At 40.6% G+C, this 527,201-nt stretch overlaps 7 protein-coding genes and 1 long non-coding RNA gene across 27 annotated transcripts in view; 5 read left to right on the top strand and 3 right to left on the bottom strand.

Annotated features, from left to right (window-relative positions):
* Positions 1–8,470, top strand: part of jdp2 (Jun dimerization protein 2) — a 20,491-nt gene extending 12,021 nt beyond the window's left edge. The window contains exons 2-4 of the mRNA XM_062968321.1: positions 4,244–4,467; positions 6,664–6,768; positions 7,329–8,470. Coding sequence (XP_062824391.1) covers positions 4,267–4,467; positions 6,664–6,768; positions 7,329–7,514 — 492 coding nt within the window. The 5' untranslated portion in view covers positions 4,244–4,266 and the 3' untranslated portion in view covers positions 7,515–8,470. The remainder of the gene's footprint in view (positions 1–4,243; positions 4,468–6,663; positions 6,769–7,328) is intronic.
* Positions 8,471–38,160: 29,690 nt separating this feature from the next.
* On the top strand, positions 38,161–55,030 carry batf (basic leucine zipper ATF-like transcription factor). Its single transcript, XM_003214375.4, has 3 exons — positions 38,161–38,677; positions 44,659–44,763; positions 54,398–55,030. The coding sequence occupies exons 1-3, from the start codon at positions 38,609–38,611 to the stop codon at positions 54,605–54,607; spliced, it is 384 nt and encodes a 127-aa protein (XP_003214423.1). The 5' UTR covers positions 38,161–38,608; the 3' UTR covers positions 54,608–55,030.
* Positions 55,031–75,446: 20,416 nt separating this feature from the next.
* Positions 75,447–152,446, top strand: flvcr2 (FLVCR choline and putative heme transporter 2). 8 transcript variants are annotated; one of them, XR_010002125.1, is made up of 13 exons: positions 75,447–76,207; positions 103,676–103,817; positions 104,966–105,106; positions 122,294–122,361; positions 125,213–125,316; positions 134,393–134,503; positions 135,243–135,348; positions 137,076–137,187; positions 138,295–138,350; positions 140,198–140,288; positions 144,767–144,859; positions 147,555–147,592; positions 151,655–152,446. XR_010002125.1 is itself a non-coding variant. In XM_062968323.1 (11 exons), exons 1-10 carry the CDS (start codon positions 75,641–75,643, stop codon positions 144,815–144,817), a joined length of 1,458 nt encoding a protein of 485 aa, XP_062824393.1. In that variant the 5' UTR covers positions 75,447–75,640; the 3' UTR covers positions 144,818–144,859; positions 151,655–152,446. The 8 variants fall into 8 exon arrangements, 4 of the variants coding, with proteins under 4 accessions (XP_062824393.1, XP_062824394.1, XP_062824396.1 ...); XR_010002122.1 differs by lacking the exon at positions 140,198–140,288; XR_010002123.1 differs by lacking the exon at positions 140,198–140,288 and having other exon boundaries at positions 151,658–152,446.
* Positions 143,569–169,025, bottom strand: erg28 (ergosterol biosynthesis 28 homolog). 4 transcript variants are annotated; one of them, XM_062968327.1, is made up of 5 exons: positions 168,911–169,025; positions 167,520–167,667; positions 162,691–162,781; positions 161,059–161,177; positions 143,569–143,674 (listed from the first exon to the last, which is right to left on the bottom strand). In XM_062968327.1, exons 2-5 carry the CDS (start codon positions 167,650–167,652, stop codon positions 143,664–143,666), a joined length of 354 nt encoding a protein of 117 aa, XP_062824397.1. In that variant the 5' UTR covers positions 167,653–167,667; positions 168,911–169,025; the 3' UTR covers positions 143,569–143,663. The 4 variants fall into 4 exon arrangements, with proteins under 4 accessions (XP_062824397.1, XP_003214422.1, XP_008120238.1 ...); XM_003214374.4 differs by lacking the exon at positions 143,569–143,674 and adding an exon at positions 158,386–160,703; XM_008122031.3 differs by lacking the exon at positions 143,569–143,674 and adding an exon at positions 158,386–160,703 and having other exon boundaries at positions 168,887–168,978.
* Positions 169,026–169,304: 279 nt separating this feature from the next.
* On the top strand, positions 169,305–346,428 carry ttll5 (tubulin tyrosine ligase like 5). 7 transcript variants are annotated; one of them, XM_062968328.1, is made up of 35 exons: positions 169,305–169,445; positions 177,116–177,279; positions 180,999–181,105; positions 182,234–182,316; positions 184,181–184,287; positions 186,814–186,944; positions 188,080–188,162; positions 191,774–191,843; positions 192,092–192,176; positions 203,294–203,395; positions 203,672–203,763; positions 205,858–205,965; positions 216,122–216,203; positions 217,005–217,066; positions 217,851–217,939; positions 222,049–222,090; positions 225,802–225,915; positions 227,245–227,336; positions 227,701–227,763; positions 233,063–233,101; positions 241,837–241,988; positions 246,140–246,458; positions 261,600–261,720; positions 262,954–263,100; positions 265,080–265,183; positions 270,826–270,953; positions 271,232–271,345; positions 272,660–273,049; positions 275,459–275,640; positions 285,945–286,093; positions 315,532–315,730; positions 332,232–332,452; positions 337,743–337,843; positions 338,976–339,111; positions 345,855–346,428. In XM_062968328.1, exons 2-34 carry the CDS (start codon positions 177,203–177,205, stop codon positions 339,098–339,100), a joined length of 4,080 nt encoding a protein of 1,359 aa, XP_062824398.1. In that variant the 5' UTR covers positions 169,305–169,445; positions 177,116–177,202; the 3' UTR covers positions 339,101–339,111; positions 345,855–346,428. The 7 variants fall into 7 exon arrangements, 6 of the variants coding, with proteins under 6 accessions (XP_062824398.1, XP_062824399.1, XP_008120108.2 ...); XM_062968329.1 differs by having other exon boundaries at positions 338,976–339,101; XM_008121901.3 differs by having other exon boundaries at positions 275,462–275,640.
* Positions 346,429–355,811: 9,383 nt separating this feature from the next.
* Positions 355,812–386,641, bottom strand: tgfb3 (transforming growth factor beta 3). The gene is made up of 7 exons (XM_003214437.4): positions 385,788–386,641; positions 373,711–373,874; positions 369,209–369,338; positions 364,681–364,788; positions 363,160–363,331; positions 360,641–360,794; positions 355,812–356,719 (listed from the first exon to the last, which is right to left on the bottom strand). Exons 1-7 carry the CDS (start codon positions 386,206–386,208, stop codon positions 356,561–356,563), a joined length of 1,308 nt encoding a protein of 435 aa, XP_003214485.1. The 5' UTR covers positions 386,209–386,641; the 3' UTR covers positions 355,812–356,560.
* Positions 386,642–394,489: 7,848 nt separating this feature from the next.
* Positions 394,490–460,184, top strand: ift43 (intraflagellar transport 43). Of its 2 annotated transcripts, none has more exons than XM_003214373.4 (9): positions 394,490–394,643; positions 396,980–397,063; positions 405,505–405,572; positions 436,501–436,536; positions 437,216–437,262; positions 456,133–456,205; positions 456,454–456,529; positions 457,896–457,958; positions 459,287–460,184. In XM_003214373.4, the coding sequence occupies exons 1-9, from the start codon at positions 394,602–394,604 to the stop codon at positions 459,404–459,406; spliced, it is 609 nt and encodes a 202-aa protein (XP_003214421.1). In that variant the 5' UTR covers positions 394,490–394,601; the 3' UTR covers positions 459,407–460,184. The 2 variants fall into 2 exon arrangements, with proteins under 2 accessions (XP_003214421.1, XP_008119799.1); XM_008121592.3 differs by lacking the exon at positions 394,490–394,643 and adding an exon at positions 394,695–394,846.
* LOC103281049 (uncharacterized) lies at positions 421,528–523,629 on the bottom strand. 3 transcript variants are annotated; one of them, XR_010002129.1, is made up of 4 exons: positions 523,154–523,629; positions 519,265–519,395; positions 429,822–429,968; positions 421,528–423,137 (listed from the first exon to the last, which is right to left on the bottom strand). It is a non-coding gene; the product is annotated as an uncharacterized LOC103281049 (long non-coding RNA). The 3 variants fall into 3 exon arrangements; XR_507562.3 differs by lacking the exons at positions 421,528–423,137; positions 429,822–429,968 and adding an exon at positions 450,831–453,430 and having other exon boundaries at positions 523,154–523,616; XR_507567.3 differs by lacking the exons at positions 421,528–423,137; positions 429,822–429,968 and adding an exon at positions 514,945–516,310 and having other exon boundaries at positions 523,154–523,612.
* Positions 523,630–527,201: the final 3,572 nt, after the last annotated feature.

A 527,201-nucleotide genomic window follows, 5' to 3' on the forward strand; every position in this document is an offset into this window, starting at 1 on the left:
GAAGTTGAAAAAGAAAGCCCTTTTGAATTGACAAATTTTGTCCAGGAAAGTAAGGGAGAGATCTCTCTCTCATGAATCCAATCAACTTCACCGTTAAAATCCCATATTTTCTGTTCACATTTCCTTTACACAATTTATTGATCAGAATTCACTAAGGCAGTGATGAATGTGTAACTTGGAGGTATGTGTTCGTGACTAGTTTGTATTTGTGAATCCTATGTATTGCCTAGTTCAGGGGACATGTTGGGACCATGGCTGTCCCCCATTTCCCACTTGCCAAGTAGCAGCCACTGCATGTGGCAGGAATCTGTTCTTCTATTGATCAGGAAATATTCATACAAACTGATGTAAGGAGGAATTGCAACACTAAGTGCGGATGGAGAGGGATCGGGAGGGTAAATCTAACAGTGAATTCTGGGGATATTTCTTTCTTGTTCTCATTTGGGAAAGACCTTCATTTTCTAAAGGAAACCTTCTCTTCTTCAATAGCTTCCTTGTCTGTTCCCATTACCGTGCTAGTAGTTTTTATGACTTTTTAAAATTATAGTATACTTCATTGTTGTGGGGTAGGCAATTAAGCAATGGGTTGGGATTAGTTTTCACTCCTGGAGGTTGCAATACTATGTTGTTTTTCATCAGAAATGACTTCACGGTCAAACTGTTCTCTCTGCATGGTTTGGTGTGTTTGGGGTAGTTCTAACTTTAATATTAAAATTGGAGTGTGACTTTGGGGCCACAGAGATAAGGTCAGGGGCGGAGTTTGTTCCCCCCCCTCTCTCTTTCACACACACACACATACACATACTCACATTCATTGTTTTAGCTGGTTTCATAGTAGTTTGGGGTGGGGTCACTCCTTGGAAATATGCTAGATGTATTTTAGAGATGCTGTTTTCTTGATGTTCCTTTTCCTTTTTGTCAGTGTTTATGGGAACTTTGAAGTCAAATATAATTATGTTAATTTCCTTGGAAATGTTCCCCTTTCTTGTAAATTAAATTTGATATCACTAGGGTCACTGTTTCCGATTAGTTTAATAAGACTGACATCTTGTACTACATCCTGAATACTGTCTAGGATGAAGTCCAAGGACTCCTCCCCTCAAGTTGGTTCCAGGATCAACTGTAATAGGCTGCAGTTGTTTAGGGTATCCAGAGGTTTGTTGTGATGGAAGGGTGCATTTTATCCAGTATTGAGCCAGGGCAATTTAATTCATCATTATTACAACTTTTTCTCCTTTAAATAGGTTCCTTTAGATAAGTTCTGTGGCCACTAGGGAACTATGGCGTGGGCTGGTCCATGAGGTCATGAAGAGTCGGAAGCGACTGAACAAATAAACCACAACATGATAGGTTCCTGGACATTATCCATCATCATAGAATTGCCCAGAGTGATTTGGTCATCATGCCTTCCATATAAAATCACTGTATTTCACTGGATAATCATTGCACATACCCCCTTTAGGTTTCAAAATTATTTTTTCTTTCCTCGCGTAATTGTCTCAGGTAATTTTAAACCAAACTAAACCTCTCCTCAAAGTTTGAACAAACACCCAGCTCTCTGTGCTTCTCCATCCAAAGAAAGTTTAAACACACAGAGTTCCCCCTCCTTCCTCCTCTTCGCTTTGGAGGTAAAACAATAAAAAAAAAAACAGGCGAACACAAGATACCATTTTCATTGCATAATAGTCGCATCCCCTTTTTCCAACAAAAAGGGATAAAAATATGACTATTATGTGATGAAATACAGTAGAGTCTCACTAATCCAAGCCTCGCTTGTCCAAGCCTCTGGATAATCCAATCCAGCGATACCCCAAAGTCCTCTCCACTGTTCCAGGATAATTTGTTGTCACCTTTCACATTATGGGTGATATCTTTGAGTTAGAAACTATTTCCTAGAGAATAGAGTGCTTTCAGTATGAATCCAGTTACAATAGGATTTTAAAAATGTGAAAATTCAGTAGCCTTAAGCCCAGAAATACAAGGTCCAGAGACCATTTCACCATATTGGGCCACTCTTCTGTCCAAACTGAAATTACCTGGAAGACTTCTTCCAGTTTCCTAAGCTCCCTTGGGGCAAAGGGATTTGATTTGTTGTGGCTTCCAGAAACCTAATCCTTCCTTTTCTAATGAAGAAAAAAAATGGCCAAGAGAGATTCAAAGCATAGCAAAGTTTGGGTTAGGGCCACATATCGCCTCGCCCTGTGTTTAGAGGCATGGCTAATGGAAGGGCCAGGGCATCAGTTCCTTTAAGTTGAAGGGCACATGGCAGTAAAGCCAAGTGTTTATTCTGGCAAGGTAGGGAGGAAACCAACTTCCTGCAGCTGCTCCTTCTCTGCTTGAGGATGGGGTGAAGTTGGTCCCCACCTCCGGGCCAGGATGTTTTTCCTGGGAGGCGAGGAGGCCCAATGGCAGAGCCTAGAGCCTATGCCTCATTTCTGCTTTCCAGTACTGAAACAGCTGGCAATGGGAGCCAAGGATACCTTCTGGCAGGCAGCTGGAAAGAACATTAACCATTATAACCTGTGCCTCTTTTCTCTCATATTATTTCCTAGCTTTTCGTTTTCTCTTGTTGAGCTGGCAGTAACAAGTAAGCTTCTGGCTTTGGATTCAGAGCTCTCTTTCCTTTCACAATAGTGGCATTATTAGTCTCCATGTAGTTCCGCAGAAGATGAAGCAAAACCTTTATTACTTCCTCTTCCTCCTTCCATTGCATTCAGCCCTGTGGATTCTTAACGTAAAACCTCATTTATCCTTGGTGGTATTTTGTGAATCTGTCTTCATTTACCGTGGCAAGCTGCAGCCAGCCCTTGTCCAAATAGGATGTGGGAAACATTTTCAACCGTTCCTTCCAGAGTAGAACCCCTTATATTAGTTGTTTGCATTCAGGTTGAGCATTTGGCTTAAAGGTTTCATCTGGAGAAAGACTATGCTTCCTAGCTGTAAATAATGTGTGCAGGGAGCCAACTTCCTCCTTGCTGTTCTGCCTTCCTCTTTGAATTCATAAATATGCTGAACATGCTGGCTTTTGTATTAGGTAATCTTTGCTTCTTATAGTTAATAAATATTAACTTCATGATGCTGATGTAAAAATTAATAATTACTTCTCTTTTTCTTGCTGAGTCTACTAACATTCTTCATTAGTAGATTGGACAGTTGTACTTGTAAGAGTTCCAGAGTAGTGCAGTGGATTGAATGTTGGTTTAGGATTCTGAGACCAGAGTTTGAATCTCTTCCCCACACCCATGGAACTCCACAGGGGGACATTGTGCAAGTCACACTGTCAGCCCAACAGAAATGCAATGGCAGTCTTCTTCTAAGGACATGAGTGCAATTACAGCAGGATAGAAACACTTTTGGAATAGACTTTTCACGCAGTTATGTGACTCTCCCATAGTCACATTGTGCTTGAATCGTGATTGGATCATCTCTTCAATTAAACCAATATCACTATTTTCCACCACTTTTCCTTATATGATAATGTAATTCCACTGCAGTCCCAATATTGTGGAGGAAGATCTTGCTAGAATTCTGCAATTGCACAGTTGCACAGCTGTGGCAAAATAGAGTATGTAAAAGGAAAAGGGGGGGGGGGAGACACAAAGCACATGGGCTGGACAAGGCAAACATGGGTAAGAAGCGAGGCTGTACTAATATTGTGCATTTGTAGCAAGGCATGAAAGTGGTTGTTCCAACAATGTTATGTTTCCATTTGCTTAAACAACGCCATTGTAATGAGAACATGCATGATAGGGTCACTATATTATGATGGGGTCATCATAGCTTGCAGTCTGCTTGAAGGCATGTAACAACAATAACATGCCTGTGATGATATACAAAAATGCCAATGTTCAGTTGCTTGTGTGACTTTTTCACTTTATAGTGCAGGAAGAAGACTTCTTAATGATGGCTCATAGACCTCTGGATGACTTCATTCAGGATAATGTCCTAGTAAGCTGCCTCAAGACAGCATTGGGGGCATGGCATCCAATATGGAATGAATTGCCTTTTCCATAATGGATCAAAACTTGGAGACTAAACTTGGAGATTACAAGATTGCTTAGCGGATTACGGGAGTTAGAGTTTTAAAAGAATGTTTCCAAGCTTTGGGAGAGAGTTTCAGCAAAAACATGCCAGTCTTCCCAAACATGTTGTCTCATGGAGGTTTCAAAATGCTTTGGTTTTGAGATAGTCATTGCTCAGCTTCCTGTAGTAACTGATGGTTTCTGTTTCTCTTTTTTTGCAGATTGTGGGGTTATCTGCTGTGCTATGATGCCAGGGCAGATTCCGGACCCCTCTTTGACAGCTGGCGCCTTGCCTGGCCTTGGCCCCTTAACAGGATTGCCTGGTGCCACCTTGACAGCAGAAGAGCTGAAGTATGCTGACATTCGCAGCATTGGGGCCATGATCTCCCCACTGCATTTCTTGGAGGTAAAACTGGGCAAGAGGCCTCAGCCAGTGAAGAGTGAGGTGAGTTCCAGTCCAATTCTGTGTTTTTTGAGCCTGGGAAAGTTACTTTCTTGAACAAGCAGGGGACAATCATAGGTCACCAAAACTAACCTCCGTGTTCATTCTTAGTGTCTATGAAAAACTGTAGGGAAAGAATTCCCAAATGTACTTTGAAATTTGGGGGGGGGGTGGCATTTAAAGATGAAATTGCACACTGTCTCTGATGCTAATGTTGAAGGAAGTATATAGCCATTGCCATTAATGATTTCTTTTCACCTTGACACTATTTGTTAGTATTATTATGTGCCCTTGTAAGGTAACAGACTGCTGGAAAAGTCTCTGAAATCAGACTTTTGCTGACTAGATACTCCAAACAGTTACCAGGCAACAGCAATAGTGTGTGCTTGTGTTTATGGAGTGTGTGTGTGTGTAAAGATTTCTCAGAGAAAACATTAGTGGCACTCTGCACAGAATAAATCAGTAAACTACTACTGAATGCCATTTGTCTTGAAAAATCTATGATGTGCCAATCCAAAACAAAATAAGAGATAGTGCCAACACATGAGGCCATCAGGTTGAAAGGCATTCAATGAGAACAGAAGACAAGTATTAATCACTCTGTGGTTAAAGATGCAGCTGGACTCAGTCTGAAAGGGAATTTCATTGTTGACATATGCAAAGGTGAAAGAAAAGTCCAGAGTTGTTCAATGTATGTAGTAGGAACATGGAATGTAAGACATATGAATTGGATAAATCTTAAAATGGTAAAAGAGGAAGAATAGAGAAAGCTGTGCTTTGTATGAGTGAGCTAAAATGAACAGCAATGATGCATTTTCAATCAGGTAATTACACTGCTTTGAAAGAAATGAGCTAGCATTAATAGTGGGGCAAGATGTAACAAAAGCAGTAAGGGGAAACAATGTGAAATCTGAGTGAATGCTTTCACGAAGACTCTAGGAAAAATCAACTTTAAACTAGGTTTATGATCCCACCATAGAAGCAGAAAAGGAAGAAATCACAAGATTCAACATGGGCATCCAGGAAAATATTGATCACACAGTGAAACAAAACACGTTGATAATAGGAGAGTGGAGTAGGAAACAGATCAGAACTAAACATTGTAGGAGAATTCAGCCTAGGACAACAAATGCAGCAGAACTACTTACTGAATTTTGTAAAGTCAACAATTTGTTCATTGCAAATTTGGTGCTTCTACATTCTCTTTCTGAAGGAATGGCAAAAACGTTTTTATGAAGAGCTCATTTCCTTTTCTAACCTTTTAAGTCCTCTTTCTATGTTTGTCATTAATTGTTAGATTCATCAATTTAAGATTTAATTGTCAAGAACAACTACAGTTGTCCAGATTATTAGAAGTTGGCCTGGAGATTCCTAGCTCAAATCTCATCTCTCCTCCACTAGAAACAATATTTGAATATTGTCAAGAAGGCAAAGTTATCTGGAAAGTTTCCAGGTTTGAAGAAGTAGTGGCAAACTAGCCCTGAAGGAAACTAGTGAATTGGTTGGAGAGATGGATTTCAGTTGAGGAGATCCAAATACCAAATTTTATTCAGTTGTAGCTCTGGTTGATTTTCAGGGATATAATATTTCTTCCACTACAGAAATTTTCTGTGGGGATAACACGAGGAAAGGGAGAACAACATATGTTGCTCTGAGTTTCTTGGAAGGAGGTCAGGGAATTGCAGTAGTAAGATGGCATTCGAGCAGCTCTGGCTTGGCAGAATTATTCTTTTTTACTTGGACTGCAAATCTGGGAGTTTGTAGTCCAAAAGAGTAATTTTTCAACACATTTTCTGTGAATATACACTCAATAGGAAATCCAGTAGCTGATGAAAAAAGCAGTAAGCAATATTGACGATGCTTCTGAGAAGAATTCATAAAGATCTCTACTTTATAATGTGAATAATAAGCACTGGCGTATTTGTAAAGGGAAAGGAAAGAGCCTGGGCAAAACAGCCATGGCAATGTTGCAAAGAAGGAGACATGAGAGGACATTTCTGCAGTGTGATAGCCAGGGTTTTGTGGTTAAAGACTGAACCTTGCTCAAAGATCTTTGTGCAATAGTTATTTGGAAGTTTGTTTTGGGGTTGGATCTGTTGTTTATTTTGCCATGAGCTTCCCACAAGGAGACTTATTATATTGGCTGCTGCTTCTTCTTTTTCTTCAGTTGTAATGGTGTACTTGGTTCTTTTTCTTTAGCTAGATGAAGAAGAGGAGAGGAGGAAAAGGCGGCGAGAGAAAAACAAAGTTGCAGCTGCGCGATGTCGGAACAAGAAAAAGGAGAGAACAGAATTCCTGCAGAGGGTGAGTTGATGCCAGCACAGGATTTGCTATTTCTCAGTGTCTTCTTCAACTCTTTGGAGGAGTTTGGGAAAGTTATGGATTACACCCACAGTTCAGAAATTCTGGGAGGTATAATACAAAGAGAGAGAGAGAGAGAGCTTTACCATGCTCGAGTCCAGTGCATCCATTTAAGATAGATGAAAATATCTGCACAAATCTTATTTTGGTAGAAAGTCCTTCATTAGTTTCCCTCTGTTTGAATGTTGAACACTTTATGCTCAATAGTACAATGAAGGATCTTTTGACAAGTAAATGTCAGACACAGTGCTTTCCTTAATATTTGTGCAATGTAAGTTATAGTGTGATTTAACTGTTTTAATTAATTATGTTTAATATTTGGTTTTAATTGAAATTGTTATTTTTGGAATTGTATGTTGGGCATTGAATTGTTGCTGATTGTGAGTCCCCTTCGGGGTGAGAAGGGCAGGATACAAGTATGGGAAATAAATAAATAAAAGTTCTTATATTGAAGGCTAACAAGCTGAAGCTTTTGTCTGCTTTTTTCTTTGGCTCTGTCTTAGGAATCTGAGCGCCTGGAGCTCATGAATGCTGAACTCAAGGCCCAGATAGAGGAGTTGAAGCAGGAGAGGCAACAGCTGATTTTGATGCTCAACCGTCACCGCCCCACGTGCATTGTGCGGACAGATAGCGTCAAAACCCCGGAGAATGAAGCCAACCCACTGCTCGAACAGTTGGAGAAAAAGTGAAAGGAGAATGGTGGGCGAAGAGAGAAGTAGATTGGTGAAAGCCAAAAAAACTCCAGGGTCTCTGAGCATCTCTCATCTATGTACTGTACGAAGAACTCAGCACTAGAAATGAGTGCAAACAGAACACAGTGAGCTTCCTTGGAGACTGTACATTCCAAGGGAGTGAAGGAGATGATTTTGGAAATATCACAGCCAATGGGGAAAGGCCTTTCTGGTGCTTCATCATGGCACTCTTAGAAAGCCTTTTGTGCATCCCACGGCAGTGCATTCCAAGTCTGGAACATGTTGGGACACTAAGTGGTAGTGTTGCGGCTCCCACTCCCCCGACGCTTTTTCCTGCAGCTAATGGCTGGCAGTCAGCAGAAATGGAAAAGTTTGGACACCAGAGAAATTGGGGTAGGAGGAAGTTGAGGGCAGGCAAAGCTGCAAATGAGTGTTTGGTTCTGTATCCTTCCTGTTTTTGGGGGTCCCTGCCTCTGCAGTCTCCCTCTGTCCAGAACTAAACCAGAAACCAAGAATGGCAAACACTTGACACAAGTCCTGCCTCATTGCTGGGCCTGTCTGTGGCATTGTGGCGCAGGCGCCCCCCCACAAGCACACCCTCTGTATAATGTTTACAGCCCAGCTGTCCAGGCCATGCTTTTGAGAAAAAATGCACATTTTTACACTTTTTATATTTTTATAAAGTTTTTTATACAACAGTCTCTATATGGATTTATATAATCACTAGATGTGATCCCATAGAAATGTATGTTATTATGGTCTTTTTGTTACAAAAGCATATGCCACAGTTATCTCCATTGTGTTACTTGTTTTGGCAGTGGCTGGCTCCTTTCCCTCGGCATGTTGGGAGAAGGGCCTGTGCCTGTTACATCGGCTCCACTGCCACGTCCATCCATGTATGTCCTTCATAATACTCAGTCCTGTATCTCTCAGTAAATGTTAACTTTTACTTATCCTCCTATGTTCTGTATTTTTATTTTAACATATTACCTCTATGGGTTTTAACATGCTTTGGACAATTGGTGGTGATTGCTTGTAGAGCAGACCATGTTCTGAACTAATCAGAGCTGTGACAGTGCTAAAGACTGAAAGCCAAGGCTGAGTCATTCACTTGTGGGATAAAGAATGTCGAGGCTGGAAGTTGACACTTGCAAGAATTGTTGTGCCAGATTTCTCATCTGTGAACGAGATAACAGCCTTCCCAATCTCAGAGCTCTCCAGATATCTCTAGCTCCAATGCCAGTCCTGCCCACTCATGGGCTGAGGATGGTGAGTATTTGGGAATTGGAAAGTTGAAACAGATAACATTTAAGTTACATCTGGAGAAAGGTATACCAGTTTTCCTTGCTGTAACTGTGTCCTCTTCCCCTTAGTTATCTCTATGTCGGCCTCAGATCACATGACTGTAGGTTACCTTCCATAGTTACAGCTATTTGAGAACAAAAATTGCAACCTGAGACGTTAACTTGGCTTGGTACTTCTGTCATGTCCTCAAGTAACTATGAGAAAGGCGTCAGAAGGGGGCAGATATCTGTAAAATCTAGGAAAAGCTCTGTTGTTTTTCAATGATAAATAATGAAGAGTGAAACTGAACAAAAATGGTGTGTGGAAGTGGAAGATAGTACTAATTGATCCATATTAAAATGGGGGTTACTGTTCCTTGGGAAAGCAGTTAACATGTAATACTATCTTGCTGATTGTGTAATCGTTACCTTATGCGAATAAGAGCTTTGGAATAAGTTTCTTTTCTGGGTTACAACTTCCAGCATTCCTTAATCGACTTGGCCAATGGTCATATTGGCTGAGGGGTTTGGGGAGTTTGGGTCCAGAAATGTAATTCTTCCAAGATCTGATATCATAGCAGGATATAAAATATCATAGTTTAGAAAAACAGGAACAAAAATAACAGTCCAGAAGGCAAAGCAATCAAGATTCATTCTGAACTATAAAGAGATTAGGGACTGGAATACTTATTTTCTTGGACTATACAAACCAAATCCCGCCTGCCAAAATGGTCCAAAATGTATTTTTTTCTATTTTCTGATTAAGGGATCATTGCAACAGTTCATGTCTGTGAAGAACTTGAAAAGTTTGTTCAGAACAGCCTTTTTCTGGTCTGCTGAAACATATTTCCAGGAAAATGCATATAGAATACAGTACAAGCTTCTTTACAACTACTAAAGCCTATGGGTTCATGCTATCGTATTGCGTTTCAGATTATTCATTGCACTCCACCCCATCCTTTGTCATCTGCTTGGACTGTTCACTTTCCCCCTTCCTCCCGGCATCCCATGTGTGCTCCACAGAGGGTCCCAAGATATGGCCAAAGTGAGCCACTGACAAAGGGCATTTGGGGGCGAGGAACATCATGACCCTGGATGAACCCAGACCTCAGAGGTTCCCCCTTTTCTCATAAATATTGTTGGGTTCCCCCCAGCTTTTGTGGATTATTTATTTCCCCTTCTTAAATGGTGGAATGCCTTTCTTAAAGCTTAGCTACTGGCAGTAAAAACTTTAGCTTAAAATATGATGGTATTTTTTTATCACTCCCATCACTGGAATGCAACCCCTGAGAACATCTCTTTAAATTGAATTCAGCTCTCAGACTAGAAGAGGCTTCTCCACAGTTGAGGCGTATTAGCACTTATGTCTAATATCCCTACTCCATGCAGATTTATGTCTGTCAGCTCAAGAATGCATCCAGGTAAACAGCTCCAGTCCCCGTGAGCTAATCACCCATTTGCCTGTTTCTAAGGTCCTACAAAGCTATTATTCTGGAAAGCATTACCCAGGAACTTTGTTGTCTGACTAACCCATTCTTCCCTGGCCTTGAACTGCTACTCTCATCAGACTTAGTTAGCATGACTGTTGGTGAGGTATTATGGGAGGTGTAGTTCAACACCAGTTGGTGGGCATCAGGCTCCCCTCTTCCAGCATCAAGTTGGAGGCTTGTCATCAATAGCAATTGCAGAGCCATCCAAGCTATGTGCAGCAGCCACTTCAACTTCCTGACTGAGGGCGCATCCACACAGCACCTAAAACAGGTGAGCGCCCACACTTTTACCTGAGGCATCCAAACGAATTAATCAGGAAAATCCTGCTTTCTCTCAAAGTAATTTGACACCTGGAAAGGCCCGGGTCTTTCAGAAGACCCATGTCTTTTGAGGTGTGGGCGCTGTATGGATTGGGCCTGGGGATCGCATTGCATGACTTCCGGTCCCAATCCATACAGCTGTCTCAGGACTTTTTGGCTCCTGGAGCCTGAAAAACCCAAAACAGCACCCACTTCTCCCAAACCCCTTTAAAAAGCCTTAAAAAGAGAAAATAACTTACCTGTCCAGCATTTCCCTGCTGACGCGCCAGGAGAAGAGGGGGGGGGAGGAAAATCCCTCCTGCCCCCCATTCTCCTGGTGTGTCATTTCTATGTGCCAAGAGAGGGCTGGCACCAGGTAAATGACAGCCGGGTAAGTTATTTTCTCTTTTTAAAAGCTTTTCTGGGTTTTTTTCTTTGTGTCTGGTTGCCCTGCCGGAAGGTCTAGCAGGGCATCTGGACACCCCCTCCAGGAAAGTGCAGGTTTGTTTTACCACTGTGGGGTTGTTTAAACCCAGGTTGGACCGGACATTTCCCCTATCTGGAACTGCCCTGAGAAAACACAAGAGAACACCGCAAAATGGTGGCCTAAGGGCCAGTGGCAATCCACAAACCACTAGCTGCTGGTCTTCAGTGTGTTTTCAGGGCAGGGGATAAAACCAATTGTGGTCAATGAGCACAAATGTAAAACCAGTCCCAGGAACAAAATAGACAACTTGTGAAGAAGAGTTCTGTGGCGTCTCTTTTGCCAGTGGTTGTAAGTACTTATTTGCCAGCCCTCCATTTTTGCAGGGAGAAAACATGTTACACAAGAGGTGCCACTGCACTGCGAAATGCCTCTCAATTCCAGCTAAAGCACAATGTGGGTGGGTCAGGCATGTGTCCCTCCCAATTAGCTGTGAGGGCACTGCCTGGCATGTTCCTGGAGAAAGTCAGGCATCACCGGGCTAGGAGCAGCTGTGCTGGGCTTCTGCCAGAGTTCCCACTGCTGCTCTCCTCCTACCTGAACCAGCTGCTCCGGCGCCAGAGATTATTAGTTGGGGAGCCGCTAAGAGGAGCATTGCGTGCTGCCGGCCCTTGGCATCAACTTTGCCCTAGGATTCCTTTGGCAGGTATGGAGTACAGGAAAGAAGGATGTGTTCTTGGGAACACTTTTTGAAAGTGGAGTTCATCACAAACAAATATAATGGCACCTGTGGATTGGGTTGTTTTTATGACTGGCATAGACTCAAACCAAGCTGGTTGCACAGGACAGACCAGGGAAACTTGTGGCACTGAGAAACTATACCTCTCATCAAACATTTCTCTGGCCAGATTGCCAGGACCAATGGGATTTGGAGTTCAACAACAGCTGCAAGCTTGCACATTTTCAGATCCCTAAGTGGCATGTTGGTTCAAATTTATACATTTTTCCCCCTAATTTCAGAACCTATAGCTTTATAGATCCTGAATTAGTATGCTTTCATATAAGTGAGAAAAGTTGCAAGTCACAGTGCAAGGACATCTATGGGGCCTTCTAATTGCTACTCCTTGTGTAATGGTTAGAAAGTTGGACTGCAACATAAGAGACAGAAGTGAGAGCATCATGATATAGGAAGGAAAGAAGGTCAACTCACTCCTGTCCTATGGGCTTGTAAACAGATGTACATCTTGTCATTTGAGGAAGATGACTTCCAGGTGACGAAAAGCAGTTAGGATAATAATGTTTAGTTATTGTGCCCTTTCCATCAAGGTGCAGAACATCAAGCATATATCAAAGACAAAGGCAATAAAACAATAAGAATACGGGGTTGTTGTATGCCTCACAGCCTCTGAGGATGCCTGCCATAGATGTGGGCGAAACGTCAGGAGATAATACTTCTGGAACATGGCCACACAGCTCGAAAGACATACAACAACCCTGTGATCCCAGCCATGAAAGCCTTTGACAACACAATAAGAATACGGTATAAAATCACCAATAATGTTGTGGGAAATTCATTTGTATTTTGTTATTGACACTATTTTTCTTCAGGAGCCTAGGTATCCATGATTTACCTCCCTCCCTGATGTTCCCATCAATTTGATTCTCATAAGTAGCAGCCTGTAAAGTGTAGTTTAGGCTCATGATCACCACATCCGCTTTTTGGCTCAGGGTTGTTTTGAGCCAGTCTTCCTGCTGCAATGGTCTATCTATAACATCACATTGTCTTCCTCTGTCATTCCAGGTCAGCAGGCCAACCAGCTATACAGAGCTAAAGCCAAATTAGTTACAAATGCAAAAATCTGCAGGTGCGCCATAACTTAGAATGATCTAATTTCAGAGCCCACAGTTTTATAGACATAGTGAACACAGTGTTCAGCAAGCGCCATCCTATCCCCCACAGAGTATAAGTATAGATTTTTCTGCTTTGCAGATCACATCAGCCTTAGTCAAGATAGCCAAAAGTGCAGAATGTTAGGAGTTGTACTGAAACAATACTTAGAGGGCTGCACTTTGTTCACCCCTGGTTTACAGGATTGCAGATTGTTTTAGCTGCATATAGCTGAGAATAAACTATTCTGCATGATATAGAACTCTGTGTGATATAAAAGCGTGCAACTCAAAAGACCACTTCTGGTTTTTGCCCCTCACAAAAGGAAATTATGCAGTTAGAAGAGTCACAGGAAATTATATTCCCATTTATCTCAATGGATTTGCTCTAAGATTATGTCAGGATCCAGCCCACAGATAAGATATATACAATGAGGTACAATGTCTCTTAGGCACAATATTTGGCTTTAGGGAGCGCAGTATCCAACATGAGCTATGCCAGGGTGGGCAAAATATGACCTCCATTGAAATGTGCACTCCCAAACACTCAAATGAGGGATGGAGACCAAAACTGTACGTGCCTTTTTCTGATTTACAAAAAAAAAAAAAAAAAGGTTTCGTGGAACTAGAATGTTTGCAATCCATTAAGTTTCCAGTCATTTGTGGCATCAGTTTTGGAGTTTTCCTGTGTGCAAGACATAGCAGATTGGGGGGCAAGATTGACCCCTAGAGCTTGTTTTCTGGCATATCAACACAATTTGCACTACTGTAGGAAAACATGCTTTATAGCCACAGTACTTGGGTTCTGTCTGTGGCATTTCAATATCAAGTTTTTTGTTTCAGCAAAGACCTTTGCTTGAGACAGTCACTGAGATCCTGAAAAATATTGGGTTAAAAACATCAATAGCATGGTGTGACATATATTTGCTCCATATATTTAATGGCTATCAAGTTCATGTATCCTTCCAAACTGTCATCCCCTGACATATCATTAGGGCATTAGCAGAAGATTCTGAATGTCAAAAAAGAGCAGCAAATCATTAGTTTTAAATTTATTTTGATTGTATTTTTTACTGGCAAGAAGAAAATCACATATGCGACTTTTTGCTTCAAGTGCAGAATGACTTCAAATATCCACTAACCATCCATTTGGGGAAAGGTTGAGTCTCCTGCCCAGCTTCAGGCAGCAAAGTACTTTTGGTTGTTGTTAAGAATTGCCACTGAGAGTAGCAATGATGTGTTATAAACCAAACATTGGTGAGGGAGATAAACTTATCTCTGCTGTGAAAAGTTTCACCTGCTGATTTTGGCAGATCAAATTAAAGCTGATCAATTGATAAGAATATAAGCAAAATTTGTCCAGCTAAGTTGGCAAGCTGAACCCTTAGCTATTAGAGATTCCCCTCTGTCCACGACTCACCTGTGTACTGGGACTGATAGGAATCTCTCCTGTAAAAAAGAAGCACATGTTTCTGATTGAGACAGAGCAAGAAATCGAAACGTACTCCATCAAGGTAGGTATAATATGCGAAATCAGCCAAGTTATTTTGGCACACATGGCAGAAAATTCCATCAGCACTTCCACCTCTGGCAGTAAAAATATAATAACAAAATAAGTAATGATTTCCTGTTCTTCATAATGGCTCATATCTGTTGCCTAAGGCAGTCTGTCCCCTGTGCCTCATAGATGGGCTTGCCCTGGAGAGTTGATACCTTCCCCGCCACACAGGGTTCTGGGGTCCTTGATATTTGGTTTTGTTTACAGCTGCCTGACTGGCACCATTCACTTCCTGGACCTCTTCCAGTCTCTCCATCCCTGGGCCAAGATAAATAAAGAGCCTGCTGCATTCCTGTGTGCCATAAAAACCTCTGGAGACAAACTAAAAAAGTTGACAACTCTACTTTTAGTAGCTAGTGCAAGTGAAAATCACAGTGTTTCTAAATATTAGAAATGAACAACACTGTTCAACCAACAGTGGATGCCAGTCACACTTTGTCCTGACTATGCTCAGTCAAGAGAGACTCTGACCAAAGTTGAGTAAAGTTCAAAATTGTACTCTCAACCTGAAAGCCTCCAGTAAGTACCAGTTTGGGAGAAAGGTGGGATAGAAATAAAAAGATAAAAATGTTGATCTTAGATTACTACAAGGCGCTTTTGTTCTGGTAGCAGTGACGCTACTACCTCTTCAATCCAACAATGGCTTCATAGTAGAGATTCTGCATCATTGCAACAGAGTGTAAATAACCGCTAGTGGAGTTTTGTTCCACCTGCACTATACATACCTTTATTCTAATCTAGATACAAAGGTGTGAAACTGTGCTAAATGCTCATGGCTGACAATCTTTTGCATAATTACAATGTAATACCCATTGTCAGTGTTCTGCATTGGGCTTCTGTGCATTCCTCATGGGAGCTTTAGGCCCCATTGTAGAAAAAGGAACTGTACACCGGGTGCACATTTCACATACAAGCCTCTGCTTCTGTCCTTGTAAGATGAGTACATCGATTGTGCATTGTTCCATTTTTTTAAAAAAAATCCTCTATATGTGCAACATACACCACTAACAGGATGCTGGCCATGACACTAACAGGTATAGTAGTTAGAAACTGAACAGGAATAGTGGTCTCTATTATTGTTCTCCATCCAGAAAGGGGATGAATTTCTGGCATTTTTCACCTGCTACACAAAAAGCACTAGAGGCAAGATATTAACCATCATGACTAGTAGCCATTGACACTGGCTTGAATCCTAGTTAGTCTTAGCTAGAGTAAACCCAGCAAATCAATACACTCAACATGTAGGTAAAGTAAACTGATTTAATTGGTTCATTCTTGCCAAGACTCAGTGATAGGATTTAGAATGATCTTTACCCTCATTACTGTGTCTTGGCCTTGGTCCCTGTTAAAGCTTACCAAGTTAATGGTTACATATTATGGTAGCAAAACTTAACTACGTGCTCCTTAGGGTTGCCAGTTCAGAATTGTTCAAGACCCTGAGGCTTCCTGGCAAAAACATGACACTTAGGGATAGTTCTTGGAGATGTCATTAAATACTGGGCATTGAGAACTAGCCACAGTTGCTTTCAAACTATCATTCAAACACGTGCACACACAATGTATGCTTCTGTTTGAAATGAAGACAGAAATATTAATTAAAAGGTGCTGTTCCCATATAAAGTAAAACTCACTTGGGTAGAGAGGAAAAATTACATTTTACTTAACTTGCTTGCTTCTACCCCAAAGATAGATACCGAACAGAACCAAGGATGAGCCCTACACACACTGGGAGGTAAGGAAGAAGGTAACTAGTAAAACATAGACCCCAGTTAGAGTCTTTGTAAAATGAAAACATGCCAATGTGAGTAGATCAATAGGTACCGCTCCGGCGGGAAGGTAACGGCGCTCCATGCAGCTATTCCAGCCACATGACCTTGGAGGTGTCTATGGACAACGCCAGCTCTTCGGCTTAGAAATTGAGATGAGCACCAACCCCCAGAGTCAGACATGACTGGACTTAACGTCAGGGGAAACCTTTACCTTTTAAAATGTAGTAACAAATCAATCAGTCCTTGGAAATCGTAGCAAACTGTTGCTTTATCAGCTGAAGATTTTGCAAACCATCTTCTTGTTGGGACCCAAAAACCCCAGAGCTGGAAAATTTGCTCCCTTATCTCAAGTCTGGAGATTACCCATGAAAACCAGAGATGTAGGCCCCATCAACACTGTCATATAAACAGTGTAGTACTTGCATTAGCTTGGGGTGTCCAAACAGCACATCCAGGCCAATGTGTGTTAATCCGGGGTAAGCCTTTTACTCTGGCTTACCCCCATGTTAAAAAAAAAAACCAACAAAAATCTGGGCCTTTGTTCGAACTCTTGCAGTGGATACTGCTATCTGGGATCGCCACATGCGGCCAGCTGGCATTCCTACAGCCACCATGCAGCCCAGGGAGGTGAGATGGCCTCCCGAAAGTCCCTGCACCTTGTTTCCCCACAAAAACAACAGAGAATCACCCTTTCCATCACTGGAGGCTGTCCTCTTCCTGGTTCTGCATCATTCGGGATCCAATGGAGCTTTGGAGAGGAAATGGTCTCCAGGGCTCCATCACATCCTCAATGACACAGGTGATGAATTACTAGCACACTGACCACCATGACGAGAACAGTAGAGCTGAATTTGTTGCCACTGGACAGAACTCCCTCCTGCCTCCACAGTTCCTTGGCAGGGGTCTATACCATCACAGGGTCAATCCAGTGTTTGGCATGCTGTATGGGTTCTCAGACAAGTGGGTCGGTGTAGAACTGCCCCCAGTTAAGTTAGCATACTTAACTGTTTAGTTAGCATACTTAACTACGTCAAGTTAACATACTTAACTAAGTAGCAGATACAGGATTCCAAACATGGACTTTACTCAAGTTCTACATATGCTTAACTGTGTTGTTTTTTTTGATGAAGCTCTATATTTCTGCGTTCCTGTTTTCTAAGATGAAGATATTGCTACTAAACATACCAGCTTCCAGTATTGGAACTCTGAGGTTCCTGTCTTGGGCTCTTTGTGGTTCTGACCCTTCCAATCTTGGTCTGCGACTCAAGGAATTGTGGGTTCTATGAATCTGCCCTTCAAATTATGGTTTGTTGACTCATTTCAGTCAATACCCAGTTGGCTTCCACATCGTTTAGGTCATTTTTTTTTCCAGTCATACTTGGCACATTGCAAATGCTGAGAAAATTAGTCTAATTAATAGCATTTAGGCTGAATGGGGGTGTTGTGGGAGGTGTGGTGTGGGAGGATTTAATGCTCACTTGGAGGAAAACATAAAGTGAACAGCAACAGAGAACCTCGTAAGAGGACTGAAGCAATTTGGTTTAGGTGATTGTCAAACAATGTATGCAATGATTTGTTTAAGACTACAATTAGAGTCAGAAATTCTCCATGTTCAGTTTTGCTCTTGGTGAATCTCCAACTCCATCTACAGGGGGTGAGACAGAAAAATCTGTTTGGGACCCATTCCAAATGTAGCATAAAGCTTTCTCCCAAAATGAGTGGTCCCCCAGATGTTGCTGAATTATACACAGAGTTTGGATAATTTACCTTTTCTGCACTATGGGTGTTTTGGACTTCAACTCCCACAATTCCTAACAGCTGGTAGGCTGTTAGGAATTGTGGGAGTTAAAGTCCAAAACACCTGGAGGACTCAAGTTTGCCCATGCCTGATCTACACTGTAGAATTAATGAGATGTAACAGTATTTAACTGCCATGGCTCAATGCTGTGGAAGCCTGGGATTTGTAATTTGGTGAAGTACCAGCACTCTTTGGCAGAGAAAGTGAAAAACCTTGTAAAACTACAACTCCCATAATTCCATGGCAGTTAAAATGGTATCAAACTGCATTAATTTAACAGCATAGATACATCCCTAAAGTCCCCCAGCCATCATTGCCATTGAAAGCTGTCCCAGTCTCAAAAAAAATCAAATTTGTCAATATGACTACAAATCCCATATTTTGTCAATTTCTGTGCTGGTTAGGGAGTGATGGCAGTTGCAGGCATTGTTATCTGGAGGGGCCACAAATTCCACATTAGGGCTTTCTCTTGCCAGAAAGATAAGGAAATTATCAATAATAAATTCCCTATCATTTCCATGCTGGAAGAATCTCTTTAGCATATCTTAGTGAGTAATACTGCTTCCAGAAAAGACGTCATCTCATCTGTTTTGCTTCTAAACCCCAGTATTTATGTACACGATTCTCAGCATCATCACAATACTGTCTGGAATGTCATTGTCGGATTGTATCTCCCACAATGGAGAATTTAGCAAATGAATACTTAAGAGATGTCGGAAGGACCAACCTGCCTGGAAGACAAATGATTCCAGGAAATCTGTGTCGCCTTTCTTTATTGTGAATAGATTCATTGCCAGTCTTTCCAGAAAGCTAGGCTTTTAGGGGGAGTGAAGATTTAAATCTCTAGTCTGCAATGTATAGATGTAGAGATTCCTTTTCAAATGTTTCTACTGCCCTCTAACGGTACAGGGTCTGACTCAATGATTGACACATGTATATTAGTCATTCATCTAGTTCAGTGTCCCAATGGATGTAAACAAGGAGAGGAGATGCTCTGTTCTTCAACCATTATGTAAAAAAAAAGGGAATTTTGTGAGTTCCTTGAGAAAAATTCCAGAAATCCTTTGCCACATACTTTATTGCTGTTTGTTTTTTTACTTACCTTATAGTAGCCATGGGCAAACTTGGGCCCTCTGGGTGTTTTGGACTTCAACTCCCACAATTCCTGGCCTCAGACCCTTTCCTTTTCCCCCTCAGCCGCTTAAGCTTAAGCGGCTGAGGGGGAAAAGGAAAGGGCCTGAGGCCAGGAATTGTGGGAGTTGAAGTCCAAAACACCCAGAGGGCCCAAGTTTGCCCATCCCTGCCTTATAGGGACTGTTGACTTTCCAAATGTTTTGGACTTTATCTCCCAGAAGCCCCAGCCAACATGTTTTGGGCTTCAGCTCCCAAAATCCACTCACCTATATGGACCTTCACGCACCCAACTGCCTGTGGATTCTAAGACGTGTTCTTCAAACTTTTTACTCTTATTTTAAGATATATCACTTGTCTTTTTCAGCCAGGATGGTGCAGTGTTGCACTAGGACTCCAAGGATTTAAATCCTTGCTCAGGAAACCCACTGGGTAGCAACTTGCAAATAGGTTTATATTTAAATATTTATTCTCCTATTATTGAAATTTAAGAATAATGGACACACTGGCATATTTTGGGAAGGGAAAATTATTCCAGCATCTGCATCTACAAGTTTACAGGCAAGGAAGATTTGCTCAGGCAGTATCAGACCTGGCTGAGTTCTTTCTGGAAAAATACATTCTCTGGAAAGGATGGATCGCTGTCCAGGCTTGAACTCCTTGAACAATGCAATGCATTCTGGCTACAGGAATATTTAAAATCGAAACATTTTGTCCTCTAGCACCATCTGCTGCCCACTGTAACATACAATGCCAAATTCCTGGAATTTTTAGGCTTATCTGGGTTGTTGTGCATTTTCCGGACTGTATGGCCATGTTTCAGAAGCATTCTCTCCTAATGTTTTGCTGACGTCAGATGTGGGCAAAACATCAGAAGAGAATGCTTCTGGAACATGGCCATACAGCCTGGAAAATGCACAATAACCCAGTGATTCCGACCATGAAAGCCTTCGACAACCTATTTAGGCGTATTGTTTTCTGACTTCATAATTTGCTTTGAATGGATGCTGGTGATAGGAGTATGAAGGACCCAAGAACGGGCAGAATTAATTAGAGACTATTTTGGTCCAAATATGACATAATATTTTTTTTAGATAGCAACTCTCCAAATGCCCCAGCCCCAGTCTATGCCTAAGCTGGGGCATTTGGAGAGTTGCCATCTAAAAAAGTAATTATCTCATCTGTGGGTTTACTGGCTAGGGGAGCTGTAGTTCAAAAAGTTGCTTCCCAATTCTTTTTTTGCTATTCTGAGTATAATTGGCCTTCTGTATCCAAAGATTCTGTATCACCCATGGCTTGAAAATATTTTTTTTAATTCAGAAATCAAACTTTGGTTTTGTCATTTTATATAAGGGACACCTTTTTTTTAAACTATGCCACTGTGTATAATAGAAACTGAGTATCCCATTGTGTATAGTGGAAATTGGTGTCCATGCTATCCCCTAGAACAGTGGTTCTCAACCTGTGGGTCCCCAGATGTTTTGGCCTTCAACTCTCAGAAATACTAACAGCTGGTAAACTGGCTGGGATTTTTGGGAGTTGTAGGCCAAAACACCTGGGGACCCACAGGTTGAGAACCACTGCCCTAGAACCAAACCTCAGTGGGTAGAGAGGGCCCACTATACATATTTTGTTAGTCTGTGCTGTACTGTAAAGAAATGTGCTGTCTCAGGGACAAAGGACATATTTTGTCCATGTGAAGTCTGAGGTTCAGTCCCTAATGACTCCAGTCAACAAACTTAGCCCTGCTGCCTTTGCAGGTGGGAATGGTGGGGATGAGAGACAGGGCCTTCTCTGTGGTGGCCCCTTGGCTGTGGAGCTCCCTCTCTGGCGATATTAGATTGCACCCCTTCCCTCCTGGTGTTCAGAAAACAACTCAAAACCTGGCTATGCAAGCAGGCATAGAGTGATAGTACTACTGAAGCAGCTAAGTGACAACCACAGGACTAGTGCAATGGTTAAAATGTCTAATATGGCTTATGACCACCTCTGCATGACATCCAATACATTTCTCTCCTTCCCACCTGCATAGATTAGGTCCACATATTATGCAAAATATTCATAGCAGACCCTTTACATAATATGATTTTAGTATAACCTGAAATCCTATTTTTCTTACCTGAAATCAACATTGTATTGAACTTCCAGCCGAAGTACACCACAGAATCACTTTGGAGGACCTAGAAAATCCATGGAGAAATATTTATTTAGCTCTCCAATACAATTCTATAGTCAACCTCTACTGTAATAGGGACTTCTGGCAGAAGTTGACCAAAGATTTATGCTGGAGGCATCGAGAAAATACTTCTCTAGGCATTTTCTAGGCTCTCCAGGGTTATTATTTGAGTGCCTTTAAAACGGTATGTTCAACTATTCTATTTTTACAATTATGCTGCAATCATAAACATGAATCTCAAACAATTATAAGGTCATAAGGCCTAACAAGATGCCACACATGGTTTCAAATCGTTATAGGGCTGGATAGAAGAGAGGATGTTGGAAAAGATGGTTTTATTATAATAATTTGCGCAACAAATTTAGCCCAGATAAAAGAAAGACTAGGGATAATTCATACACAACAAAAAGTATAACAGGAGATAAGTTAAAATTTACAGTATCATTATACAGGTCAAATGTCTCAATTTTTTAAATGCCTATTAACCAAAATAAACTTCTACAAGTACAGAACATTACTTACAATGCAACTTTAAAACCACCTGCAGGGATTCCAAGAAGACTTATCTTTCTCTATCTCATCACTTTCATACCTAAATTTTTCTCACCTTCTCCTCTCTCTTCTCTCTGATCTTTATCTCCTTTTCTATCTAATTACCACTTTCCTCTTGCTGGTTTCCACAACATTTTAGGCAATAGCCTCAGGGGAGTAAAATCTAATACAGTGTTCCCTCACTTATCGCTGAGGTTACGTTCTAGGACCACCCGCAATAAGTGAAAATCCTCTAAGTAGGGACACTATATTTATTTTAATATTTATACATTATTTTAGTAGTTATACACTATTTTAAGTCTTTATCAACCAATCGTGTGCTGCTAAATCGCCTCCTTCTCCTCCCGTTGCCGCTTGGGCTCCTTTTCTCTCCCTTTGGCTTCTCCTTCCTCCCTTCCTTAGGGTGTAAATTGTAATTTTTATGATTTATAATAGTCTTTTAGAGTTTATTGAAAACCCGCAAAACAGCGAATTTGCAAATAGCAAACCGCGAAGTAGTGAGGGAACACTGTACTAGGAAACTCTGGAATTCCTTGGAAACTACACAAGTTCATCAGTAAGTAATGAAAGACAGGTTTCCCTGGAAGGAACCTTGATCACTGTCATAGGTTAGGGTTGCCAGGTTAGGACTATGCTAGGACATGAGAATTGAAGGCCAAAAATTGATACCTAGAGAACAATTCCTCATGATGTCCAGTAAATATGCCCTGGAGATGCTATTCTTCATACATTAAACATCAACCACAGTTGACTGAAATATGCCATTCAAGTCGAAACAACAAAATTAACAAGTGAGAGGCTGGGGTGCAAACACACATTTAAAATCTCTCATACTGAGATTCCTCCCCTTTCCCTGAGGACTAGAGAAGATAGGCCAGGCCCTCAGATCAGAGAACTCAATCACTGAACTCCTGCAATGTGTCAAACCTTAAGAGCCTTACAGACCCACTAAGAAAATCCAACAAATGCTACATTCAGCAAAGGACAAGAGGGATCCTCTCACCTCTGCACGAGTCTACCGTATACCATGCAGTTGTGGACAAGTCTACCTAGGGACCACCAAATGCAACATTGCCCAGACATGAATCAAGGAACATGAAAGGCACTGCAAACTAACTCAACCAGAGAAGCCAGCTATAGCAGAGCACCTGATGAACCAACCTGGATACAATATATTAGCTGAGAACACAGAAATGATGGACCACTCTAACATGTCAGACTACACAGAGAAGCCATTGAAATCCACAAGTATGTGGACAATTTCAACAAAAAGGAGGAAACCGTGAAAATGAACATAATCTGGCTACCAGTATTAAAACTCTAAAATTAGAACAGTAAATAAGGAACAACACTCTAAAAACAGAGGAATTCTAGACATGAATCAATCAGGGGCAGCTAACACCTCCAAACAAAGGATTCCCCCAGGCAGGAATCAGCCAGGCTTTGAAGCTGGCAAGGCCATTAATGCTAATCAAAGTGATTAATTACAACATTCACACTGACCTCAAACAGACAAGAGTTCTTTCTCCCTCCCTGGATTTTCCACAGATATATAAACCTCCCTTGTTTAGTTTCCAATATACCTCACAACCTCTGAGGATGCTTGCTATAGATGTGGGCAAAATGTCAGGAGAGAATGCTTCTGGAACATGCTCATACAGTCCAGAAAATTCACAACAACCCAGTGATTCCGGCCATGAAAGCCTTCAACAACACCTTAAGAGAGAATTAGGCCTTTTCTGATGTGTGACTTGTTCACTCAGTTCATAGCAGGCAACTGACTTGGCCCGTGACCTGAATAAATCCTCTTTGCTAATACATGCCCTAGAATTACCTGCTGTGTGTTGGAGGAATTTTGTGCCAGATGAGTCAACATATGTGACAGATCCCTCAAAGCAGAATGCCTGAAAAACACCGAGGTAAGGACCAACCATAGCCTCATGAGAAACCGTCTTCCGTAACATGGTTTTTCCAGACAACACTGGCCAAATGAGATTGTGTCTTGGACAAAAGATGACAGAGATCCATAATTAGGAGTTGGTGGCTGGTACAGTAGATGTGAATTGGTTACTCTTGAATACCTAGGTTACCTTGCTGTATGCATGAAGAAATCATAGAAAACTGTCCTGCTGGTTGAAGATTCTAGGAGTTATAGTCCAAAAGGGTTACTTTTATTATTTTTGGAGACTTGCAGTCCAGAAATAAACTTTTCAAAGGATTCCCGTCGACACCAACTGCAACTTTCTTTCTACAATTGATAGAATATTTTGAGAATGAAGGCTTCTCTCAAGGTTTTTCAAACTGTGTGATATGAATGCAGATTTACCTCGAAATTCTCCTGAACAGTTTCAGATTGTCCTGTGGATTCTCTGAAGCTGGTTTTAGCATTAGTTGACCTAATGGTGACAAACTTCATCTCCTTGCTTGTTCTTCTTCCCACATGGTGGGAGTTTTAAACTGACTGGCTAGGAAGATTTCTTTTTCAAGTGAGAAAGTGGTATTCTTCCAGCCAACTGACTTTGTTTATTCCCAAACCTCTCTATGATTTGAGATCTACTGGGGAGGGCTCTTTGCCTACTCCACTACCCTCACAGATACATCTGGGGCAGATCAACACAGAACAATACTGATCCATTGTGTTGTACATGGATTGCTTCTGAGTATGGGCCACATAGGGCTTCCCCCTTGCTGCTGCAGAGGTAGGAGCAAATTCCCAGTCAGAATTCAAACTGTCTGCTGACTACTATGGCCAATGTGTGGCAATACTGTGTTAAGGTGACCTTGTCCCACATTATCCCGGATCAACTCCATGTGATGTTTGACTGTCATGGAGCAGATCCAGCCCTACATCAACCAGATAATCAGTGAAGCTGTGTTTAAAGCCCCTTAGAGTTAGAAACATATGGTCACTCCCAGGACCCTATTATTAGTGAGATGGGAAAATAATAATAATAATAATAATAATAATAATAATAATAATAATAATAATAATAATAATAGGGTGCCATACCAAAAGATCTCAGCCGGCATTTGGAAACAATAGACATTGACAAAATTACGATCTGCCAACTGCAAAAGGCCACCCTACTGGGATCTGAGCGCATCATCCGAAAATACATCACACCGTCCTAGACACTTGGGAAGTGTTCGACTTGTGATTTTGTGATACAAAATTCAGCATATCTATCTTGTTTGCTGTGTCATACAATATAATAATAATAATAATAATAATAATAATAATAATAATAATAATAATAATACCAACAACAACAACAACAACAACTTTATTTATATATTGTTCCATCTCCTCGAGAGGATTCAGGGCGATTTCCAACATGAACATAAAAAACATTCAATTGTCAAAAAATACCATACAACCAAGTTAAACATAGTAAATATAATAAATAACATCATAAGACAGAACCAAAACATTCTATTAAAATCAGACACAAAATTACAAATTCAAACCAATATATTCCATCAAGGATTTAAATACCAGTAAACAAGACTTCAAAGTAGACATGGTCAATTGTAACAGCCACTACAGGCATGTAGTGGCAGAAGATAATCAATCATTTACTGGTAACATTTATAGCATATTTACTACCAGGGATGAGGAGAGGTCATTGTGATATTTTGTGCCTTGTGCAAAGATAAACTGGCCAGTACAATGGACTCTGACTTGAAAGTGTGTGTGTGGGTGCCATTTACCGTTGTGCCTGGGTTGATAAAACGTCTTCAGGCAAACCCCAGTTAGCTGCTTGAACCCACACATTTCCTGTAACCAAGCATTGTTCAGTGATTCTGATGGAGGATTTTGGTTTAGACCTTGCCTTTGGATGACGTGTCTCATATTGGAATGTATTTTAATTATGTTTCATGTCTGTTTTGATTTTTATAATTCTATTTCATGTCTGTGTTTTATGCCCAAGGCACTGTATAAGTGCCATTTGTAAGCCGCTTTGAGTCCCCCTTGAGGTAGAGAAAGGCAGGATAAAAATATGGTAAATAAATAATAAATCAATAAATCATAGATTAATCTGTTTCCCCCCTCAATTATGTGGCAAGGAAATGTCTGGCAAGTACAGCTTGTTTGCTACAATATCCCACTTAAACCTTCAGTTTCTTTGCCATATGGAGTTGGGGACATTCATGCCCTGGGTACTCTGGGAATAGATCCCACCAAGCTTTCATGGAAATGGTTTGTGGGTTCCTTCAAGTTCCTTGCCAACTTATGGTGACCCTGTGACTTTCATGGCATTAGGCAAAGAATACTCAGAGGTGGTTTTTCCAGTTCTGAAATATAGCCTAATAGCACCTGGTATTCACTGGTATTCACCCTTAATTTCCAAGATCATACAGGATCTGGTGCCTTTAGGGTATTTAGGCTAACTGCATGGGAATGATAGGACAATAGACTACATATTTGAGCATGTCTTGGAAACAGTAAGAGCTGTGGCAATTTTGTAGAGAAGTCACTGGGTGCAAATGAGGGAAGGAGCTGGTTTGGGCTCTAAAAGGTTTCATTGTATGATATGCTGTCCCTGAAGCAGCTTCGGGAAGGGACTCTACTCTTATGCCAGTAAGATCTACCTTCCTGATGTTTATCAGCATTTTTCAGAATGTAACATGCTGAGTTGTTACTTGTGGTACCTCTGGGGAAACCCTAGACCTTCTTGACAGTTCAGCCTTCTTTGCATGTATTGTACTATAGACGCAATTCCAGCAGCGAGAGGAAGAGAGAGTGGGTGGCTGTGCATTTACTGAAAATCAGTTAAGTTGGAAATAAGCTGCTAAATCTAGTGACATCCTTTGCATTAAACACAAATTTAGTCTTAACTCCATCGAGAGAGATGTCAAAGAAACTGGAAGGCAATTCTGTATATTCAAAGCGACCACAACTATTAGAATCTTCCAACCAGCAGGTAGACAATAAAAATATATAAAGCACCAGGAAAGTGTCAAGGTGAATATGTGGGCAAACAAATGAAATTTCAGCTGATGACAGAAACACCCTTTCTTCAATAATCCATGTGATCTTCCATATGGAGGATGCCACAACAAAGAATCCAACAACCCCCATCACAACCAAATGGATCTTATTAGGCTGGTGTTTCCAAGGTAAACAAGTTCTCCATTCTCCCGAGCTGTCCCAATGTGGCAGGCCCAATGAATCCTTTGTCATTCCACTTTTCAGCCGCTTTTAAAATTTCCAGTTTCTCTGTCTTCCTTTTATTTTCCCCCTTTACCTTCAGCATACTTCAATTGTTACAAACCAATTTCAAAGTGCAAATGTAGTTTGAACTCAATTAACTCAGCAGAAAGTAGGAGGATAGTCTTGCCCTTTCCAGAAGACTTGGGCAAAAGGAAACTGCTAGAGTCTGTTCTTGCTTCTTCATTATTGTAACTTCTGCCATCTGGACCATGCCCTAATTTTGCATGGTCTGATATCACCTAGTTTTCATCTTTGAAATGTGGAGGGGATGGGCCTCTTCTGAAAGTCTAAAAATGTGTGGTAGATCAGCAAGGTTTTTTGGTTCTCCACTATTAGAAAATGATATAAACAAAATTACCCCACTTTTGCCACATACCATACTGCTGCTGAGGCTAAGAAATCCTGGGCTGATCACAGACTTGAATCATTTTGCCATATGATGCCACCATAAGTGGCAGAAGGAGAGGGATGAGCAAAGTACAGCCCTTAAGACAGTGGTTCTCAACTTGGGGTCTTCAGATGTTTTTGGCCTTCAATTCCCAGAAATCCTAACAGCTGGTAAACTGAGCTGGGGACCCACAGATTGAGAACCTCTGCCTTAAGATGATGTCAAGCTGCAACTCCTGGCCACCATAACCAATAGTGAGGAGTGACAGAAGTTGTAGTCCTACAGCATCTGGACAGATACACTGCACTCATCCTTTCTGCAACAGGTGAATTGTATGACAATGATGTTTTCTAATTTTACTATAATTTGTGATTTTAGCATAGAACCAGGGAAGGGTAGGAAGAGTTATAGGATTCTCCAGATCTTGCACTATATTGTCCAGCTATTATTGGATCACTTCATTGCTTCACACTCTTTCTGATGTCAGCAGGTACTCCCATGATGGACAGGAACTTGCATGGAGATCCATGCTGGCTAGGAGCAATGGTGGTGGAGACACAACCATAATCCATCCCTTTCCCTGTCTAGATCAGGTCAAATTGGACCTGAACTAGCTCTCCAGTCTGCCCTGAAGCTACGGGATTCTCTGGAGTTTCCAGTTGAAGCCAAAACAAGACTCCAACAACCCCCAAACCCAAATGGGATGCTCACTGAAACTGTGCATCATGGAGACAACATACCCTCCATTTGAGGTCAATCTGGGGTTTTGACTAGGGCATCAGATATATATTTGGAGCGCTTGGGTATTAACAAACTGGAATATGTCTAAAAAGAGCAACCAAAATAATCACAAGTCTTGAAACCAAGCTCTATGAGGAGTGGCTTAGGCAGTTAGGCATGTTTAGCTTGGAGAAAAGAAGGGTCAGGGCTGCATGATAGCCATGTTTAAATATCTGAAAAGATGTCACATTAAGGAAGGGGCAAGCATGCTATCAACTTCTCTAGAGGTTAGGACATGGAGCAATGGATTAAAATCTTAAAAATAGATCTCACCTAAACATTGGGAAGAGTTTTCAAATGATAAGAGCTGTTTGGCAGTAGAATATATTGCCTTGGTGAGTGGTGAAGTCTCCTTCCCTTAAAGATTTTAAACAGAGGCTAGATGGCCATCTGATTTGATTGTGTGCTCTTGCATAGCAGGGGTTTGGACTGGATGGCCCCTGTAGTCTACTCTATACTTCTATAATTCTATGATTTTATGATCTCCCCATCCTGAGACTGTTGTTACATACTTTCAAGTAGAATACTTATTGCAATTAACAAAGTTGGAAGAGACCACAAGGGCCACCCAGTTCAATCCCCTGCCATGCAGGAACACACTACCTCTGCTTAAAAACCTCCAGAGAAGGAGACTCCACTACATTCCGAGGCAACATACTCCACATATTCCAACTTTTACAGCCAGGAAGCACTTCCTAATGTTTAGGTGGATTCTTCTTTCCTGCAACTTTGAATCCAATTTGAATTAATTCCAATATTTATTCAGAGAAGATTTGCTATGACCCTCCCTAAGGGTGAGAGTATAACTTCCCCAAGGGTATCCAGTGGTATTTCATGCTATAGCAGGTATGTGAATCCTTGTTTCACAGACAGCTCTAGTCAAACACTCAAACCATCACACCACACTGGCTGTCTCCATTGAGCTACTGTGAAGAATTTAGCTAAATTCAGAGGGAACAGCAGAGAAGTTTGAGGAGGTGGCAGATAACCTCATCCTCCTGCGAATCATCATGTCCCAGTGCTTTGATCCTGAAAACCTCTGCCGTGCTGACTACTGAAGAAACAGCCTAAGGGCTCAGTGTCCTAAGAGACAGAAGTTTCTTTCTACTCTTATTAAGATTGACATTGATAGAATGACATCTCGTGACATTGTGGGAAGATAACCTTTCAATACACAAAATGATTCACGCTAGGCTTGTTAATTTGTCACTTGTCATGGAAGATTCAGCCCACACACAATTTTGATAAACTGTTGTTTATGCTTCTATGCAAATTGCTTGCCGTCATGCAGGCTAGTGCATGGGCTAAGTTTGCGTAAGACGTCATGCATTAAGAAGGACAAGCACAAAACTCTGCACGCTATGGAAGGACAAGCCTGTAAATTACTCTGGGTTTGTAATACATCATTAAAAATCATGATGTTGTAAAAAGCTGCTGATTGTGGGTAGAGATGCTAAGTGGGAAGCTGGAGTTAGGGATGGGAATGTAAGATTGCACCTATCCTTTCTGCAACCTTTGAAGTGGGAAAGTTCTGGGTACAACCCAAGGATTCCTTGCTTTACAAAACATGTAGGAGGCCCATGGCTAACTATTTAAGCCTTACTGGTTATGTTCTAATTAGTTGCCCCCCATATCCAACAAGAGTTGCAAGTTGATTTGGCAGGTAAAAAGCACCCACCATAAGATCTGGAAACAACTTGTTATATGTAACTATTTGCCAACCATTTGGCAATCAATTTTCTCCTTTCCAAAACAGGATTTCACAGGTCAGTTTGCAAGTCTATAGCACTTGTTTGTCCTGTGGTGTAATTGAGATGAAACTCTGTCTTGTTGTTCATTGCTAGGGTAGTTTAAGATGGAATCAGGTGACAAACAGGGATATGTTATTGCCCCAACCTTATTTTCCATCTTCATTGCTATGATATTTCATCTTGTTCATGGGAAGCTTACCACCAGAGTGGAAATTATCTATTGGCCAGGTGGCAAGCTATTTAACCTCAGCAGACTGAAAGCCAAAACCAAGGTCACAACAACATCTGTTATATATAGAACTCCAATATGCCAATATGCGCATTCAGAAGAAGACCTACAAGCCACTCTAAACACCTTTGTAGAAGCACAGAAGAAGCTCAGCCTCTCATTGAACAACAAGAAAACCAAAGTGCTCTTCCAGCAGTCACCAGACAACCCCTCTGCACTGCCAGAAGTACAGCTTAATGGTGTAACATTAGAAAATGTTGACCATTTCCACTACTTTGGCAGCCACCTCTCCACAAAAGTCAATATCGACACTGAAATACAACACCATCTGAGCTCTGCGAGTGCAGCATTTTTCTGAATGAAGCAGAGAGTGTTTGAGGATCAGGACATCGGTAGGGATACCAAGGGCTTGTTTATAAAGCTATTGTCCTCCCAACCCTGTTATATGCCAGTGAAACATGGACTGTCTACAGACATCACACTCAACTCCTGGAATGATTCCATCCGCGTTGCCTCTGGAAAATCCTGCAAATCTCTTGGGAAGACAGCTGGACAAATGTCAGCATGCTAGAAAAAGCAAAGACCACTAACATTCAAGCAATGCTGCTATGCCATCAACTCAGCTGGACTGGCTACATTGTCTGAATGCCCGACCACCGTCTCCCAAAGCAGTTACTATGCTCCTAAATCAAGAATGGAAAATGGAATGTTGGTGGACAAGAAAAGAGATTTAAAGATGGGCTTAAAGCCAACCTTAAAACTGTGGCATAGGCACCAAGAACTGGAAAGCCCTGGTCCTTGAGCACTCTCGCTGGAGGTCAGCTATGACTAGTAGTGCTGCGAAATTTGAAGAGGCACAAATGGAGGGTGAAAGGGAGAAATGTGCCAAGAGGAAGGAGCATCAAGCCAACCCTGATCAGGACCGCTTTCCACCTGGAAACTGATGTCCTCAATGTGGAAGAACATGTGTGTCAAGAATAGGGCCCAACAGTCACCTATGTATCCACCGCCAGGACACTACACCTGGAAGAAAATCTTACTCAGACAATGAGGGATTGCCTAAGTAAGTAAGTTTCTAGAGGAGTAGATGCAGAACACAGAGCCTGTTAGAAAGTGGAGGTGGCAGGGACTGAATTTAAGAGCCGAGGCACTTATAGGCAAAATTTGTATTATAGCACAACACTTCCAATATTATTCACAGGCTATGTAGCTATCAACACATAACTAGATAACATCTCCTAGCCACCCCATCCCTCCCCCTCCCCTTAACAGCCAGTATCTGCATTGGCGTACAATAAGAAGATTTCCACCCTCTCCTGCCAGCAAATGAGATCGCAACAAGAAACAATGCCAGGTGTCCTGCATCAAATTGTCACTGTCCATCTTATTGGGAGGAGAGGGTTGGAAACATCCTCCTCCTTCTTGTGCCCAGATCAGCAGCTGAACAGACCTTCTTTGCTTGATGCAGCTGCTGGATATCAAGGTGGCTTTGGGGAGCATTTATGATCCTGCCAACCATGTCTTAAGTATTTCTACATAGTGTTATTGAATGTGGAGCAATTACAGATCAACAACTCTAAGTTATGAATCCATAACTGAAATGCGCAATGGCAGCAAATTTAAAAATTCTAAGTGAGCAGGGAAGTTGAGAATACACCTGTTTAATTCTGCAGAACAATATTTGGTGTATGTTCATAAGCACCCATAATATTTTTGAGATTAAAAATTCTCTACTCTGAATTCAACAACAAATATATGTAGCCATTTATTGCTACACTTTCAAATTGGAATAGATCAATGTGATCTGCCTGGCATGAACAAAATGTTCCTTATTCATCTTTTCTAGTACTGTCTGAAAAGTGAGTGTACGAAACTTACATAGTTGGAGTTAGAAAGAAAAGAAGCAAAGTGATTTGATCAGATGTAATTTAACTAAGATTGCTAAATCCCACTATTTAGCAAAGCCTGCCCCAACCTAGGAGGTATTGGACGCATTGCAGTAAAACTTCCACCATCCCTGGGCATTTGTAATCCAGCACATCTGGAAAGTATGGGGAACACAAATTATAGAAAATATTTTTAAAGGAGTCAATAAGAAAATGTGCCACAAGGGGTCATCATTCAGAATCCTAGTGCAATTATCTGTCTGTAGATGCCATAGGTAGATAGGTAGATAGATAGTTTTTTAGGATAGCTTTGATGACCATGCAGCAAGGATACCTTTACTGGGCCAAGCTGAAAGCATAAAATATACCATGCAAGCTTTCAAAGCTTCACTGGCCTTTCATCAAGAAAAGATAGTCAAAATCATGATGGTGATGGTGTCATTTTAAAATTGTGATGCCATTTTAAAAGTTCCAGTTTTGAATTAACCTGTGGAAGACCTTTTGTACCTTTAATGTTTGCATTAAAGGTATTGTTTGCATAGAAGAAGAAAGTTCACGAGGGATTGCTTAAAACCTGGTTATGTGAAAAGCAACACCTGTTAACACAAGAATTAAAAGTACAAGAGATCGCTCTGGTTTTCATTTTGCAAACCCTAGGGCTCATGTTTCTATCACTAAACTATAGTTACTGACATTAGAAATTGCAGAGCCTTGCAATCTTGGATTTTCCTGTGAAGTCTCTTAGATCTGTTAAGGGCATCGTTCAGTATTTGCACTAGATATCTCCCTTTCATATCTTTTTTATCTAGCCATGGACTGAGTGCAGAAGAAAGAATTTGAACAATTATACACAATGACAGAAAGTACTGCATCTCTGAGATAACCTTTGCTTCTTATGGTTTGCGCAGAGAGGCTGAAACTTAGGTGGTAGGTTTAGTCTCCGTCAGCAGCACAGATAAGAGCTTCCTGGATAAAGTGATTAAGATCATGAAACCCAGAAAGCCCCATGAGGGGGATTCTGAATCCCACACCTGGGTCCTTATGACCGCCTTGGGACCAAATGCAGGCAAGTTCCATATCTAATCACAGAATAATAGAGTTGGAAGAGAACACATGGACCATCTAGTCATGTGTAAGTTGACCGTATATGTAAGTCAAGGGCAGGTTTTGGAGCCAAAATTATGGATTTTCATATGATCTGTGGATATGTTGAGGGTCATTCTGCAGAGAAGGGAAAGCATCATTGCCGCCACAGGTGGCTGGCTGCCCCAAGCCATCATCTCCATTTTACCATCCAGGCATTTAAAGAGGCTTGGAAACTCTCCCCACGCATCATGTGTACTGTAGAAAACCTATAAGGATACTGTGATTTGGAATTTAGGGTGGAAAATTTAGAATTTGCAGCATAGAGTTCTAATGCCTCACAAAACTACATATCCGAGGATTCCATATGAGGCATCCAAGCCAGTTAATATAGAATCATAGAACTATAATTGTGTAACATGAAATGGCTCTCTGGCTGCGTGAAATGCATGCCTTAGCAGGAATGGTGCCAAACATTCCTTTTCCTAAGTTGAATTTGCATTTCCCTTGGTTCTGGATCACCATGACACTTGTCTATGTCCCATCACATCCAGAGACCTTTACTCAGAGTCCTTTCATGTTTGTTTCTAGAATGAACTGATGGAGAAACAGTTCTATCCCATCTGTCAACGCCTTCCCTGCAACATCCCTGTGACATCAAAAGGGACCATCTATGCAACATTATAAAGGTGGCATCCCACCCATTTAGGGTTTTGGCTCGAAATTTCAGAGAATGGAATACTGCTAATTTGGCAGACCTCGTCCACAATGAGGGATGGCAATGAACACAAGAAGATATCTGTCATCCTTTAATATATTGTATTAGAATTATTATTTTGAAAGCTATTCTACTTTTCTTTAATCTTGTTGGGAGTTTTCAGGCAGCACCCTTTCAAGTACATGCCGAGTCAGTGGGATTTCTCTCTCTTTTGGCTGATGGAAATATGAGCTGTACCACATAATAGAGATGCAAATAAGAAAAACTTTAGATTTAAAATTAATTCATGCTATTTAAAATATACCACATGTGTGAAATTTTTGAAATGGGTAGCTTTAACAGGTTGCTTATTTGTTGCTTTTCAGAATATGATTTCAATCATGTTATCCATGGGAGCCTTTAGTATCAGGATACATTGTCAAAGCTTCATCTTAAATGTCACTTACATTTGTAGACCATCTTTCTTTCAGGGTGTTCAAGGTACTTTACATGGTTCTCCCCCCCCCCCCCCCCCCATCATATTTTCGCAACAGCTCTTTGAAACAGTTCAGGTGGAAACAGAATACTGGTCAAAGATTATCCAGTGAGTACGATGGCTTTGTGGGGTTTAGTTGCAGCTCAACACTCTAACTACTACATAACATTATAATACAGTTGGAAGAGACAACATGGGCCATCTAGTCCAACCCCTGCCATGCAAGAAAAGCACAGTCAAAGCAACCCTGAGAGATGACAATTGGCCTCTGTTCAAAGGCCTCAAAAAAAGAAGCTTCCATTGCACACCAAGGTAGAGAGTTCCACTGTTGAACAGCTCTCATGGTCAGCAAGTTCTTCCTAATATTCAGGTGGAATTTCATTTCTTGTATTTTGAACCCATTGTTCCGGGTCCCAGTTTCCAGGGCAGCAGAAAACAAGTCTGCTCCCTTTTCCTTATAACATACTTTCAAATATTTAAACATGGTGATCATGGACCTCATCACTTTGAGGTCCAAAAAGCAGGCAATAGTGGGAGCAGCATGGCGAATTCACCAAGCAGAGGAGGAAACTGTTGCCCAACCCCCCACATTGCCTGCATTGCCACTTTCCCATGGAGAAAAGCATCCCCACTCCGCTTACCTCCGCACTGGCCCTGTTCTTCTCAATGAGAACACAGGAAGGCTTCTGTATTCTCTGGGCAGTGTCCTAGGACATTTGGAAGACGCTGGGAAGATGGAGCCCCACTGGAAGTAGCTGTGTGTAGTCTGATGGGATCCGGCATGCTCTGTTCTTCCAGTGTCCTGGAAGCATCCTAGGATGCTGCAATTGTCAAATGTGATGAGGTCCAATGTCTCTACTTTCTCTTCTGCAAGCTAAACATTCCCAGCTCTTTAAGCTGCTCCTCGTACAGCATCAGTCTGGTGTCATGATTAGAAGAATTGTGACTAATGACCTTATCACAAAGGCCAGACGAAGCATCCCAGGGTGCTTCACCTGTTTTCATGGAAGAAAGAGAGGGGAAGCAGGGCGAATCGGTCACCCTGCATGCAGCTCTTCCTCGGCAGCGCTTTACCTGTTACACATGGGAAGTGTTGCCCTTCCAGTTGGGGTGGAGCCTTTGCTGGAAGTTACATGACGTTGTGTGATGGCCAGCATTTGGTTCCATCCCCAAGGTAGGCTAGAAGCATCCTAGGACGCTGAATTTGATGGGTATGATAAGGCCGTAAGACAGGTTGAGTATCTCTTCTCCAAAATGCTTGGAAGCATGAGTGGGGTTTCAGATTTTTCTTTGGATTTGTGTAATGGGTTATCTTGTAGAGGAGACTTGTGTTTAAATATGAAATTAATTTATGCTTCATATAAAGGGATCTAGGAGTCACCAGTTAGCAGTAAGATGCAGCAGCTAAAAAAGTCAATGCGATAGGCTGCATCAGTAGTGTCAAGACTGAGGGAAGTAATAGTGCCACTCTATTCTGCTTTCATCAGAAGGAATATCTCCAGAGAAAGGCAACCTAAATGGCCAAAGGTCTGGAGACTAAGTCCTATGGGGAGTGGTTTAAAGAGCTGGGTATGTTTAACTTGGAGAACAGAAAGTTGAGAGTGGGTATGATTGTCAGTCATGTTTAAATATTTGAAATGATGTCATATTAAGGGAGAGGGGACAGCTTATTTTGCTGCTGCTCTAGAAATTAGGACACATAGCAGAGGATTCAAACTGCAGGAAAGGAGATCCCACCTAGACATTTAAGAACTTCCTGAGGGTGAGAGCTGTTCAACCGATAATGCCTTGAAATGTGGTGGTGGAGTCTCCTTCTCTGGGGGTTTTTCAACAGAAGCTGGATGGCCATCTCTCGGGGGTGCTTTGATTGTGTATTCCTGCATGGCAAGCAGTTGGACCCATTGAGCCTTAGAGTCTCTTTCAACTTGATGATTTTATGATTCTACACCCAGCCTGAAGATCATCTTATACCTAATATGTTTATAATGTTATGCCTGAAGCAATGTTTGCATATATTGATCTATCCGAAAGCAAAATCAACACTATGTTAACATAGGGACAATTTTGGATTTAGGAGTATATTTGATTTCGGAATTCTAGACAAGTGAAGCTCAGCTTGTAGTAGGAGAAGCCTATTGGTTTGGAACTGCCCTTCAGCATCAAATCAGCTTTCTTCCCAATAAATCTGATGTGTTCAAAAGCTTGCTTGCCGTTTGCCCCCCAAAATATGCTTTTTATCAGTCCTAATAACATTATGTAACAAAATTTGAAATTGTTTCTGTTCCTGGTTTGAAAGTGTTATTTCCTGTTTAAATGTGTGGTTCTTACTTTGAAAGTAGTTGTTACACTCCAGAAACTTGATTTTTGTGGCTGCCATGAACTATGTTGAATTGCTGTGTGTTTTCTGGGCTATATGGCCATGTTCCAGAAGTATTTTCTCCTGACATTTGCCCACATCTATGGCAGGCATCCTCAGAGGTTGTGAGGTCTGTTGGAAACTAGGCAAGTGGGGTTGATATATCTGTGGAAAGTCCAAGGTAGGAGAAAGAACTCTTGTCTGTTTGAGTCAAGTGTGAATGTTGCAGTTAATCATCTTGCTTAGTACTGAAAAACCTTGCAGCATCAAAGCCTGGCTGATTCCTGCCTGGGAGAATCTTTTGTTGGGAGGTGTTCGCTGGCCCTGATTGTTTCCTGCCTGGAATTCCCCTGTTTTCTAAATGTTGTTTTTTATTTACTGTCATGATTTTAGAGTTTCTTTAATACTGGTAGCCAGATTTTGTTCATTTTCATGGTTTCCTCCTCTCTGTGGAAATTGTCCACATACTTGTGGATTTCAATGGCTTTTCTGTGTAGTATGACATGGTGGTGGTTAGCGTGGGCCAGCATTTCTGTGTACTCAAATAATATGCTATATCCAGGTTGGTTCATCAGGTGCTCTGCTATGGCTGACTTTGCTGGTTGAGTTAGTCTGCAGGGCCTTTCATGTTCCTTGATTCGTGTTTGGGCAATGCTGCATTTGGTGGTCCTTATGTAGACTTGTCCACAGCTGCATGGTATATGGTAGACTCCTGCAGAGGTGAGAGGATCCCTCTTGTCCTTTGCTGAATTTGTTGGATTTCCTTAGTGGGTCTGTAGATAGTTTGTAGGTTGTGTTTCTTCATCAGCTTCCCTATGTGGTCAGTGGTTCCCTTGATGTCTGGTAAGAACACTTTTCCTCTTTTCCTGAGCATGTTTTTGCAATTTAATAAACTTTTTAATGATGGATCCAATTCAGGAATTACATGTACAGTAGAGTCTCACTTATCCAACGTTCTGGATTATCCAACACATTTTTTTAGTCAATGTTTTCAATGCATTGTGGTATTTTGGTGCTAAATTTGTAAATACAGTAATTATTACATAGCATTAATGTGTAATGAACTACTTTTTCTGTCAAATTTGTTGTATAACATGATGTTTTGGTGCCTAATTTGTAAAATCATAACCTATTTTGATGTTTAATAGGCTTGTTCTTAATCTCTCCTTATTATCCAACATATTCGCTTATCCAACGTTCTGCTGGCCCGTTTATGTTGGATAAGTGAGACTCTACTGTATAACCTAGGAACATAATCGTGTTACATAGTGCAATGTATAATGAGGCTTAGCCTGGCGAACAGGTCCCAGATTCCAGTGTTCCTGCCGGCAAGGGGATGCTGGGAGTTAGTTGGAGTTGAAAAAGCAGTCCACCTGAGACGTAGTTCCAGACTGTGCCTTTGCGTTTCACGAGCCGCTTGTGATGCTTCTGGTTTGTTTTGTCTTCTCCCTGAGCGTGTAATTTCCCTGCCTTTATCTCGAGGTTATTTTTTTTCTGAGGGTTGTCACGCACCCGAAACCCACTTCTTTCTCTCTGAAGTTTTTTTTTTAAATTTCTTCGGACTGTTTGGTTTTTCTTCTTCTTGTCACTTACTTTTTTGAATTTCCGCGCACGTGACTTTCAGTCGAGCCTTTTTGCGGCTTCCGAGAAACTGCTCAAAAGGGAGGCGCAAAGGGACAAAGAGAGAGAGAAAGACTGAGAGAGAGAGAGAGAGAGAGAAAGAGAGAGGAGGCAGGCTGTGTGGGGCAGCCCTGTGGCAGGAGGGAAAGTGACCCCAGGGCAGGACAAGGAAGGAAGGAAGGAAGGAAGGAAGGGGCCCGGTCTCGGAGGCAGAGGGGAGCCATGCCCCATAGCTCTGACAGCAGCGACTCCAGCAGCTTCAGCCAGGCATCTTCCTCCTCCAGCAAACAGGTACCGTCTGCTCAGCTCTCCTGCCCTGCCTCAGCCTGCTTTTCCACCAGGCACCACAGAAATTGTGGGTGTTGAAGCCCAAAACACCTGGAGGGAGGGCCCAAGTTTGCCCATGCCTGCTGTTGAAGGTTTGATTGACACCTTCTTAATTGCCATGGCTCAATACTATCTAACCCAGGGATTTCTAGTTTAATGAGGCATCCATACTATTTGGGAGAGAAGGCTAAATTCCTTGCAAAACTACAGCTCCCGTGATTTTATTGCATTGAGACAGGGCAGCTAGAGGAGTGTCAACCTGCATTGGCCCTGCAGGGGTTTCTTGACAAGACTGGGGGTTGTTTTTGCCTCTTTGAGAGAGTGACTTTCCTAAGGTGGGTTCCCAGGACAGAGAGAGAGTTCAAACCTTAAAATATATCTATGCCAGGCATGGGCAGACTTCAGCCCTCCAGATGTTTTGGACTTCAACACCACAATACCTAACAGCCGTTAAGCTGTTGGGTATTGTGGGAGTTGAAGTCCAAAACACCTGGAAGGCCAAAGTTTGCCCATGCCTGATCTATGCTGTAAAATTAAATTAAAGGCCTTGTAAAACTAGGTGCAACAGGAGCCCCGGTGGCAAAGTGTGTTAAAGCACTGAGCTGCTGAACTTGCAGACTGAAAGGTCCCAGGTTCAAACCCCGGGAGCAGCGTGAGCGGCCGCTGTTAGCTCCAGCTTCTGCCAACCTAGCAATTCGAAAACATGCCAATGTGAGTAGATCAATAGGTACCGCTCCGACTGGAAGGTAACGGCGCTCCATGCAGTCATGCCGGCCACATGACCTTGGAGGTGTCTACTGACAACGCCAGCTCTTCGGCTTAGAAATTGAGATGAGCACCAACCCCCAGAGTCAGAGATGACTGGACTTAACGTCAGGGGAAACCTTTACCTTTTTAAAACTACAACTCCCATGATTGCATGGCATTGAGCCATGGCAGTTAAAATGATATCAAACTGCATTAGTTCTACAGCGTAGATGCACCCTTGTTCTCCAAAACCACAGTCCAGAGCTTAAACCAGTATACCATGGTGGCTCTCAACTTGGGCAGTTTCTTCTAAGTTAATCTTTTAGAGTTTGCCATCCCCTCCCCACCCCTGTTTATAATCCTGAGTTACAGCATCAGATACGGAAATTTGATCAGTGAAGTTTGCTGCTGCATCAGGTCTGGCCCAAGTTCTTTTGCTGCCTGTGGTGAAGCGTGAATAAACCCATTTCCACAAAGAATTATTATAGATAGTAGCCAAGAATCAGCCAAATGTGTTATCAAAGGCTTTCATGGCTGTAATCATTGAGTTGCTGTGAATGTTCCAGGCTGTATTGCCATGTTCCAGAAGCATTCTCTCCTGACGTTTTGCCTGCATCTATGGCAGGCATCCTCAGAGGTTGTGAGGTTTGTTGGAAACCAAGTAAACGGGGTTTATTTATCTGTGGAAGAAGGAACTCTTGCCTGTATGAGATAGGTGTGAATGTTTCAATTGGCCACCTTGGTTAACATTTCAGTTTAAAGGTCTGGCTGTTTACTGCCTGGGAGAATCCTTTGTTGGGAGGTGTTCTTACCATACATCAAAAGTGGAAGAATGTTCTTACCATACATCAAAGGAACAATGGACTGCATAGGGAAGCTGATGAAGAAACACAACTACAAACTATGTACAGACCCACTAAGAAAATCCAACAAATGCTGCATTCAGCAAAGGACAAGAGGGATCCTCTCACCTCTGCAGTACTCTACCATATACCATGCAGCTGTGACCAAGTCTACATAAGGACCACCAAATGCAGCATTGCCCAAACACGAATCAAAGAACATGAAAGGCGCTGCAGACTAACTCAACCAGAGAAGTCAGCCATAGCAGATCACCTGATGAACCAACCTGGATACAGCATATTATTTGAGTACACAGAAATGCTGGACTACTCTAACAACCACCATGTCATACTACACAGAAAAGCCATTGAAATCCACAAGTATGTGGACAATTTCAACAGAAACTCTAAAATCAGGACAGTAAATAAATAAAGAACATGACTCAGAAAGCAATCAGGGCCAGTGAACATCTCCCAACAGAGGATTCCTCCAGGCAGTAAACAGCTAGACCTTGAAACTGAAAGGCTATTCAGTGCTAATCAAGGTGGCCAATTGAAACCTGCCTCAAACAAACAAGAGTTCTTTCTCCCACCCTGAACATCCCACAGGTAAATAATTCTCATTTGACTAATTTCCAGCAGACCTCACAACCTCTGAGGATGCCTGCTATAGATGCAGGTGAAATGTCAGGAGAAAATGCTTCTGGAACATTGCCATACTGCTCGGAAAACTCACAGCAACCCAACCAGTCAAATGATTTTGGCACTTGAAGTAGAAAATCTCACAGACATCTGTCCCAGCTACTTGGCAAAAATGACGAATGGTCATTGTTTCTGAGGTGGCTGCCTCACTTTGGCTCATGTTAGAGCCGATCTTGCACAGCACAAAGGCAGAGTGATAAGGAAGCCTTCTTCACCTATTGAATTCCTGCCCTGTGTGTGCTAAAGCCACAGGAGCCATGCTGGAAACAGAAGATGACAACTCAAATCCACACTTTCTTCTTATCTTGTCAGACACTTCAGTTTGTCTTATGGGTTAATGGAGATACTTAAATGTCTTGAAGGCATCAGATCCTGTCTGATCTTGGAAACTTAGCAGGGTCAGGCCTGGTTAGTATTTGGAAGGGGAACTACCAAGGAACACCAGATGCTGCCAGCTGTACTACCTTTGAGTGTTCCTTGCATAAGAAATCCCTACGAAATTCATGGGGTCACCATAAATTGATAAGTGATTTGAAGGAGGTACAGGCATGTATTTTCAGAAAGAGATAGTGAGAACGTCAAGAGCTGAAGAGAAACATCCTTAGGGAAATTTCATGGGTTTTCTAGGAAGTGGTTTGGGTTCGTTGCATTCAGTGAAATCTGGTTTAACACATATGAAAACCAAAGAGAAGCAGTGTGGTAGCACAGAACCGAATGTGACAGCAGAACAGGAGTTGAACAAGACAGCATGATAATAGCATTCCAGAAAATTGTAGCAAATGTCCTCCCTTGAAGCAGTAGTATAATATTGAGATGTGGCAAAAAATGGGCCAATGTGACACTTGCCAAGCCTAGTTTCTCGAGTGAAGGGTGCCATATTCATGAGAAGTTCTAACATGCATTACCTCCTTGCCCAAGAAGTCCTGGATGAGACCAAGGGACCAGTGACCTGAGGATATTTCCTACATCTCCAAGACGTTCAATATATATTTAAATACATGCTTACCTTGAACAAAGCCTTTGACAAAGAACCTCCTTTTTTACAAAAAAAATATGCCCACCCAATCCCCTTTCCTCCTCCTTTTCTCCAGCTGGAATTTTTTTAGCATCATTGGCACAGGGAGTGTGCCAATGAAGGAGTGCTAGAGAAACACAGATGTTTGGAAAAGTACTTGGAAAGTATGATATTTAGCGGATCATGCAATACTTGTATGTATATGTCTGCAACAGGAAAGGTAATCAACAGCTTTCCCAGATCAGAATCTCTTAGTGAGTATGTGGAAGCAGCAAAACAGAAAGGAGGGGGAAAACATATAAGCCTGAATCATTAGCTACTGCCAGCATGCTAAAACACAATCTATATATATAAAAGAGTGATGGCATCAGGGCAGCGGACAAAACAACAAAACTACAGGCCCCCCAACCTCGAAATTTGACAACACAACCCATCATCCACGACTCTAGGTTGATACAACAAAAAGAAAAGAAAAATAAAGTCCTAATTACAGGGAGAGGAATAATAGTTTTTATCCAATTGCTGCCAGTTAGAAGGCTAAGCTCCACCCACTTGGTCTCCTAGCAACCTACTCAGCCCAGGGGACAGGCACAGTTAGGCCTCACTTAGGCTTCTTCCACAGATTATCAGATTTTAACTGGATTAGATGGCAGTGTAGACTCAAGGCCCTTCCACACAGCTATATAACCCATTTAGAATCTTATATTATCTGCTTTGAACTGGATTATCTTGACTCCACGCTGCCATATAATCCACTTCAGTGTGCATACTAAACATAAAGACTACCATACAACAGACATTCAATACCACCACTACCTCAACAATTTCTCACCAACACCACCAGACAATGCCACAGCAACGCGTGGCTGGGCACAGCTAGTTGATCTATATATTTGATCACCAAAATGAAAACCATTTGAAAGGTGAACTGGATCCTTTTTTGAAGTTTCAAGTGTTGTCTGGAACATTCAGCTTGTTTCCATCTACTTTTGCAAAAATTACTATCCTGCTGGCAATTTTGCATGTGCATAAATGGATCAAAATTCACAGAAATCTATCAAACCTATCTCTGTTCTTTCTGCATTATTTCTGCTCCAAATTTTCTCAACTAGGTGTACCTGCATTAAGATGGAAACAAATTTATTTATTTATTTATTTTGGCCATTTATATCCCGTCCTTCTCACCCCAAGGGGGGACTCAGGGCGGCCTTACAATCAGCAATAATTAAAAGCTACAAAACATAATATTTAAAACAATTACAATTAAAACAATTAAATATTAATTAAAATATCCATATTAAACAAATGGTTCACCTTATTAGTAATTGGGTCTTAAATGTTTATGATATAATTCAACCCATAAGTAAAGTTTTAATACACTTATATATTATGTGCAACTGAAGGTTAGTAGTATCTTAAAGTGTTGATTATGTATTATACAAGAAAAGTGGATTTCTATTAATTTATATATAAAACCAGTAAAGACAGACAGTCATGATCAATGATGAATTTTGTGGCTACTCTGGGACGGATATTTGATATTATTACATAAAATTCAATACTCTAGTAGAGTACCCTGGGTTTTTGGGATTACCAGGGCCATAGCCATATAACCCAGAATATTAAATCAGAAAATCTCACAATATCTGCTGTGAACTGGGTTATCTGAGTCCACACTGCCATATATTCCAATTCAAAGCAGATAATGTGGGATTTTATTCAGCTGTGTGGAAGGGGCCCCAGAAGCCTTTGCCAGTTTGGCAAATAGTGAAAAACTCTGGAAGTAGAAGTCCAAAAATCCACTTTGGAACCATTGCTTTAGTCAACTGACTGCAACTCTGAGCATTCCTTACTAATAGGGCCTGGGCTGTGGCGCAGGAGGGAGAGCAAGCCAGCTGCAATTAACTGCAATGAATCACTCTGACCAGGAGGTCATGAGTTCGAGGCCGCTCGGAGCCTATGTTTGTTTGTCTTTGTTCTATGTTAAAAGGCATTGAATGTTTGCCTATATGTGTAATGTGATCCGCCCTGAGTCCCCTTCGGGGTGAGAAGGGCGGAATATAAATGCTGCAAATAAATAAATAAATAATAATAGTTATGCTGCTCTGGGTTGCTAGGCCGTGCAGTCCAACAGCATCTGGAGGGCCACATGAGTCCAATTTCTATATATATTTGACTACAAAAAGTTAGTTCCACTGGTCCGGAGTCAAGCGGTTATAAGGATTGAAGCTGAATGCAAGACTAGTCCTCTTATTGTTAACAATATATTAGGCTCTTCCAAAGTTTGGAAGAACTCAGTGTCTGAAGGTGATAGTTTCCCCTCTGTCTTCTTTAATCCTGCATCTTCCATCTTCCCAGCAAGTATGGCCACTAGATATTCTGTCTAGATATAATGGGAGATGTAGTCGAGTATAGAAGGAAGGCAGTACATATGGGATGTGTGTTTGGGGTATAGGCAAGCTTAAAGAAGGAGATTCATTCATTTGAAACTGATTCTGCAGTGAGTTGGGAGATTATTACAGAAATGAGTGTTTAGTTCTGTCTATTTTGTATCATAATATTTTGGTCACTTTGTGCAGTATCCTTGGGATGTCATCGTACCTACAGTCATATTCTTCTCTGTGGGGTTTTTCCTCCAGGATTCCTCTGATGACATGAGGAAAGTACAAAGAAGAGAAAAGAATCGCATTGCAGCTCAGAAGAGCCGGCAAAGACAGACACAAAAAGCAGATACCTTGCACTTGGTGAGTGATTCAGTAATCTAGTCAGTTATGTGTCTTCAAGATGATTCTGACTTATGGCAATAGTACTATAGGGTTTTTTTCTGCAAGATTGAAACAATAAAAATTAATTGGTACTGTTCCAGAAGATTGGGAGAATTGGAGAAGATTATTTCCTTACGCTTCGTCCATTCTGGATTTAAACTCTTATGAACTTATTTCCAGGGGAGCTATCTGTGCTCATAGTTAGGGGAGTCCGTTAGGCAAATCACTAGATTCTATCTAATGTAAATGTCTTATTTCTGCTATATTTGTAGTGATACCAACTCTCTTTCAGAAAATTTGAGAAATTCCGTAATACTACAACTTCTAATCCAGAGCATATACTTTGCATACCCGCCCACAGTACATGTCTGTCATATAAATAGTAATGCTAGTCCTGTCTAATAGTAAGCGGCAATCCACTCATACAGAATCCAAGAACATAATCCTATTCTGTCCTGGAGGAATTCTGGTTATGATAGTGAAAAAGATTAGATGATATGATAATCTTCAAATGCTGTTGGACTATAGTCCTCATCATCCTTCTCCAGTGATCATGCTGGCTTGACCTGATGGAAGTTGCAGTCCAACTACATGTGAAGGGCACATATTCCCAGCCCTGAAGGGAAAATGAGTGCTGAAGCCTAGTTCACACAAACACCAAGTGAGCGGCACCATGTTTCTGGACTGCATCGCTGTTGGTGGGGGATTATATGTCTCCTTTTATTTCCATAGAAAAATTCCCCACCTATAGCAAATAAGAACACCCATACCCTAATCTTGTTCATCATGTTACTTTCATGTATGCTGGGATATTCCCCTCCTCTTTGGGAGAAGTGTTCAGCTATATGAATCTCCACCAACATTTTGGAAAGACAATCCAGGACCAGTTTTAGTTCCTTGTTTGTTGTTTGAACTAAGCTTAAAGCCTGGGCCTATACTAGGTCATCCACATTCATAGAATCATAGAATCATAGAATAGTAGAGTTGGAAGAGACCTCATGGGCCATCCAGTCCAACCCCCTGCCAAGAAGCAGGAAATTGCATTCAAAGCACCCCCGACAGATGGCCATCCAGCCTCTGCTTAAAAGCCTCCAAAGAAGGATAGAAATCTTCTTTATCTTTGACTTCTAGTTGGAACCAATAGCCATTAATGAAAGTGGCCAGATCAACAGACTACTCATCTGGAGGGTCCCAAGTATACTTGCAAAATGCAGCATTTTCACAAAAGAGCACAGGCTACAGAATCTGAGTTTCAAATATTACTTTCATTTTACCACTGCTTTTGGAAATTGAACCAAAAAGTAACTTTTCCAAAACTCTGGTTTTGAAGTCAGTACCACTTCTGTGGCGAGTCATTTGTCAGCTCATCTCAGGATAGCAAATCTCTCTGTCTCTCTGTCACAGACACACAGGCAAACATGACGCAAAGTTGCAGTGAAAGCTTTAGTGGTGATGGAGTTGGCAAAGTGAAAACATGAGAAGGATCCTATACCTTTAATACTTGTGTAAAACAGATCTTTTTTTTTTTTTTTTGCTTTTTTAACCTGGTTTCATGATAAGTAACACCTTCTACACAACCATTAAAGATACAAGAGCCATTTCTAGTTTTTACTGTGACAATCCCAAATAATGGAGCCTGGCAGCAATGAGCTTTGGGTGCCTTTGGAAAGACATGTCACCAGTGTACCATATGAGGCTACTCTTACCCTGTTTTCTAGAGTTAAGAGTAATGCCTTGTAGCATTGTCAACTTTTTTCAATAAATGGTTTCTGGTAGTTTCTGGTTTCCCCATTGTGATGCTGCTTTCCCCCAGCTGCTGAAAGAAAAGAGTGAGACTTTCCTTCTAATGCAGTTAACAAGTTTCCTGTGGCAGGTGGTTTTTCTCATTGTAGATGACAGTTACTGACACACACACCCCTCCATACATACACACACACACTCTTCCCGTCTCCCCAAGGCGTGTCTTTCTCTCTCTCTTGTCTCAGGATGTATGTGGCCTGGCTCAAAAAATATGAGCGCACACCAAGGGTTTGGTGGGAACCTCCGGCGGAGGATATTCTGCTGCTGTCATTTCTCATAAGTTGCTGGCTGGGGAGAGAACGCGGGCCGAGGGCTGCAAATGTCATCCGCTATCTGCAGGCGGCCAGCTTCCCTCCTTGGGTTTGCCCAGAACATGAGCTGACAGGAAGAAACGTCAGTCAAGTTGGAAACTCTTCAAAGCTGTTGGGCAAAAGGCTGTGAACCTCACCTTTGCAGGCTCTTTCCCACTTCATATTTTTCAGTATCACTCTCTCAACATAGCAATCACAAGTGATTTTAAAAAACACAGGGGGAAAATAAAATGTGTGTATCTTTGCGCAGTGGCAAGAGGTAGCAGAGGTGGAAAAGTCTGGACTAGAACCTCCAGAATGCTCCAGGCACCATAGACAATGGTCATACTGCCTGGGAAATTTAGGGAGTTGTAACCACTCCATGCTTTAAGCATGCTTAGATCACAATGGGGGAAATAGTACTGTCTATACTCATGTAGAAGTCCAGAAATGTTAGTCCAAACATCAACCCCAAAAACCTGAAACCTGAGTCAACTTATCCATGCATCATTGTAAGTACTATACCTTAACTCTTACAATAAAAAAGAACAATCTTTTTCTCTGAGTAGAGTGGCAAAAGGTGAGAGTTTACTCTATCCCAGGAGAACTGAAAAGAAGGATCAACTGGCAATCTCTCTGCTGTGGTGCCACTTTTGGCTCATCTGAATGCCTGAGTGGGCAAATAGTGGTGGTGCCCAGGAGTCTGGCCTCCTGAGGTGACATTGGTGCTTTCCTCTCTCCTTGGACCGACCCTCGACTTATTCACAGACCATATCAAAATCAAATAATTTTAGCTCAAAAATCTGCCCTTAACTTACACAAGATCAACTTAACAGTATAGGTAAAGCTTTCCCCTGATGTTAAGTCCAGTCATGTCTGACTCTGGGGGTTGGTGCTCATCTACATTTCTAAGCCGAAGAGCCGGCGTTGTCCATAGACACCTCCAAGGTCATGTGGCCAGCATGACTGCATGGAGCTCCGTTACCTTCCCGCCGGAGCAGTACCTATTTGCATGTTTTCAAACTGCTAGGTTGGCAGGAGCTGGAGCTAACAGCGGGCGCTCAAGCTGCTCCCGGGATTTGAACCTGGGACCTTTCGGTCTGCAAGTTCAGCAGCTCAGTGCTTTAATGCACTTCGCCACCGGGGCTCCAACTTACAGTATACATGAGTATATATAGGAATAATCATTGGAATAATCTCATTGGAATAATCTTCCTGTTAGGCTTTCTGTCTCTGTAAATGGACTTAAACCTTCAGGAATTAGCACAGTAGAGGGCTGCCATGATGTGATGTGGCAGAGCCAGCAAAGTGTGCCGTGTGCATTGGTGCACATTGCATACTAGCATGAGATGTCCATTAGTCCCAATACACATCAGGTACTCCTGCTAGTGTCCCATTATACCAACCCACCCATTTCAATACAGCAGTTTCATAGTACCACTGCCACATAGCTAAATATACATAAAGTTACATAATGTACTAGGTCATATACAATCCCTGTACCTTTTTTCTGTCATATTTGAAACAAGGTAAAGGAAAGAGCCTTCTAATTGAAAAGTTATATATTTTCGCTAAGAAATTATTACATCTTTTTACTCCCCATTTCATTTTTTGGTGTGGGATGGGATACACGTAAGATTTACCACATAACTTTGTGCTTTTCCTGCATAGCAGGGGGTTGGATTAGATTGCCCATGTGGTCTCTTCCAACTCTATTATTCTATGATTACAAAAGGGTTCCATGTAATGTAGCCTAATTTATCCTGCCATTATTAACAGATGCATATAACAGACAAAGTGCATCTTTGAAAGCATTAATCGTATTCTCAGAAAAACTTGAAACAAAGATAGTGTATAAACAATTGTTGGAAAATATTGCATTTGATGATGTTAATAAAGTTAGAGTTGAGTGGGACAAGAGTAAGGTTGTTCTGTGTAAATTAATCAATGGAATACTATCCTAGTTTTTTAAAAAAACTCAGAGCTAAAATGATATTTATTCCAGCAAAAGCATGTTTCATGTATAAGGAGCCGTGGTGGCGCAATGGGTTAAACCCTTATGTTGGCTGGACTGCTGATCTGAAGGTTGAGTTGCTGACCTGAAGGTTGTCAGTTCGAATTTGCGAGACGGGGTGAGCTCCTGTCTGTCAGCTCTAGCTTGTGGGGACATGAGAGAAGCCTCCCGGCAGGATGGTAACACATCTGGGCATTACCTGGGCAATGTCTCTGTAGATGGCCAATTCTCTCACACCAGAAGCAACTCGTGGTATGCTCTCAATTCACTTTTGACACAATAAAAATGTGTATTGAAAGCCATTGTGCATTTTAGACAGAAACTTTTTGGTTCAACAAAATATTGGTAATGTAATGCAGATAATGCTTCCTAGTGGCATGTCACATAGACGTGTTCAGTGGTTACTCCTGTTTGGATGTACTATTGGCTGTATCCACATATTCTGCATTCATGGATTCAATCACCCTTGGTTTGAAAATATTCAAAAATAATTCCACAAATGCTTGATTTTGCCATTTCATATAAGGGACTTCAATTTATTGCACCATTGTATATCATGATACATGGTAATCATGAGGTGGGGAGGGCTTCTGGAACCAAAACCCCAGTAGATTTTCCCACTGTAGTTAATACGAAGGATTTTGTATTTAAAGAATCTTTGGTATAAGTAGACAAACATGCTCTTTTAAATTATATATCTGTGATGTTAAATTTACCTGAGGATCAACATAGTTGGATTCATGATTTTGTTGTTGCTAAAGGACTTATATCCCAAGACCTGGGTATAGTCACCAGCTATCGTTCGGTGGTCATAAGATCTTACTGCTGTGGCTTCTCATAAATATGTATTTTGTACATATTTTCTCACAAATATGTATTCTCAGCTTAAAGAGAATTTTTTTTAGAAATATGCTTAGCCTTTATCAGTGTGTATTCCTAACCCTTGTTCATTTCCTGTGTACTTCCCCGCTCTTTCTATCTCTCTCTTTCATTTTTTTCTGTTTCTATTCTTTGCAATCATACTCTGAAAATCCAATTCTATATTAAAAAACACACACACACACATCCTTCGATGTGTTGTACTATGACTCCAGTCATTTCTGAGCATAATCAATAGCAATACTGACTGGAGAGAGTGGAATTGTAGTCCCACACCTAAAGCATGACAAGATGATAAAGATTGAACTATCCAAACTTCATTCAAAATAGCAATTCTTGTGAATCTGGCAAAAGAAAATGGCTTTAGGCATTATCCCTTCACCTCAAAAAGATTTTTTTTTCATGGATTCACTCTTCTCTCCCTCCTCTTAATTTCAGGCTCTTGGGAACAGAAGCTAATTGAGTTACTTTAGGTACTACCTCTCTTCTCTTCTGTAGAGAAGGATGAAATGGAATAATTTCACTCATCTAGACAAAGTTAGAAGGGAGTTAAATTGCTTTGATCTTTACCACTTATGTATTGTCAAAAGCAAGAAAATGTGTCACCTAAAAGGAAGACAAATTAGGGCATGGATTTGCATAACATTCACATATGTCAGTCTTACCTTAATATTCATATTTAGAAATCACAACAAAGAATCTTAGGGCAACTAAGCATTAGCTTTCTGATGAATTTGGTATGCACTGTTGTCCGAGAAAACAAATGCCACAAAAACCTTGTTAATCTTTTTAAAAAGAATTTTTATTACTAACACACAGATATTTTATACAATGCATTAAAAGGGATATAAAGGGAAGAAAGAGAAGGGGAAAAAGAGAAAACACACAAAACAAAACAAAAGAACTATAATTAGGGGTATATTGACTTCCATCAACTTTATGGTGATCCTTTCTAAAATTCATACACAAAAAGTATCATTTATGTCTTTTTTCTTCATTTCTTCCCCTTTCTTTCCGACTCTCTTTGTGAACAACTATTTTCTTATAATTTCTTTCTAATCTATTTTATTAATTTCATCTTCGTTCGTTTCAAATAGTCCTTGACTAGTTACCAGTCTGTTTTTTTTTTGTTTTTTGTTTTTTTTGGTATTCCTTAATGTGTTGACATCAGGTATATGAGTCTATCCATATTCATAATTTCTGTTATTTTAATTTGCCAGTCTTCGATCGAGGATATTTCTTTGAGTCTCCTATTTCTGCCATATATTATCCTTGCCTTCATGACTAGGTAGTTAAATAAAATGTCTTTATTTCTTTCCTTTTCTAAATACAGCATTCCCAAGAGGAAATACTTTCTGATTTTAATTTCTATTTTTTTTTGTATTTTTTCATGAATTTCTCTCCAGTATTTTTTAAAAATTAAATTAATGTCAATGGAAAAAAGTGATCACCAAAATATGTAAGAAACTATTAGAATTGGCCAGAGAAACAGAACAAATCTGGGTGGCAAATTTGGGTCGCAAATCTAGGCCACCCAATAAAGCTGGACGAGTGGGACAGAATTAAATATACTTATGCATCTGACCTAAAAGAAAATTGGTTTAAGATGATGTACCAATGGTACATCACTCCACAAAAACTTTCTAAATGTTACAAGAATGCATCAAATAAATGAGGATATGTGGAAGTCAGATGGGCACGTTTTTCCATGTGTGGTGGACGTGCAAAATTGCCAAAAAAAATCTTGTTAATCTTTAAGGTGTCTCAAGGCTGTTGTTTTGTTATAGGCTTGCACAACCTTCCTCTTGAAAGTTGCTGCATCTAGAAATGCCTACTGCAGCCTAAAGAGAAATGCAATATATCCTATCCTAACTGACAAGACTGAGACAAGATAACTTTGCACTGTTAGTCTGACTACTAACTGTGGATAGATCATCTTAAAAGCCTTACCTGCTCTTACTTCTTATTGCTCATTACCTTTCAATTAGGCTTGAATTGGATATCCTCCAAATAGAGGATGCTTTCTAACAGAGAACTCTTCTCTGATATGTGGCCATTCTATTTAATTTCTACACTTCCCATTCCATTGCAGGAAAAAAATAGATTTGGTGTGAAATGTCCCTGTGCATTTAACTTATATGTGGCGGATAGGCTAGCAATGCAAATAGTATCAGTTATGGGGTAAATGATAAATTATCTGGATCAATAGACATGAGGGTGCTTAATCCTTTGCTGTGCTGCTGCAGTCCTGAGGAAAATCCCTCTTCTGAAGGCGTTGGCATTGCAATGTAACCTCCCCCACCCTTGATGTCTCAGAGTATTAGAAAGAATGCTTAGCTGTTACCTTATTCTCAGGACATACGTAGCAGATGCAAGTTAAGCACTTGTCTCCTCCTTTGCTGCACGTATCAACCTGTTTTTCGTAATTCCTTCTGTCAGAGATATCATTAGTTTCCCTAACTGTCTTGAACTCAGAATTAACCCAGTGCTCTGCATCTCGCAGTGAGATTCTGATTGCTTTTTGCCACCTTCCAATGTGCTCACTTTATGGAGTTATACATGTGTTGTCTGTTGAGAATGGATAACTAATTCAAGTCACACATAAATTATATTACTAAAAGCATTACAGATAGTCTTTCATGTTCTCTGAGTTTAGATGCACAAGACTCCTTTAAAAGTAGAAAACCTATGAATTAAAAATCCTATTTTTGTATCTGAGAGAACATCTCTTTAGGAATTTCTAGGTCCTCTAACACAACTCTTTGGTCAACATCTGTTGAAAGCTGGCCGTAGTATCCCACTGGAAGACCTAGAAATTTTAAATAAAATTTTACTAAAATGCGTGAATAATTGAAGCTGCAAACGTGGAGGGATGACTACTATTATTAAAGAATGCTAATATCACAGGTGTATGCCAGACCTTCAGAACAGAAGACTATAACAAAGGATTTCATCTCTTGGTAGAGAGAAGAAGGAGAGAACCTGGAGGCTGGCCTATATTTAAGGCTTTCAGTGAACAGCTATTTCACTGCTATAAAGTAACCTATCTAGCAAGTTGGGACTTTGTTTCATGCACCCATCAACATATTGCTCATTTTGGAGAGGGTTCACATGACATCTTTTTATATGAAGAACACATGCATGGAGGAAATGAAGACATATGGGCTAGTTGAGATAGATCTGCCATGTGCCACGACTATAACCTTCCAAACATTTCTTGCAGTATACATATTCAGATGTGTGCATCTACATATGGGGTGGCCTTCTTTGCCTAACGTCTTGCTGAAGAAGGCCACCCCACATGTAGATGTACATATGAAGAGCGACTCTGAAGGGTCTTCTCTCACAGGAGTGTGTTAGCGTCCATGGGAGGCTCTTTCTTTCCCTGTTCAAATGCAGAGATAGCAGTTTGTCATTTATGCCATGGGACATGATATTGGCACAAGTACAAACAAAGCAATCATCAGTGAGGAGGTAATCTCTACAGTCTTCAGTCCCATGTTAGTTTGGTGTGTGGGGAGTGGGTTGCATGAAATTTCCTATTCTTTTGGATGCATTCTTTGTTTGTTGTTTTATATTTAATAACTATCATAACTATGTATACTGCAAAACTCTCATTGCCCAGATTTTTGCAACACAAGGAATCTGACAGAGAAACCCTAATCCAGGAGAGGCTACATTGCGCCCAAGTCACATTTTTCATCTTTCCATTCTCCAAATTACTTTCCCATAAAAGTTCTACAAAAGGGGTGAACAAAGTGTGATCCATGGTCCACATGCAGCCCCAGCGTCTTTTTTTGCCAAAGAGACCCTCTCCAAACACAGGCCCCATCTACATCACCATATAATGCAGTTACTGTACTGAATTGCATTATATGGCAGTGTAGACTCATATGATGTTGTTCAATGCATTATACACCAGTATAGTGTGATTCTATATATTTTTGAGTAGTATGATACCCTGTTTCCCCTAAAATAAGACATCCCCAGAAAATAAGACCTAGTAGAGGTTTTGCTGAATTGCTAAATATAAGTCCTCCCCTGAAAGTAAGACCTAGCAAAGTTTTTGTTTGGAAGCATGCCCAACAAACAGAACACCAGAGCATCGGTAAATGTACCTACCATAGAGTATTGTACATGGAAATAATGGTAGTAACAAGAAATGTCTTGTTTGTCTGGTTATGCTGATTTGTGATGACAACTACTGTACAGTATATAATAAATGTTCATTTTTTTGTTCAACAATACATGTGAATTCTTCTTCATGGAAAAATAAGACATCCCCTGAAAATAAGACCTAGAGCATCTTTGGGAGCAAAAATTAATATAAGACACTGTCATATTTTCGGGGAAACACGGTACTTAAAATTGCCCCCAAAGCTCCCAATTTCTACAAAAGTGCACAGAAATGTGGTGGTTTGCCTTCATTTCAACCTCCCAAGGTGGTGGAAATAGGTAAATGAAAATCAGATGGAAATAAATCTAAATCGAATTCAGAAGAGGAAGCAAAATCAATATTGTGGTATCTTTGCAGTGGAGGAAGGAGCTAAATGTAGCCCTTATGGCCAGTGTAGGTTCCCAGCCCCGATCTTGAACTGCCTGTTGATTCTAATTTCTTTTTCTTTGAAAGGAGAGTGAAGACTTGGAGAGGCAGAATGCTGCTCTGCGCCGAGAAATCAAACAGCTGAGAGAGGAACTGACACATTTTACCACGGTGCTGAGTTTGCATGAGACACGCTGCTCCGTCCTCCACGTGCAGCCACCAGCACCTTCCGAAGTGCTTTATACCCCACTTTCATTCCCCCAGACCCACATCAGCTCTCCATGTTTCCAACCCTGAGACCAACATTTGGGACTGCAAAAAAGTTTCCCAGCTTCGTTGTGCTTAGAGAATATGTGTGAGCTCTCACATGCCTCATCACTCTGGACAAATTGGGGCATTACCATGTCTCTGTTGACTGAAACAAGCCTGAATACAGCACGGAAAATGCCTAAGAATTGCTCCCTGTGCAAAAACAGGGAATGTTTCTGTACAGTGCCTGCATCTTTGGATCAGGAGGTATCCATGCAGCTATTACTTGCGCTTAAAGCCTTACCAAAGAGCCTTGATAAGACATGTATTCTAAAGGTGATATTACAATGTCTTTCTCTGTGAGATGTATGCTTGTGATGCTACAAATAATGAGCATGAGTAGAGGAGGGACAGAATCAAATGCACTGTTTTTTTTTATTTTAATAAAGAGTTTATATTTTTAATATTTTACATGTTAGCTTTAAAATCTGACCTGGCCTGCATTTGTTTATGATATACTGAGCACAAAGCAATAAGGCAGTGAAACACAGCAAGAAAAACACAAGGAAAACTGTGGGCCACATTTATGAAATCTTAACCTAGGGGAGGGCATGCACCAGAGGTGACATCAACTGATTGTTTTGGCTCCACTGGAGCTCAGGTGAACCACAGAGTGCTATTGCAGTTGCCATTTTGGGTGACATTAAGTGACATCATATCATTCTTGTTTGCCTTTTGGGATCATTTTGAGGTGTTTTTTTGTTTTGTTTTGTTTTGATATTTGTTATTTTGCTAAATGTCAAGAATTGACTGGGGTTTTGGGAGGGGTTTAGATATTAGGGTGGCTCAACAGGGGTTCCAACATCCACAAGGCCACAATATTTCTTTCTTTGCTTTGTGTCCTCATTAGTGGTGCGTTTCTTATTCTTTCCTAGTACAGAAGGTAGGATATTGCATTCCCAATACTGTAGAAATCAGGCTTCATGAAATCAGGATCAGGTCTGTGGAGTGGGGATGGTGATGATGAGAATAGAATGTAATTCTTTGTACCAATGCAATTTTAGGCTGCATAAATAAGAATATGGTCTCTGGATTGACGGGATGTCCTAGTTCCACTCTATTCTGCTTAGGTCAGACCTCACCTGGAATGCTGTGTCCAGTTCTGGCACCACAATTCAGAAGGATATTGAATTGACAAGCTGGAACATGTCTAGAAAAGGTGATCCAAATAGCAAGAGGTGTTGAAACCATGTCCTATAAGGAGGGAGTTAGGGAGCTGGGTTTGTTCAGTTTCAGAGATGACATGATAGCCATGTTTAAACATTTGAAAGGATGTCATATTGAAGATGGAGCTGTGTTGTTTTCGATTGCTTCAGGAACTAAAATACAGAGCAATGCTTTGAAATTACAGGAAAATTATATTCTACCTGAACATTAGGAAGACCTTCCTGATGGTAAGAGCTTGTCAACAGTGGAATATGCTTCCTTGGAGAGACTGGATGTGTTCTGCATGGCACGAGGTTGGACTGGATGGCCCTTGTGATTTCTTGCTGTTCTATGGTTCTGTTCTTTGGTGGTGGGCCTTAGAGTCACTACAAAAAACAAAAGCACACTACAATCTCTAGTGGTTCAGATTCGGAGCCCTGTCTTCACCATGCATTACTGTTGTTTGCTCTGCTGCATCTGGACAGAAAAGCTGAGTACAAAGACAGTATGTTCACACAGCACACAGAAATGGTACAGCATATGGCCTACTGTAATTAATTAATCAATATCTTTTTCTACTAACAAAATGTCAACATCTTACAAGAAAGGTAACGCAAGAAAGTGCTGGAAATCCAGTGATTAAAAAAACTTAGAACTTAAGCTGTCATATTAAAACACCTTTAAGTTAAATATTACAATTCATTTGAAAATATTGCAATAAAGATAGAAATACACCTTACCATTAGGAGCCCCTGTGGCAAAGTGTGTTAAAGCACTGAGCTGCTGAACTTACAGACTGAAAGGTCCCAGGTTCATATCCCAGGAGCGGAATGAGCGCCCGCTGTTAACTCCAGCTTCTGCCAACCTAGCAGTTCGAAAACATGCAAATGTGAGTAGATCAATAGGTGGGAAGGTAACAGCGCTCCATGCAGTCATGCCAGCCACATGACCTTGGAGGTGTCTATGGACAACGCCAGCTCTTCGGCTTAGAAATGGAGATGAGCACCAACCCCCAGAGCCAGACATGACTGGAAATGTCAGGAGAAACCTTTACCTTTACCTACACCTTACCATACATAAAGGAGATGATGTGATAGGTTTCTTTGATCATGTATATATTCCAGAAGTTGGGCAGTGTATAAATTCAATCAAACAGATGGTAATACTATTATACAAATTATATTAACTAATAGTATTCTTGTGAGCCAGCATGGCATAGTAGTTTTAGTGCTGAACTACGGGTTTGGAGATCAGAGTTTGTTTGGGTGCTGACTTGGTCATGAAAACCTAAGACCCTTCCAGACAGGCCCTATATCCCAGGTTTTCTGTTTATCCCAGATTATCTGGCAGTGCTGACTCATATAATCCAGATTACAGCAGAAAACCTGGGATCAGATCCTGTGATATAGTGCCTGTCGGGAAGGGCCCTTAGTGGGTGCCCAGAATGTCCTGTGATAAGGTCCCCTCAGAGTTGCCATAAATCGACATGACACGAAGGCACACCAACAACAACAACAACAACAACAACAGAAATCCTGACATACTTTGAAAGAATGATAACATCTCCAAAATGGGAATATGCATATACAGTACACATTTTCTATTACCTTTATGATTATAACCTTTCCTCTTCAACTAAAACTTCCGCACTTTGAATTCTGGTGTGGATTTTTTGCTCCCTCACTTACAGAATTTCCTCTACACATACATCTGTGTTGCCCAGTCTGTCCTTGTTTAGCTGTGAAACAGATGGCTGGTGCCTGCCTGCAGGCCTCTTGAAGAGGATTGTGAGTTCAAATCACTTGAGACACTCTGAAAGAGAAGAAAAATGTGGCAAGCTAGTTAAACCCTCAATGATCCTTTTCTATTTTAAGTACAACTTGAATAATTTACTCTCTTTTTTTGGATGACAGTTCTCAAAATTGCCCAGGGGTGCTGTTGGCTGGGTTGCCGTCCCAAATAATACCTTTTGCAAGCTTTGATTTTAAGTAGCTGCTTCCATCTCATGCTCTGCCATTTATTCTTGCAGCTTTCAGCGTGGGCTTAGACTGTGATAAATTTGAAGCAGCAACAATTTTTGAAATGGAATTATATCACTTTTTTCCCAAATGAGATATTGTGAGAAACTCTGTTAAATAGGAAAATAATGTTCTTGAGCTAGGGAAAAAATACCACTGTTGCACAAACATCCAAGGTTTCTTTCCAGAGATCAGATGCCTATATTTAACACAGTAGATACCCAAAAGCAAGGGATAAAATATCACTCAGCCTCTTTGTCAAGCCTCTCTATAGTAAATGGGAAATAATAAGGTACTGAATGTAAGTTTACTAGTAAACACACACACACACACACACACACACACACACATATAAGGGGGCTGCGGTGGCACAGCAGTTGAACCACTAAGCTATAGAACTTGCTGACCAGAAGTTTGGGGGTTCAAATCTGTGGGACAGAGTGAGCTCCTGTTATTAGCCCCAGTTTCTGCCAACCTAGCAATTCAAAAACATGCAATTATGAGTAGATCAATAGGTACCCCTTTGGCAGGAAGGTAATAGCACTCCATGCAGTTATGCTACCACATGACCTTGGAGGTGTCTACGGACAACACTGGCTCTTTAGCTCAGAAATGGAGATGAGCACCAACCCCCCAGAGTCGGACACAATTAGACTTAAAGTCAGGGGAAACTTTTACCTTCATATATATACCTTTATATATATATATAACACACACACACACACACACACACACACACACATATACACATATATCTTGCAGGGGGGGGGTACATAACATGGACATCCAAATACTAGCATATTATAAGAATTCGAAGACAAGAGATGAGAACTGACAGAACCCAAATCTGACATGGTCAAGAATGAATTGGCAGAGGGGTTTTTGAAAAAAGTAACCATTAAAATCAGGGAATTTTCATGCTAAAGAAAAAAGTTGATATATTGTGTTTCTATTCTGTGGTGAAAAACTTGTTATAAGTTTACCTTAAGTCCAGCTTAAGTCAGAAATGACTTGAAGGCACACAGCAACAACAAAATCCTGAAACTTGGACAGCTCCTTAAATGTTGAAGCTGAAACCCAGAATGGGTTCACTGCACACTGACATCAGAGCCCCCAGCTGCCATTATGACCGATAGATATAACACCAGAAATAGCCAATATACTTATGTAAGTGCCTGTTTTGTAAAGTTATGCTCTTAGTCTAACTTACTGATTCCAAAAGAACTTATTTCCCTGGATGTTTCCATTTGAGATCTTTATTGGACAACTGCTCTGCTGAATTTCCATAATTTTATCAAGGGTTCAGATAACCTTATCTTCATTCTGTAAGATTCCTTTGTTTTTCCACTGCTCCCTCTAGAAAAATCTGCTTAAAAAAGGATATAATAGCTATGAGTGCATGCTAAGAGCTCTCTGTCTGGCAGGACCCCAAGTTAGCATGTCTGAAATGCAGGCTTATTGTACATGCTGACATCTATTGGAACCAAAAGGAACTGCAGTTAATTAAAATGCATTGGAAATTGCGTACTTCCATATCTTTAAGGCATGCAATACTGCTTGCTTTTGGCTGATGAGATAGTCAAGTTAATTAGGATTGTTGTTGTATGCCTTCAAGTAATTTCAAACTTAGGGCGGCCCTGAGTCTAAAGTTTATGGTGGAGGCTGGATGAATAGCCTTGGAGGGCTGCATCTGGCCTGCGGGCCGAGTTTTGGGACCCTTGCTCTATCAGTGGTTCCCAAACTATGGTCTGTGGAGCACATCAGCTCTAGATTATTAAATATGGTTTTCTGTGGGCAAGCAGATGGCAACTACTGGGTGGCATATGTTCTATATCAAAAACTAGGGCTGATGTGGTCTATCCAAAGCAGTTTTTTGAATCAGCACCCCAAATAACCAAACCGAATCTAAAGTTGACCAAAAAGTGATCCATAATCCTTTTGGTATTAATGTTGGAGAGTGGTCCCTGGCCAAGTGGTCCACTGCTCTAACTGAAAGATTCAATTCTGCAAACAGCAGAAGATACTGCAAAATTTCAAAATTTATTATATTATCAGATTTTGCACAAGAAAGGAACTTTAGTGGAGAAATAGATGTTGAAGACTGCAGAAAATTCATGCATCTAGTCCTCATTTATTTATTTATTTATTTTACTTTTATTCCACCTTTCTTCCGATATAGGGATTCCGCTTGAGGAACTCAGAAAAGTTAGTAACAAATGCCAGAATCCCTGAGCCAGGATGGTCAATGACAATGCGAGTTGGGATGTTCTGGAAGCTATAGTTTAAAAAACATCCTTTTCCAAATTCTGATACCAATTCCCACTTTACCCATGTGTATGGCATGGGAATTCTTCTCTCTCTTTAATCATGTGCATTGGAGTGAAAACAACAGGAGAACTGGAATGTAGGAGTTGGTAGTTGATATACACTTTAAAAGGTGAGTAAATATTCAAAGCACTTTGATTGTTATCTGCCTTTGCAACATTTGGGTCATTTGAACAATTGAATGAATAGGACACATTTGTTCTGTTTTTTACTTCTGGGTTCAGGTTTCAGGGAAAGTTTCTCCATTCTGGAAGCTGTCACAGAAAAGTCTCTGCTGATCTGCCACTAGTTGACTCTGAAGACCAGAGTTTGATCAGCCATGGAAACCCACGCTCTGAACTTGGGCAAATCACATTCCTTCAGACTCGGAGGAAGGCAAAGGCAACCACCATCTGAATATATCTTGCCAAGAATTCCTTAGGGCAGGCATGAGCAAATTCCAGGTGTGATGGACTTCAACTTCCATAATTGTGGGGCTTGAAGTCCAAAACACCTGGATGGCCCAAGTTTGCCCACGCCTGCCTTAGGGTCACCATAAGTCGGAAATGGCTTGAACACACATAACAACAGTCATAATCTTGCCTTCTTTGCCTCTTCTTTTACATTAAACAACCCACACATTTGTAATCTTTTTTTTAAATAAGAGATTTGCTCCAATCCCTATATTCAGTTTTTATTGCCCTAAATAATTTAGTGCCATCTGCTTCTTGACTACCTCACTATTCACTCCTCACTCCAAATTGCTTATGAACAAGTTAAAAAGCTCTGGCCCAAATACAAACCCCAGAGGAACCCTGTTACTCACATCACTTCACTGTAAGAATGAACTACTATCTGTTTCCTCTAACCAGATTTTGATTCATTATAGGGCTTTATAAAGTCTCTTGAAAAAAGAATTTCAGTATTTAAATAAAAAAAATATTTAAACTAGGAATCTGCAAAAGTTGGTGGGGTCATGTGTTGTCTATCTCAGAATGGTCCATGGGGCAATAGATACTGGAAAGTGGCAGCAAGGTGTTTGAAGAGACAACTTTGTGCACATAGTTTAGTGCTGCATAATCTCAGGGTATCTCTAGTTTATCTCCAGGTGAGAGACAAGCATTCAACTTCTCCAGTTTTTGTGGGAAAGAAGAAGTTGCTCTGCGCAAATCTCAGGTTCAGCTAGTTCAGCAGCTTGCTTTAATTTGCAAGGCTTCATTGATTTGTTGCACTCATATGCAAAGACTCTCCAGCAAGTCTAGTTAGTTAACTTTCCTCTTCCACATCTTTGTGGCATGAGGGTTCACCCTTCACTCTGCTTTATGTCCCCGTTCTGGCTAGAAGCAAGTAGGCTTAAATAGATGTTCCTTATACCATTGTTCCAAATGTGAATAAATTATATATTCATTCATTTTGCTTTGGTTTGGGAATAGCTTCTTTACTTAAAATTTTTATGTTAATAATCTGCTAATGGCTCCCTTTTCTTTCCACAAATATGTAACAATTTTGCATGCATTTTTCTCATCACACTTTATTCTGTCAACAATTCATTAGAGGACATAGCATCGGTGTAGTCAGGTTAATCCCTCCATCAAGGATTCCCAAGGAAATCTCTGGCAGAGAAGCCTCAGAGCACTTCTGTGCTCACACAGGGAAGATGTTTAACCCCATCTTAACCCCGTCTTCTCATTTATACAGAAATATAATTTGATACATTTACTAAAGGGATTAATTTTAATATAGATTGAGGTACTGTTGCTGCTGGGTCCTCCCAGAGCCTCCAGCTGCTTCAATATTGAAGAACTTTGTAAGATAAAAAAGGTTTAAAAAATAAAGGAGAAATCACATACCTTGCTTGAAGTCGCATTGATGTATATAAATAATTAGGGAGGGGGATGCCATGGCTCGACAACATCATCATCATCATCATCATCATCATCATCATCATTATTATTATTATTATTATTATTATTATTATTATTATTTTAGAGGTGTGGTGTGATAAGGCCCTCAATCTCAGATTTTGGTCCAGAAACTTCAGGGCCAGGAATGATTCCAAACTGGCCATCCTAGCATAGCTCGCTTTATGTCCTGAAGCTGTTCTCTTGATGTGCTAGCTCATCATCATCAGTGAAAAAAGAGTAGACTGCTTAGTCTGTGAAAAGGGAGCGGGTGCATAATTTTATTCTTTGCCTCAGGCTGCAAAATCTCCTGGCTCAACACTGCTGTCAGCTTTGCTCCTTTTGTCTTGCCAACGAATATTGTATTTGAGGAAATGCTTGGATAGATAGAGCCCTTAGGGGTTACTGACCGAGAGAGTTGTTCAGAGTCCATAACTGGAAGCAGCCTTGTGTACTCGGGCGCACACAGATCTCTGGAAGGAAGATTTGAAGAGAAGATAAAGACTCACACAGACCCATATACACTTCCTCTTACTCCAAACTTTATCACACAATTGTGCTAATGAAGAGGTGTGATAACAAGGGTGCTCAACATGGTGTGCATCCACTATAAAGAATAACACAACTATAGTAGAATAGTGAGTTTGTGCAATAAAGTCTTCAGTCTCCAGTATGTTGTTGAAGGCTTTCATGGCCTATAAAATCAGGACTGTAAATAAAGAACAACACTAAAAAAATAAAACCAGGGGAATTCCAGATGGGAAACCATCAGGGCCAGCTAACACCTCCCAAGAAAGAATTCCCCCAGGTAGTAAGCAGACAGACCTTGAAGCTGAAAGGCTATTCAGTGCTAATAGGTGGCCAATTGCAACATTCACATCTGTCTCAAATAGATAAGAGTTATTTCTCCCACCCTGAACATTCCACATATATATAAGCCTCAATTGCCTAGTTTCCAACAGACCTCACAACCTCTGAGGATGCCTGCCATAGAAGCAGGCGAAACGTCAGGAAAGAATGCTTCTGGAACATGACCATGCAGCCTGGAAAACTCACAGCAACCCATTTTCAGTCTCCTTTTATTTTCCCCCCCTCCTGGTTCCATTCCAGAGGTGAGGATGCCTTTCAGTCTCCAAACAACAGTCTTATCTCTTTATGCTGAGTAACAAGAATTGTGTGTGACTTGGCTTCTGTCTCTTTTGACTGAAAACAAAACACAGTGGCCTTGCTGTGTCAATGTGTCATGGAAACAGAAAGTAAATATGGCCCATTGGCCCATCATGGTCTCTACAAAGGCTAATTTTTATTTGTATGAAGATTTATATTCTGTATCACACTTTAATTGGCATTGATGTGGTGTGAATGAGTACTTCTGGGGTATCTGCTTAAGAAGGCCAGTATAGAAATGTTCTTTATTATTAGAAATGGATTTGTAAGAATATTTGAAGATAAAGTTCTGAAACAGAAAAGCAGAGTTTGAGAAAGTTACTTTTGGACTATAAACCCAGGCAGCATGGGACCTTTAGTCCAATAAATATTTTTTCTGGGCTCTGTAGAGAAGAGCAGTCATAATACACATACATACGGTAGAAAGGCAATAAATCAAGATATGTGTTTGTTTGATTGTTTTTTTTAAGTGAGAGTTACATTGTGAGTCTTTTATAGCATTTATTTTCCATGATTGCACTTCCTTGACCTCCTCAGCTGCAAAGAATTCGTGCCTATACAAAACATTGCACGTTCAAGTTTTAACTCTCAAATGTGCTGTCTTCTGGCCTCTCCATGCTTGCCTCTTCTCCTATTCAGTTCCTTTGCCACCACTAGGCATTTAAGCAAATAGGATGTATTATATGCTCAGCTTTTGTTTGTTATAGAACTAGAATCATCCCTTTATTCTCAGTTTCACATCACTGTCTCCGAATGTTTTTAGACTCCAAAAGCACTCTACAATTTAAAGTCTTCATTTAATTCTGTCCAGTAGAGAAAACTGGCGCATTTCCTTGGCTAAGTACCTAAACTTTAAATAGGAGTCTGTGGCTTTCTGTTAATGTGTCTTCAAGCATGCCAGGCAGAGGTATAGCCTTTGAATTTCATTCTGTCACATCAGTTATGGCAGCCAGGAAAACTGGTCAAATCCATTTGAAATTCCAGGTTGTATTGAGGGTGTGTGTGGGCAAAATGAGGAAATGCTCCTTCAAACCAAAATTTAAAATTTTAGTTGGATATTTAGAAATAATGTTCAGGCTTACAAAAATGGGGGACAAAGTTGCCAAAGGAATGTGAACGCAGCAAATGCAACATTTCTATATGTGAATGATTTTAAATGTCATTCTCTATAATGCTTGAAAATTGAGGACCAAAGGAATTTTAATGGAGGGGGCAAAATTCTTAATGGGGAGTAATGTCCCCATTCCCCTGCTTTAGCTGCACCAGCATGGACTGCCTCAGTAAAAATGGATTCAAAGGAACAATGAGGAGAATGCACAATGCTCTGTTCAATAACATCTGTCTGTCTGCTTCCTAAGATCAGGTGATAAATAGTTCAGTTGTCGCAATTTATTTATTTATTATTTACTTACTTTATTTCTACCCGGCTCTTCTCACCCGGCAGGGGACTCAGAGCAAAAATTCAAGCAATAACACGTAGCAATAATGCACCAGGAGAGCAGGGAGGGGGGGGGAAAGGAGGAAAATCACTTCTGTCCCCACCCCCACTCTCCAGTCAGACCACTCTAATGGAGGCCCAGTAAGTGAATTAATTTTTCAAAGTGGTTTGGGGGCTTTTGGGGAGGGGGTAGGTTTCCTCGCAGTTTTCCAGGCTAATTTAGTCCGGAAAACCGTGGGACTGCTGTCTGGAGTGCTGTCCAGACAGCAGAAGAAGTGGGTTTATCCCGCGCCTTCCAGGAATAAACCCACTATAAATTAATTCAACACAAACCAAGGTTTTCTTGGTTTGTGGAGAATTAATTCATGGTGTCCAGGAACATCGTCCAGACAGCCCCCTTTTTGTATCTGGAAGCCCTGCATTAAAGGGGCTGTCTGGATGAGCTCTGAGCCAGAAGGCCAAGATATTTTGCTTCCTGAGGAAAGATCAGAAGCAAACCTGATCTCACTGCTGATCAAGACTCACATAATGAAGGGCAACCTATTTTGAGCCACAAAACCTAGAAAGTCCCTTTCCATCTCCCTGGCATGAAAAAATAATCAATCCAATCACATCCAGCTGTCTGGCTATTGGCAATATCACGAATCAGCTGCCCGCTGGTGATATCCTAAGCTCAGAAAAGGGGTTTTTTTTGGGACTAGAACTAGAATCTCCTAGTCAACATACTGGCTGAGAGATTCTGAGAACTGTAGTCCTTATGGCAGTTTCAATACCAAACCTTTTCCAAGTTCTGCTTTGAGGCAGATGCTTCCTGAGTTTTCCTAAAGTGTCTTTTGGGAGACAGAATTCTAAAGCAGATGGACCTTGATCTGATCCAACAAGGCAATGTTTATGCTCTTATCAGTGAATATGCACTCGTAATTACTGTGCAGATGTTTCAGAGCCAGTAATAGACTGACCAGTTTGTGACTGTTTCACAACCTTTACCCTTGCTCTGTCATATGCCTCCACATGGCTTGGAGTTTGTAAGTCTTACGTATGAGCCTGTGCTTCCAAACAAACCCTTTTACAAGAACAGTTGGTTGAGAAGATAGAATCATCCTGGTATAAGGCTTGTGGATTTTTACATTTGATTCAATGTGTCTGATTGGTGGCATAAAGTCTGACTGATATTCTCTAATGTAAAAATTTGAATTGGCACATGAGAGATGCTGGCTGCATCATTGATTGCTAATATTACAAGTTGTCCCAATATATCGAGTGTTTTTTTCCAGGCAAAACTCAGTGCTCTGTGGTTTGTATCATCACCATTCAGGCCTCACACTGGATCCAGGATTTCCGGTATAATCATCTGCACAGCAAAAAGTCTTTCTTCAATACTGGTTTGAAACTGCATTAAATTGTCAGTGTATTTGGGACCTATGTAGTTTTGCTGACACCAATTTGCAGCTGCAAAAAGGGCCTATTGATCTATGACAATATTTTGTTAAGCCCACCCATCATTTCATATTTGTCTAGATGCAGGGTGTCCTGGACTCTGGGGACAGAAAATACTGGGTACGTGACAGTATATTCTGGATGTACTCAAGTTAGAAGCCTTAGGGCAAGAACCTTTCCTGTGTTCAGTGCACAGAGAAAATAGGGCATGAAAATAGTAACAAATGCCTTTCTCCTCTGGCTGAAAACATCAATGGCAGCATGAGTGACAGGAGATCAGCTGTGAAGGGCTCATCTGGTTTAGCGGCAGGTCAAGAGTGAGGAACATTGGCACCGTGAGGGCTAATACTTTGTTTACTTGGTTCTTGACAGTGTTGTTTGTTCTTAACTTCATAAGAAGTGAACTTAAGTCCAAAGATCTGAAGTGAAAACTAAATAGTAACTGGTGTAAAACAAAGATTACACGAAATGACATTTGTAGCCAGGTTGAATTATTACATTCTCATAACTGGAGGTCATAATCTTTGATGGGCATTTGTCTTCCATACATTTTGGTAAATCATGGAAAATCCTCTTTCAGATAGTTGATATTGGCCAGGAAACAAGAATACAAAATCTACCTTTATTTATTACTTGTTGCGTTGGAAAAATTAGTCAGTAGTACAAAACTCTTTATTTGCTTCTCTTTACTTGATTACATTGATTATTTTTACAACTATTTTGAATTGTTTTCCTATTCCCCAAGGCGCCTAAAACATCCTTTTAAAAAAGGTTGAAAACAATTAAAAAACATGTTATTGAAGACTTTCATGGCCAGAATCACAGGGTTGCTGTGAGTTTTCTGGACTGTATGGCCATATTCCAGAAGCATTCTCTCCTGACATTTCACCCACATCTATGGCAGGCATCCTCAGAGGTTATGAGGTAAAAAATAAATAAATGCCAGAGATACATATGGAATAACATTATTTTTGATTTTGAAAACTCAGCAAGCACAGAGTCGATCTCATTTCCCTTGAAAGGGAGTTTTACAGCTGAAGAGCTGCTGCTGAGAAAATCTTTTGTTTTCCTTTTTTTCCTGTTCTGTTCTGTTCTTTCTTGTATTGATCCTCCACCTTTCTCCCAGACTGGGCTTCAAGATATATTACAATAATTTTAAAAGGTACCATTAAAACAATACATTTTACAAAAGCCCTTTCACACTTAAGACCTCATCACATGAGGTACTTTTCAGCAGCATATTCACCAGTTTGTCAATACTTTTGCGACTGAGCCCGTCAGCTCCCATCCCATGATGTAGAGAAACTTCCAGCAGAGAAGTGGATGACACTCCCTCCCATAAGATAGGGTGACGGGTGAGTCGAGTGATGTGGGGCGTGGGCGACAGGTTCCCCACAACCTCCCCCCCCACACACACACACACAGGCACTTCCAGATTCCGGTGGCAGGTCTGATGAGGTCGTCCGACAGTTAGCATTCTATGATTCCACTGTAATTGTCTGGATGACATCCTATGATATTCTGCGATTTGTAGTTTACCCAGTTTGCCTCTCCAATCTAGAAATCATGAGATTTCCTGGATGCTATTGTAGTAATTGAAGGCTAATCATAGTACTGTAATTATGGGTTGTGAAAAGGCCCCTAGCCTTTCAGGGCTGAAGGAATCAATGGGAGATACAAGGTTCCATGGAACAAGAATAAATAATTATACCAAGCCTTGCAGACAGGAAACTACAGTAGAGTCCCACTTATACAACACTCGCGTATCCAATGTTCTGGATTATCCAACGCATTTTTGTAGTCAATGTTTTCAATATATCATGATATTTTGGTGCTAAATTTGTAAATACAGTAATTACTACATAGCATTACTGTGTATTGAACTACTTTTTCTGTCAAATTTTTTGTATAACATGATGTTTTGGTGCTTAATTTGTAAAATCATAACCTAATTTGATGTTTAATAGGCTTTTCCTTAATCTCTCCTTATTATCCAACATATTCGCTTATCCAACGTTCTGCCGGCCCGTTTATGTTGGATAAGCGAGACTCTACTGTATAGTCAAAAACAAAAGTAGGTATTGATTATTTTCACCTGAATATTTGAAAGAAAGAAACAGGCCAGGGCTGGATTATGCTTTTGAAAAAGGCAGTGGTTGGCTTCAGTTCTAGGATGACACTTCACATCTTAGAATCTAAACAAACAGCTCACATAGAAATTATCATAAAACACTTTACATTTGCTTACAATGTAAATGTGTTACATTTTATTACTTCTAAGTGTACATGCCAGCTGAAGTTTGAACTGCTTGTTTCATCCCATCAAGATTATTGACCTTGCTTATCAGTTATTCTGCCTCATTTTTCTACAATATACCTAGTAAAACATTTTTTTAATTACCTGTAGTCTATAAATGGACTATAAATCGAGAATACATAAAAAGTAATGCCAATGACCCCTCATATAGAGCCATCGAGGTCTATGATTAACATGGCAGCTTTGAATAACTGCCACCAGGCCACAAAAGTCTCAACACTTTGCAGGTTTGGTTGCCTACAAATCAGAAATGCTTCCCTAGTTTTCTTTTCTTTTCTTTTCTTCATGGTGCTAAATCTTCACTAGTTCATTCATTCTTGTGTCAAGGATTAGAAGAGCCAGCATTAAAAGCTTGCACTACATGAGGTCTCTAAATACTTAAGCATGGGCAATAATCGCAGAAAGAATGTCAAAAGCATCTGTTGCTCCTACTTTACTGAGACTGCCGCCCTATCCATAGCTTACTCGGAAGTATGCTTCCTTGCACAAAGTGGTATTTCTGATTAAGATGCTTAAATCAGACAATAGTTCACTATCGAATACAATGAAGAGTAGCATTTCTATGGTTCTCCAAAAGGGTAAATTGATACACAGAAGTATATAAGCTTTGAGTAGTGATAAGGGGAAGAATGATAGTGGTAATGATACATACATAGCAAATGTTTGTCCGTATACTGTGATATTAAGTTACTAATCTGTTAAAAGATTAAATTAAATGTTTAGATTTCTTGAGTAATAATTAAAATTAGATAAAAACTTAAAGGAAATAATCTGACAAGAATAATTGAAGAAATTACAGTGATGAAGAGCCGGAAAAGAAGAAATAGGAGATAATATAAGAAGATAAAGAAAGCATGATTACTAGGTTAAAAATTAGTGGACAATAACATTTCTCTCTTTGTTATAGAGGATATGTGGTACTCTATCTGCTGTCTGTCCTGTCACTGTTATAATCAGCATTGAATGTTTGCTGTATATGTGTTCTGTGATCCGCACTGAGTCCCTTTCGGGGTGAGAAGGGTGGAATATACATGCTGTAAATAAATACAATAAATACTTTAAATACTTTAAGTCATGTCTGTAATTTAAATCTTTATAGAAATCTAATATATCATACAGGAGGAGGGAGGAGTTGAGGAAAATAGGCATTGTACAGAGATGAAAAATGGATGTAATAATTATATCTCTGTACAATGCCTATTTTCCTCAATTCCTTCCTCCTCCTCTACGATATATTAGATATTGATAAAGATTTAAATTACTAACACTAACTCCATTATTCCCACCTCCATATATATATACACACACATACACCTTTTCTTTTACAGCCGACATTTCCATTTTCCTTGTGTGTGTGTGTGTGTGTGTGTGTGTGAAAGAAATTGCAAATGTTTAACAAAACAATAAATTGATTCAACTAGAAGTCTCCAGAAATGGAAATCTGAGCTGACAGATGGGAGCTCACCCTGCTCCCTGGATTCGAACCATCGACTTTTCAGTCAGCGATCCTGCTGGCACAAAGGTTTAACCCATTGCACCACCAGAGGCTCCTGTCTCAAGAATTAATGTTATCTAATACCTCAGGCATAAAGTTGAAATCTAATTTGAAAAAGCAAGTAGTAGAACACAAGCCTGTCTGAAACAGACCTTGACACAGAGGCCTGACATACAGAACAGGCTCTAGTTCTTCTTACCAAAAGAAAGCCCCTCTTTCTGGACACTCCAAACTTGCCTATGCCGGTTTATATAGCAGTCAGTCCTATTGTTTTCAAGTAATTTTTCTCCCTAATAAGTTGTAGCCCATAAACTGAGTAGCCTTGGAAGAAAACTAAGCCATGAATAATTGGAATTCTTCCTCTACCATTATTTATTTGAGCTGGTAGGTTTTTATAATTCACACTAATTAGCAGGAGCAATTGCAAACTTTTTTCTATATCCAAAGCTATAAGAAAAAGAGCTGCTCTTAGAATTGATCCTCCTGTCACTGACTTAATAGATCGTAAAGCGGATTAACAGAAAAGGGGGTTTATGGATGCCTACATAATCACTCTTTAGTTCTTTAAGTACTTGACTTATTTAAGGCATGACTTTGTTTTATGGAGACCTCATGAATTAAAGACCTCCAAGACATCCTATTCATCCATATTCCTGTTTAGGATTTGGAGGCCAAGGGTGCATCTAGAATGAATACAGACTGAGAACACTTTACTGCCATGACTCAATGCTATGGAATCACAGGAGCTGTAGTTTTACAAGCTCGTTACCAAATATCTTTACTTCTCTACCAAAGAGTGTTGGTGTCTCACCAAACCATGACTCTCACGATTTCATAGCTTTAAATCATGAAAATGAATGGTGTCATACTGAAATTGAGCAATTTAGAGAAATTCATGGATAGTGAGATCTGGACTGAGGATAGCAAGACCCAGCACGCAGATACCGAAACCCAACAAATGGATAGTGAGATCCGGTGCTATGCTGTTGAGTCTGTGCCTGGCAAGACTTAAAGCTAAAACCCAATGATCCCCAATCAAAGAAATCTCACCAGTTGAAGCAGAAGCCACCGAGCCAGAATCAATCCAGCCAGAAGGATGCCAGCCAGTGGTACACCGATAAAAGGATCTGACATGTTTTTACAAGAATAAAACATGCATTTTAATATAGTATGGTATTTTGTTTTTCCCGCTCATGCCCAGCTGAGGCTGGCTTCACACTGATTGGAGGAGCTGGTTTCTGACATCACACCAGCTGGAAGGATTCCCTCTGCGAGGTGGGTCTTTGGCACCCACCAGCCAATCAAATTCCATTTCCTGCTTCTAATGCAGAATTCTGTTCTCCAATGGCTGACGGGGGCAAGATGACCAGCTGGACAAAAGAGTACATAGTTTCATGAATGAATCAGGATCATATTGTTTCTTTTTTGAGACAAACAAAGCAGGGCCATCAGGTCCCTGATTATTATGGGTTTGTCCTTTGTATTGTGAGTGACTCATCAGGGTGGGTCGGGCACCCACAGTGCCCATGTCCATTGTTGTCAGAGCCAGAGTATTGTCCAAAGCGATGGTGTTCAAGGAATCTATTCCTGGGAAAAGGGAAAATGGCATCTTGGATAAGTGGGGCAGAACCTTCTGGTATCAGGGAAGAGTGTCAGGTGTTTGATGTTCCTTTTGTGTCTATGTGGCTGCACAAAGAACAGGTGGCCTGGTATCAAGCCCTATGAGGAGTGTCTTAAAGAGCTGGGCATGTTTAGCCTGCAGAAGAGAAGGCTGAGAGGAGACATGATGGCTATGTATGCGAGGAGAAGTCATGGGGGGGGGAGCAAGCTTGTTTTCTGCTGCACTGGAGACTAGGACGTGGAATAACTACAGGAAAAGAGATTCCACCAGAACATTAGGAAGAACTTCCCAACTGTGAGAGCTGTTAAGCAATGGAACTCTCTGCCCCAGGGTGTGGTGAAGATTCCTTCTTTGGAGGCTTTAAGCAGAGGCTGGATGACCATCTGTTGGGGTTCTTTGAATGAGATTTTCCTGCTTCTTGGCAGGGGGTTGGACTGGATGGTCCACGAGGTCTCTTCCAACTCTATGATTATATCAGGGTCCTGTTGTCTCTTGTACAGCCGGCTTTATGGGAATCAATAGAGATGGATTAATTCCAGAGGTGATGGATGTTTGGGTCCATTGTCAAGGCAATGACCAGGAAAAATGCTGGAGGAAATTCCAGGGTCAAGGGGTGCTGGTGAAAGGTTACCACCAGAATCTTGATTCAGTGGCTTCAGAACTCCAAAAGTTTACAAGACATAAAATATTACATTAACCACACACAAAGAGGCCTGTGGATACTGGGGGTTCCCAATTGTGGGATCCAGGGTACCCACAGGGGTGAGGGTGACTCAGGGTAAAGAGAGGTTATATTCTGGGGAAAGGAAGGAAAGGAGCCCTGTCCCGAGGAAGCTATGGGGCCAAACGGTTACCAGGACCAGTTGCAAAAGGCGAAAAGGAGAGAGAAAGACACAGGAAGCAAAGAGGACACAAAGAATCAAGTATAAGGATAACACACCCAAGTGTATATTTATGAAAGGAGATAGTTTGTAATAAAGGGGGAAAGAGTTTTTGATAAAAAGTATCCAAGGCACTAGTATCTGCTGCTGGGCCCCTCCGCTCCTTCAAATAGCCGATCATTTGGGCTTTGGGCTCCCGCTCTCCACAGGTTTCTCTTGCCATTGTTCCAATTATGTATTTTTATTAATTTGACCTGGGGGGAGGTGTTGATGCTCAACATCAATACTGCATTAGTTCTACTCCTGGAACGATTCCATCAGCGTTGCCTTCCTGCAAATCTCTTAGGTAGACAAGTGGACAAATGTCAGCGTGCTGGAAGAAGCAAAGACCACCAGCATTGAAGTGATGCTCCCACGCCATCAACTCTGCCGGACTGGCCACGTTGTCTGAATGCCCAGTCACTGTCTCCCAAAGCAGTTACTGTACTCTCAATGCAAGAACGGAAATGGAATGTTGGTGGGCAGGAAAAGAGATCTAAAGATGGGCTTAAAGCTAACCTCAATAACTGTGGCATAGACACTGAGAACTGGGAAGGCCTGGCCCTTGAGCACTCTCACTGGAGGTCAGCTGTGACCAGCAGTGCTGCGGAGTTAGAAGAGGGATGAATGGAGGGCTAAAGGGAGAACATGCCGAAAGGAAGGCGCATCAAGTCAACTTTGACCAGGACTGCCTTCCACCTGGAAAGAGACGTCCTCACTGTGGAAGAACATGCGGGTCAAGAAAAGAACTCCACAGTCACTTATGTAACCACCGCCAAGACACTACACTTGGAGGGCCATCATACTTGGATAAGGAGGGATTGCCTAACAAGAAGATTAGTTCTACAGCGTAGACGCACCCTTAGGGTCCTTGGTTTTCTTGACTGAATCTATTAATCTGTAATGCAGTCTTTCTCTGTTCCTATCTTATCAAGCATTATTGTCTTTTCTAATGAAAAGTGTATTTTGTCTTCTTAGCCATCTTGACTTCTGGGGAAGATTTGGGCTTGTTTACTCCAGGGCCCACTTATTTGTCTTTGTAGCAGTCCACAGTGTGGAGTCCCTGGTGGTGCAGCAGATTAAACTGCTGATTTGCTGAACTTGCTGACCGAAAGGTCAGTGGTTTGAATCCAGGGAGCGGGGTGAGCTTCCGCTGTTAGCCCCAGCTTCTGCCAACCTAGCAGTTCAAAATCATGCAAATATGAGTAGATCAATAGGTACCGCTTTGGCACTCCATGCAGTCATGCCGGCCACATGACCTTGGAGGTTATATGGACAATGCCAGCTCTTTGACTTAGAAATGGAGATGAGCAGCAAACCCCAGAGTCGGACACGACTAGACTTAAAGTCAGGGGGAAACCATTACCTTTTACCCTAGCAGTCCACAGTATCAGTAGATTTATTTTCTAACATTATTTTCTTTTTTTGATGTTTGACTCATTCTTCTTTCAGTTCCTAAAAACATATCTCCTCCTGCTTCCTCCTCTTCCTCTTTTGAAGTTGCCTAACACATGTGGAAGAGTGCTTCTCCCCACTCCAACGTCTTTTGAGTATTATACTTCTCCTTCCCTTGATGGGTGAGAGATGCTTTCCGGTCCTTAACCTTACAGCAACCCTGCATTCTCCTATATCATGGAGATCAGGTTCCAGGGCATGAAACAAGGGATGCATCTACACAGTAGAATCAATGTAGTTTGGATCCACTTTACCTGCCGTAGCTCAATGCTATGGGATTGTGACAGTTGCATTTTGGTGAAGCACCAGCACTGTTTGTCAGAAAAGGTGAAAGATCTTATAAAACTGCAACTCCCATGATTCCATAATGTTGAGGCAATGACTGTTAAAGTAGTTGTCAAACAGGATTATTCCAACAGTGTAGATGTACCCAGGGACAGAAAAATCTGAGATTGACATCCCTGGCAGACTGGGGGTGTTGGAGTCCCAGAACCAAAAGTACGTTTAGACTGTGGAATGAATGCGTTTTGACACCACTTAATCATGATGGATCATTGATATGGAATTCTGAGAATTGTAATTGTACAACATTTTTATCCTTCTCTGCCAAATGCTGGTGCCTCACCAAATGACAAAACCCAGGATTCCATAGCATTGAGCCATGGGAGTTAAAGAGGCATTAATGTTTACAGTGTAGATGCACCCGTCTCCAGGCCTTCTGTGGGATCTGGGGTACCAAACCTGTACCACATTCATTATTGGCTGCATCTACACTGTAGAATTAATGTTGATTGACACTTGAACTGCCATGGTTTAATTCTGTGAAATCCTGGGAATTGTAGTTTGCAGAGGCACCAGCACTCTGGCAGAGAAGGCTAAAGGCGTTGTAAAACTCCAGTTCTACCTTCAGGTCAGCAATCCAACCTTCCAGTCATCAGTGGGTTTAACATACTGCGCCACCAGGGACTCCTGGTTAAAGGACGTTTAGTATAATCCCAAGTTGTTAACTTTGTGTTTTTTTAAATACATTCTAGGAACCCTGGTGGCGAAGTGCGTTAAAGCACTGAGCTGGAGACCGAAACATGCCGGGTTCAAACCCCGGGAGCGGCCGCTGTTAGCTTCAGCTCCTGCCAACCTAGCAGTTCGAAAACATGCCAATGTGAGTAGATCAATAGGTACAGCTCTGGCGGGAAGGTAACGGTGCTCCATGCAGTCATACCGACTACATGACCTTGGAGGTGTCTACGGACAACGCCGGCTCTTCGGCTTAGAAATGGAGATGAGCACCAACCCCCAGAGTCAGACATGACTGGACTTAACGTCAGGGGAAATCTTTACCTTTACCTAAATACATTCCAACTGTACCCTAGGTACGCTTCTGATAACGATAAATAAAACTTTCCCGCAGGTCAAGCGGGAGGAAAACAAATTTCCATATTAATGAAGGGGCGGGGCCTGGCTTTTCCGTTTGGCGAGGCCACTGAATTTTCCATATTAATGAGGGGCGGGGCCTAAGCCAACCAATCCCTGACCGGTGGGGCGGGGCAGAGCGGCGGGGGGCGGATTCCAGGTAGCAAACCCGAAAGCGAGAGGGTGGGCGACGTGTCTCCCCCGGGAGGGCGGGGCTTGACGTCACGTGCCGGGGAGGAACAAACACCCACGCGCGTAGACAGGGCAAGGCGAGAGAGGAGAAAAAAAAGCGCGGAAGGCAGAGTCAGTGAGTGGACTTAAAAGCGGGGAGGAATGCGGCGCGGGAGAGGACTTCGCCGTCGAGGGCGGCGGCGATCGGAGCTGGGGCTGCCATGGCGAAGGAGGAGATGACGGGCGGCCACGAGGACCCCGAGCTCCTCCCGGGCGCCAAGCAGGAGCCGGGGCCGGAGGGCAGGGCCGGGACGCCCAACGGGGCTCTGCCGGGCTCTGCTCCGGCGGAGGTGCGTCTGTGCCGGCGGCGCTGGCTGATCGTCCTGCTCTTCAGCTCCTACTCCTTCTGCAACGCCTTCCAGTGGATCCAGTACGGGAGCATCAACTCCATCGTGAGCAAGTTCTACGGCGTGAGCGCCTTCGCCATCGACTGGCTCTCCATGTGCTACATGGTGGTCTACATCCCGCTGCTCTTCCCCGTGGCCTGGCTGCTGGACAAGAAGGGGCTGCGCCTCATCGCCCTCGCCGGCGCCGCCCTCAACTGCCTGGGCGCCTGGGTCAAGACCGGCAGCGCCCAGCCCGGCCTCTTCCCCGTCACCGTCCTCGGCCAGGTGGTCTGCTCCCTCGCCCAGGTCTTCATCCTCGGCATGCCCTCCCGCCTCGCCTCCGTCTGGTTCGGGCCCCGGGAGGTCTCCAGCGCATGCGCCCTCGCCGTCTTCGGCAACCAGGTGCTCACCCAGAGTCAATACTATTAAACAGATACATTACTTTGCTGTCCAAGGCTTTCGTGACCGGAACCACTGGGTTGCTGTGAGTTTTCTGGGCTGTATGGCCATGTTCCAGAAGCATTCTTTCCTGACGTTTCGCCCACATCTATTCTAGGCATCCTCAGAGGTTGTGAGGTATACTGGAAACTAGGCAAGTGGGGTTTATATATCTGTGGAATGACCAGGGTGGGAGAAAGAACTCTTGTCTGTTTGAAGCAGATGTGCATGTTTACTTGGCCACTTTGTTTAGCATTGAATAGCCTTTCAGTTTCAAGGCCTGCCTGCTCATAAATCAATCAGGGCCAGCGAAGACCTCCCAAAAAAGGATTATCCCAGGTAGGATGCAGCCAGACCTTGAAGCTGCAAGGCTATTCAGTGCTAATAAAGGTGCCCAATTTCAACATTCACACTTGCCCCAGACAAGAGTTCTTCCTCCCACCCTGAACCTCCCACAGATATATAAACTCCACTTCATAGTTTTCCAACAGACCTCTGAGGATTGCTGCCATAGATGCGGGCGAAATGTCAGGAAAGAATGCCATACAGCCTGGAAAACTCACAACTCAAATACATTAATCCATATACAGGCAGTCCACCGTGTTACAAACACCTAGCTTACAAACAACTCATAGTTGAGGATGGGGGTGAGACAACAGGAAGGGGTAGAAATCAATCTTTGTGAAGGGAAATTCACTCTTGTAAGAGTTCTCATGGGGAAAAGGTGTCTCCAGTGAAGCTTTCTCACCAGTCCTTGTTTCCACAGCAAGCCAAATGTTTCGAAATCCAATTCTCACAAGGACAGAAAGTGAGATGAAATTCTCCAAACAGGGGTACAGGCAGCAAAATAAACTCCACAGGGGTGTTCACCTTACCCGTTGCTATCCAAAGCTTATGGTTGGAGTTTTACTTTAAAAAATGTACCTATTCCAATTTACAAACAGTTCCAACTCAAGAACAAACCTACAGAACCTATCTTGTGCATAACTTAGGGACTGCCGGAACATAAGTATGACAGCAACAATATTTATTTTCATTTAGTAGTAGCAATAATTGTACAAGTAGTATAAATAGTAATAGTCACTACTCAGTTTTGTTTGTCATCTGTCTCTCCCCCACGGTCAGAGGTGGAAAACAACCTGTACACTGTAGAATGAATGCAGTTTGACATGACTTTATCTGCCTTGTTCCAATGCTATGGAGTTCTAGTATAATGAGGTGCCAGCCCTCTTTCGCAGAGAAGCGTCGAGTTTTACAAGGTTTTTGCCTTCTCTGCCAAAAAGCGCTGGTGTGAAAGAGTGCGCACTCCAGGAATGTCTATAACACCTGGTAACTTAAGGTACGAAACAAAGATTGTGTCTACACAGTAGAGTTAATTCAGTTTGCCAATGTAGAATTAATACAGTTTGATACACACGTCCCTTTACCTGGTATGGAATTGTTGGAGTTTGGTGAGGCACCAGTACTCTTTGGAAGAGTTTATATAAGGAAAAAGTTCTACGGAAGTCTCCGTATTCCATCTCTGATTATATTCATGATGCCAGATGAAGGCTTAACATTTTGAGATCAAAATCCGAAGCTTGGGTGCATTTACATTGTAGAACGAATGCAGTCTGACACCACTTTTAACTGCTATGGCTCAGTGCTATGGAATCATGCGTTTTACAAGGCCTTCTCTGCCAAAGATTGCTGGTGCCTCAAAAAACCACAAGCTGAATTATGGGACATTTTGGGTCCCAAGCCTTTTGGATAAGGGAAACTCAAGCTGTGTCTCTGAAGCCTATATATCAGCGGGAAGAAAGCCAAGAAAATATTGGCACTGGCATGGTAAAAAGACTTGGGAGCCCATGTTGGTCCTACCTATTTTGCACTATATTTCTCATTTCCCCAGTGAATGGGTTGTTAACTGGGGATGATGGGTACTGTATTTTGGGAACCTGGATGGCATTTGGTTCCTGATTCATATATTACAGGGACATGCACCTTTCTTTAGAGATAAATGTTTTTCACACATATGTGATTGACATATGTGATTGACAAGAACTTCACTGTTCTGTAGTATTTCGTGTATATGGGGGGCATACAAATGATTGGAGGTATGGGTTAAGCATCAGGTACAAATGTATGTGTGTATGGAAGAAAATAAATTATTGGAGAAAGATGTGTAGATTGAGAAATATCCAATATTATCCTGGATTAATCTTAAGGTAACTGGTGGAGAGGGATTGTATTTCATGTGTATTGAAATTTGTATATTCCTATATCTAGTAAGATTTGTATGTTCCTTACATCTAGCAAGATGATATTTTTCTGATTGGAGTTTGAGCTAGGTAAAACAAAAGTTGCAAACTGCATGACTTTTGCCGATTTCTTCAAAATGAACCAGGGATGGTAGTTGCAGGCTATTTCACGTGTTAGGTTCTCATGTTTGCAGATGTTTCTTGCTTTGTTCTTGCTGCACTTTGGGAAATGTAAGGATCAACTGGATTGTAGTTGAGATGTATGGGGAAGAATTGGTGCCGTTAGACTCAAGGCAGGGAAGTACTACCGTAGTTATGGGCTCTGCTTCACTTTCTGACTTACCTACTTGTGAATTGTATGAGCCCAAAATGGCATCATGTTCCCACTGTATATCTTAAAGCAATTTCCCAAATGGACCTGTCATCATACCAGCAGGGAATCTAAATCAAAGAAGCTCATTGTAAAGGTAGACCCCAGAGAAGGACTGTAGCAACTGCGGTTGCTGAGCCAGGGCTATTCATGGAAAGGTGGTTATACATAAAAGCACTGTCCAACCGTCTCTGGTCAATGTTTGTATATGTAGTGTAAATGTTTAATTTTATCTGTACTCCCTTTAGAACTGTACCTTCAGACTCTGTGTTACATCAAAGTCAATTTCCCTACTCAGTTATATTTTTTAGTATGCTTAAGTGATCTAGTAGAATTGTTTTCCATCATTATCATCAGCATTCCACCTTTTGCAATGGCTTACAACAGATAAAAAAGCCCACACACTTAAACATTCACCAAATGCTAAAGTTAAAAATGATTAAATGATAAAAAATTAAACATAAACCATTTTTTAAAAGGCCAGTATAACAGAGTAACAAATAGAAAACCCAGCACATTGTTTAGACAGGATGAAACTTATAAAGCCTGTTGAAACTCAAAAGGTCTTTTGAAGTTGTCATACAGAAGTGAAAGTATGTTTCTCCCCAGTCTGTCTTTTGAATCTTAATAATACTTCTCCCTCCTTTGATGGGGAGAAGAGCGGTATATAAATAAATAAATTAAATAAATAAATTGATGGGTGAGACATGCTTTCCTGTCCTTGACCCTGCAACCCTGCATTCCCCTATATCATGTAGATCGGGTTCAGAGGCACAAAATCAGGGATGTGTCTACACCGCAAACTTGATGCAGTTTGGCTCCACTTTACCTGTCATGGCTCAATGCTATGGGATTGTGGGAGTTGCATTTTGTTGAGACACCAGCACTGCCTGGCAGAAAAGGCTAAAGACCATGTAAAACTCTTAATTACATCAAAGTCAAATCTCCATAACGAGTTACAATTCTTAGCATGATTGTGGCCCCATCTATATGGCCATATAATGCAGTTTGAAACTGCAGTGCAGATGGAGTCTAAGTTCTCTAATCGAATTATTTTGCATTATTATTATTATCATCATCATCCCACCTTTTGCCCTTTTCAAGATGACTGACAACAGATTAAAAAACCCACATGGTGAAACATTTACAAAATACAAAAGTAAAAACGTGATTCAATGATAAGCATAAGCTATTTTTAAAAGGCCAGTCCAACAGAAGTAACAAATAGAAAATCCAGAACGTTGTGTCAGGATGAGAACGGTCGTCACTTGTATACAGAAAAATGGAGGGTACTAGTCTGAACTTCTCTGAGGGTGCATCTGCACTTTAGAATTAATTTAGGATTAATTAATTTAACTTTAAGTGCCATGGCTCAATGATGTGGAACTAAGGGAGCTGAAGTTTCGTGAGGCACCAGCACTCTTTGGCAGAGAAGGCTAAAGATCTTGTAAGACTATAGGTACCACGAATCCATTGTATTGAGCCATGACAGTTAAAGTGGGATCAAACTTCCTTGATTCTATAGTGTAGAAGCATCTGGATCAGGGGTCCCCAAACTAAGGCCCGGGGGCCGGATGCGGCCCTCCAAGGCCATTTACCTGGCCCCCGTCCTCAGTTTTAGACTTAGGCTCACCCAAAGTCTGAAATGACTTGAAGGCACAAAAACAACAATCCTACTTGATTATCTCATTTGCCAGAAGCAGGCCCACACTTCCCACTGAAATCCTGATAAGTTTACAGTATGTTGGTTAAAATTATTTTTTATTTTTAAATATTGTATTGTTCTTTTATTTACCAATATTGTAAAGGAAATATTGTAAATGAATGATATGTAATAATATAATGTATTGTGTATACATATAATATTGATAATAATATTATAATGTAATACAATATAATATTTATTTCAGTATTTCTACCCCGCCCTTCTCACCCAATAGGGGACTCAGGGCGGCTAATAATAATAATACAATATAATAATATTGTATAATATAATAATATTAATTATATATTATATATTAAATGTAATATTTCTAATAATATTACGGTATAATGGTATAGTACAATATAGTATTATATAATGCTAATATTGTGCTATGCTAATAATATAATATATTGTATGTACATACAACTTGTAAGCCGCTCTGAGTCCCCTTCGGGGTGGGAGACGGTGGGGTATAAATGTAGTAAATAAATAAATAAGTAATTGTTGCTAGGTTTGTTTTTTTTTTCCACTACAAATAAGACATGTGCAGTGAGCATAGGAATTTGTTCGTTTTTTTTTTCAAATGATAATTTGGCCCCTCAACAATCTGACGGACCATGAATCGGCCCTCCACTTAAAAAGTTTGAGGACCCCTGATCTGGATAAATGAGATACAGAGCCTGGGGGCAACCACTGAGAAGTTCCTGTCCCATGTTTCAAGGATGTTGTGACTGAGAGAAGGGCCTCCCCAGAAGATAGCAAAACACGGGCAGGTTCATAAAGAAGAATAAAGTCCTTCAAATATTTGTGATTCACTCCATTGCAAAATTAAGCTGTTAATTTTAAATATGATGCCATGCATCTACTTCTGCGCCTTCAAAGGACTACCAATTTGTTTGCTTTTAAGGTGCCCAAAGGCGGTTCTTTGTTTGGACATGTGTGTTTTGCTGCAACAGATTGAGACAGCTCCTTCTTTGGAAAGCTTCAAATGTTTGTTATAGTCTACACTGGTGTAATTGAGAATTGCTTTCCAGTTTTATTTATTTATTTATTTATTTACAATATTTATATTTTACCCTTCTCACCCCGAAGGGGACTCAGGGCGGATTACAATGAACACATATATGGCAAACATTCAATGCCAACAGACAAACAACATACAGTATAGACAAACACAGAGGCATTTAACATTTTTTTTTCCAGCTTGATGATTCCGGCCACAGGGGGAGCTGTTGCTTCACCGTCCACTAGTGGCTGTACTTCCTCATTCCTTTCCTCGTGTTTTGCTGGCAGTTTTATGATGTTGTAAATTAGTTAAATTAGCCTCCCGCATAAAGCGTACCTAAATTTTCCTACTTGACAGATGCAACTGTCTTTCGGGGCTGCATAGGTCAACAGCAAGCCGGGCTATTTAATGGTCGGGGGCTTAACCCGACCCGGGCTTTGAACTCATGACCTCTCGGTCAGTAGTGATTTATTGCAGCTGGTTACTAGGTCCCTCTAGTTTAAATGCTAGTGTTTCTCAAAAGAAAACTCAAAAGTTGCTACTTTGTAAAAATTTTATGTTTGGTGTTTCTTTGCCAGCATAGGAATTTTTCAGGGTGTCTGAAAATTATCTGTACAAAATACAAAAAGCATTGCAGGAAATTTTCACATCAAAGATACAGTTACAGCAGGCATGGGCAAACTGCGGCCCTCAGATACTTTGGACTTCAACTCCCACAATTTCTAACAGCCTAATCACACAACACCCCACTTCTGATACAAGTCAACTCCAACATAGTCAATAGTGAGGAATTATAAGAGTAGCATCTCAAAAACACCAGGTGAGCCACAGTTGGCCACTGCTGCTGTCTTACAAAACTGAACAGAGGACAGTGCAAATACTCATACATTGCTATTACCTAAAAGGAACGTGTAGCACTTTTGAGGCATAGGGATGGAAGTTGGTAGCATAAATTATCATAGACTTAAGTCTATTTCATCAGGTGCATGGAGATCCATCAGGTACATTCTGTGCGTATCTACAAAAAGCTTATGCTACCAATTTATTTCATTTAATTTCACAGGTACTACAAGATCCCACTGTTTATTAATCCACACCAACTTGCTATGTCTTTGAATGCTTCTACCTAATGAAGAACCCTTCCAAGCACTACTGATGCCTTTTCAAATGCCTCTTCATATCAAAAGCATTGAAATTTCCATCGAAGCTAATTTCAGAGCTAAACAAGCAGTTGGACAATTCCCCTGCTAGATTTCTGTCTAGACAAGAGCAATCACAGTAGTAGGTCAAATGTGGGAAGTGAACCACAGAGTTTTTAATCTATTGAGTTTGAATATGGGATCCCTACTTCACCAGAAGAGGATGTAAATTCCTGTAACTATTGTTCTAAGTGAAGCTTTGACCAGTTTATTGAAGCTGTGTCCTGGAGCATTGTAAATTGTATTATGCATTAGGAAAATGCTGGAACAGTTATCCATAGATGTGGGTTCTGTCTTGCCTGCTAGCTATGAGGACTAATAACCATATCCACAGTTTCATTTGACAAGATCTTGTTTTCTTGGTTCCATTGAAAGTATTTTTTCTAGCTCTTCATTTAAGATAGTCAAACTAAATACGCTTACGGTACTTTAAAAACTTTTCAAATAGCATATTTGCCCTGTGTTGGGTCAATCCCACTTCAGTGTTTTGGCTGTTTTACTGGAATGCACATTTCTTTTTGTAAAAAACCACATACAATGTTGCAAGAATAATGTGCAAGATTCATTTTACTGTTCTGCTTTTACAGTTATATTATCTTGGCTTTAAACTCAGAGGGCTGTTCTTAGGGACTGTAGATATTACAGAAGACTTGTGCACTTTGCTTCTAGTTCAGTGTGTCTGCCTGGTGAAATAAATTTTGGCTTATGTCCTTTAATAATGTTTATGTGTGTAATTGAAATGCCATGCTGGGCAATATCTTCTGAAGCCCTAGCAACATCACAGTATCAGTCTTACAGCTAACCATAGGTTGGAGGTTTGCAGTAGCTCTCTTCTTTTCAACCATGCAGCGTATAATTGTGCTATTGTAAGCAATTTTGACCTTTTGATGTTGACCTATCATCCAGTTTGTTTTGATTGATTTTGTGACCCAGCATGTTTGACTTGGCTAAGATGATTGTCAGAGTGGGCATTTGTGTCACTTTAACCATGTTTAAAATACCTTAAAGCAACCCAATCCGGTCTAGTCATGGAAGTTAAGCAAAGCTAGTCATAGTTAATACTTAAATGGGAGACCATCAACTAATACTAGGTGCTGCAGTATGTATTTCAGAGGAAAGAATTGGTAAACTGCCTTTGAGTGTTCCTTTCCTTAAATAATTCAAGGAAATTCGTGGATCACCATACGTCGACAGGCAACACACAAAATATGGAAATAAAATCAGAAACAGAAGGAAAGGCATTCAAGAAAGACTGCTGTCAGGTTCTTGTATTTTGAAACTCTGCCTCCTCCCTGATAATGTATGTTTTGATTTGGGAGTCTATAATGACAATGTACATAGGATGTTATTATTATTAACAATATTAATATTTTATTTGTACCCTGTCCTCCCTTCCCAAGGGCGGTTTCCAACAAAAATAACAAAATGGCAAACATTCAATGGCAAAAACAGATAATGATAAATCAAATCAAAACAGTGGATAAAACAATCTCAAAAGAAATTTATTAAACCAAATAAAAAATAATACATAATTGAAGTTAAATAAACATAATATAACCCATCACACACAATTTTCACAGGCAGAAGTAGGTGTCCAATATCTAGATGAGGATTTATATATAAAGGTGTAGTAGTCTTCCTCTCCATATGCTAAGGCGCAAAAAAGGACAACACAATATAGATTTCAAAACATACACATTTATTTGGGATTGATGCCAGATTAAATTAAATTTCATCTCCAGACTATGTCAAATTTAAGATTTGCCATATAATTACCTAAAATATATACCATACATTAATTTGTGTGTGTGTGTGTGTGTTTAATGTAAAGATCCTTAATAGTTTCTGGAATGTGTTTTATTATGTTTATTTGTAAATCCAGCATTGTTATCATACTTCATGCTATCTTCCGTTATCTGCATCCTTGATGATAATGGGTGTGCGTTTCCCTATGCTGGTTGATTTAATCCCATTTTCCTTTTTTAAGTGATTAGTTTTTCTGATAGTCCTGAGTTTCCGAAGCTTGCACTGATTTGGTCTATGATGTGTATTTGTCAATGACAAGGGACAGGGATGGCTCCACTAAACTGAGCTGACTCACTTTACATAAGCCTTCAACAATACATTGAGCTGACTCACTATACATTTTAATATAAGTAAATAAAGGTGACCAAAGGACAGTAATGTTTAATCTCCTATGGTCCCTTCAGATGTTCATTGTGATTTACATGAATTATCTAGCTATAAAAAAATTAGTAAACCAATATTATGCCCATATGGCAGAATTGGGGCAGAGAGAAAGAACCAAGGCTGACAGAGTAGGTTGGGTGTGTGCTTCCTCTGTCAAAGAGCCTCTGCTACTCACCATCCACAGGAAGCATGTACAGTAGAGTCTCACTTATCCAACACTCACTTATCCAATGTTCTGGATTATCCAACACATTTTTGTAGTCAGTGTTTTCAATGCATTGTGATATTTTGGTGCTAAATTCGTAAATACAGTAATTACTACATAGCGTTAATGTGTAATGAACTTTTTTTTCTGTCAAATTTGTTTTATAGCATGTTTTGGTGCTTAATTTGTAAAATCATAACCTATTTTGATGTTTAATAGGCTTTTTCTTAATCTCTCCTTATTATCCAACATATTCGCTTATCCAGCGTTCTGCCGGGGTGTTTATGTTGGATAAGTGAGACTCTACTGTAGCTGTTTAGCCTTCCCCTGTAATTTATTTTATTTGGTAAGAAAATAAAGCCAGAGGAAATAGCGGGAAACATAGGAGTGCTGGGTTGGAAGAGACTCCAAAGGCTATCCAGTGAAAACCTCTGACTTGCAGGAACACACAATCAAAGCATCCCTGACAGATGGCCATCAACCTCTTTTAAAAACTTCTAGAGAAGTTCCACCATGCCCAGAGATAGCATATTCCACTGCCAAACAACTTTTGCCATCAGAAAGTTATTCCTAATGTTTAGGCATAAAAATCTCTCTTTTTTCTGTAACTTGAATCAAAGTGAAGACTACATCAATTGGACCATGAATGAAGCAGATTAATTTCACAACAAAAGGTTAATATGGAAATACAGAAGCATATTTTGCGAGGTCACAGCACAGGCAAAAATCAAGCAGGTAATGTCTATCTGCACTACCTTTTTTTATATAAGTGGTTAGCTTTGGGTGGTAGGATGGAGTAACCGAGAGAGTCAGAATACTTTGATTATTTCAAAGAGTGTACCACAATTAAAAAAGGAGATGTCTTCCTGGGCATTACTCCTTTAATAGAAAACTTGGTGCCTTAGGCAGAAATAAGATAGAAAGAATGGAGTACAATTCTAGGGATATTTTCTTTCACCAGGCTCAACTTTATTTTACAATTTCCATTTTGGTGGCTCAACTTAAGATTTCTTTTTCAGCATGCTGAATAGCTGTTGCGATGGCTTATCTGCTTTCCCATTTTCTCTCAGTTTTACTGTTCACACATGTTGATTAAATTATTTTGAAGGCAGCTGCTGTTTACTTTGTCTACTACAGACAAAGCTACTGTAGGTGTGACTGGAGCAGAATCCTGCTCTTTCCCGTCGTCGTCATCATCTCCATCATCATCTCCTGCTTCTTCTGTCCAAGGTTTATTGCATTTTTATTGCAAACATGATGTTCCAGTCCATTACCAAATGTCTGTGGTTTTCCAATCCCCTTTCACAACCCCCAAAATGGCTAAAAAAATCTTAGAAGAAAGAAAGAGTGAAGTTGGGATTGCATTAAAAAGATTTTGCAAAAAGAAGTACTGTACAGGCAGTCCTTGCGTTACAAACAACTGACTTACAAAAAACTCAGTTACAAATGGGAGTGAGACAACAGGAAATGAGAGAAATCTCCTCAGAAGGGAAATTAACTCCTGAAAGAGTTATCATGGGGAAAAAGTGTCTCCACTGAAGCTTTCTCATCAATCTTTGTTTCTACAACAAACCATTTTTTTTCAAAATCCAGTTATCACAGGGACAGAAAGTAAGGTGAAATCGGAACAGGGGCACAGACCGCAAAACAAACACCACAGAACTTGTGTGTGTGTGTGTGTGTGTATGGTTGGAGTTATATTTTAAAATGTACCTGTTCTGACTTATATACAAATTCAACTTAAGAACAAACCAACAAAAATGATATTGTTCGTACCTTGGGGACTGCCTGTACTTTTAAGTCAACTGTGTTATTAGCTGAAAGTAGTCTGTACTTAGTTTTCAAGAAAGCAATGGTGAGTCTCCGTTAATGCAAGAGTTTTTAATGAGCATCCCTGCAGTTTTTAAAATGAACTGCATGGAAACCTGTGGTCTCTTATCCATAACAAAATTGTGTTTGTGTGCCACAGTGAAGAATGTCCTTGACTGAGTCCACAAGTGGAACCAACAATCAAGATTTTTGGGCAGGCAACTTTGTATAATATTCTGCTTCTTTAACCCAAGGACTCGTCCTCCATATCTGAACATTCATTTCTGCTTTACTGTTATTGTTCGTGTAGCTATTGGATAGCAACTCAAGGCATGTGAGCTATATTAGCTCTATGTAATCTGCAAAGTGTTTTTTTTTTTAAAAAAAAAATCTTATTTGATTCTTCTTATAGTAACTTCGGAAGGGCTCTGTGACACCTGGTACTTCAGCATCACTAGGGAGAAAAACTGCATTCCTAGGTAGATCTTGCTTGCAATGATGCAGATTAGAATCTTGTCAGCTGGTTGCAACAAAAAAGAATGTGATCTTACACTGTTCTTCAGAGGTAGCAAGAACAGTACAGCCCCCGGGAACATTGTGGAAAAACTGTTAGTCTTTAATGTTGTTAGATTAAAAACTGGAGAAGGCACCAGCACTTTAATATTGTGTGGAAGAAAGTGTATTAGTAGGTGTGTCCTACCATGCGACCAGATAATAAGCAACATCTCAAATTTCCTCTTCTACACAGACCGTTTTCACTCCAGCAACCTTGTCTGCTACATCAGATAGCTTGAAATAAATTACATACAGTTCATAATATTTATGTATGAGTTGCAAATTGTGATTTGGACATAGAGGAAAACTTGTAAGCGTTACTTTTTTTGATGACCATGGATGTGCAGATAGTAGGATTTGGGGAGTTGTTGCCCTCAAAAAGCAATTCTTCCAAATTCTAAAACTGAGTTTCTGTAAGACGTGGATGTTACATTTTCTTTGGATGAGAGGCTGGATGGGAAAGTGGGGGTGTAGGGACAGTGAGTTGGAGTTGAAGGTGTCCCTGAAATGAGAAGCTGTGTTGATTTTAAACCAATTTGGGAATTGCTGATAATGCTTCGTTTGAAATGACAGGGAGGCTATCATTGCCGATGTCTAAATCTTCTTGCTGTGCTTCTATTCTCATTCTGCATGTGAATATTCAGACTATAGGAGACATACCAAGTGTGGCTGCTAATTATGTCTTGAAGCCAAACTAGAGGGTGTGTCATGTCCAGGCGAAGATGTGCCTTTTGGAGAAATGAGTAGCTTTACAAAACTAGATGTGTGCAAGGCAAAGAGGGAAGAATTAAGCCACAGCAAGATACAAATAACATCTGCCAACATACCAACTTCTGAATAGTCACTGTTTGATCTTAACTTGGAGCTATCTGTGCTATGCTTATTTTGGGGGTTGGCTGCAATTATAACCAGCAGCACATCCAATCCTCACAGCTTACACGTACCAGAGGCTCATATCGAATCTAGCCTCCTGAACATAAAAATAGCTGATAGGAACCACTGAAGAAAAATCACGGGTTCTCCAGCATTTTGCAGTCTGTGAAACTTTATACCAGTGACTCGCTTTTTGAACTGCTGTCCCCACTGTGAGTTTTCCAAAGGTTTTGTTCTTTGAGCCTTGTAACCAATGATTCATGTGCAGTGATCACAAGGCAATGTTATTTTTTCACTTCTAGGGTAGCAGTGTCCCTTGTTCTATCAGCAGTATTTCATTTGAAAGGCTGTCAAAATGCAGTCCTAGAATCATAGAATCATAGAATAGTAGAGTTGGAAGAGACCTCATGGGCCATCCAGTCCAACTCCCTGCCAAGAAGCAGGAAATTGCATTCAAAGCACACCCGACAGATGGCCATCCAGCCTCTGTTTAAAAGCTTCCAAAGAAGGAGCCTCCACCACAGTCTGGGGGAGAGAGTTCCACTGCCGAACAGCTCTCACAGTGACGAAGTTCTTCCTGATGTTCAGGTGGTATCTCCTTTCCTGTAGTTTGAAGTACTTAAACTGAAAGTATCCTCCTTTGAAGGGACGTCCAGTCCACTCCAGTTAAAGAATATAGGGAAAAGCCCTGAAGTTGACCAACAAGAATTGACACTTGTATAATAGACTTTCTAAGCATAGAGATCAGCTGGTTACATCTTCTCTATTATGATGACATGTATTCTTTCCCTATTTAAATTTGCATCTGTATAAAAATAACCACAATGTATAAAAAAAAACACTAGCCCCTTTTTTGGTGTTGTATAAATGGACATTTTATTATCTGCAGTAAAGAGCTGAATTGATTCTAATTTATCTTAACTATTGCATGACCTTTGTTTTAATTTTGCAAAATTTTGAGATGTAGACAAACTGTAAGAAAGAAACACATTAATTAAATTTAGCATAATTAAATATTGTTCCCTCCTTAAAATGCTTTGTTTCTACCTTTCCCTCCTAGAATGTTCTTTTCAAAATGAGTGTTTCTTCATGTACCATTTTTGCTTTGTTCTTCTGGACATTCAGTTCTTGAGTATTTTCGTACTTAATGTCTATTAGAATGTAAGCTCCTATCAGACAGTACATGCTTGGTAGTTCATCCTAGTGAACACAGTAGGCTATTTCCAATACAGTCATAGCCCTCCATATCTGTGAGCACCCCGTTTCCCACCCTGCTGGACACAGATGGCCTTGATAAGATGGAGGCTTTCCGGACCCTCCCCTGCCTATTTGCGTCATCACTCACCTTGCATGTGGTGGGTTGGGACGAAGGGTTCCTACTGATAAGAACTTGACAGAGTGAGTCTACAGAATGGGGACATGGACCTTGATGTGAAAGTGCCTGATTGAGTGGCACCCCAAAAGGGGATACAACTGTGAAACTATAAAAGCTAATGTACTGTCACTGCTTGGGGTTCCTCCATTTTGGTGGCACCTCTGGACCTCCAGTCCTATGTATTTTTTTCTACATCTTCTGAGTTTTTCAGAATAAAACTTTTTTTCTGAGAGCAAAAAATGGCTGGTTACTTTACTGGCCATGTCTCTAAAGCTGCACCTTTTAAGAAATTGGGGTGACATATCGATGGGTTCTTCATCTATAGGATACAACCAACCATGTCTTGGAAATATTTTTTAAAAAATTCCAAAATGCAAACTTTTAATTTTGTTAAAGTGTAGGCATATTCTGCTATAGCCTGCTGCTATTTCATATCTTCTCAGGCTCCCTGGGTTCCCCATCTATAGTGACCATTTAATGCAGTTTGAGGCTAACTTCAAATAGGTGATGCATGTCATGAAAATGCACTGGAAGATGCTTTAAACGAACACAAGCAAAGCCAGGGGGAAGTCTGAAAGAAGGCCTTTAATACACATTAGTGAACTCCAATGTAAACCACACTACAGAGCAAAACCAGCTTGGCAAAATATGAATTGCTTTGCAGACACCCAGAGCACTCATGCTTAAAGATGCATTCCTGCAGGGAAAATGTTTTAAACAAATATTCTCCATGACTGTTAAGCTGCAAATATTGCAGTTCCTGGAACCGGTTTGAGGGCAGTTTCTGAGTTTGTGTAATCACCATCCATCCCTCAAACTGGTTCCAGGATTTCCTATGTAATCATCCACATTGCAAAACAGAATTCTTCAATGGCCAGTTTGAAACTGACCTAAGTGGTCATTGTAGAAGCTCCCTGGCACTCATTTGAATTCTTTCTCTTTTTCCCATTGTATATAATGGGCCTTGAGCACTCATGGATTTTGGTCTCCATAGGGAGTTTTGGACACAGACCCCAGTAGATAGCAATGGCCCATTCTAAACATGGACTGAAGTTTTAAAACAGTAGTCAGGCATTGCAATTGTCTGTTTCCTGAGAAATCTGTATAAAGACCAAATAGCCACAGTAAGAACAGATCACGGAACAACAGACTGGTTCAAGATTGGGAAAGGAGTGAGGCAGGGCTGCATACTTTTACCCTCCCTATTCAACTTGTACACAGAACACATCATGCAACATGCGGGGCTTGAGGAATCCAAGGCTGGAGTTAAAATTGCTGGAAGAAGCATTAAAAACCTTAGGTATGCAGATGATACCACTCTGATGGCCGAAAGTGAGGAGGAGCTGAGGAGCCTTATCACCAAGGTGAAAGAAGAAAGAGCAAAAGCCGGGTTGCAGTTAAACATCAAGAAAACCAAGATCATGGCAACTACACCTATTGATAACTGGCAAATAGAGGGAGAAAACGTGGAGGCAGTGACAGTCTTTATATTTCTAGGTGCGAAGATCACTGCAGATGCAGACTGCAGCCAGGAAATCAGAAGACATTTACTTCTTGGGAGGAGAGCAATGCCCAACCTTGACAAAATAGTGAAGAGCAGAGACATCACACTGGCAACGAAGGTCCGCATAGTCAAAGCAATGGTATTCCCCATAGTAACCTATGGATGCGAGAGCTGGACCATAAGGAAGGCTGAGCGAAGGAAGATAGATGCTTTTGAACTCTGGTGCTGGAGAGTTCCTGAGAGTGCCTTGGATTGCAAGAAGATCCAACCAGTCCATCCTCCAGGAAATAATGCCCGGCTGCTCACTAGAGGGAAGGATACTAGAGGCAAAGCTGAAGTATTCTGGCCACATCATGAGGAGACAGGAAAGCTTGGAAAAGATCACGATGCTGGGGAAAATGGAAGGAAAAAGGAAGAGAGGCCGACCAAGGACAAGATGGATGGACAGTATCCTTGAAGTGACTGAGTTGACCTTGAAGGAACTGGGGGCAGTGACGGCTGACAGGGAACTCTGGCATGGACTGGTCCATGAGGTCACGAAGAGTCGAAAATGACTAAACGACTGAGCAGCAGCAGCAGCTTTAAAATTAATAGATTCATTATAGGACAAGCTTTCCTAATAAAGCAACACACTTCATTTAGTATTTGGAATGTAATTTTAGAGATTTTAGAGTAATTTTAGAGATTCAGATGTGTATGCATTTGATTGCATACACATCTGATGGAATGTGGACCATCAAGGGTGCATATGAACAGGATTTTTCCCTAAAGTTTTTTTTAAATTTTACTTGTTTTTTCTTGTTATCGGCATCTGCTGCTATCCTTCTTTGTTTGCATATGCTGTCGTTTGGGTATATGAGTAGCAGCACTTTCGCCTTAGCATGAGAAATATAGCAGATGGTGTAGATGACAATTTTTTCTCAGCAATTTGAGTTGTGATTTGGCATTAGGCCAGGTGCTGGTTTTGATAGCTCCTTTCTCGCAGTTGCTTGGCCCTGGAAATGTTCACATTCACAGAATAAATGTGTTTTCTTCTGTGTTGGTACAACACTGTTATGTCTGTATTTTTCATTGACTCCCACAACTCATTGCTGTGCTTTTTATGAAATATTACTTGCCTATGAATAGTTCATTGTTGGACCATTTCTGTGGAAGGCTATTTTAGATGCTCAAACCATAAAGGCTAAATACAGACTTTGTTTAAGCTGGCTATTTAGAACTGTTTAACCTACATTTCCAAATAAAGTGAGTCTCTTGTGCTGATTATGTCTGTGTGCGATGGGGTCATAAACCAATTTGTGTACCTTGGGAGGTCTTCCTGGAAAGCTAAGTGTGACGGAGGACTCGATTGATGGCTGCACACATATTTCATTACAGAAAATCATGTAAATATTAGTCAATACAGAGGAAGTTATCTGCCTGTTGTAAAACAATTTATGATGCCTGCATATGACCTTCAATGTAATAGGCATGATGCAAAGCAACTGGTAAGGACAGATTCAGCCAAGCCATTTCAGGTGTGTGATTTAACTTCCATTCTAGAATGACTGCCGAGGCAATTGCTCTGTGAGGAGATGAGGCAATTTTACAGTTGATCCCCACCAGCCATATAAAGTGGCCCTGGTGTTGGCTGTCCTTTAGACACACACAGGTAAAAATGCCGGTCTGACAACTATAAGGATAAGGATGTAGCAAATATGATTGTTATCAGAAGAGAGTATACATGGTGGTGAAAATAAAACAATGGAAGGTATGCATTCATTCATTTTACAGAGTGGAAACATTTTTGAAACAAATATTGCAAAGCGTGGGAAGAATTCAGGATATGTTCCTAGATGCTCTTATCATAGAATATCAGTACAGTAGAGTCTCACTTATCCAACATAAACGGGCCGGCAGAACGTTGGATAAGCGAATATGTTGGATAATAAGGAGAGATTAAGGAAAGGCCTATTAAACATCAAATTACATTATGATTTTACAAATTAAGTGCCAAAACATCATGCTATACAACAAATTTGACAAAAAAAGTAGTTCAATACCCAGTAATGCTATGTAACAATTACTGTATTTACAAATTTAGCACCAAAATATCATGAAGTATTGAAAACTTTGACTACAAAAATGCGTTGGATAATCCAGAACGTTGGATAAGTGAGTGTTGGATAAGTGAGACTCTACTGTAGTTATTTTTAATTTGTGTTAGGTCACATGTGTCAAAAACAAGGCTTGCGGGCCAAGTCTGGTTTGCCATGTAACTTATGTGGCCCTCGAGATGCTGTAAACAACTCCTGTATTCCTCATCATTACACATCATGACTAGAGCTGATGAGAGTTGTGATACAGCAACATCTGGAAGATTCCAGTTTTTTCTGTTCAGTCAGCAGAGTGGAGATTTAGATACAAGGCTTGTTGATATGATGTCTGACTTTAAAATGACCTTTAACTTTTCCCCAACATCAGAGCCACAAGTATTGTTGGGTTTCAGTTCCCATTATCCCCAGTCTGCATGATATATAACCAGAAGATATTGGAGTTGTCATTCAGTAACATCTGGGGACCTAAACTGGGTAAATACTAAAGAACACCAACCATTATCTAAAAATATTATAGTTGGCCTCCTGTATCCATGTATTTTCCATTCATGGCCCTTTGAAAGCAACCATACGGTTGATATGGCCCTTGATGAAAATGAGATTTATACCCTGTGTTAGATTAACATACACACAAAAATTAGAAAATGAATTCTTCCCACATCAGAAGACAGAAAACATAGACTCTCACAATGTTCTCCATGTGAAATAGTCTCATATAGTCTTTGTGATGTCTGTGTGTTTCCTTGACTGTTTGACTTGCTTGGGTGTGATGGATTGAATGACAAGCTCTAGGCAGACAAGATTTGACAACATCTTTTGGACTAAATGCCTGAATTGGCAGTCCATTCTCTTTGATGAAGATGAGACAAGAATAGCAAGGGAAGAATTTAGATAATATAGTCTCTAGGAACTTTCCTGCAGAATTCTGTCAATATAAGGCAATATTCTATAGATGTCAAATAAATCTTCTTTAATGGTCTCTTCTATCTGTATTTATTTCCTTCCCAAATTCCAAAGGGCAAATCTCATTAAGGCCTTTTCCTTTCATAGACATGTAATATTCATTTTACTTATGGGCAAAATGTTTCCAGGAAAAACGACATAGCCGTTTTTCTAGGAAGCCCAACTGAAAAGAACAGAACCTGCTGGATTTTAAATCAAAGCTTACCATGCCCTGAAGTTTGGAAGGCCATATTCTGCCCTTTTGGCCTTTGATGGAGTTTGGAAGGCTGCCTCATCCTGCTGAAACGGTTTTGAGTGCTCAGAAGTGACGTTACATCACACCTCGTTGTATATTGGGGAATAGACTTCAGGTTGAGATCTCCTGAAACAATTTTAGTAACAGTGCCATTATATCAGCTTTTTTGGCTATTGGGGATGCTGGGGGATTTGGGGAGTTGGTGGGGGTCCCACCAAGGGCCACGTGTAGTTGATAAGCTTAGCCTTGTTTTGAAGTCTTGGGTGATGTTTAAAATTTAAGCTAAAACTTTAGGATGCCCTCTGCTTTTTAGCATTCTTCATTTTATGGAACACAAAGAACTTATTATAAAGTAAACGCTGCTCTTTGAGCCACTTGTGAAAAGGCCCTTTGTCTTGAAGCATGAAGTGGTTTGCTCTTCTGCCAACAGAAGGAACCAAATGTGAGTTTGTCTTTGAATTAGGTACAAGTTCAGGATTGCTCATCATGATAGTGACGAATTTTGACTGAATTCTCAACAATGTCTGCACCAACTGAATGCTAATGCCTAGAGGTCAAGAGCTTGTAAACAGAAGAGATAGCAATGGGGAAGTTTAAACTTCAGATTTCCACTGACCTACTGCTACTGTTATGCAGAAGCAAGGGAACTGGCAGGCATTTGGTTTAGGATTTGTTGTAGAAGATCATTAGCTATATGACCTAAATTGCAGTCTGAATTCTCAAGTTTTTCCTCCAGCATCTATTGGAGTAGAGACCATAGATTGCCATTTGTGTTGCAAAAAGCAAAAATGATTGAAGCATACTGCAACGGTAATGTGCACCTTTTTGGGGGGCAAAGTACAAAGAGTGAACTTTTTGCTGTACATTAAATTTGCCAGCAAATCTTTTTTGGATTCAAGGTTTTGAAACTTGAGATGTGCATTAGATTTGAGTAAACATTGTAATAAGTAGTTTGTCATGCTTTCCACACTGGAAACAATGTTAGCAAATTCTTGGAAGCTTCCCTTAATTACTCTGTGTACCGAAATGGGATATGTGCTTTAATGGATTATGCTTTGTAATTGTGAGTTTTCTATCTATATATACAAATCAAATGGAATGTATTCTTTTCAGATACCATAACATTTGTACCACTGTGATAATAGGGAACACCCAGGAACACAAGGTGTGAATTACAAATGAAGGAAGATCTCTAGTAAACATTATATGAGTTAATGATTTGTAGCTGGATATATTTTGCATCCTAAAATTTGAATGTTTCTACCAAAGTCCAAGAGAGAGAACTAGCCATTACTGACAAATTCTTTTATTACGTTTTAATGGCTACTCTGTATTGTGTATGTGTGTGTTTGTAGTGGTTAACTGGGACTGCAGATAAGAGGATCCATGCCTGGCAAGCATATGTTAAACCAGATAGGCCAGGACAGAGAAACCAACTCACCAGGTTGAAGACAACCACAGACGTTTATTAATGATTTGGCCAAAAAGGATGCAAGTACAGCAATTTGCTTCAAAATGTACAAGCATAAACATACAGATAAATACAAAACACCTTATACAGTTCTGACAGCTATTCAGACTTCTCATTCCCTCCCCTAATTGGCCAGAAAATAGGCTGGCTAGAATCTGTGCTGGGATTGACTGGGAGGGAGAATGGCAGCTAGGGATTGGACAGAGTGGTCCAATCAGCTGTAGAAATGTCCCCAGGAGGACACAGTCCAGGGAAATCAAATTGTAAAGGCATGTTGATACTTCTGATGAGCCCAAATGTTCAGTTGCATGCCAAACAACAGCAATCTCTCAGCCTCTAGTGAACAATATAACAGTTTGGGGTTTATTTGGGCTGACATGAGAAGTCACCTAACCAGATAATTCCCAGACCCATTGTTTATGTGTATAAACAATGGGTCTGGGGATTATCTGATTTGAGAAACAGCCAAAGGGGTTTGCCCAGCCTTCCTGTTCTTGGGATTATCTTCAACAGGTCATGGAGAGTTTATTGTCTCTGGGCTATGTCTTGATACCTTTTATAAAGCATTTTATACATTTTATATACAGTATACAGAAAGATACAAATTACCCAGAAAGTCAAGAAAAATAGATACAATTTTTAAAGGGTTAGAAACATGGAGTTTAGGAGTCGACAGCTGCTACTTTTTGGTCACGATCTTCTAATGGTTTGAATTTGCACAAGTCCAGAAAGTGTATTTTTTTAAGGAAAAATCATATATTTATTTCTGAGCCTTTCCCGGGGAGGGGCGGGGAATTATAGTGGCTCGACAACATTATCTTATAGGAATACTTTGAATTACATAGGGTTTTGTTAGTCATGTAATAGTCAGAAGTGGTTTTGCCAATTCCTTTCTTTGAAATGTAGCTGACAGTACCTGGCTTTTGTTGGCAGTCAATGATCAGGTTTGTTGAAGTTGTGTGCTCTGATATAATTTCTGATTTAAAGTGACCCTACAATACCCTATCACAGGTTTTTGTGGGCTGAGAATCTGTGGCTCACCTAAGATTCCCAACTGGGCTTCATGGCCAAAGGGAGAATTGAACCCTGCTCTTCAGAGTAATAGTCCAATGCAGAAATCATTACACCATGTGAGTTCTCCCTATTAGAGTAGCAGTGTCTTAATTCTTTGCTGTGCTTCTGATCAGTATGGTGAAGTGATTTTTAATAATAACTAAAAGCAGTGTTGTCGTAGCACAGAACCATAGCAACAACATGAAATCACAAAAAAATTCAGTTCCATATTGACAATATAATCTATTGAACTCATATGGTGAGAGAATTACAGAATCACATAGTTAAGAAGGGACTGCATGAACCATTTAATTTTACCCCCTTCCCCTCATCACATGCATGAACACACACATAATTAAAGCCGTCCAGTGAGATGACCAAGGAGATGACCTCAGTTTAACGATTCCCTTAGAGACCAAAACACATTTACCTGAATGTAAATAATACTATGTAACAACATTCGAAAAATATTATATTCCTGGGTTGAAAGCATTATTTCCTGTTTAATTGTGTGCTGCAGGATGTCTCACAAAACAAAGTTTTTGGAGTATAATCAACTTTTTCCATGTTTTTATGATAGAACCAATTAGGAAATGACATTTATAACCCAGGAACAAAAATCGTGTTGCATAGTGTAATAGGAATATGTCTAATATAGAGAGACGCCAAATTTTGGTTCTCAGTTGCAAAGTGAGCAATAATGCCAACCATCCTCCATAAATAGCAGGATGTCCTGGGAACCCATATACTAAAAAAATCCATTTTACTGTACTTTCTTTCATAAGTCGAGTCAGACAAAGCATTTTGACCTTTTAGTCGGGAGTGTCCTTGATAATATATCCCCCAACAGACCATTGTTCTCCTCATGACATGTTATGTTCTCAGTTTTCACTTTTTCTTTTAAAACTGATAATCTGCATTCTGTGCTACTGAACATAATCAGTCATTGTAAGAGAACTGCAGTCTTTGTTTTTAAAAAACATCTTAAATGACTGTTTCCTCCATATTGCTTTACTATGTTTCAGTTCATTTCTGTTATTCCTCTTCACTTAAATATGCTGTTACCAGGAGTGATGTGTTAACAAAAGTCATTCTTTCTGTTTCCTGGCCAGGAAAGTTTCAATTCTGAGATGCTGGGTTTGCTGGTCTACAATTACATTGATTAATATAAATTAACTTGATAATATTGACAAGAAGTATTCATGCAAATTGCATGAAATATCTGAAAAACATAATATCTAGTCTTTTTTTCTTTTTCTTTTTTAACTTCTTGGAATCGAAGAAAACATGGTTCTGAGAAAATCCACTAGGATCTTAGGGTAAACAGGATGCTGAATTTAAAATCAAGATACAATCTACAGTAGAGTCTCACTTATCCAACATTCGCTTAGCCAACATTCAGGATTATCCAACACAGTCTTCTTCCTGCTCAGATCCACAGCTATTTCTCTAGGCAGCAAAGACTAAACTTTTAATGGATTTAATGTCTGACAGTGTTGTTACTGCAAGTTCATTTTATGCAATTCTATCATTATTTGTAGTCAATTTGTTAGTAGTCAATGTTTTTGTAGTCAATGTTTTCAATACATTGCGATGTTTTGGTGCTAAATTCGTAAATACAGTAAATTACTACATAACATTACCGTATATTGAACTGCTTTTTCTGTCAATTTGTTCTAAACATGATAACGTGATTTGACGTTTAATAAGCTTTTTCTTAATCCCTCCTGATTACCCAACATTTTCACTTATCCAATGTTTTGCCGGCCCGTTTACGTTGGATAAGTGAGACTCTACTGTATTTCTAAATGAACACATGGGTCCAAGATCATAAGATTCAACATATGAATGTTGGCATCAGAATGTTTATTTTGGAAAAGCATTTGAGCCTAGGTTCCATGCCTTGCTGTTTCTTCTCTAGATTTTTCATGAATATGGATTAGCCCAAGCATGGGAAAAGTTTGACTTTCCAGGTGTTTTGGACTTCACCTCCCACAATTCCTAACAGCCGATAGGCTGTTAGGAATTGTGGGAATTGAAGTCCAAAACACTTGGAAAGCCAAACTTCGCCCATGCCTAGATTAGCCTCTTCACAATGAAAGGTATTCACCATAATAGCATATGTCTTTTCCCAGTTTCATATAAAGTAAGTGTGGTACTGTAAATGTGGGCACTGTAATTTTATCTTGTTTATTTGAAATTGTTCAGATGAGAAAACCAAGTTACAGTATAAAGTTAGTAGAAAAGTATAAGAGATGTTGTGCATCCTTTTTATACTGCTTTCTCCAAGTTGTGTGTTAGAAATCAAGTGTTCACTGGGAGTATATACAGCATACCTTTGGTGTTTAGTTGAATACAGGTACAGCACATACAGGCACACACCCTGGTGGACACCAAAAATCTGTGGATGCTCATCCCATTATATACAATGGCGAACATTTAAACCAAGGGCTGGAGAGAGCCTAGGGATCTGTGAAATGGCAGGAGGTCACAGCAGAATATGCTTACACATCAATGCAGTGCTTGGTATGTGGCAAAATCAAGTGTGGCCTTTCCACTTGCAACATTTTTCTTTAAAAAAGTAATAAAAATGTAATATTTCAGAAAGATATGCAGAAGTTTATATGGAGGGTAGAGGGATTCACCTCACCTTCCCCCTTCTTAACTTTTGGAAGGCATTTCAGGTGGGTATGTGCAAAGGCCACGGCATTAGGATGCTTGAAAACCAGTTTAAGACTTAAGGTAATGAAGGCTTGTGACACTGAGATAAATGGTCACCTGATGTTCCTATCTTTCCTATATCCCATTTTATCCGTATTCACCATCTTGTCCAATTGCCATGTTTAAAACTACAAGTTCCAGAGATCTAATCCAATTGCTGATCCTAATTTAATAATTAGTTAAATGGGTTTACTCGAGCTCAATGTATCAATTGGGTATAGAGCAAATTCCCTTGTGCAGAAGAGCAAAACATGGTGTATCAGATAGTGCAAGCATGTGCTGCACTGTTTCTGGTAAGATTTGTGGTTCTACCAATCACTGTGAAATTCACTCACAGTCACTGTTTTGATAGAGTTTTAAACCGTGTTGTCTTCTGTGCATTCAGTAAGAATAATAACAACAAAAAACCTTCAAGTTTACTTTTGGGAAGGAATATTAACTGCCCTTGCTTACATTACTAAATGAAAGTTACCTAACATAACTGCAGTAACTAATTTTCAGTGGAGTGTGCATAAACATATGGATTTTTTCCATGCTGTCAGTGTCTGTGACAGAAGCTAAAATCAATGATAAATTACAGCCAGGGAGTGAAAAATCATCTTGTGATGATAACTAGCCCTGTGTCAAATTCTAGTACAGTGGGCCTGATGTATCCATAGGGGTTCGGTTCTGGGACCTGCCACAGATATGAAAACATGTGGGTAATCACACTCCATATTATTAAATGGCAGCAATGTAAACATGCATGTTTCAGTATGTCAGTGTTCTCATTGCCACCATTTACTAATCCAAGATGTGATGATCCACAGACTCTGAAAATCTGTCGTCTAGGTCTTGAAGCTCCAAAGGTCTCACTGTGTTAACAGTAAGTATGAGAGCAAAACTTTAAGCAGAACTTCACAAACTGTGTTACGACATGTTGCGTAAATGTAATGAGAAATTCAAAAATCTCAGAAATGTATGTTATCATTTCACAAATCATATATTTTAAAAAATATAAATGACTTCCAATGGGCAGTCAATGGCGACGACATGGTTTGCCAAGGCTCTTGGTAAGCCACCCGATGCCTTGCCTGGTTGAGCATAGGCTGGGGACATGAGAGAAGCCTCCCACAAGAATGGTAAAAACATTTAAAAAAAACATTTGGGCATCCCCTGGGCAACGTCCTTGCAGACGGCCAGTTCTCTCACTCCAGAAGCGACTCAAGTTGCTCCTGACACGAAAAAAAAAGCATAGGCTCCCCTTCTCACTGCAGATTGAAGCAGGAGGAGCGGCAGAGTCAGTTGAGGACCCCCGATGACCCCAGTAGTCACGCACTCCTCAAGGGTGGATGACTGAGAGGGCCCGGGGAGACCTGGACAGGCAAGGCGCAGCGCGGGAAGTGGGGGGAAACCCCTGCACAAGCTGTTCATTCCACTCATCAAAAAACAAAGAAGGAAAGACCAAGAAGAAAGCAGAATAAGAAAGAAGACACCCAGCGGGGAAACGTACGTTTCTAAGAGATGTTCTTAATCTTCCAGAGAAGGGATGATGAGAAAGGAATAATGAGAGCCTGAAACCAGGAACTATCAAAGGAAAGAAGTGCCGGGACTTATGAATCAATGATCTAAGATTTGATCCAAAACTACAATAAAACCATAATAATTTGATTTCAAACTATACAAATTTGTTTGGTCTGAGACTGGGGGTTGGATTGAAGTGTACTCTCCCTCGCCCACCCTTCGAGGAAAATTCTATGGACTTTGTGCTTTCTAACCGGGCACCAAGGGCCTGTGAGAGCAGGGAGAGCTCGTTGAGGAACCCCCAAAACTCTTTGGAAAATAGGAAAAAATAGAATTGAATAAGGGTGCCACAAAGGGAAGGAGACAACCGTCCCCTGAAATTAAATAAAGAAGATGCTGACCTTGAAGCCACTGGCATTTTGTCTACGCCACTGCCTTGGAGGCTGGGAAAGCAGGACGAGACCGGTAGATCTGGAGGAATGGGAACTAATTTGGACAAAGAAAATCAAATATACATATGCTTCGGACTGCAAAGAAAATTGTCTAAAATTAATACATAGATGGTATTTAACCCCCCAAAACCTAGATTTGATAGTAGTGTATTAGAAAAGCATTAATAAAAATTATTTGAAAAAATATATATAAATGAAAAGTTTTCATAAGATATGTTGTGTTCTCATACTTTTTATTACAAGGTATGTCAAAGGTGTAACTGGTTGGTTTAACCTCAGGTTCAGTAGTAAAAAGTGTGTCACCAACATGAAATGTTTGGAAAGCTATACTTCAAGCAAACAGTCAAGACAGTCAAGGTATTTGAGAAATAGATAATAGTGGGTAAATATATGTGTTTGTAAAATAAAAGCTGGAAATGGAAAAGGAAGAGTTCTAAAGTGTAGTATCATACAGGCAACTCACAATTTGCAAACATCTGACTTACATACAGCTCATAGTTAAGAGCGGGGGGTGAGACAACAGGCAGTGAAAGAAATCTACTCCTTGGAAGGGAAATTTACTCCTGGAGGAGTTATCATGCAGAAAAGGGGTCTTCACTGAAGCTTTATCTCCAATCCTTGTTTCCACAACAAGCCAGATTTTTCAAAATCCCATTATCACAGGGACAGAAAGTGAGGTGAAATCTTCTGAACAGGGGCACAGACAGCAAAACAAACACCACAGATTAACCCTTCCGTATGCTATCAAAAGATAGATTTGAATTAAAAATGTACCTCTTCTGACTTGCAAACAAATTGAATTTATGGACAAACCTACAAAACCTATCTTCGTAACTTGAAGATTGTCTTTATATACTCATAAAGATCTTGATGGCTCTTTCAATTTAGTAAAAAAAAGGGCTACAGCTTGCAGTCAAAGATTCCTTTGTCCTTTTTTGTCTTTTGAAGAAATTCCCTAAGAAAATGGATTTTTTAAAATGGTCTCTTAGTTTTGTGTATTGAGGAGTTCATAGTACTGTATTTTTAATCTTTATTATCAGAAAGATTAAAGAAAACAGTAATTTCTGCTGCTTTTTTCCATCAATTCATTGATGTCTGTCCTGATGACTGATGCAGTGAACAGTCCCTGAAGACATATTGCTACCTAGGCTGGGTGATATTCACAGACAGAATACTTTCATTTATACAGTTGTGTTTCCAAGTGATCCTATTTCACATCAGACCAGTGGAAGTTCCACCACCTTTGTGTTCTCTAACTCTTTGAGCTCTCCCGAATAAGTTCTCTTTGAAGTTCTTTCTCTATGCAGAATTTGAGACCTTACCCTGGAAGGGAGGGCCATTGCCAACCTAATACACTTCAAACAAAACTCAACAAGGTCTAATTCCCACAACATTCAGAAAATGTTACAAAAGATTTTATTTATTCAGACCATCATTACATATATGTAGATTTTGTTTCAGTTGTTGAAAGGATTTTGCACCCGAATCATTATTGTTGCTGATGGCTTATAATTTTGTCATTTCATTTTCTTGCTGAATTGAGCATTCATTTCAATTGAGCATTCTTCATTCATTTCAAGCAATAATGTGTAGATACTGTACTGAGTATTGTGAACTTGAAGTACAGTCTGGGTTCTGATGGTTCAAGACTGTGCATAGCTTTCTCCAGCTTAAACCATGGATCATGGCTTCAGCTAGAAAAACATTGAATGAATGTGATGATTAGTTTAAAGTACAAAGATCCTATACAATTGATTAATTCTGATACGATGAGAAGAGGCCGTCATAATGTCTTACAGAAAAAATATGAAATGTAATTTAAAAAATCTTCATAAAAACAAGTTTGCATGTTTTGGAAGTGATGAACTACTTCTGATGTAGTATTTTCTCTCACTTTTTCAATTCAGCTTGGTATTGCAGTGGGTTTCCTTCTCCCTCCAGTTCTGGTTCCCAATTCGGACGAGAGGGAAGAGCTGGGCTATCACATTCGCATCATGTTTTTTATGACTGCAGGTGTAGCAACGTTACTCTTCATCTTGGTTGTCTTTGGTAAGTTGAAAAATCCAAAATAAATGGGATGGTATTGAATGCTGAGCACACAAATCTAATCAGGTTGTTGTTTGAGTATGCATTTTTTCCTTTGGCTTTTATTTCCTATAAACCTGTAGTGTCTGGAATTAGTGCTCAGGGATTCAAATCCAGGCTTTAAAGAGTTAATCTTTCCAAACCCTGAGCCTGGATGCATGGATGAATCTGTCAGTTTTGGCTACTCCTACATTCAAATTTTTTAATCTCAAATTCTTTTTACCCTGAAGGTATATTCTTATTAAAATGAATTTAAACAAAATCCCTGATTGCATCATCAGTTGAGTTTTTCTGTGAGCCTAAAAAAAAAAGTTCCCTTCCTAAATGTAGTCCTTTTAAGTATCTAAATCCCTTCAAATATATTATCTAGTTATAATTTTTAGAACAATCCTGACATTGAATTCAACTCTCTGCCTTCTTGTAATGCTATCAGAGCTACCTCCCAAACAGAATTTTCTGTTGGGAGGTAATTTCGCCATGTAGGCGAGCCTAGTGGCTGTGCCCTCCCCGAAGGCTCCCATCGGCTCCCGCCCTGCCGAACACAGGCCTCAACTGAGGCAAGCAAAGCTCTGCGCATGCACACGAGTCCCATCGGCAGCGTGCATTATGTCACTGCGCGAGCGAACTGCTGCACATGCGCAGAAGAGTCCCATTGGCCATTTTGGCTGATGGGACTTGTGCCCTTTCTAAATGGTCTTGCTCTTTAATATTCACCTTTTGCAAAACCCATGAAAAAGTAAGTATTTTATCTTTTTTAAATGTCAAGAGTTAGTGAATCAATGCACTTTTATTTCACCAGCTTCTCTTAGTGATAGAACTAATAGAACTGAAAGATGGAGACATGTTAGTCTGCAAAGAGATCTTGTTAGTCTTGAGACTAACTGAAAGAAATTTGATAACATAACTTTGTGAAGAATTCTTTGAATGTTTATGCTATCTACTTCTTTCTCTATATCTCAGGATTCTTGTATACCTGCCTTAATTTTAATTAATTAATTAATTAATTTTAATTACCTTCCCCAAGAGTCATATAGAGCATCCATTCCCAGTTGCTGATTTCTAGTTTTGTGCTTCTTTCCCATCTCCCCTCCCCTTTGTCTCTCCCGCCCCAGTATTCCAGGAAAAACCTCCATATCCTCCAAGCCGGGCCCAGGCCATGATCCACTTGGCAGCACCTGAGGAGTATTCCTACCTGCAATCTATTGTGCGGCTGTTTCGCAATGTCAACTTTGTGCTGCTGATAGTCAGCTATGGTAAGGTGCTCTGCCCTACTTGGGAGGGGTTTCCGGTATTTTGCTTTCATTAGTTTTATTTTACAAAATTCCTGTGCCCTCTTTCTGCCATATACAACATTCATGGCATCTGGGTTAAATATAAAACAGTAATGTCTGTCATAATAAGACATTCCTTGTTTGTACGAGATGGTTAAACTGTCCTTTGTCTGTTAATAAATCCCTTCTGGTACATGCCTTGTCACTTTTTACCCCCTTTTCTCATTCTCGTTATATCCTTTTTACTCATGTCTCCCTTTCACTGAAAAAAAATTAGTTAACTGATTTTTCACTCTAATTGTTCTCCATTTCCATATCTTTTAAATATTTTCTCCAGGGATAAAAGAAAGGGTTTGGGGTGGGAATGGAGTCTCTCCCTACCTCTAGTCCTGGCTGGCATTAACTTTTTCTGGGTATATGAAATTTCACTCCCTCACAGCCCCCAACTACAACTCCTCTGTAAATTTGGTCACTTGAACCTTTACTTTACTATAATTCCCTCTGTCCTGTTATGTTGATGCGTTGATTTTTATTCCTTTAAACATGTTAAGCCTTGTATTCACCCATCATGTTATTCCATTCTTGTGTTTAATGTTTATATGGCAAATGAGATTTTCCAGACACTTTAGTTCTTATTGTAGGATTAGCTGTCTGCGCCAAAATGACTCCAGATTTTATTGCTGCTCCTCCCATTTTTGCTCTGAGCTGAATGGAAGCCCGGTCATGTCAACATCACTAGCAGGAATTACTCCTTCTTAATTGGCAGATAAACCAACGTCCCATTACTGATTTTAAAAGATTTTTTTTAGTATTGGCCCTTTGTATCCATGGGTTCTGCATCCATTTCAACTGACCATGGATCAAAAATATTAAGAGTAAACATCTAAAAAAATCCTTGATTAATGACTTGTTGAGCATACTCTACTGTAGTCTCCTGTATTTCATAGAGCTTTAGAGTCTTTCTGGCATTCGTTTGAGTTAGTTGCCATTTTATAAAGGGATGCTACTTTACTATGCCATTGTCTATAATGAGACAAACATCCATCGATTTTGGTCTCCAAAGTGAGTCCTGGAACCAAACTCCAGCTGACACCAAGAATTCGCTGTATAAATGCAAAAAATGAAAGAAAAGTAGAAAGACTAGGGATATAGCTAGATGACTAGATAGATAGATAGATAGATAGATAGATAGATAGATAGATAGATAGATAAGTTGATCATATTTTCAGGAACATACACTGGTATCCTGGCATTAAATATATGTTTTGATATTGGGCAACGGTCCTGTATTTGGTGGGAAGCAGAAATATAGTCACATTTCTGGAACCATCACATAAATATCAACAGCAAGGTGGCTGTTGCGTAAGAGTCCCAATGCAGGGCACATCCTGATACACATCCTGTTGTGCAACAGGACATACTATGCACTGCTGCCCCATTGTGCACTGTCACAATTCATTGGCATAGTTGTATATCATGTCAGCAAAGTAGCGCCGTCATGATAAAATCACACATTTTAGTCTCTTATGCAGAACCTCAGCCATATTTTCTTGAAGCTGGTGATTATAAAATGCATGTTCATGAGCACCTAAAGCAGTGAGATCTTCTGATGATTGAACAATAGATGGAGAATGTCGATTATCCCAGCCTTGGAGTATTCGTCTTTGACAATAGTGAGAAGATGCAGTATCCAATCACATTAATTCCATGTCTAAGGAATATGTTTCAAAAGAAAACACGTGTCTTCAGATATATAACATACTAACAGCAAATCTCGCCAAAGATGCAGGCAGAGAAAGGCCTCCTAGCTGATTTGCTTTTAGGTGGATATGCCAAATTTTAAGCCTATAGTTTCCAGCAAACAACACCTGTGCTTTGATACCAACTTTCTGCTCTTGATTGTTGACTCACTTAAACTAGTCTCAGAACAGCTGAGAAAGTGAGTCTCCTGGTTAATGCCTATGAAACTTATGTTTTAGGGCATCCAATTAACTTAAGTGAGTGTCGTTGCAGAGTTCTGTACACTCATACCGTATGAGGAGAAAAAAGATGTGGGTACAAAAACCTGTTTGTTTTTTCGGATGCCTTGGAGACCACAATGGGAGTTTGGTGCTTTTTACAACTCTTTATAAATTCTTTATTCCTGTTGTTACTATGAAAACAGAACTACAATGATTTTTTTTGTTTTTGTTTTTAAGTAGAGATGTGGAACATAAACCTCAATTCACTCTTGCAGTGTTGGGACCCATAGTGGAGAAAATGAGAGTTCTGCTTAGTAGAAGTGCTATGGTTCTCTGATGCAAAAGTAGGTAGGAAGAGAGAAGTCCTGGATGGAGGGAATTGGAGAGCAAATATATTGTACTGTGTGCTTTTTCTTTGCTGTGACCTGTGGAACAGCAACAAGAATGAAAGAATGCAGTGAACCTGCCCATTGGCAAAGATGGCTGTAGTCCACAAAAGGTCATCCTGAATACAACCTGTCATTCTTCAAGATGCTTGGAAGAAAGGGCAGCATGGCAACAATCTGCTGTGATCTGTGACTTGTTAGCAGATTATTCCAAAAATATAACACTAAAGGTTGCCACATTTGCAATTGCAGCCCAAAAGATCAGAGCTAAAGTAGCAAAATCCATACTTGAGGTCAGAAATGGAAATGGCGATGGTTTGGGATGATACAGATCAGACACTGGCATTGTTATGTTGCTGCTATCATAATTTTAAGGAGCTAGTTTTAATTTTTGAATAAGTTTTAATGTTTATATTGGAAAGTGTTTATAAAGGTTGTATATTACTGATGTCATGGCCTATGGCTAGTACAATAAACAATTCAATTCAATTCAAGATGCTAAAGGATGCTTGCTTTCCTTATTTTTGTGTGGATCAGAGGCACTGAATTAGCATATCTGAATGCCAAAGAAATCTTGAGGATGCACTTTTACAAGGAAGGAATTTATAAAATTATGTGAAAATGAATCCCCCTCAACTATGGCTCTTAGCATAGCAGGAGTGAATTTGAGGTTGTGTTCCATGTCTCTGTTTGAAACAACAGGCCCACTGTAGTTCTGTCTTCATAGTAACAGCAGGAGTAAAGAGTGATATGTCTCTTGTTACTTGTGGCTTCTGTCCAGTCAGCTATGGCAACCACCCTTTCTGAAGGATAAGGACATGCAGTTTATTAAGATGCTAAAGGCAGACCCTTCATTGCTTTGAGACATCTGGCCCTTGTTCTTCAATGTAGCCAAATGAGTGACTGGATGGTAGAGCTTGGTTTTTGTATTACATTTCCCAGAATCCAAACAAATTCATGGTCAGTGGCTGTGTGTCAGAACTGGCATTTATATCTCCACAGCCCACTGTGCCTCAAATAAACACTTGGAGAGTAGCAAGTATTGAGGAGAGGAGTGCATAGCCTAGAATCAGCACCTGGGCTGACATGATCGCATTATCATCTACTGCACATGTGTAAAATATTCCTCCCCATCAGACATAGGAGCCCCCAGTGCGCAATGGGTTAAACCCTTGTGTCGGCAGGACTGCTGACCAAGAGGTCGGCGGTTCAAATCTGGGGAACGGGGTGAGCTCCCGTCTGTCAGCTCCAGCTTTCCATTTAGGGACATGAGAGAAGTCTCCCATAGGATAGTAAAACATCAAACATCTGGGTGTCCCCTGGGCAACGTCCTTGCAGACGGCCAATTCTCTCACACCAGAAGTGATTTGCAGTTTCTCAAGTTGGTCTTGATACAAAAAAAACCCCAGACATCATGACTAAAGTTGATGGAAGTTGTGATACAGGAACAGTTAGAAGGCTGCAGTTTGTTCTGTTTAGTCTGGATAGTAGGGTTTGAATTTAGATGCAAGATTTGTGGATATGAAATCTGATGTTAAAATGTCCTTTAACCTTTCTTCAACCTCAGAGCCACAAGTATTGTTGGGTTGCAAATTCCATTATCCCCAGTCTGCATAGTGGATCATCAAAAGTGATAGGAGTTGTTGTACAATAACATCTGGGGACCCAAACAGGGGAAAATTAAAGAACACCGACCACTGTGTAAAAAGATTATAGTTGGCCCTCTGTATCCATAGATTTTCTGTCTGTGGATTCAGTGGCTTTTTGAAGGCAGCTATAAGGCTGATGTGGCCTTCGATGAAAAGGAGCTTGACATTCCTGATCTATTATGTCTGATGCTGGTTCTTTCTGGATCTTGTTATTTCACTTTTAAAAATACTTTGTAACTAGAGAAGCAATCAGTCAAGGTTGCACGTTGTTGTTGTTGTTGTTGTTGTTGTTGTTGTTGTTAGGCTTATGTTTATTTTCTCTCCATATGGAGACTCAAAGCAGCTCACAATTAAAAGCATTGCAATGCAACTTAAAATATATAAATACATGAGTATTAAAGCAGTTTTAAAAATCATTAAATCATATAAAATCACAGCAGCCCCTGGCAATCTTAAAAACCTTTTCCTTTAAAAGCCTGCCTGAATAAAAAGGTTTTAACCTGTCGTCCGAAGGACAGCAGGGAGGAGAGCATTGATGCAGATGCCTGTTTTATTATTTTTACCATTTCTTTCAAAATTTCTATCACTTCAGCAAAACTGTACTGCCTTTTTAAAGTGTGTGGGATTTTCTGTAAAAATGCAAAACTACACTTGCTTAGAGTATTTCTTTTAAAAATATTTCAATTCAGAATGTGAAGACAGATTAATTTTGCTGTGACACAGGTGGACTGTAGAAGTGATTACCGTTTACTGGGGGAATCTGCATCCCTAACCTCAATGAACATGGAAGGCTGACTATAATACACATGACCGTATAGAGAAGACCGTGATATAAGACCATTAGGCCTTGGATCTGAATTAAGCTAGTTATGGAAAGATTCATTTAAGTTCATTTCCGTGTATAATGCAATGGTTGTTTTGAGCCAGGAGTGTTTTTGTAGGATTTTCCTGTCCAGGACAGAAAAGTGGAGCCCTTTTCCCTTCTCTGAACAGCTATCTCTGCTGCTCTGAGCATCACAATTAGTTGCTAGAGACAGTCCTAGTATTGTTCCAGTTCTGAAGCTTTTGGAGGAAATGGAGAAGTACAATTTTGAGACAGGAAAATTGTGTGTGCCTATCCCTGTACAGTTCGGTGAAGTGAAATTTGGAAGAAAGGAAGAGGAATAAGATACTGACTGAAGAGATTCTAAATGGACGAAAATGGATCTTCCTGAGAGAATTTCTTGCATGTAGCATTTAATTACTATGACACAGCCAGCTAGTGGGGACATTTATTCTTTTCCAACCTGCAATTTTTTGAAAAGACTCCCTTCTCATCCTTTTATCCCGTCATCCTTGACTTCTAGCCTGCCTTTGTAGATAAAAGGTTGAAGCCCTCAAAGAAAGATCCAAAAAACCAAAGATTTCATATGTATGGTCTGGAAACCACACAACACACCAGTGCAACATTTTGTTTGTTATTGTGTCACTTTTCAAGAAGCAGACAATATGTTGTTGCTTTACAGTTCTGCAGCCACACACAACAGTTTTTGGCATTAAACATTAATATTGCTAAATGGATTTCAGGGAAATTTTTGTTTTGACTAAAATTGTCACGGGACTGTATAAGTATAAATATGTTTTTTGGACATATCTACTTATTATGTCTATGAGCTGTTATGGTAATGATGGTGGAGAATAGGGAAGACATCTGAGTATTCCTTGCTAAGAAAACAACAGAGGTTGGCATCACTTCTAAAATTAACAGGTTTATTCTAGCATATGGTTTCCATTCCATAGATGCATTAAATATCAATGCAGAAAAGGAGTGGAAAGCACAAGACTGTTGAACTACAACTCCCAGCAATCCTATCCAGTACATCCAGTAGTGAGACATGTTGAAAGTTACAGTTAGCAACATCTAGAGGGTCTCACAATTCCCATCTATCTTAGAGTTGTATGTGTACATATGCATGCATAAACACATACCCACATAATTTCCTTGCTATATACTGTATTTTTGGAGTTCCTAATTGCTGGCATACAACTCTCCTGGTTACTCCATGAATTTCATTGGGTTTTATGTCCAGTTCACATTTTCCTTTAAACAAATCCCCAACTTTATTTATAACAGAATTTGAACAGAATTGAATAAGCTCAGGAGATTAAACCTGTCTGTGAACGATGAACAGAAGGCTGAAGTAAATCCTGTTGGTGACATAAACTGGCACAAATCCAATTTATGTCTGGGCTGGAGGAAAGCTGTACTCCTGGAGGAAACCAGTATACAGACAGTCCCCAAGTTACAAACATCCGACTTACAAATGACTCATAGTTAAGAACAGGGGTGAAACGACAGGACATGAGAGAAATCTACCCCTCAAAAGGGAAATTCACTCCTGTAAGAGTTATCATGGGGAAAAATGTCTCCACCTAAGCTTTCTCACCAATCTATTGCACTCCAGGCCTGGAAACACCTTTACCCACCACACCACACAGAATGTAAGCAAACAGTTTATTCTAAAAACATATAAAAAGCATATAAAAATCAAGAATAAGAAAGGAAGATATATAATCCAGAAAGGTTTAGCAACAGGTGACATCCAAACAATAATTCAGATGTCTCATAAAGTTCCAGAGCTGGCAAAGTCCAGGAACAGCCAGGAATCATAGATGCAGCATAAATCCACAATCATGAAGGTATAACTAGTAACACTTGAACAAGAGTACATGAACAGGAACACATAAAACTTCCAGGATATATTAAATCCAAAATCAGAGCTTGACTTGAACCAGGAACAAGAGAAGTCAGGCTTAGCTTCTCACTCTTATGCAGCGTTGCCTGAACTGACCTTAAGGTAGCCAACTTGTTGTTTAATAGACATCCATGAAATCATTCTGTTTCTTGTGAATTTCTTTCCCAACTTTCCCACGTAATCTCTCCGAATGACACAATCTATTTTCGGCTCTGATTTGTAAATGAAGACCTTTGCTGATCTCTGTAGCTGCAGGTGACTTCCCATGGGACTCCTCCTTATCACTCAGTTCTTCACTCGATTCCTTATCTGCTGTATTTATTATTTCAATTATTTATACCCCGCCCTTCTCACCCGAGGGGACTCAGGGCGGCTTACAAGTGGCAATTGATGCCGTTACACTGATATAAAATAAACTAAAATGATTAAAACAGTTAAAACAATCATAAAATAGTCATAAAATAGTTATAAAATACAATATACAAAGTTTAAAATAATGCAAAGTGCTTATGCCATTCATCCACCAGACGTTATACAAGAGCCGTAATTCAGACCGAGTCGAAGCCAACACATGCTTATTCTTCAAATGCCTGCATACATAGCCAGGTCTTCAGTTTTTTTCTGAACCCCAAAAGGGATGGGGCCTGCCGAATGTCACTGGGGAGGGAGTTCCACAGCCGGGGAGCCACCACCGAGAAGGCCCTGTCTCTCGTCCCCACCCGCCGTGCCTGTGAGGCGGGTGGGACCGAGAGCAGGGCCTCTCCAGAAGATCTTAAGGTTCTTGTGGGCTCATAGGGGAAGATACGTTCGGACAGGTAAATTGGACCAGAACCGTTTAGGGCTTTGTAGGCCAAGACCAGCACTTTGAATTGGGCTCAGTAGCATATCGGCAACCAGTGGAGCTGGCTTAACAAGGGAGTCGTATGCTCCCTGTAAGCCGCCCTAGTTAACAATCTGACTGCCGCCCGTTGTACTAATTGGAGCTTCCGGGCCGTCTTCAAAGGCAGCCCCACGTAGAGCGCGTTGCAGTAATCCAGCCGGGATGTGACCAGAGCGTGGACCACCGTGGCCAAGTCAGACTTCCCAAGGTACTGTAGCTACTTCTGGCTCTCCTGAATGCTCTTGAGGCTCTGCACCTTCCGAGCCTGTTTTCTCACAGAGAGAATAATCATTTTCCAGACTTGAGGGGCCATCATTTTGTGCCACAGGAAAGGTCACAAGCCTCTCTAAAATATCAGTAAAACAATCATCCTCTGGTGACTGATCTACAACACAATCCTTCTTTCCACAACAAACCATTTTTTTTTCAAAATCCAATTCTCACAGGGACAGAAAGTGAGGTGAAATCTTCTGAACAGAGACACAAACAGCACCCCTCCCCCCCAAAAAACCCCCCAGGGGTGTTAACCATTTCCTGTGCTATCCAAAGCTAAATATATGTATATATTTGGCTGGAGTTACACTTAAAAATGTATCTGTTCTGACTTACATAAAAATTCAAGTTAAGAACAAACCTACAGAACCTTTTTTGTAACTTGGAGACTGCCTGTATATATGAAATGAAAATTGATTTTGAGGAATATTCAATCATAACAGTTCCAATCTGGTCAGTTCCAACAGATTTTATAGGAGAAAAATGGCAACAATTCTAATTACAAAACTCGGTATGACTATGCACCTTCAAGTTTTGTATCAATCCATGAATGTCATAGAGTTCTCTTAGGCAAGGGATACTCAGAGGTGGATCTGCCAGTTTCTTCCTCTGAAACATAGCCTCCAGCACCTGTATTTGTTGTCAGTCTTCCATCCAAGAACTAACGAGGACTTAGCCCTACATAGCTTCCAAGATGAGACAGGTCTACACAAAACTAAGGGACAATTCCCCAATTCCCCATTGAGACTAAAGTAATTTCCCCCTCCTGCTCTGTGGTTGCTATTTGCAACTTTTAAAAGGTGTACTGTACTTATGCATTTCGTGTTACTTCTTGTTTAGGTCTCTTTAAGACTTTCCCTGACTGATCTTTGACAAATAATTTTCTTGGTAGATTAGGTTTAAATAAAATTATTATAAGCTGATGGAAGGAATTGGCTACAATCTGACAGTGACCAGCTCATGTCCTAAAAATTGTCTCCAAGTAGCTTTTCTTCAAAGGTGACAGAGGAGATGGTGGATAATCTTTTTAATGACTTTGGAGTTTTATGTCAGGTGTCTTTTAATGCATTAAAGCTGGGGGGAGAAAGGGAGATACCAGAACTTACTTAGATTATTTGTTATGCGGATATTTATATTTCACCTCAAGAGGCTTTTCCCTTCTGGTTCCTACATTTAGCATAAAAGTTTTTTCAGAGGAACTATACATTGCTTCCAGGTTATTTTTCTTTAAGCTTTTTCATATGTAAGTAGTGGAACTTTGTGTTACTTCCAGATAAAAGAAGACTGCAGTCTTGTGACAATGATGCCTTGTGACAGGAAAGGAGAACGCTTTTTCAGAGGACACATCTAAGGGGAATTCAGAGAGTTTTAAAAAGTTCTGGTAACTCCAGTTTTTTTAGTCAGTGTCACTGACCTGAAGTGTGAGTTGCTGTGAGTTTTTCAGGCTGTATGGGCATGTTCCAGTAGCATTCTCTCCTGATGTTTCGCCTGCATCCATGGCAAGTGTCCTCAGAGATTTGTTCGGAGATTTGTTGGAAATGAGGCAAATGGAGTGTATATATATTTGTGAAATGTCCAGGTTGGGAGAAAGAACCCTTGTCTGTATGATGCAAGTGTGAATGTTATAATGAGCAAACTTGATTAGCATTGAATAGCCTTGCAGTGGCAAAGTCAATCAGTGAGGGTATTTGCATGGAGGTAGCCTGGCTGTTCTTGCATGGGGGCATCCTTTGTTTAAGAGGTGCCAACTGGCACTTGATTGTTGTCTGGAATCCCCCTGTTTCTGGGTGGTGTTCTTTATAATGCTGGTAACCAGATTTTCTCCCACACTGTACATTACACACACACACACACACACATATACTTCACTTGCCTCATTTCCAACATATCTCTGAATAAACCTCTGAGGATGTTTGCCACAGATACAGGCAAAATGCCAGGAGAGAATGCTATTGGAACATGGCTATACAGCTCGAAAACTCACAGCAATCCACTGATTCCAGCCATAAAAGCCTTTAACACATTGACCTGAAGTGTGCTCTTAAAGGCAGCCTCTCCCTCGCCTTCCCTGAGCAGTGCTGTCAAAATAGTACAGTGCAAAGGGCAATTTGTAGTAGTTTATGTTTACTGTTAGTAATACAGTAATTTTTTCCCCCCTATATCCTGATTTGTTCTGCTTTCCTCACTTCCCCACAGTTACGTAACTGAACATAAGGCTTTGATATTATGCTACATTATGTATCTGAGAAAGTAGATTGCTGTCCATAAGAAGGCATACTAAAATATTTCCACTTGTCTAAAATCTACTGCAGGCTCCTCTTCTGCTTTTTATCATAGTAAGGAATAGGTACCATACATTGTTGTTGTAATTTCTGTTTTCATATATGAGATAATATGACAGTCTCCTGGAATGTGTCCTATCAGCTCTTGGCTTGCCTTATTCTCTCTAGGTCATTGACCTGCTGAGAGTACGCCCAGGTCATTGCTTTAGAGTTTCCTGCTGCAGAAAACAGTTGTGTCAGAGTTCCCTATCATATCATCTGTGCTCAGTGCTTTCTGTACCATGCATGCTGTGCCCTTTGAGTTCCTCTTACTGCCATCCTGCTGCAAATCTGCACGTTCCATCCAGTACCTTGTAGCAGCCAGAATGGTTTGAGGACTGGACTTTGACTCTGGGAAACAGGGTTTGAATACCCATTTACCCATGTTTAGTATCTTTATCAGGTTTACTCTCTAATTCCCAGCCTACTGTTAGGAATTGTGGAAGTTGAAGTCCAGAACACTTGGAGGGCCAAAGTTTGCCCATGTCTGATCTATATTCAGTAGTAGAATCGTACTCTGTTTTGAATCCCCAATAATAAAAATACTGAGATTTTTTCAAAAAGACCAAAAACCTCTACTTAAAGGAAAATGCATGTGTTCCAATTGTGATTGCTTCTGTGAAAATTCAAAGAGCTTGTAACAATGACAGTACATTTACTGCTGGTGAGGACCAGACAATGAATCTATGAACTGTATGAAGTTGCACAAGCCTCTTCTAGGAATTCAAATAGCCGCATTGTGCTTTGGAGATGCTGAAGTTGATTTACTGTATTTCTTTGGTTCTAAGATGCCATTGGTTGCAAAGACACTCACTAATATCAGTACCTTATCAGAAGAAAAAAACTTTATTTATATATTTACTAGCTTAGGTACCTGGCAATGCCTGGGTTTGTTCTTTTGAAACACTATTTATTAAAATAGCCCTGGTGGCGAAGTGCGTTAAAGCATTAAGCTGGAAACCGAAAGGTCCCAGGTTCAAACCCCGGGAGCGGTGTGAGTGGCCTCTGTTAGCTCCAGCTCCTGCCAACCTAGCAGTTCGAAAACATGCCAATGTGAGTAGATCAATAGGTACTACTCCGGTGGGAAGGTAACGGCGCTCCATGCAGTCATGCTGGCCACATGACCTTGGAGGTGTCTATGGACAACGCCAGCTCTTCGGCTTAGAAATGGAGATGAGCACCAACCCCCAGAGTCAGACATGACTGGACTTAACGTCAGGGGAAACCTTTACCTTTTATTTATTAAAAATTGTCATTGTTTTTCATTTTATTAATGGTTCTGTTAGAAAATGCATAAAGATGTGGGTGAACAACTATTCCCATCATCATCGGCCATTGCCCGCAGACCACACTGGTAGTTAAAATCGATCATAATGGGCATGTGTGTCACATTTAGTGCAGATCAGTCGTTGGTGGGGTTCACAGAGCTCTCTAGGTATGGGCAGACTGCAACTCCCATTGTCCAGGGTCATTTCCCCCCAGTTCCCCCCAGTTTTCTGTTGGTCATGGGGGATGCGGTCTGTGTCTCAAGTTTGGTCCAGAGCCATCTTGGAAAATATATACATACAGATATACACATACACATAATATCTATCTATCTAGTATAATATGTAATAAATAATATATAAAAGCACCTGTGATTCTAAAATGTTTCCCTTTTTTAGAGATATTTTATGGGGGAAACGTGTGTCTTAGAATTGAAGAAATACAGTATTATTTTGCTTATTATTACAATTCCCATTATATTGGGTGGCTGAACTACAGCCAATGGTGCCAGTTCGCTGAGAGATCTACAAATGAACACCCTCTCATCTTGGTTCTACCATGAGCTAGGAAAAAGCCCCAATTCACACCATATTATGTCTGTATAAGAGCATTTTTGCACACTCATATGGACAAATATGCATGTACACACCTTCTATTTGCTATATTCACAAGCTAAAAGAAAAAGCAGATTATTATAATAATACTGTCCTGAAATAGAAATAGTTAAAAAGAGGATTTTTAGTAATAGAAAATTCAATGATGTCCAGCCTATAATCAGAGATTCCTCATGTTAACCCCAAATTAAATACTGCATCTTTGGTAACATAAATCCCTGAAATAATGCTTGTAAAGTTAAATGGAAATAAAGTTAAAACCATAAAGGCAGGTTGTAATGCTAATAAATACATCAGACATCTTCTTTGTTTGTCGAGCTTTAGGGAGGTATATGTTTGCATTATTCCCTTTTCATGCCCTCACTCTGGTCCCTTGTCTTCCTTCCTTGTCCCTTTCTATGAACTTTCAGGAAGGAGACACATTTCTTGGTAGATATTTTGCCAAACATCTCATTCTCCTCATGTGAAAAGCCATTGTCCTGGCATTTTGGGAGACTTCTGTGAACTGCCAAATATTGTAATTGCTAGTACTTCCTGCATTCACTTTCATCCCAATTGTGTGTGTATAATATACATGAACTTGAAATTTTGAATGACATTTCATCTGATGACATGGGCTGTAGTCCGTGAACAGTTGTTTATGGTAAATATGTGAGTTGCTTAGGCACCAAGTGACACACTCTTGGTTTTTACCACAACTTAATTGCCCTTATAGTAAGGAGTTGTGTGTGTTCAGTGTAATCCATCTTCCTCTTTTGGCAGAATCGCAGGGGAATTCAATTGTCCTTGTAATAAAAGTGATCCACCACAGGCCATTCTTCCCAATCCTTGGCAAGAGGTTTGCCTAAGGAAGGCCAAGGATTATGTTGCACATTGGTGTGCATTTGCAAAGGGAAACTTGGATTTCAGTAGGAGCCTCTTCCTCCAAAACAGGGAACATTTGTTTTTGATATCACTGCTTGTTTTCAGCATACGGTTGGATTTAATTGTTTTTTCCAAATTTTGTGAACTGCTGAAAGGACTGGAGTAACTGAGAGGTACAGAGGTACTGGGTGCTGTATGAAACATTTCAGAAAAAGGAACTGTCAAAACCATCTTGATTATTTCTAGCCTAAAAAACACTATAAAATTCATCGATTGCCGTAAGTTGACAGGCAACTTGAGGGCACATCCACAAGGAGTGAACAAATAAACCCCCTTTAGTAGTTCACAGTTCAAAAATAACAAAGTGCAGTCAAAATCAAACAGATCTATCTAAAATTAAAATAAAGCAGCAAAAAAGAAGGAAGGAAGGAAGGAAGGAAGGAGCAAGCGAGCTAGCAGAGGACACAATACAGTATCTTCCATGTTGCAAATACAGTCTCGCTTATCCAACATAAACGGGCCGGCAGAATGTTGGATAAGCGAATATGTTGGATAATAAGGAGAGATTAAGGAGAAGCCTATTAAACATCAAACTAGGTTATGATTTTACAAATTAAGCACCAAAACATCATGTTATACAACAAATTTGACAGAAAAAGTAGTTCAATACACAGTAATGCTATGTAGTACTTTCTGTATTTACGAATTTAGCACCAAAATATCACGATGTATTGAAAATCTTGATTAGAAAAATGTGTTGGATAATCCAGAACGTTGGATAAGCAAGTGTTGGATAAGTGAGACTCTACTGTATATTGAAACATAGTTTAAAACAGGGCTTTTTCAACTTTTTCCACTCATGACCCTTTTCTGTTCAAGACATTTTTTCATGACCCCAGATATATAGGTCTATAAAATAGGTATAAAAATCAAACATTTACTAATAATAAACCAGCATTTGCAAGGCTTGCTAAACAGGCTGATTTTACTTTCTGTGGAGAACACTTTAAGGATCTTCTTAAGAGTCCACTGTAAATATTGCACGTTGTTGCTAACAGTTTGTTGAAACACTCAGAAACCTTTTACTATTGCCAATTTTTTGTGATGCCAACATTGAGTTCAGGGGACCCCATTTGAGGTTGGAACCCAGAGTTTAAGAAGCTGTGGTTCAAACAACACTCCCATAAGCTTGTCATTTGTCCAGTTCTGGGCACCGCAATTGAAGGGAAATGTTGACCAGCTGGAAGGGTGACTAAAATGATCAAGGATCTGGAGAACAAGCCCTATGAGGAGTGACTTAAAGAGCTGGGCATGTTTAGCCTGCAGAAGACAAGGCTGAGAGAAGACATGATAGCCATGTATAAATATGTGAGGGGAAGTCATAGGGAGGAGAGAGCAAGCTTGTTTGCTGCTGCCCTGCAGACTAGTACGCGGAACAATGGCTTCAAACTACATGAAAGGAGATTCCATTTGAACATTAGGAACATTAGGAAGAACTTTCTAACTGTGAGACCTGTTCAGCAATGGAACTCTCTGACCCAGGGTGTGGTAGAGGCTCCTTCTTTGGAGGCTTTTAAACAGACACTGGATGGCCATCTATTGGGCAGGGCTGTAGCCAGAAAAAAATTTTTGGGGGGCGGGTTGAAACTTCTTTTAGTGAATCATGAAGAGTTGTTCTATAACACAAAATCATTTAGAAATCAGGCTCCATCGATAAACTTCAGTGGACACTCAAGACAGCACAGCTTCAGTGGACATTCCTGGGGATTTGGTTAACCAGTTAAAATTCGTGAGTAAAACAGTTTTTAAAAAACCTGAATTTTTTTTGGGAGGGGGGCTGGTTGAACCCTCCCCCCCCCTTGGGTACAGCCCTGGGCGCAGGTGCTTTGAATGTGAGTTTCCTGCTTCTTGGCAGGAGGTTGGTCTAAATGGCCCATGATGTCTCTTCCAACTCTATGATTCTATGATTTCTTTATTCCCTAACACAGCAACCATAGATGGAGGAGGAGGTTTCCAAAGTTAGAGTACTATCATCTAAAATGCCCTTTCCCAGGTAGCCATCTAATAAACTCATTTAAAAAGGGAAACTCGTGAAAAGAATTTGGGGAAGTTCTTAATGTCTAGGTAGGTATAGAAGGGTGCGTGCGTGATGTCAAGCTATTTAGAACTTTAAATATTAATGCCAGCCATTTTAATTCATCCCAGAATTGGATTGGGGGCTAGTGCCTGTGATAATATTATATTAACCAGCCTCTGTTAATATGTTTATACTGAATTTCTGTTAACAATATCACTACCACCATTTTGAGCTGCTTCTGTTTATGACCATTTTCAAGACAGCTTTGCGTAATCTATGTGAACATTTGCCAGGGTGTAATTAATGTGCCCAATACATTTAATGCAGTGGTGGGAATCATAAAGGCTTCCAGATGTTGTTAGCTAAAACACATCTGCCCTAACTAGCATAATTGACCTGTGCACAGAAAGGTTGGGGTGATGATGAGAGGTGCAGAATGATAATAATTGAAGTACTACTTGTTCCCTGTTCTTCAGTCTGCTTTGGAAGTACAAGCAATTGCAAACTTTTCCTGTTATTCACCTCTGCTTTAGAAGTACAAACCATTGCAATTCTGATTGAACACCACTCAACCAGATGAGTAAACCATCCATTGACAGTATCTCCATCTTGTCTGAATTGAATCAATTTAAAGGCCTTTATTTACTCCGTTATTCCATCCAGGTGCTGATTCAGAATGCTTGCTGTTGATAAAAACTGGGTAGCAGTCACATATTGGCAACACTTCAGTCCACTTTGCGGTGTAATCTATCCCAGCAGTTTCATAGGGATGTTAAATAGGACATGGAATCAAAATAGAGCCCCGTGGAACCTTATAGCACAACTGCTAGGCAACAGAATAATCCCCAATCAATTAATTTCCTTACTGTGAATGGCCCTGGAGCTGATTATGTGGCAGAGTGAGATGTAAGTTTAATATAGTTTAATATAGATTGTTCAAATTGTCTCAGAGTAATAGCAACAGTAAATCAACTTCCCTATGAGAATTTTATAACAGTTCTTATTGGAAACCAGAGAATTGTGAGGAATGATTTACTGACTTTGATCTAGCCAGTTGTTCCAAACCACAGTGCTTAGCTATGTCCTATCTTTGGCTAGATCTAAGCTGCCCTAAGAACAAGCCCTATATCCCAGGATCTGCTTTAAACCAGATTATGAGTCTGCATTGCCAGATAATCTGGGATAAACAGAAAACCCAGGATCAGATCCTGGAATAGAGGGCCTGTCTGGAAAGACCCTTGGTCTATGCTGCCATATAAATCCAGTTGGATGCAGTTAATGTGCATTCAGAAACTGAATCATATGGCAGTGTAGATGGGGCCTTAGTGGGGAAAAAGATACCTAGTGAGATCAGTATCAAGAACAAACCAGTGCCTTTTTTTTGAACCAACTTTGGTGAGGCTAGTAATTTCTTAGACATTTCTTTGTGTAGAAGTTAAACTCTGATTTGTTATTGAAATGCAGAAACATGGGATTCTACAACATAAATAAAAACGTTACTTACAAATGCATGTATAAGGAGCATTGGGTTGTATCCAGTTATTGATTCAGTCCCTAGGGCAGGCATGAGCAAACTTTGGCTCTCCAAAGCGGTTGAGGAGGAAAAGGAAGGGGCCTGAGGCCAGGAATTTTGGAATTTGAAGTCCAAAACACCTGGAGGGCCAAAGTTTGCCCATGCCTGCCCTAGTGTTAAAACACCGTGCAAGAACTTTTTGACAATCAGTGCTGTGATCGTGGAAACAAGTGATGGCTTAAGAATCAAACATCAGGCTTTGGTCAGGGATTTGGACAATAGTCCTTAGACTTCTGTTTGAAATAAATATTCAAATGCTGTTCTTGAGGTCTGGCCATATAGGAAGGTTCTTTTCTAGTCCTGATCAATCCTCTGTCAACCTACTATTTCAAAAGATTTCAAAATGTCCTAGTTTCTCTCTGACTTCCACTGCCCCCTTTGTCTTTAGCTTTTTTAAATTGAGTGTAATTTTCACTCGATTAACTCAGCCTTTCCTACCTTGACTTTTTCTTACCCTGTAATGGCTTTTGCTTTATTAATTACACCCTGATGTTGATTTGCCAAATGTTTATCTGCTTTTTATATGTGAAATGCTGGAGAGTATGAATATCCTATTTTGATTCCATACAGGCTTAAACACAGGATGCTTCTATGCCCTTTCCACAATGCTGAACCGCATGGTGGTGCTGAATTATCCAGTAAGTATTTCTCTGTTCGGAAGGTTTTGTCATGGATTTGCCTTTAAGAATGTTGACTTTTGTTGTGCAATAGGTAGGTGTGATATTCCACTCTAATGAAACCTAAGAATTAACACTTAAGGTGAGAGTCTTAAAAACATTTAGCTTAAAATATAAATGAACCTCTTATTCCTTTTGTGCAAATGTTTGATCTTTATAAAAAAATGCAGTGGGAAATGAAGAGGCACTTGTGTCAAGACCCAGGCTGCAGAGCACCAATAACCATACACAGAGGCCAGAATCTATCTAATATCTTTATTGTAGGAGTATATAAAGTTAATAAAACAAGTGTAGAAAATAGTCCAGAAGTAGACCTTTCAGGAAAGGTCAAAATTAGTCCAAAGAAACAATGTCCAATATGAAATATTAAGGTCCAAAGTTGTAATCCAGTAACCGAAACACTCACTTTGCCAAGCAAAGTGAGGGGAGATGACAAGGTCCTTTAGTCCATGAAACTTAAGCAAGGCTGGGAAGTAAACTTGATTCTTGGAACACTAGGCTTAATTCAAGGCAACAAGAAACGAGGAGCAAGAACAGGATCCGTGGTAAATTCGTGGCGAGGTCCGGGAAGCAAGGCAATGTTCGTGGAGCAAGACAAGGTCCTGGGAAGCAAAGCAAGGCTGGAAACGGGAACGAGGGCTTGGAAGCGGGAGTAGCGTAGTCCACACACAACCTACTCCCGAAGCTGACGAATTGACTCCGCAAGATTCCTACGTGGGCAAAACACCTAAATAGGGTCTCGTTTTCCTGCCAAAGAACAATTCTCTGGGGAACCAGAACCGAAAGCCATTCTCTGTGTCCAGATGCATGACTCCCTAAAGTTTCCCATGGGAAGCAGGCTTAATCAGCTGAATGCCTGGCAGCGATCCTAGCGCTCCTGCGAGACGCCTCCTGAGCGCCTTTCTGTTGTTTATAATAATCACGGCGAGAAAATGGGGGAGAATTCGGCTCAAGGCTTGTTTGGCAGACTTCTGGAAGGCAAATCTCCTGCAGGTGCAAGGGCTCCAATTCTGGCTGAAAAAGCTCCAATTCTGGCTGAAACGGTGGGAAACCTAAGTTTTCCTCTTCATCTGCCTCAACAGTTCCGGGAACGGGACTACATGGCCCATGAGTCATCACAACTTGTAAAAGAACAAAGAAATCAGCAGTGTGCTTTTGGAAGAAGCGCACATATGGTTTTATTTTTTTTTTAAATGAAGCAATAACTTCTTGAAGCCTTACCTGTGAAAAATGCCTATTTGATTGATGAACATTATATACCATTGTGGAAACAATATTGTCAACATCCTATAGTTTCTATAGGAGGAGTGACAGGCAGAAACATATTGCTTAATTGATCCATAGCTTGCGTTTCCAGTTCTCAGGGCCTGGCTCTCCTCTGGTCCTCGGGATAAGAAATCTCAGTCTTGAAATGTGTGTCACTTATTAGACTTTGTATTTTGTATCTCAGAGTCTATCAGGAGCTGGTTAGGAGCTACAGTGGCACAATGGGTTAAACCAGGCATGGGCAAACTTTTTTGCCTTGGGAACGCATTACGATCCCAGGCAGAAGAGCCATGCCAGGAAAGTGAATGGCTGGATACACGCTGGTGGGGCAGGCCCGGGAGGGGGAGGGCCTAAGAGAGGGCGGGGCCAGGAGGGGGCAGAACAGGAGCCAGGTCATCCTCAGGTTGTCCTCCCAGCATAAGGATGGGGCTACTCGCCCCGTCCTTATGCCGGGAGGAAGGCAAGACATGTGGCAACTGCCCCAATCCTCCACATCCTCCTCCCCCAGTCCTTGGGCTATCTGCTTGGAATTATTCTGGGAGGAGGGCAAGACAGGTGGTGGCTGAGAGTGCTCCAGGGGCTCTTAGCTGCTGTGTGTCTTCCTTCCCCGTCTTTTTGGCATAAGGACGTGCAATTGTGTCCTTATGCCAAGAGGACAGGGAAAATGAGGAGGGCCTGAGGTAGGTGCCCAGGGGGCCGCATCTATGCCCCATGCCTTAGTTTGCCGATGCCTGGGTTAAACCCTTGGCCGGCTGGACTGTTGACCTGAAGATTGGGTTGCTGACCTGAAGGTTGCCAAATCCTCAAGACTAGGTGAGCTCCTGTCTGTCAGCTCTAGCTTGCAGGGATATGAGAGAAGCCTCCCAGAAGGATGGTTACACATCCGAGCGTCCAATTCTGTAGACAGCCAATTCTTTTCCACCAGAAGTGACTTCCTGTATGTTCTCTGACACATTTTTTTTAAAAAAGCTGCTGGTTTTTCCTCCCTTGGTTGCCTTTCCCTCTCTGGTTTTAGAAATTGCTACAGGAAAGCAGGCACTTATATAGAATAAACAACCAAGCCTTGAAGAATGATGCAAAATACATGGCAGGCTGTCCCTAAAAATTATTTGAAAGTTCTCCATACATTCTGCAACAATGTTTGCATTCTCCAAACCCATTTCAACTAACTGGTGTTGTTACTGGGTACAAACCAAGCTCCAAACCATACTTGCCATGATCAGAGAATTGCTTTGCCAGTTTCTTCTAATCAGCTGCTGGCTTTGCTTCCCCCAGGTTTAAAAAAAGAAGCAGAGGGAGAGTCTGATTTTGAGGGATAAGATTCCCAGACACTACAGTTTTGGAAGTAATGCAATTCATGGCAGATCTGGGGATGTGTGCATACAGAATTGTCCCCAGAGTTGCCCTTATAAGCATAATGTCATTTGCTTTTCTTTCTTGCTTCATTTTATATTCTTAAATCAATAAAAAAAGTTAATCTGACCCACAGATCATCCATTGAGCTTAGTTCTAGCAAACCGTTGTGTGTGTTTCTGTCTTTCTTCAGGGAGAGGAATTGAATGCTGGCAGAATTGGCCTCACTATTATCGTGTCAGGCATGCTTGGAGCTTTGATTACTGGAATCTGGTTGGACAGAACCAAAATGTATAAGTAAGTTCTTCCCCCTACCTCTTCCCCTTCTTTTTCTCCAGACAACAGGCAAGTGTATTTAGTAGAGTAGGTACAGGAGTAAGTCCTGTAACAAACAATACAAACCACATTCATGGACTTCTTGCTCATGACTTTAGGAACTGACTTTAGAAATTACTATGAGAGGTGGTAATGTCTGTTTCTCTGAAAGTCATAAAGAAGAAGTTGGTTAGTTAACTGTTGAGGATGTTTTAACCGAATTTCCTACGTTGAGCGTGTGTGTGGGGGTGTGTGTGTGGGAGGGTGTAAAGGAGCGGGTTGGACTCAACTGAATATCTGTTCAACTCTGAAGTTCTATCAAATATGCAACATAATCATAATGAGTAAGGTAAAGGTAAAGGTTTCCCCCTGACATTAAGTGTAGTTGTGTCCGACTCTTGGGGGGGGGGGGGGGGTGATGCTCATCTCCATTTCTAAGTCATTGTCTGTAGACACCTCCAAGGTCATGTGACCAGCATGACTGCATGGAGCGCTGTTATCTTCTCGTAAGAGTAGTACCTATTGATCTACTCACATTTGCATGTTTTTGAACTGCTAGGCTGGCAAAAACTGGGGCTAACAGTGGGAGGTCACCCTACTCCCTGGATTCGAACCACCAAACTTTTGGTCAGCAAGTTCAGCAGCTCCACGGTTTCACCGCTGTGCCACTGAGAGCTCCCGTAATGAGTATTGCGACAAATTACTTTCACGTAATGACCAATATATAATACAGCAATACCCCCTTCCTTTTTAGGGCTAAAATTTCCTAAAGATACCAGATGCAGGGTCAATTCTGGTTTGTACTTGAATAAAGACAGCCAATAAATGTCAGGTGTTGTAGGCTGTATTGCAGAGGCAAAACTATCTCTGAGTGCTTCTTGACTAAGAAAACATTATGAAAGTCATTGGGTTGCCGTAAGTCAGGAAGTGATACACACACAGAGAGACTTAATCACTGGGAATAAAATACTGTATATATTCATCTACAGTGTAAGTCTAGAGATTTTAGTTCAATAATCGACCCTCAAACCTTGGGTTAACTTATTGATGAATCATTGTAAATATTGTGCCTTAACTCTTATTTTTAAAAAAGGAAGCTTCCTCTTCTCTGAATAGAATGGCAAAAGATGAGAGCTCATCCTGGGAGAATCTAAAAAAGCACCGACACTTGTCTCTTTCTGCCGTTGTGCTCTTTGTGATGTTTTTGAATGTTTTGGGTGGGAAAATGGTAGCTGACCCCCTGAGGCAGCCCTGGCACTTTCCTTTCTTTGTAGAATAACCTCAGTTTATCCACAGCTCATATCCAAATCTATAATTTTGGTCTCAAACCCTCTCCTTGACTTTTATGTTATGTCTGCTTATGCACAAGTGTATACAGATATTTTAAAAGGTAATATAAGATCTGGTAATTGTTGGCAATTGTGGCCTAATTAAACTTGCAGGAGGCCCCATTAACATGAGTTAGGAAGGCAAATTTAATTTTCTTGTATGCCTCTGAGCTATATTGTTTTATTGTTGTGTGCCTTCAAGTCATTTCCAACTTATAATGACCTTAAGATGAACCTATCATAGGGTTTTCGTGGCAATACATATTCAGAAAGGGTTCCTCTGAGGTTGCGAGATATCACTTGCCCAAGATTTGAACCCCGGTCTCTAGAGTCATATTCCAATGCTCAAACCACTGCACAATGCTGCATCATTGAGGAGGGCATTTTTCTCCAGTATCCTCCTCCATGTTAAGACATGACATTAATGATGTTATGCCTTCTGTTTGTGTGGGATGTGATAACAGGAGCCACCCACCACTGGTAGACAGCAAGGGGACTCACTGATACCTCTTGCCACTCTCCTTTCAAAAACCGACTGCCTGTATGTCTCTTGGTTCTTTTTTAAAATCCAATTTCTGTGTTATTCCAACTGATTGTATTCACTGTTTAAATGAAAGCTACAGGAGCTTCTATTTAAAACCACTGGTGTAAATGAGATGTTTACAATGAAAGCATTTTGAGAAAAGCATAGAGAAAGACAGATTCATGTAGAATTCTTTAAGAAAATGGAATCTAAGAAAAGTTGGCGACTGGAGCAGTTTGAATAATCTCATAATGCAGTGTCTTCACTGTCATACTTAGGACTGGTTCTGCGATTTTTAACTCAGCATGCCCAAAGGGTGTTAGCTTGGGGAAAGACTGAATTGAAAAACAGAGTAGAACTAGGAATAGGTAATCTCATTGAACCTCAAGGGTGGCTGGTGTATTTCCACCGACCAAGCTAGTTGAGTGGGTAACTATTCCAAGCTCAGGATTTTATTTTATATTGTTCATTAATTTAATTTTTTTCAATTGTTCATTTCCTTTTTGTTAGGCATCTTTCCTATTTTTAGTGGAAAAGAGCAATAAAACTTGACTCTATATTTTTACAAGGGTGGACCAGTTATAACTTAGGCAGATACAGAGGCACCTTTTAATTTATGACACTACAGCTGCAATTTGGTGTTTCTGGGTGTTGTGATGTTAGCAGTATGACTTGCTCCAGGTGTAGTGAATGCTTTTGGCATTCTTGAGTCTCTGTCCCTGGAATACAAGTAAGCCACTTCATGGAACACAACAATTCTTTATTGATTAGTCACTTTTGACCATATCAAAACATGTAAAACATACAATACGTACACACTTACGCATACATACAATAAAACCATGTAAAGATACAAAACATCCCGACCTGCGGCCTAATAACCCGCTCCTAGACAAATACAGAGTAAAAAGGTTAAAATTAGTAATTTCCTAAGGAAAGGTTTGAACAAGGACAGGGGTAAGTAAAACATTCTTGAGTCTCTGTCCCTGGAATACAAGAGAAAGCCACTTCATGGAAATTTCCACCAAAAAGCCTTCTGGCTTTTAACATTGCTTACATAATGCTGGTATTGCAATGGCGTGATGCAAACATTTCCTTTTCAGACTGAGAAAGTTACCTTTTTAGATTACAGTTCTCCAAATCCTTCAGCAAATACAGCTAGTGGTACTATTCATAGAGAGATTTTGGGAATCCCCAAATCTTCCTAGTTTAGAAAAGTTCCCCAAAGTATCTCTTCTAAACTATGAATTCAACATGACTCATATTCCTTTAATTGTTGGGTAGAAATAGTTTTGGTAAATGTGTTTACATTAGCTGTAATGGGTTGTGTTGGTGAGAACTGCAGTAGAAAAATTTCTAGGGGGGATCAGTTTGCTCTTATACTTTTGTTAGAACAGCAATAATAAAGCCTTTCACAATTTTACTAGTGGTAATTGAGAATTTATAGGTTGAATCCATACCTAGGCTTGTGCAATTGGGCCAGCAAAACAGACTTTTCCCATTCTTCTTCTCCATGGTAATTTGCCACTTCTTTGAAAATGCTAATTGAAAATTGAGGAGGAGGCAAGTTTGTTTTTGGTTTCTCTGGAGACTAGGAGATGGAGCATTGGATTCCACTTAAACATTAGGAAGAATTTATTGACTATAGGAGCTGTTCAACTGTGGAATATGCTGCATCAGAGCATGTTGTAGGTGTCTTCTCTAGAGATTTTTAAGCAGAGGAGGATGGCCATCTGTCGGGGGTGCTTTGAATTTGTGTTTCTGCATAACAGAGAGTTGCACTGGATGGCCCTTGGGGTCTCTTCCAAATCTATGATTCTGTTGTACACACACTGTTAAGATCCCTTGCAGAAGGGTATGACCTATGATTCATACCTTCTAAAATATAGTGGCTTCACCTTTCATCTGTAAAAACTGGGATCATAATAGAGATCTTGAATCCAATTGAATATGCATATGTAGACAAACACATATACAGCTGTATTTGGTAATTAAGTGGGACCTTAGTATCTGTTACGGTTTGGTTCCAGGATGCCTTTGGATTCCAAAATCTCTGGGTGCCTAAGTACTATTATACACAATGGCACAGTAAAATGGCATTCCTTATATAAAGGTCCACTTTTTGAAATCAAGGTTTGCTTTTTGAGAAAAAAAAGCAGTATTTTTAAGCTGCTGATGGTTGAATCCATGGTGCAGAATCCATGGATGCAACTATATATATGTGCACTATAAATTTTACTAAATATTAGCATAATGGGAAAAGACAGTTGTTTTTATTTTAATTTCCTACTTTAAATGCGCATGTCAAGTTTTGGATTTTCATACTGCTTTCCTTAGGCCAGAACTCCATAGTCAAGATCCCTTCTGTTCTTTTTTATTTGTTTCAGAGAGAGGCCAATAGGAAAAAAAATCTGTTTGTGTTCATTACATTATTGGAAAGAGCTCCTAACCATACTGAATATTTTTGTTGCTAAATTTTTGTTGTTTGTTGGTTCAAGCAAGATAGATACACATAGACTTCACACCTCTGAGGATGCCTGCCACAGATATGGGAGAAACATCAGGAGAGAATGCTTCTGGAACATGGCCATACAGTCCGGAAAACTCACAGCAACCCTGTGATTCTGGCCATGAAAGCCTTCAGCAACACAAGATAGATAACAATTTTACTTGATTTGAAATATCACTGATATGACAGTTGGTTTGCACATTTCGGTGCATGCTTGCTTCGAAAATAGCAGGCTGCTCTCCAAATTAAGTCTTAAGATCATTGATCAAGAGAAGAGCTGGAATCTGTCAACTATATATGTTTCCTGCACTGTAACAGTGCACTTGGTACCACTTTAGGGCTTGTGTTACTGAGAAATTACTCTTTTAAAGATAATTAAAAATATAATTATGGGGCCAGTTGCCACTGAAGTTACCGGATTTCACCACATAATTGTGATCACTCTATAATCATTGCACCCTATTATTTCAGTTCAAAAAATTGTTTTTATCACGTAATCATTGCATGGACAATTCTGTTTGTGTCTGCAAGGCTAACAGAGGCTTTCTGTGATTTTTTTGGGCTGTATGACCATGTTCTAGAAGCCGTTTCTCCTGACGTTTTGCCCATATCTATGTCAGGCCTCCTCAGAGGTTGTGAGGAAAACTCACAGCAACCCAGTGATTCTGGTCATGAAAGCCTTCGACAACACAGTGCTAACAGTAATTTCATTCAACCCAATGAAGTACTGCAGCACTCTAAACAAGCCCTTGAAAGAAGTAATTTAAAAAGGGTGGCACTCACCTCGAAAGAAATGATTTTAACTGGGTGTTGCTCTCCTTGAAAGAAGTGATTTAAAAAGGGTGGCACTCACCTCGAAAGAAATTATTTTAGCTGGGTGTTGCTCTCCTTGAAAGAAGTGATTTATCACTTCTCTTCAAAGAAGTGATTTAGAAAGACCCGTGCTCTCCTCGAAAGAAATTATTTTAAAAGCATGGTTTTTAAGTACCATAATACCAGATTTTTTTAAAAAAACACCACCTTTGTGTAATGTTTGCACCCAATATTTTGGCCAGTAAAAATCGGCATAAAATCTGCAATGATTATGCAGTAAAATTTTATAACTTCCACTAAAATGAGCCAGTTCCTACAGGATAGCAGACAAAGGGAGGCCTCTGAAAAGAGGGAGACAGTAGTACTCTTACGAGAAGTGAAGGATTTCCAGAAGGACAAGATGTTTCGTGAGCAGGGAAGAAAAACCTAGTGTGGGAATGAGAATCCTGCAGCCCTTTGGACTACCTGAAGAACCAAGGCCATTTTTGTGGTTCTAAAGTATGTTTACCAACATGGAAAATATCAAGTTCAGTAGATTTATTCCAATGATAATTTCTCTACAATGGAGCATGCAATTGGTAAAATGATCCTTCCTTGCTATACTAGTGCTCCTGTTTGTAGTATCCTTTCATTGGGCATTTCCTAAATTTTCCTAACCTAATTGAAAAGTAACTTCTTAATGTATTGCTGTTTGATGTATTTGTATGAATTTTGTATGTTGTATGCCGCTTTGAATCCCACCCATGGGAGAAAAGTGGGATAGAAATGAAATTATTATTATTATTATTATTATTATTATTATTATTATTATTATTATTATTATTGGGCCAGGTCTTGGGACAAGCAGGAATGGCTCCGTATGTATGTATGTATGTACAGTATGTGTGTGTGTGTGTGTGTGTGTGTGTGTGTGTGTGTGTATATATATATATATATATATATATATTTACTGTATCGGTTTAATTTGTACACTGAACATATGTAAAACAGGATTAGTAAAGAGATGCAAATAGTGGAGGAAGGAACACCAACAAGTTAAGCAGATTACACACTACTACAGACCTACTATTGGACAATGAAAAAAAAGCTGATAGAAAGAAAATAAATAAATAAATGGGTCCTAGAGCAAATCAAGGCTGAACTCTCCCCAGAAGCGAAGATGATTAAGTTGCGACTTGACGGCAGTTAACCTTGAATGTATCATGAGAAGACACAACTCACTAGAAAAGATAATCATGCTTGGGAAGGTAGAAAGCAGTAGGAAAAGAAAAAGATTGTGTACCACGTGAATTGATTTAATGAAGGAAGTCAAAATTGGAGCAGAACTGATGAGGTTAGGATGACCTAGAGGTCTCTCATTCACAGAGTTATAGGAAATTGAATGATAAGGCTTAACTACAACAGCACAATATATTAATGTGTGGTAATTAAAAGACTTTTGTTGCCTGAAGACTCAGAGTGTATGTGTACAGTGTCTAACAGTTGCAAAGCAAGAAGACACCTTGTATTAGAAACCTTGTATTAGAAACCTTGTATTAGAATTGTTGCCATTTATGAAACCTTGTATTAGAATTGTTGCCATTTATGTATGGCCAAACAGATCCCAAGAAATGGCAGGAGAAAAGACCGCAAAACTGAATCTACAAGTTATAAATTGTGAGTTGAAGTGGCATTCTAGTTTATCAGGACACTCAAGGGAGAGAAGAAATAATATGGGGTTTCCCTATTGCTTATAGGAGAATACTGTTGAATCTGAAAAAATCAAATTAGTGTTGTCAAAGGCTTTCATGGCCGGAATCACAGGGTTGTTGTGTGTTTTCTGGGCTGTATGGCCATGTTCCAGAAGCATTCTCTCCTGATGTTTTGCCCACATCTATGGCAGGCATCTATGGATGCCTGCCATAGATGTGGGTTTTTTTTTTCGTGTCAGGAGCAACCGGAGTTGCTTCTGGAGTGAGAGAATTGGCTGTCTGCAAGGACGTTGCCCAGGGGACGCCCGGATGTTTTGATGTTTCACCATCCTTGTGGGAGGCTTCTCTCATGTCCCCGCATGGAGCTGGAGCTGATAGAGGGAGCTCATCCACGCTCTCCCCAGGTGGGATTCGAACCTGGCAACTTTCAGGTCAGCAACCCAACCTTCAAGTCACTTAGTCCACTACACCATCTGGGGTGAAACGTCAGGAGAGAATGCTTCTGGAACATGGCCATACAGCCCAGCAAATACACAACAACTCAGGGCAAATTAGCATGTGACATGCTTTTGTCTTCCACCCACCCATTTCCACAGAATGGAAATGTTCTGCTGAGTTTGCTTTTGATGCTCTCTCTAGCTGGCTTTCTCAGCAAGAGCCCTGTTTTTGCACAGTTCATCATTTAAAGAGTCTTCAATCTTCCTTTTGAGAGAAGTAGGAAATTGGTCAGAGTTCAAGAACAAGGAGCAGAAGAGTGGCTGCGCTGCTTATATCTGTGGATGACCTGTGCAGTTTCTTGTTAGAGTCTCCTGTGGTTCTTCTACAGAATAGTCAGGCAGAGAGATCGTATTTTGCTGCTGCATTCTCACACTCCAGGCTCCTTTTTTCTGTATCTCTGGCTGATATAGATAGTGTGTTCTTTGTCTATGGAGCAAGAGACCATAATCTCCTTGTGGGAATCATCCTATAACTCAGGGTTTATTCTAAGCTGCACAAGAAGTCAGAAGAACAGTATCAAATGGATTTTTAAAAATAGTGAAATAGAAAGTTTTTAAAAAGACTATTACCTCTGTTACATTATAGCAGTAGAATCAAGTTCTAACTTGTGAAATTTTAACCTGCATTTGATTGGTTTGGGCTTGTGTGTATTTTGTCATAAGTATATTAATAGTACTGTGTTTTATCTCTCTTTAATCTTGTTATACCCTGCTTTGAGCAGCAAGGAGAGGTGGATTGTTGTTGTTGTTGTTGTTGTTGTTGTTGTTGTTGGGAGCAACTCCATTGTAACCAAAGACGTACATGAATATGTGTCTAGATGATTTGGATCCAACTGTGTTGCTGCAGGCATTGTCACCCACATCCCAAATTCTTTGGCATCTGGGCTACATAGTTTACTAACATCAGAAATAAGAAATCATCCTTATTTTTAAAATTAAAGTCCATACGGTCGAACACACATAAACCTATTTCCTTCTGTACCTTTTGTTTTCCACCCACATATCATGTGCCCAGCTATAGAATAATAGCTGCTGTAGTTTTGGTTTTCAAAAAGTAGTGCTCTCTGCCACCTGGCCTTTTCAGAATGGTTTTGAATTAATTTTCTAAGTAAACATGTATCGAGTGATGTCCATATGCTTGTACAGCTATCATGTTACTATCTTTCATTTTCCATCTTGTTCCCTGACTTTATAGGAGACATTTAGGAAACTGTGGAATCATTTCATGGATGGACTCAGCCTATCTTGGTGCAAAGTTCTCCTATTTCTCCCTTTCACACAGCCTACTAACTTGCCTGCTCTGACTAGGTTCTTGCAATAGGTGAAATGAAACCAAAGAAAAAAGAAATAGTATATTCCTAATTTCCTATAAACAGAAAATGTATTGGACTGGAAACTCTTATAGAAACCAAGTATTTTCACATGACTTGCTAACTATTGCTGTTCTGTCATCATGTGTTAGTTTTGTTTCATGCTGAGGAGTAGCTTCCCTTTCAAGTATCAAATAAAGCTTTCAAGCACTACGTAGCAACTTGCTAGACAGAAACATTCAGAAATAAATACATTTAAAAAAATTAAAAATAAGCTGAAATATTTGTTCATGTTTTCCCCATAACAGATTTGTAATTCAAATTTAATAAAGTATAAATGAAAATTGAATGCAAGTTTTAATTCTAATGGTGCTTTCCTTGTTGCAGGCAAACGACCCTGATGGTTTATATTATGTCATTTGTGGGCATGGTGATTTACACTTTTACTCTGGACCTAGGCTACATTTGGGTGGTCTTTGTGACTGCGGGTGTGCTGGGGTGAGTTGGCTTCTCTCTTTGTCCCTCAAGGTAATTTTTCGTAGCTGCCCTTGGAGGCATTTAGCATTCCCACCAAAAGTGAGATGGAGACTCCTCCCATCCCTTCAGCAGGAGGAGGTAATGTGAGCAAAAGTTGCTTGGACAATACAGCGTATGTACAACCACTACCACACACTTTAGTATCTATGCTGACTAGGAATATCTTGTATTGGAAAGTCTAAATAAATGAAACAGTGAGGGGGAAATAGGTGGGTCTGTGTTTTTCAGGCACAAGAGAAACCCTAGTGTGGAAGGTTACCTTTAAAAAGTAATTAGTTAGTCAGCATTTTAAAGCTCATTCAAAAGGGTGAGTTATGCTGATTATAATTTTAGAGGAGATCTTGTTTTCTTTTTATTCAAAAGTCCCTAAAATAGTTCATTTTCATTTATTTTGAAAACCCATATTAAAAGTTTTATGCTACTGGGCTATGAAACAAGGAATTTCTAGGTACAAAAGCCACACAATTATAAAAGTACCCAAAACAACAATAATTATACTGCAATGGGAATGAAGTTAGCACTTGTTCATTTATAATTGCTATATAACTTTATAATGAAAGAATAAAATCACAAGGAAGTACTTGTACTAACAACTTGAGAGCTTTGGAAGAAATCTAGTCTGGAGCAGCTCTCTACTCTTAACATGACATGGCCCTGACTTTGTATCTATTAATGGCTAATTACATCTCCTATCTTACAGTTTTTTTATGACAGGCTACCTGCCACTGGGCTTTGAATTTGCTGCTGAATTGACTTACCCAGAGTCGGAGGGGACATCATCGGGCCTTCTCAATGTATCTGCACAGGTAAATGCTTCATGCACCCTTCATCAATGTATTGATACAGCTATTCCATAAATACTGCTATCATATGTATGTATGTATGTATGTATGTATGTATGTATGTATGTATATATATGTGTGTGTGTGTGTGTGTGTGTGTGTGTGTGTGTATAACCAGACTATCATGACAATTCCCAGAAACGGCTTGATTTGGTTTCAGGATAGTAGTGGCTTTTCACACAGTAGTGACTTTTCTCATTTCATTGATAAAATTCCTTCTAGAACTCACTTCTGTGGATAAATGGATCTCGGATGAATGGAATTAATTATATATACGTTTTTAAGGTTTTTATAATGTGTTTTAACAATGTTATTAATAGATCTGTTTATATTGTTTTGTTTTTATGATTGCATTTTGGGCATTAAATGTTGCCAATTTTTGTAAGCCACCCTGAGTCCACTTGGGTGAGAAGGGCGGGGTATAAATGTTGCAAATAAATAAATAAATAAATAAATAAAGGATACATCAGCAAGTGGCAGGGATTTTTTCCCCTTCTTAAATGATCTTGATCTTTGTTATCATCCATAAAGAGAGTAAAATAATAAGCGTCATGACCGATCCTTAGTAGTCGGGCACTGAATTATTTAGACACCTTTTTTTGTTTTGTTTTTTGAGAAGTGAAAGAATAAAGGCGAAGGTTTCCCCTTGACATTAAGTCTAGTCGTGTCCAACTCTGAGGGGTGGTTCTTATCTCCATTTCTAAGCCAAAGAGCCGGAGTTGTCCATAGACGTTTCGTAGATCATGTGGCTAGCATGACTGCATGGAGCGCCATTACCTTCCCATCAAAGTGTTACCTATTGATCTACTCACATTTGCATGTTTTCGAACTGCTAGGTTGGCAGAAGCTGGGGCTAACAACAGGAGCTTATCCTGTCCTGTGGATTCGAACCGCCAACCTTCTGGTCAGCAAGTTCTGCAACTTAGTGGTTAAACCGCTTCGCCACCATGGCCCCCCTTTAGTATCCATACTGAAGCACTTTTCTGGTCAAACAGTGTTGCATTATGCTCATGCATGACCTATGTAACTGAGCAAAAGTAGTCGGGCACTGAATTATTTAGACACCAATGTATGGCAGGAGAGAGTACTAGCAATTCTGATCAAGGAGTAAAGATGCCAAAAGCTAAGGTAATGAACTAAGGCCTTATTGTAAGAACTCTGTTAAAGATAGGAAAGCTATCCAAGGGTACTGAATTAATACTGAATTTGTTCTGGTGGTTTTTTTTTTGTTTTGTTTTTTGAGAAGTGAAAGAATAAGGAGGTAGGAAGAGAAATGCAAAAGCTCCTAAGAGTATCAGCTTACAGAGAACAGGTGATAAGACATGAAGGTCACTAAAAACTGTCCGCTGTTGTATTTCCAGCAAGAAGAGATAATACTGATTAGGTCAAGTTATACAAAAATGCAGTTTTCTTTCTTTTAGGCACAAACTGTTTCTCATGGTTTTTGAAAAATTAATAAAGGGCATAACTAGTCAAGCATATCCACGATAAGGAGATGCTTATTTTGACTGGGCATAGCCCTTATGCTATGGTTTATTGATTAATCCCAGCCACAATGAACCAATGTAATCACTTGAATTTGCATAAGTGGCAATTTACCATGTTTCTTCTGATTCAGTGATTCAAACACAAATATGTTGCATTAACTTTGTTAAACTTCGTAATATAACTTTTGAAAATGTTTGTCCTAGATTTTTGGAATCATTTTCACAATTAGCCAAGGACAGATTATTGATGACTTTGGGACTCGAGCAGGAAATCTCTTCCTCTGTGCCTTCCTGTTCGTTGGCACTATTATAACAGGTAAAACACACATTCTGAAAGTTCAATAATGTATTTCTAGGCTTTTGTTTGTAAAATGTTTCTGCCTTCAGGTCACCTGTCAACTTACAGGAAATTTCATAGGGTTTTCTTAGGCAGAGAATACTCAGAGGTTGTTTTGCCAGTTCCTTTCTATTAAATTTAGCTCATAGGACCTGATATTGGTAAACATTCTCCTATCCAAGGACCAATCAAAGCTGGCCCAGCTTAGATTCCACGATCAGAAAGGATATTGAATAGTTTGAGTTATATGTATATATTTGATGGATTCAACATACCTGAACTATATACTTATGTCTACGGCAAATTCATATATAAGTTGAGGGCAGGTTTTGGGGCCAAAATTAAGGATTTTGATATGAATTGTGCATAAGTCGAGGGTTATGCTGTGGAGAGGGGAAAACACCAAATGTCATCACAGGGGACTTCGATGCCTCTGGCAATTACCACCATTTCCCTGCCCAGGCATTCAAAAAGGCTAGAGACACTGCCATAGCAGGGAGAGTAGTTCTTTGAGGTCCCCCTGGGATTGACTAAGTTCTCATCTTTCAGTCTTCTACCCAGAGAAGGGGGTGGTTTAGTTTTTATAAGAGTTAAGGCACTATGCTTACATTGGCCCATGGATAAGCCGACCCAGTTTTGGGGATTAATTTTTTCACTAAAGTTTTTAGACTTATGCATCCATATATGTAGTAACTTTAAAGAATGTAATTTGCCATTTAAAACATATTAGTAGAGATGGATTGTACCCATGCGGTAGTAGGCTCCTTTATTGTATAAACATCAGAATTGCTGGAAGTGAATGTAGACCTTTCTCTGATATCTCAAAGTCTGAGCCTTCTTCTATGGATGAATATGATGCCCCAACTAAACCAGAATTTAGATCTAAAGGGATTTAACTGACATCCTGAGTTGTGCCCAGAAGCAGACTAGTAATTGTGCGTGTTGATAATTTTTTCCACCACCATCTCTTAACTTCATTTGCCTTCTCGAGATTTAACCATTCCTCCATATGTTCCCTGATGATGTACAACAGCTACGTATAGCCTACAGCTTTCTGATTCTATTTATTTTCCTGCTGTCCCCCAGCTTTCATCAAACCTGATCTCCGGAGACAACGAGCCAATCTGGAAAATGAGCAGACTGTGAGTAAACAATATATTTCTGTGTTGATAGCTTATGGCCACCGGACACACCTGTGAATCATGATGTTAATGTCATGATGAATTATTGTACCAGCCTGAGGAAGCATTGCTGTTGTCTCAGCTGTGCCAGGTATATAGTTTATTAATAGAAGAGTGCTATTAAGAGTCAGAACAGCATACCATGTGGGTTTTTTTCTCTAGTGCTCAAGAACAGCTGCAAAAATTAAAAGAGAAGGAGATAGCATCTGATTGCATACCTAGGGGTCCAGCATCCTGGGTTTCTATTGCCTCGTGAAAGTTTGGAAGTAGCACTCAAGGTTTTTTTTTTAAAGAAGGAAATGAAGATCACAAGCCAAGTTCTTATATAGAGCAACCAGGATGTTTTAGGTTGGAGGGGCACTACTTTCCACATGCTTTAGACACAGACTATCATAATCCCTAAGCATTAGCATCATCCCTAACCATTGTCATGTCTAGTGCCTTTGGGAGTTGAAGGACAAATTATTTGAAGGACTAAAGATTCCTTTGTCTTTATTAGTTTAGATAGGTTTGATCCTCGAGATGTTGTTGAATGTCAATTCACAGAAGCTCTAGCTGTTAGCTAACATGTAGTTGTTAGGAATACTGGGAGATGTTCTTCAACAACATCCAGAAATCTGCACTATTTTCATCCAATCTTAGATTGTGTCCCCCGGGTGTTTGCACATTTCATTATAGATGAAGCCTTCCTCCTCACACTTAGAAACATCATATCTATAATGATGTTGTGGAATGGAATTGATGTAATTCATTATAAGTGAATTACAGATACTTGGTGACTTATTATTTATTTTTAACTGAGGCAGGAGCCGAACTGGAGTGGCCTATCATGGACACTAGAAGCTTGTTACTAATCTGATTGCCAGTAGGACCTCATGGATCAGGTTGTCTGAGGAAAGGTCTGTGGGTGTCATGACCTGTTGGAGACATTCAAATATGGCTGTGGGAGTACAAAATTATGTAGAGACAAAAAGGAAAAAGGTCATATGAGGGATAGAAGCCTGTTTGAAGAGGAACTAGGAAGAGACAGACAGTTTAGACAAGATGCTGCTAGGCTTGAGCAGGCAAAAGGAAAGACAACTACATGCTCCATTCTTAGGCAATTACAATGTGGAATATTGTCAGACCCTAGGCAGCGGAGCACCAAGAACCAGACACGGAGGCCAATAACTATCTAATATCTTTATTAAAGAAGTGTATAAGAATAATAAAAACAAGTAGAAAATATAGTCCAGAAGCAGACCTTTCAAATGAGGCCAAATATAGTCCAGAAATAGTTTGTCCAATAAATGATATTAGAGTTCAAAGATAAAATCCAATAAACCGAAACACACACTATTGCCAGGCAATAGTGTGGGGAATGTCCAGAGTCTATCAAGGCACAAGGTAAATCCACAAGAAGGCTGGGAACGAGGCTTGAATCTAGGTGACAGGGTCCGTGGCTCAAACAAAGCAAGGCAATCCAAAACTTGATTCTAAGAACAAAATCCGTGGCTAGAGGCAAGGCAATTCCTGGATACTTGAATAGGCAAGGCAAGGAAACTGGAACAGCGGGCTTAGCGAAGTCCGCACTGGAAGCATGAATTCACTCCTGAAGCTGACCTTATGAATTCACTCCTGAAGCTGACCTGTTGTCTCCGTACGGAGCCAACCGTGCCAGGTACTTTTATCTGGGTCTCGTTTCCCGCCAAACGGTTGTCCAGCGTTCTCTTTCCCTAGAGAACAGAAAACGAAACCCAACTTTGCAGATGTGAGACTCCCTGAATTTTCTCAGGGGAACCATGGCTAATCAGTGTCTTGTTTGGCAGCAATTCTCAGACTCCTGCGAACTCGCTCTTTAACTCCCCTGTCCGCCGTGAAGGATTGCTTTCTAGTGAAGAGAGGCGAGAGCTTTTCAAGGTCAGTTTTAATTGGCTCTTGGGTGAGAACATCAACACGGGGCATCTGGAAAGACTCCGGCTGTTGTTGATCCGGAGAAAACCCCATGTTTTCATCCTCATCTGCCACAGTGACACTAGGAACGGGACTACAAGGCCCATGAGGCATCACAAATATAAGGAATTAATCATCCACTCCAGGCACAATAACCCTGGACAATGCAGAGCTGGAAGGGATGAATTTATGACCAGCCAGTATGTTCTCTATCTGCCATAGCTATAGTGCAGTGACAAACCCTTTTTAGGGATTTGCAATTAGGAACCAACCCAGGAGAGGCTTGGGTTTACCAGACTGCTTTTGAATTGCCTTGGATGGGATAATAACCAGCACATGGATAGACATTCTAGAGCCAGGAGAGAAGATGGGACCTAGTGGTGGCATCCTAAAAGCACCCATTGAAGTAAATAGGGCAGTTGAATAAAGACTTGACTTGTGAATTACTTGCTTAACTATTATTTTTTCAAAAGAATGATGGAAGAGGAGCTTTTGATAGAAGAATGTACCAGGGCATTTATATAGAAATGTAGGAAAGCATTATTATTTTATGTTCATTCTATTTGCTTCATGTAATAAGAAAGCAACACCTAATATGAAGAAGGAAGGACTGGCTTTGCAGCTGTATTCCTTTGTGATTGTGGAATCTTTAAAAAATTTGGCACTGGCATTTTTCAGGTGCTCTGAAAGGTGCCAAACAGCAAGAAAGCTAGAGGAAGGCTTAAGGCTATAGCTAAAGCTGCTGCTTCTGCTGACTCAGTTTAAACTTATTTAGAAGAGAGCTGATCTCTGTTAACTGCCAGCTGGTCTCCCTGTTCTCTTCTGGGGAGATTGTTGTTGAGCCAAAGACCAGCTCTGTTTCCACTTGCTACCAAGGATCACCTCTCTCTGACTCAAGTATTTTTTTTGGCATTTTCATAATTAGTACAAATCACAGAGGGACAAAACAAAACAACCTGCAATCCTACTATTAGATCTTGAATCAGGCAATAAAAATGAGGTCTTTCGGTTTTGCTCCAAGCCTTGCTTTCAGGTTTGGGACCCTGTAGCCTTCCTATTGTGACTGGACTACAATTTGTATGTTACCTTTCTATTGGGCATGTTGCACTAGGTGATGCGAAATGGATCCAACATCTCTGGGGACCAGGGCCGGCCCCACTATTGAGGCACCTGACGCCGCCGCCTCGGGCGCAGGCCCGGGGGGGCGCCGTCAGGCTGGGCGGGAGGCGGGGCACCGCCCTGACGGTGCCCCGCCTCCCGCCCAGTGCGCCCTGGCCCGTCTGGCCTTTTCTAGCAGGCCAGACTGCAGCGGAGGTCCCTCCAGGCCGCAATCGCGGCCTGGAGGGACCTTCGCTGCAGTCTGGCCTGCTAGAAAAGGCCAGACGGGCGAGAGGGAGTAGCGTGGGAGGCGGAGCCAGCTCTGACGCTGCTCCCCCCCCGCCCAGCGTGCCTTGGCCCTGCCTCCCACGCAACGTGGGAGGCGGGGCCAGGGCACGCTGGGCGGGGGGCGGGGCCAGAGCTGGCCCCGCCTCCCACGCTACTCCCGCTCGCCCGTCTGGCCTTTTCTAGCAGGCCAGACTTCAGCGGAGGTCCCTCCAGGCCGCAATCGCGGCCTGGAGGGACCTCCGCTGCAGTCTGGCCTGCTAGAAAAGGCCAGACGGGCGAGCGGGACTAGCGTGGGAGGCGGAGCCAGCTCTGACGCCGCCCCCCCCCCGCCCAGCGTGCCTTGGCCCTGCCTCCCACGCTGCGTGGGAGGCGGGGCCAGGGCACGCTGGGCGGGGGGCGGGGCCAACTCTGGCCCCGCCCCCCTCACTATTCGCCCTGGCCCCGCCTCCCACGCAGCATGGGAGGCGGGGCCAGAGCACGCTGGGCGGGGCCAGGGCGCGGGAGGCGGGGGCGCTTTTCAGCACCCCCGCTTTACATCAAAAAATATCTCCGGCCGGCCCTGCTGGGGACACATAATAAATAGTAATAACAAACTTTATTTATATACCACCCTATGTCCTCAAGGGACTCAGAGCGGTTTCCAATACAACAGAAAACATACAACAAGTTAAAACCATACAGCAATTAGAATATAATACCACATGAACATAAATGCATAAGACATATAATCAGTTAACAAAGATTTAAAACCTAATGACAAAAATTCCATCAATAAACCCAGATACAGTGACCAAGATTCAACGTTGGAGTGACCGACTATAAGGTGCTATGTGTGTCAGGTGCTACAGTACAGAGTGGGCAAGGAGGTGGATAAAGTGCTAAGCGAGAGCATAACTGGGAGGGCTAAGGGAGCTCTATTCAAAAATCTGCTGAAACCATCAGGTTTTCAGATCCTTACAAAATGAGGATAGAGTGGGGGCTTGTCTGAACCCTCTGGGAAGGACATTCCAGAGCCAGGGTGCCACCACCGAGAAGGCCCTCTCCCTTGTCACACCAACCATGCTTGTGACGGTGGCAGGAGCGAGAGGAGGGTCTCCCCGGAAGATCTTAGAGCACACACCAGTTCATAGGAGGAGATGCGATCACGAGATAGGCTGGGCCCAAGCCACATGTTCTTTGGCTTTATTTAGTCAGGACTGCCAGTAACCTCTTAGACTCCTTCTGCACTGCCATATAAAATCGAGATTATCTGCCTTGAACTGAATTATATGGCAGTGTTGTGAAATGTATTAGGTGACCTATGAAGAGGGTTCTAGGAGGTGGGATGGTCTTAATGTTGGGAAGGGGATTGTGCTAAATCAGAAGTTAGGATTCTATAGGCCACCAGCTGTTACTTAGTGTTTGGGGATGACTGGAATAATATCACTTTCTTAAAATATTTATAACATTGCTTGTATCAAAAGACCTCAGGGTGGCATACAATAGCATCAGTCCTTGTAGACCAATAACATCTGAAGTGCAATAGGTTCCCCATCGCTAGGGTGAATAGTGTTGATCCCTTCCAACACCAAACATGTATGACTGTAAGCTGAAGAACTGGCTTTTTGACTTAAACTGAAAGCAAAAACAAATTTTCCCTCTTAAAATTCTTGCAAGATTTGTTGCCTGTTTTCTGACAGCATTTTATTTCATTAATTACTTTTGGAGGCTGACTTTTCATTACATTGTATAGTTAACTTTTAGCAGCATTGTGCAGTGGGTTAAACCCTTGTGCTGGCAGGATTAATGACTTGAAGGTTGGGTTGCTGACCTGAAGGTTGCCGGTTCGAATCCGACCCAGGGAGAGCATGGATGAGCTCCCACAAGGATGGTAAAAACATCAAACATCCGGGCCTCCCCTGGGCAACGTCCTTGCAGATGGCCAATTCTCTCACACCAGAAGGGACTTGCAGTTTCTCAAGTCACGCCTGACACAAAAAAGAAAAAAAAGGCAGCATTGCTGTTAATTGCATGCAACAATACTTTATTGAAATAAAACACTAAGATTCACAGTTCCTTCAATGGCAAATAAATGAAGCAAACATTTTAAAACTAGAGGGAAAATTTGATTTTAATTCAATTCTAAATTTAAATTTAAAATCGAATTTTTAAAATTGAAATTTTAGATTTCAATTAAAAATATAATTGTAGTTTTTGCAACTAACATGTCTTGCCTCTTTGCTTATTTAATTTTGAATTTCCCAGGAAATAGTCCATTTCGACCATGTCATTCAACATGATAATGACATTTAGTGGGTCAAACTTTTCTGAGCTTACTTCCATCCTAACAGTGATAAAAACATATAAAACGATTTCTTTGTGTGGAAAAATACACAAAGCTACATAGAAATCTCTGCCAGTGAAGATGGCAGCCTTTTGCCTAGCAGGTTTTTTTTTTTTTTTACTATCACAGTTCCTGAGCATTGAGTAGTTCCATATCTGACAGAAATTCAGCAGTTGAAACTTTACCTTGAATTACTGATACAGAATGAAAACATTTTGTTTGTTGTACTTTTCTTGCAACATCATGGGAATGTGACATCAACATCATGTTCACCATGTGATCTTTGATATCAGGGATCACATTTCAAAAGAGAAGTAAATAAAATGTAATACAGAAGGATGAGCAAATGTGAGAAATGGGTACAATAGGTGCAAAGACCCACCGGATGGGATAAACAGAAATGTCTGGATTTTTTTTTTAAGCTGATCATTTTGCTCTCATTGAGAATTTATTTTTCATCTCCAAAATGATAACATGTTTTTAAGGAAAAATCTTTCCTTACAGAAGAAAGCTGAAAGTTCTTATGCAGCATTGTAGCTTCACCAGGTAGTTTCATCATATTTCCTGCTGTCTTAAGAGGTTTATAAAATGGAAAACTCTGTTCCAGAAGTCCATTGAAAGGGGATGGAGAACACTCTGCCTATAGTCCTGTCTTCACATATTTCATCTATTTAACAATGTTTTCCCACCACCTCTTTGATTTTGTCTTGATCATGACGTGTGACTGTTGTTGCAGAGACTCCAAGCCAGTAACAGTCAGATAATGAATTATGGAATTGTTCCTTAACCCCAGCATTTCCCACCCCTGCCCAATAACCCCCAATTAAAGGTAGGAGAATAATCTTAGCCTGCTTGCCGAATTGTTTCTGTGAGGCTGCACTAGCACTAAACCAATGGCAGATTCAAGCTTTAGTCCAAGAAGCACTTTTGATTATGAAGTCACTAAGATGAAGTTGTATTGATTAAAAAATGTTTTATTGTTCATGTACACTAGTAGGGTGTTCATAGAAAAGAACAGTATGAAATTATTTATTTATTTATTTATTTCAAATATTTCTATCCCGCCCTTCTCACTCGGAGGTACTCAGGGCGGCGTACAATTGGCAACAATTCGATACATCATTAAAAACAACAACATATAAAAAATACAACCAATTAAATACAGTATAAAATATAAAACATAAAACGTGTTTAAAATCCGTTCGTCCAATATCCTCCAACTTTATCCATATAACAATCTGGGTCGTCTTTATCATTTATTCATTAAAAGCCTGGGCACAAAGCCATGTTTTTAAGGCTTTTCTAAAACTCAAAAGGGTTGGGGCTTGCCGTATATCTCTGGGGAGGGTGTTCCATAGCCGGGGAGCCACCACCGAGAAGGCCCTGTCCCTCGTTCCCACCAGCTGCGCCTGTGAGGCAGGCGGGACTGAGAGCAGGGCCTCTCCAGATGACCTCAGGGATCTTCCTGGCTCATAGGAGGAGATACGTTCGGACAAGTAGATTGGGCCAGAACCGTTTAGGGCTTTATAGGTCAAAACCAGCACTTTGAATTGGGCTCGGTTGCATATCGGCAGCCAGTGGAGCTGGCTTAACAAGGGGGTAAGCCGCCCCAGTTATTAGTCTGGCTGCCGCCCGTTGTACTAGTTGGAGCTTCCGGGCCGTCTTCAGAGGCAACCCCACGTAGAGAGCGTTGCAGTAGTCCAAACGAGCTGTAACCAGAGCGTGGACCACCGTGGCCAAGTCAGACCTCCCAAGGAACGGGCGCAGCTGGCGCACAAGTCTGAGTTGTGCAAAGGCTCCCCTGGCCACCGCCGAGACCTGAGGCTCCAGGCTCAGTGATGAGTCCAGGAGAACCCCCAGACTGCAAATTATGTACAAGTCCAGTGTGTTGATACATTTTTCATGAGATATAAATTACATTTTCTCTGGAGAAAACATCTTTTCACTTTCAAGCGAGTGGAAGGCTGTATTTCACTGATATATATATTTATTCATATCAGTCAAATTACCAATCCTGTCTTAGAGTGATATTCATAAAAATCTAGAGATAAATGCTGTGGTTGAGCATTCATTCAACACAAAGCCAGAAATTTTGGCATCAGGCAGTTGGCTTTTGTTAACGGCCTTGAGTCCCTCTGAGGAGAGAGGTGGGTATAAATAAATTATTATTATTATTATTATTATTATTATTATTATTATTATTATTAGAAATAACCTATAGAGCAGATAGTATATCTGCTTTTATTTAATGGAGGAATGAGCAACAATGGCCTGGCAGATTTTTTGGACCTCAAATTCCATACTTCTCAAGATTGGCAGAAATGGCTGGGCCTGATGGGTCTTATAAGCCAAAAAAATGTTTGGAGGGAAACTGTTACACATCACTGGAAAAAAATGACTGGGAAAAGGCAGACAAAATATTGGGAAATATTCTGTTATCTTTAAGGTAAACCATTTTGGTCACAGTTCACTCTTGTTTCCAATTTGCTCAACAGGAAATGTTCTAGTCCAATTTGTGAGGCCCCTTCTCTTGGATATCTAATACACATAAAATTGCTAGTCATTTGAGCAAGCACTGGGTGCAGAAAAAAACCCAAGCCCATTCAGTTTCCACTGGAGAATCTGATCTCCTGTGTCCCTACGATAGGTCCTTCAGCTGAAACAGCCACTGGGTTTAAATGACTATTGCAACTCACAAAACACTTTGTAACCGTAATTGCCCTTTTTCTTTTCTCTTTAAAGAAGACTTTTCATATATTCTTAATGCTTTGCTGCTCTCATCTTTGGAGTACGCATCATCTATCTCTTTATGTTTTCCTCAAGCTTCCCTTTCTTTTGCTCTTGTCTTCAAAATGCTTTGTTCACACATGAATTACTCGCTATTCTAAAGCAAGCAGTCCCTTTGGGCAGAAGCATTTACTCTCATGTAGTATGGAAATTCTGGATTTTGAAGCAGTTAAGTATAAATGGGTAAAGAAAAAAAGTATGTGTCAGGAGTAGCTGTTGGGCAGCGTTAGAATTATGGATTATTATTTATATTTTATATCCTGATTTCCAAGCTCGCTTTAGAAGGTGAACTATCAATGTGTGAACACTGATTCATCTTGCAGAAATAAAGTTATTGTTTGTCTGTTTTAGCATAAAAGAAAAAAGTGTAGGGGAGAAATACAGCTGTGTCTTTGAAAGTGATTTATTTTAGCATGAACTTTCATGGATAATATTTTGGGGATTATTTCTGCACTTTTCTGTCTCCTGTTAACACTATCTCGTGCCTATAATTGCATAACTGTGTTTAATTACATACGGCTCACGCATTTGAAGAAGTGGATATCAATCTACTTGAAGTTCATGCTTAAATAAACCACTTGCTATCAAAGTTACGGCTAGATTCTCACTCCCCTTTTTTCTTTTCTCCTCCCCCCCCCCCCCCCATTTTAATTATATCTTACAAGATCTTGTTTCTTTTGTTGAGAAGTATGTAAGGATCATATCCTGAATTCATGTTATATCTTCATTACTTTTAGCATTTCTGCCTGCAAAATGTGGACACACACTGGCACTTGTAAGCTACTATTTCATCTGATCTATTCCGATCAGGATGGAATTATTTTTGTTGTTTTAAAAGTCCTTTTGAGATCCTTAAAGCATGTTATAGACCTCATCAGTAACAATACCTTAATTTCAGTGTACATGGGGCAGGAAAGCACTTTTATCTCACTAATATTTTATTTCCAACTGCTTGTTTAAAAGAAGGTGATCTGAACTGGAATCAGAACCTTTTGCTCATGTTGGCTCTCAGGTGACATCCCTCTGTCAATAGTGATGGATCATATAGGAAATATAGACATGTGTATTCTGTTGTTGCTCTCCTTCAGGTCATTTCCAATTTTGGTGACTCCTAAGGTGATCCTATCACAGGATTTTCTGGGGCTAATAGTATGTGACTCACCTATGATCACCCAGTAAATTTCCATGGCTGAACAGGGAATCAGACTTCAGTCTCCAGAGTCATAGTCCAACGCTCAGATCACTACATCATGCTGGTTCTCATATCTTTCCTGCCATAACAAATTTTGTGTGTGGATGTATTTGTCTGGAATTATCCAGAAATGGAATGGCCACAGGGAGTGAGTGATTAAGGATCAGAGTTTTCTTTTTCTGTTTTAGATCATGAAAATATATAAAGATAATCGTTTAGTGTTAATAGTTTAGTTTAATATTATATCTGAATGAAAACTCAGTTTGCAACCTTAGACCAAATATAATTTATTATTATAAGGTCAGTATCCCTTATCCAAAATGCTAGGAATCAGAAGGGTTTTGGATTTCAGATTTTGGATCGCCTGTGGCATATACATTTATAATGAGGTCTCTTGGAAAAAGCATTCAAGTTGAAATACAAAATTCATATATATGAAAATTTATTGATTTTTCATAATGTGCATAAACAAAGTTTGTGTACACTGAGACATCAGAAAAATGTATCACTATCTCAGTCAGACAGGTGGACAGTTTTAGATTTTTGAATTATTTCAGATTTCAGAAGTCCAGATAAGGGATGTATATGGATGAAGTATGCCTTCTATTCATAATACAAATTAAATATTAGTATTAGTAATTAAATATGTATGTCAAAATGTAAAATCTTATAGGACAACATCTATGCCCATGGAAATGAATGCATTGTGCTAGTCAAGGCTTTGAAATTCAGCCTTGAGCTTCATATTTCTGCCTCTTTGATGTCATGCACGTTTATATGACACTTGCTCTGGCAGAGCTCCCTTTATAGTTCAATGTGTTTTTACTTCACTTTTCAAGTTATTTTTAGGTACAGTATTGCATATTCAGTGTATCCTGATATTCATGATGCTGGAATTCATTAGTCTGGTTGGAGCACCAGATAATAGTATTTCAGTTCACTTGTTTCTGGACCATAGTTCATAGACTACTAACATATTTACATCTTGTGCATATTCACATTGGAACTAAGAAGACTTACTCACATAAATGGGCTTAGGGTTGAACTGTCCATATTTTAATACGGCCACAATTACTTTTGTGCTTTGTTCACTGAATGCTGTTCTTGTGGATAAATACAATTGGCCTTCCATATCCATGAATTCAACAATTAATAGCTTGAAAATATTTTTAAAAATTCAAAAAGCAAACCTTGATTTTGCCATTTAATATAAGGGATACCATTACTGTTTATGAAAGGGCATGAGCATCCATGGAGTTTGATATCTATGTGTGTTTGTCCGACTGTGAACCAAACAGCAGACAGCAAGGGCACACTGTATTGCAGAATGGTTGGGATGCACACAGCAGAAATGGTTATCTTAAATGGTGCTACTCTACCCCACCTTTCTTTTTTAGCAAAAAGTATTTGAAATTTCTGCCAAGGAACCTGTTGAACTGTTCAACCGTGGAATGTGCTGCCTCAGATTTTAGGTGGAAACTTTTTATCTGGAAGTTTTTGAACAGGGGCTGGGTAGCCATCTGTCAGAAGTGTGTATTCCTTATGTGGCCAGGGGTCTCCATCTCTGGTATTTGGCCATGCTGGTTGGGGCTGATAGAGTTGGAGGCAACAGCTTTTGGAGAGCCAGAGGTTCTCTGTGCAAAGGCTTGAGTTTTTCTAGTTGGTAGTTGTTTAATGACATTGTTCTGCAGTGATTCAAGCACAGCTGTCAGATTTAATCAGTTCCAACTCCACCATGTGATAAAGGAATGGAAGTTCATGAATTATTAGGCAGATAGGAATTGTTTCTGTTTAATTTCACTTCTGGTGGTTTTTGTACACATTGCTTTATGAGAGACAGCACAGTGTAGTGGTTTGAGTGTTGGACTAAGACTCAGGAGACCAGAGGTTGAATCCTTGCTTGGCCATGCCTTGCCTTGTGCTATTAGTTTTTTGTGATACCTAATCAAAGCATAATTCTTATGAAGAGAATAGCAATTTTACACGCTTGAAATCCAAGCATCAGAAGCCTTTTGAAGATAATTTACCAGTTTTTTTAAAAAAAGATTTCCACTTCTAAACAACTTCACAAATTGCACTTGCCCTTGAGGAATGTAAAACAAATGGTTGCAGTTGGGGAAAAAACCCACTTCATACAATGTAATTTTTGCTGCATCTCCATGCAGAATAAATTATTCTGACTTCTGTTTCCTGAAGATCAAGTGTGCAAGGATGGGGAGATCATGGCAGCAGCACATCTTCAACTCTGATGTCTGACAGGTTCTGATGAATGTTTTCCCTCCCACGTCACAAATAATCTCAGGATATTTCCCTTCAGAAAATAAAATCCCTCCCAGAAAGGTTTAGAGGCATCTTTAAATTCTCCAATGTCTTACTGAAAGGAAAGCTCGCTCATGGAGGATTCTCAATACTTTGACAAAATTAGTATTATTTGGGTGAAGATATGACTGTTTATAAAAGTTTATAAAATAATTATAAACTTTTGATATGTCAGTGTATGTAAGTGCACACACATATATTTGCACTTTCTGTCACACAAAATTTATTTCTATCTGAGCGAAAACGGCAACCTCACCTTCCTACTTGGTCAAGCTATTTTGATTCCCAAAGCAGAACATTGCAACCTGCTTCTTTATTAATAAAAACACAAGAATAGATTAAGTAACAGTTCACAAATCTTTCATGGTGCCTGAAAGCATATAAATGAGGCTACCTCCCTTCATTTGTGCAATAGGGACAAAAGGTATAATTTAGGTAAGGTATATAGATAAAATAAGTGAGATATAATGTTAATGGAGTGCTGTTATCTGGCAGTTCTCTACCAAGAGACCAAATGCTCTAGTCAGAGTTTGATGAAGAGCTGTCTGCTCAAAAAGCTCGCTTACAAATTGAAGCTGGCTGATGAAAACCCGCAAGGGTTTGAGAGTCATAATTTAGTAAAATGTTATGTACCATTTCAATTGTATTCTCCAAAGACATTTTAAAAAATTGTCATAGGTTTAAGAATGTATTGGTGATACTGGTGATACTGATGTTCTACTCCAACTAAATGAGTGGAAAATAGAGTGTATTACTGCAGTTCAGTGTAAACTCCATACCCGGTTTGTAACTGCAATGTAAGTCTGCAAGCTGAATGTGGTTGTAGCCTGAAGGACATTCCTAGTGCTGCACACATAGTCTTGATATGGTATAATAAAATCATCCAAAGCCTTCAGTATACTTTGTTTAGTACACTTTTAGAAGTGGTATAACCGATATTCATGTTGAACAATGATTTCCAGACTTGATATTGACACCAAAGGAAACAAGAATACCAGTTTGCTGGTGCCGGTCCTTCTTTTTCTTTTCCACTTCTCTTAGCTGAAAGCACTGTTCTTTGTTTCTGATTTGGAGGCTGGTTTTTCATAGCTGAGGCTGAATTCTTTCTTTCTGACTTTTTAAGAGCAGTAATATGGATTAAGCACCTATGGCTGGAGAAAATGTATATATACATTTGTTCTATCTCCTTTTTTGGGGAGTTTGTTGACTTTCCTTTAGGGATATTTGAATGCCCAAAGCTGTATTTTGCAGGAACATATGCCATTGAACCTCTTGTACTCAGTTGTCTTGATCTCTGTAATTGTTTCTTTTCTGTTTGACTTTCAGAAGAAATTGGGAGACATGCCTTTAGACCAGTGTAATACCACTATATGAGGACTTAAAACTTGAAAGAGTTTGGTGGCAAAATGAGGAAGTGGTGATACTGCTGCTGCCATTGCTGACATCACTACCACTTGCATCTCACATATGTAGTGGACCAGCCCCCAAGTCAATTCACAGTGCTACTTAAGTTGCTGAGGAACCAGCAGGTCTTGAGTCACCTCCATCGTGTGAACCAGCGTCTTTGCCCTGATGTGGCTCAGCAGGCAAGGATTAAAGGCAGCAGTTGACTTGTTTTGGGCACTTCAGCTGACTCCTGAATCCAGCATTGCTTCAGTTGTATACTTGATGGACTAAGAACTATTCTCTGATCATCCATGGATGTGTTCTGTAGACACTCAGAACAGGATGCAAAATGGATCCAGAGGAAGATTCTTGCTCCTCAGGGAGAACCAGAAAGCCCTTGCTCTGTGAGCAGACCTAAATGAAATTCAACCCTTGATTTTAACATAGGGAACCAATTACAGTGGGAACATAACCCTGTTTAGAGAGCATTTTTAAAACCCAGTCCAGCAGATATTTTTAAATTAATGAGCCATTATTTTTAAATGCAAAAGCTCTATTTTTACCCTCCATAGAAAAGCAATTTGTTTTAAGCAATACTGGGAAATCACATCCTGCCATAAGCAATATTGGGAAATTGCATATTTTCTTCCACACTAGATACCTTTGGCCCTACTAAGATTTAGCTTTTTTCCTGTTCACTGAATGCAGAAATAAAACAAAGTTTCAGCTTTACACTATTTTGCAGTGCTCTTGCCTATCTCTAAGGGGCTTGTAATGTTCACTTACTAGTTCAGCTGTGGTGCCTACAATGTTAATGAAGTTAACTAGCCAGGTTCTGCTGCTCTGGGGATAGGAAATGGCTGGTTCCCTTGTATTTTCTATAAATAAATAAGACTACACCAGTAGCAGATAAAATGCAAATGCAAGGAAAGCCATTACTTTAGTATTCCATTGACCAATTCTGTAAGAGGCAATTTATAATCTACTTTCACAGCTGTGCTGATGAGGAAGAAATAAAACTCCCAAGGAGGAAGCTTTAACGAAAGCACAATATATTTCAAATCCTCAATAGTGCTTCGAACATTTACAATAGACAGGTTGGCACTATGAGAGCATTTTTATTGTTTATAAATAGGCACAAATCAGTTTTGAAGAAGCACAGGGGAACATTGAAATGCAAGAACTTGGTACCATTTGGATTCCCAGTGGAAAGTGAGTGAAAAATTAAGGATCCTGTTTTTCAGTGAGAAAAGGGCAAATATGAAAGCAGCTTGAATATGCAGTGCCATATATTCTGACTCATTTTAACTTCAGGTAGATTTCATGTGAATTTTCTCTCAAACGGGAGAAAATACAACTTAATTTTTTTGGAGGGGGGAGTTGGAGAAAAAAATCAACCTGTATTTTGAGAACATAGTGTGGTTAAACAATGCAGTTTCACCCAACTATACACCATGATATGTGATCCATTTAATTGTGTTTTCTCAAAGATCACTGAATGGTATGTGTAATCTTGTAACTACAGGGAGTTTGAAACCTGTTTGAGAGCTCCTTGATCTATAATGTATAGCACTTTATTTAGAAAAGTACTGTGCAGCTAAAAATATTTTTGTGGGAACTCACGCAGTAGCACAAGAGAGGCTACCTCCAAGCAGTGTTGTTTTTAGAATAAAAGTAGCACTTTTCAGTTCTTTAAAGAGTTTTACAGTTTTTCTCATTCACAACCAAGACCCTATGATGTTCCATAATTGGTCACTGAATAAATAGTATATCAGATTAAGCATGTATTAAAATCTTTACTCAGTAGCATAACTTAGTTAATCACCTAGGGATTGGAAACATGCAGAACTCCAGATTTCCAACTGCAGTTGCCATCAGCCCTTGCTAGCACAGCCAGCAATGAGTGATGAGAGTTTTATCCCAACAATTGGTGAGCCACATGAATGGTTCCTGGGTGAACTATTCTCAGCCTACCTACAGAAGTTTAACGAGCATAAAAGAGGAATAACTGTATCTATTTATTTTTATTTATTAAAATATTTTTATCCTGCCATGTATTAAAAAGATCTCAGGTGGCATACAAAAAACCAGTTAAAACAATTTAAATAGACTAAAACCATATTGAATACAATTAACAAATTATAAATTAGATATAAATGATTCAGACAGTTTTGAAACCATGTGCATGAGTATGTTGAGATAAATCAGCAAAGGCCTCAAAGCTTTAATTAGTAGCCATGTTTTTACTTGGCTCTTAAATGAAATGTTCAAGTGGAGAGCATTTCACATCTGCGATACAGGGGAATAAGGAAACCAGCCCCTGTTCCCCATTCCCATTTTTGAGATTTCGGGTGTTGTTCAGAACTTAGCATTTCCTTCTCACATTGAAAGAGACAATTGCTGCTCGACTTCAGTTCAAATCCTTTCCCAAGCAATCCTTTCCCATTCTCCATAGAAATTGAAATTTAGAATGGGGGATTCCGTACCTTATAACACACTTACTTATGCACTCAATATCCGCAGTTTCAATTACCCATGTTCCACTCCACGGAGATAAAGAATTGTGTTTTTGATGCCTTCAGGCCATGATACCCAGCACTTCTGTTTAGTTATGCTACCTTCATTTGCTTCTCCTGGAAACCTAGCCTGCTAGTAGTCTGTGTAGTTGGCTTGAGAATAGCAATCTCTGTTTTGTACAATAGCGTGCAACAAATGTAGTTTCTGGGGACAGAAGTGGAGGTAGCTGTATTAGGCTGTTGCAGCAAAAATACTTGTGGAACTCTAAAGATTAACTCCATTTTATTATGTCATTGTCTTTTGGGTTCACTGTTCACTTCAAGCAGTCAATGTTCATAAAAACTTATGCCAAATTAAAATGCCCCGCTTTGAATTTAGCATGTCATAAGGCTCTCTGAGTTAAATAAAGCAATTGTTGGTATTGTGAGCATTTACATTTTCAAAACAGATAAAGGAACATATATGCTGGATTTTTTTTGCAGTCTTAGGTTAAGCCTAATGTTAAACCTATTTAGAGTCATCATCATAGGCCTAGTATGATTGTCTTCCAGAAGCAGAGTCTTGGTGATGGGACTGTAAGTGTCTGTAGAGATCTATTCTGGATCCACATGGTCTTTCACAATGAGGACATAGATTTCTAGATGGAAGGCAATCCCAACAAGGGTTTGCTTGATGTGCTTTTTGTAGATCAGTGGTTCCCGACTTTTTTTTGACCAGGGACCACTTTGACCAGGGACCACTCTCCAACATTAATACCAAAAAGGTTACGAATACGTTTTTGGTCAACTTTAGATTCTAGTTTCTGATACAGAACATATGCCATCCAATTGTCGCCATTTGCTTGCCCACAGAAAACCATATTTAATAATCTAGAGCTGATGTGATCTATCCAATGCAATTTTCTGAATCAGCACCCCAAATAACCCCAGAAACATTTTTTTTAGTTGGACTGTGTTATTATCCGCTGCAGATCATATTTTAGTTCTTGTGGTCCACTGGTGGTCCACAGACCACAGGTTGGAAACCACTGCTTTAGATCTATTAAAATTAATGGGCCTAAAGTTTGTAATTAAAGCCCATTCATATAAATAGGCCTATTCTTACATAGGTCTAACATTCATCTAAAACCAATGGACTACAGTCAGTCTAGCTTGGGTGGAGCTTTCTTCCTTTCTCTTTTTCCACAACAGAGCCAATTTTTGGACATACAATTTTTGTTGTGCCCAAAATATTCACTCTGCAGTCTTCTAGAGTTGTAGTGAGGAAGGGAATTATCCACATGGTTCTTGTTGATTCCTCCAGCAGAACTCCATGATTGGATCCTTCTAAATGAGTAAGAGTGACCCCCTATTGTTGATATATTTTATTGCTTTCTTCTCAACCTCCTTTCAGGGGCTGCAAGAGAGAAACACTTGCAATGGATTGTGGGGTTAAGTAACTAAAAGCAACCAGAAAATTGATTTAACTAAACCGTGGAGTCCCAAACTAAGATAAGCCTTCAAATAAAGAATTGGTTTCATAGGTATAGTTCCAGAACCACTGGTGTATTGCCTTTATACCGTACTTTTTATATTTAAATTTGTTCTCCTTAATTCTCTTTTGTTCAACAAATTTGTGTTTTGTTACTTTTTGCCATGAAGTCTGACATATTTAATTATGTTGTTCACTGCTTCTCCCTTGGTGTATGTTCAAGCAATGTGTAACACAGAACTATGGTGCAAAATAAAACATTAATAATAAAATTCTAGATGTCTCATTTTAAAGCTTCTTTTCCAGTGGCATTTAGTGTTAGATCACATTCCCAAGTACTTAATGGTTCACTCAACTATGGGCTGTCCACACTTTTGTAAGCCGAGTTTGCTGTTGGAGGTTCCAAATATACCATTGTTGTTGCTGCTGCTAGTGGTTCTCTTCCCACTCTCACCAAAGTTTGTTTGAAGAGCTTACGTAGATCACACAACCAGTCCTGGAGTCTCACAGTGAAATAAATTGAGGGAATGTATATCTATTTTGACTTTAATCCCACAACTAGAGTACACTACTTCAGGGCTTGGAAACAATAGCAATTATTTTCTGTGGGTTCATGGCTGCAGTACTCCAATAGGGATAGTCATACTTCTGCATTTTTACCTTTCTACACATGAAGTGAAACCCAGAAGGAACCGGGATAAAAGGGGTGGCGACTAAACGACATTTGAGGAAACTGCAAGCAGAATTAGGTTAACAGCTGAAAAGCATATGTTTAAAGGTAAAGGTAACGCTTTTCCCCTGACGTTAAGTCCAGTCGTGACTGACTCTGGGGGTTGGTGCTCATCTCCATTTCTAAGCCGAAGAGCCGGCCTTGTCTGTAGACGCCTCCAAGGTCATGTGGCCGGGCATGACTGCATGGAGTGCCGTTACCTTCCCGCCGGAGCGGTACCTATTAATCTACTCACATTTGCATGTTTTCGAACTGCTAGGTTGGCAGGAGCTGGGGCTAACAGCGGGTGCTCATTCCGCTCCCCGGGTTTGAACCTGGCACCTTTTGGTCAGCAAGTTCATCAGCTCAGCATTTTAACACACTATTCAAAAGGTACCCGTAAAATCCAATTCTACATTCACATGACTGTATATCCCTGAAGCCATGCAAAACACATATCTTCCTTCCCATCCCCATATGGACTGCTCCAGCACATGTGTGCATTTTAAAAGCTCGAAATAGATTATTGGACTGTCAAAAAACAGAGCCACAGACACAAAGGTGGCTATAGGAAAGCACAATTGGAAAGCAATTAGAACTCTCTGCAGTCATTCCTTTCTTATAATATTAAACACAGCTTGAATTAACATTTGGGTGAAGAGAAAGATAAGAAATCTGTGTGTACATTGGGATCTCTGCATGTGCGCATATGAGGTCCAGCACATCTTGGACAGAATTTTAAAAACTTCCACCAGACATTCCTCTTCCATCTGTTTCAAAGGAAAGTGTGAGGACAGTGGGGGACCATTTACCAGGACTGACAGGTCTGTGTGTGAACTTGCTGTCAGGTCCTGGAATTTTTTGCACCAGTCATTAAACCCACAATTTGATGCTGTCTGGATGTGCCCCAATATGGAACTGTCCACCTGATGCTTCTGCTGCACATTGGAAGGTAAGTGTCTCAGAAGGGGAACCTAACCAGGGTCAGAACTGTGTACACACTGTCTGCATACAGCTGAAAGGAGAAACATTCACCTCTGCTTTTGGTTAGCCATGCCACTATATCAGTATAGCCCTTTAAAGCAGCTCTATTCAAAGTGGTGCTAACTGGAACCAGCAGGCTATTGGCTGTTGATACACTGAATACGGTCTGGCTCTGACTTTTGGCTAAATTCTACTGGCCCTAGTGTAACGGTCACATGGTATTTTACTGTATTAACTGGGTATGATATTGATTTTTAAGTGTGTTTTACGATTGTTGGTTTTTTTACTACATTTTGTATTATATGTGGCATTTAATTTTGCCATTGTGTAAGACTGCTCTGGGTCCCCCTGGAGAAAAAGAGCGGTGTATAAAATAAATAAATATTTCCAGGAAATATTGTGGACAATGTGCACAAATAATGTACTGGTCCCTGATGCATTTGGGGCGGGGTGTGGCACCCTGCTGATTCTCCAATTGGGTGGCTTAAGACACAGTGATTTCAACTGAAATTAACATTAACTGTGAATAGTTTTAGATAACCATTTCAATATGGTTTTTGAAGTGAAAATGTTCTGTCCTCCTACCAGATGGGACATAGTGATCACCAGAGTTCTATTCTTTTGCAGAGCGCTTCAGAATCAGTATGATTACCAAAGTTGCAGACACCTGACATGTACAGACATTTTTACAGACAAAATCTAGCTACCCTAGGGTGGGTGCAGGTGGGTTGGTCCCAAAGAAAGTAATGTAGCTGAAGGTTAGTAGTTGCCCTAGATCAGTGGTTCCCAACCTTTGGCTCCGCAGGTGTTTTGGACTTCAACTTCCAGAAATCCCAGCCAGTTTAATTGAGGGATCTGAAGCCCAAAACACCTGGAGAACCAAAGGTTCAGAACCACTGCCCTAGATGAACCAACATTATTCTATTTTATTGTGGACTGAACAGCTTAACATTAGCAGGTGAAAATATTATGAATTAACAAGTACTGTACATCCTTTTTCTTATTTTTTATTTTCCATTTCAGTAACTTAGCACAGTATTTGTATTGCATAATTCATCTTGACTAAATACTAGGCACCACCATCCATATATTAGATGTCCCCACTTCACCTTTATGCATGCATATTTTTTTTAAAAAAATGAATAAATCCAATCCTTTAACCATTCCAAAGTCATGTTGCAAATACAACCTAGATTACAAAGTAGTATTTTGCTTATGAAGTTTTGGAGCACCAAAAGTAAATCCTGCCTTTTGATTACATAGAGACTGGCTGGTAAAAATGTTAAGACCCTTAGAGTGTTGGGTTATCGGCCAATAAAGCTACCAGTGTGCACCTCCTTCAAAGGGCTTTCCCCCCAAGATATGTACAAAACCTGGGGAAGGGGAGGTGCCATGGCAACTACAGAAACTGGCTAACCTTTACCCTAGGTTGGGTGTAGCCCTGCTGTAATCTTTATCATGAAATAACTATTTATTTATTTTTACATATGTAAACCTGTTCTTATCCAATATTAATTCCAGTATGCATAAATATTAAATCATCAATATAATATTAAGATAACAAAAATAAAAAATCTTTGCAATACAACAGAGGTGTAAACAAAAAAAGTATCCATTCAATTAGGCAATATAATTAGTTTAAAACAGCTGAAAACAGAAACAATTAAACTTGGTACTGAAAAGAATGCACTGCCAGCACTCGCTGTACAATCCTTGGGTGGGAATTCCAGTGCTGGAGTGCTAACACTGAAAAAGTCTTGCACTTCAAGGAAACCAAATGTATTCTCCCATTGATGGAATCCCAAGAGGGGCCTCATCTGAGAATCTTAATACAGGGGTAAATTAATATGAGAAGGGGTTATTATTCAGGTATTTGGGTCCCAAGGCAGCAGCACCTAGAATTAGGCTTGGCAGCAAATTGGCAGCTACTGTAATCATTTCAGAATTAGTATTATCTTGGCACTGTCTAGATAACCATCCCATAATTTTAGTTACTGAATGCTATGCCAGCTAAAGTCAGTTCATTTATGTGTGGTACTCTGATACAACAAGAAGTTAGTGTATCCGCAGTCATTACGGAATGATAAAATGCAACAATTTAAAAGGTACCTCGCCTTTCCTTATCAGTGCAGAAGCAACTGGTATTTCTGTGGGCTCTTCAATCCTTTGTCTACTTGGATCACATTGTTATGTGTATTTTTGTGTACCTTTAGGTCATTTCAGACTTATCGTGATCCCAATTTGAACCTATCATGGAGTTTTCTTGGCAAGATTTGTTGAGAGAGCTTTGTCTTTGCCTATGGCTGAGAGCGTGTGACTTGCTACTCGGTTTCCATTTCTGAACAAGAATTCAAGTTTGGTCTCCGCTAAGCCACACTTGCTCTCATGTACCCCATTGCTACTTGAAAGCAAAAACTCTACAATAATATTTTCTTGCCTAGCCTAGTTTTGACTGTTTTTGTACACATCTTCTTGTCAAATCTACATTTGATTTTGATATGCTGAAGGGAGACTAAAGAAAAAACCCTGGTACCTTATTAAGAAAACGATTAAATGTGAAAAAGGTAGTGGAGGTTGGGAATAAGTTTCTGAAAACCACAGCCTATTCGGTTAAAAGTGGAAAAAGCACCTAAACTGTCTGTCTAGGATGTGGAACATCTAAAAATGTCATTCAGCTTGTGCTGAGACCAGGAATGAAAGAGATAAAAGCAAAAATCTTTCTCTAGTTGACAAAAGCTGTATATTTGCATGTTTATTCTCTTGGTTTTTTAAGAAACCATGCTTAAGGGAAAATATACCAGCTACTCTGTGTGCTGCCCCAACATACTCTTTTCCTTCCTCTCTTTCCACATTAATCATCAGTGGATCTTGAAACACATGACTGTTTCTTGCTACTAGGTGCCTGTAAGAGTTGAGAGCGGAGGAAGAGATACTACCTCCACTTGGCAAAAGTTTTTCAACCCTAAGAGCTGCAGATACTTTAAGACCTTCTATCAGTGAAACCCACACCCAGCTTGTCACAGCCACTTAGGGGCTGTGCTTCTGCCATTGGTCACAGATCAAGGGTTTCCTATTCGGATCAAAATCAATGGGATACAAAAAGATGTTTGACAGAGATGTCCATGAATGTTCTGACCAAGTTACAGGATGTGGTAAAGAGGCGATGTGGTAGCTGACACTAGAAAATGGCTGGTAGGTGATAGATCGTATGCAGAAGAGACCTGTAACTTCAATTCCGTTTCTTGAGCTGAGATGTTTCTTCTACTTCCAGATATTGGAGACCAATCAGCATACCCAAAATAGAGAAGCCTGAGGCAAAGGGGTGGAAAAAGAGAAGGAACAGAATATTTGCTTACTGTCGAATCCTGGTTTCATTTGAAAAATCCAGGTTCAGTTCCCTGTTCAGATATGACAGTAGATAGCCTCAAGCAAGTTACTATTACTTAACCTAATCTCAAGAGGGCTGTTCTAAAGCTAAAAATATTGCTGAAAGACTCCTTCAGGAAAGAGCAAGTACAGCTTGAGAAATCAACTTTTGGACTACAACTCCACAATCCCCAGATGTGGTTGATAGTCCCAAAAGAGCAACTTTCCCATATTTTGAGAATAGACTAGAAATACCAGGCAGCCATGAAAGCAAAACAAAACAGAAGGCTCTACTTACTTGCCACCATGAGTGGGGCCAGAACACCAATTGTTGCAGCTGCCGTGCCATAAATAAATACTTCAGAAAGGAAGTGAGCCAGTGCAATGAAGAAGGTCAAAAGTGTGATGTTGTAGAGGCTGCCAAAGAGCAGAGAAAGGGGAAATTGTTGAAGAGACATGACACTGAAAAAACTGGAAAGCCTTCTAGCATTTCCCATATTTGCCTTTGTAGTAAAATGCTAAGTTCTAGACTGGCTTCTGTATGACTTGGAAAATGTCTATGTCAATTTAATGTGCGTAAGTATAAAACATACGATTTCCTTCTGAGTAACAAACACTTCGATTGATTTGCACACCTCTAGTTCTTTGCCATCAAATCAGCTTTAACTTCTGGTGACTCTTGGGAGATTTCCAAGAGCTTAAGTTATTAACAGCCCTGCATTTGCAAACAGAAGCTTACAAAATTAAAGAATGATAGACTTAAAGTATATATTATCAATGATCACTTGGTACTGCAGAGTATTAGGGAGGCAGGAAGATCATTCAGTGTGTTGAAAGGGAAAAGAAATAGTAATCATAAACTCATACTTGGAAGAGACCCCAAGGGCCATCCAGTCCAACCCCCTGCCATGCAGGGGCACATAATCAAAGCTCACCTGACAGATGGCCATCTAATTTCTGTTTAAAAAACTGTTTTTAGGATCTTTGGCATCAATTAAACTACTTCATTGTAAGCTTCCATGGACTATAGTCCACTTCCTCAGTTGTGACTGAAGAAGTGAGACAATGGGGTAGGAAACCTTTATTAAAAGAAAGTGTTTAAGACTAAAAGGTGCTACAAAACTACTCTTTCCCTCCCCTCTTTATACTGAAGCACGCTGATGCAATCTTGGTTTTCTTTTAAAAGCACAGCTCACCTTTGAAAAGTGACAGTACAAATGGCTGCTCAGCATGCAGTTCCTTGTCAATTTGGGTAACAGAGCAGAAGCTGCCGACTTCAATGATTAAAAACTAAGCATTTGTGGCTTCCACACATGATTCCTGTCAAGCCAATGGAGACGAAGGAGGATGAACTGGCTGCTACGTCTGGAACAGGCAGCTAAGTGCCAATCAGCTCTGATTTTCCAAATGCACAGCAGGAAATGGGGACAGTACAGTATTCTGTGCTTTCCACAGCAGTGGACGGATTACTAATTAGTAACAAGGAAATAGCTATTGCTTTTGGCCTGCAGGCTACAGGTTACCTAGATAGTGCAATTAAAACAAAACTGGACCTAGATGACTCATTTAAAACCAAACTGAACTTTTTATTGCTTATTTTATTTCCTTGGAAGATAGAACTCTCTTTATATTACAATGCCATTCCTGGATCTCTAAATTAATTCTGCTACCTTAGCAGAAGATACAGGGAAATACGTATTTTCCTGGCCTTTTTCTCTAAACCTATTTATTCATATATAAATCTTACTGATTTCAGTGCAACTTACATCTAGGATTCAGTCTGATCCTTTAACATTGCCAATAAACTGTACATACAGAACACTTAGTGCAGAATTCCTACAGGGAAAGGAAAACCTAGTGTGTAAACGAATGATTTGGGGCGAGGGAAGCTTAGACATTGTCTTTCCCTTTTATAATTCTTTGTACCTACGTTTTATTACGGATATCGATGGCACAGTAGCAGCGGATCACAGAAGACAGCAAGGTCCAAATGCCAAAGGTCCGAGCCTGAAGGCCGTTTACTGTGCAGAGAAAACAAATGCAGAATTAGATCACCTCCTTTTCTCATTTCCTCTGACTCCAGGTAGAGTTAGGCAGCAGGCCCAGAAAGGAAGAAAGGAGGCCTACAAGGTCAGTGAGGTTGGAAAACATTTGTTCCTTAGATTAAGTTGCCGTGGATGGTGGGAGAAGAGAGACAGATAGGGAAAAAAGGAATAATCTTTATCAGGTATACTTAATTTGTGTATCATTTCTTTTTCCAAAAAGGGAATATTTTAGAACAATTTACAAAACATCAAAATATAATTATCCAAGAATGAAAACACATCAAGAAACTGAAAACAAAAGGAAACACATATGTGCACATGCAAAAAATAACAGTTAATAAGTAAATCTGAAGGACAGTGTGGCTAGTTCACAGTATATAATTATAGCAGTATAATTCTGCTATAATTGCAATGGCTGCATTTTTTTGGAATTCCTGGGATTTGTAGTTTGGCGAGGCACTAAAATTATCCCTGGCTGAAAAGATCATCTGGGGAGACCCTGCACTTGGTCCCGCCTCCTTCACAGGTGCGACTGGTGGGGACGAGAGACAAGGCCTTCTCAGTGGTGGCCCCTCGGCTGTGGAACTCCCTCCCCAGAGACATTAGACCACCCCCCTTCCTCCTGGCCTTCAGAAGGAAAGTGAAAACGTCACTTTGGGATCAAGCCTTCAGAGAACAATTGTAGTGCAATAATAGATACAGATTATGTACAATGACCACTGGAATGGCCCCAGATTATAATTTTGGATGACGTGATTTTAATGTTTTTAAATGTTTTAATGTGTATTAATTTTAATTCCTAATTTAAATGTTTTAACTGTATGTTGTTTTAAGGCATTGAATAGTTGCCTATACGTGAAGCCGCCTTGAGTCCCCTTCTGAGAAATGTGGGGCAGAAATAGGGTAAATAAATAAATAAGTATGAATACCCATCCCAATACTACAAATACTAAGATTCCATAGGATGGAACCATGGAATTAAAGTGCAATCAAAGCGCTATAATTGTGGATTATCAAAGGATCCTGTGATGCTTGTTCTAGAAGTAGGAATAGTGATCCCTTCAACACTGATCCCAGATTTGCTGCTTTAAACTGGAGTATATGAGTCTCCACTGCCAGACAATCTGGAATAAGAAGATAATCTGGGATCAGATCCTGGGATACAGGGGCATTGTGTAAGGGGCCAGAGTTAAAGTGAAAGATGACCCGGTCTCCTGGCACATTGAATTTCACATACAGATACTGTCACCAAGGCAGTTCTCCTAAGTCATGCTGTCAACCATATTTTGAAGGCAACACATAAGGTAAATGAATGCATAAGTACTGGACAGGTATAAGAACAGAAGGTGAGCCCTACTACATCAGACCAAAGACCTATCTATGCCAGCATCATCTTCCCACATTGGCCAACCAATTGACCAGTAGAAGCCCAAATTAGGGTAAGAGTTCAACAACACCTTATTTCATGCTCCTCAAAGACTGCTTAGGAACACAGGGCTTCCAATATTGGAGGTCATATGCCATTCATTTTATTAGTATTTATTAAGACAGTTATACCTCACCCAATATCAAGAGATCTCAAGGCATATTATATGGGAATCTACCACTACATATTGTGGAAGCAAACTCTTAATTCAGCTACATACTATGCAGAGCTATCCCATTATAGTATTCAGCTTCAGTGGATGACTGTAGGTTCCAGTATAATTTCCCCGTAATATGAACAATCTTTATATACCTTTAATATGTCACTCTTTAACTTGCCATTTTCCAAATTTAGCAAGTGCCAAACATTGTAAGCATTACTCACAGGGGAGTTTTTAATTAACTTATATTATTTTAGTCCTATTATTGGGGGAAAATCTCATTATTGGAGAAAAAGCAAACTATACCCTCAGACATTCATGTTTGCAGGTTTAACTTTTGCAGATCTGATTATTTTCTGATTTGATTAATGTGTTCTCTATGAATCTCAATATTGTCCAACATGGCTCTATGGTCAGCATCTGCCAGAAGTTGACCACAGAGTTGCACTGGAGGATGTACAGATTCCACAACATGTGGAGGGCCCACTGTGAATGAACAAATTAAAATCAAAAAGATACACAAAACCTGGAAAAAACAAAATCCAGGAAAAGGCAGTTACGGTAATTAGAAAGGGTGCAAATGGAACAAACACTGTCCATTGTTATATAGCAGTGGTGCCCAACTTTTGTTTTGGATACGACTAAACTTAATGTCAAGGGAAAACCTTTATCTTTACCTTTCTATTTGCCAGAATAGACTATTTCAGCCAGCAAATCCTGATGGACAACATGGCAACTCCCTGGCTATTTTTCCTAATCTCTTTAATTGTTCATGTCTTTTGAAGAAAATTAAACGCTGTGCACAACACACAACCTGTCTTGACTCCTATTATGCTGCCTTAGCCATTCTGGCATATAGGTGGGGAAGAGGCATTGCCTTGTGCTTTGCATCGAGCTAGTGCTGCCAACAAGGCTTAATACTATTGCACAGTAAATCTCTGCAGTTCGAGCCCTTGCTAGGATGAAATTATCTGGGTTGCTGGCAGCTACACAGTCTCTTCAAATAAGCCAGAACATCTTGAAATATCCTAAGACTAAGCTCCTGATGTGGCAAGAGTTGCTAGATTCCGATTACTTAACACAGCTCATTCACAGTGGCTGATATTAGATGTCTAAGAAGGGCAAAATATAACTGATTGGCTGCTTCCTGGACAGAAAAAAATGTCTATGCAGTATGAAAAATAGAAGCTACAGAAAGTGTCGTGGTTGTCTCCAGTGCTGGAAATGAATGCAAGAATGGCAGTATCTTCTGCCTTATAAGTTCAGTGTCATGGCAAATCTGCATAGCAATAATCTGTTACATCTTGGTTCTTTTTTTTGGGCGGGGGGAATGGACAGATCTAGCTAATGCATTATTTGGAAATACAGAAACGCGAGAGGTCAAAGGGAAAAGGTTATTGCCACAAAGATTCTAAGCTCATAGACATGATTAGGAAATTTGTAGCTGGACTTTTGAATACTGTATACACGTGGCCTTGATGTGTACTAATGTGTACACATGCATAGAGAAGTGATACTAAGTGTACACAGATAGAGATCTTATTTGCACAGGAAACAGATTGTTCTAATGGGGAAGATTCACATATATATTAGTTTTCCAAAAGACACACATACTGTTTATTTTTGTTATAAACAGGTGCACTGAAGACCACTCATATGCATTCATTATAGAAATGGAGAGGATTGCCTAGTATAGCCACCTCCCAAGTGCATAAAGGAGTACACAGACTTAATTAACTGGAAGTAAAGCTACAAATATAACGAGAGAGTGAGTGAACATGTTACATAAATAAGGGAGACAGGTTATTCCATGGAAATAGCAGAGCTGGCAATTCTCTTTCTCATGAGGGAAAGAGCCTTTCTATAGCTCTATCAGTTTTATAACACAGCTTCTTCTGGAATCCAAACAATGATAAACCCATCACATGTTTGGGAGGTGATAGTCAATAGGAGCAGAATACACCACTTTGAGTATATAACGAGCAAGTATGTCCGAGTCACTATCTATAACAGAAACAATATAACTAGAGGGAATGAGTCTGACTCAGTATAAAATAGCTTCCTCTGTTCGTAGGGGTTATGCAACATTATACAGATGTGAGCTGGACGCACACATTTTTCACCATCTATATATGGACAGCTCCAAGAGGCCTGTTCTTCACCTCATGTATAAATGTTGAAATGAAAATATGCTTCTACCTTCTACATCAGTGAGTAGAGGTAGAAATAGGTCTGAATTCAATTGTTTGCTCCAACTAATGTAGCCTTATTGAATCAATGATCTCACATAAGTATTGACTTCCCAGATTTGCATTCATTCATTATGTCTAAATTTGCTAGGATTAACAATTGGATGTAGTTCATAGCATTTCAGCCAGAACTGAAAGATGTGTGTCATGGGAAGGGAGGAATCTTGTGGGACCTGTAAGACTAACTTATTTCAGTGTTTGAAGAAGTGGTCTGGAGTCTATGAAAAGTGCCACCACAAGATTTCTCTATATCACATATTAACACAGTAGACTCTCAATTAATCCAAACTCAAGCAACTAGAACTCTCAAGCAACCGGCAAAATAAAAAAAATAAAAAAATAAAATGTTAAATGTAAAAAGCTGTTTTTATTATATAGTAAAACACTAGAACTATATTACATTAAGTTTGTCTTTACTGTTTTAGTTTTAATTACTGTATTTTAATATTAATATCAAATCAATACAAAGTATAGTATGATTTGGTACACTATGGGGTATAGTATCAGCTAGACCTATTTTCAATAGAAATTCTCAATTCTCAAATTATCAGAAACCACATTTATCCTGCAGCTACCAATCCCCATGGTTGCTGGTTAACTGGGAACCTACTATATTATATATCAATTTCTCTGAAAACTGCTTTAATATCTTTAAGGACTTTTAAACTTTCACTTTTTAAGAAAAAACACTGTGAGCTGCCTTCAGCTACTTCAAGTAGTAAATGCTTAAAAATCAAAATCCAAAAAAACTTAGTAAAAATATATGAAATATGAATAAGAATTTTCAAACCTCAAACAAAATATAGATCTTAAGGACAAAAGTAGAGTGCTTCCCATGTGTACAAAAAAAGAAAGAAAAAGCCTTCCTGTATATCTTACCAAGGTTTGGCTTGCCTGTGTACAGCTTCTCAGAGAGAAAGCTGTGATCTCTGAAGCTTTGCACTGTGTTCCCCATGGCAATGATGGACACCATAACTAGCCAGCTACGGAGCACATTCAGGAAACGGCTCATCTTGCATCACACAACCTGCTCAGGGAACAAAGGCAGATTCTGGAGTTCATGATACCGCTCTGCACCATAATTCATAGTCACATTAACTGATCTCCACTAAATGTTTGCATCCTTTCCTCCTAGATCAGTATATAGACCAAGGGTGGGAATCTTTGGCCTACACAGATGTTGCAGAACTGTAATTCCCAGCATTCCTTACAAATGCTTAAGCTGTTAGTACAGATGGCAATTGCATTGCAACAACATCTGGAGAACCACAAAAAATCACCTTCAGAATGGACCTTTGGAGAGGGAAAATCACAGTTACATCCACCACTTTCTTTAAGGGTCACCTACTTAAAAACAGCATGCTCCATAATAAAGACAAAGACCGAAACCTTACATCTCATCTACTGAGATATTGGCATGAGGTTTATTTATTATTTATTTATTACAATATTTATATCCCGCCCTTCTCACCCAAGAGGGTTAGTGACTGAATTGTCTCCGGTTCCATTTCTGTACTGACCTAATTTGGGGAGACACGCAGCAGAAGCAATATTCAAGAATGCACATAGAGGACTAGTTGCACATCAATGTTGCTAATTAATTTGTTTTATCCCTCCACTCACGTAAGGTTCATCTACAGTGTAGAATTAATATGCTTTGACAGCACTTTAACTTTAACGTCTCAATGCTGTGGAACCATGGGAGTTGTAGTTTTATGAGGTCTTCAACCTTTTCCACCAAAGAGTGCTGGTACCTCAGCTAAAGTACAACTCCCATGATTACATTGCATTGAGCAACTGGAGCTAAAATGGTTTTAAACTACATTAATCCTACAGTGTAGATGCACCAGATTTTCAGTGTATAACTGGGGAGGCCAGATAACCAAGAAAAAAAAAAAGGAAAGTATTAGGCAAGCAGATGATTTTTATGCTGGTCCTGATAGCCCACCTTCTATTTTAATAATTGCACCAGTCTATATAATAGCACCCACAGCATGCATATTAGCAATGATGTGCTGGAAACTTACTTTTTTAAAATTTGCAATAAATCCCAATACAAAGACATTGTTTTTTAGCATGCTGGAAACACCTGGCGACCATGATGTCCATCATCCTTGTCAAATGTCATTTTCTTTTGTCAACTCTAATATAACCTGCCACCTGTTCTCTAACTTCATAATACCAACCTATCCAAAGGGCAGTCTTTCATATGCAGCCCACCCATCAACGAATATCTCTATGCCTACCTTGCTCTTTAACAGGTTGCCTACCTGGTTCCCAGAGGCAGCAAGCTTTCCACCCTACCTCCAACTCAAGGCGCTGTAGCCACGCCTCTTCGCTGTCTGAGCAATGATTGGCCCGCTGTCAGGCTTCTCGTTCTCCTGATTGGTTCTCACCTCCAATTCCAAGTCCACGCGAATGGCTGAGCCAGGTAGGTCAATCAAATATTTTGAAAGCTATTGGGCCGTTGTGACGTCAACCTCGAAGGGGCGGATCGATGAGGGAGACTGCACCACTGTCCTCTTTAGTCTTGCCCGCCCTTCCTGGTTATAAAAGGATATTGGACGGCGCCATATTAGAAGAGGCATGTTGGAAGAACGGGGGGGGGGGGGGGGATATGTGCGCATGCGCAAACAGGGAAAGTGCTCGAGCAGGAGAGGCGAGCCGGCGCTTGCGCAGACACGCCTCCGGTCGGTGAGGGAGGGAGGGAAGGGGACGGTTGCTGGTTGGTTGTTGTAGTAACAGAGCGAAGCGCCGGCAAGAGGAGCCACGGCTGCCGGGCCGTCAAGGGAGATGAAGCCGCAGGTAAGGGGGCGGCGGGCTTCCGGGGGAAATCAACCACGGGAGGCTTCCAGGCTCGGACAGCGGCCTCTCCTGCCCCCTCAGAGGGCGGCCAACGTCCTGGGCCTGTCCTGAGGCGGGGAAGAGGGAGCAGCCTGAGGCGGCCCAGAGCCACAGTAACGCAGGCACGCCAGAGAAAGCGACTTGGTCGGATTACAACTCCCAGAATGCCCGTTTATGTCAATATATGTGAGTTTAATATAGACTTCAAATAATTTAATCTAACCTCAACAAACTACACTCTAGCATAGGCACGGGCAAACCTCCAGGTGTTTTGGATTTCAACTCCCACAATTCCTAACAGCCGAAGTTGGTCCATGCTTGCTCTAGCAACTATTAAACACAAATTCTACTCTACCACCACCAGGCCTGTAGCCGGCGGCGGGGGGGGGGGGGGTGTTAGGGGTTCAAGGTAAAGGTAAAGGTTTCCCCTGACATTAGGTCCTGTCATGTCTGACTCTGGGGGTTGGTGCTCATCTCCATTTCTAAGCTGAAGAGCCGGCGTTGTCCGTAGACACCTCCAAGGTCATGTGGCTAGCATGACTGCATAGAGCGCCGTTACCTTCCCGCCGGAGTGGTACCTATTGATCTACTCACATTGGCATGTTTTCGAACTGCTAGGTTGGCAGAAGGTGGAGCTAACAGCGGGTGCACACTCTGCTCCCAGGCTTTGAACCTGGGACCTTTCGGTCTGCAAGTTCAGAAGCTCAGCGCTTTAACACTCTTCGCCATCGGGGCCCCAAAATTTTTCAAGTAAAAAAAAAACCTGGTTTACTTATGAATTTTAACTGGTTAACCAAATCCCCATGCTAAGTCTATGAGATGCAAAAAATTAAGAGTCTCTCCAGGCACTATCTCAAGCAGATATTGACAGGTCTGAATCCGGGGGGGGGGGGGGGGGCGGGTGGGTCAGGGGTTCAACCCCCCCCCCCCAAATTTTCAAAACCCCTCCCGAAACCCTCATTTTCCACGCTCTTGTCATCCATGGACGCCTTTCCTGGTTGGATTTTTGCTGTAATGTTTTTCAGGGCACCTTTTACCTCCCTGCCAAGGCGATACCTATTTATTTACTTACATTGTTGTTTTCGGACTGGAGCTCACCCCGACCCAGGCTTGAACTGCCTACCTTCCAGTCGGCATTTTAACTCGTTGTGCTAGCCCAGCTAGATACACATTCTACTCTGCCACCATCTCCCTCCACCAATATATTTCTATATAGGTCGCCTTGGACTGCAAGAATATCCAACCAGTCCATCCTCCAGGAAATAATGCCCGGCTGCTCACTGGAGGGAAGGATATTAGAGGCAAAGATGAAGTATTTTGACCACATCATGAGAAGATAGGAAAGCTTGGAAAAGATCATGTTGCTGGGGAAAATGGAAGGAAAAAGGAAGAGAGGCCGACCAAGGGCTAGATGGATGGATGGAATCCTTGAAGTGACTGGCCTGACCTTGAAGGAATTGGTGGTGGTGACGGCTGACAGGGAGCTCTGGCGTGGACTGGTCCATGAGGTCACGAAGAGTCGGAGACGACTGAATGAATGAACACACACACACACAGCTGTGGTCTATAAAGACTATCTTAACCTGACCTGACCTATTAGGGAGCTGAATCACATTGAGTTTGTGTACCCGAGTCTGAAAACCAGGGGCAGACTGGGGATTCTATTAGTGTACCCCGCTGCCTAACAGACTCCCAGGCTGAGCTCACGGAACTGGTCTCGAAGATGTTGTTGGGATCACCCAGACTTTTGCTTCTGGGTGATTTCAACATGCCACTGGAGGCCAGTTTGTCAGGTGCAGCTCGGGAGCTTATGGTATCCATGACAAAGATAGACCTATCCTAATTGGTTTCGGGACCAACACACTTGGCAAGTCATACCCTTAATGCGATTTCCAGCTCAGAACATAGGGATCTGTATAGACACGGTATAAAGCAGTGGTTCTCAATCTGAGGTTCTCAGATGTTTTTGGCCTTCAACTCCGAGAAATTCTAACAGCTGGTAAACTGGCTGGGATTTCTGGGAGTTGTAGGCCAAAAACACCTGGGACCCCATGTTGAGAACCACTGGTATAGAGGGTACCTTTGCGCTTATAATATAGCAATATGAGTAGCAAAGAAAACTTTCTTCTCTTCATGCATTTCTTCTCTGTTGATTCACATCCAGTTTAGCTGTTCAGGGTGGTGAGAGGCTTAACCCAGGTACCCTTTCCTTCAAACCCATTAGTAGAACCCTCAGTAGCTCACTGTAATGTCTTTAAGAACTGTTTCACAGATATCAAATACAACAAATTATCAATATGCCTCAGGAAGGCGAATTTTCCATTCTATTTAAAAGAAGCAGCAGTTAGACTACTGCTGAAAAATCCCTCCCTTGATCCCCTGAACTTTAATAACTACAGACCAGTCTCTAACCTTCCTTTTTTGGGCAAAGTAATTGAGACGACAGTGGCACTCTAACTCCAGGCAGTTTTGCATGACACACACTTCTTTGACTCATTTCAAATCGGCTTCTGGGCAGGATATGGAGTTGAGACTGCTATGGTTGCCTCAGCTAAGGATAGCATGTTTCTGAATGAATGACTAAATGAGGTAATGGGCTGGATGAGGAAAAGCAAATTGAAACCATATCCAGACAAGACAGGTGCTTGCCGTCAAGAGTCCTAAATTGAGGTGTGCCAACCAGTTCTGGATCACCCCCCCCCCCCCCCGAAAGACTGTGTTCGCAACTTGGGAGTGCTCCTGGATTTGTCTCCAAATGTCAGCCCAGGTAGATGCGACAGTCAGAAGTGCTTGCTACCAGCTTTGGCTGATACACCAGCTGCGACCCTTTTTAGAATTTGAGGATGTAAAGATGGTAGTGCACGCACTGGTAAACTCAAGGTTGGACTTTTACAATGTGCTGTACCAAGTTTGGAAACTCCAAATAATTCAAAACATGGCAGCCAGATTGGTTACAGGAAGTCCAGAACACCTGGAGGGTCAAAGTTTGCCCATGCTTGCTCTAGCAACTATTAAACACATATTCTACTCTACCACCATCACCCTCCACCAATATACATCTATATCTTTATCTACACAATTATATGGAGAGTATATATAAAAATTGACTTCCCACCATCAAAGCTATGGCCAGTTGATTTTTACACACACATATGTGTCTGTGTATATGTAATATATGTGTGTGTGTATGTATATAGAATGAGAAAGTGAGATTCTAAAGAATATAAACAAAATACCAACCCACCACTTTCAATGTTACAGGAACATCTAGGAGTGAGCATATTACACCCATATTAAAGTTACATGGTTTGGGTCCAGGCTACCTACAGGATCTCCTTCTTCTGCACAATCTGTCCTTTGAGACACTGAGATCCTCTGGTGGGTGGCTACTCCAACAAGCCAAAACCCAACCAGTGACTGTCACCCGCAGAACTTCTTCATCGGCTACCGCACAACTGTGGAATGACCTACCGGAAGAAATTTGATAGCTGAACGAAATGTCAGAATTTAAAATGCAATTGAAGACCTCTATCTCTTCTGGTTGGCCTACCCAGCCAACTTTCAGTCATGAGTTTTGATTTGCATTCTGTTACTACTATATGTCAGTTCTATAGCTGTGTTTGGGGTGTGTGTGTGTGTATGTGTGTGTGTGTGTGTGTGTGTATATATATGTATATGACATTTAATAAAATATTTTAATGTGCATTTGTTTTTGAATTTGTTGTATTCGCCTCAAGCCACCAGGAAAGGCGGGTAATAAATAAATCTTCCTCCTCCTCCTCCTCTTCCTCCTCCTCCTCCTCCTCTTCTTAGTAGTCTTGAGTAAATATGAAAATAATTGAATTCCTACCAACCCAATCAAAGACAGCTATGGCCAGTGGATTCTCACTTGCGCGCAAATGCACAGATCAAGAAAGAGAGATAGTACAGATATAAACAAATATAATTAGACCATTACAGTACTAACAACTTTTCCTGAACAAACCACACTAGCATTTACTGAACATACCTGCTATTCTACCCCATCAATTGTCTCACCATGTATACATATCTTTGTGTTTGTGTATTTATATATAGTAGATATAGTAGAGTATATGTAAAAATTGACTTCCCACCATCCACATCAAAGACAGCTATGGCCGGTGGAGTCTTACATGCGCGCATGCGTGCACCCACAACACATGTATATGTATCTATAAATATGAACACAAGGTGGCAGACCTATTTTAAATAAGAGAATAAATGAACCTAGAGCAGTGCTTTATAGACTATTTGATATGAAGGATCTGCAATCCCCTCCAATGTACCTTGTACTAGTACGGTTGGCTCTCAGTATCTAGGGATTCAGTTTCCACAGTTTGAAAATATTTTTTTAAAGCCACAAAGTGAACCATTTTACCATTTTATATAAGGGGCACCATTTTACTATGCCATTGTATATAATGGGATTTGAACATGCATGCATTTTGATATCCCCATGGGTCCAGGAACCAAACCCCTGCAGATACCAAGAGCCCACTGTACCATTTGTTTACCCACTAAGTGATTTTTGTTCTGGTGATACAAAATATAGAAGGAGCTATGGGAAAAATACGGAAGGCCTACATATGGTTGTCTGGATGTCCTCTAAAGTTTTCTCTTGGAGGCAGTGTGGTTGCAGATGAAAACATTGCCTTACCTGGAAAACCCTGAATTAAACTGAACACATTAAGCAATATTTAGTTAGGGAATCCAGGATTAATGCACTGTCAGATTGATTGAGCTAAACAACCACTTTAAAGCCTCTCTCAGCTCAGAAGGTTTAATAAATGTTACTGTAGGAAGTTTTGATTCTTTTCAGATAAGTGATGTGTCATATAACCTGTGGGTTTGATATAGTGAATTAATTGAAGATATGTGTCAAACCGTAGAGTTGTTGTGTCATGTTCCTTTGATAAGGATATATTTTGACTCCAGGGTTGTGGCTGGGCTTATATAAGGTTTTTTATATTTGGTGTTCATGTATATATGATGCTGGTAGACCTCTGATTTTGAATTTGAGTCAGTGTAAATGAGCCAAATTGAATGAAAAATGTCTTCAAGGAGATATGGCTGGAATGTGAATGCTCTGTATGTCATACTACCACTGCTCCCTTGCAAAACCCCTCCCCATACTTGTACTTCTTTGTAATGTCTTTATGTTTTGAGGCATAGATTGTGATGGCTTTATTTACAAATATATATAAGCTGCATATATTTGCCCATTTCCAGGCAGTGTTCATGAATAATTAAAATATAGACTGTTAAACCAGTACATAATGGATGAGTTTGTATTAGATGCTGGTAGAATTTAAAGCTTTGCCAGCATACCTAGGATGGAGATCTGGGAGAAGAAAGGGTATGCTCTTTCCATTTGGCTTCATGAAAGCATTCAGATGGTACCTGGGTGCATCACTATGGTCAATCTGTCAAAGGTCAGACGCCAGCCAGTAAGATAAATATAGTTTATTCAAAAAATAACTTAAAAAAGCTCAGCACAAAGTCCAGAGAGCTCACAGCACTTTAACTTCAATGTGAATTAACAGTTCAGAGCAAGAAACCCCAAAAAATGCAAACCGGAATATAATCTGGATTATCCGGAGATATAATCCGGATTAAAACCAAAGTGTTCAGAAACAGCTCAAAACTGCAAGGCAAAGTCAAAACAGCAAAATAAACAAGGGCAAGAATTCCCAAAGGCTCAAAACCTCCCCAAAACCCAAAAGTACAGCAAAAAGCCCAAAACTAAAAGAAAGCCAAAACCGGGCTAAAAGTTCTTCGCCAAAAGCGGCGCAGGCAAACAATATTGGAAAACGCTGAGGCAATGGCGACGAGCCGCTGCAGAGTCGGAAGCCAAGACAGACGTCAGGGGAACGAAGCGTTGTAGCAAAGTCAAACCGGTCCGGAGTCAGGATTGGAGAACAGCGTCAGAATCGAAGATGAAGCCAGCGGTCAGCAACAGAAGTCAGCCACAAACACGGGAATGATGCCAAGCCGAGTTTAAGAGCAAAGAGATATGCCAAGTCGAGTTCCGGTCCAAGGTCCAAAGGGTGAAGTTGTCACAGTGAGGTCCACGTTGCAGGATAACACAAAGAGCCAAGACAACGGAGGCAAGCAGCAACTAATGCAAAATAGTAATAACAATGCAGTCCACACAGAAAACCCACACAGTTCCAGCCCTCCGTCGTAGAATAACCCGGATCAAACTTACATCGGTTGCAAAGTCCCAAGCCAGTCTTTGGAGTCAAATACAGGAAACCCATTGGTGCCCAACAACACCTTGCCACACGCAAGGGACAATGGCCAAAAAAACCCAATTTATTTAGGTTTCCTTGGGCGTCCAATCAATCAACGCCTTAGGATCAGGTGTCCCAAACTCCTCATCAGAATCCGAGCTCCAAACAGCCAACGTCTTTGGATCAGGTGTCCCAGGTTCCTCATCAGAGTCAAAATCACTTTGCCTATGCCCAACCCTGTCCACATCTGCGGAATCATCCTCATTCCTCCAGGCAGACCATGTGGGGGCTGCTTCTGAAGAAACCCAAGTCTCTCCTGCGTTCTCAGCATCCATGGGCCCAGTTTCCTCCTCCGGAGCCCATGCCCAGTCTATGCCAACCCCTTTCGCCACCACCGGGTCCTCAACAGTCATTTCCACCTCAGGATTCCCTTCCAACTCCCCAAATGAATCCTCATCTGAGGATTCCTCATCTATCTCCCTGACTCTTCCTATGTAAATCTTCCAGCGAGCCCTCCTCACGAGAATTCTTCTTTCCCCTCCTGATCCTACCATTATCACTCACAGCCTCAGAAGACTCATTCACTACAATCTGCGGCTTTTTGAGCCAAGAAAAGGGGAAGACCAAAAAAGTGCTTATGCTGACATATAAATATGCTAATATAAATAGCAGATTCTTGTGTAAATCAGTATAGTGTGTGCATATCTATAGAAATAAAATTTATAGTATTTTGAACATTAGAAAGCCTCACATAAATGCATTGACAGCATGGTTCCATAAATCTTATAAAAATATTAAGCAGACTTTCTATTTAATTGGACTCTTAAGGGCCCTTCCACACAGCTCTATGTCCCAGAATATCAAGGCAGAAAAACCCACAATATCTGCTTTGGACTGAGTTATCTAAGTCCACACTCCGATAATGTGGGATTTTCTGCCTTGATATTCTGGGATATAGGGCTGTGTGGAAGGGCCCTAAGCTGCAGATTTTTGGACACTATACTATGTAATTGTGCCCAGACAGTTTAGATTAAGTGGTCTTCATGGAAGGTAGGGGGGACAGCAGCATTAATTCAAAAAGGACATATACCTGGACATGGGAAGTTATTGTCCATCCTTCTGCCAGTTGTATAAGTTAGTGCGATTTTCTGGAAAAATAAGACTTTTGTACAGAAATTTATTTTTTGGTGGAGACCATATTATTATCTTAATCTTTTGAGAAGCCCAAGATGATAGATTTCATTTTTTCCTCCTTAAAATTGGCAACATGGTTTAAAAGAGATTTTCAGATCTTCCAAATTAGACTTTTTATTAGGATGGAAACATAGCATAGTTATCTATCTATTCCAATTGATAACCTCCCCCTATTCTTCACAGGAAAGAGCACTGGTTAGATTTACTGATTCTACAGGGAAGAATTTGAAGAGCCACTGTTTCTGGACTGTATGAAAACGTTCACAGGAAATGCCAGTTGGAATGGCTCGGGACTTAGAAGAAACAGACTCATCTTCAGAGGAGGAAGAAGAGGTGGAAGGACCAGGGTAAGTTAAAGTTAAAGAACGTGGTATCTGTACATACCATCAAAACTATATATATTTTGTTTCAGAATACAAAGATTGAGAATTAGATCTAGTTATTAAGGACTAGGTGCACTACAGGAGGCTAAATACAGTAGAGTCTCACGTATCCAAGCTAAACGGGCTGGCAGAAGCATGGATAAGCGAATATCTTGGATAATAAGGAGGGATTAAGGAAAAGCCTATTAAACATCAAATTAGGTTATGATTTTACAAATTAAGCACAAAAACATCAAGTTATACAACAAATTTGACAGAAAAAGTAGTTTCATATTCAGTAATGTTATGTTTTAATTACTGTATTTACGAATTTAGCACCAAAATATCACAATATATTGAAAACATTGACTACAAAAATGCCTTGGATAATCCAGAGGCTTGGATAAGCGAGGCTTAGATAAGTGAGACTCTACTGTATCAGTAAGCAGATTCATAATTTAGTAAATGCTGTAGATCTGAAAAGTCATTTTTCCTATCATCTTGGAGACAGAAGGATTGAGTAGAAGGAAACACATGTGGCTCAATATTTTCTGATACAATACAAAGAAAGGATTCCCTGAAATGCACAGGCAAGAGGCCACTACAGCTAGACATGTAAACCGAAAGTATGCACTATACAACAGTAATTAAATTTAAACGTCCAAGTAAGTGAATCCTTTTATGACACCCGATGTTTTAAACAAGTCCAAGGTTGGTCACCATCCACGACCGGTTTCGACTGTGTAGTCTTCCTCAGGTTGTGATTATACAGGTATGGAAAACCTGGAGTAGTCAATTTCTTTCTTTGAGTATATAAATTCAATGTGTCATTATCAATGACGGAGTGGACCTACAGGGAATACATATGAGTGGCTAGAAACACTTGTACATGATAAAAAATTACAAATTACAAAATATAGTAACAGCATTAAAGACAGGAGCATATATACTCACATAAACTCTCTGAGTATATATGCTCCTGTCACTTACTTGGACGTTTAAATTTGGACTCACAATTAGAGATTGATATAGTCCTCCATGTGAACATGAACTCTGGTGGGCATTGGACTCACGAACTCTGAATATAAGAGTTTTACTTTCTCTGAATATAGAGTTTTACTTTCTATGAATGTATATGTGTTGGTAACACATGGATTATATTTTGGTTTAATTACTGTTGTATAGTGCATACTTTCGGTTTACATTTCTAGCTGTAGTGGCCTCTTGCCTGTCAATATTTTCTGACCCTACTCTTTTTAGTTTTTTATTTGTTGGATTTATACCATGCTATTATCCCAGAATGGGATATTTTAAACTGAAGATTCTGAGAATGGAACATGAAACTTACAAACTAATCAAAATAATGCTAATCAAGGTGATTAATTACAACATTCACACTGGCCTCCAACAGACAAGAGTTCTTTCTCCCACCCTGGACCTTCCACAGATATATAAACCTTCCTTGCTTAGTTTTTCCTATATGCCTCACAACCTCTGAGGATGCCTGCCATAGATGTGGGCAAACATCAGGAGAAAATACTTCTGGAATATGGAATATCTTTTTCCTTAATATCTATGCAATGCTTAGTAAATTTTGGTGCTTTATAGGTGACAGGCAGTTACTTGATCACTTGAACAGTGTTGCCTATTAATGTGGCCTTTTTTGACAGTTGACATTTATTGTGTATCATACTATTTTCCCTGAGAGTGGACGTCTAATTCATTGTAATATGTTTAGCTATTGATACCATGGGATATTGTAATGTTTCTTGAATACCTTTCCTAGTGTCTACCTTTTTTAACCTCCCCTACATGCCTACTGATTTTTATGCTTATTTTTTTGAGGGCAAAATATTCCTTTAGTGTTGGAGTAGGTATTTGGGTAGGTATTTCATTTTCTTGAAATACTGTTCTTAGAATTGGTGTCACCATTCCATATTTATCCTTATCTGTATTAGTCATATAATTTTCTCTTACTTCAAGCAGTGCTAAGCTAGATGCTGTATGCAGAGAACTACATTTTTCCTATCCAATTTGTCAGTCAGTTCTCCAGGTAATCAAGGGCCATGAAGAGGATATAGTCATTTGGGAGCATGTCTGAGCCCTGGTGTTATTACTGGAAATCCAGAGGACAGGATTTAGCCTAAAGCCCTTTGCTGCAGACTCGGCTCTGTTCCCACTTACATAAAGTGTTGGGCTTGACAGAGTAAAATATTCTTCAGCTGAAAATCTTTCCTAGTGCAGTATTTCAGGGTGAAAAGCTTGGACAGGAGGTTGAAGAGAATATTGATGTCAATTTTATACTGTTGCATGGGAAGAAGGGGTTTTAATTATTAACACATTGTGAAAGAGAAGAAAAACACTTTATTGTGATTACCTCCAGTCTGTGAAATATTATACTTTATTGGTTTACTTTATCTTAGACTTAGGCACTGTGGTGACATAAAGGTGTTTTTGCTGTTTTTATTATTATTGCTGTTTTTTAGAAGCTTATTCACTCAAGATATGTGATATTTTAGAAATATTTAATGTCATAAGCATGAGGACTCCAGTAATCTGGCCCATTGGATGTGATGGTTTGCAAGCTCTTCCTAGGAACATAGGAAATTAGCTTATACTGAGTCAGACCATTTTCCATCTAGCCCAATACTGTCAATTCTGACCGTTAGCAACTCTCAGGACTTTCAGCCAGGATTTTTTTTTCAATGTTCTACCTGGAGTTATCTGGTGTCTGTTAGTGGTCTCCTATCTAAATATTAACCAGGCCTAAACCTGTTTAGTTTCTGAAACCTGACAAAGTTAGGTGTGGTCAGGGTGGTGTGATGCTGATATTTCTGTGAACTTAGCAGGCACTAAACAATTGGTAGTTATATTAGGAATGGGCATGATAGAGCAATCATGGAATTGTTTTCTGTGGAAGTTATAGAGACCAGAGAGTTTCTCACCTTACCTTTACGTTCTTCACAGTTTGCATTCACTCTGAATTTGCCTGTTTCACTGCATAGCTGAATATGAAATTGTGAGAGACTTCTGGTTTGTTTTTTTCTGCCATTTTATGCTCATGTAATTTTTATATGCATGTTAAAATTTAAGGAGTTTAGGCATACTGCATTGGAACCATCTGTATGCCAATGTTTCTCCATTTGGCTTAATGCGTAACAGTAGCACAGCAACATATTGTTGCTGTGGTGTTGCCTTAGCATGGGTTGCCACAATACACTGTCCATTTATTTCCTGCCCACAGAGAACTGCATTAGGAAATGTAAGGATCTGTCTTGTAAAACTGCGTTGAGCAAATGCTTCTTAAAATATCAATACTGTTTCATTTTCCTAGACATGAATTCTTCTTTGCTCTAAACGGTGGTTAAAATATTAAAAAATTAAACTTACATTCACCTTAATTGGTGTAGACTTCAGACCAGTATCCGTTGGTTAGACTAGTGTCTGAACTGTACGTGAAAAACTGTGTTTTGACCTGTCACTTGTGTTTGGAAAACTTAGTGGTTTTCTTCAGCTGTACCTTTTATCATGTAATGTGAACTGGTTGTTGGGGATTTCTGAATCTTTTGGTTCATATTTATGTTTCAGTAATTTCAATATGTGTAAAGGTGGCTGTTTACAATATGTAGTTAAACTGGACTCCTTCGTGACTAGTAGTGATTTAGTGTCTTGTGCAGATTCATAAATCTTTCTTCTTGTTTAAGGGAGCACCCGTGTATCACGTGGACAGGTGGTTTTAGAAGAATCCCAATCCTGGTGTTTCATGCAGATGCTATTATAACTAAAGACAGTTACACTCGCTTGATTGGAGGTAAGTGTAGTTTTATATAACTCACTGTCTTGCTAAAGTGTGTTAAAGAAAACTAACTGAAGGAGAAAACATGCCTGGAAGTTAGTTTGATTTTTCTTTTGCCATACACAGTAGAGGAGCTTTTGATATGCGATATTAAGTTGGAAGCAGCTGTTATTTTTAAGTTAACAAGTTTAGTACGCAAACAGTGAAAGCTTACTGATATGCCTTTTAAAAATAAAACAAACGTGTAAACTTTCACTTTTGAGTTATTAAGACATCTTATTTCTTATATTCATGTTACTTTGCACATCTTTTTTGTTGTGCCAATATTTTAGCAAAGTTTAAAAATCAAAACAAGTGTCAAATATGTGAATAATTTGAAATATTAGTGGTTTTATGTGTGTTGTCATGGTTGATGTTTGTTTTTTTGAAAAAAAAATCACTATTAGCTTGCATTACTAAAATAAAATAATAGTTACCATATAAACTTGAGTATAAGCCAACCCGAATATAAGCTGAGGCACTTAATTTTACCACAAAAAACTGGGAAAACTTACTGATTCGCATATAAGGGCGGGAAAAGCAGCAGCCACTGGTAAAATTCAAAAATAAAAGTAGATGCCAATAAAATTACATTAATTGAGACATTGGTAGGTTAAATGTTTTTGAATATTTACATAAAACTGTAATTTAAGATAATAATAAGACTTTAATAAGATAAGACTATCCAACTCTGATTACCTATATACTTGAGTATAAACCAACCGAATATAAGCCAGCCAGGACCCTCATTTGAGTATTAGCCGAGGGGGCCTTTTTCAGGTGTAAAAAAAAGGCTGAAAATATATACTTGAGTATATGTGGTAATATCAATTTTAATATTGTTTTCTCTTGTGCCCCAACAATAAATTAGCTGGTTAAACAAAATGAAAGCAGTGTGAGCTCACCTTTATGACTTGATCATATAGCTGTGTGATGTCATTCTAGCTGCATAAATCCCTGCCATAACTTGTATGTTATGACATAATTGGATATTATATGATAAATGGGAATGTGCTGAGTTCTGTGGCAGTATCTTCCCATCTTCAAATGGTGAAATAGATTATGATTTTGGTTTGCTGATATTAATTTATGTTGTGTTTACAGAGCGTTATAGACTGGCTTTTAAGATTGTGAGAACAGATAGTCGCCTTGTGCGCAGCATTTTGTCAGCTCATGGATTCCGTGAGGTATGTGTGTCAGGTCCTTGATTGTGAAAAAAATCAGAGTGGTTGGTACTGCTTTTAGAGCCAAGAAACAACTACATATCATAGCTAGGGCATACAAAACTATAGACAAGTAAACAAAATTAATAAACCACTTAAATTTTGGTGTCTTGTCAAATAATTTGAATTTAACATGATTAATGTATAATATACAATTCTTTTCTTTTTTGAAATCAAGATCCTGTTTAAGACATTGAAACACAACCATTTTGTGTAATAATAATAATAATTTTATTTCTTACCCGCCTCTCCTTGTGGCTTGAAGTGGGCTATGACATCGCTAAAAACACATAATAATCTAAAACATTATATAAAATGCACATATTAAAACATATTTCTACAAACTACATATTAAGATACACAGAACAAAGATTAAACATAATATGCAAGTTTAAAATTCATGATTAAAACTGGCTGGGTAGGCCTGCTGGAAGAGATAGGTCTTCAAATGTGTTTTTAATTCAGGCAGCTCATTTAGCTATTGGAGCTCTTTCGACAGGTCATTCCACAGCCCTGGGGTGGCCAATGAAAAGGCCCTCTGGGTGATGGTTGCCAGTCGGGTTCTGGGAGGCTGGAGTAGCCTCCTCCCAGAGTGACCTAATTTAGTGTCCAAGTCAGATTGTATGGGAGAAGGCAATGCTTTTGGTAACCTGACCCTTTCTGGAAAAAGGCCTTGGAGCAAAATGTTATAAATGTATAAATAGCCTCTAACACAGAACTTTCTAAACATTTCATGTTTGGTGTCACTCTTTTTAGACACACATCATTCTGTGACACAGTAATTCAGTTTTACTAGCAAACCAGAGGTTTAACTGGCCCCTTATAAGAAATACGGACACATGCATAAATTGTAATGACAAAATGTATGGGGACACAGCATGTCTCATGAAAACCTTTCATTTATATTAATATATATATATGATTTATTGCTGGTTTCACATAGACTCATGGGTTTCTTGTTACGTTCATGCAACACACTTACACAGTGCAGCTGACACACTAATGTGTTGCAACATACAGTTTGAAAGGTCTGCTCTAACACATGGATGGAAAACATGTTCTCCAGATGTTGTTGGCCTACAGTTTCTGTTATGCTGTACAATCTGCTATGCTGGCCAACAGCCTTTGGTGATCCCCATATTTCTCACTGCCCTGTTCTAGTAAAATGTATATGGGGCCATGATGGCACAATGAGTTAAACCCTTTTGCTGTTGAACTACTGACCTGAAGGTTGGCAGTTCGAATCCATGGGACGGGGTGAGCTCACGCTATTAGCTCTAGCTCCTGCCAACCTAGCAGTTTGAAAATATGCAAATGTGAGTAGATCAATAGTTAAAGCTTGGCGGGAAAAGGCAGGAGTTCTCTACGGACACAGGCTCCTCGGCTTAGAAATAGAGAAAGAGCACCTCCCCCATAGCCGGAGATGAGCACCGCCTCCAGAGCCAAAAATTAGAGGAAAAGCCTTTGCCTTTGTCTGTGTATTTGTGCCTCATTTTATGTCATTTGTAACAAGGTATTGAATGTTTGCCTGTGTGTGTTTATATACTATAATCCGCTCTGAGTCCCCTCGGGGAGAAGGGCGGAATATAAATAAAGATTATTATAATTATTATAATTATTATAAAAGGATATTTTAAATTATATGTAGATGTAGATGGAAATAGGTTAGGCAAGCTACCATTTTTTCTGGACTACACAGCTTGTATACTTTAATTTTACGTAGTCATTATGATGTAGTCTTTGTTCTTTTCAGTCCAGAGTTTTAACTTGAGATAATGTAGTTTTATTCAATTGATTATCTTACCAAGAATTTATGCCTTTCCCCCAGGTGCACCCGAGTAGCAATGAATATAATCTTATGTGGACAGGGTCCCATCTGAAACCTTATGTCCTTCGATCACTCACAGATATTCAAAAGGTCAACCACTTTCCCAGGTAAGAAGAGGGTATCTGAAGATGTGACTCTCCAGATGATGATGGGCTTCAGATGTCACTATACTTTATCTTGCATATGTCTGATTGGAATTGCTGTCTAACAACATGTGAAGGTCCACAACATTCCCCAGCCCTGTTGTGTGACATGTGGAGTGTTTGGTGGGAACTGAATCCTACATTATATTATTTTTTTGTCTTAGTCTATATAAAAAATGATCTTTTATAGTTTGTTTTGGCTCTAAAACGTGCCATCCTACAGATGCTTTTTAGGTATATTAATATTAGAAATAGTTGCTAAATTAAAAAAAGATCTTAAAATCACAGTGATCCTTTGATTTGATTTTCTGTATCATTTGCCAGCTTTTTATTTCCCTTTGCTAGATGTCACTGCACGAGGAATAATAAGAGAAACAATCAGGCATGTGTATGTATTTGCTTAGAGATCTAACCACTGGGCATGGACAATCAATTAGGGTAATTTCCTTTAGAAAGATACTTCCTGTGATCAAACATCTTAACCTCTGTGTGTCTTTTGACTTCTAGGATCTTTCCCCATTCTCTTTGAGGCCTTGACAATCTTTTTCTGAAATAAATTAAGAGGGTAGGTGATGTTAAGAAGTAAATGATGCATTTACACATTAATGCAGTTTGACATCACTTTAACAGCCATGGCTCAATGCTATGGAATCCTAGGAGTTGTAATTTTACAAGGTCTTTAGCCTTCTCTGTCAAAGCATGCTGGCACCTCACCACATTGCAAATCCGAGGATTCCATTGGCAGTTAAAGTGGTGTAAAACTACATTAATTCTGCAGTGTGGATGCACCCAAATATTATGTTGTAGATTTGATTCTGCCCACAGCTTGTATGTGTCTCTTGAAAATATGCCTTGAAGAGAATAAATCCTTTGATTGAGAAAAGATTTCACACCCCTGATTTCGAGCAGCTTTGAGAAAATTGAGTGATCAGAAGGAGAATGTGCATCTGTACAATGTATCAATGGTGAGAGCAATTGAGGAAACAATTGAATTGGACTGCACTGCCAAAGCGGTGCAGGATTAAGGCATGCCTTAATTTTTTATTAGGCTACAATAATGTGAACTATATGGAGCCGCCCTTTAAAAGTGTTTGCAGGCTACAGCTAATACAAAATGGCAGCGACAGACTGTTATCTGGACTGCATTTGGGAGATATATTATTTGTTTGAAACCAACTGTGTGGTTTCCACTATCTAAATGTGCAAGGGGAGCAATACAGAAAGAAATGGTGCCAATTTCTGAGGCAGAAGTCACTTGATTTTCAGCTATTAAGACTGACTCCACTCCTACCCTCATAAAACCCTTTCAGATATTCTAACCCAGCTTAGGGTTGGAATATCTGAAAGGCTGCCTCTTCTGAACCCTGCTTTAATGTGCTATCTTCAATTGACGCCCTGGCCTTGTCTTACTCAACTGCTGAGTATGCTTGTCCTGTCTGGCACAAGTTTGCCCATGCAAAGCAGGTGGACATAGCACTGAATGAAACATGCAGAATGATCACAGGATGCCTTAAACCTACACCTGTTGTTAAACTCTACCAGTTATCTGGCATTGCCCCCCCCCCCCGATGTGCAACGGGAAGTTGCTGCTAACTGTGAGAGAAATAAGGTCGAACATTGTGAAAGCCATCCACTGCATGACTATCAGCCCCCTCCCAGTAGGCTCAAATCAAGGAAAAGCTTCATGAGAACCACCACTCCTCTTGATGTTCCTCCAGCAACAGCAAGGGTTTCCCTCTGGGCAACTAAACCAGGCCATCCCAACTGGATGCCCCCCCCCCCCCGTGAGGGTCAACCTCTGGGGGCGGGCCAAGAATGGGCAACTTGGAAATCCCTAAACAGACTCAGAAGTGGAGTAGGCAGATCAAAAGGTAACTTGGCAAGGTGGCACTACCTGGAGGAATCCTCCACCTTGTGTGACTGGTGGAGCAGAACAAACAAGTCCCCATATGTATGCTTGCCCACAATATCCTGCCTCATGTACGGAGGAAGAGTTGTTTAAAGCTACGGACAATGCAGTCGCTGTTGTCCTCTTTTGGTCTAAAACTATTTAACTGCTTGTGATTCCTTTATTTCATCATTTTAAAACTTATTTATTGTGCAGTGCTTTTGACACAAAATAAATAAATAAATGGAAGCCCTGTTCACCTTAGTTGATGGGTTTTTGAGGCAAGATATTTTCTGTAGCAGTACTTTAAATGTGGAATTACTTTTCAAGGGAAACAAGGCTGGCTTCATCCATACTGAATTCCTGACTGACATTCAAAATTGTATTGCCAAGAACTTTGGCTTTCAAATGTTTAAATCTAATTTTTAAACAGTTTTTATTTCTGTCTTGTATTTTGATTTTCAAGCAGAAAAATTATTAATAAATGTATTTCATAAAAGTAAGTGAAGTTAACTTGTGCTTGTTAAAGTTTATGGGTTTTATCATAACTATGAATCCTTGAAGGTTCTCACAAAGATGAAATTAAAAAAAAATGTTTGCAGGTCATATGAATTAACTCGAAAGGACAGATTATATAAGAACATCAATCGAATGCAGCAAACCTATGGATTCAAGAGCTTCCATGTCCTGCCTCAGACTTTCATTCTTCCAGCTGAATATCAAGAATTTTGTAGTAAGTAACCAGTTCAGAGATAAAGCTTGGAAGTTGATAGGAAATACAGATTTTCTTTCTATGAATTTTTGTGGTTCATCCACAAAGAAATGTGTTGACTGTTAAAATGGCAGGACAGGGACATTAGAATGATCTCAGTAGGAAGATGCTTCTCATAGCACTTTGAAAATGTTAAGTGCTCTTCTGGTGCTGTGGTTTGAACTATGATTGTGAAGATGATGAATAGAAAAGTTTCCCATGTTGTTTAAGTGCTGAAGGGGGCCCAGTGCAGCCAAGCTATTTTTGTGGTGATGATCCCCTGCGCTATTTTAAAGGCAATGAGAGTTAATTATCTCTCTGACAGCAGTGATTTGCCTCTCCAGTAGTTTAACCTTCACCTCCAGTTAACATTAGAAAATCCAAATAAAGTTTTTATCGTTCTGCATTGTTCTTAAAAATCATAGATTTTTTAGCATGGAAAAAAGTCTACCCAATACTGTTTTATTTCTGTGCTACATGTGGTGGATGTTAAGACAGAAAATTGGCTTCCACCCCATTTAAGTATGTATCTCCATAAATAGATTACAGTTCTAGACCTTGAATCAAGAGCTGCTTGATGGTATAATGATCAGTAGGGGCCATGTCAAAGTTCTGTGCATATAGGGAACCACTCTCTATCTCTCTGTTTCTTGGTTTCACTGTTACAGGATTCAGACTAAAATTTGCAAATTTTGCAACATATAAAAGTGGGCTGGGAGCCCCCGGTGGCGCAGTGGGTTAAACCGCTGAGCTGCTGAATTTGCAGACCAAAAGGTCGGTGGTTCGAATCCGGGGAGTGGGGTGAGCTCCTGCTGTAAGCCCCAGCTTCTGCCAACCTAGCAGTTTGAAAACATGCAAATGTGAATAGATCAATAGGTACTGCTCTGGTGGGAAGGTAACAGCGCTCCATGCAGTCATGCCGGCCACATGACCTTGGAGGTGTCCACAGACAATGCCGTCTCTTTGGCTTAGAAATGGAGATGAGCACCAACCCCCAGAGTCTGACACGACTAGACTTAATGTCAGGGGAAAACCTTTACCTAAGAGCTGTCAGGGTCTGGGAATATTTTTGAAAATGAAATAATGATTTCTGTCTTTTGTCTTCTTTTTCAACCAGATTCCTATGCTAAAGACAGGGGACCCTGGATAGTGAAACCTGTGGCATCTTCTAGAGGGCGAGGTGTTTATTTGATCAACAGTGTAAGTACTTGCAAGTATATCAAGCTTGTTGACTCACTGGCATTTTTGAGCAAAATCACCATATTTTCCTTGTATAAAGGCATTCCAATTCTTAATAGAATATAGAGCATGGTACTGTTTGGAAGAAGTTATCATTTGTATGATACAACATTTATATCATTATATTTAATGATTTACTAGCTGCTTTTTATTTGGCTTGTGCAGCCACCATCTTATTTTTATTACACAGAAACTATACAGCTGATGTGTAGGCATATTTACAGTCTAAGGAAATATAGTTTCTTGGAAAGTGTAGGCATAAGTATTCAGGGGAGTATCCAGTGGAGTATGGGTGACCTGCAGAATGCTGGAAACACAAACATGTACACTTGTATAAAGTGATTAGTGTAAGAGTGGAGTCTAAATAATTCTTACCTTTTGTTTCACCTTTCTGTATTTTACTTGGGCTATGTTCTCATGCATTTTCCTTCCTTTTAGTCTCTTTGTTCCCTTTGTCTTTGAAAGAGCATCCATGGAGATCCAGCCCTAATAATAGCTGCTAGCTTACATATACACATGAGATTCAACTCTTAGAGATGCTTGTACCCAAGTATAGGTCAGTCCTTTTTCTGTCAATTTTCCTATCCTAAGATGGATTTCCTGAGACAATAAATGCAAGCTTTTTTTTTTTAACTTGCAAGAACATTCAGAGTAATTGCTCCTTTTTCTGCTGGAAGAAATATCAGCTTGTACACTTGGCTTAGGCAGAGAGGGATCTTTTCTCTTGTTTTTCCATCTTCTATCAGCGACCTATTCCCAAAACATTATGGGCCATAATATTGTCTGGTGCAGTCAGAGTTAATTGACTGCCTTCTGTTAAAAAATAAAAAGAGCCAGCCCAGACTGAGCCCCTCTGCTCTCTTATGACTTGCTCTTCGATGAGAGAGATATGCCACAACTTGTCTCCCTCACCATTCTTTTCTTTCTTTTTTTTTAGGTTAGAAAGGATCAGGCTGTTTTCATCCAAGAATGATTTCTCTTAATAAATATTCCTCTGGTTAAGGCTTTTAAACTTATTTTCTGCCTGCAATGTGGTACTTTCCAACTCATCTCCATTGTAAATGGAGTAAAGCCTCTATCAGATCCTTCATTCCAACAATAATCTCTCACAATCCTTTCCCTCTAACGGTTTCTATCACAAACTCATATTGCACTAGCCCTTCTGCACTCTGCTTAACACAGATACCAAATATTCCTACACATAAAGCCTATAGAGCTTTGGGAGAAATTATGTTTAGAGATTGTTATTTTAATTTGTCTTCATCTTCTGAGCTGTTATCACTGGGATCTTGCTAAAGGGACTTCCTAATAGTCACATACCCATTCTGTTTAGTGTTACATGAAGATAACTTGAGTTTCATAGTGTATATTCAAGTCTGTATCCAATGGTCTCATTATACCAATGCAAGACCTCATCTGCTGGCAGCAATACTGTTTTCATTCTTGTGCAAATGCCAAATCCGGTATTTCATTTTGTTTGTACCAGGTGTTAGGCATTTATTACTATTTTATGTGCTGTGTTAATGTTGCTTGGCTACTTGTGCTTCTTCTTTTGGCAATTGTGCAACTTCTAACCAAAGCAATGACAATATTTGTAACTTTTCTGCTAGCATAACAAAGTATGTCTAACCCTCAGAATGGAAATAAGTTATCATTTATCAGGTAATGATAGGGCTGCAGTGGCAAGGCAGTTGTCTGCAGCGTCAGATTGAAGATTTAGAATAATTTTATGATGCCGCTCTACCTAATCATAAATCCTAAGCAAAGATTGCAGACGTTATTTCTGTGAATGACAAATTCTCCTGATTTATATATCCACTGTGGTAGGTATATATTTGGTAAATAGATTCCATCAAATCAGAGGCCTATTGATGGTTGCTCCAAATACCTTGTCTTTAACTGTGGCTGTAGCCCAGATTTCTGGCACAGTGAAAGTGCAAATCTGTGTATGTGTATGTATTCTAAAGCTTATAGGATTAGTATTTTGGCATGTTCTAGTTGAAAACTGGACAGTGAAAAACTGCTTATACTCATATCTCTCCCACCCACATATTGCAGGGGCTGGCTTGCCTCATTTGTTCTCTGCCTGGCTCTTTTCCCATGGAATAAGGGAAGTGCTAGCCAAGTGCATGAAGCAACTCTTTCCAGGGCTTTGCTAGACTTTACTGTGTGGTTTAAGGAAAGGCATATGTGAACAAAAGGTCAAAACCTGGAAAAGGCACTGTAAGCCTATTTCCTGTGATATCTGTCTCTTCCAACATTTCTTAGCCTACAGATCTGTCAAATTTACTCAATATAAAGAGCATTCTCTAAGCTTATTCTTAAGGGAAGCTTTATACTTCTCTATAGACGGCAGGGAACGTTTTGTGTTCTGTTACACTTGGCAAATAAAGTATTCCAACTGCCATTAATCAGATTTTGTGTTATAGTGGTTGCTATTTAGAAAAGTCACATTTTATTTGGTTTATTTGTTTTACCATTAGAGTCATGGGTGGTATCCAGTTTAGTTCTCCTGCCGACAGAATTGTTTCTGTCAGCAGAAGAAGGAGGAAGGAATTCTGTTTTTTCCCTGCACCTTCAAAAGTGCTCTGGTGTGGTGCAGGATTCTTTTACCTTGTATTTCAGGGATGAGCAATTGTGGAATGCAGGAGGTTACATTGCTCTCCAAGAGACTTTGGGGAAGCATACCCTACCACCACAGCCACTCCTGAAAAAACAAATCAATTTTCTGTCCCCCAAGTGCCTTCTAGGAAGCATGGCTGACATTTTAAACATGTTTTTTTAGCTTTCATTGGCTGTTGTGGTCTCAGGAGAAGACTTTAAAAATTGGAAGTCCTTATTCACTTTCTGATTCAAAAAAGGCCTTTCCCGGGCCTAAAGTGGTCCAAGTATGCCTAACTCAACCATATCCTCTACTCTTGGGGTAAATGTGGGGAAGAATTACCATTTTACCCCCCTGGAGGCTCAGGGGACCTCAGAATGTTATGCACTAGAGGGCATTTTCGAGCATTTGACCCCTGGGGACTACATGCATTTCCCAAGCTACACTTTGCCCTCCCTGCTTTATTTTGTTTGCCCTTTCTGAAGATGTCATAGCCACATGAAGTCTATGGTCTATTCTGGTTTTGTGTGTGAGTTCCATCGTAATTATATGGGAATTATTACTACAGTGTAGCATGGTTTCATACCAATGCCCTTTTCCAGCTCTGAGTTTATTTTGGCTGCAAATTTGAAACACAAAACAGATACAAACAACAAAATCAACATCGTATTTTCATGAATCCCACAGCATGTCTAAAACATGGTACGTACAAATAAAACAAAATTAAAATCTATAATATAAAACATGATGTGTGGTACATTCATACAAACAGAGAATAATTAAAATATGTAAGCTAAAATATTATCCAATAAAATCATTCACAATTTGTTCCCTTAGTTTTATATCTTTAATCACAACATTTGGTTGACTTACTAGTCAGGCATAAAGTAGTTATGGGTCAACTTTTTAAAGTTAAGTCAGCGAGTGAGCTTTAGTTCTTAGCTCATGTGCTTTGTATCTCATTCTGTAGCCAAATCAGATTTCCCTTGAAGAGAACATCCTGGTTTCACGCTACATCAACAATCCCTTACTCATAGATGGTAAGTTTGTATCTAAGCGCTTTTTTCTTTAGGACATCCCTTTCCCTGAGATTTGAAAGTTTTAGTGAGCTTTTGAGTTATAAGGAAGTTACCCTGTAGGTATTTTTATATGCTAAATATAAATCCACAGAATCAGCATCTGGTGGTAGATCACCCAGAGGCAAATATCTGCCTCATTTTCCCCATTCTTTAGGTTGCTTCACCTTCTCAACAGTATTTGGTCATTGGTCTATGTCACTCCCTTTCAGACTTCAAATTTGATGTGCGGCTTTATGTTCTGGTGACATCTTATGATCCTCTTCTTGTCTACCTCTATGAGGAAGGTCTGGCCAGGTAGGTGCTTTTCTTGTTTCATGGTTTGTATTCCTTCATGACTTTGAGACAAAGATAATAAAAAGGCCTGTTGGGTATTGCAGGGCTCTGATCAAGAGGTTGAAATTATGAATGAAAACTTTCAATAAATCTAATGAACTTTTTCCCCTCACTTTAAATGATCCTCCATCTGTTTTCATCCTTCTGTGATCTCCAGTCATGTTTAGGGGCAGCTTCTAGCTAAAATTCAAGCAGCCTCAGTGATAGAAAGTATGGACTAGCATCCTAATGAATTACAGTAGAGTCTCACTTATCCAACATAAACGGGCCGGCAGAATGTTGGATAAGTGAATATGTTGGATAATAAGGAGGGATTAAGGAAAAACCTATTAAACATCAAATTAGGTTATGATTTTACAAATTAAGCACCCAAACATCATGTTATACAACAAATTTGACAGAAAAAGTAGTTCAATACGAAATAATGCTATGTAGTAATTACTGTATTTACGAATTTAGCACCAAAATATCACGATTTATTGAAAACATAGACTACAAAAATGCGTTGGATAATCCAGAACGTTGGATAAGCGAGTGTTGGATAAGTGAGACTCTACTGTACATGCATTTTCCTGCTTTCGGGCTTCAGGTGGCAGCAGTGGACTTTGAGGCTTTCACTGGTAAATTGGCCATCAACATGAAAAGAGTTTTTCCAATTCTGTTTCGACTAGATTTAAGGTCTTTTTGTTGCTATACTTTGACGTTTGCAAGAATGCTAAGACACCTCCCCATAGAATAAGAAAATAACTCATTTTATACCAGGCTAAGTATGTGTACAAGTGTATGTTTAACTATGAACAGTTTGTTAGAGTCTATAAAAAGATTAATTTTTTTTACACTAGTCGTATTTAGAAATTGAGAGTATACACTGATATATGAAAAGTGAGACAACAACTGTATGTTATGAACCATGTAACAGAAGTGCAATATTGTTTCAGTGGTACCAAAATTTTGAGGAAAAATTTGAATTGTCCCCAGCATGTATTGGAGAAGTGTCAAGTCTGTTGTTCAGTTTGGAAAAATTGTTGTATCCCAGAGCTGGAACCCCTCTGACCTTAAAACACCACACTAGTTGAGTAATTTCAGCAAGCAGTTTATTGAAGAATATAAAAAAGCCAAGCCATAAAAATGATATAAAAGTATACTGTGTCCCCTCACTTATTGCGGGGGTTATGTTCCAGGACCACCCGCAATAAGTGAAAATCTGCGAAGTAGGGACACTATATTTATTTTAATATTTATACATTATTTTAGTAGTTACACACTATTTTAAGTCTTTAACAACCACTTGTGTTAATAAATCGCCTCCTTCTCCCCCCGTTGCCGCTTGGGCTCCTTTTCTCTCCCTTCAGCTTCTCCTTCCTCCCTTCCTTAGGCTGTAAATTGTAATTTTTTTATGATTTATAATAGTCTTTTAGAGATTACTAGCTGTGCCCAGCCACGCGTTGCTGTGGCGAAGTATGGTGGTATGGGAAATAAAATATTGAGGAATTGGTGGTAGTTAAGGTAAAGGGTAAAGGTTTTCCCCTGACATTAAGTCCAGTCGTGTCTGCCTCTGGGGTTTGCTGCTCATCTCCATTTCTAAGCCGAAGAGCCGGCGTTGTCCGTAGACTCCTCCAAGGTCATGTGGGATGACTGCATGGAGCGGCGTTACCTTCCCGCCGGAGCAGTACCTATTGATGCACTCACATTTGCATGTTTTCGAACTTCTGGGTTGGCAGAAGCTGGGGCTAACAGTGGGGGCTCTCTCTGCTCCCCCAATGCAAACCTGCGGCCTTTTGGTCCAGAAGTTCAGCAGCTCAGCGCTTTAACACGCTGCACCATCAGGGGATATTATTTCCTAAAGGTTGTGAATATACAATATTTCTGATTGCTTTTTTTTGGTCTGTTGGAGGCAAGTATGAATGCTGCAATTAGGGGAAATGATTAGGATGTAATGGCCTTGCAGCTTTAAAGCCTGGCTGTTTCCTCCCTGAGTGAATTTTTTGTTGGGAGGTGTTAGCTGGCCCTGATTGTTTCCTGTCTGGAATTCCCTTGTTTTCAGAGTGGTATTGTTTGTAATATTTTATGTGCTTCTACTGTCTGTGGCCCTGAGAAAACAGGATTTGCCAGACTTTGATGATGGGAATACTTTGTTGGGAGGTGTTAGCTGGCCCTGATTGTTACCTGTGTGGAATTCCCCTGTTTTCAGAGTGTTGTTCTTTATTTAGTGTTCTGATTTTAGAGATTGTATTGTTCTGTTTTATTAAACCACATTGATTTTTATATATTCTGATTTTAGTGTTTTTGAATACTTGGAGCCAGATTGTATTCATTTTCACGGTTGACTGCAACACAGTAATAATAATAATAATAATAATAATAATAATAATAGTAATGATAGTAATGATAGTAATAATAATGACTTTGGTAATACACAGTGCTTCACTCCCTCCTCAGCTTCCTTTCTGGAAGAATCCTTTCTTGGGAGGTGTTAGCTGGCCCTGATTGTTTCCTTTGTGGAATTTCCAATTTCCCTGCTTTCAGACTGTTGGTCTTTATTTACTGTCCTGGTTTTAGAGATTATATTGTTCTGCATTATTCTATCCCAGTAATTATTTCATATTAAAGTAGAATCTCACTTATCCAACATTCGCTTGTACAATGTTCTGGATTATCCAACGCAGCCTGCCTTTTCATAATCAATGTTTTGTAATCAGTGTTTTAAATTCATTGTGATATTTTAGTGGTAAATTTGTAAATACAGTAGAGTCTCACTTATCCAACATGAACGGGCCAGCAGAATGTTGGATAAGCGAATATGTTGGATAATAAGGAGGCATTAAGGAAAAGCCTATTAAACATCAAATGAAACATCACATTTTGTCTTTTCTCATGTCTACATATCTTGCTAGATAAGTTTTATGGGAGCATGTAAACTTCATAAAAGTATAAGTGCCAGCAGAGGGCACTCATACACAGGATTCACGTTTTTGTCCTCAAAACCAGCCTTCTCTTTGTTTGGAGTCAAAGAGAAAGTTTCATTTATGGTATTAAAAATATTCAGTTACGCCTAAATATCAATTTTGGGCCAGAATATATTTGAGCAGATATTGCTGGCTGTGCTGGTATTGAGCTAGGCAAAAGTAGAGTTGTTTTTATGGAAGCACAATGAATTGATCAGAAGGCCAAATATATTTCTAAGAGGCCCAAGAAGTAGAGGGGGGTGGGAAATGAACATGGCTGCAGAGCTATGCAAGTTCTGAGGTGAAAGAACGGGAGTCAGCCTCATAATGCTTGACAGCGCACTGCTTTCCTGTTCCTTAATACCTCTAGTGCCTTCTCCTTTGGTAGCCCTGCATGCTAATTAGCACTGGCTCCACAGAGATATTTACCTTTTCTCTGCTGGATTCCTGTGGTTTTCAAAGAATTCAGGTACTTGCCATGAGCCAAGGAATTCACATTACCTCATAAACTGTCTTGTGGCCAGAGCTTGTTACAGCAGCCTAGTCCCCCTCTCAGTAACCCCTGACTGGCAAGCCCTTGACAGTGGGGAATGTAGGTAACCAAAGCAGTGGCGGAACAGCAGTTGCTCTCATGATTCCTGCTCCCTCTTAATAGGCAGCAGTTCAATGCTGAAACTTGGCATTTTGCATTTATACAAAATGTCTTGGTTACTTAGGCTGGGATTTGCCACATTTGGTCTCCTAGACAACAGAGTTAAGGAGGGGACAGAAATGCCCTTGGAAGATGTTTAGAAGGATTGAGAAAAAAAAGTTTTAGCTAGGATTTGCAACTGGAATTGAGACATCAGAATGATCCAGGCCTGACTGAAGTTTTAAAAAACAACAAAAATCCCATTCACATGAAGACTGACATAACCATAGAAAGAATAATAATAATAAAATAAAATAAAACTTTATTTATACCCCGCTACCATCTCCCCAAAGGGACTCGGGGCGGCTTACATGGGGCCCTGCCCAGGACAATACAATATAACACAACATAAAAACAACATATAATGCAATTAACCAGAAAGAACAGTGGTATGTTGTTTTTTCTGTGGCTCTTCAGTTTCTGGAAGGATGGCCTGCTGCCAATCTCATTCATTTACTGTCTGTGCATTCCCAGAAAATTAAAGTGTTTAGATCAACTACTTGCATTGAGATAAAGTCCCTTTAATACCAACAGAGTTCTTAGCCAGATTCTCCTTCGTGGTGTCTGTGAAATGAGCACATGTGGTAGTAACCGCACCTGAGCATTACTCTCAGAACCTTTAACAGCTGTTAGAGGTACTTTGGCTGCAGCCCTGCCTTCCTCCCAGGAGGCATATATTGCAGAGGTGGGGCTGTGGCCTTAGTTCCTTTTTTTTCCGCCGCCTCACAGCAGTTCTCTAGGAACCTCTCGGATTAGATTCTTGATATTGACATTGGGCTGTTTATTTGACTATTCTACTAATTCTATATGTACTTTGGCTTGACTCGGACTTCTCTCCACTATTCTACCTTCTGGCTCCCTGACTTCGGAATTGGTATGGCTACTTCTATTTCAAAGAACTGTGTGGCCTGTGGCTGTAAGCTGCCTGAGGCAGACGGCCACGATAAATGTCTTGTGTGTTCGGGGGAGGCTCATGGAGCAAAGAGTTGTTTGGTTTGTGCGGCCCTTACACCACAAGCCCGTACGAGCAGGGAGAAAGCGCTAAAAGCTCTTCTCTTGGAGAGGGCTCTCTTCCTGGCACCATCTACAAGCGGCTCCCAAACGCCGCAGCAGGGCAAGCCAACTGAATGCCGGCAACTTACTTCTTCGGCAGCAGCCTCGCCGGCTCCAAAGAGGGCATGTTCCAGTCCTCCTGCTCTCCCTACTCCCCAGAAGAGCTCTGGTAGTGCGTCCGAGAGCCGTAAAGGGAAGAAGCGTGCAGCGTCTGAGGCATGCAGCGCGGCCACTCCCAGCGTGTTGACGTCGCTGGAAGGGATACGGCCGCTGGCTCCGCCCACGATGTCGGAACAGGAGTGCGGAGGCAAGGCGCGCGTCACGCTGCCAGTGCAGGCCTCGGTCATGGGTGTGGCCCTGCTGCCCCAGGTGGAGACAGCCCACCCGCCGGGAGAAGAGCTACTGCCGCCCCCCTCTCCCTGCGGGGATGGGAGAAAGCTGCAGGGCGAGGAAGAAAGCGGCTGAGCCCACTGCCGGGCAGCCTGCTTCTGGAGGGGCCAGTGTAAGGAGTACTACCCTGTTTCCCTGAAAATAAGACATCCCCAAAAAATAAGACCTAGTAGGGGTTTTACTGAATTGCTAAATATAAGGCCTCCCCCGAAAGTAAGACCTAGCAAAGTTTTTGTTTGGAAGCATGCCCGGCGCCTGCCAAACAAAACACCATAGCATGCAGGATTGGTAAATGTACATATCAGTTGTATATGGAAATAATGGTAGTAACAAGAAATTATTGACAGGAGTCACAGTTTGTCTGGTTTGGTTATGTTGGTTTGTGATGACAACTACTGTACAGTATAGAATAAATGTAAATTCTTCTTCATGGAAAAATAATACATCCCCTGAAAACAAGACCTAGCACATCTTTGGGAGCAAAAATTAATATAAGACACTGTCTTATTTTTGGGGAAACACGGTATGTCTCCGATTCTCACTGCCTCCCACCCTATGGGCCCTCCTCGTGAGGCAAGGGTATTATTTTTCTAAGTGCTGGCTCTTTTCTTTCACATACTCCATTAAGCCATAGCCAAGGCTTTTTTCCATCGCCTCCACAGAGGCAAACACTAAGCACTGTCCCTACGGAGTGGAGTAAACCATTTACTCCCCAGGCAGATTATGTTCATTGCTCTCCAGGAGGGGGGGCTTATTTTTTCGGACCCATATTGGTCCAGGACCAACAGATACCCAACCAACCTCAACCCCAATACAAGCAAATCCTGTTACACAATCTGTGCATCATGGCCTCAGCACTGCTATTGTTCCGGCTTTAGGAGTGGATATTCCATCACATTCTGCATCAGAATCTGATTCTGATGAGGGAAAGGAGGATGTGCAAGCAGTGGAACTCCTAGTGGAGCCAGAGATATCAAATTTTATAACCCTGATGTCATGCCTCTCTAGGGCACTGGAATTGCCTGTCACTGAGGCAAATCAGCCCCTGGCATGCCATGTTTTCCCAGCAGAAGAGCAGCGTACAGCAGCTCAATCAGCTACAGCCTTGCCTGCAGTACCATATTTATTGTGGCTTGCGACTGCACAAGACATTGCCCCATCACTGATAGGGGCAGTTCCATGAAGGAGCGATGCCTTGTATAAGATAGACCTTACTTCTGCTCAATGGGTCGCAAAGCCGTCTAAACCTAATTCGGTAGTCACCAAGGTAATGCAGAACAAACTTTCAGCAAAGACCCATTTGATGTCCACGGCTAGAGGGCAGGAAGTTGGAGGCAGTAGGCAAGAAAGTACACTTAGGGACAGGATTGTCAACACGTTTTGCACATTATGGCGCCTACATGACGGCCTATCAGGACTCTCTATGGCAAAAGATAGCCCCTTACTTGGAGACTTTGCCACAAGATAAACATGCTCTTGCTAAAGTTATCCAGCAAGAGGGTCTGGCCTTAGCCAAGTCACAGAAGGAAATGGGAAAAGACACAGCAGAGGGAGCAAGCAGGATGTTTGCAGCTGCGACTGTTATACGCAGACATGCCTAGCTGCGGGCCTCCACACTATCTGAAGAAGGCAAGCTTCTCGCAGTGGACCTACCGGTCTTTTTGATCCAGAGACAGATGCAAAGCTTAAGGAGGCCCAGGAGATTAGTCAAGTGGCGAACAAATGCGGTTTTCCTCCAGTGTCTCGCTATCGGGGCAAATCATATCCAACTGCTTCTTATACTAGGAAACAGTATGATACCACTAGCAAGCCCCTTCCACAAATCACTCAGACAACTTATACTCGGCCAGTGGCACCATCTAGGCCCTGCTCGCAAGATAAGGGGAAATATCAACCAAAGGGGAAGTGGCACTTTTAGCACCGCTTGTCCCCATTGCACAATTGCACATAGCACGGCACACGGGTGATCACATCCCTTCTCTTTCTCCATTATGTTCCCTTCCTGGGACACAACATGGAGATCACGAAACACTTCCTATTAAGTTTGGAACCTGATTGGCAGAATTTGCTTCAGTTTGGAAATCAATAACTATGGACAAGTGGGTCCTAGAAATTATAAGTTCTGGTTATTCAATTGAATTTATTTGTGAGCCGGAGACAGGCTCTGTTAAGACCACCCCGACCTCGAAGGTCTTGCAGGACGAGATAACTACTTTATTGGGAAAAGGGGTGATTGTTCCCCTCCACACATCCCTTTATTCTCATGCTTTCTTTTCAAAATACTTTTTTGTTCTGAAAAAGATGGTGGTCAGAGGCCAGTATTAGACCTTAGAGGCCTTAATTACTTTATCCATTCTTGTAAATTTAGAATGGTGACACTTGCAGCCATTCTTCCACTTCTGCTAGACAGGGCGTGGTTTGCATCAATAGACCTAAAGACTTTGACGTTTGCATCAATAGAACTAAATAGACTTCCACATTGCAATAGCCCCTCACCATCACAAGTACTTGGCATTTAAGGTGGCACAACAGGCTTTTTGTTTTAGGGTGCTTCTGTTTGGGATTTCTACCGCACCAAGGGTTTTTACTAAATGTATGACTGTGGTGGCAGCATACTTCCGCCTTCAGGACATCACAGTCTATCCCTACATAGACGATTGGCTATTAGTTGCACGCTCCAGAAAGGCTTTGCGACGGGATTTAGATTACACACTATCCCTTCTCACTGATCTCAGATTGGTAGTCAATCAAAAGAAATCACATCTTGTCCCTGTGCAGAGAATACAATTCATCAGAGCAGAGCTGGATTCCATCACCAGTATGGCATATCTGCCGGAAGATCGCTTCAGATCCCTACGGACAGCGTTGCTTTGTCTCATCCACAATGTGGCGCCGAAGGTCAAAGATTTATAGTCAGCCCTGGGACACATGGCTTTGACAACATCCGTAACACCATATGCACGTCTGAGAATGAGGCCTCTACAAGCCTGGTTTCTCAAGGTGTTCAATCCTATGCTCCACAGTTCATATATTCAGCTGTCTCTTTCAGCACATGTCCGCCAATCACTCCAGTGGTGGCTGTCTCAGATGAATGTATGCAAGGGCATTCCATTCAGGCATTGCAAACCGACAGTGACGGTGATGTCGGATGCCTCTCTGGAAGGATGGGGTGCCTATTCTGGCTCCCTAGTGGTCAGTGGCAAGTGGACACCACAATAGGCTCAAAGCCACATCAACCTGTTGGAAATGATGGCAGTACAAAGAGCCCTGCAAGCCTTCCAGGACGTATGTTGTCACAGGGTGGTCCAGTTGAGGACAGACAATACCACAGTGGCGTGGTACATCAACAAACAAGGAGGCACATGCTCCCGCTCCCTCCTCACCCTGCAGATATGGGAATGGTGTTCGCCGAACCATAGCCATCTGGTAGCCATTCATGTTCCTGGTCAAGAGAACAAGATAGCAGATCATCTCAGCAGGGGAGACAGTACCACCCATGAATGGTCTCTGTCACCAACAGAAGCAGCTTCTCTTTTCCAGCGGTGTGGCAATCCCCAAATAGATCTATTTGCAAAGTAGAGAATGCAAAATGCAAACTTTTATGTGTGAGACAGGAACCCAACTAGCAGATGGGGTGTCTCGGGGATGCATTCCTTTTCAGATGGACAGGCCCTCTGCTATATGCATTCCCACAGATTCCTCTCATAGCCAAGGGAGTGGCAAAGCTCTAACCGCAACCAGGAAGATTGCATAATTTTGACTCCATGGTGGCCAAGGCAGCCTTGGTTCTCATTCCTTCACCAATGGCAGGGGGACAACACTATCCCCTCCCACACCGCCCGGACCTTCTTACTGCTCACCAAGGCTGCCTGCGCCATCCGGACATCAAGCAGCTCAATCTCACAACTTGGCAGATCCGGCCTCATCACTTTCACAAGCAGTGAAAAACATATTGAGTGCAGCAAGCAGGCCATCAACAAAACGTTCGTATTCCTACAAGTGGAATAAATTTGTCAACTTTGCACAACAACACAGTGTAGATCCACTTACGGCTCCCAGGTCAGTCATCTTAGAGTTTCTGGTCTCCTTGATGGATGCAGGGCTACAGTTAGCCTCCATCAAGCGCTATCTTGCAGCAATATCTGCTAGTCATAAAGATGCGGGATACTCCTCCTGCTTCCAAGATCCACTAATCCAACGAATTCTGCAAGGGTGCAGAAATACTCGACCTCCTGTCACTCCACCCGTGCCAGCATGGGACCTCCGGTTGGTGTTATCGGCTCTTCAAAAACCACCTTTTGAGCCTATGGCGCAAGTGGATATTTTGTATGTGTCCTGGAAAATTGCATTTTTGTTGGCCATTACGACGGCCAGAAGGGCAAGTGCACTACGAGCAGATGCTCCTTATATGTGTTTCCATTCTGACAAGGTGGTAATGTGTACAGATATCTCCTTTCTCCCGAAAGTTGCTTCTAATTTCCATTTGGTTGAAGATATTGTTATACCTTCTTTTTTTCAAGACCCGTCCCAGTTGAACGGGCTTTGCATCTTCTGGATGCTAGAAGAGCATTAACATTTTATGTTGAAAGGATGAAAGATTTTAGAGCATCACCTAAACTTTTTCTCAAGTATAGGACAGACACTAAAGGTCTCCCTGCATCTTCACAAAGATTGTCAGGATGGATCATAGCAACTATAAAACTAGCATATCAACTGGCACATCAACAGCCTCCATTCGGCCTAAAGGGCCATTCCACCAGAGCAGTAGCCACCTCCATGGCATATAGCTGAGGAATACCGCTACATGAAGTTTGTAGAGCAGCCACATGAGTCACCCCTCTGACATTTGTGACCCATCATAAGGTGGATCTGCTCTCAAAGAAGCAAGCAGCGTTTGGCAGAGCAGTTTTGGGATCAGCCCTGTCATGACGCCCACCAACCATGGTGAGTAGCTTTCTACTCTACCACATGTGTTCATTTCACAGATATCATGGAGGAGAAAGAATGGTTGCTTAACTGTAACCGTGTTTCTTCGACTGTAATTGTCATGCCTTTTTTCTCTATCTGCTGTCAGCGGTGGGGAACTAAGGCCACAGCCCCACCTCTGCAATATATGCCTCCTGGGAGGAAGGCGGGGCTACAGCCAAAGTACCTCTAACAGCTGTTAAAGGTTCCGAGAGTAATGCTCAGGCGCAGTTACTACCACATGTGCTAATTTCACAGATCACCACTCAAAGAAACACAGTTACAGGTAAGCAGCCATTCTTTATCTGACACAAATTGGGAAAGTATTAGTCAAAGAAGGTCCTTGTTAATAGCATTGTCAAAACAGAGAGTGAGACTAGCAATACCCTTATATATCCTTGTACTGGAGATGCAAATAGACGTTTGCAATGCAGTAGAGGACAAGAGGCTACAAAAAGGAGGATATTTATTCCTGATGTGCTTGTTTGTTAGACTTCTAATGAATCCTAGTCATTCTTGGAGTGTCACATTTCACTGGAGATAACGTTTCCTAGCAATTATAATTTTGAAAAATGAGTTTTAAGTAGAACGAGGGAAATCAATGACATATTATTGAAAATGTTTTCTAGAGCTCACTTGAGACAGTTTGGAGGTTGATTCTTCTCTGGCTTGTTTTTATTTATTGAATGGTGAAATTGTTAAAAGACCCCAGTGTCATCTTATTCCATAATTCCTTTAGTTTACATTGGGGAATGCTTGAGTCAAAAGATCCCATGCTTGTTTGAACGGAGGTTTCATTTTGGGATATTGAGTTAGCATCCATAATCAGAACTGGAAAAAAACCCACATTCATATTACTGTAACAGTTCCCAATCTGGACATTTGCGTTATGGGTAGAAGCAAGACGCACACAATCCAGTTGTCCGGTCCTAATTTTGCCACTTACATAGGTACAAGGATAACAATTCTTTTTTAAAATATGAGCAATTGGTTTGATTTCAATGACTGATGTATTCCTGGTTCTTGTTTTGTAGGTTTGCAACTGTAAGATATGACCAGGGAGCAAAAAATATTAAAAACCAGTTCATGCATCTAACAAACTATAGTGTCAACAAGAAGAGTGGTGACTATGTCAGGTATTTACATTTGCTTGGAAATTCTTGAAACAAGTACCTATAGTAAAGTGGCGAAACCACTTGATTTGTGTATGTATGTATGTTTGCTTTAATGTATTTATATTTGTCATTTAGGCAAGAGCATTTGCCTCACAAAGAGGTTTAGAGCACTTAATATATTCATTCAAACATATAAAGCATTAAACACAAAACCAGGCAGTTAATAAACAGAAATGTGACGTAGTTGTTTCAGGGATCCTGAAATCACAAATGTGAAATTTGTTTCTTCAATTTTAGTTGTGATGACCCTGAAGTGGAGGACTATGGAAACAAGTGGAGTATGAGTGCAATGTTGAGATATCTGAAACAGGAAGGAAAAGATACGACTGGTGAGTAGAGAACAAGTTATTCCTTCCCTGAATCTTTCCTAATGTATGTGTTGATAGATGATATTTGCGTCTGTAGTACATCCAATTCTCCTCTGAGATTTTCTTACAGCTCTGCTACTTTACTTTGACTCTCTGTCTTTTTTCTGGAAGTAAAGATTCCATTACTTCACTTTTCACTTAATGTTTTTCTTATATGATCCTTCTTCTTCTGCTCGGCATAATCTCCTGGGGGTTATGACTGTCTTTTGCAGTTCCACTGTTGTCTATGATTTATTTCTGTGAGTAAATACGTTTAATATAGGAATTCCATACTATGTAGGAGAAAATATTTTATTCACATTTGATTGACACATTGATAGCATGGTGAATTAATAACACAAATATCAATTTGTCCCCTTAAGCAATGAGTTCTTAATAAACTGAAAGTAAAATAGTTGAATTTTCTTCTGGAGTACCACTCTGATCACCTACATTGGTTTATGAGGCCCAGTCCCCTGCACTGCCTCTTGAGAAGGATCTTCCCCACCTCTGCTTCCTCCATGTTGGTTTGTTTTATGCTGTTAGTTCTCTTTGTTTTCAACATCGAGTTACTCTACTCACTGTACTTGATTTGATTGCTCCCCATCTTCAAAGCATGCCAATGTGGGGTATGAGCACAACTGTTACCATGCTCATGGAGAGCATCTGTTATGCCACCAGTATAGCCCATAGTACTATCTTCATGGTCTGCTTCATCATCAGTGAACTTGGCATCACTATGTCTCAGCGCCATCAACGTTGATACCAAGCAGGCAAAGATCTCCAAATCTGTAACACAGTACTTCTAAGTCTTTCATTCTCATTCAGTCTTCCCATTTGGGCTCTTGGGGGCCTTTTTAATCACTGCCTCCATGCCAGCATCCTGATTAGTGTTCCAGAGTCATCTCCACTCGTACCTCCTCAAGTTCAATATGGTGAATCCCATCGAGTGTCTTCTCACGTACTTTCTCTAGTTGCTGAGGTGTTCTTTATTATTCAACCACATTGGGTGATGCCGAATCAGATTCTTCATTTGCTTCATAAGCATACCTTGCCAATATATGCTATCTGGCAGTTTTGGGAGAACATGATTTTGTTTTTCTGGTACATGAAGTTCTTCCATTGATGGGCCACACCAGAAGTGTTGGCATTGTCAAATCTAGGGCTTTTTAGGAAAGGAACCTCATAGCAGTGTCTTCTTGTTTTGCCAGGGAGGCTTTTTTGTGTATACTTTCCTCCATTTCCCCTCATCTCCAGAGTGACAGCCAAAATTTGAAGAGAGAGGTCTAAATGCATCACAATCACATCATGGCAAGTAGCATTCTACAGTGACAGGACTGCTATCTTACTCAAATTTGAGTGACTCTATCTGCTACCTTTCTCACAAGAAGAGTCGGCCAGATGTATCTTGCCATCTCTCAAAGTGGGTCGCCTCCACCATTTATTTGGCCTACTAGCTTGCAAAGCAAGCTCCTCCACTACATGTCCAGAGCCACTCCACCAGAGCTGTTGCCTATTCATCTGTCTTTCTGAAAGGCATGTTACTGGAAGACATTTGAAGAACAGCTACAGGGTCAGAGCTTTTGACTTTCATCACTCATTATACACTAGGTATGAGGTCTAGGGCTGATGCTGCTTTCAGAAGAGCTGTGCTGTTCTCTTGTGATGTATGAAAATTCTACAACTTTTACAACTTCTGATGAGTAGTTTGCTAGACTCACATTTGTACGAGTCACAGAGATCATGAAAAGAAGGATCAGTTTCTTAGCTGTAATTGTAGTTTATCAAGTGGTCATTGTGAACTTATCCCAGCACCCACCCTGTTCTCCCTAGCTACTGCTATGGTACAATTTCCAGAGAAACATGTTTTGGTATTTACATTATACTATATCCACATATATTTGTTTTTTGCAGATGTGGTTAAAATTCTGTTATGTATCTGGTTGCATATGTTTTGTATTGGCTGGCTACTATTAATGTTAAAGTTCACATATGTGGACTGTTACAATATTTCAGGTTAAAATCCTTTCATATTAAAGTTCTTGTTCTTTTGTGCTCCTCTTTTTCTTCATCCAGCTCTGATGGCCAGTGTGGAGGATTTGATAATTAAGACAATACTTTCTGCTGAACTGGCCATTGCATCAGCCTGTAAAGCTTTTGTCCCACATCGTGGTGTTTGCTTTGGTAAGGACCTTAAAGATTTTATAGTTTTTGTCAGTATGTAATACAATTTCTTCTAGTGCATTTGACAAGAGGCAGATGGCTGCATACACCTGTTCATTAGATTTACATGGAATGAGACATAGGTAGTCAATTGGGTTGATTACTTGTCCTGTTCTTTATTTGGGATGTCAGATAATACCTTTAAATAACAAACCAAATTGTTTTCCTTAGTAATGTGATATTGATAGGACCACCGATTAAATAAACACAGTGAGGCTTGAAATAAAAGATAATGTTCACTTGTTTGGTGAACAGATGACCTAGGAAGTTCATTCTGCTAACCTAGTACAACAACAAGAAGAGAAAACAATCCAGCTACTGTACTTAATGGAAGAATTGGGCTGACATTGCTGTTTGCTTTGTTAATATAATTTGTGTTGGGGAATTAATTTGTTACTGAAAAATGTTACCTTTTTTTCTTTAATTACATGTCTGAAGATATATATACACCATGGCTTCTATCCTCTTTTCCTTCATTACTTGGTGCTTTGTGTTTTGAGGCTTGAGAACCTTGATTGCTTGCTTAGCCAGTATTGGTGAGAGTGATGACTCACAATTTCTTTCAGTTCTGTAGGGAATGGATAGTCCTTGCATGTTCCCTGACTACAAGGCAGGGGAGAAGACTTTGGTTTGTTTTGGCTTCATGTTTGCCAGATGCAAACACAGAGTAAAACAAAAGATGGTGTATTCTGCCTTGCTTTTTTGGAGGGAGATAATATGGAAGTGGGTTGGCAGGCTTGTCTTTCTGATGATTGGGTACTCTGAGCTTGAAGTAGTTGACAGGAGCAGAGATAAGCTCACACACCTTCATTTCCTAGCCAACTCTGAACTGAAAACAGAAGGAATAGGCTTGTTATATATGTTGGGCACTTAGAAGCAAAGCAAGTCATTGTGTACCCTTTCCAACCTGGAGTCAGGAAGAGATATAGAATTTTAGCTCTTGCAGAATTCCCCACCAGACTACCCAGCGCCGTGTATTGAGCTGGCGATAAGGAAGATGAGGATTGTCCCTAACCTCATGCTTTGTTTCAGAAATGCAGCATGAGATCAGCCTTACTTTATGGAAAGGCATTCTTGTCAATAATACGTGTCAAAAATTGGTCAGTCCCTGGTCCTAATATCCTAGTTATTTTTAAAAATAAAATGTAGAACATATAACAAATCTTTACTTGTTCTAGTATGTCAATCCATTTGGTGTTCTGTTGTAATAGTTATTGGTCAAATATTAGCTAAGAAGTGAGATGTGATGGTCTTAGTCATCCTCTGTTGTGGGAGGTATACTGCTTCTGAATGTAGATGTTCAGTTGTCAGCTGTAATGCCTCATAATTTTTAAAAAAACTTATGTACACTGTATGCGTGAAGTAATGCCCGTAATACTGTGTCCAATTTTGGGCACCGCAGTTGAAGGGAGATGTTGACAAGCTGGAAAGCGTCCAGAGGAGGGCGACTAAAATGATTAAGGGTCTGGAGAACAAGCACTATGAGGAGCGACTTAAAGAGCTGGGCATGTTTAGCCTGCAGAAGAGAAGGCTGAGAGGAGACATGATAGCCATGTACAAATATGTGAGGGGAAGTCATAGGGAGGAGGGAGCAAGCTTGTTTTCTGCTGCCCTGCAGACTAGGACACGGAACAATGGCTTCAAACTACAGGAAAGGAGATTCCACCTGAACATCAGGAAGAACTTCCTCACTGTGAGAGCTGTTTGACAGTGGGAACTCTCTCCCCCGGGCTGTGGTGGAGGCTCCTTCTTTGGAGGCTTTTAAGCAGAGGCTGGATGGCCATCTGTCGGGGGTGCTTTGAATGCGATTTCCTGCTTCTTAGCGGGGGGTGGGGGGGGGGGGTGGACTGGATGGCCCATGAAGTCTCTTCCAACTCTACTATTCTATGATTCTATGATTCTATGATTCTAATACTATATCTTGTTTATACAGTTAAAGCATTTCAGTTGCATTTGATACTCGTTAGCTATTTAAAATATTTTCCAGTTTGCTCTGCACCAGTGGTGATTTTAGCAATCTTATCTCATTCTCTTCATTTATAGTGTCAGCATAGATCACAAATATATATAATTATTTCAGTTCCCCTTGTCTGTATTTGCTATAACTGTATAATATTTTTGCACAATGAATAAAACTTCTCACAACATTTTAAAGGTGGTATAGGATATACTAGGATATTGCCATTGTATGTTTTCTTTTGCAGTCATTTTCTTAATTCTAGTGCTGAATTTGCTCCTCTAATGGCTTAGTATACTGAAGGGGTGATTTGACTGCGTTTTCTACTAAAACTTTTTTTCCTATGTGGTAATGTAATTGTGAGTCTGTGTGAATTGGGGAAGGGAGCAAAGGGAAAAACCTAAGATTATGTTTTGCACTTACCTTGCACAAATCTTTCTGCTGGTGTGTAGGATACTATATACTTTACTAAAATTTGGATCTTATAAATTGCTTCTGTGACAAATTGAATGGAGTATGCTATTAGTATCCAGCCCTGCGGGAGAGTGGGGAGCTACTAATCAAATGAGGAAGACATTAATGGAAAGTACTTGAAAGTATTTTTCATTTATAAAGGTTTGGAAATTCTATTTCTTATAATGGCAACAGTACTAAGTGAAATTTAGAATGTGTTCCAGACCAACAGGGATATGCTTGCTTGCTTGCTTGCTTCCTTTCTTTCTTCTGGCCCTGGGAACATTACTTGTGTCCACTCTGACTTGAACATTCTGTGGATAATTGCATAGCATTTGCATGGGTATTTCTGCTGGGCTTGCATTTTTTCCATGGTTGTACCACGTGGCGGCAACAGAGCTAGCATCTGGCAGAGTTTTTGTACTGAGCTATGTGCTGGCAGAGAACGGAGACCTCACTGGCAAGGAAATTGGGAATGGCTCCAAAAAGCAACGGCTGGTACCAGTGTGTGCCTTCCCCCACTTTCCAGTACCTGCTCTGCAGCCTTCACTTTGACAGCCACTTATTGCTTCCTGCAGCACTTTGTGTAAATATAGGATAGAAGCTGCAAAGCTAGAACTAGCAGAGCCCAGAAGCACTTTATTCAAACAACTCTGATCTTATCACAGTTAGCATTTATCAAGGCTGCCCAGTCCTACTGGAATAAGAATGAATTAAAAAAAATAGCTCAATAAGCGAGAATTGATATCTTAAGCGCAGTACTGGAACTTGGTAATTGTATGGTGATTACATCAATATCAAAAATAATACATGCTTGAAGCAAGAGTTGTGTCTTCAGGTATACATCTGGAGAGATAGGATGGTATAGTAAAAATAGTAAGTACTGTGACAGAGACCCTGTAAATGTACTCTGCTAACTAGATCTTATTAGCTATGTCTCTATAGAAGAAGCTATGTAGAATGATTGTATTTTCCTAGATAGTTAGAAACCTGCTATTTTTAAAATGCCCGAACTGAAGCTCTTCTGATGTTCATTACTGCACTTGGTGTCAGATTTCACACTTGTGTGGCATGACGCTGGAATATACAGGACCAGAACTAATGGACTGCAACTCACATGCTTGTCATTCTGGCTTTAAAACGTAAGAAGAGAACTGTTTGCCTTTTTTCTTGTAACCAGGCAGAATGTAAAGATTTTCATTTTTTTTAAAAAAGATCCTGCAGATTTTATTAAAACCTCTAAAATGTATTTATATAATGGTTGGCACTGTTCTTTGTAACTATTTTCTGCTATTATCCATTGCCTGTTATGCCACCCACCCCCATCTTCCTCCCGCTTCAACCAGCCTGTAATACACAGCAATCTGATCTTTGTGCGTGTTCCTTTTTTAGAGTTTTGAAGAATAGTTATGGAATGGTACAGTCTTGTTTTCAGTACATTAAAGTGATTTGACATCAGTGTAAGCTTCTCCTGATCATTAAAATCTAAGTGGTTTTAATTTTTATATGCAAGGAAAAAGCGAGAGAGAAATATTTCTTATTTATTTTGTTGTTACTTATATTTGCTTTGCTTTTTAATGCCACAGGATCTGTCATAGCTAATAGCTTATTACATTTACAGGGTAAAATGTGGAACAAAGGGGGGAAAGTATAATTTTCATTAGTATAATAGGTCTTTTATCTTCAGTGAGGGTGATTTCCTCCCCCTCTTACAAATGCTAAACAGTTCAACATTAGGAGATATGATTAAATTTCAGGCCATGGTGGTCTTGCTGCAGCCTCTCTGGAGACTTCAGGTATTATGCATACATCCTGGCCAGGCATTAATTTGGCAGGTAGTCTGGAAAATGCCACTGTTTAGTGTTCTAATATGAAAGCTGTTTAGTGTCTTAGCTCAGTGGAAAGGGGTTTTGCATTTTCAGTGGAATGCAACAAATGGGCAACTTTTTCTCTGATGAACAAAAGTTAATAGTAAAAACAGTTTTACATAAGATCATGCCCTCTAGTAGATGAAATAATGATAGGTGGAGAAGGAAAGTGATGATAATATAGCTAGTCTGCAAGAAGCACTTCACTTATCTCCATTTGCACAGATTTAGGGAGGCATCTGTAAGGTAAAGGAGGGGAACGTAAGAGCTTTCAGTACTCTAAGTAGACCATTGCAGAGGTGATTCAGCAGGACGGGAAGGAGGGAGGAGACTGGTATATTCCGGTCCAAGTCTATTAAAGGTTTCATTGTTTTGACTTCTGGAGTCTGCTTCTGGGTGGGCATAGAAAAGCCACATTATGGCACCACCAAGGCTTTTAAGCACTATGAAACCTTTCCCTGAGGGTAAGAGGAAAGATGGTGAGGAGTTACAAAGTTCATTTTCTGACTCATTCTTCACTTGTACACCTAAACCTTTTTATTCATTGAAATAGGAATTCAGAGTGAGCGTAATTATATCACAATCCCATATAACACTCACAATGTATGTACTATATTATTTGAGTAGTAATGGCCAGGGCATTCTCAAAGTTCAGGTACAGATGTAAACATAAAGTGTTTTTCATAATTGAAAATGTATTCCAAAGTGGAATTGTAACAGTTTACTTGATATTTGTTAACATGATATAATCAAAACAAAAGGAGCACACAAAAGCAATTTTACTTGTTTCTCTTTTCTTTTTTATTTTATCACTATTTTTTTACAGTGGAGTGTAGCAGGAGTATGTGGCCCTCCCAATTCTCCTCAGGCAACTATAGAGGGCTATTGCCCTAGCCTCCCACTCCTGCCTATGACTGCCCTATAATATACATAAGAATTGTTTTTCTTACATATGAATCTTTACACTACACAATTCCTGGCATTTTGAATCAGTAAAATCCTTCTTTGAAAAGCATTTCTAGATAGTAATGGTGTGACCTTTGACTTCCCTACTTGTAGTAGTAGGAGCTGTTGCTATACCTTGAAAAAAATGGGTTTGGTGCACACCTGCTTTTAAGGCCATGAAGGATCTATAGGATTAATTTGTTTAGAAATCTTGTGTCTGGATAGGGGAACATAGCTCTACCCATCTGGGCCTAAGAGCCTGGGTGGTATAGTGGTTAATACTGCAACTCTTGAGACTAGGGTTCAAATTCTTGCTTGACCATAGAAACCCATTGGGTGACCTTGGGCAAATCACACTCTCCACCTCAGAGGAAGGCTAAGGCAACCACCCTTTGAACAACCCACTGTAATTCAGAAATAACTTGAAGACACACAATACTCTAGACCTAATGTGGCCAGTGGCGGTTAGTTATCTGATTAATAGGGAATCTGGAAAAGCAGTGTCCTTTGGCTCAGAGAGATCTCTCCCCCCCTCCCCTTAATAGCTTCGATTCCCAGTTGGGAAGGTATATAGGAAAGTCCTATTGTTGTCCTCAGTTGGTGATGGCAGATTAAAGTAAGATTCTGAGCCCTGATTTGTTTCAACCTTGTATTTGTTAATTGGGAAAGATCTCAATATCAGTGAAGTTGGTTCTCATGTGACCCAGCTGGCCTACTGCTTTCTGAGCTCATTCAGGGCATTGTCTTACACTGTATGTTTTCCAATTGGCAAAGATTTGTTTCTTTTCTCTCTTACTTCTGGAATGTTATTGCCAGTGCTTTAGCCAGGGCTCAAGCTGAGTTACTCACAGACTGAGTTACTCTCATTTATGTGTCTTACATATTTGAGTTAGTTACATATATCTTGGTTTTATATTGGCCTCGTGATTGCAGCTAATTCATGTCCCATGTGTGTTCCTGTGTCAGTCTTTTGACTTGCTTCTGTGATTGATCCAGCAGCATATTCATGCAGAAGAACGCTAGTCATTTTCCCTGTTGGTGTGGATAGCACACACTGTATTTCTTTTTTGCTTCTTTTTTTTTTCATTCTCTTCTATCCTATTTATAAAAACACAGCATTAAGAATATCATGCCATATTTCTTCAACTTTTCTCATTTGATGTCAGCACTTATATTAAGGCCAATTTATTATATTGATATATTTGAAATTACCCTTACCTTAGTAATCTCAGTCTTTGACTCCAACATTTATAAGAGTAGGTAGTTTCCCTCACTCTGCATATTAGATATGATTAGAGTAGTCCTAGGAAAGTCAATCAGGATATCTGAGGGTTTTTTTGAAGGAAAAGAGGCTCCATGGGGCTTATTTGTAAAATGTTCTGTTAAGAGAAAGCTCAGGTTGCTGAAACGTGACTACAGATGCTGACTTCAATCCAGCTGCTTATTTCACCTAGGATAGAACCATTCACTTAGTGGAACTATAATGTTGTTGCCCTATCATTTGCCAAAGACTCTCAGAGAATACAGTAACTGGGGCTAACTGTTGTATAGGCTACAATAGAATCTCGCTTATCCAACATAAATGGGCCCGGCAGAACATTGGATAAGCAAAAATGTTGGATAATGAGGGATTAAGGAAAAGCCTATTAAATGTCAAATTACGTTATGATTTTAGACATTAAGCACCAAAACATCATGTTTTACAACAAATTGACAGAGAAAGCAGTTCAATATACAGTAATATTATGTAGTAATTACTGTATTTACAAATTTAGCACCAAAACATCTCAATGTATTGAAAACATTGACTACAAAAACACTGACTACTAAAATTCAGACTGCATTGGATAATACAGAACGTTGGATAAGTGAAGGTTAGATAAGCGAGACTACTGTACTATCTTTTCAACTCATACCAAACTGTGAAGATAAAATAGCCATTTGTTGTTTGTAGATGCCAGTGCAAGTGGAAAGTTAGCAAAGCATCTAAGGAAACCTGATCTCCAGTTTCTTTCAATTTTACCATGAACAACTAGTGGTGCAATATGAGCTGTCAGGCTTGCTGCTGCAGAGTGAAAGAAAGATATCCCAGAGCATTGCCTTCCTTTAATCAATCTGTTTTCACTAATCCCTTTACAAAGGGGAATGGCAGTGTGAAGCCTGGCAGTTGCAAGCAGCTGTAGAGGAGGTGCCTGGGTTTCTTGCATGGCTCATAAGTTGCCCTTTTTTCTCTGAACTCCGTGATCTTTAGGTGATGTGTTTTCCAGAAAAGCAGTAGATGTTCCATGACTGCTCTCTACATGTGATGCAACTTTCTGGAATAGTTTGTAGTTCAAAAGTGTGTGGATTTAACATCTGATCTGAAGAATTTGCTTTGTGAATCTACTGGAAGAATAATATATTCAGTTTGATTCCAGCATTATCGTTGATACAGAAAACCATGGATAATAGTGAATCCTATAGAAGTGAATGACTTCTACTGGAAGTTACTAGAGAGCTGTTTTGGATGACTTAGAACATTCCTAGAGAGGTATCTAGGAATTTTCAATGCCACTCAATTATTTTTTATAAAAGTATACCATATAATTGCTTGGAGGATCCAGAAAATTCCTAGAGATGACATTTTTTGTTGGATGCAAGTAAATGAAACCATAGATACTGATGCCATGGGTTCAAGGGTTGTACTATAGTATGGTGAAATAAGCAAGCCATTTTAAGACTACAGAGGTGAGATAATAATTCAGGGCTGATTTAATGCTACAGTAGAAATTGGAATTTTTCATTGGAAGGATGGCAGCTCCAATTGCCAGTTGCCAGAAGGAAACCTGCAATGAGGTGACATAGTTGCCTGGTGGAATGGTAAGCAAGTATGTTTCCAGAAAGAATCAAACTAAGTTATGCAAAGGGAAATGCTGCTCTAGAATACAGCTTGAGTATCCCTTTTCCCAAAAATTTGAAACATTTGGGATTTCAGATAATGGAATATTTGCATGTACATAATTAGATATCTTAGAGATGGCACCTAAGTCTAACCATAAAATTCATTTATTTTTATATATACCATATCACAGCCTGAAGGTAATTTTAAAGACAGTATTTTTAAATAATTGTGCATGAAGTAAAGTTTGCTTTTGTGCCATCAGAAAGCAAAGTTTCTCTATCTTTACCACGCATGTGGATAATTTCAGATTATGGAATTTTTCAGATTTTGAAATTCTGAGTACGGTATGCTCAAACCTGTCTAAAAAGTACTCATGGCAGGCTTCAAACACTGAGCAATATGTGTAGCAAAGGCAACGTGGAAGGGAGTACACTTTTCCTTCTTTGCTTTTCTCTCTGACTCCCTCTTTTTCTCTCTCTCTGTCAACCCACCATACCCTTTAAAACTCCTCTTGTTCTTGTTCCTAAGGAGAGAGATAGACTATACCTTCTAGTATGCAGAATTAAATATGGTGTGACAATATCATGTACAATATACATAATTTTGCAAAAGAACATCACATATAGTAGTGTCTGATGATGCTGATGTTTGCCTTCATATGTACAGTAGAGTCTCGCTTATCCAACGTAAACGGGCCGACAGAACGTTGGATAAGCGAATATGTTGGATAATGAGGGATTAAGGAAAAGCCTATTAAACATCAAATTAGGTGATGATTTTACAAATTAAGCACCAAAACATCATGTTATACAACAAATTTGACAGAAAAAGTAGTTCAATATACAGCAATGCTATGTAGTAATTACTGTATTTACAAATTTAGCACCAAAATATCATGATGTATTGAAAACATTGACTACAAAAATGCGTTGGATAATCCAGAATGTTGGATAAGCGAGTGTTGGATAAGTGAGACTCTACTGTATTAGTCACTTCATATGTCACTGGGATTTCTCTTGAGCTTTCACTGAATGAAAGTGCATGCAGCTCTATGCTCACTACAGTACAGGGTGAATCATAGAATAATAGAATAGTAGAGTTGGAAGAGACCTCATGGGCCATACAGTCCAACCCCCTGCCAAGAAGCAGAATACCAACAATCAACTTTTCCCAAAACAGGGTTATGGGTCATATTCTGGTTTGGTTGACTATATTATTACAAACTTTTTTTTTTGTGGGTGGTGAGATTTGGGGCCTTTGCTTCTCCATGTTTCAGTAACGGTATAAAACAGGGCTGGGAATTGGATGACCTTCCAGACATTGCCAAACTGTAGCTTCAAGCATTCCCCAGCATTGACTGTATTTACTAGAATTTCTGATAGCTGAAGTTGAACAACATCTGTAGGGCCACACAGTTCTTTTCTCTGATACATATCATGCTGCTAAGGTTTACCCTCCATATTGCCTTGTGCTTTTTGAGAAAGTATTCTGTATTATCTCTGAAGTGATTTTGTTTATGTGAGTGTGTTGTGTGGTGAGGTCTCTGGTATTGCTCTACCTAATTTTAAAGTGTTGAAGTAAACTTCCTAGGTTTTATCTTCCTTTTTAAACATTCACAAGGATTGAGGGCATATTTATTTTCATGCATACATTGGGGTTGGAAAATGCTATAAATAGCATAATTGTCAATATGAGTAAATCTTTAATAATAGAATGAATGGCTTGCAACTGAAAACAAGGAGCCAGAAAACAAGGACTAAATATCGAAGCAGTGCAAATATAAAACTAATACCTTGACTCCAATGCCTGAATCAGGTTCTAGGAATAAAGTAACAGTTACTATGGAATAGTTCAAAATTAGCCAGCATATTTATAGTAGTTCTTAAGAAATTAAGAAACCTCTCTGCATTTCTTGGATGGTAAGCTCTTTTACCCAAAGCTTAGTGTAGTTCTTATTTTATACCTTAGAAACACCATTATGTCATAACTGGAAAACACTGTTTTTCCCTCCAGAGCTTTACGGCTTTGATGTCCTAATTGATTCTACTCTGAAACCTTGGCTACTGGAGGTGAATCTGTCCCCTTCGCTGGCCTGGTAAGGAATTCCTGAGAAAGGTGGGATTTGAAATACAGTAGATGTAATTTGGCTACAGTTGGGATAGCTAAAGTTCAGTAAGTTCTAATTATGTTAGGTATTTAAAGGAATGTTCTCTTTATTTACACTTGCTATGTCTCATATTCTTGACAAGATTAATTACCGCTGTACCAAGTTCAGAAACTAGTTAGTTCAAAACATGGCAGCCAGACTGGTTACAGGAAACATCTAGGAGTGAGCATATTACACCCATATTAAAGTCATTCCAATGGTTACTCATTAGATTCTGGGCAAAGTACAAAGTGTTGGTTTTGACCTTTAAAGCCTTACATGGTTTGTGTTCAGGTTACCTACAGGATCACCTTCTCCTGCACAAACCACCCTTTCGGACACTGAGGTCCTCTGAGGGATGCTTACTCCAACCAGCCAGAACCCAACTGGCTACCGTCACCCAGAGGACCTTTTCATTGACTGCAAGATTGTGGAATGACCTGCCGGAAGAGCTGCGATAGCTAAACGAGTTGTTGATATTTGAGACTCAATTGAAGACCCATCTCTTCCGGCACGCCTACCCAATCAACTTTGACTCATGAGTTTTGATTTACCTTCTGTTGCTGCTATATGTTAATTTTGTATATGCATTTGGTGTATGTTTTTTATATTAGGGCTGTTTTATCTATGTATTTTATAATGTTGGGGTGAATTGTTTAAGGACATACATTTTCTTAATGTCCCCAGGGACATTATTGGTTGATCAAGTGAAGATAACTGATTTGCCTTCTCTTGCTTCATGTTGTATAGTGATGCTCCTTTGGACCTGAAGATTAAAGCTAGTATGATTTCAGACATGTTTACACTTGTAGGTGAGTGGCATGCCATTCCATTCCAGACTTTTATTGTTTTGGGTAGCCAATAATGAGGAAAATGTGGGTATGTTTTGTATGAGACAGTTGACTGATTGTTTTGATTTTAGGTGGATGTCTATGTCATACATTGAAATGTTATGTGATGGTAGAAGTGTCAGAATTATTTTTGTAAAGGGGGTGTATAAAAGCTGAGAGATGTTCTTTTTGTGAGGAATGTAGGTAGGCTGAACTGTGTAGGTTGAAAGAGCAATGAATGATGTAGATCTGAATGTGCTAAAAAGCTGATTGTGTGATGCCTTGATAGGGTGAAGTTTGTAGAATAATTCTAGAATAATACTTTGTTTTGTTGGCATGGTTATCTTTATCTGTTTAGTTTAATGGGATGTCTGTCAACAAAAGAGAGCATTATTCTGAAGTTATCCCACAATCCTAATGTTTGCTATAATAGCACCACAGATATTAGCATATCAATGCACACACATGTGCATCCATACAACATGCTTATCTGCCTTCATTGTACCTTTATGTTACATCTTTCAGTGTGGAATTTGTGTTTGAATTTGGGAAGGTCTGAAATGTAACCAAAGCCATAATTTTATATTCCACATTGAAAGAGTACCTTATTATTATGCCATCTCTATAATTAGTAATGGTTTGGGAGGACAGACATGACCCTTGGTGAGCTTTTTATTTTTGATGGAATAGTTATATTTGTCTAGTTTTATCAATTTGGAGTTACCATAGTGTTCTTTTGTAAACTACTCTTCTCTTTCTTTTTCAGGCTTCGTTTGTCAGGATCCAGGTCAGCGGTTAAACAGGACATCTTTTTACTCCTCTGAGGCAAGGAGAAATCCATACCAGAAACCTCAAGTAAGAAGAAAATAAATAACCAGCTTAAAGAGCTTTTTAGCTATTGTGAAATCTTTCCTAACTACTTTATAATTTGGGGAGAAACCTCTTGTCCCGTCTTGCATTGTTGTACCATATCACATGGATGAATTTCTGTATTGCTGTCTGCAGTTGGAACTTAGACTTATGTCATACTCGAGTATATACGATATGACTAAGCCGAGTTTTTCAAGCTGAAAAAATTCCCCTCGGCTTATACTCAAGTGAGGGTCCTGGTGGGAAGGTGTGGGGCTGAAAGAAGAGCTCTTTCCCCACACCTTCCTGCCAGGACCCCCACCTCTCCTCCCTCGTACCCCACGCACCTTTCCCTCCTCCAAGCCCAGAGTGGAGCAAGGCCACTGACAAACCCCGCCACCATTGCCGAGGAAGGGGCATGCCTTTCTCTCCTCCCTCTCTACCTTCGCCTGTCGCGCCTCTTCCCTCGCCCTGTGCGCGCCTTCTTAGGTGGTGGAGAAGGGAGCCCAGGGGAGAAGGGGGTTGGACTAGATGGCCCAAGGGGTCCCTTCCAACTATTGTTGTTGTTATTATTATTAGTGTTAGTATTAGTGTTAGTATTAGTGTTAGTATTATTATTGAGGCTGGGTGGCCATCTATCAGGGGTGCTTTAATTGTGTTTTTGCTGTAGAAAGACAGAAGGGGGTTGGACTAGATGGCCCAAGGGGTCCCTTCCAATTATTATTATTATTAGTGTTAGTATTAATGTTATTATTATTATTATTATTATTATTAAGTTATTGTTGATACCATATTATATTTGTTGACCCTCCTTTTCCAATTACAAAGCTAGTTTACTGTTTTTCTTTAAAATATGGTAAATATTTAAAAACATTTAGCCTATTTTTATTTTTGAAATTTACCAGTAGCTACTGCATTTCCCACCCTCTGGTTATACTCAAGTTAATAAGTTTTCCCAGTTTTTTGTGGTAAAATTAGATGCCTCAGCTTATATTTGAGTTGGCTTATACTCAAATATATACGGTATTTGCTTCTATTAGATTAAGCATTGCACATTCTAGCTATGAAGCAGACATTTGTACAGTTGGCAGTTATACCTTTTATTACTGTAACTGTATTTCTGCAACAGTACTGTATTTTATAATGTACAGAATAAAACATAATCTCTAATCAGCATATTTCTGTACTTGTCTGAATTGTGACCAACACACTTCCTTATTTCAAGGATCTGAATGTTTTTTTTTTTAAATTTAAACATTTACATTTCATAATGGGGATTTTATTGCTATGCCAGGAAAAGTGTTTGTGGAAATTTTGTTGGAAAATATTAATTAGAAGCATGAAATAAGCATGGAGAATGAATTAGGCAATTTTATAAGGAAAAAGAACTTACTACCAGTGTATTAAAATTATCACTGAAGATACTGTACACAAGGAAGTCCCCACAAGGCATTCGTCGAGAATATCTTAAGGAACTAAAAAGAATTAATGAGAACTACTTAAACAGTGTTTAGTTGATGAAATAATTTTGGAGCAGCTGTAAACCTTGAACATCATTATCTTGTTGCCTTAAATTAAGAAAAATACCAAAAAGTAAAAGCAGAAAATGCATAGAAATTCAAGTGAAGGGATTGAATTACAGGCAGTCACAAACATCCAACCTAAAAACAACTCATAGATAAAAACGGGTTTTTCCCATGTCAGGAGCGACTTGAGAAATTGCGAGAGAAATTGTGAGAGAATTGGCCGTCTGCTAGGACGTTGCCCATGGAATGCCCGGATGTTTTGATGTTTTACCATCCTTGTGGGAGGCTTCTCTCATGTCCCCGCATGGAGTTGGAGCTGATAGAGGGAGCTCATTTGGGTTGGATTCAAACGGGCAACCTTCATGTCAGCAACCCAACCTTCAAGTCATCAGTCCTGCCAGCACAAGGGTTTAACCCACTGCGCCAGTGGGGGTTCTGGGAGTGAGACAACAGGAAGTGAGAGACATCTACCCCTCGGAAGGGAAATTCTCTCCTGAAAGTGTTATCATGGGGAAAATATCACTCCCCTGAAACTTTCTCACCAATCCTTGCTTTCACAACAACTTTTTCAAAATCCAATTATCACAGGGACAGAAAGTGAGGTGAAGTCTTCTGAACAGTTGCACAATTAGTAAAACAAATACCACAGGGGTGTTAACCCCTCCCTATGCTATCTAAAGCTTACATATATGCATATATGTATAGGTACAAGGAGTTACACTTTAAAAATGTACCTGTTCCAACTTACACACAAATTCAACTTAAAAACAAACCTACAGAACCTATCTTGTTCATAACTTGGGGATTGCCTGTATATATCTCTTTAGGAAAAATATTATGAAAACAGCAGGGAGATGACACACACAGCAAGCTCAGATATTAAAGCTTGTTTTGTAATTTGTGTCATATCCACAGAACTGGGATAAATTAAGACTGTTGTTATTTTGAACAGTGAAGGCAAGTGTGGTCAATTGATTTTTTACTACATGTTTTAGAACTTTATTATCATAGTGCATGGGATCATGTACGTATCTACATACAAGCATATGTATTTAATATGCTACCCATGGGACCCATAATATGTTCGAAGAAGAAGGGAATGTTGAATGTAAATCTTCTGAACGGAATGGCCGTTCCCCAGTTCAGATATCATATTTAGCCTTTATTTAATTTATTTGAATCATGACATTTTGTGAGAACTAGTGTCATTCAGCATAACTAAAAACTAATACCACTAAAGACCTATAAAAATAAAATACAGTTAAACTGATTATAATGTCCAAGTTCAAATAAAATCACAACATGCTTTAAAAACCTTTATTCATATCAGCCAACCACTCAATGCCTTATTTGTTTATCAATGGAAGAACAGAAAGGAGATGGCCAGCCTAGGCTTCCTCAAAAGAGAATTCTGAGGTTTGGGCAACCACTCTTGCATCCTCACCAATTATATGTATGTATGTATGTATGTATGTATGTATATGTATATGTATATGTATATGTATATGTATATACACACACACATACACACATACATTGAAGGATGTTAAAGCTCAGGCAGACTTGTGTGGGAGAATGCAGTTTTTTACTTGCCCTGGACCCAGGTAGTATAGATCTGTAACAGTTATAACCACCTTTGATTTGTGCCTGAAAATGAAATGTCAGTTGGTGCAATCATTTTGGCAGGTGAATTACCTATAATAGATCTAGCCAATCAGCTCTCCCAGTAACTGTTCTCTTTTTACATCCCTCCAATTCCCAAAGTTTCAAAGTGGTACAAGAACACGTTTGGGCCCAGATTAGTAGAACTGGAAGAGATCTCAACAGTCATCTGTCATGCAGGAGAATACAGCTGAAGCTTTCCAGAGAGATAATGATGTCCAATGAAGGAGAGTCGTCGACCTTCTGAGGCAGTTGATTTCACTGTTGAGCAGCTCTTACTGTCAAATCCTTCCTCATATCTAGATGGAGTCTTTTTCGTGCAATTGGAATCCATTGGATTGTGTCCTACTGTCTGGAACAGCAAAAAACAAACTTGTTCCATTTTCTACATGACATTGTTTTAGATATTTAAAAATGCTTAAGATGTCACCTACTATTCTCAAACTAAACTTGTTCAGCTGTTTGCTGTTTACTTATATAGATGCTTAGGGGAGGGAACAATCTACTTTTTTCTCCAATAATCAGTATGTGTTGTTAACAGAAATGAAAACACAGGGTTTTTTTCTTTGTACAATTTAGTTGGAGTCGAGACTATCTATTCCCAAAATTTACCAGTAGGTATGTTATTTAGCAGAAGAGGAAGTTGGTTTTAAATGTTTTTCATTCTGCATTATTACATGTTGTATGCCTTCGATGTATGTTTAAGAGATTTTAAATATAATACTGAGATATATTAAAAGCTTGTTTCATTTTTGTAGAGATCATACCTATGCACACTAAATAATAATAATAATAATAATAATAATAATAATAATAATAATAATAATAATAATAATAATACACTGTGTATTTCAGACATGTGACAAAAGGAGTGATGATACCACAGAGGACAGCATGAAATCTTTGTTTTTTATCTTTGTCTTCTAGCGTCCTGTCTCTGCACAGTCCCGATCTACAAATGCCAAACTAGTAAGTGTTATATTTTATATTGGTTGAAAAAGATTCAACCAAATGGCCATGGCTAAGAGACAAAAATTAACTATTGCAAATGCCAAGACTTGCAGGCGGATTATTAACTATGCTAGACCATATTTTATTTATTGTGGTTATCAATAAATAAAATTTATTGCCAGTTATCTTGCCTTCTTGAAAGGTAGACAGATTCTGGTATTCATAACTAGCGAAGTCAATATATTTATTGTATATGTGACCTCTCCAGTACAAGATTTTGCTATTTTTCCTTTCTTGTGCGCTATCACCCGCCACAGTTGTATTACTCTTATGATGCACACCATTATCTGACCTATTATGTCCCTACATTTTTGATCAGAATATTCTTAATTTTTTTAAAAAATGTGAAGATTAGAAATAATAAATTCAGCATGCAGAGTAAATAAAACTATTTAGATAAGACTGGGAAATTCACATAGTTTATAATACTTCATTGATATTCAGGTATTTAGATTATATAGATTAATTTGATCTTTCTAGATTGATTTGATGCAGAATATGGACAATCCTGAAATTTAGAAAAAGATCAGGGTAGTAAGGGAAGAAAATGGAAAGTTGTGTTGAGAATACAGAAAGAATGGATACTGTAAGAAAGGAAATGTTAGTTTAGAACAGGGCTGGGTCATCCATGGAGCACTTTTCAGTTTGGCAGGTGTATGAGGGCTAAACACCCAGGGGATGTGGCCTAAAAGGAAGAAGTACAGCTTGGCAGACTTTTAAAATGATAAATATACAAATTAGAATATTAACAAATTAACTAATTTTATTAGTAATACAAGTCCCCAGCCTAACATTTGCTTGTTATTAACTTTATATTTATACATACGTTACTCTTAAATGTACTTTAATTGATTTCAGTTGAATTGAAATGCCAGATCTGATCACTCTGGTGCATGTCTTAGTTGCAAATCGTTTAGACTACTATAATATGGTCTATATGAGATTACCCTTAAAAGTGTTTTGGACACTTCAGCTTGTCCAAAGAGCTGCAGTCAAAATGTTAACCACAGCAGATTGCAGTGACCATTCTCCTCCCCTGTTGCAACATTTCCACTATAACTTTGTTCTGCGCACAATTCAGTGTTGATTATGACCTATAAAATCTTATATTGCTCCAGTCTACACTATCAGACAGAACTTATCTTCCCATATGAGCTATGCAGACCATGAGAAAAACAGGAGGATACTGATCCAGTGCTATTCTGGTGTTCCCTATTGATCTAGCTTTCTACATGCAGTGTGGCTTTGTTTTCATGAAGAAGTATTAAAGTATGTGGAGTCATGCCAGGAAATCTGGTGGGAGCCAAGACAAAGATGACCACTTGACTCTTTAAGCATGAATGAATTAGTCCTGAGGTTGCTGAATGTCATGCAGCATGGAATTGTTCTTGGAAGAAGGTTTTGTGGGAGGTTGTCTGTAGAAAAATGCACATTAGAGTGTTCAGGGTGGAGTTGGGTTGTTTTATTTGCCCTCTGGATTGGTGGTGAGGGGGCATCTAAAGCCAAGAGAAAGAAAAACAGCACATTCTCAACATTTTATTTTTTGAATAGGGGAAAAAATTACTATGTAGGTGTGAGGCAAAAAAAATGTTAAAAAACTCTTGCAAAGTATTTGGGGAAAACACTTGGTTTTGCAGAGCTATATAATTTTTCTCTATACTTCGATATCACAATCATAAGAATATATAAATATGACTTTTTATACAACATATGTTGACCCTCTGAAATTTCAGTCTTTGAAATGACAGAGTTGAACCAAAGCAACTCTGGAGCCTGCCTCTGAAATATAACTTTAAAAGGCTTTCCTCTCGGACAAGAAAGTTAGAACTAAAGTCCTTTCTCTTTTAGTTTACCTCCTTAACTTTCCTTTAGAAAGGGCTACTCCCAAGCCACATCTTAATATGGTGCTGCAGTTAACTGTGTAGTATCTGTTTTCTTAAATCTCTTTGTTGTCTGAGCCACTCACTCTAGAAGCCATGAAAAGGATATCTCCAGAGGATGTGGAAGAATGTGAAAGCCACTTCTTTACATGACAGTATAACAAAATTACTGCGTCTCATCCTTTATCTTTCCTTTCCATCTTTCAGCTGAGAGAACAATAAAGTGCTTTTTCAAGTTATAGTGGACTTTTTTTTTTGCATATCCGAACTTATGGTTGCCATGCTGAGGGAAGACATGGGGACAAAGCATTCCATTCTGTAGATATTTGTGCACACAAGGAAGTAGGAAATATGGCAGAGCCAAAGGCAGGGATGTTACCAACATTGAGACATAAATTGTTGGGAGATGGAGGCTAAACTAGTTTCTTCTTCATGGTCTTTTCCCCGCCCTCTTCACTTTGTGTCACAATTTATCTATGTCTGGATATTGTTACATTCTTTCCCACCCCAAAACTGTATAAATATGCTTAAAAACCTGAGAGTTAATTTCACTGCATTTCATATGTAGTGGTTTAAATGCTAAAATATAAATCAGTTAATCTTAAATTTCTTTATTTCTCTCCCTCTCTTTTTACCTTTTTGTGTATTTTAAGTATTCCCTGCTTTTAGTGAATATTGATTTACTTATGGTTAAGAGGTCATAAATTTGCTTTGACATACTAGATCCTTCAAGAACAATGTTTTCCACTTATCACAAATGCACTGCTTCCTGTGTGTGCTAGAGGCTATACATCAGAACATTCCAAAATATTAAATAGTTTTCGTGGAATTAATTGAGATTGAGTTCTTGGTGTATTGTACTGTTGTCTTCATTTGTTTACTTTCATTTTTTTTCCAAATCTTATCCTGTCTTTAGTTTTTAATCTTTTTTCTTTCATGCTGATGAATGAAAGCTACATTAAATAATGGGCCATACAATAATAACTGTTTTTATACGTTTCTAGAGGGAGGTTACATTGAGCCCAAATCCGTGCTACGATTAAACCTGGTTTTAAAATTCTGCTTCTTTGATCTCAAGGTTTTAAAAACTTTCTTTAGGAACTTAATATCTCAATTTTTAAACACCGTTGATTCCAGCCTTGGCAGTTCAACTAGGTTGAAAATAACTGGCCAGTATTTCCAATTTTATTTTTCCCCCCATTGTTTGCATTTAGTACTTGTTCAGAATGAATTTAGCCATCTAGTGACAAAAATTGAGATGAATTCAGAAAATGCAAATGTCCTGATCAGAAAGGGTCTTTGGCAATGGTAATTTCTGCAATTACATCTGGAGAAAATATTGATGAGCTAAATGTCTTTTTCTTACTATATCTTCATCTCACAAGCAAATTACTGCAAACCATGGACTGACCAGCAGCTGAGAGCTAGGGATGTTTCTCTGTAGGCACCAGAGCCAGGGATATGTGTCATGTTTTGCCCATAGAGACAGAAGTTGTGGATACTGGCTTTTACAGTTTTAGGGTGTGGTTCTGCAGTCAAACACAAGGAATATGAAATCTGGCATTTGTATCTAGTGGGGTGTGGACCTTGTTATAGTTGGAGGGAGGGAGTGTGAAACCTGGCATTTGTGCCCTTGGATCCTTTTTGTTTTGGAGTGTCACTTCTGACTCTCATGCCTGGAGAGTATTTTTTACTGAGCAAACGGATTTAGCATTTGAAATCATTTAAAATGTTTGGAATAAAATTAGAAGAAATAACTAAATTCTGATTTCTCTCTGTGATCTTACAGCGTTCTCGGCCTCTCTCTGCTAGTGATGCTGAAATGAAAAATCTTATGTCATCAGCTAAAGAGAAAATACCTGGGAGGCATGTTGGCTCCATGCTGGGTCTTTCCATGGAGGAGGTAGGGGAATCACATACCATTCAGTCATTACACATAGAACCTATAAGTAGTAAGTCTCGTGAATTAATGTGTTTGGTTATTAGATAACTCTAGTGTCAATAGATTGGGATTGGCATCTTGTAAGCCCAGCAGGAAGATTAAATGACAAAGAATAAAAGCTTATGCAGAATGGAACATTTAAAATTGATCTGATAATAGCTGGTCCTTGATTAACCTAGCTTATTTATTTATTTACTATATTTATACAGGCAGTCCCCAAGTTATGAACAAGATAGGTTCTATAGGTTTGTTCTTAAGTTGAATTTATATGTATGTTGGAACAGTTACATTTTTAAGTGTAACTCCAGTTAAATATATAGTTTTGGATAGCACAGGGAAGGGTTAACACCCCTATGGTTCTTGTTTTGCTGTCTGTGCCCCTGTTCAGAAGATTTCACCTCACCTTCTGTCCCTGTGATAATGGGATTTTGAAAAATTTGGCTTGTTGCGGAAACAAGGTTTGGTTATAAACCTTCGTTGGGGACACCTTTCCCCCATGATAACTCTTCCAGGAGTGAATTTCCTACGTGTAGATTTCTCTCACTTCGTGTTGTCTCACCCTGTTCTTAACTATGAGTCATTTATTAGTTGGATGTTTGTAACACGAGGACTACCTGTACCTCGCCTTTCTCCCTGAGGGGACTCAAGGCACCAATTTATTTAATAATACTTCTGTCTCACTCTTTATCATTGGATCTCAGGGTGATGAACAGTATTAAAAATTTAAAACTCTTCCAATTTAAAATTACAAATAATAAGGCAAGATGAAAACATATTAAACATAGTCATAGTTAAAATCACTTAAAAAGCTACAGGCATTTAAAAGCATGTTTATATACGCTTTGAGTCCCTGAAAGATGTGTGGAAATAAACCAGTATTGATAACCGTCTGTGGGAGTGCATTTTTCATATTGGCCCCAGTGGTGCAGGATTCCTTCCTGTCGACCTGAAATCTGAAGCAGGTATATTTGGGGGGGGGGGGGGTGTTCTTCTTTAAGGATCAAGGTAGAGGGGCTAAATGTCACCAGTGTGTTGAATTAAGTGCATTACCACACAGTAGGTAGGCAGTGTGTATCCCACTTTAAATCCTGAATTCTGAGGTTTGTAATTTAGGGAGAGACCTTTAAAATTCTCAGCCAGAGATGTCACATGCTCATTCCATCCAGAGTATATAGTTTAGCCAATTTCCATATTATGTATATACTCCAGTGTTTATTGGCGTTGGGCACCTGTGAAGGCTTTCCTTTTGTGGCTAACATTAGTGACTTCCATTGCTCATTCTAATTTCAGATAAAAGTTTTGCGGCGAGTAAAGGATGAATATGAGAGAAGGGGTGGATTCATTCGGATATTTCCTACACCAATAACCTGGGACACATATGGGTGAGCAAAAATTCAAAGTTTGAATGTATTATCTTTAAATTTGTTGTAGATACCTTGAGGGGGAGAGATAAAATGCTTTTTTCATACCATTTTAATACTTTTATTTTAATAGTTTAAGACCTTTCCTTACACTGCAGATTTCCCTTCTAAGGCTGTGCCTTGCACTATCTTGTCTCTTTATGTCATTACCCTTTATTCCAACTTTGCACCACTCAAATGTTATGCTTTCTTTCTTCTGGTTCCTGACAATGTTCCTTTTTTCCTGCACTTCATGAAAAGTTTGACAATTTCCTCTACTGATATATTGCTTCCTTTATTTTATAATGAATTTTAACTGACTTTCTATTCTTGCTTGTTTTTTCAGATCATTTCTGGAACACAAAACCACAATGAACTATATGCTGGCCACCCGACTTTTCCAGGAAAGGTAGTAAACCTTTCCTAGTAGTATCCAGCCTAGAATGTAGTAAAAGAAAAGATTGGAAAAAGGACTGCTTGTTGGCAAAGTTCTGTTTCCTTAGGGATTTGCTGACAATTTACTCTTTCATCACTACTGTTTGTGTGTTGGAGTTAGCAGTAAGAAACATAATTCATATAGATAAAAAGGAGAGCACTCCTATGAACATAAGCACTGCATTGCTCAATATATCTACAGTAGAGACTCAGTTAATCCCCCATGGAGATTAGAAGGAGCCGGATAAATGTAGTTTCTGGTTGCTTGAGATTTTACTATTAAAAATAGGCCTAACTTTATTTATTTATTTATTTATTTATTTATTTATTTATTTATAGTATTTATATTCCGCCCTTCTCACCCCAGAGGGGACTCAGGGCGGATCACATTGTACACATACAAGGCAAACACTGAATGCCATATGAACATAGAGACAGAGACAGATACAGAGGCAATTTAACCTTCTCCAGCTTCCTGAGGGTATGCTCAATTCCGGCCACAGGGGGAGAAGCTGCTTCATCATCCACTGTGATGCCAACTTCCTCATTTCTTTCCGCAAGCTGGTGGCAGTTTTATGGTGTCATAAATTTTAGTTAAATTAACCTCCCTACATAGTGGTACCTAAATTTCCCACTTGATAGATGCAATTATCTTTCGGGTTACTTAGGTCAACAACGAGCAGGGGCTATTTTTTATTTTAATTGTCGGGTGTTGACTCCGACACAGGCTGGTCTCGAACTCATGACCTCTTGGTCATAGTGATTTATTGCAGCTGGCTACTCACCAGCCTGCGCCCTGTACTTACTCCATACTACAGCATTCCATAAACTCTGTATTGACTTGATATTAATATTGAAATGCATTAATTAAAAGCAAATTAAGATAAATAAATACACACTTAATGTAACACAGTTTTACTGTTTTACTATATTATAAAAACAGCTTTTCACAACATTTAAAGCATTACTTCTTCCAATTTTTGCTGGTTGTTTGAGAGTTCTGGTTGTTTGAGAGTTCTGGTTGCTTGAGTCCCAGTTAACTGAGAGTCTATTGTACTAAGTTTAACTACTTTGGTGGGTGAAACTAAAATCAGTTCTATCATTTCTCCCCAAATAAATGGTCAGCCAGTTAGAAGGTTACTACTCCCTAATAATTTAAACAATCTTAGCTGCCACATGTCACCTGTGTGTGAATTTACCTAATTCATTTACATCTTATTTGGAGCTGTGACGTGTTTGTATTTTTGGGTGTCTTCTGGTTGTTTGACATCTTAGTTTTCCTTTTAGATCGCTTACAGAAAAGATTTTTCTCTTCATTGTGAAAATCCTTGTCCTTGTTTTTTTAGAATGTTTTTTAAGAAAATCTGATACCAACAATAGTTGTGTATTTGTATGCTTGCATTTGGTAATTGGGCATGATACATGATTTTAGTTGGAACATATATTTAGTATAACTTTTTTGAGCTTCGTTTGTCAGCTGGTCAAAGATTCAGCTGATATATCAGAAGATCAAAGATTCAGTTTTTGCTTGATACTTGCCTTCTTCTCCTTTTAAGGGTTGATGGGTGCAGTAATTAGGCACATTTGAAGAGTGGCGGGTTAAAGAAGGCTGCTTTAGATCATAGGAGAAAAGTAGAATATTTATTGTTTCTCTGCTATTCTGTTGCTGGAAGGAATACAATAATTCTCTGGATAGCATTGAGGAGCGATCCACTCACTCTTGGGTCACTCACCACATACCAGCCATTGAATTCAAAGTGCAAGATGTTTGATTGTTGACTTCACTCTTTTCACTCCAGATCTGTGATTTCCTCCAATCGCAGACAGCCACGTCCTATTCATAAAATTGTGGCAACATGTACATGGATACACTGCAGCTTCTGTGGACACATAACCACCATTTAATAAAATGAGATGCAATCACACACACACACACACACATATATATATATTTGCATCAAACAAGGGTCCTGTAACTGAATCCCTGTGTATCTGGAAGACTCACTATATTCTTAAAAGGTTGTTACAATCTTTAAGATTAGATTACAATGTAAAACATTGGAAAATAAATAAAGAAAACAATGAACTCAGGGTGGCTTCAATTTTAAAGAAACCTTCCCCAGAAGGGATGGAAAAACCATTACCAGATCTGTGTTGTCAAAGGCTTTCATAGCCGGGATCACATGTATATACCTCACAACCTCTGAGGATGCCTGCCATAGATATGGGTGAAACGTCAGGAGAGAATACTTCTGGAACATGGCCATACAGCCCAGAAAACATACAACAACTCCATTACCAGATCTGTTTCATGAATTGCTTAATTTAAAGTGGGAAGCACTATTGAGACTCCATCTGCACTGCATGCAATTTGAAGCTAGTGGTGGCTGGACAACAAATGCCCACGAAAGCGCTCAAAAGAAAGTCCTTAATACACACCAGTGCTCTGTGGTTTATGTAAACACCATCTGGATTTCCTATGTAATCAGCTGCACAGTGAAACTGTACAGTAAAACCACTTTCTTCAATACACATTTGAAACTGACTTAAGTGGTCAGTGTAGATGTGCCCTGGGTTCAAAGAGATTATTAGGTTAAAACCAAAGGTTATACATATACAAAAAAAGATTGATGGATTATCTTGAAATACACCAAGTAAATTACCATGTTGTAACTCCGATGTGGAATATAATAGATCCTAAGGTTTTGAAAGAAGTAGATAAATACCTGTTACATGCAGGCTTAAAATCTGCCTGAAACAGCCATGTGGTATATTTTTGGCAGCCACACCTATCCAAGCAGCTGAGGGCTATGGTAAATTCCATGGAGTGGGTTGCTCCTTTGTTCCATCCAGAGGATGAGAGATTGATCCTCGCCATGAAGGTTTGGCAAAAGGAACAACCCCTTCCACACATCCCGTATGTGGTTGTGGCAAGAGAGGAGGAGAAGGTGGGTTTAGGTTAAGTATTAGGCAAGGCAGGTCAAAGAAACTGTCAGTGAAAGGAGTGAAAACAGTCAAAACAGAAAATGAAACTTGTGTTTGAATCCTGGCACCGATGGCTAGCATATGGGGAATAACCGGGGCCGGGCTGTGATGCAGCTGGCTAGTAACCAGCTGCAATAAATCACTACTGGCCGAGAGGTCATGAGTTCAAAGCCCGGGTTGGGTTAAGCCCCCGACCATTAAATAGCCCGGCTTGCTGTTGACCTATGCAGCCCCAAAAGACAGTTGCATCTGTCAGGTAGGGAAATTTAGGTACGCTTTATGCGGGAGGCTAATTTAACTAATTTACAACATCATAAAACTGCCAGCAAAAATACGAGGAAAGGAATGAGGAAGTACAGCCACTAGTGGACAGTGAAGCAACAGCTCCCCCTGTGGCCAGAATTGTGAAGCTGGAAAAAAAATGTTAAATGCCTCTGTGTCTATCTATATATGTTGTTTGTCTGTTGGCATTGAATGTTTGCCATATATGTGTTCATTGTAATCCTCCCTGAGTCCCCTTCGGGGTGAGAAGGGCGGAATATAAATACTGTAAATAAATAAATAAATAAACCCATGAGTAAATGGATTTGTCTTCCTGCCATTCAAGAATGTAACATCATGGTTAGGACCAGTCTCTCTATTTGCATCTTACAACCTCATCAGATGGGCAAAATTGCCCATCCTATAACACTTCAACTTCACTTGAGGCACAGATCCTGCCGCCTCCCATCACATGATCTCGATCTACTTACAGCAGGGCTCTGTACCTCAAGTGAAGTCGGAGGCAGCACCGGCAACATGGGAGGCTTTCTATGTTGCATAGGAAACAATGAGGGGAAACAGGGCAGCACCCCCCCCCCCCCCCGTGAGAGGCAAGGCGGGCAGGACGGGGCGAAGGGTTCCTCATGCCCCATGCCAGACCCTGCTGCATTTGCCACAATGCATGGTAAATCCATACCTCAATACTCTAGAATACTCTAAGGTTGAAAATAATTTAATGATTAGTCACTGAAACTATTTCAGTGAAGGAGGAAGCTCTCCACAGCCTCATCCACAGAATTTTTCCCGACTTATTGCCCAAGATGCTTTTAAATAGATGACGGTTGAAGTTGAACCTGTGAACTGTATGCATGCAAAGTATGTGCTGCTCTGCTGAACTATGGACCCTCCCCTCACTTGCATATTATAGGTTATTTCTTTTTTGGGAACATCATGTCCCAGAGGCGCACTGCTTGCTGATCCTTTTTGGAATGCATTTTTAAAAGTGATTACCACTTCCACTAGTATGAACAAGGAATTCATCTCACTTGTTTCTGTTTTTCATACTATTATTTTTTAGCAATAAAACCTAACCAGACCTCCCAGAGTGGTAGTAAATTTTAATTGGCAAGTTTGAATGGCAAGATCTGAGTGTGCTTTCAAATTACTTATATTGGGCAAGCTTTGCCTTTCAGTCATTTAGAGATACTCTCTTGCTTCAAGGTGCTCTATGCAAACAGTTCATGGTGTAGAATGGCTTTATGTTTAACTAGGCTACCAAGATACAGTCTACTGAATTCAATTTGAGGAATCCAATTTGAGGCTGGGGAGACTGCCCTTAGAGAGCTGCTATGATGCCTTCCTAAGTACTGTGTACACACTTACTGTGACCTTGGTCTCACAAGTGGCCCTGCTATAGTTTCCAACCTTGACTTCATAAATCTAGCCCTATAAAGGGCCAAAGGTCAGAGGCTTGATGTTATAGATGTCTGGAGGCAGCCATATTATCTGATTTACTGTGCTACTGCTATGTATGCCCATCTACTTGAAAGAGTAAGTGAAAGTTATAGCTTTGCTACTAAACTGATGGGCCAGTGAAATGTCAGCCCCGGCTTTGCTAATTCCTTACAAATTCGCCATAAACTGATGCTACAGTTATAGTAGATGCACATGTTGTAAAATATTCTGCATGTAACAAATAAAATTGGCATGAACCTTTGATATTAAGCCAATGCTCCAAGCACTGTGACCCTACTTTCTATGAGAGATTAGTTCACTTAGAATTCTGCACTTACACAATTCTGTAGTTTTATGTGTCATCAGCCAGTACAAGTGTAATGTTAACTTCGCCATTAAATAGAATTGCACGGTTGTAAGCAGACTGCACAATCACATGGTCGGATTTCATTTTGTGCATGGATTTATTCTGCTTCTGATTATTTTGATTGGGCATTTATCTCAGAGTAATGTGGGATTTCCTGTGGATTTATGTATATTTATGGTGTCTTCATCTTTTTTTCCCCCTTCAGAGGTGGTTCAAGGAGATGTCCCATTCTTAAACGAACTCGGTAAGCACCTTGTGTAATACAGTTGATTTTATAGTTGTATCATAAAGTCTTTATTGGATCTCAAACGAAGATTCTCATGTTAAGAAATAAAGTCTTGTTTTGTCATTAAATCTAGCAAATTTTATTTATTATATAGATTTATTTGTACATAACACAGCACACATGAATTTTAGGTCCAAGTGTCTGGGATTTGTCTCTGAATATTGGACTCTTCCCAAGGGCCTAGGATATTAGCTGTATTTTCGCAGAATGTGCGCAGTTCTGAGAAGTGCTGCCTTCTGCAGCATGTGGATTGATGTTCTGTCCAGATTAAGACTTTTCCAGTGCCTTTCGAGGTTTCTTGGAATGCCTCCAAGTGCACCAGCCACTATTGGTACCACTGTTGTTTTCTTTTGCCAATGTTGTCCAATTTCAATTTTGTGTATTTCATGATCTTTTCCAGCTCTTTGTCCTCTACTGTCTCCTGGTACTGCAGTGTCTGCAATAAAAACATGTTTTTTTTTTCCCACAACCGTTATATCTGGTGTGTTATGTGGCAGGTGTTTTATCTGTTTGACTTCTAAAATCCCAGAGTATTTTTGCTTCTTCATTTTCTGTGGTACTTTCCGGCTTGTGCTCATACCAGGTTTTACTGCAGGGTAGGCCATACTTCTTGCAAAAGTTCCAGCGCACCATTGCTGCTAGCCTGTTGTGACATTCAATATAGTCAGTCTGGGCTATTTTTTTGCAACCGCAAATGAGCTGCTCCACTGTCTCATCACTCTCTTTGCATGAACAACACTTTGAGTTATTTTCAGAACTCCTAAAATGTATGAAAGCTGTAATCAACTGACTTCATCTAGCTTCTGAAGACAGATTAGATATTTCATTAATCATTCTTTTATAAAATAGCACCTATACTGCGGATTACTAAAATGAATGGAAAGGAGAATCTCAGTAAAGCACTTTAGCCAAGAAAGAACCTGAGGCAATTGCATTTCCAGGCTTGCAATTATAATTAAACAGTAAAATTGCATTTTTTCAAGGAAAGTGACAGTTTACATTGTATTAAAGTAAAAAGAAGAATAGTTCATATCTTCATATTAGAAGCTTCTCACACTCCCAAGATCACAAGATCTTCAAATATTTGTGAAAATATAGTACTCCGTTGTTTAACTAATCTCTGAAAGTGGAGATGGGACATGCTGCTTTAGAAAGAGAAAGGACAGGGAAACAAAAAATAACTTCATGATTTCATCTGTCAAAAGAGAAGCTTTTTAGGGGTTCATAAAATCCTCTAAAATTTCCCAGATCTGCTTTTCCAGAATGGAAAATCTATGAGAGCAGGAGAGAAAGACACATTGGATGTTGGTCGTTCCTTGCTTTTTGGTGTAGTTTTGGTGCAATATCAATTCAGCAGTGATAACGTCATTTTAAGCAGCTTCACAGGAAATATAAATTAGGATCCTTGCAATGCTGAGCCATCACGTATATTTTAGGTGTCCATAAAATAGATATCAAGTAATTTATTAAGCCACTTAGAAGCACTCACATTTTTAACGTTTACTTATGTTTGGGAGATTTTGCTTTTAAATCATGAAGAAAGTAGTGCAGGTATATCAGCAAACTGATTGGAATATAATTTAATGGCTTTCGGTGTTTCCAGTATTATTGAGCAGATTGTGAGACTGACAGCTACGGACTAACTTGTAATGAAAAGAAATTAAGATATGAAAGAAAATCAAGACTTTTCAATGAAAAGTAAAAATATATTGTGAGATCATCTTGGAACAACGTCTTCTGCTTACAATTACATAACCTATTTACTTTCAAGAAACGAAGTTAGATATCCATAGTGAGATGTCCATGCCACTCCTCCTATATTCATTGAATGACCAGGAAAGCAAAATAACTTCTAATTTATGGAAGATAGGTATCTGTTGCAGGAAAAAATTCTATAAGTAAAAGTAAATCTTTTCCCTCCCTCTCTTTCTCTCATGAATGAAAATGAATTGGACTCAGTCTTACTCATGCTTGGACTGAATCTACAAGCATCTGTAGGATTTTAGTAAGGTATCTGATCAGGTACAATTAAGGCTGGATCTAATCCCAATACGTGTATATCAGAGAAAGAATAAAGGTTCCAGTAATAATTGTTATAAGGTGGAAAGGATTTCTTTTGAATCTACTGTAAAGCAAATTAATTATAAATGTATACATACCCCAGAAGGTGCAGGGTCATAAGAAGCTATTATAAAAACATTTCACTTTTTATCTACAAGAATCAATATAAGATCAAATAAATGCCTTAAATCTACTAATTCCTCTATTGTGCATGTAGCAGGGCTCAGACTGCATTGTAACAGGTGGTCTGTGGTTTGCTCTTCTCTACACACATGTACAATGGAGGACCTTATAGCAACAGCAGAGGCACTCCAAGTGGCCAGCTACTGGTCAAAGGGCATTTAGTATAATGCCAAGTTTTTAACTTTGTGTTTTTAAATGCATTACAACTGTACCCTCCATTTCGCTTCTGATACGATAAATAAAATCTACTAATTTATAAAGTAACAATTTCAAAATAATCTTTGTGTGTATGTGTGTGAGAGAGTAAGTAAGTAAGTGAGAGAGTTGTCAAGTGTTTTTCTTGGAAGATTTATTATGTAGTGATTCACTGTTCCTGATCTCCTGGGAAATTCTATAAAAGTATAAATACTTGTTGTAGATTTAAAAGTTTTACTGATTGAGCAATTGTGCTTCTTCTGAGGTCACTACAAACATAGCCCAGACTGAATCCAGACTGTGCTTCTTGATCAAATATGTGTAATATCCAAATGTTGAATTTTTTTATTTGGACGCCTATCGTGTTTTTCTACTGTTATACCTGTCTTTTTTTTTCTGGTAGGAAAAACACTTTTTCGTTCTTTAAAAACATATGAAGAGAAAAAGTATAAGCGATAGGAGTCATTTATACTGGGAGCTAGTTAACTCCACTGGCTTGATTCCAGCTTATTTATGACTCACATTCACCATCTTATCATAAGGTTACACCAGTTACAAAATTTCTAGTAAAATGTTGTTATTCTTTGAAGAATATGGTTTGCAGTAAGATAATATACTTGAGACATTATTATAACTAACACCTTAGCTTTTTATCTGTATGTGCTGGATCCTCTTTATTGCCTTATAAGAGGCCTTTAAATTTTCCAGTGAAACAACATATAGCAGGCATAAGAAACTCTTTCTGCTACAAAACAGGCAATAGCATTGTATTTTACAAGTGACATTTCTGGATTCCTTAACATCTCTTTGCAAAATACATTTTCATTATTTAGCTAGATAGTCCTGTATCAACAGGCTCTTCTTTTGTAAGATATATTCTTAGTAGGAACGAGATCAGGTTCAGGGAAAGACAGGGAAGATAATAAGAGGTATTTAGATAAAACATATGAAGGAATGTTGAAGGATCTGGACATGTTCAATTTAGTGAAGAGAAGACTGAGGGATGGCATTACTGCCTTCTTTAAATACTTCAAGGCTGTCACAGCTAGGAGAGTCCAGGTCTGTTCTCTTCTGCCCCAGATGGTAGGGCTATGTCTAATGGTTTGAAGTTACAAGAGAGTAGATTTTTACTAGACATTTGACAGTAAGAGTGGTTGACCAATATAATCAATTGGCTTGAGAGGTGGTGAGATTTCCTTCTCTGGACATCTTCAAAAAGAGGCTGGACAGCTACTAGCTGGGGTGCTTTAGCTAGAGATCTTGTATTGAGCATGCAGTTAGACTAAGGCTCTCTCCAGCTCCATGATTCTATTACTCTATAAAGATACAGACCCTGAAATCACACGGTGCCTCTTCTTTTTATTTAGAAGTTTTGACTGGCAAACTGGGCATCTTGCCATTAGATGTCTCAACAGTCTCAGGTAACAAAGCAACCTCTCAGTTCTACGTTTCTCAACAGTAGACTTACACATATAGTCATCCTTCCACATTTGCTGGGGTTAGAATCACATGACCACCCTGAAAGTGAAAAAAACGTGAATAAAGAAATGGCTAACAAAATCTGTTTCATTGCCACAAAATTATGTGATTCTTGTCTTTGTTCCAATTCAGGGTTAGGATAGTGCATCTTGATATGGCAGGAAGTCTTGTTATAGTTATATGGATAGATGGTAAGTGTCTGCCCATGTATTCTGTATTCTACATGTTTTATGATGTAGTTGTTATAATTGGTAAAGCTAGACCCATACTCAGCTTGTAAACAATCTGTTTTGAAGTATTGTTTTTAAAAACTATATATTTTGTAGCAAGGGGCTTGTTGTTTCTCTTAGAAGTTATGATAGAAAAGAAAACACTGACTTTGCTTTTTTGCATAATGAGTATGCTTAGCTGTTGCAGAAATACTATCTTGGACATAGTGATCATATTGCATTGTTTATTGGGGGGCAAAACCAACTATTAATAATACATAAGGTTTTTTTTATCTTCTGTTCTGAATTGTTCATTCTTTTTCCATGTAAGGGCAAAGGTTCTAAGATCACCCATTAGTGATAATAAATTGTGCAAGGTACATGAACTTACTCGTAACTTATTATCTCTGAGTGTTTCACAAGATGTTTTTCTCTTTTCCTCTTCATTGTATTATCTGTTATGGACTAAAATATCTTGATGTACATGTTCAGAATCTGTATAGAGCTTCTGGGAGAGGTCATTTAGAGTCGAGTGATAGGTGCCATCAATATCCAAATGTCTTCTAGCTCTCATTCTCTTCATCAGTGGAGGTAGCTGGAGCTTTGAAGGTCCTGGAGCAATGTCTGAATAAATTATCTGGATGAGGGCCAATAAACTGATCTGAATGCTATAAAACAGGCTCTGTGGATTAGTAGATCTCAGATCTAGCTACCTGGGATGGCTTGTACTGCCCCTGAAGCTTGTCAAGATTCTTGAATATATCTTTTTATTGGAGAACCTGGCGAACTTCATGGCTTTGAGAGCTTTTGGTCAACTTCAACTGGTCCACCAGTTATAGCCTTTCCTGGATAGGGATAATTAATCTACAGTAGTGATAAAAATCCCAGTTGGATTATTGCAATGCACTCTGTGTGGGATTGCTCTTGAAGACAACTGAGAAACAGTAGCTTGTGTAGAATGTAACAGCAAGATTGTTGACTGGAACAATATGCAGAAACTATAACAATGATTTAAAAATATTGCTCGGGCTGCCAATATACATCCGATCTGAATTCAAAATGCTGGTGATAACATTTAAATACCCAAATGGCTTGGAATTTTAATCCTTGAAAGAGTGCTTCCCCTTGTACATGTTTGAAAATTGATCTCTGTTGGAGGGGTCCATCTCTACATCCCACATTGTAAGAAGACATGGTAGACAGTCTTCTCTGTAAAGGCAAGCTCAGTTGTATAATATTATCTCCTTGGAGCTCATTCAGCACCAACTGAAAACATCGCTTTTTATTATAGCCTTTGGAGGTTAATTGATTTAACTGATTTTATCTCACTTGCACATTTGTGATTTTAATGGTTTTAACTGGTTTTAAATTTTCTGGTTTTAACTGACAAATGAGTTAATATTTAGTCTTTTAAAACTGTTATTATTTAAATTGCATTTCTTGTAAGTTGCCCTGAGGTCTTCAGATAGAGGGTAGGATATAAATGTTTTAAGAATCATAGAATCATAGAATAGTAGAGTTGGAAGAGACCACATGGGCCATCTAGTCCAACCCCCTGCTAAGAAGCAGGAAATCGCATTCAAAGCACCCCCGACAGATGGCCATCCAGCCTCTGCTTAAAAGCCTCCAAGGAAGGAGCCTCCACCACGGCCCCGGGGAGAGAGTTCCACTGTCGAACAGCTCTCACAGTGAGGAAGTTCTTCCTGATGTTCAGGTGGAATCTCCTTTCCTGTAGTTTGAAGCCATTGTTCCGTGTCCTAGTCTGCAGGGCAGCAGAAAACAAGCTCCCTCCCTCCTCCCTATGACTTCCCTTCACGTATTTGTACATGGCTATCATGTCTCCTCTCAGCCTTCTCTTCTGCAGGCTAAACATGCCCAGCTCTTTAAGCCGCTCCTCATAGGGCTTGTTCTCCAGACCCTTAATCATTTTAGTCGCCCTCCTCTGGACGCTTTCCAGCTTGTCAACATCTCCCTTCAACTGTGGTGCCCAAAATTGGACACAGTATTCCAGGTGTGGTCTGACCAAGGCAGAATAGAGGGGGAGCATAACTTCCCTGGATCTAGACGCTATTCCCCTATTGATGCAGGCCAGAATCCCATTGGCTTTTTTAGCAGCCGCATCACATTGTTGGCTCATGTTTAACTTGTTGTCCACGAGGACTCCAAGGTCTTTTTCGCACACACTGCTGTCAAGCCAGGCGTCCCCCATTCTGTATCTTTGATTTCCATTTTTTCTGCCGAAGTGAAGTATCTTGCATTTGTCCCTGTTGAACTTCATTTTGTTAGTTTTGGCCCATCTCTCTAGTCTGTCAAGATCGTCTTGAATTCTGCTCCTGTCTTCTGGAGTGTTAGCTATCCCTCCCAGTTTTGTGTCGTCTGCAAACTTGATGATCGTGCCTTCTAACCCTTCGTCTAAGTCGTTAATAAAGATGTTGAACAGAACCGGGCCCAGGACGGAGCCCTGCGGCACTCCACTTGTCACTTCTTTCCATGATGAAGACGACGCATTGGTGAGCACCCTTTGGGTTCGTTCGCTTAGCCAATTACAGATCCACCTAACCGTAGTTTTGTCTAGCCCACATTTTACTAGTTTGTTTGCCAGAAGGTCGTGGGGGACTTTGTCGAAGGCCTTACTGAAATCCAGGTACGCTACATCCACAGCATTCCCTGTATCAACCCAACTCGTAACTCTATCGAAAAAAGAGATCAGATTAGTCTGGCATGACTTGTTTTTGGTAAATCCGTGTTGACTATTAGCAATGACCGCATTTGTTTCTAAGTGTTCGCAGACCACTTCCTTAATGATCTTTTCCAGAATTTTGCCTGGTATTGATGTGAGGCTGACCGGACGGTAATTGTTTGGGTCGTTCTTTTTTCCCTTCTTGAAGATAGGGACCACATTCGCCCTCCTCCAATCTGCTGGGACTTCTCCCGTTCTCCAAGAACTCTTGAAGATAATTGCCAGTGGTTCTGAAATAACTTCCGCTAGTTCCTTCAGTACTCTTGGGTGTAGCTGATCTGGCCCTGGGGACTTGAATTCGTTTAGAGAGCCCAAGTGTTCCTGGACAACTTGTTTCCCTATTTGGGGTTGGATTTCCCCCAATCCTTCGTCCATTCCGTGTTGCTGAGGTTGAAGATGGCTTTCTTTTTCTGAGAAGACCGAGGCAAAGAAGGCATTAAGTAGTTCTGCCTTTTCCCTGTCCCCTGTCGCCATCACCCCATCTTCTCCTTGCAATGGCCCTATCGCCTCCTTTTTCTTCCTTTTTCTACCAACGTAAGCAAAAAAGCCTTTTTTGTTGTTTTTTATGTCCCTGGCAAGCCTGAGCTCATTTTGCGCTTTAGCCTTGCGAACCTTTTCCCTACAGGTGTTGGCTATACGTTTGAATTCTTCTTTGGTGATTTCTCCCCTTTTCCACTTCTTGTGCATGTCACTTTTGAGCTTTAGCTCAGTTAGAAGTTCTTTGGACATCCATTCTGGCTTCTTTGCACTTGTCTTATTTTTCTTCTTTGTTGGCACTGTTTGCATTTGCGCCTTGAGTATTTCACTTTTGAAAAACTCCCATCCATCCTTAACTCCCTTGTTTTTTAATATCGGCATCCATGGAATGCCGCTCAGTAATTCCTTCATTTTTTGGAAGTCAGCTCTCTTAAAGTCCAGAATGCGTGTTTGACTTGTCTTAGTTTCAGCATTCCTTTGTATTGCAAACTGCAGGAGCACATGGTCACTTGCCCCTAAGGATCCAACCACTTCAACTGTATTGATCAGGTCTTCCACATTTGTTAAGATTAGATCAAGAGTTGCTGATCCCCTTGTTGCCTCTTCTACCTTCTGGACCATAAAATTATCTGCAAGGCAAGTGAGGAATTTGTTGGACTTTGTACTCTTGGCTGAGTTTGTTTTCCAGCAGATATCGGGATAATTGAAATCGCCCATGACTACTATATCTCTTCTTTGTGCCTGTTTGGTCAGCTGTTGACAGAAGGCTTCATCAAGTCCTTCATCCTGACTCGGAGGTCTGTAGTAGACACCCACAACAAGATCTTTTTGAGTCCCGGTTCCCTTGATTCTTATCCAGATGCTTTCAAGCTGGTTTCCCGGATTACAGTCTTGCATTTCTTAATATAAATGGTAACCCACTCTGACCATATAGAATAATAGTAATAAATAATAAACTTTATTTTTACCCCCGGGACTCAGGCGGCTCTCAAAACACTCAAAGCTGCAAACACGCAAAATACAAACAGTACAAAAGCAGTAACATAAAAGAAATAACAACCAACATAAACATCACAAAACCCCCCTGGTTAATGTTGTCATAATGTTTGTTAAACAGTGTACAAGTGAATTGGTGAACCCTTTGATTCTTAATAGATTTCTGGAAAGGTGGGATAAGCTGAGTCTCATGCACTTGCTCCAATAAGTGTGACGTATATGAACCTCTTTAAAGAAGTAGTAGTTATTCAGCAGTGTGATTAGCTTGTACATTTTTCTAAACATAACCATAAAGAAAAGATTTTTAATTTTTAATTTTTTAATTTAATTTTTTCCTTTCTGTTTGTTTGCAGTTTAGCTCTTGCAGGAGAACTGGGTCTGGATGTTGTGGATTGTAATGCTCAGCTTCATGCTGCTCTTTATGAGCGGAAACTGCTATCACTAGAGGTACGGAAAAGAAGACGACGTCATGGTAAACTTAGACCAAGACGGTCAAGACTGTCAGGTAAGTGCAAGTCTTGGCACAGCAGCTTTAAAACACAGGTCTAGAGGATATGGGGCTTGATTTGCATCTATGGGTCCTATGTCCTATTTTCAAAAGAAAACTGTGTATGTATATATTTCCTGTATCACTTGTCTGTTTAACCATAATCCATTCTAAATTATGGGCAGTGAATGAGCCACCATTCCTTTCCACATGCAGAAAAAACTGTTTACTATAATATGGGTGAAACCTTACACCAGACCACTAGTTCATGTGTCTTCTGATTCATCTCCTTCTGCATTCAGTTTTAAAAATACCTGTCGTGCCTTGACCAGGCTTTCTTCCAACTCTTTCAGTTTATAACTATTTGGCTTGCTTATATGTCTTATTTAACAATTTTACACAACTTTCCAGCTTTCCTGCTCCTCTACTATTTTCCTAATGATCTTGATATTATTTTTAAAAATATAAAGCTCATGAAGGGGAAAAATTAGAGAAGAGGGATGGCTTGAAAGATTGCAGAACATTATGCAAATCAGATACTCTCTACCTCAGAGGAAGGCAATGGCAAACCACCTCTGAACAATTCTTGCCAAAAAAAATTCCATGATAGGTTCATATTAGGGTCACCATAAGTTAGAAAGGACTTGAAGTCAGCAGCAACAATATACACTCCCTTCCTTCTTTCTTTACCTTTCTGTCTGTGGAGAAAATGGGAAATGAAGCAATTCAGCAAAAGAGAGATAATCCTGCAAAGAATGTTGGATTCAGTTGTTGGGAGGCAATAAAGAGTCACCCTAGGTTAAATAATGCATAGCACATTCCCGAAACAATGGCTGGAAATTATTTTTTAAAATATGTATATCTTCAAGTACTAGGGACACGAAAAGGCAAAACATTTGGTTAGATTTTTATTCGATGGGATGGGAGGGACTGGTTTACAGAAATCAGAGAGAGGTATAAAGTGACAGAACAATATTTTGAAGATCAAAGAGAAGAAGAACATTAGCAATAAAAGAGGGATAGAAGAAAACAAGGCTCCTGAAGGAAATGGAAATCGAGAAAAAGGAGACCTTAAAAGACTGGTATATTGTGTGTTAATGCTACATACAATCTTAACTCAGTGGTGACGGGGATTACCCTGATTGCAAGTGCCACTCCCCCCCCCCTTTCCACCTAAAGCCAATGATGCTGTCCTGGTCCTGAACCAGTGTCTGTCATCAGTAATGGACTGAATGAGGGCTAACATGTTGAAACTAAGTCCAGACAAGACAGTGGTCCTTCTGGTCAGTTTCAAGATGGATCGGTGCAGAATTACAGCCCCCTGAAGACAGTCTGGGGATCCTCCTGGACTCATCATTGACCCTGGAACTCCAGATGTCAGTGGCAGCCAGGAGTGCCTTCACACAATTAAATCTTGTGCACCAGCTGCGCCTGTACCTTGAGACACCAGATCTGGCCATGGTAGTCCATGCTTTGGTCACATCCCATTTGGACTACTGCAATGCTCTCTACTTGCGACTGCCTTTGAAGATCGTTTGGAAGCTTCAGCTGGTTCAGTGGTCGGCAGCCAGATTACTAACTAGAGCGACATTCAGGCATTTACTGTGCTGTTTTTAATGTGAGTATCCCATGTGTCCCTTGCCTGAAAAACAATGTCCAGACATATAAAAGGTATAATTACCAATCTGCCATTTATGCCTCTTATTTTTTTTAGTAAACACTGTGACCTTAGATGGGGAGCAGTTTAGTGTCAGTTGTTCAATTTTATAATATGATTCCAGGGTTCTTAACCCAACACAAGAAAGAGAAAGTAGAACTGTATCATCAGCATATAAAAGAATAGGGAGCGGGATATTTGCAAATTTTGGAGGATGCACACCCCCTTTTTCCATTCTTCCAACTAGCAAATCAATATAGAAATTAAATAAAGTAGGTGCAAGTATACACCCTTGCTTTACTTCATTATAAGTCTGAATTTGCTCTGTCCCTAGCAGTCGCATCTAATCTGTAGCTATGTATTTTCTGCGGATAGAAATCAAAAGGCGCCATCTGCCTATATTTGCCACTTAACTTTTCCCATAATCTGTCACATTGGATGAGGTCAAAAACAGATTTAAAATCTATAAAGGAAGCACAGAGAGATCCCTCTTTTATTAGAGCGTATTTTTCAACCTTGTGTAGAAGCCCTAGACCTTGATCAATGGTTGAACGCTTCACCCTGAAACCATTGCACTTCTGACCAGACCTATTTATAGCATGACAGTATCTGAATTCATATCTGGGGTGCAGTTGTACACAGAAACAGTTCATATGACTTTAAGTTGCTGTTCAGTGGTAGCTAATTTGGAAGCAGTATGGCAGAAGGTTAGAAATAGTCTGCATTGAGTTCCCTGGAGTTCTGTTTCTTAGGGTTTGAAATGTATAATGAGCATTTCCAATCTGTGAACCAGGCTTTTATTTTTGATATTTGTTGACAGTTGCATTCAGACTTTCGATCCTGTTTCTGTCACCTTTCACTTTTACTTCTCTGTCCATAATTGTTTGGGGGGTGTTCTTAGTCATCCATTGAGGCTTTCGCTTTCTTTTTGGCTGAAGCTAGTATTTTTTTGTATTCCTCCTTGACATTGTCCCTGGCTTCAGTCTAGAGTTCTTCTGGCTTTCGGGTAGTTAGGTTTAATAATATTTTATAATAATATCTAGTTTTTCCATTATCATTTGATTCTATGAAAATACCCTTCAGGTTGTTTTTTGGCTAGATTGCCTTCTTAGTGTTCTTTTTCAACTTTAATTTTTTTATATTAGTGGTTTATGCTCTGTGTCACAATTTTCTCTAGGCTTTGTTTTAGTGTATAGAATGGCACTTCTTCATCTTTTGCTTCCAATTATGTACCTAGTTTGATTCCTGTATTGGCTATCAGGTGATGTCCATGTCACCTCTTTGGTTGCTTGAGGAATGCGTTTCCAATGAATAAACTGTTGGTCTTGCAAAATTCAGTCAATTACTCTTTTGCATTTACTGGTCCATCAACTCAAACCTTTGCAAGAAATATCAGATTTTTGATCTTTAGTTGTTTGTCTAGTAGCTAGAAAACTCAGAAATGTTTCAGTTTTCAGTCAATGAAACATCATATTACTTCAGTAACAATGAAGTGACCTGATTAAACCAATCATTCCTACCTAAGAAAGTTTCAAATGTTTGAGTTTGTGAAGGCATATCACTTTCAGCCTTCTGCACTAATCTGTCTCATCATTAGAGTCAAATATGATGCACATAAAATGTAAGATGAACTCTTAAAATTTACTTCATGAACACAAACCTTAATACACATGCAGACCTTTTTTATCTTTTAATCCACAAACAATGGGTCCACACACTTGAAATGTGCAGCTGTCATGATGTATTAAAGCATGCATTCACCTCTGTTACAACCAGGCAAAAAGACCATGGCCATAGCTTGTGCTGGCACATTCCACAAGAACAATGGCAGTAATAAAGATGTTTGCAACCAATACAACTCTTGACAAAGTATGTAAAGTTGTGGCTTGGAGTATACCAATGACGTTTTTAAATATGGCAACATTGAAAAGTTACAGATCTAAAGATGTGGCTTTGGGCAAGACAGATGATACAAAAGGCTTCAGTTAAAGGCACAGCCATACCAACTCTTAGAGATGAAAAGGAGGAAGGGAGAGAGAAAAATGAATTAAATTGAACTTTTTATTTTAGCATGAGCTTTAGTGTGTATACATACAATTCTTCAGATGAAGTACTGAATGGCCCCAGATATACAGTATATTTATATAGTTATATGAGTGGGATAAAATCTGAAAGGATCTAGAAAGATGCAAATCATGTCCCTTACCCTAAATTTTCAAAGAACTGGCCAAGGTGATGCAGGTTTTTCAGAGCTTTACAGTGACTATTAGTGTTAATGTGTGAAAGCAATAAATCTGCTTATCAAAAGTCAATTTCCCTGGGTTCAAAACTCTTTCTGAGAAGATTTATTTTGTTAAATGTACACTACTAGGGTTTTTCAATAAAAAATAAAAGCTGTTTTCTACAACCTGAAGTCTCTGTCCTTTGCATTGATTCATATAAGAGTTTTTTTTTTACCATACTTCATTGATACTAAAATGTTGAGAGCTGGTAATATATTGATTCTTAACAGGGGCTTTGCAATCAACTGATTTTGCCCTCAAGTCAGAAATGGAATGCGAAGAGGAAGAGGAGACAACAGAGGAAGATGAAGAACCAGAAATACCTCAGAATGAAACAGCTGATTGTCTTAAGAATATGAAGGTGAAATCTAAACCACAGTTGTCAGAGCAGGTGGAGCCTTCTCATCAGGGGAAGTTGACAAAGAACCAACTTGAACAGAAACCTAAAAGTGAAGAGCTACCATGCGAAAGCAAATTGGATACTGTGCCAAAGAGTGTTGAACTTCCATTTAATTTGCTACAGGTTCTTCATGAAAACAAGAATCTAAGGTAAGAGTTTTCATGAGATTGCTTTGGTTAAAGTGGATTTAAATGAAAAAGTATGCTTATGAAAAGCTTCAGGTTGCCATGGCCTATTTGGTGGTTGGTGCAGAATTTCACAAACCTTTAAAGGTTGAACATAATTTGTTACACATATTATTGCCACAAGATGCAGTAATGGTTTCTAATGGTTTTAATGACTATAAAAAGAAATTTATTTACTATTATTTATATAAACACATGATATATTTATTTAATATAACACTTTTTTCCAGTGCAGAATTTAAAGAAGCTTACAAACTGAAACAAAGTACAGCTAAAAACTATTGGTTCAATTAAACAACAATGCTATTTTAAAACACGAGTTAAAACAGTTTTTAAAAGATATTTCAAACACAATTAAAACACAACACAACACATTAACAACACACCATAAAAACAAAAGCCTGCCTAAATTAGATAAGGCTTTGCCTGATGGCAAAAAGACAGCAGGAAGGAAAGCAACTTAGCCTCTGAAGGAATTCCACACCTTCAGATAAGCCATCGATAAGGCTCTCTTCCATGTTCTCTACAAATTTGCCTGTGATGGTGGTGAGACCAAGGGTTATCCCTCTCTCACAGCTTTTAGAACCCTAGTTTTTTCTTCGTGTACTCTGTGAATGCACACTAATGGAGAGACTGCGCCTGCGCTGGTTCCAACGGAAACTCTTCCCAAGCTAAAGTTTAAATTTTGGCGGTAGCCACGCCCCCCGTCCCCAGAGGGCGTCCGCTCTCCAGTTCCTTTTTTTCCGCCGCAAGGTTCACTTCGGATTCTCATGTCTACTACTCGCTTCAAACGCTGCACTCAGTGTGCCGCTAAAATTCCTGACTCCGACGGCCACGCCAAGTGCCTCTTCTGTCTGGGAGAGGCCCATGTCGTCGGTACCTGCCGTTTTTGCCTAGCCCTAACGGCTCAGGCAAGGAAAAATAGAGCCACGAGACTCAGAGCAGCGCTCTACGAGAAGTCGCTCGCCCGAGCCCACTCCGTCGACATCGGGCACGTCGTCGACGTCGAACCTGAGACCGATGTCTGCTAAGGCCTCTTCAGTTTCGTTGAGGGCGTCTAGGGCCTCCAAAACGGCTAAGCCCGTCAAACCGCCGTGCACGCTCACCACGGTCACCATGTCGACTCGTTCTGGCAGACTTGGCCCCTCCTCGACGTCGAGCTCGGTGGCCTCTGTGTCTTCGATTCGATCCCACCTTGGGTCTCCTCCATCAACCTCCGCGATGAAAATCGCCTTTAAGAGAGCCCACGAGGAAGCTCGTCGGACCCAGTCCGATTCGGCAATGGTCCCTCCGACGCCGGGAAAATCTCTAAGGGTTCGTTCTAAACAGCCGCCTGCTAAAAAGAGAGCGACTCAACGCTCCTCTTCTTCTGCCTCTTCTAAAAAAGACGTTCCTTCTTCTTCGGCGACTTCTTCTAGGAGATCCTCTCCGATCGCTCCGGCACAGCGGCCTCGTCAACCCTCTCCTCGAGTTCTGTCTGATGGCGAACTTCAGGATTCACCCCACCACTCCACCCAAACAGTGGTCAGGGTGCCGTCGCCTCGACCTGCTTCCGCGCATCATCCATCACGCCAGCAGCTTTTTTCCCCGACCTCGACACCGGAACGGGGTAGACAAACCACCCGCTTGGCTCGAGCTGCCCAGTCTTCGGCCTCCAAGGAAACTCGGGCTCAGATGGCTCCTGCTCTTGAGGCCTTGCCTCCCCCAGAGACTGTGCTTTCATCTCCCCCTCAGTCCCCTGTCAAGACCCAGGCTGCAGAGCACCAATAACCATACACAGAGGCCAGAATCTATCTAATATCTTTATTGTAGGAGTATATAAAGTTAATAAAAACAAGTGTAGAAAATAGTCCAGAAGTAGACCTTTCAGGAAAGGTCAAAATTAGTCCAAAGAAACAATGTCCAATATGAAATATTAAGGTCCAAAGTTGTAATCCAGTAACCGAAACACTCACTTTGCCAAGCAAAGTGAGGGGAGATGACAAGGTCCTTTAGTCCATGAAACTTAAGCAAGGCTAGGAAGTAGACTTGATTCTTGGAACACTAGGCTTAATTCAAGGCAACAAGAAACGAGGAGCAAGAACAGGATCCGTGGTAAATCCGTGGCGAGGTCCGGGAAGCAAGGCGAGGTCCGTGGAGCAAGAGAAGGTCCTGGGAAGCAAGGCAAGGCTGGAAACGGGAACAAAGGGCTTGGACGCGGGAGTAGCGTAGTCCACACACAACCTACTCCCGAAGCTGACGAATTGACTCCGCAAGGTTCCTACGTGGGCAAAACACCTAAATAGGGTCTCGTTTTCCCGCCATAGAACAATTCTCTGGGGAACCAGAACCGAAAGCCATTCTCTGCGTCCAGATGCATGACTCCCTAAAGTTTCCCATGGGAAGCAGGCTTAATCAGCTGAATGCCTGGCAGCGATCCTAGCGCTCCTGCGAGAAGCCTCCTGAGCGCTTTTCTGTTGTTTATAATAATCAGAAAATGGGGGAGATTTTGGCTCAAGGCTTGTTTGGCAGACTTCTGGAAGGCAAATCTCCTGCAGGTGCAAGGGCTCCAATTCTGGCTGAAAAAGCTCCAATTCTGGCTGAAACGGTGGGAAACCTAAGTTTTCCTCTTCATCTGTCACAACAGTGCTAGGAACGGGACTACATGGCCCATGAGTCATCACACTATCCCCCTCCTCAAGGCCCCCCTCAAAAATGGGCTCCCTTCCCAAGGTGCGGGGCCGCGGCTTGGCGGGGTAGGCCTGGTGGAAGCGGCGGGCTAAATCGGGGGCATGGACTGTGGAAGCGTCTTCCCAAGAGCGTTCTTCGGGGCCAAAACCTACCCAGTCAATGAGATACTGAAGGCGGCGGCGATGAAAGCAAGAATCCAAAATGTCCTGAACCTCGAATTCCTCCTCCCCATCCACCAAAACAGGAGTGGGGGCCGGCCGGTCTGTATCAGGGCGCACACCATCCGCCGGAAGGAGCAGGGAGTGATGAAACACTGGATGGATGCGCATAGAGCGCGGAAGTTGAAGTTTGAAAGTCACGGGGTTAAGTTGCGCCACCACTGGATAGGGACCAATGAAACGGGCATCTATCTTCCGGCAAGGGCGGTGGGAGGGCAAAAAGCGAGTGGACAGAAGAACCCGGTCTCCTACCTTGATTTCGGGGCCCGGCTGGCGGTGCTTGTCAGCGTGGCGTTTATAGTCCTCCTTGGCTTGGTCTAGTTGCTGGAGCAAAAGTTGTTGCACCGCTGTGAGTTCCTGCAGCCAGTCCTCCGCTGCAGGGACTTCTGAAGTTTCAATGACAGAAGGAAAGAAACGTGGATGGAAGCCGTAGTTTGCAAAGAACGGGGTTTCTTTAGTAGAAGCCTGGACACCATTGTTGTAGGCAAACTCCGACAGCGGTAGCAGGGAAGCCCAATTGTCCTACTGATAGTTTACATAACAGCGAAGGTATTGTTCCAAAGTGGCATTGGTGCGCTCAGTTTGCCCATCCGTTTGGGGATGGTGAGCCGAAGATAAACGAGAGTCTATGCCCAATAGTTTTTGTAGTGCTTTCCAGAAACGAGAGGTGAATTGAGTCCCACGGTCTGTGACCAAACTCTTGGGCAAACCATGTAGTCTGAAAACATGCTGAAGGAATAAATCTGCAGTCTCTTTGGCCGTGGGGAGGCCATCGCAGGGAATGAAATGGGCTAACTTGGTAAAAAGGTCCACCACCACTAGGATCGTGGTGAATCCAAGGGAAGGTGGTAGGTCAGTGATGAAATCCGCAGAAATTATTTCCCATGGACGAGATGGAGTAGGAAGGGTATGCAGTAGCCCTGAGGGCTTCTCCCTTCTTGTCTTGGAACGCTGGCATACCGGGCAGGTATTGACATATTTTTCTACGTCCTTGCGGAACTTGGGCCACCAGAAATCTCTTAGGATCAAATGCATGGTTTTAAATAATCCGAAATGCCCTGCTGGTTTGCAGTCATGACACAGACGAAGTGCCTTTTCCCTGCCCGGTCCTGGAGGGATGTAGACGTGATTTCTATAGCAAAGCAACCCATCCTTAAGCGAGAAGGGAAAATGTAGTCCTTGGCGAAGTTGATCTTGAGCCCAGGCATCCGCCTGTTGACTGGCCCTGATTTCCTGAGCACAAAGGGGCCCTGGAGTAGAGGAAGTAGATTCAATTGGAGTGGATTTGGTGTTCCCCACTGTGAGCGTGGCAAAGTTCTCGGGCTGCAGCAATTGGGATTCAAAGGTCTCTCTGCGCCCTGCAGCATATTCTGGTTTCCGTGATAGGGCATCTGCTTGCTTGGTCTGAGCTGGGGTTACATAATGGATCTGGAAGTCAAAACGCTCAAAGAATAAAGCCCAGCGCTGCTGCCTCTGATTTAACTTGCGGGCAGTTCTTAGATGCTCTAGATTCCGATGATCAGTATGGACCTCAATGGGAAATTTGGCCCCTTCTAACCAATGTCTCCAAGTTTCAAAGGCTGCCTTTATGGCCAAAAGTTCTTTTTCCCAAATAGTGTAATTTCTCTCTGGGGCTGTTAGTTGACGGGAGTAAAAAGCACAAGGGTGAAGATGATCTCCCACGGGTTGCAAGAGTACAGCCCCAATTGCCACATCGGAGGCGTCAGCCTGCACAACAAAAGGGGTTTTAGGATCTGGGTGCTGAAGGATTGGCTGGGACGTGAATAATTTCTTTAGTTGCTGGAACCCTTTCTCTGCTTGCTCCGTCCAGCGGAAAGGCTGTTTCCCACGGATGCAGCTGGTGATTGGATCAGACCAGCGGGCAAAGTCTGGAATGAACTTGCGGTAATAGTTCGCGAACCCCAAGAAACGCTGCACCTCTTTCTTGTTGGTTGGCGCCCGCCATTCCAATACTGCTGAAACCTTTGCCGGGTCCATGGAGAGTCCTAGTGGCGAGACACGGTATCCCAGGAAATCTACGTCTTGTAGATCAAAAGCGCATTTTTCCAGCTTGGCATAAAGTCCATGATCCCGCAATCGTTGTAACACCATTCTGACGTGGTTCTCATGTTCTGATTGTGATCTAGAAAACACCAAAAAATCGTCCAAGTAGATGATCAAGAATCGATCTAGATAATCCTGAAAGATATCATTGACAAAATGCTGGAACGTTGCGGGAGCTCCACATAAACCGAAATTCATGACCAGGGACTCGAATAATCCGAATTTAGTCTGGAAGGCGGTTTTCCACTCGTCCCCCTCCCTGATGCGAACTAGATTATAAGCCCCCCGAAGATCCAGCTTGGTGTAAACCTTGGCCCCTCGAAGCCGGTCTAATAGGTCCGAGATCAAAGGCAGGGAATAGCGGTTCCGCTTAGTGATATTGTTCAATGCTCTATAGTCCACCACCAAGCGTAGGTCCCCTGACTTCTTTTTCACAAACATCACTGGGGAAGCGGCTGGGGATTGAGAGGGTCTGATGAACCCCTTGCGGAGGTTTGACTCTATGAACTCCCTGAGAGCTTCTTGCTCTGGTTCAGTCAGGGAGTAGAGGTGTCCTCGCGGGATCGGGGCCCCCTCCACCAAGTCAATGGCACAATCATAAGGCCTATGCGGGGGCAGTTTCTCGGCTTCCTTCTCATTGAAAACATCCCAAAAGTCTGAGTATTTCTTGGGCAAGGTGATGATGGATTCAGCGTCTGTGGCATGGCAGACCTTGGCTACAAGACAATGGTTTTGGCAATATTTAGAAGCAAACTGCAGTTCTCTGTTGGTCCAAGAGATGCTGGGATCGTGGAGTGTCAGCCATGGAATCCCTAGTATCACAAGGAAATGAGGAACCTCGGTAACAAAGAAGGAGATCTCTTCCATATGTTCCCTTATCCACATTCTGGTGGGTTCAGTCCATTGGCTTACTGGACCTGTCTTTAGGGGACGGCCATCTATGGCTTGCACCACCCGGGCGTTCTTGAAATCGTGATATTGTAATCCCAGAGAGTCGGCATACTCTCTATCAATGAAATTGTTTGTTGCTCCTGAGTCTATCATGGCATGGATCATGACGGGTCCTTTTTTCGCTGACCACAAGGTGACCACTAGGAGAAATAGGACCCCGGTTGGCGGCTCTTGAGTGGGGTTTCTGACCGGGTTGGCGAGCCTTTCTACGCCCGGTCGTTGGCTTCCCCCGCCGGTTTTGCGCCAGCCGCCCCGGCCGTCTCCGACTCCATGGAGGACGCCGCCGCCAAACGAGCGGCGGGCTTTCTTTTGGCTGGGCACTCTCTGGCAAAGTGGCCCCGTCTCCACAGTACCAACAGAGGTTTAAACGTTGGCGGCGGGCCTTCTCGGCAACGTCTAACCTGGGGCGCACATTGCCCAATTGCATCGGCACCTCCCCGCTTTCTCTGGGGTATGGGGCTGGTGGCGGGGGTCTCCACACTGGACGTGGCAGGACGCCGGCGGGAGCGGGAGGTTTTGCCCCAGCTCTCCCACTCTGGCCTCGGAGCCATTGTTTTCGGTTGGCAAGCATGACTTCGGCTCGTAAACATTGGTCAATAAGTCTTTCAAGAGAGTTCGGAGGATCCACCTTGGAGATTTCTTCCAACATCTCGATATTGAGACCCTCCCGAAACTGTCCTCTGAGGGCTATGCCATTCCAACCAGTGTTTTGAGCCAGCACTCGGAACTCGGCTATGTACTGGGACAAGGGCCTGTCCCCTTGAGAAAGGCGCCGGAGTTTGTGGCCGGCCGCCTCTAAATTGTCCTCGATTCCCCAAGTCGCCTTAAGGTGATTTAGGAAGTTTTGCGCGGAACTTAGGTGTGGGGAGGCTTCATCGAACAGCGCCGTGGCCCAGTTGGCCGCGGGGCCGTCCAGGAGACTGTAAATCCACGCCACCTTGATGTCTTCTTTGGGAAACTCGGCATCACGGGCTTCTAGGTATGCCTGGCATTGACGACGGAAAACGTGAACCTTGGAAGCTTCTCCAGAAAACTTGGTTGGCAATGCCAGGGCAGGGAGACGGATTCCGCGTTCCTTCAAGCCCCGTATTTCTCCCTCCGGCGCATGGATCATATCACGGATTCTGTCCACTTCATCCTTGGCGATGGTATAGCTGAGTGGCTTGTCTCCCGGCCCGGCTCCGGTAGACATTCTGGCCTAGGTTGATTGGTGCTTAAGGTGGCGGAGTCAAACTGTCAAGACCCAGGCTGCAGAGCACCAATAACCATACACAGAGGCCAGAATCTATCTAATATCTTTATTGTAGGAGTATATAAAGTTAATAAAAACAAGTGTAGAAAATAGTCCAGAAGTAGACCTTTCAGGAAAGGTCAAAATTAGTCCAAAGAAACAATGTCCAATATGAAATATTAAGGTCCAAAGTTGTAATCCAGTAACCGAAACACTCACTTTGCCAAGCAAAGTGAGGGGAGATGACAAGGTCCATGAAACTTAAGCAAGGCTAGGAAGTAGACTTGATTCTTGGAACACTAGGCTTAATTCAAGGCAACAAGAAATGAGGAGCAAGAACAGGATCCGTGGTAAATCCGTGGCGAGGTCCGGGAAGCAAGGCGAGGTCCGTGGAGCAAGAGAAGGTCCTGGGAAGCAAGGCAAGGCTGGAAACGGGAACAAAGGGCTTGGACGCGGGAGTAGCGTAGTCCACACACAACCTACTCCCGAAGCTGACGAATTGACTCCGCAAGGTTCCTACGTGGGCAAAACACCTAAATAGGGTCTCGTTTTCCCGCCATAGAACAATTCTCTGGGGAACCAGAACCGAAAGCCATTCTCTGCGTCCAGATGCATGACTCCCTAAAGTTTCCCATGGGAAGCAGGCTTAATCAGCTGAATGCCTGGCAGCGATCCTAGCGCTCCTGCGAGAAGCCTCCTGAGCGCTTTTCTGTTGTTTATAATAATCACGGCGAGAAAATGGGGGAGATTTTGGCTCAAGGCTTGTTTGGCAGACTTCTGGAAGGCAAATCTCCTGCAGGTGCAAGGGCTCCAATTCTGGCTGAAAAAGCTCCAATTCTGGCTGAAACGGTGGGAAACCTAAGTTTTCCTCTTCATCTGTCACAACAGTGCTAGGAACAGGACTACATGGCCCATGAGTCATCACAGTCCCCCCAAGGGGCTGAGGACGATGAGATCGATATCGATCGCCCTGACTCCGCTCTCTCAGCCTCGGTGGTGTCTCTCGGCCTCGACCTCTCTCCTCCTCATGATGCATACGAGGTGGATCCTCCCTCACCCACAGACAATATTCGGGCCTTTTCGGACCAAATAGTGAGAATGGCCGATGCTCTAGGTCTAGAGATCAAACAAACTTCTAAGGCGGTGTCTGATCCGGTTTTCAAGCGGGTCCAAGCCCAAGCCCCCCCCGGCCACGCTGCTTCCGTTCTTACCTTACCTTCTGGACGTCATCCAGGCATCCTGGAAAACTCCTTCCTCGATCCCTCCTACCTCAAAAAGGATCGAATCCTGGTACTGCACCGATGACGATGCCTTAGAGTGGCTAAAACACCATCCCGACCCGAATTCTATGGTCGTTAAAGCTTCACAGACCTCCGGTCGTGAATCTAATACTCCTGCGGATAGAGAGGGCAAAAGGTTTGACGTCGTGGGCCGAAAGCTCTATTCTGGGGCCCTTCTACTTTGCAGAATAGCGAACTATGGGGCCTGTATGGGTGCATACCAGCAAATCCTTTGGGAGAAAGCTCAACCCTTCTTCTCAAAGCTGTCTGACGAGGACCGTTCGGTGTTGTCTACTCTTCAGCAAGAGGCTGACTCCCTAGCCCATCATCAAATTCAGATGGCAAAACATACAGGCGACACGGCCGGTAAGATGATCGCCCACGCCATTGCCATCCGCCGTCACGCCTGGCTGAGATCGTCGGGCCTGTCTTCTTCCTCCAGACAAGTTATTGAAGACCTTCCGTTCGACGCCTTGGGTCTCTTTAATTCCGGCACCGACGATAAACTCAAAACTAACCATGATTTTAAGGTCCTGGCTACCAAATGTGGGGACCAGCCTCAAACTCACCGTACCAAATGGTTTCCTCAACGCTTTCGTCGGTTTCCGCCTCCTTCTTACCGACACCAGCCCTTCAGGCGTCCCTCGGTTTCGAATAACCAGAACCGTCAACAACCTCGCCGGCCTGCTCATCCTCAGAAGCAGCGCGGCCGTACTACTCCTACCTCCGGCCAGCCTCATCGGCGCTCCTGACGCCATTTCTCCTTGTCGGGTCTCTACCTCCGGTATCGATGCAGGACCCACTCCTCCGCAGCCCTCCCCTCTGCTACATCAACCTCACGGCCTCTTTTCAGATCGCCTGGCTCCTTTCTTCCATCAGTGGGAGTCTATTACTTCGGATGCCTGGGTTCTCCGAATTGTTCGAGACGGTTATGCCTTGGAGTTCGAAGAGCTCCCGCCCACAGGACAAATCCTTTTATCCAACCCTTCTCAGGAAATTCTCGCCGAAATCGACACCCTTCTCGCCAAAGGGGCTATTCGGCCTTCTCCATCAGTACAGGACCCTCAAAACTTCTTCTCCAGGTACTTCACGGTCCCGAAGAGGGGAGGGGGGCTCCGCCCCATTTTGGACTTGCGCGTGCTCAATACGTTTATACGCCCTACAAAATTCAGGATGGTATCCATTGCTTCCATCCTTCCCATGCTTCAGCGCGGAGACTACTTCGTCTCCATAGATTTACGAGATGCTTATTTCCACGTGGCGATTCGAAAAAGCCACAGGCGCTTCCTTTGCTTCAAAGTCCTCGACCAGACCTACCAGTTCACCGTTTTACCCTTCGGCCTCGTCACAGCCCCAAGGGTTTTCACCAAAGTCGTCGCTGTCGTGGCTGCCCACCTCAGACTCCATGGGATCACAATTTTCCATATCTGGACGATTGGCTTCTGGTCGGGCCCGACCCTGTCCTCCTCCGTTGCCACGTCGACGTTACCCTCACTCTTCTCGACTCTCTCGGTCTCCAGTTAAATCTCGACAAATCTCACCTTATTCCGTCGAACAAGATCCGCTTCATCGGCGCCCTGTTCAACTCACTCTCTCAAACTGTCTCCCTCCCGCTCGACAGGTTTCTCGCCCTTCGGCATCAAATCTCCCTCTGCGAAACCAACCGGAGAGTTCGAGCCCGGTCCATCCAAGTACTCCTGGGCCACATGGCCTCCACAGTCCTCACGACCCCGTTTGCCAGGCTCCATCTTCGCACCCTGCAGCGTTGGTTTATAGACGTCTTCAAACCATCCCGCCACCCCAACTCGAGGTTTCTCTCCATCCCGCTCCATGTTCGTCGCTCGCTCCGCTGGTGGAAGTCCCTCTCCAACGTTTGCAAGGGCCTCCCGTTTCACCAGCCTTCTCCTTCGGTCACCGTGACCACGGACTCCTCCAATTACGGCTGGGGAGCCCACCTGGGCAGTCTCACCATACAAGGTCTTTGGTCTCGTTCCGAAAGGACCAATCACATAAACTTTCTCGAACTTTTCGCTATCCTCAAAGCTCTGAAAGCCTTCTCCCGCCTGATCTCCCAGAAGTCTGTCCTCGTTCAATCGGACAACACAGTGGCAGTCTTCTACATCAACAAACAGGGTGGCACGGGTTCGAGGAAGCTGATGCTCCTTTCCTCTCAGCTGTGGTCCTGGTGCATAAGCCGCAACGTACAGATCCTGGCAGTCCATCTTCCCGGGATCCAAAACGACTTGGCGGACGCCCTCAGCAGAATGACGAGTTCCTCCCACGAGTGGATGCTCGATCCCGATACTCTTCTCTCTCTCTTCCGAAAGTGGGGATTCCCCACTCTGGACCTCTTTGCCTCTCCCCAGAACGCGCAACTACCTCGATACGGCGCGAGACTTCCTCCGGCTTCCTTTCCGGGCTGTCTGGGAGACGCTTTCCTTCTGGACTGGTCGTAGGAACCGATCTACCTCTTTCCGCCGTTCCCCCTGATACCGAAGGTCCTCCAGAGACTCCGGTCGATTTCGACATCGGCGATCCTGATAACACCAGCTTGGCCTCGACAGCCTTGGTATCCGGCTCTTCTCCACCTCTCCAAAATGAACTTTCTCACTCTACCTCTTCTGCCACACCTCTTATCCAGAGAAAACGGTCAGATCCTGCACCCGGATCTCCCCTCTCTACATCTCACTGCATGGAGAATTCTCGCCTAACCTCCCTCCCGCAAAACCTGCAGGAGATCCTCCGGGCGGCCCACAAGCCGGCTACAACCAGATCATACACTTATAAAATCTCCCGCTTCCGTGCTTTTCTCCGGTCTCGGGACATCGCCGTTTTTCCGACCTCGGTACCGATAGTCTTGGACTTTCTTATGACTCTTGCAGATCAGGAGCTTTCGCTTTCCTCTATGAAGTCTTATCTGGCTGCTCTTTCCTGGTGTTTCCAACAACATGGTAGACCATCTTTATTCTCTGACCATCTTGTGAAAACCTTCTTAAAGGGGTACAACAACATCCGTCCGCCCTCCCAGCCACCTACGCCAGGCTGGAACCTCGAGCTCGTGCTCTCCCAGCTAACTTCCTCTCCTTTCGAGCCTCTAGCATCTACCGACCTGCGCCTACTTTCTTGGAAAGTAGTTTTCCTGGTGGCCATAACTTCGGCTCGCAGACCTTCGGAGCTGGCGGCCCTTAGGGTTGATGAACCTTATCTTCGCTTTCATCACGACCGAGCCGTTCTCCGCCCGGACATCACCTTCCTCCCCAAGGTGGTCTCGGCTTTTCACCTTAACCAGGACATTGTCCTTCCCGCTTTCTTTCCGAACCCCTCGTCTCCTCTGGAACGGAGGCTGCAGCTCCTCGACGTCCATAGGGCTCTTCTCTTCTATCGGGACCGCACCAAGGACATTCGTAAGACTCAGAGACTCTTTATAGCCCATGCCCCAGATAAGCTGGGTAATCCTATTTCTTCGCAAAGGTTATCTCACTGGATTGCTCAAGCCATTGAACTTGCCTACGAACTGGCTAAACGTCCACCTCCCTCGTCCGTTCGCCCGCGTTCGACGAGAGGTCTTTCCACATCAACTGCCTTTTTGAGGGGCATCCCGCTAGACTCTATTTGTAAGGCGGCGATCTGGTCTAACCCCCTTACTTTTGTCTCTCACTATAGAATAGACCAAAAAGCCTTAAAAGACTCAGCCTTTGCTAGATCGGTTTTGTCCTCCTGTTTGTCCTGAGGAATTTATCCTCGAGACTTACCTACCACCCGGCCCCCTGGAGGGTCCCTCCTCAATGGTTCTTTCTTACCAGATGTCCCCGTGTTTGGCCATCTCGTTGTACCATATCTATGTTCTAATTTGCACTGTTTTCCTGAACCATTGTGCCTTATGTACTTCTCCTTCTCTCCCTTTCGGAGATAATGCACAGTACTTGTTTTTTCCTCATGTTTGAAATTGTTTATTTGGTGTCCTACCAAGTTCCTCTCTTGGCATGATGCTTGTGTTACTATACGGGTCCTTCGGGCCATGTTATTTATGTTTAATAAAGATGTGTTTGGACATCAACTTGTGATTAAGGTTTGCCTTGTCCCACCATCCGGGACCTAAGCGTGCTAGTCTCCATTAGTGTGCATTCACAGAGTACACGAAGAAAAAGGACAGGTTGCTTACCTGTAACCGTGTTTCTTCGAGTGTACTCTGTGAATTCACACAAGCCCACCCTTCCTTCCCCTCTGGCAAACCCTCTTCCTTTCTCGTTGCCTTGGCGGCGCAGGAACTGGAGAGCGGACGCCCAGGGCCGCCTTATATGCCCTCTGGGGATGGGGGGCGTGGCTACCGCCAAAATTTAAACTTTAGCTTGGGAAGAGTTTCCGTTGGAACCTGCGCAGGCGCAGTCTCTCCATTAGTGTGAATTCACAGAGTACACTCGAAGAAACACGGTTACAGGTAAGCAACCTGTCCTTCTATTCCATTTGTTTCGTCACCAGCTCCCCGAGGACTCACTTAGCTCCATTCCATGGGAGGAAACACTTAAAAACAGTTGTCCTCTACCCTTGCCATGTTCCTATTCCCAGGTCTTCCAGCAGGATCCCCTACCTAAACAAAGGAAATGCCCCAAGGGCCATCAGAAATCCACCTGGATTCATAGAACTTCTGAAGTAGGCCATCTTAATAGCACACACTGCCAGTCCTAAAGAAGCTCCATCTCCCTGTGAATCTAAATCCTACCAGGTAGCAGTCTATCCATAACAAGAGAACTTTGGAAAGCAAACCAGACCACCAAAATCGTGACCTACACAAAAAACTTGAGTCCAGAGTGTGCCCTGAAGCATGGGTTTTATCAGATGATACTTCAGAAAGGTTCATGATTATCATGAGGGATGTGAAGTCCTGAGTTGCTTCCAACAGAGTGGTTTCAGGATAGATATTGAAGTCCTCCAGCACAACAAGCTTTTGAGAGTGGGGGGAGGGTAGCACAACTGCTGAGACCAGTTCAGCCAGCCTAGAAAGGAAGATCGTCGAACAGCTGGGTGGGTTCTCCAGTTCTCACCTGCTGCTGTACTGGGGATCCTGGTGAACAAAACTAGGAGAGGTTAACACCCACCCACCCACCCCAACTTCATCTAACCAAGGTTCTTTTAATGCAACCAGGTCAGTGTAAATTACTCAGGTTCTGATCCTGAATCAAGGGTGGGTTTTTTGCATTCACTGATGTAGCATTTTGACTGTTACTCGTGATACTTTCAAAGTGAAAACCAGATGTAGATATTTATTTTTGGGGGAAGACTATTTGGAACCAATCCCTAGCTTAGTAGACCCTTGACCTAGTGTCACCACTGACACACTAGCACTTGCTGGGATCCTACTACCACATTTTGTCTGGTGTTAGCGGTGGTTCTACTCACATAGGTAGACTCCTCTTCTTTGGGTTGGCTTTTGCTGCAACAAGAATAGCATAATTTATTGAAGGTAGATGTCCACTGCCAGGGCAAGCTCTGCAATCAGGCATTATATGTAAGGGACACAGCTGACTCCAAACAGGAGATAAACACCATCTTGGCTTTCATTTCCTAGATTGAAGTGGGCTGGGACATCCACCTTGTCCCCCAGAGGACCTTGGAGGTTTGCATTCTCTCTGTTATGCTCCATTTCTCCTTTTTTACTTTTAAAAAATTAAAATACTGCCCCATAACTCTGTCATGGACAGAACTTACTTAGTAGAAACATCTCACCTTGTCAAAAGCTATTGTATCAAAAGATAATGCTTTTGTCAGCTAACCTCTGTGGTTAGAGCAAAGAGAGAGCCCAGTTTGATATGATCAATGCATCTTTGGATTCAAGAGACAATCATATGGTCTGCAGCTAACCAGTTTGGCTGGCTTTGCGAAGTTGTTTGAATAGAACTGTAATGCTATGCATTTTGGATTAATCTTAAAACTTAAATTTTGCTTTACTTTCTTTTGAAGATAATGAACATAATATTCCAGGTTTTTGACTCTGTTCAAATGTTTTAAGTATATTCAGTGATCTATTTCAAGAGCCCTTGTAAATGGAAAATGCAGCCTTGTGTTTGAGACACTGGGGAGGTTTTAACAGCTCTCTCCAAGTTTCAGTAATGTATTTATTTTCTGAGCTGGATCCAGACAAAGTTATCTACACTAAGATCTAATTGAAATTAATGGAACTTGTATTAGTCATGACTAACATTTCAGGTTGAATTCAGTGGGATTTAAGAGTAACCTCCTTAGTTTGGATCCAACTTTCTCTATATAGAGGTATCATATTCCCTTGCAAAATTAATAGTCTGCCACTTTCATCTTAATGTCAAGATTTTTTTTCCATCCTCTGCCCAATTTGCAATGAAGATTATTAAAGAATTTTCACTATAAAATGTATAATTTGGCTTTCCCCCTAGACAGCAAGATAGATAGGTGGGGTGATACTGAATTTATCCTCCAGAAGTTTGTGTTTGAGAGAGAGCTTCCCTATCAGATCTTAGGATTATTTTTCTAATACTTTCTGAGAAAGATGGAACCATCCTTTGCATTTGCACCATGATCCCATGTACAAAGCTTCTGATCCTAAAACAGCTCTTTCCTCTATAGCAGCTAACAATGTGTCCAGAGAGCTTTTTGAGTCTAAAGTCAGTGGATCTTAGCTGTACTTCTGACAGTTACCTATGCCTCTCTGCTTCTGCAGCAAAGTTCAGGCTCGCAAAGCTTTCTCTGCCTACTTGCATCGTGTCCAGTTGCGCCTGATGAAAGAGGCTGGGGATCAGGTCCATAATCCTGCCTGGGCTGCCAAGGAAGATGAACAAATGGTAAGAAATAGTCTGCTTATCCAACTCCCTTCATGGAGGAGAAACCAATTGATCCTAGTCAGCATTCCTGAATCACAGTGTGAAGCTGATTTCCATCAGCTAGGCTTAGTTTACCATTGCAAGACTAGCTCATATTGTCTCTGTCACTGAAATGATTTGAACACTTCTCTTCTCTGAACCAGACTACATTATTTGTGTGCTGATCATTTAGAAGAGGAGAGTTTAGGCTCCAAAGAAGATAAACCCAGCTGAATAGAACATAGTTCTCTATTTTCCACCTTTTTACATAGGTTTCCCATTCCCACGTTGAACTGTCTGTATCTGGAACGTGGTTTCCAGACATAATTTTGAGTTGTCTACTCACTCCCTAGACAGTAGCTGAACCATTGTGTTGTATATGAAGCAGCTGCTTTTTAGCATTTAATAAAACAGTCCCCCTTCCAGTCCTTGCCCTTAGCAGGCAGTTTTCTTAGCCCAGAAAGAGTCTATGAAAACAGGCTACAAGGAAAGAGCCAATCTAGCTCATAGATTAAAAGCCTTATGTCAGGAATTGGGAATAATCAGTTTGCCTCAGTGGAAAATGTTACTCCTGCTCTTTCCAAGTGGAAAATTGAAACTGGCTTTCTGAGAGCTACTTTGTCTGCTGTGCTGTGAAAAATAATGTTTAAAATAACAGATCAAACCAACCTAATATAATGCTGGTGAGATGTAAGCTGTGAAATTCAACACTTTGGCTATGAGGCAGTTCATTTGCATGTTTAGTAGGACACCTAACCAAAAGTAAATCCAGACTGGAGACAGAATATGTTTGAAACTAAACACCCATGGCAGGCATCTTGCTTTAGTGTTCATTTTGGAGACAGTTCCCCCTACTATTGGGGTTGACATATTGAGATAGAATGGCATGGTTTTCCAGCCAGGTTGATATAAGGCATGAGACTTGGAGAAGGTGACCAGAGGTGGTGCCAGAGATGCATAGTGGTGATAGTAGTATTCAGAATTTGATATAAAAGCTTGTAATCCATTCAAAGAGATATTTTATCTCTATTTCTGTTAGTCAAAGTTTCCTGAACATCATAACTTGCATCTTTTTCCTATGAGTTTGCTCCTTTTTGACTGTTTTACAATACACTTCTTATCCCCAGTCCAAATACCTTGTCAATATCATTTTACAGTAAAATAGAAGACATCATTTAGATGGATTTATTCCTTCATTTTGTTCCTTGATGACAGGAGCTAGTGGTTCGCTTTTTGAAGCGAGCAGCAAGTAATCTTCAACAGTCTTTGAGAATGCTTCTCCCAAGTCGGCGCCTGGCCTTGTTTGACCGTAGGCGCATCTTGGCTCACCAGCTTGGTGAATTCATCATCTGTTATAATAGGGTGAGTATTGGTTGTGTAAGCTGGGGTCTAGTGTAAGAGACAATGAATTTGATTAATCTTAGACATCAGTACTCCCTGCTTTTATTTTATTGTACTCCAAGGCTGAAATGATGTAAAGAAGCAAACAAAGTAAAATCATGAGTAATTCATGCTTTCAAACTTCCTGCTTTCTATGTTGAAAAGAGGCAATGTCACAGTTCATTAAATTCAGATTCATTTTCATATGATACAGGACAGGCCTAAGCTTTTGCTTATTCAGCTTTTTTAATAATAACTTGAGAACCTGTTTTTATCAGGCCCCGAGTTTTGTTACTTGGGTTGCTGATGTCCCTTTTTGCTAAGCAGGAACCCCAAAATTTTGCAGATAGATGTTTATCATATTAGGAACAAGTGGACAGGGAAATGTAATAGAGCAGGGACTGAATTGGCTGTGTAGATAAGTAGATTTCGCAAGCAGATTTTTTCCATGTTATGATTCTGATTCTCTCTGAAAACAGCGATCAGAAATCTTTGATAGTATCACTGGGCTTTTGCAAAGTTAGAAGTAAGCAAAGTAGTTCAGTAAAGTGAAGTCTAAATTAGATTGTTTTTACAGAGATGCTATAAAACCAGTGGTCACACAGTATGATGCCTTTTGCTTGCCAAGTTGGTGTTCTCTGACTGAATGTATGTGTGGCCGAGTTATAGGTGGGTGGTTTAAAAAACTGAAGTACAATTAATCTTTTACAAATGCAAAAGGAGATAACCTATTGCAGGAAACATGCCTAAGACCTCAGTATTTGAAACTTTTCTTTTTTTTAAAAAAAGGATATAGTATAGTTTTAAAGCAATTTTAATTTTATAATGTTTTGTTGTCCATTGTTTTTCTCCACCTCCCCCCCCCCCATTTACACTTTGTAAACACCATAACTATTGAATCTTGACAATTATATTTTAGCCACACAGTTCACTGTTTAGCTTCCATTAGTCAGAGAATACCAAATAGGAAGTGCCCAAGTTCAGTTTGGCATTTACAATCTATCAATTGGGAGTGGCATGGATGACTTTGACAATGGTATTGCTTCTTTCTTGCTCTTCTGTAGGCAAAACCAGCTATTTAAGTACACAGATGTTATGCATATTTTGCCATTAAAACTCACACATTTCTTGCTTTTGTACCATATGAACTGCTACATTAAAAGAAAATACAGTAAGCTATGTGCGTAGTACAGACAAATACAGCTACATTTCAAAGTATGCTAATTTTCATATGATGATTATTTGTACATTCTAAAAGTTGAGATCCATAGGAGGTTGCAGGTGTGCTTATATTTGTACATGCTTTCTTAAAACAAGAATAAAGCCAGTTAAGGTTTTTAGAAGTAAACCTTTAAGCAATTAAAACTCCCAAAATCACAAATGTTTTTGTTTTACAGATTGGTCCCTGTGCAAATATATTTCAGCTGCCATAACAAAATAAATTTTACATATAGAAATTATGAATAAAAGCCCTTTGCCTTGACCAAGATAAGCAGACAATGACAGAATTTCTGTCCATTGTGAGAAAGAATAGTTATATTCCAATAGAAAATGTATTGGCTTCAACATTGTCCCACAGACTAAGGCATATTTTAAGTGTAATTGAAAAGATTTATCACTGGTTAACCTGAAATCTTTAATATGCTAGAAAAGGCTCTAGATGATATTGTAGAGCAGTGTGCACTCTATGAGTTTTCATTTTTAAAATCTAGTCCTCATTCTTATACAGAATGAAAATATTGGGTCTACTGCTTGTAATCATGGTGCTTTTTTGTAGCTCAGGATTAGCAATGAGGATCATAGAATCCCATGTGGCTTGTTAGTTCCAATGTGATGAATGTGCTTGATGTGTTAACTGTTGGACTCCCTTAACTGTTTCATTTGGAAACATTTTAAATACCTCATAATGTATATGCAGGCAGGATGGCTGGAGAGATTACTTCAGTGTTGCTTACTTGTAGGAAACTGATCAGATGGCTCAGAAAAAATTAAAACAGAAACAGGAGGAGGAGGAAGAAGAGGGTGTGGATCCTGAAGGGTTTCATGAATTTGTTATTAAAGCAAGGTACGGACTGATTTTTTAATTCTTTTCTTAAGCATCTCCTCCCTTTTACACTTTTATTTGCAGATATGCTGGGAACAGCATGTGTGGTTACAGATTCTCCTTCTCTGTTGGTACTGTTCTACTATACAAAGCAGAATTTTTGTTATTATATCCCAAAATCCTTGAATTATTGAAATATTGCCTTTCTTGCACCAAGTTTGACCAAACATGAATCTCTTCAGCTCAAACAAGCACATTATGGTTCTTGCAGATAACCACTCGCTGATATTTAGCAACCATCTTCCTTAATTGCATTGGCTTTGACCACAGTGTAGTTGGATAGCTTAAAAAAGCTACATCATCTCACCTTTTAATAGGGTTAAGTAGTTAAAGGACCCTGTTTAAAGTGCATCTACAGTCTTAACTCAATATGGCATAATATGTTCAGTAACATATATGCAGAGCCCCCAGTGATGCAGCGGGTTAAACCGCTGAACTGCTAAACTTGCTGACCAAAAGGTTGGCGGTTCAAATCCGGGGAGTGGGGCGAGCTCCTGCTGTTAATCTCCTAATGCCAACCTAGCAGATCGAAAACATGCAAATATGATAGGTACCACTCTGGCGGGAAGGTAACAGTGCTCCATGACCTATGGACAATGCTGGCTCTTAGGCTTAGAAATGGAGATGAGTACCACACCCCAAAGTTGGACACAACTAGACTTAATGTTAGGGGAAAACCTTTACCTTTACTTTAACATAGACGCAAAACTGCAGTTGAATATATTGCATTTATTCTGCTATGTCTCTTTTCTCTAGTTTGTCACTCACTTTTTTGTGGTCTTTGTACCTCATACAAATGGGGTTTGAATGTTCCAAGGCTGAATAGCTTAGTGGTAACGAGCACACACACTGTGCATGTTCTAGCCTGCCAAGCTGTGGTTCCCTTAGTTTCTTTCTGTCCTCCAGTAGAACAACTTCTTGTCGGGGTATTTTCCTGTTGAGTAGTTTCCCACACCTTTCTCTGGTTTTCTTTATCCTTCACTTTACTCTTTTATTTCTCTCACTGTGATGAATGCATTTATGTATACTGTATATAAAATATTTTCTCTTTACCTCATAGCTCATTTGTCTCTCTTCTTGCCCTTCTTTCTTTTTTGTCATCATTTCTTATATTAATTCTTTTGACCTCTTCTTTCTCTTTCTTTAAAATGTGTCCTTATATTTCAAGGGTTTCTCTTTCCAATTGTCTTAATATTTCTTGTATTTGGGGGAGCAGCACATTGTATATATTTATTTATTTATTTACATCACTTCTATCCCACCTTTCTCACCTGAGGGGACTCAAGGTGGCTTACAAATCTGGCAAAATTCAATGCCAATAAACAACAGTACAGTACGATAAAACATAAAGCAATTAAAAACAAGTAATAATAATAAAACAATATACAAATATAGAACATATAAAGTGCTTAAAACCATTCATCCGAAAAACCTTGCACATAAAACTTGATCTAGACAGAGTCGAAGCCATCAGAGCTTATTCTTTAATTACTTGAGCGTATAGCCAGGTCTTCAATTTCTTTCTAAAACCAAGAAGGGATGGAGCCTGCCGGATGTCGCTAGAGAGAGAATTCCACAGCCGAGAAGCCACCACTAAGAAGGCCCTGTCTCTTGTCCCCACCAGCTGCGTTTGCGAGGCAGGTGGGACCGAGAGCAGGGCCTCCCCAAGTGATCTTAAAGTTCTCGTAGGCTCATAGGAGGAGATATGTTCGGACAGGTAAGTTGGACCAAGGCCAGCACTTTGAATTGGGCTCGGTAGCATATTGACAGGCAGTGGAGCTGCGCAATAGAGGAGTGGTATGCTCCCTGTAGGCTGCTCCAGTTATAAGCCTGGCTGCCACCCATTGTACTAATTGAAGCTTCCGGGCCCTCTTCAAAGGCAGCCCCATGTAGAGCGCATTGCAGTAATCCAAACGGAATGTAACAAGAGCGTGGACTAATAATAATAATAATAATAATAATAATAATAATAATAATAATAATAATAATAATTTATTCTTGTACCCCGCCCCATCTCCCTGAAGGGACTCGGGGCAGCTCACATGGGGCCTTGCCCAACATCACAATATAAAATCAAAACAAAAACACAAATTTACAACAATAAATCAACAATATCGGTAAAACAATCGAAAAGGACAATCTTACAAGATAAAATGTTAAAACAGGTATATCAAACACAAGTCTGGGCCGAAAGGTGAATGTGTCAAATCGGGAGGAGATAGTTACATAATTGACATAGTCAATGAAGTACTATAAATGACAATAGTGACAATAAAAGGGCAGATCAGTGGGTCTATTATTACATAGGCAGGCATCTTAAACCAACAAAAGTCACTCATCAAAGGCTTTCCGGAAAAGCCAGGTTTTCAGATTCTTCCGGAATTCTTCCAGATTCTACCGTGGCCAAGTCAGACTTCCCAAGGTACAGGCGCAAATGCTCCCCTGGTCACCACCGAGACCTGGGACTTCAGGCTCAGCGATGAATCCAGGAGAACACCCAAGCTGCGAACGTGTATCTTCAGGGCAAGTGTAACCCCATCCAACACAGGCTGTAACCCTATCCCCTGTTCGGCCTTATGACTGACCAGGAGGATCTCTGTCTTGTCTGGATTCAATTTCAATTTTTTCACCCTCATCCAGTCCGACACAGCAGCCAAGCACCGGTTCAGGACCTGAACAGCCTCCTTAGTGACAGGTGGGAAGGAGTAACAGAGTTGGACATCATCTGTGTTCAGATGACACCCAGAAACGCCGGATGATTTCTCCCAGTGGCTTCATGTATATGTTAAACAACATGGAGGACATATTACAAAGGCTTTATGTTGCACACTCTGAAGAATCATGCCCATAAGGTCCACTGGTGGGAAAAATCACTCCAGGTGTTGGACCAGAGTATGTTCCTAATGCTAAACTAAAGAAATCTGGGCAATCCTTGATTTTGATGTCCCTATCAGAATTGATTACATCTTTGCTACTGACTACCTCTGTTTTGTCTATAGAGCCTGCTTTGGTAGTCAGGGCCAAGTCCAACACAATTGTAGTTGTTACTTAGTGGCCAAAGAAACCACTTCACTGCTATATCTTTCAAGTGAAAGTACTTGAATATTCTACACTGAGCAGACTTCCTATCCCACTGACAAGGCTAGGTCCTCTATCTAGACATCAGGATACTTTGACTGACAACCTAGAGAATTCAATCGTAACTTCTCCTTAGTTCCTTTCAATACTATATACTGCACAAAGAATCTACTTTGGGACATAAGGAACATTCTTATGAATACAAAATGTGTGTTAGTTCTTATAATAATATAATAACTTTATTTTTGTATGCCGCCTCCATCTCCCCAACAGGGACTCAGAGCGGCTCACATGGGGCCAAGCCGAGCATATCATATAACATCATAAAATGAATAGTTCAGACAAAAACTAATTAAACCAGTCATAATTTAAATAAAACATAATTAAAACAAAAATATTAAAACAATCATTTAAGGCATTAAAAGTCTAATATAGCACAACAATACGGGCGACAGTCAAACTGAGGAGAGAATGTCTCTGTCAAAATAGAACATATATCCAAAAGACAAGACAGGTAGAAAGATAAATCTGGAATGGAAGACAAATTATAAAATGACAGGGAGATTTTCAATAGGGATATGGCCACGTTATAATGGGCTTGTCTAGTCAAAAGCACAACAAAACAACCATGTTTTTAACTGTTTCCGGAAGGCAGAGAGGGTCGGAGCTAACCTTATGCATTTCGGGGTCTTGAACCTTCATCTAAACCTTCCAAGGACTCCTCCAATGCCAATATCTTCTTTGGAGAAATCTCTGTATTCTCCTTCTACATCCGGTGCATAGCTTGTTTTCATATTTACAATAGGTTCTTTGTGTGTAATGGTGGGCCTCAGAAAGGACATCAAGTTGACTTCACAAAGATTTTCTAAATGGATAGTTCTCACTATCCATTTAAGCTATGAATTGGTTAAATGACCAGTTCCACTTTGTCTATGGCACATTCTACTAAAGTTGTACCTTCTTCAACAGCTGTACCAGCATTTCACTGTCTGATTTGTGCAAGGCTAGTACCTGATCAGAACTATCCATGTTCATCGAGCATTAACAACTGTACTGTTGATCTAGAGCAGATGTGAGTTTTGGCCATGCTGTTCTTTCATTAATTCCTCAGTAACCTGAGCCTCCATCCATTGTTTAGCTTTGCAATCATCCACTTGTGTGAGACACAGAGATCATGAAGAAGAAGAAGAGGTTGCTTACTTGTAACTGGGTTCTTAAGAGGTCATCTGTGCCCTCACATAAGCCTGCTCTATGGACATGTACGGTAGGCAGGAGGAATAGGGTTTTCCCACCAACCCATTTGTGATCATTGGAAGGACCACAGTCAGAAATAAGCAAAAAGTCTATCATTACAATATTGTACAGACAAATAGAAGTTGTTATATAGTGTTGTCAACATGAAGGCTATCTTGATGCAGACTCCCTTTTTCTTTTTTCATATTTTCTAACACAGTAACTATGGTTGCATGAAAGAAAGGGAATGTATAACTTTAGAGTGGTCAGAGTTGAATGATGAGCACTGATCCCAGGACTCATAGAATCATAGCGTTGGAAGAGACCTCACGGGCCGTCCAGTCCAACCCCCTGCAAGAAGCAGGAAAATCTCATTCAAAGCACCCCCAACAGATGGCCATCCAGCCTCTGCTTAAAAGCCTTCAAAGAAGGAGCCTCCACCACAGCCCGGGGCAGAGAGTTCCACTGCCGAACAGCCCTCACAGTGAGAAAGTTCTTCCTAATGTTCAGGTGGAATCTCCTTTCCTGTAGTTTGAAGCCATTGTTCCGCGTCCTAGTCTCCAGGGCAGCAGAAAACAAGCTTGCTCCCTCCTCCCTATGACTTCCCCTCACATATTTGTATATGGCTATCATGTCTCCTCTCAGCCTTCTCTTCTGCAGGCTAAACATACCCAGCTCTCGGCAGCCTTGGCCATTAGACTGGAATATTTAAAAATAATTCTGTCAGCAATATTATTCAGTATTTCTGTGACACTTGTAAAAAGGTTGACCTACAGTCAACTTTTTCTTATTACTAGGCCTCTTATTTATGTGCAGTGGTGGGAAGCGATAACAATTACCATTGTGGTAATATTTGTATTTGGGCTAAAGTTTTGGATGTGAAGGACCTTAAAGCTGATATGGATGTTCACTCAGCAGTTTTCTTAGAAAATATATTAATTCAGTTTCCACTTCCTTTTAGTTTCTTTCCTTGTATTGTATTTTTTTCCACTGAATGCTTCTCTCTAAGCATCTCTGAGCATCAATTGAAATTGTGTCACAGAATTACAAACACTTGCTAGATGTTGTAACCATCAATTTTAAAGTTGCATCCTGTGTTTTAATCTTTGTTCTGTGTATTTTAGTATGTTTTTATAGAAATACATTTTACTACATCTATTTTATAGAATGATTATGTGTTTTAACAATGTTGTAACCCTTCTCGAGCCACTAGGAGAGGCAGGTAAGAAATACAATTATTATTATTATTATTATTATTATTATTATTATTATTATTATTATTATTTTCTTAGTGAAAGTGATCTGGAAGAGGTGTTGACGTTTTATACACACAAGAATAAATCAGCAAGTGTCTTCCTGGGAACAAACCCTGGAACTTCAAAGCACAGTAATAGCCAGTTGGAAAACAGGGGCAAAGAGGGTGAGTATGCATACCTTCTTCTAATAGTTGTCTCTGATAGCGTCACATAGAAACGTGGAGAAGGTGCAGTATTTCATTTGGTCTCCTTATTAGATATGTGGAAATACCAAATGGTTTGGATTGATAAGCACTTCTATTGCTGTGATGGATTTTTGTTTGAAGATACTCTAAACTAATTATTGTAGCATTAGAAAGTGGTGATAGGTAGTAAACATTACACATAATTACTGCATGCTAGGAATTGGATTTTCTTTACCCGGTTCCAAATTTCTTTTCAGATCACCCTGAAAAATTGGAAGAAACTGAAAAACAGCAGTCTCAAATTCCAGTGGTTAAGGAAAATGTGGCAGAGGAGCTGAAAGATGACCAACTCAAAGAAACCAGACTATCCAGTAAGTAAAATTGGACATAATTAACTTTGCAGCCTATATAACACAAGGTGATAAGACTGAATGTTAGGATCTGACATAATATATGGTTACTTTTTGACATTCAGACATATATTTAGTGCAGCAGAAAACCATGTTTGTTTGCAAAACTTTGACTGACATTAAAACATTGAGCAGAATAATCAGCATGTTACAATACTAAAAATATTTATTTTTTCAAATTTTAATGTAGAATTAATCATAGTAAAATGTGTTGGTTTTTTTTGATCATTCTGATTTTGAGTGGTATAAAAAATAATAGATTAGTCAAGTGAAAACAAATTGAGTATACCTTGTTCAGAATTCCAAAAAGTCTTAAATTTAAAATAGTCCACGTGGATAGCTGAGATAGTGACACCTTCACTTTCTGGTGGTTAATAAACTTTGTTTGATGCACATGATTTGTAGAAAAATATTTTGGGCTATGTGTATATAAAAAATAAAGGAATTTCATGTTATATATGGGTCTCATATCCAAGATATTATGAACATATCTGCAAATACAGGTATTAAAATTTTAAAAATCCAAAACACCTCAGGTCCCAAGTATTTCAGATAAGGGATGCTCAGTCCTCTTTTAATGATTTCAAATAAATAGATTCCATATCACATATTTTCATGCACAATGGAAGGAATGTATTGTCTATCATGTAGAGTTTCCGATGCTCTCATCACTACACTATTGTAGAAGAGACAGAAACGTTCTTCAGTGGTTACAATTCTAAGACTTTATTTTGAGTGTTATTACAGGACTGTAGTCTATGGTTATGTTTATTTGGCTTCTGAATAACATTTTAATGGAACTTCCAAAATTACAGTGTGGAGTAAAGGTAACTAAGTGAAACATGTAAGTATATATAGTATCCATTTGGAAACAATACGTCATGTGCACAGATCAACAGTTGGCAATTATCTTCATTAACATTAAGTATAAGCTTTCAAAAACACTCCTATCAATAATAAAGTACTCTTATAATAACGAATCTTGCTGAAATGAATGTAATACTATATATAATAAAATAGAATCCAATTTTAAAGACAATCAGCTCCTTTTAGAAAAACCTTTTTTGAAGGCCAGAGTTAGTGGTGAATATATCCTGTAGAAAACTATTGTGTTATACTGGGTGTCTTATATTTCATGCCCCTTGTTTATAGTATTCATTTTCCTAAACAAGCTGGTAAAAGACTATGCCAATGTTATTGTGTATATCATATTTGTGTTCTTTTACAATAAGCACCAATTAGCTTCCATATGTCTTTGGTTTTTTTTTTAAATAGGGGTTACTTCTTCACCAGAAGATGAGAATGCACCACAACTCAGCTTCCTTAGTGCTACTTCCTCCTCTGTTCCTGATGCCATCCTTCCACAAAGCATCAGTCCCCAGTTACCCTCTCATACTGCTGCCTCTGATAATGCACAGCTGCCTGATCATCTCTCAGGCTTCTCTCTTTCATCTGGTTCTAGACTGATTCCTTCCTCATCTTTCCAAAATGCAGCAATGGACAGCTGGTCTAGCACAACAAAAAATGTACCCCAACTGTCCTCCAACAATGCAGGATTACACCGTTGTCAGTCTGGCAGTTTTACTGCCAGTCCCTTCTCTTCCTTTCAGAGTGCTATGCAGATCTACAGTCAAAGACTGACCCGGCCATCCTCAGCAAAAGCAGGTAAGGCAGCAGGATATTTGGCTGCTTAACTGGCACTAATACTTTCATTCTCTGTTCAGAATATTTGACTATACTGCCAAATGTCAGAGTAGGGCTATTCAAGCATGTAGGTAAGGGCATTCTTATTTGTTTTTCCACAGGGTAGTTATTTCAAAACGAAGTAGAAGCCATCAGATCCAGTATTTGGTATCTATGTCTGCTAAATTAATAATAAAATCATAATTTATTTTAGGCAATTTTCAGAAATCATTTTCTCTCTCCGACCTTGCTCCTGTCGACACATGACACACTTTGGCAGAGGTTCTCAATAGTCCAGAAAGTAATGATTAAAATTTACCCATGTGAAATGACTTAAGGTAAACTATACCGCAACAACAGAAAGTAACCTGCATTGAACTATGAATGGATGACTCAAATAAATAACTTTTCTTAGAATAACTCTTTATTTGTTCTGCAAGTCACCATCCTGTTGAAATGATCAGGCAGTGTGCATATAGCTCTTAGCAGCACCAAAACTTTCTTCACTTTCTCACTGTTGATAACTTAGCCCTTCCTCTTTTGGACAATGAACATCAGGTTTTGGGTTGTTTTCTTCAAATGATTCAGTTATATGTTGAATTTTGCCTAAGAATCTTTTGCCCTCTCTTCCTTTTCATCTGTTGTCACCACTTGGCCATTAAATTAGGAATATCCGCAAATACTTTTTCTAAGTGTTTTTCCTCTTCATATTTATAATAAATTTGCTTTCTCTTCGTGGTTGCTTGTTCTTCATTATACCTTCTTTCATCTGGCGACATTCTTATGATTATCATTATGAGATGGTTTTTGAAATCTTGTGGTCTCATGGCCATTCTTCAAAAATGCATTTAGTGTAGGGACAATATTTTATACACTGATTGACATTTTCAGTGAAATTCACTGTTGGCAAGCATAAACACTGTCATAGCTTTTAAAAAACACACATCTCCAAGCCTTCAGTCGAGAGGGAGTGATTAAGACATCAATTATATTAAAGCCTTTAAACAACAACCTTGTATACTGCTATTTGTTAGTACCCAAAGTCAATTGTCTTACTTCATCCTGAATCTGCATAGCAATCAATTCAAACTGCCCTCTGCAAATGGAACTTTGGTTCTAGCATCTACTCCATCTGTACAATGTTCAGTGTCAGGCCTAAGCAAGCAGCCTATATCACCAACGACCAGGCCACTAAATATTGATGAGGCATCCCTACCCAGACACATATTGGGGTAGGGAGAAAGGCAAAAAGAAGAAAGACAACAAGCAAGGTCAGATCTTTGCTTCTGATTTTTAGACAGTCTCATTCTCTATGCTTGCCAGTATTTTACTGGACAAGATCTGCTCAGTTCTGACACCAACAGCATGGTCAGTTACACACAGAACATGTATTAGTATCAATGAGGAAGATGGGGATGCATTTTTCCATCCCTTTGCCTATGTATCAGTCATGGTACTGGGCATCAGCTTCATCTCAGAGTTAGCCCTAAACTTTTACCAATTACTTATGTGACAAACTTTTCACAGCTTTTTGTTATCAAACATAACCTCTCTCCGTTCAAGTTACAAAACACGGGTTGTTTTCACAAGTTGAATGCGTTGTTCTCAGTCTTTGACTCCATTTTTTTATCTGTAGTACAATATCTCTTTGGTCAATGCCTAGGCCATTTCTTACTTTGATAAACCTGGATTATAGCAGACACTTGGATTCTTTCTATTAAACATCTAGGCTGTGCCACAGAATTTCTACCACCAACTGAAATACTTTGTCCAACTCCTCCTCTTGTGGATCAGAGAAGATATCTTTATTCTTTTCTCAATACAAGTAGTAAAGTAACAATTCCTTGATTTGGATGCACATCCAGGATGGTCACTGTGGAAAAGCAGGATTCACCAAAGGCACTGAGGCTCTCTGGCGTCAGAAAGGAAGGAGAACTAGCTGCTGAGTGCAATTAAAGCCTCTGCTCTCAACACTTCAGGCAACTGAGAATAGCATGTGAGACAGGCTTATATAAGGCCTACCTCAAGCTTTGCAAGAGGAGGACCTCATACAAAAATCTAGATTCTTGTGAGATCTCATATCTAGTGTGAGAGATCTTCATATTTTGAGGCTCAAGGTGAGTTTCATATAGACCTGTTCACATGTTCTGCTAATTTTAAGCTGACTGCACAACAAAGGGTTTTCCCTTATTGAACTGAAAACCTGGCAACTCTACAATTGACCATTTTAAGAGTCACAGCTACAGGTAAGTATAAGTATAAATGCATTTTGTAGGAATCACCTTGTCTGAATTTTTATTTACATATCTTTACTCCTTTTGGGCAAAAATCCCATATTCTCTGTAGACTGGTGCAATTGTTTTGCAAAGGATTTTTTTTCACTGTCTTCAGCAGGTTCAAGGAGTCACAGCCCAAGCAGACAGCGAAGTGCATTTGCCAGAGTAACTAAGGACGGGGAAGAATGCAAGCGATTCAGCCATGGTGTTATTGCAGAGGAATTGCACAGATTGGCAGAGAAGCAGGCAACAAGGCAATACTGTCCACCCAGTCATATAAACCTCCTTACACAACAGGTACAGAATTAGCTCTGTTCTCTGCTTAGAACTAAAACGATTTGATAGGTGAGAACATGACTGCAAAATAATGAGGTGAAACTTTTGAATGAGTGAAAACCAATTTGAAGAGTATGTTTCCGCAAGAATATCTAAATGTATTTTCTGAGATCATTGAAACAAGTATCATGTTACACATGTTTGGTTTGCATGGACTCGTGGATGGACATGGAAGTTAGACATACTCCTGTTTTAAATGTTTAGGATGGGAGCAGGGTTTTGCTTCTAAAAGAATAAGTTAGTCAGGGAAGGAGAGGATTCAGACACATGGACAAATGTTGTTATCACTCCACATGCTTGGATAGGAAGGAGACTTTGTAAAACAGCAGGCCATTTGTTCCATTGGCCTTGGATTTCTTCTACCTATGCAGAGATAAGAGGAAGGCATGGTGTATCTTAGGAACAATAGTAGCATCTCTTGCTGCTCTATTCACTTTTTTCTCAAAGGGAAAACATTAACTCTGTACATCTGTACTGTTCTGAATTCAAGAGAAAGGAATTCCATATTATGGTATTTCGTTATATAAGATGGCTGCATAGCCACAATGGCAAGTGATCAAACTGTTTCAATTAAAAAAAAATATATATATTAAATTATAACATAGAGAGCATGACTTTGGTAGTGCTGTTGTATCACTTTTACAGGAGTGTACCTGTGTAGTAACTAATACTTAGAGATGCAAACAGAAATAAATGTCACTAGTGTGATTTATTTATTGCTGGTAAATGCTTGTGATCCATAGTTCATGATGTTCTCACAAAAATATGTAGCTGTGTATGGAAGTGACTCTTTTTGAAAGCCACTCAGAAAAAAAAAACATTTTGGGGAGGAATGAACCTTGTATTTTTCTATTGTTTTCCTGGAATTGTTGATATTCTAATGAAAATGCTATTTATACAGTGGCTTGTTCATCCTGCTACCTTTCATTCCACTACTTTGCTGCATTTCCTGGTTTTTAAAACGAATAGTCTTAAATGAAACAGTTGTGACCAAGTGGTCATGCTATTCTGGAAAGTGAGATTTGATCCTTTCCAGCTTTGGGTTTTCAGTGAGTAAAAAGTGTTTGTTTGGCTAAAAAGGAAGGGCATTGGAGTACCTAATCAGAATTATTCATCTCTGCACTTTCATTCTCCATACATTAATGTTAGTGTTATTGGCATTTTGGATGGCAGAACTGCATGAGCTTTACTCTGATAAAAACACAAATTATAGTTTCATGTTTCCATTTAAGGAAAAAATTATGATCAGTATCATCTTCCAGGGGTATATTTTTCCACCCTTTGGCGGTCAACAGAACACTGCAGATCATTTTATTTCCATGGAACATATTAGAAACAGCAGCCAAGAGAATAGTGCTGCAGGATTATAATGCACTGAACAGATCTTGTATCAACATAGGCAGAAGGGACAAAGATTCACTTGCTTTGTTTTTATTGCGGTCCATTATTATATCCCAGGCATCTCCAGTTGAAGCATCCCAACTGTGGGCCTCGGAAAACTTTTGCCTTCAATCCGAGAAAACTGGTCCAATCAGGATTAAGGATAGATTGAGGCTAGATAGACTGTGAACCACTTTGATAAAAAAAATGCTCCTGTGTGCACAGCCTTCATTATCACATGTCCATAAATCCAGTGAGCCTTTAGATTTGAGTTTCTTGAAGAGCAGTCCTCCGTCCCTTATGGAGCTTCTAAAATAATGTACTGTGGCGCACAGATTGGGACTATCTGCTATTCAGAAAACCTCACTAGATCATGTATGTGCAGGGTTTTTGGCACTCCTGGATTTTGGACATATTCTAAAAGTGTTTAGAAACGCCTGCTTTATGCAGTTACTGAAAAAATGGCTGCTAGTTGGCTAAGTGATTTTTTTTTTTACAAAAAAACACATGCCTTTCTATGCAGTATACTGTGAACTGGTTCTGTGTGAGGTCTTTTATCAGTGGTCATGTGTATGCTGTGGGGTGGGAAGCAGTAGTTTATTACTGTTGTCTCCTAGGCTGCAGCACTTTGTGATTATTTGATGGTAAATAGAAGAATGTGTTGAATTGGCCCAACTTTGTAAAGAGGAGGGGAGATTTAGTAAGAGCTCTGCCCTTCTCTGTCAACTATTGTGTGAAAATTCAGGGACTGGCTATCACCAGGAACAGCTCCAGAATTTCTATCCAGGGAGTCTGATCACAGGGATAATACTGGACCACCCAGACAAGGGCTGGAAAGAGATGCATATTTCTTCTCTGGTGAAGCAGCCAAACCCTCAAATCTTGCAGCCAGATTTCTTGCAAATGTGCTGATACATATTCCTGAAAACATGATTTGGGGGGCGTGGGGTGGGGTTGGGGGGGTGAAGTACATAATTCCCTTGCTGAAATGGAACACAACTGAGAAATCCTGGTGGTGCTGCAGAGAATATGGAGTGCAGTATATCTGCTGTGATTAGGAGCAACTTTCTGCCATGCACCAGTCATTGTACACAACTGGCTTATAGTCCTTTCACCACTGGAGATACTTGATAAACTGTGTAGTTATTAGTCATGACTGCTATATAATGTCTCCATGCTCTAAGTATGTTTCTCAATTCCAGTTTGTTTGGATGTATGCCTGGGATGGTGCTATTGCTCTTATACCTTGCTTGTTAGCTTTCTGTAGGCATCTTTGATGACAGAATATTGGAAGAAAGGCATAATGGAGAGTAGATTCCCTAACAGTATCCACAGCCCTTTTGCTTGTGGATACTTTAGAAAGGCGTCTCTGAACTATTCTTTCTGCCTTCCGGCTGCAGTAATTTTTCTGCAGTTGGAATGGAGCTTGTGATTTGAAGGAGACCGCTATTTGAACCAAGCTGAGCTTTAAGAAACTCTGATTGTGGGAAGAATTATTCCCTGATCATCAAAGGTTTGGCACATCTACGCACTGTTGAAATAGCTCCTACTGAGAAGTTTTGAGGCTAAGAGTACTTAATTCAGAGCTTGATTCTTTTAGTACCAGCAGAAGGCAAGTAACCATTTGCTGTAGTACAAACCTCTTTTAAGAAATTATTAAATGGATGCATATGCTGGAGACACTACAAACAAATCTGCAAGTTTGTCAGGTTTCCCAGGAATGTCTCTGGCAGGTCTTTGTCTGGAACATTTTCTGGAGACCATAACGCTTTTGCTTTTTGTGCATATGCATATCCTGTAAGCTGGTAAGCTCAGCAAGTAAGGAAGGAATGTCATGGGCCTTTAGCCAGATCAGCTTTTGGTATGAACACAGATTTCACACCTCTCAACCCTTTTACTCCTTGTTCTCACTTTCCTTAAAGTTGTGGATTAATGCAAATATATGGATGTAGTAAAGTTTCTTGAGGGCAAATTTCTACTGTATGGGTGCGGCTAAAAATGGGACTCAGTCAAGAGTAGAATAGCCTTGGAACAGATCTTTCTCCCTCCTCTTCTAGAGGCCCCTGTACACATCTGGATATAACAAGTGGTTACAGCAGCATTGTTGCTACGCCGCTTCCCTAACTATTTCTCAGTGATCATATACAACATATTTACATAGGGCCCTACATGGGGTATATTAATTTTTGAAGTAGGAAGATTTTCATGGGAGATGTTACCTATTCATTTTCCCCACTCTTTGTAGGATGAATGAACTTAGAATGGACTGATGGACATTGGCTCCATAATGACTTTCAAAATGCTACTCCTAAAAGTAATAGTTGGTTTTATGTATATAAAACCAGGCTATGGCGCAGGCTGGAGAGCAGCTGCAATCAATCACTGCAATGAATCACTCTGACCAGGAGGTCATGAGTTCGAGGCCTGGCTCGGAGCCTATGTTTGTTTGTCTTTGTTCTATGTTAAAAGGCATTGAATGTTTGCCTATATGTGTAATGTGATCCGCCCTGAGTCCCCTTCGGGGTGAGAAGGGCAGAATATAAATGCTGTAAATAAATAAATAAATAATAAAGCCAGAATTAGCAGTGAAAAAAACCAATCTAGCTACAGTTAGAAAAGTTTTTTTTTTAATGTGGATTGAGTCAAAATGGGTTGCTGCAAAGGAATATTGTAGAGTAACTAGTTCAGCTGTCAGTGTTATATGAGAAAAATAATATTTTGCCTAGGGACAGAGTAAATGCATTTGAATTGATAAAGTATCCACTTTCCCCAGCCTAATGCTACTCTGAGATGTGTTGGACTTTCAACTCCCATTTCCCCCCATCAGCATACCCCAAACAGAGGTAGGCATAATGTTGTGAAAGGAATGGGAGGAAACTACTCTATTTTATTGGTCACTTTTTGATGACTACATTTAATAAAGTTTGAAAGCCCTTTGGTATCATGATCACTTGAAATGTGGTTGCAAATTGTTACAGTAAAACACACTAAGCAAGCAATCTGACCTTTCAGTAGGTTCTTGCTGGCAGAATAGAAATGTAAGAAAAGCAATTATTTCCTTTCCCCCCTTCGTTTCTATTTTTCAAATACCTGTTTTCCTCCAGTTGTGACTACTGAATGGGAAATTATTCTTTTCAAGTTCCTAGGATGATTCAGAACTCTGACATCTCTCAAAGCTATCCATTACTTTGTAACATCTGATTACTGAAGTTCTGACATTGAAAGGGTGGTTGCCAAGATTAATTTTTCTGGAGCAGGGAGAGGTCAGATATTCTCACCTGAACTTGGAGCTTTTCTCCAACCTCAAAAAACCCTTAGGACAGACTGTAACCTCAGTGCGCCTATTAGACAATACTATTAGTTTTTTAACTCTGGACATATTTCTGGCTGATAATCTGACAAGGAAGTAATCTTTAACATATACAAAATCCATTAACTATGTTGAGAAACTGTTCACTATGACATTGACCTTTGGTGTTTCTTATTTAGACACCTCAACCTCCTATTCAAATAGAAACTACCAAATTATTTGTGTTATCCCTTTTTAATGTTTATGCTGCAAGTTTGAATATGGGTGACTGCCCCAAATCCATCCAAATGTCTCATGGTTTGTCATGAAAAATAACGTCCAGATGAAGTGTTATTGCTGTAAGCAAGTGTTCTTGAGCAATGGCAGCAGATGGATAAAGTATCCGCTTTCCCCAGTCTAATGCTACTCTGAGATGTGTTGGACTTTCAACCCTCATTTTCCCCCCATCAGCATACCCCAAGTACCTAGAAAATAGTAGTGAAAATAGTGCATTGTTCACAAGGCAGAACATTGTTCTCAAGACTTGTTGGAATACTTCTTAGAATTAGAATAGTTCATGAAGCCTTTACAAGTAGGCACAGGCAGATGGATCTCTCTCACATAATAATACCTGGTGGTTAAGATAGCGTTTAGCTGGTTTGTGGGAAGTGAGACAGATTCTTGACAGCTGAAGCTTCTGGCAAAGTCATGCTGATCTTCTCCCTTCCTCTTTCTCGTTGGCTCTTTCAATAAATTCTGATCTTCAAACACATTTGGCACAAAATAATATCTTTCTTTTAGGCCAATAAAATGTGTAAAATATTTGCTCCGTGCCATTCTTGCATTTTTATTTAATCTCTAAGTAAACTAAGGGTGTGTGTAATACCATCATGTATCAGTGTCAGTTTGAAAGTTCCTCATCTAACTGAGAGTAATTGTCATTGCCAGGTAATTCAAAGCAGAACCTTGTTGTACTGATGCGTTATATATTGGGGTTACCCAAGGAATCCATCAAATTGTTAGGCTAAATATAGCAGCTGAATCAAGTTAGTGCAGGAAAAGTATGCTGTCAAAATGAAGGAAGCTGATGGTCTGGCTCAAATAAGTCTTGTGTACTCTGGTGTGTGCACACTCTTTTGAATTCATTGCCTATATTTAATTTTTCTGTAATTTAAACACCTGTCTATGTGGAATGTGTGAAATGTCCTTCCCCGCCACACTCAACTGTTTACGCACCTGCTTCACTTAGAATGACAGCTTTAAAATAAACAGCATTTTCATATTGAAGAGAAGTGCACCAAGGTAGTCTAGAAGGTGAAGAATGGGACAGAATGGTAAAACAACCTAGTTAAATACGGAGGAGAGATGACTATATGAAGTTTCATGTGGGACTTCTTTGCTGGAAAATTCTTCCTTTAAGTGTGACAGAGTGAACACTTCATATTTAATGGTGACTTTCAATTATACTTTTTTTTAGTTTTTGCAAATCTTGGCAATTTTGGCATTTGGGGGTGAAGTCTCTTCTTGGCATGTTGCATTCAGCACTTCCTAGGCTAATTAGGCATAATTTTCTATTATAGCCATGAAGAGAGGTTGGTAAGAAATTGTCATTGTGATGATGCTGATGATGGAAACTCTGAATTATCATCATTAGAACAAACCAGAATTATAAACATGGTTTCAATTAGGATTAAGAAACTAGGTTGTTTTAGTCTTGGCAACTATCATTATCTAATTTAGACATAACAGGAAGCTGTGGCTCATTAACCCAAGAGTCGTTTAATCATGTCACTCAGGGAACAGAGGAATGGCATAAGGAAAAGGCATGCAGGCACAAGACTTTTGCATATCTCAGCGTATTAAACAGAAGTATGCATGTCTTACCCATCACTGCCTAGTCTTTTTCAATCAGTGGAAAAATGAAATCAACAGTAAAGGTTTGACTTCTCTCATTTGAAAATGCAGAGCCAAAATAAATGCCCTAGGAGGGAGGGTGTTTCTCCAATCTTATAGGTATTTCTTTGAAAAGGGCAGTGTTGCCTAGATGGGTCCGAGGAGACTTTAGGAATAATGGCCTTTACTCATTTTTCCTTTTCTAGTTCTTTCCTATTCCCTCTTCCAACAACCTAAAAGACGGCTTTATACATGGACTTCACCAGATGGTCAACACCGAAATCAGATTGACTACATCCTTTGCAGCCAAAGGTGGCGGACATCCATTCAGTCGGTGAAAACAAGACCTAGAGCTGACTGCAGCTCAAATCACGAACTTCTTATTGCAAAATTTAGAATCAGACTAAAGAGAATGGGGAAAATAAACAGACCAATTAGATATGATCTCACAAATATTCCTAGTGAATATGCAGTGGAGGTGAAGAATAGATTTCAGGGACTAGATTTAATAAATAGAGTCCCAGAAGAACTATGGACAGAAGTCCACAACATTGTTCAGGAGGCAGCAACAAAGTATGTCCCAAAGAAAAAGAAAACCAAGAAGGCAAGATGGTTGTCTGCTGAGACACTGGAAGTAGCCCAAGAAAGAAGGAAGGCGAAAGGAAACAGCAATAGGGGGAGATACGCCCAATTAAATGCACAATTCCAGAGGCTAGCCAGAAGAGACAAAGAACTATTTTTAAACAAGCAATGCATGGATAATAATATAGACGATAGCTTTGACGGTGTGGTGAGTGAATTAGAACCAGACATCCTGAGGAGTGAGGTTGAATGGGCCTTAAGAAGCATTGCTAATAACAAGGCAGCAGGAGACGACGGGATCCCAGCTGAGTTGTTTAAAACCTTGGAAGGTGATGCTGTCAAGGTAATGCATGCCATATGCCAGCAAATATGGAAAACACAAGAATGGCCATCAGAGTGGAAAAAATCAATTTATATCCCCATACCCAAAAAGGGAAACGCTAAAGAATGCTCAAATTTCTGTACAGTGGCACTTATTTCCCATGCCAGTAAGGTAATGCTCAAGATCCTGCAAGGAAGACTCCAACAATACATGGAGCGAGAGTTGCTAGATGTCCAAGCTGGGCAGAGGAACGAGACACCAAATTGCCAATATCCGCTGGATAATGGAGGAAGCCAGGGAGTTTCAGGTAAACATCTATTTCTGCTTTATTGACTATTCCAAAGCCTTCGACTGTGGATCATGGCAGGTTCTTGGTGGTCTGGGGATACCAAGTCACCTTGTCTGTCTCTTGAGAAATCTGTATAAAGACCAAGTAGCCACAGTAAGAACAGATCACAGAACAACAGACTGGTTCAAGATTGGGAAAGGAGTGCGGCAGGGCTGTATACTTTCACCCTACCTATTCAACTTGTACGCAGAACACATCATATGACGTGCGGGGCTTGGCGATTCCAAGGCCGGAGTTAAAATTGCTGGAAGAAACATTAACAACCTTAGGTATGCGGATGATACCACTCTGATGGCTGAAAGTGAGGAGGAGCTGAGGAGCCTTATCACCAAGGTGAAAGAAGAAAGTGCAAAAGCCAGGTTGCAGTTAAACATCAAGAAAACCAAGATTATGGCAACTACACCTATTGACAACTGGCAAATAGAAGGAGAAAGCGCGGAGGCAGTGACAGACTTTATATTTCTAGGCACGAAGATCACTGCAGATGCAGACTGCAGCCAGGAAATCAGAAGATGTTTACTTCTTGGGAGGAGAGCAATGGCCAACCTTGACAAAATAGTGAAGAGCAGAGACATCACACTGGCAACAAAGGTCCGCATAGGTAAAGCAATGCTATCCCCCATAGTAACCTATGGATGCGAGAGCTGGACCATAAGGAAAGCTGAGAGAAGGAAGATAGATGCTTTTGAACTTGGGTGCTGGAGGAAAATCCTGAGAGTGCCTTGGTCCGCAAGAAGATCCAAGCAGTCCATCCTTCAGGAAATAATGCCTGGCTGCTCACTGGAGGGAAGGATATTGGAGGCAAAGTTGAAATATTTTGGCCACATCATGAGAAGACAGGAAAGTTTGGAAAAGATCATGAGTTGGGGAAAATGGAAGGAAAAAGGAAGAGAGGCCGATCAAGGGCAAGATGGATGAAGATATTGGCATGAACTTGAAGGAACTGGGGGCGGCGACGGATGACAGGGAGCTCTGGCGCAGACTGGTCCATGAGGTCACCAAGAGTCGGAAACGACTGACCGAATAAAGAAGAAGAAGAATGAGGGAAGGTGTGCAAGGTGTGAAGGAAGGTGTGCAATTCAATATACGTATTTGTTGGGATTGCAGTGGTTACGAAGAGCGTTTGGTATCCATTGAGCTGCACTACCATCATTGCTTTCATGCAGCTAGAAGCCTAAACCTTTCAGCAAGAGAAGGAGAGCATAGTCAACATGCAATCCAGTTAGGTTGCTCTTCCCATACTTGCAGCTGCTGTAGTGCTGGGCCTTAAGAGTCCAGCAAAGTACCAGCATCCAGGGTATCTTCTAGAACAAAACCAAGCGGATTATCTGAGCAGTGTTGCTCAAGTCCAGGCACATCTTCCTCACAAAAAGGTTGCCAGAATTCCTGGAGTTCTAACCTGCCTTTCTCCACCCCGAAGGGGATTCAAGGCGGCTTTACATGTAGGCAACTATTTGATGCCTTAAAACAATGTACAATTAAAATAAACATTTTAAAATAAAATTATAAAAGACATTAAAACATTTAAAAACATTTAAATAATCCTCATCCCTGACCATTAGACCAACTGGCTACAGCTGATGGAAGTAGCAAGCCAAAATATTTAGTGAGACCCGTGTTAGGGAAGGGCTGGTGCAGTTGCACAACAGCAGAGTGTTTGTACCTATAGAAATAAATATAAGATAATACAGAAAGGTTCAATGATCTCTTGAGTGAAAAGCTTCAAAACCTTACAGTCATATTCTTGGATGTATATTGCAGTTTGTTAATGTTACTGGATTTCAAGAAAAGCCCACTTAGCTTTTGCTATGGTGTTGACATGCAGAGAGCAGCATGTTGCTTTTTGTAGCATTCTGCTCTATGGAATGTTTTACTTCCTTAGAGATTTGTTGAAGTCATAGCATTGTGGACATGGGGATAAACTGCTCTGGTCAGAAAAGGCTCTCTTTTTGTTAATGTTGTGTAAACTTTATCTTTTCTTATGTTCCAACTTTAAATGTTGCAACCAGCCCTGAGCTCCTGGGATAGGGTGGAGTTGTGTAAATACCCAAGTAAACACATTCTGTTCATTGAGTTCTTGTTTCATTCATCTTAACTATTACAACGATTAAAGGAAAGGGATAAATGCCAAAGAACAATGCTATCATGTTTATAAATATTTGAATTTTTGTTGTACTTTATCCTGCCCTTCCTCAAAGGAATTCAGTGTAACTCATGTGGTCTTTCCCATTCAGCCACCAACCCTTTTGTAGCAAACCTGTGAGGTTTAGAATCAAAGACATGTTGACTGGCACAAAATCATTCAGTAACCTCTTTCCACATTGCACCGTACTCTCTCTCTAAATATAAGCCATGAAAATGTCATCATTCAAATGTGTTATATTCCACAGCATCTTGTTATTGTTTCCTCAAGCCTTGTGAATTAATTTTCCTTTTATTTTGTTTTCCAGTTAACAAATCTAAATCTCATGAATGGAACTGTAAGCAGAGTAAATACTACTTCCAGTTACCGACCATCACTCAACCCAGGAGGTTCATTTTGGGCTTTTCAAACGCACGCACATGCAACTGACATCAGGCCTGCATCTTTGGCAGTTAGGTAAGTCAACTTGCTTTAGACAGAATTTTCATGTGGCTCATAGAAATACTTCTAAATTTACAGGGCTTTAATTGGATGAGATTATAGATTGAAGAAGTATGTTAAATGGGAGGCACTCTTTAGTTTCACTATGAAAATGGAGAATACTATTTTAGCCTTGATGACTAGAAATTAGCAGTCACCAGAGTGGATATTAGATGTGTTTTTCCTGAGATGTAATATTCAGCAGCATGTAAACAGAAATAATGGATTGCAAGTTTATTGTTTTATTTCTTTTTGGTCTTTATGCCAAAGTAGTACTTTTCCCTTTTGAGAGTAGGTGATTACATTTCAATTCCCTTATCCTCATCTATATAGAAGGTAGCCCAATCAACCTCTTCACGCTTGAAATGTCAAGCCTTTCCCAGCTCTTCTACCCAGTTCCTCTAGTTGGAGAGTTATGGATCAAACCTGAGGCTTTTATGCATCTTAGCAATGTGCTGTTTCATCAAGTCACAGCCTCACACTAAACTTACATTTTCTCAATCCATTGCCAGATTGTCATGTTTATGTTTTGTGCACCATTTTTTTCTAAACCAGTTACTATGTACTTAGCAGCAGCCTTCGTGTTAGTTATTTGCAATGAAATATTATCAAAATGATCATGGTCGGCTTATTACTTTGTGTCATCTAAAGTGCATGAAGCTGTGGAGATGCTGAATTGCTGTCTGGATTGTTAAGAAGACTGATGAACTTCAATGAATTGGACCAAAATTCTAGACATCATGTGTGCATATTCTCAGAGCCAGGAAGCTGGTGTTCAACTTTTCTTTAATTGAGTTGTTTTCCTCCTGAAGGAGTGGGTGTGTAGTTTGGAAGTGCTAGTTCATCGAAGTGGCCTTAGTAGCTTGGAGCACAGTTTACCAGCTTGGACTGCTTCATCATCTGTGTATTTTAATGATTAGGAATAACCTTGCTACAACGTTTGATACTCTGGTAAATTTGAAATCAGATTACTGTAAAACCGAAGTGGGAAACTTCTCTTTCTCTAAGTGCTGTTAGTTTGAGAACAACTAATGCCATAGCTATAGTTTCCATCATTTACTATGCTGACTAGAACTGAAGGAAATTCCAGTTCAACAACATGTGAAAGCCCATCGTCCCTGAAATATTGGAAGCCTCAGTTTTTGCAAAATTCTAACCAGTTTTGTAGTGAGGTCATTGAGAAATTATACTGAGTGGTGGTTATAACTTGTACATTTCCAAATGGCTTGAAACCCAAGTGTCTGAATGAGTACCTACTCCCATATCATTCTGCCCATGCATTAAGACCTTTAAAGTGGGTCTTCTCCAAATACTATCAGAGGGACCAAAATGGTGATGCTCTTCCAAAAGAGGGAGCTTCTCTAGTTGTGACCTTGATTATTTCAAAAAGATGTTGAAGTACCAGGCATTGGTCTATGGTGGATCGACCTTCCCTGAATCCAGCTTGCTCCTCAGCAAGTATGTTTCCTTGTTCCAGCTAGTCCTGGAGTTTCCGTTGAAGATGTCTTGCATATAGCTTACTGATTGTATTGAGGAGGCTGATTGGTCTGTAGTTTGCATGGTCATCCTTTGTCCCTTTCTTTTTGCAGATGGGGACAATAATGAAAAGCTGCTAGTCCTTGGGGATTTGGCCATAGTTGTTGGTGCACATGAAAAGTGATGCTAGTATGGGAGTCCAGAAATACAGATTGTTTTTTTTTTTTTTTATTATTTTTAAAGTAATTTTATTGTGCTCTTATATCTTGCGTGAAATACAGTGTCATAACCAGTACAAGACAAAACTGAACATAGAAAGTGGACATAAACACCCCCTCCCATCTTGACAGACACAAACCAAAAAAAAAAAAAAAAAAAAAAAAACCAAAACCAAGACACACATATACATTAAAATTGACTTCCATCTATTATCTAGTGTTGTTATTGTTTTTCCTTGATACATTCGATATTGTTCTATTTCCTCTTAAGTTCAGTCCTTCTTTTGACCTGAGGCCTAATTCTCGCCCAATGTTACTCATCCAGAGTATATACTTATCATCTATATTATCACCTTAAAGTTTTCATTTCTTAAGTAGTCTTTCATTGGCTCCCAGTTTGTCGCTTTTCTTGGTTTGCCCTGTGTGTTTGATAGTAAGTATGTCAATTTATCCATGTTCATAATTTCCAAAATTTTATTAAACCAGGCATTTATTTCTGGTCTGATTTTCGTTCTCCATTCTTTTGCATATACTAATCTTGCTGCCGTAGTTAGGTAGCAGAATAGAATTTCTTTATTTCTATCCTCCAAGTCTAGCATTCCCAGTACCAGTATCTTGGGATCTAGATTAATCTTGATTGACAGGATTTTTTGTATATTTTGATGTATTTCTTTCCAGAACTCCTTGGCTCTCTTACAGGTCCACCAACAATGATAGTAGGAGCCTTCCTGATCTCCACATTTCCAGCATTTGTTGGAGGTTTTTTTGTAAATTTTGGAGAGTTTTTGGGGGGTTAGGTGCCATCTAAAAAAAATTTTGATCCAGTTTTCTTTTAGATCTACCGAGTATGTGTATTTTAGTCTTTTATTCCAGCATTTCTCCCACTCTTCTAATTTAATTGGGTACCCAATATTTCTCGCCCATTTGGTCATGCATTCTTTGATGTTGACTTGCTCTGTCTTCCACTCTAATATTTTTTTATAAATTTTCGATATAATTTTGGATTCTAATTGTATAATTTTATCCCAGCATGTTTCTTTGTCTTCGAATCCTATCTTCTTATCTATATTAAAGTACTCTTTAATTTGGGCATATTGGAACCACCCTATGTTCTTAAAATCCTGACTTAGAATTTCCTGTGTTTTGGGTTCAAAAATTCCCTTTTCTTTGGTTAATATATCCTTATATTTTGGCCAGAATATTCCTCCCATTTCTCTTCTTTGACATGCCTCTAAGGGGGAAACCCATAGAGGTGTTTTCAAGAAAATCCTTCTCTTATACTTATCCCAGATCTTTATTAGGGATGACCGAATAAAATGATCCCCAAAGTTTCTGTCTATTTTTCTTTTTTCATACCATAAATAGGCATGCCATCCAAAGCGGAGGTCTACTCCTTCTAGCGTCAATAATTTCGTTTTTTTTAGCGTAGTCCAATCTCGAATCCACATTAATCCGCAGGCCTCGTGATATAATTGTAAATCTGGGAGTGCCAGTCCCCCTCTTTTTTTTTCGTCAATCATGTACACTCTTTTAATTCTAGGTTTTTTGTTTGACCAAATAAATTTGTTTATGTCTTTGTTCCATTTTTTGAATCTAACTGCATTTCTAATTATCGGGATGCATTGAAATAAGAAAAGCATCTTCGGTAGAATTGTCATTTTCATTGCCGCTATTCTCCCCATGAATGATAGTTTCTGATCTTTCCAGGTTGCTAAGTGCTTCTGAATATCCTTCCATCTCGTATCGTAATTGTTTTCTATCAATTGTGAGTTCTTGGCTGTCAATATTATGCCTAAATATTTTATTTTTTTACTAACTTTAATTCCAGAAATTGTTGTTAATTCGAACTGTCTTTTCTCAGTCATATTCTTTGTTAGGAAGGTGGTCTTGTCTTTGTTTATTTTAAGTCCTGAAATTTTCCCGAAATTTTCTAATTTATTTAGCCAATTGCCTACCGTTCTGACTGGCTCTTCTATGATACAAATTAGGTCATCGGCATAGGCCTTAATCTTATATTGTTCCTTTCTAATTTTTGCTCCCTTTAATTCTGTGTCCTCTCTGACTGAATTAATTAGTGTTTCTAATGCAAAAATGAATAGTAAAGGGGAGAGGGGGCAGCCCTGCCTGGTTCCTTTTGAGATTTTAAATTTTTTTGATTCTATTGAATTTATTCTTATTGTGGCCTCTTGTTTTTCATATATTTTGTTGATAGCATTATTGAATCTATATCCCATATCTAATTCATTAATTAATATTTTAAAAAAATCCCAATTTAAACTGTCGAAAGCCTTTTCCATGTCAATCGCTAATAGAGCTATTTCTTCCTTGTTACTTTTTTCATAATATTCAATGATATCTACAATTTCCCTTACATTATCTTTTAGTTGTCTCCCTGGAAGGAAACCTGATTGTTCTTCTTTTATCCAGTCCTTTAGAACTTCTTTCAATCTGTCCGCTAAGATGCATGTAAATATTTTATAATCTTGATTCAAAAGTGAAATAGGTCTATAATTCTTCACGTTTTGGGGATCTTGGCCTTCTTTATGGATCATTGTGATTGTAGCGAGTTTCCACGAATCTGGAATTTCATTATTATCTAGGATCCTATTCATAATTTTTTTTAAATAAGGGGTTAGTTCGTCAATGAAGACTTTATAATATATCCCCGTGAGTCCATCTGGGCCTGGTGCTTTATTCCCATCTATTTTTCTAATTATTTTTTTGATTTCTTGCTCAGAAATTTCTTTATTTAATTTTTCCCTTTGTTGATCCGTTATTTTGGCTAGTTTTTGCTTGCCTATAAAACTCATAATTTCCTCCTTTTTTATTTGGTCCTTGGTATATAATTTACTGTAAAATTTGTAGAACTGTTTAACTATCTCTTGTTCTGTAGTATAATATTTACCTTCTGTTTTTATTTCTATTATATGTTGGGATTGTTTTTTCCTTCTAATTCTCCAAGCCAACCATCTACCTGGTTTATTGGCGTGCTGAAAATGTTGTTGCTTGATATACCTTAATTTTTTTTCCAATTCTTCCAATTCTAAATTTGTCTTTTGTTTCTTAAAGATTTCTAGTTCTTGTTTTATTCTTTTGTCTCCTGGGGCTTCTTTTAACCTTTTTTCCTTAATTTTAATTTCCTCTAAGACTTTGTTGAGAGCTTCTCTTCTCTGCCTATTTTTTTGAGCGGTCTGTTGTATAAAGTGACCCCGCATTACCGCCTTACTGGCTTCCCATACTATTTGCTGCGTTACTTCATCTGAGTCATTTATCTTAAAATATTCCTTAATAAGTTTCTTATTCTTTATAATATCCTCCTCTGATTTTAGCAGATTGCCATTTAGTCTCCAAGTTCGTGTTTTCTGGGTTTTGTTTATTATAAATTCTATTGGGCAGTGGTCTGAGTAGTTTCTCGGCATAATTCTAATTTTTGAGATTTTGGGTATAAGTGAGGTTGACATCCATGTCATGTCTATACGGGACCATGATTTATGCCTGTTAGAAAGAAATGTGTAATCTTTTTCTAGCTGATGGTGGATTCTCCAGGCATCTTTTAGGTCCCAATCTTGTAGGAGTTTTTGGAAATTTATCGGTAATTTTCCATTTTTTAATTTCTTACCTCCATTACCGTCTCCTTTTTTATCTAAGTCCGGATCTATTATCCCATTGAAGTCTCCCATTATTATTAATTCTTCAAATTCTTGTTCAGCTATTTTATCTTTTAATGTGTTGATAAAATTTGTTTTAGGGCCAGTTGGAGTATATACATTACATACCAGGAGTATTTTGTTATAGATTTTAATTTTTACTCCAATCATTCTCCCCTCCTCATCTTTGAAAGCCAGTTCTGATGTCCATTTGGGGTTTACATATGTTACTACCCCTCTTTTTTTTTCGGGAGCTGATGAGATATATTCATTTCCGATACTTTTATTGATTAGGTGCCCAGCATGTCTCTGGTGGATATGGGTCTCCTGAAGAGACACTACATCAAATTTGCATTTGTTAAGGTAATTGAATAAAATTTTCCTTTTATTTGGTGAGTTTAAACCATTAATATTATTTACATAACCTTTTAATTCCATATTTTAGCATTGATTGGCTGCCTCCTCCCCCCGTAGCTCCATTTCCTGGGTTTGTGAATTAGTCTCGAGTGTTGGTGGATCAGTTTCAGTCTTTTCTGGAGAGAACATTCTGGGTTTCTTTCTCTTCCTTTCACTGTCTTGTCCGGTTTTGATGGGGTCCACTGTTTCTTCCATTAGTTTTTCATAAAAGTCTTTGGCTTTGTCCTCCGTTGTCAGCCAAAATCTCTCCTCTTTATATGTTGTCATGATACCTTCCCTCCTCTCCCATCTAAATTTGATCTGTCTTTTTTTCAGTTCCTCAGTGAGGAAGAGATATTTTCTTCTTTTTTGTATTGTACTTGTGGGAAATTCTTTAAGTATTGTCACTTTTTCTCCTTTGTATCTAATAGTATTTTTACTACTGCTTTTGAGTACTTCCTCCCTGACTTTTCTCTTTGAGAACTGTACTATTGCATCTCTAGGTACATGGTTCTTTTTTGAGAAATTTGTTGTTATTCTAAAGGTTCGGTCAATGTTTTCTTCCATCTCTTCATCAGTAATTTGGATCAGGTCTGCCAGTAATTGGGTTATTACTAGCTTCAAATTTTCTCTTGGCTCTTCTGGGAGGTTTCTAATTCTTATTTGGAGGTCTAATTCTTTTTGTTCAATTTTTTCCTGTCTTGCTTCTAGTTTTGCGTTTTTCATTTCCAAAATGTCTATTTTTCTTTCAAGTTTGTCCTGTTTCTTTTCCATTTTATGTTCCTCTTGTTTGATTTCTTTGATACTCTTTTGAATATCCTTCATTTCCTTTTTCATTCCTATTAGTTCATCCGATAAGTCCCTCTGTATGTTTAGCCTTTGCTCTTGGAATGATCTTTGGTTTTCTGTAATTTTCTGAAGTTCTTTCATAATGTCCTTTAGATTTGGGTCCCCCGGCAATGAGTTTCTTCTTTCAAACATTTTTCTATCCTCCATCCTTCCCTTCTGTGTCGCCATTTTTTTTTTTTTTTTTTTGATTATCTCTATTGGTTGGATTAATTGTGATGGGTAGTGGGTAAAGTCTTTAGGACCTAATTTTAATTGGGTCCACTATTCTGTAAGATAAACCTATGGGGTATGGTCTTTTGGGCTCACTCTAGGGCCTTCTGGTTAATGGTCCCTTCTACCACCTTCCTTTTCTGTCCCTCCTTCCGTTCGTCTGCTTCTCCTCCTCGTCTGTCCTCTCCCCTCCGTCTGCTTCTCGTCCTCGTCAACGTCTACTTCTCGTCCTGGGTCCTGTCCTTATTCCTCGTCCACCTCTCCTTCTCGTCCTCGTCAGCGTCTGCTTCTCGTCCTGGGTCCTGTCCTTATTCTTTGTCCTCTTCACCTTCTGGCTCCGTTTGGGTTTCGTCTGAACTTATGTTTATTTATTATTGTTATTATTATTTTTGTCCGTTGTAGATCTGCCGCTCGAGTTTCTTTCCGTTTTAACCTATCTAAAATGCCTTTGCCTCTCTGTTGCTCTTACTGTGAAACGCCTTCCCTTCTCGGGCTCTCCATCGCCCTCTGCCCGGGCTGCTTGCTATTGCTCCATTCTGGTCCGTCTCCTTTTGTCTCCCCTTCCTGTTGTGCGCTGCTGAAATCTTGCCGGATCCTCCTCTAGCCGAGCTCCATATAACACGTGCTAACCACAGAGCTCTGTTGGAACCTTGCCAAAGTTCGCCCGGCTCTCTGCTCGACTGCTCCTGAGACACAACAATCCTCTCAAGGTCAGCTGCGGCGCTCTGATCTGATCTCTTAAGGGCGAGGTATTAATCTCTCAAGGCTCTTTTTTTTTTTTTCCCCCCTTCCTTGCCTGGCGTGTACGGGTGTTTTTTTTTTTTTCCCCCAATTCCCTGGGTTGCTTATGTTTCTACAGGGTTAAACCCTTCTGGTTTTCTTTAAGTTGCCTATTTGTCTGTTTGTCTGTTTATCAATTTTCCAACCTTAATTATTGGCTATTTGTCGCTTCGTCCCGCTTCGTCCGTCCACCACCCTTAGGACCCTCGTCCGGACCCCCTGGGCTGCTCTCCTTGAGGGAAAACAGTTCTCAGGGGTCGTCGGCGGGGCTCCAGAGGTTTAGTTGGGTTTAGTATTCTTTGAAGCTGCGTCTTTTATATTTGGGCTTCGCTTAAGCTCCCCTTAGGTTCCTTCCTTTTCTTTTGTGCCAACGGCCTCAGATTCTAATCTTCTGTTCTTCTATTCCTGAAAATACCTTCTCTCATACACCAGTTATAGATTTCTGTTTCATGAACTCACGTTTCGTGTGTCGTCTTTTCCTTTTTTCCTTCTTGATGAAAAGTACGGCTAGGCAAGCTGTTTGCGGGAACGGATCGCCGCCCGCGCGGCTTTGTCCCCGTCCGCTGACCCCTGTTCCCTCGTCCGGACCCCTTTGGCTGCTCTCCTTGAGGGAAAACAACTCTCAGGGATCCTCTATGGGGCACCAAGGGGGTTGGCTACCTCCTGAGCCTCGATCCGCTCAGGAGGGGGAGCTTTTGGCTCTACCTGGACGTTCTGGGAAGCCGGTACTCAAAGAGCCCTCAGCCAGCCGCCATGTCGCCGTACCCGGAAGTCAGAAATACAGATTGTTTTTGATGGTCTCTGTTGGGATAAGATCTTCTCCTGGGGCCTTTCCTGGTCTTAAATGGGCAACCTTGATTTTAGAATGATCTTAGGAGAGATACAATTGACACCATCCTAGCTTTGTTTTTGGCACCAAATCAAAATGTTCACTTTTGTCCAGACAATTTAAAGATGCAAGGAAAATCATATTTTTCATTCTTGATGAAAAGGTGCATATCAGTTCACTGAGACACTGTTTTGAGATAATGTTGTAGTTAAATTTTTCATATTTTTGAACATTTTGTCAAAACTTATTTGATACAAAATGCAGCAATATAGTAATTTCTCTGCTTCTGTAAAAGTGTTTTCTCTGTACTGAAATGTTGAACTATGTCTTGTAAGACTTAATTCTTCATCGTGGTTTCTGTGAAATCACACATATGGGTTTGTAATTACTGACAGTAGAAGTTTTCTGCTAAAATAATAGTTTTGCTCATACACCTTTGCCTTTATCAAAGAAAGATGCCCTTCTGAAACAATTAGGTTAGGTCCTCAAGCTGTAAGAAGCTCTACCCCTTTTTTGTAATGTCCCAAGGCAGATTTACAAATTACTTGACTCAGTACAAGATAACTTCTTGTGACCTTGTTTCCCTAAAGGTTTTATCCAGTAGAACCAAAGAGTGTTGAGGCAGATCATTTTTCTGCTGCAGCGGGGAAAGCCACATTGCTGTAACCCTGGGACAAGTTGGCAACTGTGTGGGATGTGAAGTACAGTTCTTGTCTTGATGCCCTCCCAGAATGACTGGCGAGGAACTAAAATTTCAATCAAAAGTATGGTAACTTCCACTTTTCAAGATAATTTGGTTTATTACAAGTCTTTCATGGCAGAATTATCCACCTAGATCACGTGTGCCCAGATTCCCCTTTATTTGTTTTAAAGCATGAATGTGTCATATTATGACTCACCCAAATTTCCAAGAGATGGCAATAACCCGATTTTTGGCATCAAACTATTTGAATTATAATAATGTTAGTTGAACTAATTTTTATCACGCTGGAGAAATCTATGCTGGCAACTTCGGTTCTTCCTCTTCTGAAATAGCCTAGAGGCTATCATTGTGAGTTGGCACAATTTTGACTAAGGATTGCTTTCTGCAGGCTGAATACTTAGCTTTGCCTGCCTGGAGTCTCCATGGGAGGGAAAGCAGGAAGCGTGTCTTTCAGCACTTGGAGGCATGACCCTGCAACCTCAGGTTTCCAGGCAGTAATGAGTTTGCTGTGCTGTTGTTTTCCTAAGGTAATAGGGAATGTTAATTGCTAGAGAGGTTAGGTACAGTTCAGTGCATGGAGGAGACAGCCTTTTATGGCAACAGCACAAGCAAGGAAGGAGGAATTGGGATAGCATTGCTATGGCTTTCCACTTTGATGGAAGACATCTTACTCTGGCACTGTGAAAAGATCTTGATTTGTATGGTCTCAAGAACTGGTCCTGTACATATTCAGAATAAAATTCTAGAGCAGAGGAAAATGGCACAGGATTAGTGGAATAAATGACTTTACCTCCACATTGCTTCCATGATAAAATCAATTGCTCTCCTTACCCCTCATCCATACTGTACTCATACAGTACAGCCATAAGTACTGTATGTGAGGTGAGTGGGTATAAAAGTTAGGAGATCAGTTATGGATTTTTCTGGTTTGACAAATAGCTTTGTTCTCTGTGATGAAAAGAATTGCACTTATGTAGTAACCATCAACAGTCATGGTTAATGTTTGGAAATGTTACTCCTAACCCTATACTGTACAAGCCTAATTCTGTTTTTTTAAATTTTTGTTTATATACTTTTTAAAATCCCAACTTTCACCCAAGGCAGCTAACAGTGAATATAAAACAATCCTGTAACTGTTGTAAGGCTGGTCTAATGTCTTGGTGTCTGTTGTTTTACATGCCTCAGATTTTCTGTCTTTCCAGAATGTATAGTAAATGGTTGTTTTAAAACTTTGGGTATATGTTCAAATCATTTGGTAAGAAGTGCCTCAGAGAACTTGGCTAGAATCTTTAGCTTTATTTTTGCTAACCCAACCCTTCCTTCTGTGTTGCATTTTTACAAAATTCTACAAGTGCCATATTTCTCTTCTTTTTTGTATGTGCCTATTATTCCTATGCATATATAACAGCATATTATGAACTTCATAGACAATTGTGCTACAAGACCAAGAAGCTGGTTTTTTTGGTTGTTATTGTTGACGCAAAAACTATTGCCATAGATTTAGTGGCTCATGACTACTGTTAGGTGATAGAGTTCATTCTGAATATCATATTGGTGAAAATGTCACTGCTAAGTTCAGAAGCATTGGATCAAAGCTGTCAGATGTACATATTGAAACATTTGTGTACAGTGATAATTGTGATAATTGTCTTTTGCTGTTGGGGTGGAATAAGGATGTTGTATGATCCATTAATGATCTATGGAACAAGAAAGGGAGACTCCAAATGGAATTAATCATGAATAGATAAAGATAAATGAGATTAGTGATGTATCGTGATTTCCTTCTGTGGTTAGTATAATATTGCACTACAATAAGAATTACAACTCCTTCATTTCTCACTGGATTAATGGTGCATTGAATTGATCATCATTCCTTATGACAGGTATGTTCTTCCTTTCATTGCATTGTCATTTGATGTAAGCAAAATTCAACCAGCACTTCTCTGAATTTTAAAAGGTATTAAGAAAAGATTCAATGTGCTGCAAAACTGGAGATTTTTAGTTGAATGTGTTGTGATACTGGCATTAATTTGAATTTTGTAAATTATACTTTTATTCTAGGAATTATTTGACCAGTACATTCCCATGACTGAAGACTGGGAAATTAAAAATACTAGCCTGTTGTTTAAACTACTTGAAGGCACACAACACATACATACAGTTTGTAAAGTATGGGATTTTATCGTTGTTGTGGTAGTCCTTTGTTTGCCATGGCTTCTTTTGGTAATACATATGAATCAGCAACTCTGTGAAATAGGCATGGCTCTAGTACGTAACAAAAACTTCTTTAGAGGGTTGCAAGGAGGGAAATAATTATGAAAAGGGGGATGGTTCCTTTTTTGACAAGACTTAAGGTACAGTATAGATTTTGACCTGTGGATATATCAGCCTGGGGTTTTTGCTTGATTTTTTGACAAATCTTTATAGATGTATACATGGTCATACAGGTTAACCATTGAATAATCTAATCTACAAAAGTTGAGCCCACAAATGTGGATGGCCATCTGTACCAAATAGATCAGTGGTTCTCAATCTGGAGTCCCCAGATGTTTTTGGCCTTTAACTCCCAGAAATCCTAACAGCTGATCAACTGGCTGGGATTTCTGGGAGTTGTAGGGCAAAAACATCTGGGGACTCCAGACTGAGAACCACTGAAATGGGTCATGCTTTTTAGAGAAAAAGTTGAAACTGCTCAGTGTCTAATGACAGATTACAGTTCTTTTGTTTCCTGCCTCAGATGCTATGGTCAAATTGAAAAAGTGTGGGTGGGATGGTGTTTCCCACCAAATAGTCCTATTAAAATATCATCTTCACACTTGCATGAGCATCTTTTATTAAAAGGGCAGACTTGCATTTTGAGTTCTTTCATTCCTATTTCCCAGTAACTCCTTTGTTTCTGTGCCATGTGGCCTCAGGTTTGGTCAGTCAATAGGTTTTTTTCCCTTTTGTTTAAATATCTCAGATTAGAGTCCAGCAACTATAATATCTTCCATTAGAACAAAAACAACTCAAGCTTGCTCCAGTTATTTGTATGTTGCTCTTAAGGGAATTCTCTCAGCTGCTTTCACTATAAAACACTACTCTAATTTCATAATCTCAGCTTTGAGTTTCAGCATTTGGTTATCAAAGCTCTGATGTTTGCACCTGGCCAGTGCAAGCAGATGTATGGTGTACATTATACTGAATGAGGTAAACTAGGTTAGCATCTAACCCATAATTTCTCCCTCTGCCTCCATTCCATTACTGGCTGCATGGTAGATAAATTTATAGAAGAGACAAGTGAAAAACATGATTACCGTTTTATATGTTTGTGTGGAAAACATCTTTAGAAACCTGGAGTAATATTTCCTCTCTAGATCTATTCATTTTCAAGGTGACTAGTCACTGACAAAAGATATATCTTAAGACTTAAGATGTCACTACAGGCAGTCCCTGATTTACGAACAAGATATGTTCTGTAAGTTTGTTCTTAAGTTGAATTTGTATGTAAGTCGGAAGAGGTATAGTTTTTAAGTGGAACTCCAGCCAATTTTATTTAGTACTAGCTTGCCCAGGTTATTTGAAAAAGGCATTATTTGTATTTGAATGTTAGGTATTCTCAGTTTGGAGTGGGTGAAGTACAATTCCCAGAATCGTGGGTCAATCCTCCCTAAACTCTGCCAGTATTCAAAGTTGGCCATTTTGGATCTGTGTACCAAGTGTGGTCCAGATCTGACGTTAGCTGGTCATCACCTGGCTGCAGTGCTGTCTGGATGGGGGTGAACTACTACAACTCCCAGATTTCTGGGGCAATTGTCCCAAAACATCTGTCAGTATCCACAGCAGGCAATGTTGAGTGTGTGCCAAGTTTGGTGCAGATCCATCATTGGCTGGGTTCAGTGCTCTTTGGATGCAGGTAAGCTACAACTCCCAAAATCAAGGCCCATTCCCACAAACCCCTGCAGTATATTCAGTTGGTCATGAAGCTTCTCTGTGCGAAGTTTGGTCCTGGTCCATTGTCGGTGGGGGTCACTGTTTCTCTGGATGCAGGTGAACTATAATTCCCTTTTTCCCAAACGTGCCCAATATGCTCTTTTGGTTATGAGAGCTCTGTGTGCAAAGGTTGGTCCTGGTCCATCATTGGAGGGGTTCGGAGTGCTCATTCATTGCAGGTGAACTATAAATCCCAGTACCTACTACTCCCAAATGTCCAGGCCAATTCCCCTCAAAACCCACCAGTATTCAAATCTGGGCATATCAGATATGAATGGCAAGTTTGGCCCAGAGCCATCATTGTTTGGGTTCATAGCATTCGGGGTGTAGGTGAACTACAACTCCACTAAATTCCCCAGTAGGAATGCCCTGACTTGATGCAGTGTGAACTACAACTTCCACCATGTGGAGTCAATCCCCCAAACTCCTCCTCTGCTGTCCCAAACTCCTCCTCTGCTCTGTTTGTTATGCAGACAGATTTGAAAGGGAAGGGCAGTAGGCGGGGTCATGCAAATTCCACACCAATGGAGAACCCTGGGATGCCTGCCTGTGGTGGAGGAAAATGCAAATGCAAAATGAAATGGTCTCCAAATGAAAGCATTCCTTGGGTGGTGGGCCGTAGTGTTTGGGGCGGACATTGGCAGGGGTTGAGGCTACATGTTCATGGAGCTCGCTGTAACCGCAGTGTCAGTGGACGGAAGTGACTTGGTGGCTCCTTAGCACTGGGAACTATAGCCTGTTTGTGGAGGCTGGAGGTTGTCTGTGTGAGTGGACACCCGTGCCACATACGGGTTTTCACTTTGATTATGGATATAGATAGATTGGATGGCATAGGGCAGGGTTAACACCTTGCAGTGTCTGTTTTGCTCTCTGTGCGCTTGTTCAGAAGATTTTGCCTCACTTTCAATCCCTCTGACAATTGGATTTTGAAAATTTTGGTCTGCCATGGAAACAAGGATTGATGATAAAGCTTCGGTGGTGACACCTTTTCTCCATGAGAATTCTTTTAGGAATGAATTTCCCATCCTTGAGGTAGATTTTTCTCACTTCCTGTTCCGTCACCCTTGTTTGTAACTAGGAGTCATATTTTGTAACTCGGGGACTGCCTGTACTGATATGTGCATTCAATATTCAAATAGGAAGGAGCATATTCATCTCAGTTCCTGCATGTATGACTTGTAGTCTGAAGTAAGAGAGTTTCTGCCATTCATGCAAGCTCTGACCATAAGTTAGAACTATCCTTTTTCCCCCCAGTAATCCAACTCTCATGGAGAGCCTTTATGGATCTCAGTGACTCTCCCATTTCTTGACCCATCATCTTTCAAGTGATTATATTGTGGGTCCAGAATCAGAAATCAGTGCCGAGAACCTTTCCCTATGGTTGTTCTATGGAGTGGGAAGAAACATGTAGCTTCACTCTAAAGCTTTGACCCTGAAACCATTCCATAGTTAACGCAGCTAGAGTTTGAATAAACATCTTGTGGAGGTTCAACATGTTATACATTTGCCTGGCCAGCTCTTTATCTGGGGTTGTATCAGATATTTAATTATTTATTTACCTTTTATTTATATTTTTATTTGATGAATTGATATCTTACCTTTCTCCCAAATGGTGGCAAAGTGGCTAGGTCGTCCTTGTAATTGATCTTGGCTGCTCAGATCTACTATGAATTGGTCAACAGAAGAAAAGATTGTAACCCAAGATAATCCCAAAATATTGAAAGTGAAAACTAGAAACACAACTATTGGTGCAATCTGAAGCAGTGTCCAATGATGTTGCCTTGCTCCTGTTGCAATTGTGAATTACCGGATATACTCCAAGATAAGCCGAGTTTTTCAGCCCTTTTTATGAGCTGAAAAAGCCTCCCCCGGCTTATAATCGGGTCAAGGCCAAGGCCGGCAACAGAGCCTGCAGGCTGTTGCTTGCAATATGTGATCTATTTCTCTCCTCTCCTCCCTTATCTGTGTGTTGTTGTTGTTGTTGTTGTTGTTGTTGTTTTTCACTCTTAATCAAGGGAATGTTTTGAAAAGAGAAAGACGCCCTTGCAAGTCAGGAAGAAGAAAAATATGTATTCATTAATCTTATGAAAGCATTTTCCCCTGAAATATTTGTTAAACTCTCCTATAGGTATATAGGCATTAGCCCCTTGAAAGCTTTTGCAATCTCTATGTACCTTTATATTTGTATCTATCTATATACATTAATTTTATATATGAATTTTCCCCTCATATGTTTGCAGGTCTTTGCAAATCCTTTATACATATAGATCCATGGACCTGTGTATCTGTAGCCATACATACACATTATTTTTATATATGAATTTACCCTCATATGTTTGCAAGTCTCTGCAAATTCTATATAGATATAATTATCTTTATAAAGAGAGATGTCTGGATAGATATGAATATATTCTTACCTACCTATATATAGAGCTTGCAAATATTACAGGGGGGAAATGAACACACAAATATATATAGACATGTCTCTCTCTCTCTCTCTCTCTCTCTCTCTCTCTCTCTCTCTCTATATATATATATATATATATATATATATGGCTTGCAAATATTGTAGGGGAAATGCACACATACACACATAGAGAGGGGGGGATTTGCAAACGTTTCAGGGGGAAATGCATATGTAAAATTAGTATCTATAATTATAGATCTATATCTAGCTTTGCATTGTTTATATAAGCATTGAATGTTCGCCTGTTACTATGTTGGAAGCCAGCCTGATTCCCCATGGGGAGATAGGGTGGGATCCAAATGAAGTTGTTGTTGTTGTTGTTGTTGTTGTTGTTGTTATTATTATTATAAGGTTATTGTTGATACCATGTTGTTTTTGTTGCCCCTACTTTTCCACTTATAGAGCTAGTTTATTGTTTTCTTTGAAATACGGTAAATATTCAAAAACATTTAACCTACTGATGCCTCGATTAATAAAATTTTATTGGTATCTATTTTTATTTTGAAATTTACCTGTAGCTGCTGCTTTTCCTACCCTCAGCTTATACTCGAGTTATCTCAGTTTTTTGTGATAAAATTAGGTGCCTCGGCTTATATTCAGGTCAGTTTATACTCGAGTATATACGGTACTCCTGTATAGCAGATCCACTGAGTTTTCTCTGCTGTCAGCCATAAAGCCATGCTCACTTATAGAAGAAAGGTTTGGGATAAGGGAGCCAAGTATTCCCATTTCCCTTCAGTTTCTCCCTACCACCTGCTTGGAAGGCCCTGAAACATACTGAAGTGCTTAGGCTTCCTACAGACTCTGGGGGAAGCTGGGTGTTGGGTAGAGGAGCAGCTCTTGCCGGATGGGTTTTCAAAGTGAGCCTTTGAAAGTGAGTCTTTGAATTTTGGTTTTGCAGCTGCCAGGTATTTTTGTCTTAGTCCTGTGCAGGATTTTTGAACCTAGTCTTCGTATGAAGCATTCTTCACTATGCATGCTAATGTTTGTAGAAGGGGGAAGGGAAGAAAATAATTAGCCAAGAGTTTAAAGGAATTTAACCTAGTTTCACATTGTTTAAATTTGTTTTGGCACAAGCCCCTACTTGCTCCTTTTTCCTGTGAAGTACCTTTTGTATGAGTCACCTTAAATCTTTTTTAAAAATACTGAATATTTACTGGGGTTTTAAAAAAATCCTTCTTTTCCCTCTTTTGCTGGGGAGATCTGTTAGTGAGCTTTCCCAAACTTTGTCACAATCCCCACCCAAAAACACAGCCAACTTTGTAAGTATTAATTTGAAATCGCTTGAAAAGAAACTTTTTCTAAAGTTGAGAAAGTTCCTAATTACGGTGAAATATCTTGGCTTCCTGGCATGTGTGAAAGTTTTGGGGCTTGGCCTCCTTCCAGAGAAATTTTCTGGGAAAGGCTGAATATATTATCGATGCCTCTAGGCCTTGTCTGCCATACCTGTATTTTGGAGGTATATGAAACCAACTTCTACTCTTCTTCTCTGTACCTTGTTTGACACTTCCCACACACATTTTATTTTCATTTGTCTATTTAGTGCAAAAGATAGCATTGATTTTCATTTTTTAGCCAAAGTTCTGTAAAAATGTCGAAAAAATGTCGTAATGTATCTTTACTGAAAACTTGAGGGATGTTACTTACTTATTTTTATGAAAATGCATGGAAAAGATGGTACGTAATTGGAGAATTTAATTAGGCATGGCTTTCAAACATCTTGACCTGATAAAGAAGCCAGTGAAGTATAGAAAGTTTGCATAATGTGTTTTGTGCTCTATAGTTGGCCAAAGAATGGTGCAGTGTCTTGTTGTTTTTGGATTTTGCTGTATTTTTTTTTTTTTGCATGGCCCACACACCCCTGAATAAAGTAGTATTGTATTGACAACAGAGAATGGAGACTTTATTTCCTTGCATACTGAAGTATTCCTGCAAAGTTTATGACAAAATAGACTTTGAATAACCTTTTCTGTGAAATGGGTTAGGAATCCTATCTGGGGGTCTAACTTTAGATTCTGCAAAGACTGCTTATCTCTTATTTTTTAAATAAATTTTATTGTGTAAAGATGGTATACATACTGTAAAAGAAAATAAAAGAACTACAGATACACATAATACAAATACATTTGTCTACCAGCCCCCCTCCCCCACCAATGAACGACCATCCATGACTGGAAACTAATATCTCATAAAAACCTATCTTTATATTAATAACTTCCACTTGCTGTTATTTTTAACTCAACCTTTGTCTTCCTTCCTAAATATTCAAAGCAACCCTTCATTTTCTATCTGTCTGCATTATTTTTTCCTCTAATGCCATTGGACAGCTTGGCCATTTGGATATAGGCTAATAATTTTCCTCTAGAGTCTTTTATAAATAACTTTTTCCCCATCCATGATTTTCTATTATTAATCTTGCAGCTACAAAACTGTATTGACAAATTTCTATTTCTTCTTTACCAATTTTTTCATCGGTAAAAACTTTTTAAATAAACGTAAAGGCACATTTCTGGGGTTTTCTTAATCTTTTTAGTGATTATTTTGCTCGTTTCCTTGATTACCTTTCCCGAGAAAGTTTGTATCAGCTTGCAGGTCCACCAAACATGGACGAAGGTACCTTTATGTATTTTGCATCTTCACCATTTCCCCCCTCCTGGTGGGATTTATCTATTTTGCTTATCACTTCAGGAGTTATATAATTTCTATAGAACATTTTATACATGTTTTCTCTGATGGAGCCAGCTATCAAAAACTTAAAGCCTCTTCTCCATTAAAATTCCCATTTTTCCAAATCAATTTTCCCCTAAGTCTTTAGCCCATGAAATCACCACTATTTTTATTTGATTGTCTTCTAAGTTGTAGTCTAAAATATACTTGTATAATATGGAAATTAGTCCTTTATTCCCCTTCTCCAAAATGTTCTCCATTTCCGATTTTCTTTGGGGAAATCCTACCTTGTTATCTTTCATAAATCTGTCGTGTAGTTGGAAGTAATAAAACCAGTTGTTTTACTCAAATTCTTCTCTCCCTTTTAGTTTCCATTGCCCTTTTTCTTTGCTTAAGTATTCTCTCTAGGTTGTCCTTTCATCATGAAATGCTTTATTTAGCTTCCAGAGGTCGCAGCCATAGAGATCTTTTTTGCTCCAGCTGGCTCTTATAATGTGTCTATTAAAATCTTTATTGACCTTTTCCTTTTTATACCATAAATACACATGCCATCCAAATCTTAAATTATAGCCTTCTAAGTTAAGTAAAGCACAATTTTCTATTCTGATCCATTCCTTTATCCAGCTAAAGCCTGCTGCTTCATAGTAATATTTAAGATCTGGGAGCGCTAAGCATAAAATAACACACATTTGGGAGCTTTTAATCTCCAGAGAAAAGTGTTTCAGTGAAATGTAGTACATCCGACTAATCTAAGATGAACTTTTATTATCTTCAGGTCTGCCAAATTTTGTGTGTGTGTGTGTGTGTGTGTGTGTGTGTAGTGCTACTTAAAGCTGTGGTCTATGGACTAGTGTCAGTGCATGAGCTATTAGCTGGCAGTCTGCTGAATTTCCAGGAAAGAAACAAACTGTTATATCAATGAGCTATGAGCTGGTGCCAGTTCGTGACACATTGGGGGGCAGGGGTCCTGCCAAGCTCGATCATCAGATAGTTTAAGGAGGATTGATATACATATAACAGCCATTGGAGTAATTCTCCAAAACAGAGTTATCAAAAAAAGTATTTCAGTGGAATTTGTGTAACACATCAACAACTAAACAGTGTTCACAGTCCTGAGATATTCTGTTGTCACTATGCTTTGTGTTCATATTACTGAATATACTATGTTCAAAGGAATCACTTCTGAGACCTAAATAAAGGGAGTAGCAGCGGAGACCTTTTCATTCATGCTAATCGCATCACATGTATTCTGTATCATTAAAATGTTCCAGCAGACTGAGCCCATGTGCAGGTGTATGTTCAGGCTTCTAGAGAGTAGGGTTGCTTTCTGCTCACTGCTGATTTTTGCTAATTTAAAAGAGGCTGCTATGATTCTTCTAATCCAAATCAGACAGAGTGGATAAGCCTGGCTGCTATTATCACCTCTTGTCCCGTGACCTGTTGAGTAGGGATGGAATATAGGCACTGAACTACTTAACCAGATTACCTCCTCTCTTTGCCTTAACTTAGCTTCTCTATTTTCCCCTTTAATGTGAAAATCTGCTTTTCAGTGGAAAAAGAAGAAAGATGAGTTGGAGAAAAACATAGATACTCTAAGTATTTTCCCAATCAGAAAGCCCAGTGTTACAGTATACTTGGTACAAGTCTTGGGATGTTACTTTGGGCAAAGTGAATGCCCATATTTTCTAATAGCCAGATATTAAGATTGTTTCTAGGTTTTTCTTACATACTTTTTCCAGTGTTTCACTTCTGGTGCTATTTCAGTCTAGAGCAGGGGTCCCCAGACTAAGGCCCGAGGGCCACATGTGGCCCATTGAAGCCATTTATCCGGCCCACGCAGCAGCGGTGGCTCCCTCCTCCACCACCACCGAGGAAGGCGCCGCATTTCCAACCTCACCTGATGCGCGCCTTCCAAAGCTTTGCTTCTTTATAATGGTATTTTAATTATTATTTAATTAATAATTATTAAGGGGTGCTTTGCTAGTGCTTTTGGTGCACAAAGGCAGAAGGGGGTTGGACTAAATGGCCCAAGGGGTCTCTTCCAACCCTCTTTATTATTATTATTATTATTATTATTATTATTATTATTATTATTGACACAAAGACAAAGTTATTTATTTATTTATTTATTGTCGGAAGCATTGCATAATAAGTTTAAAAGTGATAAAATAATAGTTTTAGACCAAAAGTGGGCAACAGCAATTTCATTGTCCGTAGCTTTAAACAACTCCTCCTCTGTGCATGAATGTGGAGCAGAACAAACTCCTCATATGTATGCTTGCCCACAATGCCCTGCCTCATGCACAAAGACAAATTATAACACAGCTAATGAGATATATATGCTGGATTTCATATCACAAAATCATATGTTGAACACTTCCCAAGCGTTTAGGTCTATGTGATGTATTATTATTATTATTATTATTATTATTATTATTATTATTATTATTATTATTAACATTGAGTCTGGGTGGCCATCTGTCAGGAATGCTTTTCTTATGCTTTTGGTGCACAAAGGTAGAAGGGGGTTGGACTAAATGGTCCAAGGGGTCTCTTCCAACCTTCATTATTTTTATTATGATTATGATTAACATTGAGGCTGTATTTGTTCCTGTTTGGGTTTTTTTACTTCAAAATAAGAGATGTGCAGTGCATAGGAATTTGTTTATCGGGGGTTTTTTCACCTATAGTCTGGCCCTCCAACGGTCTGAGGGACCGTGAACTGGCCCCCTGTTTAAAAAAGTTTGGAGACCCCTGGTCTAGAGTGTGTAGATTTTATTACTACATTTGGCACACACAATTGCATATCAGCATTCCTGCTTTAGACCACTTTCAGCTTTTGTCAACTACTTCAGGCTTAATTTTCTACAGTATACTATATATTAAAATGTTCTCCTTTGGTTCCTACCACACATTTTTACAATGTAAAAGACAAAATTTCCTTGCATCAGAATGCACAGTTAAATCTATTTAGAAATGTTTTAAAGAGAAACAGGCATCCCTAGACTGTTCCACTCTCTTGGTGTAACACACGGTCTTGCCATTAAATCTGTCTAGACTCACTTTTTGTTACATTGGCAAGTTGGTACTATTCGTTAGTAGGTTGAGGGAGAGAAGTATGCCAATATCTGTTACTTCAGGTCTTGCTCCCTTAGAGTCAAGGCCCGTGCACCCACTTGATATTCTTCCATCTAATCTGGAACAGATCATCTCACAATACTCTTCTATATTTTGGGTCCTTACAGAAAGCCTCACAAAGTGGAGGAAACCCTACAAGTGTAGGGTTTCAAACTACAGGAAACAATGGCTTCAAACTACAGGAAAGGAGATTCCACCTGAACATCAGGAAGAACTTCCTCACTGTGAGAGCTGTTCGGCAGTGGAACTCACTGCCGCAGAGTGTGGTGGAGGCTCCTTCTTTGGAGGCTTTTAAGCAGAGGCTGGATGGCCATATTTCGGGGGTGCTTTGAATGCGATTTCCTGCTTCTTAGTGGGGGATTGGACTGGATGGCCCATGAGGTCTCTTCCAACTCTACTATTCTATGATTCTATGATTCTAAGTGTAGTTCATGTTCAGGTACATGCACAGAGAAAGCAAAACTTCAGTTCTCCATGACTCTAATTTGATATTTGGACATTAAAGCTATCGTACCAGTACCATGTTCCCACTAATACTCTGATCTATTTGACATAGTTCTTCTAAGAAAAAAGGAAAAGTGGCCAAAAACGTTATGCAGCCAGGAGTACTGTAAGTTAGAAATGCTGGAAACAATCATAATTTCCACAATCAAACAGAACTTTATTGTATACAGCAAGTTATTTACAATTTTGAGAGATGTTAAGAGTAGGAAATCTCTGTTTCTCCTACAGTTGCCATTTGTGTCATAGCGTTAGGCTTTGGCCTGACATAAACCATGTATTTGCTGACATCTTGGGTGACACAGTTAAGAACCCAAAGCATGTGTCTCCACCCATACTTTAATAACATCTTGTTCCAGTTGGTACTAAAATATAAAGCTTTGGGCATGAGTCAGACCATTCTCTTGTCATCATACTCTTGATTTTGTCGTGATTTCGATAAAGTACTAATTGATTGTGATGCAACATCTGGAGTAGTTGGGGGTGATTCTGAATATTATGCAGTACATGATGATTGTCAGAAACAAGCAACACCAGCAATCTTTTAGTTGGTAGTTTCCTTTTTTTTCTTCCCAAATTCTTCATATCTCTGTAACAATCTTTAAATGCTAGACTTTCTGGGAGCATTTTCTGTACATCTCCTTCCCTAGCAGGGATCTTTGTATTTTCACACTAGACCACTAAGGAAAACACAAATTATTTGATCTGCTGTGGATATTGAAGAATGGTGCATGCTTCTGTCCATTTCCATCACATTTATGACTAAAGGTTCATTTCATATAAACATACAGCTGATTCCTGGACATCCCATAAAATAGCAACTGATTTTTTTTCTTTCTTTTTACAACACAGGCAAAATTAATATTTGTAATAGGATGCTGTTTGTTCTGAGAGGTATTTCTTCTGTCCCAGTGGGATTTTCCTTTCTTGCTCTACCAAATGAAATGTTACTTGATCTCCAAATGCATGATTACAAGTCAATTGAATGCCTGCCCAAATGGAATTGTTCATTGAAGTTTTCACTGCTGTATGTTTGCTTGTGCTTTTCAGAAGCCTGCTCTGAAATAATCTTGACTAGATTAATAGTTCTTGAAGATTTATTTGTATCTGCAGCAACAAGTCTGTAAAATGTCTATCTTCAGCACCCTACCCTTTGTGATACCATTCTTGTATGCTTACCTCTGTGGACTGCCTCACTTCTTATTGTACTTTTCTGATTTCTAAAACTTAGTGTGTCTCTCTCTGTGTTACAATGTGTGTGAATGCTGAAAAAACATTCCAATGAGAAGGAAAAAACCACTGTACAGTCTTCCTATCTCACTGAATATAGACATTCTTACTAGATTACGATATTCTTGCTATTAGATTTAATTGTAACAATTTGAAATACTTTAGAAAGAGCTGAAAATATTGAATTAGCCCTCCAGACTATCATTCCCATTATCCATGACGTTTCAATGTGTTAAGGAAGGCTGATGGTATTTGCATTCTAGCAATAACATAAGGACATATTCCCCAACTGTTTTTCCTAATAACATATACCTTCAAATTAACTGTACTGCCATGGGCAGACACATAGCACCATAGTATATTAATATCTTCATGTCTGACCTAGTACAACACTTCCTCAACTCAAATTCAAATAAAGACCAGCCACCAAGACTCCTTGAGAGGGCAACACGATTGTCTAGAATGGTATTACTAATAATACTGAGTGATCTGTATGTGATGCAAATGGTGTTCTGCCATTTCATATCTTTATCCTGTTCGGTAATAAAGTCTTGGGAACATGTTTTGCTTTGTTGATTTGACTTTCTGGCCACAAATGATAACTTAAGAGAATGGCAATCATGCAACCAGCAGGTCACTAAAACAATGTTACAAAGCTTCTATTTTCTTTCTGTTATTTTGGTATTTAGAAGATGGATAAGTTATTAATAAACAGGTAAAGTTCAAACATGGAAATTAATAATTGGGTATAACTATCCATAGTAATCTTAAGATGTAGTAATACTTTTAAATGTATATGCCAAATGTTAGAAAAGAAAAAAATATTTTGGGAAAAACAAAAAGATTTTGTAAAGCAAGAATATACCACTGAAGAATCATATGGAGATAGGACACAAATAGTTTGGGGAAACATTAAGTTTTTAAATTAGTTCACCCTTCAGGTGCTATTGAGTCACATGATATGCTTCAGGGGAGGCTTAATATCCTAGGCACTGTCAGCCTACCACCTGTTCTTCATAAAGCATGTGTGCTTGGCCTAGAAGAGTGAAGTACTATAGCCAGGGCCATGAACTTAAACTTCAAAGCAAACAGTTGAGCTCACACACACATATATATGTATTGTATGGCATTACGTTTCACAGCTGCACTCTCATTCTGGAAGACAAGGCTATGACAATACTTCTGTCTTTAGAAAATACTTTTGTCAATTTGTTGAGCCTCTTCATTGGTAAAGTATTATCATAATAGAATGAATGAAATGAGTCCAACATCAGCTTTTCTGAACACTGTTACGGTTCCACATGTAAGCTTCTGGGCTTCCCTACCATTCTAAGGTTGAATCTATAGTGCCATATAATCCAGTTTCAGAATGTAGAGTAACTTCTTTGGACTGGATTATATGAGTCTACACTGCCATATACCGTATATACTCGAGTATAAGCCAACCTTAATATAAGCCGGGGCACCTAATTTTACCACAAAAAACTGGGAAAACTGGGGATCTATTTTCATTTTGAAATTTACCAGTAGCTGCTGCATTTTCCACCCTCGGCTTATACATATAAGTTTATAAGCTTATAAGTATAAGCCGAGGGTGGAAAATGCAGCAGCTACTGGTAAATTTCAAAATGAAAATAGATCCTAATGAAATTATATTGAGGCATCAGTAGGTTAAAGGTTTTTGAATATTTACTGTATTTCAAAGAAAAACAGTAAACTAGCTCTGCATGTGGAAAAGTAGGGTCAACAAAAACAATACGGTATTAACAATAACTTAATAATAATAATAATAATAATAATAATAATAATAAAAACTTCATTTGTACCTTGTCCTATCTCCCCATGAGGACTCAGGCCAGCTTCCAACATAGTAACAGGCAAACATTCAGTGCCCACATAAACAATGCAGAGCTAGATATAGATCTATAATTATATATACTAATCTCACATATGCATTTTCCCCTGAAATATTTGCAAATCCTCTCTCTATATATGTGCATTTTCCTCCTGCAATATTTGCAAGCCCTATATATGTTTATATCTATCTATAAATCTGTGTGTGTGTGTGTGCACGTGCATTTCACCTGCAATATTTGCAATATTTTCATATATATATATATATATATATATATATATATATATATATATCTATCTGTATAGGATTGGCAAAGACTTGCAAAGATGTGAGGTGAAACTTCATATATAAAAGAATATATACACATAGATACAGATATACAGGTACATGGAAATCTCTAGATATCTATATGTATATAGGAGACTTGCAAACATATGAGGGGGAAATTCATATATAAAATTAATGTAGATAGATAGATAGATAGATAGATACAAATATAAAGGTACATACAGGCTTTATATTTGTATATATCTGTAGCAGAGATTAACAAATATTTCAGGGGAAAATGCTTTTATAAGATTAATGGGTATATATATATTCTTCTTCCTGACTTGCAAGGGCTTTTTCCCTTTTCAAAACATTCCCTTGGTTAAGAACAAGGGAGGCTTTGGAGAAGTAAACACTGATAATGGAGGGTAAGATGGGAGATAAATATATATTGCAAGCAATGGCCTCCAGGCTCCACTGCTGGTTTGACCTTGACCCGATTATAAGCCGGGGGAGGCTTTTTCAGCTCATAAAAAGGGCTGAAAAACTCGGCTTATCTTCGAGTATATATGGTAATCCAGTTCAGTACAGTTAATCTGCATTCTGAAAATGGATTATTTGGCAATGAAGATGGGGCCTTATGTCAAGGACAGAACGCCACAAGATCAAAGATAACAGAGTTTATTGGATTTACAGAACTCAAAATGCCCGTAAAAGACAAGGGCTAGGCAACATTAGCCTTAAAAAGCAAAAAGGGGCAAGAAAAACGTTCAAAAGATAAACCGGATTAAACCGGAGTTTAATCCGGGTAAAATCAAAACAGCTTGCTTCAGCCTGGGAATAAACAAAACAGAAGCTGGGGAACAAAGAGTTCAGTCCGTAAATCCAGAGTAGCAGATGGCATCCGTCAAGAAGACGACGGAAGGTCAAAGCTATTGAGATTAAGCAGAGGTTGCACAAACAAAAGCCCACACAATTCCTCCCGCCGTCTGAACCCAAATTCCAAAACAACTTACGTAATCAGCACACGAAACACACCCGTCTTCAGGAAAACGTCCCACACAGATCCCAAGCGTTTGTCCAGATTACCTTGCCCAACGCAATTTGCTATTGCTCCCAAACCCCATTTTATGCCAGTTACAAGTCCTCATCACTATCAGCTGTTCTCCTTAACCCGGGCGTTTCCTCATCACTTTCCTCATCAGAACTGGAACACCTCTGACTACGCCCCACAGCATCCCCAGCTGTGGATCCCGTCCCATCCCTCCAGCTTGTCCATGGGTCTAGTCCTGAAGGTCCCCAATCATCTTCCATCCCATCATTGCCAGTGGCACCCAATTCCTCCCTTACCCGAGTCCAATCCATCTCATCCTCTTCCGAGCTAACCAGCTCTTCCTCCATTCTCTCCGTAAACCCCTCAAAAGACTCTTCGTCAGATGGTTCTGCAAAGATATCTCGCAGCCTCTTTCTTTCTCGCTCCTTGAGAGTATCTGACTCTCGAGGAGTCTTACGCCCACGTCTGCCAGTAGCAGAGCCATGAGGCTCAATCATAACACCTTATTAGTATCATGCTGCTTGCATGCCTTGTTCTATCTCTGCCCATCCCTATTTATCAAAACTGTCTGGCAATCAAGTTGGAGTAATAAGAGATCTTTATGTAAAATTAAAATAATTGTAAGAATTGGAAATAAATCTAGCATCAAAGAATTTTGGAACACTTGGGTTTTTTTTCAGATTATATGAGGGATAATTCTTAAATCTTGTTTTGAAAAACTGCTAATTAAAAAGAATCCAAACTGCTGATGCATTGCCCCTTGCTGGTAAAATCTAGTCACATTTTCTACTCCATGTATTTCCTGCCTTTGCAGAACATTAATATAGCATGTTTCTCTGTGTTTTTTTTTCCTATTAGAGTTATCAGGACACTTCAAATTCTTCATTATTGCAGCTTTCTTTGGAATAAAGAGAGCTCCTCCACAGTGGAACTCTTGCCTATTCATATTGTTCCTGCCTTATGGTCAGGGTCTGTGATTTTCATGCCAGAGCGCTGTACAAAATACCTGAGTTTGGAGGGTGGGATCATTTTTATTGTTTCTCCTCCATTCAGTCCTTTGATTAGCTAATGATCAAGCCCCTCCAAATCTGCTTGACTTGGACCTGGCCTAGTAAGAAGTTCGGGACATACAGGAGGAGATGGTATGTTAGCAAGATTATTTGAGCATCAGTGGAATTCCTTGCAGTTTCATTTTCAGATGCAGCCCTATTCACACATCACCAGCAGTCAGGTATGAAGAGATTTAAACTTCCCTTCCCTAGTGGGGGAAAGACATGAGAAAAGGGTATATGTGCTTTGTAGGCAATCAACTTGTACACCTCTGCTGTATGTGTTGGTGAGCCACGTAGAAAAGGCTCCCTTTCTGAAAAGTGCAAACTCAGTTTTGATAGCGTTTTTACAGGATTGTTTTTGACAAGGCCTTTGATTATCTGAAAAGGTAGGGCTATGGCTCCTCAGCATTCTGGGTGGCAACAGGAAATGTTTGTTTTCTTTTCATCATATATTTGATGGCTTCTCAAAAATAGTAATGCCTAACTTACCTGCTAGTCACTATTATCTTATAAAACCCTGTATTAAAGATACATATTTGATTAAAACAGAGGTGGGAACCTTTAGAAAGATTTGAGAGCACCCCCAACACATTTTCACATACACACACCTTATCCCTGCCACTGATAAAACCAGATTTTCAATTGTCAAAAAATGCTGTTTGTGTTCAAGACAAGTTTGCAGCCTTGGGAAATCAGGGGACCAAGATGACAAACTCTAAAGAATAAGTTCAATATAGATCAACATGTATTGAGCAAATAACACTATGTAACACGATTTTTATTCCTGGGTTATAAATCTTATTTCCAAATTGGTTCTATCATATAAACATGGAAAAGTTTATTAAACTGTAAAAACTTTGTTTTTATGGGACATCCTACAGCATATTTTGCTATAGTTTTTCAGTGAATATCTCATTGAGTTCCAACCAATTCAACATAGTTTATGGCAGCCACAAAAACAACGTTTCTGGAGTATATCAAGTACTTTCAAAGTAAGTTCAGCACAATTAAACAGGGATAACACTTTCGAAGTAGGTACAGATTTTTCTTTTTCAAATTTTGCTACATAGTGTAATCTTTGTCCCTCACTAAAACAGGGATGGGAGAACCACACTTATTTGTCTGTAAAACACCTTCCCTAAGGACAAAAAAGTAGTTTGTCCTTTCAGTGATTGGTTAAGATGGTACCATCTCTTCAGATAATACGCATGCGACATTTAATAGTTAGGGACTTCTGGAATATAATCTATTTTCTATTGTATCATTGTGTTTTATTGAACAGCTTTTACCATAGTTGTTAGACCCTAGAGTTCTGTTTTTTCGGCTAGTTCTTGGATTAATGGAGAACTCTTCCTTAGGAGAAATCAGTTTGCATCTGAAATAATACTGACAATATGTGGCTAATGGGCTGCATGCAGACTCAGAGCTGTTTTGGTGACTCACCACCTCCCCCCCCCCCCCCCCCAAAAAAAATTGGTGCTGAATTTGGCTGCAGATTACTAAATGTCATTTTTAAAAGCATTATCTTTATGTTTTCCAATGACTTGTGTATTTGGTTGGTTGGCTGGTAGTTTTGCTGCGTTTGTTGCTGAAAATAAATAGCTCCCTTTTAAAAATAGCATTTAATGCTTATCCAAATGTTTTTTCCTGGTTTCCCATTAAAATTGAGCAGCACGATATACAGGCAGTCCTCAAGTGACAAACAAGGTAGGTTTTGTAGATTTGTTCCTAAGCTGAATTTGTTGTCTCACCAGGACAGTTGTCTCACCCCTGTTCTTAACTAGGAGTCATTTGTAAGTCAAATGTTTGTAAATCGGGGACTGCCTGTACTGCTGATGTGCAGCAGAGGCAAGGCCTTGGAGTCCAGAGAGGAGAGGGCAGAATTGACTCAGGAACACAGTCATAATTTCAAACCATGATAAACCAATGCAAGAAATGTGAGAATACTTTTATCTTGCCTTGAAATGGCACACATCATAAGGTGATGGTCATGCACTTTTTTGTTATTAGGACTTCTTTGCTAGCAAAAGCTCTTTTTGGGCAGCAGCAAGGAAGCTAGCTGTGATTTTTTTTTAAATTACAGTGAAACCTTTCTTCTTTCAGGGCACTCGAAACTGACAGATTTGCTTGGGAAGGAGATGCAGAGAACAGCTTACATAGTAAGTTGATAGGAAGCCAACCACTGCATCCCAAGGCTTCATCTAGTACCGGAAGCTATCAGCTCCATTTTGCCCTGCAGCAGCTCCAACAGCAGAAGCTTCAGTCCCGACAGCTTTTGGACCAGAGTCGAGCCCGACACCAGGTGACTTAGATGACTAAGGATACCTTACAAGATGTGTTATTATTGGGCAAGAGACCTTCTTATAAAATGACAATAGAAAATAGATCCAAATACTCTAAAAAGAATACTCCAGCTTTGTTCATTAGCACAATTTCCTGCAAATGATTTTTTTTTTTTGCAATATTTTGTCATTATATTTAGAAATTGAAAACAAAAGAAGAAACACTTGGCAGTAGCCAGTTTCTAAAAGAAAGTAAGTAGCAACTAGGAGTCATAGGGATAACCAAACTTGTGTGGATCTGATTATAAGCACATTGTTTGTAAAACCTTACAGAAGGTACTGCCTATAAACCTTTATCTTTGGCTTACATGGAAGAACAATTCATGTATTCGGTTATTCCCAACATATCAGCAGATGAAGCAACAGTTCAGTGTCCAAAAACAACTACTTTTCTTGTGCTTTTTCAAATGCATTTAATGAAATGAGAATTTTAAAGCTTTAGACAAGATTACCTTTCTTTTTCGTACTTCATAATATGAGACAAATTCTGTTGTATTCTCTCTGATTAGCTATTTGTTCATTGTTGTCCCTGCTTTTTATAATTCATTTTTTTACCTATTGCATCTTAATAATGAGATGTGTTTATTTTCATATTTTATATCACATTGATATAATTTTGTCTTGTTCCTTTAATAGGTAGTATTTTCTTGACTAGTCTTTTCTTGACTGTCTTTTGTCTAGAATTGTTTACTTTGGATATTATTGTAATTATTTGATCAATCGGTCCTAAATTCTGAAGAGATAATGTCACTTGAGCAAGTCGTTACCAAACAGGCTGATATGGAATCTTATTCCCTCACTGCATCATACACACCCAGATTAATTTGATTAATTTAGTTTTCATGTGATATTTTCTTGATTTAGTAAACATCTTTTCTAAAATTTTGCTTCCCAATTTTTTTCAGAGAGAAGGGGAAAATCATGATAGAGTATCTAAGTGCTTTCTATAAAGAAATCTCTATAAATGTTCCATGCTCTGTACTGCCTTTTCATTTACATTCTGTTCTACTCTGGGCAAGGAGAAATAGTAGGTGCCTTTTGAGTCTCTTTCCATCTGGCCCCACGTACACAATACTCAGCACAGGGTAGCCCTGTGAGGAAAGCTGTGCCTCTGAGAGGTTTAAAGGGGGCCATGCTGCCTAGCTGATCTCTCTTCTAATTGCTGACATCGAGATGATGTTGTTCTTGGCTTCGAGCAAAGCCATTACTCAGGAGTTTCTGTTAAAGTGATTCTTTGTTAAACCTTTGCTTGCGTCCCCCGCACTCCCTCCCTTTCTCCCTCAGAGTGCAGCCACTCAGAGTTGTAGTTATAGAGATCCTTGCCTTGCCGCAGGCTCAGGCAGGACTGAAGTTTCCATTATTGAAGAAAGGGAATTTTAATGCAGAGACTCTTAACTATGCACACCATAGATGAATTCAGCTTAACATATGATTAATATAATTTAAATGTCAAAAAGCAAAGAAATATGAACGAGCCATTCTTGTCCACTGTGACTAGCTATAACTCTGCATGCTGACATGAGGCAATAAAAGGAAAGTCTTTATAACCAGTGCCATTACACATTCATTTATAGTATGCAATATTGAAGTTTCATGAATCATTAAGTAATGTTGTAAACTACAATGAAATAAAACATCTTAATGGGTTTTAATGTACAAGGCCCTAGCTCATGTTGTTGCTGTCCATCCTTTTAACCTTCATCATGCCCTCACTGTGTAGTGTTATGGAAGTAGCTATTTCTGAATCTCACTTTCTTGAATTCTAAATTTGATACCATTATGATGGATCTACTAGGGTCATTGTGAAGATCAGTTTGTGAAACACTTTGCAATCATGACTTATTTCAGTCATTAATAATATTGTTTTCCAATGAATAAAATGCCATAGAATGTATAGAATTAAATACAGGGTGTTTGAAAAAGAACTCCCTATCTTTTTCAAACACCCTATATAATTACATAGAAATTCTGGAGAAGTTCTGATTGTTTTCAGCACATGTCATAGTGTAAAATTAATACTGCTGTGTTGACCATTCAAGCAGTATTGTTCGGTGCTACATTTATTTGAATATCTAAATTATCCAAGCTCTATGCATTGAAAAACCTCATTTCAAAAATAGTTGTGCTTTTTGAGTGTGAGAAGTTAATTACCTTTGTGTGTTACATATTTCTACATGTAACATCCTGCCAAAAGAAAGTATTGCTTTCCATCACAGTTGTTCTTCAATTTTTGTAGGAATTGGAGTTTCAGGGCTCTTGTGAAAGCTGGAAAAATGCAAATGTTTCTATGCCTCCCAAATCCAAAATTTCTGGTTAGCTCATATGGGGAAAGGATCAGTCTTTCGAATATCCTGACCCCAAGCAGTTCAAGACTTTGCAGTAAAAACCAGCATCTTGAATTGAGCTTGCAAGCAAATGTGAAGCTAATGTAATTCTTGAAAAAATGATGATGCTTGGTCCCAAATGCACACCTGACACTAGTCTGCCAGCTACATTTTAAACCAACATAATGCATATAATGTGCTGCAACTTCCAAACACTTTTCAGGAATATCCCATGTAGAGTGCAGTAACCTAATCTGGAGATAAATAAGCTGTTGACCTCTATGACCAATTTTGTCTTCCCTAAAAAAGGGTGCAGCTGGTGCACCAGCCAAAACTGGGCAAAGGTGGTGCTCCTTGCTACCATAGCCGCTTGGCCTTCCAGGAGCAGCAGAGGAAGGGCAACTCCAGGCTGTGTTCACAACCCCAGATTGGTTTTTCTATTGGCCCAAAGAGCAATTCTATCTTGTTTTGGTTGATTTTTTTTGGTATTTATTTATATAGTACCATCAAATGTACATGGGTCCTGCCAAGGGTGTACAATCTAAAATGTATGTTTATACAAATATAATCATAAGAGGAAGAAGGAATAACAAATCACAACCTCTTTTTATTGACTCATATCCAATCCTTATTTAAATCACTGATAAAAATGTTGAAGACTACCATGTTTACTTGAATTTATTGTGTCATTACATGTAATACTAATCCTAATTTTCAAGACCCTGAAACCAAAAAAAAAAAAAAAATCCTGGCGAATGTAATGCAGCAGCAAATAATATTTGTCTTGTACAAAGCATACAAGTCAGAGAAAGTGATGTGCTTCCTTACCTTCCCTTTGCCACAGAGCCGGAATGGGATGTTTGTGAAAGAAAGTGGGCCTGATAATAGCAAGAGGATGACAGGCCGAAGGGCACAGATGAGATTGCATCAGGCAATGTCTGATGGAGGGCCTCATGGAGGGGCATGGCCTTCCCTTTGCACAACTATTGATCATGACTCCAAATGCTTTGCTGAAATCCTCATAAATGATATTCATAGCATTCCCACTATCTACTTAATTAGTGACCTAATTTTTTTAAAAAAAGATGTAAGATTAGATTGATGAAATTTATTCTTGACAAACCCATGTTGGCTCCTACTGATTAAGATATTTGCAGATAGACTCCTGTATGTTGTTGTTTATTCGTTCAGTTGCTTCCGACTCTTTGTGACCTCATGGACCCACCCACGCCAGAGCTTCCTGTCGGCCGTTGCCACCCCCAGCTCCTTCAAGGTCAAGCCAGTCACTTCAAGGATTCCACCCATCCATCTTGCCCTTGGTCGGCCTCTCTTCCTTTTTCCTTCCTTTTTCCCCAGCATCATTCTCTTCTCCAAGCTTTCCTGTCTTCTCATTATGTGGCCAAAGTACTTAATCTTTGCCTCTAATATCCTTCCCTCCCGTGAGCAGCCGGTCATTATTTCCTGGAGTATGGACTGATTGGATCTTCTTTGTGGTCCAAGGCACTCCTGTGTAACCTGTTGTAATCCCCCTCCTTTTTGCCACATCGGTTCCTTTGACTAGGTTTTATCCTTTAATTGTAATATGCCTGTCAGGGAGGTATCCGACTCTATTATGGCCATAGAGTCATATTTGCCTTCCTGCATCGGGACTTAAAACTCATCTTGTTTTTTTTCTGCCATACTCTGTGTGTTGATGGATGGACATTTGCGGTGTTGTTTGTTCTCACCTATTCCTTTATTGTGGATCTTTGTGTTTAGGGCTTGCATTTAGGTTGACGTTTGGGCCAACCCCACAAACATTTAGTTTAAAGCCCTTCCCAAGCAACTTGCCCACATTATCGCGTTGATCAAACTGAAACTCATCCATCAAAACTGACCATTTATGTGTTTTAGTTACCTCCCCAGACTCTACCTTTGATGTGGAGTCAAAGTCAGAACAGATCTGAGCAATTTTCTCTGCAAGGCATTTATCAAATTCATCACAGTGTTTTTTGACAGCTTCTCCTCAGCAGTCTGAGTTCTAGTATGTAATGGCCTTTTAATTCCCTGAAATAGCTGCACAGGACAAGACTGAGCTGATGTAATAGAGATGACAAACAGTCATTTCTTCACTGTCCTTTTGCTCAGAGTAGTCTAAAATGGGGCCCTACCTATGCTAGATTGAATTCATTTGAGACTCTACTTGTCTACCCAAGCATTTTGTTTCAACTTTTCAGAAAACCAAGGAGCTCATTCTCTGTATCCACTTAAAGGATGGTTAGGAGTGATTGTGTTAACTGCCAGGGTCATTTCCCTTTTCCATATATTAGCCAGAGCATCAACAGGATCATCAACTGCAGTATCTGGAAAACCTTACAGAGTATTTAGGAATCCTTCTAGATCTCTGATGGTTCATGTTGGAACTAATGATACTGCAAGACATAGTCTTCAAAATCTCAGAAGAAAGCTAAAAAAATTTAATGTACAGGTGGTCTTTTCATCTCTCTTCCCCATTGTACGACGTGGCCCAGGAAGAGCGAGAAAAATATTAGATGTGAATAACTGGCTCCGCAGATGGTGTCAGGAAGAACAATTTGGAAGTCAAATTAGGAAGGATAGCTAATACTCCAGAGGGCAGGATCAGAATTCAAAATAACCTTAAAAGTTTAGAGAGCTGGGCCAAAAGTAACAAAACGAATTTCACCAAGGACAAATGTAAGATACCATGCTTAGGCAGAAAAAAATGAAATGCAAAGATATAGGATGGGTGATGCCTGGCTCAACAGCAGTACATAAAGAAAAAAAATCTTGGGAGTCTTTGTGGACAAGTTAAACATGAGCCAACAGTGTGATGCAGTAGCTTTAAAAGCCAATGGGATTTCAGGCTGCATCAAAAGGAGTATAGTATTTAGATCAAGAGAAATAATGGTGCCTCTCGATTCTGCTTTGCTTAGACCTCACCTGAAATACTGTGTCCAATTCTGGGCACTACAGTTCAAAAGAGATTGACAAGCTGTAAGGTGGCCAGAGGAGGGCAACTGAAATGATCAAAGGTCTGGAGACCATGCTCTATGAGTAACGTCTTAAAAAACTGGGTATGTTTAGCCTGCAGAAGAGAAGGTTGAGAGGAGATATAAATATGTGAAAAGGTGCTATAAGGAAGAGGGAACAGGTTTGTTTTGTACTGCCCTTGAAACTAGGACTCAGAGCAATGGGTTCAAATCACAAGAAAGGAGATTACACCTGAACATTAGGAAGAACTTCCTGCCTGTACGAACTGTTCAACAGTGGAACTATCTGCCTCGGAGTGTGATGGAAGCTCCTTTCTCGGAAACTTTTAAACAGAGGCTGGATGGACCACCTGTCAGGGATACTTTTATTGTGCTTTTCCTGCATGGCAGGGGGTTGGACTAGATGGCCCATGTGGTCTCTTCTAACTCTATGATTCTATGATTTTATGATGATGGACAATTTTAATTGGTCCTCAATCTCTGCAGAGATTAGGAGTTCCAGCAAATCTCAACTGTATGACATGGTGACCTGTCAACAGCAACTAAGGTCATTCAACCCGCTGCTCCCCATTACGCTTCCTACTACCAAAAACAGATCAAAAGTATGGCTTACCACATGTGTAATGCCAGAGTAGCCCCTGATTAGGAGGCTTTGCAATAAGATAAGTTAGTAAGTTTGGGGGAGATAAACACCACCTTTTAAACTACAGTAGAGTCTCACTTATCCAAGCCCCGCTTATCCAAGCTTCTGGATTATCCAAGCCATTTTTGTAGTCAATGTTTTCAATATATAGTGATATTTTGGTGCTAAAATCGTAAATACAACATAACATTACTGCATATTGAACTACTTTTTCTGTCAAATTTGTTGTATAACATGATTTTTTGGTGCTTAATTTGTAAAATCACAACCTAATTTGACGTTTAATAGGCTTTTCCTTAATCCCTCCTTATTATCCAAGATATTTGCTTATCCAAGCTTCTGCCAGCCCATTTAGCTTGGATAAGTGAAACTCTACTGTATTTCCAGCAGCTCTGGCAGGAAAACGGTTGAGCTCAGCACGGATGATACACCAACAGAATCCCAGTCCTTTTTCATTCCATTACAACATGTGCAAACTCAAACCTTGGAGACTGTTATCAGTAGGGTAGTGGACCCATAATAGATCATTGCACATCTTCCTTCTCAGCCATCAATTTCTGCCTGTTTCATCCAGAAAACTGTTAGGCCAACTTGATCAAGTTGACACCTACTATCTTTAATCAGTCAAGCTTCAGTTATACATGCAAGGTCAGCTTGCTTGTCTAGGATCAAATCCTAGATCATACAACTCTTCCCAGTCATTGGCTTGGCATTAAGCAGCAACACTTTTTGACCTGATGGGCTTCCACTACAGCTGCCAGGAATCTGTTAGTTAGATGGTAAACCAGAAGACAGAAGAGCTGTGAGATGGCTCTCCCCTCACATGTTTCTCCTACATTGGTCTGTTCTACCCCCCACCACCATACTTCTATCCGCCCAGCAACTCTTGTGTTTTCTGAACAAATACCAATTTCCTAATAGCCTATCCACAATTCAAATCCCGAGATACCATTAAAATCTGAAACAATTAGTTGCAAACTATATTTTTACTATATACTGCAGAAGAATCCAGTACAACAGTTCATCATATTTTTGCTGTATATCATATCTTGCCTAGGCTATAAGAAAAAAGGCTGTAAGGTAGCCTTAAAATGGTGGTTAATGCAGAATAATCAGCAATCTTGAAAAATGTGATGTGTGGCTTGAACGGGTGGCTCCGTCTTCTGTTTGATTAGTATAGCATTAATGGTTACATAGGCTCATCAGTTCCCATACATTCACATTTTTCCCTAAGTACCTTTGTTTCCTGCTCTTGCCCTGTATTGCATTACTGTCTCTAGAATGCTTTAGGTCTGCAGGGTTCACTTTGCCTTTGGTGCATAGTACCATAACTTATTCGTAAAATGACTTTAGTTATCCACATAGAAAAATCATGTCAGGAATGTATTTCATGTATTTTTAGTGTAACAGCTGAGAAGGAGTGGCTCATAGTTTGGGAACATCAATCTAAATCCTGTTTCCCTCCATCCCTCTTGTTTCTCTTCTACTTCTTTATTTCTTCCTCATACATCAGCAACTCTCAAAGAAGATTTTTATGCCATTTGAGCTCTGTATAGTACCTAGATTATATATTTTAAGTACTCATAGCAGCAGTAAGTGATCTGAGAATTGTTGATTTGTATTCTGAAAACAGGAGCAATGGAAAACATGCTACATGTTAGGATCGCTTCTGACTCTTATAATGTTTAGGATATTTCTGCATCAGAATGATTCCAGTTGATAGGAGAAGAGCTATAAATCTGTTGTAGAGCAGATTCTTTGCTTGCAAAAGACCCCAGGCTAAGTCCTTAACCTTTGGGTTGGGAAAGACTTGAAAGAGTTGTTGCTACTCAGTACAAACGATATGGAGCTAAATAGTTTAATAGCCTGACTCAGTATAAGACAATGTCCTAGATTTTTAAAATTTTGTTTCTATCTTTAGTTGTTCTAATTTCCTTCTGTTCCACATATCTTGTATATATGGTTCCCATCTCTTCAAAATGGTTTACACAGAACTGTGAATAGACAGCTATATGCCTGTGCAAACGTAAGAAACACCAAGAGAAACTTGAAAAAATAATACATTTTAATTCTGAGTGAATAAAACAATGATTGAGCTGATGCCACATCTGCTGTCCTGTGATTGCAGGTTATGGAGACAATACTCCTACAAGAATTCCAAGAGAACTCTGTGTGATTCCAACTACAGAAATTTATATTTGGAGAACTTTTGTGTTTTGTTTCAAGATATAGCATATCAAACTTAATACGTTGACCTATATTTGTCAGGGTACGTTACATGCAGCCCAGCTAAAAAAGGAAGTTTTTTGCAGTACAAATAACATCTAATCAATTTATACAGTGAAGGCCAGGATTATTTTTTTATGCTCTGAAATTTACATGAAGTAGCTACTCGTACTCGGTGAAGTAGCTTGAGATTACAAACAGAGTTTTCTGAAGTAGGAGAATCCAAAGCCAGTTATGCCTTTTGATTGGAATATGCGAACAATTGTGTTTCTATTCATATAATTATTGGGGCATGCCCTGGTGAAGCATTCAGTTATTTTCCTGCTGCTTAGATGTTAGTGCTTTTATGAAATTGTCCCTGGTATTTCGTTATGTTGAAAGGTGTCTTAAGCAGTATACTGTGAGCTGTTCTTTCCCCCTTTTCATGTAACGTGTGGTTTGAATTTGTTTATTCATTCATGGGCATTGAATGAGCAAGTAACAGTGTTGCCATTGTGCAGAATGCAAGTGAAGGCTGGTTCTCTATATTTATTGCTATTCTTGTATTTTGGATGGGAAACTTGGCAGGTTAAGTCATATGGAAGAGGGAAGGGGCTCATTCTAGCCCAGGGATGCATGGGAGAGGGATCGCTTACTGAATAGGCACCATACTGCCAATCTAAACTAGCCATTGGCCAGACACAGCCACTAATACCCATGTCCTCCTTTCCTCCTCCCTCATTAAACTTAGCTCTTCTTTGTTCTTTCTTATCTCTCTGTCTCTCTCACATGCCCAAGCATGAGCAATGTACTTAAACTTCCATCAGGATTAATGTCTTTGCTACTTGTGAATAAGCAATCTTCAGAAAATAAATTTGTTTTTGTCACGACCCAGGCGGCAGAGGCACCAATAACCATACACAGAGGCCAGAATCTAACTAATATCTTTATTGAAGGAATATATAAAGTTAATAAAAATAAGTATAGAAAATAGTCCAGAATTAAACCCTTCAGGAAAGGTCAGAATTAGTCCAAAAAAGCAATGTCCAATAAGAAATATTAAGGTCCAAAGTTGTAATCCAATAACCGAAACACTCACTTTGCCAAGCAAAGTGAGGGGAGATGACAAGGTCCTTAGTCCATAAAACTTGAGCGTGGCTAGGAAATAACTTGATACTTGAAACAAGGCTTGAACGTGGAACAAGGTAACTAAGAACAAGAACAAGGTCCGTGGAATAACTTGGTAAAATCCGTGAAACAAGGCAAGGATTAGTCCTGGGAAGCAAGGCAAAGTCCGTAGGTAAACAAAGGCTGGGAAGCAAGGCGAAGGCTGGATAGCAAGGCAAGGCTTGAGCTGAAGCGAGGCTTGAATCGGAGCGCGCTGTCCAGACACAACTCGCTCCGTAGGCTGACGAATTGACTCCGCGAAGTTGCTACGCGGGCAAAACACCTATATAGAGTCCAACTTTCTCACCAAAGCGGTTCTCTGGGAATCAGAAACGAAAGCTAAACTCTGAGACCAGATGTTAAACTCCTTAAAGATTCTCACGAGAACCAATGTTAATTGGCAACATTCTTAGCTGCTATCCTCGCACTCCTGCGCGAAGCTGAATCCAAACTTCTCTGTTGTTTACAAAACTCCCGGCGCAAGAACACGGGAGAAGTAGGCTCTGGGGTTGTTTGACATACTTCTGGGGCACAACTTTCTTGCAGGTGCAAGGTTTCCAGATCTGCCTGGGAAGGATCTGGCTGAGAGGAATCCAGTTCAGACTGGGGAGGTAAAAAACCCAAGTTTTCATCTTCATCAGGGATTACAATGTCCTGAGCAGGACTACAAGGCCCATGGTTCATCACACTATCCCCCTCCTCAGGGCCCCTCCCAAACTGGGGTCCTCTCCCCGAGGCGCGAGGTCGCGGTTTGGTGGGATAGGTCAGATGGAAGCGACGGGTTAGATCAGGAGCGTGGACTGTGGAGGCGTCTTCCCAAGAGCGTTCCTCAGGCCCAAAACCCACCCAGTCAATGAGATATTGTAGGCGGCGGCGATGAAAGCGAGAATCCAAAATGTCCTCAACCTCGAACTCCTCCTCCCCATTCATCAAAACAGGAGGGGGGGCCGGTTGGTCTGTATCAGGACGCACACCATCCGCCGGAAGGAGCAGGGAACGGTGAAACACTGGGTGAATGCGCATTGAACGCGGAAGTTGGAGTTTGAAAGTCACGGGGTTTAATTGCGCCACCACTGGATAGGGGCCAATGAAACGGGCATCTAACTTCCGGCATGGGCGGTGGGAGGGCAGAAAGCGAGTGGACAGAAAAACCCGATCTCCTACCTTGATTTCGGGGCCCGGCTGGCGGTGTTTGTCAGCGTGGCGTTTATAGTCCTCCTTGGCTTGGTCCAGTTGCTGGAGCAAAAGTTGTTGCACCGCTGTGAGTTCCTGCAGCCAATCCTCTGCTGCGGGAACTTCTGAAGTTTCAATGACAGGGGGAAAGAAACGTGGATGGAAACCGTAGTTTGCAAAGAACGGCGTTTCTTTTGTAGAAGCTTGAACTCCATTATTGTAGGCAAACTCAGACAGTGGTAACAGAGAAGCCCAATTGTCCTGTTGGTAGTTTACATAACAGCGAAGATACTGCTCCAAAGTGGCATTGGTGCGCTCCGTTTGCCCATCTGTTTGGGGATGATGAGCTGAAGATAAGCGAGAGTCTATGCCCAGTAGATTTTGTAGTGCCTTCCAAAAACGAGAGGTGAATTGAGATCCACGGTCTGTGACTAAACTCTTGGGCAATCCATGTAGTCTGAAAACATGCTGAAGGAATAGATCCGCAGTTTCTTTGGCCGTGGGGAGGCCTTCGCAGGGAATGAAATGGGCTAACTTGGTGAATAGGTCCACCACCACTAAGATCGTGGTGAATCCACAGGAAGGTGGTAGGTCAGTGATGAAATCCGCGGAAATTATTTCCCATGGGCGAGATGGGGTAGGAAGGGGGTGCAAAAGCCCTGAGGGCTTCTCCCTTCGTATCTTGGAGCGCTGGCATACTGGGCAGGTGTTGACATATTTTTCCACATCCTTGCGGATCTTGGGCCACCAAAAATCTCTTAGGATCAAATGCATGGTTTTAAATAGTCCGAAGTGTCCTGCTGGTTTGCAGTCATGACACAGACGAAGCGCTTTTTCCCTGCCCGGTCCGGGTGGGATATAAACATGATTTCTATAGCAGAGCAGCCCATCTTTAAGCGAAAAGGGAAAATGCAGACCTTGGCGAAGTTGGTCCTGCGCCCAGGCATCTGCTTGCTGACTAGCCCTGATTTCTTGAGCACAGATGGGTCCTGGAGTAGGGGAAGTTGAACCAATGGGACTGGATTTGGTGTTCCCCACTGTGAGCGTGGCAAAGTTCTCAGGTTGTAGCAGTTGGGATTCAAAGGTCTCCTTGCGTCCTGCAGCGTATTCCGGTTTACGTGACAGGGCGTCTGCTTGCTTGGTTTGAGCTGGGGTCACATAATGGATCTGGAAGTTGAAACGTTCAAAGAATAAAGCCCAACGTTGCTGCCTCTGATTTAGTTTGCGGGCAGTTCTTAGATGTTCTAGATTACGATGATCAGTGTGGACTTCAATGGGGAATTTGGCCCCTTCTAGCCAATGTCTCCAAGTTTCAAAGGCTGCCTTTATGGCCAGTAGTTCTTTTTCCCAAATGGTGTAATTCCTCTCTGGTGTGGTTAGTTGACGAGAATAAAAGGCACAGGGGTGGAGGTGATCTCCCACCGGTTGTAAGAGTACAGCCCCAATTGCCACATCAGAGGCGTCCGCTTGCACCACAAAAGGGGTTCCAGGATTTGGGTGCTGTAGAATTGGCTGGGAGGTGAATAGTTTCTTCAGTTGCTGGAACCCTTTCTCTGCTTGATCAGTCCAGCGGAAAGGCTGCTTCCCACGGATGCAGCTAGTGATGGGGTCGGACCAGCGGGCAAAATCTGGAATGAACTTGCGGTAGTAGTTCGCGAACCCCAAGAAACGCTGCACCTCTTTCTTGTTAGTTGGCGCCCGCCATTCCAATACTGCTGAAACTTTGGCTGGATCCATGGAAAGCCCTAGAGGCGAGATGCGGTAGCCAAGGAAATCTACCTCTTGTAGATCAAAAGCGCATTTTTCTAGCTTGGCATAAAGTCCATGATCCCGCAGTCGTTGCAACACCATTTTGACGTGGTTCTCATGTTCTGATTGTGATCTGGAAAACACCAAAAAATCGTCCAGGTAGATTATCAAGAATCTGTCTAGATAGTCCTGAAAAATATCGTTGACAAAATGCTGGAACGTTGCGGGAGCTCCGCATAAACCGAAATTCATAACTCGGGACTCGAATAATCCGAATTTAGTCTGGAAGGCGGTCTTCCACTCGTCCCCTTCTCTGATGCGAACTAGATTATAAGCCCCCCGAAGATCCAGCTTGGTGTAGACCTTGGCTCCTCGAAGTCGGTCCAGTAGATCCGAGATTAAGGGCAGGGGATAGCTGTTCCGCTTGGTGATATTGTTCAATGCTCTATAGTCCACCACCAAGCGTAATTCCCCTGACTTCTTCTTCACAAACATCACTGGGGAGGCGGCTGGGGATTGAGAGGGTCTGATGAACCCCTTGCGAAGGTTTGTCTCTAAGAATTCCCTGAGAGCTTCTTGCTCTGGTTCAGTCAGGGAGTAGAGATGCCCTCGCGGGATCGGGGCCCCCTCCACCAAGTCAATGGCGCAGTCATAAGGTCTATGTGGGGGTAATTTTTCGGCTTCTTTCTCATTGAATACATCCCAATACTCGGAGTACTTCTTTGGCAAGGTGATGATGGGTTCGGAGTCTGTGGCATGGCATACCTTGGCTACGAGGCAATGGTTTTGGCAGTACGGTGAAGCAAACTGCAGTTCTCTGTTGGACCAGGAGATGTTAGGGTCGTGGAGTGTCAGCCATGGAATTCCCAAAATCACAGGGAAATGGGGAACCTCGGTAACAAAGAAGGAAATCTCTTCCATATGTTCCCTTATCCACATCCTGGTGGGCTCCGACCACTGGCTTACGGGGCCCGTCTTGAGGGGACGGCCGTCTATGGCTTGCACCACACGGGCATTCTTGAAATCATGATATTGTAATCCCAGAGAGTCGGCATACTCTCTATCGATGAAATTGTTGGTAGCTCCAGAGTCTATCATGGCGTGGATCATGACGGGTCCCCTTTTTGCTGACCATAATGTGACCACGAGAAGGAACAGGACCCCGGTTGGCGGCTCTTGGATGGATTTTTTGACCGGGTTGGCGAGCCTCTCTACACCCGGTCGTTGGCTTCCCCCGCCGGCTGTGTGCCAGTCGGCTCAGACGCCTTCGACTCCGTGGAGGACGCTGCCGCAAGACGGGCGGCAGGCTTCCCTTTGGCTGGGCACTCTCTGGCGAAGTGGCCCCCGTTCCCGCAGTACCAGCAGAGGTTCAAGCGTTGACGACGGGCCTTCTCGGCGGCATCTAGTCTGGGACGCACATTGCCCAACTGCATCGGCACCTCCTCGCCTCCTCTGGGGTATGGGGTTGGCGGCGGGGGTCTCCACACCGGACGTGGCTGAACACTGGCGGGAGCGGGGGGTTTTGCCCCGGCTCTACCGCCCTGGCCTCGAACCCATTGTTTCCTGTTGGCAATCATGACTTCAGCCCGTAAACATTGATCAATGAGTGCCTCGAGGGTCTGGGGAGGATCCACCTTGGAGATTTCTTCCAGCATTTCAATGTTGAGACCCTCCCGAAATTGTCCTCTGAGGGCTACATCGTTCCAGCCGGTGTTGTGGGCCAGCACGCGGAACTCGGCTATGTACTGAGACATGGGTCTGTCTCCTTGAAGGAGGCGCCGGAGTTTGTGACCGGCTGCCTCCAAATTGTCCTCGATTCCCCAGGTCTCCTTAAGGTGATCCAAGAAGCGTTGTGCTGAACTTAGGTGGGGGGAGGCTTGATCAAACAGGGCCGTCGCCCAGCTAGCCGCTGGTCCGTCTAGAAGACTGTAGACCCACGCCACCTTGATGTCTTCTTGGGGAAACTCGGCATCACGGGCCTCTAGATAAGCTTGACATTGGCGGCGGAAAACATGAACCTTAGCAGCTTCTCCAGAAAACTTGGTAGGCAACGCCATGGCCGGGAGGCGAACTCCGCGCTCCCTCAACCCTTTTATTTCTCCATCCTGCGCGTTGAGTCTGTCACGGATGCGGTCCACTTCGTCCTTGCTGATGGTGTAGCTGAGCGGCTGTCCAGCCGGCGCGGCTCCGGTAGACATCCTGGCCTCGGTTAGTTGGTGCTTATGGGTGGCGGAGTCAAACTGTCACGACCCAGGCGGCAGAGGCACCAATAACCATACACAGAGGCCAGAATCTAACTAATATCTTTATTGAAGGAATATATAAAGTTAATAAAAATAAGTATAGAAAATAGTCCAGAATTAAACCCTTCAGGAAAGGTCAGAATTAGTCCAAAAAAGCAATGTCCAATAAGAAATATTAAGGTCCAAAGTTGTAATCCAATAACCGAAACACTCACTTTGCCAAGCAAAGTGAGGGGAGATGACAAGGTCCTTAGTCCATAAAACTTGAGCGTGGCTAGGAAATAACTTGATACTTGAAACAAGGCTTGAACGTGGAACAAGGTAACTAAGAACAAGAACAAGGTCCGTGGAATAACTTGGTAAAATCCGTGAAACAAGGCAAGGATTAGTCCTGGGAAGCAAGGCAAAGTCCGTAGGTAAACAAAGGCTGGGAAGCAAGGCGAAGGCTGGATAGCAAGGCAAGGCTTGAGCTGAAGCGAGGCTTGAATCGGAGCGCGCTGTCCAGACACAACTCGCTCCGTAGGCTGACGAATTGACTCCGCGAAGTTGCTACGCGGGCAAAACACCTATATAGAGTCCAACTTTCTCACCAAAGCGGTTCTCTGGGAATCAGAAACGAAAGCTAAACTCTGAGACCAGATGTTAAACTCCTTAAAGATTCTCACGAGAACCAATGTTAATTGGCAACATTCTTAGCTGCTATCCTCGCACTCCTGCGCGAAGCTGAATCCAAACTTCTCTGTTGTTTACAAAACTCCCGGCGCAAGAACACGGGAGAAGTAGGCTCTGGGGTTGTTTGACATACTTCTGGGGCACAACTTTCTTGCAGGTGCAAGGTTTCCAGATCTGCCTGGGAAGGATCTGGCTGAGAGGAATCCAGTTCAGACTGGGGAGGTAAAAAACCCAAGTTTTCATCTTCATCAGGGATTACAATGTCCTGAGCAGGACTACAAGGCCCATGGTTCATCACAGTTTTGAACGGGAAAGGAAATGTGTTGTTACTTATAAGCCACCTTTTTCAGGGTGAACCTAGAATGTTGTGTTGCTTTCATCTTTCAACCTTATGACAGAGAGAATCCATGCCAGTGGACACAATGTTGCATTGCAAATGCATTATTTCAGCCTGATTTGCCTGTTTTTTTTAATTATTGTAATAGTATTTACACAGCACACCCCATACCCAGGACCCTCATTTTTAGAATTCAGTACAGGTTTCTAGCTGCTGAAATGTAATTAGGGAATTTTCACAGAGGTAGATCTGCTGCTTTGCGTCTAAATTTCTCATGTTTTTCTTCCCTCGTTGTAACCTCATCCGTAGCAGATAAAGGCTTTTAATTTTTTAAAACAAACTTTTTTGTGTTATTTTCCCACCTCTACTTTCCTTTTCTGTGTGGCCAAACCTTATGACCTCACTTGCTGCTGTCTTGTTTGTAGAGTCGCTTCTTCTGGCTTCTAAACATAAACTAAGGGGGTTCACAATGGGATAATTTTCTTTGAAGCTGAACCCAGAGGCTGGGGTCAGTATCAGCTCCCTGCCTCTGTGTGTTGGCTGCATCCTAGAGCAGCCAGGATTACATCACAGCTAAGAAACAAAAGCCTTTTGGATATCTTCTGCCCCCAAGAAAAACAGCCCTGACCTTTTTTCATCTTCCAACAGTCGTGCTGCTTTAAAAGTTGCTTTGTTGTCTCTTCCCACTGGGTGACAAAGCTTCTTCTCTGCATGCAATTAAGAAAGAGATTCGGCCAAGCAAGGTATCAGAAGTTTAGTATTGGGGAGGAGACACATATATGCCAGTGTTTTTAATTGTACATTAAGCTCTGGAATAGACAGTGCGTAAAATAAATAATTTCATGGTAAATTTCAGTGTTAGAAAAGAGATACCGAAATATCTGATTCTGTGGACTGTTCCAAGCTGTCCTAAAGAACAAATATATTAAATCTTCTATTTCCTTTTCTTTCCAACCAGGCTTTGTTTGCCAACTTCCCAACGTCCAGCATCAGCTCTATCACTCTATCATCAGGTTCCGGTGCCCGTAGAACATCAAGTGCCATTTCTAGCAGCCAGAAGGCTTCCACCCTGCACAAAGTAATGTCGTCCCAGAGTGCATCTTCACACTTGATCCCTAAGCCCCCAGCAAGCCACAGACAGACAGTTATCAGGAAAGTGGCGTCTCAGAGGATTTCCAAGTAAGTTCGTATTCTTCTAACAAAATTCACTTCTGAAAAATATAGAGGGAACATGAATTGCAGATATTTCTGATTTGTCCATGAGTACATTGGTCCATCTCTATTGGATTGTGTTACTTTTTAAGAGAAATTAATTAAGGTTCCAAAACCCAACCTCAGTTTTCTAATATGCGGGGGGGGGGGGGGGGCATGGACAGACACAACACAATGTAATGGCATCATATTTATTTGTTTATTTCTTTTTATCTAGCTTTTATACTAAAACATAACATTAATGGCAGATAATAACCATAATTAAAAAAGCAAAAGCACAACAAAGTGAAAATAAATTTACCAATAAAAATGAAAATAATAACAATACATATTAATAGTCTGCACAGTGAGGTGCCTGCTTGTACTGAATAATCTTTGTGTTAGAAAAAATAATGTGGCAAGTCTTTCTTTCCAGACCATTCATGGTGCTAAGTTGTGCACAGAGAAATTCAAGTCTAACTATCTCATATTCTTCTGGAAGTCTATTCTTCACTCTACATAGTGATGATATGATTTGTTTCCAGAAGCCAAACAATTTTATTTTATAAGTTCTTTGTCTTTAAGTCTTTTGAATGTGAGAAAACAATCTTGCATTGTATCTTTCTAAGGCTTCGGTGAGAGGCATAGAATTGTTAGATAAAGGTAAAGGTTTCCCCTGACGTTAAGTCCAGTCGTGACCAACTCTGGGGGTTGGTGCTCATCTCCATTTCTAAGCCGAAGAGCCGGCGTCATCCATAGACACCTCCAAGGTCATGTGGCCAGCATGACTGCATGGAGCGCCGTTACCTTCCCGACTGAGCGGTACCTATTGATCTACTCACATTTGCATGTTTTCGAACTGCTAGGTTGGCAGGAGCTGGGGCTAACAGCGGGCGCTCATTCCGTTCCCGGGATTTGAACCTGGGACCTTTTGGTCCGCAAGTTCAGCAGCTCAGCACTTTAACCTACTGTGCCACCAGGGGCCCCATAGAATTGTTACTGCTTGTAAATTTATCATTTTTTGTTTTTATGGAACTATTAAGTTGTAGCCTGGCTTTTCCTTCAACCATTTGTTATTTTGTGGCTTTTGATCAGTGCTTCCTCTTACCCTTTTCTTCCCCAGACTAAACAATCCCAATCTTCTCAGTCTCTCATCATACAGAAGCCATTCAACACTGCTCGTAAATTATACCCAGTCTTTGGAGATAAACAGTTGTACTATAAATCTTTGTTCTGCATCATCTTGGTGTTCTGCATTTTGCTATTCATGGGCTTTTACTTCTTTTTACCCCCAAGTGTATTTAGAAGAGTTAATTCTAAAGAACTTCTGGCAGCATATCTGTAGACAAATCCAGAATTACAATTCCTTGGCAAAAGTAGGAGAGGGTAAATGAAGAGACACTAAAGTCCAATGAAAACTATATATGTTGCAGGTGTATGATTTGTGTGTGTGTGTGTGTGTGTGTGTGTGTGTGTGTGTGTGTGTCAGGCACGACTTAAGAAACTGCAAGTCGCTTCTGGTGTGAGAGAATTGGCCGTCTGCAAGGATGTTGCCCAGGGGATGCCCGGATGTCTTGATATTTTTTACCATCCTTGTGGGAGGCTTCTCTCATGTCCCCACATGGAGCTGGAGCTGATAGAGGGAGTTCATCCAAGGTTGGATTTGAACCGGTAACCTTCAGGTCAGCAACCCAAACTTGAAGTCACAAAGCTTTAACCCACTGTGCCACCGGGGGCTCCAGATGTGAGGAAGCCTTCTCTAAGATCTTAGAAATCCCGAGCCTATGTGAAAGTTGTAAATGTCAACCCCTATTTCTTACTTGCTTTGATAGGTATATTAGTTCTGTCTTTATCTTAATGAGAATGAATCATCCACCTTTGAAGTGTGTTTGATCCCTTTTGTTGAAGATAAATCTTGCAGTTGTTTCTTTTAGATCAATTTTTGCCTGCTTGATAATTACATATTTTTCAAGGATATCCTTCATTTTTCTTCTTAAACAGAGATAGTTAGCATCTCCAGTCTCCACAATTTTCTAAAATAATAAAAACCATTTTTCTTGATCTTTGGGCAGACATTCATATATAGGAAATCAGATTTTTAAAAGCAACCCATCCTGTTTTGTTTGTTTTTTTCTGTTACCCAGCATGAATCCTTGAGATGAAGTTAATGGCTAATAGATATATTTCTAGTCTCATCTTGGGCAGGATCTACACTGCCATATAATGCAGTTCAAACTGAATTATGTGAGAGTGTAGATCTAGTCTTCCAGTCAGAAAAGGATTTGAACTGGTCTGTTCAGCAAGCACAGATAGGTACACTTCTCATTGTGGGCATGCATGGACAATTTTTGTCTAATTCTTCCTAATGGTAATAAGAGACTGCATGTTGGTTCAGGTGACAAGTTTTTAATTGAATTCTTCTTTAAACAGCAAGATGTGTATTTGAAGATTCTAGTGCACTGTGCTCAACATATTGGCAAGGAAAATGTTTATCCTTATGAAATGGAACTGCAGCTTCTTGGACAGACTTTACTTAACTGCGTTCTTGTGGTTTCTGCTCTGTGACAGGCAGGAGTGTGGGAAAACCGGAAAAAGGCTCAGCATCAAAAATGCACAGAAACGGGAGGGAAAGCTAAAGATTCCTTTGCAATTTTAGAGCATAGTCCAATTATCAAAGACTACAAGGAGCCATTCCGGAAATACTTTCTGAGTTGCTCTTCAGACTCTAGTTTTAGGCTCTAACTTTAATACTACCATTTGTGAAATTGCACAGTAACCTTTGTCAATGACTTTAGGCTCTAACTTTAATACTACCATTTCTGAAATTGCACAGTAACTTTTGTCAGTAACTTTTGTCAATAAAGGAAATAAGAAGTTCACCAGAACACCTGGGCATTTACTATATCCATAGCTCACCAATCTTTTTATGCTACTATACCATTAAATACATCTTTTCAACAAGTTTGGGACTAGGGAATCAAAGTCTTGTTTACAGAAGAGATTTCTTCAAACTCAAAAGTGATGTTGATGACAACTGTTCCTTGAGTGCTTCAAGTCCATGGTTTCCATTTTCTCTAGACATTAGTACAGACCATTTGTTCCTTGTTGGTATTTCCAGCCAACTTTGGCATTCCACTGACAAGATTTCCATTACATCGCATGAGAGGAAAAGTAGGGAGTATTTATGCACCTTAATGGTCTCTGTTTCCTAACCTTTAAGACAGGAAAAATACCCCACATCTTATTTTATGGTATTTTTCTCCAGCTTTCTTCCTTTAAAAAATGTCCTTTGTTCCAGATACAAATGTACTTTTAACAAAAAAGGAATAAATTATATATAACTTGAATTTCACAAGTAAGCAAAAATACATAGCATACCTCCACTTGCAGGGTATACAGAGAGCATATCTTTCAGAACAAACTGGCTGGAGAAGGGTTTTCCCCCGACCCTTGGTTGCTTCTAATCTGCTATAGCTTTTCTGTGTCTTGAGGAGCATCTACTTAACCCAGGTCTGATCTGGAAAACTGGGGAGCATCTCCCTCTGATACAGTCATATGAGTCCTTCTGGATCAGACCTAAGGATTGAGGATTTTTCCCTTAGTGGGGAGCCATGTTTCTATACTAGTCATAGTCTCCCTTTATCTCATCTCCAGTATAAACTATCAGAACAAAGACACTGACATTTTAGCGGACATATTTCCTAGAAATGTAATTCTATGTATATATGTAGTTTGCTTGGATATTATTATTATTATTATTATTATTATTATTATTATTATTATTATTATTATTATTATTATTTCTTACCTGCCTCTCCTCAAGGCATTTTGTGGTGAAGCCTGACACTATTCGAAGATATATAGACATGGGATTTAGGCATGACTTAAATTTATGCAAGTGAGTGGAAGAAATAAAAGGGGGAAAAGCACAAGATGCTATGGAGGGGTACAAAGAGGAAAATTAAAGAGAGAAAGAACATCTAGAAATCAGGGGAAATGCAGCTGTCAGGGAATAAAAGAGGGAGCAGTGACCTGCGATCAACTGGAAGATCAGCAAATCCTTTGGAAAATGTACATTTAACTGCCAATAGAACTTCTAAGAGTATATGGAATTTGGAGATATTAGTCCTGGCTGAATAGAGGAATACGTTTGAGACATTTGTGCAGTATTTATGTGTATGTGTGTCATATTGGGCTGAAAAAAGAATTAGAATGCAAGAAGCTTTAAGGAGAGGCAAGGCAATTTTGATATTCAGAATGCAATAGTAAGCAGAAATAAAATGCTTTTCTTTTACCAAACTATCCCAGAGTTACTTCAGATTTTAATTTTCTGGAAGAAGAAGGGAAATAGATGTGCACTTTAAAATTTATTCCTGAGTAGGTGGACACAGACTTTACTATTGAAACTTTTGTGCAACTTTCTTATAAGTACGTTTTTAAAAAAATATAGTAATTTGATTTAACAAACCATTGACTACCTTACCTATATCAAATACCCATTCAATCTGCAAAATAGTGAAGATATGTTCCTAAACCTAACACTCTTAATCAGGTTATCGTTTTAAAATAATTTGTCTTATTCATTCTTTTTGGTAGCCTGAATCTGTGTTGTAAATGGCATTTTCCTCATTTTTATCACTTCTGGGCTACAATTGTGTTTTTCTACCATGAATAAATAAGAATGTTATACATATGTATATTTAAAATAAACAATTACATTTTACTTAGTCATGTTGGATTATTTTAATGTTTCAAGGCCGTCTGGAACTTTTCTGTTCCCTTCTGTTTTCACATACCCATATTTCTTCAATTATAAGATGCCATTGATTGTAAGATGCACCCTAATTTCAGGAGCACCACCACCAACAGAAATGCAAAAGATACCTGTGATTCTAAGAAGCACCTCATTTTTAGAGATATTCATATAGGAAAAAGTGTGTCTTAGAACTGAAGAAATGCAGTATTAAGGCACCTGAAAGGACAGTTGCTTTTATACCTAGAGCTTTCTCACACCATTAGCCCAAAGCAGGCATTCAGCCAGTTCGTGTCATATGGCGAGTGGGACTGTTTTGCTTGGAGAAGAGAAAGCTAAAAGGGGACATGATAGCCATGTTTAAATATTTTAAAGGATGTCATATTGAGTAAGGGGTAAGCCTGTTTTCTAGATTTGTCTAGAAAGACTTGATGTTTCTGTCTCCTGAATTCTATTTTTTACCCTTCAGAAAGTTATTTTTCTCCCCAATTTTTTTTTAACTGTCTGCGCTATCTTCTGATTCAGCATTTCATCTAGCAGAGCAATCTCCATGGAAGGGCAAATGAATGGATTCCAGAATAGCCTTGATAGTGCTACATCCTGTGAGCCACTTACAAACTCCACAGGTGAGATAAGTATTTCTTTACTGTTAAGTTTTTTAAAGATAAAGTTGGTGTGTGTGTGTGGGGGGGGTGCTGCTGTGATTTTAGCCTTGAATATGTTTTTAATCAGTTTTATGAATTTTCAGTTCATTTTTAATTAATACTATTGATGTTTAATTCTATTTTTAATGTTTGTATATTTTTGGATTTTAATTCTTCTGAAATGCTTTTAATGTAGTCTGCTTTGGGCCTCCTTTGTAGAGAGAAGAAGCAGGGTATAAATGGTGATGATGATGATGATGATGATGGTGATGATGATGATGATAATGATAATCAATTTCAGTTTCAGTTTTCCCAATATAGCTTCAGGTCATCCATGTACATCAGATGTGAAATTTTGTGAGATTTCTTAGAGATTTCTTAGGCCAAAATCAAAAAATCAGCCAGTGACCCAAAATGCAGACTGTGCAAGGAAGCTGATGACACTATTGATCATATCCTCAGCTTCCGTAAGAAAATCGCACAGACAGACTACAAACAGAGGCACAACTATGTGGCCCAAATTATTCATTGGAACTTATGCCACAAGTACCACCTCCCAGCAGTAAAGAACTGGTGGGATCACAAACCTGCAAAGGTAATGGAAAATGAACACACAAAAATACTGTGGGACTTCCGAATCCAGACTGACAAAGTCTTGGAACACAACACACCAGACTTCACGGTTGTGGAAAAGAAAAAAGTTTGGATTATTGATGTCGCCATACCAGGTGACAGTTGAATTGATGAAAAACAACAGGAAAAACTTAGCCGTTATCAGGACCTCAAGATCGAACTGCAAAGGCTCTGACAGAAACCAGTACAGGGGGTCCCGGTGGTAATCGGCACACTGGGTGCCGTGCCAAAAGATCTCAGCCGGCATTTGGAAACAATAAACATTGACAAAATTACGATCTGTCAACTGCAAAAGGCCACCTTACTGGGAACTGCACGCATCATCCGAAAATACATCACACAGTCCTAAACACTTGGGAAGTGTCCGACTTGTGATTTTGTAATATGAAATCCAGCATATATATCTCGTTTGCTGTGTCATACTATGTCTTTGTGTCAACAAAATAATGATAATAATCTAATTCATTTTCACATTTTCCAGGTCTTTTGGAAGCTAGTCCCCATATTATATTTTCCAGAACTAGACCCTTGTGTGAACAAGCTAGAGCTATTGAAACAGTTGTAGAACAAAGAAGAAAAAGACCCGTGGAGGAAGGGCCAGCCTAAGGTAACAGTAGGTACCTCCATGTTCCCCAGTAATTTCCTTCTTTAACTCTGTAATTTAACCAGCTCTGCTAAAGAAAATCTAAGAAAAGGAAAGAAGCATATATCTTCAAAATGTGATGAGGACGGGGCTTTCAGTAAGAGTTAGGCATAGCTGAGATCTGAAACAAATCTGTCCTTACTTTTAACATATATATGCCAGTGTATTCTAAGTAAGAAATAAAGGAGTCAGTTTAGCCCACTATATTGTGTTTTTAAAAAATAGGTCAAGGGTGATGACTTATTCTGATTTCTTTTGGCAGCGACCTCTGGTGATAGAAGATAGCTTGCACAACACATAGCTTTCTTAGGGCTATCATCACATTTTCAAGCACACTCCTGAATATACCAATAGGTAGAATTCCACACTTGTGCCAAGGCAGTAGGGTGCATTTATCTCTTTGAAAGCTTTATTGGGTAAGTAAGGGCATTCAGATTAAGGGTTGAGATAGTCCTCACTTGCAGTTTATCCTGCAATAAACAGTACTCCATTGTCTTCATTGATTTGGCATTGGCAGCTTCTCTGATTTAAATCTATTTTCTGAGTGCATATAGTTGAGACCCACTGCTGTGTCTCTTTTCAAAGGCAATCCTGAAACCCCCAAGGTCTTTATCAATTAGACACTATGAGGCGAGGAGGTCAGATACATCAGGTTTATTTGACCAAACTAAAAACTAAGTGATATTATCAGTTTAATGAATTTTACAAGACACTATTAATGTTCTTACGTGCTGAGTAATACCATAATAAATGCAAGACCTTTTGTAATTTGTATAAAGCTTAGTTAATCATTTTGTGAAAATAGTGTTCATTGTCTGTAGTGTTCTTGAGCCAAGAGGTGAAAGAACCATCCCCAGTAAAAATCCTGCACATTTCTGATTTCTTTTTTTTTTTAGAGGGGTGGAGCATCCTTAAAGTGGACTGGCCCACCCTTTCCTCTGAAGGCAGGAAATACATGATAATTTTAAAGGTAACTGGAAGGAGGAGTAAGTCTCCTCAATTCATTTTGTTTCCTGCCTTCACTTTATTGGAATGTGTGACTATTGGCTCCACTCCAGTCACCATTTTCCCTTTGGTCTCTTTACAATAACTTTCATTTTGCCTCTTCAATTTTCTAAAATAAAACAAAGAGAATGTCTTATGATCCTTCCAAATTTCAATTCCTTCTCTATCTAGATTCTAGTACCTATGTCACCTGCCTTTTCTTCCATCCTTCCCTTCCTTCCTCTTCCTTTTCCTTTTGGAGCAGCCATATGAGTGAAGAAGAAAGCAAGCAGCAAGCATGCAAGTAGTCAAGAAGAATACAGAAACCCCTGCAAATCAGCAAAGAGAGTGGGATTAGCAAGAAATGTAATCTATCAGCATTTCAGGGATATGGAAGGAAACACGACAACATATTGAAAAATCAACATCTACTCTTATATTTCTTTTTGAAAGATTAGAGACCTGAATATTGATGTCTTTGGTTTCCACCTGTTTCTAAATCACTTTCTAAGCCCATTGGCTTCAGAAGCCTTCACCTCAGAATTCTTATCTCCTCCACTACACTCCTCAGAAGCTTAGATTATGAGTCACTGATAGTTGAAGGACACAGAAAACTGTTTAAATAGTACATGTTTCCAAATATCTTGAAAAGTTATTTTTAAAAGATAGTTACAGTTCTAGCTCCACCTTACACTACTGTTATATCTCCATTTTTTTAAAGCAATGAATTACTGTAACTCAAAAGCAATTTAGTTATTTTTGATTATTTTTTTAAAACAACCTGTGTGCTGTCCAATTATTTATCTCTTTGTTGCACCAGTAGAATCTCATTCACCAGCCCAATGGCAGCGGAGATTTTCATGTTAATGGAGATGTGGGGTTTGTGTGTGTGTGTGTCAGGAGTGACTTGAGAAACGGCAAGTCGCTTCTGGTGTGAGAGAATTGGCCATCTGCAAGGACATTGCCCAGGGGATGCCCGGATGTTTTACCATCCTGTGGGAGGCTTCTCTCACGTCTCCGCATGGGAAGCTGGAGCTGACAGATGAGAGCTCACCCTATTCCCCAGATTCAAAGCACTGATCTTTTGGTCAGCAGTCCTGCCGGCACAAGAGTTCAACCCATTGCGCCACCGGGGGTTCCATGAAGATGTGGTGAAGGAGAGGATAAAACTTGATACATTTTGGTTTCATCTTTTAGATTTTCTTAACATGTCAATTCTTAACACCTGTAGAGTTCTAAACATTCTTTGGCTCCTATCATAATCCCAGAAACATTCAGAGCAACTTTCTGAAAGTGGTCTTCCTCAAAAGCCCTTCATAGAAAACAGCAGGTACATAATGTCAAAATGTACAGCCACCTCTGCATTACATCTAAAAGGCGGTGCTTATTTTATATTGAGGAGTGGATAGATACTTAATCCTCAGCTGATGAGAATGGTGTGCCCCTAATACCTTGGGTCAACCTCTTTGTTTTATGAGAGGAAGAAGATGTTTCCTGTTATCTGCTGATTGCATGCTACAAAGAAGACAGCTTGAGCCTGCAGAGCCATATTTCATGTATAGGAAGCACACATGGAGCCCTGAGGTGAAAGAGTGATGCCTCAAACCAGCTCCCTGAGAGAACAGATTGAAGTGATAATACTCTGCATTGTATCATTTCAAAATACACTCCCTGCCTTTTTAAAGTCCTCCTTTCATGTAAGATCATATATTAGAGAGGTCTAGTATTCTTTTTGTTTACAGCATGCAGCGCTGCTTTTACTTGCGGGAGTATTCAGACATGCCGCTCCTGGAATCTGGAGTCATGTTGTTTAGAATTCTGCAATCGCTTTCCATATATTCACTCTCGACGATCACATGGGATTTAAATTCTGGTTACTCATGACACAGCCGTCATTCCAGAAGCAGGCACATGTACACTAGGCTGTAATTTCTAACAATTCTGAAGACTACCAAAAGAGAGCAGGGAAAACTCAAGGGCATTTTGAACTGCTAACTGCCTTTCCTCCTTGATTACCTTATCTATGTTTACAATAATATCCAGCCCAGCAGAATTAGTTGCTAAAAGAAGGGAGAAGATGAGTGAAATACTATGTACTGCTCCAGGTTATGCTATACTGAGGGTTCCTAGCAGTAAGATGATATTACTGGTTGTCTGCATTGATCTGATTCACCAGTCTGCTCATTGAAATATAAAGCAGAATTGTGAACTGCTTGGTTATTCTGGGCAGTCTCCTCCCATGAAGCAGGATGACAGGGCACAGCCCTTCCTTGCTCCTGTGTTTAGTTAAGTGTGACAAGTAATGTCAGAATAGGGCTAAATTTCCCAAATTATCTAAGAGAGCATGCATAAAGTGTTCACATATGTTCAGTGTATCCTATTACCACTTGTTGCTCTATTCAGATTTAGAGATTAAAATATTACTAGTGGTGGAATGGGCCAATTCACAATACTGATAGGAAATGATGTTAGGATAGGGTTGTTGTTGTATGTTGTTGTAGGAAAATCTGCAAGAAAATGTGATATGTTTTAACCAAATTCTTACTTATTTAATTAGGAAAGGGTATTCACTATTACATTGCCACTTAGGAATACCTATAAGAGAAAGTGAGTAGATAGTATAATTAATTTGATCAGTAAATGCTGTAAAGGAACCACCCAGTAGTCATTCGAGAAGGACCTAAAGAGAAATCCCTCTTGACAAGTTGAACTTACTCTCTAGAGAAAAGGCACATAAGGGTGTATAGAGATGTATGATGAAGATATATAAATATATACATGATATGGAGAAAGTTGATAGGGAGAAAAACTTCCCTTTCTTGTAGTGCTAGAACTTGGATTGTGTATTGAAGTTAAATCATGAAAATTTCAGGGCAGAAAAAAATAGAAATACTGTTAAATCTGCTTGCTTCATCTCATCATTCAAACAGTATCACCTGCAATCCCAAGATTCTCTGTCTTCCATATCACCGATGATTTGGCATCAGACAGCAACAAACCTGCAGATGGAGCAAAATATATTGCCATAGATGAGTGAGCAAAAGCCCCTGATTGTGGCAGAGGGACACTGTCCGTAGTTGAAGGTTTTGGTTGCAGAGTTTGCCTCACAACCCTTTGCTAGCTCTGTCATCACAAGGAAGATTCTCACTCCTTGAATGGGAAAAAGTGAGGGAAATGGGAATATTGTGGAGGGCCAAGCTGACAAAGAGCCCATTGTGCTATAACATTTTGTTGACAAGGCTCAGTTTTCTTGTTTTATTAATGTTGCATTCTTAATCAGAATTCTTATGGTTAATTCTTTAATGTGTCAGTTTAATTATCCAGTACTCAGTGCTAGCAGAAGGAATCTTTGCACTTGGAAGGTGTCTTTCAATATTGGGTTTTTCTGCCTCCTCAGCTGTGATTGGGCTTTCTCCAGACAGAGCTGGAGAATATATTGTAGAGGAGGGGGTCAGGGATTTCCATCTCATATCCATCAGTTAGAACCAGGTGCAGAATGTGACTTACGCTTGAAACCAAATGTGATATGTTGGCTCAGCTGTGAAAATAATTACTTGCTGCACTCCACAGCCCATATATTGGGATGAATGGCCTATGAAAATCCAAATTTACATCACAGATTAATTGAAAGAAGAACCTGTCATTATCACCACCACTTCATATGAAACAGGGAAGACATTAAGAAATACACGTACTGTAATTATCCTCTCATACCAAATTTCGGTTTCAACTCTTGTAGAATAAATAATACTTTTCACAATTCATGTCATGTAATCAGGATCTTAGCTGTTCCTCTGAAAGAAAGTTTGTTGTCCAACAACACGCACAGTCATTTAGTTGAATCTTGCAAACAGTGATGGGATGGGAACAGTGGCTCTCCAGGTGTTGAACTGCAATTCCCATTAACCAGACTGGAAGGGGCAGATGATAATTGGAAGCTGGGCATCACAGGCTCTGTATAGATCTTTTATGGAAAGACTGTATAAAGGGCAGGACTTAAGGGCATAGATTTCAAAGGCCTGCCTCTTTGTTGTTTTTAACCTGATGTTTTAATTCTGCGTTGTGTTTTTTAACTTATTGTGTATATTTTTTATTGGTTTTGTTTTTGTCCTGATGTTTTATATTTTATCATTGTTTGTATTTTGATTTTGCTGTAAGCCGCCCCGAGTCCCCTTCGGGGGAGATGGAGGCGGGATACAAATAAACTTATTATTATTATTATTATTATTATTATTATTATTATTATTATTATTATTATTATTATTATTATTTATACATTATAAATAGTGAATAATACATCCTTCAGGGTAGATGAGATTATGTCTCTTGGCTTTCTCTTTCTTTAACTTTCTTTCTTTGATAAGCATTTTATATGAGAACTTCCAGGTCACAAATATAATTTCAATTATACAGCATAACTTCTAAAGAAAGCTGGTTCATTTTTTACTATTTCCATAGTTATATGACCAATGTACTAAAGTATTCTAGGATTCTTTTATTGAAACAAGAAAAAACACACACACACAAACCTCAGACTGCAATCAGAAAGACTAATAATATAAACCCAATTCTTTCAGTATAGAGTATTGTTGGAAACACACTTAAAATGTGTGCTTTTGAGAAATGTAAGGCATACCTAAATCTATTAAGGGTGAATAGAAATATTTTATATATTTTCTTAAATTTTACAGGGAAAACTGAAGGTATGTCTCTTTTGGCAGTGAATTTGACATTCGTAGGGACTATAAAGGAGAACTCTGCTCCTGTCCAACTCTTGTCCCACTGAAGGGTTCCAAGTAGAGGCCAAGGCACTCTTGCCCATTGTGCCACCGACAGACCTCAATGGAAATGGACCTGATTAGATGCAAAAGGGCCAGCTTTTGAGGGCTTCTGTTGATTAAACCCAGTATCGTGGATTGGGCTTGAGAAGCAGCAAGTAATCCATGCAACACCAGGGGAAACAATTTCAGGCTGAAATAGTGAGTCAGTCACCCAGAAGATGTTTTTATACATCATAATGTTTCCAACAGATTGCTTATATAATTGAAATATTAATAGGGGGCAGAAATGGAGAGATAAGATTGGTTGTGGTTTTACAAGGGAATTATGGTTTCACAAGATTGTGGTTTTACAAGCTGTCTCTGCCAAAGAATGCTGGTGCCTCACCAAACTACAGATTCCAGGATCCCATTTCCCTGAATCCTGGCAGTTAAAGTGGTGTCAAATTGCATTAATTCTACAGTGTAGGTGCACCCCAAGAAGTATGGACTGTTCCTAACACTGTAGCTGTTTCATGCCATGATGGAGTGTAAATTGAAGAGCAGTTATAGCCACTGTCAGAGTATTAAAATGAATGATTTTAATATGTTATGTCTTCATCCTCTAGCATGTGTCCAGACATTCACTTCCTACACAATCTGTTGGTCACTATGGTGTTCAGTTTGGAGCATTGTGAGGATCCTAAGGAACATTTATTGCCCATTTCCCTATATGTCTCTTCACTGTAAGAATGCAGCCATGTGATTGTGCATACTCTGGTCCTTGTTGTATAGATGAACAGGGTGTAGGTAGATCACAGGAAACGGAAACTCTCCAATAGTCTGTCTTCCATCCACAGTTGAAGCTGTCCAAGATCATCCACATTTGTTTTACAGTTTATATGGAGGAAAGTGTTGTATCCTGAGGGCACTTCTCTGAAACCATTTACCATGTTTCTTTGTGTCTTTTTTTCAGCTCCAGCTTCAATTTATCTTTTGGAATGATGGATGAAGGCTAAATGATGAGTGAACAAAGAGTCCAGTGCTTCACCATGCAAGGAGGAGATGAAGCAGGAATGAGTGTTCATCATTCTACACTCCTTGCAACACCCAGATTGACAGCAAGATCTGTTGAGCACACCAGCATTTCCCCCAAAGAAAGGGAAACTGAATGTAGAAGGGGTATTGGAGTCCAGGCTTGAGGCTTTCTACTTTCTCTGAGCTTTTGCTGCTCAAGCCTCAGGGCTACTTTTTCATTCATCTTCCTTCTGATAACCATCTGACTGTGGTTATGACTTGCCTAAGACCAAAGTTCTCAATTCTTGTCTGTATTATGTCTCAAGACCCATATTTTTCCATCTGCTCAGTAATTTCAATTCATGCTAACAATCACGCTTCAGTACCAGATCCTGAGCAAAGTTCATACTGTATGACCACAGCTGATGCAAGAGGTTGAAAGACTGACTATGGACATTTGTACTGGCTGATATCTTGAATTTTGGCAGGAAGCCATAGAAACGCTCAGTCTGAATAAAGTCATTTGTTTTGTTTGTTTAGCGTATAATTTACATTTATTATACTGAGTAATATTCTTCTAATCATTTGACATTTTATTCCAGGGAAAAGCTCTCTTTTTCATGTGTTACATTAATTTTTTTCTCACATTTATTTGCATTTAATAAGTTGCTGTTCTAAAAGAGCTGAGTTTCCAAGCATCCAGCAATAAGGTTCTGTCATTTCAGATTAGCTGTGTGAGCAAAAACACAGTTCACTTCATTATTGAACATTTTTGTATCACCATTTAGTATTCCAAATGTTTTTCACTTATTTATCCTGGGAGGTAAGTTAAGTCAAAGGAGAGTGACATGCAAAATATACAAACAAAAAAAGTATTTTCTCACTGAACAGGAATTTGTTCCTGTTTTCCTAAATATCAGAGAAAGCATTCTCCCATCTCAGGATGATGCCTCCTTCTGGAGTGATCGACAGCATCCTCATGTTAGACTGCTTCCAGAAAGCTCACATTTAAAAGGAGTTATGTTTCTATTTCATTTTTTTCTGGAAAAGGGGGGAAAGATGGTAGAAACTAAATGATAGCATGACATGGCTGTAAACTGAAAGGTGTTGTGTGTATTTCGCAAAGATATCCTTGAAGTGGAGGTAGTGTAATTGTGAGTAAAAATTCTTGCCTGGAAGCACCATGACCTTTCCTTTATAAGTGCCCTGAATTTGCAACTGTGTGTCCTGTCTCCCAGACCAGCTGCTTTTCGAAGAATCCAATATCCATCTTAAGGAGCGTTTTAAAGGTTGTCTTTAAAAGGAAAGGTATTGAAATAGTAAATGAGATTCAATTTAAGCAAGTAGGACGCTCAGTGGAGCAAAATCTGGACTTCATATATACCTTGATGGGATCTCAACTAATTGGCTTGATGAAAATGTCAACTAAATGTACCTTAAAAAAAAAAACAAAAATAAATTTAATACTGAATATAATTGGAAAAGTTGGAAATGTTAGCATTTCCATAGACAAAGCTATGGTTGGATAAGACACCTGAAAAGTATATTAGAATGAAAAAAAGTACAAAAAATGATTGAGAGGATAAACTGCCCTATGATGAAAGATCAGACCATTTGGGATTTTTTTTAGCTTAGATAAAGCTTAATGCATAAGAATTCCTGAGATAAAATCTCTTACCCATCCTGTTGTAATTTGTGTGCCAGTATGCATCTCAGTTTGTGGATATTTTATGTTGATATGTTCTTGGGAGTTTGTCTTACTGTTTCTCCTTCGTGGTCTCTGCTGAAATTAGCACATATGATACCCGATGCATCTGTGCAGTAATCAGTGGAAACCTCTGGCAAGCTTCAGGCTTGTGGCTGGGCTGTATCAGCTGTAGAAGGCCCTGTAGCTTTAGTTCCTGTTTTAGTTGCAGCAACTTTGGAACCTCTCTTACAATTTACTTACCTTACAAACTTGGACTTTTTTTTTTGATTTCCTGACTTCTCTATTCCTGACTTCTCTATTCCTGACTTGGACTGTTAAAACGACTATTCTACTATCTGGTCCCTGGACCTGGTCTGTATAATGTCTACTACTACATTTCTTGTGCTGCAAAGCTCCCTGATACAGATAGGCACAGTATATGTCTCATCTGTTTAGGAGAGACACACTCCACTCAGTCTTGTCCTGCCTGTAAAGCTTTCACTCCACAGGCAAGGAAGAACCGGGAGTTGAGGTTGAAGGCTTTGCTTTATGAAAAATCTCTTCGCCCTGAGGGCGCAGCACGCTGAGCAGGCTCGGAGCCGCCTGGACCCTCTCAGGGCCAGACAGACACTCCGCTTCAAACCACTAGCGCTCATACAAAGAGCAAATGTGGGGAAGCCACACACACTCCCTCACCTGCTGTGAAAAGTGGCAAAAAGAAGAAAAAGATGCACGGCATGGCGGATGCTGCCTCCGAGCTACAGCAGCCCTCCAAGTTGCCACACTTCGGCGTCCGCACCTCCGCTGCCATCTTTGGATGATCAGCCTCCCCTCCCCCTGCAGGCTGTGCAGGCGTGGAGAGACCTTCTGGCAGCGTCCGGAAATGGGGCAGAGCCTCCCTCCCTCTGCCGGAGGTGCCCGCCCCGCCCACAGAGCGGGCTGTGGCCTTGCCGGGCTCGTCTGGGCTGGAGCCAGGGCCATCGGGCCAGCAGGCAAGTCCTGATAGGGCTTTATGCCTCCCAGGCTGTTTACCTTGCCAAGGCTAGACCGCTGCCGCTGGGGATCGCGGTCCTGGCTCTCTTCGGCATCGAGGGCCTCATGGCATTCTCAGTCCCACAGCTGCCCTCCCCCTGAACCGGACTATTACTACAGGGGCCCATCTGAATGCTCCCTGGGTGAGTCTTCTGCGCGCTACCATGGGTACCAAAGGCATGCTTCCAGGCAAACACCACCAAGGCACCATCAACGGCCTTATGGGCCTGATTATATGCATTATTCCCTAGGAGGGAGGTCTTACTATTTCGCTCCACTCCATGAGCATAGGGCCTGTGCAGGCCCCAACCCTACATCACCTTAACCAGTGTTATCGCGCCACAGGCCTTCGGTGGCATCTCAGCCCTCCCTGTCCCGAGACTCTAGGCATGGTGATGGCACAGCCTCAGAGTCAGGATTCTCTGTTGATGTACCCAGAATTACAGAGCCAACTGGGCCTTCGACTTCATCATTGGTTGAGGATTCTTCTGCTTTTTCTTCTCTTATGGTGCAGATGTCTAAGGCCTTGAACCTTACCACGAAAAAGGAACACGAGCCTGTGGCTGATCCAATGTACCCACCAGATCAGTAAGTGCAGCAGACAGTAGTGTCAGCAGCCTTACCACCTCTCCCGTACCTTCTTCAGTTGACTCAAAATCCAGACCAGACACCTTCACTGAAACCGGCAGTGTCTAGGAGGTGGGATGTGAGGTACCGTGTAGACCTCACAACTGCAGACTGGGTGGCTCATCCCCCCAAGCCAAATTCAGTTGTGGTAGACATTGCTAAATGCAAGAGGTCCCATAACTCCCAACCAACCCCACCGGATAAAGAAGGGAAGAAACTGGAGGCCATGGGTAAAAAAGCTTATGCCAATGCAAGCTTGACTACCCGGATGGCACACTATGGGGCATACATGTCCTCTTATGATGCCTTTTTATGGGAGAAAATTGCTCCACTTTTGGATCTTTTGCCTCCAGAACAGTAAAGTATGGCTAAGGCCTACCATCAGGAAGCCTTGCTTTTGGCTAGAACCCAGAAGGATTTGCATCAACACTTGGCCGACAATGCCGGCAAGATGTTTTCCTTGTCTACCTCCATTCGTAGACACGCCTGGCTACATACGTCAACCCTTTCTGAAGAGGGCAAGATTTTAGCAGAGGATATGCCAGCACGATGGTCTGTTCAACCCTGACACGAACACCCATCTCAAACAGAAACAGGAGGTCTGACAGGCTGCAAACAAGTTTGGCTTTCCACAGACCTATAGCTCAAGGTCAAGAGGCCAACAGTTGTCGGCTTACAGTCGCAAGCTTTACTTCCCAACAACACGCGCTTCAGCCCAGCCTCAATTGTGCTCCCCAAAGCAACAGACACAGTCATCTGTACGCCAGCAGGGTAGAGGAAAGTATCAGGCAAAATCGAAGTGTCGCTTTTAGCGACTCTACCTTTTCCTCCTCTTCACTGGGATCTCCCTTACATTCTCACCACAATCTACAGGCACCTCCTGTCACCGCCCCTTCTCAGCAGCATGTCTCACCTGTGGCACACGTTTAGCTGGCTTTTATTCGGCATGGCTATTCTATTGAGTTTAAGGAGCGACCACAGTTGGGCATTGTGAGAACAACACCGCCCTCCACTGTCTTATGGGATGAGGTCCGTACCCTCCTGCAGAAGGGGGCTATCGTTCCTTTACATCCCTCAATGTTTTCTTTTTCATTTTTTTCTACTTACTTCCTTGTCCTCAAAAAGCATGGGGGCCAGAGGCCAATTCTAGACCTTCGTGGTCTGAATGAATATATCCATGCATGTCGTTTCCGGATGGTGACGCTTCAGACCATCCTTCCTCTTCTTCCACGGGACACGTGGTTCACGACGATAGATTTGAAAGATGCCTACTTTCACATAGGCATTGCCTCACGCCACCACAGATACCTCTCTTTCAAGATAGGTCACAAGGCTTTTTCTTTTAGAGTGCTCCCCTTCAGGATTTTCACGGCAACACGCGTTTTCACTAAATGCATGGCGGTGGTGGTGGCTCACTTATGACTCCAGGGTATCATGGTGTTTCCCTACATTGATGATTGGTTATTGGTTGGGCCCTCCCGTTCACAGTTGTTGCAGCATCTCAGCATGGGTGGTTGCGACCATCAAGTTGGCCTATCAGATATTGGGCAGAGATCTGCCTCCACACCTTCGAGGCCACTCAAGGGCTATTGCTGCTTCAGTGGCATACCTCTGTGGAGTCCCTTTGCAGGACATTTGCTGGGCAGTGATCTGGGCTACCCCACTGACGTTCACCTCGCATTACAAGATAGAGGTCCGATCAAGGAGGCATGCAGCCTTTGGCGGAGCAGGACTCTTCTCGGCACTGGCATGATGCCCACCATCCAAGGTTTGTGGCTTGCTATTCTATATGTGCTAATTTCAGCAGAGACCATGAAGGAGAAAGGATGGTTGCTTACCTGTAACCATGTTTCTTCGAGTGGTCATCTGTGAAATTAGCACAGCTCCGCCCATCCTCCCCGCAACACATGCTCAGTCCTCGAGCCGCACCACGGTGGCAGGGAACTAAAGCTACAGGGCCTTCTACAGCTGATATAGCCTCCTCTGGAGGGTGGGCGGGGCCCAGCTACAAGCCTAAAGCTTGCCAGAGGTTTCCACTGATTGCTGCACAGGTGCATCAGGTATCATATGTGCTAATTTCACAGATGACCACTCGAAGAAACATGGTTACAGGTAAGCAACCATCTTTTATCATCATCATCACTCTTTTTCAGGATTCTTAAGGCTTATCCAATCAAGCCTGGGCAAATGGGGATCCCTCCTCAGGAGGAGTCAGTCAGCAAGTTGGCCCTGTTCCCTCTCTAACGGAAGGTGATGTGGCAAAAGCATAATGATTGCTCTCCTGGCCTTGTCTTTATCACAAAGGATGGTTTACGTTAGGTCTAAGGCCCTGGAAGGTTATTGATTATCTTAGGAAAAGGCTGAGCAGCACTGTTCTTGCAATTTGATTTTTGAGAGGAGACTAAAGTTTAAAAAATGACAGAGGAAACACAGAAAGTATTTTAGTCATGCCATGAAAATGCAACAGCATCAAGAAATCAAAATGTCTTGCAAAAGTATCAGGTGGGAAAACTGCCCTCTTCTCCACTCTGTCAGTTAAGTTACCTCCCTGAAGTTAGGATGATAATCAACTCCATATTCAGCTGCATTTGTTTTCAGAAGGCTTCAAAAAGGTGTGGTACAAATTCGGTAAATAAAGAATAAAAAGTGGAACAGTAAAAGTATTCGTATATAAGTCAGGGACATGGCCTCAGGTATTGCAATGGTACTAGAAATCATTCCAAAAGCATGGCCTATTATTAGAGGGAATGGGCTCCCTCCCCAATCATAATAAAGCTTCGACTGGAGAGAATTACATGTTTCAACAAAAAAGTATTACAGGTCATGGAGACCTGAAGGAATAGTTAAGACTGAAAGTTAAGCAATGAGTGGGAAGTACTATCTTATCAAAGTATAAGTTTCCCTGTAACAGGCTCAGAGCCAAAAGAGCCTGTATGATGGATTGACGCCAGCTCAGTTGCTGGATCTGGAGTTTTTCATGACTGATAAAAATGTTTGAAATTATGGAATTGAACAGCTTGCTGGAGAATAAACAGCAACATCCTCTAACAACTTAGCAGAGGACACATTTGGTCCTTTTAAAAAAGCAAATACAAAGGCAGAGTTCAAACTGTCTTCGCTAAAGGTGGCCAAACCAGTGTTTTGCTTCCTTCCCATGAGGAGAGGAGCTGGGCAAATCTGGTTGGTGTCAGCCAGTCACAGCCCATGGAATGCTATGGAGGAGAAACGATACAAAACTGAAGCTTATCTCTGACAGAAGGCAAATGGTAAAGGTTGCAAAAGGAGGGGGAAGATGTCAGAAGGTTAGGGAAAAGATGGCCTAGAGACAGAGAAATCTGTACAGTCTGCCCTTGACATTCCTGGGTTTGACATCTATGAATTTGATACTTTGGGGATTATATAAATGTACACACAGCAGCTTTGAGCTTCGGGAAAGTGGAGCGCCAGTGATTGCCCATGTCAACCTCCTCCAAAGTTAACTGCTACATGGTTTTGTGAGGTACATGCCCCGGGCAATAAGCAGGGAGGCTATGAAAGGCACATGGGAAATGGAGCCTCTTCCCTCTCTAGTCTGCAGGGCAGCAGAAAACAAGCTTACTTCCTCCTCCCTATGACTTCCCCTCATAGGGAGGAGGGACGGAGCTTGTTTTCTGCTGCCCTGCAGACTAGGACGTGGAACAATGACTTCAAACTACAGGAAAGGAGATTCCACCTGAACATCAGGAAGAACTTCCTGACTGTGTGAGCTGTTTGACAGTGGAACCCTCTCCCCTGGGCTGTAGTGGAGGCTCCTTCTTTGGAGGCTTTTAAGCAGAGGCTGGATGGCCATCTGTCGGGGGTGCTTTGAATGCGATTTCCTGCTTCTTAGCGGGGGGTTGGACTGGATGGCCCATGAGGTCTCTTCCAACTCTACTATTCTATGATTCTATGATTCTCTGTTGGCTGCCCCCTCCACCATGGTCCCTTGGACACCTTCCTTGCCTTCGCTGCCTCTTTCTCCGGCTGTCCATCATCATCACCACCGTCCTGTTTGTGGGAGAAAGAAGGTGCACAGAGAAAGACAACTGGAGGAGCAAGTGAGCTCCTGGGGATCACAATGGTGGCAGCAGCACTCCATCTTTCATGCCTAGCCCTTTGCCACCCAAGATATTTGTAGATTTTTTCACATTTGCAGGAGTCTTTTGCCCCTGATTCCTGGCTTTAATAAAGACAGAACAGTCAGAGAGATGAAAGAACTGACTAGGATTTCGGGGAATCTGTGAATGGTTAAATATGGTAGTTCAGGAGTTAATGTGTGGCCTAATTGTGCCTTATCTAGTCACACTTAACACAATAACCCACAAAACAGCAGATTCACTTGTCCATATAGGGATCCCTTTAAAGCCCAAGTACTTGATTCAGGGAACAACCTTGAAGATAAAAAGAGTCAGAAGGAATGAGAAGAGTCCAAGAGTTTGCAATAGAGAGACTAGCCCAGAGAGGCAACATTTGAATTCAAGTGTTAAATACAAAATTCTTATTAATTCCCAATGAAGTGCAACTCTGTCCATATCACTGTTCCACATTTAAGCTTTGATAAATTGTGATTTTTTAAAAAACCTAAATCAAGTGTCTCGCCCATTCCTAGTGCTGAAACTGACTGCTTTTAAAACCTCATTAGGATATTCCATTAATATATGTGGGAAAACTTGAGGCCTGCCAGGAAATAGTGGTGGGTCCACTAAGAAATATGAGTGAATAGAAAAAGGCAGGCACATTTCTTTGCCTTCGAATCACATGAATGTTTGCATTTTGATCAAATATTCCTCATTCATATACCTTCATGGGAGGCAGTCTGGAAGAAAGACATTACATCAGGATTTACCCTGGCTAAGTGCCAGACTGGATGGGATGCCAATCAGCTATTGTGTGAATGTTTATAAAACTAAATGTTAAGTGCAGGGGCGCAGCCTGGATCAGGAGCAAGAAATGGGGAAGGTTTAGACAGCTTTGCCAGCCAGTGTCCCTAGGATCCTGAACCAGACCATGGGTCTCACTACTATGTAAAAGGGGGTGCAGGTGAATACATAGGCATGAATAGGAGCATGAGGAGAGTAAATAGGAATAACAAGGGGCTGGAGCTCCTATCCCAACTCCATAGTCCTCATTCCCAATCCAGAGTGTCTCCATTTGTCTTCAATTCACTTTTAAAAACATCTTTCACACATTTACTACTGCATGAATGGAGTAGTCCAAGAAGAACAGATAGTGTATTAGGAAACAGAACCAGAAGCTTGGATAGCTGAATGTAATGTTGGCTGAAGAAGACTTGATAGACCGATAAGTTTAGAATAGAATAGAATAGGAACGCCTAATGAAAAGGGATATCTATGAGAAAATGTCTCCAGATTTAAAAAGTGTGTACATGGTGTTGACAGGAAGGTGAAGAGAAATATAGGAATGTAAAGGCAGAAGGCTAGCTGAAAATCACCATAGCAAACTTAGGAAACATGCATGCAGGGAACTATGTCACCACAGAGGGAATGACCACAAAACCAGGAAGACTGGAGCACAATGTAACATGATGGAAGATAAGGAAGAAAAAACGGTCAGTCTTCCAAATCTCACCCAAGTCATATTTATCTTCTAAGAACTGCCTAGACTGGAAAAACCACATGGAGACTTTCTTCCTTCTATGAGCCATGTTGCATCTTTTTATTATGTAAAATTCCCAGCAGACCAAAAACTGATTCTGAGGAGGTAAACAGGTAAATCTTTCTAATTACTGAGTCTTCCTGAAGTCTTTGATGCTACAAAATAAGAAGTGCAGAATGCCAACAGGCTGGATGACTACAGTTAAGTAGGCAGCACTTTTCTGTGGATCTGCTTCAAGTTAGTGATGAAAGAACATGAAAAGGGTCTTAGATTGAAGCCTTGCTATGGGTATTACAGATGTGAGAGACTTTGCCACAGGCCATAGGAATCGCCCTGTAAAGAAAAGGCACTGAGTTAAACAGGCCAGTGGTCAGTTTTAGTATAAGGCAATTTAGGACCATCCAAGGCACTTTGCTACTTGTGGCAGAGTAGACAGTGGGGAGAACTCAACCCACACAAATCAAAGTGCATACTACCCACAACCTCAAACATTATATTGACACATGAGGCTGGAAGTCACACAACCACTTCTCTCCATCCCTTGCCAGTAAAAAAGACCAATAGCAATAGGCTGTTTGACATTCAAAATATGCTGCCTGAGACAACCACCTCACTTTGACAGTAGCACAAACTCTTAAGACCATTTCATGACAGTAGCACAAACTCTTAAGACCATCTACCACCATTCTGGCATATTACAATGTACCTGAAATAAATGGAGTTGCTATGATTTTGATAACATTATTTTCCAGCAATGCCAAGTGTGAGAACTAATCCCTCATACCCTTTTCACCTGGATATGGACCAATCAGGACTGAACAGCCCCTAAAGAGCAGGTTTTTCATGATAGCCACCTTTTATGACAGATTGCCTTAAATTCATCCATGGTAGACACTTCCAGTTCTCCCTTACTCAAACAAGGTTTTGAACAAAAAATTCCAATTTCCAAAAAATATTTATTTTTTTATAATATATGAGATTAATGCTTTTTTAATAAAACCTTGGACAGGTGTGGCCTGGGCCAGGTCCTTGTGCAACAAATGTGCAGATGCCTCAACCTGCACAGCAAATACAGGCTCCTCCGAAGATCACCACCTAAGACTGGGCTGAGGCCATCAGGCAAAGGCGCCTCCTCAGACCCGAAAGAATCAAGCAGGTCCTCCAGGACGGAGGGAGAAGCTGTGGAAGAATTCACCTTTGTTGTAATCGTGGCAACAGGTCCTTTCTCAACGGTCCCTTTTTGAGCAGTCTAGACCAGATTAATCCAGCATCCTCTCTCGTTGCAGAACAATTACTTCCACTACAGTCAGCTTTCTAAGAAAATATGTTCCTTCAAGTCCCCCTTTATCTGTCCACAGTTCTGCAAATGGTTATCTCCTTAAGTGGGATTCTCCTCATTTAGTTGCCCTTGTCCACTAAATGTCTAGCCAGTTATGCATCTTTGCCTCCCAAAGCCTCCAAATTGCAAAAATATCTCCCAGAAAAAGCCAGGAAGGCATAGGGATATCCTGCTTTTCAGATGTCAGAATCCAGAGTAGGTAGATTCTCCTGGATCACAGTGTGAAAAGACTGGATCTTACTGCTCCTTCTTCAAGCAGTTCTTGTCTGTTTTGTTGTGTTATGCTTTTTGGCAGCAGAGGTTGGGTTACTGCAATTTCCCAGCTGCAGGTGGTGCTGGGTCCCTTTCAGCTGCATTTGCAGGATTTCACCACCATATTGGAGAGCTGCTCCACTTTAGGGGCCCTTCCAACATAGTACAGGATGGTGAGGGGCTCCAGATCCTGAGGCACACAGCAAGGAGAAGCAGATGCTTCAGGGTTCAGCGTGTTGTAGAGGCCAAGCACCTGGAAAAACACCAACCAATAACAACAAAGAAAAAGAAGTAAGGGACGTGATTATGGCCAAAATGGATGGCTGTTTGGCAGAAAAGAGGCACCTATGAGGCTCCAAAACTGGAGCATGGAAAACTGGTTGTTGGACAACAGCTTCCAGAAACATTCAGCCTGCATGTGGGATTCAGAGAAATGTAATCAAATAAAGTAATTTCTTCAGGTTCTGCCTAAATCTATGTAACTTAATACACCCATCAATCCTTTTACTGCAGTCCAAGATATTTTAACAAGTTGTTTAAAATGTGGTTATTAATTTGGAGCAGCTGAGAAGGGTCCAGCCCAAAGGAGTAAATCTCAAGAGCAGCCAAATCTCAGTTTTGCATTGCTACATGTAAATCTCTTGTATATTGTGCTCTTTTTTTAAAAATAACACACACACACACACACACACAATAACACTGGGTGTAACCATTCCATGGCCCCATTTGAGCTTCAAGAAAAACAGCTGAAAAAAATCTTTTCTTTGGCCAGCATCTCCTAATCATGCTGGATTTAATCCAACTCCTCTCAAATATCTACATTCTCCTCCCAAGTATTTGAATCCTCTACAAAGCCTTTCTTTGCTCCACTGCATTCATTCTGAGAAAGAGAGAATGAGACAATGCCAGAGGACAACAGTCCAGGGAGGTTCCAATAATGGTCCTTCTGCCTCTTCCTCAGAGCTAGATCTCAATCATTCTGATTTTAGAGCTGTATTTCCTCCCAGAAATTGCTGCATTTCATGAAAGCGGATAGTCTGCAATGGGGAAAGGGAAGCATAGGTCCAAATTTAGTTAGTGTGGGTTCCAACTAAAGTCAACTCATTGGATTAATAGGATTTACCACCATGTTAACAATGGATTGATAGGTCTGTTCCAGTTGGGATATCAATAGGCTATTCTACCATGCAAAAAAGCCTTCTTTCAATGAGGAGTTGCTTTTACTGAAAAGAAATAATATTTTAATAAACCGTTCTCTCGGTTTAAAGCAGGCATGAGCAAACTTTGGCCCTCCAGGTGTTTGGGACTTCAACTCCCAAATAGCTGGAGGACCAAAGTTTGCCCATGCCTGCTTCAAAGCAAACAAAGCATATTGCAACAGAAGATTCCCTTGTTGTGACAGGGAAAATTCACCGTCAAACTTCATAAATCTTCCCTTTAAGTCAAGAAATTACAATTGTGAAATCCACCAGAGTACCTGAGGATCTGTGAAATGGAGAGAGGGCTACAACAGAGTATGCCTATTCAGCAGAATAGTGGTGTGTGTCGTCGCATTTGCCAATATTGGGTGAATCCGTGGATTTGGAACTCATGGGTACGAAGGGCCCACTGTATTTCAACTTTCATCTACACTCCACATCCGGCTCTCTGCATCTAGTGTCATTCAGATGTTTTAGGCCATACTCCCATCAGCCCTATCTACAACTCAGTCAGGGAAGATAGGAATCGTAATCCAAAGCATATGGAGGACACCAAATGGAAAAATACTGAGTGCATGGCTTCCTCATTCAGAAAATGAAGCACAACTCCTATATGAAATTAAAAAGAGCAGGAAGAATTTGAAGCGCATGAAGCAATTGCTTAAAAGATTTCTGCTTCAGGCAGGACCACAGCAAAACTCTATTTAGAAAGATTCCACGTCATCATATTCAGCTGAAGGAACATACTATAGGGCTCTAAAAAGAATGATAGCCCCAGCTTCTTCAAGGAAAGATATAACCTTCATTAGAATAAGTTGCACAGAACCCCCAATGACTTATTCAGATTGGAATGAGACAAGGAAAGATGTTCAACAAATGCCAACCCTACTGAGTTGAACAATTGAGACCAGTTGACTAGAGATCAAATTGTTCACATCTAACAAAAAAAAAACAACCCACCACCAGGAACATTTCAACACAGTATTATTTATCCATTGGATGGTGGATCTGCCTTTCATGACAATAAGAGTTCTGTTAACAGAAGATGCTGCTGCTCCTTAATTTTTAGGGATTCCCTCTTTCACTGCAATCTACCCCAGCCTTCTGCATAGGATTTGGAGGTAGGAATGAAGGAAATGCCTTGAGAGGATGAGGCAGGGAAATCTGCTTCAGCCAGCTATAAAAAGGTAAAGATTTCCCCCTGACATTAAGTCCAGTTGTGTCCGACTCTGGGGATTGGTGTTTATCTCAATTTCTAAGACCAATAGCCGGTTTTGTCCATAGATACCTCCAAGGTCATGTGGCCAGCATGATTGCATGGAGTGCTGTTCCCACCGGAGCGGTACCTATCGATCTACTCACAGTTGCATGTTTGTGAACTGCTAGGTTGGCAGAAGCTGGGGCTAACACCGGGAGCTCACCCCACTCCCCGGATTTGAACTGCCGACATTTCGGTCAGCAAGTTCAGCAGCTTAGCAGTCTAACCCACTGTGTCACTGAGGGGTATGTCAACAAATACAGAAACCCATCGGCTGGGTTGGAAAGTTATATTAGCAAAGAATGAACTATAATGATGTGTAGCCTTTAGCAAACTACAGTAGAGTCTCACTTATCCAACATTCGCTTATCCAATGTTCTGGATTATCCAACTCATTTTTGTAGTCAATGTTTTCAATACATCGTGATATTTTGGTGCTAAATTCATAAATACAATAATTACTACCTAGCATTACTGCGCATTGAACTACTTTTTCTGTCAAATTTGTTGTATAACATGATGTTTTGGTGCTTAATTTGTAAAATCATAACCTAATTTGGTGTTTAATAGGCTTCTCCTTAATCTCCCCTTATTATCCAAGATATTCGCTTATCCAACGTTTTGCCGGCCCGTTTATGTTAGATAAGTCAGACTCTACTGTATTGTCCTTCAGACTCAGCCTTGTAACTACAATATAGCAATAATATCACAGGACTAACTTATGGGGCTATTCTAAGAATTTGTGAAATAATGTACATGAAGCATTTTGATTACTCTAAAGGAGTTATATAAAGATGAAGACCATGGTCCTGACCTTGAAATAAGGTATATGAATTTTCAAAATATCTATGAATAGGTTGTCCTTATTCTTTTTAAATTTAAAGCAACCAAACTTTTTTTGGAAGGGATTGGGTGGTACTGAATGGGAGCAATGGTCTTTAAAGAAACTATCCTGATCACCATGCCATTTTATTAATCTAAATCCTCCTCTCTCAGAAAACTATTACTCTGATTCTTATAAATCAAGAGATGGGAAAGCTGTGGGAAAGAGGCTATTGGTTTACAATTTCCAGAATTATCTGGGGTTGATAGGAGTTGAGTAGCCAATGCTCCCCTGCCTCTGCTGGAATCTATGAGCCTTCATTTGGTGTAGATATAAGTCAGGGAGCAAGCTGCAACAGCAACCTATTTCTGTACATAACAGGTGACAAAATACAGCCAGGCAAATATATTTGCTCAGTGACTGAACAAATAGGCCAATGAGTACCATCACATGTTTGTGTGTGTGTGTGTTTTCAAAAAATAATTTTGAAAAGAACTAACAAGTGACTATGCAATCCTAAACTGTTTACTCAAAACCAAATCCCTGTGAGTTCAGGGGGACACCCACCCAGAAAGCAAACCCTTTTTAGCTGTTTGAACTTGGTTAAACTTGTCTGAATTGCTCAATATGTTTTCATGTTGTTTACATTATTTATTGGTTTTAATTTTGAATTGTCTAAATTGTTTATATTGTTTTATCTCTTTACCACCCTAACATCCCATAACAAAAGGGCAGAATAAAAATATTTTAATATAGGATTAGATATAATTGCAAGCCCGGTGAACAATGAGAACATTTGAGGAGAAGCTGCCTCTGGCTGGTAGAAAAGGAAGCTGATAAAGGGACTATTTCCGAAATGCTCGGCTCCTTGGCTGACTAATATTCAAAGCTTACCGTGCTGTGAGTTGTGTCGGCGCTGCGGAGGTACGGGCAAGGCCCAGAGCAGAAGTTGGCAAAGTAGCCCTTAGGCTCATGGACCCACTTCCAGCCCAGGTCTTGCCGAAAGTCAATGTAGAGACGGCGCACACAGCAGTTCTCCTCCAGGTTTCTGGAACAAATGGGTTTGGAGTAAAACCAGGTCACAGGGATGAAATGAGAGATAATATCTTTCTCCCTGCTGAAAGGAGTTTTCACCTGGCACTGAAGATACTGAAGTCTCCCACTCCCCTGGCAAAGAAAACCCACACAGAAGGAGAAACTGAATTGGCAGCACCAACTGGCAAGCATTCAAGGATTGAGAAGCAGCCGAGCATAAAGGGGAGAGCAGGCATCCTCAAACTGCGGCCCTCAAGCAGTTTGGCCTCCAATTCTCAGCATTCCTGACCAGTGAATAAACTGGCTAGGGCTTCTTGGAGTTGGAAGGTCACAGTTTGAGTATGTCTAGGTAAGACATAGCAAACCTGGGCCTGGAGAGTTATTTTTATGAGTAGGTCATAGCAGAGATTCCTAAATCCTAAACTTTTCCCACCTTTCCGAGTTTTTTTTTTTTGCATCCCTTTTCCAATCAAGACATTTTTATGTGAACCCGAGTATATAGATATATAAAATAGGCATAAAACAGATATTTATTGATAATAAATTAACATTTGCAAGGCTTGCTAAACAGGCTGATTTTCCTTTTTGTGGAATCCAATTGAAACATTTTCTGCAGAGTTCACTGTAAACACCACACATTGTTGCTAACAGATTTGCGTAAATGGGTGGCGTTCAGAAACCTTTTTCAGTTGCAAAGTTTTTCATGACCCCAACATTAAGCTAAGAGGACCCCATTTGGGATCAGGACCCACAATTTAAGAAGTCAAGGGCTATAGCGACATGCTGACGCTACCCCTAAATAAGGTGATGCCTCCAAGGTTTTAGAGCACCTTCCTGCCCGTTCTTAGTTACAAATGATTTCAACGTGTCTCTATAATTCACCCCAATTTTTCAAGTTCTGTGGCAAGTCTTGTCAATAGAAGTGTGACAAAAAGAAAGGAGACTAGCTTAAACAGATTAGGCAGTTCCTCCTAAAACAAAAAAGGAACTTTGGCAGGAAACAGTAAACTGAAAAAAGCATTATACACATTATGCAGCCAGCCTCTCTCCAGTCAAAATCTCTTCTTGATCTCAGCCCATGGAACAGACAGAAGATTAAACTGGCTGCTGGTCTTCATGAGACACTCTGGGCGATTTCCTGTCCATGTTTCTCCACATAGGAGATGATGTGTGGAACACTTCGATCAAAGGCATTTAACAAGGCATTTAACCTAAAGATAAGTCATTTGCCTACACTGTAGACCTGAGGTAGGGAAAATGAGGCTTCCAGCCTAATACGGCCCAAACGTGATCCCTTAGAACCCAATCTTTTATTTAAAAAATAAGCTCCAAATGATCATGCGGGTATTAAGAAAGATTTCAGCACATTTTCACTCATCTGGACTGTTTTAGGGATAGGAGAAGCCTTTTATACAGCAGGAGCTCAACGTTGACTTTCAGATCACTTCCTAGTGGGAAAAAAGTCTTTCTTGGATCTGAAATGGCTGAGGGAAAGCCAAGAACATCATATTTTTGCCCCTTCAAACCCTTTAGAGCGCAGATTTCCAAACTGTGTCACAACACGTCAGTGTGTTGGCTGCAGTGTGTCAGTGTGTCACACAAACATAATGGAAACCTCTGAGTATATGAAATATGCAATAAATCATATTTTAAAAATATAGAAATGAAAGATTTTCATGAGATATGTTATATCCCCATACATTTTTATTACAATTTATGTCCGTATCTCTTATAAGAGGTTGGTTTAACCTCTCATTTGCTAGTGAAACTGAATTACTGAATTACTGTGTCATGAAATGATGCATAAAAATGGTGTGTAACCAACATGAAATATTTAAAAAGCTCTGCTCTAGAGTATTTTGGAACATGTGGAGACAAACAGATATGAATGATGGAGGTTGTGGTGGGATGCAGCACTCCCCAGTCCACATGGAGGCAGGGCAGCCCCATAACCCCAACAGCTCCCCATCCCTGTAGTACAGTGGTTCTCAACCTGGGGTCCCCAGATGTTTTTGGCTTACAACTCCCAGAAATCCCAGCCAGTTTACCAGCTGTTAGGATTTCTAAGAGTTGAAGGCCAAAAACATCTGCGGACCCCAGATTGAGAACCACTGCTGTAATAGATTATATTGCCTATTCCCAAGCCAACCTCTGGTTGGCTTCCTGATTTTAGAAAGGTATTTCCTTAACTCACTTCGTAGGGTGTCAAACAAGTTTTTTAGAAGTAAAATAATCCTATAGCAGGGAAGCAACACAAGTCCCCTCCTATCCCTTGGCTACGCACCCCCTGCTGCCTTGCCATTAGCTGTTGCCATCCAAACAGATACCTAGACCTGATATAATGTGAGGTAAGCAAATGAATGGAGATCTTAGTTTACCGAAAGCAGTAATTGGTGTCCAGGGCCCGTTTCTTCCTCTGGCTTCTTGAGGCTGGGCTTCCAAGCCTATGTGGGGGCAGCATCATCAAGATCAAGTGCGGGTTGTGAAGGCTCTTCTGCTTCTTCAGACTCCCCAGGTCCCCTCGCCCATGGCTTTCCTCACTGTCGATGCCTAAGGAAGAAGGGAAAGGGCAGTCTTGAAATTTCAGCTTCAGGAGAAAATGAGCTGAAATTCATAAAAAATGCTTTGCAAAGGCTTCCAAAAGCTTAGCCATTGTCAGGCTCCTCTCTAGCAGTCTTGCTAGCATAGACTCGATTGCTCTTGCCCTGAAATGACACTTTGTGGGTCACTTGTTTTATCATTTGTAAACTACTGTGGGACTATTAATCTGGCACCGTTAGAAGTTTCAGTCCCAGAAATAGGATGAAAAGGATGAATGGCTAAAGATGATGTCAGGTTTCTGGAATGGTTCAGCAGAAGGAGTATCTAAGATACAGAGCTTGTGGGTACTAATGGCCACAGCTCAGTGCGAAGAGCCAGGCAGCTGCAAATGTTGTCCCAGCCAAGTCGTTAGCTGGCCGTGCCACCTTGGGTACATTGCCCAATTTTTCTTTGGCCATATCACACAAGCTGGAAACCAGAGTAAAACCAGCAAAACATCAACTCTACATTTTCCAGAGGAGACTTGATTTGTATTAAGTTCAGAAATTTCAACATATTCACACTCCTTTGTGTAATACACAGAAATGACATCAAAAAACAACATTATTGTTAGTCACTATTTTTCCAAGAATAAGGCATTACTTTCTACTCTGAGTAACAATAATACAGTTGACAGATTTTTATTTATTTATTTTAAAAAAAATGAAACATGACCCACTTACCTCCCAACATTAGCATTTCTGAAATACACTCATTGTGACTATAATGTTGTCAGTAATATGTTTAATGGAAATCATTACAACTTCTTAATTTTCAAAAATGTAACAAGTAATATTTATAACATTGGCATGAGTAGTTAAACCTGTCTACACACCAACTATTTTCTCCTAAGATCCCTAGGAAGTTTAGTTAGGTGCTAGTACTGCAAATTGTGTCTTAGGCCTCATCTACACTGTCACATAATGCTGTTTTAGAATGCAGATTGACTGCATTGAAATGGTTTGTACAGTAGTGTAGACTCATATAAACCAGTTCAATGCAGCTAAATCTGCATCATAGGAGTCTACACTGACCATATAATGTAATTCAAACTGCATTATTTGGCAGTGCAGATGGGGTGAAAGATAACTACATCTGAGTTCTCAATATGCCCTGCTCTACATAAAGCAGTTGACTACGAAAGCAGTCAAATCCATTGCTTCTCTGTTCCAAAAAATACTAGAATATGTCCCCACATGCAAACAGAGATGAATGTGTTCATGAATAAATTGCATAAAATTATTTGCTGCAATGCTATTTTGGCATAGATGGTAGACAAATTCCAATGACCCTACTGCATGCAATCTCTCCTTTGTCACCTTTGAATCTGATCTCCAGCACTTCATTCAAGTTCTCTAGAATGACACCATTGGACTGGAAGGTGTTGCATGGGCAATGAATGCTGATCTCCAGGCCCAGATTTGATTCTGTTGGGAAAGAGAGAGTGGATCCATGTGAACTAATGAAGTGACTAATATTTCTATCCAAACAGACCTTCATCAACATTCCCCCCTTGTCCATCAACAATAAACTTTGTTTGACTGTTTGTAGTCCTTACTAATGAGCTTGTGCTATATTTGTGAAAGAAAACTGAAAATGGAGATGGAAGAAAAAGGGAAGCCCCACATTCCTGCTCCATATTGCCTAATTGAAATTGCCTCAGGTTCTGTGATCATTAAGGTATGCATTTCATAACTTCGAATTCCCTTTCATTGGCTGCTAGTGCCAAGAAGCAGGAAAACATGTAGTACAGAGCTTTTCAAACAGTGTGTCGTGACATGTTAGTGTGTTGGCTGCAGTGTGAAGGTGTGTCGCATGAATGTAATGAGATACTTCTGAGTCCATGTGAAAAAAGCAATAAACCACATATATTTAAAATATAAATGAAAGCTTTCACGGGATATGTTGCATCCCTACATATCTCGTTATAATTTATGTACATGTCTACATCTCTTATAGGTGTTTGGTTTCACTTCTGGTTTGCTAGGATAAACGAATTACTGTGTCGCAAAATGATACGAGTACATATCTAAAAAGGTGTGTCACCAACATGAAATGTTTGGAAAGCTCTGATGTAGTGTAATGACAACAGAATGGGGTTTGCTAGCTGAAGGAAAAATTAAAAGAAGAGTTAGGTGGATAGCAGCGCTAATTAGCATTTGGCACAAATGCCACATTTTCTGAAATGTATAGATCAGTCTTAATGTTTAATAATAATAATAATAATAATAATAAATCTTTATTTCCATCCCACTTTTCTCTCTAAATGGACCCAAAGCGGCTTACAACATTATATAAAAGACAATACAAAACAATATACATATGTAAAACAATAACCTATAAAAACAAATTTACAATACGAAATAAATAAAAATATTTTAAAACATTTGTCTAACAGTTATTTCAGGTAACTCAACAAGACAGATGGTAAACATTTGTGTGACTCAATAAAAGCCTTCCTGTCATTACAGCTAAGTGTCTTCAATAATAAATTGAAGACACTTATAATATAGTTGTAAGTTCTATACAGATTTTGTAGTGTATATATTCTTGATTATGTAGATAATTCATTTATGGAACATTTTTTGAATTCTTTTAATAGGAAGCTCTAGAGACATGGAAAGCATCCTTCAACTCCAAAAACCTAAGACTCTTCAGCTCCAAAAACCAGTTCCATGGTCACATAAGTAATACTAGTGAACTCCATAGAATTTATCATGAAATATGTATAGAATTGGACTTTACAGCTTTTACACAAAATTTTTCTGTTGTCTTTGCCTGTACATAAATTAACCAGGACATTTCCCTAATCCAATCCTGTGTCATCAACCAGAAATCTTGGAACTGGTCAATATGGGAAATTGCTAAAAGTCTCTCAAACACAGTTTGGACACTGAATTTCCATGTCACAGTCATAGTACATAGTACTTCAAGGTCTTGTTTTTAACATGTCTAATCTGGATTTTCAAAAGCTAAACAGCATCAGGCCTGGTTATTACTTGGACGGAGGATCATCTGGGAATATTGGGGAGTCTCCTAATTGAAGGGCCCTTGGTGCCAATCAGGGTTGATTATACTTGCATTAGATGGAGAAATGTTCCCATTGGTATATGGCAGGTTCCTATGTTTTTTATAACAGGAGGATAAAAACCAACACATATTGTGCACATGACTAGCTGCAGGCCAGAAGAAAGATCTGAAGTCCCTCAGGCTCAAGCTAGGAATGGCCATAGAATTTCAGCACCTGTTTAATCTTTCCAGCTGGTGGCAGCTGCTGAATTGCACAGCTTGAACTTTACAACCATGAGCATTTTCTTCTGTTATTCTCTGGCCACTACCAAGATCTACAGCAGCTGCTATTATGCTACACAAGCCATGAAACTCTGGGTAAGCCTGTTGTTTATATCTCTAACAATCAGCTACATCAAAAGCTGGCTATGTGTGATGTCCTTTTCAAATGCATGGTATTAGTAGAGCTTGACATATTTGCTTTCTTGCACTACAGCTCCCGCGATTCTCCCAGACAGAACAGCCTATGATCATCTTGCCTGGGAAATCTAGGAGTTATAGTCCATTTTTTTTTACCAAGCTTTAGCATGAAACTAGTAGCTTTTCCCTACAGTTGAGAGACTGGACTTCAGCCCATGCCTTGGCTTTAGAAAAAGGGAGTGTGAAATGAGTCTAGAAGTCCTTTCTAGAATTCCAACTTTGACTACCACCCAAAAACTACCTATAGGATGAGTATCTCTTATTTGAAAAGCCTGGGACCAGAAATGTTTTGGATTCCCCCCCCCCTCCCCCAGATGTTATGCATATGTGTACATAGGAAGATATCTTGGAGATGGGCCCCAAGTCAAAACATGAATTTTATTTGTTTCATATGCACCTTATAAACAGCCCAAAGGTAATTTTATACAATATTTTTAAATAATTTTGTGGTTTTAACACAATTTGTGTACACTGAACCATCAGAAAATAAAGGTGTTACTATCTCAGTCAATCATGTGGATGATGATTCCGGACAATGATTTTCAGATTCCAAAATTTCAGATAAAGGATGCTCAACTCGTCTTAGCTGTAAGGATTATCCAGCTATGAACCCCAGCAATTGTGAAATGGGGCCAGGGCTCCAAAGTAGTAATGTTTCCTACCTTTGCCTTGAATTGACTTGGGACTTGGTAGGGAAAGTGCATCAGCAACTGAGTTTTAGTCAATGAGATTACTACAGAAATGTGAGAGCAGCCCCCAAAGTTGAGTGGACCAACCTCAGCAGGTACAATACTTGTAAGTTCCTTAAAGGTTCTCTCTTTTGTCCTTCTGTAGTGTGTAAGAGGACATCTGCTTGGTGTTTGCACTTTTTCCTTATATGACAGATTTACAGTCATATAGAGATGCAGGCAGTTTTTCAGCATCTTCACAGACTATTTAGAAATGTCTGCCTCCACACATAACAAGAAGAAATCAATGGTAGGTACAAAGGATATATAGGCATCTGTTTTATATATGATGCAGCCATAGCGTACTCATAATATAATAGGAGAGCAATGTATTCCCTCCAAATGCTGCTGGACTATAATTCCCATCAGCCCCATAATATTCATGATAATACTTAGGGCTGATAGAAGTTGTAGTACAACCTATGAAGAACCACAAGTTGTCAACACAGGCATTAAGTGGCAACTAACATGCCCCTGGTGGCACAGTGTGTTAAAGCGCTGAGCTGCTGAACGGTTCAAATCCCGGGAGCGGAATGAGCGCCCGCTGTTAGCCCCAGCTCCTGCCAACCTAGCAGTTCGAAAACATGCCAATGTGAGTAGGTCAATAGGTACCGCTCCGGTGGGAAGGTAACGGCGCTCCATGCAGTCATGCCAGCCACATGACCTTGGAGGTGTCTACTGACAATGCCGGCTCTTCGGCCTAGAAATGGAGATGAGCACCAACCCCCAGAGTCAGACATGACTGGACTTAAAGTTAGGGGAAACCTTTACCTCTCTCTATATATATATGTGTGTGTGTGTATGTGTATGTGTGTGTGTGTGTGTGTGTATACAGTAGAGTCTCACTTATCCAACATAAACGGGCCGGCAGAATGTTGGATAAGCGAATATGTTGGATAATAAGGAGGCATTAAGGAAAAGCCTATTAAATATCAAATTAGGTTATGATTTTACAAATGAAGCACCAAAACATCATGTTAGACAACAAATATGGCAGAAAAAGTAGCTCAATATGCAGTAATGCTATGTAGTAATTACTGTATTTATGAATTTAGCACCAAAATATCATGATATATTGAAAACATTGACTACAAAAATGTGTTGGATAATCCAGAACGTATATAGTGTATATATATATATATATATATATGTATATAAAATAAGAATTTTTACTTGTTGGAAGCTTCCTTGGCATCCTGGGAGAAAGGCAGAATATAAATTGAATAAATACATAAATAGATGGAAATAAATAAATATTGTTCGACCAAACATCATAGAGTTGGAAGAGACCTCATGGGCCATCCAGTCCAACCCCCTGACAAGAAGCAGCAAAATCACATTCAAAGCACCATTTCAGAAGTACCATTTCTAGCAGAGCTCTTTTCATTCGAGTCAGTTTCATCTTTCAAAGTGTGATTTATATTTGCTTTCTTTGAGTGACATGTTTACTTTCATTAAAGTTTGTACAGCTTTATACATTCAGCTTCAAATGTTAGTATGCATGTGACATGCCTGCCCCGGTGGGACTACCATATTATTATTGTTTATTGTTATTTATTATTATCAGTTATTTAGCTAACGCAAGATCTGGACACAAAGCACCATTCAGGCTGCTTCCGGCGACACCCACCTCTGTGCAACAGCCATTCACGCACAGTCTCTGTGACATCGAAGGAGAGCCACTCCGGGGAGCCCCTCGTCACCACGTTCCGGCCGCTGAGGTAGCGCTGTTTTGCAATGTACTCATCAGGCTTCAGGATCTGTATGAGGAAAAGATGTCCAAGTCACAGGTTAGTTCAGAGAGGTGGGCAACCCCGTTCTGCCAGACTAGTGGCAAACAGAAAAGTGTTCATTTTGCATTTATTGAATTAATGCAAACCAGAACCCAACTAGATCTCAGAATTCATATTTTACTGAAGCTCACTATGAAGTTTGCATAAAAAGTATTGCAAAATGTACACAGTTCAACAACAGCAGGAAAAAAAACATATATTTTGAAAAATGTGCACAAAAACTATTTCATGGGGAAATTTGATTGAAACTGTTTGGTTTTGAAAAAGCATGCAGATGTGTGTATATTTATAAAACACATGAAAATGCACATGAGCACTCAGGAAAATGTGAGGCAATATTTATTCCAATTTTGTATAACATTTTCCAACAAATATTTTGTAATCTGATAAAAAACAGAAACAGAATGAAAACTGAAAAAATGGGAATATGAATGACACCAAACATGGCAGACTCACCCATCCCTATCCTAGGCTAGGCCAATTTCAGGTACTGTATAAACAAATTTGGGCAGTTTTTAGTACTCTTCATGTACTGTTGTACTTAGGGCAGTGGTTCTCAACCTGTGGGTCCCCAGATGTTTTGGCCTTCAACTGCCAGAAATCCTAACAGCTGGTAAACTGGCTGGGATTTCTGGGAGTTGTAGGCCAAAACACCTGGGGACCCACAGGTTGAAAACCACGGTTATAGGTGATGCACTCAAGGAGGACAACAGGAAAGATAATACCACCTCGGTTGTGCTCTCTGCCATATACATCTGTAAAAAAGTGATTATATTGACCACATGATTTCCTGAATCATTAGAGACTCTCCACACAAGTTATAACCCTGGCCATTCATACTTTTCAATCACATGGAGAGCCTCCACAGAGGAAGCTCTTCCATTCTGAGCTTGTCGTGTGGATGTCTCATTAGAGTAAGCAACTACTATGTGATGGGGGCATTACACCAATGTTTGGGGTCTTTGGGGCTGCATGTGCCTCACACTTGCTATTTTCACTCCTTGGCCTCCTTCTTTTGGGGGTCTCGGATTAGTCAGTTATATCCCAAAGCTCCCAGAAAGTGTGAAAGAAATATTGGTTCAAACCTGTGATACTTTCATTTTCAGGAGTGAAAAATGCATATCCTGAGAGAGAGGAAGTTATCTCAATAATAATTGACTACCAGTAAATGTTCATTTTGAGCTTTCGGAGTCTGTTTTACACATAGGCAAGCTTTTTCAAAACTAGAAGTGGCTTGGAAGGAGCTCAAATATGGCCTGCACTGTGTCCTTTGCCTACTCCTATTCACTTGCAGTAATACCACCCGAAGGGTCTTGCTAGTCACTATGCACAAATATATTAAAATAACTTGTTTAAAATCCTTGTAAGTGGACCATTTTAACTCACAGTTTCAAGAGTAAGAAGTGAATATTTAAGGAAAGACAGACAGAGAGATACACAGATAGAGCATGACACAATTGTGATGAAATGTGACCAGGAATGTGGCTACAGGCTAGAGGCTGATCTGTGCAACAGCTGGGCACATTGTACCTGCTTGAAAATTCCTTGCACGCTGGTTCTCCTGACCGTGGCCAGCTGGTTGTGTGCCACCAGCTTCCAGCATGCCACCACAAATATTTCAAAAGTTATGCTTGCTAGGGCACGGAATTGCTTAACCCTTTGCAGCTCTGCATCAGCAGCTGGCCTATGAACAGGAAGTCCAACTGGGCAAGATTTTGAAATGGTTTTCACTCTACTATTACTTATTCAATGCTTATGTTACGGTGGTCAAGAATTTCTATTTTCATGAAACCATTTTCAGAAAGAGGCATAACATAAAGACTGGAACCATTCTGGTTATCTATACTGGTTGAACTCTCACTTACATCACTGTTAAGTCCTTTTTGACAATGGTATAGTGGTAGGAATAACATGGTGGCAATGAACGATGTCTTCATCAGGATATAAAAAGCAGCTTTATCATCTAATAATTGTAAAAGCTACATTTATGCAGGAAAGGGGAACCGGGAGCTAAATAATAATAATAATAGTAATAATAATAAATCTTTATTTATATGCCGCTTTTGTCTCTCATGAGACCCAAAGCGGCTTACAACATATTAAAATAATGTAAACGACAATTCAAATACAACAATAAAAAGTATAAAACATTATAAAATAAACAGTTTAAAAGAACAATAATATACATTCACATTCTTGTGGCACCATGTCAGATTATATTGCGCTTAAGCATTATGGTGTTTCTTATCAGTCCAGCTTAGTTTCCTTCACTAAAGTCCTGTCTGAACAGGAAGTTTCAGATCAAATACGAGTCTTCTAAGAGCACTTACATCATTTATGGTTATGAACTCAACAGGAATTTGCCTCAACAAATGTGGCAAACTAGTTTTCTCCAGCTTGGTGTCCTCTAGACTTTTTTGGATCTGAACTCCCTTCAAGCCCAAACATCATGGCCATTAAGGAAAGTTGTGGTTCAGAACATAACACATCACATTGGGTACATACACACCCATCAATTTCTGAGGCAATGCACTGGTGTTCAGGAGCTACTTCTATACTTGATATAACACCAACGTTTAGCATTTCCCCCCTCACCTAGCTCTTTATAACCCTTTAAGATGGTTTATAATCTTAATAGAGTCCTCTCTAACCTACTGCTCTCCATATTATTTGACTTACAACTCTCTCCGCATTACTGTCCACTGACCATTCATCATTTGGAGCTGTAGTCCAGAATGTATGGAGGGCATAAGACAGGAAAGGCAAACCTAATGTGACTTCAATATTAAAAAGAAATGAAATGGGTTGATCTAGATTATTTTTAAAAGGAGCATTAGTGAAGCCTAAACAGGTAGGGGCATGATCTTATACTTGACTCTGACATAAATCCCTCTGAATTCAACAGGGCATCCTTCCAGATAAGGAGTACAGAATTGCAGGCCAATTGGTCAGGCCAATTCTAAGGGAGGGGGCGTGCAGGAAGGACATGTGAATCAGACCAACCACCTTATCCACATCTTTGCCAGGCTTCCAAATTGGAAGGGAGCATGAGTAAAAATCAGCTTACCACTGACTACAATCCAGATAGGAATTACATAGGCCCTCTAAATTCAGGGATATGTTGGAGAAAGGGAAAGGTTCTGGTTTCTGAGGATTGAGGCGCTCCTCCCATCCTCTCCCAGCACAGTCAGAGAATGTCCCTGCTCCAGTTTTGCTTCTAATGGTTCTGAATTCCTTTTATACTAAACAATTATAATGCCGCAATTCCACTTTAATTGACATAGTTCCATGCAATGGAATAATGGAGTTTGCAGTTTAGGAAAAGTATTTATTCTCAGTCAAAGAGCTCTAGCATCGCAGCAAATCTGAAATCCCAGGATTCCACAGGAAGCAACCATGGTAATTAACATGGAATTTCTACTCTGTTCTCCAGAATCTTAGTCCAATATTAAACTTGTATTTGGGTTCTACATTAAGGCCCTGCTTTGTTGTTATTTTCTGCTCCCAAATCCTTTTTTCACGCTTCCCCCTTCTTCCAGTCTGTGACCAGAAGAACCAAATACCAATTTATCTCACACATGGGTGGTAAAGATCACTGAGGTAATACATGAGAAGAACTCTGAAGAACTGCTTATTATAATTCGTAGAATGGTTATTAAAGGCACCAGAGACAACCCTAATATTAAAAAGAGTGATGTGGTTGCCAGAAGTAGCAGGTATTGAGCTCTCTAAAGAACAAGAATGCATTGCCTGGGGTGAATTTGAAAAACACCAAAGGAGCCAAAATGTCTTGGACTAGCTCTGGAAAGGCACGCCACACACAGCATAACCTTTATTTAAAATGCTGACAGCAAGTGGGATGGAAAAAGTTTATTTAGGCAGCTTTTTAATACTACAGCAAACTGCTTAACTCATCTGGCGATCCAACTTACACCAGAATCTATGCTGAGAAAACAAATATAAGTTTAGTAATTAAATATCAGGAATGAAAGTTTAGCATTTATGTTATGGGACGAATGGAAGAGGTAAGAACCACACTTAGCAAATGGCATGAGAGAACTTGAATCCAAAGCAAACTCCCCTAACCCGACACAACTGCAGCCCTTTCATATTACACAATGATAATAATAGGATTCCATTTTAATAACAATGGCTGTATCCTATAGAATCTTGGGACTTGCAGTTTAGGAGAAGATATTTTGAACTCTCAGCCAGGAAAATCTAGTGCCTCACCAAACTACAATTGCCAGGATTCCCTACAATTCAGCCATGATGCCGTGGAATCGTAGTGCAATAACTGGTTGACGTGAAAGTATTCCAAGAAAGGAGGCCTGCTCACCTGAAAAAGTTCAATACGCTGCTCTGTGCGTTTGGCATTGGGATTTGGTATTCGTAAAACCCGAAATTCAGCTCGGAAGAGGTTGGTGCTGTTCTTTTCTGCCGAGGACACATTGAAGCGGAACAGATTGGAAGTCACACCTTTGGGGCAGTACGTCAGTTCATCTAAAAAGAAAACAATGAGACCAGAATCACAAATGAGACTCATGTACTGGTTCCGGTGGCACCAGGGAGGATGAATGAACTGTGTGTATGCTGAAGCATTTGAGTTACAGTAGAGTCTCACTAATCCAAGCCTCGCTTGTCCAAGCCTCTGGATAATCCAAGCCATTTTTGTAGTCAATGTTTCCAATATATCGTGATATTTTGGTGCTAAATTCGTAAATACAGTAATTACAACATAACATTACTGCGTATTGAACTGCTTTTTCTGTCAAATTTGTTGTATAACATGATGTTTTGGTGCTTAATTTGTAAAATCATAACCTAATTTTATGTTTAATAGGCTTTTCCTTGATCAGTCCTTATAATCCAAGATATTCGCTTATCCAAGCTTCTGCCGGCCCGTTTAGCTTGGATTAGTGAGACTCTACTGTACTTGCTTTAAGCTTCCCTTTCATATTTCATGCATTTGTTCCAGCAAATGTGAAGCTGGATTGCATTTGGGGGGATTGGTCCCCGCTACTGTGGTCCTGGTGAAATATGCTGGGTTTCCCTTCCTCATTTTCCTTCTTCTGTTCTTTCCTCTCCCTGTAATCTTGTCACATCCAGTCCTTTGTAAAATTTCAAAAGCTGATTTTCACTGATTTCCATTGAGCCTTTAAAAAAATATTCAGGAGTTTGTAGTCAACATGATAAACTACTTATCAAACAATAAACTAGTTAAGCATTTTGGGTCATTTTGTTTTAGAGTGAGCATTCACCTTGACTTCCAGCACTTGATTTTTGTTGGACTTGTCTCCGGGAAACAAGAGCTGTGTTTGTTTGACAACCATTTTCAATAGTTTCAAGACAGTAGGAACATAGAAGTCGGGTAATCAATACATTTCATCATGAAAAGTACAGAGTTAATTGAAAGCAACCTGGGGAGTGTGAACTAATGCCAGGCATTTCGAAGAAATATGTTGTGTTAAGGAAAAAGTCATACAAGGTTACAATAAAACCATTTGGACAAAACGAAAACCAGATACTTTTTACCAATCTAGAAGCAGTCTGATACTTGGGGCCCATTCACAGTACACAATCATAGCACTATCATTCCATTTTTATTGCCATGGTTCAATCCTTAGGCATCCTGGATTTCATAGTTTGGAAAGAGACAAGACCTCTTTGGCTGAGAATTCTCAATGACCCTCCTTAAAATGTCCAATTCAGGGATCCCTTGGGATATTGTCATGACAGTTAAAGTGGAACCACAATGATATAATTGTGTAGTGTAAATGCACCCCAAGACATCTAAATTTCCCAAGAAAAGGAATGTTTCCACTGAGGGAGGAGTTTTTCTGTTATTTAAGCATGGGCATTGAGAAAAAATTAAGACTGTCAGACTGAAAAAGAGAGAGGCCTCGTGAAACTTTTAAGTGATGCTATTTGTAACACAACCAGATAATAAACAACATTCGTGGTAATTTCCTCTTCTATCCAACCATCATGTAGAAGACCCATCCAATTTTCACTGGTGATCCTAGATAAAACTGTATAGAAAAGCTCTTGATTAATGGGTTTTGAGCTAAACTGGAGGCCAGCTTAGACAGATTTCCCTGGAGTTTGTTATGAAATAAACATAAAAGTCTCTATGATGAACCTTGTAAATAAAACTAGAAGACCACATCTGTATGCTTGCCAATAATCACAAGGTCACATCTATGCCCATTATGTGTTGTACCTATTGTATCTCTTATATATTTCACTTTGCCTTGAGTCTATAGCAGCTTCAGGTGAAAGGCAGAGTTCCCAGGTTTCTTTCATTATAAGGGATGTCCTCTACATGACACTTGGTACGCTTCCCCCCCCCCCCCCCGCCCAATATTTTCAGTTGTGAACCCTTTATAAAGATAGAAATGTGACATCATATACAGTAGAGTCTCACTCATCCAACATAAAAGGGCCGGCAGAACATTGGATAAGTGAAAATGTTGGATAATAGGGATTAAGGAAAACCCTATTAAATATCAAATTACACTATGATTTTACAAATTAAGCACCAAAATAGCATGTTTTACAACAAATGGACAGAATAAGCAGTTATGCTGTAATAAATGTATTTACGAATTTAGCACCAAAACATTGACTACAAAAACATTGACTACTAAAAGGCAGACTGTGTTGGATAATACAGAACACTGGATAAGCGAAGGTTGGATAAGCGAGACTCTACTGTAATTCAAGAATGTGGACAATGTGTTAATTTCAACAGATAAATACAAGCCAATTGGAATTAATGCTATCACTTGAGATTGGTAGAACTAGGTAGAACACAAACACATCAACAGTTCCTTTATAATTGCCAGTCCTGCATGTCATGAATTTTAACAGCACCTTATTGCTACTTTGAAAAGACTTGTGAAGGGTCTCTCCATCATATAGTAGCAGTGTCATACTAATAACATATAATCCATGTTTTAGATTACCTCAACCAAGAACTTTAGATGGGTACTAGAAAGCTTAGCCACCAATTTAATGACTGGTGGAGAGAAAGCGGTATCATTGAATAGGCTATTACTTTTGCAGACAGCTTTGTCATCAACAGAAGATCAGAGTACTATACTTCCTAAATGAATCAGACATTAATCTTTCCTAATACAACTTCACCATTACAGCTCAGTTCACAATTACTTCTCCCCCCCCCCCCTTTCTCTATACAGTGTGGAAAAAGTACACTTTCTCCTTGAATCCTTCTCTAATTTTTAAGCACAAAGCTTCCAGCTGGATGGGATCCTCAGGATGAAATTCTCTTGGGGACCTTACATCAGTGTAACTGGAAATTATGCAAGTGTGAGGACTTCTTCAGATATTGCATAAGGAGATTTCTAGTATCTCCTTGCACAATCCTTTTCTCCAGGCTGTGATTGCCCAGCAACACAGAAAGCTGTTCAATTCTCTGGAAGTCTACCATCCTTATGTATCATCTGGCAATTAACTACTAATTTTCTCTTTGCCTTGTGCTACCATTCCAGAGATAAAACATTAGGGAGGCGGAGTTGGGAGGGGGCACAAGAACAGAGAGAACTTTCTCTCCTATCAACTTCTGGGAGAAAGCTGTAAGGGGGCTCTTGAAATGTCAGATCTGCTTTTCTGTCTGTGTTAAGTTCTCCTTCTCCTGCAATCTTACTTCCTGTGCTGGACTGAAGTTCTGGAACAAGACCATAGCTATCTGGTTGGTGGTTTGGAGCCAGGCCTGTTTCCTGCATGTACAGTTCAGATTTGCCTGTATCAGTCCTGAAACCTCACCAGAATAAGATTTTCTTGCTTCCAGGAAGGGGGAGGCAGGGAGAAAACCAATTTTGGCTCTACATTCATTCTGAATCATCACGTAGCAGAGAAACAGAACCATGGGAAAGTTTAACTTTTGCCACCTTTGAAGACATGGGATCATATCTATATAGCTGGGACAAATGGAAGAAACATTACAAATGTCTGCAACTCTCACTAAGGCTATAGCTCTTAACTACTCCCAGCAGCTTTCCCATTGTGATCTAATTTCAACAGTATTTCTCAGCATGCAATAATCTGATTTGATAAAGCCATCAAGATGTCATCTTCATCCTACAAAATTCAACTGGCATGTTTGCACACAGTAACAGGGTGAAAAAGAACCAACTCAGATAAAGGCAGTCCCTGAGTTACAAACATACGACTTACAAAGGACTCATAGTTATTTATTTTATTATTTATTTACAGCATTTATATTCCACCCTTCTCACCCTGAAGGGGACTCAGGGTGGATCACATTACACATATAGGCAAACATTCAATGCCTTTTAACATAGAACAAAGACAAGACAAACATAGGTTCCGAGCGGGCCTCGAACTCATGACCTCCTGGTCAGAGTGATTCATTGCAGCTGCTCTCCAGCCTGCACCACAGCCCGAGCCCGAGTTAAGAAAGGGTGTGAGACAAGGAAGTGAGAGAAATCTACCTCAGAAAAGGAAATTTACTCATAGAATCATAGAGTTGGAAGAGACTGCATGGGCCACCTAGACTAACCTTCTGCCTGCAGGAAAAGCACTCCTGGAAGAGCTATAATGGGGAAAAAGTGTCTCAACTGAAGCTTTATCCTCAATTCTTGTTTCCACCACAAGCCATTTTTTTCAAATTCCAGTTATCACAGGGACAGAAAGTGAGAGGAAGTATTCTGAATAGGTGCACAGATAGCAAAATAAACACCTCAGGGGTGTTAACCCTTCCCTATGCTATATATTTTTGGCTGGAGTTACACTTAAAAAGTACCTGTTTTGACATGCATACAAATTCAACTTAAGAACAAACTTACAGAACTTATCTCGCAGGGGATTGTCTGTAGTGTCATTAGAATAGGACATGAGATTTCATGCCCAATATCTGAGATTAGGGGCAGCACTTGGCAATTTCACAGGAGTTGTAGCCCAATTATGGAGCATGATACACTAAACAGGTAAACAGTTGCTCAGAGCAAATAACTCAAATAAAAAAATATAAGTCTAAAAATTAAATACAAGAGGGAGGAGAGAAGATGAGGTATATGGATAATCAACAACAACCACTCCAAAGCTAGAGGCTCCTTCTTTGGAGGCTTTTGAACAAAGACTGGATGGACATCTATCGGGGGTGCTTTGAATGCGATTTTCCTGCTTCTTGGCAGGGGGTTGGACTGGATGGCTCACGAGGTCTCCTCCAACTCTATGATTCTATGTAAGCAGTTTGCAACAAGAGCCAGTAACACACTTTTTTTTACATTTTTGCCCAGAGATTCCTCATCCTTGGGTGAGAAGAGGAAGACATGGCAGGTCCTGAGATCTGGGAACCTTGCAAGAGTCTATCTAGCAACTCAGCTTCCAATCCTCCTAAATTAGCCTAGCAACATTTTTGCCCAAAAGTGTTGCTATAGTAGACATTTATAGTAGTTTGATACCACTTTAACTGTTACAACAGCCTATGGAATCTTAGGGTTCTCAATTTGAGGAAGTACTTATAAATCTTTGCTAGGTATCTTGCTCTGAATTATCTGGTATCTTGCTCTGAATTACAACATTACAGCTTCCTAGCAGAGAATTCTACGTATCTCCCTAAACTACAAATGTCAAAATTCTGGAAGATGTAAGCATGGCAGTAGAAGAGGTACCCACCTGCTATAATTGTATGGTATTGATTTGTTGTTTCGCTTGACACCTGAGCACACTCTGCTTTCATTCTGAATAGGCTTCTATTTCCCTTGGGCCAGCTGTATTTGCACACTACTCTTCATACCAACTCTCTTCATCCTTTGCTCTAGTATCACTAAGGTCTCTCTTTAATCTGGGGTCTCCTTTATATGAACAGAGTTTCAGTAAACACAGCTGCATGGCAGCTGCAGTTTTAATCCTCATAACAAATAGCTTTCTTCCATGCACCTATTAAATGGCATATAAACGAGCCACCAATTTCACCTCCATCTGCGCACGTCAGCCTCCCCAAACTGCTGCTGTCCAGATGTGCTGGAATACAACTCCAATCATTCATGACTAGTATACCTATCCTGGCTGGGAATAATGGGAGCTATATAGCTCAACATAACTAAAGGGCATTAGGTTGACTGGCCAAGGCTAACCTATGTCCTTTGCAATAATTTCCAATTTGATTATTTTAATAACTTCTCTTCACAGCTAAAGTGGGTCATGCTTTAATCAGCAGCTCCTATGAACATCCTATATAAATGCAGAATCATTGTGAATTATTTTTGCCACACTTCTCCTTTACCATTCCTTTAGGTGAGCTTTTCTGTTATTTTTCATTAAGGAAACTAAGCATATGCATTTATGGGACTGTTTGGTCAAATGAATATGTGAAGCTATTCACTTCTAAGAGAATACTGTTGCTTTGGCACCTAACTTTCTTATTATTTCTGGTATACATGGCAGGCCCAAGAGTGGTTCACATTTCTACTTTTTCCATGCATATTACCCTGATATTTTTTGAAATGCACGTGAACATGTTATATATATGAACTAATTCTCTGGAACTTTATGTAGAGCAGGGGAAGGCATGGAGCTACACATAATCTTTGAGTTATTTGTGATGGATTATCAAGGTTTTCTAATGATGGATAGACAATTCTGTCTTGCTTAACTGCCCCCTACAATATCAAGGGTTTTTCCCCATTAAATTCATTAGATATGCAAGTTTACAAAGAACTAAACACTCTTCCCAACCAGCTGCAATTGATAAATTCAGGAGTTACAGTCACTCCTAATACAGAGAGCATCATGTTGTTCCTGCCTGGCCTGCATCTGCCAAAAAAACAGCCTGCCAAAAAAGAGGTGATACTGGTAACACTGCTTCAGCACCAACAAATGTGGTGAAATCCAAAGGGATGCAAAACCAGGTTAATCCCCCAACCTCAAAAAGGCCTCTCTTGGGCCTAAAATGACTTGGGGAAGCAAAATAAATAAATTAAAGCATGGAGAATATTCCCTCCACGTCCCTTAGGTAGTGTTTGAAGTATTTCAGGGCTAAAGAAATGCGTTTATTTACTTATTTTGAAGGAGCAAAGTGGAAGGCTGCAGTCCTCTAAGGATTCCTAGCAGATCAATTGCCCCTCTCTAGTAGGACTTACTTCTCAACTAGCTGAGAAATGATGTAACTTCAATTGATTGAAGCAAGCTTTGAGAGAGGCAGCAGTTTCAGGGAGAGAAAGGGGACAAGTCAAGTCTGAGACACGCAAAGCCACAGGGGCATGCTGAGGTGTCCACTTCCTTTCTTTGGGACTCTAATGTTAAGGGTGTTTAAGCTGCATGTCTCCACCTGTGATTCAGAGCCTGGAAAATTTTAGGTTTTTTTAGTAAAACCTCCAAAGATCCGCATTAGGTGTTCAGGGAATTGTAGTCCCCAAAAGTATTTTTGCCAAAGCTCTCTACTTGACATATATCTCTGCAAGCAATATTTCAAAATTCCATAAGCCTCCAGTGATCTCCTTCTAGAGGAAACCAAATCCAGTTAAGTGCTGTTCTCTTGGAACTTCTCAGTACTGTAAAGTGAAGACAGCACAACAGTATTCATGACAGACTGCAGTGTCTTGCTAATGTCCACTAAGAAATGCTGATACCCACTGATGTTGTTGAACATCTGCATGGGCTGAGATATTTGTTGTTTGCTCAGTCGCTGTGGCTCCATATTTCCAGATGCACAACATCTGCTCAGCATCTGTATCTTCAGTCCTGGCTTTGACCCCATAGAGCTTTCTCAGCATCTTTTCCACTTATCTCCAGCTGTGTATTTTCTCTTATGTGCTTCTTTTATTGACCATTTCTCAGCATCATGAGGAGGCTATTCTGTCATTTCAGCTTCCCCTCCTCCTCTTCCATGTTTTGCCATCAATTTCCTCTCTTTTCTCCAGAGCCTTTTTGGACTACAACTTCAACAACAGTCCCAGTTGGGGGGTTTGGGAAAGTCACAGCCTTCCAAAAGTAACATTTCCAAGCTCTGCTTCTCCTAAAGTTCCTGTAAGGTTCTCTTCACAAAACCATTTGGGAACGCAGTTACCTCTTGAAAAGGACAATGAGCCAATAATCATTTTCATGGAAACATCTACCTTGCGTTTGGCAGCTTCAATCAGAATTTAGAAAAGGGTTTGGGTTTGTTGTTGTTGTTGTTTCACCTATAGGTTCCAACTCCTCCAGCCAGAACAGACAACAAGTAGTCATTTCAATCAATGCTAGCATCCGTATAGATGAGATCACATGAACTATTTGAGGATCCATTTCATAAGCATGGCTTTTTCCTTGGAAAAGACCACAGTATTATTTCATTTCTCAGCAGAAAGTAGACCACAACGTTACTGCATGAATCAAGTCACACAAGCACACCAGTGTGGTGGAAATGAAAACCGAGTTAGCCCATGTTTCAAGAACTGAAGGACCCGAACAATGGTTTTTGCTGTGTGCCTGTTTGCCAATTCAACCAAACATTTTCCTTAAGACTCCAAATTTTCTACAGGACGTGGGTTGAATATTTATGCTTACGACTAATTGTGTCCATCCCACACCACGTGACCATTTCACCACATGCCAAACATAACCCAAAGGCACATACCTTACTGTGCCAACTCTTACTCTCGATGCATTTCATGAACAAGGAATCTTGCCCAGTGCCTGTGGTGACTACTACTCACATATGGAACATTTTAATACATATGCTCAGTTCTTCAAGAATAATTTTGGCTTCCAAGCCTCAAGAAACACTTCTCCCTCTCATAGTCCTAAAATCAATCTCTCTCTCTCTCTCATCCCCTCTTTTTCCCCTCCCTTCCCACTTTAGGTTTCTAGACATTGGCTTGGTTTTCTGTTCACTGGCTGGATTTGGGCTGATGTTATTCCAAGACTTGGAAAGCCGTCCCAGCCCCTGGCGTGTCTCTTTGCCAACGCTCTGGCTCCTCCACCTGCTGGGAGGGGGCTGCTCTATAGTGAGAGAGCCTGGCTTTCATAACTCAGTGGTTTTAAATACCTTAACCTCCTAAAAGCCTATGTATGTTTACTCAGGCGGAGGTCCACCTTCGTTCAATGCAGAACTTGAGAAAACATCTTTTTTTTTCTTTTGCAGATTGCAGTTTCCAGAATCCTGTAGCCAGTACACCCAACTGGTTGAGCTGGCTGGGGGATTCTGGGAGTTGCAGTTCAAAAAAAGGATCTTTCCCAAGCACAGGGTCATACCGGATAGTAGGCTAAATTGCTTTGGGTATGCCTGTCAAAATTAACATTCTCATCCTAGCACTCTGCCAGTGCTCACCCCAACACCCCATTTGTTGCTTCCTCCACAGACAAACACACCCTTCCACCTGAATTGGCCACCCGCTTCCTCTCGACCCAACAGGACTCCGCAAGAAATTCAAGGGCCCAAGACGACCTCTAATGGCAGCAAAGGGTACTGTGGCTCTTGCCAGAACCTCACACGGCTTCCCAGATGATTGGAAAACCTGTCCATGCACTCCTGCGCTTGCCAAGATTCCAGGCCTAGCGAGGAAAATGTATTTACTAGTGGTTGGGTGGCGGAGAATCAAGGATTTGAAGAGACGAAGCAGTCCACAGCTTGCATGGACCCACAACTTCTACTTGGGAGTCAAGTACATTGGCCACAGAGCCACCACATAGCTATTCAGTTGGATGAGCTTCATTTGCCCACAGGGATGCTTTCTCTACAACATGGCTCCATAAACTCTTGACTGCTTAGAAAATATCAGTACAGCTAATACATACCCTGTTTCCCTGAAAATAAGACATCCCCAAAAAATAAGACCTAGTACAGGGTTTGCTGAATTGCTAAATATAAGGCCTCCCCCGAAAGTAAGACCTAGCAAAGTTTTTGTTTGGAAGCATGCCTGGCGCCTGCCAAACAAATACCAGAGCATGCAGGATTGGTAAATGTACATACCAGTTGTACATGAAAATAATGGTAGTAACAAGAAATTCTTGACAGGAGTCACAGTTTGTTTGGTTTGGTTATGTTGGTTTGTGATAACGACTACTGTACAGTAGATAATAAATGTTCATTTTTTTGTTCAACAGTAAATGTGAATTCTTCTTCTTGGAAAAATAAGACATCCCCTGAAAATAAGACCTAGCACATCTTTGGGAGCAAAAAATAATATAAGACACTGTCTTATTTTCGGGGAAACACGGTACTGATAACGGTTCATCCATAAGTCTTTGCAAAGACAGACTGTACATTTGACACTGACTTGGCAGTAATGGGAACAGTGTGTGCCAATCTGTCTCCAAGAATTCCACCTACACAAAATAAAACACACATACTGCAGTTTGTGGTGCTGCAATGACTAGTTGGTGCCAACCTTTTGGCTAGACAGGGTTCTGCATCTCTGAGATGATGTTGCCAAGACACTTCCTGTCCCTCCCCATCTAAGGATTTTTTCTTTCTTTCTCTCTCTAAGGCCTGGAATCTGAAGGTATTGGGAACCAATCCCAGTCTGCAGTCTAGCAACCAGGGTTCAAATCAAGCTTCTGATCTGGTGATCTGGGTGATACATAGTCACTGAGTTAGCTCAGTGCCACCACAAATTCCTGCCTCAGTTTCTCTAACGGTAAAATAGAATAAGAAATGGCCCAATTCCCAACCCCTTCCTGCTTTAGAACTCCAGCATCTAAAAAAGCCAAAGCAATTCTAGGCTGAATCAATAAGAGCAAGTAATAATACCACTCCAATCTGCTTTGATATGACCCCACGTGGAAGTTAGCATCCAGTTCTAGGCACCACAAATCAAGGAGGACATTGAAAAGCTAAAACATGGCAACCAGACTGAGATGGGACATGATAGGGGTGGTTGTTAAATACTAGCTTGGGTACCCAGTAGTGCCCGGGTTATTTGAAAAGGGCATTGTTTGTTTTTGGATGTTAGGTAATATCAGTTTGGTTATGCTATTTCTTAGAAAAAAACTCAGTCTTTCCTGTTGTATTTTATGAATGCTCCCATTAGAAAATACATAAGGATGTGGGTGAACTACAATTTCCAAAAATCTTGGGTCAGTCCTTCCTAAACTCTGCCAGTATTCACAGTTGGCCATTTTGGGTTTGTGTGCCAAGTTTGGTCTAGATCTGACTTTGCTTGTGTTCAGTGCTCTCTTGATGCGGATGAACTACTACTCCCATATGCTAAGGGCAATCACCCCCAAACCCCGTCTGTATGCACAACCGGCCATGTGGGGTCGGTGTGCCAAGTTTGGTTCAGATCCATCATTGGTGGAGTTCAGAAGGCTCACGGAATACAGGTGAACTATAACTCCCAGAGTTAAAGGTCAATCACCTCCAAAGTCCACCGGTATTCCCCGTTAGCCATGTTAAATTTGTGTGCCAAGTTTGGTCCAGATCCGTCATCAGTTGGGTTCAGTGTTCTCTGAATAAGGGTGAACTATAACTCCTGGATGTCAAGGTCAATCACCCCCAAACCCTGCCAGTATGCAAAGTTGGCCATGTTGGGTCTGTGTACCAAGTTAGTTCCAGGTTCATCACTGGTGGGGTTCAGAGTGCTCTTAGATTGCAGATGAACTATACATCCCAGTCCCTATAACTCCTATAAATCATGTTGAACCCTCCCCAAACATCTCTCTCTAGTATGTTCAGTTGCTGTGTGCCATAGGAAAGAATAGGAAAGGGTTAAAGGAGACGCAGTGGGCGGGGTCATGCAAATTCCACACCAATGGAGAGAGAAAGGAACACTGGGTTGTGGCGCTCACTGTAACCTACAATGTCAGTGGAGGGAGGGCTTTGGTGGCTCCCCACTACTGTGGGTTAAAACAGTAGTGGAGGCTGTCTGTGTAGGTGGACACCCCTGCCACATCCACACGTACACATTTTCACTTTTATTATGTGTATAGGAGATAGATAGATTTGAAAGGATGCTACACTGAGGTGTAGGCATGCCTGTTTTTTGTGAAGACATGGGGCAACAGATGCAAATTGCAGGAAAAGTGATTCAGTCTAAACATTAGGAAGAACTTCAAGTGTAGCGAAGTCTCCATCTCTTGAGGTTTTTCAACAGAAACTTGGACGACCATCTCTCAGAAGTCGCATGGCACTGGATGGCTCTTGAGGGTCTCTTCCAGCTCTAGGATCCTATTACTCCAGGAGACATGGGCAAACTTGGACCTTCCTTCTTAGAAACAGAACATCCTAAGCCGCTTAAGCGGCTGAGGGGGAAAAGGAAGGGGCCTGAGGCTGTCAGGAATGGTGGAAGTCCAAAACACCTGGAAGGAAGGTCCAAGTTTGCCCATGCCTGTGTCTAGTTCCAGGAATGGATGATTCCAAGACTAGGCTTCTGGCATGGTAGGCTTCCAACTCTAGGATGTTCTGTTTCTAAGAAGGACGGTTTGGGGTGGGTGGGAGTTGTTACTTACTGTGCTCGGGGGAGCCCTGGATCATGTCGAACTTGTGGACCTCCTTGGCGTAGTACTGGGTGTCGGTGTTGTCCTGGGCGCAGCTCTCCTCCTCCTGCTCCTTCTTCTCCTCCTCCATCTCCTCCAGCAGCTCCCGGGTGCTGTTGTAGAGGGCCAGGACCTGGTAGGGGACGTGGCTGGGGCCCAGGGCCTCCGGGGGGCTGGTGAGGCGCAGCTTGCTGAGGATCTGCCCGCGGATGGCTTCCACCCGCTTCCTCTTGACGTGCTCCAGGTCCAGCGTGGTGCAGGAGGAGAGCGCCAGGGCGGCGGAGGCCAGGCTCAGGAGCCAGAGGAGCAGCAGCAGGGTCCCTCTCGGGGGCATCTTCGGGGGGCTTCGGAGGAGGAGGAGGAGCGGTAGCGGGGCTCCGGGGCGCCTCTCCATGGGCGGAGGAAGGGCTCGCCTGCGGGGATTCCGGGGAGTGGGCTCGCTCTCCGCTTCGGCCCCTCAGGAGGCATTGGGCGGGCTTTCCAGAGAGCCCCTGCGCGCACTCTCGTTGGCCATTCCCGCAAGAGAAAGGGGGTCTCAGGGTGCGCCTTTGCAGGCTACTTTCGACGCTTCTTCTTTGGACGACGCTTCAGGGGCGAACCTGGATGTCCCAGCCAGCCATTGCCCCCATTGCCCTTCTTCTCCTCCTCCTCCTTTCTTGAGCGCCTTCTTCTCCTTCTTCTCTCTCTCCGCACACTCTGCCTCTCGGCTCCCCTCGCTTGAAATTTTATACCTCCCTCCCATGACGTCTCTGGGACGGGCAAAAGCGAGCGGGCGCCTGAGCGCGAAGGAGAAAAAAGTGGGCGCCGCTCTCCAAGCCCGGCCTCCTCGCCGCCGCTTTTAATGCGTTCAACAGGCGCGTCCTGAGGAATGGACGAGGCGGGGAGGTGTACGTATCTGGAGGGGAGCGGGGGAGGCTAATGCACACCCGCTCACTCACGCCCACGCCACCGAAACCCCGGGTGGGTGGCTTTGTCCTCCTCCTTCTCCTCCTCGGCTAGGCGCCCCGCACTTTTTTAGCATCAGGGCAGCTGCCAAGCCCTTTCCCTCCCCTCGCCCCGTCTCTTTTTTCTTTCCAGAATCCTTGCTGGCCGGAGAATATTATTATTCCACTTCTGGGCGCCTGCGCGGGATGGGATCGTGAAGTCGGTGGGAAGGGAATCCAATCCAGACAGAACCAAGCGACTCGCCTCAATTGAGACTGCAGTCCTGGCAGCCAGCAAGAGCCCCTGTCAGGGTTACCTGGCCTTTTCAGTGAGTCCACACTGTGGAATGAACGCAGCTTGACACCACTTGAAGCAGGGGGGGACCTTTTTAAGCGAATAATGAAGAATACAGTAGAGTCTCACTTATTTATTATTTATTTATTTATTACAACATTTATATCCCGCCCTTCTCACCCGAGAGGGGACTCAGGGCAACTTACAATAAACACACACATAAAAATTATACAATACACATAAATCAGATTAAAAATTATTAATTTACATCAACATTCATAAAAACATTCTAAAATACAAATGAACATGTTCAGGTTCAAAAGACTGGGTCTGTCAATTAGGTTCTGGCGTACATAATAATAATTGGTGCTGCTGATTCTTATTTGAAAACCTGGCCCCACAACCAAGTTTTAACCTTCCTACGGAAGGATAGGAGGGAGGGAGCCTGCCTGACTTCACTGGGGAGGGCGTTCCATAGGCAGGGAGCCACTACTGAAAAGGCCCTGTCTCTTGTCCCCGCCACCCGCACCTGTGAGGCTGACGGGACTGTGAGCAGGGCCTCATCTGATGATCTTAAGCTTCGAGGTGGGTCGTAGCGGGAGAGACGTTCGGACAGATAAGCTGGGCCAGAACCGTTTAGAGCTTTATAGCTACCTTGAATTGTGCTCGGTAGCTAATCGGCAGCCAGTGGAGCTGGCTAATTTCTAATTTAGAAATCAGATTCCATCGATAAACTTCAGTGGACACTCAAGACATATACACTTCAGTGGACACTCAAAACATATATACTTCAGTGGACACTCAAGACATATAAACTTCAGTGAACAGGGCCATAGCCAGAAAAAAATTTCGGGAGGGGTTTTGAAAATTGGGGGGGGGGGGTTGAACCCCTAGCACCCCCCTCCCGCTACAGACCTGTCAATATCTGCTTGAGATAGTGCCTGGAGCCCCTCTTAACGTTTTGCGTCTCATAGACTTAGCATGGGGATTTGGTTAACCAGTTAAAATTCATGAGTAAACCAGATTTTTTTTTTAACCTGAAAAATTTCGGGGGGGGGGGTGTTGAACCCCTAACTCCCCCCTTGGCTACAGCCCTGACTTGAAGTGCACTAATAACTCTGTAACCCAGTGTTAGAATGTGAGTTAACTGCATTGATATGGATTATAGGGAGGGCAGCATAGACTGATATAATCCAGTTCCATGCAGATCATCCACATTCTGAAACTGGATTTTAGGGCAGTGCAGATCCAGCCTCTGTGCTGTGGCAACCTGAGCACTTTAATTTGGTCAAGCAGGGAAGGCTAAGGAACTTGTAAAATTACAACTCCTTGGATTCCTTATCATTGAGCCATGGCTAGTGAAAAGGGGGACAAACTGCATTCATTCTATCGTCATTCCCTCCTGACGTTTCGTCCACATCTATGGCAGGCATCCTCAGAGGTTGTGAGGTATATTGGAAACTAAGTCAGTGAGGTTTATATATCTGGAAGCTAACACCTCCCAACAAAAGATTCTCCCAGGCAGAAATCAGCCAGGCTTTGAAGCTGCAAGGCTTTTCAATGCTAATCAAAGTGATTAATTGCAACATTCACACTTACCTCCAACAGACAAGAGTTCTTTCTCCCACTCTGGACCTTCCACAGATATATAAACCCCACTTGCCTAGTTTCTGATAGATCTCACAAGCTCTGAGGATGCCTGCCATAGATGTGGGTGAAACGTCAGAAGAGAATGCTTCTGGAACATGGCCATACAGGTAAAGATAAAGGCTTTCCCCTGACCTTAAGTCTAGTCGTGTCCGACTTTGGGGGTTGGTGCTCATCTCCATTTCTAAGCCGAAGAGCCGGCGTTGTCTGTAGACACCTCCAAGGTCATGTTGGCAGAAGCTGGGGCTAACAGTGGGAGCTCACCCCGCTTCCCGGATTCAAACCAATGACCTTCAGTCAGCAAGTTCAGCAGCTCAGCAGTTTAACCTGCTGCGCTGTCAGGGGCTCCCATCAGCTTTATGGTTGCCTTCAAAGAGCTCTTGAATCCATGGATAGAGAATCCGTGATACAAAGGGCCAACTATAATTTTTTATATAGTGGTCATTGCTCTTTAGGTTTTGCTCAATTTGCCTTCCCAAGTTTGCGTCTCCCATCACTTTTGATTATGTGCCATGCAGACTAAGGATAATGAGTATTGCAACCCAACAGCACTTGTGGCTCTGAGGTTAGAGAAAGGTTAAAGGGTATTTTAATGCCAGACGTCACATTTACAAGCCTTGTATCTCAATTAAAATCTCACTATCCTGACTAAATAGAATAAGCTGCAACCTTCCAGATGTTACTGTATCACAGCTCTTACCAGCTCTAGTCATTATGTCTAATGATGAGGAATATGCGAGTTGTAGTTCAGCATCTGGAGGACCACATAAAATGACATGGCAGGCTGGATTTGGCCCGCGGGCCTTGACTTGATACATGTGGTGTAGATGTATTCAGAGGAGAAACGTCTGCACTTTTGAAGACTCCCATCCCCGCCTCCCTTTGAGCAAAAAACCTGATGCCAATTATACAAGTAGTGGTTTAAGTAATTGTTAACTGCTTGCCAAGCCAGTCCAAACACACCAAGTGGTCTGAACCGCAAGTGATCTAAACTGTACTGATGTGTTGCTTAGCATATCAGCTTTGCTAGAAAGTAAACTGCCTTAAGGATGCATCTGCACTGTAGAACAAATCTGTGTTGTAGAATGAACATTATTTGACACCCCTTTAATTGCCATGGCTCAATTCTATAAAATCCTAAGAGTTATAGTTTGATGAGAAGATTAAATGTCTTGTAAAACTAGAACTCCCTTGATTCCATTGCATTGAGCTTTGGGAAACTGGTTCCTATGGCCAATTCTTTATTTGAACCTGTGAAACCTAAAGTCATAGTGCAACACTGAAACCACTACAGTATACTGGCTCTCCTCTTGTTTTAATAATATCCCAAATCTGAAGCCTTTTCAGATTGATCTACATTAATATATGATGCAGTTTGGAACTGTATGTATATGGTCAGTGTAGACTCATATTCAGTTCAATGCAGCCCAAACTGCATTATATGTGTCTACACTGGCCATATAATGCAGTTTCAAACTGTCATAGTGTAGTTCCTCTACATCAGGAATCTTCAAACTAAGGTCCATAGGCCGAATGCAGTCCTCCAAGGTCCTAAACTTTAGATTTAGGGTCACCCTGAATCTGAAATGACTTGAAAGCACACAACAACAACAATCCTTATTATTGACTATCTCACCAGCCAAAGGCAGGCCTACATTTACCATTGATATACTAGTACATTTATGTTGGTCAAAATTGTTCTTAATTGTAAATACTGTATTGTTATTTCATGTTTTTTTCCACTGCAAATAAGGTGTGTTCAGTGAGCATAGTGGAGTCATATTGCTGTATATGTACCCAAAGATAGGACTTCTGGGTGCTTCCATTCATAGAGAGCAGAAACAAAATGACTCTGCATTTGTATGGGAGAGAGTGGATTTACATATGTGTGAAAGGCCCTTTCTTTGAACCCATTGGTCTCTTTCTCAAGTGAAAGGGCCTGAAAAGAGTGTTGCCTCCATAAAACGTTGGGCATGGCTGAACAGCCTTTGACTGTGGACAGAAACAGGCAGCTGCTGAGGCTTGTGAAGTCTTTTGCCCAGTGATCAAGGCAGGCGGCACTTCATTTATTTTACTAGGCAAAGTCCCCAATGTTGGCTGTTGAGAAAGTCTTGCTGAGAAGGGAAGTAACAGCGCTCTCTGGCGGGAGATCTGCATTTCTTAAAAAGAAAACACAGCTCCCAGGAGGAGCCCCTGTTTATATATAGGAGCGGTTTCCAAGAAAGCTTGCCCCAGAGCCCAAAAAAGAGTGGGTTGGGTGTTTTGGCCTTTGGTCCTCCTCCCAGTTATTTCCAGCTGTTAAACTGCATCTTGAAACTTAAAAGTATAAGTCTTACCTAATTTGACCTTTCCAGGGTATGAGCGATCTCTCTATTTATTACAGAAATAGGTTACTGTGGTGAGGTTTTGTTTCAAGGCTTATTCGAATGGAAAGATGCGTATTAAAAACATTATATGTACTTGTGAGCGTCCCCCCCCCCTTTATCCCTCAGGGAGACTTAGCTTTAAATACCTGCATGTTTAAGAATTTAAGAAAAATACTTTACAGGAGTAAAAATCATATTATAGTCCATATTTCCTGGAATTAGGGATATAGGACTCTTGGGAAAGTAAAAAGGCACAAATAAAGAAACTGGTGATTTTTTAACCCAAAAGAACATATCTCTAAGAATTGGCAACACCACCTCTGAGCATTCGCTATGAAATAGTTAATAGGTGATATGAAGGCAAAACTACTCATACCGTTACTTGAGTTAGGGAGGAGTTGACTTTTGTCTTTCTGTGCTCACATATGATGCACCAAAGCTTCAACCATTCTGATTTTGCTCTTATCTACGGCCAGCAACACTCATCTTCAGTGCACTGACTGGTCAAACAGACCAATTGGAACTGGCAGAAGAATTACTGAAAGAAGAAACATATGAAGGGGGTGCAAGTAGAAACAATAAGCACTGAGTGAACAATTATGAAGAACGTCATCATTCATATATCACAGCACAATTGTTCAGCTGGGATTATTTACTATTGAGTGGACATTGCATTGAATCTCTGTAAAAAAAGGCAAGTTTAAATGTAATATTGTGGGTGAGTGCTCATAAAGAATAGGAAAGTCAGCTCTTTATTTCCCACCTTAAAGGTAAACAGAAATATAATGGCATACTATACATGTCTGCTGAATGTGGGCCCTGGGCCACAGAAGCTCATGCGTAACAAATTTTAGTGTGATTCCATATTGTCTGCTTAGAAATGATGTCTGTTTAGAAATACGCTCCACTGAATTCAGTAGTTCTTACTCCCATTCAAGTAGGTATATGCCATCCACTGGGGAATAAATTCCACTAAACCAGTGTTTTTCAGCCTGTGGGTCTGCAGGTGTTTTTGTCTACAACTCCCAGAAATCCCAGCCAGTTTACTAGCTGTTACATTTCTGCGAGTTGAAGCCCAAAACATCTGGGGACCCACAAGTTGAGAACCACTGTACTAAACTAAATGAGAATTACAGTAGTTCTCAAAAGGCATGTACAGGATTATAATGACCAATCCTATAGTATTAATTTTGCTGTAAAAAAGATTTAAAGAGTGGTTCTAAAGCAGGTATGGGCAAATTTCTGTCCTCCAGATGTTTTGAACTTCAACTCCCAGAAATCCTAGCCAGCTTACCAGCTGTTAGGAATTGTGGGAGTTGAAGTCCAAAACACCTGGAGGGCCAAGGTTTGCCCATGCCTGATCTAAAGAGTTGTTTGCTGCTCTTATAGCCACAGATAGTGTTTCAGGTAGGTTGTGAATTGCAGTGTTCAAGGTTTCTCTCACTGTTGCTCTGTTTGCCATCTCACTTGATTAAATTGGAAAATCAAGGGCCTGGTTTCTCCATTTCATGAAAATGTATAGAACAATTGTGTCCACTATAGGGCTGTTTTCGCATTCCAGAAGATGACTAGAGCTTTGATAGAATTGCCTGCCAAGTCAACAGAAAACTCCCCAAGATATATCAGGAAGCCATTTGTGACCTGGAGTGGATCATCTTCATGGGAAAATGTAATTATATTTCTAAAATGTTTATATGTTGAGAACTATACATATGTGCATAGTCCTTTAAGATGTGCAGATGACACCATACTCCTACCGGTAGCAGATAATAGCAAAAACTTAGAAGAATTACTGAAGAAACTTTAAGGAGAAAATCCAAAGGTAGATTTACAGTTCAATATTAAGAAAACAAAGAATAATGACCACTGATTACGTACATATCTTTAATGTAGATAATTTATTTGTCGTGCCAGAAGTGAATTGAGAATACAGTTATAATGTATAAAAAACCACAAAGTTAAAAACTTGGCATTATACTAAATGTCCTTTGACCAGAAGCTGGCCACTTGGAGTGCTTCTGGTGCCGCTGTAAGAGGTCCTCCATTGTGCATGTGGCACATCTCGGACTGCATTGTAGGACCTGTGGTTTGCTCTTCCACACACTCGCATGTCATGGACTCATTTATTAAGGCTGGCTTTGCATCTTGTGGTGCCAGAGCGCAGTCTGTTCAGTCATTTCCAAGTCGCCCAGTCTTCTGTGCCCAGGAGGGAGTCTCTCCTTCTGTATCAGCCACTGATTGAAGTTCCGGGATTTTACATGCCACTTTTGGACTCTTGCTTGCTGAGGTGTTCCTGTGAGTATCTCTGTAGATCTTAGGAAGCTGTTTCTCGATTTAAGACTTTGGCATGCTGGCTGATATCCGAACAGGGGATGGGCCGGAGATGTCAATGCCTTGGTCTTTTTATGACTGGCTGCTCCTTCTTGGCGGATATCAGGTGGTGCAATCCCGGCAAAACAGTATAATTTCTCCAGCGGTGTTGTGCGTAGACATCCTGTGGTAATGTGGCATGTCTCATTAAGAGCCACGTCCATTGTTTTAGCGCAGTAGGATGTATTCCATACTGGGCATATGTATTCAGCAGCAGAGTAGCAAAGCTTCATTCAAGGGCAAATAACTTCATTATATCTGGTTGTGATCCTCAGGTTGTGCCTGTCAGCTTTCCTATGATATTTCTAGCATCCATTTTTTGCCTGTTAGGAATTGTGAGAGTTGAAATCCAAAACACCTAGAGGGCCCAAGTTTGCCCATGCCTGCTGTAAAAGGTAAAGGTTTCCCCCTGACGTTAAGTCCAGTCGTGACCGACTCTGGGGGTTGGTGCTCATCTCCATTTTTAAGCTGAAGAGCCGGCGTTGTCCGTAGACACCTCCAAGGTCATGTGGCCGGCATGACTGCATGGAGCACCGTTACCTTCCCGCCGGAGCGGTACCTATTGATCTACTTACATTTGCATGTTTTCAAACTGCTAGGTTGGCAGGAGCATGCTTGATGTAGATAGTGAATATATTGAAATAGTTCAAGATTTCCCCCCCCGTACTTTGATTCAGTCATTAATCAGAATGGGGACTGCAGTAAAAAAATCAGGAAAAGATTAGGGGAGCTATGAAAGAGTTAGACAAGTCGAAGTGAATTTGTTACTGGGGTTTGAACTAGGGCCCCTTCCACACAGCTGAATAAAATCCCAAATTATCTGGAATATATGACAGTGTGGACTCAGACATCCCAGTTCAAAGAAGATATTGTGGGATTTTCTGCCTCAATATCCTGGGTTATATGACTGTGTGGAAGGGCCCAAAGTGAACTTGTTACTGGGGTTACGGCTCCTTTAAGAAAGTCCCGCCCAAACTCTAAGTCCTCAAAGGCACCTGGACTTCAACTCCCAGAAGCCTTAGCTGCCTTGGCCAATGAGCAGGGATTCTGGGAGCCGAAGTCAAAAACACCTGGGAGACCGGCTTGAAGGGAAGTCGGCGGTTGCTAAGGACGCTGAAAGGGGCGGGGCTTCTTTAGGAAGAGAGCAGCTCTCCGTTCCCTGCGCGCGCAACAGGGGGCCTGGAGCATGGAGGACGATTTAGATTTGGACGAAGAAGTCTGCAAGGGGGTAGGTTGCCATGGCTACGGCGGTGGGCGGGAGGGAAGGGGGGCGCTTCCTCCTCAGGAGCCCAGGTTCCCCTCCCGCTCTCGCTGTGCAAAATGGCGCGGCCCAGTCGGTCTCGGGCGGAGCTCCACAGCCAGCCTTGCCTTTCTCCTCAGGCCGAGTCTCTCCGGGGGAAGGGAGAGGAGGAAAAGAGCCAGGACGCCACGGTGTGCTCCTTGTTACTTTTACGTCGTTGTTGTTGTTGTTGCTGTTGTTGTTGTGTGCCTTCAAATCCGGCCTAGCACGACCCTATCACAGGGCTCTCTTGGCAAGATTTGTTTATTGTCTTCCTCTGAGGCAGAGAGAGTGTGACTTTGCCCAAAGTCACCTAGGATACAGATATAACAGGCATGGGCAAACGTGGGCCTTCCTTCCAGGTGTTTTGGACGGCAACTTTCGCCATTCCTCAGGCCTCTTCCTTTTCCCCCTCAGGGAAAGGAAGGGGATTGAGCCTGTCAGGAATGGTGGGAATTGAAGTCGAAAACACCTGGAGGGAGGGCCCAAGTTTGCAAAACTACAACTCCCATGATTCCATGGCTGTCAAACTGTATGAATTCCACAGTGTAGGCTGGTGCACCCTCAGGTGGTACTTACCCTGTTTCCCTAAAAAATAAGACATCCCCAGAAAATAAGACCTAGTAGAGGTTTTGCTGAATTGCTAAATATAAGGCCTCCCCCAAAAGTAAGACCTAGCAAAGTTTTTGTTTGGAAGCATGCCCGCCAAACAGAACTCCAGAGCATGCAGGATTGGTAAATATACATACCATAGATTGTTGTACATGGAAATAATGGTAGTAACAAGAAATTGTTGATAAGATTCACAGTTTGTTTGGTTATGCTGGTTTGTGATGACAACTACTGTACAGTATATAATAAATGTTCATTTTTTGTTCAACAATAAATGCGAATTCTTCTTCATAGAAAAATAAGACAACACCTGAAAATAAGACCTAGTGCATCTTTGGGAGCAAAAATTAATATAAGACATTGTCTTATTTTCGGGGAAACATGGTAGATGTGGTTTCTGAAACATCTAGGCCTGAGCCTCTTGGATGGTGCTGTCAGCCTTCCATATCCACACATTTGGTATCTGCGAATTCAGCCCCCCACAGCTTGAAAGGCAAAGCTTGATTTTGCTGCTTAATATAAGGAACAGCATTTTACTATGCCCTTGAATATAATAGTTCTTGAGATTTAGTCTCCACAGGAACCAAACTTCTGGGGATAACAAATGCCTACTATGTTTAGGGACTTCCTTCAGGTTCAAATAGGTTTCAATTAATTGGGTTGCTGTGAGTTTTCCATCAGGAGAGAAGCATTCTCTCTTGAAGTTTTGTCCACATCTATCTTCAGAGGTTGTGAGGTATATTGGCAACTAGGCCAGTGAGGTTTATATATCTGTGGAAGCTAACACCTCCCAACAAAGGATTCTCCCAGGCAGAAATCAGCCAGGCTTTGAAGCTGCAAGGATTTTAAATGCTAATCAAGGTGATTAATTGCAACATTCACACTTACCTCCAACAGACCAGAGTTCTTTCTCCCACCCTGGACCTTCCACAGATATATAAATCCCACTTGCCTAGTTTCCAATATACCTCACAACCTCTAAGGATGCTTGCCATAGATGTGGGTGAAACGTCAGGAGAGAATGCTTCTGGAACAGCCCGGAAAACTCACAGCAACCCAGTGATTCTGGCTATGAAAGCCTTTAACAACACATTTTCAGTTACTGTAATTGTTCTTTTGGGGAATGATGAAGAAATCGGCGTAGCCATTGAGGTAGACTTAAATCTATGAAAACAACCACCATTTTTTGTCTCAAGATTAGTCTCACATGCCTTAAAAGATCATTTTGTAAGCTTGCTGAGGCTGTTATCACTGGCTGTCATTGTTATGTAACTATGACACAAATTCTTACTGTTTTGTTTTTCATTGGAAAAGTATTTCCTATAAATCTATTGCAGTGTACAAAGTCATTCAGTGGCACAGACTTGATTTTTGTTTTTATAGCAGAGGTACATTGAATTTTGATAAGATCTTCATTCTCTTTTTAAAAAGATCTTTCAAAAAGGTTTTTAAAGATTTCTTGCAGAATCCTTACAATACCTTCTAACTATTGAGTGTGGAAGATCTTTGAACAATTGGAATTCGGGACTTAAAACTTTCAAAAGTTTTATAACATTTATAACATTAAGGAATTCTGGGAGTTATAGTCCAAAACATTTGGAAACCCACCCATCCTAACATTCATTTCTGTTGCTGGATTTCTGAAACGTTTGAACTCCTTGTGTTTTATGTAGGTAGCAAAAATGGGTCGACGAGCTCACCCGGATTTCATCCATGATGACAATCGTCGTAGCAGGATCAATTCTCCTCCTGTAGAGGTGGGTATATTTAAATTGGTCAACACTGCTTACAACCTGGGGTTTAATTCTCTAGTAAAGTGAACCCAATGATTTTTTGTCCAAGGTAGACGTCTTAGATACAGGTGGAAATGGTTATCCTGTAAGTCAGTGGTTCCCAAACTTATTTGGCCTGCCACCCGCTTTCCCGAAAAATATGACTCAGAGCCCCCTGGAAAGGGGGCGTGGCTTAGAGGGGTGGGTGTGGCTCCTGCTCAAGAGGGCGGGGCTGAGCCTCTCCCTTAGTCCAAGATGCAGGGCTGCAAGGGGAGGTGGGCGGGGCCACAAATGAGCGGCCAGGATTGGGATGGGCGGAGTTACGAGCTCTGAGGCAGGGCTGAGCTAGCCCTGTCCTGTGGCACCTGCCAGGACACAGGAGGCAGGTTTAGAGGAGGGGGCAGGGTCTCTTCCCAAGTGCTTGACAGGGCTGAACCTCTGTACCCCGCTCTGTGTTCCAACAAGCGCCTCAGGGGAGGTATACAGAGGCTCAGCCCTGTCTCGCGCTCTTGGGAAGAGGCCCTGCCCCCGCCCCTAGCCTTGCCCTTTAGTCCTAAAAGGTCTCTCAGGAGAGGTATAGAGGCTCAGCCCTGTCTTGGGCTCACGGAAGAAAGCCCCACACCCTTCCCTAGCGCCACCCTCTGTGTCCCAACAAGAGCCTCAGGAGAGGTATAGATTCTCAGCCCTGTCTTGGGCTCTTGGGAAGAAGCCATGCCCACTCCTCTAGCTCCGCCCCCTTTGTGTCCTAACAGGCGCCTCAGGTGCTCAGCCCTGTCTCCGGCACTTGGGAAAAAGCCCCGCCCCTCCCCTGGCCCCGCCTGTGTCCTAATAGGTGCCATCACCGCCCCACTGGATCGCTCCAGCGCCCACCAGGGGGCGGTAGTACCCACTTTCTGAATCACTGCTGTAAGTAAAACAAATTATTTCTGTTGCTCCAGAACATATTGTGGAATATTCTCCTGTGGTTTTAAATCTCACATTGCTATATCTTTATAGCTAGCTATATTTATATAGCTATGATAACTGGAGATCTGTGGAGCATCACTGACAAAGTGTGAACAGCTGGGTCATCATTTGGTTTTCCACACGCTTTCAGAATTTATGAAACCTATATGAACTCTTATTTTCCAGAACTCATCCTTAATTTTGATGCACCTCTTCTATAGAACATACAGGCAGTCCCCAAGTTATGAACAAGATAAGTTCTGTAGTTAATTTGTTTGTAAATCAGAACAGGTACTTTTATAAAGTGTAACTCCAGCCATATATATACAGTTTTGGATAGCATAGGCAAGGGTAAACACCCCTATGCTGTTTGTTTTGCTCCGGTGCCCCTGTTCAGAAGATTTCACCTCACTTTCTGTCCCTTTAATAATTGGATTTTGAAAAATTTGGCTTGTTGTAGAAACAAGGATTGGTGATTAAGCTTTAGATGAGACACCTTTTCCCATGATAACTCTTTTAGGAGTGATTTCCCTTCCTGAGGTAGATTTCTTTCACTCCCTGTTGTCTCAGCTCCATTCCTAACTACGTCATTTGTAAGTCAGATGGGACTGCCTGTACTTTCTACCCAAAACTTGCTTGTGTTACCTTTAGAACTAACATTGGAAATAACTCTAAACACAGTGTAAGGCCCATTGAATGTAGCAGGGCTTATTAGGGAGAAAACATGCTTGCAACAAAAAAATGCTTGGTTTTATTATTCTTTACATCTGATCCTATCATTTTCAAATCCCTTAACAAAATTCTTGCCCTTCCTTGACTTAATTTTTGTAAATACAGGCTCATTCTGTTTCCATTCTATGCCCTTTAGATTTACAGATGTAAATGGGAATTGTCTCGTACTCTTCATTCTCATAAGAAATTGTTTACTGCAAGCTTAGATGCAAGAATTTTTCACGCAATACATAATTAAAACTAGGAATTACCAAATTATGTAGGTCCCTTCAATACTGCTCTTTATCCCCTGGATCTGAGCCCAGATTATCTGCTTTAAACTGAATATATGAGTCCCCACTGCCAAATAATCTGGGATAAACAGATAATCAGGGATCAGGTCTTGGGATAAAGGGGCAGTGTGGAAGGGCCTGTAGTTACAAACACAACTTAAATGATTTATTAACTGACTAGGTGGCATACAAAAATCCTAAAACAAGTGGGGCCTTTGTTGTTAAGACATCACTGTGGTCACCTTTTACTGGAAGTTGTCCATAGAGTCAACCTAGAGATTCCTAGAGAGGTGTTCTCTAAAGTTTTAAAAAAACATACATTCATGTTTTTTTCACTTTTGTGGAGGATGTGTGCTCTTAACTCCTGCCAAAGTGGAACATCTACTGTAGCTTTCAGCATGGTTTGCTACTGCCAAAACTGCTAAAACCCATGAAAAGAAATGACATATATTCTATTTGAATGTAGGTGCTTTTTTCTAGAGTTTCCTGTGATGACAATAGAGTTGTCCATGAAACAGGATTTCTGTTACAGTGTGAAACTCTTATGTTGAGAGTTGTCTTTTGTCAGTTTATAAGCAGTGCTTGTTTCTTAGAGTTTTCCTTAATCCCTCTTTATTATCCAACATTTTCACTTATCCAACATTCTGCCCACCCGTTTATGTTGGATAAGCGAGACTCCACTGTATGATTATGTGTTTTGATCCTGAGTGGTGCATATACCATAGCCAACCCCTGTATCTAAGGAAATTATGGGTTGGATAATTTTGTTGGATAATTAAATTAAGAAAGGGATAAGGAAGTAACAGTTAACTGGGTGAAAAAAACCCGACTGGTTAGCTTGAAGAATATGATATAGGATCCAAACTCTAATGTCCGCAGATTTTTTCAGGCTATAAAAACAAAGGATTTCAAATTTAAAACCTTGACTTCCTAATATTTGCCTGAATAAATGTCTTCATCTTGAAACAAAACAAACCTTTTTCTTATCTCATTTTTTGCTCTTATCTCTAGTTTTGAATCTGTCATTGTGACTAGCCCCCAAAGCTTGCTTACTAACTGGCAGCAAATGTTGCAGGTCGCCAGTTGTGAAAACGAGGCTGATCTGTATGGTTGGATACCCAAGTACATCAGCTTTACCTGTTATCAAGAAACATCATTGTCTAACTTCTTCAAAACAATTTTAAATCTACAAATCTAAAATGTATTTACATTGAAAAGCCTTGAAACCATTTAACCTATTTGCATCCAGAAGAGTCATTTGAAATCCTGTGTTGTCTGGAAAGTATTTTTGTGGCATATGTTATTGAAAGTTTCCAATGGTCATAGTATTATAATTCTATCATTTCTCAAATACCTGTTTGACAACTAGCAGCTTGTCAAGAAGCTCCACAGAGCAGCTAAGCCAGTGGCAGATAGAGGAAATATGAGGTTTTATTCCTACATTAGGCCCAGCTGAGAAGATCACCTACTTACTGTCAGATAATGCTCTTGGACCTTGCTGGTGGCATGCTTGTCTCATGTTTGCAGTCCTTCTTCCTCTTCCTGTGTGGCTGTGTGGAAGAGACAGAAGCAATATGGTTAGATTAACTGTGGTTTCTTACATTGTTTGAACTGATGAAATAGTGGTAACATCAATTATGGTTTATTTTAAAACAAGCAAGCTTCAACTTAGACTTCATATCTTTGGTTGGGTCTGTTGTCTGTATTTCACTGATTGGAGGGCTGCCTAGCTTTAGGGGATTCCCCTTCTTCACATCACAGTTCACCCAATTCAGCAGAATTCTCCCACCCTCTGTGTACAATTTTCAGGGGGCTGGATATACTTTTGGGAGGAGGAGTGTGGAGGATTTTGTGGATAGCTTAACTGTGGTTGCTTTTCTACTGCGTTCACCTGCGGTATAACTGAACAAAGTTGTGGATGAAACCATCTTCGATTGCTATTATGCTGCTAAATCTTACATTCTTCAGGGTGTTGTGGAACATAGTAACTTCAATTGTAGGATTTCAGACTTGCCATAGTGGGAACTGTCCACCCCTGGCAGTGCTAAAATCTAGTTATTTCTGCCACTTTCAGCTTCATGGAAACCTGATTATACACTATGCTTGTGTTTAGTGAATCTTCAGGAGTCACTCATCATTCACTTATGGAATATAAGTCCCAAATGTAGAGGGATGCCACATGAATATGACAAGCTATAGTTATTGGTAAAGAACATTACAGCTCACTATCCAGATTGCTCAGATGAACTACAGTGTTTATCTTGAGCTAGTCCTAAATTTGAACCATATGGTTTATCATAAAGTTTAGTATCTTCATGTCCTTTCATATCCACTTAGCAAAGCTTGCGCTGAAGTTCATTATTGATCCTACTTACAATAGATCTCTACTTATTGGAGAAATGTACATTTCATTAAAGGGGGATCAGAAGTTGCGGTTGAGTGTTTGTGGAATGGATCAGTGTTTTTCCTCCTGAAGCCACCCAGTTGCCTGCAGAACTGTTGGACTTCCAGCTGCTCCCTTGGAATATGGTTAGATGCTCCAACAGGAATCTGAAAAATGTAGCTGAACTCATGTTCCCTAATTAGGCCAGCTTCCTTAGAATGAGCTCTAGCCTCATTCAGCCTGGAGCTCCCCAAGGCCTTTTCCCCAGCCCGTGGAACCCTGAATAGCTGCTTAGTTATTTTCAGCCTGCTGGGGTTATCTCCTGATCCGCAATAACATTTTTCATCATTCTCACCAAAATAACTCTCTTAAGCCTCTGTATTTCCCAGCGTTTTCATTTCAATTTTTGCTCTTAGCATGCACTGACGATTACTGAGAATTTTGCATATACCCATGGGAAAGAGTTATATTGAAATGCTATTTTCACACATTTAGTTCATGCTTTGAATATTTTCCAGCTTGAACCCACCAAAGGAAAAAGGAGAATACCACTGTCTGAACACTGTAAATCCACAGTGGCCCTGGATACTGTTGAGATACATTGTAGTATGGCTCTAGGATATAGCCTAAAGCAGAGAGCCAGGGTCTTTGAATCCCAGCAGCTGGATGGCAAGGGAAGGAAAGATAAAACTGCAACTTTCAATCAGGTTAGGCAGTCATGCCAGACAGTCAATGCACCTACAGCTAGAAACTAGCTCTACTAGAAGCATGCTAAATGTATGCTCCATACTCCATTTGGACTTTATCTAATGAGGACTCAGTAAAGTCCAAATGGGAAGAAAGTCCAAGAGTGTGTTTAGTATAAAAATCCTTCTCTATTGTTGAATAGGCTAACTTAATTGAAGCATAGCGTATATGTGGGATCAACTTGGTGATCAGCACATGGGAGCATTGGAGATGCCTGTACAGAAATGGCTTCACTATAAAGGGGATGGTTAAATACGACACAGGACTTCATTTAGATACAGGACTACATCCAGTGTTTCACTGGCCATTGCAGCGCAACTTTCCTGTACTAACACCTTCAGCTTTTCAGTCCTCCTAAAAAGCAACTCTGGAGTTTTGCCCATCCCACTGAGCATACTCTCTGTGCTGCAGTGGAGAAAGAGGAGCATGTCCAATTTAGGATTAATAGATCTCATTATCCTGCCAGTAGAATTATAACATTGAATACTGCCTCTAATTACTGCTCCTTTCGTAATTCTAGTTCCTTTTTTAAAAATAATTATTATTTACAAAGTGTACAAATTATGACATAACTATTGATGTATAAAGCCACCAATCAACAGTAGTAATTTTACAACTACTAATAATAGTAAAACATGTGTATCCTATTTGAAAGAAAACTTCCTGACCCTACACAGGGAAAGTGTCTTACAATATTTTGTCCTATCGAGGCGCTTAACAAGCAATGTATATTTACATATATGTGTGTGTGTGTGTGGTAAATTTTACAGAAAGTATACAAAGAAAACCTAATTGTATAACATTTATCATAATCTTAATTCCAGTTCCAATGTTTGATCTTGAATATCTTTTCACCTTACATCATATATATTTTCTTGATTTCAGTCATCTCTGATTTTTTTCTTTCTCCTGACATTTTTTTTGTTCATTTGCTCTCATTCCATTCTCTCATCACTAAAGAGATCAAATATTTTTATAGGCAAAAGAAGCTATATATATTTATTTTTAGGATCTTGTGGAAGAGATCTCTTGCTCTTCCCTTTTTGTAATTTCTTTCTGTTCCTCTGTGTTGGTTATTCTGCTAGAGTTCTTTTGTCCCTGCAAATAAGGTGCTGAAAAGTGACGTTCAGTGTCTGCTATAATTCACTGAATTAGTTAATCAATTCCTGACATCCTAATAGGTCATTATATTTGCTAAAAAAAGGCCAGGGATTTATTATTTTTATTGTAAAATACTTTGATCTCTTATGGCAAGTCCCCAATAAAGTTAAATAAAACAGGCATATCTGAAGATTATATATGCTAGATTGTGGATATCAAAAAGCGGGTTTGCCTTTATATGCATGTTATTGAATCCATTGCAATCTATTCCAATTGCCTTTGATTAACAAGAAATCCTGTTTTCGTGTTTGATCAACTTCCTCTTGGACTTCAACTCAGAATTTTTCAATTTCTGCCCTGAAGTTGAAGCATTCATTTGAATTAAGATTATATTGATGTGTTTTCTCTGAAGTCTTATCCTGACTCAGTCATACTTTGTATTATATCTTTTGGCTGTATTAGCTACATCCCTTTGCTCTGTAAATACTAATGTCTTCTACTGTCATCTTTCTGGTTGATACCTTATAGATAGTAAGCCTTCTGGTGGCCTTAATAAATGATTTTTAAAAAATGAAAATAGGATTTCTTTATTGAAGAAGGCATCATAAGTATTCCCCACTCAATACTGGAGAATAACAGTAACCAGCCAATTGAGATGTTGTACAGTTATGAGAAGTAGCAAGTGGCTTTCCATTTTTAGCTAAGAATAATTTTCCTCCTATTTCCTGTAACATAGAAATGACACTATTGCCTGGGGTTGATGTATTCTGATGTGTGAATGATAGCATAATGATAGGGATAGTGCGGTAAGAGAGTCATGGTTAGAGCTTTCCCTCTGCCTTCCCTCTCTTTAACATGCAATAGTTGCTATGTTGTGCACGTGCCCAGATGCTTGAGACTATATGAGATACATTAGGTTATGTTTGAGGGTTTAGTAGAGGATGATGGAATAGGGTCTCATGTGTATACATAAAGTTACACCCATATGTGGTGTGCTTTCCTGAAACATCCCAGCTCAAAATGCTCCTTTTTTGGCACTATGGACTACTGAGTTTGGCATCTTAAGAATCTTGAGGAATCATTTAAAGATCAGAAAACTCCATTCACTGCAGCCCCTGAAGGCTTCACATTTTGTGACACAATCATTCCAGTCAACTGAGCTCTGTCGCCTACGGATGAGCCCATATAAGGAAGCTGTTTCCTTCATTCAGAGCTTTATGTTTGTCCCTCTGCCCTCTGTGCCCCCCTTGCTGAAGGAAGCTGTTATTTTATAAAATTGCAGCACTCCACTCATTCCTTCTGCTTGTTTATTTTTGGAAAGTGACTCTTTTGCTTCTCTTAGGGAGTTATGCTGGGTTATGCCCCCTCCTTCCAGCAGCAGCCCCCAGGAGCAAGTATTGTCTATTTCCCACATTCACAAATATTGCATATAAAAGTACACCCCACAATGGTTACCATATTTTTAAAGGATTGTGAGCCTTTTGTTTAGAATGTAATCTCCAGGAGAACCTCAAGAACTATTCTATTCCCTTGTTGTATTTAAAAAATTATTAAAATGTCCTTTTTCCCACTTCTGTAATCCAAAAAGCCTGAATAAATGTAATGAAGATTTTAAAGCTCTGAAAATATTGCTAGAGTTTTTGAGAGCCAATTTGAATGAAGTAGCATAGTAATCATTGTGGCTTACAATATGTTATAAATATAACTAAATTAATATACAATATTTTGAAAAACATTAAGCAGATCATCCAATTAAAATATATTAATGCTTAAAACATACTAAAATTGTCACAGAATCACTTTGAGACTACAGAACCCCTAGAGCAGCTTTCCCCTATCTTTCTTGAAAACTTGTCCTGTTCCAGGGAACACTTGCATAAAAATTATTATATCTCCAGCTCAAAAACAGTTTTTTTCCTAATCATGATCTCTTTTAGAACCCCTAATTATCTCTCATGGAATCCAAGATTTCTGTGGAACTTGGATTGAAAAACCCTGCCTTTGATGGCCACTTGAGTTTAAGTCCAGGAATTGTAACATTAAAAGCTGAAGGGCCTAAGCAGGGATTAGTAACAGCAGAAGTTTCTTGGACCAATTTTGTCCAATTGTCAGTTATAGTTAAGATCCTATTCTTAGGATGTAAAGGCAGAACACAAACATTAGAATGATTGCAGTAAGTAATAAATTGAATTCTTTTCTCTCTCTCTCTCATTCTTTTTCTTACATTGGCTATTGCATTCTTCAAGCGTCCAACATCTAAACCTGATGTCCGGGAAGGAGTTTGGTCTGGCCTGGTTGGTGTAAGTGCTTCCAAGTGAGTGTAATTTTATTTATATTTACAATACTGTAAAATACACAATTGTGATCACCTGGATAATTTCCCAGAATTGCAAAAAAAATTGTCATTATCCTGTAAAATTTCTTACATGGTAGATAACAGATCATGATTCATGACCTTAATGGAAAAACAAGTTAGAAATTAAAAGTGTATGTGCGTATGCATGCACGTGTGTAATGTCAGGATAAGTTTTTCCATACCATTTCCCTTCATTTGTTCTCCTTTAAGTACACATATTAATATATAGAAAAAGATGTTGGGAAATTGTAGATCAGATTTGCCTTTTGACATGGATATTTTAATGATCAATTGCTTTCAATTTCTTGATTATTGGCTTTTTGATGAACTTGTAACTGTAAGTTCTTTTTCTTTGCAATTATATAAATTATGTATTTTAGGCAATCAAATACTTATTTTAAAAGGAAAAAGGAAGGAGGAGAAAAAAAGAAGCTGATGGTACAGTATTTTTAAGACTGACTGATTTTTATTTTCACATGAGCTTTTGTAGATATTAACCCATTTTTTTCAAATGTAGTACTGAGTGATTTTAAAGTGCATTTATACTGTTGTGAGAGTTGTATAGACTATAATCACATCAAAGTAAATATGTATTTGCTTTGGGCTGTAGAACTTCATTTCTTGTGCTATCCCTTTCTATACTAGTGTTATTGTAGTGAACAGGCCTTTCATTTTTGTCTCAGTCTACTTAAAGCAACACAATTGCCATTGAGTCAAATATAATCTTCTGATAGTGGTGACTGAGTTGTTTGCCTTTATTTAGCAATTACTGCTTCTTTAGCACGGAACCTTCTGAACTGTTGCTGTTCAAGGAGCTGTCCAATCCCACTACAGTGCTCCCTCACTACTTCGTGATTCACTTTTTGCGGATTCGCTTTTTTGTGGTTTTTTAATACACACTAAAATAATATTATATATCTTTAAAAAATATGTTTACAGTGGTGGTGGTCTCAGTCAAGTGCGGGCAGCGGGGCTGAGAAGGAGCCCAAATGGCAGTGGGAGGAGAAGGAGGTGGCACCATGTTTCCCTGCCTCTTTCTTCCCTTCTTCCCTTCCTTCCTCCCTGCCTCCTTCCCTTCCTCTTTCTACTTCTTTCCTAAGGAAAAGCCTAGTGTCCCTACTTTGCGGATTTTCACTTATTGCGGGTGGTCCTTGAATGTAACCCCCGCAATAAGTGATGGATCACTGTATTACCGCTTTTGAGGTTCACGCCACACAATATAATGTTCTCGCATGGCCATAGGTTGCATGGGAATATAAGAATGGACTGCAATGGGTGCAAAGTTTTTAATCCCTTCATCAGACAGTTGATCAGGTAACTGATGTGTAAAATGGTTTCCCAGTCCAAGTAATCACTTCTAATTTTATTTGTGATTTGCCTTGAAAAAAAATTGAATTTACTGTACGAAACATAATGTCTCAACTTGTGGATCCTGACCCCAAATTGGGCCCCTTAGCTCAGTGTTGGGGTCATGAAAAATTTTGCAACAATAAAAGGATTCTGAATGCCACCTGTTTACACAAATCTGTTAGCAACAACATACAGTGTTTACAGTGTACTCTACAAAAATGGTTCAGCTATACTCCACAAAATGAAAAATCAGTCTGTTTAGGAAGCCTTGCAAATGCTTATTTATTATAAGTAAATGATTGATTTTTATACCTATTTTATCTATATACCTGGGGTCATGTAAAACTTTATCTGGTGCAAAGGCATTGTGAGTGGAAGAAGCCCTGTTCAAGAGAAATGTCATTTTCCTATATGAGTTAGAGGTAGAGACACCTATATTACCTGATATATTTTGAAATAGATTATAATTATTTGATAAGTACTCTTAAGTTCTTTGTACTTGCCAAGAAGGGAAGTGACAATTAAAATTTCTCACATATAGGGGCATGATGAATATATCTACTCTTGCCATCTGATAGCCAGCATTTAAACCAGAGATCTTCTGATCTGCATGCTTGTCCCTATCTATTCAAACAGAGGGGAAAGCTGAGACTAAAATAAGCTTTCATCGTGGTTGTATATTAATCAGCCCATTTGTTTGCCCCCTCATGACCATCTATATATATAAAAGGGTAATGAGATTTCGGCCTAGGACAAAACTACACATCCCAGAAACACTAAACTTGGCAACACAACCCCTCATAGAATCATAGAATAGTAGAGTTGGAAGAGACCACATGGGCCATCCAGTCCAACCCCCTGCTAAGAAGCAGGAAATCGCATTCAAAGCACCCCCAACAGATGGCCATCCAGCCTCTGCTTAAAAGCCTCCAAAGAAGGAGCCTCCACCACGGCCCCGGGGAGAGAGTTCCACTGTCGAACAGCTCTCACAGTGAGGAAGTTCTTCCTGATGTTCAGGTGGAATCTCCTTTCCTGTAGTTTGAAGCCATTGTTCCGTGTCCTAGTCTGCAGGGCAGCAGAAAACAAGCTTGCTCCCTCCTCCCTATGACTTCCCTTCACGTATTTGTACATGGCTATCATGTCTCCTCTCAGCCTTCTCTTCTGCAGGCTAAACATGCCCAGCTCTTTAAGCCGCTCCTCATAGGGCTTGTTCTCCAGACCCTTAATCATTTTAGTCGCCCTCCTCTGGACGCTTTCCAGCTTGTCAACATCTCCCTTCAACTGTGGTGCCCAAAATTGGACACAGTATTCCAGGTGTGGCCTGACCAAGGCAGAATAGAGGGGGAGCATAACTTCCCTGGATCTAGACGCTATTCCCCTATTGATGCAGGCCAGAATCCCATTGGCTTTTTTAGCAGCCGCATCACATTGTTGGCTCATGTTTAACTTGTTGTCCACAAGGACTCCAAGGTCTTTTTCGCACACACTGCTGTCAAGCCAGGCGTCCCCCATTCTGTATCTTTGATTTCCATTTTTTCTGCCGAAGTGAAGTATTTTGCATTTGTCCCTGTTGAACTTCATTTTGTTAGTTTCGGCCCATCTCTCTAGTCTGTCAAGATCGTTTTGAATTCTGCTCCTGTCTTCTGGAGTGTTAGCTATCCCTCCCAGTTTTGTGTCATCTGCAAACTTGATGATCGTGCCTTCTAGCTCTTCGTCTAAGTCGTTAATAAAGATGTTGAACAGAACCGGGCCCAGGACAGAGCCCTGCGGCACTCCACTTGTCACTTCTTTCCATGATGAAGACGACGCATTGGTGAGCACCCTTTGGGTTCGTTCGCTTAGCCAATTACAGATCCACCTAACCGTAGTTTTGTCTAGCCCACATTTTACTAGTTTGTTTGCCAGAAGGTCGTGGGGGACTTTGTCGAAGGCCTTACTGAAATCCAGGTAGGCTACATCCACAGCATTCCCTGTATCGACCCAACTCGTAACTCTATCGAAAAAAGAGATCAGATTAGTCTGGCATGACTTGTTTTTGGTAAATCCGTGTTGACTATTAGCAATGACCGCATTTGTTTCTAAGTGTTCGCAGACCACTTCCTTAATGATGTTTTCCAGAATTTTGCCTGGTATTGATGTGAGGCTGACCGGACGGTAATTGTTTGGGTCGTTCTTTTTTCCCTTCTTGAAGATAGGGACCACATTCGCCCTCCTCCAATGTGCTGGGACTTCTCCCGTTCTCCAAGAACTCTCGAAGATAATTGCCAGTGGTTCTGAAATAACTTCCGCTAGTTCCTTCAGTACTCTTGGATGTAGCTGATCTGGCCCTGGGGACTTGAATTCGTTTAGAGTGGCCAGGTGTTCCTGGACAACTTGTTTCCCTATTTGGGGTTGGATTTCCCCCAATCCTTCGTCCATTCCATGTTGCTGAGGTTGAAGATGGCTTTCTTTTTGTGAGAAGACCGAGGCAAAGAAGGCATTAAGTAGTTCTGCCTTTTCCCTGCCCCCTGTCGCCATCACCCCATCTTCTCCTTGCAATGGCCCTATCACCTCCTTTTTCTTCCTTTTTCTACCAACGTAAGCAAAAAAGCCTTTTTTGTTGTTTTTTATGTCCCTGGCAAGCCTGAGCTCATTTTGCGCTTTAGCCTTGCGAACCTTTTCCCTACAGGTGTTGGCTATACGTTTGAATTCTTCTTTGGTGATTTCTCCCCTTTTCCACTTCTTGTGCATGTCACTTTTGAGCTTTAGCTCAGTTAGAAGTTCTTTGGACATCCATTCTGGCTTCTTTGCACTTGTCTTATTTTTCTTCTTTGTTGGCACTGTTTGCATTTGCGCCTTGAGTATTTCACTTTTGAAAAACTCCCATCCATCCTTAACTCCCTTGTTTTTTAATATCGGCGTCCATGGAATGCCGCTCAGTAATTCCTTCATTTTTTGGAAGTCAGCTCTCTTAAAGTCCAGAATGCGTGTTTGACTTGTCTTAGTTTCAGCATTCCTTTGTATTGCAAACTGCAGGAGCACATGGTCACTTGCCCCTAAGGATCCAACCACTTCAACTGTATTGATCAGGTCTTCCACATTTGTTAAGATTAGATCAAGAGTTGCTGATCCCCTTGTTGCCTCTTCTACCTTCTGGACCATAAAATTATCTGCAAGGCAAGTGAGGAATTTGTTAGACTTTGTACTCTTGGCTGAGTTTGTTTTCCAGCAGATATCGGGATAATTGAAATCGCCCATGACTACTATATCTCTTTGTCAGGACCCAGGCTGCAGAGCACCAATAACCTTAACCACAGAGGCCAGAACCTATCTAATATTTTTATTAAAGAAATATATAATGTCAATAAAAACAAGTGAAGAATATAGTTCAGAATCAGACCTTTCAGATAAGGTCAATTATAGTCCAGAAAAGTATTGTCCGATATAAGATATTAGAGTTCAAAGTTTTAATCCACTTGACCGAAACACACACTTTGCCAAGCAATAGTGTGGGGAAATAACAGAGTCTTTAAAGTCCAATGAAGCTTGACAACAAGGCTGGAAATAAACTTGATTCTCGACTAGATCCTTGACTGGAGACAAGATGAACATGAAGCATGAAACATAGTCCGTGGTAAAACGTGAGACAAGGCAAGGCTTGAAACTTGATCCGGGAAGCAAGGAACTGGGATTACGAAGTCCACACACGATCTCTCTCCTCAAGCTGATCAATTGACTCCGCAAAGTATCCCTCGCGCCAATCACCTATATCGGGTCTCGTTTTCCCGCCAACAGAACTCTTTCCCTAGAGAACGAGAAGCGAAACCCAACTCTGTCCAGATGCATGACTCCTTAGAATTTCCCAAGGGAAGCAGACCTAATCAGCCATTTGTTTGGCAGCGATTCTCAGGCTTCTGTGATTAGCCTCCCTGGCTCCTCTATCTTTAGAGTAATTTTCCCTCCTGGAAAACGGGGGGGAGTTCTGCCCAAGGCCTGTTTGGCTGAATTCTTGTGGGCAAACATCAACAATCCTGCAGGTGAAGAGGCTCCGGCTCTGGCTGAACCGGCGAAAATCCCATGTTTTCCTCTTCATCTGCCACAATAGTACTAGGAACAGGACTACAAGTCCCATGAGTCATCACACTATCCCCGCCCTCAAGGCCCCCCTCAAACAGGGCCCCTCTCCTCGAGTCGCGGGGCCGCGGCTTGGTAGGGTAGGCCTGATGGAAGCGGCAGACCAAATCAGAGGCGTGGACTGTGGAAGAGTCTTCCCAGGAGCGTTCTTCGGGGCCAAAACCCACCCAGTCAATGAGATACTGCAGGCGGCGGCGATGGAAGCGAGAATCCAAAATGTCCTGAACCTCGAATTCCTCCTCCCCATCCACCAAAACAGGGGCGGGGGCCGGCCGGCTCGCCTCGGGACGTACACCTTCTGCCGGAAGGAGCAGGGAACGATGAAACACCGGATGAATGCGCTTGGAGCGCGGAAGTTGGAGTTTGAAAGTCACGGGGTTAAGTTGCGCCACCACTGGGTAGGGACCAATGAAACGGGCATCTAACTTCCGGCAGGGACGGTGGGAGGGCAAAAAGCGAGTGGACAACAGAACCCGATCTCCTACCTTGATCTCGGGGCCCGGCTGGCGATGACCGTCAGCGTGGCGTTTGTAGTCCTCCTTGGCTTGATCCAGTTGCTGGTGCAAGAGTTGTTGCACCGCTGTGAGTTCCTGTAGCCAGTCCTCCGCTGCAGGGACTTCTGAGGTTTCAATGACAGAAGGAAAGAAACGTGGATGGAAACCATAGTTTGCAAAGAACGGGGTTTCTTTAGTTGAAGCCTGAACACCATTGTTGTAAGCAAATTCTGACAGAGGTAATAGGGAAGCCCAATTGTCCTGTTGGTAGTTTACATAACAGCGAAGGTATTGTTCCAAAGTGGCATTGGTGCGCTCAGTTTGCCCATCTGTTTGGGGATGGTGAGCTGAAGATAAACGAGAGTCTATGCCCAATAGTTTTTGTAGTGCTTTCCAGAAACGAGAGGTGAATTGAGATCCACGGTCAGTGACTAAACTCTTGGGCAATCCATGTAGTCGGAAAACATGTTGAAGGAATAAATCTGCAGTCTCTTTGGCCGTGGGGAGACCATCGCAGGGGATGAAATGGGCCAACTTGGTAAAAAGGTCTACCACTACTAAAATCGTGGTGAAGCCAAGGGAGGGTGGTAAGTCAGTGATAAAATCCGCGGAAATTATCTCCCATGGGCGAGAAGGAGTGGGAAGGGGATGCAGTAGCCTTGACGGCTTCTCCCTTCGTGTCTTGGAACGCTGACATACAGGACAGGTATTGACATATTTCTCCACATCCTTGCGGATCTTGGGCCACCAGAAATCTCGTAGGATCAAGTGCATGGTTTTAAACAGCCCAAAGTGTCCTGCTGGCTTGCTGTCATGACACAGATGAAGTGCTTTTTCTCTGCCGGGACCTGGAGGGATGTAAACATGATTTCTGTAGCATAGTAGCCCATCCTTAAGTGAGAATGGGAAACGTAGTCCTTGGCGAATCTGTTCTTGAGCCCAGGCATCTGCCTGTTGACTGGCTCTAATTTCTTGAGTGCAAAGGGATTCTGGGTTAAAGGGAGTTGGTTCAATTGAAGTGGATTTGGTGTTTCCCATTGTGAGCGTGGCAAAGTTTTCGGGTTGCAGATTCACAGATTCAAATGTTGGCGGCGGGCCTTTTCGGCAACATCTAGTCGGGGCCGCACATTGCCCAACTGCATCGGCTCCTCCTCGCTTCCCATGGGGTTTGGGGCTGGCGGTGGGGATCTCGAAACTGGACGTGGCTGAACACTGGCAGAAGCGGGAGGTTTCACTCCGGCTCTTCCACTCTGGCCTCGGAGCCACTGTTTTTTGTTGGCAAGCAGGACTTCGGCTCGTAAACACTGGTTGATGAGTCTCTCAAGAGTCCCTGGGGGATCCACCTTAGAGATTTCTTCCTGCATCTCGATGTTGAGGCCCTCGCGAAATTGTCCTCTAAGGGCTATATCGTTCCAGCCGGTGCTCTGAGCCAGCACCCGGAACTCGGCTATGTATCGGGACAACGGCCGGCCCCCTTGGAAGAGACGCCGGAGTTTATGGCCGGCCGCCTCCTCGTCATCCTCGATCCCCCAGGTCTTTCTAAGGTGGTTCAAGAAATTTTGCGCGGTACTTAGATGCGTGGAACCCGCATCATATAGCGCCGTCGTCCAAGTGGCCGCAGGTCCATCTAGGAGACTGTAGATCCACGCCACTTTGACATCTTCTTGGGAAAACTCGGCTTGGCGGGCTTCTATGTACGCCTGGCACTGGCGACGGAAAACATGAACCTTGGAGGCTTCTCCAGAGAACTTGGTTGGTAGTGCTAGGGCAGGGAGTCGGGCTCCGCGTTCCTTCAAGCCCCGTATTTCTCCCTCCTGCATACGGAGTGTGTCTCGGATCCTATTGAATTCTTCCTGGGAAATGGTGTAACTGGGTGGTTGATCTTCCGCTCCGGTTCCTGTAGACATTCTGGCCTTAGGTTAATTGGTGTTTAGGGTGGCGGAGTCAAACCGTCAGGACCCAGGCTGCAGAGCACCAATAACCTTACACAGAGGCCAGAATCTATCTAATATCTTTATTAAAGAAATATATAAAGTCAATAAAAACAAGTGAAGAATATAGTTCAGAATCAGACCTTTCAGATAAGGTCAATTATAGTCCAGAAAAGTATTGTCCAATATAAGATATTAGAGTTCAAAGTTTTAATCCACTTGACCGAAACACACACTTTGCCAAGCAATAGTGTGGGGAAATAACAGAGTCTTTAAAGTCCAATGAAGCTTGACAACAAGGCTGGAAATAAACTTGATTCTCGACTAGATCCTTGACTGGAGAGAAGATGAACATGAAGCATGAAACATCGTGGTAAAGCGTGAGAAAAGGCAAGGCTTGAAACTTGATCTGGGAAGCAAGGAACTGGGATTACGAAGTCCACACACGATCTCTCTCCTCAAGCTGATCAATTGACTCCACAAAGTATCCCTCGCGCCAAGCACCTATATCGGGTCTCGTTTTCCCGCCAACAGAACTCTTTCCCTAGAGAACGAGAAGCGAAACCCAACTCTGTCCAGATGCATGACTCCTTAGAATTTCCCAAGGGAAGCAGACCTAATCAGCCATTTGTTTGGCAGCGATTCTCAGGCTTCTGTGATTAGCCTCCCTGGCTCCTCTATCTTTAGAGTAATTTTCCCTCCTGGAAAACGGGGGGGAGTTCTGCCCAAGGCCTGTTTGGCTGAATTCTTGTGGGCAAACATCAACATCCTGCAGGTGAAGAGGCTCCGGCTCTGGCTGAACCGGCGAAAATCCCATGTTTTCCTCTTCATCTGCCACAATAGTACTAGGAACAGGACTACAAGGCCCATGAGTCATCACACTCTTCTTTGTGCCTGTTTGGTCAGCTGTTGACAGAAGGCTTCATCAAGTCCTTCATCCTGACTCGGAGGTCTGTAGTAGACACCCACGACAAGATCTTTTTGAGTCCCGGTTCCCTTGATTCTTATCCAGATGCTTTCAAGCTGGTTTCCTGGATTACAGTCTTGCATTTCTTCTGCAACGTAACTGTTTTTGACATATAAAGCTACTCCCCCTCCTCTCCCCTTTGTTCTATTTCTGTGAAAGAGGTTATAGCCCTCAATTGTTAAATTCCAGTGATGGGAGTCATCCCACCAGGTTTCAGTGATGCCTATGACATCGTATGTGTGGTGCTGTGCTAGGAGTTGGAGTTCGTCTTGCTTATTTCCCATGCTCTGAGCATTAGTGTAAAGACATGTAAGCCCCTGTGACCTCCCTTTGAGCTGTTTATTTGGGATTATTGTGCTCTCTGTACTTGGTCCTTGCTGTGTTTGTGCAGCCCTCCGTTTAGCCTTTTGGCGGTTCCCTGTGGTCGTGGGTAATATAGTGTTCACCAGGCTGTTGTTCCCCTCCCCCAGTGGATCTAGTTTAAAGTGCGCCTGATGAGGTTTGTGAGTCTGTGTGCAAAAAGATGTTTTCCTACTTGTGTGAGATGCACCCCATCGCTTGCCAGTAGTCCATCCTCTTGGAAGAGTAGACCATGGTCAAGGAAGCCAAAATGCTCCTCTTGACACCATTTTCTGAGCCAGTTATTGACCTGTACTATTTTTCCGGCCCTTGTAGAGCCGTGTCCTACAACGGGGAGGAGGGATGAAAAGATCACATGTACATTATACAGTTTTAGCTTTGTTCCCAGAGCTCGAAAATCATTTGTGATCTTTTGAAAAGTATGCCTAGCGGTGTCATTGGTACCTACATGAATCAACATAAGGTGGGGAGGGTGATGGGGCTTTAGGAGCCTGCTGAGCCTCTGAGTGATATGGTGTATTTTTGCCCCCGGGAGGCAGCATGTTTCTCGAGCCATCCCATCCGGTCTGGAAATGATGGCTTCCGTTCCTCTAAGGAGGGAGTCACCTACTACCAAGACCTGTTTCCTTTGAGGATTGACAGGGTCCCTTTTGTGCAAGACAGTGTGTATGTCCCCTGAAGAGTGTTCCTGTTGAAGTGAATCACGTAGGTGTAAAGTGTTGTCCTCCTCCTCAACATCCCCAGTGCATTCATCAATGACAATCCATTGAGATACATCCGAGAGCCCATTACTCTCCCAAGGATGTTCCTGTTGCTCCTGGTCTATGATTGGGGATGGAGCATTTGCATGATTACATAAGTGTGACTGTGGTGATGCACTGTCCCCGTCAGGGCTATCCCCTGCGCATTGATCCAGGGTGGTCCACTGAGTGGTATCTAAGAAACTGTGGTCCTCCACAAGATGTGTTTCCTGATTGTATGTTAATGATGTAAGAATTTCAAATCTGTTGTGTAAATGCAGCTGAGCAGAGGAGTTCTGCAGAGGCTGCCTGGTCCTGTGTCTCCTTCTATGGGTGACCTCCTTCCAAGCCTGAGGGTTGTCTACCTTTGAGTTGATCTCCCCATAAGGTTCCTGATCATGGTCTTGGTGGTGTTGGTGTGATGCAGGCTGCAGATCTACAGCAGCGTGTTGTGCAGTGTCCAAGAAGAGCTCGAGTGCCTGAATGTCCTTAAGGGTCTTAATACGGTGCTCTAGCTGTTGGATCCTCTGCTCCATCAGAGTCAACTGTTTGCATTTGGAGCAGATGTAGTTGTCTAGTTTTTGTGTGAAAAAGCGGAACATGCCACAGCTGGTGCATGTGATGGGAATGTTTTGCTTTTGTTGCATCTCTTGGTGAGCGTGGTGGCCAAGTGGGATCTTTGTACAGTTAAGTAATATGCACGCACTTTATGTGCAGACTGCAACAAACCACCTCTTTGTGTATTTGTTTATGTTGCTTTGTTTCCTGTATGTACTGCAAAGGATAGTTAGTAAAGGTGCCTTTTTTGCGCGCGCTGTGAGGCGCGCGCGACACTGGCAAATAAAGCTTTCCCAGAAACTCAATTAACAGGGGACAATGCCTGCTGTCAATCAACTTAAGTACCTGGCTCTCTTTCAACACAACAGTCACACAACAGTTAGACTTTGACCACAGGAGCCAAGCCCACACTCAGTTTAAAATCTTAGCCAAATCCATGCCTCTATGTTCATACAACAAACAGCTCCAGCTACTCCAGAAAATGGCCAGGCTTTGAGACTGCAAGGCTATTCACTGCTATTCCACCTGGCCAACAAAGGATTGCCATAAGCCACAGCAACGTGTGGCCGGGCAAAGCTAGTATTCTATAATGCATTAACCAGAGCCTGGATTTTTGCTTGGATAATAGCGTAGCCCCAGTCTTACCTGTTGGGCTCCTTGCGTCATCTTCTAGTCATACTGCCTGTTGCTGATGTCCCTACATTTGATTAATCTTGGACAGATGCGTTGGCTCTGCTCTTACTAGCAGATTATTATTTGGGTTGAACATTTTGTGTAACACCTTAAAGCCAATGGTGCCTGAAGCTCCTTGCCAATAGTTCTTATCCTGCAAGTACTCAGGTTGGATTTGTTTCCATGGCTCATTATGTGTTTCTAGAAAGTACTACAAAACCAATTAGTCATCCCTATATCCTCCTGCTCCCTCTAGCTTCTGTAATGAGTTTAATCTGCCAGGAAATAAGAAATTGGCATGCAGTTCTTTTCATGCACACACTTAAAAAAATCCAATACCTATCCAGGAGTTTTGATCATTGTTACTCCCTTAGCACTTCTAAATTTCAGTTTTATGAACTGCTGGACTATCTTTCTTTTTAAAAATGGTTTCAAAGGAACTGTAAAGATTTTCCATAAAAGTGCCAGGAACTCTGAATCACCTATTCTTCCTAGTAACACTTCTTTTATATTTTATGCATTATGTGTTGGTATAACATGAAATTCAGCCTGAAAGCAAAAAGAGGTTGCACCATGCAGTTCATGCATTTTGTCTTTAGTCCCATCTAGTAAGAAAGGGTACAAAAATAAAGAAACTAGGGATTGAAACTACAGGCAATCCCCGAGTTACAGACATCCAATTTACAAACGACTCATAGTTAAGAATGAACAGGAAGTGAAGGAAATCTACCCCTAAGAAGGGAAATTCACTCCTGAAAGAGTTATCATGGAGAAAAGGTGTCTCAGCTGAAGCTTTATCACCAATCTTTGTTTCCATAACAAGCTATTTTTTTTCAAAATTTTATTATCACAGGGATAGAATGTGAGGTGAAACCTTATGAACAGGGGCACAGGGAACAAAACAAACACCACAGGGTTGTTAACCCTTCCCTGTGCTATCCATTTGGCTGGAGTTACATTTTAAAATGTACTTATTCCAGCTTACATACAAATTCAACTTAAGAACAAATCGACAGAGCTTATCTTTTTCATAATTTGGGAACTGCCAGTAGTTGGAATGATTCCATTGAATTCTCTCAGTATTGTTCAGTGTATCAAGACACAATGAACAGGAATGATAAGGTATGAATAAAACTGTGACCAATAAAATATCAATAAAATGCACATCACCTTGACCTTCGTTGATTTATTTAATTTGAATTGTCAAGTCTATTGTACTTTTATGGCATTGAATGTTTGCCTTTTTATGTTGTCAACCGTGCTGAGTCCCTCATGGGGAGAAAGGCCGGGATAGAAATAAAGTTTTACTTACTTACTTACCTCTACCAAAAATTCTTCACCTGCTTTCCACTATGTCTTCTTCTGTAGCAGGCTGTCTTTCGCTAAAACCCTAATATAAGATTTCTGCAGTTGCAAACTCTTCTCTCTACCCAGCAGAGGGCACTCAGATTCTGTTCTGTAAGCTGCACAGATGCACTTCATGACATCATTACCTTTTGATAAACAGACTTACGGTAAATGGCCCGTTATGTTAGCTCATGCATTATATTTATAAGACACCAGGGGAAAAGAGCATGTGCTCGCTGAGGAGATCACCAGGCGTCTGGCAGAAAGTACTTATTCTCATATGTTAAGGAATTTAAGTTGCTTAAAAAGGAGTATGGGGTTGGACAAGAGATTCACTGAGATCCCCCTTTAAACAGACAGACGTACACCCATACAGAGTAGTATTTGCTTCCACTTTGCAGATATTCTTTTAAACATCTGTTACAAATAGAATCTGTTAGTTTCCCTTTTCCATTCCCACTCTTAATAGGAATGGACAAGAGGAGCAATGCCAGATATTTATTATTTATTTACAGTATTTATATTCTGCCCTTCTCACCCCGAAGGGGACTCAGGGCAGATCACATTATACACACATAGGGCAAATATTCAATGCCCATAAACACATCAAACAGAGACAGACAGACAGACGCAGAGGCAATTTAAACTTCTCCTGAGGGGATGTTCGATTCTGGCCACAGGGGGGAGCAGCTGCTTCATCATCCACTCTGACTGCACTTCCTCATTCCAAGTCGTAAATTAGTTAAACTTGCCTCCCCACTTTTATAAGTGGTACCTTATTTCCTACTTGATAGATGCAACTATGTTTTAGGTTGCTAGGTCAGCAACGAGCAGGGGGTATTTTTTTATTTTTAATTGACGGGTGCTCATCCCGCCATGGGCTGGCCTCGAACTCATGACTTCATGGTCAGAGTGATTTATTGCAGCAGGCTGCTCAACAGCCTGCACCACAACTCGGCCCCCGATAACAACAGAGGCCTCTCCACTCAACAGATGCAAAGGCAATAGAATCCTTCTACATGTGCTTTTTGCAACTGATATAAAGAGACATGGTGCCTGAAGTACTGAAAGGAATATGGCATTGTGTTGTAACATTTATATCTTACCTTTCTCCAAAAGCTAGAATTCAGCTTACAAAAACAAAATACAAAACCAAGTAGAAATATACATAGATTAAGAAGTAATTGGTATCCAACTCTATAGAATTAAAACCATTTTAAACTTAGTCATTTAAAAGGAAAGGATAAAAGTAGCACAGTACAGTAAGAGGGCCCTTTTTCTTGTAAACAGCCTGTTTCCCAAAAGCTGTTGGAATAAAAGAGGCTTTGCCTATTGTTAGCAGGATACCAAGAAGGGAGCCAGTCTACCTGCCCCAGGAGGGAAGTAACAGGGCATAGGAGTTTTCTCACACATTTCCAGTGAATGTGCTTGTGGAGAATACATATCAATCAAGACTAGTACTGTAGCTATTAAGCAATTGGTCCAGTCCTATTTTGAACCCATGTAGTCTTCAAGCAATTTCTCCAGTCCCATTATAAACCCATCCACGTAGGCAGCTATCACTACTATATCCTCTGACATCAGTTCCCACAGTTTAACTAGACAGTATGTAAAGAAGGGCTTCGTCTTATCTGTCTCCAGCTTCAGGCAATCACTAGTCTATGAGGTCAGTGCAGCAACAGGTTTGGTAGTTGCATTCAGAATGGAGACCATTGGAATATCTCTGGGAATTCTTTGAAGGGAGGGATTTAGGTCTTTCCAATCCCTTCTAAGAACCTTGTGATATGCAAAGTGCAGATGAACAAGGAAGAGCATGTACAAAGCAGCAAGCACTTCACATAAGATGAACCACTGGGTATGTCCTACTGTGCATGACACCTACACAGCAACCATTTGTACTGTAGAAAGGCCACCAATACCTAGTCAGGAGATGTAAAAATAGAGAGTGAAAATAGTAGGTGATAAAGAAAGTAATGTGATGTCCCAAAAGAAGAAAAGTTTTGATGTGTTTTAACAATTTTCTGATTTGCACTTTTTTGTTTTTTTAAATGCACGTATACCATAATGGCGCTCCATGCAGTCATGCCGGCTACATGACCTTGGAGGTGTCTATGGACAACGCCAGCTCTTTGGCTTAGAAATGGAGATGAGCACCAACCCACAGAGTCGGTCACGACTGGATTTAATGTCAGGGGAAACCTTTACCTTTACCTATACCATATATGTTGTTTTAGAATAAAAATGCTGGTTTTAAGGAAACTTCAGGTTTAATATATAACTTCAGGTTTAATATTCATGGTATTGGTCCTGTTTGTTTATTAAAAGGAAGAGCATTTACTATATTTTCAGCTAGAGATTTCATTGAAATCACTTGAAAATATCAACACATTAGTCATCAACCAGAAAAGAATAATAAAGCGATTAAAGAAGAATCAGCCAAAGACATAGTAAAATAAATTTGTTTTTCCTGCGTGACTGAATGCTATAAAGGCTACCAAGCACTCTTTTGATAAAGATATTCCAAAAATTACGTGGCACAACAGAAAAAGCTTTCCTTTGGGGCATCCCTGCCTCATCTGTAAAGGAGAGAGAACCCAAATAATATCAGCTTGGTTAAGACCTGAATGGATAGGCAAGTTCATGTGGGATTGGCTTGCTTTGCACATTCCAGCCTCTAATAAATCTGAAGCAAAGATCAAGGTACTCTGAGCAGGAGGAATAGATAAGCAGGCTGTGCCATATACTGTAAGTAAAGGAAAATAAGACCTCATAGCTATAGCAGAGTGTGGCCAATTACATTTCCTTTTGAGGGGAGCTGTGATTGCTTTTCTTACTATTCAGTATCTGTTCACTCTCTTCAATATCATCATTTGGAGAGTGTTTCCCAAAGAGAGAAATAATTTCCCTTTTTGAGTAATCTTAAATGAATATTAACATAGCTATTTTGTAAGAGATTGCTGTAGGAACCTTGGAGTAAGAAGTGAATCAATGAGTCTTTCAACTCTGTGAGTTCATTCTTATGTGGGAAACAATATTTTAACATATTCTAGCTGTGTTCTCAAGTGCAAATTCTCATGGTTCTTTCATTTGCAAGTTCAATAGAAGTGAATACCTGCTACTTGAGCCCTCTTTTTGCTTGCACCAATCCTGATGGTGCTTTCATTTCTTCAGAACAGCCTTTTCTAACCTTGTGTCAGCTGAATTTGCAGACTACAGTTTCTACCCCAGTTGTTTCAGTCTGGTGTATTTTGAGGCACCAGGCGAGGGAAGACTATTCAAGAGCAATGGTTCTCAAGCTTTCATATCTGACATCAACCTGTCACATCAAACAAACACCATCAAACAAACAAACAAACAAACAGCCTACTTCATCCAGACTAGAAAACTTTTAGGTTTTTAGGCATCCTCTTTTTATATTTATCATTTTTGAAAGTTTAAACACACAAAATTCTAAGTATTATTGCAAGGAATAAAAGCAAATAAACAAAAATATATCCATTTATAGTTGAAAGCTGTTATAACTGTTACTGCTTGGTAAAATATAGAAAAATGTTATTGGAAATAATTTTTTTGCTACGGCTAAAACACAAATAAATGCTATAATTATGTTAGTAATTAAAAAGTATAGCATGACCATTCTGTGTTCCATCTAGGCTTTTTCAGCATTCCGTTGAGAGCCACTACTCCACAGTAACTGGAAATTAGAAGAGCATTAAGACATTCAAAAGTAGAAGAGTCATTTACTTAGAGTATGGTCAGTAGCAGCTTTGAGTACTGGAGATAGCAATAGGTTGTTAGGACAGATAGGAGCAAAACAACCTCAAGCATTTGAAGATGACACCCAGAAAACGGAGACATTTTTGATCCCTGGAGACTGAGTGTTTAGCTTGAGGCTCCAGAGACAAGCAAATCTTCCAGTTGAAGATGGAACTTAATTAAGTTTTAATAGGATGTTTTCTGATAACAATTTAATTGTTGTTCTTACCCAAACCTTAACTTCGGGTACAGAGCTGAGAATACAAATTATTAAATAAAACAGTTCCCTTGCCATTTTCTGTGTTTGACAATATTCAGAGGTTTTGCAAAATCTTAAAAGAATCTCAGTTCATGCAAGTAGTAGATTTGTTTCTCAGAGGCTTCTCCATTCTTTTAAATGAGAGATTAAATAAATGACTAATTTCAATGTACGAAGCAGCCACTCTCTACAGAAGAGCTCCCTGGTGGCTTTGACATGGATTTTAACCATGGCTTACTCAAAAGTGTATTTTCCTTATGTACTATCTGTTGCCGACCTCAGGAAAAATGGGAAGAGAAAATGGGGACACAGGAAACAAAGTGAGCAAGCCAGACATGGATGGAAGGAAGAAAAGGAAGGAAGGAAGGAAGGAAGGAAGGAAGGAAGGAAGGAAGGAAGGAAGGCGAAGTCTGATTAAGTTTTGTCTTGAAGTGTCTGTTTTTGGGTTTGTCCCTGCATTGATCTGCAAGGGAATGAGGCAAGTAATGGCCCTTTGGGGACCTTCAGGACTTTCTTCTCAATGTCAGCCGTCATTTTCAATCACCCTCTCCCTCCCAGCCATTAATTTTGGCCCGGGATCATGGGAACTTGTCCATCTATCACACCTAATTGACACTAAATGATCTGTCAGTTTATTGATGAACGGCAGGAGTGGAATTGTCACAATATATTTTACTTTCTAACAACTCCTCCTGACAATTTTACCTTGTCCATCTCACTCTCCTCACATAAATCTCCATTGGCCTCTCGTTCCTTCTCTTGGGCTGTTCTGGTGCCAGCCGCCTCCACACCATCAGCACGCATCAAGGACATCAAGATGGCGGTAGAGCTGCAGTGTATGGGCTTGGTTTTTTTTCCTCCTTTTTATAGAGTGGATGTTCCAGGAATGCTAACTGGCTCATGTCCTCTTCTCCTTCAGTGTCATTGCTGAGGTGGTTCTCTCCTTGTCTTTCACAGTCAGTTCTTATGTTCAGACCTAGTAAAAATAATACAGTGAAGGGACAGAGCAGAAGAATCACCATTGTGTTGTATTTATTTGCTTTTGTTTTTAATCCTCGAACTAAAGGGACAATCACCATTGATAGTTTCCCTTTTCTGCCTTTTAACAAGATTTTGATCAAAATATTTGTTTAAATATTAATTACTTGTTTAATTTATCCCAAATGAAAAACTGAAACACTGTTGCTCTGCATTTTTCTTAAATTTCCTTTTGGATATTTATCGTTTGAAGTAGGTCTTTTCAAATACAGGTACTCCCCGAGTTAGAAACATACAACTTACAAATGACTCATAGTTAACAACAGGGGTGAAACAACAGGAGGCGAGAGAAAACTACCCCTAGGAAGGGAAATTCACCCCTGAAAGAGTTATCAAGAGGAAAAGGGGTCTTTACTGAAGCTTTATAACAAATCCTTGTTTCTATAACAAACCACATTTTTCAAAATCCAGTTATCACAGGGACAGAAAGTGAGGTTAAATCTTCTGAAATCTATGCTATCCAAAGTGATATATATGGCTTGTGCATTATGGCTGAACCTCAATCAGTTTCTGCTGGACGGATACCGGTAGACCCCCATATCAATTTTTGCAGGTTGCTGGATAGCCATTTTTGTACCGTAGCCAGATCCAGCACATTGGTGGCCATGGAGGGGGGAGGTTCCCCTTCCCGTCATTATAGGCAATGGCACCGTTTGTCTTATATCCTTCATTAAGACCTGTATTAAAAGCATCAGAGTTAAGATATCACTCTTTCTGCGATCCTTTCCCTCTGTCTGCAGAGGAGATCAGATTTAATGCTTAGTTAAAGCTGTGTCTACTCTAGAGGAGACAGGTGGTGCACACCGCTCTCACCCTGCAGTACACAACTTTCCATTATTTTAAGGAGGCATCCCAAGTTCCCAGAGAAGGAAGAACAATGACCTAGAGCTCTCTACCCTGGACGTCCTTTAAAAAGCCCTCTTTTATCATGATTTTTACTGGGGTGGGGCCTGCCTCCCCCCCCCCCCCCCCACGCCTTTCTGTTTTGGGTTTAATGCTTCCTTAAAGCTGTTTTTACTTTCTACTCTAGAGGAGAGGTAACTAGGTGGTAGTAGTTTTCTGAGAATGAGGCTTTTCTCTTTTTTTGCTGGGATTACTATTAATAATTATTATTATCTTTTAGAAGTATTTTCTGTAGGAGAGGAGGGGAGGAGAAAAAAGAAGCTGGAAGGGTGACTCTCCAAGCCCCCAATTGCATGCACACACCCCACGCACCTGTCCTGCACGTTTCCAACTTCCAATCAGTCCCATTAAATAAAAAGAATCAAGAAAATAAAGGAAAATCAAAATCATTCAAGAGAGAGGCCAAGCCAGAAGCATGTACCTGTTACAACTTACAAACAAAATCAACTTAAGACCAGACCTACAGAACCTACCTTGTTCATAACTTGGGGACAGCCTGTCATGGTAAACAAAGATTATATCAGCAGAATTTCCTGACGCATTCCCAAGTGGTTTCACAGAGATGAGTTCTGGCTTTAGGAAGTATCATCAGTAAATACATACCAAAGAAAATCATACTTTTGATGATCTTCCTCTTAGCTAAAGTTTTGGAAGACATGGATTAGCATCTATCTTTTTGGAAAGTGACTACTGGAACCTTTCAAAAATAAGGGGATATTTATTTCACTTGCCTTTTGTTATCTCTCTCATACCTGGTAGGTTACTGTGGTTGTAAGTCTATAGCAGGTCTAAATCCTGACCCTTTTGTGAAGACACTGAGGTCTGGAGCCTCCACTGTCTAAGAACATATTGACTACATTTTTGGAGAAAGAATGAAATAATTCTCAGAATTGAAGATTTTTTTGAAAATGCTACAATTTCTATTTGTGATCCACTGCAAAGGATTTATTTGAGAGAAGCTATAACAATGGAAACCTATATGTAGTAGAAATTGTTCATCAGCAACCACAGAGAATCTGACCCAAAGTTTCCATTAAGAAAGCCAGGATCAAGAGTTGACCTCAGTTAGGCATTTATTGCTAGAACAATACTCCATTTCAAGAGCCCCTGAAACATAACTAGAACAAATATTAGATATTTTGTCTGATGGGTTGTAGTTGAAATGTATACCACTCTGAAATAGCTAGAACAGAACTGTAATTATTCCGTTTTTCATAAACAATTTTGGCAAGGCAATGCCTTGTGAAAATAGAATGTGTTCATTTATTTATACTTATTTATTTTTCTCACTTCATTCACCCTTAATTGTGCCATCTGATGGCCACATCTGACTGCCTGTGAGGCAACCATTGTTTTGACATGGAATCCCATGTAATGTGTAATCGTATTGAAGTAGGATCACCTGATCCAGAAAATGTTGCCTTTCCTCCCATTTTCTTTTCTGGTTACCTTATCAAATCTGGCTATCTAACATCATGGGTGGCATGCTACTGCTCACCATATAATTCCTGATTAACACAATTATTTCTGATCAGAAAGGAATCAGGGCAGAGCAGGTGCACAGAAAGCTATAAAAACATTGGCCCTCAATACGATTTTTAAAATAAAGATGACTGCTTATATCTCTTGGGGGGAAATCCTATCTCTAACCATTCCTAACAATAACACAAATTAAAATTATCCTGTCCAATTTAAGCAGAATCTTCAGTACAACACTAAAACATTAGTTGATTAATAGGAGTAACATGTTCAAAGGGAAATATTTCTGTTCTATTAATCCAAAAATTGGCGTTTTAAACAAATATGAAGTTTTACAGTTGGAAATGAGAAACCATATGTGGTAGGAACTAGTAACTTCATGAGAGAGCAGCAGAAAGTGGTTAATTACATAATTACATAATCATGACTCTTTTCTTTTGGTTCTTTTAGTTTGAGTCCATTCCCAAAACTTTCCATAAGGCCATATCGTAAAAGCTCAAAACTTTGGCTTTACCAACCGCTGTATTTTTGTTTCTTCCTTAGAGCTACAAATAGATTTTTCTCCATCTTTGAGCTAGTGGAAATCTGTATTAGGACCTTGGTCTTTCAGTAACTTTGGAAGCAGACATATTTTGAATGCCACAAGCTTAACAAATTGCTGTTTTCCTTTTGATGAATCCTCTCTTCAAAAATAAAAATATATGTGAACATCAGTACTTTCCTTCCTGCTCCTTCTTTCTGTTCTTCTAGCAAGGGGGCATCTTCAAGAGGGTTTCATTTGGCAGGTCATTCATAAAAGAAAGCTGGCTTAGACAGGCCAGGAATCCTTTTTTACAGTCATGCAGAAACATCCCCTTCAGCTGTGATGATGCTTCTGCATCTGGACCTACAGTACTTTGAAATCGTAGTCCTCGGCTCCCTGTAGAGTTCAGTCAGTCCTTATCCCTCACGGTTAACTCCACTGGGTTACTCTTTATCTGTATTTCATTCTCCAGAAATGAAAAATCAGACAGTGTACTTTCTATGTCTATACATTTGTTTTTGTTTTGTAGAAGTTCTCAAAGTGGGATAATTTTTTGAGAGCAGCATTGCTTCTTGCTGGGTTGAGGGCAATCAGTGGTATCTAGCATTACTGTGGAATGAATTTTTTTGAAGATGGAGGAAAGGCTATTTTTTTCCTAATGTCTTGTTTCTGTAGTATATAGAAGCTCCATATTTCATGAAATTGAACAAAAAGAAAGTCAGATACAGCTATTAAAATGATCACAAAAGGAGTACTCAAATGCTCTTTAAAGGCAGTTCGATGAAATAATCTAGAAAACTTGAGATATCTTATTTTTCTGTCATCACACAGCCCTAGCCACATTGCTTTTCTTTTTCTTTTTAAAGAAATTGTTTACAGAAGTGAAACATTGTAAAAGCAAAGACATATAGTATGGTAGTAAGGAAAATAAAAGGGCACTCTGTTTGAGGTATGGTCAGAAGGGGGCATACTTTCCGCAGAAATATCCATAAATTCCAATACAGTTGCATCTTGTGCTGTTTCTGTTCACTGTCAATTTGAGTTCTGCCCCATCTGCAGCCTTTCACCTCTTTGTAATGTTGTGGATAAATAAATAGCGTGGTAGTAGTTAAGTATATTGGGGCTGTGACAAAGTTGATAAATGATGTAGTCTTCTCTGTGTAAGGAACACTAGTCTGTTTGGGAAGAGGAAGGCAAAACTGACTGCTGTGTAAAAAAAGAAACCTCACAACTGCTTGAAAATGTTTATGTGAAAAGACTGAGTTGTTCAATTCTGATGTGCAAAACAACAACAACAAAATTGTGAACTAATTCTTTTCATAATTTTTTCCCAATCTAAATATTATGTCTATTGTATCAAGTTCTGATCATTAGATCTTCAGATTCCACTTTACAGCAAGGAAGCCTGATGTCTCTTCTATCCCTGATGCACATATATGTATTGCATACTGTGCTGAAAACTATTTGGGACAAAGCATGTTAGAAAAATTTAAAAATAACAAAATATGTAGTGAAGAAGCAAATTTCAGGAAAATGAAGCTGTTGTCTTAAAATATTCTGCTTCTCATCTGTATCTTGTCACTCTTTTCTCATAGTCTCCAAACATGATGCAAGCAATCATAACATTTTCTGTTATTTCCCTAGTTCTATCTGTTTCATTCAGCCCATGTAGTACAGCTGTACTGACCTCCAGCACTCTGCTGTGTGTATTGTACCACAAGAAGGAAGACTAACTAGGGTCCTCCATGAGCTGCAGACATTAAAAAATGTCAAGGGCATTTGCCCACATTTATCCCACTTACGTCTCCTGTTAAAACAGGTTAACGGTGTCTAATTAACCACTGAACATTGTCATCCTGCATGAATATAGCAGCCTTGCTCTTCTAGGAGCCTGTCTATTTTATCTCCATTAAATCTCCACAGTATTCCATTAAATAGGAGAGAAACATTTTAACAGAGATGATGTCTACATTAGTGCTGTCTTTCACCCTTCGGCACTTAACCTCTGAGACAGTAGTACTCATATAAGAAAGTTGCTTCTTCACCTCTGCTGTGGTCCTTTGCTTAAAGGGAAAACAAGTGGAAACAACACTGGTCCATAGAAATGTACCGTATATACTCGAGTATAAGCCGGCCCAAATATAAGCCGAGGCACCTAATTTTACCACAAAAAACTGGGATAACTTATTGACTCGAGTATAAGCCCAAGGTGGGAAATGCAGCAGCTACTGGCAAATTTCAAAATAAAAATAGATACCAATAAATATTCATATCTGTCTAGACATGTCTATATATATTTGTGTGTTCATTTCCCCCCTGTAATATTTGCAAGCCATTTATATAGGTAGGTAAGAATATATTCATATCTATCCAGACATCTCTCTTTATATAGATTATTATATCTATATAGGATTTGCAGAGACTTGCAAACATATGAGGGTAAATTCATATATAAAAATAATGTATATGTACAGATATACAGGTACATGGATCTATATGTATATAGGATTTGCAAAGACCTGCAAACATATGAGGGGAAAATTCATATATAAAATTAATTTAGGTAGACAGACAGACAGACAGATAGATAGATAGATAGATAGATAGATAGATAGATAGATAGATAGAGGTACATAAGGATTGCAGAAGCTTGCAAGGGCTTAATGCCTATATATCTGTAGGAGAGTTTAACAAATATTTCAGGGGGAAAAGCTTTCATAAGATTAATGAATATATCTATTTCTTCTTCCTGACTTGCAAGGATGTCTTTCCCTTTTCAAAACATTCCCTTGATTAAGAATGAGGGAAGCTTTGCAAAAGTAAACACACTGCTAAGGGAGGGTAAGAGAGAAATAGATCATATATTGCAAGCAATAGCCTGCAGGCTCCATTGCTGGCCTTGACCTTGACCCCATTATAAGCCGAGGGAGGCTTTTTCAGTTTAAAAAAAAGGGCTGAAAAACTCGGCTTATCTTCGAGTATATACAGTATATAGAAAATGTTACTTTTTTCATGGGTGCATATAGAATGACAGATGGAAAAGGAAGGGATAGTTGTATCCATAAATATAGCACCTTCCTATTCGAAAGCCTCAGAGACATAATATGGCCATACTCTTTCCTATCAGTCCTTATAGATAATTTTGTGTTCTGTGAGTAGAATGGATATATGGTCCCATTTGTTCATGTATCTAGATGAAGAAGCCAGCCATGTACTTGGTGAGAGAGAGAGAAGGTAATATGGTTTGGCACCATGTTAATGCTAATAATGATGCATTTGGACTGTCTATCCAGTTCAAATAGACATTCTGGGTCTTACAAAACAAGTAATGGCCAGTATTAAATCAATATTTCTTCGACATCCCTGCCCAGTTTCCTCATATTTATAATACCATAAGAATATAAGTAGAACGTATCCAGTATTCTGTTTCAGATATTGACCAAATCTATGAGCAGCCTATAAAGCAAGATAAGAGTCCAGTGTCCTCTTGTTTATGCTTGCTTTCCTGCCCCAATACTGGAGGTTGTTGTTGTTGTTGTTGTTGTTGTTGTTGTTGTTGTTGTTGTTAAGCACTTTGGAGTTAAAAAGCAATTAAACTGTCATAAAATTGAAACTAGTTAAAACAAATTACAAGAATAGGTTAAAGTTCCGGCACATTATAGGCTATTTTCCCTGAAAAATCAGTTCTTGGAGGCCCATTAAAATGAAGCTTTTTACCTTTTTGTGGAAAGATATTAAAGACAATGCCAGTCTAGGCTCTCTAAAAAGGGAATTCCAGTGCCTAGGAACAGCCATCAAGAAGATCCTCTTCTTTGTGCACATCAGATGGTACCCATGAGGATGGTTTGACAGAGAAGGACCATCCTAGAAGAAATGAAAACACGTACAGGTTCATACAGGAGAATATGGTCTTCCAAATACCCTGGACCTGAAATATATAGCACTTTATAGGCCATCACCAGAGATACGAATTCTGTCTGGGAATTGGCAGTCATTATTACTCTTGCAACAAAGGAGTTTTGAGCTTACTGCAGCAAGCCCCAGTTAATGATCTCGTTGCAGTTCTTTTGGCCAGTTAAAAGTTTTGACCATTCTCCAAAGGAAGCCCAACATAGAGCATATTACCAGTAATCCAAATAGGAGGTAACAAAGGCATGCAAGATCTGATATGTCAAGGAATGGGTGCAGCTGGTACATGAGCTTAACTTTACAAATGCACTTCTGACCACTGCCAAGACCTAAGCTTCCAGGTTCAGGGTTGAATCCAGGAGCTGCCAACCTGAAACTTCAGGCTGAATCTGCATTTTGGAAGATTCTTGTCTGGGTTAAGTTTCAGTTTGTTTGCCATCATCCAGTCCATTCCTGATTACAGGTCCAAGTTCTGAACAAAAACAGTTTCCTTGGATTGAGGTGGTAAGGAGTTGAGTGTCATCTACATAGTGATTAGCTGTTACTATTAGAAGCCACTAATAACTTTATCCTTCATTAACTATCTGATTCTTTTTTACTTCTGCCCACTGTGGTGGTCATCACTGCATGGTATCTTAACAAATTTCATAATTTAACCAAAGTTAAACCTTGCCCTTTGTGAGGATGTTTCTATTTATTTTTATTGAATCTCCTAATACTCAGTTTCTGTAGAAGATCCACACCTGTGCTGTTCTGTGTGACAGGGGTGTCCAACATTTTGGCTTCCCTGGGCCACATTGGAAAAAGAAGGATTGTCTTGGGCCGCACATAAAATACAGCAACACTAATGATAACAGATGAGCAAAAAATAGGAAGGAGAGGACTTGCATAATTTTTGTGATATTCACCACCACAGAGAAGCCAAAAAATCCTTGTATAGTTATTTTTATTATTATATTGATTTATATCTCACCTTTTCTCTCCACAATACTGCCTCATTTGGATGGTTTTTAAAAATCTTTGAGAAAGTCTTTTGGCAAAACTTTTTGCATGATTATAATGTGAATGGATAATACTTCAATATTTGTGGATATAACATACTCTAGTTATTCCATTCCATTCCACTGTCGTTTACAAATTTTGTGCTGAAGAATCTCGCAATCAAGTTACAAAAAATTACCAAAAAATCTCATCATGTTTAAAGTAAGTTTAAGTTTTTATGTCAGGCCACATTCATAGCTGTCCTGGGCTGTATGTGGCCTGTGACCTGTGGGTTGGAAAAGCCTAGTGCATGGTATGGGAAATAAATGGGGAGGTTTTATTGTACCACTCTTTCCCTACACCAGGCCAAATAATACATCTCTACCATGTCTCACCTTTTTTCTGAGCGAAAGGGTGCTAAATATTGTATCACTTTAAAACAGGCGAGTTGCTTCAGCTATCTGATCCTTTTGCTTATCCATTTCTATGTCTGTTTTGGTTCTACAATGTCCTCTTTTTTTTTTAAGGTGCAAAATTGTACATAGTACACCAGGTGTGATCACATCATAGATTTGTATGATATTGACACTACTATTTTTTTTAAAAAAAATCACAATCTTTTCTATGATAATATGCAGTATATTTATAAGAGAACGTGTCTAGGTTTAGCAAACTTGGCAGCATCTTAAAACCTAATAAGGTATATCAAAAGGAAATGGTTCTTAGTACACTGTCACTTTAACAAGGAAAAGCAGCAGCTTAGATTTTATAATGGCTTTTGGAGATGGCATCTCTTTTTATAAAAGCTGGAGCTCTTAATGAAATGGATACAATCTCTATTTTTTATTATTATTATTGGTGGCAGCCCTTCTGTGAAGGCAAGACATGTGGTGTTAGAAGCCAGTCTTCTTATGTTCCTTATCATGCTGTGCTCCCACTCGAGGGAATGAGCAAAGAGTATTTCCCAATGCACCAAGTTAAAAAACTTCATCCTCTGAAATAGTCAAAGCAATCAGCAAGTGATGGAGTATCTGTTAAAAAGAAACCTGGCATTTAATTAACTTTTCAAAGTGCTGGTTCAGCAACCTCCATGTTTTACATTTTGAATATTGAACAAGCATCCCTAATCGGATCTGAATTAGTTCTGGGCTTGCTGGGGTGGAGAACGAGTAAAAGAGCTGCCTGCCACTGCCACCTTCTTCCTTCAAGCCCCCCATTTTATGATGAACTCCTGGTAACCCAAGCAGATTTTCCCTGATCTTTAGGGCTTCTGGCCCAATCTTTTCCAGTGTTGTATGAGGAAGCATTGAACCCTGTCTTTATGACTAAAGAAAGCAGCGCAACCATTAGTACCTGCCACCAGCTTGGCATGATTTTCTTCTGAAGGCAAAATATGTTTTAGCTGCACGTTACTGATGTTTTGAGTGAGTGTTCTGGGGCATCTTCACAGACAATAACATGCCCAAAGGATATTTCAAAGAACCAAAATGAAAACGTTTTTTGGCTCACAGTTCTATCCGGCAGTTTCATTTGACTTTCTTCCTACTAGTCAGTAGGATTTGAAACCACTGTCTGCTCATGGCAGGTAATGTTATTTTGAGTAGTTTTAAAAATAAATAAATATGAAAACTAAGTTAGAAGGATCTTTTGCTTAGTGACCACAATTAATCATTTGTTCCATGCCAAGGTCTGGAATTGATGGGGTTGCTATATTTTGCAAAGCCAAAATGAGAACACACATATGATGTGCTCACTTTGAGTAGCTCTTCTCTATAAGGAGAAGGGCTATTCAATTGAAATAGAAATATTCCTAACCTTCATTTGATTTACATAAGAGCAATTTTAATTGCTTATTTAGTGGTATTTAATAATACCAACCATCAATCTAGTTTTTTCAGCAATATCCCAGCATTATCTGGGATTAGAGTTATCCCTTGTGTCTGCTTATCCACTACTCCAGCACTACAGGTTCTTCAACATCCCTGTGAGGTAGGGCACAAAAGAGAAAACTGGAGGGGATCAAAAAAGAAAGAAAAGAAAAGCAAAAAAGAACATTAAATGGCAAAAAGGACAATTGGCAGAGGGGCTTTAGAAAGGGAAAGGGAAAGGGAAAGAAGTAGGGAAGATAAACACCCCTTATTCTGAAGAAGCAGGAAGAAGCTCCCAGTCACTCAGTGCCATGCAGGAGTTCCTTCTTTGTCAGGCCCACTGTCGTTCTGTCTCCTGTCCCACTCCTCACTATCTCCATGAGTCCCATTGCCACAGTGTGATGGCATTAAATTATTTGTGGCCACCCCTATTTATAAGATACTAGCTGTGCCCTGCCACGCGTTGCTGTGGCCATTTAGAATTCCACTGAATCGCCTCGCTGCTTCCAAGCCTGGGTGCTTTCTATATATGGGCCTCCTTGCTTCGGCTGGTTGAATGGGACGGAGTGGTGTGATGGCTTCCAAATGTGAGAGTTTTTTATGTAGGGGAAATATTGGTTTGAGAGGTTGAAGAGGAGTGAATAGTGTTGGTGCTTTGAAGCCTGGCTGCTTTCTACCTTGTGGAATTGTTGGTTGGGCAGGTCGAATAGCAATGAATAGTCTGAGTGCAGGAAGTATGAATGTTGCAATTAGTTACGTTTTGAATGTATTGAATGGCCCTGGAGATTCGAGGCCTGGCTGTTTCCTGGTTGAGGGAATCCTTTGTTGGGAGGTGTTAGCTGGGCCTGATTGTTTCCTGTGTGGAATTCCCGTGTTTGGAATGTCCCTGTCTTTTGAGTGTTGTTTTGTATTTTGTGTCCTGATTTTAGAGATTCTATTGTTCTGTTTTCTTATTAGACCATAGTAATTATTACATATGATATAAAGTAATGTTATGTATTAATTACTGTTCTTACGAATGTAGCACGCAAACATAGCAACACTTAATTCAAAAACATTGACTACTAAATGGCAGACTGGCTTGGATAAGTGAAGCTTGGCTAAGTGAGACTCTACTGTATTGTCTGTTTGGAGGCCAAGTGTGAATGTTGCCATTGGCGAGCTTGATTAGCACTGAATGGCCTTGCAGCTTCAGTGCCTGGGTGGTTCTTGCCTGTGAAGCTGTTGATGATTATTGTTGTGGTTGTGATTATTTTTACAGTAGAGTCTCACTTATCCAACATAAACGGGCCTGCAGAATGTTGGATAAGCAAATATGTTGGATAATAAGGAGGGATTAAGGAAAAGCCTATTAAACATTAAATGAGGTTATGATTTTACAAATGAAGCACCAAAACATCATGCAATACAACAAATTTGACAGAAAAAGTAGTTCAATAGGCAGTAATGCTATGTAGTAATTACTGTATTTACAAATGTAGCACCAAAATATCACGATATATTTAAAACATTGACTACCAAATTGTGTTGGATAATCCAGAATGTTGGATAAGTGAGACTTTACTGTATTGGAATTGAGGTGTAGAGGAGGAGAAGCTGAAAGTAATGGAGGGAGAACTCTTCCTGCTTCCCTTCTGGCCCCCGCCCCTCCGTGGCCTTGGTGTGCCTGTTTGAGGGGGCGACGTGGGCAAGGCCCCTCCCTCCCACCTCGCTCTCTTTCCCTGATGACCATGAGGAGGAGGTCGTCCCGGAGGAGGGTGGCCGGGGAGGAGGCCTTGCCTCCCGGCCCTCTCCTGGCTGCGTCCCCCGGCCCCAGTCCTGGCCAGGCCTCGCCAGGGGGAGGGCGGCGGTGGGGGGCTCTGTGTAGGCCTTGCTGGTCCCTCCTCCCTGGTGCCATGTTGAGGGCCGCTGGGTGAGGTTTTTTCTTGGTCGTGGTGCCTCGGAGCAGGAAGAGGGGAGCGCGCGGGAGCGCCTGTTGAGGGGAGGGGTGGTTCTCTCCGTGCCTGGGGTTCGTTGTGGCGGAGGCGCACATGGAGCGTTTTTGTTTTTAGGCCCCGTGGTGGTTCCTGTTGTTTATTTTAGTTGTATGAACCCAGAGGCAGGGATGAGGGGTTGTGCTGGCAAATTTTGAGGTTGTGGGATATGTAGTTTTGTTGTTTTGCTCGGTGCCGGGATTCCATTACCATTTTATATATATAGATTCTCTAAATAACTAGACTTACTGCTGCTTGCTTCTTAGTTTGAGAGATGGGAGGATGTATACAAAAACCCAGACAGAATTTTTAAAAACAGAATTTTTAGCTTTGAAAAATAGAACTTGTTTGAGGAGAGGATGATGTATAATAACCCTAGACGTTAGTTATGACTGAGAGTAGATTCAGATGTTACAAGATTGTAGCAATAGTAGATACACAAATGCCCTCTCTTTTCTCTCTCTGTCATTTGAAATGCAAGAATTTTGCATCTCATTTGTGGTGAAATTTATGTACTCCCATGTATGTGTACAGCTCATGCATCACACTGATGGGGCATTGTGCAGGATGTTTCACAAGAGTTGTGAAAATATCATGTCCCAATCTCCTTTATTTTATTCTAAACTACCCCAATGCAAGACATTTATGGGCAGTTACTTTTCCAAGTTCTGTAGAGGAGTCCAGCAGTTACCATGAAGTACTTATTGCAAGCGCTAATTCAGAGCTTCTCAAATCTTTCATGTTGGTGACACAGTTTTTAGACATGCATCCTTAAGCAACACAGTAATTCAGTTTTACTGGCAAACCGGAAGTTAAACCAACTTCTTATAAAGATTTCATACTATAGAATATATATATATTAAACTGTATATACAGTGTTCCCTCACTTAGGTTCTAGGACCACCCACAATAAGTGAAAATCCATGAAGTAGGGACGCTATATTTATTTTAATATTTATACATTATTTTAATAGTTATACACTATTTTAAGTCTTTATCAACCAAACATGTGTTGATAAATCACCTCCTTCTCCTCCCGTTGCTGCTTGGGCTCCTTTTCTCTCTCTTTGGCTTCTCCTTCCTCCCTTCTTTAAGCTGTAAATGGTAATTTTTTATGATTTATAATTGTCTTTTAGAGTTTATTGAAAAACTGCAAAACAGCAAATCCGCGAAGAGTGAACCACGAAGTAGTGTGGGAACGCTATAATATATATACTTTTCATATAATATATAATATATACAAGTTTCATTTACTGTATAAAAGAGGTTTGGAACTTTTTCTTTTAGACTTATGTACTACAATTGATTCTTGTGTGTTGTTTCCTCTATAGCTACTCCATGTGGTTTATCGCAAAAATCTTTGTCAACAGATTTTTTTTTTCTTAATTAGAAACATATCCATTTTGGTGGCAGTTTTTTCAACTCAATCAGTACATTGTGCAAATTATAAAGGTTGTAACAGTACCTACACTTGAACAGCACAAGCCTTTGTTTGTGGGGGTGAAGGCGGGGGATCATTTTTCATGAAACATACTTTGGGATTGCAGGCGGCACACTAGTGTTTCCCAACACACAGTTTGGAAAGCTCTGCTCTAGTTCCTCGGCTCATTCTTTGGAATAAATTCCGCCCTTTTTCAACATTGGCCTTTTTTTTTTGTCTTCCAGGTCAAAAAAGAAGCCTGCTGAACAAGATGTTGAAGAGTAAGTTTATTGCTTGACTATTGATTTACCATATATTTCTGCACAACTATTGACAGTTATCCAGGCACTTTTCGGCTTGGGCAGCTGAGCCAATCCATAATTATTTATTTAAAATACCAACCCTACATCATGGGATTTCAGGGTGGTGCACTCACTAGAATAAATTAAACAGAAAACAGAAAGAATTTAAACATACTTAAAATATTAAATAATTTGACAAGTTAAAAATTAATCTGAATCTAGTTAAAATAGATAAAAACAGTTTTAAACTATATGTAAATTTGGATTGGTATCTTTTAGGCTCCAAAGACTCTAGCAAAAAGCCATGTTCTCGTTTGGTACAACAATGACAATAACATTTGATTCCAGTTGGGCCACTCGAGAGGGAATTTCATAGTTGGCACAGCACAGCAGAAAGGTTTTCTCTCAAGCCATGTCATAAAGTATAATGCTAATAATTACGCAGTTTCTTTTGGTATATCATTATCCTTGTAAGACACCAGTTGTGATATGCTTGCAAAAGAATACAGAGTACCAACACACACTTCCCCAATAATTCACAGGATAGTGCAAGGATGTGGTTCATGATATATTTTTGTATTCTTCAGAGGAAAGCCTTGGAAGAAGTCGTTTTATAATTTCCCCTCTAAAATTGTCTTCTTTTTGTGGTTTCTTTCAGCCACCGTCTGAGGCAGCAGAGTTCAGAGGCAGCAGATGATGGAGGAGGTGAGGCCCTCCCCTTTTAGCTGAAATTTATTTATTTATTTCGTGTCAAAAGCATTGTACAACAAATACATTTCAAATAATGGAAATAAAAAAAAGAAAAGAAATCACAAGCAACTAAATAGTTTTGGACCAAAAGCGGGCAACAGCAACCGCTTTAAACAACTCCTCCTCCGTACATGAGGCAGGGCATTGTGGGCAAGCATACATATGCTGAGTTGTTTGTTCAGCTCCACAGTCACACAAGGTGGAGGATTCCTCCAGGTAGTGCCACCTTGCCAAGTTGTCTTTTGATCTGCCCACTCCACTTCTGAGTCTGTTCAGGGACTTCCAAGTTGCCCATTCTTGGTTTGCCCCTGGAGGAAGACCCTCTTGGGGGGCCATCCAGTTAGAATTGCCAGGTTTAGCTGCCCAGAGGGACACCCTTGCTGTTGCTGGAGGAACATCAAGAGGAGTGGTGGTTCTCATGAAGCCCTTCCTTGATTTGAGTCTGGTGGGAGGAGGGTGATAGCCATGCAGTGGGTGGCTTTCACAATGTTTGACCTTTTTTCTCTCACCGTTAGCAGCAACTTCCCGTCGCACGTCAGGAGGGGCAATGCCAGCTAACCTGTAGAGTTTATCAACAGGTGTAGGTTTAAGGCATCCTGTGATGATTCTGCATGTTTCATTCAGTGCTATGTCCACCTGCTTTGCATGGGCAGACTTGTGCCAAACAGGACAGGCATACTCTGTAGTTGAGAAAGACAAGGCCAGGGCTGATGTTCTTATTACTTGTGGGTCTGCTCCCCATGCGCTGCCAGTCAGTTTCCGCAGGATGTTATTGCGTGCAGCTACTTTGTGCTTGGTGTTCATGCAGTGTTTCCTATATGTTAGTGTTCGGTCTAAGCTGACACCAAGGTATTTAGGATGGAAACAGTATTCGAGCTCTTGGCCTTCCCAAGTAACTTTCAGTTTCCTGTTGGCTTCGCGGTTACGTAGGTGGAAAGCACACACTTGTGTCTTGGCAGGATTAGGCTTCAGGTGGTTCTCTTTGTAGTAGCTGGAGAGATCTTTCAAGGCATTGGTGAGTTGCTTTTCAACTGTTTCAAAATCTTTTGCTTGTGTTGTAAGGCCAAGGTCATCAGCATATATAAAGCTCTTTGTGAGTGGTGGTTGTGGCTGATCGTTCGTGAAGATATTAAATAAGGTTGGTGCAAGAACGCTGCCTTGGGGTAAACCATTCTTTTGCCTCCTCCATCTGCTTTTCTGGCCCACATAGAAGCTGCGGTTTTCTAAGAGGGTCTGGACAGTTTTTGTAAAGTCAAAGTCCTGGGTGATATGGTAGACTTTATGCAGCATTTTTCTATGTTGCACCGTGTCATAGGCTGCCGTAAGGTCCACAAAAACTGTTCCTGTAATGCAGCCTTTCTCATAGCCTTCCTCGATATGTTCAGTCAGATGAAGAATTTGACCTGTACAGTTTTTCCCTGGTCTGAAACCTGCTTGTTGTGCAATAAGCTTGGGTTCGATAACAGGTCCTAGTCGATTTAATAGCATCCTCTCATAGACTTTATATAGATGACATAAGAGGGAGATTGGTCGATAGTTCCTGGCATTGGAGGCATCTTTACCAGGTTTTAAGATGGCAATTATCTTAGTTTTCCTCCATGCTCTAGGAATCTGTTTGTGTGCCAGGCATTGATTGTAGAATTTCAAAAGCCAGTTTTCAGCTTTGGGGCCCAAGTGTTTGATTTGCTCCATCATCAGGTCATCTAGGCCAGGTGCTTTACCAGTCTTACATCGCTTGATGGCTTCTCTGAGTTCTTTCAGGTTTAGAGGAGAAGACAACTGGTGGGTTTCAAGTTCTGGCACCCTGTTGATTTTCATCTTTATTCTGCTGCAGTTGGTTTTCCCATTCTGAATTAGCTGGTGAGCTATCTGATCTGGTGTCACATTCGCGTGTCCAGGGTTGACCAGAGGGTCACTATCCAGGCGTCTCAGCAATTGCCAGGCTTTTCGGCTACTCTTGGACATGTCCAGGTTCTCAAGCAGCTCTATCCAACGGTCTTTCTTAGCATTAGCTAAGGCTGTAGATAGTTTTTGGCCTGCTGCTATAGTCCCATCACTGTATGGGTTCTCTTGAAATAATCTGAGATATTCTTGTAGCTGATTTAGTGATTCTTCGTTTAGGCCTGGTAGGTAGCTTGTGCGACAGCCTCTAGGGACTGAGAGCCTTGAGGATCTTTTCACAACTTCTACGAACAGGTCATAATTTTCTATAGAAGGTTCTATATCAGAAATAGCAGCTTCCAAGGTCTCTGTAAACTTTGTCCAGTTAGCTTTATTGAAGTTATATCTTCTGCGGAATGGGACACAGACCAATATGCTACGCAGCATATTGGTCTGTGTTGTGTGTTAGGTATTGGGTTTAATACCCTTTTGGTGCATTGGTGGCTTATGCTTTCCTTTACAAAAATCAGATCAGGGTTATAACCACGCTTCCATCGGCCACTATTAAATGATGGTGGTAATTTACTGTCATGAAGGAGGCTCATTCTACTATTGTCGGCCCACGTTAGAACTGCTTCGCCATTTCTATCATCATAGCTGAAATTAAGGTCCATACATTCCCATTTCTTAGGACTCTCCAGCTAAGGTGAATGGAAATTTCTTCAAGGAAAGAAAGAAGGTGAATTCATGATATTTGTGAGATAAACTATCTAAGAGTGAAAGCATCTGTTCTGAAAATGTCTGTATTATGGAACTGAGGGAGATCTCAGAACTGGGAGAAGAAAAGACGAAGAATTAGATGTAGGATTTAGACTTGGTAGTAAAGGAAGTAAAATCGGTCATAACAAATTGAAGAACGTGGATTGTTTCTGTTTTCTTCTACTGTTATTTGTTCAATATCATTTGTCTCCTCAAGGCAAATACATCTAGCACATTTCAGTTTTTCCATTCTTACTGGTTCTCCCATTAATTAGTTTCTCATTCCTGAGAACTATTTAAAAGGTCTTACAAAACTGCCTCTGTAAAAGCTAAGCCCATCCTGTTTGGTACTATGCCTGTCTCCACTGGATGAGTATGTGGAGACTTGGATTGTCCCTCTGCTACTTCTGCTGGCAGTTGTGGTTTTTTACCACTTCCTGACTGGCTTTCTACTTTGCTTGGCTTCACAGTTGATGTGGGCATCCAGCACCTAGAAATAGTTTTATCAGCCAATAGAAACAAGTGGAAAAGTACTCTAGGCACTGGTCTATAGTAATATTAACTAGACCAGCAGGAAAGCTGGCAGGCAAGGACATGCCTTCTGCCAGTAGGTGCAACATTTCACTTGAAATGGCTAGAGTTCTGCCCATGTGTAAGACTAACCTGCTGAGTTGAGTCCCACAAAATTATAACCACATTGCAAATCAAAAAGCTAAGTCAAAGCTTACATAGAAATATAAGGGAATAATGCAATTGACATGGAATGAAGAGTTGTTAAAACAATGTCTCTCTGAGTTAAGAGTGAAACTTTACACTTGAAACATGGAAAAAGCAGTTCATACCATTGACAGAATGAAATGCCATACATGCAGTAAGTAGAGCAGAAATTTTTCATTTGTACCTCTCATTGAGGCTTGAGACTTCAACTGGAGCTGGATCTTTTTTCTCTTTGCAAATTATAGCATACTACTACTGTTTCATCAGCTATGTAAAATATAGGTTACATATGTAACCTGTATTTTACATTTATGTAGTAATAAAATTATTGTACCCAAACTGTCTTACATTCAGTATTGAGTTCTGATTCTGTAGTGCAGCAACACAATGTAAGATTGTTCATAGGGACAAAATTAAACTGATGTTGTATTCTGGACCTTAGTCGTGTGTTTTGAAGAGTGTAGTGATGATGATGAAAGGATAACAAAAAAAAAGTGAGTAGCTATTAAGAATTATGGGCAGGAAATACAAAACCTACTTTCACCAAACACAGTAGTCTTTTCAGTTGGACATCAAAAGATTATGGAAAGGCTTTTCATCTCACTCTCCTTTAGTGGATCTGCATCTATCATACTGAACCAAGGTTTGCAGGAGACAACAGTAGCACCTGCCATAGTGACCTAATCAATGAGGGATTAACTTTATTTAAAATAAAATTATGGCTATATTGCAATTTCACAGTTATGAGAAATGTAATTCTTTTAAGAAACCCATGATCCTTAGAAATAATAATTGCACTGTAGATATCAGATTCATTAAAGAAATTCTGCAATCATGACACAATGAAGACAAACAGTACTGCCCATTCATTCTTTCTTTGGCACATCTGTGTGCACACACACCTAAACAATATATGTTGGCTCAAGAAGCAGCATACCTCAGCATACCTTTGCCTTGTATCTATCATGCTTCAAAACTCAAAGCAAGGTCTCTGGCTAACTGCACTGAGAGAAGCCTGTTTTAATAGGATTTAATATAGTGACAACTATAGGAATAATAAACTTTTGCAAGCAAGAAAAATTGTTTAATTCCTAAAGGACAGGCCTGGTTGAACCACTTTTGGCCAGGGGCAATTGAGGGCTTAATATTGTGTATGTAGCAATCTGGGTGATCTGAGAGAGAGGCATTTAAGGGTAATTGCTCAATTTTCTATCCATGTCAACAGGGAAAATGGGCAGAATGGCGGAGCTCAGTACAGTAATGGTGCTGGATGTGATGGGAGATGCCAGGCGGTGAGGGGAATTGGAAAAGTGCTATCTGTTGAGAGTCTCTTGCACAGAGCAAGGTGCTGCTTTGAAGGCGAGACTGTCTTTTAAGTCACAATTTAAAACAAGGGCTTGGAAAGGGGTGGTCCCTGACTCCTCATTGTGGATTAGCCTTAATATTTTGCTTCTGCTTTCTGGAGTTTCTACCCCTGGTGTAGTGCTGTGCAAGGTCATAAATAGAAACTGTCTTTCCCTACTTTGGGCTCCCCCTTCCCGCTTTTTCCTTTCCATTAGTGACATCCTTCAACTCTCAGGTTCTTAATAGAAATGAAGTTAGAGTTTGAGAGTCACCTGACTTCAGCAACTTGAAACACTCAGATACTGTATCTGAAATTGTGCTTTCAGTACAGCTACTTTATTAATAGTGGTCAATAACTTCTACAGAAGAAATTGTGACAATGACTAAAAGCAGTGCATTATCTGGCCCCCAGGCTGACACCTATTTGCATGTCATGTACTGTGGTGCAGGGAGCCTTGTGGCCCTCTGCAATCATTATTCAATAAAATTACGTATGGAGTGTCCTATTCAGTGTTCAGCACTATCCTCCAGTGGACTATTGGTGTAGGAAACATGTGTCATTCAGGTATCGGCGCTGTAGTCCATTCAGCCCCAGCCAGCATAACCAGTTAGTGAGAAATTAGGGAAGTCACCATGCAAAATATCTAGAGGACATCCAATGGCCTACAGCTGTCCTGTTCTGTATTCTGTTCTGTTCCCCCAGTAGTCAGCTGGTGTGCCAACCCTCATTTATCAGTTGCGAGTATTTTCATATTGGGGAAAAAATACTTCTGCAAACCAGTTTCCGCAAGTTTGTTAATAATTTCTTCTTCCACATGCATGGTGTCAGTGTAGCAATAGAAGGACCTAAACTTGGAGAACTAAGTCAACTAAATCAGCAGTAGGAAAAGGCCATTATTGTTAAATTTTTGTATTCAACCTGATAACTTTTAATCCTGAGAGATGTGCATAACCTTGAATTGTCATCTTTTTTCTTTTTGTTACTTGCTTGCTTCTCATCTTCATTTCATCCATGTGCATTGTTCTTACATAGTTCCTTAATATTTTCCAGTAATATACTTTAGAATCATGAGGCAGAATTACATGGTGCTTAAGCCTATTGGTCTTCCAAAATAGTTTTCTTTATAAGCCATCTTGTGACTATAGAGAAGGACATTTAAAGTAGTTAGGCATATAATTTGGGTACAGATGCTGGGCAGCATTAAGCACAGGTTTAGAAAAGACTTGTTAAGTTGTGCCATACACTGCTTTCCTGACAGAATTCTGAGAAACACTAAAACTACCATTATATCGCAGCTGTGATTGTTGAGTCCATAAATGTAGTTGACGGACTAGGTTTACCTAAAAGACCCTTTAAGAAAAAGCTCTTGAAATATGATTACAGAATTGAGACACCATCATTTGAAAGTGCCTGAGGCAAGCTCCTTTGAAAATTGCAGCTGTAGAGGGACAGCAAGAGAACCACATAGCCCTTGATTGTAGTGTTTTTCCCTCAGGACCTGCTCCCCCCACCAGTTTCTCATCTGATAGGAGCGAGAAAGAAAGCAGCGGTTAGGCTCCTCGTCTGTCTTATGAAAATCCGATTCCAAGTGGCTGTGATCAAACTCAGTTGACTGTCAGCTGTGGTGGCCTTGTGTGCAGGGAGGGGGCTTCTGAGGCACTTCTGGATGCGGAAATGTCATGAATGCCACCTATCAAAGAGGCATTTTTAATAAATATATATGCCATTTTTTAAAAAACCTGAGGAATTTAGCATAAAAAGAAATGGCAGTTTGTCTTGTTTTTGCACCAGAGCATGAAAAGGATGAAATAGAATCAGGCATACCTTTTCCCTAACATAATGCATCACAGTCTTTTGAGAAGCTTCTTTCCAGCCCCATATTAAAAAAAAAAAGGGGGGGATACTAATCTGTAACATTGTAGGAGGTTTGGTGTTTGCTTTGCCTTCCTACCTAACCTGCACACACTGGTGCATGTGCAAAAGATTATGCAGTCTTATCTTGCATTAAATAATGCATAATAGCTATCACCTCTTGCTTTTCTCCTTTTAATAATTAATGCAGCTAAAATTGACAGCCTCACATATATACATGTTTTGGAAGGTTAGAAAAAGCCAGCATGTATTTTCCTCCCTGTCCCCAATTTGTTTACAGAAATAGTTATGCTTAACATCTATCTAAATTTGTTGCAACATGCTCCTGTTTACCATAAAATGATGCAAAGATTTACTTGAGAATCATTTAGAAATGGGCTTCCCAGGTCAAATTAATGATCGATCTAGCCCTTTCTGCTTCCAAAAGTACCATAATCATTGGTATATTGTACTGAGGGGAAGTATATAACACAGTATAGAGATTTGTATGGGTGAAGAATTTGGTAAAATGCCTTATGTTAATGAGTGTCCTCTTCAGGGATGTGTGCATTTTGAAATATATCCCATCAAGCCATCTTAATAGTCTTGGCAGTACTGCACCTTAGTAAGTTTGTTTCACTTAACTTTCGCTCATTTTCTATTTCTCTGAATTTTTTAAATTTAAAACCAAGTATGAAGAAGGATGTATGTGTATGCATAGCAAGTGTGTGTTTGCAAAATATTATGTATGTAAGTCATCCTTTTACAAAATTAGATTAATTCTAATGGCATGGACAGTCCTGTGCATATAATAAGGCACGGAATAAAATGAATGCCAAACAAATCTATACATTAAACATCATTGTGGAAAACAGCTTCTAGAGTGCATCTTCTGTTAAAATGGAGGCTGTTAACTAGAGATTGCGTGCATGTAGCTAATGCAGGCTAAAAGAGTTTTTGTGAAGAGTCTAAACCACCCTGCACAACCTGTGGCCCTCCAGCTGTTTTGACCTCCAACTCCCAGAATTCCTGGCCATTAGACAAGCTAGCTAGGGTTTCTGGGGGTTGGAGGCCAAAACAGCTGGAGGGCCGCAGGTTGTACATGCCTGGTCTAAAAAATTCAAAGTTCTAATGCTGAGTTTTTCTAGAAAGCTGCAGTGGTCAGAACAGGCGAATTAGAGGTCTGCTTTGGGTAACTAGATGCTTCTGCTGTTGAGATCATAAAAACATAAGAGTTGGAAGAGACCACCAAGGCCATTCAAGCAAACTCAACTCTGCTAGTGAGGAACACACAATCAAAGCATTCCCACAGATAGCCATCTAGCCTCTGTGTAAAAACTTCTAGAAAAAACCTCATGGTCTGATGCAGCATATTCTTTGCTGAACAGCTCTTATTCTCAGGAAGTTCTTCCTCATGTTTAGGTGGAATCTCTTTCCTGTAGTTTGAATCTATTGTTCTCTGGAGGGGCAGAAAACAAACTTGTTCCCTCCTTAATATGACAGCCTTTCAATGGCTACTGTGTCACCTCTTAATCTTCTCGTCTCAACATACCAGCTCCTAAGCTGTTCCTCACAGGGCTTGATTTCCAAACTTTTACCATTTTGGTTTCCTTTGCTGGTTTGGGTGCATATATGGGGACCAGGAGAGAGTTATGAATCCTTTAACTCACTGCCTCACCTGGTCTGCCTCTTAACACATCACGGGCATGTCTTCTTTATGTACGTATGTGCCTTTAAGTCGCCTACCAACTTGATTTTTTTGAGCTCAAAACCTCGGTCAAACATCGCATGTTTGTTCCTACCACCACTCCCCTCAATGCACATGTTCCAAAATATCAGAAAATCAGCTGTAGACAAAAACAGAAGTGACACAACTTCATTTCCAGTTGTTTTGGTAACCCCTGTGTGGATGCAAAATGCCGCCTTTCCCCTCTGCAGTTTTTCACCCTTACAGCAATAGAGGCTAATTTTTTAAGACGAGTTCCATGTAATTGAATATAGTTTCTAGTGTATGCTGTACAGTGACATACTAAAGTTCATATTTTTGTTAATATGTTGTCTGATATGAACCATCTTACATTGCTCGTGTAAGAGTACATACTGCATAGAACACTGTTTCCTTTAATAAAAAACCACACAGAATGTATTTAAAGAACTTTTTTTATGTTAAATACTCTGATTAGATTTTAGACAATGCTGATATTTTTAAAATAAACTTTCTGGGTTTTCTTCTTTTTAAATGGAAGGTATATTTTTATTCGAATTCTCTGTGGCATAATAAAGGTCATAGCAGTTTGTGGGCATTTGAGTAGCAGTGTGCTTTTTTTTGGTTCAAAATAGTCTTCCTTTTGTCAATTAAATGTTATTTTATTGGGGTGTTCTGATATCTGTCTGCCTTTAAATGTTAGCATTATTTCCTTAATAAGAAATGCTATTCTTTAACATTCTACCTGCACTAACTGTACGGACGAGTTCATCACTTCATGCTAGATGGGGAATGGCTCTTTGTTACATGCAACTTAACATTGTCTGCTCTAGGAAGTAATAATATATGGCATTTACAGATGTAATCTTTGCATCATGCCCCCAGGCAACATTTAGACAATTAATTTGAAGACAACTGAAATCTGTTATTTGCTCTTGCAGTTTTAACTCCATCAGTCTGAAATTTTCTGCAGCTGTTATCACTTGGATGAGCAAGTGATCAATCATGAATTCTTATGCATTTGTTATATTAAAGCAGGGGGATATTGTTTTGTTAAAAGATTTTAATGGGTTTGATTATTTGAGTCTTTAACATATACAGCTCAACCATGATACACCTTTGCTTAAAAAACCAACTGATTTTGGTTTCTGCTATGTCATCAATAACCTAATTTAACACTAGATACTCAATTTCAGAATGCTATTTTCTACATTTTTTTCTGCAGATGTTAATAGGTATAAGAAATATCAGTATTCTAACATAAAAGCTATCATGGCATCCAAAATGGATCTTATTGTCAGATCTCTCAACATGGAGGCACATTTCCATCACCCTTGCATTTGCAGAGAGATGATATAGTATATATATATAACTTTCAGAGTAATTGCAGATGTTAATAGGTATAAGAAATATCAGTATTCTAACATAAAAACTCACAGAAGCCCGGCTGATAACCTGACAGATAAATCATCCATGGATGAATGCAGGAAATGTTTCCAATGTTAGAAAAAGCTCCTTTTTCAGTGTCTTACACAAGTTGGGCTTTTTCAGGTATTAGACACAGAGTCTTAGGCAATCCCTTGTTGTCTGAGTATGATTGTCTTCCAGGTATAGTATCCTGGCTGTGGATACATAGGTAACTGTGGAGCCCTGTTCTTGATCCGCCTTTTCTTTCACAGTGAGGGCATCGGCTGATCAGGATTGGCTTGACACGCCTTCCTCTTGGCACATTTCTCCCTTTCACCCTCCATTCGTGCCTCTTCAAATTCCACACCACTACTGATCACAGCTGACCTCCCGCTCAAGGGCCAGGGCTTCCCAGTTCTCAGTGTCTATGCCATGGTTTTTAAGGTTAGTTTTAAGCTCATCTTTAAATCTCTTTTCCTGTCCACCAACATTCTGTTTTCTGTTCTGGAGTTGGGAGTATAGTAATTGCTTTGGGAAACGGTGATCGGGCATTCGGACAACGTGGCCAGTCCAGGGAGTTGATGGCATAGTAGCATCACTTCAGTGCTAGTGATCTTTGCTTCTTCCAGCATGCTGACGTTTGTCTGCCTGTGTTCCTAAGAGGTTTGCAGGATTTTTTGGAGGCAACACTGATGGAATCGTTCCAAGAGTTCAGTGTGATGTTTGTAAATGGTTCATGTTTTGCAGGCATAACATGGGAGGACAATAGCTTTATAAACAAGCACCTTGGTATCCCTACGGATGTCCTGATCCTCAAACACTCTCTGCTTGAGGTCAGGCGGTGTTGTATTTCAATGCCAATACTGACTTCTGTGGAGAGGTGGCTGCCAAGGTAGAGGAAATGATCAACATTTTTAAACATTACACCACTAAGCTGTACTTCTGGCATTGCAGAGGGATTGGCTGGTGACCGCTGGAAGAGGACTTTGGTTTTCTTGATGTTCAGTGAAAAGCCAAGCTTTTTGTATGCTTCTGCAAAGGTGTTTAGAGTGGCATGTAGGTCTTTTTCTGAATGTGCACAGACTACGTTATCATCAGCATATTGGAGTTCTATAACAGATGTTGTTGTAACCTTGGTTTTGGCTTTCAGTCTGCTGAGTTAAATAGCTTGCCATCTGTCCGATAGATAATTTCCACTCCAGTGGGAAGCTTCCCATCAACAAGATGAAGTATCATAGCAATGAAGATGGAAAATAAGGTTGGGGCAATAATACATCCCTGTTTGACACCTGATTCCAGCTTATCTTTCCAATGTTAGAAAAAGCTCTTTTTAGAGTTTTACACAAGTGGTGCTTTTTCGGGGATTAGACACAGAGAAGATGTGCTGGTGGTTGTAGGAACCTGTTCGACAGTTCCTTTTTATATTGGGTTTTGGAGGTTCTTCTGGGTTTTACCATAGAATCTCTTCACTGTCTCCAATCCTTATAGTTGGAAAGACTTAGAAAATTTATTCTGGAATAATTTCTATAACAATCATATAATGTGTTCCTCCAGAGCCAAGAAAAACCTCTTGTTCTTTTTAAAAACAGTCTTTGAACCCTTGTATGTGAAAAGATTTTCCCATTAATATATTTTAAAACAATTGCATGCAGAGGGAGTGATGGCTTGCCCCTATTTGCTCCTAGTGCCAAATGGGCATTGATTTTTCCATTTGCCCACAAACCTAGGCATGTGAAACTACTTCGGTTTCTTATGCAGCATTGTTCATTTACTAGTAGTGAATTAACAGCATTTAAGCTACTGGTAGAAATTGATTTGAAAGCACACAACAACCACAAAAGCAGTTCAAAGTACCATTGATGAAAAAATATTCTTTGGAAACCAGGTCACTTGGAAATCACAGCCTAAAAGCAATCTATGTAGTTATTTATAAGCCTATAACACAAATTTTATTTGGCCAAAGTGGATCAGATGAAAAGGTATGGATATTTTACCTGCCCAGGTTCAGAGAATCAATTTCTTGTGTCAATTTCATGGAACAAGGAGCTAAAAGACTGTAACGTTACTCTGCCTCCTTATTTCTTAAGCATATTTTTGTCATGAATGTCACAATCTACTCCCCGGGACACAGCCTTTTCCCATAATCAAATATCTCAAGTCACTAAAACCAGCAAGTTGTAGTGACTGGAGTATTGGAATATGACTCTGGTGACCAAGGTTCAAATCTCCTTTCAGTCATGGAAATCCAGTAGGTAATTTTGGTTAAATCCACCTGGACAAATCTTGCCAAGGAAACCTTGTGATAGGCTTGCTAAAAGTTTGAAATTACTTGAAGGCATACAACAAACAAAAGAAATAGGGTGGGGTTCAGAGATGTAGACAGAATCTTATAGGAAGTATGAATTAGGTTTGCCATACATCAGAAACAACCTGGAAACACATAATGACAATGACACTAAAATGTTAGGATTGGAAAAAGCTTTTGACAACACGTCTGCTATGTGTCCTGGTATTGAGGTTGGATAGCCTGGGATATATTGCTTATTGTCCTCACAGGAGAGAAAATTCAGCTTTGTTTGTGTGTTCAACAGAAGTTACCTCCATCCCTTGTTCCTTTGTTTTTTTGTTGTTGTTTTTTTGAAGATTGTAGCCTGTTGCTTTCGACTTCTCTATTTTTATTCCTCCTTTTTTCTGTTTAGAGAAAAAATATTGGATTGAGATGCACTAATTAAAGCCATTTTCTGGTATTTGGTTACTGAAATGTTTGATGTCTCTCTGACAAGACCATGAAATGCATGGGGTGTCCACAGGGAGAGAATTTGCTGAACACGGTGCTTTGTAAATGCGGGGACATAGTGTCGCAGCAGCTCATGAATATGAAACGCCCATGATGCTACCTCAGTGGACTCGAGAACACAGATGAATCCTGTCATGTGCTAAATGAGACCAATTTCTTTCACTTAACTTCATCTTCAATCAGACCTTCTTCCATTTGCCTGTTTAAAATTCCCTAAACGTGATGCAGAAGGTAACAGCATTAAAAAAAACAAAGTTTTGCAGCAGTAGAGAAATTAGAGTTGTATCTGGATGAAGTTTTGTCCTTTTTAAAAAAAAAAATTCATTGTCTTCCTTTACTTTTAAGATGTCTTTTATTGCGCTTGGCACAAAGTAGGGAACACCCATCCAGTTAGCCTTCAAAATCTCACTTTGCATGTGTTCTCTTTATAGTTTTGCACATGTGTGTCAATGGGCTCTAGCACTCTATCAATATAGCAGATAACTAGACATATACCCAGAGATTTCTGTTCTGAACTGGTTGCTTGAATATGCAGGTCAATAAATGGGGACACAGTCCAGGACTGAGAGATTTATATTAGAGCTTGAGAAAATTTCTGGAGCCTCCATAGAGAACTGGCTGGCACTAAGAATGGGTCTCTCTTCATATCCTCATCAAATGTGCTATATAATGTTAGAGCACAACAACAGTTCTTCCTGGGTTCCACCATTCTCATCACATGGGGCATTGACTATAGCTCTCTCATCTCTGTTTCTGAATCAGCACTTGTCCTTTTCCAAGAGAACTCTGTTCTCTTCTTTCAGTGTTGTTCCCATCTTTGCATGTGTTTTCATCCATCTTTGACTTTATAAATCCTTTCCACGCATCCCATTCTATACCATAGTAAAAAAAAAGGGGGGGTTGGGTGATGTAAGAAAGCTCAAAAAGGTAACTTCCCATGTTACAATATTTCATCTATTCTTGTACCTTCCGTAATGCCTGAATTTTCAGTTGGCCTCATTTGAATCATTTAAAGCCAATGAGAGTGCTGTTATTAGTCAGTGGGACAATACCACAATGAGTTTACTTCACAGTGCCTCATTTTAATCAGTATCTGCAACAGTTCATATACAGTTCTAAGGGAAAAAAAGGTTTATACTAAGACCTTATGGGGTGGGGAGGAAAAGTGGTATGCTGCAATTAGATCTTGGTTTCTGATGACAGTCATCCTGAATCTGAATAGTGTTACTGCATAGGGAATAAATTTGTGGTGGATCTTCCTTTTTTGACACTTATTTATTATCTTAGTCCACTAGGGAATTGCTGAGTATGTTTCCACTAAGATTTCAAGCCAAGAATGCAGATGACTTTTAAATTGTAAAAATCTCAGGCTGTGATTTCTGAACTGCCAAACAGACGTTTATTGACAAATTGGCATCCTCAGACTCCTACAGGATTTTCTAGACATTTACCAAACAGTATCTGAAGTTAGTTAACACCATTATTTTAAAGAGTCCACCCAGTTTTCAAGGCCAGTTTCATATTTTGTTGCTTAGTGTCATTTTGTGATCTCAAATCCTTTAGTTTGCTCTTGAAGGGCGAATACCTCTAACCCTTTTAGCTTGGTAAGATGCAAGATAATGAGCACACAATGAATATTCAGCCTAGGCTGTCTGTCTAAGGCAGGGGTCCTCAAACTTTTAAAGCAGAGGGCTGGTCCACAATCCTTCCGACTGTTGAGGGGCCGAATTATCATTTGGGGGGGGGGGGGATGAACAAATTCCTATGCACACTGCACATATCTTATTTGTAGTGCAAAGCAACAATAACAATGAAAGAACAATACAATATTTAAAAATGAAAATAATTTTAACCAACATAAATCTATCAGGATTTCAATAGGAAGTGTGGGCCTGCTTCTGACCAATGAGATAGTCAGATTAATTAGGATTGTTGTTGTTGTGTGTCTTCAAGTCATTTCAGACTTTGGGTGAGCCTAAGTCCAAAATTATTTATTTATTTATTAATTTACTGCATTTATTTACTACATTTATATCCCACCCTTCTCATCCCGAAGGGTGAGCACAATATTAGCATTATATGTTACTATATTGAACTATATCACTATACTGTAATATTATATGTAATATATAACATATAATTAATATTATTATATGGTATTATTATTAGTATTATATTGTACAAAATCATATTATTATCAATATCATATGTAGTACTTCCGGTGGAGCAACGGGAGGAGCAGCGTCAGCCGAGCTCAAGGGCAAGTTCTGAAGCTGTTATCTTATTGCTTTTATATTATCTTAAACTCTCAATTTTAATTGAAGACTATTGCCCTTGAACTCCTTACTTTTACTAAAGACTGTTTATATGAAGCTAATGCAGTTTTAAAGATTTTATTGGCAACTGTTTGGAAAACACCTAAGCCTAAGCCTCCCTGAAGGAGGGAAGGTAAGAAGAGGATCACATTGCTGAATCTCGGCTTGCCTCAAACTGTTTTCTTCCCGGCTGGCTGGAAGGCTTGCAGTGCTCCAGGATTCCAAAGAATTTTTATATTTTTTTCCCTTTTTTTTCTTATCTGGTCTCCTTTTGTTTGCTGACTGCTACCCTGGAGTACATACTAGGAAGCAGAGAGCCTTCTACTAATCTACTACTCAAGGCTGCTGACTCAAGGAACACTCTTTGAGCTGTTTTTACTTCAGAGCTCTTTCAAAGCACTAATATCATATGTATATACAATATATTATATTATTAAAACTGATATAAAAATATTATATTATAAATGAGGGCAGGGGCCAGGTAAATGACCTTGGAGGGCCGCATCCGGCCTCCGGGCCTTAGTTTGGGGACCCCTGGTCTAAGGTATGTGATGAAGGAAGCAGCTGGATGACTATCTCCACATTCAGAATTCATGGCAGGGCATGCCCTGCTAAATGGGTCTCCAAAGCACACCTTAGAGCAGAACACATCTTGCATTATGTTTTCAAAATACATGCTATGTTTATTTCCTTTTATTCTTGGCTTCTTCTGCATTGAAAGGTTGACCCAGCATCCTGGGGGCATTATCTGAATTTTCACCAAAAAATGCATTCATAGACCACCTGGTTTCTCTTTTTTTTTCCCCTGAACTTAAAGACTGTTGAAATGTCTGATACCTACAGATTTTAACTGATTCTTTTCTAAATTGTCTCTCATTCTTTTGTGACATGCCCAGCTAGATGCTGGGAGCCTCTGATGAGAAATACAGCCAGACATATTTCCCATGACAAGCGCCAAGGCTTTGTGCAACAGGGTGCGAGGATGGAAGCACACTGTGTCATTAAATCCTGGGTATATGTGTCATTGATAGCCCCTCGAGTAGTTCAGTTCTTCTTTATCCGCTTTATTGGACTCAGAAACCTGCTCCACCATAGGCAGCAGGCACTTGGGTAGTTGGGGAGCTGGAAGGCTCAACTCTGCTGAGATTTTCCAAGCTGTCACCATCTCGTGCTTTGGCTTGGCTCTGGCTTCAGTCTTGGTTTTGTTCAGTCCCTTCTCCAGGCAGCCAATTAGAGAGAAATCCCACTGTGTGGGTTATTCCAAACAGCCCTCTTGTCAAAAGTCCAGGCTAACCCTTGCCCTGTTGCAGATGGACCAACACTGCCTTCGCCGGGGTCAGAGAAGCCTGCAGGGAGGCAAAATGGAAGTTAAGATGGAACATGTGCACTTTGGAGCTTAGAGAGGGCTGTAAAGGGAAACTGAATTTATTATTATTAATTTTAAAGACCTAATCCTAGACAACAGACTCCATAGGCAGGGCAGCTTTCCAGCTCTTGAATATTCATTTCAGCATGGCCTGGAGTCAGAACAGAGCTTTACAAAATAGTCAAATGCTACAAGAAATGTCCTATGATGAAATTGGAGGTGGAATTTTTCTGGCTGAGATTTCATTTCTTTTTAGTTTCAGATCAATGTGGTAAAGAATCTGCAGAACACAGTGGCTTACCTTTCACCTGCAGAATATGTTATTCTCTGTTAGTGTTCAGAACCAGGACCAAGGTCTGGAAATATTACTTTTTCTCATCCAAGAATCCCATGGCTAGCATTGCCAGGGGATTCTTGGGCTTGGGATCCTGGGATCCAAGACCACCATCTTAAACTTGAGCAGCTGTATACTTTAGCATTCAGCTGTTCAAGAGCTGGCTCGCTGATAATTCCAGTGCTAGGTTCATGTATTCGTTTTATTTGTTACATTTATATTGCATCATTCCAACCGTGAACTCAAGACAGTATATATGTGTCAGGACCCAGGCTGCAGAGCACCAATAACCATGCACAGAGACCAGAATCTATCTAATATCTTTAATAAAGGAATATATAAAGTCAATAAAAACAAGTGAAGAATATAGTTCAGAAGTAGACCTTTCAGGAAAGGTCAAATATAGTCCAGGAAAACAATGTCCAATATGTGATATTAGAGTCCAAAGTTATAATCCAATAACCGAAACACACACTTTGCCAGGCAAAGTGTGGGGAAATGACAGGGTCCTTTAGTCCAATGAAGCTTGACAACAAGGCTGGAAGCAAACTAGATTCTTGGCAACAAGGCTTGATACGTGTCTACAAAAGACAATAAGCAAGAACAGGGTCCGTGACGAGGTCCGTGGAACAAGGAAAGCTTGATGCTAGAACAAGGTCCGTGAAACAAGGCTTGGAGCTTGGTCCTGGAGGCAAGGGACTGGAGTAGCGTAGTCCACACACGATCTCACTCCACAAGGTGACGAATTGACTCCGCAAGGATTTCTTTGCGGGCAAACACCTATATAGGATCTTGTTTTCCCGCCAAGGAACACTTTCCCTGGGGAACAAGAAACGAAACCCATACTGTGTCCAGATGCTTGACTCCTTAAAGTTTCCCAAGGGAAACAGACTTAATCAGCTAATTGTCTGGCAGCTATCCTGGCGCTCCTGCGAGTCGCCTCCCGAGCGCCTCTATCTCGATTATAATAATCCCGGTGAGAAAATGGGGGAGATTTCTGCTCAAGGCTTGTTTGGCTGACTTCTGGTGGGCAAACATCTTGCAGGTGCAAGGGCTCCAATTCTGGCTGAAACGGTGGGAAACCCAAGTTTTCCTCGTCATCTGCCACAATAGTACTGGGAACGGGACTACATGGCCCATGAGTCATCACAATATGCCTCTCTTCCATTTTATCCTGAGAACAACCTGGCAGATATTTGAACTGAGAGAAAGTGACCAGGCCAGAATAATTTGATGAGTTTCATGGCTCAGTGCGAGCTTAAATTTTGACTTCTCCAGTCTTTGTTAGACATTCTAACCAATGTACTAGACTGATGATTCCAGCTTATTACAGGGTATTTTCTCATAGTAATATAATTAAAAACTACAAAAGAATAATTATGAAATTATAAGTTGAAAAGGGGAAATGGTTTAGTGTGAATTATCTAGAACTGCAGATAGGCTGTACAAAAACGATTGCATCTTATTGACTGGATGCTCTTGCAAGCTATAAGTTGGATAGTTCTTTGGTGTTTCAACAAGAAAAATATATTCATTCAGTGTAATTACAACCTAAGTACTTATTATTCAAATGCTTGGGATCAGAAATGTTTTAAATTTCATTTTTTCCATATTTTGGAATGCCTGTATTTGCAATACATACATAATGTAATATCTTGGAGATGAGACCCAAATCTAAACACAAAATTCATTTATGTTTCATATACATCTTATACACGTAGTCTGATGGTAATTTTATATACTCTTTAATAATTGTGTGCATGCTACAAAGTTTATGTGCACTGAACCATCAGAAAGCAGCTATATCAAGCACCCATGTGGACAACTTCAGATTTTAGAGCATTTTGGATTTCAAAATTCCAGATAAGGAATGGTCAACATGCATATATTTCTTCTCATGGGTGGAAGGTGAAGTGGATGGTACATGCAGGTACTTGCACAGGACCATAAATATTTATCTGGAAGAATAGTTTATTTAGGGTTATTCTGGAAGACAGATATATACATACATATCCTGACAAAAGAAGCTGGTGACTCTTATTTGGTCAACTGGTCAGTGAATCTATTAGGCTGCCTTTTACTTTGCTGGATGGCTATTATCTATCTAATCTAATATTGTTCACTCACACTGGTAGCAGCTTTGTAAAGTTTCAAGCAGAGACTTTTTAAATCATTTGCTACCTGAATCTTTTGACTGGAAAGCTAATTCCTAAGATCTGACATTCTGCGTGTAAACCGTGTGCTCTATCACTATATAGTTATTCCACCTCAAGTTTACTCTGTGCATAAGAAACTTTGAAAAATTGGTAGTAGTTTATGCTGCCATTTGATTTGTCAATCCCTTGTAGATATTCCAGTCATTCCTGACTTAGAAGATGTTCAGGAGGAAGACTTTGCTATGCAAGTGGCGGCCCCACCCAGGTAACAAAACGATTGTATTAAATGACTTGTCCTGAATGGATACATGTGTAGCTTGATTTTATAGCATGTGTTATGGTTTCAGCAGATAGATGGTACCGATAACATAGAGAAACACAACTATACAACTTCTGAGTAAATGCAATAAACTAGAAGTGCTGTATTAGGACCTGTTTTACGTTGAAGGTAATGATGATGGTGAGGCATATATAGAACTTCAGTTCACTTCCTTGCTGTATTCCTACTTGCAGTGTTCAGGTGAACAGAGTGCTGACCTATCGTGATCTGGACAATGACCTCATGAAATATGCTGCTTTCCAAACCTTGGTGAGTGCAGTCAAATGGAAATGTACATTCAACCCCTAGTTTTTCCTCAAGGCACTAATAATAATTATAATAAAACCTTATTTATACACCGCCACCATCTCCCCGCAGGGACTCGGGGCGACTAAGCAGCCTTTTCTTCCTGCCACCACTATATTACCAAATATATCTTTTTTCGCTTTTTTTAGGGCTTTTGAGCTAATAGTAGTAGTATATGAATATATTGTCAGTTCTTTTGAGAGGGCTTCTGACGTCTTCCTGGAACACTTGATAGAAGAGTACAGTAGAGTCTCACTTATCCAACATAAACGGGACAGCAGAATGTTGGATAAGTGAATACGTTGGATAATAAGGAAGCATTAAGGAAAAGCCTATTAAACATCAAATTAGGTTATGATTTTACAAATTACGCACCAAAACATCATGTTATACAACAAATTTGACAGAAAAAGTAGTTCAATGCACAATAATGCTATGTAGTAATTACTGTATTTACGAATTTAGCACCAAAATATGATGTATTGAAAACATTGACTACAAAAATGCGTTGGATAATCCAGAACGTTGGATAAGCGAGTGTTGGATAAGTGAGACTCTACTGTACTTTTTTGTGGATCAGCATGCTATATGCTCAGCCTTGTCTGTTAAGGCACTTTTGGATATTTCTCTGTGCGTCTTGCCTAATGGCTAGTGATTTCCATGTCAGAACACTTGTGACTCTGCTCTGGGTTTAAGTCTGAACTTTAAAGGAACTATCCCAAGTTGTTGAATCTATTTTGGAGATAGAGTACAGTGATTTAGGCCCCTTCCACACAGCCCCTATATCTGACCCCAGGTTAGCAGCTTTGAACTGGATTTTATGAGTCTCCACTGCCAGATAATCTGGAATAAGCAGATAATCTGGTTTTAGGTCCTGGGATATAAAGGCAGTGTGGAAGAGGGCTTAGATTGCTCTTTAGATAGCTCTTCAGATTAACACACAGAGGCGATTCACTGCCTCACTGATACCAGCCACCATTGTTTTTTGCTTCAATAGTTTTTTCCATCTCCTCCTTTATATTTCATTTGACAAAACTCTTCCTTCCATTTCATTGAGGATAAGAGTTCCTTTAGTTTGGAACTAAATTTTGGCATTGATAACTCAAGAGGAACTGATATTGTGCTGTTATAATCACAAAACCTTTCTTACAAGGAGAAAACTTCTAAATGCCATGGTTTCTATTGAAATTGATTTTCTTATCCACTGAATAGTGTTGCTCCATGCATGTTCTACAACAAAGGTGTCCAGTTAATTCTGGGTGTGAGACACACATTCCTTCTTGCTCTTGGATTGCAGTATGCGTTATTTTTATTTTTTGTGTTCTCACAGGATGGAGAGATTGACTTAAAACTTCTCAGTAAGGTTCTAGCTCCAGAGCAGGAAGTGCGAGAGGTGAGTGTTTTGGACCTAGAGAAAATTAGGCTGTTTATTTGCCGAGTCTATCAGTGAGGTAGTATTTCGAATATATCCGCAGTTCAGAGGTTCATTTCTGAAGTTCCCTTATACTAATGGTTCTCGACCTGTGGGTCTCCAGATGTTTGGCCTTCAACTCCAAGAAATCCTAACAGCTGGTAAACTGGATGGGATTTCTGGGAGTTGTAGGCCAAAACAACTGGGAACCCACAGGTTGAGAACCATTGCCTTATACCATGTCAGTTGTTCATTTTTGCTCTGCCGTCTAGTTATGTAGGGATTGATCGTTCTGCATACATAGCATATGCCTGAGTTATGGCACTGCCCCACTGTTGGCATGTCTCCTGCCATTATAAGTGTCCTGGTTTGGGGTGATGAACTAATTATTGCTTCAGATGAGAACTTTTCTTTAAAAAAAAGAAATCAGTATGACCAAATACAAAAAGTTTAAGATGTACTGCAAAAGAAATGAGATTGGGGAATGCCAAACAAAGGGAGGAGTGGAATATGCGGGATCCATTTCTTACTCTTGAGAATTAGAAGCTCTGGAGCCATTTGGGGATTGAAGCCATCTAGAGCTGTTCCTCGGGCAAAGCAGTGCAAGACACCAAACTCATACATTTGAATATGTGTGACTGATTTTTATGCCACTCTGCAGAACATAATATAATAACACTTTTATTTATAACCCGCCCTATCTCCCCAGGGAGACTTCAAGTCTTCTAGGGAAAAAACCCAAAATATTGGCTGGAATTCACTGTTGCAGTTATAGATGCATAATCTAGAACTAGGCAAAGAATGTTCATATAATCATAGAGTTTGAAGCGGTTTCATCGGCTGTCAATTACAACTCCCTGCTCAATGTAGGAGCTCCAGCTAAAGCAATCCTATCAGCAGCTGTCCAGCCTATTTTGAAGACATCCAGAGGAGACCCTGCTACCACTCTCGGCAATTTTTTCATTGCCAAACTGCATCCATAACTTCTTTGTATTCACAGTCCTCACATATTCAGGATCATGGCACAATTGTAAACGTCCCTCAATCCTGCTTTGCTAGGCATCAACCACTGGGAGCAATGGAGGCCTGTTCTCCTGTCGATCAGGATACAGTAGAATAAATTTCCTCCTTCAGTAATTTTCATTTTTGTCTGTCTTAATAGATAACACATCAATGTCTACAATATAATTTAAGTGGATTTTATAACTCAAGATAGAACACTGCATGTAATTCTTTTTTGTGCCATTTGGACTGTACAGCAATGTTCAGAGCCATTTCTTCATTTAGCAATTTTTCCCTCTTTTTAACAGGATGATGTCAGCTGGGACTGGAATCATCTGTACACAGAAGTTGCTTCAGAACTCCTGAGTGAGTGGGATTCAGGGCAGTCTGAAAAGGAAGACGGCCTCGTTCTGAACAAGAGCACTTGAACTTTGACTGGCTAAAGTTCTCAACACTTCCACATCTGTAGAATATCAAAACTATATTTTAATATTATTTATATATATATTGTATTTGAGGGTTTATTTTTAATACACATTAAAAAAGAAAATTTGAAAATATGATTACAAAGTAAAGAAATTGAAAAGAGAAAAAAGGGGAAAGATAAATATATAGGATATTACCAAGGGCTAGTTATTTTCACTGATAAGAGTAATTTTTTTCCTTGCAGTTGCTTATAAAACATACATTAATTTGTAAGATATTTTGGCCATTTCATGATAGATGGTAAAAGTTTATCTTTCTGCCCTGGAGTAACAATAAGGGCATGTGTGTTCCAACAAGGTTGCTCCTGAGTTAAATTCCATGTTATAGAAACGTAATTTAAAATAACATGTTCATCTATAAATAGCAGAGAGATTTCTAATACAAAATTGATACACTTTAACACATCCAACCTAAAGGGAGTAATCATTGGAGATCATATGATTCAAATAATCATTATGTGCGTTTCGTTGCCAGCACTTACTTGAAACAGTTTCTTTCTGAAAAGATTATTGGTGTGAAATAGAGCTAGTTTTTCCTGGCTATGTTGCACACTGATCGATTTATGTGTGCATTTAAATATTGAAGCCAAAGTCATTTTCTATTTGTTAATTTGCAAAGCACAATCTAATATTTTGGTTCCATATAGAAAAATGAAAAGGTGGCTTTTTCTGAAGATTTGTTTAGCAGTGCTTGACTATAAACCTTTACATTTATTTTTAATATTGCTGTGTGACTTCAAGTCATTTCTGATTGCTCATGGTTTTTTTGGAAATACGTGTTCCGAGCGGATTTGTCTTTGTCACATGTGACTGTGAGAGTGTGAATTGCTCAAGATCACCAAATTGATTTCCATGGCTTAGTGGGAATCCAAACCCTGGTTTGCAGGCATAGTGCAATGCTCAAACCACAGTGTTTTTAAATATATAAGTATCACTAAAAACAGTAACATATTGCTTTTAATATTTGAAAAAAATTACAGGTACTGTACTTAGATATCTAATTTGTCCCTATGGTAGTACTTCTTGAGACACATGAACCTCATTTGAACCAAAAGAAAATATGTCTCTTTCCTTCAATATATAGTTTACAATTATATGCACCTTCAGTTGATTTAATTTCCTATGGTTTCTATGGTAGATTGACAGCACTTATAGCTACTAAATGTGTGCAAGAAATTTTATATAAAGTAAATATGCAGGGAAGAGATGCACAGACTTTGTGTAGAAGAAAGCAAAATTATAAGCATAATACACAAAGCGTCAAGAGTCAGACGCCAGTTAACAAACAAAACAAAGTTTATTCCGAAGATAAGCCAAAAATAACATAAACACAGAAAGTATCCTTGAAACACTTCACTTATCAGTGTTTCAAGAGTAGTTTGGACAAAAATAACTCAAAAACAAGCCACGCTATTTTCCTATGCTGGCATTCAATAAAAACTAAAAGACGCTTCAATTCAGCTTTGGAGAACAAATAGAGTTGTCTGCAAGAAAATATGCAAAATAAATGAAGGCTTGAAACCTTCCAGAAGCTGCAGAATATAACTGAAAGTGCAAAAGCCTCTTTTGGCTCCAAACCGTTTCTGAAAACAGCCAGCCGGCTCTGCGGATTTAAAGGGACAGTTCCCAAAAGAAAAACAACAAACTGGCTTGAAAACAAACAAACTAGAAGAGCAGTAAACTGCTTCCATGGTGCAGATAAAGCCGAAAGCTTCAAAGGGATGATGAATAGCCGTCGTCAGGAGAATCCAAGGTCAGGTCAGGAGGCAGCAGCAAATTCCGAAAGGCAAACCAGTAGTCAGAAGCCGGGAGTAGTCGTCAGTCAGAGGGCGTAGACAGAAGCCAGGTCAAATTCAATCCAAAGTCCGAAGAGAGTGCAGTCATCCAAACCAGGTCCACGATAAGACACAGCGAGAGCCAAGCCAGATGGTATCCGCAGCTAGAAATAGTAATCAGAATGCAATCCAGGGAAACCCACACAGTTCCATCCCTCTGCTGCAGAGCAGTCCCAGATAACTTACATCCGAATCACAGTCCAAGTCCAGTCTTCACGGAAACACAGAGATCCCAATGGCACCTCAGCAACACCTTGCCACATGCAAAGTGCAGTGGCCAAACATTCCCATTTTATTCCCCTTCCTCCTGGGTGACCAAACACTCACACCCAAACACCAGGTGTCCCAAATCTACTCAGAGTCCGAACTCCACACAGCTAGAGCTCGTGGATCCGGAGTACCTAGCAATTCGTCGGAGTCCCAATCATCCTGCCCACACTTAGCCCCATGAACACTTAAAGAACCATCCTCCCTTCTCCAAGCATCCCAAGTGGGATCAGCTCCTGCAGAAACCCCAGGTTCAGTAGTATCCATAGGCCCCAAATCCCCAGACATCTCCGGTGGCTGTGCCCATTCAGTGCCCACTTCCCCAGCCACCATCTGTTCCTCAGCATCCATTTCCCCAAACTCCCCATCTGAATCTTCCTCAGAAGATCCCCCATATAGCTCTCTAAGTCGCTTCCTGCGCAACTCCTCCAGTGAACCCTCATCACGAGGGTTTTTTCTTCCTCTACGAATCCCATCACCATCAACCATAATCCTCAAAGGCGCAGTCACAACACAAAGCTGCACCACATATCACAGTCCTTCCTGCACTTCTCTGGTACACTGAAAATGAAATCCGAGTAGGATTTCTTTTTATGAAGATCACTGGGTGCCTACCTCTTCCTATTGATCCTGCAACCTGCCTGCATTCTTGAGATCAGAACTTGCTTTTTGCAGTGTCATCCTTCCTAATAGCAAACTTAGTACCCCCATGCCAACAAGTAGGGCAATGAATTGGGGACATTAATCAGTGAAATGCATACACAGAGACTTCCACAAATATGTAGGAAAGTATCGCATTGTAAAAAGAAAGAAACAGAAAATCCCTCCATATAGGTTGCAGAAGTGCCTCCCTCCTCAACAGAACAAAGCCATGAGAATGGGGAAAGGAAGGCTGCTGAAAGACCCATCTTTCCCTGAGCAGGTAGAAAAGGTCTGTTAAGAGACATCCTGGTTGAGATCGCCCCCCACTCCCACCCCCTAAACATAGTTACCGCCACTGCTAGGCTACCTAAGAACTGTCTCCTCCTGAGGGAAGGAGAGACAAGCCAGAACATTTGAAGAAAGGATCAGACCACTTGAAGGAAGGGAAGTAGTGGCAGGAGAATATACATACTTCCATCATCAATTAATCTGTAGGAAATAGTTACTACAGTTGGAGAGTTTGACCTCCGAGTTTTTCTTGTACATCACTGGGAGCACTTTTGAGTACATGAGTGATTCATGCAGATAATGACCATGATAATTTGTGTGTGTGTAAGAATGGCGTAGCTGGACTTATATAATCCTTTAACAAGTAAAAAAGACAGACAGTAGGAGATTAGAGAAATGCTCAGACAAAAGCTCTATTGCTTTGTTTGGGGGCTGGTTGAGAAGTTGGCTGTGTATGAGCTCAACCTCCCACAATTTTGCTAAATCATTCAAAAAGGAAAAGCAATATTATTATTTTGGTACTTTCAACATTGCTTTTCCTTTTTGAATGAAAAGTATAAGTATTCTTCCCGACTCAGTCCTTTGGTCTTAATTCAGAATGAATTCCATTTGCTGTCTTCTCTTTCACTCTTCTAATACTCTGAACCTTTTCTACTAACTTGAAAACTCCTTGATAATATTTAATAATTTGTATTCCTGGGTGAGGTATGCAGAGGAATTAAATTCACCCAGTGTTTTATTGCTCATCAATAATTTCAGGAAGAAGGAAGGCTGACAATTCTTTTCAGCCATGCAAGGAAATTGCACCAGTAGGAGAAAGTTGTGATTTCTCCATCTTGTGAACCGTCTTTTGTATAACTTCAAGATCATAGTCCCTGTTGCTCATGTCTTATTGCTTCTGTTCTTTAGGAAACTGCTGAAATCACACACACACACACACACACACACATGTATGTATGTATGTATGTATATTTGTGTCTGTGTATTTATTTAATGTTCTGGCTTTCTCACAGCACAAAGAACATATAAAAAAACATTGGCACAAAAATGTCAAAACTCTTAAAAACCAATTATACTAAAAACCCAAAGTTACAACTATTTTATAGCATAACTAATCTATATACCTGGCATTGCCCAGGGTGGCAGAGGGGATGCTGCCCGGCTGCTTTCTCTTTTCTCTACCTCGCTTCTATGTTTGCCTGGCCCTCTGAAAAGACCTACCTCAGTGTCTTTATGGCAATGCTCTGGCTCTCTGAGTGGCTACTAGAGTGTCTCCCTGTTGAACCGCTAGCACTCTTTCATTTATTAACTCTCCCTCTGAGATGGCTTTTCTAGCTATATACTGGCTCTTGTGGTTCCTTCTGAGCATGGACTACATCTCTTGTTATTTTTGGGGGTCTTGCTCCCAAAGATGGCTTTTGTAGTTGAAACCTGGCGATTATTTTAAGTTGGCTAATGGCGGGTACGTGTTTCAACTTTAGTTCATATTTATCAATAATAATATTTATTCATTTATTTATTTACAGTATTTATATTCCGCCCTTCTCACCTCGAAGGGGACTCAGGGTGGATCACAACGTACATATCCAGGGCAAACATTCAATGCCATACGACATACAGACAGAGACACAGAGGCAATTTAACATTTTCCAGCTTCCTGCTTCATGAGGGTATGCTTGAATCCGGCCACAGGGGGAGCTGCTGCTTCATCATCCACTGTGACACCGAGTCCTTGATGGATTACTTCAAATCAAAACTCATGACTGAAAGTTGACTGCCTGCTGGAAGAGATGGGTCTTTAATTGCGATTTAAATTCCGACACCTCATTTAGATGTTGGAGCTCTTCCAGCAGGTCATTCCACAGATGTGGGGCAGTCAATGAAAAAATCCTCTGGATGACAATCAACAGTCAGGTTTTTTAAAAAAATCTTTTTATTAAGTTTCGACATATTAATGTACATATATACATAAAGATTGTGCACACAAACATACAAGGAGAAAGAAAAAAAGAGAGAGAAAAAAGAAGAAAGAAATAAAAAAAAACATTAAACCACAAAACAAGTTTAAAAATTGGTGGTTTGACTTCCACATCTCTGGCGAAATGGATCTAACTTTCTCTAATGGTCGGTTATTTCATCTGTGGCCACACTCGTTTCTTCCTTCTCAATTTCTGCTGTTCTTTCTCTTCTTCCTCCTTTCGGTGGGGGTTTCAGTCTGTTCTTACTTCAGATATAGTGTTCAGTTTTTACATTGAACTAAAATAGTTCAATTCTCTATTACGAGTTCTTAAATTCCAGGTATTTTTCTATCTGTTGCCACTTTGTCTCTTTTCTTGGCCTGTCCTGCTATAATGTAAGTTAATCTGTCCATATTTTTTATTTCGGCAACTTTAATAAGCCAATCTTCTTTCTTGGGGGTTTCTTTTTGTTTCCAAAGTCTGGCATAGGTCATTCTTGTCGCGGTAGTTAAATACGTCATTAATTTCTCTTCATTCTGATCTTGAGATTCTGTAAAGATTCCTAACAGGTACAGTTCTGGGAGCTTTTTTAATTTTCTATTTAACATTTTTTGTATTATCTCGTGTATCCTAGTCCAATACTCTTTAGCTTTTTTACATTCCCACCATATATGATGGAATGTCCCTTCTTTTTTATCGCATTTCCAGCATTTGTAATTATTAGTTTTATTAATCATTCCCAGTTTTTTAGGGGTGATGTACCACCTATAGAACATCTTCATCCAGTTCTCCTTTAATTGATACGCGTATGTGAATTTTAATTTCCTGCCCCAACAAGCCTCCCATTCCTCCATTAGGATAGGCCTTCCTATATCTTTGGACCATTTAGTCATATTACTTTTCACTAGTTCCATCTCTGTGTTCCATTCCAATAGAATTTTATATATTTTTGAAATTAATCTGAAAATAATATTTTGTCCCATAGATTATTTTCCCCCATGAAGCCCTTTACTTTATCTTTTTTGTAGTATTCCCTTAGTTGGCCGAATTGTAGCCATGTGATGTTAAGTTGTTCTTCTTTTAGTTCTTGCTGGGATTTTAGTATAGGCTCCTGTCCTTGCCACTTTATTAAATCTGCATATTTGGGCCATTGTGACCATCCTAAAAGTCTCCTTTAGACTGCCTCCGTGGGCGAAATCCAAGTCGGAGTTTTACTATACATTCTTAATTTATACTTATTCCAAGTTTTTATCAGGGCTGCTCTGATGAAATGGTTGTTAAAATTTTTCTCAATTCTAGTTTTATCGTACCATAAATATGAGTGCCAGCCGGCACGTAGGTCGAATCCTTCTAACGTCAAAAATTTTCTATTTTTTAACTGAATCCAATCTTTTATCCAAATTAGGTTACTGGCTTCATAGTATGTTTTTAAGTCCGGCATTGCTAATCCACCCCTTTTTTATCATCTATTAAGTTTATCCTTTTTATTCTGGGTTTCTTCCCCTGCCATATAAATTTGCTCAGGTCTTTATTCCATGCTATAAAGTTTTTCTGGGATCTTAATATAGGCAAACATTGAAACAAGAACAACATTTTCGGGAGGATAGTCATTTTCACTGCTGAGATTCTGTCCCAAAGGGAGAGTTTTAAATTTTTCCAAACCTCTAGATCCTTTTTTATGTTTTTCCAAATTTTTTCGTAATTATTTTTTAATAACTGGGAGTTTTTTGGGGAAATATTTATGCCTAAATATTTTATTTTGGTAGTTATTTCTATGCCTAATTTCTTTGAAATTAACACTTGTTTTTTCTTATTTATATTCTTTGTGAGGGCTTTTGTTTTATTTATGTTAATTTTAAAGCCAGAGATTTCACCATACTCTTTAATGGTCGCAATCCATTTTTCCCCTTTGTTAATCGGGTCTTCAATAAAACATATCAGATCATCTGCATAAGCCTGTACCTTATATTGTATTCCTTGGATCTTTGTTCCCTGTAGATCTTTATTAGTTCTAATATTAGTTAGTAAGGTTTCTAGGGTCATAATAAAGATTACGGGTGAGAGAGGGCATCCCTGGCGGGTTCCTTTTTCAATTTCTAGGGTTTCTGTTTCTCTTCCATTAATCATAATCTTTGCTTTTTGATTTTGGTATATTGCCTCTATTGAGTTTTGGAAGTAAAATCCCATATCGAGTTCCTGTATTAACAATTTGAAGTAATCCCAATTGACCCTATCAAACGCCTTCTCAGCGTCAATTGCCAAGAATAAGATTTCAGTTTGGCTGTGGGTTTCATAGTATTCTAATAAGTCTATTACTAGTCTTATGTTGTCTTTAATATTCCTATTGGGGAGAAATCCTGATTGCTCTTCCTTCATCCAATTTCTCAAGAATGCTTTTAATCTTTCCGCTATTATATTTGAAAAAAAATTATTTTTTCAAACAGGTTCTAGCTGTTTGGAATAGCTGCCCCCCAGAGGACCTCAGTGTCTGAAAGGGCGGATTGTATGGGAGAAGGCGATGCTGTAGGTAACCTGGACTATGTAGGTGTCTTTGTGAGACAAAACTAACTAACCAACATACGTGCTTTGATTTTTAGATAGGTTATAGACAGACAGACAGGATAAAAGCAAAAACAGCTCCATTAAAAGCTCCTTCTGCAACAATTTGTTGGCAAGCTCTTTGTCTCCTGGTAGAAAGATGGCAGAAAGGAGGCCAAACAAACCTCATGTGGGAGGGAATCTCACAATTATAACAGCCACTGAGAAGACTCTCTCCTACCCCCTCTCCAAACTTGTTTGTGTTGGGATGGGGGGTCTTATGGAAGGATATGGCCCTTCAGTGCATCACACCAAGCCTTTCGAATTCTATCCAAAATGGACAAGCAGCTTGTGAAACATTTTCAGAAAAGGAGTTATCTGTTCCTTATAATGTGTGGTAAGCAGCTTGGCCACAGCATTTTGGACCTGCTGAAGTTTCTGAAAAGTTTCTAAAAGTAGCCCCACATTTTAGAACCACAGAATCAGAAGAGACTACCAGGCCATCCAGTCCAAACCCATTCTACCATGCAGGAATACACAGCACTCCTGCCAGATGCCTATCTAACCTCAGAAAATCTTCAGAGAAGGAACCCCCACCACACTCCAGGGCTGTATATTCCACTGTCAAACAGCTCTTACAATCAGGACATTTTTTGTAATATATAGGTGGAATCTCTTTACTTGTAGTCTGAATCCATTGCTCCATGGCCTATTCTCTGAAGCAGCAGAAAACAAGCTTGCCCCCTTCTCAATAAGACAACATGAGTTTTATTTGCATTATATGGATTGCCTTGATAGCTGCCCACTGCATTTCTTTGGATACATAAATTGTATTTCTAAATACTCAACTGAAGTTTTAAGTTAATGCAATGCTAGAAATTTGGAGCCTGCAGAAAAAATATATTGGTGTGATGAGGAATTCTTATTGGGAAAACAATGCCTTTAATTTGCTTCTCCTTAACTGATTGTTCCTCATGCAAGGAAGTTCAAGTCTTATCAAGCATCTCAACTTCTTGTAAAGTTCTTTGTTGATGTCATTTGTTATAGCAATGGTGAGTGCATCAAAAATGTTCCCACAAATCACTTCCTTGCTCTACTACTCTAGTACACTAAGGCCCCTTCCACACCGCTGTATAAAATCCCACATTATCTGCTTTGAACTGGAATATATAGCAGTGTGGACTCAGATAACCCAGTTCAAAGCAGATATTGTGGGATTTCCTGCCTTGATATTCTGGGTTATATGGCTGTGTGGAAGGTCCCTAAGACAGCCTGCTTAACACTTTTGGAAAAAAAAGTTATTTGTCCGTAAAAATCAGAGCGACGAATGGTGGCAGATTTAAGATGTCCTCCTTTTATACCTGCTGCACACATACACATACACTCAACACACTGATTAGAGAAACTGCTACCTTTCACTGAGCTCAAAAGGCTGTTTGCTATGGGCTGCTCTTCACAGCCAGCCAGCACCCTTTCTTCCATCAAGAACCACATAAGCTCACGTCCACTCCAAATATCCCACTTGAAAAGCCATTTTCATTAAAATTCAGAGAAAACAAAGTGTCATAGTCCCTTGGATGCACACCTGGAAGCAGCGAGAAAATCTGTAATGCAATCCTTAATTATAAGCTGTGGGACTTCACTGAGGTAGTAATGCTTTCTTCCTCACATTCTCAGGTCAGACTCAGGCGTGCTCTGCTCTCCAGTTTAGCTGGCATCCTGCTGTGGCAGTTATTTGCTGTTGTTTGTCACTTCCAACTACAGAATTCAGAAACCTGAAGGGAATCTCTACCTAGAGAATGAGGGCAGAAGTCCCCTGTAGCCTCAGGAGCCGGCCAATGCGGTGGACTTCTCACCTCCCTAGACACCATGTTGTGTATGTTCTGGTTGTTTTCAGAGGCTGCTTTAATGCACAGGGTGTTTTCATTTTAGCATGAAAACAAAGGAATTCCAGTACTGGGCACCTAAAAATCTGACAGGCAAACAGAACTACAAATCCAAGATTTCCAGTAAGGAAATGCAAACCCAATATTTCAGGGAGATGGTCCTAGATGAAAGCAGCAAATGATCTGCATGAGGCTATATGAGCGGGAAACCCTGAGTCTGACTTGTGAAGGGCACATTTGAACTACATTCATTTATTGTATTATTTAAACTAGATTCTGTTCCTCTACATATCTTCCTCAATATATTTCAGTCTGCTGCATCAAAGAGAAGAAGAAGCTGCATGGTTACTTGACAAACATGAAGAGCAGTTAGCCTACCACTTCATTTATTCATTTACAGTATTTATACCCCGCCCTTCTCACCTCAAAGGGAACTCAGAGTGGCTTTATAGAATACATATACAGCAAACATTAAATGCCGAATTATACAATTAACAAGGACAGACAACACAGAAGAGGTAAAGGTGGTTTTTCACATCTTATTTCCGGCATCTTTGGAGGCTGTGCTCGACTCCAGCTACAGGAAGTGCTGTCGCTCCATCTTCCATGACGAGGAGTTCCTCCCGATTGATGTCCTTTAAAGGCGTCTTTATAACCTCCCCGCAAAAAAGTGGTACCTACTCACATTTCTGCTTTCAACCCTGCTAGGTGGGCAGGTGAGCTGGGGCTAACAGCGGGTGCTCATCCCCACCCCGGGCTCGAACCGCTGACCTTTCGATCAGTAGGATCTTTCTGCAGCACAGTGGTTTAGCCTGTTGTACTAAGCCCAGCCCCTCACACCTTATAGGCATATTCCATAATTTTGCTCACAGTCCACATAATTTATATGCCAAAATCCCCAGTCCAGACATGGTTAATCTGGGGAATGTTCCCATTTGAAATCCAGTTTCCTTATCCATCTCATAGCAGGCTTAGCTATTGGCATTAGTGGTTTGAAGTAAGCCTGAATCTGACCCCTGGTTTGCAGAGCATGAAGCCAAGGCATTTAGTGGCTAACCGGCCTTACCTAAGAACAAGCCAACCTCTTGCTCCTAAACATCAAGTAATCAATCTGCGTTTAACATTCATAATTCCATTTGTGGTCTGGAACACAGACATGCCACACTGGTCTTCAGATTTTTGTCCAGCTATCCATGCAAATTCCATCCATAAGAAAGAGGAACTCATGATTTCTCCATCTTCTGTCCCTCTTCTGTGGAACATTCGGTGCTGCGGTTTTTGGAATGTGTCTGGGAATGACATCTTCCCCTTTCACATGATTTGATGCTATCCCAGGATGAGCTGTGCATCACTGCTGTATAAACAAATGGAAACATTGGGAACAAATAGAGGCCTGGAGAGATCTCAGCCACATGCTGGAAGGTCCTCCAGATGCCTTGGCTGAGATAGAGCTGTATTGCGCACCTAAAAAATGCTCTGGAAACTGCATGTTTTACGAACTGTAGAGCAGAATGTTATAATCTAGTTGAACTGAGACTTAGCCTTGAGTGACAGATCTCCTGCAGGCTGCCTGGTTGTTCCAACACTCCCCATTTCTTTTTCCTAGAGAGCAGGAACCAGTCTTATATGGTGATGACTAGAAATTGCTAGAGAAGTACGTCTCAGACTGTGACGCTGATATTTTTCATAGAATCATGGAATCATAGAGTTGGAAGAGACCTCATGGGCCATCCAGTCCAACCCCCTGCCAAGAAGCAGGAAATCACATTCAGTGCACTCACGACAGATGGCCATCTAGCCTTTGCTTAAAAGCCTCCAAAGAAGGAGCCTTCATCACACTCCGGGGCACAGAGGTTTTTTTGAAATAAAAATATTTTAGATGTGTTGAATGTTGTTTATCTTCATTTGTTTTTGCTTTGCATTGGTAAGTTAGGGAGGATGAAGAATGCACTGTCAAAGTACAGCAGAAATCAGGAATCACTACACCCAATATTAAATACCATCCGATCTATCTTGAGGCCAGATTGCATTTGAAGCCATTGATAAAAAAGCTCCTCCAGTACGACCTTCTCTTTATGCCCATACTCTCAGATAAGAAAGTGAAATCAAAAGTGAATAATGCTTTGTCTAAGACCTGAGTGCTGTAAATGCTGTTATTGTAATTGTGCATACAATTAATACATACAATTATGCTCACATCAGCATCAGCAATTGTGAGCTTGGAAAAGTTCCGTTTGGACTACACTCTCAGAATCCCAAAGGAACTTTTCTAGGTTCTGGACACAGGTCAGAACCACAAACCTCAGGAGCATTGGCTAGATCCTGATCTTTGAACCATTATTGAGTCCTCGGGATCACATTACTGCTTCTTCTTGCTCCACCTCTTCTTGTCATGAGAAGTCTCCCTTTAATGTCTCTATATATGTATACTACAGAGTTACAGCAGTTTCATTTTAACTGTCATGGGTCAGTTGCTCTTGGTCCTAGAGAAGTTGTTTAAGAAGGATATTTATTTATTTTTTAATTTACTATATTTATACCCCGCTCTTCTCAACCCCGAAGGGGACTCAGAGCGGCTTACAGATTATGGCAAAATTCAATGCCGCATTATACAACAAATAATAAATATAACATATCAAGTTATAAAACAATTAAAACATATACATGCAATAAAACATTAAAACATAGTTTTAAAGGAGCAGATGTTCCATCAGGCAATGAGACAAAACTGGTGTCGCAGTGCCAGCATTCACTCGGAGGGCCCAGGTGAGTCAAGGACCATGGCCAGAAGAAAAAATGCCAGTATCTCTGTGCTGACCCCAGGATGCTGAAACGGAGGTGGGTCAAGATGGAGTCTGGCAGCACCAAGCACCAACCCAAACAAACACTGCCCCTTCCCTCCAAGCCCCTGGTGATGGTACCTTCACTTCTTGCTTTGCCTGAGGCCCTGCAGGTGATGTCCTTTTTATGCTCCAGCCTCTGAGCAGCAGGTGTTGCTTGCTGGCTTTGCAGAGTCAGGGACTCAGTTCTGCCAGGAGTGAGTCCCCAGGAGCTGAGCCAGGGGCAGCAAGGGAAACAAACACTGCCCCTTCCCTCCAAGCCCCTGGTGATGGTACCTTCACTTCTTGCTTTGCCTCTACAAACTGCACAATGTCCAGAACACCAAGATTATCAAAGATCTGGAAACTAAATTTTATGAGGAAAGACTTAGGCAACTAGTTATGTTTAGCTTAGAAAACAGAAGATGGAGGTGAAGTGACATAACTATTTTTAAATGTCTAGAGATGTCGTGTAATTTAGATTTTGGATTATAGAATTACTTGCATGAGATATCTTGGAAATGGAACCCAAATCTATGCACAAATGTTATGATCTCAGCCACCCATGTGGATCGTTTTGGATTCTGGATTTCAGAATTCCAGATAAAGGATACACAACCTATATTTATTTATAGTATTTATATTCCACCCTTCTCACCCTGAAGGGGACTCAGGGCGGATCACAATTCACATATACATGGCAAACATTCAATGCCATTAGACATACGACATATATAGACAGACACAAAGGCAATTTAGCATTCCAGCTTCTGACTTCATGAGGGTATGCTCGATTCTGGCCACAGGGGGAGCAGCCGCTTCACCGTCCACTTGTGACACCAAGTCCTTGATGGAGTACTTCCTTATTCTTCCACACGCTGCTGGATGATTTTATGGCATTGTAAATTAGTTAAATTAGCCTCCCCACATAAGCAGTGCCTAAATTCCTACTTGACAGATGCAACTGTGTTTCGGCTGCATAGGTCAACAGCAAGCCAGACTATTTAATGGCTGGGAGCTTACTCCAACCCGGGCTGGCTCAAACTCATGACCTCTAGGTCAGTAGTGATTTATTGCAGCTGGCTACTAACCGGCTGCACCACAGCCTAATATAAACATATAGCAACATACTGTATTTGCTTTTTGTTTTTGCACAAGCAAAATCCAGGTAGTCCAAAATCTTATTACAACAGTTTTAATCACTTGTCTGATGCAAAGCCATGGGACTATGTGGAATTTTAGAACCAGAAAATATCTTGGTAGTATTGCGATTTGGATGTGGATGACCTACAAAACCATAAGAGATTTGATCTGATTCAGATAGGTTCAGGAAATGTTCAAATGGAAGTGGAACGCCTCCAAAATGACCTACATCTGAATTTAATAATGCCTGAAGAACACTTCACAATTTTGATTTGAAGACATATTATCTTTAAAACTGACACACTTGTACCTGAGTTCTCCATCTAAGAGTTCTCCATCTAAGAACTGTCCATCTAAGAATTCTCCATCTAAGGAAAATATATTGCCAGAGGAAAAAGAGATATGTAGATCTTTGCTGACAACTCGTTTCCAACCAAGAGGGTTTTAAGAGGACTCTTCAGTCTGAGTATTTAGGGATTGACAAGAGAGAGGATTATTGAAGTTTCAGTTGTTTTTTCTCGTTCTATCTCCCAAGGTGTGTTAAAGTTGTTTTGGTAGAGTCTATGGGGACCTGCCTTGGTTTAGGATTGGGTGCTGCCTGGGCGACACCTTTGGAAGATGCTAGATGTTGAAGTTCTGCTTTTGTCATTATATATTCTATTATCCACACAGCCTGTACTGCATTTTTCATGACTTCCATGACAGCTAAGGGGAAAAAGTATAAAGCTGACTTTATAACTTCCCAACCCCTAGATTTATCCCAAGGATGAGTTAATTATGCTGTTTATATGAGTTTATTGTACTCTGTTATTACACTTAGACTATTATATGGGTTTATTATACAATTTATGTGCCAATTAGACATGTAGTAGCATGAAATAGCTGATGCTTTGTCCCATACTGGGAGAAAGGCAGGATATAAATGAAATGAAATAAAAAGGTTAAATAGCCAGATGTAGTTACCTCTTACTCATGCACTGAAGCATAGTGTTGCTAACTGGAAAATGCTTTACAACAACCACCTGTGATACTCATTTTCCTGAGTGAGACTATCAATCTGAGCTTTATTTGTTGTTTGCCAATATGCCACCCACAATATATTGGAGTACAGCTTCCATGACTCTGTGCCAGAATGATGCTTGTGTGTGATGGGAGTTGTTGTCCAACACATCATGTTGGGGCAAGTTGCTTTAGAACAGCATCATGTTGGGGAAGGTTGCTTTAGTGAAATGTAAGCAATGTGTAAATGGAAATTGATGGAGGCTTGGCAGTACACGACAGATATGCTTTGGAGCTGTATATCTCAATGAAATCTGATATTTAGAGCTAAAATCAGGAAGATTTCTAAACAACTTTTGCAGTAATGTGTCTTGCCAGCTCTAAGCCTCAGAAAGGGCCTCATCACTAAGTGAGACAAAGTGATTGGAGGTTAGGGGTTTGCTATGTTAATAAGTTGGAAGGACTCTGCTGATTCTTTGTGTTGAAGTGTCTGAGGGAAAGTGGAATTAATTCACGGCATATGCTCCCAGCATCTGCTGCGGTGGCCTGGAGTGGTGGGATCACAGGGCAAAAAAGCGAGAGCCAAATTTTTACATTCCCTAGTTCCCTTGGCACACAGTCTGTGTCCATGCACTGAGTTGGGGAGCAGGAGGCACATCTATCACAGTGGAACTGCCCGAGAGCACAATATAGGGCTTTAGGGAAAGGGATGGCCATAGAATTGAAAGCCAGCCATAGGGACGATTCCCTCTCTGATTAGCACACCAGCATCTCTTTAGTTAGTTCAGCAGCCATTTAGATAGACACACACTTTGCAACCAATTAGAGCTTACTAATATCTAATAAGATTTTGGAAAAGTCAGATGACGAACACATTTAAATACATGTAGTTCCATATGGCAGTTCCTTGTCAAGTGGCTAAGAGTAGCAGACTCATTCATACAGCCTATCTTAGGGTGAGTGTACAAGGCAGAAGGCAAGAGGGACTGTAGAGATAAGGAAAGAGGAGAAACAACCAATAAGGATTAGATGTGTACAAAATAGTGGAAGATTCTTAGTGGAATCAGGCAGGCTATAGTTGTACTCTTCCTCCAAGGGACAAAGGCTGTGTAGCTGAGTAAGGCTTTAACCTAAACCCTACTGGCCCAGGTGTCAAAGACAGAACGCCACAAGATTCAAAGTAACAGAGTTTATTAGATTACAGAACTCAAAAATGCCCGTAAAAACACAAGGGCCAGGCAGTTTTTGCCTTTAGTAGCAAAAAGGGACAAAAGTAAATGTTCAAAAGATAAACCGGATTAAACCGGAGTTTAATCCGGGTAAAAACAAACTGCTTGCTTCAGCCTAGGTATTAACAGAACAAAAGCCAAGGAACAAAAGATACAAAGAATGCAACTAATTGGCAGCAGATTCCTCTCTGCTGCCAGCACTGTGCTTAGAGTAACTTGCGTCGCTCCCACACACACACAGTAGACAGGATCTCCAACACGAGCAATTCAGCCAAGGATTGCAGAAGTAGAGTAGACCAGTTCCGTTCCGTAGATCAAAGCCAGAAGCAGACGTTTGTAGTTTTTCCAAGTCCAAGAAGGGGGGAAGACAAGCCGTGGTCAGTTCAGTCCGGGTTCTCAAAGCAGGAGATGGCGTCCGTCAGAAAGACGACGGAAGGTCAAGCTAATAAGAGTAAGCACAGGTTTGCACAAACAAATGCCCACACAATCCCTCCCGCCGTCTGACCTTGGATTCCAATCAACTTACGTCTCAGCACAGGAAAGCACACAAGTCTTCAGGGAAGCGTCCCACACACACACGGATCCCAAGCGTTTGCCCAGATTACCTTGCCCGACGCAATTTGCAATTGCTCCCAAGCCCCATTTTATGCCAGTTACAAATCTTCATCACTGTCAGCTGTCCTCCTTAACCCGGGCGTTTCCTCATCACTTTCCTCGTCAGAGCTGGAACACCTCTGACTACGCCCAACAGCATCTCCAGCTGTGGATCCCGTCCCATCCCTCCAGCTAAGCCATGGGTCTAATCCTGAAGGTCCCCATTCATCTTCTGTCCCGTCATGGCCAGTGGCACCCAATTCCTCCCTTACCCGAGTCCAATCCATCTCATCCTCCTCTGAGCTAACCAGCCCCTCCTCCATTCTCTCCGTAAACCCTTCGAAAGATTCTTCGTCAGATGGTGCTGCAAATATGTCTCGCAGTCTTTTTCTCTCTCGCTCCTCGAGAGTATCTGACTCCCGAGGAGTCTTACGCCCACGTCTGTCAGTAACAGAGCCATGAGGCTCAATCATAACACTATCCCCTCTCACAAAGGCCTCCTCCCCCGATGGCGGAGAAGTGGCAGTGATACCCTCCGCTATAGCACCACGACGACTAGAGGTATCAAGTTTCAACAGTGAACGATGAAAGACTGGATGGACCTTTAAACTAGACGGTAAACGCAAACGAAACGCAACGGAAGAAATCTTTTTAACGATAGGAAAGGGACCCAAATACCGAGGCGCAAACTTTCCCCCAGCCTGTTTAATATGTTTGGAAGATAACCACACCAAATCCCCTTCTTCCAACTCCTCCCCTGCCTGCCTGTGGCGGTCAGCCTGAGTCTTCTGCGTTGCCTTAGCTTCCAGCAGTAAGCGACGGGCAACATCATGCAATGCAGCCATTTCCGTAGAGCGGTACACAGGGTCCGAAGAGACCACATTGGTCGACGGCGCCACACCTCCCCGTGGGTGAAAACCATAAGTTAGCTCAAACGGCGTATGCTGACTAGACGTGTGCACCGCATTGTTGTAAGCAAATTCCGCCACCGGTAGCCACTTCACCCAAGCCGTGGGTTGGTCTAAACAAAAACAACGCAGATATTGCTCTAAGAGCCCATTAACCCGTTCCGACTGTCCATCCGTTTGCGGATGGAAAGCTGAAGAAACGTTTAACTTAGTCCCCAAACACTCATGGAAATGTTTCCAAAAGCGTGACACAAATTGCGGAGCCCTATCTGAAATAATCACCTCGGGTGCTCCGTGCAAACGATAGATGTGCTTAGTAAATAGTAAGGCCAACGTAGGGGCCGCCGGAATGGTTGAACAAGGAATAAAATGAGCCAGTTTACTAAATAAATCCACCACCACCCAAATACAAGTATAACCCCCAGACTTAGGCAAATCTGAAATGAAATCCATGGAAATGATTTGCCATGGCCTGTCCGGAACAGGTAAAGACGACAACAACCCTCTAGGGCGCCCAACAGGCGTCTTACTCTGCTGGCAAACGGCGCAGCTGTCACAAAAGCGCAGAATGTCTTGCCGCATCTTTGGCCACCAATAGCTCCTGGTAATGAGCTGCACGGTCTTGAATCTGCCAAAGTGCCCAGCCATGGGTTCGTCATGGTGGGCTCTAATCACCTCCAACCTGAGGGCCCCCACTGGTACATAGACCTGCCCCCTGCGTACCAATACTCCGTCTTGATCTTGTAGATGCGGCAGTATGGTACGGTTACCTGCTGAGAGCAGCATCAGTTGCTCCTGTGTCCACACATCATCCCTCTGAGCCGCAAGGATCTGGTCATGTAACCCGAGCTCATTATCTACAACACACAGAGAGGCAGTAGGCAAGATGGTCTGACATACAACCTGCTCATTGGTCTTAAACTCCGGCTTGCGGGATAAAGCATCGGCCCGCAAGTTTGCCTTCCCCTCTACGAACTGCACCTTGAAGTTAAACCTGGAGAAAAACAAAGCCCATCGGATTTGACGCTGGTTTAACTTCTTTGCTGTTTGCAAGTGCTCTAAGTTCTTGTGATCAGATCTGACCACGATCTGGTGCCGTGCCCCTTCAAGCCAGTGCCGCCACACCTCAAACGCCACCTTAATCGCCAACAACTCCTTCTCCCATATGGTATAGTTCTGCTCGAAGGGTGTTAGTTGCCGCGAGTAAAATCCACAGGGACGCAAGGTCCCTGAGGAGTCCTTCTGAGACAATACAGCCCCCAACGCGTAGCTAGAAGCGTCCGCTTCTACCACGAACGGTTTGTCAACATCAGGATGGGTTAGTATGTTGTCCGATTGAAAACTAGACTTAAGTTGTAGAAACGCCTCGTGAGCTTCCCGCCCCCACACAAATGGCTGTTTCTTGCGCAGAAGCTGCGTCAAAGGTACCGTGAGCTTTGCAAAATTCGGAATAAACTCCCGGTAGTAATTAGCGAAACCTAAGAACCTTTGTACATCCTTCTTAGTTTTCAGCTCCTGCCATGAGTTGACGGCGTCAACCTTATGTGGGTCCATTTTAAGTTCCCTACCTGACACTACATGACCTAGGAACTCCACTTCAGGCACATGAAAGACGCATTTGGAAGCCTTGGCGAAAAGCCCATTAGCCCGCAGTCGGTGCAGAACCTGCTTGACATGTTGACGATGTTCTTTCTCGTCCTTAGAAAAAATCAAGATATCATCCAAATAAATCACTAAAAATTGGTCAATTAGGTCCCTGAACACATCGTTCATGAACCTCTGGAAGACCGCAGGAGCATTACAAAGCCCAAAAGGCATGACTCGGAACTCGTGGCATCCGAAACACGTGTTAAATGCCGTCTTCCATTCATCCCCTTCCCGTATACGGATTAAGTTATAGGCCCCCCGCAGGTCAAGCTTGGTAAAGACCTTAGCCCCTTGCACCCTTGATAACAGTTCCGAGATTAAAGGGAGCGGGTACCTATCCCGAATGGTGTATTTGTTTAGGATCCGATAGTCGCAGACCAACCTAAGTTCCCCAGTCTTTTTGGCTACAAAGAATACTGGTGCCGCAGTTGGAGAACTAGATGGGCGAATAAACCCCTTGGCTAAATTTTCATCTAAAAACTCCCGCAAAGCTTGCCTTTCCGGTACAGTCAAGGCATACAGCCTCCCTGCTGGCAGTTTCGCACCTTCTGCCAGCTTGATGGCGCAATCATATGGCCTGTGCGGTGGTAATTTGTCCGCTTCTTTTTTACAAAATACATCAGAGAACTCCCCATACTCAGCAGGCACTCCCTCCATATCAGCATGAGTAACGTTTAAAGTGCAACAATCCTGCCTCTTTAAGATCACTTTACGTGTTGCCCAATCCACTTGTGGGTTTACTACAGCTAGCCAATCCATCCCCAGGATCACATCATATCTAGGCAAGCTCGTAATATCCCACACAAACGTTCCCGTTACTCCCTGCACCTCCCACGTTACTGCTGAGGTTTCCTGGTTAACCACCCCAGTCTCCAGCAGTCTCCCATCTGCTCCCTCCACCCACACGTCGCATGCCTTGCGCACTCTAGGAATGCCATGCTTCTTAGCAAACTCAATATCTATATAGGAGACCGTAACTCCTGAGTCCAGCAGTGCCAGAGTAGAAACAAGTTCCCTTCCCCCAACAGATAATGTAATGGGTACGAAAACATGCTTCCTCCCCTCAGTTGACTGCTTGAGGAGCCCTAGTGCGTTGGACTCACGTCGCACTAGGGCTGGCCTTTTCCCGAAAGCTGGGAAGGTTTCACAATACAATTTTTGGCAAAATGCCCAGCATTCCCACAGTACAAACACAAGCCCAGCTGCCTCCTACGGCTCTTTTCCTCTGTAGACAGTTTTTTAAAGACCCCAAGCTCCATGGGCTCTTCCCCCATCACCACAGGTGCCCTGGTTACATGCATGGGTGGCGCACACATTGCTTTTGAGTGTTTACGAGCCTCGAACCTTGCGTCTAAACGCAGCACCTTAGCTACTAAGGCGTCCCAGCTTTCAGCCGGCTCCAAGCGTGCTAATTCATCCTGGAGCATATCACTTAACCCGGCAGTAAATAAAAGCATGAATGCATTTTCCCCCCAATCCAGCTGGTGGCGATACAGGTTAAACTTATTTAAGTAATCCAAAACAGTCCCCTTTCCCTGTTTCAACCGATACAGAGCCCACCCAGCGTTCTCCGTGCGGAGAGGATCCCCAAAAGTATCAGTTAACAACTTTTTGAAATTATTCAAATTGTCCTTGACTGGGTCATTTCCCAAAATTAAATTAGTGGCCCATTGTCCTGCGGGACCGGTCAACAAACTCAAAATAAAAGCCACCTTACTAGTGTCAGTAGGAAAAGCATGAACACTGAGCTGTGAAAAATAAAGCTCCACTTGTGCCAAAAAGGTTGGCAACTTGCACCTGGTTCCGTCAAAGCGTTCAGGAGTCAAAACATGTCCTTTCACAGCAAAAGCTGTTTGGCTTACGGTAAAGGCCGTTTGCAATTGGTCTACTTTGGCTCTTAACTCATCCATCGTCTTCCTGACGGGTTTATTGCTGCAATAAACTTTTTATGGGCGTCGGGCAATCTGTCAAAGACAGAACGCCACAAGATTCAAAGTAACAGAGTTTATTAGATTACAGAACTCAAAAATGCCCGTAAAAACACAAGGGCCAGGCAGTTTTTGCCTTTAGTAGCAAAAAGGGACAAAAGTAAATGTTCAAAAGATAAACCGGATTAAACCGGAGTTTAATCCGGGTAAAAACAAACTGCTTGCTTCAGCCTAGGTATTAACAGAACAAAAGCCAAGGAACAAAAGATACAAAGAATGCAACTAATTGGCAGCAGATTCCTCTCTGCTGCCAGCACTGTGCTTAGAGTAACTTGCGTCGCTCCCACACACACACAGTAGACAGGATCTCCAACACGAGCAATTCAGCCAAGGATTGCAGAAGTAGAGTAGACCAGTTCCGTTCCGTAGATCAAAGCCAGAAGCAGACGTTTGTAGTTTTTCCAAGTCCAAGAAGGGGGGAAGACAAGCCGTGGTCAGTTCAGTCCGGGTTCTCAAAGCAGGAGATGGCGTCCGTCAGAAAGACGACGGAAGGTCAAGCTAATAAGAGTAAGCACAGGTTTGCACAAACAAATGCCCACACAATCCCTCCCGCCGTCTGACCTTGGATTCCAATCAACTTACGTCTCAGCACAGGAAAGCACACAAGTCTTCAGGGAAGCGTCCCACACACACACGGATCCCAAGCGTTTGCCCAGATTACCTTGCCCGACGCAATTTGCAATTGCTCCCAAGCCCCATTTTATGCCAGTTACAAATCTTCATCACTGTCAGCTGTCCTCCTTAACCCGGGCGTTTCCTCATCACTTTCCTCGTCAGAGCTGGAACACCTCTGACTACGCCCAACAGCATCTCCAGCTGTGGATCCCGTCCCATCCCTCCAGCTAAGCCATGGGTCTAATCCTGAAGGTCCCCATTCATCTTCTGTCCCGTCATGGCCAGTGGCACCCAATTCCTCCCTTACCCGAGTCCAATCCATCTCATCCTCCTCTGAGCTAACCAGCCCCTCCTCCATTCTCTCCGTAAACCCTTCGAAAGATTCTTCGTCAGATGGTGCTGCAAATATGTCTCGCAGTCTTTTTCTCTCTCGCTCCTCGAGAGTATCTGACTCCCGAGGAGTCTTACGCCCACGTCTGTCAGTAACAGAGCCATGAGGCTCAATCATAACACCAGGTCTAGCACTTTCCATATTGCTCCAGAATAGCTCCTCTCTTCTGTATCTTTGTGGATACACAGGTTGCAGAGCAATCTTTATGTCTTGCAGACCATGAGTTTTTTTCTATCAGTTAACCATTTGTTGTGAGCCTCAGGGCTCTGACCTACCTTTTATCGCTTTGTGGAATCCTACATTCATGGCAATAGAAAGGACTTATATGACATTGAGTTATTCTGAAACTGAACTACTATGTTTAGTTCAACTTTACAGCAGGTTTAGAAAAAAGTATGTCGTTCCCCAGATGTTGGAATGCAAGTCCGGTCTGCCTTAGCCAACATATTCAATGGTAATCGAAGATGGGAAATATCACCCACCAACATGTGGTAGGCTACATTTTTCCAGCCCTACTTTAGAGAATTATTAAGAGTAACCAGCAGTTCTCTATATTCACATAGCATATCCCATGGGATTTACAGGCGATTATAGTGCAAGATAGATATTTAGATTTGACCAACTGCATCTCTGCCTTTGTACGGTGCCTGTAATAATATTGTGCCATAGCATTTTAGCACCTATTGTTTATTCTGGGATCTGGAAGCTGCTAGTCATTTTGGTCTCCGATTCTCATGACCAGTAGGACCCTTCCCAGAGTCAAAGGAACTGACTCCTTGGTGATTAAGGCACCAAGGCACTTTAATTGGGTTTAGACCATTTTACCTCCATACCGTGGAAGACTTCTACATTTTTGTGCATCAGACCTGCGTTAAAGGCTGAAAAGTAGGGCTTGTTTTTAACAAGTAGCAACTTGAGCTGACACACAATTATTTCTCCCCAGGTATCCTCCCACCTGTCTTACCTTTCAACCGTGTCTTTTGCCACCGGTCTTCCTAGCTGTAGTGCTTGTTATCAAGGTCCATCTCCTGTCACTTTCAAGACCACTTCATTATCCCCTTATTATTCCTCTTTTGCTTATCATTTTTAATAATCATGCTGGATTGGTTAGCGTGCTGACAGCAGCCCCTTGTCTATTCTTTCTGTCTATTTTAATCCTGCTTGCTTATCTGAAATAAACCTGATCCTTTTTTTCTTTTTAATTAAGGAAATCTGGTGTGCCTACTCTTCCCTGTGCAAAAAAAAAAGTTGATGGCTTCTCCTGATACACAGGAAGAGATCTTCAAGCGAAAGGGCAGATGAACAAATAACAATAGGTTCTATAGTTTGAAGATGTAGGGCATCTTGATAGCCACCAACGGAAACAGGACATACACACCTGGTGAGAGCACTAGGAAGAACTTCTTGAGGGTAAGAGCTGTTCTGCAGTGGAATATGCTGCCTTCATGCTTCTGTGGGGGTTTTATGCAAAGGCTGGATGGCCATCTGTTGGAGTGCTTTGCTAGTGTATTCCTGTGTGGCAGAAGGGTTGGACTGGATGGCCCTTGGAGTCTCTTCCAATTATATGATTAACTGCTTAGCTGCTGGACTGTCTGACCGAAAGGTCGGTGGTTCGAATCTGGGGAGCAGTGTGAGCTCCTGCTGTTAGCCCCAGCTTCTGCCACCTAGCAGTTCAAAAACATGCAAATGTGAATAGATCAATAGGCGCCGCTCCAGCGGGAAGGTAACGGGACTCCATGCAGTCATGCAGGCCACATGACCTTGGAGTGTCTATGGACAACGCCGGCTCTTCGGCTTAGAAATGTATATGAGGACCAACCCTCAGAGTCAGACACAACTAGACTTAATGTCAGGGGAAAACATTTACCTTTACCTTGACTAGGTGGGATAAGCTAGTGAGGTGTAGTGCTCAGAGTGATGAATGGAAAATGTTAAATTTCTAATTCCCACTGAGCCATAAAACTCACTGAATGACCTGGGCCAATCCCATTCTCAGCCTGACTTTGTGCAGGGCTGTTGTAAGGGTAACACAGGAAAGGAAAAAAGCTATGAACTCCACTTTGGGCTCACTGGAGATATCTGAACACTGCTTATAATTAAACACATAGCAATCACCTATATTTCTTTTATAGAAATGTAAGAAAACTGAGGAAAAAATAGTATATTGCCTTTCATCCAGAAGGTCTACAAAGTTTTGTATACATTAATACTGTTGCTGTGTGCCTTCAAGCTGTGTCCAACTTAGGACAACTCTAAGTCAAACCTCTCAGGGGTTTTTCTTAAGGTTGAGACAGTGTGACTTGCCCAAGGTCACCAAGAGTCCTGGTCTAGGATCCAAACTACTACACCATGCTGGTTCAGAATATATCTAAGCCAAAAATGAACCAATATGCAAAATAAAATTAGATAAATCGCAACACTAACAGTAAGTAATCAAACATAATTAGAAGGAGAAACATTGTCATGGCTCACCACTGCAGTTGGGCAGTCAAATCTACCAAGATGTGTAACTTGGTCCATTTCAGTCTGGTTTCAGGCCTGTTACAGGACAGAGATAGCTTTGGTTGTCTTGGTAAATGACGTATGCAGAAAACTAGACGGGGGGAGTGTGTCCCTGTTGGTTCTCCTGGACCTTTCAGTGGCTCTCTATACCATTCACCATGGTATCCTTCTGGGTTACCTTTCTGGGATGGCCCCATCCCTGCTGGCCTTTCGCAAGCAGGTCAAGACTTTCCTCTGCCAACAGGCTTTTGGGGAAAGATAAGGGGAGGCTCAGGGGAGGGTGGGTGGGTTTTGGGGGGAATGAGCTTTAAAGGCCATTTTACTGCAGTTGCTGTATTTTGAATCTATTTTTACCCCAATGTTCTTATTTAATTGTTTTTTTTTAACATTTGTATTGCTCTTTTTAAACTGTTTATAGTGTGGATAGATGTTATAGGATGTCTGATGAAAGGAACATTGTCATAATATCTTGAAAAGATGCAAAATAAGGTGCTGCAGATAGGACCAGTGGAACTGAATTCCAAAATATTGATCCAGAGCTATGACCAGCTTGGGGTGGTGAAGGGTCTAAAGTGTTTACGCTTCCAACAGATATGATGCTTGGGCCTTGTTTACAGATACAATTGGAATGTGCTGGAGTTTGGTACCAGAACCCCCCCCCCCCCCCCCCCCACCATGGATATCAAATTCTGTGCATGATCAAGTCCCATTATATATGATGGCACAGTAAAATGGGGTCCCTTACATAAAATGGCAAAATCGAGGTTTACTTTTAGGATTTTTAAAATGTATCTTCAAGCTATAAATGGTTCGATCTGTGGATACAAGGGCCAGCTACATTCACTTGTGACTCACAGAATGCTACATGTTTGAGAAACATACAGACATGTGTGAACTGGCACTACATTAGGATAGATAACTAGCTCTTTATACAACAGTTCATGTGTGCATGTACACTGTCTGACTGAATGCAACTTCTCTCAGGATAAAGCATATGATACCTGTCCAGATTGTAGTCTGATCACCACGTTTGTTGTGTAGATGCACTTGTCTATTGGATGCCTTTGTTCTGCTAATATCAGACAAACAATTTTTTTTCTCTCCCGTTGGTTCTGCAGATCTCTGGGCCCATCAATATCTTGCTTCATCCACCTGTCTGTTTTGGCCCTATGCATATGCACCAGTGCGTGGCTGAGGCTGGAAATATTTATGGCAATTAAAATGTTTTGCCTGGAAGCTGTTTGGGGGCTTGGGTTTGTTTTTTTTTTTGAAGTGAGGATTTTTCAGACTTCAAGGTGTTAACAGCCCCCTCTAAACGGTTTTGTTTTTTAATTGCAGCAAATGACTGTGGAGCCATTAAACATTCGCCCCCCTCTCTCTCTGCAGTTGTTTCTAAGCCCTTCCAGTCCTCCTTCTATTTATTCTTTTTAATTCACTCAGGTAGCTTCGGGGCAGAGAAGATCAATACTCCACTTTGATAGAAAAGAGTCAGGTTTGAAACACAGAGATAAAACTGAAACATTTTGTATAAATTTAATTAAAAATGCACCTTTAGTGGCTTGTTGCAAGCACAAAGTGAGCCCTCCATCTCGCCCCTTCTTTTTCTCTCTCTTTTTCTTCCTCCCTCTCTTCCTCTCTCTTTCCTTTTTTCCCCTACCTAACAGGAAATCTTGGAATCTGCCTCACCAACAAAGCCGACTTTATTTTATTGTGTGCTCCTCTCCTGTTTTGCCTTGAAATTTTTCATTATTCAGGGAGCTTGAAGACATGTGAAATTCTAAGCCGGCCGGGTCTTCCCTTTCCTTTGGCAGTGGAGGGAGAGTATTCCCAGGGGATAGGAGGAATCAATTGAGATTGGGGTTTGTTTTAAAATCCCAACAGGCAAATCATCCCAATGCATTTCCCACAGAACTGTCTTAAGATTCCCTTTTCAGGAACACCAAAGATCCCATTACACTCATTGGTTGCTCGTTTTAGGAAAAGGTCCAAAGAAAGATCAGAGAAATCACCAGTCCTGCCAGCTTTTTATTTGCTGTTGAACGAAGAACCTAACGGCTTTTCTGTTATTAGCAGTTTGGCATTCTAAGTAGAAATAATGTCTAATTTTATATGGAGAACTAGTATGGAAGGATTTGGATATGTAACAATATTGGAAAAATTGGCCCAGCAGGTAAACCAAACTGGAGAAGGGCTTGTCTCTGGTGCTTCACAGCAAGCATTAATGTGATTTCATACTGAAATCTAGTATGAATCACAATCCAGATCTCACAAGAAACCTTGTGAGACTGCAAATCTCACGAGACTCATGAGACTTCTGGAGATTTCTGGTAGATTGCCAGTTGGACAATTTTTGGCTGGGCCCATTCTCCCACCCTTGGTACTATTGCACTTCCTTGCGAATCTCTGGTCTATGGCTGGTCGTTTGGGAAAGAAGTTTTTCCATGTTATTGTGGCACATTTTTTCATCTTCCCTGATGTTTCTTCTCACTTCATATAGGACTTCAATCATGACTATTCACCTTCATGTTGCTGCTCACAAACAGATTTCTTGCATTGCTGTGTCACAATTGGTGGATAGAAAATGGGGAGGGGACATCAGACACACATTAAATTGGGAGCAGGGAAGCCCTGGGGCTAATGAATGGTTAGTTAAGAGGCGCAATCTCCCAGTTTGGACATTGGCTGGGGGCCTCGCCTCTGAGGCTGTTTTTGTTCTCCCCATGGATTGGCAGATTTGGCAAGCATTGCCAGAGGTATACCAAACCTCTATTACTTAATGTTCTGCTTTGGCATATATTGGCTTGGAAACCAAGGAGCCTGGTGTCCTTTTTCCATCAACCATCCTACACACTGTTGGTTAAAGGTGGTATTATATGTATTTTACTTACATATATCCAGTGTCTCACAACAAACATAAAATATTACCTATAAAATAATTAGCTTTCCTTTATAAGTTGATCCGAAATGTGCCTTCCACATCTGGGAGAAGCCCATTTGGATAAAGCTGGACATTCTCTCTATGGATCCTCTTAGGCAAAGAGATAGTGAATGATACAAATCATCCAACCAACTTCGGATAATTGATAGTGTGGTCAAAAGATCCTCTAGGATTGTACTCTTGACCTTTATTGTAATGACTTACTTTTTTTTTACTAATAACTAGTTGTGAATATTTGTTATCATATTAATTTTGGTTATTTTTTTTTTTTTAAAAAAGGGGGTTTCATTATAAGAAAGCATTCCTTCCTGACTTTCTCTTGTTTGCCCATCTTCCCTCTCCCTAATCTTGCTGCCAGGGAAGACATTTGTCTTGTTTTACAATCTGGCCCTTTCACCCTCTTCCCCTACATGTCTCTCTTTCTCAATCCTGTTTGGCTTGGTTCATTTTTCACATGAGTGCCTTTCCCCTCGTTGTCCCCCCTCTGCTCTAGTCTCCTTGTGCTCAACACTAATAAAACACACACAACATAGGTAGGACAAGGTGCCAGGGCTCAGTGTGACAAACTGCTCACACACCGCTCAATAACCACAGCTGTAAATATTCCCTTGCCTACTTCCCCTTGGCTGGGAGCTGGGGATCATGTGAGTTGCTGGTTTGACCCAAAACACTCTCACTGTTAAAACCCACTACCACAAGATGTATTTCTATAGGTTTTGTGGCTTCAACTGTGTTATCTTTGTTTCTGCTGCATGATTTTTAAAACCATTGTTGCATTATGACGAAGCTAGTGAGCTTTGAAAGCTAGTGTGATTTTTTTGCTTCTTCTGGTTGGCCTAGTAAAGGCAACTTTCATGCAGATGTTTGTATTGATTAGAGGAGGAAGCAATTGGTGGCATCAGGACAGCACTTTGTGGCCTGGCACCTCTCTCTGCTTCCTTTATGCCTGAATAAGTCCCCAGCATGGGCACAATGTGTCATACGTCTGCTACAAACTCTTTGTACAATCTTGAGCAAAGGAAGTTGAGTCCCTTATCTGTAAAACAAGAGGAAAGGCAACTTGTCTCAGATGGTTTTGGTGAATGCACAACCCCAATACATCTGCACAACTGGACTAGGGGCAGGGTTCAATTCTCATTCTCAAAACCCCTACTCCATGGGCCTTCCACTGAAAGGTTCAAATAACTCCATTTTCCTCTGTACTTCCTCTTGAGAGGTGATGATAAACAAAGGCATCAGTGATTTCACGTGCTGTTGTGTGGATGTCTGGGAGATATTCTGAACACTCATATTTTTAAAAAAGGAGGTGGGCTCTGAAGGACTGGGACTGGCTTCAGGAGTGTAAAAGTGGGGTTCAGGAGGGCCCGTTCAGATTAACAGTAGTCAAAAAACTGAAGTGACAGCAACATTTAAAGACTGCTATTTGCCAAAAGCAGGGCATTCTCAGCAGTGGTCTAATGTATAAAATTCATATAGCACTATCACCAATACTAGAGTAAAGGCCTTTAAAAATTCAACCTGCATCTATTGTTTTATTACTTGCTTGCCTATTAGTTACTGTTGTCCATTTTATACATGGTTTTGCCTAAGTTTTAAGAGGGACGATTTTATGCTTGTATTATTGCACTGTTGGGTTCTGTTTATTTTTTGCACATCCCATCAAGAGGCCTGTAAGGCAGTTCAGAAACTTGCAAATACATTAAAATCACATGTACATACATGCATGAATGCATGCAAAAGCACCACAAATTTAGAGATTGTGGAGGGCTGGTTTTAATACGCCATGGACGCTAGGCAAAAGGTATGTCCTAGCACTTTTCTTGTAAACAAATTCTGAGTAAAATGACTGGGGAATGAAAAGGTCCAAGGAGTTTCTCTCTGACAGGAAATAATATAATCTGTATACTCTGAACAAAAGTCTGTGTGCAAAGGAGCAGGTACACAAACCACCAGATAGAGTACCTCTGATATATGCGTTTAGGAGTATAACATAGAGGATGTCATTGTGCTGGTGTGCTAAGCACCGAGGCCCGCTTTCTTATGGGAGATGCACGTCGCTAGCATGCTGCTATAGGGCACACTTCCAGTGCCTCTGCTTATGCTTTTAATCATGGCAAATGAATGTTTCCAAGCAGGCAGAAAAGATGCCCAGCTTTTTGTGTTCTTCTACTGGAGCCATCTCTGCTCAGCTATTAGTGCTGGTAATTGAGTCGCTTTTGTATGTGTGCTGTGTGTGTTATTTTTAAAAAAAATTGGGACATTTAATTGAAACAGAATTCAGAATCAGGACCCTGCGGGCTGCACTTGTTGAAAGAAGAAATAAAGATCGTTTGGGTCACCTCTTTTTGTAATTTGCGTTTAATAATCGTTCCAGGAGGTACATACAAAGGGAGAGGAGACATGAGACGCAGCAACCCAGTGGGCTTCTCCCCACCTCCCCCTGACTCACAGTCCTTTCAGTGGGAACGAGGGAGGCCTGAAAGAGAAGCTCCCTTTTCATCTGGGGGGTGGAACCACACTTGGATCTGCCAGCTCCTAAAGACAGAGGGTTAATTCCCCTGGTGAGGGGCAAGGTAGTGCTGAGAGCTGGTAGCAGCAGTGAGGGAACAGCTCCCTGCTTTTCTGTGGTTATCTGAATCATGTTTTACATTTATGGGCTCACTGAAGACTTGCCCTGTAGGGTCTGGCTCACACTTAGGGGCAGAGGTCATACCAGCTTATGTGGACTTTGGTTCTACTTGAAATTAGAGTTGTAATGAATGTTTTTTGTTGGCATTTATGGGCGCTTTTTCCTCCTACAGCTCTTTGTACTCCTTGGATCTGGTCTGCACAGAAGAGTTAATACAACAATTTGTTTTCTCAGTAAAACAGAGTTTTTGTTTTCTAGAACCTGGATGGCCAGTATCACCCTGCCACAGCTAAGCAGATGCTGTACTGAATATTATTAAGTTAAGAAAGAAGGTGTGATAGTGGCAAGAAAGGGTTTCATTTGTATTTCTCTAGATGAAGAAATCATTTTAATCAGCCCTGAGAATAGGGATGTGGAATGAACTTGTTCATCTCAAATACTAAGGTGAACATCGTGCTAAGACCTCTATTTTCACAACTAAGGATTGCCCTGTGGCATCTAGTATGTCCAGAATTCTGTTCCCACAAAGGCCAAGCAAATGCTTATCATGGGAGGCCCAAATACAAGAAACAAGTACAATGTCATCCACTCACTTGTGTTATTCAGCAACTAGTATTTGCAAGGTATACTGTCTCTGATACTGGAAGCAATATACACCCATCAGGAGCTGTTGGCACCCTTGCCCTCAAATCATTTCTCTGATCATCCCACCTGCCACTTCATGTGACAGCAAATTCTACTGTTGTGCCTTCATATTCACATTTTGAGCTATTCAGTTCAACTCAATTTGCATAGAGACTCATGGCTAGTACCATCCAGAAGTCAAGAGCATGATACTAAGCCCTTACTCTATTTTAAATATGTTTTTAACCTTCCCATCTCTTCCTCTCATTTCTTCCCGTATTTTTCTCTTCATCCCATTCTCTTCTTTATGTTTTAATTGCAAAGTAGTCGTGTTTCCCCCCCCCCCCCCCCCCAGTTTCAACAATTTAATAAGCTACATGGAAGTGCATTCTTATTATTTCACTCATAACTAAATGAAGCTTACAGTGACAAAGTCTCAGAATCCCTGAACTAAACAAGACTTCAGAGGCCATCTGTTTCCAGATGGTTTGAATCAACCCATCTCCTGGGTACATCTGTTAGCCTCCAGAGAAACAGAGTATGATAGAAGCCAATGGTATTATTGAACAGTGTTTGGGGAAGATGGAATATGCTTTATTTATTTTAGTGAGTGATTTTTTTGCTACTAAGCATTATTAATAGTGTAGCTTTAGTTGTTATCATCATCTTTGTCATCCCCACCACTCATGTTATCATTTAATTTATCAACATGTATCAGAACAGAGAAGTTGCATCTTCCCATTTCTCTCAACACAGCTTCTCATTTTACCTTATTTAACCTGTATCCATCTCACAGAGATGGTTAGTGATTCTTGATTCATATTTCTTGCCTATGGCCAGGAATAAGAACATCTGTTGGTTACATATGAACATAACTACCCAAGTTAACATTAAGCCGACAGCAATCTTTTGAAATGATTACACTTCTCTTGCAAGACTGGGATGGACTGACAAAGTGGATTCAACTTTTAACATCCTGAGGATATTACAGGGGAAAATCAGGCTAAGTCTAGAATTCCAGCATCATACTATTTAAAATATGGAGAATATAGAGGGTTTTTAAAATTCACATATGTAGCCTCAATCTTAAGTAATATTTTAGGGGTCCCAATGCTTATTCGAGGTTCATTAACTTTAGGAAGACTGATGGCATGTCTGTGATACAAAATTAATTTATGCATATATACAGGCTGAACAAAAGATGAAGTCAACAGTATAACACTGCTGCATTCCCATTGGATGTACAAGGAAACGGATAATGCCACAGGATTAACTGTAAGCAGGAAAGACCCCTTTCTTGTTTAGAATCTAGATATTGGCTATGATTCTGCACTAGCAGGTGTAGATGAGACGCAGCCGCTTCATGAGTTAGATGAGAATAGTAGGAGCAATAGAGTAATAGGCATCCACAGAGATTTCCAGGAGACTTTCAGAAGTCCAGCTACATATAAACCCATTGTTCTGCATCCAGCTATAGGAACAGCTACTACTCTCAAATCCTTTCACTCCGGAAATGGCCAGGTTTGAAGGCTGCTCAAACAGTCTTGAGGGAGAAATTTCAGTTGGTAAAGAATTCTGCTGTCTCCTATGAACAAAAAAGTGAGTTGCGCTAGTGTAGGTCCAATCTATGCCCCTGTAATTCAACAACAGGATGCCGCCCAACATGATTAAATTATTGTTGCTTTTATATTTTACAATTCTGTATTTTTGTAAGCAAAGGAAGGGAGCCCCCAGATGGCGTAGTGGACTAAGTGACTTGAAGGTTGGGTTGCTAACCTGAAAGCTGCCAGGTTCTCGGGGAGAGCGCGGATGAGCTCCCTCTATCAGCTCCAGCTCCATGTGGGGACATGAGAGAAGCCTCCCACAAGGATGATAAAAACATCAAAACATCTAGGTGTCCCCTGGGCAACGTCCTTGCAGACAGCCAATTCTCTCACTCCAGAAGCGACTCAAGTTGCTCCTGACACAAAAAAAAGCAAAGGAAGCACCATACTAGATGTTTTTCATGTTGTATTGTCTATTATGTAAAAGAAATCATCATATAATAGGGGGAAATGTGGTAATATTCCCTTTTCTTCTCTAACACATACACATAATTGAGGGTGAATCCAGCACTGGACTATCTGCCACATGAGGATTATGTCAGGTTACCAATTGAGCACCGGATCACTTTCAAAGTGATGGTGCTTACCTTTAAAGCCTTACATGGTCTAGGGCCGATGTACCTGAGGGACCGCCTCACTCCCTACAAACCCCAGAGAAGCTTTCCTTCCATTGCAAAAGCTTATCTATTTTTTAAAATATAAGAATGCTTGAAATATACCATATCTCCCCCCCCCCCCCAAAATCTTGTTTGCTCAAAAATGCTTTCATGGCTTTTTGGGGTTGTATCTGCCATTCACAAATCATTGATAGATACCTATTCAATGTCACTCACACTACAATGTTGAGCAGAGATTTGCATTCAGTTTGAAAGGCCAACAAATCAGAGTGCTACAAAATATAATAGTTAGCTTTTTTTTAGTTACTAGAGAGGTTTTAAGAACAGCACATAGAATCACAGAATCATAGAGTTGGAAGAGACCTCATGGGCTATCCAGTCCAACCCCCTGCCAAGAAGACATGTGCTATTCTGTGGTTATTAATTGTCCAGCTTTCATAACTATATATAGAAAAATTATACTCTTACAGCACTTTATATAAGATGAGAAACTGCTGAAGAAATATGAAAGTGTACTTCAACATCCAGCAAGAGCTATTTTATAGTCATTAAATAGTAGTTCCTTTAAGGAACCACGATTCATTTCAGAATATTGCATCCTCTTGGTTTTCAACAGTCTCAAGGAACAAGTAGTACTACCTAAGCCTCGGGAAAAGAAACACAGAAACACAATGAAGTTCCAAAAGGCTAACATATATCACAACACCTATTCCTTAGATAGATCCCCCTTTCCCACCCCTTTCAAGATTCTTGCACTACTATAAGGCGGCTTGTTTTAAATAAGCACATGAAGATGCACACTTGCCATGGACACAGGTGGGAGAAGACACAGCAATGGTATATATGCAATGTGTATATACAGACACACGCAATCTGGCCCCTGTTCCCTCTGCTCTCTTCTGATGCTCCCATCTGTCTGCTGTATAATTCCTCGCTAAAGTCACTTTCCTCTCTGCAGCCCCAGGCCTGGGTGCAAAGATCTGCCCCCTCCTTCCTTCCAGCAGTCCGGTGGGCTTGTGAACATGTGTTTCTGGGAGGCAGACACCAGCTGGCTGGGGGGATATTTGCATATTCAGCTAAAAGTGCCAGAGCTGAGCTGGGAATGCCTGGAGGAATCCGCGGCAGGATGGAGAGAAGTGGGAAGCTTTTGGTCAGCTAGAGGTCAAGTGGAACAGATTTACGAACGAATGGCCAGATGGCAAGTGAGCATAGAGGGGGAAGGGGCTCAAACTTTTGCACCAGATAAATAAAACTGTTAAGTCAACAGCTGATCAATGGGCTACATGGGAGAGTACAATTTTTCTCTGAAGATGTGAAAAATAGATACTATGGAGTCTTCACAGCAGGCCTATGGTTTACATGTTTTGTTCATGGACATAATACTTTCCATTCTCATAGGGATACTATAGGAGAGTTATGGAATGGGTGAGCTCAAGTAGTCAGTTCTAGACATAAGAAAATCTAGGCTAGATCAAACAAAAGGCCTTGTTCACACTGGCATTCTGTTCACTCAATGGTCATCCAACAGCCTCTGGAAAGGCACAAGCAGAGACACACACCGCTCCTCTAGCACTGGAATCAAGGAGTCCAGCATCTTTCGTCTAGCTACCTGGCACCCAACCTTGCAATCCACCTAGGAGAAAAATTGGTTGCCACTGTATGGCTGCCACAACTACTAGTAGAGGACATTGGCATTTGTCGTAGTAATCGGTGTTGGCCTTCTATAGAACTTTATTCCTGAGGCACATCTGGATTCTGTACAATTTTCAATTTGGCCTTTGTAAACAGAACACAAAGAGAGAAAGTGCCATTTGTTTTTGTTTTTCAGGTAATTTTTAACCTACTGTTATTTCTCTCTTCCCATGAAAGAAACATGGAATTATGCAGTGTGTTCATGCTTGAATAATTGCATAGCTTAGACATTTCTTCACATATTTGGCTCTGAATATGCTGTCTATAGAACCACTGATACTTAACTTTGGATATATCGTGACATGACATGACTCAATGGAAAAGATTATGACCATCTATAACGTTGGAGGCAGTAGGAAAAGCAGAACATTTTTTATTCCAATTATATGAAAAGAGGTTATTTGCTGTTAAGAGTTGTTTGATGATGGAACAAACTGCTTTGGAGGGTGACAGATCCTCCATCTTTGAACGTTTTTCAATAGAGGTTGGTGGATGGTCGGTATACATTGAAGTTGACTTCATGGCAAATAACAACAAATATCTTGCCAGCATTATTGGTTCCCACTGTCTCTGGGAAGTAACATGGCAATTCCTCTGAATGTTGTTACAGTGGATGGCACCAGATCAAACAAATGGAAATTCATCGAACATGTGATATATCTGCCACATGAGGATTATATGTCATGTTTCCGATGAATTAGACTATGAGAACGTATATTGGAACATGTGATATATCTGCCACGTGAGGATTATATGTCATGTTTCCGATGAATTAGACTATGAGAACGTATATCAGAACAAATTAATGTGTCTTTGAGGGGACACTGTTTTTGCTGCTGCAACAGATTGAACATAGTGTCAGGACCCAGGCTGCAGAGCACCAATAACCATGCGCAGAGACCAGAATCTAACTAATATCTTTATTAAGGAAATATATAAAGTTAATAAAAACAAGTGTAGAATATAGTTCAGAAGTAGACCTTTCAGGAAAGGTCAAATATAGTCCAGGAAAACAATGTCCAATATGAGATATTAAGGTCCAAAGTTGTAATCCAATAACCGAAACACACACTTTGCCAAGCAAAGTGAGGGGAAATGACAAGGTCCTTTAGTCCATGGAGCTTAATGCAAGGCTGGGGAGCAAACTAGATTCTTGGCAAACAAGGCTTGATTCAAGGCAACAAGAAGCGAGGAGCAAGAACAGGGTCCGTGGCGAAATCCGTGGCGAGGTCCGGGGAACAAGGCAGGGCTGGAACGAGAGCAAGGTCCTGGAAACTGGAGTAGCATAGTCCACACACAATCTACTCCCGAAGCTGACGAATTGACTCCGCAAGGATTCCTTTGCGGCCAAACACCTATATAGGATCTTGTTTTCCCGCCAAAGAACACTTTCTCTGGGGAACAAGAAACGAAACCTATGCTGTGTCCAGATGCATGACTCCTTAAACTTTCCCAAGGGAAACAGACTTAATCATCTAATTGTCTGGCAGCTATCCTGGCGCTCCGGCGAGTCGCCTCCCGAGCGCTTCTATCTTGATTATAATAAAGCCGGCGAGAAAATGGGGGAGATTTCTGCTCAAGGCTTGTTTGGCTGACTTCTTGTGGGCAAACATCCTGCAGCTGCAAGGGCTCCAAATCCGGCAGAAACGGTGGGAAACCCAAGTTTTCCTCTTCATCTGTCACAACAGTACTAGGAACAGGACTACATGGCCCATGAGTCATCACACATAGGTAGCTCCCTGGAACTTGATAAGGGAATAAGAAACTTACACAGGTGCTTAACAGACACAATATCTACATAATGGCTTCACACACACACACACATATACTATTCTGTATATGCTTACTTGAATGTACAGTTGGCCCTCCAAGTACATTTGATTTTTGCGGATTTGATTATTCACAGATTTAATTAAAATGTTCCCTCTAGAAATTTCTTAGCCCTTCTATGTAATTCTATGCTCTGCATCCAGCATTCAATGGAAATGTTGGAGAACCTAGAAATTCCTAGAGGGGTGTTTTCTTAGGTTAAAAGAAAGCAATTTTTAAATTCCCTGTGTTTCTCTTTCATGGGTTCCTGTGCTGCCAACTCAGTCAGTGTGAAGAAATTGGAATTCAAGGGAGCTTGGAATAATAGAATCAGAGAGTTGGAAGAGACCACATAGGCCATCTAGTCCAACCCTCTGCCGTGCAGGAAAATCACAATCGAAGTACCCCCAACAGATGGCCATCCAGCCTCTGTTTAAAGGCTTGCAAGGAAGGAACTTTCACCACACTCCGAGGCAGAGTTCCACTGCTGAACAGCTCTTACAGTCAGGAAGTTTTTCCTAATGTTCAGGTAGAATCTCATCTCCTTCAATTTGAACCCACTTCTCAGAGTCCTAGTTTCCAGGGCAGTACAAAAAAAAAACCTGCTCTGTCTTATGACTCTTTCAAATATTTATACATGGCTTACTCCTGCTTCTTGGCAGTATACATAAGAATGCAGCTTAAAGGAAGTGGAAGCAACAGGATCCACTTCATCAGTATATAAGAACATGACATAAAACTACAAGCACATTTTAAATGTCACCTGATGAACAGATTCATGTGTTTCACAGCCATTTCCCCAGGATGTGACATGCTGTGCCAAAGAAATATAAAAACAGACTTTTCTCTGTTGAACCTTTCGCTTTCCATTTGAGTTGCAATTTTGATAATAAAGTTGGGATGGTCTCAGACTAAATTTTTCTGACATACTAGCCCTATTCCATTTTACATGAGGTGCAAGACATCTGTAACCTTCCCCTGTTCCCACATTGCTTCTTGTATCCTTTGTTTCTATAAAAAAAATCTGCAAAGGAGGAAAAGGTGAAATTGATGTCTTTGGACCATCAAGCACTCCTGGTTTCTAAAGAGTGCTGCTTTGGCTAAAGAGAGTCACTGGAGAAAGAAGCAAGCAGTAGCTTCCCTCCAGCATCACTAGAGGTCTCTCTTTACCAGTGAGTTTTTGTCTGGAGGGCAAGAGAAGAAAAATACACATGCTCTCAATAACTTCTTCATCGGGCACTTGACAGCTCACAGCTTTCTGGAGAACACAAATCCAGCTCACCTTTCAGGGGCCTGCATTGCTGTGGTTCAGTGCTTCTCCAGATACAAACTGACAGGGGATGCCCTGGATCACAGGTTGCATTTTGCATGTAATTGCTACATAGCTTCCCTAGCCCACCGCACCATCCAAGGTGAGGCCCTTTCTGCACAGTTAGTCAATAGGATAATCATAGAGGCATCTACACAGCTGAGTTCACCAGGACTGGCTCCTCACTATTTGTGTATTGGTTGCAGCTGTAGTATATAAGGAATATACAAGTATATTATATTTATACAACATTTATTTACCTAACATTGGTTATCTATTCCCTACATCCAACCTCAAGGTTATTAAAGGACTGTGGTTCCTCAACTCTCAGAGCACAATAATACTGTATATTATCACTTATTCATTGTTATTATGATGCTATGTAGCCTGTAGCTATGTGAACATCAAGGAGATATTTTATATATTAATCTTAATGATAAAAATATAATTCCCCCATATACATCATTATCATCATAATTTCTATCCCACTTTATCTGTCTAAAAGGGGACCCAAAGAGGCTAACACTAAAAACAATACAATGTATAATTTAGAACCTAAAACATACACACATTAAAATAGGATTAAACATCGAAACAATTAAGAATGAGCAATCAAAACCATTAAAAACCTATTTACATACCTAAAACACTTCATGGCACCCCCTGACTTGGTCTTAAAAACATTCTTCTTTAAAAGCCTGCCTGAAAAGAAAGGTTTGTCTGCTATAGAGAGTTCAAGTTGAGAGGCCACCACTGAGAGAGAAGATCTGTTCTTTCGTTCCCACCAACCGAGCTTGCGATGGAGGTGGGTCCAAGAGAAAAAAGGATCTCAGGTCCTAGGAAGGTTTTTACAGGGAAATAAAATCTGCCAAATAGCCTGGACCTGGACCGTTTAAGGCTTTAAAGTTCATAGCCAGCACTTTGAATTGTGCCCGGAAACAAACTGGCAGCCAGTGGAGCTGTTGTAACAGGGGAGTTGTGTTCTCCCTGTAGCCAGCCCGGTTAACAATCTGATTGCAGCTCTTTGAACCAGCTGAAGTTTCCAAGCACTTTTCTGAGGTAATCCCACATAGAGCATGTTACAGTAATCCAAATGGGACGTAACCAAGGCATGTACCAGTACCACTGTCGTTAGATCCAACCTCTCCAGGAATGAGCACAGTTGATGCATTAGCTTTAGCTACACAAAAGCATTCCTGGTCACTGTTAAAACCTAGGCTTCCAGAGTTAGAGATGGATTTGAGTAGCCCCAAATTGTGAACCTGAGTTTTCAGGGACAGTGTAACCCTATCTAACACAGGTTGGATTGCAATTCTCCAATCTATCTTCCAACTGACATGGGACACTTATGTCTTGTTTGGATTCAGCTTCTATTTCTTTGCCCTCATCCAGTCTATTACAGTTAACAGGCACCTGTTGAGCACAGGAACAGTTTTCTTGGAATTAGGTGGAAAGGAATAATAGAACTGTAGGAGTAATGGTGCTAATAGCATTATTTTGGTATCATCAAGTAAGGAAAACTGTGTATACTTTTTAAATGTTCAGGAGATCAGAGTATGGGAAAAGAGCATGTGGGAAAAGAGCAAAAAGTGGGGAGGGGGGGAACCCTAAGATGGATTTGATAGAAGTTTATGTATGAAGCAGAGATAATTTTTTTCTTTCTCTTTTATAATGGCACTTGGCAATATCTGATGAAACTGACTGGCATGAGTTCCAGGACAAGTGAAAGAAAATACTTCTTCATATACACATAATTAGTTTATGGAATCTGCTGTTGCATTGGATTAAATAAATTGATGAAGGATATATTCTGTCACAATGGCTTTGTAGAACTGCCATGTTCAGAAGAAGTACATCTGAGTACCAGTTGATGAAATACAGCTATGAGAAAACAATATTGCTCAATCATTCTGTTGGGTATTAAAGATCTTGGTCAAACTAGATGTGCACTTCAAAAATGATATTCCACCAGTTTTTGTTGTCAATGATTATTTTTGAACTTTGTGTACTTTATGTAGGCCTAATATTAGTATTAGTACTACTGGCCAGAATCCTTTGAAGCAATGTGTAACTTAAAAAGTTATGCATCCATCATTGTTTGGAAATATGTACAGATAATGAACGTCTTCAAACAATAGAATCAAGGCAAATACTGAAGAATAACAAAAGATAGTCAATACTGTCTATATTAAGAAATAGAGTAAACTTTTGAGCAGCTCATCAGTTTATCACATGGATTGAATATAAGAAATGCCATGATGCAGGAGCTGCTTTTGGCTATTGTCCTACAAGGGGCTGAGCTAGATGGCTCTTGGGGATTACTTCAACTCTACAATTCTACGATTCTATTCTTCGACATCCTTGTCCCACTTAGCTCTTTGTGCTGCCTGAAAAACTGCTTCAGAAAACCTCTGAGTCCTCTTTGGAGCTGGAGGAAGAGCTGCAGCACAGAGGAGAGATGTCTTATCTCGGTTCCATTGATAAAAGTAATTTCATGAGCAAAAGTAACCTAGATGTGGATCAGGCCTTCCCCAGCTACTTCAGGGAGTTTCATACCATCCGTCTCCATGGAATCCTATAAACACTAGTCAGTTTCAAGCTAGATGGTATTAAACACTCTGAAATAGCTGGAGAAGGCTCACTCCACCATCTTGAACTTTGTTGAAAGTGTAAATCAGAGGTTCTCAACCTTTAGTCCTCCTAATAGTCAGGTCTTATGGGAGATGAAGTCCAAGACACCTGGAAAACCAGTGGTTGCATACCAATAATCTAAGTCAGGGTTCTCAGGGCAGACATAAGATGACACATAGAGAGACTGGATGAAATCCAATGTCATGCAGAAATCTGCTGGTAAAATATCAGTTTCTCCTTTCCTTCTCTCCCTGTTTGTCCCTAAACATTTAGAGCCAATTTTGCAGTTGTGCAGAAGAAACAGAAATTATACTACTGATATAAGTAATTCCATCAGGGGGAAACCAAGCAGCCAAAAATGGGCCAAAATCATTCCATTTCCAGACAAAACCAAAAATAAAACCAAAAATAAAAATCTATGTCCTACCTAAACTGCAGACACACAAGTACAGCAAATAACAGACTAACTGACAACAAACAACCAGCACACCCTGAAATGGAAAATAAACTCAATAAGGTATTCGAATTCAGAAAAAATGATGGAACTATGTGTTGTCGAAGGCTTTCATGGCCGGGATCACAGGGTTGTTGTATGTCTTTCGGGCTGTGTGGCCATGTTCCAGAAGTATTACAGCCTCACAGCCTCTGGGGATGCCTGCTATAGATGTGGGTGAAACGTCAGGAGAGAATACTTCTGGAACATAGCCACGCAGCCCGAAAGACATACAACAACCCAATGATGGAACTCGTGGCCAATCATCACTTTAGGCAGAAGCAAATGTAATTACAAAAATAACCAATAATAGTTGGTGCAAGAAAAACTAAAATATTTAGATGATAACTGATGGACAGGTACATGGTAAAAAGTTTGAGTTATCTGGATGTTGGCACAAATCTGTTAAATCATCTGTCTGAGACTAGGACCTCAGATACAGAGAGTCCATGCCTGAAGTGTTTACGCTAAAGCCTGACATTCCAGATTGAAGAACACACTCAGCAGGTGAAGACAACCATAGAGGTTTATTATCAACCTGGCCAGAAAGGATGCAAGTATGGTTGATGCCTAAAATGTACAAGCATACATATATTCCACGCTATCTCCTCAGGGAGATAGGGTGGAATATAAGTAAAAAATTTATTTTTATACTAAGACATGAGGTTTTATATAGTTGGCAGCTATTCAAGCATCCCGCTCCACCCACTCCCATTTCTGATTGGTCAGCAGAGAGGCCGGCCTGAAGCAGCCCCCTAATTGACTGGTGGAGAGGAGGAGAGGGAGAGGGATTAGCCCAGGGAAGGCCAATCAGCTGTGGGGTGGGGGAGGGCGGCGGCTCTTCTGGAGGGAGGCAAGTCCCTGAAAGGCCATGTCCATATCAGGAAATGCAAATGGGCCTTTGATTGGTTTAATTGTTTTAGTCCTGGGTGATGAGGAAGTATGCTGAGAAAGGCAAGGGCGAGGAGCCTTGGAACCAAATATGATGATCTTCTTGAGTCAAGCCTTGGATGCTAAATAAAGGAATCTAATGAGTGTACATATTTTGAATTTCTGTTTCCACAGCCAGCCATCTCTCAGCCTGATGGAAACAATCAGCTGAGCAAGGCGATATCAGATCTAAAGCAGAAACTGCCTGCTGATCCCTACGTGTACACAATGGGCCTTGACTGTCACCTTTGTCTAGGGATTTTCCCAGCCCCAGATGCCCAGGAAATTCCTCAGTGAGGTCAGCAAGGAGGCCATGGCCCTTGTGGCATGCAGAGTTCGTGGATATGGAGGGCCAATTACACTTCATATGACCAAGATGGATAAATTTTATTAATTCTGGTGGACTAGTGAACATTAATTCAAAATATAGCAAATGAAATATTTTCTTATCATAGGCATGTCTACATGGAAATTTTCTGAGCTCTGAGTTAGATCCTATAGTATTAAATTAGAAGCAAAGGGAACTCTCCAATGAATGGAATAAATTGTCAATGTTATGTTCCTGTGTTCATTTTGAGAAGTTCATTTTGGTGCTGCTCAGACATCAGGGGTCAGCATGAAGAGCTACTATGGACTGGTTGTGTAGGTATACAAGAAGCTGCATAAAACTTAAAAAGCTAGAAAAATTGAAAGTGCTAATAGAATTTTAGTCTCAGCTTTCAACAGATTATTTTAAGTGTGCTGAATGTGATCTTGCTAATATGTTTCGTAAAGCATTTCCATACAAGTTATTTCTTGCAAAGATAACTTTGTTATATTGTCATTGTTGTGAAAATTCAGGTCTACTCACTTTTGTGCCAACTAGTCAGCAATTTCTTCAGTCACTATTTGAATCCTGCACAATCATCATCAATCTATCCAGCCTGCCATGAAGCTGGAGAGGATCAATCTAAGAGCAAAGAGTGAGTTGTTTGCAGATCTTTGGGGACTCTCAAGGGAACCTCGCAGCGTTTGATGACAGTGAGCCTGGCAGGAAGCTGGGGTGATAGATTGAAGAAGATGAGGCCATTGCCTGGCTGAGAAGTGATATGCAACAGCTGTGACAGGTGCCTATGTCTATCCCTCAACCTGCAATCTCTCCTAATGGGAAAGATTGAGGAGTCTAGAATGAAATGTGTCATGCCCAAGAAAGATGGAAAGAAAGGTGGGGACTCTAGATGCAAACAGCAAAATGGAGATGAAGGGAAGCAAAAATGCGGTTACAGCTATGCATTTACTCATCAATATAGTTTCTCTGTGCTTTTGAAACAGTAAAGCTCTTTTAGGGCTTTCTGTTCAATTTGTGTTGTATTAGATAAACAATGTAAATTTAATCAGGCAAAAAAGATGGAGAAATACTTGTTTCCAATGTAATGTTATCAGCGTTAGCCGCTCAATTAGTCAAAATGAAACCCATGCCTCAGATGGCAGTGAAGAATGGATAGAGTTGTGGCTTGGACTATAAATTGTCATTTAGCCATTCAATATTGTGAAGGATGCTGTGCCATCAACACCACTGAAGACTTATTCGACTTGCCAAGTCTGGTTGGCTTTGGTATCTGGTATGGGTGCCCTATACTTTGGCCTTCATTTCAAACAGAAAAGTGCCTTCTACCATTGAAACATAATGAATGGGGAGGAAAGCCTAAATCCAATTGCTAGTCACAACTGTACTAGTGTAGATCCAATCAATCGAGGGGAGCTTGGTATGGCCCACAGATTCCATACATTGAGATTTGAATTTAGGCTGATGATTCTAGTTGGAATAGAAGCAGATATTTGGGGTGTGTTTTACTTACCATCTCTCTCTCTCCTGGAAACCTTGTCACAAAACAGTTGTTGGTAGATGGATATCTGGTGAGGGGTGTGTGTGAGTGGGGAGGCAGTGTAAAGTTCAGCTGAGCAGCAGGGCCTGATTTTTTTCTCTCTCGGCATATGAAAGATAGCAAGCTTCCATGCTAGTAGGCTTGGGATTGTGCTCAAATTTAGCTTCAAGGTAAAGGTAAAGGTGTTTATTTATTTATTTACAGTATTTATATTCCGCCCTTCTCACCCTGAAGGGGATTCAGGGCGGATCACATTACACATATAGGCAAACATTCAATGCCTTTAACATAGAACAAAGACAAGACAGACATAGGCTCCGAGCTGGCCTCGAACTCATGACCTCTTGGTCAGAGTGATTTGTTGCAGCTGGCTGCAGCTGGCTGGCTGCTCACAGCCTGCGCCACAGCCCGGGCCTGTTCAACCCTATTCTTACTGAAAGATGAGTAACAGTGATATTTTTAAACTTCAGAAATAGTGCATTGATAGAGCCCTGAGAACAACTTATTTTCCTGTAGTCTCTTCCTCCACATGCTTTTATTCTTGATGGAATTCAACACAAGAAATACGCCTTGCTGAAGCCTTGTTTTGGTATTTCTCATTCCGATCTTCATTAGACACCTGGGAACCAGCAAAATATTTTCCTCTTCTGATCAAGATGGCATTTGCTGCCATCCCTTCCCACATTTTAGAATGCTGCCCAAATTAAACTTGTTGTCTTACTGCTGCTGCTGCTCTACCACTATCACAACCATCACCACCACCACCTCCTTCTCCTGTTCTGCTGGCATAGTTACTTCAGTTCTATTTTGGTATCTTCACATTTATTTGCTACTTCAAAATCACCCCCCAAACCTCAGACTCTTTTCTTTTTATGCAGTTGGAGGCTACCCTTATTTAAAGACATACATTTGCCTCTATGACATCCAATTTTATGCTGACATAGCTGTCTGTTAGTTTATCCTGTAGAAGCATCCCCTAACTTGGTGCCCCAAGATGTTTAAACAACAGCTTTCATTGGGATTATAATCCAAATAATATGGAGGCTGCCCTGATGGGAAATTCTGTTTTACCTAGTAATGACAAACTCACTCTGCAAATGTTTCCAAGATCTCAAATCAGTGCCCTGTAGTATAAATAGATGCCACTAGTGTTACATTTAGCTTCCAATAAAAACCCCCTATCTTCCATTACAAACCTCCTATCAACAGACTACTTGACTACATACAGAATAGATAGCAAAATAGCACAATGAATGCACATTGTAAGCAATGTATATGGCTGTTATCATGTAGTACAACACATATTCACACATTACACACTTAATGTGGATGCGTAAGTGCATGTACAAATCCTCACTTGGAAATCCACATCAAACGCAGTCCGCAACAAAAGTCCTACGCATATCACAACATGCTTGAAAGAGCCTATCCTCATAAAAACAAAAGCAGTATTTTTTTTAAAAAAAAATAAAAACAACTAAACAATGTTTATGGAGGAGAAAATCTCAAATAGTATAGCCAAACTGGATATGTTCAGATGCAGACCGAAAGATGGAACAGGGGGACTCGTAGTTTTAAAGCTCTCATTCACATACTTGTAACAAAATCACCATGAGTCCTCTGTGTTACTTTTAAATGGAAGTAACTTTATGACACAGCCAAGTTGGGTAGTCTCAGCCCTTAACTGATGCATGCAACAAAAGATGTGGAGAATCCTGGCATTTTTGTTAACAGAACCTGTCAGGATCAGCTCTATCATCAGACACACTGAGGCATCTTTTACATGCCACAGCTTCTGAGGGCAAGAACAGCAACCACCTCAGGACTATGTCCCTCTTTTAGAAGAAAGCAATCTATATATATAAAAGAGTGATGGCATCACGGCGACCCACAAAACAACAAAACTACAGGCCCCCCAACCTCGAAATTTGACAACACAACCCATCATCCATGCCTCTAGGTTGATACAACAAAAAGAAAAGAAAAATAAAGTCCTAATTAGAGGGAGAGGAATAATTGCTTTTATCCAATTGCTGCCAGTTAGAAGGCTATGCTCCTCCAACTTGATCTCCTAGCAACCCAATAAAAATAATAAAAAACACTAAAAATTAATACAATAAAATACTATAATAACAGAAAATAACTAAAAATAATACAAGAAAATAATAAAATATAATAAATAAAAATATAACTTACAATAAAATTAATAAAAAATTGCAAATAACGTCAAATAAAAATTACACAACAATTTTTAACCAATACCACCACCACTTTGCCACAGCAACGCGTGGCCGGGCATAGCTAGTGTTCTTAATAAAAATAACAAAAGCCCCTATTTCAATTATTCTATCTGATCCCCTTTTAAGCAACCCAGGGGCGCTTCCAGACTACACTTAAACCCACTTCAGAGTGGGTTTAAGTTCCCATACTCCCCCCAAATGGAGTATCTAAATAATTTGGGGCAAAGCAGGGTCTACCTGCTTTGTCTCTTATTACTTCTCTATTGCCCGAGGTGTTGTTTGGACACCTCAGGTAAAAATCTGACAGGGCCTGGGATATAGGCCCTGTCTGGAAGGGCCCCAAATTGCCTGCCATCATGACTTCTTGTGACAATGAATTTCACAAGGTTTATTATGCACTATGTGAAGAAGTGCTTCCATTTATTCATTCTGAATCTCCAACCATTCAGCATCAAAGGATGATCCTGGGTTCTAGAACTATGAAAAAAGGAGAAAATCCTCTAGTTACTGTACACACCATGCCTAATTTTAAAGAAATGCTAAAGCCATTTTATTCTATTCTGAGCATTGTGTTGGCCCAAGACAGAGGACACTTCCTGCCACATTCCATAGAGAGAATGACTGGACTGCCAATTGACCTATATTTCAGTACTAATGATGTCATCATCTGCAACATCTCAGGACAGTTTAGGATGTCAAGAGAGATTTTGTTTTATGAGCTTATTCTGTGTATCAGCAACTGAAGAATATTAAATAGCTACCTTTATGTCCAAGCTTTCCACTAGCTGTTGTGGAATCAGAATATTGAACTACTGTAGATGGACCTTTGGTGTGATCCAGCATGTCTCTATTTTTATGCCATTCCAAGTTCTTTTCTCATATACACTTTTAAAACAGCTATAAATGGATTGAATCCAGTTCCCATTCCCCTCTGTTTCTGCTCTAAGGACCAGGTCATACCAGTTCCATTGTGCTAGTACAAAAAGCTGGGCATCAACAGGACTTGAATTGGCAGTTTTTCAGGGTTTTACACATATCTCTGATCAGTATTGCTTACATAAAGCTACTCTCAGGAGTGCATCTCATCAGTAATACATGAATGTCAGTCATAGCTCACATTCATGGGTTTGCCTTAGATTTATTCATTCCTGTATGATTGTTTCTATGGGTTTGTCAATACAGTACAAGGGGACCTGTTTATTTTGTCAATGTGGTACAGAGTGCTACAGGAAAGAACACTGCAGAGGTTGAATTGTTGTGTTATGCTAGTAATTACAGTAGATAAACGAATCTGCTCACAGGCTACAGTCCCCAACAGGCCTTACAGGCGGGCAGCACAGCTCTGCCGCTGAAGTCTATTCATTTTAATAAGAGGGACACCCTGTGTTATTAAGAAGAGTGTTTATTACAGTCGCTCTGTGCTGGCAGCAACTTCCATCATCGTTAAATGGCAGGTGGGGGGGGGGGGCAAGTGCTGCAGGCTTTGCTCTTTCTCTCTCAGACTAGGGTCTTGCAGTAAGTGGAGGTTGCATGAGACCCTTTTTGGCTTCCACCCTTTGTTTCTATTCTGATTATAAAAGAAAACAGATATGTTGACTGAGAAGACATTATAATTTCTGAGTAGGGTAGAAATGTGCCTTGTTTAACACTCCCCAGGTCAAAGGACTATCCAGCCAAATTCCAATTTCAATATAAAGGAAAACAGGAAGGTGGAAGGCAGAGCCCAGTAGCCTTGAAGCCACCCATTAATAGTTACCTACAGAGTAAAATGAGCAAGCAAAAACAATGGTCACTTGGTTATTGTCTTCCCCAATATGGCACTCGCACTGTAAGAGAAAATACATTATGTGGACAACCCTATTTCAGTTTTAAGATGCTCTGTCATTTATCTTCATTTATCAGCCTGCTCAACATTTTAATTAGTTTCAGAACTAGCTGAGTAGTTATCAGCTTTGTGAGAGCCCTACATATTCACCTTTTATTGGCAATGGCAAAAATATAGTGTAGTGTAAGAAGAAGCCCTAAGAGCTCCTGTTTGCATTATGGTAAAACATAATAAAGTCAGCCCTCTACATTTGCTGGTTTCAAAGGAATAAGATCCCTGCTAATGTGGGAAAACCACACACACTCCCTATTTTTTTAACCCGTGAATGCTGTTTTCTAGGAATCTCTAGATCCTCCATCATGGTAGTGACCATAAAATCACACTGGTGGGCCTAGGGATTCCTAAAGAGAACATTTTAACCAAATCTGCAAATACTCAAATCTGCAAAAGTCAAGCCCACAAATATGGAGGGTTGACTGTATTTTTAGAGCAGTTGCTTTTCACTGTATTTGGCTTGAATATATCCTTTTAATTCAAGGTTACACTTAAGGAGAGGGGGGTCTGCAAGCCTGCAACCAAGAGGCAGCTATTCAAACAATGCAGATTGGCTGACATCTGTGATGTCATCACACAGTCCATTCTATTTCTTCTTAATGGTGTACTTTTAACAAGATACTGAGAAATTAACTCAACAGTTTTGAGGCACTGACCTGCACTTTTACAATAAATAAAAAAGCCAGAAACGGGGAGGAAGATCAAGACTGACAAACAAGCCAGCATTTGATTTGGTGCTACACATGCCTCTCATTTCAGTTGCAAAACTGGGAAGTAATTGCACTTACTGTACTGTTACTGAAAAAGCTACTTTTCATCTCAATCTGTGAATGGTGTGATTTTTCACTTGATCTGGCAATTTTATTTCTGAAGTTCTGAGGTGGATCTAGCTTACAGCTGCACACAACATCCAGGTATGCAAATATAGTTGCTTAATTATTAGTTGTACTTTTAAGACAGGATACACAGATCTGAAGCTGAAAGATCTACCACGGGACCTTTTGGTAAAACATATACAGTTAACAATTAAAGAATTCTGAGTACAGAAATGCATTCTGAGAATCAGAACTGAAAGGAGGCTCAGAGCCAATCCAGTCTAGTTATCCCATATTTTATTTAGCTTATCTCTATTGTTTAGGACGAGTGGGGATGTTTGTGTGCCATTTTCTTACTGCTATTGTCAAATAGATGGATTAGATATCCTATCTAATCTTTTGTAAATCAACAAGAGATGTACCAGTAGATCTAGAATTCTAATAACAATTAGTGGGGCTTGATGGTTAAAAGCATTAGCTTTTAGCTGGTTTTCAGTTAATATTTGAGCAACTTAGTGAAAGGCTTTAGGCAAAGCTATATTCTCATATTCTTATTTGATTAATGGTCTGGAGAACGAGCCCTATGAGGTGCAGCTTAAAGAGCAGGCCATGTTTAGCCTGCAGAAGAAATGGTTGAGAGGAGACATGATGATGGCAATGTTTAAATATGTGAGGGGAAGTCTTAGGGAGGAGGGAGCAAGCTTGTTTTCTGCTGCCCTTGAGACAAGGATGCGGAACAACGGCTTCAAACAGGAAAGGAGATTCCACCTGAACATTAGGAGGAACTTCCTAACGTTGAGAGCTGTTCAGCTGTGGAACTCTCTGTCCCGGAGTGTGGTGGAGGCTTCTTCTTTGGAGGCTTTTAAGCAGAAGCGGGATGGAGATCTGTCAGGGGTACTTTGATTGCGATTTTCCTGTTTCTTGGCAGGGGGTTGGACTGGATGGCCCATGAGGTCTCTTCCAACTCTGTAATTCTATGATTCTAATGACACTGCTCATTGGAAGTATTACAAGTAATACATTATCATGAAATAGTGTTATAAAATGTGTACATCTGTATTCAAACAATGAGCACAGATTTCTAGCATGTTCTGAATGAACAGTGAATAATGGAAATTAATTGCCAATAATACACTGTCTAGTAACTGACGTTGAAACTGGTTTTTGTAATTTTACATATGCAGTAAATTTTGCTATCTTGTACATCTGATACTTGGAAAGCAGGCCCCTGCAATTTTATGGCAGAAGAGAGCCAATACAGGCATTTCCCCACTCACTTGCATTTTAAGGCATAGCAAAATCCTCTTTCCTTGGTATGGTGGATGTCTAAACTACTCCCGGTAAGGAAAGTTCTGGGTTGTTTTGCAGTCTTTATGGGCTTTGAAAGACTTACTCAAAAGGTGAAAAGCCTGTGCTCAGTATTAAGTGAAAAGGTATTTATTTTCTCAGATAAAAATAATCTCCGTTTTGCATGCATTAATTAGACTAGTTTGTATTTATTGACAGAAATATTTGATAGCCACAATTCCCCCCCTCCCGAAAACTGCTTTGGATGTTGGTGCTAACCATGTTCCTTGGGGCTCTTGTCAGCCATGCATGATATTAAGGTACTTCTAGGTCTCCGTAGGATGTGCAAGGTTGATTGGGACCAGTTCATGTCACTCTAGGCCACTTGCTCATAACTATAACTCTAGGGTGAATAACAAGAGTCCGGGAATCTGCAAGCACAGGCCTCTGCACAGCCCGCCCTTTCACTCTCTTTTATTTGCCCCAGAGATTTATGTTGCCCATCTCCCTTCCCTTTGTCCACTAGCCGGGCCCTATAAGTCATGTCCCCAGCTTGACAGGTCACATGGGCTTTGCTGCTGCTCTGTCAGAGTGAGTGATGCCAAGGAGTGATTAAAAGAGAGGAGGGGTGAGAGGTCAGCAGCAGACGGCATGATGGGAGTGTGGAATGTAATTATCAGCCCTGTGACATACGGCTGGGGGGTTTAATGGATCAACACACATTGGCTGGGGGCAGGGAAGGAGGTTCCAAGGAATGGGTGGACAGGGGAAAGAGCAGAAGGAAAGGTCTGGGGCTTCTGCATCCCCCATCCCTTCTGAAGAAAGGTAAGGTACCTGCAAATGTTCATTTATCCTCTGCTGATAGGTTTTGTGTAAATACTATAAACTGATGTGCTGTAAATGTCATGTGGAAACACTCATATGGGATTGAGGAGGAACTTTCTAAAGTGGCCTTGGAAGGAGGATAGGGGATTGTAGCCTTCCAGCTGCTGTTGGACTACAAAGCCTATTTTCCTTGATGATAAGCCATTCTGGCTGGAGTTGAGAAACATAAAACATCATCTGGGGACCACGGATTGCCTATTCCTGCTGTAGGAGGAATCCTCAAGTGAGGTGTTACACCAGTAGTTCCCAATCTGTGGTCCGTGGATCACCAGTGGTCCCCAAGAACTAAAATATGGTCAGCGGCCTCATTGTTACTACACCGTTGTAACGAGAGTGACTGGTTTCACAAAACCCTCTTATAGTGCCGAGGCAACTGGGATGTCGGGAGGGGAGAGACAAGCAACCCACGAAAGGCAGGACAACAAGCCTCCTGACTGCTGCTTCTCCTCCTCCCTCCTCGAGTGGAGCCGTTGCTTGGTGTCTTCATTTTTAGGCCTATTCCTGGGGTTATTTGGGGTGCAGAAAACTGCACTGGATAGACCACATCAGCTCTAGATTATTAAATATGGTTTTCTGTGGGTGAGCAGATGGTGACTACTGGATGGCATATGTTCTGTATCAGAAACTAGAGCTGATATGGTCTATCCAATACTATTTTCTGAATCAGCTCCCAAATAACCAAGCCGAATCTAAAGTTGACCAAAAATTGATTCGTAACTCTTTTGGTACTAATGTTGGAAAGTGGTCCCTGGTCAAAGTGGTCTCTGGTCAAAAAAAGGTGGGAACCACTGTGTTACACAATCCAAGAAACATCTTGTCATGCAGGCACTGTGGCTTTCAGATGTCTGGGACCTTCTTGACTCCTTTCAGCCCTATGTAGCATAACCAATGGTGAAAAATTAGGGCATATCCAGTTTAAAATAAAAAGCGTGTTCATAGCTGCTTACCTTTGAGTCAGAATCAAGGCTTATTTCTAGAACTGGTTTTAAGTAGAATCATACGATCATTGACTTTTGTGTGATGACTGCAGTTAACAGAAAAGACCAGTTGTATGAAAGTTTCATCATTTGTTTGCTTTGTGTTTTGAACTATTGCAAATCATAATATCCAGAAAGAAATGAGTTTTCTTCAAGACGAAATTATGACATGAATGCCTAATTATGGCATTCATATCATAAATAATCAGTAAGTTGTTACCACGTGAGACATAATTCATAGAACGTATACAAAAGTGTATACTAAATTGCTATATTCTAGTTTAGACTGTCTTAGTAGACATGCCTTCTCCAAATTAGCACTATCCAGATGTCTTGGTCTACAATTCCCACCATCTCCAACCAACATGGGCACTGACTACATTGGTGTGGTAACGAAAGTTGTATTGCAACACATATGAAAGGTACTGGGAAAGTTGCTATGGAACACAACAGCTCTAGGCTACACAATTTGTGTTACTTCAAACTAGATATGGGGAACCTGTGGCCCTCTCGATGGTGTTGGATTCTAACACCCACCCAGCCTATCAGCATGGCCCTTGGGTCAGAGATTTCAGGAGCTATAGTCCAATACCATCGGGAAACCCACAGGTTCCCTATCCCTCTTTAAAGCATGATTACTGGCTTTAAAGTAATGTTAAACTTAGAGAGCAATGGTTTTCCCCTGACATTAAGTCTAGCTGTGTCTGACTCTGGGGGTTGGTGCTCATCTCCATTTCTAAGCCGGCGTTGTTTGTAAACACCTCCAAGGTCATGCAGCCGCCATGATTGCATGGAGTGCTGTTACCTTCCTGCTGGAGCAATACTTATTAAACTACTCACATTTGCATGTTTTCGAGCTGCTAGATTGGCAGAAGCTGCGGCTAACAGCGGGAGCTCATCCCACTTCTGGATTCAAACCGCCGACATTTCGGTCAGCAAGTTCAACAGCTCAGTGGTTTAACCCACTGTGTCACCGGGCATGTTAAACTTTTCTAATATGAATATACACCTAAATATTTGATTGGACCATGAAAAAAGCAGTAAGTATCCCCAAAATGTTCCCCAGGGTTTTTTTTTGTCAACCCTAAGTGTCCTCATTATTCAGGAGACAAAACCCTTTCTTTCTTCCCCATTGCATGCATGCCAAATAAACTTCTTGCTTAAACTTGGACATTGGGGCATGTTGTTTTAAATTCCAATTTTAGAAGAGTCACTAGGGCTGCAGAAGGCATGGATAAATTGGTGGGTGCGCCAATGAAAAGTTGCCAAAATCAGATGTAATTCACGTCAATGCAGATATTTTGCCACAAAGCTCAATTCTATGCATGTCTACTGAGGAGAAAGCTACAGTGTAAAGCTACAACTTCCAAGTTTGCGAACCATATTTCTGAAAGGTTGACAGAAACAATCATTTAATGTTGATCACACTGGTAGAGTAGCACTAGCACCATCACGTCACTGAAGTCATATCCGTTATCTGTGGATTCTCTACACATAGCTTGCAAGTTTTACAAAGCTTCTTCATAGGTCACTGGGACTAAACTATGAAAGGAATTAACTCACACATCACTTAAAAAGCTGTGTGTCTCCATAGTATACTCATAAGAACCAGTCATCAGTACAGGGCTTCTCAAAATAGACCAGAAACAGCTATGTCCATGGGACCAATATTATGTTAGCAAATATATAGGATAACCTCCAAAGCTGGGTCCTCTGCTTCATAATCGGAGTGTTTCCCAATAGCAGGACACAGTAGGCTTCTTTACAATGCTAATCTTTTTTGAAACTTTAATTTCTGCCAATATCCCCCACATCCAAATATTGTAGATGGATATGTTGTCATTGATTTGTTGCTTAATATAACAAATACAATAGCAGTAATTTAGTAGAGCTACATTTGATGCAGAAGGGCAAAAAAGATATTAGTTTTGAAGAAGTTCATTAGTTTATTATAACCGCTATCTGGGAAATGAGAAGTTACCTGTACTTTCCATTTTAAATTTTATTTTAATTGTTTGTGCAGGCAGTCCCAAGTTACAAACAAGATAGGTTCTGTAGGTTTGTTCTTAAGTTGAATTTGTTTGTAAGTCAGAACGGGTACATTTTTTCAGTGTAACCCCAGCCAAATGTGGATAGCGTAAGGAAGGGTTAATTCAGGCTTCCTTTATTAGATGCCTTTGTGAGTCCTGATTTTTTGAACTGTAGTAGTTACCATTTTGATTAATGACTGAGCCAAGATATGGAAAACCTTCAACAATTTGCTTGTATGGGAGGTTAATGTAATGGCCCTGTATTTATTGCAATCCCTGGTGTATCTTTTTCTGGGGACTGGAATCTACATTGAGCTTTTCCAATTGAACTTTTCCAATTTGTGGGCCATTGTTTTGTTCTCCATATTTGTTGACACATTTTAGTTAGAACTAGAATAGATTCTGTCTTTGCAGCTTGAAGCAGCTCTGTTGGTATGCCACCTGTTCCTAGTGATTTATTTCTCCTGAGTGCCCTCAACTTCACTTTCTCAAATTGGCAGTTCATCTTCAAATGGTTCTTCCTTGAATGAATTTGTCATCCTTTCATATCTTTTATATAGTTCTTCGGTGTATTTTTTCCATTGCCTTATTATTTCAACTTGGTCACATAATGTAAAAAACATTTTAAAAAGAGCTCTCAAGTGTGTGGGGCAGTTGTTAGCAACTGCATAATGGAGAAAGAATAAGGGTAGAATGGTTGAGAACAAGTCATGGAAGTGGAGATCACATGTGCGAGGAGATCATATATGTGTATATGTGTGGGTGAGTGGTATGATGAGGCATGGCAATGAGACAAAAGGACTGGAAAAGAATGAGTAGGGAGATTGAGAGCAATTGACAGAAGTGGAAGCAAATGGGAAGGGGGGGCAGTTAGAGTGCAAAGGGGGGAGAACCTGGCTGAAGGGAAGACAGCGTGACTGTGTCTGATCTACACTGACGAGTACCAATGTTAACTGTCACCTCTCATCTCTAAACTAAATCACACCCTGAATTGGAGGCAGCGAGCAACTGATAGTCAGCCTCAGCAAGACGACAAGTCAATCAGAGCAGAGGTGCGTGGAGAGACACCAGCTTTATAGGGCTCAGTGCCTTCATTCATCCTGGGATTTACACCTGTCAGTTTCCCTGGAGCAGAGGCAGAGGCGGGGAAGAGGGGAGTGAAGGAACTCACTTCAACACTGTTTAACATAGGAACAACAGAAACATGCTCTCCTTCCTGAGCCATGCCCATTTCTGCACTGATCCTCCCCCTTTGTATTCTCTCTTATCCACCGTAAAAATGTATGTTATCTATATCTGACAAAGCATGCCCTTCTTTCAAAAAGGCAGCCTTAGGCAATAGTTTGGGGAATACATATATAGGACTCCCCCCGCCCGCAATGTATGCAACTTCTAATGGCTTATATCGATTATTGCGATTATTTGAAGGCTAGGTAAATACATTTCTGTTTAAGAATAAATGTTACAATAACGACTTAATCAGTTACAATTTCCATCTTGAATTACGATTCTATGCTCAAATGGCAATTCCTGCATAGCAATGTACTGCTGGCATTATCAAACCACAGAGTTATAAACATGTAATTTTGCAAGTCTTCTCTACTGTTGGACTCTTTAATCCTGCTAAGATGGATGAATGCAAAATTTTACAGAATTTTAAGCTGTTAACGGTTTATTTATTTATTTTTATCCAGCCTTCTTCCCCATAGATATTCAGAGGCAGCTAACACATTTTGAGAATGTGAGCAAATTGTAGATTATTCAGTATACAATCTGGTACCTTGCCTGAAAAAAAAGTCAAGTGTTGTTCAAATAGTATATGCTTTTTTTTCACAATTATCCATTCCATTGTTATTTTTTTAAACACACGATATGTGGTCACTAAGTCTTGGTCTTCTGTATGTGTGTGCCTCTCTGCCCCCCCCCCCCCCCGCCCCCCCAGACATGTTTTCTATGTCTACCAACTTCAGTAGTTAAGTTATGTGTCTGCTTTTTTAGTGAGGAATCTATTTTGGTTAACTCTGACCAAAATCTGGTCAGATTAAAATGACTTCTTGATTAAAATGTATATTTAACAGAATGGTATGAATTTTGGAGGAAGTGAATGAAGAGACCTCTAGATCTCCCTATCAAGGCCTCTAGATCTCCCTATCAAGCAAGATTATTTTTTAAGTAGTTAGATGGGGGGTAGATGAGCCTGATTTGTTTTTGAAATCATGATCCACACTCAGAGCCTTGTTCTGAGATGGGGTGAAAGGAAGGGTCTGAAAGCATTAAAGGAAGTTTCTAGTAAGTTATGTGATGATTTCAGGTTTATCCTGGAGATCATTCTTGGAAGACTGAGAGCAAAGAAAACAACTCAATTTTTGACCATTTAAAACCAAGGTCATATTTAGGGAGGGAAAAGCTCTTGCCTCTTACATATACTAGTCAAAAATGATTGGCAGAAAAGCCCAAACCCTGTTTGGCTTCAAAACACTGTGAGACAAAAAAACCCCCCCAAAAAAACAACCAAAAATCATAAACACGTGTACTGGAAAAAAGGACTCTGTACACAAATTTAAATTCATTGGTAAATCTGAAGTCAGATATTTTCAGCTTCTTTACAGAGAAATACAAGACTTTTAGGTGGTACAGAATACAGGGAAGCTAGAGACTGTCCCTGAAAGGCTTTTTCTAGTTCTAGTCTACCTGGACCATTCCAGCTGGTGCTCAAATGGAGATAAGGCAGAAGGCTGTTGCTTCCCAGGAGATTGCATAGGATTCTTCACTGTAACCGTACAGCTGCCTGGGGCTGTTGGTATTTAATAGAAATCAAGGCCAGGCTGAAAAGCTACCATTACCACCCCAAATTCCCACAGTTACAAATCATCTCCCTTCTTTTAAAGACACCCCCAGATCAGGAGGCTCCCTGTTGGCTAAATCTTGGGTACCAAAGCTGGTGTTACAAGCTTTGAACAGCCTGATCTCTTAATCCAGCTGTGCTCATTCATTTGAAACTGAAAGCAGCTCCTTTTTATGTCCACCGCTTCTCGGCATTAAGTTCTCTTTGATGTAATTCTCGCTTCCGATGCTCTTTCCCTTCATGGAGAAGATTAGTGTGAAATTGGCCTGCTTCTCCAGAGACTGCAGTGTTAAGCCTCAAATACTTGATGCTTATTGGAAATCTTTAACCAAAGTGGACAGTTGGTGGGGGAGCTGAAATCACTGCATCTCATGGCTGGACTTCATGCTACCTGATGAAATGCGGCAACAGGAAACTGGGAGTCCCGATGCTGAGAAACCGGCATTTTAAAATCACACTTCCAAAGTAATAGATCTTGGAGACACACATGCTGACTAACCTAAAAACAATTAAATATGCAAGGGTCACCACAATTGGGAGTTGATTGTGACCCACAAACTGGAGCATTCCCTTCCCTTTCCCCTTTCTACAGAGTACCCACATGGCAGTTTGTCAAATATTGGGTGCTTTTGGTGTTCTCTTGTTGCGAATTGGGAGAGGGAAATAAAATATCATTATTGGGCCTGCTTGCCGTCTGGCAAAACCTTATAAAGGATTTTCCAAGTTTCTGCACATTTCATTAAAAGCTTCCTATTAGCAACTTATTTCATTGCTTCCTAGTTGATGCAGCATAGAGATTCATGATTGTTACTTAATTACCTTGTGTTTCCTGAGTGCACAAGACTTCAATTATTGTAATTTTTTTATTTCTATTATTTAAAAGTAGCATAATACTGCAATTTTTGGTATGGAAATGACAATAGGAAACCAGTGAAAGGAAACCAGTAATCAGGACTTAATCTTAGTGGTAGTTCCAGTTAGGCTATACCTATTGAGTTTCTCACTGAATGGTAAATCAACGTTGATATAAATACTATACTACAGATTCTAAATCTAGCTAGAATTATCATAGTATGCAGGCTTGAAAAGTCTCACTATAGTAATATGAAATGAAGACTGATTAATTAAGAGGCAATTCATCATTCTTCTAGGTACACAGAAAAGGAAACAATAAAAAAGAAGTAACTTTTTGGTAAAAATGCAGGTCTCCACTGTATAGAATTAAGTAGTAAATAACAGTAGCAAAGAAGTAGTAAACATTATAACATTATTGCAGCATAATCTTGGTCATGAAGAAGGCACTGCTAGATAATTCAGTATGAGATAAATTACATACTGTGTAATATACTATTTTAATTCTATTTCAACAGATTGAATAAAAGTTGTACTTATGGACTCTAGTGTGAAAGTAATTTCAGTAAGAACACTACCTTCTTCTCTAAAACAGACCTCCTTAAACTTTTTCACTTGTGACCTCTTTCCACCCAAGAAATTTTTACGTGACCTCAGGTATATAGATAAAAATAGTTATGAAAATCAAACATTTACTGATAAATCATTTGCAAGACTTGCTAAACAGGTTCATTTTCCTTTTTTTTGAAGTACAGCTGAAACATTTTCTGCAGAGTCCACCACTGCACATTGCTACTAACAGATTTGTGTGAATGATCAGGTGGTGTTCAGAAACCTTTCACTTTCTCCAATTTTTTTGTGACCCCAACATTGAACTAGGGAGACCCCATTTGGAATTGGGACCCACAGTTTAAGAAACCCATGCCTTAGGGCCCTTTCACACAGCCCTATATCCCAGAATATCAAGGCAGAAAATCCCACAATATCTGCTTTGAACTGGGTTATCTGAGTCCACACTGCCATATATTCCAGTTCAAAGCAGATATTGTGGGATTTTCTGCCTTGATATTCTGGGATATAGGACTGTGTGAAAGGGCTCTTAGTGTGCATATTGAACAGCAGAGAGAAAAGACGAGGTAAGCCTAACTTACCAACTATATACCACATGTTTAAAAAAAGTATAAATCTATAAGCTTGGCTATCAAAATGAAAGCTATAAGGAAAGCAATGGCTGGTGAAAAGAAAACAACACCTGTGTGCATTATGTAAGAAGCTTTCAAATGGTCTGTAGGAAGTTCAAAATGATTTTGCTGACTTATGAAAGGCTTACTTGACTTTTTACATGTGCAGATTTTAGTTTTAAATAAAACATGTGTTGATACATGCTGAACGGCTTTTCTTTTTTGTAGTGTAGAAACACATCCTCATTCTTGCCATGTTATTTCTGCCATGTTATTTTCTCTTAAAGAAATAATGCCAAGGGATGCATCTCCCTCATTAACTGAGGTATACCTGCATAGGACTGCAGTTGTTCTTTTAATACCTTGTAATTGTAGCATTGATACTAGCACAGGTCAAATTGTCATACTTCCCTCTTTTGAAGCTGGCAATTATGTCTTTTTGACATGAATATTTACAACATCAAGGACTTGTTAAGTCCAATCAGGCATGCTACACACAAAAGCTGACTGGATGGTAAGATGCACCTTACTTCAATACTGGTGAAGGGATGGTATCTATTACAGTATTTGAAGGACTGGTGGAAAATGACAACCAGAAATTGTCATTTTCCACCAGTCCTTCTAGGGTACCACGAAGCTAAGGTTAGGCCCCTGGGTAGTATCATGCTTTGAACTGGATTATATGAGGCCCCATCTACAGTACCATATAATTCAGTTTCTGATCCCAGATTATCTGCTTTGAACTGGATTATATGGCAGTATAGACTCATATAATCCAGTTCAAGGCAGATAATGTGGATTATCTGATTTGGTAATCTGGATTATATGGCAGTGTAGATCCAGCCTTAGACTGCTTCTAAAGGCTAATTTAATGGAGTCTACAGGCATTCTGGGGAAAGAAAGATGTCAGGTGACTATAGCCATGACTGGCAGCTTGCAATACCATCTTGACAAGATCTAGGAAACAGATTCAGCGGTAGTTATGTTGGCCAACTAAAACCAAAACCAAAATGCACAAAAGAATCATGCAAACTTTCAAAGCTCCGCTGGATTCTTCATCAGACAGAATGTTCAATAAAAATAAGAAAAGAAAACTGATACTACAGTCACCAAGCTACATTTTGTATGAGATCTTGTTTGTGCTGTAGTTTGGTTGTTTTGGGGGGATCTCAATGCAAGAAGAGGTCATTCTTCTCTTGGTCATGTGGGAACCAAGGTAAAAAAAACCCCAGTGAAATTTAAACCCCATTAACAGTACCAAATAACTTCTCTTGATATCTAGGGATTCTTTGTCTTTTATGAAGCAATAGACCCCTTTCTTTGGTAAAGACATTGAATTTCACAATAAATTTCTGTACTGGTACATTTTTGTGTGAAAGATACTGCATAAGTAAAGTCGATCAAAAGGAAAATTGTTTACCTTTGTTGGAGGAAGGAAACTCAAAATTGAGAGTTAAGTCCTAGTCTTTAGCTCCCTCTTGTTTGGGAATCCCCTGATGCCGCTATATTCAGTATCTTCAAATCCAGGACACATACTCAGGGGTAATTGTTCTGGCCATACAACAAAATAAAAAAAATACATTAAAGATCATTAACTATATTGGTCAACCAAAATGCACAAAACACATCATGCAAGCTTTTGAAGCTCCATTAGCTTGTTCATCAGGCAAAAGAGTTCTTGAAAATTCAGGATTCTCTGGCCCAGGCTTCCTTGATATAACCTTTAGTTACCCGAGGGCCAATCAAACGTTAGTACAGTAGAGTCTCACTTATCCAAGCTAAACGGGCCGGCAGAAGCTTGGATAAGTGAATAACTTGGATAATAAGGAAGGATTAAGGAAAAGCCTATTAAACATCAAATTTGACAAATAAAGTAGTTCAATACGCAGTAATGTTATGTTTTAATTACTGTATTTACGAATTTAGCACCAAAATATCACAATATATTGAAAACATTGACTATATAAATGGCTTGGATTATCCAGAGGCTTGGATAAGCGAGGCTTGGATAAGTGAGACTCTACTGTATATGAATGTGAGGGCCAGAGATATTCTAGAAAGAAAACGAATTCTTAAAAAAGCAGTAAGAAGGGTAAACATTTTCCCCCCAAATATTTTACCAGTAAGAAGAGCAAGAGCCAACAAAAATGAATTGGTGGGCCGCATGTGGCCCACGGGTCGCCAGTTGGACCACGTTGTTTTAGTTTATAACCTTTATAATCTTCAGCCAATGCAGGCCACATAAGTTAGTGAAGATGGGAAGTGCAGTCAAACACAACTGCTGTTATCATTGCTGTTATTGTTCCAGCTGGTTCTTTTTCACATTATTCATATATTTTGCCAAATGCGCTATTGTTTTTGCTCAAGCATTTTTATCTAGTGATCTTGTTGATCTTCTTTTCAAAAACATAAGGGAGCTTTATCTCTGAATAGGAGCTTTATCATGAAAAATAATCTTTCAAAGCCTAACACCTGATGAATTTATCTAGGAAGTGATACTTTAATCTGGAAACATGGTGCTTGTGTGCATAACCTTTACACTTCTTGCACTTTACACTTCTTTATGCTTTACACTTTTACACTTCTTTATCCTGATTGCCACTCTCAACATCAATAATATGCAACAGGTGTTTAAACTAAGGAGTTGAGAGAGCTGAAAAACTGCCAGGCAGGCAAATATAGAAAGGATTAAGCTCTACTCTCTATCCAATTCTTCACTCTAAACTTCCATAAGGGTAGAACTAGCTCTACCATGCAACAGAGGAGATGCAAGTGACTTCAAGATTTAGAACCTAGATTGTAGTAGGCAACTTGTATAACTGTTTTGGGGGAAACAATTCCCATTGGCATAGCCAATACAAACAATGGTAATGGAACTTGAGGTATGTTCTTTACAAACACCCGCAGGGCCACAAATTGCCTTGATTTAGAAAGACAAATGAAAGCAGAGATCATTGTCTAAAGTGTGCAGTGAGGTTTTAAAATGTTTTTCTAGAATGATATAGGGGGAGCGAGGAACATGATATTCTTCTTCAGGCAGGAAAAAAATCTTTGGTCAGCATGGCTATTTTTTTTAATTGTAGCAAATGACAAGGAGAGCTTTCTTACAACCATTTGTATGCAATATTTAGTTAGAAAGGAAGCGTGAAGCCTGCAAGATTTGATAAGGCATATTAAATGGATAGTGCTGTGATCCAGGCTAGAAAGCCATCCTTTCTGTGTGACCTCCTCCAGTATATGCTCTCATTTTTATTCTTAATTTCAGCTTTTTCATTCCAGCTTTCCATCACTTCCTTGCCAGCCCTCTTCATTCTCAGTATTCTTCATGTTTCTGTTCTCTATTGTACTCCAGATATGTTCGCATCCCTCAATATATTTTTCAGTCTGTTTTGCTATTGCTTGAGCATAGGTTAAGGTAAAGGTTTCCCCTGACGTTAAATCCAGTCGTGTCTGACTCTGGGGGTTGGTGCTCATCTCTGTTTCTAAGCTGAAGAGCCAGCATTGTCCGTAGACACCGCCAAGGTCATGTGGCTGGCATGACTGCATGGAGCCCCGTTACCTTCCCGCCGGAGTGGTACCTATTGATCTACTCACATTTGCATGTTTTTGAACTGATAGGTTGGCAGAAGCTGGAGCTAACATCGGGCGCTCACTCTGCTTCCCGGAGGAAGTTACTATTTGGGCCCCCAATTCCCAGCAAGAGTTACTATTTGGGACTCCAACTACCTGCAGAAGTTACTATTTTGGACTAGAACTCCCTGCAGAAGTTACTGTTTGGCACTCCAATTTCCTTCAGAAGTTACTATTGAGACTAGAACTCCCTCTAAGAGTTACTGTTTGGGACAACAATCCTCTGCAGAACTTACTATTTGTGACTCCCAATTCCCTGCAAGAGTTGCTATTTGGGACTCCAACTCCCTACCGAAGTTACTGTTTGGGCCTCCAACTCCCTGTGGAAGTTACTATTTAGGACTCTCAACACCCCACAGAAGGTACTATTTGGGCCTCCAATTATTTGCATAAGTTATTATTTGGAACTCCAATTTCTTGCTGAAGTTATTATTTGAGACTAGAACTTTATGCAAAAGTTACTATTTGGGCCTCCAACCCCTTGCAGAAGTTATTTGGGATTCCAACTCCCTGCAGAAGTTACTATTTGGGCCTCCAGCACCCTACAAAAGGTACTATTTGGGCCTCCAGTTCTTTGCAGAAGTTACTATTTGAGATTAGAACTCCTTGCAGAAGTTACTATTTGAGATTAGAACTCCTTGCAGAAGTTACTATTTGAGATTAGAACTCCCTGCAGAAGTTACTATTTGAGCCGCCAACTCCCGGCAAAAGTTGCTATCTGAGACTCAAACTACAGTAGAGTCTCACTTATCCAACATTCGCTTATCCAAAGTTCTGGATTATCCAACGCATTTTTGTAGTCAATGTTTTCAATATATAATGATTTTTGGTGCTAAATTCATAAATACAGTAACTACTATGTAGCATTACTGCATATTGAACTACCTTTCCTGTCAAATTTGTTGTATAACATGATGTTTTGGTGCTTAATTTGTAAAATCATAACCTGATTTGATGTTTAATAGGCTTCTCCTTAATCTCTCCTTACTATCCAACATATTCGCTTATCCAACGTTCTGCCGGCCCGTTTATGTTGGATAAGTTAGGCTCTACTGTACCTGCAGGAGTTACTATTTGAGATTAAAACTCCCAGCAAGAGTTACTGTTTGGGACAACAATCCCCTGCAGTATGTACTACTTGGGACTCCAGCTCCCTGCAGAAGGTACTACAGTAGAGTCTCACTTATCCAACATAAACGGGCCAGCAGAACGTTGGATAAGCGAATATGTTGGATAATAAGGAGGGATTAAGGAAAAGCCTATTAAACATCAAATTAGTTTATGATTTTACAAATTAAGCACCAAAACATCATGTTATACAACAAATTAGACAGAAAAAGTAGTTCAATACGCAGTAATGTTATGTTGTAATTACTGTATTTACAAAATTAGCACCAAAATATCACGTTATATTGAAAACATTGACTACAAAAATGCGTTGGATAATCCAGAATGTTGGATAAGTGAGACTCTACTGTATTTGGGATTTCAACTCCCTGCAGAAGGCTCTGTTTGGGCCTCTAGGCCTGCTGCGGGGCCTACTGTGGCCTTCCCTCCTCCTCCTGGGCCTGGCTTGGGCCTGGCGCGGCCTTCCCTCCATCTGCAAATCACTCCTCCCGGTGTCAGCCGGCAAATTGGTTTATCCTCCCCCGCTTTCCCAGCGCCCGGGCTTTCATTACCTCTCCGAAATGAAGCGATATCTCCTCGGCGGAGGGCTTCCCGCCGCCGGTGCGGCCGGTGCCGGCATCATGAGCGCTGGCATAATAAATGAAGACAAAGTGCCGCCGGTGCCGGGCCCTCTCTCCCGCCGCGCCGCCAGCTTCATTATTCGCTTAAGTTGCCGGAGAAAATTACTTAACCCTGACCCGTGTATTAGGGGCCTGTATTAATGCCGCGACAGGCGCCTCTTACGGCGAAGAACAATTTATTAGAGCCGAAACAGGCTGCTTTTCTCTGTCATTTTTCCAATCTGAGCTTTGAACACACATCATTAAACTTGTCTGACTCTCTCCCCTTCTCCATCATTCCTTCAGAAAAAAATACACACACACACGCACACAAGGGAAAGGGCGGCGGAGAGGATGGAGATTGTTTTGAACTCGCTTCTAAACAAGGGCCTGCCTCACACGACTTGTTGGGCTCCCTCCTCTCCATCTCTGTCTCATTTGCACCCATTTTTATGTTGCTTTAATTTCATAGGGTTTTCTGAGGTTAGATCTACACTGCTAAGCTTGGGCAAATTTGGGGCCTACCTTGCAGGCGTTTTGGGCTCCAACTCCCACCATTCCTCACAGCCTCAGGCCCCTTCCTTTTCCCCCTCAGCCGCTTAAGCGGAAAAGGAAGGGGCCTGAGGCTGTGAGGAATGGTGGGAGTTGGAGCCCAAAACGCCTGCAAGGTAGGCCCCAAATTTGCCCAAGCCTGCTCGATGCTGACTATATAATATAATCTGGCAATGCAGATCCCACCTTAGACAAAGAATAATACTCTGAGGTGGTTTTGCCATTCTCTTCCTCCAATATATATATATACTTATTTATTTACTATATTTATATTCCGCTTTTCTCACCTCTGGGAGGGGGGGGGGAGACTCAAAGCAGTTTCCAACACAATCATGGCAAAATTTCCTTCTATTCTGCTTTGGTCAGACCACACCTGGAATACTGTGTCCTATTCTAGGCACCACAATTTAAGGGAAGTGTTAAGAAACTGGAATGCGTCTGGAGGAGGGCGACTAAAACGATCAAGGGTCTGGAGAACAAGCCCCATGAGGAGCGGCTTAAAGAGCTGGGCATGTTTAGCCTGCAAAAGAGAATGCTGAGAGGAGACATGATGAGGGCCATGTATAAATATGTAAGGGGAAGTCATGTAAGGGGAGTTTATGCTTTTATGCTTTTTATATGTTTTTATGTACAGTAGAGTCTCATTTATTTATTTCCAATATTTCTACCCCTCCCTTCTCCCCAAGGGGACTCAGGGCGGCTTACACAACTGGTAGAATCACTACCAGTACATCATAATACAATAAAATAAGATTAAAACAGTTAAAATAGTTAAATAACATAGTAAAATACAATATATAAAAATTTAAAACAATGCAACACCAAATATATATACCAATCTTATCCAACATAAACGGGCCAGCAGAACGTTGGATAAGTGAATATGTTGGATAATAAGGAGAGATTAAGAAAACGCCTATTAAACACCAAAATAGGTTATGATTTTACAAATTAAGCACCAAAACATCATGTTATACAACAAATTTGACAGAAAAAGTAGTTCGTTACACATTAATGCTATGTAATTACTGTATTTACAAATTTAGCACCAAAATATCACAATGCATTGAAAACATTGACTACAAAAATGCGTTGGATAATCCAGAACGTTGGATAAGTGAGACTCTACTGTATTCATTGTAATTTAATGTATCTTATATTGCATTTTATAATATGCAAGTCCCTTTGGGTGAGAAGGGCGGGATAGAAATATTGGAAATAAATTGGAAATAAATTTTATTGTTGCATTACTGGGCTTGGTCCCCATGCAAGCTGCCCAGAGTCCTTTTGGGGAGATGGCATGGGATATAAAGTTATTTTTATATTATATTATTATTTTGAGATACTTATTTTCTTTTAAACTATATTCCCATGATTTACCTGATGGTTAGTATAGTTAGATCCCATGTAGTTTTCCTGTAGCAAAAGGCTAAAGACTACAGTATTGATATTAATGGTCTGGAGAACAAGCCCTATGAGGAGCAGCTTAAAGAACTGGGCATATTTAGCCTGCAGAAGAGAAGGCTGAGAGAAAGCATGATGACCATGTATAAATATGTGCAGGGAAGTCATATTGAGGAGGGAGCAAGCTTGTTTTCTGCTGCCCTGCAGACTAGGACGCGGAACAATGGCTTCAAATTACAGGAAAGGAGATTCCACTTGAACATTAGGAAGAACCTCCTAACTGTGAGAGCTGTTCAGCAGTGGAACTCTCTGCCCTGGAGTGTGGTGGAGGCTCATTCTTTGGAGGCTTTTAAACAGAGACTGGATGGCCATCTGTCGGGGGTACTTTGAATGCAATTCTCCTGCCTCATGGCAGGGGGTTGGACTGGATGGCCCACGGGGTCTCTTCCAACTCTATGATACTATGATTCTAATACAATGCCAACATTCATGTAAAAACCAGAGTATCAATCAACAATAATAACTATGAATTAAAACTATTAAAATCATATTAAACCGTAAAACATAATCAACATTTAGACATTAAGACATAGAATTAAAACATATTAATATAATCATTAAAATCACAATCCGAAGCCATTCCAATTGTCAAAGAAATGTATTCCCTATTCATTTCTTGCACTGCTTACTAACCAAAGTCTTGGTCTCGCAGCCATGTCTTTGCTTTCTTTTTGAAGACCAAGTGGGATGGCGCTGATCTAATCTCACTGGGGAGGGAGTTCCAAAGCCGAGGGGCCACTACTGAGAAGGCCCTGTCTCTCGTTCCCACCAACCGCATCTGCGACTGAGGCAGGACCAAGAGCAGGGCCTCCCCAGAAGATCTTGATCTCCTTGATGTTTCAGAGAGAGAGATGTGTTTGGACAGGTAAACTGGGCCAGAACCGTTTAATCTACATCACCTCGTAGTTATTGATAGTCTCCCATCCAAGTGCCAACTAGGATTGATCCTTTTTATGTCTGATCACACCGATTCTGAGGCTTTTAGCACACCCAATTTGTACCCGATTGTTCAGTTGATTAGACTCATGTAATTACAACAATTATGTATATGCCTTCAAGTCGCCTCTTAGCTTATATGATGGATTACTGCAATGCACTCTATGTGGGGCTGCCTTTGAAAACAGCTTGGAAATTACAACTGGTGCAAAGATCGGCAGCCAGATAACTAACTGGGGCTAGCTATAGGGAGCATATCATGTCCCTATTGAAGCAGCTCCCCTGGCTGCCAATATGTTTCCGGTCCCAATTCAAAGTGCAGGTTATTACCTATAAATCCCTACACCGTTTGGGTTCAGCCTATCTTCGTGACTGCATCTCCCCCTATGGACTGGTGCAGGTGCTAAGATCTGCCAGGGAGGCCCTCCTCTTGGTCCCACCTCCGTCTCAAGTGCGGTTGGTGGGTATGAGGGGGAGGGCCTTCTCAGTGGTGACCCCCTGGCTCTGGAATGCCCTCCCCAGGGAACTTAGGCAAGCCCCCAAAGTACAGCACTTTAGGAAAGAGCTAAAAACTTGGTTTTTTTCCAGCAGGCCTTTGACAGCATTTAAGATAGTAGCCAGATTGCCCATTATTTTATATCTATTATCTGATTATTATACAGCTGGAAAGCTAAATTGATTGTATGGATCATTTAATCAAAGGCTATAGCCATATTTTACCGACTCTATTAACAGAGGTTGTTTTTGTTAATTTTATATGTCTGGTTTTATGCAAATGAGTTATTGATTTTATATGTTGATGCACTGCATTTTATGTGTTGTATGGCACCACTGTGTGCTATTTGTAAGCCATCCTGGGTCTCTATGGGAAGTGGTGGCGGGGTATAAATAAAGTTATTATTATTATTATTATTATTATTATTATTATTATTATTATTATTATTATATCATAGAATCATAGAATCATAGAATAGTAGAGTTGGAAGAGACCACATGGGCCATCTAGTCCAACCCCCTGCTAAGAAGCAGGAAATCGCATTCAAAGCAC

This window comes from Anolis carolinensis, chromosome 1 (assembly GCF_035594765.1).
Source record: "Anolis carolinensis isolate JA03-04 chromosome 1, rAnoCar3.1.pri, whole genome shotgun sequence".
Taxonomy (NCBI): Eukaryota; Metazoa; Chordata; class Lepidosauria; order Squamata; family Dactyloidae; genus Anolis; species Anolis carolinensis.

Coding starts and splice junctions, on each gene's coding strand:
- ift43 (XM_008121592.3), top strand. CDS start 394,736: ATGGCGCGGCCCAGTCGGTCTCGGGCGGAGCTCCACAGCCAGCCTTGC. Junction 405,573..436,500: donor GTTGGTGTAAGTGCTTCCAA/GTGAGTGTAATT, acceptor TTTGTCTTCCAG/GTCAAAAAAGAAGCCTGCTG. Junction 456,530..457,895: donor ATGCTGCTTTCCAAACCTTG/GTGAGTGCAGTC, acceptor GTGTTCTCACAG/GATGGAGAGATTGACTTAAA.
- tgfb3 (XM_003214437.4), bottom strand. CDS start 386,208: ATGGAGAGGCGCCCCGGAGCCCCGCTACCGCTCCTCCTCCTCCTCCGA. Junction 373,875..385,787: donor CCAGGGCTCCCCCGAGCACA/GTAAGTAACAAC, acceptor TTTTCTTTTTAG/ATGAACTGACGTACTGCCCC. Junction 360,795..363,159: donor GACACCAATTACTGCTTTCG/GTAAACTAAGAT, acceptor CATTTGTTCCAG/AAACCTGGAGGAGAACTGCT.
- ttll5 (XM_062968328.1), top strand. CDS start 177,203: ATGCCAGTTGGAATGGCTCGGGACTTAGAAGAAACAGACTCATCTTCA. Junction 227,337..227,700: donor ATAACCTGGGACACATATGG/GTGAGCAAAAAT, acceptor TTGTTTTTTCAG/ATCATTTCTGGAACACAAAA. Junction 261,721..262,953: donor CCAAGGAAGATGAACAAATG/GTAAGAAATAGT, acceptor CCTTGATGACAG/GAGCTAGTGGTTCGCTTTTT.
- erg28 (XM_003214374.4), bottom strand. CDS start 167,652: ATGAGCCGTTTCCTGAATGTGCTCCGTAGCTGGCTAGTTATGGTGTCC. Junction 161,178..162,690: donor ATCGATATCCGTAATAAAAC/GTAGGTACAAAG, acceptor GCTCTTTGGCAG/CCTCTACAACATCACACTTT. Junction 160,704..161,058: donor GGCCCCACTCATGGTGGCAA/GTAAGTAGAGCC, acceptor CCTTTGCCTCAG/GCTTCTCTATTTTGGGTATG.
- flvcr2 (XM_062968323.1), top strand. CDS start 75,641: ATGGCGAAGGAGGAGATGACGGGCGGCCACGAGGACCCCGAGCTCCTC. Junction 105,107..122,293: donor GCTGCTGATAGTCAGCTATG/GTAAGGTGCTCT, acceptor GATTCCATACAG/GCTTAAACACAGGATGCTTC. Junction 135,349..137,075: donor TTCTCAATGTATCTGCACAG/GTAAATGCTTCA, acceptor TGTTTGTCCTAG/ATTTTTGGAATCATTTTCAC.
- batf (XM_003214375.4), top strand. CDS start 38,609: ATGCCCCATAGCTCTGACAGCAGCGACTCCAGCAGCTTCAGCCAGGCA. Junction 38,678..44,658: donor CTTCCTCCTCCAGCAAACAG/GTACCGTCTGCT, acceptor TTTTTCCTCCAG/GATTCCTCTGATGACATGAG. Junction 44,764..54,397: donor AAGCAGATACCTTGCACTTG/GTGAGTGATTCA, acceptor TTTCTTTGAAAG/GAGAGTGAAGACTTGGAGAG.